This window comes from Schistocerca serialis, chromosome 2 (assembly GCF_023864345.2).
Source record: "Schistocerca serialis cubense isolate TAMUIC-IGC-003099 chromosome 2, iqSchSeri2.2, whole genome shotgun sequence".
Classification (NCBI taxonomy): Eukaryota; Metazoa; Arthropoda; class Insecta; order Orthoptera; family Acrididae; genus Schistocerca; species Schistocerca serialis.
Genome location: NC_064639.1, coordinates 334,233,078 through 334,809,793, shown reverse-complemented (window position 1 = coordinate 334,809,793; position 576,716 = coordinate 334,233,078).

Below are 576,716 nucleotides of genomic sequence, written 5' to 3'. Positions count from 1 at the left end.
GGAAGAAGACTTGAATGATTTCCTGGTATACTTAATTAGCATCAACCCAAAGATCAAATTTACTATGGAGAAAGAAAAGAATGGACAACTTCACTTTCTGGATGTATCAGTTATCAAACGGGCGGATGGGACCTTAGGCCATAAGGTCTACAGGAAAGGTACACATACTGATTGTGGTGTCACCGCCAGCCGCCAGACTTGCTAGGTGGTAGCTTTAAATCGGCCGCGGTCCATTAGTACATGTCGGACCCGCGTGTCGCCACTGTGTGATCGCAGACCGAGCGCCACCACAAGGCAGGTCTCGAGATACGGAATAGCACTCGCCCCAGTTGTACGGACGACATTGCTAGCGACTACACTGACGAAGCATCGCTCATTAGCCGAGCAGATAGTTAGAATAGCCTTCAGCTAAGTCCATGGCTACGACCTAGCAAGGCGCCATAGCAATTGATAGTTTGATAGTTATCGTATGAAATGTCTCATCAAGAACGCTGTATACAAATGGTGGATTAAAGTTAAGTATTCCAGCCGCTACGTACTTTTCTTTATAGCATTTATGCAGTATCCTGTTTCAGACCATCAAGTCCGCCTGCTTGCTTAATGGCCGCCTCCCTTAAATAATGTGCGTAGTGTTGGCAATCAGTCAACACTACACTGATCGCTACCTCCATAAGAACTCAAACCACCACCCTAGGCAAAAGAGGGGGGTCATAAAAACACTAGTGGATAGGGCCAATAATATTTGTGAACCAGGCTACTTACAAGAAGAACTAAATCATTTACGAATGGCTTTTGCGAAAAATGGTTATACGAAAAACGAGATTAACCGAGCACTTCACCCAAGTAGCAAAATGCCTAAAAATAGGAGACAGCAACAACCATCAGCTGGAAAGGTATTTCTTCCGTTCATCCATAACATCACGGATCGCATTGGGAAAGTACTAGCCAAGTTTCAGGTGGAGACTATTTTCAGACCTACTAAGAAAATTAGTGAATGCCTAAGATCAACAAAAGATGCTCGTCACCCCCTAGCCACCCCAGGGGTATATAAAATTCCGTGTAGTTGTGGCAGGGTTTACATAGGAACTACAAAAAGATGCATCAATACACGGTTGACGGAGCACAAAAGAAACTGTCGCTTGGGACATATCGACAAATCGGCAGTAGCGGAACATGTTTTTAAGGATGGAGATCACGAAATAAAATTTGGTGAGACAAGCGTGCTAGCGAGGACGTCGCATTATTATACACGTATGTATAGAGAGGCAATTGAAATCCACAAACATCAAAACAATTTTAATCGGAAAGAAGAAGGATTAAAATTGGACAAGATATGGCGGTCGACGTTGCATCAATCACGTGACAATCGATTGCCCGCAATCGAGAGAACAGACGATAGCCAGAGATAGCTACACATCGACGCCACGTGACGTGCGGTGGCGCCCTCTACGATCTCCATATAAGCGGCGGCCCCAGCTCCTAGCAGCCAGTCGTCGACTCACCTCGAAAGATGTTCTCCGTAGTTGAGAACGAAACGTCAGGGAGAAGAAGTTCTACAGATCGACCACGGCAACTTAGCCCGGAAGTGTTTACGGATGAAGACGCCGGCCGTGAAAGCCTACATGGAATGATTTGTACTGTATGCGTTACACGTTCCGGCATCTTGTAGGAACTAGGGTCTAACTACAAAGCGTTCAACAATATCACGCCAATTATTCGCACTTAAGTGTGTCGGTCACACTGCCTCAGATGCGCAGTAATAAATATGTATTTCATTCAGCTACAGAAGATTTGTTAATATTCTTTCATCAGTAAAGAGAATTCTTTGAAGAAAGTAACTGTTGACAAAGAAATCAGTATTCGTTACAGCTGAACCACAGGAAAATAATAGAAAGATAAATTTTCTTTGTGTCCCATTTCCTTACTAGAGCATGCAATCACAATGTAACGCATGGAAGAAATGGCTGACTTTTGAAACAGGTTAATCTTAAGTTCTACACACTGAAATTTCTAGATTTCTTTCTGAAACGCTACTGGCAACACAAATGGCTACAGTTCCATTCGAAAAGGCGAAGTCCAAACCGATATCTCTGTGATTAAAGCAGATATGAGAAGAACCATAGGTCATTTAGTGAGAACTTTTTTGCACCTCATATTGGTGAAAGCAGAATTACGATATCTTAAACGACCCAGAAAATTCTTGGTATGGGCAGCTTAGCTGAATCATCATGCCAACATAAATGTCAAACGATAGAACTTTTAGTGCTACTTAGACGATAAAACTGAAAGAAACGCTAGCCCAGGTTCTTAATTTAAAGAGACATGAAGTTAAGCTCTTCGAATACTTAAATTCGATTTCTCGTAATTACACCCCCTCCCCCTTTCCCGTGGATAAAAGTGAAGGATCCAAAAGACATGATCGGATGTTAAAGCAACTTCGTACATATAGATATGACCGATGGGGATGTAAATGATTAGGCTTACAATTCTCTTTGACAGGTGCATCGGCCTCAAGAGAGCATAGGTGTTGTTCGTGTTTAGCGCTGTTACGACGCCTGGTAGCGTATATAAGAGGCATGAAGAGCATCAGATACTGAGGAATCAAACTCGTGGGAAGATACCGTTATCAACACATTTCAGCGTTCAAAAGCGGCAGGCGGGCTACGCAATTACCGTTCCATGCGTGGGCTGCCTCTAATACCACAATAGATATGACTTCATTTGGAGTGGTTCCATGATGGGGATGCGAGACCTTCTTATGAATGGTGTGGCACTGTGTTCAGAGAAGAATCACAGTTGTCCATTATCCCGGGTGAACATCGATTTTGAGTACGACTATGTCCAGGGGAGAGGACTCTTTCTTCAAATATTTTGGGGAGGCAGAGCGATGATTGTAAAATGTAAATTTTCGCGCCTGGAAAAATCACACTTATTACAATATTCCAGGCTATTACACTGTGCTCGGATGAATTTCTTGCTGAAACCTAACGTTTTGTTTTCTTTCTGCAGGAGACAAATATGGTTCAAATGGCTCTAAGCACTATGGGACTTAACATCGGAGGTCATCACTCCCCTAGACTTAGAACTACTTAAATCTAACTAACCTAAGGACACCACACACATCCATGTCCGAGGCAGGATTCGAATCTGCGACCGTAACAGCAGCGCGTTTCCGGAGTGAAGCGCTTAGAATCACAAGGTCAATGCAGGAGACATGTTGAAGAAAAGTCGTGACTGGAAAAGTCACTCTTAGAAAAATATTCCAGGCTATGACGCCGAGCTTGGATGAACGTCTTGTTAAAACCCAACTGTTCGTTTCCCTTCTGCAGGAAATAGGTTCAAGAACGGTAGTCGCTTTCCCAGAGGTCCAATGTGCACCTTGGCTTGCTAGTAGCGAGCTAGGATGTGCAAAGGGTCTCCGAGAAAGCTGCAACCCGTCCTTACAGATGTCCTTAGTAGAATGGCATGAAACGATAGGTTTCAACCAAAAAGTTACTCCTGGCCTCATGGTGTGGGGAGCACTGGTTGTGACTGTTGGAAATGTGACCGCTTAACGATACGTCACGAACATCCTGCGCCTTCTTGTGTGTCTCATGTGACAGTACGGTGGTGCCATTTTTCAGAGAGACAATTTTACTTGTGGCACCCTTCTCTATGAACAATTAGCGTGATGTTCGGGTACTCCCGTGGCCATCAAGATGCCTAGATCTGTTCCCGATGGAACACATTTAGGGCCATATCGGCAGTCAACTTCGTTCCAGTAACAGTGTTGAGGATCTAAAGAACCAGCTGCAAGAGGCGTCGGCCAGCTTGTTTCAGGAGAGGACACAAAGGCTTTATGACACCCTTTCCAACTGAATCAGGGCACACATCCAGCCATAGGGGTTGCAGCGTCATGCTGATAAGACGGCTCTTAGTGTTAAGTACTTTGTAAATTTGACTCGATTTTGTAGTTACTGAAACAACATCAGACAATCTCTTAACGCATCAGCCGTGGTCTAGGGGTAGCGTCTTTGATTCATAATCAAAACGTCTTCGGTCTCGGGTTCGATCCCGGTCACTGCCTAAATTTTTATAAATAGTCGGCATTGGCGGCCGAAGACTTCCGGCATAAGAAGTCACCCTCATTCTGCCAAAGGCCTTGTCAAAGAGGGCGGAGGAGCGGATAGAGGTTCAGGGCACTCTCTTGTCCTAGGGGTGGGAAATTGCCCCTAAAGGCGGAAGAATCAGCAATGATCAACGACATGAGGATGCAGAAGGGAATGGAAACCACTGCATTAAAGACACGTAACGTGCATCCACAGGACATGTGGCCTGTATTTGAAGAAGTGTCATGATGATCTCTCCATTGGCAAAAGATTCCGGAATAGTCCCCCATTCGGATCTCCGGGAGGGGACTGCCAAGGAGGAGGTTACCATGAGAAAAAGATTGAATAGTCAACGAAAGGATAACGTTCTACGAGTCGGGGCGTGGAATGTCAGAAGCTTGAACGTGGTAGGGAAACTAGAAAATCTGAAAAGGGAAATGCAAAGGCTCAATCTAGATATAGTAGGGGTCAGTGAAGTGGAAGGAAGACAAGGATTTCTGGTCAGATGAGTATCGGGTAATATCAACAGCAGCAGAAAATGGTATAACAGGTGTAGGATTCGTTATGAATAGGAAGGTAGGGCAGAGGGTGTGTTACTGTGAACAGTTCAGTGACCGGGTTTTTCTAATCAGAATCGACAGCAGACCAACACCGACAACGATAGTTCAGGTATACATGCCGACGTCGCAAGCTGAAGATGAACAGATAGAGAAAGTGTATGAGGATATTGAAAGGGTAATGCAGTATGTAAAGGGGGACGAAAATCTAATAGTCATGGGCGACTGGAATGCAGTTGTAGAGGAAGGAGTAGAAGCGCAGTCCGGCTTTCGCCGCCGTACAGTGCGGACGTGTTGTTGTTTCCGCCTGCGGAGCACGCGCGCTCGCTGTTGTTTACATGTCCGCGGCCGTCACTTACGGGTCGCTTACGTGCATTAGAACCATGGCCAACCGTTTTAGAAAATCCACATTACGATTCACCTTCTGCAACGACTACGCACGACCAAAGGCCTTGGAAGTGGAACGCTTCCTACGCGACGTTGCTAAGATCCCAGCTTCCGACATCTTGGGCATCCATTTGTCCATATTAAGCAGTACGGTGTACGTCAAAGTCGTCAGTGACGCGGTATGTGAAAGAATACTTCGTGACACCAACCATGGATTACGCTTTTGCCACGCCGACGGCAATGTCGGAGCGGTCACTGTCGACCACGCCGGCTTAGGAATGCGCACCATACGAGTTTTCGAACTCCCGTCCGAGCTCCCGGCGGAAGACGTTATCGCGGCTTTCCGCCCATATGGCACTGTACACGGCCACACTGCCGAACGCTGGGCGCAATTCCAAACGTACCCCGTTCTTAACGGTGTACGGCAGGTCACCATCGATCTCCATCGCCACGTGCCATCTTACCTGCAAATTAGCGGGTGCCGCGCGGTTGTCATATACGACGGCCCAAGACCTGTTCCGGGTGCGGCAAAGAAGGCCACCTCAGATCTGAGTGTCTTCAGCGACGAATCACCCAATTGTCAGCCGCTACCGTGGCACCTCCGCCTCCGACGACGGTTTTACCGATCACCTACGCCTCGGCGCTCTCTTCTCCTCCCACCGGCCGCCGCCTGTCGGACCATGCACCGGTGACTCTTCCAGCTGCTACGGATACCGCCGGGGCCGACACGTCGCGCTCAAAGCCTGACGCTACTCCGGCGCCACTACCAACAGCGACGACTTCCGACCCCCACCCGCCCGACCATATGGACGCGCCTTCATTTGACGTTCCCCCGACGACCTTCATCTCAGAGCGACGCGACTCCCTTCCGTCTTCCGATACGGAGGGACGAACCCGCAAATAACGTTCACCTAAGAGGCGCAAGAGGAGGGGCGCCATACGGTCTCGGAACGAGTCGGATCACCTCCCCCTGATGCTCCAGAGACCGTCCGACCCGACGAGGCCTCGGAGAACCTACACGACGATACGAATGAGGACAACATGGCGCCGACTGTGGCTGTGTCGATGCCTACTCTACTGGCTCGCCCAGGTGCTCCTGAACAAATGGACTCCACAGTTGCGACTGCCGCCGAGACCTCCAACGCCCCTACGACCGAAGTGGACCGTCCGACCATCACAACGACAACGCCTTCAATGGTGTGGAGTGAGGACCAGACGGAAGCATCGTTACGCCGCTGATAACGTTGTCAGGTGGCGTACGGTACGACTCGCCGTTACCTCGCCCCTCTTCATCCTCTGCCGGTGGAGTTCTCCTCCACGGCGGGGTACGGCTCCAAACCTACCGAATAGTGACGAACAACACTAACACCATTAGCTCACCCGTGAAACTTCAACTGCCGCGAGAGATGATATGGGCGTCGGACGTCGATATCGCACTACTACAGGAAGTGCACTTGGCCACACTTCCAGACGTCGCGGGATATAACACTTATCCTTCTCCTGGTGACCACCTGGGACGCGGCGTAGCCATCTACGCCAGGGAAGGCATTCCAGTGACCGATATCACATACCTTCCATGTGCCAGAGGCACGGCCGTCACCGTCATGGGGACGCGTATCGTCAACATTTACGCTCCGTCAGGCTCCACCCGCAGACGCGACAGGACACTCTTCTATTCCGAAGAAATCGCTCCTTTGTTTCTTGGACGCTGCGACCATTACTTGCTTGGGGGTGATTTTAATTGTGTCTTGCACCCCAAAGATCAAGTGCCCCACTACAACACCTGTCAAGAGCTGCGTCTTGTCGTCCGCGATCTGTTGCTCCGCGACACTTGGGAAGTTCGGCACGGCGACGCGCCTGGATATACTTACCAGACGAGTCACTCCGCGAGCCGCCTTGATAGGATTTACGTCTCTCGGGAACTCACACCTGCAGTCCAAGGTGCAGAACTTTGGCCCCTGGCCTTTTCGGACCACTGTGCCTACATCTGCAACGATCTCTTCCCCAAGCAAGTGGTCTGGTGTAGTCGTGCACCGTGGAAGCTAAACACCACCCACCTTCATGATCCCGAATGTCTTCAACGTGTTACCGAGACATGGGCCACCTGTGAACGTCGCTTACCTACATACTGCACGACCTTGACCTGGTGGCTGGAATGTACCAAACCTGCCATTCGACGTACATTGATTCAGTATGGAAAGGAAGTAGCTGCGTGGCGCCGGCACACTACCGACTATTTCTACGCCGTTCTCCGCGACCTGGACGCCCAACCGCCCACCCCCGACACCCAGAGGGAACGCAGCAGGATTAAGGCGCAAATTATAACGTTGACACGCCGTAGACTGCAGGGGGCTATAGTGCGAACCCGATGCCAAGATTCGGCAGAACAAGAACATCCCACCATGCATCATATCGCCTCCGATAGGAAACATCGACGACGACAACTCATCACCGAGATCAACACCTGTCACGACCAACACGTCACTTGCCAAGCTGAAATCGTCAGTGCCTTTGTCGACCACTACCGCACAATGTACCAGGACGAAACTACCGACAACCACGCTGAGGAGTCTGTGTTACCACATGTAGCTCGGACCCTCACCAACGACGAAGCGGACGAGATGATAGAGCCAATTACGCGTGACGAAGTCCATGATGCAATCAAACAAGGCGCTCTGAATAAGTCGCCTGGTGTCGACGGATTGCCGATAGAATTTTATCGCTCTTTCCTCACACTAATGGCGTCACGGTGGAGAACGATGTTTCATGAACTGCTGACGTTGGGGAACGCCGTACCGCCGTTCTTCGTCACGGGAATTATTATACCCATCCACAAACCGACTCCAGGTGTGACGACAGCACATTACCGTCCCCTGACTCTGCTTAACGCAGACTATAAAATTTTTACACGCCTACTGGCAACGCGATGCCGCAAGGTCCTGCCTAGCATTCTATCCCCGGAACAGACAACTCCGGGCGGCTCAGTTAATATACAAACGGCCACAGGAGAATGTCGCGATTTAATTGCACTGGTAGCGGCGTGCAGACTCCGCGCCGCAGTGGTTGCCATTGATTTTGACAGCGCATTCGACAAAGTGCGGCATCCTTTTCTGTTCTCAGTGATGAACCGCATGGGTTTTCCACCAGCCTTTATCGACGTTATCCGGCGCCTGTACGGCACCGCCGAATCGCTGATTCAGGTTAATGGCCGTGTGGCGGGACCAGTGGCGATCCGGCGTTCCGTACGGCAAGGCTGCCCACTTTCGACCCTCCTCTATGCCATAAGCCTGGAGCCACTCATTGGGAGTCTGACGAGCCACCTTCCTGATCTCACTTTGCGACAGCACAGTTTTCGATGTCGTGCGTATGCGGACGACCTCCTCCTCTTGATCCGCTCACGGAGTGAAACACACACGGTACTTGATTTGATATCAACGTACGGCACTGCAGCGGGCAGTAACATGAATGTGGCTAAATCCGCGGCGATGTCCATTGGACGCGGCCTCTCACACGACGACTTAGCACCTCTCCCGTGTGTACAAAAACTACGATACCTTGGAATCATTTTCACCTCCACCGTGCGCCTCTCCGCTGCCATCAATTTTCGGCGTGCACTCCAAACTATCCGCACGACGGTGCGACAAAATCTTCTCCGACGACTCGATTCTTTACAACGTGTCCAATACCTCAATCAACATGTGGCGTCCAGAATGGTCCACATCGCACAGGTCCTCCCGCTGCCATCAACAATTGGACGCAGCCTCCAGGCTGCCTTCGGATACTTCTTTACGGCCGGTACGCTGTTCAAGGTCCGCTACGACACGCTCACCCTTCCCATGCGAGCGGGAGGCCTCGGCCTTGTCAATGTGCGACTCCGAGCGGCGTCCTTGTACATGTCCACCATGCACAAGCAGTGGCACGGGGGCACTTCTCTTACGCGCAGCTTGCTGGAAATTCTTGTGCCCGCGACCCTAACACCACCAGTACCAGTCGGACACATCAAGCACCATCTGACGCACATTTCTGATTTCATCGTCGACTTCAGTTATGCTCACACACACTTAGCGACCACGCGTTCTCCTCGACCTAAAGATTTTTACACCCCACTGCTTCGTTCCATCTCCAGCAACAATATCGAACTCAGACATCCGTCCAAGCGGTGGCCCACGGTTTGGCGTCATATCCACCAGCCTTTTCTTCCCTCCAACGTCCGGGCAACATGGTACCAAGTCGCAAATGAAAAATTCGCCACAAATCATCGCCTTCACGTCATCGGACTAATGGACTCACCCTTTGTCCCATTTGCCACCTCATGGATGACGATGTCCATCAACTGACTTGTGCTGCCACCAGTGACGTCTGGAAACTAGCCCGATAGTTCGTTGCCTGTTACCTCCGCGTTCCGCCGGACTCGATTGGCCCATGGACTTTTATCCATCCTGAGAATACTTATTTCCCCGCCGCCAAAAATCATGCAATTGTATGGGTCAAGGGATGGACGATTACCTACATGTATAACGTTGGCGACAAATCACGCCTTGATTTCTGGCAGTACTTAAAACCGCCCACTGTCAAGTCGAACACCGACCGCGCTACCCCGCCTTCTTCGCCAATTACCTACATGCGATCTTAACATCACCCCCGCTCAGTTGGATGGTGCCACACGCCGACAACACTCCCGCCCCCCCTGCTGACATCTGAGACGCCCCGCGCTGCTTTCTATATTGTAACCCACAGTGGAGTAGGCGCATGGACACGCCCCTCCTTTCTTTTATGCAATGTACCAGAACACACTGGTTTTTCCCTCACTCCACTGTATATTGCTTCACACCTCATAACTTCCATCAGTCTTATTATTCTTTTTTTCCTACACCTTGTTCATAAAAACAAAAAAAAATTGCTCGCCTTGTACGAGTATAATGTCTTGTGTTATTTTCGCCGGAAGGATGGCACTTCTGTTGTATTGCAGTTTGTACCAATAAAGTTCTTTTGTTAATTTCCCTGTTCCTGGTAAAAAAAAAGTGGTCAGCACGACAGACTAAAAAAAAAAAAAAAAGGGTAGCGTCTTTGGTTCATAATCAAAACGTCTTCGGTCCCGGGTTCGATCCCGGCCACTGCCTAAATTTTGATAAATAGTCGGCATTGGCGGCCGAAGACTTCTGGCATAAGAAGTCACCCTCATTCTGCCAACGGCCTTGTCAAAGAGGGCGGAGGAGCGGATAGAGGTTCAGGGCACTCTCTTGTCCTAGGGGTGGGAAATTGCCCCTAAAGGCGGAAGAATCAGCAATGATCAACGACATGAGGATGCAGAAGGGAATGGAAACCACTGCATTAAAGACACGTAACGTGCATCCACAGGACATGTGGCCTGCAATTGAAGAAGTGTCATGATGATCTCTCCATTGGCAAAAGATTCCGGAATAGTCCCCCGTTCGGATCTCCGGGAGGGGACTGCCAAGGGGGAGGTTACCATGAGAAAAAGACTGAATACTCATCGAAAGGATAACGTTCTACGAGTCGGGGCGTGGAATGTCAGTAGCTTGATCGTGGTAGGGAAACTAGAAAATCTGAAAAGGGAAATGCAAAGGCTCAATCTAGATATAGTAGGGGTCAGTGAAGTGAAGTGGAAGGAAGACAAGGATTTCTGGTCAGATGAGTATCGGGTAATATCAACAGCAGCAGAAAATGGTATAACAGGTGTAGGATTCGTTATGAATAGGAAGGTAGGGCAGAGGGTGTGTTACTGTGAACAGTTCAGTGACCGGGTTTTTCTAATCAGAATCGACAGCAGACCAACACCGACAACGATAGTTCAGGTATACATGCCGACGTCGCAAGCTGAAGATGAACAGATAGAGAAAGTGTATGAGGATATTGAAAGGGTAATGCAGTATGTAACGGGGGACGAAAATCTAATAGTCATGGGCGACTGGAATGCAGTTGTAGGGGAAGGAGTAGAAGAAAATGTTACAGGAGAATATGGGCTTGGGACAAGGAATGAAAGAAGAGAAAGACTAATTGAGTTCTGTAACAAGTTTCAGCTAGTAATAGCGAATACCCTGTTCAAGAATCACAAGAGGAAGAGGTATACTTGGAAAAGGCCGGGAGATACGGGAAGATTTCAATTAGATTACATCATGGTCAGACAGAGATTCCGAGATCAGATACTGGATTGTAAGGCGTACCTAGGAGCAGATGTAGACTCAGATCACAATATAGTAGTGATGAAGAGTAGGCTGAAGTTCAAGACATTAGTCAGGAAGAATCAATACGCAAAGAAGTGGGATACGGAAGTACTAAGGAATGACGAGATAAGTTTGAAGTTCTCTAACGCTATAGCTACAGCAATAAGGAATAGCGCAGTAGGCAGTACAGTTGAAGAGGAATGGACATCTCTAAAAAGGGCCATCACAGAAGTTGGGAAGGAAAACATAGGTACAAAGAAGGTAGCTGCGAAGAAACAGTGGGTAACAGAAGAAATACTTCAGTTAATTGATGAAAGGAGGAAGTACAAACATGTTCCGGGAAAATCAGGAATACAGAAATACAAGTCGATGAGGAATGAAATAAATAGGAAGTGCAGGGAAGCTAAGACGAAATGGCTGCAGGAATAATGTGAAGACATCGGAAAAGATATTATTGTCGGAAGGACAGACTCAGCATACAGGAAAGTCAAAACAACCTTTGGTGACATTAAAAGCAACGGCGGTAACATTAAGAGTGCAACGGGAATTCCACTGTTAAATGCAGAGGAGAGAGCAGATAGGTGGAAAGAATACATTGAAAGCCTGTATGAGGGTGAAGATTTGTCTGATGTGATAGAAGAAGAAACAGGAGTCGATTTAGAAGAGATAGGGGATCCAGTATTAGAATCGGAATTTAAAAGAGCTTTGGAGGACTTACGGTCAAATAAGGCAGAAGGGATAGATAACATTCCATCAGAATTTCTAAAATCATTGGGGGAAGTGGCAACAAAACGACTATTCACGTTGATGTGTAGAATATATGAGTCTGGTGATATACCATCTGACTTTCGGAAAAGCATCATCCACACAATTCCGAAGACGGCAAGAGCTGACAAGTGCGAGAATTATCGCACAATCAGCTTAACAGCTCATGCATCGAAGCTGCTTACATGAATAATATACAGAAGAATGGAAAAGAAAATTGAGAATGCGCTAGGTGACGATCAGTTTGGCTTTAGGAAAAGTAAAGGGACGATAGAGGCAGTTCTGACGGTACGGCTAATAATGGAAGCAAGGCTAAAGAAAAATCAAGACACTTTCATAGGATTTGTCGACCTGGAAAAAGCGTTCGACAATATAAAATGGTGCAAGCTGTTCGAGATTCTGAAAAAAGTTGGGGTAAGTTATAGGGAGAGACGGGTCATATACAATATGTACCACAACCAAGAGGGAATAATAAGAGTGGACGATCAAGAACGAAGTGCTCGTATTAAGAAGGGTGTAAGACAAGGCTGTAGCCTTTCACCCCTACTCTTCAATCTGTACATCGAGGAAGCAATGATTGAAATAAAAGAAAGGTTCAGGAGTGGAATTAAAATACAAGGTGAAAGGATATCAATGATACGATTCGCTGATGACATCGCTATCCTGAGTGAAAGTGAAGAAGAATTAAATGATCTGCTGAACGGAATGAACAGTCTAATGAGTACATAGTATGGTTTGAGAGTAAATCGGAGAAAGACGAAGGTATTGAGAAGTAGTAGAAATGAGAACAGCGAGAAACTTAACATCAGGATTGATGGTCACGAAGTCAATGAAGTTAAGGAATTCTGCTACCTAGGCAGTAAAATAACCAATGACGAACGGAGCAAGGAGGACATCAAAAGCAGACTCGCTATGGCAAAAAAGGCATTTCTGGCCAAGAGAAGTCTACTAATATCTAATACCGGCCTTAATTTGAGGAAGAAATTTCTGAGGATGTACGTCTGGAGTACAGAATTGTATGGTAGTGAAACATGGACTTTGGGAAAACCGGAACAGAAGAGAATCGAAGCAATTGAGATGTGGTGCTATAGCGAATGTTGAAAATTAGGTGGACTGATAAGGTAAGGAATGAGGAGGTTCTACGCAGAATCGGAGAGGAAAGGAATATGTGGAAAACACTGATAAGGAGAAGGGACAGGATGATAGGACATCTGCTAAGACATGAGGGAATGACTTCCATGGTAATAGAGGGAGCTGTAGAGGGCAAAAACTGTAGAGGAAGGCAGAGATTGGAATACGTCAAGCAAATAATTGAGGACGTAGGTTGCAAGTGCTATTCTGAGAAGAAGAGGTTAGCACAGGAGAGGAATTCGTGGCGGGCCGCATCAAACCAGTCAGTAGACTGATGACCAAAAAAAAAAAAAAAAAATCTCTTAACACCTGAATTTTCATCCCGTTTCCTCTTACCCTAACGATGGCTTCATGGTTTTTGTCAGGCAGTATACTGGACATAGTGCATGGGATCGTTCCATAGGGTCAGTTGTAACTAAACACATGTGTTAAGTGTTTGTTAACACCCATTAAGTAACTCAGTCGAACATAGGCCATAAGTTGAGGAAGAAGTTTCTGAGAATGAACGTCTGGAGCACAGCATTGTATGTTTGTGAAACTTGGATTGTGGGTAAATTGGAACAGAAGAGAATGAAAGCACCTGAGATGTGGTGCTACGGCGAATGTTGAAAATTAGGTGGACTTATAAGGTAAGGAACGAGGAGGTTTTTCACAGAATCGGAGAGGAAAGGAATATGTGTAAAACACTGACAAGGAGAAGGGACAGGATGATAGGACATTTGTTAACACATAAGCGAATGACTTCCATGGTATTAGAGGGAGCTGTAGAGGGCAAAAACTGTAGAGGAAGACTGAGATCGGAATACATACAGCAAATAATTGAATACATGGGTTGTAAGTGCTACTCTGAGACGAAGAGGATGGCACAAGGGAGGAATTCCTATCCAAAGAGTCGGAAGACTGATGAAAAGAAAAGTAATTGATGAAATGGAATTTGGCTATCAACTGTTTATTGAAAACCTTGAGCATCAACTAGTTTCGATAATAGACCATTATCAATGGGTATGTTAAAAAAAGTTCAAGTAAATACAGCTCTCATGTCGTTATCTGACAGTGAGTAGACCAGGTGTTACAATATGTAATAAACTCCAATGTATTAAGTTCTACACAGGACATTTATGGAGCACTCCGTCGTGGCATAAGTTAACAGGACAGTATATACACTGTTAACTGATGTCACTACTGAGTGCACCCTAAATGTCCAATGCAGAACGTAATGTACTAGAATTTTTACCTGACATGTATCTACTGACAAATAATGACATGAGTGCTGTATTTAATTGAACTGTTTGTAATCTTATATCCGTTGATGACGTTGTAAGACCGAAACCGGTGATCAAAAGTATCCGGACAGCCCCAAAAATATACTTTTTCATATTAAGTGCATTGTACTGCCACATGAGCGACCTCACTAGTCATTAGACATTGTGAGAGAGCAGAATGGGTCCCTCCGCAGAACTCACGGACTTGCGAACGTGGCCAGGTGGCTGGGTGTCACTTGTTTCATACATCTGTACGGGAGATTTCCACACTCCTAAACATCGCTAGGTCCACGGTTTCCGATGTGATAGTGAAATGGAAACGTGAAGGGACACGTACAGACCAAAAGCGTACAGGCCAACCTCGTCTGTTGACTGACAGAGTCCACCGACAGTTGAAGAGGTTCACAATGTGTAATAGGCAGACATCTATCCAGACAATAACTCAGGAATTCCAAACTGCATCAGGATCCACTGCAAGTACTATTGCAGTTAGGCGGGAGATGCGAAAACTTGGAATTCATGGTCGAGCGGCTGCTCATAAGCCACTAAATGTCAAACGACGCCTCGCTTGGTGTAAGGAGCGTAAACGTTGGACGACTGAACCGTGTAAAAACGTTGTGTGGAGTGACGAATCACGGTACACAATGTGACGATCCGATAGCAGGGTGTGGGTATGGTGAATGCACGGTGAACGTCACTTGCCAGTGGGTGTACCGCCAACAGTAAAGGTCAGAGGCGGTGGTATTATAGTGTGGTCGTGTTTTCCGTGGACGGCGCTTGCACCCCTTGTTGTTTTGCGTGGCACTATAACAGCACAGGCCTACATTGATGTTTTAAGCACCTTCTTGTTTCCCACTGTTGAAGAGCAATTCGGGGATGGCGATTGCATCTTTCAACACGATCGAGCGCCTGTTCATAATGAATGGGCTGTGGCGGAGTGGTTACACGACAATAACATCCCTGTAATGGACTGATCTGCACAGAGTCCTGGCCTGAATCCTACAGAACACCTTTGGGATGATATGGAACGCCGACTTGGTGCCAGGCCTCACCGAACGACAGCGATACCTCTCCTCAGTGCAGCAGTCCGTGAAGAATGGGCTGCCAGTCCGTATGAAACATTCCTGCACCTGTCTGAACGTATGCCTGCGAGAGTGGAAGCTGTCATCAAGGCTAAGGGTGGACCAACACCATATTGAATTCCGGCATTACCGACGGCGGGCGCCACGAACTTGTAAGTCATTTTGAGCCAGGTGTCCGGATACTTTTGATCAGACATTGTAGTTAGTCTACTTAAGCTTTTCAGTGAAACAACTAATGGTCTGATATGAATTCCGTGAATCAGTTGTTGATATGAATTCCGTGAATTAGTTGTATGTTTCTTAGTGTGTCTTACAATTTAATGTCAAGTTTTTCTTTTACTGTCTTCTGAAATGACCATCGAAGAAAGGTCTAGCATTTTTTTTATTGCTGTAAACTAGCACATTTATTATACTCTGATTACAAAGAAAAGGTAAAACTGACATTTACTTTTTACAGGTTTTGATCCTAGCGGATAGTTAACAAAGGTACTTTTGATACACAAAACCATATTACAGAAGCAGTGTAAACTGAATAAAATGGAAGTATCACCAACAGTAACGAAGTTCGTTTTCTTTTCGCTTAAAGAGTTCGGGCATAGAGCGGTGCTCTTGGAATTGATACACTTGTGTGCCATGTTTTTCGCTTATCGGTATTTTATCTTGTGGTGATAAAATCAGTGTTGTTATCGAATCCGTGCTACCGCGAGTACAAGAGGCAGTTTGTTGTCAGGTTAGCGAATACTGAAAGCCTTAAGTAGCACTCTTAAGTGCTCACAGTAACTGTCATAAACCAACTGATCTCGTTATAATGATCATTTAGATCTGTATCTTGAGTCTTTAAATCTGAATGGGGAAATCTTTTGGCCAAGGTCACTGACCATAAAAGGCGTGGCCGTTGCAACACCTTACATAATGGTTTCGTCATCCCAATCTTTCTTTCAGAGAGAGACACATTGATAATCTCTCTGCGGAAGGTCAAATATGAGTAAGAATGCTAGCACGGTAACGAAATGAACAGCATACTCAAAGTGAAAGAACGGAAATCACACGTTTTCAATAAATGTTTCAGCATCAAGTGAATCTAGTGTTATCGACGCCTGAGGCTAATGTACATTATAATCTTTTTTTACAACACAGGCACTGTGTTTCCCCAAGGCAGTGTGACTGATTTGTGTAAGATTACATGTGTGCCGCATACTGGAAGTCGAGTAGAAACTTTCATTTCACTAAATTTTGTCCGGGAATAGAGTGGTTCAGATCCCCTCTTGGCCACGTAAAATTAATTCTAAATCAGTCTTAACACAATAACAAAAATTTTCGTTGTTTTACTTTTTCAGGGTACCGTACCGCAGCCGGTAAAAACGGAGCTCTTATAGCATCACTACGTTTTGCGTCTTTCTGTCTGCCTGTCCCACTGTTCAAAAACCTGTTTTTGAGGATCAGGTAAAGGTACCAACTGAAATTTATGTCACATGTTAACGTCAACGGTCCCATGGCGTTGTAAAAAGGTGGAGCTTCGAAGGCAATGCAGTCAAAAGATACGTCCATTTATGTCACCTATTTTGTATCCGAAAACCCAGCCATCAATACTTACAGGGGCCTCCCGTTGGCCTAGAATCATGAAGTTTGCATAAAACAAGGTTTCTCACTACGCCCAAACGAGAAAGTCCGAAAACTGTTAATTTGTAATTATACCGCACATAAAATTGTTTGTCATTTGTTATCTGTCTGTCTGTCTGTACGTCCGTCCGTTAATACCGGAATATCTCAGGAACGGGTAGACATATCAAGCTGAAATTTATGCCACAAACTAATGTCTTTGGTCCTTTGCGCGGTAATAAACATTAGCTTCTAAGTCAATGCAGTCAAAAGTTACGGCCATTTATGTCACATATTTTGATACACATCAGTCATCAAAACCTACAGGGTACTCGCCGTTGACATAGAATCATGAAATTTTCCAAGAAGAATGTGTGTCATTTCTTATGGCAAATCAAACTTGACATTAAATTTTTGTGGAAAGGCTTGCAATCCATGGTACCGATATCTTGCCAATATCAACGTCGTAACAGGCAAAAATCGTCGGGATTCTCTATTCTGTGAGTGGTTGAACTGTCTATATACATAATTAAGTTCGTACGAAACGCTCAGTGCGCGAGTCCTATTCGGACCTGCCCATTTTTTAAAAACTGGTTTCGAGCGATGTTATTTTTCACCAGGTGCCGTTACATGACATAATGATACAAACAGTTCATCTGTCTAACTTCGTTTCAAAGTATAAAATAAGGCATTACTTAAATAAATTGTATTATGATAAGTGAAAAATTGTGCGATATAATTAGTTTACAAAGCACGATGCCGGACAAGAAAAGTGAAGCTCCCAGAAGAGGAAGAGGAAACTAAATGAAACACCACGGCTTGAGAGGGGATGTGTTGTTGTTTGAGTGATTACAAAATCAAGTCGACTTACAAAGAATGTAGTAGTATAATCCCACTTATCAGCAAGACCCTCTCTGGCCTAGATGCATGGACAGGTTTGATTATTGGGCAGAGTATCATAAAAGCGTTGTATCGTCTTCAGAGGCGAGGTGGCACACAGTAACTGGGTCCTTGCTGTCCAGGATATTGCAAATGGAATAACGTCTGAGCTGGTCCCAGTCGTTTTCTGTAGATGGACAGATCTAGGGATCTTGCTGACCACAAGTGTACGTCAACATGACGCAGACAGTTCGTGAAGACACATGCCAAGAATAGACGAAATGGTCCTGTTGAGAAATGGCAGCGCGATACTGTGCATGAACAGTAGTAGTAGTAGTAGTAGTAGTAGAGGTTTCTTTTGCGCACACGACGGCAAGGTCTTCAGCGCCCGCTCAGTAACAGATTGAGACGGGTGTCAAGAAAATACTCAGAACAGTAAGATGAAACAGAACGTAAAACACAGGTAACAAGGTTTTAAAAATATGTGCCTACCCACACTGAAGCATGGGACGAAGCATGTCGTCAGCAGTAAAACATGGACAACACAGGCAGAAAGTGGTAGAGGGAGTTAAAACAACATAGCAGATGGAAGTTGCTGGCTGACCGCTAGGAAAAAAGGGAGGAGCCCGCCACTCTGCAATAGACTAAAACCTCCAGCCTAAAAGCTTAGGCCAGAGTCCAGACACACCACAAAACTTTAAAACACTGGACACACACGTCTGATGGTTGGCTAAAACACAAGGCAGATCCTCATCAACTTGTGCTTCCGCCCTTGCATCACGGTATAAAATGCAGTCTGTTAAAATGTGCCGAACAGAGATGTGCACACCACAAGCATCACAAAACGGGGGATCCTCTCGCCGATTACGGCTATTTGTGAGAGGATAGTGCCCGATCCGAAGACGTGTGAGAGTCACTTCTTCCCGTCAGAACAACCGGCAGGAGGAACGCCACGGCCGAGTTGTTGACTTCGCCAACCGCAGTTTAATGGTCGCGCATGCGAGGTAACACACGAGGACCTGATGGTTCCCTACATCGTGGCGCCAATATTAACACCGTTGTGTTCCTCCAAATGGCTGGTTCAAATGGCTCTGAGCGCTATGGGACTTAACTTATGAGGTCATCAGTCCCCTAGAACTTAGAACTACTTAAACCTAACTAACCCAAGGACATCACACACAACCATGCCCGAGGCAGGATGCGAACCTGCGACCGTAGCGGTCGCGCGGTTCCAGACTGTAGCGCCTAGAACCGCACGGCCACTATGGCCGGCTGTTCCTCCAAAACTCTACAGGGTGATTCAGGAAGAATATCACATAACTCGTGAGGTGTTTCTATAAACGAAAATTATGAACCGAAAGGGTCCTACGAACATGTGTCAAATTTGCGATCATTATAGAATTGGAGTACGCTGAAGATTACAGACTACCAGGAAAGAATATGAAGACAAGTGTAAATATTACTTGCTGAAATTAATATGTAGGCGCTGTGGTGGACAGAATAATGGTGAGACAGATGACTGATACGCCCTACAAGACGTATGTATTCTCCAACAGGTGGCAGCACTGGCACGTCGCACCGAATTGCAAATGTACACAGCGTGCAATCGTCGGTTGGATCAGTGAGCAGTCGTGAGGCCGTGTGGGTGGCGTGCTTGAGCGTTGTGTAACTGAGAAAGTCCGTTGTGTCCACGAATACCAACATGCCTCGCATTTACCTCGTGGAATAGGCAGACATGTTGTTTCTGTATGGGTTCGAAATGATTCAAATGGCTTTAAGCACTATAGGACCTCACTTCTGAGGTCATCAGTCCCCTAGAACTTAGAACTACTTAAACCTAACTTACCTAAGGACATCACATACACCCATGCCCGAGGCAGGATTCGAACCTGCGACAGTAGCGGTCGCGCGGTTCCAGACTGTAGCGCCCAGAACCACTCGGCCACCCCGGCCGGCTCTGTATGGGTACTGTAATGCTAGTGCCTATGCGTCTGTGAGAGAATACCGGAGACGTTTCCCTGATTGACGAACCACCTGCGCCAGAATATTTCCCAGTTTCCTTTTTCTTCTTCTTTTTCTTTTTTTTAACACTACGTGGATCTGGAACACTACACTGTGTTCACGCAACATCAGGATGGGGATCATGCAGTTAGGTAAGGAAAGGAACTACCTTATTGCAATGGTACAACGGACTTCCACCACTAGTACACGGCGCGTTAGCCGTTAGCTCGATATTCCACAAACGCGAGTGTGGTGCGCGATACATTCCGAGGACTTGTATCTATTCCAAGTGGAGCCAGTGCAACATCTGCATCTAGGTGACTCAGTAAGCACACAACGGTTTTGGGAATGGTTGGCTGTACACAGAGATGTCGTGCAGTACATTCTACAGATGAATTACAGGTGTGGCTACATTTACACGCTACGATATCGTGAACACGCGGAACTCTCATACATGGGTGATTGGGAACCAATGTTACTAGAGAAATAAAATTACAAGTTAGGTTCTCGGTGAATGTCTGGTGTGCAATGGGTGATCATCTGGTGACAGGGCCTACGTTCCTGCCAAATCGCTTCCCAGCCGCAGCATACGTGCATTTCTTGTTAGGAGATCTACCTGCACTTTTGGAAGACGCGAAATTAGAGCAACGACGGCAAATATACCTGCAACGTGAAGGATTACCAATTCATTGTAAGAGACAAGTACGCAATACCTGAATAACACGCTTCCTCGACTGTGAATTGGTCATAGCGGACCTATTAACTGGCCTGCCAGACCACGCGACCTAAGCCGATTAGACTTCTGTTAATAGGGCTGGTTAAATGGGGATACGAAGAATGGGACACATGAAGAACTTGCCCCTCGCATCGTTGGCGCTGTTGCCCTCATTAAAGCCGTCCGAAACAATGTTCTAGGTGCAACACAGCACACGTTCCATCGCACTGACAAGTGCATTGAGAAAGGTGGAGGACTCTTAGAAGACCTCTTGTAGGTTGGCTGAGACATCTGTGACACCATTATTCTGTCCATCACAGTGTCTACACAGCATTTCGGTTAGTAATATTCAAACTTGTCTTCACAGTCACGGACTTTTGCCAGAGTCTACCTCGTTGATGTATTTTCAGGTGGTGGGATGGAGCCTTGGGCGATGACGGGTGTCGGTTGCATGAAGAACGTGCAGCTGAGTTATGAACTACGTACAGGCGGGCAGCCGGATAAGAAGAACGTGGCGGAGTTTTGCTCTCGGTTGCTGTTGCGGCGGCCCGTTCGTTGCAAGTAATCAAATGTTCAAATGTGTGTGAAATCTTATGGGACTTAACTGGTTCAAAAATGGCTCTGAGCACTATGGGACTCAACTTCTGAGGTCATTAGTCCCCTAGAACTTAGAACTAGTTAAACCTAACTAACCTAAGGACATCACAAACATCCATGCCCGAGGCAGGATTCGAACCTGCGACCGTAGCGGTCTTGCGGTTCCAGACTGCAGCGCCTTTAACCGCACGGCCACTTCGGCCGGCTGGGACTTAACTGCTAAGGTCATCAGTCCCTAAGCTTACACACTACTTAACCTGCATTATCCTAAGGACAAACACACACACCCATGCCCGAGGGAGGACTCGAACCTCCGCCGGGACCAGCCGCACAGTCCATGACTGCAGTGCCTTAGACCGCTCGGCTAATCCCCGCGCGGCTTCAAGTAATCGCGGCAGAAATTGGCCAGGTGAGCTCTGCGCCGCTTCCCTCTCGGATGCAGAAAAGAATATCGTCTTCTTGGAAGCTAGTCAACGATTTCGCGAGCAGGCATACATGATACAGATGCAGATCACACACTAGCCCGGTTTGTTGAAATGGCAGATTATTTTGGGGAAGTTTGTGTCCAAATTTACGTAATTAGCCACACCCTTCTATAAGTTGCAGCCATTCAGGCGGGCCGATAGCCAACAGGCTGCGTTCAGGACACTAAAAATTGCCCTCAGTAACTCTCCTGTGTTGCCGGTGCCGGACTTCGAGCGTTTGTTTGTAGTGCAGACAGACGCTTCAGACTCGGGGGTCACAGCGGTATTACTACATTACCAGGACGGTAACCGTAAGTCAGTAGCGTATTCGCCCAGGTCTATGTCCCCGACAGAGAGTCGTTATTCCACCTACACCCGACAGAGAGTCGTTATTCCACCTACGAGTTAGAGACTCTCGGTGGTACTGTTCGCCCTTGAAATATTTCAGTTCTACATAGAAACGATAATCAAGTGCTATCTTGTGTCTTAGCGCGTCCCCGTAACACAGGTCGAATTGTGCGCTGGGCAGTATGCATCTCTGCTTTCCGTTTTTCTGGCAAACAGAAAAGAGCGCCGGCTGATGCCCTCACTCACATGTTTGATGACAACAATGGGGAAGCTCTATACTTTGAGGGGCCTGAGCCGGAAGAAGTGTGAGCTGCCCTACGAACTACGGTAGGGGATACTTTATTATTGCATCTGGAGGACGTAATTACTGTCTCCACTGCGAGCTAGTGTGGGGCCATCTAGGCATCTATAAGCATTAAAGCGTTCGTGACTGGGCCATTTCTGTATAGAGATGTTAAGAGGTTAGAGAGCGTCAGGCTTGCAAGGTGGCCAAGGCTAATTCCTGTCCATAAATACGACCATCCCATGGACTGGTTGTTTATAGATAATGCGTGTCCATTACTTTGCGCTCAAGGAGGACCACTTACGCCCTTATTGCAGTGGGTGGAATCTCTCGCCTTACCTGGTTAGTACCCACAGCGGAAACCAGCGTCTTACATCTTACTACAACTTTTTTTTATGAACCCCAGTTTATGGTGAGCGTTAACGCTCCAGCCGTTGTCTCTAGGAAATTTCATTAGTTTTGTTTCTAGCATGATGTAACGCATGCTACCGTGACGCCATATTATACTCAGCCGTCCTTCGCTGATAGGGTTAAGAAGAACTTAAAAGTTGCATTAATTATATTCGATGCTGACGCCCAGACCGAGTGTTATCCTTCATTGGCACGGCTAAAATTAGCCTATAAGGTCATTCAAACCTTTTTCATGTCTCATATTCCTTGAATTCTCCATTTTCTGTTATTTGGCCCTTCAAGGATTTGTTGCCGGATAAGATTACTCTGGAAACTATTAAGGAAAACTGGTCGGGGGCTAAATTAAAACTGAAAAGGCTCACCAGAGAGAAGTGGCACAGTGTAACTGTGGCGGGCATCTGGGGAGTTTTAAGGTGGGGGACCTGGTGTTTATCAAGCATTTTGGGAGGTGGCGCGATCGTTCCAATAAGATTTCAGGCTAGTTGGCACATATTTTGTGGGGCGATGTCAGTTCTTGAGGTGCTGACCACCATCACAGATCAGGGATAAATCAATAGAACGTGAGAATGGACTGCACATGAGCGAGATTCAGGCCGGTGGCCTTAGTTAAGTAATTTACCTGTTCTGTTGTAGACCCTACACCAGGATATGCGTATTCTCGGCGTATTCTACTGATGAATTCTTCTCGGATTATCAGCCGAGTGGTGGCATCGTATTGACGCAACGTTTCAACTTCTCCAGAAGATGATGGGTCGAAACTCGTCGAAAAGTTGCGACAAGACGACGCCACCACTCGGCTGATAACCCGAGAAGAATTCATCACCTACACCAGGAGTTTCAGTTTATGGGGCAGAGGCTGAGCCGTGCAGTGAATCACATTTGTGAGAACGTAATACGCAATGGGAGGAAGTGCACCCACACAAGGTGGGCTCCTGCACCTTGACGGATGGTTATTGAAATACTTTATTCGATGTACAGGATAACACTTCAAGAGGCGACTATTGGGCCGGGGGGGGGGGGGGGGGATGGACCGTAAGTAGAGTTAGTTTTCTGTCAGGAGGCATTCTCCCAGTTCGCCCCTTGGCAGTTTTCCTCGGAAGAATGGTAGTGACCAGTGATCATCGGTAGGCGCACTGAAAGAAGATTCATAATTAGTTATTTCTTTCCATTAAAATTACAGGTAGCGTCTTGACCCGTGGTTGGCATCATCTGTCATTGCCCGCCGTACGTGGTCTCCAGACCGCTCAAGGCAGCTGACATCGCACAGTTCGTTCCGTCCGCCTGCTGCACTGGGGGTTTCACCACTTGCGGTGTACTCTTCTCCGACTGTACCGCGACTGCTCTGAACAGTCCTTTAAATCCAACTCTTAATTATTCTGAGATACCTTACAATTACAGAGAGGCGCTATGCTACATGATATTACATGAAATGATTTACAATCCAATGCACAGAATTCAAATTCCTTGCATGTTTATTTTAACATCTTACTGGTAGTAGGCATATACTGTTACAATCTTCTTGAATACGTATTGGCGTGGTGGCACTACTCCACCACACGTCTGAAAATTGATTTTAATTGATAGTAATGTGACGGCTGCACACTTTTCAGTTCCGCAATAGGAATTTTTTTTTCTTTACCGGAGAGTACAATATGTACAGTAAAATACAGTGTTAAACATTACCAGCAAGGTCAAAAATTAGGATGTGACTTTTGTAAGAAGATACTTAGGTCGAAATACCATTGCAAGTCCAACTCTACACGTCATACTTATTACGAAAAGATAAGGCATAGTTAATTTCGAACAGTACACTTCTAGCAAACATTGAATGTGTGAGAAGCAGGCATTGATCCCATCGAGCACAGACAATAAACTGGCTCGGGAGTGCCAAAACCAGATCCCATATGTTCACTAACATCCTGGTAAAAAATCATGGAATACATGTATATCGCAAAAATGGATAACACATGAAGGAATTAAAGATTACAGAGTCCTACATTAAAACACCTGTACTTAAAGTATTTCACGAAGAAATGCAATGTATTGTCTATAAAATATGTGAGGACTAAAGATGAAGAATATTTTTGAAAATAATGTAAGTGTCTTTATATCTACAGCAAAATTTAAACGATCATTACACCATTTGACCCTCACGTACAAAATATGACAAACGAAAAACAACAGCAATAGTTTTACGTGTTACAGAGACAGACGATGTAGTGAAGATATTCTAATCAATACAGTTTTGATAATCATTTGGCGCACACATGTACAAAAACTCGACACTTAATTGTGATGAATCTTCAAAAAATATTAGGGAACGACGAGAACAGTCGTATCAGTAACGTCTTAACTCAAAAAAGAGTAAAACAAAGATAACAAGATAAGTTTTCAATCACAATAGTACAGCGGAGCAAGAACTGTAGCTTATGGACATTAATAGAACCTAGACAATGAGCCGAGAACAGTCAAAAAATATAATATCATGACGTTGAAGCAAGTGAGCAGTAACGCTGGCCAAGAACCCACACAAAATTATGACAACACAAGTTGCCACTAGCCAAATACTCGTACATACAGTCACATTCAAAGAAACAACCAGAAGCTAAAGCAGTCATATTCACAGGTTGCATTAATAATAAGGCGTGAACGACCAGGAGGGAACAACGAAAGCAATATAAAGTACAAGACATTTAGATGTGAAATACTCTAAAAAATCAAACGTAATCACAACTCATACAGGCGTTTCCGATAATATATATGGTTGAAAAAAATGGCAAATATTTATAATCAAGTCAAACAATGCAAAATAATGTAAACACATGACCGTAGGTAAGTGACATTATCAAAATGCTGGGTTGCAAGCAACTGGCGTGTGGACAAAGCCATAGGTTGCATCACAATAATACAGTAAGTACATTGGAGATAGACTTCGTCATTACAGGTTCTCTCAGCATTATAGTCCCCGACGCAGATAAAGTGATTCACAAACGCGCAACATAATAAGAGCACAACTTCCATGTTGCAGCTAAGTTAAATGGAAAGGGACATAGGCAAAGATTAGAAAAGAGGATGGAATATATGAGACAAATAAGGTCGAATAACAATATGCCCAATAAAAAGAGTGTAGGGTAATTCCTGGAGAGTTTGAACACTATTTTTTCAGTATAAAATAACAGTGTTTTTCATCTTGTCTTCATTCCTGGCAGGATTTTCATATAGAGCGTCATATAAACTTAAGTACAATATATTTTTGAGACAATGACCTTTAAAATACAAGAGATATGATCAAATGAAAATATACATCAGTGGTCCATCTACCCCACAGAGGAACCAGTGTACTGGACGAGATGGACCATATAAAAATGGCCACTCACAAAGAAAAAAGTCAATTAAAATTGCGCATATTTATTTGGACTATGTTGTAATGAATACATAATTATATTATTAAATATGTTATCGGTTTATTATAAATCTTGATCGAACATTGCCTTTTTTGAGAAGTTGTTTGCTTTGTTAGACCATTTGCCTGGTTATCTCTCACCACAGCAATTACACTTATTAGGAAGTGTTGAAAAACTCTCATGTGACCGTCGTGAACAGGAAACACAATGAATACCATCGTCGTTTTTATTAGTTTCGCAATAGATTTCACCACTCCCAACAAATTCATCTTCATCCAGTTCATCGAAGTTGCATCCGTAATCTTCTACAATATCTGCAACTGATGAACTCAGCAAGCTATTTGCAGTAATATCTTTTTTTTTTTTTTTAGTTCCGTCAGTCTGTTTTTCTCTTTATTAGTATTTCCCTTTGATGATAGTTTTGTTCTCTTTTCGTTTCTTATCCAGCTTCTACTTTATAGTTTAAATATTTTAGGCAGAGTTTAGCCCTTTGGATCTGGTTGGTGGCTTCCTCGTAACGTTCATGGTTTTATCAGTAGAAGGAACAGGTGATATTGCTTATAGAAGTTTTGCCTGTGTTCGGTTTATGAGCATTCAGCTTTGAGGAGCTGATCTTGGACGTTGTAGGTTTAGTAGGAGTGGAGTCCGGAGTTGTGTCCGTGAAGGAATTTGACTTGAGCATATAACTCCGCTCTCTTGATGTGCTTGGGATAACTAGGTCTTCTGATGAGCTATGAAATGGTTGTTTGGCCAGTGTGTGAGGTCCTGTTCTGTCGTTTGCTGTCATAGACGTAGCTCCCGACAAATAAACATAGTCTGGGACTGCAGCCTTCTTCAGAGTGTTTATTCCAAGTACCTTTAAGCTAAATTTATTAGCGCTCCATCTCTCCCACAGCAAAACAAGTGGACCATCTTTCCCAAATAAGATGGACCACCGTGATTTATACGTGTAGGTAGTGAACTCGGTGACCAGTTAGGCTAGTTTCATGCCTGCATATGTCAAACTCACAGTAAGAAAACAGCATCAATATTTTGCAAACTATGCCTGAGTACTAAAATTAGGTAACTACACAATAAAAAGTTTTTGCTCACAAGAGCAGAGAATGCGATTTTTCTCCAGAACTGGCACGTAAGTAATAGTAGCACTCTGCACCAACTTTTTTCACGAAAGAGCTTCCGCACACGTTGTGGAAGCTGCTCCCTAGTAGCGCATTTGTGAAATACGACACTGGTCCCTCTCAACCAGTAGTCCAACTCTCCCGAACTTACCCTAAGTCAAAAGGAAAGGGACACAGGCAAAAATTAAAAAAAAGGGAGAGGAGAGGAGGATGAATGAAGTAACGTGGGGACTAAAAAAGGTGGGGGCAGGATAGTTGGGAGGGTGTGAGGTGGAGGTGTGGTTTGGGCACTGAAAATGATGATCAAGAACAAATATCTTAGAAACATATGAAATCAAAAATTGTGATATATGCTACGCATCTATCCATCCGAAAATGGTATAACTATCTCACCATACAGACAGAAATGACAAAGTTTCAGAACTTAAAAGCACTACGGCATAATTAATCACAACTGCCACCTCCAGTGGTTGAGAATTCATATTCCGGCATAGCGAACAGTGCAGAACCCAGTCTATCGATTATCGGCTGGTGGAATAGTACAGAAACATCAGGACCTACCAGGAGTGCTCGTTAAGTTTCCTCACGTGGAAGAATTAAAGTTTCGCTAACTAGAAACAAAATGATGCAGGCAATTGATAAAGTGGGGTATCGTGCGGTAATGCGTTCCCGACAGCATCGGAAATGTTGCAACAGTGACATGACCATCCAGACGCTTAAAATATTCATTTAGATTACCCTAAGACAGTTGTAACTTCTCAGCTGTTACCAAACTGAAGTACTGCACAGTACAGCATTTGTTCAGTTGCCTGTGGTTTCTGTTTTGGCTTCTCTAGAGGCGTGATGCGGTGCTGTGCCTCAGTTTTCAATATCTACTGGGATCACAGACATATAACTGCCAACAAACAAAATATTAGTTAAGTAGCTTTAACTTTTCGAGGGTGTGATTTAAATTTATGGCTACCCCTCGTATATCTGGCGTTGTTCTACTATCTCACCATACGTCTGAAATCCACGTGTAATCGATAGTAGTTAGTCTGGTTCAAAATGGTTCAAATGGCTCTGAGCAGTATGGGACTTAACTGCTGTGGTCATCAGTCCGCTAGAACTTAGAACTACTTAAAGCTAACTAACCTAAGGACATCACACACATCCAAGCCCGAGACAGGATTCGAACCTGCGACTGTAGCGGTCACGCAGTTCCAGACCGTAGCGCCTAGAACCGCTCGGCCACTCCGGCCGGCAGTTAGTCTGGCCATAATCGTATTGGCACATCGTGGCCAGTATTAAGTTCACATCGGAAAGCAGGGTCGTGAATGAAGTGCAACACTTACCACTGAAAACACGTTTATAATGAACACAAACGTACAGCCACAGCGAAGAGCCTCCTCTACGGAGAGCGCTGGTGTGTAGATGCTGATCCATAATTCTTGTTACACAGCTACAGGTACTGTAGCGAGAAACCTAACATCAGAATTAGGGATCATGAAGTAGATGAAGTTACGGAATTCTGCTACCCAGGCAGCAAAATATTTCGTTATGGAAGGAGCAAGGAGGACGTAAAAAGCAGGCTAGCACCTACACAGAGGGCATTCCTGGCCAAGAGAAGTTTAATATTATCAAACATATGGTTTAATTTGAGGAAGAAATTTCTGAGAATGTACAGTTTGTAACGTCCCCTTAGAAAATTATGATTGCTGTGCTGGTTAAATTCTACGTTATTTGATACAGAGACTGCTGAGTAAAACTGAATGTACTCAGACATTTCTCTCTTTACTTATTCTGATCATCACTAAACTGACACACAACATTTTTTTCAGCGCAACGCAATCTGACTTTCAATAATCCCCAGAAAAGAATGGCCCTGACTTACAATAACCTATACCTTTCATGAATCACTTACCTCACAAAAATCTTCGTTACTCGAACTACTGCAATACAGCGTGCGCCAATACTGCCAGCTAAATAAAAGATTCTAACTACTGAAGGCACTAACTACTGATAGACATAGTTAGCAAAGGAAAGATTTTGATAGAGAACAAAAAATGTGTTTACCTTATTAATGATCAAAAGTCATCATATGTATGGCATCCATCTTTAGAAATTTTCTTTTTCTGGTGGACACTCGTCCAGATCGTCCGCTTATAGTGACCTCTCAAAACTCTGGCATTTCTCTCTCCACATCCACAGTCCTGATGGCTCACCTCCAAATGCCCAACGCTACGCGCTGTTCACTTCCAACTGCCCAACACTACAATAGCGAATATTCTGCATACAGGACAGTCAGTGATTTTCCACGTGGCGTTACCAACATAAAAAGCTAAACAGACTACTTACAAGTTGGAGTACAGTACTGTATGATAATGAAGCATAAGGTGTGGAAAAACCGGAACAAGGTAGGTTAGAAGCATTTGGGATAGTTAGAAATGAAAATGTTCTCCGCAGAATCGGCGAAGAAATAAATATATGGAAAACATTGACAGGAAGAGTGATAGTTCATCTGTCAATATATTAGGGAATTACTGCCATGATACTAGAGCTAGCTGTAGAGGGCAAAAACTATAGGGGAGGACAGACTCTGGAAAACATCCAGCAAATAACTGAGCACGTACGTTGCAATTGTTACTCTGAGATGAAAAGGATGGCGCAAGAGAGGAATTCATGGAGGGCCGCATGAAACGAGTCAGAAGACTGATGAGTTAAAAAAAAGTATTGTAGAGGAGGGGTTCAGGACAGCAACATCTGGTAATATACGCATGTCCGGAAATGCGCTATTTGGACGATAAACGGCTTTAAAATAACACTAAGACATACGCTGCACGTACATCAATCAATTCGTAACTGTATGAACTACAACATTTGCTCGAAGTTCCGACCTCGATTTTCTTTGCACAAAGTGTACCGGCGAACAATGTCCACACACACACGGTCCAAAAATTCTGCAGTGTCCCGAATTTCCTCTGCTGCAGCTGTTAGACGTACAAGGAGAGATTCCTGTGACTGCACAGGAGCCTCGTAAAAAATGCTCTTTATGTAGCTCCATAGGAAAAAGTACAGAGGTGTTAAATCGGACAAGCGTGGTGGCCAACGAATGGATCCAGTGTGACCTATCTACACGTCCCTGAGTGTCTGGTGAAGGTGCTGAATGGATAACGTTGCGTGAAAATTGGGCTGCTGGAACAACATTGTCGGTTGAATATGCAGTGGCACATTCTTCCAAATGCTGCACCAGTACGTCTTGCAAGAAGGCCAAGTAGCTGTGACCCGTTAGGTATGGCGGTAGAATACTCCGCCCAATAGAATGACCACGGATTATACCAGCCGACAATTTATACCGAGGCAATGTTGAAGTCTTTGGGGATGTGTAGCATGAGGATTTTCCTCGTCCCAAATGTGACTTGTACGACATTTGAGGAGACCTTCGTTTATGAAATGCGCTGCATCTGTCAAGGTCTGGAATGTCGACAGAATGGTGTAGGAACCATGCTCAGTAATCGGCACGTGGCGCAAAACCAGAGAAGCCATTGCCTGCACCCCCTGAGTTAGTTCAAATGGTTCAAATGGTTCAAATGGCTCTGAGCACTATGGGACTCAACTGCTGTGGTCATAAGTCCCCTAGAACTTAGAACTACTTAAACCTAACTAACCTAAGGACATCAGACACATCCATGCCCGAGGCAGGATTCGAACCTGCGACCGTAGCGGTCGTGCGGTTCCAGACTGTAGCGCCTTTAACCATTCGACCACTCCGGCCGGCTCCTGAGTTAGTGTGGGCGAAGTATCGCCAGACGTTTCCCGGCAGATCCACGGAACCTGCGATGTTGCTGGTATTCATCAACGAGTTCTGGTAGACCTGTTGGAGGACTTCCTCTTCCACATCAACAGTGCGCAGCGTCTGGCTTCGATCACAAGAGCCTTATTAGCCTTGAAGGTGCCGGTTTCCCGAACTAGTTGTTACAATCTTGAAGTAATGTCGTGTGATAGACAGGCGAGACGCGAAAATCGTTCGTGATACAGGCGTTGTGCTAATCAACCATTCGTCCATTTTCACCGAAGAAGAGCGTCATGTCAAAAAATGCGTACAAAGCCGTTCTGTAATGCACCATCTTTCTCGATCACTAAGTGGCAACTGACGTACACGGGCTTCAGTTAATTGGGTTGTTATCTGATGACACGTAATATGACGTCACAGAATACACCGACCTCTGCCACTATGTATTGCCTCTCATCGTTCAAAGTCGTTTACCTTCCAAACAGCTCAATCCTGAACAAGGGTTTACTACCAGATATTACTGTCCTGCCTGCCCTCTATAACAGCAGCTGCATAACAGGAATTCTGACACACCCTGTAAACAGACATAGAATATTCCAGAATATTCTAACATTACAAACATAAGAAATCTCGAGACCCTTCCAGAAATGATACACACTAAATTCCACACTCCTACTTGCTAAAACGGTTGGACGGATTTGAAATAAATTGGAAGTGGTATTAGCTTATCTCCTGATTTAACACGCTGGCCACTTTTAAAAGTGTGTCGTACAAGATATTTATTGATCTGAAGAATATAACGCGAAATGTGTAACAATAATTTCTCCTGACTGTTTGCTCTTTGACTTTTTAACTGTATCCTACTTTTGAAAATGCTTCTGCTTTTTAATGTGTCCTACATAATATTATTCAACCTAATGAATACAATGTTTATATAATCCTCGTAGTGTTTAATCGATACTTCCTTACAAGGCCACTGCATTTTAGCCGCTGGGCATCAGGCGTGTCTTATAGCTTCTGAGACACTTGAAGACTACGTTGTCATTTAAATGGTATACAAGAGATAGACGCCGTGCCCTTATAAGTGAGAATATTTGCTGGTAATAGGCACTCACATGAGGAAAGCTGACGTTGTTGCACGTACAAGTGTTATAAAATTAGCGCTGTGCCGAAGTAGAAATTGCTTATTTTCGTCGAGTTTGTTCGTTTGTTACCCCTTAACGTCGAAGGCTGGACGGATTTGAATGAACTTTTGAATGGAGATAGCTTATACCCTGAATGAATACGTAGGCTAACTTTTATTCCAAAGAAAACAGTGTTCGCTTGGGGTGGTCAACTTCTGTTCTCCTGCCATAGGTAACGTGACTAAAAAGCCATCCATGAAAGTTAACTATCAAACGAGGACACTAAGTTTAAAGATTAGTTTTTAGCTGTCACAAGAAATGAAACAAGTACGCACATAAATATTCCTGTAGGGTAAAATCATTTTTAAACTTCGTAACAATGAAACGTGTTGGCATGAAAATATTTCACAGCATCTGGATGCACCAAGATTGTGCAATGGGACCAGGTTACGGACCTAAGAAAGCATAACGTACAGGCCACAATCATCACCGGCGGAGTCAAAAGAGAGACGCTATTGGTACCATGAATTCCTATTATACCCGTGTAGCGACTCCGCTCCGTCGTCCGGTTAGCAGACAGTGTTGTGCCGGACAGGACTTAGAGTGACTGCTTGCCTTGCGAAGAAAAAGATTTTACGAGAGAGGTGGATCTAGTAGAAAGTGCTCTACTCGGAATCACGCGCTGTGTACACGTCCGTACAGAGCTATTTTTCCGAGAAGTGTTTGCACTTCGTCGTGTTTGCGCTGCGGCGATGCTAGCGCCAGCGTGAAGTCGGGTGTTGGGGTACAAGTGGCCGGAACCAGCTGTGGGAAATAACCAAGAGGAGAGTTGCTTAGTAATCTTTTCATGCTTTCAGTTCTACCATTTCATCCCCTTGTGTGTGAACTGGTGCTCGCCGGTTGATTTGGTTATCTGTAAGTAACCTTGTTCAGAGCGTGCTTTCCGAACTTTGCAATCTTTTTCAACTTCTGTGAACTAATGTACTTGCTTTATTTTGTTGTAGAAACCTATGAGTCAAGTTTCCGTGTAGTATCAGTTTCGGACGTTAGCTGGCGCATCATATTCTTGTTGAACACGCGTTTACGCCGCTGATTCCTATGCCGATGGCACAATGTAAACTGAAGAGCCAAAGAAACAGTTACAACTGCCTAATATCGTGTGGGGCCCCGGTGAGCACGCAGAAGTGCCGCAACACGACGTGGCATCGACTCAACTAATGTCTAAAGTAGTGCTGGAGGGAACTGACTCTATGAATCCAGCAGGGCTGTCAATAATACCGTAAGACTACGAGCGGCGGAGATCTCCTCTGAACAGCAAATTGCAAGGCTTCCCAGATGTGCTCAATAATGTTCATGTCTGCGGAGTTTGGTGGCCAGCGGAGATGTGTAAACTTAGTAGAGTGTTCCCGGAGCCACTCTGTAGAAATTATGGACGTATGGGGTATCGCATTGTCCTGCTGGCATTGCCAATGGACATGAATAGATGCAGGTGATCAGACGGGATGTTTACGTACCTGTCACGCGTTTCGAGTCGAGTCTAGACGTATTAGGGGTCCAACTGCACATGCTCCACACCATTACAGAGCCCCCGCCAGCTTGAACAGTCCCCTGCTGAAATGCAGGGTCGACGGATTCATGAGGCTGCCTCCATAGCTGCCATACCTGTACATGTCCGTCTGCTCGATACAATTTGAAACGAAACTTGTCTGACCAGACAACATGATTCCAGTCACCAACAAATGGTTCAAATGGCTCTCAGCACTATGGGACTTAACTGCTGTGGTCATCAGTCCCCTAGAACGTAGAACTACTTAAACCTAACTAACCTTAGGACATCACACACATCCATGCCCGAGGCAGGATTCGAACCTGAGACCGTAGCGGTCGCGTGGTTCCAGACTGTAGCGCCTAGAACCGCTCGGCCACTACGGCCGGCAGTCACCAACAGCCCAGTGTCGGTGTTGATGAGCCCAGGGAGGCATAAAGCATTGTGCCGTGCAGTTATCAACGGTACATGAGTGGGTCTACGGCTCCGAAAGCCCATACCGAAGATGTACCGTTGAATGATGGTTCCCACACTGATACCTGCTGATGGCCCAGCATTGAAATCCGCAGCAATTTGCGGAAGGGTTGCACTTCTGTCACGTTGAAAGAGTCTCTTTGTTACGGCGTAAAGTCAAGCGCCGGCACGTCATTCGGGAACGAAAGAAAAGAGACGGGTGTGAGAAAAAGTCAGCCAATAGCACGTTGACCGACCTCTCTCCAGGACGACAAGGAGACAGCAACGGCCCCTATCTGGGGAGGACATAAGCGCCGCGACCAACTGCTGGCGACCCAGTTCAATGGCAGCTTCAAGAGTAATCAGTTGTATAGTAGCAACTCTATTCACTTCACGTGTACTCTCTATATAACACAGACTTGGAATTGTTTGTACTGAAAAGATTAAATTATTTTGAATGGTGCCCTCTGCTTGCGACTCACCTGTGTAATTGCAAAAGTTAAGTATTCTAAGTTTAATTTTGTAATTAAACTCATTAATGCGAATTGTCTATTTGTCTAGTGAACCATGTAAGCAGGTTTCGTAGACAGCACATATTTGGCGACGAGGTGTAAGAAAAACCCAGAGTCTGGCTGCGACAAATTTTGTTTTGTCATGGGCTTTTGTGTTTTGCTGGCGCTTTAATTATACCTTGTCTTTTCTTTGCAGGGGTGTGTTTAGCTGTTTTAACAGTGTGTTATAGTGATTTTTCTATTCAGTGTCTTCAGGAAAGCGTTGCAGAAATTTTCTTTGCTTGTGTGCTTATTTTTATTGCTTGCCTTATCTGTTTATCGCATTTGCCTATTTCAAAATGAGCAACCCATTTCTCTCACCGCCTGCTCAGGCGCCTCAGCTGCATGCAGTAGACGAAATGCAGCTAACACAGATGCTTCAATTTCAGACGCAGCAGATTTCCTCCTTACTACACACTTTAAAGCAGCTCCTGGAGAATAAAGACAGTAACGCAGTGCCACAAGCAATAACTGTAGCTCCAATTGCTATACTGCCTTTTCGCCAGTCTAACGAAAAAGACGAGAAATGGCTCCAGTTGCAACAGTATGAAGCCCACATCATTGCTCACAAAGTATCAGATACTGTGAAACTACAGTACTTCTTGTCAACAGTAGGAAGTGCAGCTTTTGCCTCATTCAGAAACTGTTCCCGAACGCAATTCCGAGTGAACTTTCCTATGATCAGGTTCTAGATTCGCTAACTAACCATTACGACCAACAAGTAGATGTGGTGGCAGCTAGGTACCAATTCTTTCGTTGCAAGAAAAAGTCAGAACAAGCTTATCGCGAGTGAATAACAGATTTGCAGGGTATGACGGGGAAGCGCAAATTCAAATGTGCTTGTGGTGCTTTATATTCAGATGTTGCGTGATGCGATCGTGTACAATGTAACGTCAGGCTTAGAGAATAGATTTTGAAACAGTCAGACCCATCATTTCAGCACGTAATGCACGATGTAGATCAGTACGATTCAGGTGTCATTTCAGCGAATAATTTGAGCAGCCACCAATTTGTCGAGTTGAGGAGCCCCTTGCTTACAATCGTCCCTGTAGGCGGCAACAGTACGCGCTCGCCGCGCCGCGTAAACAGTTCCCTAAACAGGTAAACAGAATTAAGTCATGCCCTCGGTGCCATTCACGGCACAGACGCCAAGATTTCACGTCCAGATAACCACAGTGTTACGCTGGTGGCAAAAAAGGTCAAGTACAGTCCATATGTTTGCAACGGAACAAACATGAGAATTCTGTCCACTCACAAAAATCTAGTCACAAGGCCCATGTAATCAATGCAGTGATTTCAACGCCTGCTGCAGGCATTAACACAACTAGTAAGCAAACAGTTTCTTCAGTGCTAGGACAGTCCAACAAAAATTTTGTTCATTTGCATCTTAATTGAAAACGTGTGAAATTAGAGTTGGATAAGGGTGCCTCTGTTACATTGCCAAATCGTAACACATATGAACTGTTAGGCCCCCGCACCTGCCTAAAACTAGCACGCACCTTTCGGCTTATAAGGGACAAGAAATTCCTGTTCTGGGAAAATGTACTTTGCCTCCTAATGATCGCTCGCCTATGTGAACTGTGACTATTGCTGTGCTACGATCATGCGATTGTGAGAACATATTTGGCCTTGATTCATTTGATTTGTTTGGCTTTAAAATTCAGGATAATGTGTTGTCAGTGACTGCATTCACTGCCAAAGACAGTGTAGCTAGCTTGCTGAAAGAATTCAAAAATTGTTCAAATGGCTCTGAGCACTATGGGACTTAACTTCTGAGGTCATCAGTCCCCTAGAAATTAGAACTACTTAAACCTAACTAACATAAGGACATCACACACATCCATTCCCGACGCAGGACTCGAACCTGCGACCGCAGACTGCAGCACCTAGAACCGCTGAAAGGATTCCGTGAACTCTTTTCTGAAGATTTAGGTAACGCTAACAATGGTGTTGCATATATTACTATGAAAGACAATGCTCAGCAGAAATTTTGCCTGGCCACGAATGTTCCCATTCCCTTACAGGACATGGTAGCTGCTGAACTTATGCAACTGCAAGATACCAGAGCTATTGCGCCCATACAAGCTAGTGAATGGGCAAGTCCACTGGTTTTGCTTCCCAAACCTTCAGGTCACATTCGCCTCTGTGTTGACCTTAAGTCTACAGTCAGCCCGCAAACTGTGATTGATACTTATCCATTGCCATGCCCAGAGGATCTCATGGACAAACTAGGCGCTGGTCGCTACTTTTCAAAAACTGATTTGCGCGACGTATATCTTCAAATATACTAGATGAAGAATCTCAAGCCGTGTGTGTTGTGAACACTCATTTGGGTTTGTTCAAAAATTTGCCTTTGCCTTCTGGCCGTGCTTCCGCATCCGCCATTTTCCAACGGTATTTTGAACAGCTGACTGCTCAAGTACCTAACTGTTCAAACTATTTGGAAGATATTGTCGTAGTAGCTCGTACACCTGAAGAACATATTGCAAATTTGTATGCTTTGTTTCGTGTGTTATCTGATGCAGAACTAAAGTGTAGACTGGACAAGTGTGATTTTTTTAAACCTTAGTTGCAGTATCTTTGCAATATCATAAACAGTCAAGGTGAACATCCTCTGCAGTCACTTTTGTTAGCCATACGTGACCTGCCATTTCCTCGCAATGTCACAGAATTGCAGTCAGTCTTAGGGAATATGAACTATTACATCCCGTTCATACCGAATGCGGTGCAAATCGCAGCTCCATTGTATCGCTTGCGTCAAAAGAACGTTCTCTATGGTCGGAAAAATGAGTGACAAGTAGTTTTTCAAAAACTTAAAGATGCATTGCTCAGTGATCGATGCTTAGTTCACTTTGATTCTAACAAACCAGTTGTGTTGCAAGTTGACGCCTCCTCTTACGGAATTGGTGCAGTGTTTTCGCACAGAATAAAGATAGGCCTATTGCTTTCGCATCAAATTTGTTGTCCAAAGCTCAGTCTAACTATTCACAAATAGAGAAAGACGCATTGGCTATTATGTATGGTGTCACCAAATTCCACCTCTATTTGTATGACTGAAAATTCTACTTGGTAACGGATCACGAGCCTTGGCTGTCCTTGTTTCGTCAGACGATACCGGTTCCTGTACGAACTGCACAAAAATTGCAAAGATGGGCTGTGTTGTTGTCTCAGTACCGGTACGAGATCGTGTATCGTCGACTGCTCAACACGGTAATGCGGACGCACTCTCACCCTGATACAGACTATGACGCTTCTGCTGCATCTTGTTGTCACATCGATAATCAGGATTCTGAATTTCACCCATCTTTTCCGCTGAACTGTAGGAAAATTGCACAGGCCACGGAAGGTGATTCAGATTTGAACATTTTGCTAAAATACATTCGCACATCGTGGCCTTGCTTATTGCATAGCTTAAAGAACTCTGTTGTGCGCCGATACTTTCCACGTCTGCATAGCCTCGCTATACAGCAAGGTGTTTGTTCAAACTGACAGTGGACAGTCAGTGTGTTAATCCCCAAAGCTTTGCAAAAAGAAGTGTTGCAGTTACTTGACCAAGGACACGGGGGGGATTGTTCGTACCAAACAGTTAGCTCGTCGACACTGTACTTGGCAGGGTATGGAGACCCAAACAGAACAGATGACGTCAGTGTCAGGCAAATGCGGAAAATCAGCTTGCTCCACCACAAAAATTCTCTACTTGGCCTGAGTCGCAATCACGATGGCAACGTGTGCACATAGACTTTGCGGCACCTTTTTGGAATCTTCGTTGGTTGGTTGTGGTAAATTCTTAAAGCAAGTTCCCTTTTACTGCGCCGATGATCTCGACAACGTCACGTAGCACAGTTTAGGTGTTATTTTTTGCCTCGTAGGTTTGCCTGAAGTCATAATGTCGGACAATGGCTCCCAGTTTACGTCAAATGAATATGAAACATTCTGTGAACGCAATGGTATACAGCGTCTAACTAATGCACCGTTCCATTCACAGTCAAACGGGGAAGCGGAACGTTTTGTCATAACCTTCAAGCAGCAGATGACCAAACTTCGCACCGCACACAGCAGAGATCAAGCATTGGAAGTCTTTCTCGCTTCCTATAGTTCGCATCGACGAGCTGGATCATCGCTGGCGTAACTGCTTCACGGCCGCCGCCATCGGACACTGCTCCACCTGCTCCACCCTCCTCAGCATCCGACGCCGAAAGAACGCCGCAAGTATCGCTTCGCGCCCCTGTTGTGTTTTTCAGGGTTTTTTGCGACAGCAGACGGTGGGTTCGAGGCGAGATCCTTCGTCGACTTGGCGCATGTATGTATTTCATTTCAATCCCAAACGAATTTTAGCGCCGAAATCACAATCAAATTCTCCACTGTCGCCGGCCGGCGTGGCCGTGCGGTTCTAGGTGCTTCAGTCTGGAACCGTGTGACCGCTACGGTCGCAGGTTCGAGTCGTGCCTTGGGCATGGATGTGTGTGATGTCCTTAGGTTAGTTAGGTTTAAGTAGTTCTAAGTTGTAGGGGACTGATGACCACAGATGTTAAGTCCCATAGTGCTCAGAGCAATTTGAACCATTCTCCACGGTCATGTGCACGGTGATCCTTCTGTATCTCATCTCCCAGATTCACGGATCCCGAGGACAGCGCGGCCCCACCAGCCGCCGGAGGGTGTCTTCATGACACCGGGAACGACCACATGGCGACGGAGCCTTCACCTCATCTGCCTCCTCTCGTCCTACCGGTGGAGCTGGACCCGCCACATCTGCAGCTGCCGACACCTTCTACTGCTTGTTATGGGGCTCAGGATGTGGAAGTGTGCCCTTCGGGGCATTTTCCCGGGGACGTTTCCAACGTAGCGAAGGCCGGATGGCGGGGTACGACTGGAAGTCTGACGTCCTCTGCAGCCACAGCTTCCAGTCCATCAGGGCGCCCACGCTCCTGCCCCCCCTCCCCCCTCCCCCCTCCTTCCCGTTGGTATGATCCATATACGATGACGGTCCGTCACTTTTGGAGGGAGGAATGTTACTGCGTAAAGTCAGCGTCGGCACGCCGGCCGCGAACGACAGGGAAGAGAAGGCTATGAGAAGAAGTCAGCCAATCGCACGCTAACTGGCGCCTCTGCAGAACGACAACAGCGGCCTCTATGTGGAGAGGACATAAGCTCCGCGACCGACTGGTGGCGATCCAGTTCAACAGCAGCTTCAAGAATAAGCACTTGTATAACGGCGTCAACTATATTCACTACTTGTACTCTATGTATACCTGACTTGGAATTGTTTATATTGATGAAGATTAAATTATTTTGTATGTCGCCCTTTGCTTACAACAAATCTATATAATTGCAAAAGTTAAGAATTGTAAATATCATTTTGTAACAAAACTCATTAATACGATTTACTTGAATGTTCGTCTAGCGAACCGAATAAGCAGGCTTCCTAGACACCACACTATTCAGTCGTCGTTGGTCCCATTCTTGCAGAATCTTTTGCCGGCCGTAGCGATCTCGGAGATCTGACGTTTTACCCGATTTTTGAGATTCACGGTACATTCATGAAATGGTCGTACGGGAAAATCCCCACTTCATCGCAGCCTCGGAGAAGCTGTGTCCCATCACTCGTGCGCCGACTGTAACACCACGTTCAAACTCACATCTTGATAACCTGCCATTTTAGCAGTAGTAACCGATCTAACAACTGCACCAGACACTTGTTGCCTTATATAGCCGTTGCCGACCGCAGCGCCGTATTCTGCTTGTTTACGTATCTCAGTATTTGAATACGCTTGCCTATACTAGTTTCTTTGGCGCTTCATTGTTTATCTAAAGGCTATTCATTGTCTTTCACCTCTTGGCGTGGCCGATGGTGCAGTAAACCGTAAGTTGTATGTGCTTGTTATGATAAGACGTTTCATGCTGAATATTTTTACTGCAGTATTTGTGTGCTAGGAGCTAGTTGTTCGGTATTGAGTTCTTCACTAACTAGTTTATTAACACTGTTTAAAAAAAAAAATGTTGTTTCAATTTGTTAATTTTAGTGGACTAGCACCCATGGTCTGAGCAACTGTTTAAAATTCTTACTATCACAAAATACCAGTCAGATTGCCCTAATTAGTGGTCAACGGCTGCGTGCACTGTTATCTTAATGAGATATTACTCTTTAAAATTGCCTTTTGAATTGGTTAATTTACAAGAGCTAGTGTTCTTCCTATAGACGTAAGGTTACTGTTTCTTTTAAAAAGCAGCTTTCTATTCTTAAGACTACTACTGTTATTTAATATGGTTGTTTCCTAGACGTAAACGGTTCATGTGTACTACCACTGTATGTGTTGTAAGGATTTTTAATTGTTTTGGGTAAAATTAAATATTACTACGAACTGCTCAGAGTCACAGTTGATGCATACCTATGATGTCTTTTTTGGGTTATGATAATAAAGTTTGAGAAATCTACAGTCAGTGTGTTCCACTCAACGATCCTTGTAACCAAGAAAACCAGCTCAAAAGGTAAAAGTAGCCTAAACCTTTCCCATTACCCTTTCACATGTTATCTCAAGAACCTTGCCTTTCAGGTTCAAAAACTTACAGTTTTTGTTGAAAATTGCATTTTAGATCACTATAAATAAGTCAAGGAAATGGTTTTATTTACATTACGAGTATGGAGTGTTATTGTATTACAGTGTGTCCCTATACGAGGCTGTTAAAATCGTACATTACAGGGACATGTTAAGAAATTAACTAAATAAATATCCACCTTACCTTTCCCGGTAATACCTTTGGTAGTGTAAAGATCATATGGCTTACACAGAGGTGCTGCTTTGTTATGATCTGTGGCACTGTTTTGTCATATGTTAATGTCAGTTGATAAGCGGAAGTGAAGAGTGCATGTCACAGGAGTACAGAATGTTTCACAATTCATATTTCACACTTCTAGAGATGGTAGAGGGGACTTATTAGATCAAGTTTTACATAGGAATCATTTATGGAAACATCATACAACGAAGCTACAGAGCGTTAAAGTTCTAGGCGTATTCACATACACAGGGTGATTCCGCGATGACGTTACAAGCTTCCTAGGATGATGAGGAAAGGCAGATGTATCAATTTGAGGTAAGGGTCCCGAACTGAAACGAACGAGTCAAAAGTTATAAGCGGAAACATTACCGACACCTCTGACTCTAGAATACATGTACTGGTACTATGGTTGCTAAAACTGTAGAGTTGGAAACTTTCAGAGGTGGTAGTATGGACCAAAACAAGGAAAAATGTCCGTAAAGATGGGCTCTAAAATGCATACCTAAGAAGCTATAAGCACTTGTTCAGCTTCGCTACTTTAGAATACATCTCCTGTCTTGTCATTGGATGACGTTCCCGGACATGGGTTGCTATGTAAAACTTGAACTGCTAAGTCTCCTCTACAACCTATAGAAATGTGTAGCATGTATAGAGAAACATCCTGTATATTGGCTGTTAAATACGCTAACTACGTGGTAACGGTGTTTCACTGTGCGCAATGTCGGCCATATCTTCGCTGTGTAATCGTATCCTGTAACACAACTGGTCTCCAAGAACAGAAATATGATTTTTGATTGTGACATATCTAATACAGATCAGACGAATTTTAAGATGTACATAATGTTTTCAAATAAGTAACAAATTCTTGTGACTATGCAGTTCAGTATGGACTTGAGGATGACTATTGATGTAGTCTGGGGGCGTCCGCTTCGATGAAAATCTCGCTGCCACTGAAAATGCAAATACAGACGTCCTGGTAGGACGGATATGAGGGTTCTAGGGTAACAGGCACGCACACAGTGAAAGTAACACATACTGGTAAATAGTGAAATATATTACTCAACTTTGGTAACGCTGGATACAGCAATTGTAGAATGCAGGTTTAGCCTATCTCTCCAGTGTTGACTACATTCCGTAATCACAATCTAAATGATGTTCTCTGAACTAAAGTCAGAAGGAAACTAATATTCTGTCTTGATGTACTACTCGAAGAACAGTTCCAAACTAATAGTACTCAGTTAAATGTCTAGGCAGGCGGTCTCGACCCATACACGATAATTCTATTCACTATTCAGATTCTACTGAAGGCTGACCACTTTGTATCTATCAGCCACTGTTTCTATCCCACCTTAAGACTCGAAGACACGACGAACGTTCGGTAGGAACTTTCTAGCAAGACTCGGACTGACTTACAACGTGCAATTGGCAACTCCTGCTTGTGCACCGTTACTTAAGCGCACGTCTCCCTTCATGATACCACTGCCGTTCCACGTCGCCTGATTCTCGCGGGCAATGCTATTGGTTTGCGAGCAGCGATGACCCTTCTGCGTAAGGACGTTCGCGGTATTTCTGGTACCAACTATAGCAACCTCTTATTACACTACTGGCCATTAAAATTGCTACACCGAGAAGAAATGCAGTGATTAACGGGTATTCATTGGACAAATATATTATACTAGAACTGACATGTGATTACATTTTCATGCAATTTTGGCGCATAGATCCATAGAAATCAGTACCCAAAACAACCACCTCTGGCCGTGATAACGGCCTTGATACGCCTGGGCATTGAGTCGAACAGAGCTCGGATGGCGTGTACAGGTACAGCTGCCCATGCAGCTTCAACACGATCCCACAGTTCATCAAGAGTAGTGACTGGCGTATTGTGACGAGCCAGTTGCTCGGCCACCATTGACCAGATGTTTTCAATTGGTGAGAGATCTGGAGAATGTGCTGGCCAGGGCAGCAGTCGAACATCTTCTGTATCCAGAAAGGCCCGTACAGGACCTGCAACTTCCGGTCGTGCATTATCCTGCTGAAATGTAGGGTTTAGCAGGGATCGAATGAAGGGTAGAGCCACGGGTCGTAACACATCTGAAATGTAACGTTCACTGTTCAAAGTGCCGTCAATGCGAACAAGAGGTGACCGAGACGTGTAACCAATGGCAGCCCATACCATCACTCCGGGTGATACGACAGTATGGCGATGACGAATACAGGCTTCCAACGTGCTTTCACCGCGATGTCGTCAGACACGGATGCGACCATAATGATGCTGTAAGCAGAACCTGGATTCATCCTAAAAAAATGACGTTTTGCCATTCGTGCACCCAGGTTCGTCGCTGAGTACACCATCCCAGGCGCGTCTGTCTGTGATGCAGCGTCAAGGGTAACCGCAGCCATGGTCTCCGAGCTGGTAGTCCATGCTGGTGCAAACGTCATCGAACCGTTCGTGCAGATGGTTGTTGTCTTGCAAACGTCCCCATCTGTTGACTCAGGGATCGAGACGTTTCTGCACGATGCGTTACAGCCATGCGGATAAGATGCCTGTCATCTCGGCTGCTAGTGATACGAGGCCGTTGGGATCCAGCACAGCGTTCCGTATTACCCTCCTGAACCACTAACAGTCATTGGATCTCGACCAACGCGAGCAGCAATATCGCGATAGGATAAAGCGGAATCGCAATAGGCTACAATCCGACCTTTATCAAAGTGGCAAACGTGATGGTACGCATTTCTCCTCCTTCACGAGGCATCACAACTACATTTCACCAGGCAACGCCGGTCAACTGCTGTTTGTGTATGAGAAATCGGTTGGAAACTTTCCTCATGTCAGCACATTGTAGGTGTCGCCACCGGCGCCTACCTTGTGTGAATGCTCTGAAAAGCTAATCATTTGCATATCACAGCATCTTCTTCCTGTCGGTTAAATTTCGCGTCTGTAGCATTTCATCTTCGTGGTGTAGCAATTTTAATGGCCAGTTGTGTATGTGGTATCTCAGTACACCACAGCTATAAAGCCGAAATTATGACTGTGTAAAATAAACAGTTAAGAGTCAAATGGAGGACATTTCTTTCAAGAAACAACAATACACAATTGCTGGTGGTCGAGTTTCAACTGGCGACACGCAGCATGCCAGCCAGCGATGGTGACCCTTTACGCCACTCTGCACGCACCACAGCTCGCGGCACTATTACGTTTTCTTGTGCCTCTACCGAGAGACGATGGAGCAATGGTTGACGCCCTATGCTCTGGTTTGGTAGGACGACGGTTCAAATTCGATCATCCAAGTTTCACGGGATTACACTAAATCGGTCCAGGCAAATGCTAGAATGGTACCGTTGATAAGGGCATTGCCGATTTTCTTCTCAGTCCCATCGTAATCCGTCTCAAATGATATCGCTGTCGACGGGACGTTAACTTCTAATCTTGCTTTCTTCTTTCCTCCTTGTGGGTATTAGTTTCGAATACCCGTGAACGACAAGTCAGTTGTAGAGCCTAAGTCAGTACACATGGGGGTCCACTTCCAGGAAATCTACATCGAGAAGTTCCGCCCATCCACGGCACCCAGCCTGAAATATCTAGCATGGAATTAGCCACGGGTAGGGGGGGGGGGGGGGGGCGAGGGACTTTGCGCACCTGCGGAGGATCTGGCAGAGCAGAAGGCGTGGGCGGCACTCGGACCGCGCGATTGGGAGGCGCGATCGGGTAAAACCCGGGGCAGGCCACGTCCGGCTGCAATTCGGCAGGCTGGGCCAGGCCGGCAGATCGCGGCCTTGGTCGCACTGGCGGCGGCCGTGCCGGCTTCCCACACCTGTCGGGGCCCCGATCTGCCACTTACCGAGTTACCACGCTGGAAAAACGCGTTGCGCTGCTGCGATGCAAAGTGTTCAACCGTTTCCAGTCGTACACCGATGTCTTTGGTTGTTGTATTCCTCTGTCGGGCATACGTTTATAAGACATGCGAACTGTTCGATGAATTTTCGGCTAATCGAATGAAGTACGCTGCAGCAGTAGAAGAATTTTCATTTGGAATGAGAGTAAAGTACGGTCACCTCCAACAAACCGTAATTTACACTACTGGCCATTAAAATTGCTACACCACGAAGATGACGTGCTACGGACGCGAAATTTAACCGACAGGAAGAAGATGCTGTGATATGCAAATGATTAGCTTTTCCGAGCATTCTCACAAGGTCAGCGCCGGTGGCGACACCTACAACGTGCTGACATGAGGAAAGTTTCCATCTGATTTCTCATACACAAACAACAGTTGACCGGCGTTGCCTTGTGAAACGTTGTTGTGATGCCTCGTGTAAGGAGGAGAAATGCATACCGTCACGTTTCCGACATTGAAAAAGGTCGCATTGTAGACTAACGCGATTTCGGTATATCGTATCGCGACTTGCTGCTCGCGTTGGTCGAGATCGAATGACTGTTAGCAGAATATGGAATCGGTGGGTTCATGAGGGTAATATGGAACGCCGTGCTGGATCCCAACGGCCTCGTATCACTAGCACTCGAGATGACAGGCATCTTATCCGCATGGCTGTAACGGATCGTGCAGCCACGTCTCGATCCCTGAGTCAACAGATGGGAACGTTTGCAAGACAACAACCATCTGCACGAACAGTTCGACGACGTTTGCAGCAGAATGGACTGCGGTTACACTTGATCCTGCATCACAGACAGAAGTGCCTGCGATGGTGTGCTCAACGACGAACCTGGGTGCACGAATGGCAAAACGTCATTTTTTCGGATGAATCCAGGTTCTGTTTACAGCATCATTATGGTCGCATCCGTGTTTGGTGACATCGCGGTGAACGCACGTTGGAAGCGTGTATTCGTCATCGCCATACTGGCGTATCACCTGGCGTGGTAGTATGGGATGCCACTGGTTACACGACTCGGTCACCACCTGTTCTTATTGACGAAACTTTGAACAGTGGACGTTACATTTCAGATCTGTTACAACCCTTGGCTCTACCATTCATTCGATCCCTGCGCAATCCTACATTTCAGCAGAATAATGCACGATCGCTTGCTGCAGGTCCTGTACGGGCCTTTCTGGATACAGAAAATGTTCGACTGCTGCCCTGGCCAGCACATTCTCCAGATATCTCACCAATTGAAAACGTCTGGTCAATGGTGGCCGATTAACAGGCTCGTCACAATACGCCAGTCACTACTCTTGATGAACTGTGGGATTGTGTTGAAGCTGCATGGGCAGCTGTACCTGTACACGCCATGCAAGCTCTGTTTGACTCAATGCCCAGGCGTGTCAAGGCCGTTATTACGGCCAGAGGTGGTTGTTCTGGGTGCTCATTTCTCATTATCTATGCACCCAAATTGCGTGAAAATGTAATTACATGCCAGTTCTAGTATAATATATTTGTCCAATGAATGCTCGTTTATCGTCTGCATTTTCTTGCTGTAGTAATTTTTATGGCCAGTAGTGTAGATACTAATGTACTCAGTGCATACTGCTCGCTATCAAAACTATTGCACCATGAAGCCGGCGTGGCATAAACCGTAAGTTCGTGTACTAAATGGCTGAATGTGCAAATGATTAGCTTAGCAGCGCGGCTGGATGAATTAGGTGGGGATAATACCGTCTAGATTCTGTGTACAGGGTGTTCGAACATACCGCATTAAAGAATTCTATGACTTGCAGAGCGGAGTGAGTACATCATATTTTGAATACGAACCCATGTGCGGAAACGTACCGTTCCTGTTCTTCGTCGGCTTCAGTTCAAATGTGTAACATGCCCATGTCTGCTTCCACTCAAGCTAACTTCTCCTGCATCCTTCATCTTGCTTCAAAAGGTATTGGACCAGTTCTAGGAAGCTATGGCACTGAATGTCCGTTAGAAAATGTTGTTTCAGCGTGATGGTGCACCACCTCACTTCTCACGTGCGGTTCGGAGACGTCTCAACAGATCATATGGTGGAAGATGGATAGGCAGAGGTCGTCCAATTGCCTTACTGGTGGGATCACCGGATCTAACTACTTCTAACGAATTATATTATTACCTTGCACTATCCTCTGTGCCTTCGGTGGCTCAGATGGATAGAGCGTCTGCCATGTAATCAGGGGATCCCCGGTTCAAGTCCCGGTTGGGGCACACATTTTCACCTGTCCCTGTTGGTATATATCAACGCCCGTCAACAGCTGGAGGTATTAATATAATTCTAATTTCGTTTTAGACGGCTGCAGGTTATCAATGGTGTCTATTCTTTCGGAGATGTCCGAAAGAACAGACACTATATCCATATAAGTACAGTAGCTACTTCTTGTGGCGTCGTATGCAAAGTTTAATTTACTAGACTCCTGCAGACACAGAGGGAGATCTACTGGAACGAGCTGTGGCCGTTGAATAGGAAACTGAAAGGACGCCAAGTGGGATGGAGAATGTGTACCATAACATGGTTCGTACGTACTATGTGGGTCGCCACATCGAGCCGTTGTGTTGTAATGTATCAGTACTATTCTATATGTACAGTATGTTAGCTTTTAAGTAATTAAACACGTAATGTTTGTGTGTTAATACAAACATACGCTGAAGCGCCAAAGAAACTGGTGTAAGCATGCGTATTCATTCTATCAGGCAGAATACGGCGCTGCGGGCGGCAACGCCTATATAAGACAGCAATTGTCTGGCGCCATTGTTAGATCGGTTACTGTTGCTACAGCGGCAGGTTGTCAAGATTGAAGTGAGTTTGAATGTGGTGTTATAGTCGGCGCACGAGCGATGGGAGACAGCATCTTCGAGGTAGCGATGATGTGGGGATTTTCCCGTACGATCATTTCACGAGGGTGCAGTGAATATCAGGAATCCGGTAAAACACCAAATCCCCGGTATAGCTGCGGCCGGAAAAAGATGCTGCAAAAACGGGACGAACGACAACTGAAGACAACCGTTCAACATGACAAAATTGCAAATTGATGCAGATTTAACTGCTGGGCCATCAACAAGTGTCAGCGTGCGAACCATTCAACGAAACATCATGCATATGGGCTTTTGGTGCTGAAGGTCCACTCATTTACTCTTGATGACTGCACGACACAAAGTTTTTTTGCCTCGTCTGGGCCCGTCAACACCATCATTGGACTGTTAGTGACTGGAAAAACGTTGTCTGGTTGGACGAGTCTCGTTTCAAATTGTATCGAGCGGATGGAAGTGTACGGGTATGGAGACAACCTCACGAATCCATGGACCCTGCATGTCAGCAGGGGCTGTTCAAGCTGGCGTGAGGCGTGTGCAGTTGGAGTGATTTGGGACTCCTGATATGTTTAGATACGATTCTGACAGGCTACACGTACGTAAGCGTACTGTCTGATCAGCTGCATCGATTCATGTCCATTGTGCATCCCGACGGACTTGGGTAATTCCAGCAGGACAATGCGATGCTCTATACGTCCAGAATTGCTACCGATGGGCTCTAGGATCACTCTTCTGAGTTTAAACACTTCCGCTGGCCACTAAACTCTCCAGACATTAACATTTCTGAGCATATTTGGGATGCCTTGCAACGTGCTGTTCAGAAGAGATCTCCACCCCTCGTACTGTTTCGGATTTATGGACAGCCCTGCAGGATTCATGGTGTCAATTCTTACCAGCACTACTTCCATGCTACGTCTAGATGCGGCACTTTTGCGTGTTCTCGGGGCGCTACACGATATTAGACATGTGTACCAATTTCTTTGGCTCTTCAGTGTATACGCTTATGTGATAAATCGATGTTTCGTTATGTTTCCTTACGAATTGTTACGTCAGAATTATACTGCGTGGGTTACGCCTACTTCAGTTCCTCAAGTAGAAGTGGTTGAGTTAAACATCTGAACTGAAATCGTCGTAGAAAAGAAACTGTGCGTTTCCGGAGTTGGATTTTTATTCAAAATATTCCGTACTCACTCCGCTCTACAAGACCTAGAAGTTCGTAACGTGAATTTACTAACATCCCACAAAAGGAGAGGTTACACACTTGCTTATAGTTCAAAAATCGCATTTAAATTTTGATTGTTAGAAGTTCGTTTTACGCTTTGCGTAAGAACGAGAAACTTGACAGAATTCGACAGCAGCAGCGTCATGGCCTACCGGGACTGTGGTTTTGTGATGTTGCTGCTCACATACGTAGGGATCCCAAGGCTGTCAAGCGAATATGAAATGATGGGGTTCAGGTGGGCCCTACTCAATGCCATATACAGGGTGAAAAGTATTTAAACCGGCAAACTCTGGGAGGTTGTAGGGGACATGAAAACAAATATTTTTCCCTAATGTCATTTTTTCCTATGAGGAGTATTTAAACCGGTAGAGGAAGATTTCTCTGGCGGCAAATTAATTAAACCAACAAACATTTTTTCATTTTTTTTACCACCAAGAGACAACAAATTAACACAACCCAATTTCAATTACAATAGATTTTCAAAAATTCCTCCGTTGACATATAAACAAAAGTTACACCGTTCTGTCTTACACGAGCAAAAACCCCAGGAGTATCCAGAATTGTTTCTGCTGCTCCTACTATCCGGGCAATCAGATCCTCTTCTGATCCAACAGGAGTTGCATAAACAAGGTTGCGCATCTCTCCACACACAAAAAAGTCCAGAGTCTGGGGATCGAGCAGGGCATGGTACAGGACCACCTCTGCCAATCCACGTTTATGGGAACCGTCGGTCCAGGAATCGACGCACACGATGACTGAAATGCGCCAGCGCCCCGTCATATTGGAAACACATGCGTTGTCTTGTAGGGAGCGGGACGTCTTCCAACAATTCTGGCAATGCTCTGGAAAGAAAATTGTAATAATGCCTCCCATTTAACCCTTTCAGACCCAATGGCTACAATTGTGTACATTAAATTTTACAGTCTCTTAGTTGGAATAGAAATATTCTTCGCCATTGGAAACATCATGTACACGTTCGTGAATGTTCAGTCTTTTTATCATGTACAAATGCTGCCAACTGTTGGGCATCACTAGAAAAATATCAACAAGTCACTGTAGCAATGTGCAGCAGCTTGTGACCACCAGAATACGTGGAAGTGGTTGGTTAGTCATATTCCACTGTATAAATGAATTCTATTATTATTGTTACATTGCACTGTACTTATTAAATGGTCAGTTTATTTATTACAACAGTGAGTATTTCAAAATTAGTTATTTTAGACCATAAAAAGATGCCAAATTTACGAAGTGTATTTTGAAAATGGGCACATATTTTTGTATAAATCTTGCTTCTAAAATCATTTAAAAAATCATCTCAGAGCATTAAAGCATAAAGAAAATTTTCCTTTGTCCATAAAAAAATCAAGTCTGAAAGGGTTAATGGCCTAGGTAGCAGATACGGCCCAATTAAACAGTCTCCAACAACACCGACCCACACATTAACGAAGAACCGCTCTTGATGAGCGCTAGTAACTGTGGCATGTGGGTTATCCTCACTCCAAACATGAGAATTGTGCATGTTGAAGACTCCATCACGCCCGATCGTTGCTTCTTCGGTAAACAACACAGAGGATGGAAATGTAGGATGCATTTCACACTGTTCCAGGTACCACTGCGAAAACTGTGCTCTGGGTGGATAATCAAGTGGTTCCAGATTTTGGACACGCTGTAAGTGAAATGGACGTAACAATTGCTCTCGAAGGACTGTTCTTACATTCGTCTGATTCGTTCCCATATTACGTGCAATCGCACGAGTGCTGATTGAGATACGGCGATCAGGAAATTGTTGTTGATAAGCCCGCTGTGCAGCTCGTCCTTTGTGGTGCGCTAAGTTGTACGGTTCAACCATATCAGTGTACTCACTCCAGGTGTATCGCTCCATTAGTAAACAGAGACAGTGCACTACTACACTGGTGGACAGCAGTTGCCTACAACTAAAGAGCGTAATACGCCCTCTAACAACTGATGATCGAAATACGGCCTCTAACAACTGAAGAGCGTAATACGGCCTACACCGGTTTAAATAATCCTCACAGGAAAAAATGACATTAGGGAAAAATATTTGCTTTGATGTCCCCTACAACCTCCCAGAGTTTGTCGGTTATACTTTTCACCGTGTGTATTCTAAACGGACCGATGCGACTAGCGAGAGAGGAAATGAACTTGTCTATAGAAACACAAATATTTACGCGGACGCTGGGAATACGACTGGGGCAATACACGCTGTCAATAAGGCGATCACTGTTACGGCTTCCTTTGACACAAGAAGTAAAATATTCCGTTCTCACTCTTGTTGCTTTTTAACAACCCACAGCGTACATGCAAATCTTTGTTAAATTGGATCTTCATTCAAGACTTGCACTCTTGCTACATTATACACTACTGATTGTAAAAAACTGCAACATTGTGAAGGTAGCATGCAAATGGTATGAAAGTTATAGGACAGAGCGTGTTGCCTACGACACGGAGATGATTAGAATTGCAGAGTAGTGCAGTACCCTCTGAACGGCCTTGTTAGGCGCACGTGTAAATGGCTATACAGTGGCGTTGTGTGCCATCGTGTGTCGGTGGCAGACTGTGGATGAGACGTCTCTATATTTAGATAACACCGAGAGCACCAAGTGGGCACGTTACTGACCCTGAACTGCGGTAGATGGGCGATCTTAGTGAATATGGTTAGGTGTTTCACGAAACCGCAGTTGTTGTGCGGTGCACGTGTGATAAGGCCCATAGACTTCGTGTGTATGGTCGCAGAGGTGAGGGGGCGCGGTAAAAGGAAACTCACTCCAATCGGTCGGTGCGTGACGTCCTACACGCCCATTAACGTGGTTTTCTCAGAGAGATCGAAGTAGAACTTTTACCTGTAAATCGGAATACCATCGATTGTAGTTTCCAATCGGGCAAGTCAGAACCACATTTCTGGAAATGTACAATTTCTTAATGGTCCCGCGTTCAAGTCACGGATCACTGGTGATATCGTCAGCCATGTCACTTGGAAATGGTCGCTTTTTTCGTCCATGCAAATGATTTACCAAGTAAATTCAACAAGTAATTAGTAACACTAGCCGTTTTTCTTTCCGTTGCCAAGCAAAATCTTATACACGAACAGTGAAATAATGCGACAGGATTGTGTATCATTCCACTACTCCAACTGTGATTGTTAGTTGCGTAATTAATGGAATGCAGGGACTGTCATAGTACCCAGATGGTGGGAAAATAAATTACATGGAGAAGAAAATAAACAAATATACAGTAAATAACTAAATAATTCAAAACGCTACAATGTCGTGAGGTTCTCCTGCTGAAAATTAACTACCGTATTTAGCAAAAATTATGTAAGTACCCTGTTTTTGTGTTGGCAGCGCTATAGACTATGATAATACTTTGGAAGTCTCTTCGGGTTTACTGCCGGATCCTAAAATCAACCTGACTGAATATTTCGGCGCTCCAACTGGTCGCCATCTTCAGGAGAATGCTGCTTCTTGTGATGACACCCGCTGAAAACTGACGCCAGGCTGCAAATCGACGTCCTATGTGGGTCACTTTTCAGTACACGGCGCGTGCGCCGCCCATGACTGTTGCTGCCCTTCAGGACAGGGAGGTGGTGCTGCCCTAGTGGAACACTGCTGGCAACGATATATCGCGCTCAGGGCCGCACCGAAGAACGTTCAATTTTGATGCGCATCAAAGACTGAATGAAAGCACTAGGCCGCAGGTGAACACAGTTACACGTTCAAAGTAAACGGTGTATCAAAATGAATTTCGGTTTCCGGAACTCCTGGATTTCTCAGACTAGTTTCAGCTTGAGAGAGGGCTGTGAAATCTGAGTGATGCGCTTTTAGGGCGATGAACTGAGTTTGTCTCGTTGACCCCAATTTGGCGTCGCCGTTCCGTTGGCCCTCCTGGAGGACCCTGCTTAACCCGGCTTTCTTTGCCCAGTCGCAAACACTCTTTCAGTGCCGAGGCCGTAGTCGGCGTGGCCCGTTTCCGATCTGATTTGACAGAAACGAGTCCCCGCTACCTTGACATCACCGGCGATAAAACTGCGACGCAACGCAGGCTGTCCTTTGACAGATGTCCCGGTCTGAATTGCTTTTGTCAGTGAGCGCTGGTCGCTGTCAATCGCTGGACCATTAGGAGGCCGCTGGGAGTGTCACGACAATATCGAGGACGCAACATTAATGTCTTTCTCGCGCACAGCCAGTCACAAAGGCCATCTGGACCACGAAGGCGACTTTTTGATATCAACGTAATAAATAATACAATGTTTATGTCGAATGGCGCAGCCACAGTATAGTTATGGCAGGATGATATTATTTTTTCACAGAGCATGAAAACTTCTATTATTGCACTATTATACAGGGTGAATCACCTGAAACTTGCACCTCATATATTACGGAAATGGAAAATGCTGTTGGTTTGGGGTTTTCATAGAATTAATTAGTAGTCAGAGGGTCGTATTGTAGGCAATCGCCAGCCGATGTGGCCGAGCGGTTCTAGGCGCTTCAGTCCGCTGTTACTACGGTCGCAGGTTCGAATCCTGCATCGGGCATGGATGTGTGTGATGTCAGGTTAGTTAGGTTTAAGTAGTTCTAAGTTCTAGGGGACTGACGACCTCAGATGTTGTCCCATAGTGCTCAGAGCCATTTGAATTTGTTAGCCAATCAACAGATTGTAATAATACTTAGAAAGTGTATTTTTCGTGCAGACATACACTTTTTTAAATAAAACAATGCTTGTAGCCATTAACATATTAAAAGTAGAGTAAATTAGAATATCAGTGGTGTTTGTTGCAGAATTCTTGTGAGAGTTTACTAAAAACCGTATTTTCAAAAGTCCACACCGATATTTAATTGTTCCATTCAACCTGCTTAGTTGCTAGGCACGATGATGTTATGTTCACTTACAGTATGCTCGTATATTCCTCGAGTGTATTGCGATTTGCTACTCTGTTAGCGTGCGACAATCCAAGCAGTAGGTCGTGCGTGAGTGGACGATGGAATTTACCAATGCAGGAAAAGCCGACATGTTCATGGCGTGTGGAGAGTTTGGGACGAATGCATTTCGTTCTTGTACGGTGTATGCGGCAAGATAACCCAATAAGCGTCGATCATCTCGGCCACTATTTATCAACCTCTTCAATCACTTACTTGAAGATGGTAGTGTGACACCTAGTCAGTTTAACAGCAGCAACCAAGTAGCGATAGAAGAGGAAGAAATTAATGTTCTTGGTGCTGTTGCAGTTGATCCGAACGTTAGCTGCCACGCAATCGCAACGTGGAAGGCGTCAGGCAAGTGTGTTATACATTCTCCATCGGCAAAGGTTACATCGCTATCACATGTCTCTCCATCAAGAGCGGCACGGAAACGATCATCAGAAACGTATTAACTTAAAATAGGATACTCGAGATGTACCATAGTCTTGTTTAGTGATGAAGCCACATTTACCAATCATGGCCGGGTAAACCGTCGGAATATTTACTATTGGTCTCTTGACAATCCCCGATGGCTTCGTCAGGTGGATCGTCAGCGTCCAATGAGTGTAAGCCTCACACCGACCCTTACATAGACCCGTTTTTCATAGACGGAGCACTGAACGCGCACAAGTATCGCAGACCATCTCCCACGAATGCTATAAGACGTTCCTCTGGAGATTGCGATACAAGTATGATGGTTTTCCAGACCACAGTGCACGAAGGGCTGCAGCATCTCTTTACAGACTGTTTGCAAATTGTTGGTCTGGGCCTGTACCTCGGCCGTCCCGTTCTCCGGATTTGACGCCTGTGGACTAGCTGAAAGACGCTGCCTACAAGGACTCGCTAAAATGCTAGCAAATGTGATGCAGTCGTTTCATAGCAGACTGGAAGCGCGTATTGTCACTGCCGGTGGTCATTTTGAACAAAACTTGTGATGGTCAATTGTCTCGTTACTGATAAGAATCCACAAACTCGTGTACTTGCGCTGTCCGTCGATGTCTGCTATCACCAGGATTGTACAACTGTCGGTGTGGGAACTTTTCAAAATACGGCATCTCGTAAAAGACTCGCTCTAGAATCCTACAAAAAACACACCGCCGTTCTAATTCACCCTACTTTTAGTTTGTTACCGTCAATAGGCATTGTTCCATTAAAAAAATTGTATGTTTGCACAAAAACCCGCTTTCCAAGTATTACTGCAATCTGTTAATCGGCAAACATTTCGAGTCCATGACTACCAATCCATTCTATGAAAACCGTACATCAACAGCACTTTCTATTTCTGCAATGATTACGCTGCCAATTTTAGGTGAGTCACCCTCTGATACAAAAACTTAGGATTCGGGTTACAGATAGCTAGGATGTAAGGAAGTCCAAGATCAAGAGCAGAAAAGAAAACCGAAGGCTGGAGAACGTGGGAACCCCTGAATTCAGGATGGGCTGGGTTAAATCTGATGGTAATGTTAGACGTAAGGGCGGATTTTTTTGTCAGCGGATGGGAGCCTGTTAAAACTTCGCTGGAAGATGATATGAAAAGTGGGCATGTGTAGAGTGCGTGGGATGTGTTGCTATATGAGCTGCATACCACCATGATTTGTAAGCAGGGGGGGAACAATGTGGTTGTTGGAGTCGGTAGGATTTATCGGATTTACGCATTTGTTCAGTCTGGGTGAGGAATTAGAGAAAAGGGATGAGCTGATTTATGATCTTTGGAAAGGGTGAGGGGGGGGGGGGGGGGAGGCTGAACGGATTGAGAAAGCGTTTAAGTGCGTGGCGTTTGAGTGCATGGGGATATTGGTAGAGTATTAGTGAGCAGATATCGAGACGAGATGTGCGTGGCGGAGGACAATTCTGAACAAGGGGGCAGGACAGAGGAGGGATGCAGCCGCATGGTCGGCCGGTCAGTATTTTACTCAGTCGTGCTTTCTATTGATTTTGACGTCCGACAAGGCATATATACAAGATGCTTCAGAAGTGATGGCCAATATTGAGGGATATGACAGAAATGATCATTTGAAACAAAAAAGTGAAGTAAACATGGGCTCTAAAACACAGACTTCAAGAGCTTTGAGCAATTCTTGATCTTCGATATTGTGAAACCAATCTCTTCTACTGTAAGCTCTTTGCTTTCTTTATTGTGGAAAGTTGTATCGTGGAACAAAACAAGAAAAAATGTCCAGCAAACGTATGTTCTAAAATGCATATGTTAAGAGCTGTGATCACTTGCTCATCTTCGCTATTTTGAAACCTAACACTTATAATGAACACGTGCTCATGACTTAAGGTGTGCATTTTAGACCACACGTTTACTGGACATTTATTTTTCTTGTTTTGGTCCATACTACCACTTCCCAAAATATGGAAAGCAAAGAGCTTGCAGCAGAAGAGATTTGTTTCACAGTTCGAAGATCAAGAATTGTTCATAGCTCTTACGGTACGTGTTTTAAAACCCATGTTTACTTGCCTCTTCTTTTCTAATGATGATTCCTGTCTTACCTCTGAATGTTGACCATCACTTCTGAAACACCCTGTATAAGAAAAAAGTAAATTTTTGATTGCATTTTGCAAATCAGTTACGAGCGCACATACTGAAAAATTACGGATAAATGAAATAAAGCAGGAAAAACAACTGAATTTCATGAATGTATGTTCTGTCCTTGCAACTAAATAAACGGCAGTTAGTTTTTTGCCAGACCCGTTTCGCTTCTTGTATTTGTGAAGCATCTTCGGTTGCCTGAAATAAGTGCTTGTTTATATATAATAATTTTGTTATGTAGTAGTTACAAATATATTACTAAGATACGTTTTCTCGTGTTTTTCAGATTATAAACTACATTTGTAGCACAAGTTCCGTGAGGTTTCGTTATCATTTGGTGTTACTTATGATTGACAATATCACTAGTCTATGTGTGTGGTCTTGGAGATGTGTTCGGTCGGTCCCCAAAGTCCAGCTGGCCGATATCCAGAGTTTGTCACCCACATTGATTACAACACGTTACCAAAGTGTGTGTTTACTGTGCGTAATGTTGCAAACTGTGTGTGTATTGTATGTGTGGTTCGATATTTGTCATTTGTACGTGTGTGTGTGTGTGTGTGTGTGTGTGTGTGTGTGTGTGTGTTTTGTTGAGTGTGACTGTGTCGCTCCTAGTGAGAGTGAAACTCATGCTACAAAAGCTGTTTCTAATCTGAAAAACAAAATTTAAAAAAACGTGAGAAAACGTAACTTAGTAACATATTTGTAATTGTTACATAATACATTTATTATGCCTATAAAAAGAAAGAAGTATTACAGGCCACTGAAAATGCTTCAGAAATGAAAGAAGTGAAACGCTTTTGTCAAAAAACAAAACCGCCATTCATTTAATTACAAGGGAGACTATATCATGAATTTTGAAGCAACTATGGAACGACGGAAAAAATGACGATTAACTGAATGTATTAGAAATAGAAAATAAGAAAATATTTAAGAATATGGACTGATGCACGTTTTCATTTCTTTATGTGGGAATACATGACCACGAACCACTAAACAATACTACCATTCGAAGGAAGCACGGTCTGCTATTACCATAAAGAAACCAGCGAGGTGAATATGGTTATCACCAGGGCGACAGAGGGCAGGAAGTACTTAGAATTAGGGGCACGTTGCCATTTACTCGACCGTACGTGAAAAGCTTGTCACCTTATTACTGGTTTGAATAATGCAATACGTTTAACATGAGACTAGTCACGAGGTCTGCTGCACCGTTCACCTACCGCTGCTTTTGAGGAACTGAGTCATCCTTCCTGCACAACACCTGTGTATTACACACCGAAACAAGGCTCATTTACACTGAATCTTCTGCGTCTGTGATGATGAATGTATCTCCATAGAACACTTTCGTATAGACGAGTGATAAACTGTTTTGTGGAAGTGATTAAAATTTTGGTAGTCTTGGGTTAATTGTATAACGTATAAAGTTCCACTGGAGTGTCTTCTTCAACGAGCTGTTTCCAAAATGTCCGTGACTAAACGACTCTGAACTACATAGAGTGGCACAGTAGTCTATGCAAGCAGATGATCTGAAAATAGCAATTACCTTGCCGAATCTACGTATAAAGGGTGTATTAAAAAGGATAGGGCAAACTTACACGGCTGAAAGAACACTTTAATAGAAGCACAAATGTCAAGTAAACATGAGCTCTCAAACGCACACCTTAAGAGCTATGAGAATTTCTTGATTTTCAATATTCTGAAACAAATCTCTTCTACAGCAAGCTCTTTCCTTTCCATATTTTAGGACAGTATGGATCAAAACAAGAAAAAAATGTTCAGTAAACATGTGCTCTAAAATGTATACTTTAAAAGTTATGAGCACTTGATCATCAGAAGAGTTGTGTTCCAAAGTACCGTACCGAAGATGAACAGGTGCTCATAGCTGTTAAGGTATGCATTTTAGAGCACATGTTTACTGGATATTTTATTCTTGTTTTGGTCCATACTACCACTTCTCAAAATCTGGAAAGCAAAGAGCTTTCAGTAGAAGAGATCTGTTTCACAATTTTGAAAATCAAGAATATCTCATAGCTCTTAAGGTATGTGTTTGAGAGCCCATGTTTTCTTGACATTTTTACTTCTGTTATCGTGTACTATCAGCCGTGTAAGTTTGTGCCATTCTTTTTGATACCCTGTATATACACGCACGAGGAGGTTCACAAAGACATGCAAATATTTTAATATGTTATTCTACAAGTAACATTAAAGAAAAAAGTTCATATAAACATAGCTCCGCAAATGTTTGGTTACGAAGTTACAGTTATTCAAAGATTTTACCTGAAATTTAGCAACTTCGCTAATATGAAGCCATAGCAACACTGTACGAGGTTAAAGTAAAGCACGATTTCCATTTATGTTGTTGTTATTGATCTAGAGAATATAATAATAAAATATGTCCCAGGCGTGTATCTGCAGTAGCTTTCCAGAACACCCAGAGAAGCAAAGATTATTATACAAATAAATGCATTGAACTCGCTGGAGACATTTTATGTACACTGCACAACTTCCATAACAATGAGCTTTGTTTTTTCCGGTTTAATTTGAATTCACGTGTGCTATAGTATTAATAAAAGCATATTGTCTGACACACATAGAGTTTCAGTTAACATTATTACCATCATTGTTCCAAAATTAAATTCTCTACAACTTCTGTTGAAAACTTTGTGCAATAGTCTGGAATTCTAAAAAAACAAATTGGGACACGTAGTTAATAAATTAAAAATTGTACAAAATTACGTCTTTGCTTCTTGGATGTTCTGTCAAACTACTGCAGATACACGTCTTGGACATGTTTTATTTGATTCACCAGGTCAATAACAACAAAAAAGTTTTAATTCATGCTTTACTTTAAGCTCTTACAGTTTTGCGATGGCTTCATATTAGCGAAGTTGCTAAATTTCAGGAAAAATCTTTTATTAGCCCTAACCCCGTAACCAAACATTTGCGGACGTATGTTTATATGAACTTCTTTCTTTAGTTTTATTTGTAGAATAAAATATTAAAATATTTGCAGACCTTCGTGAATCACTTAGGTTCCGAGAGTTCCGCAACTTGTACAGAAAATTGGAATAGAGATCAACATAAACATCATTTCCGCCCTTTTCTTTGCTCACGAAAACCACACATTCCATGTTCTGCCACCATACAGCGAGACCTTCAGAGGTGGTGGTCCAGATTGCTGTACACTCCGCTACCTTTAATACCCAGTAGCACGTCCTCTTGCATTGACGCATGCCTGTATTCGTCGTGGCTTACTATCCACTAGTTCATCAAAGCACTGTTTGTCCAGATTGTCCCACTCCTCAACGGCGATTCATCCTGGACCTCTCAGAATGGTTGGTGGGTCACGTCGCCCATAAACAGCCCTTTTCAATCTATCCCAGGTATGATCGATATGGTTCATGTCTGGACAACACGCTGACCACTCTAGTCGAGCGATGTCGTTATCATGAAGGAAGCCATTCACAAGATGTGCACAATGGGTGAGCGAATTGCCGTCCATGAAGACGAATGCCTCACCAATATGCTGCCGATATAGTTGCACTGTCGGTCGGAGGATGGCATTCGCGAACTGTACAGCCGTTACGGTGCCTTCCGTGACCACCAGTCGCGTACGGCGCCCAAAATAATGCCACCCCAAAACATCAGGAAACCTCCACCTCGCTGCACTTGCTGGACAGTGTGTCTAAGGCATTCAGCCTGACCGCATTACCTCCAAACACGTCTCCGACGAATGCCTGGTTGAAGGCATATACGATACTCACCGGTGAACAGAACGTGATGCAAATCCTGAGCGGTCCACTCGGCATGTTTTTGGGCCCATCTGTACCGCGCTGCATGGTGTCGTGGTTGCAAGGATGGACCTCGCCATGGACGTCGGGAGTCAAGTTGCGCATCATGCAGCTTATTTGGCACAGTTTGAGTCGTAACACAACGTCATGTGGCTGCACGAAAAGCATTATTCAACATGGTGGTGTTGCTGTCAGCGTTCATCCGAGCCATAATCCTTAGGTAGCGGTCATCCACTGCAGTAGTATGCCTTGGGCGGCCTGAGCGAGGCATGTCATCGACAGTTCCTGTCTCTCTGTATCTCCTCCATGTCCGAACAACATCGCTTTGGTTCACTCCGAGACGCCTGGACACTTCCCTTGTTGAGAGCCCTTCCTGGCACAAAGTAAGAATGCGGTCGCGATCGAACCGTGGTATTGACCGTCTAGGCATGGTTGAAGTACAGACAACACGAGCCGCGTAGATCCTTCTTGGTAGAAAGACTGGCAATTATCGGCTGTCGGACTCCCTCCGTCTAATAGCGCTGCTCATGCATGGTTGTTTACATCTTTGGGCGTGTTTAGTGATATCTCTGAACAGTCAAAGGGGCTGTGTCTGTGATACAATATCCACAGTCAACCCTTGTCTTCAGGAGTTCCGGGAGCCAGGGTAATGCATAACTTTTTTGATTCGTGTGTATGCGAGAAGATTTAATAAGTAATGCAACACTTTTTTTTCTGAAAGGTGGTTAGCTTTATTCAGGATTACAATTCCAATACAACATATTATTCCCCATTCTTTTGGGTATAAATCCTATTTATCAACATAATGGCCGTTCATTGTGGCGGCCTTACGTTACCTTACTGGGAAGGCCTGTATGTCCGTATGGTGCGATTCTACTGGTCGACGTCAGATCCAACGTCTTGCTCCATCAAAAATCCCTCATCATCCACGCAATAATTCCCATGGAGTTCATCCTTCGTTGGCTGGAACAAATGTAAGTCTGACGGTGCGAGATACGGGCGGATGAGGAAGAACAGTTCAATGAAGTTTTGTGAGCTCCTCTCGGGTACACAGACTTTTGTGAGGCCTTATGTTGTCATGGAGAAGGAGACGTTCGTTTGCTTTCTGATGTTACAAACACGCCGAAGTCGTTTCTTCAATTAGCTAGGGAAGCACAATACACTTCCGAGTGAATCGTTGCACCATGTGGGAGGACATCAGACCGAATAACCTCAGAAGACCGTCGCCTTGACTTCACTGGCTGAGGGTGTGGCTTTGAACTTTTTCTACGAAGGAGACGTGGTGTGGCGCCACTCCATGGTTTGCCGTTTTGTTCAATGTGATGAATCCATGTTTCATCATCTGTGACGATGTTCCATAAAAAACTGTCACGATCAGCCTCTTAACGTGCAAGCAATTCATCACAGAAAGTCTTTCGCTGCTATTTATGGTCTTCTGTTAGGCTGCAAGAAACACAGCGGGCACGTACCTCTGAGTACCACAACTGGCGGACGATTGTGCCAGTAGTACGCGTTTGACTGTGATCCGTCGATCGCCTCTAATGAGAGTGTCCGCACGTTCCAACATTGCAGGAGTCACAGCTGTGTGCTGCGGGCCGGCACGCTGGAGATCGGACAGATTTGCGCAACTTGGTTGCGATGATGACAGACTCACCGTCCTTTTGTTCACTGCCAGTTCTCCATAGACGATCTGAAAGTGTCTATGAATATCTGGGATGCTCTGGTTTTCCATCAAAGGAAACTCAGTGACTGCTCGCTGCTTGGAACACACCTTCGCTACAGACACCAGTACGTATAGCGCCGCCACCTATCGGTACTGCATGAAACCATAGGGAATATTCTACGATGTCCCACAACACATTCCTCGTTTTTTCGACAGAAATAGGTCCAGAAAATATAATTTGCATTACTTATTCAACACCCCTCGTATAATGCTTATCTAGTAAGAAGATTACATTGTTCAATTCCAGAGATAATTTTCCGGCTGAGAATGTAAGATTACCATAATTGAAAATGAATTGCAGGACATGCGTGAAAACGCCATCAGTATCAAGTAGATGCCACAGCCGCTTGGTGTAAGACCAATGACGTGCAACTAACCCACCAAGACAACAGCTGAGCTCAGTACGACAGCAAAGCTTCGATTATGTAAGCCGATGTTTCTCTCTAAGATACTGTATGGATACAGTACTTGAAGCAGTTCGCAAACGGGCGACGACCCTGCACAACAAAATAGGCACTTTGTATAACTCGATGTACCATATAAGAACTCTGGGCAGCACAATACCCATCCCTTGAAAGCATGAAAGCAGTAGAAGGTATCACGCTCCTTGGTACTATGACATTATAACCAAGTAGCGGTATCTTACGGACCGATATTTAGGCCCCAAAAAGTTGACCATCGACCCCAAAAGTTTATTCACAGTAAAGTGAAACCAAGCATCTTCTTACCTTCCACCATGAAGTCTGGATCGTCGTCGACGATGGCGTTTCGATGTACAGCATGTCATTATAAAGAGTGTAAATTTTAAGTTGACAACCACAATAATTCGAAAAATAAGCTTCACACGAAACAATGTGTAGAATCCAAAGTAGATTATTTTCGAGGGCGACATCTGCTGGTACTAAAATTAGCCCGCGACCCCAGTCCCCTGGGCGTGGGGCGGCAAGCAACTTTAAAATCTCAAACGGGAACCCCCATTTTTTATTGCAGAATCAGGTTCTACATAAAAAACTACGTACATTTAATCTTAAACATTTGTTTTGGTTTTTAGTAGTTAGCGTAATTCAAGAAAATCCATGTTCTCATTTTTGCATGGAAAATGGTTGGGATGAATAAAAAATACTTATTTACTTCGTAAATTATGATTCGCTAATATTAAAACTCTCTCGCCATAGGGTGGGTTTTGAGAGAGAGGAATTAGAGTTTTACAAATGTTGAGCCAAATATTAATTTCTTCCTCAGATTTGGATAAGTTTTGTTTGTTTCGCGGTCATGAGGCCACACCACTTTTAATTGTTTACTTTAATTTAATTGCTTTAATTTATTTTATTTTAATTTAATTATTTATTTTATTTATCCGTAACCATTGTCCACGCAAAAATGAGAACATGGATTTTCTTGAATAACAGCGTCAACTACCAAGATTCAAAACAAATGTTTAAGACAAAATGTACGTAGCTTTTTAAGTAGAATCTGCTTCTGCATTAAAAAATGGGGATTCGCATTTGAAATTTTAAAGTTGCCTTCCGCCCCACCCATAGGGGGCTGGGGTGGAGGTCTAATTTTATAACCAGCAGATGTCGCCCTCGAAAGTAATCAACTTTGATTCTACACATTTTGTCATGTGAAGCTTATTTTACGAGTTATTCTGGTTTGTCAACTTAAAATTTACACCCAGTATATGACACGAAATTCTCGAGACATGAGAACTCAGTACATTACGGGCAAATCATTCAGTATGTTATAATCTCTCGTCGTCACGTAAGAAAAATAAATAGGGAGACATGGGACACCTAATTTCCGCAAATGATGCTTTCTAAGAAAGCGAAAGAAAAAGTTGTTTGCCCCCATTAACCCACATAATAGGCAGAAAACGAACCGTTTCTACAAGAAGACACAGCAAGAATCTTTCAGACAGCTTAAAACTATGTGCTAACCCGGACTTGAGTCCTTTGCCTTGCCGATTGTGGAAAACACTATTATCAACTGAGGTATCCAGACGTGACTCGCTACTGTCATAACAGCTTCAATTCTGCATCTGCCTACTTTGCAACTCACAGAAGCTATTTTGCATGTCTGGTAGGAATAGCATTTCTGGAGAAGAGCCTGTTGCTGAAACAAGGCTTAACCACAACCTATTGTGTTATTTCCAGATTGAAACTCTCATTCTGTGGTGGAGTGTGCACTGGCTTCCAGCTTCCTGGTTATAATGAACAGTACCTCAGGGACCTTTGTTAAACAGCAGGCAACGATACCAATCCTAATTAACGAAATTTACGATTACATTCATTTTTCAACTATGTTTCTTGGAACTATTGTATGAAAGTATTGGTTTGTAATTAAATTTTTTTCATGTTCAGTGTAATATGGAAGTAAATAGGAATATAAAAGGAGGGAGGAAGGTTTATCTGTTTAGCAAGAGTTACAGGAGGCAGATTTCAGACTAACTAACAGATCAAAACGAAAATTTCTGTTCCGACACTGACAATGTTGACTGTTTATGGAAAATGTTCAAGGCAATCGTAAAATGCGTTTTAGGTACGTGCCGAGTAAGACTGTGAGGGACGGGAAAAACCCACCGTGGTTCAACAACAAGGGTAGGAAACTACTGCGAAAGCAAAGAGAGCTTCACTGCAAATTTAAACGCAGCCAAAACCTCTCAGACAAACAGAAGCTAAACGATATCAAAGTTAGCGTAAGGAGGGCTATGCGTGAAGCGTTCAGTGAATTCGAAAGTAAAATTCTATGTACAGACTTGACAGAAAATCCTAGGAAGTTCTGGTCTTACGTTAAATCAGTAAGTGTATCGAAACAGCATGTCCAGACACTCTGGGATGATAATGGCATTGAAACAGAGGATGACATGCGTAAAGCTGAAATACTAAACACCTTTTTCCAAAGCTGTTTCACAGAGGAAGACCGCACTGCAGTTCCTTCTCTAAATCCTCGCACAAACGAAAAAATGGCTGACATCGAAATAAGTGTCCAAGGAATAGAAAAGCAACTGAAATCACTCAACAGAGGAAAGTCCACTGGACCTGACGGGATACCAATTGAATTCTACACAGAGTACGCGAGAGAACTTGCCCCCCTTCTAACAGCCGTGTACCGCAAGTCTCTAGAGGAACGGAAAGTTCCAAATGAGTGGAAAAGAGCACAGGTAGTCCTAGTTTTCAAGAAGGGTCGTCGAGCAGATGCGCAAAACTATAGGCCTATATCTGTGACATCGATCTGTTGTAGAATTTTAGAACGTGTAGTTTGCTCGCGTATTATGTCATTTCTGGAAACCCAGAATCTATCTGTAGGAATCAACATGGATTCCGGAATCAGCGATGGTGTGAGACCCAACTCGCTTTATTTGTTCATGAGGCCAAGAAAATATTATATACAGGCTCCCAGGTAGACGCCATTTTCCTTGACTTCCGGAAGGCGTTTGATACAGTTCCGCACTGCCGCCTGATAAAGTAACAGCCCACGGAATATCACACCAGCTGTGTGGCTGGATTGAAGAGTTTTATCAATGGAGAGACGTCTACAGACATTATAGTAACATCTGGCGTGCCACAGGGGGAGTGTTATGGGACCATTGCTTTTCACAATATATATAAATGACCTAGTAGATAGTGTCGGAAGTCCCATGCGGCTTTTCGTGGATGATGCTGTAGTATACAGAGAAGTTGCAGCATTAGAAAATTGCAGGGAAATGCAGGAAGATCTGCAGCGGATAGGCACTTGGTGCAGGGAGTGGCAACTGACCCTTAACATAGACAAATGTAATGTATTGCGAATACATAGAAAGAAGGAGCCTTTATTGTATGATTATATGATAGCGGAACAAACACTGGTAGCAGTTTAATTCTGTAAAATATCTGGGAGTATGCGTACGGAACGATTTGAAGTGGAATGATCATATAAAATTAATTGTTGGTAAGGCGGGTGCCAGGTTGAGATTCATTGGGAGAGTCCTTAGAAAATGTAGTCCGTCAACAAAGGAGGTGGCTTACAAAACAGTCGTTCGACCTATACTTGAGTATTGCTCATCAGTGTGGGATCCGTACGAGGTCGGGTTGAATGAGGAGATAGAGAAGATCCAAAAAAGAGCGGCGCGTTTCGTCACAGGGTTATTTGGTAAGCGTGATAGCGTTACGGAGCAAACTCAAGTGGCAGACTCTGCAAGAGAGACGCTCTGCATCACGGTGTAGCTTGCTTTCCAGGTTCCGAAGGGTGCATTTCTGGATGAGGCATCGAATATATTGCTTCCCCCTACTTACACCTCCCAAGGAGATCACGAATGTAAAATTAGAGAGATTCGAGGGCGCACGGAGGCTTTCCGGCATTCATTCTTCCCGCGAACCATACGCGACTGGAACAGGAAATGGAGGTAATGACAGTGGCACGTAAAGTGCCCTCCGCCACACACCGTTGGGTGGTTTGCGGAGCGTAAATGTAGATGTACATGTAGATCTTCAGTATTCATTTTTATCTCTGATTTTAAAGAAGGTAATTGTTCGGTAAATTCCAATTGTTTCTTTCATCTCTCATTGGCATATATCTTGTGTTTGGTCACGGAGATTCTGCTTCAAAGTTATATTCAAGAATACATAATTGTATTTTTTCTATAAATTGTGTTTATATCCAGAGTCACATTTCATAGTAAACGTTAACGTATCCATACAGAAAAAAAACATTTACTATAATGTGTCAAACAAATAATGCACGTTACATTGAATTCCTGAAACAGTTCCGGTTAACTCGATATATCACATGACATAGTTATGTGACAATGGACAAATTTTATTAATAGGTAAAGCGAATAAACAAAATGACATTTCGTGAATATAATGCACTAACACTGCCACTAGTAATTGCGTGCAAGTAATGTCCCAGACCTGACCTACGAGAAGCAGTTCTGAGGGAAGGACAATTTTATGACAGAATGCCCTCCCGTCTTCAGCTGAAACTTTCACAGTGGGACACCTAGAAGACAAAGTAAGAAGTCAGCCGAAGCCACTGCATAGGCAGCCGGAAAAAGCAGCCCTTGTCCCTGTTTTTAACGATGACCCTTCAGAAAGCCTTTCTACAGGAACACCCCTGGAGATGCCAGATAAACGTCTGGAGAAACGCAGCTCAAAACATTGGTGACTCTTTGTAGCCACTTGTGTTAAAACTCGCATTAGAGAAAACGCTGTTTATCTCAGTGTTCGGTAGAAGAAGTCAAACTGCACCCTACAAAAGAAACGACACTTGCAGTACACTACAAAAACTGTAGAAGTTACAGTTATAACGAGTATGAATGCTCTGATTGGCCAGAAAGAAAATGCGTGTCATCAGCTTCGATGTAGGCCAATTGCAGACAGAGGAATTAACTTCTACTCTTGCAGCAGATCGTCCAGTGATTGAGAAAGGTAACTCGCGCTATGCTGAGAAGATTGTGAGAGTCATTATGTGAACACTTGTTCATAGGCTCGTCTTAACTCTTAAGGAGTTAAATTGCAAAGTCCCCTAGCATGGTGAATCACACCGAGCACTAACAGTTAATGCTTGCGAGCGATTTGAGGGCAATGACGTATGTGCTTCTCCAGCCAAATAGCGTGTGCCATGCCAATTAATTTGGCTATGGAATAACTAAGAGTCTCGCTTCATGTAAGGCATAGGAAATGTATCTGACTGGTGTTTAACAGTCGAGAGTGATTTAGAATAGATTCTGAGGTTTACAGCTCATACTGACAGCAGCCACTACCGCCACCAACAAAAAAGATAAACACGCGTGCCCGCACGATGCCAGCAAGTGATATTCAATTGCCACCGACAACTGTGGTCGTCTCCAGCTCTCCTAACTTTTGTAAATTCAACCCAGACATGTAGGCAAACATACTCCCGATTTGCGGGCTTAACTGAAGCAGATATCTAATTTAAAGAACTGATCAGTCACTTTAGAGTGCTTTATACTCTTAAGTTATGGAATTGTTTTAACTGTGTACTTCTTTTTGATTGATCTTCATCGATCCCCATTCAATTTTGAATATTTTCATGGCACATATCTCTGGCTCCAACTGTATTTAAGTTGTTTGTATTTTTATCGAACCCTAGACGTGCTCATCAACCATCTTACCGGTAATGAACCTTATAATTGTTAGAAATTTCACTTCACAGTTGTGAACACCCAATACAATATTTTACCATCCTGTACGTAATCTTGCTAACATTGCTATGCCATGAAGTCATACTTAGAGCAAAAATAAACCTTAATAACGAAAATATAAGATGTTCACTTTTGCTAACATTTAGTTATGTTTGAACCGGCACACTAATTTCTGTTTGCGAGTATAGTGGAACTGACATTGAGATCATTGAGATCTTGCGAGTATAGTGGAACTGACATTGAGATCTTTGTCTGATTACATCACTGTCCATATTGCTACACTCTTCTGAACTCTGCGTTTGTGAGATGGTATCTCCCCACCTTGCAGGCCTCAGGTTCGACACCAAATTCCTAAAACATTTACATAGCATACTTGCGCAGCTGTGGTAGGAAGACAGATAAGAGTCAGTCTCACACGTGTTAAAGTACAACATTTTATTTCCTTATTTCTTAATTTGGGAAAAATGTAGACATTAATGCTGTAAAAAGGTATCACTGGTACTCTGAACCATTAGGGTTGTAGTATCCTTGTATGGATTTCTATGTAAAAAGATCTTTGTTCAGCTCTCACGGACAACAGTCGACGAGGTTGTGAACTGGAGCTTAATTTCTGACCTGATACTGTGACCTCAGTGTGAAACATGAATGTAATTTTCATACAATTCAACAACTATTAATGACACAGCGAACTGAAACGCAATGCTGTTTCATCAATTTGGGCTGTTTATTTAACTCTGACTCTCTTCAGTGAAGTTCATGAAGTTGAAAACGTTAAGGTGCCTGTTTGAAATGTTTGATTCAGAAATAATTCACGATGCCATTTCATGGTGAATTAATAACTTTACTGATACTTTTAGAAACCCGGACCCCAAGAACCATTCCCTAGGATTTATTTAGATGCCGAACTGAACAGCAGATCCTTCAAAACATTGAGATGAGTGTTTAAAATCGTTTCGGTTAATGCAACAACCATTAATGAAATTGGTAATGATAGTAGCTTCCAATCACATTATGGGTAGCACTGACGTATCGGATAGTGCTGATGAAATGCAAATACTTTGTTTAACTAATAGTAACACATACTTGGTGCCAGAATGAGATTTCACTCTGCAGCCGAGTGTGCGCTGATATGAAACTTCCTGGCAGATTAAAACTGTGTGCCGGACCGAGACTCGAACTCGAGACATTTGCCTTTCGCAGGTAAGTGCTGTACCAACTGAGCTACCCAAGCACGACTCACGCCCCGTCCTCTGTAAAGTTTGGAAGGTAGGAGGCGAGGTACTGGCAGAAGTAAAGCTGTGAGGACGGGGCGTGAGTCGTGTCTGGGTTGCTCAGTTGGTAGAGCACTTGCCCGCGAAAGGCAAAGGTCCCGAGTTCGAGTCTCGGTCCGACAAACAGTTTTAATCTGGCAGCAAGTTTCATACTTGATGGTTGGATTGAGGGAAAGGTACTGTTAGAAACTCCGAAACACAGTGTTGGGGTAATACTCTGATGGAGAAAAATTGTACAGCCTTTCAGAGGTTTCCATTTCACCCAGTACTTATTGTTACAATAATGGGTATGAAATATATGAAACGATTACATTTGCAGATCAATAGCACAAGATGTTCTGAGGTACCAGCTACTGACCAATCCATACTGAAACACCCACATTAGCATGTGGTGTAGCCCCTATGGGCAGCAATGCAGGCGCTGACTCTGGCATCCAGTCCACCGTAAAGGTGGCGAGTACTGTCCTGGGATAACTTACACCATATGTACTCGACCTGTTCACATAGTTCTGAGAGAGTTGTGTGACTGACGAGTCTGAAGAGTCAGTTCGCGTCCCGTCGTATGCAACACGTGCTCGATTGGACGTAAATTCGGAGATCGTACTGGTCAGGGAAGTTGTTGTACGTCTTGCAGAGTTGCGGAGCACGTTGAGCTTCACAGGCAATGTGTGAGCGAGTATAATCCTGTTGTAAGAAAGGGAAAAGAATGGGTCTAACAACATTCTGCACATAACGAGCGCTGGTTAGCGTCCCTTCCAAAAACACCACAGGTGAACAAGAGTTGTAGCTTATCGCACCTCAAACGATAAGGCCTGAGGGGGGGGTGAGCCTGTTTTGGACAAATGAACTGAACGAGACTACGCTTGTCAGATCCACGTCGCACTTGCAAGCGTTCATCATTTACGTACAGGAAGAATCTACTTTCATCGCTGAAGATCACGGCGCACCGTTTCAACTTCCGAGTGATCCTTAGGCGGCACTATTCGAGCCGTGCAGATCGGTGCTGTGGCGTGAGTTGAAGATAGTCCGGATGTGTGAGTGCCCATAGTCCCTCCACTAATAACCAGTACGCAACAGTTCGTGTTGACGCGCCTGGACTCTCATGTCATCTTCTCTGTGCTGTGGTAGTTGTACTATCTGCCACTGCTGTCCTTTTAATACGAACTCTCTGCTGCGTGGACGTTTAAGGATTTGAGAATGTGCACATGACCACAGATACCAGCATCGTTGCACATCTGACGCAACACATCCAACTTGTGTGCCATTTCTCCGGAAGGCCCAACCGGTCACTCAGAAGACCACAAGTTGACCACTTCCAAACTCTGTCAGCTGGCACTAGAAAGCTCGAGAGCGTCTCCGTGGCATGACTACCAGCTTGCTTCACACGTTTGCACAACACTGAGCCATCTGGCTGTGAGCATTTCCTATAAAAGCGCAGACACAGATGACGCTCTGGTAGCTATGCCACTACGCTATCTGTTGGCGAACGACATTGAAAACATTGTTTGTAAATGTACTATCCACCAGTTGGCACGCAGTCATCGGATCAAAATCGGCGTCGTCTTTCCAGGTGTACTACTTTTTTCCGGTAGTGAGTCTTCCAAGCAGCTGAATTCAGATGCGCCAAAATTATCATAAGACGTGTAAGACAAACAAGTTTCAGCGTGTCATTGTCACTAACTGATCTGTATGGTGATAGCGAACATATCTGTTTTCAATTTCTGCTTTATGTTGTCAATATGTGCCTTCCACTAGAGCTTCAATCAACACACAAGGTAAAAAATTAAAAACTTTTACTTCAGTATTTGTGCCATTATTGAAAGAGAGCAGAATGTAAGCGCTATCACAATTGTTAGAAAGAGGCTGTGATTCAGCCTATTAGCTTCGAGAGTTATATGTCGCCATAAAAACCATTAAAGTTCATCAATAAATTAAACAGTCGTAATATAAACTCACAAGGAACAACCCGTCTGTTTATTGTTATGTGACGATTTATGGCGGCTTTCGGCTTCTTTTTGTTTTAAGAAGCCTTCAACCAAGATACGTTTCACATGCGATTTTTGTATGATGAGACGGAGATGATGTAGCCACATCCATTACAGACGCACCTGAGTCAAGTAAAGCTGAAAAAAGTACATTTTTAAATACAGTGTACTGGAATAATAACTTTCCACAAATATATTGAGGCTGAGGTACCCATCCGGAACAAGATGATAAGTTCATGGTGCTCTAATCTATACGGGGAGAGCCAAAAGTTTCCGTTGAGAATGTTGCTGCAGCGTACATGCAACGTACCACGACTCTGATGCCGGTATGTAAGCATCACCAGTTGATGCAAGGCAAGGGATTAGCGTAGCGTTCGTGTAATTCCGACGTGCGTGAGGTAAACGAGGAGACGTTGACTATGCTGACGTTATTACCAAATTACCAAAGTACTGTTATGATTTTCTAGGCTGCCAAAGGACAAACACCAATAGTAATTCATTGGAGAATGAGAAATGCGTGTGGGACAGCATGTTTGTCGAAAGCCATCGTTGTGGAATAGTGCGCCAAGTTCCGTGCTGGTCGTGATTCGACGCACGATGCCGGTCGATCTGGGAGGCCAGCCGCAACTGGAAAACTCGACTGAGATACACTCGAGCAGCCACCCTTTACTCGTGGTCCCTCCCAATGCGATTATCACATCTTCATTCCCTTCAAAAAGGCCTTGGAGGGTCGACGATTCATGTAGGACGAAAATGTGCAGTAGGCAGTTACAGACCTTTACGCAGCAAGACACAGTGTTGTACCAAATGGGTACCTTAAGCCTGTTGCATCGCTGGGATGATTGCATCATTGCTGATGGCAGTTTTGCCTGATTGGCTTATCTATTCTGAACTGTAAAGTCTTCGAACGGAAGCTTTTTGATCGTCCCTTATATTAATCTGAATCTCAGGTTTTAGTTTCCTTATTGGTAAATTGACCATTATACTAATAAAAACGTTAAAGTCATGCAAGGTATGTAGCAAAAACTAGCAGTTCATTTGGTGCCTTTTACAAAGAACACAGAAATACAGAAAAAGAACCACTCAACTTCTGCAGAAACCCTACACCAATATTAACTCAAAATGACAACAAGTGGCAAAGATGAGCGACCCACGAGAGTAAGTGGCAAGAAATATGTTCTCTCTTCTACAATAAAATTACCGGGTTCGTAAGAGCATAAGAGAAACGGTCAGCTCCTAAATACACCCCTGGAAATGGAAAAAAGAACACATTGACACCGGTGTGTCCGACCCACCATACTTGCTCCGGACACTGCGAGAGGGCTGTACAAGCAATGATCACACGCACGGCACAGCGGACACACCAGGAACCGCGGTGTTGGCCGTCGAATGGCGCTAGCTGCGCAGCATTTGTGCGCCGCCGCCGTCAGTGCCAACCAGTTTGCCGTGGCATACGGAGCTCCATCGTAGTCTTTAACACTGGTAGCATGCCGCGACAGCGTGGACGTGAACCGTATGTGCAGTTGACGGACTTTGAGCGAGGGCGTATAGTGGGCATGCGGGAGGCCGGGTGGACGTACCGCCGAATTGCTCAACACGTGGGGCGTGAGGTCTCCACAGTACATCGATGTTGTCGCCAGTGGTCGGCGGAAGGTGCACGTGCCCGTCGACCTGGGACCGGACCGCAGCGACGCACGGATGCACGCCAAGACCGTAGGATCCTACGCAGTGCCGTAGGGGACCGCACCGCCACTTCCCAGCAAATTAGGGACACTGTTGCTCCTGGGGTATCGGCGAGGACCATTCGCAACCGTCTCCATGAAGCTGGGCTACGGTCCCGCACACCGTTAGGCCGTCTTCCGCTCACGCCCCAACATCGTGCAGCCCGCCTCCAGTGGTGTCGCGACAGGCGTGAATGGAGGGACGAATGGAGACGTGTCGTCTTCAGCGATGAGAGTCGCTTCTGCCTTGGTGCCAATGATGGTCGTATGCGTGTTTGGTGCCGTGCAGGTGAGCGCCACAATCAGGACTGCATACGACCGAGGCACACAGGGCCAACACCCGGCATCATGGTGTGGGGAGCGATCTCCTACACTGGCCGTACACCACTGGTGATCGTCGAGGGGACACTGAATAGTGCACGGTACATCCAAACCGTCATCGAACCCATCGTTCTACCATTCCTAGACCGGCAAGGGAACTTGCTGTTCCAACAGGACAATGCACGTCCGCATGTATCCCGTGCCACCCAACGTGCTCTAGAAGGTGTAAGTCAACTACCCTGGCCAGCAAGATCTCCGGATCTGTCCCCCATTGAGCATGTTTGGGACTGGATGAAGCGTCGTCTCACGCGGTCTGCACGTCCAGCACGAACGCTGGTCCAACTGAGGTGCCAGGTGGAAATGGCATGGCAAGCCGTTCCACAGGACTACATCCAGCATCTCTACGATCGTCTCCATGGGAGAATAGCAGCCTGCATTGCTGCGAAAGGTGGATATACACTGTACTAGTGCCGACATTGTGCATGCTCTGTTGCCTGTGTCTATGTGCCTGTGGTTCTGTCAGTGTGATCATGTGATGTATCTGACCCCAGGAATGTGTCAATAAAGTTTCCCCTTCCTGGGACAATGAATTCACGGTGTTCTTATTTCAATTTCCAGGAGTGTACTAAATCAGACTTGGCAAATCACGCACTTTGTGCATATATAGGGTGAATCAGGAGGAAAGGTACATGCTTTGAGGGGTCACAGTATTAGTAATACTGAATAAAAAGCTTCATATCGGCTTATGCCCTACAATGGTTTCCGAGATAGAACACATTTAATATTCATTGTTATTTGTTTCCTGTACTATCAAACATTGTCGCTGTTTACAATGTGTCACAGTAGTGTAGAGCAAGTTGAGACGAAAAGTTTGATACGGGACACTTGTGGTCTATCAAGTCGGGAAACTGCCTGAAACTGGCCTACAAAAACCACGTAAGCTACAGCGCATGCACGTCGAGCCAGTTTTTCAACATTCTCGCTCTCTCTTCGCACAAACCATTAGTTCTAGAGAAGAAAATGATTAGGACTTTTTTATAGGAAATTTAATACAGTTTATTTGTACTGCGACGCGTTTTCACTGAATGGTGCGGTTTTCGAGTTATTCTAGAAAAATGTACAAAAGTGATATTAAACGCGATCTATCTCGGAAACCATTCGGAATAGGGCACACGTCCATATGAAGTTTTTTGTTCAGAATCACTCATACTGTCACCTCTCAAAGCATGTACCTTTCGTCCTGGCTCCGGACTTATAACCACTATAGTCATGATGCAATGAACACAAAACAACATAATACCGAGTGTAGAAGAAAAGCAGTCACGTTAGAATTTATAGAACCGTAACATACAGTTTTACGAAACTGAACTGGGTGTGTATACAGAAAGAAATGACCGTTAAATTAAACGTCGGAAAGCAACTAATGAAAGCGTTGTAAATTATTTCAACTGAGACCTCTGATAACAATGACAGAAACGAACGAAAGAACGACAAACGCTGTAAACACAGTTTAGAAACATGAAATAAATAAGCATCACTATTTTAAAACTTATGGTAATCCAAACGTCTAAAATTTAAAATGTTTGTAAAATTATCAGTATTGATACTTTATCAATAAAGCAGAATTCGCCGTACACTCAGGATGGAAAAGACGGAATAATACTTATTATCTATCTCGCAAATTTGGTGGCCAATAAAAGTCCACTAGCATGCTCCTGTGAGCACTGTAGTACGATTTTGACAAGCGACACTTATAGTTACCATGCTGGAAGATTCCCTTTGTCAAAGTCGCTTATGTAAGTGAACTTACCCACTTTTCGCCCGTATTGTCGCTACGACTCCCCACTAGCCTCTGCTCCTCCCACGTATTTTGCCCGCCGCGTATTGTCACACGTCACATGTACACCATTTCCCCGCTATGGGAAGAAGGTTCTGAAGCTAGTGATGCAGATATGGCAACCAGCCACAATAGTCATGTCTGGGTGTTGGAAAATTCTAAGTCATTTTGTGTGTTCCACCATCTACAGACATTTACCATAAATGCAAGGGGCGTTATTGTTCACGAACATCTTACAGGCTGTATGTTCTGCCTAATACCCGATCTTACTAACGGAAATGTTGGAGAATGTCCTGCTAGGGTCACGGTTCCAGGATTACGGAGACTTACTACACGCCTCCGGTGACGTGAGAGAATATGTAACAAAGTTTTTACCTTCGTGGCAGTTTAAAACTGTGTGCCGGACCGAGACTCAAACTCGAGACCTTTGCCTTTCGCGGGCAAGTGCTCTACCAACTTTTTTTCTTTTTTTCCTTTTTTTGCCCCTTCTTTTTTTATTTTTTTGCTTTTTCTTTTTATTTTTTATTTTTTTTATTTTTTTCGATTACCACTTTTTTTATTATTTATTTATTTATTTCCAATGTCAGGCGTACCACCTTTGCTGACATACTTTTTGTTGTACTACCGCATGAATAGTGTCTACAATGTCCATATGTTGACAAATAGTGCCTAATTAGAAAATTAATTAATTAAGGAAATGAATAAAACTGAAAATGCCCAAATGAAAGACATGAAGACTTTGCGGATAGTACAAAGGCAAAAGAAACATGCTCCTGTAGCAATGAAATGAAATTCGTGTCGGGGGCGACACCTGCTCACGACCCGACGTTTGATAGAGCAAGAGAGCCATCTATCGACTCGTTCTCCAGACGTTGGTGTAAGACTGGGTCGTCGTCTCGAAATTAACTAAGGGTCCGTAAGTGTGATCGATGTCTATCTCGGCTTCTTCATCTATCTCATCTCTCACCCGTCACACCCCATCTGGCCGGCGGGTCGGTAAATGTAAGCCGCAAGTAATTAGCGAAGTCTTGCCCATATTTCTTATGCTGTTGCAGCTTCGTGTGTCCATCCAGGAGAAAATGCCAAAAATCAGTTTTGTCCTTTTCCGATTCGTTATACACGTAGCCCACCACCATTCCCCGTACCCATGTCACTGCATTGGTTTTTTGGACCAGAAAATAAGATTCTTGGGGGAAAAAAGTGTGTCTGATGAAATTGTGTGAGGGGCGGAGCGTAACAGGAACGCCAATATCTGTTGCGCCAAGTGCCACACCGGAGCCGTCCCACTACATGCTAAACGATGTTCATCAGTGTCCACTGTTGCGCAGCCTAAACATAGTGGAGTGTCTGCCAAATGAATCGCGTGCCGCTGTTGATACGTTGCGAACTTCCTATTTACCACCACATACCATGTTGAGCGTACCGACGTTTGGAGGTAAACGTCCCGTATAACGCGCCATATCTGTCGCCAGTTCTTGTCTGGGTACTCCTTTCCAGAGTATTCCTGGGACACCGGCGCAGTCAGTGTTGGTATACATCTCGCGTCGTCGGTAGTCGTGTTGTTGGGAAGGAATCTCTGACATAGCTAAGCTCCAAAACAAAAAAAGACTTGAAATGTGACAGCTTCGGTGAAATATGGCCCACATTGACTGGGGGCAGCATTGAAGTGGGCGCTAGTACATCGACCAACGCACCCGAGATATTGCGAAATTGACCGCGCCACTGTCGGAAAATCGTACTGACGAATAACGCCCGGGCCTTTTCATATACGTTCGGCCGGCCGGTGTGGCCGAGCGGTTCTAGGCGCTTCAGTCTGGATCCGCGCGACCGCTACGGTCGCAGGTTCGAATCCTGCCTCGGGCATGGATGTGTGTGATGTCCTTTGGTTAGTTAGGTTTAAGTAGTTCTAAGTTCTAGGGGGCTGATGACCTCAGATGTTAAGTCCCATAGTGCTCAGAGCCACTTGAACCATTTGAATCATATACGTTCACTAGACCAAGTCCACCCTCTCCAGGTGGTAGCGTAAGCGTTGTGTATTGGATCTTAAACAGGTGTCCCACACTCACGAAGGTTCCGAAAGTTGCTTGTATCCGTGATGCCATTGTGCGCGTTAAAGGCAGGACATGCGTTACGTGAGTGAGTCTCGGTGCTAGGTATACGTTAACATAGGTCACTCTCTGAATCATATCCAATGCTCTTAATTTCTGTAACAGCGTCATTGTCCGCATCACCTTCAATATGCGTCGGTAGTTATCCGCTGCTGTCCGGTGCACATCCGTGTGGAACGTAATACCTAGGCATTTTATGGTCTTAACTAATATGAGCGAGCCTTCCTCCCCCGGTTCTAATCCTCGGCCGATATTCATGCAGCGTGATTTTTGTAGATTAAGCACGCTTCCTGCCGCCATCTCGTATCGCTGTATCCATGCCAACGCCGTACGTACTTCTTCGCCTGTCCGTGCCACCAGCATCACATCGTCAGCATAAGCGCGGCAATGAAAGGTCAGTTGTGGCAACGGCACTCCCTCCAACCGTCTTCGGAGACCATATAGACCGGGTTCCAAAGCCATTGATACAAAAATATCGAAAGGGGGCAACCTTGACGAACTGACCTTGAAATAACAATGTAGTCAGTGCCCCGCCCGTTCACCGAGACCTTTGATCGCACGCCATGTAACAGTCGCATGATCACTAGAATGAAAGCCTGTGGGATTCCCAATCTGCCCATCACCGCATGCAAAAAGGTATGATCCACTCTGTCGAACGCATGATCGAAGTCAATAGCGACGGTTGCCCCGCGCACTCGGCATGCCGCTGCTAATGCGATGATATCTCGGTAGTCACCGAGCGCCGTGTGTACGTTACTCTTACCGCCGAGGCAAGTTTGATCTATGAGGAGTCTATCAGAAATTGAAGACCGCAGGCAAGCCCCAAGGATGCGCGCGAAAATCTTATAGTCGCAGTTCAAGAGAGTGAGTGGTCTATAATCTCCTGGCCTTCTGCCACCGCGTGGTTTGGGTATTGGGATGATGATACCCTCCGTGAATTCGGCAGGTATCTCAGTATGCGGTAACAGGTGTTCGTTGTACATCTGAATCCAGGTCCGTACCATGAGGTATGCAAAGGCACGGTAAAATTCAATTGGGAAGCCGTCCTGTCCTCGGGACTTGTTCGGAGCCCCCCTGGCAATTGCATCCGTCAGCTCGTCCTCCGTTATCGCTGTGATGAAAGCCTCTGCATCCAGTGGTGGTCCTCTATCTGGCATTTCCGAGATGACATCATGTAGTGTCCCGTGGTTCACTTGTACAGGTCCATATAACTGGCCGAAATAGTCAGTAAACACATGCTCAGTATCACGCTGGTGCACAACTTGCTGGCCAGTTTCAGAGATTAGTTCTCTGATCAATGTCCTGCGTCGTCGTTGGCGTTCACATACTACGTGGTGCATGGAGAGGGTTTCAGCAGCAACTGTGTCCGCCAATCTCGCCCGGACCATTATACCTTCCATCCTTAGTCTCGTCAGCTGTAATAACTTTGCTTTTATCCTGCGCATGGCCGTGTGCCTTTCCGGCGATGATTGTTGGGTCATCAGCTCCCTCAGGGCTGTAAAATAAAAATCAGCCGTTGTGCGGTTCCACTGCGATTTGTCCTGCCCGTATCGTATCAACGTTCTCCACCACTGGAGAACCGAGGTGTATGCTCGTTGGCGGCGAACGCAGGTCTCCCAGGCCGCCTCTATCGTCCGGCGACATTCAGTGTCACGTAAAAGTGCACAATTCATTTTCCAGTGACCCTTACTCCGCCATATCTTCTGACGCGTTAGTGAAATCGTACAGACGTACGCCATATGATCCGTGAAAGCCGCTGTCCAAATTTCGGCATCCAGTATCGCCGTCCGTAGAGCTCGTGTCACATACACTTTATCAAGTCTACTCGCCGAGTGTCCCGTTACAAACGCATAACCCGGGCTGTCGCCATGCTGCAGTTCCCAGGTATCCAGAAGCGCCATTTCGGTAATCAACGCACGCAGTTCCATGCATGGCACATAATGAGGTACTTGGTCCTTTTTGTCGACGACACAATTAAAGTCGCCGCCCACTATATAGTTATCATAGCGTCCAGCGAACAACGGTTCTATCTCTTCGGTGTAAAAGGTCGCCCTTTCTCTTCGTTTTGTGGAGCCAGATGGCGCGTATAAATAGACGAAACGAACGCCGTCGACAGTGATCGCCATGCCACGTGCCGAAGGGAGAGACATGACGTCCTCCAGTCCTATTCCTTCTCTGGTGAGAATCGCCACACCGCATCCACTTTCATCGTGCACTGAATAATGTGCCTCGTAGCCGTAGAACTCTGGCGGCGATGTGAAACGCACTTCTTGTAGGAGTACAATATCCACGTCCGCAGCGCGTAACATATCTTTCAGAATTTGAATTTTAAGCGGTGTCCGAATGCCATTAATGTTTATTGTGGCAATGCGGTACGCCTGGCGTGTGTTCATCAGTTGTAGGGCGGTGTCATTAAGCGTCTATCTGCACCCCCGGCGCTCCTCACCACACTAAGTTGTTCAACATTTCCCGACCCCTCCCGGGCTCTGACCAGGACTATCCTCAATCGTCGCTTTCGTATTTTCATTCTGTTCCTGTTGGTCCATTTCTTGCGCCCAGTCCCCCAGCATATTTCCGGAACTGGTCGAAGGATGGGAGGCAACGTCGTCACCGTTCTGATGTTGGACAGTTGTCATCTCCACTTCTGCCTGCCGGTCACCAGAAGGAGAGTTCAAGTTATCGTCGCTGTGTAATTCCCGCATCGTCATCTCGGTATCTGTTGAATCCACTGGTCTCAGGTCGATCCTGTCGTTGTCGTCCACTGTCCCCTCGGGACTATGGCTATCGTCAGCAGGAGTCAGTAGACGTTTCTTTCTTCTCTTCGGCGAACGCTGTTTCCGTTGCCTTGCTTCCGCATCGGCTCTTTGGGTTGCGTATCCTCCGTCTTGGGCCGGCCTATCACGCTCGCGGTGGAAGCACTGGCAGCCACCACGGATGAGTCTGGAGCGGCCGTCAGCTGCATCTCTTGTGTGGTGTCCTGTGTCTGCTGTGGTGGAACCGGTGGTGGGGGTTCCAGTCCGTTGGTGTCCATGGTCTCTATAGGGGGCAGCTGCTGGTGCCCATCGGAAATCTCCCTCACATCGCCTCTCAGGGCTTCCACAAAGGTCAACTGTAAGACAGTCATCTGTTGTGGCGCCTGAACGTCATCCCGTGGAGTTCGCACTAAACGTCGCTGGAGGCATTCCGAGCGGACGTGACCTTCTTTCCCGCACCCCGAGCAAGTGCGAGGTTGCCCATCATAGATTATAATCGCTCGACAACCTCCTATGTACAAATAAGAGGGGACGTGCTTTCGCAGTTCTATCCGTATTTGTCTCAACCCATTTAAAACGGGGTACGTGGTAAAACTCGTCCATTTTTCGGCCACATGCGATAGAACTGTACCGTATGGTCGAAAGGCGTCGGTAACAAGTTCAGACGGGATCCCAAACGGAAGTTCGAAGACTCGTATAGTACGGATCCCCATTCCCGCGTGATCGACTGTAACCGCACCAACATTCCCGTCGGCATGACAGAAACGATACCAGTTCGGTGATCGTTGTAGAAGTCTTTCGCAAGCAGCCTCGTCAACAAGCTTGACATAGACGACGCTAGAAACGATCGATAAATTGATTCCCACGATTTCCTGTGGATCGATTTTTACCTCTTCTCTTAAGAAACGTTCAATCTCGTGTGCCTTTGGTCGTGTGTAGTCGTTCGTTCGCAAAACCGAACGTTAATGTCGTTTTTCTGTACGAGTGTGCCATCTCGTTCTAGACTCACAACACCGCGCACGCGAAGCTGCTCCGGCGTAAACAAACAGGCGCGCGCACCACAGCGCGGCCGACAGCCAACACGGTCCGCACTGTGTCACTGCCGAAGGCAGACTGCCAACTGAGCTACCCAAGCACGACCCACGCCCCCTCCTCACAGCTTTACTTCTGCCAGTACCTCGTCTCCTGCCTTCCAAACTTTACAGAAGCTCTCCTGCGAACCTTGCAGAACTAGCACTCCTGAAAGAAAGGATATTGCGGAGACATGGCTTAGCCACAGCCCAGGGCTTTCAGGAGTGCTAGTTCTGCAAGGTTCGCAGGAGAGCTTCTGTATAGTTTGGAAGGTAGGAGACGAGGTACTGGCAGAAGTAATGCTGTGAGGAGGGGGCGTGAGTCGTGCTTGGGTAGCTCAGTTGGTAGAGCACTTGCCCACGAAAGGCAAAGGTCCCGAGTTCGAGTCTCGGTCCGGCACACAGTTTTAATCTGCCACAAAGTTTCATATCAGCGCACACTCCGCTGCAGAGTGAAAATCTCATTCCGGAAAGTTTTTACCATTTGTTGGTTCTTGAGGGATCCGGCACTTTCGTGACGACCACGTTCTCCCCACTTCACTCCCGTTGATTTATTGGTGTGTGGGTGGGGGGGGGGGGGGGGGCTAGGAGACGAACCGTTTGGCGTTCGAGGCTTTGATAGGCACTAAAGAAGGGCCATTCGTCCATTTTGTTGAAGGTGCAGCCATTATTCGTGAAACACTTGATTGTTTTGAGCGTGTGACACAATTATTAGTACCATTAGTACTTTTACGCCAGTTGCATTTTAATATAAATGGATGACGTTATCAGCGATGTCTCTAAAACAATATTCATCACGCTACAATTAGAACGCTGTCTCTGAATATCACTAGCGTCACAACACACACGAACACCAAGCGAGGAAATGGTGCACTGTGCCATTTTTGTCATATAAAAACGTTTAAGAACTGCGTTGTATAATCATCAGCTACATTACTTTATTTGTACTGAAGAAACCGATTCCGGTTCTGCGTCAAAAAGCAACTGAGCTATGTATTGTAACAATTGTAATACCAAATTTAAATTATGGAATGTTCCATTACTTAACTGGTTATGACTAACAGCTATGTCCACCCTATTCCTTCACTGAATTGATAGGCAGTTCAAAACGCGAAGTGCATCTTCTGTAAGTAACATTAGGCATTGCAACTGTGGAACTGCGTAGCTAAGTTGCTTTTTGAGACCCAAAGATGGTGCAATGAACGACCGAAACGGATTAACTTCAATAAAAATAAATTAATACAGCTCTGTATTGTGCAACACATTTCTGTTACTAAAAGCTACCCAGCACCACCCTCGCAAAATATATAAAAATGCTTATTTTTGTCTCCTCTAAACATTATAAAATTTTCTGTACATAGCTTTTTTGCATCATTTGCATAGAAAGATCTGCTACAGTAGAGTACAGAAGATAAGTGACAGAAATATGCAATGAGATGAACAGAAATGAAACTTTTATTCGAAGATATTAGTTACATTGCACGCACAGCGATTTATGATGGTCCCCGGACATAGTGGAAGGTGGGAGATGGTTTTTAATAGGGGGCGTGATCGCCATCGCCAGAAATGAATACCCTGCAAAGCGCATCAAGACTGGTGTCATAGTTGGTAAGGAGCTTTTGCGGTAGTAAGTTCTATTAATCGAGCAGCGTGGTTGATAATTGCTGGATGGTCGATGGTGCATGTGGACGTGGTTCCATTGGTCCCCGCATCGCATCCCAGGTGTGCGTGATGGAGTTGTCAGGGGAACACGCAGATGAATCCATTTGCCGAAAATCCTGTCGTTTCAAGAGCTCCTCCATCAGCACTGTTCGATGTGGTCGCGCAATTTCATCCGTAAAAATGGAGAAATACACGTGTGGATAGACGGCCGTATGGGGAAGAAGTACAGCGCTACAATGCCGGTAAGTGTACCGTCCTCAAAGATTTGGAGGTCAGCGCGCCCGTGTAACATTCCTCCCCACGCTTCAACATCTGGACCACAGAAGCGATCATGTTCGACGTGTTTCTACCTCTCGCCATATGAATGTATGTCCAGAATCCTGAGAAGAGCGCGCGACCCAATTCGCCGTTGGTCCAGTGCCTATCTTGTGCCTATCGCTGACGGTGCAGCCATAGTGCTGATTTCAATGGAATATAAGGCAATGGTCATCGGGCACAGATACCACCCCCATGGAGCCGCCGTGGCACTCTGGAGAGTCAGACTGCGTGCCTTGTAGTCTTGTTAAATGTGGCTGCAGTTGCATCCACTGTTTGACATAGGCGCTTCTTACCAGTTGTGCGATTTATTGCAACTCAGCTACGTACCGTAACAGTTGCAATGTCAAATTTAAATTACAGAATGATCCATTACAATTATTAACTGCATATGAGTGACAGTTATGTCATGACATTATCAGAGACGGTTGTGTCCACCCTGTTCTTTCACTTTGATTTCGTAGGCGGTTCATAATAGGAAAGGCACTTCCTGTAAGTTAAATTTGCCATTGTAGTTGGTTACCTTATTGCACCAAGACTCCTAGAAGTTGGGAAATGGCGGATAAATGGCACGTTTTCTCGAGGAGAGATTCTGTCCCAGTTTTTAAATTCGTGCATTGTTCCCCTGCTGAAAAGGGTGTATAGACGATATCTTCACTGCGTTCAAGATGTCTTTCAGCTAAAAGTTTTCTTTGAAGTGACAGTAGTTTGTCAGTACGGAGTGTATATTACAATAAATTGTAACAAGTCTATTTGTTGCCAGAGAACCTTTGTGGTCAGGTGAACTACGAACGAATTTTTTTCTTGTACGATACAGAGACGATAAAACGAACTGTTTTATCTAGTTGGTCTAGAAGAGTTGCCCTTTGAAATGCAATTTATAGGAAACTATAATAGCATTTCCAACATCTCATTTCGAAAGCGCTAGTGTGTGTGTGTGTGTGTGTGTCTGTGAGCGAGAGAGAGAGAGAGAGAGAGAGAGAGAGAGAGAGATTGTTGTGCAAGTATTTCCGTACGCTGCATTGATTACTGTTTCTTTTGTGGCATTAAATGCTGAAACCGAGTCTCATCTATAGGGCCAAAGCAGCGAAAGATTCCTTCAAACGGTGCAGAGGTATTCGTTTTCAGTCTATGGTCAACATCTGATACAAAGTTTTTCTTGGCTAACTCCTCAGCTATTTCACAAACATTTAAGGTCCAAGCGTGTGAATAACAATAACAAAGAATTAAATGCTACACGACCAATAATACCATACAAACTACGACAAGAATTGAAAGAATCACTCATCATCCTGTTTTGAAATCAAAGTTACAGGAAGTCAGGTCTTCCTGTTATGCAAACAACTCTTTTTTTCACATGAACGCAAACATGATTTCAGCACCTTTCTGTGCATTACAGACAGCAAAAAGGTGCTGAAACATGTTTGTGTTCGTATGGAGAAACCGTGTTTGCTTAACGTCAAGAAATACAATTCTAGCGGTCGAGGTGGGATGAAAGCTGAACTGCTAAAATATGGAGGTCTTATTTCTTGGGCTACGATTCTTGCGCTTCATAACTGAAAGTCGTAAGAAGTGTGACTAACCATTCGCATAGCATACAGCTTATGTAATGTTTCTGTTTATCATAGGAAAAAAACCAACTGAGAAAACTACAGAAGCATAACCTACTCAACTCCTCCTATGAAGTGTACTCCAAGGAAATAAATAATTGAGTTAAAATAATAAGTCATGCAATATTATTGTTAGATGTGTCAAACACTAAATGACTTCCAATTCGTTTTTATCTGTACTCTCCAAACCACTGTGAAGTTCAACATGGAGGGTGCTTCTCATTATACCAATTACCAGGGTTCCTTCCCATCCCATTCGAGTATGGAGCACAAGAAGAATGTCTGTGTCAGTGCCTCAGTAAGCACTGTAGTTACTTTTATATCGACCCATGCTCCATACGACAGCAACACATTCCTCACTGAACATTGCTTCTTGAAAGTGGCTAAGTAGGCTTTCGCAGGCTAGTTAGCACTTACCTTCAAACGCCTGTCAGTTCAGTAGTATCCATATTTTCGTGACGCTACCCTTCGTGCTGCCATTGTCGATGTACATCAACAACGCCAGTTTCCATCGCATGGGTCGCACCACTCTTGATCAATATCCTCGAATGGATCCCACGAGTGTTTAGTGGGTTAACTGGATTTTCCCAGTCTCTTACCAATTAAATGAAGTCTGCAGCATACTAAATCTATGACAGAGCCTCTCTCATCTTTCCATTTCATATGTCCATAAATCGTTACACTCAGTAATTTGCGAAAAAATTCTACCAGATGATTCCACCAGTCATCTTTGACCAGTGACTTCATACCAGACCCAGAGAGGCAACACAGGCAAGATTTTAAAATGGCAGCCAATACCTGTAAGCCTATCCATGGTTCCGAAGTGTAATCATGAATTATTTAATTTCAGAAATTCTTAATAATGATTATAGTGAGAGAGGACAAGTTGCTCTCTCACATATTATCCGCATATTGAAAATTATTAAAGATTTTATTACAGACTGACGCACCTTGAGCGAGAATCTGGAAAGCTAACGGCCTCGGCAGATGTTGATGGAGCCTGGTAGGGCGCTAAAAGCATGAGGTATTTTTATGGTTCTTGGCTTGTAGAAACGGCATGTTGGGAGTTTAAAGCAATTAGCAGCGAACCCAACCCTTAGTAAATCTTGCCAGACAGGCCCACAGCTGTACTGGGCAGACAGGGCAGTCCCCCACTGAGACAGGTCTCCAGCAGAACAATGCCACGATACCTGCCACAATGCCAGCAGTAGCCTGGGCTGAGGGCGACGGTCTGAAGAACCACATCTACACAGTGGAATCGTAAAACAGGCATTCTGTGCAGAGCCATGTGTAATAAAAATTCACAAATTTTTGTGTTCACCAAATGTGCAAATAGGCCAGTGAACCACTTCCCCTGGCCACCTCTGTTGTATAAGAAAAATCCGACGTCTGAGAAGTGTTTAAGTAGGACAAACAATCTCCAAGGCACAGGGGATTTAGATAAAGGTCTTTAAGATTGTATCTGTTCGCTTGTTGCCATGGGAAGTGACATGACTTCAGAGAAAATCGGCTCTACCCCTCTGTGGAAACTTAAAAAGCCAGTAATTGGCTGTTCCCTTTTCTTTTTCAGAGACGCAGATTTCTTAACTCTTACCCTGGTTCGATATGAATTTGTGCTGCCATGTGGAGGGGGGGGGGGGAGATTTAGCGCCTCAAGAGTCCTATGATTGGGTCAAGATTGGGTGAAGGCAGTGTCGTTTGTGCAGTTTGCGGAGAATCGGAATTTTTTCGGGAGAGGTGTAAAGCACTGGGGTGCAGGACTTTGGTCATGTAAGACTTCTATTCAGGCTGTGGCATGTGTGGTTGGTACTTGGGACCTGTCCTGAGACTGACTTCACTTGCAAGTAGTTTATAGTGGGGAGCCTGTGGTGAAGATCTTACTGTTCTGACAGAGTGACTTCAAACGTCTTGGACTGCTCATTTGCTGAGGACACACTTATTCGTTTTTGGTTTACCAGTCTTGACGTTTGGTATCCTTGTGCGCTCTGTCATATAAGTGAGCCAATTTGGTTCTTTGTACGACCAGCGAACGGGTGTGTCACACACTGAAATCTACCGTGATTTCAGGGCTCTGGTAGAGAGTAAATTGCGTTCCATGTGCCTGATCGCTAGACCATGAGATTTCTGCACTTCTTTCGTGGCCGCGATCGATCCACGTCTAACCTCCGCCGCACATATCTCGCCAGTTGCAATTTACATCGCTGCATGGAGCAGATAGGGTAATGTACTGCCGCTCCGGCATTGTCAGGGCGTGCAGATCTCAATCGCCACTTGCTCTCAGCTGCACCTATATAGAGAATCGTCAGTAGATTTGAACAATCAAAGTCTGCTCAGCGTCAGATCAATTCAGAGTCCGTTATCCAAATTTTTAGGGCTAGATTTAAACCATCTTTGCCAACCCAGGAGCCTTGGCCAGTATAGTCTTAAACCACCTGTTAGTTGTTTACGGTATTCAATCAGTAACTTGTTTAGTATAATTTATGTCTGTACTTTTTAGAAAAAAATAAATGTTGTTTGAACACTAAAATTATGCCAACATTTTCAATCATTTAAACAGTCCCCACTAGGGTTAACTTTCAATAGAAAATAATGAGGAAACGGAAGGAAGATGGGTTTCCTTGTGGAGAGAAACGGATATGTAGCGCAAGAACCCCAGAATCACGTTAACAGTAAAACAGGAAACACAACAGAGACAGGAACAAGCTACAGTTCAAAATCACGAAAAACTACTAAATGTGGAATCGGCAAATTCAGTTAACCTGTATAGCTCAAGTAGGCAAAACTGTACTAAACAAAATAAATCATGAAAGGAATAATACAACATTTGGAAAAAAACAGCCAAACAGTTCAGGATTACGATTAAAATAACTTGAGGGCGCTTGTGGCGCTAGAAATTTGGATACCGGAGGATAATCCCTTTCTTTAAAAAAAAAATACAGGTCCAGCATTTCACTAAAGTCGAGGAGCTCTTTGACAGTAGAAACTTTTCAAACAGAATGTAACAATATTCAAAATTTTACAAGTTCAGCATTTCACAATATTTTAAGAATTACAGGTCCAGGATTACGATAAAAGATTTGGAGCGCCATTTGGGCACTAAAAATTTTGGAACAGAAAGGTAACAAAGATTTTAAACAGTACAGCAATCCACAAGTAAGGATTCAAAGATCTTCAAATCAAGCAAACGTTAAGGCAGGACTAACAAGACAAGGCCGGGATGGCGGAGGCAAGGCTTGGCTAGGATGGCTTAGGGTAGTGGACACTTTGATTTACACTTACGTCCGAATGCCATAAACATTAAGAGCTTAACTTGTAGAGAGATGCCGTGGCAAGCGAGGAGGCCGCGCCGCCTCAGTGGCTACCGCAGGACAGGAGGCGGAACTCCAGGCAACACACACGCATACAGCCGACGTGAACTAGCCACGCCCGGTGAATCGGCGGATAGTGGGTAACACGCCGAGGCCAACTGCTCCAACGCTACGAACAACTTGGGAAGCCGAGAGCAAACAAACAGTCACATAATGCGTGCATGACTTATCATCAAAATCAGTAAGTACTCAAAGCCAGACACAAGAACACAAAATGCAAAACCCACCCAAGACACCAGCCAAAATCTAAGTGTTACAGTGACGGCATAGTTAAAAAAAAGTGATCAACCAGTAATTATTTCACAGTAATGACCAAATATAACAATTAATCTGATTAAACAGCCAACTGCTAACAAAACATCAAAAAAACAAATTAATTTAAGTGAACTTAAAGTACCAAGAAATGCTTTAGTGCTAAAACCTAAGGATGAGGTCACAGTATTAATAAAATATACGACAATAAACAATAAATTCCTTCTTTTAAGAGAAGTGCTGGATCTCACCAAGACCTTCCAATGTGAGTACAGAAAACGAACCAACATTCATTGTTCCGCTAGAGTTTACTTATCACGACCATGCCTCATGTTACATTTCATGCACAAGTCGGGCACGCAAGAACTTGCATCTTAAAGGTCAATTTCGATATTCGACATCAGTGGCCATTAACATATGTGATACCCTAGAACATATTACAACCAAGTTAATTTCACACCCAAGCAATAATGACAAAGATCACCAAAATGCTGAACAAATTGCAATAAAAAGGAAAACACAGTTTAAGTACATGGGGCATATCGTCCATAAGGAGAATTGACGCAGAGAGGAGAGTGATTTAGGAAAATGAGGACGGAGTCAAGGAGAACAGCAGGCAAACCAGCCTAACGGGAGCAAGCCCAGCACCAGAGCACAGGTGCCAAAATCCATAAACAGACGTACCTTACCCAAAGATAACGTAGGGCAGGCGGGTACCAGAGAAAATCAACCTGATCACGACGCCTATATCAGCAGACGCTCACTGCAAAATCTAGATAGTCAATCGTGCGCAACAGCGTAGAGCCCAACACTCAACACCATCACGACCCCGTACAAGTAGCCGCCTACTTGAGCGAGCAACCGGCGATCGCAGCCTGTAAATGCATGCTCACCGTTCGTTACACGTTCCTCTCTCTCACTGCTCCACCATCCGTCAACCCTCTGACTAAAGAGCCAACTACAAGAATTCCGAGCTGGCCGCGCTGGCCGAGCGGTTCTAGGCGCAACAGTCTGGAACCACGCGACCGCTACGGTCGCATGTTCGAATCCTGCCTCGGGCATGGATGTGTGTGATGTCCTTAGGTTAGTTAGGTTAAAGTAGTTCTAAGTCCCAGGTGACTGATGACCTCAGAAGTTAAGTCCCATAGTACTCAGAGCCATTTGAACCATTTTGAACAAGAATTCCGAAGCGGCACACGGTGGGGTGACAGGAAAACGAACTGCGCCATTAAGCAAAGATATAACAGCTCGGAAAACGAGCCGACAGGGCTCAATTACAAGTTCAGAAAGAAATAAGACTTTTTTCCGAGAGAAAGGGCTTCACAAACTGAGCAGTTCAATAGTGCGTACACTGCAGTAACATAAAGACCTCCCGCGCACTTGTCTTCGTGCTTGCGATAACCTCACCTTGGCCAGCTAGGTCGCCAGATTCCAAATTGAGAACATTTGGAGCATTATGGGTAGGGCTCTCGAATCACCTAGGGATTTTGACAATCCAATGCAGGCAGTCTTCGGCTTGGTATTGATTAACGGAGTTGCTGAATGTTCTCCTGAGAGATATCGTGCCAAACTCTGCCCAAATGGTGAATTACATCATCGAAATTCCGAGATTGGCCAATTAAATCTTCACAATCCCGGAATAGTTGGAGGTCCCCGAGCCGTATGGCGGGAGACAGTCAGGTTGTTTTACCAGAACTTTCCAGGGCTTCTCCAGACACATCTTTGGCATGGAGTCTCTCCGCCTGAAGTAGAACTGCTTCAGTGCTGATTCCCCGGTCCCGCTTCGAACGTAGCGCCGATGACCAGCAAAGATGGGTCTGGAGACGTCCAAGACAGCGGTGGGATATCGTCCTGACTGACTCCCGACATGCGGGCCGACAACCAACAGTGATGGTCTGGGGTGCCACTTCATTTCATAGCAGGACCCCTTCGGATGTCATATGCGGCAATTTTACAGCACAGCGGTACGTTGACGATATTCTACGCCCCGTTTAGTTGCTCTTCATGGTAAATCATACTGTGCGTACACTGCAGTAACATAAAGACCTCCCGCGCACTTGTCTTCGTGCTTGCGATAACCTCACCTTGGCCAGCTAGGTCGCCAGATATCTTCCAAATTGAGAACATTTGGAGCATTATGGGTAGGGCTCTCGAATCACCTAGGGATTTTGACAATCCAATGCACCAGTTGGACAGAATTTGGCACGATATCCTCCAGGAGGACATCCTGTAACACAGTCACTGCCAAGCCGAATAACTGCTTGCCTAAGGACAAGTAGCTCTTTCTCTTGAATTAGTCATCTATTTTCTCTACAAATGAAATCATTTGTTTGTACATGTACTTCACATCTATCAAATTCCGTCTCATTTGGATAATTCCTTCGTGGTGCGTTATTTGTTGTGTATGTCTGCTGTTCGTGAGCTGTGCTCTTACGATCCTGCCTAACCTCATCCCTAGAAACCTTGCCCTATTTGGAAAAAAAAGCAGCCAAATATTTGTGAGAACAGGGATCACAGGGATCGTTGCAGTCACAGCAAAGTAAGCCGTGTTGTTAGGTTCCTGCCTAACCACACCGTCGGAAATCGAAGGAAGAAAGAAGGAAGATTGGGTTTAATCTCCCGTCGACATGGAGTTCATTAGAGATGGAGTACAAGTTCGGGTTGTGTCAGGGATCCAGAAGATGAGGAAGGAATTCGGCCGTGTCCTTTCAAAGGAACCATCCCGGAATTTGCATGGAGCGCTTTAGAGTAATCACAGGAAATTTAGATATGGAAGGCCGGACGCGCGTTTGAACCGTCGTCCTTCCGACAGCGAATCCATGACCGCCGGCAATTACGACGTATTCCGGATATACAGCATGGTTTGCAGAAGTTAGTAAGACAACAACAGATAACATCTAATAATAGGTCCTTTCCCTCCCACATGTCGGTAATGACGTCACACATGATTGGTGCCCACCGTCGGCGGTTAGAGTACTCCCTCGGGCATGGTGTCTGTGTTACCTCAGCGTGCCTTAGTTCAAGTTAGTTGAAGTAGTGCGTAAGCTTAGGGATCGATGACCTCAGCAGTTTGGTCCCGTAAGACCTTACCACAAATTTCCAAATTTCCATGAGTGTTGGCTCAAAGCCGGGAAATGGAATCGTACACTAGAACTGACTATTTGTATTAGTCGACTTATTCAATTGTAAGTCAGTGATTTGCACGATTTACATTTCTGAACATTTAAAGAAAGTTACCAACCTCTGTACTAGTTTCAAATCCTGTGACGATCTGACATATTTTCTTTTTTAATTTCAGGGATCATTTCCTTATAGCTAACTGCATCATCTGCGAAGGCTGCCAACTCATTAATAAAGAACAGAACAGCAAGAATCACAACACACTTACCTGGGATACGCCTAAAATTACTAGTTATTGTCGAATTAGTTTGTTACATATTTTCATTTTCTGCCGTCCGTAATTGCGACCTCTCGCTACGATGTGGCAAAGTGCTCACAATTTACATGATTTTTAAGGTTGATTACCGCATAAATACACTACCTGAGAAAAATAGAAGACATGGTAGGATGTAATTTTAACTACATACACAGTGAGGTTCTCAATTTTTTTTTTTTTTTTTTTTTTTTTTTTTTTTTTTTTTTTTTTTTTTTTTTTTTTGCCACGGTATATAAATCACCTTTACTGTACTGGGGCAAAGATGAATGAGCGCACTGCATGAGCAGTAAGATCCTTGACTCTGTGTTTATTTTTATCTGTGGTTGACTTGCTAGTCATTCTGTTATGCAGCGCTGTGGTATTCTTACTTGAGGCACAGTTGGGAACAGTTGAGTTTTCAGGGACTGAAATCTCTTACGTGTGAATCGGGAAGAAACCATCTAGAATACTTTACTGTGGAGATGAAAACTCATACATAATACTTTCTCATTCTTTATTATATAAAAGATTTTGGAGGAAATTTAACGGTAACGACACCATGTGCACGAATGAAATGTTTGTTACAACTATTAATTGAAAGAAATCTTTGTCTCCCAAACAACCAGTAACCCTTATGATTAGTATTAGTTTTATCTCTTTGTTTTCATTACGTCACAAACTGTTCTGTTGACTGAGATGTCTGTAAATTTTGTAATGGCTCTGTTCTGTTGACTGAGATGTCTGTAAATTTTGTAATGGCTCTGAGCACTATGGGACTTAACATCTATGGTCATCAGTCCCCTAGAACTTAGAACTACTTAAACCTAACTAACCTAAGGACAGCACACAACATCCAGCCATCACGAGGCAGACAAAATTCCTGACCCCGCCGGGAATCGAACCCGGGAACCCGGGCGTGGGAAGCGAGAACGCTACCGCACGACCGCGAGATGCGGGCAAATTTTGTAATGAGAGAATTTCACAACATCTAGTTTTGTTACGTTGTACAGTCCTTTTTTCAGTAACAGTTTAATTTTTCAAGAACAATTTTCTTAAAAGTAAAACCCACCTCCATGATTTACAGTATGGTTTTGAATATTTTGTCGTGTGTGCAATGCATCTTACGTCACACTAAGTCACAAATAATTTCTTACAAGCAAAAAAGAAAGAAATTAGTAATAAGTAGTTTATTTTCCTTTAGCTGCTGCACCTGCTGATTTGTATTTGCTTTCGAGAACGTCAATGCTCGAGACACAAAAAGCAGCTTGCTGAGCAAGAAGTAAATGCTTTTATTCCAGGGTAGATCTCATGTCGCATTCTTTAGTAAACAGTGCGTAGTCAGGATTGTCAGGTGTCGTGCTAGCAAGTAGATTAATTTTCAGTGAACAGTATTGGTAATTTCAAACACTTGTTCTTTTTTTGCCGAGTAGAGCAGTAATTTATTTTTGTGGATATTCCAAGTCAAACAGTGCTCTTCGTATCATTCAACGTTCATTATTTACTGAGTTTTAGTTATACCGTTTTTATTGCGCACACAAATAGTTTCTTTTTACACTTAATTATAATCATTTATTTTATTTTAAATTTTGAATTTCAAATTCAAATTCAAATTGCTCTGAACACTATGGGACTTAACTTCTGAGGTCATCAGTCCCCTAGAACTTAGAACTACTTAAACCTAACTAACCTAAGGACATCATACACATCCATGCCCGAGGTAGAATTGGAACATGCGACCATAGCGGTCGCGCGGTTCGAGACTGTCGCGCCTAGAACCGCTCGGCCATTCAGGCCGGCTTTTGAATTTCATGAAGTTTAAGGTTTTATTTCACAACACAATCCATACGCGCAAATCAGGGCCAAGCAATACTCAAATGTGCTCGACAATTAGATACGATACCTAAAGTGCATGTAACACGAAGAGAAAGTTTATCAAATCAATATATTCAGTTTCCTCACACACATACAATTTTTTATAGAAAGCTTACAAAACGTAGACACTTTCGGAGGGTATGTAAACGATTAATGTAGAAGTTTTCTGTGACAAATAGGACAGTCACAAGTTTGCAATAGCGTTGTTCTCGTTTAGTGTTGGTTATTAAAAGTGGTAGGTTACATAAGGCGAGTGAACAGTGTCAGATGTCGAGTGATGAATGTGAAGGAGATGTCTCGTACTCATGTGACTGCGTTATCGGCACCTGAGGGAGTTTGGGAGGTGCCCCATTGTGGATCTCCATTTGGTCGGCTGGTCGAATCGTGCAGTATCAAAATTTGTGGGGCATTCGGATGTGACATTGGCCTGATGTTGCACAGCATGAGTAAATCAGAAATGGCATGACCATCGCCAAATTTTCGGTCTACAACGTCTTCCTACCAACAGGGAAGATCACTATATAAAACATCAAGCACATCTTGACCCCTTCATCCCGCGCCTAAGGTCGGAGAATAACAACAATCAGACTAGGGAATTGTCGTACACTGCGTACGTGAACAGAGTACCGTCCATATCAAAACACAAACATCTGCGTTTTGGATGGTGTCGTGACCGTGAAGTTAGGACCGCTGACGAATTGTCACATTGTATTCAGTGATGAACCTCGGTTCTGCGCTACCTCGTGACAGTTGTCGGACAGTATGGCGGCGAGTTGAGGAGGGGTCCCAATCATCCATTGTCTATGAGAGGCGAAGTGGGGTTGCTCCTTGTGTCATGAAGCCATCGTGTATGACTTTTTGTCATGGCTGACAGAGACGTCACAACAGCATGTCACGGATATCCTGCGTCCTCACGTGAGATTCAACGTCCCGTGCGACGGTATCATGGTGCAATTTCTACACAGGACAATGCTCGACCAAATAGCACATGTCTTAGTGAACTGTAGGCGTGATGTTGAGATATTCCTGTGGCCAGTATGATACCTAGATCTGTCCCCGAATGTTTGTGGAATCAGCTCTGATGTCAAATTGGTCCCAGCGCCAGTATCCAGGACTTAAAGTAACAGATACTGTAGTAGTGGGTCACAACAAATACTACTGTTACAGGCTAGCGTGCCTCAGGAGGGAATACGAGTACATCTTTATGACACCCTTCCGAACCAAAGAAGTGCACGCATAGAGACAGAGAGGCTGGTACGTCATAACGAACACCGGATTCGCATTGCCAAGTTCTTTTTAAATTTGACTCGATGTTGTAATCGCTGAAATAACATCTCACACTCTCTCAAACTGTGAAGTTTCGTTTCGTTTTTTCCTTTTTTGTCAGGAAGTGTACGTTTATTTATAGTTAACTAAGTTCAGTCTTATTCTCCCTGCCTTACACACACACAGACAGACAGACACACACACACTCACTCACACACACACACACACACACACACACACACACACACACACACACGTGCACACAAACTACTTACAGTTACCCACACAGACCGTAGTCGGTTTGTAGACTCGCCAGTCAACCTCCTCCATGTTGGTCGGTCCATGTAATCTTTTCCAGCTAATCCCTACCCATATCCTCGCTGGTCTTGTCACTCGACCTCAGCCGTGGCCTTCCCCTCTGTCTGTTGCCGCTTCTTCCACAACCTACCTAATGATCCGGCTTTCTCGACTCATTATGTGCCCGTAACACCTCAGTCTCCTTTCTCTAATCACAGCCACTATGTCCAGTGACTTGTAAAACTCCTGAGATGTTTGGTTTCTCCTGTTTCTCCATTCTTCTCCATCCTTCATTGGCCCAGAAGTCTGTCTCAGAACAGCGTTATCAAATTTCAGGAGTTTTCTTTCTATCTTTTGCGTCATAGTTCAAGTCTCTGCTTCGTATAGAACGACATGTTATAATACTGTCCCGTAGATCCTAAACCTTGTAGATATCGATAGAAACCAGGATTCAGCAGCTTCCCGAGTGCAATCCTTGACCTGTTTCCTGCCTGGATACTTTTCGTTATTTCCAGGTTTATCTAATTCTCTGAGTACTGCCTTCCAAAGATTTTACCATGAACATATAAATGTCTGTAGTCGCTCCGCCTCTCACAATTAGGTATTTGGTCTTATCAACATTCATCTTCAGGTCTGCCCCCATTGCCCCTTCCATTAACACTCTTGCCATACGAAACAGATCTTGCTCATTCTGTGCTGTTAAAACTATAGCATCCGCATAATCCAGAGAGCTATATTCCTGTCTCCAGGCTTGATTAAACAGTAGAGGGGAGAGGCAGTCTCCCTGTTGCACTCCAGTCTTCAATTTGAATTTCTGACATTTCCTTTCACTTTCCCTGTACATGTCTCTTGTATACATGCTTGTGTTATGTCTATTAGTTTCCTAGGAACCTGCGCCCTTTCCATGTCTTGCCACATCTCTTGCCTGTTCACACTATCATACTCCTGTTGGAAGTCCACAAAAAGACAGTGGACATCTCTGTGAAATCACCCGCCCTTCACTACTACAAATACAAAAATTCTTTTATGGAATAGAATGAGTTGTCAAGCAGATATAATTTCAGTTTTTCTTTCAAGTTAATTTTCTTCTCTATAACATTATTTACATACATGATTGGCTAGGCTGAACACCTCACTACTAACACTGAGTGATGGATGAACTATACCGTTACTGATTCTAGTATTACATCTATGAATGTTGCTCTTGTTGTCAAATTGTGATTGATTTCTTTCACCAGACTTCATAAAGGGGTAAATACACTGCGAGGCTGTTCTCAATATGCCCAATTGTTTAAAGAGCTGTCTGCAGGAGTCGTGAATTGCACATCATCTATTGTCGTCTTACACGTTTGCAGCATCGCAGCAAACGATTTTTTTCGTCATTGATAAGAATATAACTTCTACGACATTAGTCAATAACAATCGCGAAAGTAAAGGTTTTGACCTTCTTGTTTAGTCGTAAATTGACATTTTCATCTCCAAAACCTGATATTGCACATATGAGAGACGTTAGACGATTAAGAATATCTATGATGTACCTCTTGCATTCCACATTCCTATTGATGTAAACACCAAAGACCAAAGGATATTCTTAAACCTTTTTTAATTTACCTTCAAGTGTTATAATTAACGTTTTGGTCACACTTTGTACGGTAACAGTAATGCATGGACTGTGTTTATCTAAACTCAGTGACAGTCCATAAACATAGAACAAGTTACTAATTTCAAAGACAATTTTTTTTTCTCCATTACGATTGATTGTTTGATAGCAAACTTGCACCATCAGCAAAGAGAACAATTTCTGCTTCTTGGATATATGACTTAACATCATTCATACAAAGTGTATCGCAAGGTATGGTGGCTGGTAGACAGGTACCATGTGAGCATATTCTGTCTATAAACTTGTGTTGTAAAACGCTTCATTTTCGTGCTAGCTTCTCTGAAGTAGACAGGAGGAAGTAGACAGTTTGGTCCACAGAAGCTAGGCAAGGAGAAAACAGGAAAATGTACGTTATTCTCAGAAAAACACAAGTTTAATTCACTTACAGAAGGCGCAAAACATGACCGACTCTAACATCGATACATTTTGTTTGTCTCCTGACGTTGTGCTGCCCAACCGTTGGCATCGTTGCTCGCCGGACCTGACACCGATGGCCTACATGAAAACTTTCGTGTACAAGAATCTCGAGCAATCACCACTAGATCTTGTGGCAAGAATGCAAGTAGCCATACTGGGAATCTTGCCAAGGTTTCGACAAGTCATCATTGGCCGATACACAAAACGTTTCGAGGTTTTTATCGGTCAAATCGAGCGGTTTCTGTAAGTGAATGAAACTGGTATTTACTGACAGTAACGTACATTGTGTCCTTGCCCAGCTTGTGTGGTCCAAACTGTCTATGTCGTCCTCTACATTTCAGAGACGCGAAGACGCAAACGACTCTTTTTTTCGAACATAAGTTTATTAGTAAATGTACGGTCGGATGATATCCAGCTTACAACTACCACACCTTGTAACACACCGTTGGTTACACCCTGTATGGTAAGTTCTGGAGAGTTGGACCACTTATTTTCAGCATGAAGTTAGTGTTTTTTAACCTTTTTTTTACTTCTGCCAGAATTTTAGCGTAGAATGTCATATAAACTTAAGTACAGTGTACTATTGAGGCACTGCCACTTAAAATGCAAGAGATACGTTAAAGTGAAAGTATATGTGAGTGGTGCACCTTACACATAGGGCTTCGAGAGATGGACGATATAAAAATGGCTAAATATGAAGCAAAAAGTCAGTAAATTACATATCTTTTTTTTTAATATGTTGTAATGAATACAGGTTTATGCTATTAAATATTTTATCAGTCTACTATTATTATAAATCTGATCGAGCTCTGGCTTTTCCAATGAGTTGTTGTTTTTTTTCAATCATTGGCCTGACTTTCTCTTCCTACGGCAATTACATTCATTATCATATGGTGAGCAACATTCATGTGACCATCAGGAACAGGAAACACATTGAATCTGCTTGTCATTTTTATTAGTTTCGCAATAGATTGCACCACACTAACACATTCATCTTCATACCATTCATCGAAGCTATTTTTGTAATTTTCTACAACGTCTGCATCTGATGAACACAGTCGACCATTTGCATTATTTTTCTGTCCGTTTTCCTCTTCGCTAGATTTCCCTTCGGTGATCTTTTTCCACATTTTTGTTTTGTTTTTCTTTTCTGTTACCTCTCTTTTTCTTTACAGTTTCAATATTTTCAGCAGAGTTTAGCCCTTTGTACACAATTGCTGCCTTGCTCTTAAAGTTTGTGGTTTTAGTAATAAAAGGAATGGCTGATATTTCTTCCAGAAGATTTGTCTGGTTGGGTTAGGAGCATTCTTGGGAATTTTAGGTTAGTTAGGAGTAAAGTCCGAAGCTGAGTCCGTGAAGGATTTTAAGTAGATAACTCTGCTCTTTCGATGTGCTTGGGATCACTAAACAGTTGGTTGACCGGTGTGTAAGGTTCTGATCTTCCATTTGTTGGCACAGACGTATCTGCCAACAAATAAGCATAGCCTGGGACTGTGTCCATCTTCAGTGGGATTATTCCACATGCTTTGAAACTAAATTTAACAGTGCTCCATTTCTCCCGCATTGATACAGGTGGTCCATCTCCCCAAGTAATACAGGTCCAGCTCTCCCGATGTTCTGAGAGAGATGGACCACCGCTTTCAATCTGCAGGTGGCGAACTCGGCGGCCATTTTAGGTTAGTATCAGGCCTACACCTCTGCAAGTTCGCAGTAAAAATACTGCATAAATATTACGCAACCTAAGCCTTAATAATAGATTATGCAAGTACACGATAAAAGTTTTCGGCTCACGAGAACAGAGAACGTGATTTTGCCTTCAGAACCAACATGAAAATGACAGCATCACTTTTGCAGAAAGTTTGTTCACAAAAGTGCTTCTTCGTAAGTAGCGGGAGCTGCCTTGTAGTGGCGCATTTGTGAAATACGCTACTGATCCGTCTCACTCAGTAGCGCAATTCTCCTGGACTTACTAACGACAAGAGTAGACCCAGTATCGATCCCTATGGGATTCTCTCCAATACACAGACAGTTCCTTTGATGCGTGATGTGTGAAGTCTGGCGGTCTCTGTACGTACTGTGTTGAAAGTTTCACTTGATTCACGCGCTCTGTACAGCAATGCGAGCAGGCGGTCCTTGCCGGACCGCCGTTGCAGTGTCGGGTTCTCACCCCAAGCCGGGCCCCTCGGTCTGCGAGAACGCGACAGCCCGCAGCCGCCGCCGGAGCTCCCAGACAGCCATCGGCGTCGCCTTCTGAAGCCGCACCCAATTAGTGCCTAGCCGAGCTTCTGCGCGTGTAACGCACTCACCTTCAGCAGGCAACGTACGCTGCACAGCAATTCCGGACGTGAACTAGAACTTCCCTAAAACGATTTTGTGAAAACCATAACTCAAGGCAGACCGTAGGATGCATCATTTGTTATTGACAGCCACACGATGAACGTGAGGCGTGCCTGAGGGAAGTGTGTCGAGACCGTTGGTGCTCAAGTTGCGTGTCAATGGCTGACAGACAATAGTAGCCTCAGACTTTATGCAGATGACACAGTTACATACTGAGTGTCTCACAATGCATGATACACAATTCTAGATGCTGTAGGAGAGACTTAGTATATCACGTTTTGCGGTAGACTATCTACATTCAAGAATGGTACGATGACACGATGTCACGTGATGTCCTGTATTTCCATCTGCCTTGTTTTCATGCTTACTGGCAGTGCGTCAGCTGATATTAAGGTGGCTAGTACTGCAGTAACAGGATGCCCGAGTATACTCTCGCAGAGTACACCGGTATGTCGTTAATTTATGGTAAAGCTCGCCGTAATGGAAGAGAAGTTCAACGTCTGTAGCACTAGCACTTACCAGACCGTGTGATTCCATCTCATCCCATGTTTGCCAGAGTAGAACAACGGCTATAGGAAAGTGGGGAATTCACAAGCGACAGAGGAGGAGACGCACTGCCGTAATGGAAGAGGAAGTTAAAATTGATGGTGGAACCTTAAGTTTTTGTTTATTTTGCACAGTTCGCCACAAGTTTCGGTCAATGACAGTTATCAAGCTTAGCTGGCATAAACAGCCGGAAAGTTATACCATAATTTGAACAAAAGTAATTTGCTCTTTCAAGCCCGTCATATTACGCAAAAGTTTTTCACAATAATGTGTACGATCATTTACGTCAGAAAGCAAGTACACATCGACAGCTGGTAACACACTGAAGAGGAAGTGGTGTTTCAGTAAGTTGAATAGCACCCATCGACAAGTGCTCGAGCAACTACGCATGACTTGCATGTTTCTGACTTGTCAGACTGAGGCGTTCTGCATGAACAGCAACGCCACCCAAATCATCTTCCGAAGGTACACGCCCTGCTTCCGGTGGATTTTGTGCCATGTGTCAATTAATTTACATCGTTGTGTGGATTTTCCTGTTTCCATGGCTAATTTTCTTCACTGACAAAGCACTTTTCAACAGCTAAAGTGTTCTGAAAGGTAGAAATAGCTACGTTTGGGATCAAGAAAACCCCAGAACCATGTGTACTCGAAGATTTCAGGACACCTTCGACATCAGCGTCTGGGAAGGTATCTGCGATGGTCGTGTGACTGGGCCGTACATTCTTCCTCTTCACCTAACGCCTGAAGGGTACTTGACATTTCTGCAACAAGTGCTTGCGGAGTTTTTAGAAGATGTGCTATTAGACATTCGGCACATATAAGGAAGAAAATTGGAAAATATGTGATGATCTTAAGGTGATTGGTTTCCTAACTGGTCTCCAAAATGGTTTCACAAAGTATTGCTGTTTCCTGTGCCTTTGGGACAGCCGTGCAACAGATAAACATTATACCGTTAAACAGTTGTCACCACGAGAGAAATTGGCTCCAGGGAGAGAAACTGCGAAATATGTACCTTTGGTGGATTCTCAAAATGTTTTCCTTCCCCAATGCGTATTAAGCTCGGCCTCATGAAGAATTATGTCAAAGGAATGGACAAAAATGCTAATCGTTTCATGTATCTACATGAAGTGTTTCCTGAATTAAGTGACGCCCAATTGAAAGAGGGGATTTTTATTGGGCCACAAATGCATGATAAGAACTTCGAAGAAAAATTAAGTCAGAACTTGCAGCCTGCCGTTCTTTCAAGGATGTCGTTGAAAGTTTCCTAGGGAATACAAGAGCATAAAAAAGTGACATATTAGTGAGAACTCTTTTAGAGAATTATAAAAATCTTGGCTCCAGAATGTCACTAAAAATGCACTTCGATCATTCTCATTTAGATTTCTTCCCAACCAATTTGGGAGGGGTTACCGACGAACAGGGAGAAAGGTTCCATCAGGACATTTTGCGAATTGAAAGCCGCTATAAAGCTAGATGAACCCTTCAATGTTAAGTGACTACTGTTGGCTTTTGAAGCGTGAAGGATATATATCCCATAGAAGGAAGTTGTCATCAAAAATTCTCAACCCTCCACCATCAGCATCATCATCGAGCAAATAAATGTTGCAATTTTTCTTGTAAAAATGTACAATGGGCCCAGGACACTAGAGTAAGATAGTTTTAAGGCATTAAGTATATTACATATGGTCTAAATTTAGTGTAGACCACCCTAGCCTCTGTTTTTGGATGTAGGCACTTAAAGACGCTCGTAATAAAAAAATTGAGGGTGATGACGAAACTCTAACTGCATTTTCAGATTCAATAAGTCCAAATTAATTATGTCCACCATGTTTTATCTCTGTACCGGAAAAAAGGGTTTTTGTTGTATAGTGCTATTAATATCAATATTATTAATATAGTTATTAATCATTTATAATTATGTTCGTTTATACTTACATTTTTTTATTTTTTGTTTCAGCAAGGCAATTCACCTCTGAGCCTGCTGGATGAGAACATTCAGGTGTTCAACGTACTTTTGCCTCCCTCCACCACAGCCACAGGAGCCCACGGGGGTCTTCTGCCATTCCACTACTCTGCACCATTGCCACAATCGCAGCAGAAGTCACTGCTGGAACATCCTCAGCTCAACGTGTCTCAGTTATGTTCCACTAGAGTACTGGTACTGGATCAACACATACCATTTGACACCAGTTGGTCTAAACGCCAGAATCTAGGCGTAGCACTGGACAATGACAATCAAGTAGTTGTAGAACTAAAAAACGCACAGTGTGTCGGTGCGAAAGAGTAGGACTATATTTGTACCATGGTGGAATATGTAGACAAGAAGATAACGACGGAGTATGACCTATCATTCACTCCTATTAACGGTCATGTGTTATGATGTCAGGTGTTGATATATATGTTGTAGAACTAACCTCATGGGACATGAACTTAAACATTCTAATGTTGGAAAATTGAATGATCTGCATATGTCCATGTTCCACTATCATACAATACTGTGTTCCAAATTTACATTCTCAGAAATTTCCTCCGCAAATTAAAGTCTATGTTTGATACTGGTAGATGTCTTTCGGACAGGAATGCCTTTTTGCCAGTGCTAGTCTGCTTTTCATGTCCTCCTTGCTCCATCCGTCATGTATTGTTTTGCTGCGTAGATACTAAAATAGTCAACGGCCTTGCCGTAGTGGTAACACCGGTTCCCGTCAGATCACCGAAGTTAAGCGCTGTCGGTCTGAGCTAGCACTTGGATCGGTGACCATCTGGTCTGCCGAAAGCTGTCTGCAAAAGCGGTGCACCCAGCTTTTGTGTGGCAAACTGAGGAACTACTTCATTGAAAAGTAGGGACTCTGGTCTCTCAAACTAAGAACGGTGTACTGGCCACATGGTCCTCTGTGTCCACATCCAGTGACGCCTGTGGGCTGAGGATGACACGGAGGGAGGTCTGTACCATTGGGCTTTTATGGCCTGTTCGTGTGGAGTTTACTTTAGTTGATAAATCAAAATTTCTTAATCTCATCTACTTCGTGATCACCAGTCATAACGTTAAGTTTCTCGCTATTCTCATTTTTGCTATTTCTCATTACTTTCGTCTTTCTTCGATTTACTGTCAATCCATGTTCAGTCCTCATTAGACTGTTTATGCCATTCATCAGATCCTGTTTTTCTTCTTCGATTTCACTGATATCCTTTCATCTTGAAGGAAGTTGTAAGATGTTCAGGGATATTTAGGAATACAGAAATCAAGTCACTTCTGAATGAAATAAATAATAAGTGTAGGGAACTAAGGCGAAATGACTGCGTGATGAAATCTAAAAAGAAACGATTGTCAGAAGGACTGACTCAGCATATCGAAACGTCAAAACAGCATACGGTGAAATTAAATACAAGGCTGCTAACATTAAGAGCGCAATGGGAGTTGCACTATGAAATGCAGAGGGAAGAGCGGATAGATGGAAAGAGCACATTAAGGGGGAAGAACTGTCTGATGACGTGATAGAAGAAGAAACAGGTGTTGATATAGAAGAGATAGGGGATACAGAATTAAAATCAGAATGTAAAAGAACTTGGGAAGGCTTAAGATAGAATAACACATAAGGCATAGGTAACATTTCATAGGGATTTCTGAAATCACTAGGGGAAGGGGTAACAAAACGAATGTTGGCCCGTTCCTAATTTTCCTTAAGATCTTCAGGAGTAACGGACGAAGGCCGGAGGTCGTTGGTATCCCACAAGTTGGGTAGAGGGGAATTAATGGGGTAAGCAAACAAGAGAACGGAAGGAACTGCCTTTGACGCTTCGTGCTGCGCAATGTTAAATGCAAAATTGAGCCAAGGCAAGGTGATATCTCCCTTACTCAGAGACATTTGATGTAAATGATGAAAGCTGAGTTAACGTTGCGATTCACTCTCTCGGCAAAAGATGCCTGGGTATAACATGGCGGGGTGGTTAGGTGCTTAACAGCGTAACGAAAGGCAAACTGCTTAAACTGTTCAGAACCAAACACCGGAGCGTTATCGCTAACAAGAGCCTTAGGATACCAAACCAGATGAAGATACTGGTCAGAGGTGCAACGGTAATGGCTTCCGTGACCCTACGACTAGGGATTAACCTTACAAATCTGGAAAACGCGTCAACAACCACCAGAATAAATCGGTTCCTCTTCTTGGTACGAGGAAGGGGCCCTACGTAAACGATAAAGAGTTGTCCATAGCGTTCTCCTGACGCTTGGATTGTAGCAACCCCATCAGAGGACTATTAATGGTTTTAGCCTTCTTACATCTACACAGTAACCCACTAATCGCCTGATACAATGTGGGCCAAGTGATGTAGCCTTAACCTTTACTGAGGTTTTACAGAGGCCCAAATGTCCCCCCACTATAGAATTATCGAAATAATGGAAAACGGGAGGCACCAGCTGCTGAGGCAAACAGTTTAAAGTCCCCGGCTTCGTTAGCGTGTTTACATAGCATGCCATTTCCGATGGAGTAGTCGCTAATCTCTTTGCCGGATAGGAGTTGCCTTCGTAATGGACCTCATAATGGATCTTGACTCTGCCACGGCTCAAGTGGATATCGTTTCATTTCTGTGAGATCAGCTTGTCATAAATCACCCAAACCTTGTGTTATAACGCATCCACGTGGGAATGTTTTGCGCATAAGCCTGTGGACTTCACGGACCACCGCCTCCATAATATTCAGTAATGCATATCTCTTAAAGCTCCGAAATTATTGGCATTATTTCATTTCTGTGAGCTGCTTTCCCTATGGCAGCTAATGTTGTGAGCTGTCATAGTCATTTTACGATTTCATTCAGGTCATCTTAGTGTAGGTCATGTGTTCAGTTTTTTAGGCTGAAAGTCTATGTCTTTGCCTTCACTATGCGCAACGGTTAACGCGGGTCTAATAATGTCAATGTATTTCATCTGTTTGTGCCTTTTAATTGTCCAGTGGGGGCACTGGCTCGTTTCTGCTGGCTATACACACACACAATATTTCATCTTACGATCTTATCTCGTCCAGCAAATACTTTTTGGAGTTCAAAGTTTTTAGGAATATTAGCCCCACTAAACAGGATGGCAAATAATTCAAATGGCTCTGAGTACTATGGGACTTAACATCTGAGGTCATCAGTCCCCTAAAACTTAGAACTACTTAACGATTGCACCAATTACCACAGTGGCAGCGAATTAAATACTATATAAGGGGTCAGCTGGGATCATAGGGGTATGTTGCCAAGCATCGAATATAACCAATGGCCGGCCGAAGTGGCCGTGCGGTTAAAGGCGCTGCAGTCTGGAACCGCAAGACCGCTACGGTCGCAGGTTCGAATCCTACCTCGGGCATGGATGTTTGTGATGTTCTTAGGTTAGTTAGGTTTAACTAGTTCTAAGTTCTAGGGGACTAATGACCTCAGCAATTGAGTCCCATAGTGCTCAGAGCCATTTGAACCATTTTTTATAACCAATGAAGCACATCGTACATACCGGAGAAAAGAAGTTTCAGCGAACATCCTGTTTAGCCGGCCTATGTGGCCGAGCGGTTCTAGGCGCTTCAGTCTGGAACAGCGCGACCGCTACGGTCGCAAGTCCGAATCCTCCCTCGGGCATGGATGTGTGTGATGTCCTTAGGTCGTTTCGCTAACTAGCGAATACTCTGATCAAGAATCACAAAAGGAGGAAGTATACTTGGAAAAAGCCATGATTATATCATGGTCAGGCAGGGATTCCGAAATCCGATACTGGATTGGAAGACATACCCAGGGGCAGATGTAGACTCAGATCACTATTTAGTAATGATGAAGAGTCATCTGAAGTTTGAGAGATAAGTCGGGAAGAATCAGTTCACAAAGAAGTGGAAAACGAAAGAATTAAGGAATGAAAAGATACGCTTGAAGTTCTCTGACGCTACAGATGCTGCGATAATGAATAGCTCATTAAGTACATCAGTTGAAGGGGGAAGGACATCTCTAAAATGGGGCAGTCACAGAAGTAGTTACAAGGAAAGTAAGAGCCAAGAAACCAAGGGTAGCAGAAGAAATACTTCAGTTGATCGACGAAAGGAGAAAGTACAAAAATATTCAGAGAAATTTAGGAATACCGAAATACAAGTCACTTAGAAATGAAATAAACAGGGAAACTAAGGCGAAATGGCCGCATGGAAAACGAGAAGAAACGGAAAAATAAATCTTTGTCGGAAGGATAGAGTCAACATATAGGAAAGTCAAAACAGCCTTCGGCGAAATTAAAAGGAAGGGTGGTAACTGGTGGGAATTCCAGTGTTAAATACAGAGGAGAGAATGGATAACTGAAAAAAGTACATTGACGGCCTGTGTGAGCGGGAGGACTCGTCTGATGAAGTGATAGAAGAAGAAACAGATGTCGATAGTGAAAAGATAGGGGATCGAGTGTCAGAATCCAAATATAGAAGAGCTTTGGAAGACCTACAGTCAAATAAGGCAGAAAGGGTAGGTAACACTCCAACAGAATTTATAAAATAATTGAGGGAAGTGGCAGGAAAATGACTATTCACGTTGGTGTATAGAATGCATTAGTCTGGAAACACGCAGTTCCAGAGGTTGCAAAAGCCGACAAATGCTGGACCGCACAACTAGCTTAACAACTTATGCATCCAAGTTGCTCAAAGGAATGATATACTTCTGAATGGAAAGGAAAACTGAGGGTTTGTTAGATGACGATCAGTTTGACTGTAGAAAAGGCAAGGCCATGGGATAGATAGATGTTGCAGCTGATAGTTGAACCAAGACTGAACTGAAATCAAGACACGTTGATAGAAGTTGCCGTCCTGGAAGAAGCGTTCGACAATGTCATGTGGCACAAGATGTTTAAAATCCTGAGAAAAATATGAATAAGCTAGAGGGAAAGACGGGTACAGGAATCGAGAGTGAACAATAAGATTGTAAAATCGTGAACAAAGTGTTCAGATTAAAAAAGCGTAAGACAGGGATCTAGTCTTTCACCCTGACGTTCAATCTACAACACGAAGAAGCAATAACTGAAATAAAAGGAAGGTTCAAAAGTGGAATTACAGTTTAATGTTAGAGGATATCAGTATTAAGATTCGCTTGCGACATTGCTTTCCTCAGTGAAAGTGAAGAAGAATTACAGGACCTGGTGAACAGAATAAACAGTCTATGGAGTGAGAGTAAATCGAAGAACGACAAAAGTAGTGAGAATCAGGAGATATGAGAAAAGCGAGAAATTTAAGATAATAATAATTGGTGAACACGAAGTAGGTGAAGACAAGGAATTCTGCTACCTAGTCTGCAAGATAGCCCACAACGTACAGGGAAAGGAAGATATGAAAAGCAGAATAGCACTGGGAAAAAGGCACTCCTGGTCAAGATAAGTCAACTAGTATTAGACATATGTCGTCATTCCAGGAAGAAATTTCTGAGTATGTGTGTTTGGAACGTGGCATTGTATGATAGTGAGACTTGGACTGTAGGAAAATCTGAACAGAAGCGAATCGAAGCATTTGAGATATGGAGCTACAGAATAATTTTGAAAATTAGGTGGAGGGGTAAGATAAGGAATGAGGTGGTTCTCCGCAGAATGGCGAGGAAAGAAATGTATAGAAAACACTGACAAGAAGAAGAGAAGGATGATAGGACATCTGTTAAGATACCAGGGATAACTTCGACAGTACTAGAGGGAGCTGTAGAGGGAAAATCTGGAGAGGCAGACAGAGATTGGGATACATGCAGCAGATTACTTGGACGTAGGTGTAAGTGGTACCCTGAGATGAAAAGATTGACATATGAGAGGAATTTATGGCATGCCACATCAAACCAATCAAAGCACTGATGACACAAAAAGAGTGACCCACTGGACGCAGTCTTGCAAAGCAAGATGAAATACAAAAAAAAAAAAAAAAAACGTGTGATAACTGTGATACGGAAGGCGAATCTCAGACTTCAGGTTATTGCGAGAATTTTAGGGAAGTGTTGTTCGTCTGTATAGGAGATTGCATGTAGGACGTTAGTGTGACCTGTTCTAGATTACTGCTCTAGAATTTGTGATCCACACCAGATTGGATAAAAGGAAGACATTAAAGAAATTCAGAAGCAGACTGCTGGATATGTTAATTTCTTTTTAATGTGTGTGAAATCTTATGGGACTTAATTGCTGAGGTCATCAGTCCCTAAGCTTACACACTACTTAACCTAAATTATCCTAAGGACAAACACACACACACCCATGTCCGAGGGAGGACTCGAACCTTCGCCGGGACCAGCCGCACATTCCATGACTGCAGCGCCTTAGAGCGGGATATGTTACTGGTAGGTTCAAACAACATTTAAGTGTCAGAGAGATGCTTCGGGAAAAATGGGAGTCCCTGGAGGAAAGGTGAAATTCTTTTGAAGAAACGCTACTGATAAAATTTAGAGAACCAGGGTCTGAAGGACGATCCTACTGATGGACACATATATTTCGTATAAATACCACAAAGCTAAGATATCAGAAATTAGGCTGATAAAGAGGCATATAGACCGTCATTTTTCTCTCACTCTCTGTAGGTGGAAAAAGAAAGGAGAAGACTAGTAGCAGTATATGGTTCCCTTCGCTATGTACCGTAGGGTGGCTTGTGGGGTGTATCTATGCGGTAAAAGTAGATGTATGTGTTTCTAGGTAGGCACCTCAGTGACTGTTCAATTCAGGAATCGGTGAGTGCTGCAATACCTACCAAGGATGAAGAGATCTTAAAATTTAAGAACGCCCAACATCAAGAGCGTTTTTCCTTCGTCCCATTCACTGACTTCAAATGCCTCCTTGTTCTTGTGTTACGTTGTGAAGGTGACCACCGTGCCTCTCATACCACCTTCTTGGGACAGCGAATGCCATACGTGGCAGCATATTAACTTGTGAACTCATATAACAGTAGTCCCAGTAGATCTGAATCATATATCACGTGTAATTATACAAAGTACAAAATGGCTGAGCTCAAAGAACTTGTTTGAGAAGTTATCGTGACAATATTTTCATGCCCAACCCACAGCAGAATAATGCCTTATAAAAGCTAGCAGCTGACTGTCATATTTGTGGGTTGCTGTTGGATAGAGAAATGGAAACCCCATATAGACACCACTGGGATCTAGTAGGGAAGTTCTGCGGTGCATCTCACAAAAAATATAACCTTAAGTACCAACTGCTGTGATATGCATCTGTCTTCCTTACATATTGCACTGCAGCTGAAAGTCAGGCTATAACATGATAGCAACAAATAGATCATAGGTGGGGATGTGACTGGGACCCTCCTACACTCAAACTATTCAGTGGAGAGCAATTGAGTGTGTGGTTGTGTACTTTTTTTGCGTGTTTTGGATGTGTGTCCAGAACAGTTGAATTAACCATTTGTCACAGGCATTTATGTGAGAAAGCATTTCTGGTTGCACACTATGTATGCATGCACAGTATGCACATGACTGCACATTATGTTTGTGTGTCCACTGTGTGTGTGTATGTAAATGTGGTTTTGTTTTATCTGCTGCTGCTGCCAGCCCCCACCTTGTCCCCATTCCCTATATATTGCATACAGAACTAACAAATTTTGAAAGCTTTTTTATGGAGAATAAAACAGTGATACTAACGAAATATTTTAAAATTACAATTAAAACAGTCTTGGTCACAGTAAAAACACTTACTGAAAAATGGCAACTAGTTTTGGTGAAATATGACCATCTTCAGACCTTGTACACCATGGTGGCAGGCGGTGGGGGTGAATGGAGGAGGTACCAAGGATGCACAAATAACAAGTTCAGCAGCAGATGTTCGTGCATCCACGGTACCTGCTCTGTCCACCTGTTCACCACCACCCCCTGCCATCATGGTGTACATGGTCTGACGATGGTCGCTATTTGACAGACACTGGTTGCCATTTTTCAATAAATGTCATATTGCGATCAAGACTGTTTTAATTACAATTTTAGTGTATAGAAGTGATCAGAAAGAAATGACTAAAAATTTAAATATTGTATATAGAATGAAAACAAAAATGACAAAGAAGAAATTCAGTGTGAACTGTAGTATGTAAGTTGTTCTTTCCCTGCTGGTTTTCAGTGTATAAACGTACCTGATAGCATTATCAGATGTTAAAATGTGTGTGAATTCGTAAGGGACCAAGCTGCTGAGGTCATTAGTCTCTAGACTTACACACTACTTAAACTAATTTACGCTAAGGGCAACGCACGCACCCATGCCTGAGGGAGGACTCGAACCTCTGGTGGGAGTGGCCACCCAATCCTTTGACACGGCGCCTCAAACCTCTCAGCCACTTCGCGCGGCTGATAGTATTAGTAATATACACAAATCATCAGAAAATAATCTGAACATATATTTGCAAAATTATCGTAAATAAACCAAGTAATAGCAATGTTTATAGGTCACCAAAATTCCTGGAAAAATAGCATTGTAAATAAACAAAAAAATTCGACAAAGTGATAGTAAAACAACTGTTGAATATTATAAAGATTTTGTAAGAGAATTTATTGCAAAAAGAACTGTTAGCGATGAAACCAAGTTAATTTGTTATTTGATCATTATTTTCTGATCCTTATGGTACAAATTGCAACTGAACTATAGAGAAAAATTATTGTTTATAATAATTCGTTTTTAAGAAACCCAATTTTATCCCTATAGTGTACAACCCTGTACAAAAGAGGCTCATGCAGTTGAAAAGATAGTAAAAGGAGGAGGGTTTTTCTTCCATTTTATTGTGCCCCACTGGCCGGGAGTGATGAGAAGGGGAGGTTTTCTACCATTGTAATGTGTTTCCGTTGGCAGAGAGAAACAGGTGAATGGGAGGAATTTCCTTCCAATTTCTACCATACAAATGCCGACCAACCGCATGACTGTTATTGGATTATGTCATGTACCACTTCAAGAGTGTGAGCTGGTTGGTCATTCTCCAGAGGGAGGCGGTTGGGCGTGACCTTCCCAAATGCCTCCAGTGTAACCTGACATGGGTAGTGTAAGCTGATTCTCAAGGTCAAGACTCTCTCCAACTCTCCTCGCTGTCCTGCTTCTGCAGTGGGTGCACACCCATGCAGATATATGCTGTAATGGGAAGTTGATGTCTTAGTGAAGTAAGCCGCATCTACAGGAACTGTTCTCGATTTGTAAATGCTGTATACAGGACACTTACTTGAAGTCAAGAGCCACGGAAAACAGCAATGAGAAGAGATGTGGAATGTGCCCCAAAAACTGAAAATTGTGTATAGTACAGTATTACAACCTGAAATTCTACAGGATCGTGGTTTATGAGGGTGTATTCAGACTAGTCAACAGATTCCAAAATCATTTGACTCTGCTGTAATCACGTCTTTTTTCCTCCACAGGTATTGAGAATCAACGCTTATAATTCCTCTGCATCTGAATGTGATTTTGTATCAGAAGCTGATGTAAACCACTACAAATCAAATGTTTTATGATTTTAACGAATGTGGGTTACATTCTCCCTCAATTAGCTCCTTCTCTTTTGGTCATTAAAGATATTTGCCTTTATGAAATAACTGCTATTTTCTCTAAGAGTATGGAGAAAATCTGTAGTTTTCAATAGTATGAGTATTCTCAGTTTTATGTTTTGCTCATGATTAAATATTAGAAATGGTGTGAATCGACAACACAAAAATGTCTAATTTACTTACCATGCAGTTTGCTAAAAATCTGGACTTTAAAAAACTGGGCAGTCTTGAGCTTTCAGTTCTGTAAATATGAACTTACTTTCACCTCTTCTTCAAAGTAAATATTTAGAGATGTCGTTCCATTGCGTTTTATAACAAAACGATGGCCACACTATGGCTGCACGTCCTCTGCTTCACACTTCCAACTCATAGGTAAGTGGTCGAATGCACATACGTTGTTTGCAATTGTTAGCTCAAGCTGCTACAGGAGCTACTACACTTGGTCCTTCGTACACCAGGGATAAAATCGGTTTCGAAAATTTTTGGGTGGGCAGTGTAGATCAGGTCGAATAAAACATTCCATATGACATGTTTCCAATAATTGTTGGAATAGATTAGATTTACTTTCATTCCAATTGATCCATAATGAGGAGGTCCTCCAGGATGCAGAACATTTCAGAAAAACAACAATACATGGCAAATATTTACAACTCAAACAAATAAGCTAACGTACCATTCCACGGTCCGAAGTGGAATGATCATCATTTTTTAATGATCACTATATGAAAGGATCATTTTACAAATACGAATGCACTGAATTTAAAATAAAAAAGTTTTTTTATTTCTTTATAAGGTAATAAACTTGTAATACAACTACTATAATACTTATTTACAATGAACACGTTACTCCACTGAAATGGTACAGAAGTTATTTTATACTTACACACACACACACACACACACACACACACACACACACACACACACACACACACTTATTTATAATGAACACGTTACTGCACTGAAATTGTGACACAAATCAGTTGGTTCTACTGAGAAATTCATCAATGGAGTAGAAGGAGTTGGCCACCAATAAATCCTTTAGGCTTCTCTCAAAATGAATTTCATTGGTTGTTAAGCTTTTTATGGCTGCTGGCAAGTTATTGAAAATGTGTGTGCCTGAATAATGCACATCGTTTTTGTACAGTAGTAAGTGACTTTAAATCTTTGTGAAGATTATTCTTATTATTAGTATTGATTCCATGAATTGACCTGTTGGTTTGAAAAAGTGATATATTTTCAATGACAAATTTCATTAAAAAATAAATATATTGGGAAGCAGTAGTCCACAAATATTTTATTAGCTGATCTTTCTAAGACTTCACTTGATTTGCTATTTATTGCAATGTTTGTATCATTGGCAAACAAAACGAACTTGGCATCTGGTAATGTAACTGATGAAAGGTCATTGATATACACAAGAAAAAGTAAGGGCCCTAAAATGGAACCTTGTGGGACCCCACATGTAAATAGTTCCCAGTTGGATGTTGCCTGATAGCTTGTTATATGTCTCTTTCCTAATAACACCCTTTTTTCCTGCCAGAGATATAAGATTTGAACCATTCTGCATAATTTCCTGTTACACTATAATATTCTAATTTGCTTAAAAGGATATTGTGATTTACACAGTAAAATGCCTTTTACAGATCACAAAATATACCAGTTGCCTGCAAATTTTTATCTAATGAATTAAGCACATTTTCACTGTAAGTGTAAACAGCCTTCTCAATATCAGACCTCTTTAGAAATCCGAACTGTGACTTTGGTAGTATGTTATTTGAGATGAGATTGTTATAAAGCCAATTGTACATTACTTTTTCAAAAATTTTTGAGAATGCTGGCAAAAGTGAAATTGGACGGAAATTTGAAGCTGTTTCTTTATCTCCCTTCTTAAATAGTGGCTTAACTTCAGCATATTTTAACCATTCAGGAAATATTCCACTGATAAACGACTGGTTACACAGATAGCTCTTAACTCAGAATCATATTCTTTAATTAGCTTTGTTGATATTTCATCATACCCACTAGATGTTTTTGATTTTAAAGATTTTATGATGGACATTATTTCTGCTGGGGTAGTGAGGGTCAAATTCATATTATGGAAGTTACTTGAAATGTCTGATCTGAGGCATTCCATAACAGCATCTACAGAACCTGACAACTCCATCTGGTTGCAGAGGTATCGCTGTTAGATTCTAATCCCAGTAATACTTACTGGAGTTTTAAGTGAACTCATACGATCATGTGAAAAGTTGATTTTCAAAAATTCCACTTACAAATTCAACGCACCATCGCATTCTCTTGACAGCATCAAGTGTAGCTCTTCTGAAGTCTTCTTGACGTTGTTTGTTGTGGGTCGCTCTATTCACAAAGCAGAAGATCAATACATGTGCTTACTTTTTTTTTTTTTTTTTTTTTTTTGCTTTCAACTATCCAACAAGCCTGGAGACTTTGACGGCCAAGAAACGTGACAGTTTCTATCACTTCATCTACCACTGAATTTTAGGTTCGTCACCTGACAACGAAAACATACAAGTGCCCATCGCGCTGGAACATACGCAACTTTGTAGCGAACTGAATCACTTCCAAACAAGCTGGAACCTCGGTTTCAAAAAAAAAAAAAAAAAAAAAAAAAAAAAAAAAAAAAAAAAAAAAAAAAATTAGAAAACTGGGTGCTGTAACACTATGCAGTAACACAACTGGTCCAAGCAACTGATTTTCTATCACACCATATCATACATTTACAGAGAAGCTTTGCTGAAAATGAGTCTCCCATTTGGGTTTCCGTCGGACCTTCGATGTGAGTTACTGGTGTTACTGATGCTGTCGCCTGAGAAAGTAGCTTCTTCAAGGAGTAGTATTAAAGGCAACAAACGGAGATTTCCCGTTTGTTAACGAAAAGAATACCACAGCTTTCCTTCTTCTTTTTCTCGGAGGTGTTTAATTTGCTGTGAATGACAAATGCTTAATGTTCGCCATTTTCTTGCATGTGAAACGTCGATTCGTGTAGAAACTGCTTATTGAAGGGCTAAGTTCTACCGCCTTAGTAATATCTTCTACTTCATCCACACTGTATGACTGCTTGTCATGCAGTCTCACGCAGTTTAGTGGAAACAGTAAACGCTTTGATTCCGGTACTCCGTAGTTAGGAAACTATCTATCGTATTACCAACAAGAAGCAGCAGCGTCAGTTAGCATTACAATACCCGCACACTATCATATCAGGATACACAGAATTCGTAAAAATGTGTGGTACGTTTAAGTGATACAATAGAACTGATCAACAAATCACAATCACAGTTAAAATTCTCAATTGTGTACACTCAAACACAACTTCAAAACTTAAAATTCAGTACAAAAATGACAATCAATAAATAAATCCGTAGCAACTTTACTACCAACAAGTGACTGGAATATCTCTTTAACCAGCTGTATGGCTGTAACAGATAAAAATTGGACACTTGGAATGTTTTATTTAAATTAGTCTGTACTACCACTCCTTAACGTAATTACTCTCCGCTCTGAAACGCATTGTATGTAATTGTCCGTGTTGGAAATAGCAGAGACTGCTAGTCTGCAGGCGTACCAGTAAGTGTGTGTGTGTGTGTGTGTGTGTGTGTGTGTGTGTGTGTTTTGTGTAGCGACGTGGAAAAGACTATTACGTTCTGGTTCGTGCTGTTTTTCTGACGCGTGTCGGATTTGACACAAAGACCTGCTTCACGCGGGAAATCCCAACTCGCAGCTACTGTATTTTTAAGAACTCCACAATACGTGTACTTTGTTCACTTTGTTTTCGACTTGTAGAGTGGCGCGGAATAACCAGGCAGCATGGTTAAATACGTCTTCTGTCCTAAAAATTTCTGATAATAATGATAATGCTTTTGGCAATGATGATAATGAAGGCATGTTATTATGCTAAGAGATCTACGCATAACGACGTAGGAAGACCGGAGGATTTAGGAGGAATGTTATTCTCATAATCCCAAAGATAAAAAAGGCAGATAAACGCGAGAATTATCACAGAATCAGCATGAGTTCTGATGAACTCAAGATAGTGACTAGAATAATATACACACAATTGGAAAATAAATAATTGATTCTGTTACATGAGGTTCAGTTTGGTTTTAGAAAGGTAAGGAGGAAAGAGCGACCCTCAAACGTTCTTGTGGCCAAAGAGTATAATGAAAGAAACAAATTTTACACCTCATGGACTGTTGTTTTTATTGACGGCTATGTCACAGGTTGAGAAATTCACATACCGTGAGATAAGGCGATATTAGAAGCCAGTGGAGCAATGAGAGATCCGTATGTCAATTACCCAGTAGCCTTTTCAGTCAAGTACTCTCGACGGAAGTCACCCTGTACCGCTTTAACTTCGTTAGACCTGTTGAAACGGAGAACGCAAATCTTGAACATTTAGTTTCAATGTGTGAGTTAAATTCGCTCTAAGTCTCTGTCTTCATTTATGTAGTAGATACAGTTTTGTAAAATCGAGAGAATATTTATTGAAATGTCTTGTACAATATATGTAAGAACCAAGAGAAAGAATTTTCGAATGGAAGACCAAGGTAGAAGTGCTTGGATTGAAATAAAAAAAATGCCATTGGCAGGGATGTAGTATTTCCCCCCATCGTACCTTCATATTAATAAAGCAATGAATGAAGAAAAAGAAAAGTTCAGAAATGGTGTTAGTATATCAGAGATAAGTTTGGCTGTTGACAGTTCTGTCCACAGTGGAAGTGTGTAAGAATCGCAGGAACTTCTGAATGTAATGAACAGTACACTGAACATGTAACATGGGTTGAGAGTAATCCAAAGAAAGGCGGAAATGTTAAAGATTAACAGAAAAGACCATAGCAATAAACTGTGAGATAAAACCAGACAAAGCGAAGGAATTCTGCTGCCCTGGAAGCAAAATTAAGGCTAACTGACGAAACAAGGAGGACATAAGAGTAGCAAAGGTGAAAAGGGTTTCCATCTACGAGGCCTGTTCAGAAAGTAAGCTCCGATTGATTGCCAAATTGAAACCACAGTGAACATCAGAAATGTTTTACTTCTAACAATTAGCTACACCTTTCAGCTACTTCTCTACGTAGTCGCCGTTCTGACTTAGACTTTTGTCATAGCGTTGTACCAACTTTTCAATAGCCTCATCATAGAAGGCAGCCGCCAGTGCTTTCCGCCAATTCTCCACGCTGGCCTACACCTCGTTGTCTGTGTCAAAATGTTGTCTTCAAAGACAGCGGTTCATGTGACCAGAGATGAAACTCAGGGGGAGACAATTGCGGACTGTATTGTGGGTAATCTAACATTTCCATTTGAAAACGATGCAGGAGCATCTTCATTGCCCCTGCAGAATGCGGCTGAGAATTGTCTTGAAGAAGAAACAGCACGACAGTTATGTAATGTTAGCTGCACAGCTTCAGGCGAAATTTCTCACCAGGCCCTCGTACTTGGCGGCAGACACTATTTTCTAGACATCTTTACGCACTCACTGGGAGCTCAGAAATGAGAAGAGCGACGTGATGCTAACTGGGGTTATACTAGAGACACTACCCAACACATCTGTGCAAAGCTTTATCGGATTTTCATAGTCGTTTCCATTTCGCGACCGATCGGAGCTTACTTTCTGAACGCCCCTCGTATAAAAGAAGTTTACGACCATCAAACAGTGACTTGAGGAAAGATACTTCTGTATGTACGTGTGTAATGCAGTAACGAATGGAAGTGAATCAGGCAGTGTGGGAAAAATCACAACAGGAGATAAGTCGAAGCGTCGTAAGTGTTATGTTGAAGAAGGCAGCTATAAATTTTGTGGACAGTTAAGACGTAAGGAAAGCCTTCGCAGAATCTGCTGCGAAAGGAAGACGTGTGAAGCACCAGACTAGAGGAAGGAATAGGACGATAAGAGATGAATAAGACATTAGGTAATGACTTCTATGGCAGCAGTGGGTGGCACAGAAGGCCAGAGTTGTAGGGGAAAACACCAACAAGAAATAACTAAAGACGTTGAACATGGGAGTTACTCTGAACTGAAGAGATAGGGACAAGAGAAGAAATCGTGGAATATCGCATGAAACCAATGAGGAGATCGATGACGAAAAGATAATGTGATTGGTTCAAAAAATGCTTGAGTTGTTCGACACAGAAAATGTTGAACAGTCTGCGCCTAAGCATTCAGAAGTGGGTTGTTCTCTGGTAACAGGAAGTCTAGAATCTCCATAAGCATACGATTCTTTATGAGGATGTTTTAGTGGTAAACTGCAAAGAAAGTATTAAACGGAGAGTGCTCGTATCACACAAAAGTAGCGCTGGTATTTCCCAGAGGAAGCGAAATAGGAAAGCATATTTTGTAGTCAAGAGAAATCTCAGTTACAAACTTTAAGGATGGACGAATCACCACACAATGATCTTTTGGTAAGAAACATAACCTTTATCACTCATTGTTCATGGCTTATGCATCGGACGCAGGTGTTTTTCGTAATCGTATTCCACGTCACGTAAATAATTTCTAGCTGTTGTTTTTCTGGTCGTAAGTCTTCAGTCTGCTGTAACAGTCATAATCATGTGACGTTCTGAAATAGCATTTATTACGAATTTTCGTGATAACTGGCATGATTATGTATGATGAGTCAAGAAGTAATCAACTGCTGTTGATCTACACTCCTTTTTGATGAGTCAAGAAGTAATCAACTGCTGTTGATCTACACTCCTTCCCAGAGAGGTTACTGCTCCTTGCCACCATATCAAACAGTTATCACTGAGTAACTGGTCTGAAGATTACTTCGCACAGATCGAAACTGGTCACCTTTTAAAATAAATTTAAATTATTTTAGGGGCAAGGATGTTTTTTAATTAAAAATTTTAATAGTGCTTTTAGACAGCTGTTATTTCCGTGAACAATGTTTCAGAACTCTTTTAAAAGTATTAATATTAATAAAAAACCACCACATTTATTGTATCACAACCAGTTTCGTTCAAAACAGGTTGCGCTGCTAACAGTTTTCACAAGAAATCCTTATATCCAATACTGGCAAAACATTATAGCCTCATCACAGAACGTGGAGGTTGGAAGGTTGCCCGCCATCTGGCGATCTGTGGAATACCTGATACTACTGATCTGATGGAATTACATTTTCCTGGATACTTATGAGTGTCAACTTTATTTTCGATAAGGGTAGAAGCTAAAGTAATGAATTAAAATTTGTGCCACAACCAGAACCCAGATCTTCAACATAATACGCAAATGTGCTAACTGTTACAGCACCATAGCATTGTGGCTATCATATGTGCACGGATTATCCTACTCCAATGCCCTCTGTAGCACAAACCTCAATTCACTGGAATAGGATACTCCATGCAGCTGTGGTAGCCACAACGCCACGGTGCTGTAGTTTTGGCATATCTGCCCAACAAGCTGGAGACTGTGGTTCTAGTCATGGCCGTGGCACAAATTTCAATCGATGATAAAGTTGAGACTCATATGTCTCCAGGAAAATACAATTCCGTCAGACCAATGTACATAATAGGGAAATCCTTCCTGTGCCTCAGGTGTGGTTGGCTACACCTGAGACACAGGCGGGATTTCCGTATTACATACAATGCATTGGTGCTATTCCAGTATCGGAGAGTTTCGGTAGTACCGACGATTTAAGAAGGGGGAAACGGACTGAAGGCGTGAAGTTTGTGTTTGGGAGCGCGTTGGACTAGAGTAGGCCATGCAGCTATAGTAGCCAAAATCCTATGGTGGTGTATTAGTTAGAAAATCTGTCTAGCGAGCAAAAGACCCGGGTTCTAGTCTAGTTCAGTGCACATTGTTGAATATGGAGCTCCTAGCTAGAAGACCTTACGTTTTCCCATGTTAACACAACGACAACGTCAGTTGCTACTGCAGTGGGTATACAAACATCTGGGCTATGGATCAGTAGAAATGTGTCAACTGATGGGACGTTTCTTATTACACCAAATGGATGAACTTGTGTGGATACACCGTCATTCACGCGAATGGCTGCTTGAAACATGCACTGCGCCATGGATGCAGGCCAGTGGGTGCAGCAGTGGGGGGGGGGGGGGGGCTCTGTTACAGGGAACATTCAGCTCGGGTTGCATGGGGCCTGCTGCCGCAATCAGTGGTATCGTGACAGCTGTAGACTGCGTGAATATTCTTACGAATTACCTGCATCCGTTCATGCCTGGTCTTTACCCCTTATAGCAGGAAAGCAGTAGTCTGTATCACAAGGCCATATTCAGTCGTCAGAGAAGCATGATAATGAACTCGCATTGATGTCTTGACAACCAAATTCGGTTAATCTAAACCCGATGGAACACATTAGACAGGCCATTGGCGGCCACTGCCACGCACACGAACGGCCGTAGACATCTGGTGCCACATGCCTTCGTTAACACACCATCCATGCCACGCAGAGTCGCTGCTGTATTCTGTTCCAGGAGAGTCAGTACGCAGGTAAGCAGGTGATCACCAGGTTTCGGATCAGCGGTGTACTTGCTGCTGATTGATTGGAATGCGTATGATCCCATTGTACACCGCGATCGTTCAATGTAGAAAATAGAGAAAAGAACAGCAATCGATGGCGAAACCCATCGTTTTATTACAGCAAATCTACATTTCAGCTATTACATAGTTATATTCAGAGCTAAAATTACAAAACAGGAGAATCAGGAACAAATATGGAATTGCTTTCTTTCCTTCTCTCTTTGAGCCTTTGCCCCTCGCCAATGCGGAGTCGACCTTGTTATTATGGATTTGGCGGTGTTAGTTGCAGAGGATGGTCCGATGCCCTTCCTGCTGCCACCCTGAACCCCCTGGGATGTAAGAAGTGGACCCCAGCTGTTGGCATATAGTGTAAGCCATGAAATAGTGCGAACGTTTTCAACTGTCTGTGAGTCTTGTAAATGACGCGGAACGTGTGGATCAGCCCAGTATTCCCCTAACGGGATATGGAAAACCGACTAAAAACCACATCCAGGGTAGCCATCACACCGGGCCTCGTCGTTAATCCGCCGGACGGATCCCATCTGGAGCCAGCGCGCGTACCCGAGTCCAGGAAGCATTGCATTAGAGCTCTCGGCTACCCTGGCGGGTAGGAACAAATATGGGATAGTTAACAATATATAATAAAGGCAGACGTAAGAAACACACAGTTACATACCATATAACAACATGTACATTAGTCCAAAATGCTATGTAGTAAACAATATTGGGATGTAGGACATACAGGTGTCTAACGTGAACTGAAGCTATTGCTTACATGGTTGAACAGGAAGGACGTGTGACATCAGAGGCGTGTTGTGCTTCAATTGAGGAACCAGTCAATAGTTCAATAATAGTGAAGCTATATAATTTCTTAAAAATTTTCCAAAATATGCTGAACATTAAAACCGCAAGTAATTGTTAACCCATTGAAAACAAACCGAATGTTTTGTGCCATAAGTATAAGCACACTCAAGAACAATAAGTACAGAATTCCATGTAATGTATTTTACAGTGCGCACAGCAGCAAAAATAACAATGTTAAAATAATGTACATAGGTAATTAAAATATAAAGGAATGAAGATAGTACAATAAAGCTTGGCGCCCTTCTCTGGGCATAAACTAAAACACATACAGAGATGGCACTAATGTGTTTATACCACACGGCGCTAATGAATTCTTACGACCTGTGTGATTTTAGTTTATGCCCAAGAGGTTACAACATATTTTACGGTACTATATTCACCCATCTACATTTTAATTATTGTTGTACATTATTTTAACATTGACTTTTTCCTGTTGTATGGAGTTGCAAACGGACATTCTTCTATCACATTGTAATGAAAAACTAGATTACATATTGTCCTATACTTTCTGATACTGCATAGCCTATGCTTATGGCTCCAAAAATTTGAACTATTTTCTATAATTTAATCATTACTTGTGGTTTTATTGTTCACTACGTTATTAAAAATTTTAAAAAAAGTCATATACTGTCACTGTTTTTGAACTGTTTAGCGGTGTGTCTACAAAGGGCACCACACTTCTGTGACGTCACGTTTTCTTAATGTTTAGCCATGTAAGCAACGGTTTCAGTTCATGTTAGACAATAGTATGCTCTGCATCAACCAATACAGTTTACTTGGTGATACGAATTCTGACAGCATAAAATAATTAGATTGTTGTATTCGTCAGGGCTTCTGCCTAAGAAACTACTGTGCTTGTAAGTTTGGATTGAATTGTCAAAGCAATTACTCTTAGCCTATCATTTACAAAAGTCGTTTTTCTTTCATTACCCTCATTGGCACGTTTAAATTAATAATTTTAACGAATTAGCCGACTATGCTGGTGGCCAGATAGGTCAATCAATAGTCGTCAAAGAAGACCGAATATCGTGAATAGTTCGTGTGGTCAGAAACTTTTGTACAATGGTAGAAGGGGGTGCCACGAACAACAGTCTAGAAATCCTGACCGGTGAGGGATGAGACTGGGGTTGGAGGTGCGTTTGAAGGTCATTTTCTTGAATGACTCAGCCGGCCGAAGTGGCCGTGCGGTTAAAGGCGCTGCAGTCTGGAACCGCAAGACCGCTACGGTCGCAGGTTCGAATCCTGCCTCGGGCATGGATGTTTGTGGTGTCCTTAGGTTAGTTAGGTTTAACTAGTTCTAAGTTCTAGGGGACTAATGACCTAAGCAGTTGAGTCCCATAGTGCTCAGAGCCATTTGAACCTTGAATGACTCGAAAACTGTGGCTCCTTAAAAACGTGTCCCAATACAAAATTTTATTACGTCAAATTCCCTACTGATAGTTAGCCTGTAGCGAGCAAGAGGATGTGAAAACCTCGCGCTTGGTTTTTGAAAGCCAGAAGTAACATTGCGGGCTGCATAAAACTATTTAGGTACGGACAGCTGAAACACCTTGTATATAAATATACATTTGACACGTATGGTATAAACGACGTACTGATTCATTTTGGCTTCTTGTATTTAAAATAAAACTAATTAATCTACATATACTACTTTTACTTGCTGTTTGACGATAAAACGGTAGAATCAGACATGAAGAAGAGCAATCAGCATTAAGAGTAAAAAGAACATCGGTAACAGATATGTACAGTGTTGTAAAACTTCCAGCAAACATTTCACAACTGTTATTGAAAGGATGGGGTTGTCAGTCCCAGTAGATACTGCCATGGACTATCTCAGACCAGTCATTACAAATAACTTCAGTAATATGGAAATGACTGTCACTATATGATGACCACCATAAAATCTTTGAAATCGAAAAATTCAATTGATTATGACAAAATACTGACGAAGTCAATTAAAGAATCTGATTCTGAATATAGCAACATAGTAAGTTATCCGTGTAAACAGTCGCTAATCAGTGAAACACTTCCCGAATAGTTGAATTACGCTAAAGGTAAACATTTATTCAAGAAAAGCGATAAAGAAATACGGCCAAATTTCCGTCCATTTTCATTTTTTCCAACATTCTGAAAATTTTTAAAAAATGTGATATACCCTAGGGTCGTCAACTATAAATAATATTTTGTCAGAGGCACAATTCGGACTTCTACGGGAAGATCATCTACTCATGGGATGAGAATGTGTTTAATTCATTACACAATAAATTACAGGCTACTGGATTACTTTGTCATCCGTCAATCGCATTTGACTATGCAAATCACAATACCATTTTAAATAAATTAGAATGTTACGGTGTATTAGGAGATGCTGCCAATTGGTTCAAATCCTATATCACTGACAGGAAACAAAGATTGTTATTGAGAATCATCGGGATAATGACATTACCTAAGCAGTCAGATATCATCCCGATGGGAAGTAATTACCTGTGACAAAGTTACATCGTAGAACCCTTACTATTTCTTGTGTATATCAATGACTTTTTATTTGTAACAATACTAGAAGCCACATTTGTTTTGTCTGCAGATGATACAGACACTGCATTAAATAACATATCAAGTACAGCCTTAAGAAGGTAGTTTTATGACATATCTATTGATATTAAAACAGGTTCTAGCCAATTAGTTGTCATTCACAACATGCAGTTTAGAAGTGGTAAGTGATTTCCTGCCAGTATACGCCTAACATACGACGATGGAGCCATGTCGGCTGTATTGATTGTTGTCTGTGGATCGATCGTATTTCTGATTGTTTTTCCCTCCAGTCGCCGAGCCACGCTCTTGCACCATGTCCTCCTGTATGAAATGTTTGCGAAGCGGACAAGTGAGGGATCAGTCAGCCAACGAAGAAGTGGCGGACGGACTTCGGTTGGAAGAAACGTGTGCGCCACGCGCCCGTGGTCGGTGTCTTGACCGATTCGCTCTGAGGGAGCTGTTGCAACGGGAACGACGTTGGTTATCATTAGCTGATTCCGGTGCTCTGAGAGGGCACCTCTTTCCTGTTGTCAGGCCCTGTTGTGTGATCAAGTGTGGCGGCGTTGGCGGGCAGTGTTGTTATTAACCTGCATTATGTGACTCTTCGCTGAGTTACGAATTTGTGGTTTCCTGGAAGTTTGAATCCGCGGTACTGTGGTCTGTATCGCTTACACAAACTGTTTGAGCCTGCCCACTTCTGTGTTAACTGAGCGCCCTATGTTATTTCCTGAAAAGTGTCTTAGTTGTAACGCCCGAGTGTGACGTTTGTGATGATAGTCTTTTATTGTTTGGTTCTAACAGTGTTTCTCTTTGCTAAGTGATGCCTAACATTCTTACCGTCACCGTCTGTGCGGGTGGAGGGCATATAACTGCGGTTGCAGGTGCTAATGGTGTTGTCATTAACATTTATGATTAGTGTGCTCCTTTAATTGCGTTTTAAATTCTGACCTGGCCAAATCTGTTAGTATAACGGGTGCACAAGCTGTAATATTTTCTGCGTTAGGCGTCTTGAGTGTTGTAAGACGATGTCCCTTACCTGAGTTGTTCTGCGGGCTGTCTTTTACTGGTATCCTGACCTATTATTAACAGAACCAACATTTTAGGCCACAGGTGAAGTTCAGATAGTTGCTTTAGGTCTGTATAACTTTGTTTGTAGTTTTCTTATGTTAATATGCTTATTACTCGTCTTTGCCAGTGTTTAAATTTTACTATCTTTGAAATTCATTGGGTAACTGGTTAATTTGCACTTGCAGGTGTTTTTGTAACGTAGCCAACTGTTTGGTAAAATGTGCTATCGTAGTAATTGACCTGTAGGTCTTTCTAAGCATCTTCTTGTCGCATGACACTTATTTTACGAGCTTCCTGCTGTTGTCTATTGGGTCAACTACTTTTCATGTAGTCTACGCGTGCAATTTGGCCGGTGTGAGAAATGTGAGCGTACCGGCGGCACGATATTACTGGACGTCATTTGGGATTCGCCGCTACAAAACAACAGAAACACAAACACAGAACTAAGTCACCCATTAACTCCCTCCGATTGTCGCAGAGTTTCCTCGGAAATATGAGGAACTCTTCGAGCTGTTAAAATTGGAAATTAGGGGAGACAGTTTTAAGGCAAAACCTGCTGGTGGTGACAAAATAAAAATAAAACTTCACACATTGGGACACTACAACACAACCAAAACACTTCTCACAAATAAAAACATACCCCACTACAAGTTTCCCACAAGAAAAACACGGAACAAAAACAATGTAACCAGAGACCTCCCAGGACGCCTGTCCCCCCAGGCGATCAAAAGAGGCTTGACTGCCCAGGGCTACGTCGCCAAGGCTGTCCAGCAGATGGACAAAGTTGAAAGTAAGTGGCCCCTATACCAGGTCACACTACCAGAAATCCCCCAAAACAAGAGGGAGATAAAAATGGTTTTGGATGTGCCTGTCACCACTGAGCCACTGCGCCACAAAAACAAGACGCTGCAGTGCTTCAGGTGCCAAGGGCTAAACCATATCGCTGCACACTGGCCCATGGCGACAAGATGCAGGAAGTGTGCCGAGGCCCATGACACGAGGTCCTGCACACTAAAACATACGGACACACAAATAAGGTGTGCGCTATGTGACAAAAACCACACAGAGGGTTACCAAGGTTGTGAGGTCCACAAAAGACATGCACAGCAGGCAAAGGGTGCAAAGGCTGCCCACCCCCCCCTCCCACAAATGCAAACAAAACACCACCACCCAAAACAGGCACACAAAGAAACAAAACACATACAAGGCTTGGGTAAAACCAAGACCGGATACACCGAGGGAAACATACGCACAAGTGGTTTCTCCTTTGAGAGGCCATGAAAACGTAGCCCTATCACCACAACACAAAACACAGTTGCAAGAACAACACAGGGAAACACACAACAACAAAGACCAGGTCCACCAAGACAAAGGAAGCCCTAGGGAACCCCACACTCATCCCACCCCATCAGATCAGGTGCTAGGCATTATGGTCCAGACCATGAACCTCATCATGGAAATTGATGAAGGAATTCAGGGAGGCCCAGAAGCAGAACACCCATATCCTCGTTGCCCTTCAGGCAGCAGTCCAGCAGTCGGTCTGCTCTGCGACTTCTTCAGTAGTTTCAAAACCCCATCGTGGATAGACGAGCAAATATCCAAGGTCTGACAATGTGCGTCTTTAACACAGATGGAATTGTTAATCAAGAGGCCGAGTTCAGAGAATTCATGAAGGAGTTCTCCATCGACATATGCATGATGGGGGAAACCCATCTAAAACCGGGAATAAAAGTGACAGTCCCCAACTACATTAGCTATCGTAAGGACAGGCCAACCCAAGGTGGAGGAGTGGCCATTTACACAAAAAGAGGGATCCCCCACCACCAGGTATTCTTACTAACTACCAATAAAGTCGAAGCTGTGGTGGTGGAAGTATCCACTGCCTCTGGACCCCTAACAATCGTTGCAATCTACAAACCCCCACAAGACAAGATAGATGAGGGAGACATAGCTGCTGTAGGGCAAATTGAAGACAAACTCATAATAGGAAGTGATTTCAATGCCACACAAACAGATTGGAACTCTAGAGTAACCTCCAGAGCAGGCGCCAAACTTCAACGACTAGCGCGCGACCACCACTTCGAAACATTGGGTCCAGTCGAGCCCACTCACTTCCCGAATAACGGAAGCAGGCCCGATGTGTTAGACATAGCCCTCACTAGGAGGATCGCGGGGTTTGTGGCCGCAAGGACAGTCAACAGAATGTCCTCCGACTACAACCCTGTGATTCTAGAGATCGACGTGGGAAAATGGGTAGCACTCCCACGGTACCAGACGTCGTCTTACAAACGTACAGACTGGGAACGATACCGAGAAACTGTCGCGCTCCGCCACCTACTGTCGAACAAGCGCTACAAGATCTAACAGGTTCCATCTTGCAAGCAGCGGAAGAGGCGATGCCCCCGCAAAGGGACGGTCCGGCTCCGCAAATGCAGCTCCCGGAATATTTGCTAGCTCAAATTCAACATAAGAACAGAGTGGCAAAAGAGTGGAAGGTCACCAGAGATCAGGCCACCAGGAGGCTACTCAATCGTCTACAGAGAGAGCTGAAGGTCACGCTCAATGAGCACAGAAGCCAGCTATGGCAAAACCGCCTTACAACTCTCAAAGTAGACGATCACACACTATGGCAAGCAACCAAGCAATTCACAAAAAGACGCGCTAGAATGCCGCCACCGCATGGCGAGCGGGATCTGGCCTACAGCCACGCTGGAAAGGCCAATGTCCTCATCGACTCCTTCGAGAAGCAGTTTCAAGCAGCGGAACCCCAGGATGAAGAGCTTGAAGAGGTAGGCCGTCGTCAACTGGCTGCCTTCCTCAATTCTGAGGAGGACCCAGAGGACGAACCCACACTTTTCACCCCCGATGACGTGTCAAAAGTAATTAGGTCTCTCCCCACAAGAAAGGCGCCAGGACACGGCAGTGTCACCAATAAGTTAGTTAAAAAGCTCCCACCCTTGGCTGTCACACACCTCGTGAACGTCTTCAACGAGATTACTCGTTCCCGCTTGCTGGAAACATGCGGAAGTGGTCGCGATTCACAAACCAGGGAAAGATCCTCTATTCCCGTAGCACTACAGGCCGATTAGCCTCTTGCCAACTCTCAGCAAGATCTATGAGTGCTTCCTGCTAAAACCCATACAGGAAGATATTACAAGAGAGCAGCTTCTGCCGGATTTCCAATTCGGATTACAGCATAACCACTCTGTCCCACAACAGATCATGAGAGTGGTTGAAGCAGACACAGAGCGCTTCAGCCACAGAGGTCACTGCAGGATAGTGCTACCAGACGTAGCCAAAGCCTTCGACTCCATATGGCATAGAGGGATACTCTACAAGTTACACACACAAGGGTTCCCCAGGAGCATAGTTAAGCAGCTCAACAGCTATCTCGCGAATAGGACTTTCTCCGTCAAAGTAGAAAACGCCACCTCCACCAAAAGGCGTATTCGTGCTGGGGTGCCACAGGGATCGGTCCTGTTGCCCATTGTGCATAGTCTGTTCATTGCGGACACACCAACGGCCCCCCTGGTGCACACAGGGCAGTACGCAGGCGACACAGTCTTCTACACACGAAATGCGAACAAGGACCTGGTCATCCGTAAGCTACAAAGGGTTTTAAATGACACAGGAACTTGGGCCTGTCGCTGGCGCATTACCATCAATTCTGAAAAGTCGCAGACAATTATGATCACCCAGAGGCTCGGAAGGCGCGGACCCCCTCCTGTCCCCCCCCCCTCCCACCCCACACCCCCCACCACCACCTAAAAGGAACCCAACTCCCCTGGCGCAGAACCGCCAAGTACCTTGGCTTAACCTTGGACTCTAGTCTTACATGGAAACCCCACATAGACGAGGTCCACAAGAAGATCTGTGCCAGAATGTCCATCCTATACCCAATCCTCAACTCAGCCAGTTCCCTTCCCTGGTCTGTGGGTGTGAACGTATATCAGGCCCTGATACGGCCAGTAATGGCATATGCATGCCCTGCCTTGGGATACGCAGCGAAGCAGCACCTGGACAAACTCCAGAGGCTGCAGAACCGCGCCCAAATCTTTTCAGAGTTCGAGTACTTCTGTCTCTTGGCTTGGACCCCTTTGGTATCGTGCCCTTTCTGTATTACGTTTTCCCTAGTCAGCCGGGCCATTGCTAGCCCTTGTGTCGCTTAAATTTGTCAGGCCTTCCAAAAGACTGTGTCTGATTGGTAAGTTAAAACCACTTTGTCAGCTTTGGCATTTAAATTCGTTTAAAAATTTTTACCTGTTACTAAACTGGTGCCAATCGTTGTACATTTGGCCTTAAAAAAATTGATTTGTAATTTAAAACCGTTGTGTTAGCTTGGGACATTTAAATTGTTTACATATTTTACTTGTTACTAAATTTGTGCTAGTCGTTGTTACATTTGACCTACTAAATTTTTGCTTTAAATTTGTCAGGATCGAATTAAACCTTGTGTCTGTAATTTAAATACACTGTGATAGACTGTGGAGATATAAGAATTAAAACTCTAGCATATTAATGTTACTTTCAGTCCATAAAGTCGTACGGGACTATTTTTATGGGTAACTCATAATTGAAGCTAAAATTTTCTAGGGCCAAACACATTGGATGAGAATTATTATTGGTGTGATCTCAAGAACAATGTACTGAGGCTTGTTTAGGGAACTACTGTTACTTCTCAACATATTTATTCTTTAATTAATTTTGTTATTTAAAATGCATCACTTTCTCAGACCACAACTCAGTTCATGGAATCGATACCATAAGGCAGAATTATCTTCACAAGGATTTAAAGACACTTACTTTAGGCCAGAAAGGTGTCCGTTATTGAAGAATACACATTTTCAATAACTTACTAGTAGTCATAAAAAGTTTAACTGCTAATAAACTTCAATTTCAGCATTGTGTAAAGCATTTATTGGTGGCCAATTCCTTCAACTAAATTGATGAACTTCTTAGTACAACCAGCTGATGTGTATATGTCACATATTTTAGTTAATGTGAGTATTAGTACAATCTGAGTTCTATAAAAATTCAATGCAGTAATTCAATTATTGTTAAAAGGTGTCGTATAATGATTTTCTATTCGATGTTGCATGGCTAAAATAGCCTAAAAATTTTTAATTCTGGAGACAAGTGTAGATTTCAGTAGCTGAGAAAGACACAACTCCAAAAGATACAAGTTACAAGCAGTATGGTGCTGATATATAGTGGCTGAAAAGAAAACTGCTAAGACAATCTCATATTTTGTTAGTAAGTGAAAGGATACAAGTGCATTTGCATCTGTAGGCTACCAAGTGATTGTAAACAGCAAACAGCTCTTTGTTTCCCTGGTCATGTTTTTAACAGAAGATATTTAAGGCACAAGCAGCTATAGAAGCAAGAGAGACGGCAAAAGAACGTTCAAAACATGACAGTTCACAAAAAACAATATGTTTTGACACACAGAAGACACTTCCTACTCCTTTCCTTCCTTGCAGCAGAGCGTATTATGCAAGACACCTAATGATCTACAATTTTGTATACAATGATTTAGCCTCTAGAGTTGCAACAATGAACATTTGGCATAAGAGGTGAGGTTCTATCTTTTACGCTATGTAAGTAGATTGCCCACATCAGTCAAACACATCAGCTTTTTATAACAACACTGCAGTTCAAAATAAAAGCAAATATATTGCAAAGTTCTGGCATTACATCACCCAGAATACACACAATGACATTATTGACCACTAATTCATGATTTGTGGCTATTTCAATATGGAATGTGACCAATATTTTAGAACTATTGAGAAGACTGCCAGGAAAAACGCTTGAGATTTTTATACGCGATGAGTGGTCATTGCTCATCCCCAATGCAGCGGGGAATTTGAGATAGTCCAGATGACTGACAACGATTTCTTCACACTAAGTGCAGTCAATGAACGTCTCAAGGACTCAGTGGAAGGCTTGAGAATAAAAGCATTGTTGTGTTTTCAAAAGAAGTCACTTTTCATCTTGCTTTACAAAGAATCTCTCAATGAAGAGCTGAAAGATTTTCAAAATGTTGATATCGCGAAAGCACACTGTTGCAGCAAAAATATCAGTGTCTTCGATGGTCTAGAAATAAATAATGAAAAACCTAAGTCAAAATATCTGAAATACAGAGACCTACCGACTCTTCTTCCCTTTGTACCACCAGTACATCATGAAGTTTACCAGAAACTCCCAGGCCATGAAGCTGCAAGAACACTAAAGTAAGTTAATAAAATCATGAAGTTGTTTGTTATTCAGAAGATGAACATGACAGGATGTAAGAAACAAGCACTGAGTAGACTCATACTCATGTTCAACTCAAGTATTAAATTACTGCCTACCATTAAAGTGTTCCTATCAAATGTCACTATGATCCATGATTCTTAATTAGTAACAGAAATACTAACTGACAAAATTCAGGAATTATTGTTTGGATAAGGTAGGCAACAAAGCTTCAAAAGTATGCATTATTCTTTTACTTATGTTCAAAGAATTTTCTTCACTGTCTCAGTTTTGAAGATCATTTACTCAAAACTGACGTTTTGTTAATTATTCCCCTTGGCTTCTAAAGATCTCAGCTGTCGTATGCACCTCAATGTACTGAATATTTACATGTCTTTGACAAGTTATTTATTATTTTTACAAGTAGGGTACATTACCATGTTTATTTTTATTTTTGTACTTATGTATTGTGTATTCTTGTTTTTCTGATGTGTGCGACATCCTCTATGACCTCCACATGGATCTGTTTGAACTAAAATTACGTGTGATCCAGTCTAGTCTAATCTTCGTATCCCGCGCCATTAATTATTCGTATAAGATGTAGAGTAGTTCCTCAACATCGGGTCCTCCAACTAACAGAAGGAAAACATTTTAAAATTTTAATATCCCATAACTGTACTAAAACTATTTTCTACATGTAATAGTTATTCTTGTCGCAAATTACGATGTTTATTGCCTGTATAGTGTAATAAATGAAGACAGAGAACGCCGAAACGTGCAAGGTATTAAGAAATTATTTCAAATCACATAGGAAGAACATGAACAAGTTGGCATTAGATACGAATGTAGCGCAGTGAACCAAACAGTTCATGAATGAACTTGTAAAACGGAGCACTGTGTATGGACTGAAACATTTACTGGAGCTAATTGATTTCGAGAAAGCTTTCCATCCAGTTTCAACAACACGTGTACTAACAGAACACGTGAGACAGATCATTTCTTCAACCTGTCTTAGTATACAAACATATATGGGTTTGTTACAGCTTCCATTATACTATATAAAGCTACACACCAGGTTCGTTTCTCATTGGAGTGCGTCACAGAAATGTTGAAGAATGTAAACTAGCAGACTATTGAAGACATACACAAATTAACCCTCAAAAGCCCACCTACAAAATTTCAGGAACCAATGTTATATGAACAGAGATTATATTCATCCCCCTCCCCCCTACATATCGATCCCTTAAGGACTGTGAAGACAAAATTATAGTCAGCTTATCCCCCAATCTTTACACGAGTGGAACGGAAAGACAGAGTAGTTTGTGGTTGTATAGACGTCTGCGAGGGGCAAGAGGCAGGTGGCGGAGGGTCGGGGAGGGGGGGGGGGGGTGAGGGCAAAAGAGGCACTTGACCTTCTATTCATTACAGATCTTCTATTCATTTCAGAATGCTCTCAGATTTTTAGCAGTCATTCTTGGCAGACCATTTTTGCCCAAGAAATACAACAGCCTTATCAATCAATTGAGGTGACAAAAGCCGTGGGATAGCGATATGCACATGTGCAGATGGCGGTAATATAGCGTACACAAGGTACAACAGGGTAGTGTATTGGCGGAGGTGTCATTTATACTCCGATGATTCATATGAAAAGGCTACCGACGTGATTATGACCGCACGACGGTAATTCAGACTTTGAATGCCAGTGAAAGTTGGAGATAAAGGCACTGGACATTTCGTTACAGAAATCGTCAGGGAACTCACTATTCTGCGATTCACTGTGTGATGAATATGCCGAGATACCAAATTTCGGGCATTCTCACCAAGGACCATGCAGTGGCCGACGGCCTTCACTGTACGACTCAGGGCAACGGCGTTTGTCTAAAGTTGTCAGTGATAAGAGACTGCGCGAAATAACCGCAGAAATGAATATGGGACGTACAACGAAAGTATCCGTTAGGACAGTGAGGCGAAATTCGGCGGTAATGGGCTACGGCAGAGGATACCCGACGCGAGTGCCTTTGCTAACAGCACGACATCGCCTGCAGCGGCGCTCCTAGGTTCGTGACCGTGTCAACAAGGGGCTGGTCGTGGCTCCATAATGGTGTGGGCTGTGTTTACATGCAACGGTCTGGGTCCTCTGATCCAAGTGAACCGATTATTGACTGGAAATGGTTATGTTCAACTAGCTGTAGACCATTTGCAGCCATTCATGGACATCATGTTGGCAAACAAGTTTTATAGACGATAATGGGCCATATTAATGGTTTGGAAAACATTCTTGACAATTCGGGCGAATGATTTGGTCACCCAGACCGCCCGACATGAATCTCATCGGTAATTTATGGGACATAATCGAGAGGTCAGTTCGTTCACAAAATCATGCACCAGCATTGCTTTCGCAGTTACCGACGGATATAGAGGCAGCAGGGCTCAATAGTCCTGCACGGGGCGTCCAACGTCTTGTTGAGCCCATTCCACGTCGGTTTGCTGCACTACTCCGGACAAACGGAGGCCCGACACTAGATTAGGAGGTATCCCATGACCTTAGACCTCAGCGTACGTGTTTGGCTTCCTTAGTTGTCACGCTGTTTACGGGAAATTATGGCTGGATATGATCGGAACCCTGCCGAAATAATGTCATCAGTCGTTTTTTATCTCTTCCTAGTTCAGTTGTGGAAGGTACCGACAGGAAAAAATGGCTCTGAGCACTATGGGACTCAACTGCTGAGGTCATTAGTCCTCTAGAACTTAGAACTGGTTAAACCTAACTAACCTAAGGACATCACAAACACCCATGCCCGAGGCAGGATTCGAACCTGCGACCGTAGCGGTCTGGCGGTTCCAGACTGCAGCGCCTTTAACCGCACGGCCACTTCGGCCGGCACCGACAGGAAAGTCGAGCCATTCCGACAGGTGTTGATCGGAGGGATCACCGTGTCCAAAATCTGTGGATAGCAGGCGCTGAATCCTAGCCCCTATTTTGACTGGTCCGGAGGTGGGAACCGTTCTGCACATCGGTCAGGGTCACACTGTCCTTTGTCTTCTCCCGCTAAAGGGCTACATGACATACAGAGAGACCTGAAGATGGTGTCGTGTAGCGCCGAAACTGATTGATCAAATAAAATAATAACTCGAAATTTAGACGGTTAAAAGGTGTTTTTATTCAACATTCTATATCGAAAAGCAGAGGTCTCGCAACCATATGAATAAATATGGATATACAGAGACTTGGTTTTATTGTTTTCTTTTCACTTTGTCTAGCTAGCCCCTACATTTTATCAGTTACTGTACGTACACTATATGGAATATCACACAATATTCAATATAATTCACGGGTGGTTTTTCTCCTTCAGCTGGCTGTCAGTGTAGGTTTCACTATGACTTTTCTAGTTTGTAGTTTTGCTAGTTACTTTTAATTTCTATGTTCTTTGGGCACTTTACATTTTACAACATACCTATGTATTTTAGCTCAAAAAAATTAACTTTCTTCGTTCGACGTGGTGGCTATTGTATTTTAAGTGATCCTTGTTTTGTCACAGTTTGAATGTATGTACATCTTAATATGTTTCGACCGTTGTCTTTGCATGTTATTGATGTGTGTGCTATGTCTACGTATACTCAGCTGTTCCGATGTACAGACTACATATATATTGACATTTGGACTGATTCTTGGATGGCCACCGTTTTCTCCTTACATCAGATATTTCGAAGCCTCAATTTACAGTTATTTACTCTTACAATTGGACAGTACGTCGGACTTCAGCGTTAATTATGTCATTTATTTTTCCATTTCGTTGTATATAAGAGTAAGCCAGTTTAGAGTGCTCCCGCATGAGGAAGGATTAGCAATCGGAAAAAGAGTCTTTCGTCTACGTCTCTAGCAAATTGCAGAACTGGTGTTTTAATTACCAACTGCATTTTATAGCTGACTGTTAATTATGTAACATAGTATCGTACGTCAATAAAGTCTCCTTCTTCATTACAATTCATTGGGTCACCTCTAGCTCATATGAATACACAGATTACGTCCAATACGTACAAGAAACAAGAGGGAGCAACAAGAGTGGAAGACCAAGAACGAATTGCTCATATTTAATAGAGTGTAAGACAGGGGTGTAGTATTTCGCCCCTACTATTCAATCTATACATCCGAGAAGCAATGACGGAAATAAAAGAAAGTTTTGAGAGTGGAACTGAAATTTGAAATGAAGGGATATCAGATATTTAGAGCAGGTCAATCGCTGCTTCCTTGTGGAGACATGAAAGTTAAATTACTGCTTTGATTCTCCTTTCGCAGTAGGATACAGGTGTTGTATCATTACTAAAGCCAAAAACAGATGTGCTTATTTATCGAATTTTACTGGATAAAATTCCTTAGGTATTTCTTTTCTGTTATATATAATTTTTTCAACGTAAGTGGTCTTCTTCTCAAGCAGTTCCTGAGTCAGAGGATAGCTAGTAAACCAATTATCGCCCTTGATGTTACGTTCTGTGCGTAAAGTTGGTTTCACAGTTCTCATGACGACATCTTTCCTGCATTGCTTACATCGAAAGGCCCCACCAGCTTTTTTCCCCTATAAACGTCCATTTCATAGTGTATATCATCCTACAGTTCACTAATGCAAACACCTTTAGGCCATAACGAACAGGTTTACTAGCTATCATTGTCTGAATGGTCATTTTCCATAGAAACCAACCAGCTGCTCATCAATTGTGAGATACTCCTTAGGAGTATAGTACTTTCTATAGTTTTCGAACACCAAATCCGTAACTTGACTTATTGGTACCAGTTTGTCCCGTTTTGTCTTTTGTTTCTTGTGCTTACGTCATCAAATCTGAGGCACCGAGGCAAGAAATCAAATCCATTCCCTGGCATTGTCAAACACTGTCAAACAGACTCTTTCAGTTCCACGGCCTTTCTTATTGTACTAGCATATTTCACAAGTATTCAATATGGAAGATTTTAGCACACCAGCGCAAAAAAGTATATCAACAAGGGCACACATCCCACATATCTTGAACCACTCTCCCTGTAAAATTTGTACCTGATTTTATCTATGTAAGTACAGGTTCTTTTGACAATTAAATCTATAATTCTGTCACCAGTTATCAAGTTAATGCAGTCGATTTCAGATTTCGCATTTTCTGCTTCTCCTTTTGTCCTTTTGAACCAGAGCACGAATAACGATATTACTGGACTTTTTTTTTTTTTTTTTTTAACGTTAGGACGACCTGGTAATATATTGCATTTTGCTTTATCTTCTCCTTGTCTTTTATTTACTCATTTTATTCTTGTGATTCTTCCCGTTCATTGTTTACAGTGTGCTCGTCTGGTTGATCATTAACCTCCGTTGCATATCTATCACTTCGATCAGAATCACAATTAAAAGGATGACAACAAAGACTACAGTCTTTCTTACGAGACGATTCATAGAGGTCTGCGCAAGAGACTTAATGCAGGTTCTGGTTTAAATATGAACGTTAGATTGTTCAAATGGCTCTGAGCACTATGGGACTTAACTGCTGTGGTCATCCGTCCCCTAGAACTTAGAACTACTTAAACCTAACTATCCATGCCCGGGGGAGGATTCGAACCTGCGACCGCAGCGGTCGCATTCTGAATGAAACGATGTAGGCCTTGATAATTTGGAATTTACATGTGCCAAGTTGCAACAGTGTGCAGCAACTGCTCTGCATGACTGCTAACCGCTGCTGCTACGTTGTTGGTTAATTTACATGTATTCAGAAGAGATTTTACTGTGGGCTCAAACTGATCACTTCAGCCGGTCTGGGTATATCGAAGGAAATGTCGAAGAAAATATAAATATTTTGTAAAACCTTATGCATCACTGTAAAGAGGAGAAAACACTAGGAAAAGTCAAACAGTTTCATTAACGAAGCAAATAAATTAGATGTTGTAATGAAGGGAAAAGTATGACAGGGATCATTTTGGCCACTTCCTGCGTTGTAGTATTAATGTCTAGTACGTGCATCATTCAAAATAGGAAGCCCAGAGTTTCGCATCTAACAGACAATTTAACATTAGAAACGTTATGAACATTGCAGATCGACTTCTTCTAAATGAAATACATTGAAGTAGATAACTTTTAGTATAAATGATACTTTTCTCCCTATCTTAGATCTGAAGATGACTCACAGCCCAATCTAAACCAGTTACATCATTTTATAAACTCGCAATCTACACAAATAAATTCTATGTTATTTGTTATTTAATTATGTAAATCTTTGCTATTCAGTTTACAGTTTAATAAATTTATGATAGTGAAATAATTTATTTCTTCTTATTCTACTATTACACCACCGATTCTTTAAGAAATCGGATTCCCACAACAAAAGAAACACTAAAAAAATAGATATTATACCCAAGCCGAGTCACTGTTGCGCCATGAGGTAATCTTTTGGGGAAATTCGCCAATAAGAAAATGCTGTTTTATAGTACAGAAGAGGATCATTAGGTCAAATGAAAACGCCATATCCAAAATTTCTTGCAAACACTTTTTTAAAGCACTCCAGATACTACCATTACCATGCCTTACATTCTTGAGATAATTACATACATAAAGAAAATTTCAGGAACTAAAAACTAGCATGCAGTATCATGTGCTTACGTTATTTATTTTATTATGTCAATGTTACTAATATGTAACATTTGTATTTAAAAGTGTGTACTACTGTACAAAGTAACTTATATCACATATTAAGTATTTGATAAATGATTGCTTAACAGAAAATAAATAAATGTATAAAATGGCTTGTAGCAGCTGATTACTTTTTAATGAGTGAATGTGTTAAACATTTTACTTTGAGCATGTAAGTGAGCTTCACTGGAAGTCACTAGGTGCTCTCATTTTCAGATACTAGATGGACATGGTTTGGTGGCTCATGACTATCTCGTAATGAGACGATAATGACAGCAATTTGAGGTTAAAATTCAGTCAGTAATTACAGGAATTCTAGAAAATAAAATTTTTGTTGCCTCTAGAAGCTGCAAGGTAGAAAAACTGCAACTGCGTTATGCATCATTGAACATGAAATGGGTTAGCTGTCTTGTAATATAAATTATAGATTACGCTCGTATTTAGTACAAACAGGAAGAGGCCTTGATACACCGATAGCTTTACTGTGCTGTTAGGTTTTTACGAGAATGACGCATATAGCTAACGTGGCAGTTTTGTGTATCATGCTAAAACAGAAGGAAGGTTAGAATGAAATTTTCACTCTACAGCGGAGTGTGCGCTGATATCAAACTTCCTGGCAGATTAAAACTGTGTGCCGGACCGAGACTCGAACTCGGGACCTTTGCCTTTCGCGGGCAAGTGCTCTACCGACTGAGTTCGAGTCTCGGTCCGGCTCACGGTTTAATCTGCCAGGAAGTTTCATATCAGCGCACACTCCACTGTAGAGTGCAAATTTCATTCTAGAAACATCCCCCAGGCTGTGGCTAAGCGATGTCTCCGCAATATCTTATCTTTCAGGAGTGCTAGTTCTGCAAGGTTCGCAGGAGAGCTTCTGTAAAGTTTGGAAGGTAGGAGACGAGGTACTGGCAGAAATAAAGCTGTGAGGACGGGGCGTGATTCGTGCTTGGGTAGCTCAGTCGGTAGAGCACTTGCCCGCGAAAGGCAAAGGTCCCGAGTTCGAGTCTCGGTCCGGCACACAGTTTTAATCTGCCAGGAAGTTTCAGAAGGAAGATTTGTCTTTAACGTCCCGTAAACGACGAAAGGTTAGCGATGGACGAGAAAGGAAGACGGACGTGCTTTACCGCGGCATTCGCCTTAAACCATTTACAGAAGTAACGCAAAACCTAAGAACATAGGAATATTGACTGTTTTTTTATATGTTTCCAAATCGTAGAATTACAGTTTTCATGTTGTTTACGTGTTTATTTATTTCAAATTCGAATTTTCAGGTACTGTCAGTCAGACAGTACTACGTTTCCCGCAAAAAATTGTTAACTGATAAATTTATCTGAAAATGCGAGAGTACCTGGCAGATTAAAGCTGTATGCGGGACCAGGACTGGAACCCGGGACTTCCGCTTTCCTCGGACAAGTGCTCTACCAACTGAGCTAACCGAGCACGTCACATGTGCCATATCCTCATCTCGTCTCTTCCAAACTTCACACAAATTACCTGCAAAACTCGCTGCATTAGCACTCCTGGAGGAGAGGATATTGCGGAGAAAGGATATTGCGGAGAAACGGCTTTAGCTACAGCCTGAGGGGTTGTTTCCAGAAGCCAGAATGAGATGTCTGAAAACATTCGTCCTCGCCTTTAAGAACTCAAGAATATACATGTGGAGACAGGAGATGAAAGACTGTATGAGAGCTGGATTTGATGAAATGTGTGGAAGTAATTGCTTCCCGAGAAATCTAGCTCACTTCAGACTGCCAATATTCCATCAGCGATACCTTTAAACGTCATAGTGATTTTTCCAATTGAGGTGCGCCATTGGGAATTTGACGTGATGTAAATTCTGACATAATTTCTGTCAGCTGACCACTAAAAACCAGCCGAATAAGTTCGTAAAAGGTAAATATATCCATATCTTTAGGATATGCCCTTTGCGGCGTGGGCCTCAAGTCTCGATAGACCGCCCAACATCCTTCATCATTTGCTGGAGACAAGGCGACGTGTAAAATAGCGGCCCAAAGTGAATGCCAGAATGTAAGTCATTAAGTCCAATATTATGACTTCAATTAAGGTCTTTTTTAATCGACTGATGGCTTCTGGACATTAGGCCAACGGCTTTGCCGCAGTGGTAACACCGGTTCCTGGCAGATTACCGAAATTAAGCGATGTCGGGTTTGCCTAGCAATTGGATGGGTGACCGTCTTGGCTTGTTGAACATTGTTGCCAAGTATGGTGCCCTCAGCCCCTGTGAGACCAGTTTAGGAGGTACTCGACTGAGAAGTAGCGGCTCCGGACACGAAAACTGACAACGGCCGGGAGAGTGGTTTGCAGACCGTATGCCTCTTTACATCCGCATCCAGGTTGAGGATTACACGGCGGTCGGTCGGTTCCGTTGGGCATTCTGAGGCCTACTCAGACGGAGTTAGCTAGTTCCTGGACATCACCCGTTCAATTAACCTCAAAAGCTTTTAACATATAAGTATGTAACAGCTTGAAACCGTTTGGTAGAAAACATGTGATGCATGTACCAACAGAGCAATTATTAAGACTTACCTTTACCTGAAATTAAGTCCATGATTTGAGAGAATGAAAGTGCTCTCACTAGTATGAAAGATAGAGCTGTTAACATAAAGCACTCATTTACGCTTACTATATAATAATAATAGTGGCTCTGAGCACTATGGGACTTAACTTCTGAGGTCATCAGTCCCCTAGAAGTTAGAACTACTTAAACCTAACTAACCTAAGGACATCACACACATCCATGCCCGAGGCAGGATTCGAACCGGCGACCGAAGCGGGCGCGCGGTTCCAGGCTGTAGCGCCTAGAACCGCTCGGCCACGCCGGCCGGCCAATAATAATAATAATAATAATAATAATAATAATAACAATAATAATAGCGTTTCCTATATCCTTATTTGCCCTTCTACTCTAAAATCATATAGAAGATTATATTCTGTCACTAATGTAGTTAACAGTTTCCTCGGTGGCGCTGAAATTAGATTCGAGTCTCGGTCCGGCAAATAGTTTTTATCTCTCAGAAAGTTTAGAGATGTGATTATGTTTAAGTGGTAGTGATGCTTGCTGGTAGAATCTGCCGCGACTGAATCGAAGGCGCACCACTGTCACTATACGTACAGTTTGTACTGTATTTGCAGCTTTAGTATGAAGCACGTGATGAGAGGTAATGTACCACTGCGTTTACTTCTTTCGTAAGACCGATGCAGGCTTTCGTTCCATCGTGCCCTGATGCTAGTTGCTGTGGAGGGCTTTATCAGGTGGCACTTTACAGTATTTCACTAAAACCAGTGAACACAGCTTCTTTTATCGGCTTGATTAGTTCTTCATCTCCCTTTTATTTCGCTGTGCACCTGCATCCACAACATAATGGTAATTTTATTTATGCGGAAAAGTTCCTGAACAGCTTCCACAGCGTGATAAACGAGATTCATTTTTGGTGTTGTTGGCTTCCTAGCATTTTTATGGGCTCAGTGCTGTGTATGAATAATTGTTTCTTTTTGAAGTTCTTTTGGGTATTTAAATCCTTACAAAATCAATGTAAGTTCTGCAAAGAGTAGGGATACCGCTTCAGGAAACTTGAATTTGCCCCATAGAGTTCTCTTCCTGCCCTCGAACGCACTTCCTGCTCCGTCTTTTTGTTTGGAGCCATCTGTGTAAATCAATTTGTGGACAGCCGTCCTGCTAAGTGGTCAGCCAGATTTTTCTCATTTACTGAACCTTTGGATGTATGGAAGGAGCGACTTAATGTTCAGCTTTACTAAGGTGCTAGCACAGAGCCTGTTCAAGAAGCTCAAATTTGGGGAATTGGCCATGCATCCACAGAAAGCATCGAAGTAAAATTGTTGTAAGGCCGGGAGATTCCTTTTAATCAAGTACCTGTCTGCATAGCATCTACTCTTGAGTTATCTAATATTTGCTAATAAGCTGTCGCGTAGAAACGGAAACGTTCCGACAAGAATTTAATGCTGATTTATTTCGTGCGTAGTTCTAATGACATTTCATTTGTTTCCTCTGGCGTAGCATTAGTAGGAGTAAATCTGAATGCTCCAATACACTCTTAAGGCTTTATCCTTAGAGACACAAAGAGTGGCACCATGTCACGAATCGTGCGGCCCCTCCCGCCGGAGGTTCGAGTCTTCCCACGGGCATGGTTGTGTCTGTTGCTCTTAGCGTAAGTTACATTAAATTAGTTTAAGTGGTGTGTAAGTCAAGGGACCAATGACCTCAGTCGTTTGGTCCTTTAGAAACATTTGAACATTTTCTGGGTTCTCTAGGATATTTGGCGTTGCTGATCCGTAGCAGATGCATATGGAATCCATATAAGGTCTTATTAGAGCACGATGTACAGGAGTTGGGCAAAAATATGGAAACACCGCGATAAATGCATGCTTCAACATAAATGAACGTGGCAGAAATACCTGCAGGATTTGATGATGTTCAAAATGGCTCTGAGCACTAAGCGACTTAACTTCTGAGGTCATCAGTCGCCTAGAACTTAGAAATAATTAAACCTAACTAAACTAATGACATCACACGCATCCATGCCCGAGGCAGGATTCGAACCTGCGACCGTTGCGGTCGCTCGTTTCCAGACTGTAGTGCCTAGAACCGCACTGCCATTCCGGCCGGCGATTTGATGATGTACTTGGCCACGAGCGGCACCTGTGCAATGCCTTCGATACGTTGCATAACAGCCGACGTCAGAACTGTCGTAATAGACGGTCATTGATGAGGACTGCGAAGAAAAATAAGACGACGATAGCTGCTAAAGTCAAGGCAGAATTGAATGTCGCGGTCGTGAACTCTGTCACTACCAAAACAACACGAAGCGAGCTCCACAAGGTTCCGGGCGAACTGGAATTCCAAATCGACACGTTAGTGATCTAAATGGCCGTAACACGACAAAGTGGTGCCAAGGCCATAAATCCTCAACTATGGAGGAATGGAAGAACGTAATTTGGTCGGATGGGTAATGTTTCACACTGTTGTCAACTGCTGGCCGAGTTTACGTCCCCAGAGTGAAATATAGTAAGGATTCGTTGATGATCTAGGTAGCCATATCGTGGTATTGCATGGATAAGGAGACGATTATGGCTGATCAGGTCCACCCCATGGAACATTATTTGCTCCCCTAGAATGATGTGGTCCAAGAGGACATGGCCCAGTTCACACATGTCGAATCGTCCAGGGCTGGTTTTGAGAGCACGAGGATGAATTGTTGCATCTCTTCCTGCCACCACAGTGAGCAGATCTCAATATTATTTACTCTATCTGATCCACTCTGGAGAGAAGGGTGCGTGGTCGCTGTCCTCCTCAATCATCATTTACTGAACTTGTCACTATTTTGCAGCAAGAATTGTATAAGATTTCCTTGCAAACTATACAGGAAATGTATTTATCCGTTCCGAGACGACTGGAAGCTCATTTTAATCCCAGCTGTTTTCTTACACCGTTTTAGGCATGGTAAGGTGTTGTGCTATATCGATATTTTCGTCCAACCCCTATAGGTTAAGTCCGGGAGAGCTGGACCACTTTCTTGTGTGTTTTCCGACTGTTTTTGTTTTCTGGCAGGATTTCTGTATAGAGTGTCATATAAATTTAAGTACACTGCCATTTAAATCCAACAGATACGTAAAATGAAAATATAGTAGTCTACCTCATCCATAGGTGTATAGGTGGGATAGATTAGTGCACGGAGAAATGGACCACATAAAAATGGCTATACACAAAGAAAAAACTGAATTAAAATTACACATTTTTCTTTCGAGTACGTTGTACGAAATATAGAATTGTACGATTACATATTTTGTCGTTTTATTATAAATCTTGACTGAAAAATGGATTTTCTAATTTATTGTTGGTTTTGTTCAAACATTAGCCTGTCTGTCTCTCACCCGTGCAGTTACACCTATTATTAAATGTTGAACAACATTTCTGTAACCATCGTGAACAGGAAACACACTGAATCCAATAGACTTTTTATTAGTTTCGTAACAGATTTCACAACACCCGACACATTCACCTACATCCCATTCATCAAAGTTATTGTCGTAATTTTGTACAGTATCTGTTTCTAAAAAATGGCTCTGAGCACTATGGGACTTAACATCTATGGTCATCAGTCCCCTAGAACTTAGAACTACTTAAACCTAACTAACCTAAGGACATCACACAACACCCAGCCATCACGAGGCAGAGAAAATCCCTGACCCCGCCGGGAATCGAACCCGGGAACCCGGGCGTGGGAAGCGAGAACGCTACCGCACGACCACGAGATGCGGGCAGTATCTGTTTCTGATGAAACGGTGAGCTACTTGCAATATTTTTCTTTTTTAGTTTCTTCAGTTTGTTTTCTCTTCAGTAGTATTTGCCTTTGGTGATTCTTTGTGCCTTTTCTTTTGTTTCCTTTCTTTCGTTACCCTTCTTTCCCTTTAGAGTTTCAATATTTTCAGCGGAGTTTAGCCCTTTGGATACAGTAGCTGCCTTTCTTTGAATATTCATAGTTTTATCAGTAGAAGAAACAGGGGATATTTCTTCCAAAAGTTTTGATTGTGTTTGTTTAGGAGCAGTCAGTTTTGAGGTGGTAGTCTTGGAAATTTTGGGTACGCTACGAGTGGTGTGCAGGCAACTCAGCTCTTTCCAAGTGCTTGGGATCATGAGGTCTTTTGATGATCTTTAACGTGGTTGGCTGGCCTGTGTACGATATTCTGCTGTGCCATTTGGTAGATCTGAAATACCTTCCGAAAAATAAGCATAATCTCGGCCATCTTCAGTGGGATTACTGCACTTGTCTTGAAGCTAAATTTAATTGACTTCAATCTTTCTCATATTAAAACAAATGACCCATATCGCTCAAATAACACTGGCCCATCTCACCCGATTGTCTAGGAGAGATCGACCACCATCTTCTATCTGTAAGCAGCGTCCTCGGTGGCGATTTTAGATTAGTTTCATGCCTGTACATGTGTCAAACTCGCAGTGAAAACGCTGCAGAAGTACTGTGTTAACTAAGCCTTAATACTAAATTTGTGTAACCATACCATAAAGCTTTTCGTCTTACCAGAACAGGGAACGTGATTTTTTTCCAGAGCTAAAAAATGACAGCAACACTTTTGACCACTGTCGCTCGCAAAAGAGCTCCCTCATGGAGGAGGAGCTGCTCGCCAGCGGTGCACGTACGAAATACGGCACTGGTCCGTCTCACCAAGTGATCCAACTCTCCCGCACGTACCCTGTATGCTAATACAGACACAGTTGCGGTTCTGTGTGATAGAAAATCTTAATACACTCCTGGAAATGGAAAAAAGAACACATTGATACCGGTGTGTCAGACCCACCATACTTGCTCCGGACACTGCGAGAGGGCTGTACAAGCAATGATCACACGCACGGCACAGCGGACACACCAGGAACCGCGGTGTTGGCCGTCGAGTGGCGCTAGCTGCGCAGCATTTGTGCACCGCCGCCGTCAGTGTCAGCCAGTTTGCCGTGGCATACGGAGCTCCATCGCAGTCTTTAACACTGGTAGCATGCCGTGACAGCGTGGACGTGAACCGTATGTGCAGTTGACGGACTTTGAGCGAGGGCGTATAGTGATCATGCGGGAGGCCGGGTGGACGTACCGCCGAATTGCTCAACACGTGGGGCATGAGGTCTCCACAGTACATCGATGTTGTCGCCGGTGGTCGGCGGAAGGTGCACGTGCCCGTCGACCTGGGACCGGACCGCAGCGACGCACGGATGCACGCCAAGACCGTAGGATCCTACGCAGTGCCGTAGGGGACCGCACCGCCACTTCCCAGCATATTAGGGACACTGTTGCTCCTGGGGTATCGGCGAGGACCATTGGCAACCGTCCCCATGAAGCTGGGCTACGGTCCCGCACACCGTTAGGCCGTCTTCCGCTCACGCCCCAACATCGTGCAGCCCGCCTCAGTGGTGTCGCGACAGGCGTGAATGGAGGGACGAATGGAGACGTGTCGTCTTCAGCGATGAGAGTCGCTTCTGCCTTGGTGCCAATGATGGTCGTATGCGTGTTTGGCGCCGTGCAGGTGAGCGCCACAATCAGGACTGCATACGACCGAGGCACACAGGGCCAACACCCGGCATCATGGTGTGGGGAGCGATCTCCTACACTGGCCGTACACCACTGGTGATCGTCGAGGGGACACTGAATAGTGCACGGTACATCCAAACCGTCATCGAACCCATCGTTCTACCATTCCTAGACTGGTAAGGGAACTTGCTGTTCCAACAGGACAATGCACGTCCGCATGTATCCCGTGCCACCCAACGTGCTCTAGAAGGTGTAAGTCAACTACCCTGGCCAGCAAGATCTCCGGATTTGTCCCCCATTGAGCATGTTTGGGACTGGATGAAGGGTCGTCTCACGCGGTCTGCACGTCCAGCACGAACGCTGGTCCAACTGAGGCGCCAGGTGGAAATGGCATGGCAAGCCGTTCCACAGGACTACATCCAGCATCTCTACGATCGTCTCCATGGGAGAATAGCAGCCTGCATTGCTGCGAAAGGTGGATATACACTGTACTAGTGCCGACATTGTGCATGCTCTGTTGCCTGTGTCTATGTGCCTGTGGTTCTGTCAGTGTGATCATGTGATGTATCTGACCCCAGGAATGTGTCAATAAAGTTTCCCCTTCCTGGGACAATGAATTCACGGTGTTCTTATTTCAATTTCCAGGAGTGTAGATACAGTCAATGATAATTTCCTCTGAGACGATGCACAAAGAGAGAAGACATAGGGTACGGAAGAAATGCGGCCGCGTTCCGTTAGCGGTCTTGTGTCGCGGTGCTGCTGGTGTTGGGCGGCGACAACAGGTGTCGAATTGCCGGGCAACCGACCACAGCACGGGCAGGTGAGAGCGCGGCGCGGCGACAGCTGTCTGCTTGTCGCGGTAAACTGCGGCCGAGCTGCGGTTTCTGTAGACACCCGAACACACCTCGACTCCCCCACCACCACCAGCAAGTGGTCACCGCTTGCAGTTGCTTCCCTGCCAACTGGGAAAACGCAGCATTATACGCTGCAAACCTCTGTAAAACTGCATATCGAGTAACTTTGCGACTGCCGGATTGCAGTAGCTGGGCTGGTAGTGCTGGGGCCAGCTGTGAATATTAAAACTCTTTTTAAGAAACTGTTTATTTTCTGGCAGAGCCTAATACACAGTGTACTCACGACTATACGCGGTAATTGGTGACTTGAAAACCGCGGATAATCAAATTCCGCGGATAACGCTCAAGGTACACGGTAATGTATTAAAGTTGTTCACAAACAAAAAAATGAATTACAATGATATATTTAAAATCACTTAACTAATATTGGTAATAAATGCTATATAGTTGTTGTTGTTGTTGTGGTCTACAGTTCTGAGACTGGTTTGATGCAGCTCTCCATGCTACTCTATCCTGTGCAAGCTTCTTCATCTCCCAGTACCTACTGCAACCTACATCCTTCTGAATCTGTTTAGTGTATTCATCTCTTGGTCTCCCTCTACGATTTTTACTCTCCACGCTGCCCTCCAATGCTAAATTTGTGATACCTTGATGCGTCAGAATATGCCGAACCAACCGATCGCATCTCCTAGTCAAGTTGTGCCACAAATTTCTCTCATCTCCATTTCTATTCAATACCTCCTCATTAGTTATGTGATCTACCCACCTAATCTTCAGCATTCTTCTGTAGCTCCACATTTCGAAAGATTCTATTCTCTTCTTGTCTAAACTATGTATCATGCACGTTTCACTTCCATACATGGCTATACTCCATACAAATACTTTCAGAAACGACTTCCTGACACTTAAATCTATACTCGATGTTAACAAATTTCTCTTCTTCAGAAACGCTTTCTTTTCCATTGACAGTCTACATTTTATATCCTCTCTACTTCGACCATCATCAGTTATTTTGCTCCCCAAATAGAAAAAATCATTTACTACTTTAAGACTTTCATTTCCTAATCTAATTCCCGCAGCATCACCCGATTTAATTCGACTACATTCCATTATCCTCGTTTTGCTTCTGTTGATGTTAATCTTATATCCTCCTTTCAAGAGACTGTCCATTCCAATCAGCTGCTATTCCAGGTCCTTTGCTGTCTCTGACAGAATTGCAATGTCTTCGGTGAACCTCAAACTTTTTATTTCTTCTCCATGGATTTTAATTCCTACTCCGAATTTTTCTTTTGTTTCTTTTACTGCTTGCTCAATATACAGATTGAATAACATCGGGGATAGGCTACAACCCTGTTTCACTCCCTTCCCAGCCACTGACTCCCTTTCACGCCCCTCGACTCTTATAACTGCCATCTGGTTTCTGTACAAAGTGTAAATAGCCTTTCGCTCCCTGTATTTTACCCCTGCCACCTTTAGAATTTGAAAGAGAGTATTCCAGTCAACATTGTCAAAAGCCTTCTCTAAGTCTACAAATGCTAGTACGTAGGTTTGCCTTTCTTTAATCTATTTTCTAAGATAAGTCGTAGGGTCAGTATTGCCTCAAGTGTTCCAACATTTCTTCGGTACCCAAACTGATCTTTCCCGAGGTCGGCTTCTACCAGTTTTTCCATTCGTCTTTTAAGGAATTCGTGTTAGTATTTTGAGGCCGTGGCTTATTAAACTGACAGTTCGGTAATTTTCACATCTGTCAACACCTGATTTCTTTGGGATTGGAATTATTATATTTTTCGTCAAGTCTGAGGGTATTTCGCCTGTCTCATATATCTTGGTCACTAGATCGTATAGTTTTGTTTGGCCTCGCTCTCCCAAGGCATGCTGTAGTTCTAATGGAATGTTGTCTACTCCCGGGGCCTTGTTTTGACTTAGGTCTTTCAGTGCTCTGTCAAATTCTTCACGCACTATCATATCTCCTATTTCATCTTCATCTACACTCTCTTCCATTTCTTTAATATTGTACTCAAGAACATCGCCCTTGTATAGACCCTGTATACAGGGTGAGTCACCTAACATTACCGCTGGATATATTTCGTAAAACACATCAAATACTGACGAATCGATTCCACAGACCGAACTTGAGGAGAGGGGCTAGTGTTATTGGTTAATACAAACCATAAAAAACTGCACGGAAGTATGTTTTTTAAGACAAACCAACGTTTTTTTAAATGGAACCACGTTAGTTTTGTTATCACATCTGAACATATAAACAAATACGTAATCAGTGCCGTTTGTTGCATTGTAAAATGTTAAATACATCCGGAGATATTGTAACCTGAGGTTGACACTTGAGTACCACTCCTCCGCTGTTCGATTGTGTGTATCGGAGAGCACCGAATTACGTAGGGATCCAAAGGGAGCGGTGATGGACCTTAGGTACAGAAGAGACTGGAACAGCACATTACGTCCACATGCTAACACCTTTTTATTGGTCTTTTTCACTGACGCACATGTACATTACCATGAGGGTTGAGGTACACGTACACACGTGGTTTCCGTTTTCAATTACGGAGTGGAATAGAGTGTGTCCCGACATGTCAGGCCAATAGATGTTCAATGTGGTGGCGATCATTTGCTGCACACAATTGCAATCTCTGGCGTAATGAACGCCGTACACGCCGCAGTACATCTGTTGTAATGTCGCCGCAGGCTGCCACAATACGTTGTTTCATATCCTCTGGGGTTGTAGGCACATCACGGTACACATTCTCCTTTAACGTACCCCACAGAAGCCGGCCGCGGTGGCCGTGCGGTTTTGGCGCTGCAGTCCGGAACCGCGAGGCTGCTACAGTCGCAGGTTCGAATCCTGCCTCGGGCATGGGTGTGTGTGATGTCCTTAGGTTAGTTAGGTTTAAGTAGTTCTAAGTTCTAGGGGACTTATGACCTAAGATGTTGAGTCCCATAGTGCTCAGAGCCATTTGAACCATTTGAACCCCACAGAAAGAAGTGCAGAGGTGTAAGATCAGGGGAACGGGCTGGCCAATTTATGCATCCTCCACGTCCTATGAAACGCCCGTCCAACATCCTGTCAAGGGTCAGCCTAGTGTTAATTGCGGAATGTGCAGGTGCACCATCATGCTGATATCACATACGTGGACGCGTTTCCAGTGGGACATTTTCGAGCAACGTTGGCAGATCATTCTGTAGAAACGTGATGTACACTCCTGGAAATGGAAAAAAGAACACATTGACACCGGTGTGTCAGACCCACCATACTAGCTCCGGACACTGCGAGAGGGCTGTACAAGCAATGATCACACGCACGGCACAGCGGACACACCAGGAACCGCGGTGTTGGCCGTCGAATGGCGCTAGCTGCGCAGCATTTGTGCACCGCCGCCGTCAGTGTCAGCCAGTTTGCCGTGGCATACGGAGCTCCATCGCAGTCTTTAACACTGGTAGCATGCCGCGACAGCGTGGACGTGAACCGTATGTGCAGTTGACGGACTTTGAGCGAGGGCGTATAGTGGGCATGCGGGAGGCCGGGTGGACGTACCGCCGAATTGCTCAACACGTGGGGCGTGAGGTCTCCACAGTACATCGACGTTGTCGCCAGTGGTCGGCGGAAGGTGCACGTGCCCGTCGACCTGGGACCGGACCGCAGCGACGCACGGATGCACGCCAAGACCGTAGGATCCTACGCAGTGCCGTAGGGGACCGCACCGCCACTTCCCAGCAAATTAGGGACACACTTGCTCCTGGGGTATCGGCGAGGACCATTGGCAACCGTCTCCATGAAGCTGGGCTACGGTCCCGCACACCGTTAGGCCGTCTTCCGCTCACGCCCCAACATCGTGCAGCCCGCCTCCAGTGGTGTCGCGACATGCGTGAATGGAGGGACGAATGGAGACGTGTCGTCTTCAGCGATGAGAGTCGCTTCTGCCTTGGTGCCAATGATGGTCGTATGCGTGTTTGGCGCCGTGCAGGTGAGCGCCACAATCAGGACTGCATACGACCGAGGCACACAGGGCCAACACCCGGCATCATGGTGTGGGGAGCGATCTCCTACACTGGCCGTACACCACTGGTGATCGTCGAGGGGACACTGAATAGTGCACGGTACATCCAAACCGTCATCGAACCCATCGTTCTACCATTCCTAGACCGGCAAGGGAACTTGCTGTTCCAACAGGACAATGCACGTCCGCATGTATCCCGTGCCACCCAACGTGCTCTAGAAGGTGTAAGTCAACTACCCTGGCCAGCAAGATCTCCGGATTTGTCCCCCATTGAGCATGTTTGGGACTGGATGAAGGGTCGTCTCACGCGGTCTGCACGTCCAGCACGAACGCTGGTCCAACTGAGGCGCCAGGTGGAAATGGCATGGCAAGCCGTTCCACAGGACTACATCCAGCATCTCTACGATCGTCTCCATGGGAGAATAGCAGCCTGCATTGCTGCGAAAGGTGGATATACACTGTACTAGTGCCGACATTGTGCATGCTCTGTTGCCTGTGTCTATGTGCCTGTGGTTCTGTCAGTGTGATCATGTGATGTATCTGACCCCAGGAATGTGTCAATAAAGTTTCCCCTTCCTGGGACAATGAATTCCGCGGTGCTCTTATTTCAATTTCCAGGAGTGTATGTTGCAGCTGTCTGGGCACGTGCAATGAAGTGAGGACCAATGAGGTGGTCGCCAATGATTCCGCACCATACGTTTACAGTCCACGGTCGCTGACGCTCTACCTGTCTGAGCCAGCGAGGATTGTCCACGGACCAGTAATGCATGTTCCGTAGATTCACTGGCCCGTGGTTTGTGAAACCCGCTTCACCGGTATACATGTACAACTGCAACGCATTCTCTGTTAATACCCATTGACAGAATTGCACTCGATGATTAAAGTCATCACCAAGTAATTGCTGATGTAGCGACACATGAAACGGGTGAAAGCGGTTGTGTGACGTGGGCTGGGTGGTTTTTTAGGTTAGATGGCCTTGGGCAAGTACAGAAAGGGCAACAGCCTCAACGGGTGCGGGGCAAAGTCAGGACAAGCGGGGACCAAGCAGCAATCGGTATTGTAATTGTCAACTGTCGAAGCTGCGTTGGTAAAGTACCAGAACTTCAAGCGCTGATAGAAAGCAGCGAAGCTGAAATCGTTATAGGTACAGAAAGCTGGCTTAAGCCAGAGATAAATTCTGCCGAAATTTTTACAAAGGTACAGACGGTGTTTAGAAAGGATAGATTGCATGCAACCGGTGGTGGAGTGTTCGTCACTGTTAGTAGTAGTTTATCCTGTAGTGAAGTAGAAGTGGATAGTTCCTGTGAATTATTATGGGTGGAGGTTACACTCAACAACCGAACTAGGTTAATAATTGGCTCCTTTTACCGACCTCCCGACTCAGCAGCATTAGTGGCAGAACAACTGAGAGAAAATTTGGAATACATTTCACATAAATTTTCTCAGCATGTTATAGTCTTAGGTGGAGATTTCAATTTACCAGATATAGACTGGGACACTCAGATGTTTAGGATGGGTGGTAGGGACAGAGCATAGAGTGACATTATACTGAGTGCACTATCCGAAAATTACCTCGAGCAATTAAACAGAGAACCGTCTCGTGGAGATAACATCTTGGACCTACTGATAACAAACAGACCCAAACTTTTCGACTCTGTATGTACAGAACAGGGAATCAGTGATCATAAGGCCGTTGCAGCATCCCTGAATATGGAAGTTAGTAGGAATATAAAAAAAGGGAGGAAGGTTTATCTGTTTAGCAAGAGTAATAGAAGGCAGATTTCAGACTACCTAAGAGATCAAAACGAAAATTTCTGTTCCACACTGACAATGTTGACTGTTTATGGAAAATGTTCAAGGCAATCGTAAAATGCGTTTTAGACAGGTACGTGCCGAGTAAAACTGTGAGGGACGGGAAAAACCCACCGTGGTACAACAACAAAGTTAGGAAACTACTGCGAAAGCAAAGAGAGCTTCACTCCAAGTTTAAACGCAGCCAAAACCTCTCAGACAAACAGAAGTTAAACGATGTCAAAGTTAGCGTAAGGAGGGCTATGCGTGAAGCGTTCAGTGAATTCGAAAGTAAAATTCTATGTACCGACTTGACAGAAAATCCTAGGATGTTCTGGTCTTACGTTAAATCAGTAAGTGGCTCGAAACAGCATATCCAGACACTCCGGGATGATGATGGCATTGAAACAGAGGATGACATGCGTAAAGCTGAAATACTAAACACCTTTTTGCAAAGCTGTTTCACAGAGGAAGACCGCACTGCAGTTCCTTCTCTAAATCCTCACACAAACAAAAAAATGGCTGACATCGAAATAAGTGTCCAAGGAATAGAAAAGCAACTGGAATCACTCAATAGAGGAAAGTCCACTGGACCTGACGGGATACCAATTCGATTCTACACAGAGTGCGCGAAAGAACTTGCCCCCCTTCTAACAGCCGTGTACCGCAAGTCTCTAGAGGAACGGAGGGTTCCAAATGATTGGAAAAGAACACAGGTAGTCCCAGTCTTCAAGAAGGGTCGTCGAGCAGATGCGCAAAACTATAGACCTATATCTCTGACGTCGATCTGTTGTAGAATTTTAGAACATGTTTTTTGCTCGAGTAACATGTCGTTTTTGGAAACCCAGAATCTACTATGTAGGAATCAACATGGATTCCGGAAACAGCGATCGTGTGAGACCCAACTCGCTTTATTTGTTCATGAGACCCATAAAATATTAGATACAGGCTCCCAGGTAGATGCTATTTTTCTTGACTTCCGGAAGGCGTTCGATACAGTTCCGCACTGTCGCCTGATAAACAAAGTAAGAGCCTACGGAATATCAGACCAGCTGTGTGGCTGGATTGAAGAGTTTTTAGCAAACAGAACACAGCATGTTGTTATCAATGGAGAGACATCTACAGACGTTAAAGTAACCTCTGGCGTGCCACAGGGGAGTGTTATGGAACCATTGCTTTTCACAATGTATATAAATGACCTAGTAGATAGTGTCGGAAGTTCCATGCTGCTTTTCGCGGATGATGCTGTAGTATACAGAGAAGTTGCAGCATTAGAAAATTGTAGCGAAATGCAGGAAGATCTGCAGCGGATAGGCACTTGGTGCAGGGAGTGGCAACTGTCCCTTAACATAGACAAATGAAATGTATTGCGAATACATAGAAAGAAGGATCCTTTATTGTATGATTATATGATAGCGGAACAAACACTGGTAGCAGTTACTTCTGTAAAATATCTGCGAGTATACGTGCGGAACGATTTGAAGTGGAATGATCATATAAAATTAATTGTTGGTAAGACGGGTACCAGGTTGAGATTCATTGGGACAGTGCTTAGAAAATGTAGTCCATCAACAAAGGAGGTGGCTTACAAAACACTCGTTCGACCTATACTTAAGTATTGCTCATCAGTGTGGGATCCGTACCAGATCGGTTTGACGGAGGAGATAGAGAAGATCCAAAGAAGAGCGGCGCGTTTCGTCACAGGGTTATTTGGTAACCGTGATAGCGTTACGGAGATGTTTAATAAACTCAAGTGGCAGACTGTGAAAGAGAGGCGCTCTGCATCGCGGTGTAGCTTGCTCGCCATGTTTCGAGAGGGTGCGTTTCTGGATTAGGTATCGAATATATTGCTTCCCCCACTTATACCTGCCGAGGAGATCACGAATGTAAAATTAGAGAGATTAGAGCGCGCACGGAGGCTTTCAGACAGTCGTTCTTCCCGCGAACCATACGCGACTGGAACAGGAAAGGGAGGTAATGACAGTGGCACGTAAAGTGCCCTCCACCACACACCGTTGGGTGGCTTGCGGAGTATAAATGTAGATGTAGATGTAGATGACGATGCAGTATGCGCATGACACTACTTTGACTCAGTCCACTGGCTCTCGTAATGTCCCGTGTACTCATATGTGGGTTCATGGCAACAGCAGCTAACACACCAAATGCACCCGCTTCTCCTGTGAGGGGCCTGTTACGGACCTGTTTGCGTGCTACGACCATACCTGTTGCATACAGTTGGCGGTAGATGTTTTGCAATGTGCGACACGTTGGATGCTCTCTGTCCGGGTACCGTTCTGCATACACACTGCAGGCTTCAGCTGCATTTCGTCGACACTCGCCATAGATGAGTATCATCTCCGCCTTTTCAGAGTTCGAATACACCATGGTCACAGTTCCTACAGCACTACACTATCACAGACGTCTGGTAACACGGTGTACTACGGTTGGTCTGCGTGCGGAGACGAATGCAGAATAACAATAGCAGCAAGCGCTACATGCGGACACCGCGACAGCTAGACCAAACCACAACAGTGCACTACAGCCACACTCGTAAACACGGTCGTCATCGTAAACATGTCCCTGCAGATGCTGCTCGCCGACCGTGGCCCGTGTTTGTTACAACACGCAACTGAACGTCGGAGGTTCCAAGCGTCAACTTTAGGTTACAATATCTCCGGATGTAATTAACATTTTACAATGCAACAAACGACACTTATTACGTATTTGTTTATATGTTCAGATGTGCTAACAAAACTAACGTGGTTCCATTTAAAAAAACGTAGGTTTGTGTTAAAAAACATACTTCCGTGCATTTTTGTATGGTTTGTATTAAACAATTACATTAGCCCCTCTCCTCACGTTCGGTCTGTGGAATCGGTTCGTCAGTATTTGATGTGGTTTACGAAATATATCCAGCGGTAACGTTAGGTGACTCACCCTGTATATTCCTTCCACCATTCTGCTTTCCCTTCTTTGCTTAGAACTGGGTCTCCATCTGAGCTCTTGATATTCATGCAAGCGGTTCTCTTTTCTCCAAAGGTCTCTTTAATTTTCCTGTAGGCAGTATCTACTCTTACCCCTAGTGATGTGCGCCTCTACATCCTTACATTTGTCCTCTAACCATCCCTGCTTAGGCGCTACAGTCGGGAACCGCGCGACCGCTACGGTCGCAGACTCGAATCCTGCCTCGGGCATGGATGTGTGTGATGTCCTTAGGTTAGTTAGGTTTAAGTAGTTCTAAGTTCTAGGGGACTGAGGACCTCAGAAGTTAAGTCCCATAGTGTTCAGTGCCATTTGAACCATCCCTGCTTAATCATTTTGTACTTCCTGTCGAGCTTATTTCTGAGACGTTTGTATTCCTTTTTGCCTGCTTCATTTACTGCATTTTTATATTTTCTCCTTTCATCTATTAAATTCAATATCTCTTCTATTACCCAAGAATTTCTACTAGCCCTCGTCTTTTTACCTACTTGATCCTCTGCTGCCTTCACTATTTCATCTCTCAAAGCTGCCCATTCTTCTTCTACTGTATTTCCTTCCCCCATTCTTTTCAATCGTTCCCTAATGCTCTCCCTGAAGCTCTCTACAACCTCTGGTTCTTTCAGTTTATCCAGGTCCAATCTCCTCAAATTTCCACCATTTTGCAGTTTCTTCAGTTTTCTACAGATCATAACCAACAGATTGTGGTCAGAGTCCACGTCTGCCCCTGGAAATGTCTTACAGTTTAAAACCTGGTTCCCGAATCTCTGTCTTATCATTATATAATCTATCTGAGACCTTACAGTATCTTACACGGTATCTTATTCATCGCATTACGGTGAGAGACTGCAAGCCAGTTTCACATTACACTGCACTAAATTGAAATAAAATAGCCTTGAATTGATTTCTGTCTCAGTGAGGTAGCTGGTCTTTTCGTATCGCGGGTTTTGCGCAGTACTAAATTGTCAGAAAGGGGAGCATCTGCTTGTGGTTCAAGGTAGTCTAATAATCCTTCGGCCCATTGAAGTGCTGATGCATGACTGATTACTGTTTCTGGAGCTAGAGGAATGTTGTCATCTGCTCGAATTTCCCTTGTACTCGCGGAACAATAGCACGGTCACTCAAAAGTCTCACGACTGGCTCTGTGCGGTGCACATCAAACCATTCACAAATATTTTCGTCAACAGTTTTCCACCCTGGGGTACTTTTCAAAACACGGTTGATTGGTTTGCCTTACGCCAGACATTCGACATTTCGTAATTTGCCTGTAGCACAATCGGTTGTTACCAAAATGTTTGAAGATAGCTGTCTTCATCAATAAGCTTTTGCTGCAGATTCTCTCTATAGATTTTCTTCATACCAGCAATGACACCGGTATCCACTGGCTGAGTTAAGACTGTGACATTGTGGGGTAAATATTTTACAAATATCATCCCGTCATGCGATTTCAGAAAAAGTTTATTCGGATGCGACTACGCGCTGTCCGGTAACAATACAGTCCTTGAAGGTAGACACTTCATAGTTAATTGTTCTCGTACATATGGCGCAAAGCAATTATGGAACCATGTTTGACATATTCTGTTTAGCGTCCAGGCCTCTTTCCGGTGAAAAAAACAAAAATTGATAACTAAATTCTGCATTTATTTTCTGATTTTCATAACCTTGTGCTTTGACAAACCTTTAGATAAGTCATAACTGCTAGCAAATTGAATTATTTTGTCTTTGTTTCTCCGAATATCATGGATCGCAGTTTCACCCATATTGTAAATCAATGCCAGATTCCGCGTATCCAGTTTCTGCTATATTGCGGGGCCAGCCGCATTGCTAGTCAGCCCGCACGCTAATGTACCACAACTGTAACTGTTTTAAATATCGTAAGATGGCTTTGTCTTGTATACGCGTGTATCAGTTTAAATAAAACTTTCGTAAACTTTGCATGTGACTTGATTACTTTTTATTGCGGTAAAAGTAAAGGTAGCTCAAGATATCTTTAATGCCCCCTCATTGAGGTTTTTCTGTATCTGACTCTGGTTGTAACGTGATATTGTCGTTCACCGGCGACCACTCCTGGTTAAAAGAAAAAATTTCAGTTGAAAAGAAAAAGGAGACCAGGCCGTTGGTAATGCGCTAGCAGGTAATCGAGTTTCCTGTAATTTGAAAAAGTAAAAGAAATTACCGTTTTCGGGCCGTCACCGTCCATCTTCAGATAATAAAGGCGAAGCAGTAATTCTCTCAAGAAACTTACATTTGCCAGGAATAAAGTGTGGTGTGATCCGTGTACATTAGATGGACAGCTGAAGGGATTTCCGTTGATCAAAGTCTGTGTTGGTAACCTAGAAAGGGGTCCAGTGTGTGCCACCAGAGTACGCGACCTGTACACCTGCCGACATACAGAGGGCTCACCGCACAGCCTCATTCTCACTCTGATTTTGAGTTTTCCTGCTGTTGCTAGGAAGTGGAAAGTGTTTCCTGCGGAGCGCAGTGGGACATTTGTCGCGCAGACCACAGCGAGTTGAAGGCGACGCTCTGGCTGGGCTACATTGTGGAATGAAGACATTCCGCACCCGACAGTTCGGCTGGTGTCAAAGACGGGATGGCCGAGCTAAGGAACTGGCTGTTGGCGACTTCGTTGCCACGCAGCGTCAGCGATCACCGATGACAAGCATGTTGGTGAGAAGATTCTGAATAATAGCCCTCGCTGATTTGGTGTTTTGCAAAGAGTGCAGTGTTCCGATAAGACTAACCTTGGTGACATACATTTGGTTGTCAAGCGTCAGCTTCTGTAAGTATAGGAAGGTGTGATCTAGTTTTAGTACTGTAGTATCGATAGCTACGATGCTACAGTGTAGTTCCGCTCTGCTAGGTTGGCACTACGAGAGAAACCGACGACAGCGCTCTCTAGCCAGCGCTGTCGAGGTCTACGAGCTCCGCGACTGCTTCAGCTCATTTCATCAGGTACAGACAGCCAGGACACATCGCTTCAACTTCACACCACCTTCCAAGTTATATAATATGTATGCATATATTATCCGCTAGAAACGTGCCTTAACTGTATCTGCAGTACCGAGAGATTAGTACCTTTTCCTGTTCCTGTTCCTTAGCCACGCGCCGCCTCCCAGGCGGGATACAAAATTTTGGCGACGACGGTGGGATTAAATTTTCTTTTTTGCCTCTCCTATCATTCCCTTTTTTTGCTCGGTACTGCTTTAGATTTTGTTTGTGATTTCCCCTTGTAACCACGGCTTCGCCACAGGAACAGGCTTCGCTGTCCGATCTTGTCCGTTTTCAGGCTCAGCAAATCACGCAGGTGCTTGCTGCCATAAATGGACTGGTCACCCTAGAAACTGCAGCCACTACGGCGCCTCCGACGCCACCGCCTGTACCGACGCCGTCGCCGACGGCGCTGCCATTTCGTGCCTTCAATCTTGACGTTGAACGCTGGCCAGAATACATCGCCCAGCTCGAGGCACGCTTCACAGCTTACAACGTACCAGGTACAGAGTGGCTTGCTTTTTTCATTGCCACCGCGGGTGTTGTGTTATACCGTGTGCTCGTGAAATTGTTTCCCACCGCCCGCCCAGAAACTAAAACTTACGACGAAGTGATTGATGCTTTGAACTCCCGCTGCCGGGAGATAAGGCGCACCTATCAGGCAGTGAGAAAGGTTTTCGTTTTCTGTACTTGCACCTCACGTATCCGTAAACAGATCCGGCGTCTCGGGAATCACAACACCTCTCGTTTGCGACTGCAGTAGTGACACACGAGAAAGAAGCTTTAGCTATTGTATATGGCGTAACTAAGTTTATGATTTTTTGTACGGTCGCAAGTTCTATTTGGTCACCGACCATAAGCCTTTGACGTCGTTGTTCCACCATTCGAAGCCAGTTCCGGCACGTACTGCGCAAAAGTTGCAACGTTGGTCCTTGTTTTTGTCTAACTACAATTACGAAATCTTGATTACGAAGTCAGCATGGCAATGTTGATGCTCTGTCTCGTCTGCGTGTCGGTCCAGACGAAGTGTTTGATTCTTCCGAATTGTCATGTATGTTTATTGATTCGCAAGATAAGGATTTAGCAGATGGTTTTCCGGTGGATTTTCGTCGCATTGCTGCCGCGACTGCCGCTGATGCTTCTTTGCAGATTCTTTTGCACTATATTCGTACTCAATGGCCTCCATCTGCTACGCAGATTCGAGATCCACCTGTTCGGCGTTACTTTGCTCAACCACACAACTTGTCTGTACACCACGGTGTTATCTTGTTACGAACTGACAATGATCAGTCTCGTGTGATTGTACTTCGTTCCTTGCAGTCGGAAATCCTCCGATTGCTGCACGCTGGTCATTGGGGTATAGTGGGGACGAAGCTTTTGGCACGTCGTCACTGCATTTGGGTCGGCATTGATAAAGATTTTGAGACTTTGATTGCTAATTGTCGCTCTTGCGCGGAGCATTAATCTGCTCTCCGCCAGCGCTTCATTGCGTTGTCGACTCCTACTGCGTCTTGGCAGTGCGTTCGAGTTGATTTTGCGGGTCCTTTCTGGGACACCCGCTGGCTGATAGTTATTGACGCGTACAGCAACTTCCCTTTTGTTGTACCTATGTCCTCTACTACCTCTGCCAGTACTATTCGGGCTTTGACATATATTTTTTGCATTGAGGGCCTTCCTGAAGTTACTGTCTCCGACAATGGCCCCCAGCTCGTGTCCTCAGAGTTTGAAGCGTTCTGTGCTGCTAATGGAATTCGCCATCTGTCCTCAGCCCCGTTCCACCCCCAGTCGAACGGCGAGGCTGAACGCTTTGTGCGTACATTTAAGTCGCAGATGAGCTAGTTGCGCGCCATGCACTCTCGCGAGCGCGCGCTCTGGATTTTCTTGCTTCCTATCGCTCTCAGCCGCGCGGCACCCGTTCCCCAGCGGATTGCTACATGGCCGCGCCCATCGGTCACTGCACCCGCCGCCGCGCGCTCCCGCTGCTTCGCCTCGTTTTGCCTTGGCGCCGCATGATTTGGTGTTGTATAGCATTTTCTCTGGCAGGCAGCGCTAGGAGCAGGGGCGCATTCTTCGCCAGCTTGGCCGCGCCTTATTTGTCATTTCTGGTCCCTCCGGCACTGTCAATCGACACCGGAACCAGATTCGTTTGTGCCGTCCTCGGTTTTCTGCCGCTGGTTGTTTTCCGGCAGAACTGGAGGCTTCGCGGCTTTCGCTGCCACGGCCCACGTCTCCCCCGACGGCAAATCCGCAGCCCGCGCACCTCCAGTCGTTGCCGCTGCCGGTCCGCCACCCGCCGCCGCCACCGCCGCCACCGGAAACCATACTCAACGACGGCGCGTCGTTTCAGGGGGGAGGGATGTGGTATCGATAGCTACGATGCCACAACGTAGTTCCGCTCTGCTAGGTTGGCACTACTAGAGACACCGACGACAGCACCCTCTAGCCGGCGCTGTCGAGGTCTACGAGCTCCGTCACTGCTTCAGCCCATTTCATCAGGTGCAGACAGCCAGGACACTTCGCTTCAACTTCGCACCACCTTGCAAGTTATATAATATGTTTGCATATGTTATCCGCTATTAAAGGTGCCTTAACTGTATATGCAGTACCGAGAGATTAGTACCTTTTCCTGTTCCTGTTCCTGTTCCTTAGCCACGCGCCGCCTCCCAGGCGGGATACAAAAAGTACTGTTCCCAGCGCTGCTATCAAATTGTGAGACACTGTCTTTGCATTTGTCTCTGGTTTTAGTTAAGGCTTGCTCTGCGTTTTTGAGGGTAATAGCCTCATTCATTATATTAATTTAGCCTCTGTATTTCTCTAAAGTTGATAGGATTACTAATTTCGGTACCTTAGTATTTTGAACATTGATGATCTTATAAAGGTTATTAATTTCTCGTCAGCTTATTATAGGTTAGATATATTTTTAAAATTTTGTTAATTTATGCTTTGTATCTTTGAAGGACTATGTCCTTGGTAATATTTTGAAATTTAATGAGAATAAGTGCCGAGCTCTGTAACTTCTGCCGTTTAATCATCTCCATCATCATCATCTTCGTCAGGATTTCCTTCTAACGTGCCCGGTAGGAACCGTATGAGCGATGTGTCTGCATTGATTTCTCTCCTGGTACAGCTTTATTTTCTACACTCCATCCCACGCTACTCATCTCCTCCTGAGATCTTCATTAATCTGGTCTCTTCGTCCCCTCCTATGCCACCTATTCGGTGTTTTCCCTTGTACCTCCATCTCCAAATACTGACGTGGAGTTCGAGAGGGCTGCACATTCGCTTCACATGACATAACTAGTTGAATTATGGACCGCTCTTTCTTTCCTCCATCGTCAAGGTCACCTGCAGATCTCTCCTTACATATTCGCTCCTGACTATGTCTCTCCTCCTTTTTGCAGAGCTGACGTAAGTAACTTCACATACCTGTGTCTACTCTCTTCTCTCTTACTTACGACACAGGTCTCATGACTGGCAGGAGAGGCGCTATACACGTGGTCTGTTTAGCTCTTAACGGGACTTCTTTGACCCATATTAGATTTCGTAGCTGGTGGAAGTAGCCGAATCCTTTTGCTACTCTGTTTAATACTTCTAGCTTGGCACTTTCATCACTTGATAGGACAACTGAACTTTTCACGAGGTGGGTTAGAACAGATTTTTGTTTATAACGGATTTGATGGTGAAATACTGTTAATGAATGTTGATTTGATAGTAATTTAATTTATTTAATTTAACTGATACTGGCTGTGAGGTGTGTACATATCATTCTTCCCATATCTTACAAGGTGTGGTTGTCCTACTCATCTTCATTGCCACTATGTTGCTCTTATTCATAGTCACTTTGAATTCACCACATTTTTATTCCAGTAATACAGCCTCCTCTGAACCTTCATTTCCGTCTCTCCCCAAATGGCGACGTCATCAATAATAGCAAAAGCATTGAGATGTTCATTTTCCAGTTACTTATTTTCTTTCGTTATTGTTTCCATAACTGTAATGATGAGTAACGTGAAAAGTTGAATTGCCTTTCTGAACACCCCAGTCTGTCTTAAACCATTCTGAACTTCCACCTCCTACTTCTACCCTGCTTTCACAACCTTCGTGCAGTATCTGAATTCTTTTGATTAATGACTCAGAAACATAATGTTTTTTCAATCATTCCCATATTTTACCCCTTGGTACACTGTTGTATGCTTTTTCCAGATCCAAGAACGCTATTATCAGATACTTTCCTTTTTCCCAGTACTTCTCCATTAACTAACGGAGGGAAAAAATAAGACCCATCTTTCCCCTGTTAACTCTGAATCTTTGCTGTCGTTTCTCAAATTGTTGTTCTAAGATTCTTCTGCCATTTGAATAGTTATAAAATCATCTACTTTCGTGTATTCCATTGATTAAGCTTGTGACTGCTAACTCTTGATAAGAATGTTTTGAATGTTATGGTATGGCCATTTACTGCGTGACTCATCGAGTGAGACAGGTGGTGTGTGTGCGTCCAGTTCTGGTGGCAGAGGCTCCTTGCTGAAGTGCCTGAGCTCATGCTGTTGTAAATTTCTTAAGTGTCTGCTTCCTATGAGTTCATTTCGGTGCCTCGCTATAAATCTCTAGGCAGTCAAATGATGCAGTTGTATTTTATTAGCACATTACTGTCCTGAGAAAAAAAGTAATTGTGTTTTCGGAATAAATATTCTCTTGGCCTGGCAGCTTATACTCCCAGTTTCCAACCGCCAAATTACCACGGAGACTTGCAGGCGTGGGTTGTGGTGGAAAAGTGCGTGCCTGTGAACCGAAAAAACACAAAACCTGGTTGGATCATGGGACATTTCAGCTTGCCACAACCTAGCCTTCGCCATTCGATAGAGTAGATTTTCGCAGGGACCGACACGTCCGATTCAGCTGTTGCTCTCCTTTCATCGATAGGATTACCGGTGTGAACCAAAGACTAGTCGCCGAAGGGATGTTACCATTATGTTACGACATTGGGAGAACGTGGTTGTTGTTACTCGGTGAAAGGCAACTGTTGAACAGTGACTATACACTACTGGCCATTAAATTTGCTACACCAAGAAGAAATGAAGATGATAAACTGGTATTCATTGGACAAATATACTAGAACTGACATGTGATTACATTTTCATGCAATTTTGGTGCATAGATCCTGAGAAATCAGTAACCAGAACAACCACCCCCGACCGTAATAACGGCCTTGATACGCCTGGGCATTGAGTCACACAGGGCTTGGATGGTGTGTACAGGTACACCTGCCCATGCAGCTTCAACACGGTACCACAGTTCATCTAGAGTAGTGACTGGCGTATTGTGACGAGCCAGTTGCTCGGCCACCATTGACCAGACGGTTTCAATTGGTGAGAGATGTGGAGAATGTGCTGGTCAGGGTTGCAGTCGACATTTTCTGTATTCAGAAAGGCCCGTACAGGACCTACAACATGCGGTCGTGCATTATCCTCCTTAAATGTAGGGTTTCGCAGGGATCGAATGAAGGGTAGAGCCACGGGTCGTAACACTTCAGAAATGTAACGTCCACTGTTCAAAGTGCCGTCAATAACAACAAGACGTGACCGAGACGTGTAACCAATGGCACCCGATACCATCACGCCAGGTGAACGTCAGTATGGCGATGACGAATACACGCTTCCAATGTGCGTTCACCGCGATGTCGCCAAACACGGATACGACCATCATGATGCTGTAAACAGAACCTGGATTAATCCGAAAAAATGACGTTTTGCCATTCGTGTACCCAGGTTCGTCGTTGGGTACACAATCGCAGGCGCTCCTGTCTGTGATGCAGGGGCAAGGGTAACCGCAGCCATGGTCTCCGAGCTGATAGTCCACGCTGCTGCAAACGTCGTCGAACTGATCGTGCAGATGGTTGTTGTCTTGCAAACGTACCCATCTGTTGACTCAGCGATCGAAACGTGGCTGCACGATTCGTTACAGCCAGGCGGATAAGATGCCTGCCATCTCGACTGCTAGTGATACGAGGCCGTTGGGATCCTGCACGACGTTCCGTATTACCCTCCTGAACACACCGATTCCATATTCTGCTAACAGTCATCGGATCTTGACCAACGCGAGCAGCAATGTCGCGATACGATAAACCACAATCGCGATAGGCTACAGTCATACCTTTATCAAAGTCGGAAACGTGATGGTACGCATTTCTCCTCCTTACACGAGGCATCACAACAACGTTTCACCAGACAACGGCGGTCAACTGCTGTTTGTGTATGAGAAATCGGTTGCAAGCTTTCCTCATTTCAGCACGTTGTAGGTGTCGCCACCGGCGCTAACCTTGTGTGAATGCGCTGAAAAGCTGATCATTTGCATATCACAGCATCTTCTTCCTGTCGGTTAAATTTTGCATCTGTAGCACGTCATCTTCGTGGTGTAACAATTTTAATGGCCAGTAGTGTAAATAGCATAGTTATCTAGGTCCTAAGATGCTTGGATATTTTTGGCTTAATGTTTGTCTGGAGAGGATCAGGGAAAGATGAGCGGAAGGGGTTGTGTGACAATGTTATGATGATCATCTTTTGGGATGGTGCTCTACTACTGTAAACAGTGATTTGTTTGTCTTGCTGCCGTGATATAACACCCCAAATATAGAGCCCCTAATGACATCCCATTTGGCAGCAAAAAATATAAAACTTAGCTATTCTGACCTTGACAGTAGCTACTGGCAACAAAATATTAACACTATTGAAAGTTTGACCAACAGAAATACTAGGGATCTAACAACATCTATTCCACGGAAAGAACTAAATGAAAAACTATTGGATGATCACTTAATCAACTGAGCATTGAACTCTAAATAAAGAATTCAAAATATATGGTTTACGAAGGTTAAAACCCAGACGAGATAAAGTGATCAGAGATAACATTTATCCAAGAAAAGATTTGTAGCCTCATCGAGCTGTAAGCTCGCTGTGACTACAATGAAAAACTTCAATGGAGAGGTTAATTCGCTCTCTTGTAGACGTCGCGATAGAAGCACGCTTATTGACCGATAGTAGATTGATTCAGACCGATCTGGAATTTTAAAGTTTTTCTGAAGTATCGACGTATTAGTCAAAGTTCTGAAGAAAGGTGATAGAACATTTACCGTTTAGCCGGACAACGGGTCATTGTTATACGCGAGGGAAAAGTAACTCGTGTGATACTTAATCAATTTTGGGACTTAGTCGTCATGATCTGTGATTGTCACGAACATTGAAGGACACTGCAATATACCAAACGATGACATAAACACTACAAATAGACAGGAGTAGGAAACATATACACGTAATCATGAAGAATTCACAGGTACGCCGTGTTGTCGGAAGCTGTAGTCAATGTCAAAATTGCCGATGTAAATCGTAGCTTCAATTCCTTGAATGACAGATTGGTGTGCTTTCCAGTGCAGTGGATCGATAATTCAGAAGTTCAATAAACTCAGTTATAACTTTGATACTTCGTGTTGTCTACATCATTTAACTGAACTCTATTGTGTAACTGCGCATAATTATTTTCTTGATAGAACGCCGAAGCTAAAGGTGATTGAGTGACATTACTAACAGGGAACAGTAATTGAACACTGTATTACGACGCTTTCTGTTCGTTATTTAGAGAATACATTATCTCTGGATTTGCGACGTAGGGGTTGTTGAATTAGCACCGTAGCGACACATTAACGACGCTATAATACTTCACTAATCAACATCCTCCTAAGACTATAATGTGGCATCGGCTTGAATGGTGGAACTTATAATTTGAGATATCATATTATCTACGTTTGAACATTCATTTGCAAACCGTGCATAAAAACGATTTGTTATCAAGTTGCGCGTAAACTTATAAGCCCGTCGCGAACACTCGAAGGATATTTGGTTTATTGTTTCAGATAAAGGGAGTTGTTGCGGTGCCGAGTGGTGCAGTCGCTGTGTGTAGCAGTAAAGAAGACAGACATCCTTCGAACACGTTGGTTCAGTTATAAGCGAGGGCCGCTTATACATTTCGGCGTGCTGCTCCATCGATACGCGGATATCTATTAAAGGGAGATAGTATCTGGAACTAACCAAACAAAGGGAGGAGTTTGTTTTAACAGTTACAGATCGGAATTGTCGCGATCGACGGACGCCGACCTGTGTCAAGCAGACCTGAACATCCATTTCCACTGAGCCGACACACACACACACACACACACACACACACACACATACCCGACATAGTGGTCATTTAAAAGAGGCCTTTTGTTTCTTTTTTTTACGTGAGTTACTTTTTCTGTAAGTTCAGAAATTTGTTATTCCTTAGAGGTTGGCTTGTGACTGTGTACTCAAAGTTGCTCAACAAATGTTAACAGATGTGACGTGTATTTCCGCGGCGTATCCTTTGCATCCGATTTCGGTCATTGAGCCTGTTTCCTTGTCATACATCCCGTCACAAAATATTTGTTACACATTGCGAGCTAACATCCCAAAGATGTTCTGGCTCACATGCGGTTCCTCTTCGTCGAAAAGTCTTGACTCAAACTCATATAGGGGTTGAACCGCACATGTCGCATTACACGCCGTAAATTAGACATTTGTGACCCTTTGCTTAAATTGTCGGGCTGGTGGCAATTTTGCGAAATACAAAGTTAACATAACATATAATAACAGTAATAATAATATCGGGAACTAAATTAACGACCCATAAATGATGTGGGCCACACAGTTGCGATGTGGTTAATGTTTATTCAGAAACCAAACTAAAAGCGTAAGTGGTGGTACTTAGAGTTACTGTTGCACTCGAGCGCATATCCATTTGACACAGTTATATCATTCACAATCTCAACGCGAAATATAAGTTCGATACTACACCTCGTTAAGTATGCGAAAAGTTTGAGTTCACATCAGGCGCGCGGCTGCTCACCGCTCAGAGACTAAGTCTCGCGATACCACACAACGCGAAATTTTCTGTTTCACTTCCTAGCTGCTTAAAGACCGACTGTCCGCTTTCGCGTCCCGATGCGAACTGTCCCCTATGGTGTCTCCAGCCGAACTGTCCGCTTTCGCGTCTCCACCAGCACTGTCCCCTTTGCTGTCTCGACCAGACCTTTCCTCTGCCCGTCTCTGACCGCGTTTCCCGCGCGCCGAACGTCTTCGCTCAACTGACTAGCGCAGTTCCCTTCCTGAAGCCGTCCATCAGATTGGCCACAGCTTATTCTACATTACTCTACATTTTAACATATTTAAATAATCAAAGCTTGACCACAATCACGTTCTAAATAATATCCATTACATAATAAACGTTAAATTCTTTTACATTAAACCAATATAATTTCCTTCTTAACTTTTAGCACCAATGTGCCTTTTGATGAATAGATAAAGAGCAAGAGTAACTATTATGCACTAAACTTTACAACAAATATTATATTACCTAGTGATTCAATAAGGTGTCATGCTGTCATCGTTCAATGTGTTTTGTGTGGAGGAAATGATGATCTGATGCTTAACTGAAAATATTGGTAAATTTACTATATATTCTAAACATATAAAGTTACAGAGTTGATATTTACAACATTTGTCATTTTAATGATGCGCTTCTACGAGAAATGTCGATCGTTAAGATCGACTAAAGCGTTCAGTTTTTAGCATTCAGGTCTTTGTTACAAAACTTGTTAATTTCACTTCAACATTAAACTCTAAACTATAATAGGTATGTTGAATATTCATGTTTTATTGGGATCACCATGAAATTTTATGGAGGATGACAGATTAAAATTACTGTGGCTTGATTCTCTGAGTTACTACAGAATTAAATAGTTTCCATAAATGTTTCCCTTTATGGCCGATCCGCCATACTTAACACTGCTACGTATCCCTGGCCACAAAAGGCTTCTACTGGGTTTCCCTATGACGTAAGTTCTCGCCTGTCTCACGGATACATTACAGAGCTTAGGCCTCAATAGACAATAGACGCCTGTGAGTTTCCCCATCTCGTGGTGAATCTGCGCCCTTTGTGGCATCCAGTCCTGGACGACAGAGTTCGTTTCACAGTTCCTGAAGGCTGAGTATTTCTGCCATATACTTAAATGACAGTGAAATGCTCGTTAACTCACAACACACACACGTGTACACAGAGAGATGTGAAGAACACAGTGGAACAGATGAGTGGCTGCCAACACTTGTAATACAAAAATAAGGCAAAAGATGCCCAAAGAAGATGGAGTAATAAGAAAAATATCGTCGCAGTTCTCGTACTATAAATCTGAAGCTCTTACCTGATTAGCTGTGAAATCATTCGCATTCCTTAGCTGACGAAAAACGAAATATGAAAACAATAAAACCAAAATATATCGACGCGAATAGGCCCTATGTGACGAATTTCATGTACCCTCTAACCTCTGATAGTATTAGAGAAAACACAGATCGTAGCAGAACAGACGAGCAGCTGTTAGTAATACTTGATTCACGTAGAAATTGAGGTATGAATTGTTTTAGATTTGCAGTAGGGTTTTGGAACATACACTGTGTTCGAAAATTATTGACAGACAGACACCATGGATTCAGAAAATATCGTTCCTGTGAAACACAACTAACTTTTTGTTTCCACTAGGTAATGAGTGCTATTGACACGGTATGTCGAATTTATTCCTTAGTTTTAGATTTCCAGAAATCTTTTCAGACCGTACCTCACAAGCAACTTTTAATCAAATTGCGTGCCTATGGACTATCGTACATGAGTAATATCTGGCGTTCCCCAAAGAAGTGTTATAGAATCCCCTACTGTTCATGGTCTACATGACGCTGTCATTTACCGTCTTATAAAGTTAAATTCCAAAACGATTTAGGCAAGGTATCTGTATGATGCAAAATGCAGCAATTAACTCCAAATGAAGAAAAGCGTAAAGCCATCCATATGGGCACCAAAAGGAATCCGCTAAATTTTGGTTACACGATAAACCACACAAATCTAAAGGTTGCGAATTCAACTAAATAGTTGGGGATTACAGTTACAACTAATTTAAACTGGAATGATCACGTAGTCAATGTTATTGACGAAAGCGAACCAAAGACCGTAGTTTACTGGCAAAGCACTAAGAAAATGCAACAGGTCTACTGTAGGGACTGCTCACATTACGTTTGTCCGCCCACTTCTGGAGGACTGTTGTGCGTTGTCGAATCTGGATCATATAAGATCGACGGAGGACATTAAAAAGCTCAAAGAAGATCAGCTAGTTCTGTATTATCACGAGAACGTTCCACGGATATTATACGTATATAGAGGTGGCAAACAGTAGAAAAAAGACGTTTTTCGTTGCGGCAGGGTCTTCTCATGAAATTTCAGTCGCCAGCTTTTTCCACAGAAAGTGAAAATGTTTTGTTGGTGCCCACCTACATAGGGTGTAGTGATCATCATAATAAATTAAGAGAAATCAGAGCACGAACGAAAAGATTCAAGTTTACGTTTTTCCTTTGCGTTGTTCGGAGTGGAGCGGTAGAGAAGTAACTTGACGTGGTAGATGAACCCTCTGCCAGGGACGTAATTTGAATTACAGAGTAATCATGTGCATGTAGGTGTAGATGTAGAATTGCTAAGGTATTACTTGCAAAAGAAAACTGTGTTACCCCAGGAAAACTCCACTGACAAAGCATTTAATACATCAGGTTGAACGTATCTGGAATTACATGATGTAGTATTATAGCAAGAAACAGATGTTTTAATTTATGAATCGAATATGTATATAACTGCTGGAGAAAGTGGTCACGCCAACACACATGTAATATTGAAACTTCTTTATTTAAATGAGTTTGTTTGTACTTAAATTGTGGAATGACTGAGAAGATGAAACTTCTACGTTATTTGATTCTGAAACAGCTGAGTAAAACTGAACGTACTGAGCCTACTTTCTCTTTACTTTTTCTTATCATGTCAACACTGACACACAATATTCTAGCGCAACGCATTCTGACAGCTCAAAACAAAAATTACAACCTGACTTTAAATAATTAATTCAAAAGAATGGCCCTGACCAAAAAGAAATCTTAACAATAAGCTATACATTTCATTAAGCACTTACATCACAAAAATCTGCATTACGCGAACTACTGCAATACAGCGAGCGTCGCCCGCATTTCGTGGTCGTGCGGTAGCGTTCTCGCTTCCCACGCCCGGGTTCCCGGGTTCGATTCCCGTCGGGGTCAGGAATTTTCTCTGCCTCGTGATGGCTGGGTGTTGTGTGATGTCCTTAGGTTAGTTAGGTATAAGTAGTTCTAAGTTCTAGGGGACTGATGACCATAGATGTTAAGTCCCATAGTGCTCAGAGCCATTTGAACAGCGAGCGTCAATACTGCCAACTAAATAAAAGATTCTAACTACTAAAGCCACTAAGTACTAAGAGGCATGTGGTTAGCAAAGGAAAGATTTTGTTGCAAACCAAATAATGTACTTTTTTATCAATCATGAATAATATTTAATCTCCATGTCGAACATGTACAGATCGTTAGCTTACGCTAACACTTCAGACCTCTACCCTCCATCTATGCTAACTTCTCACATCTAACATCCATCACTGCTGGCTGCTCACCTCCAACTACCCAACAGTACTTCCATCACTGCTGGCGTCTAACTTGCAATTGCCCACCAATACTTCCTACTTCCATCACTGCTGGCGACTAACTTCCAACTGCCCAGCACTATTGGTGATTAATTTCCAACAACGAGTCCAATCAGCCACAGAGTCTCTTACAAAGAAAGAGCAGTCAGAGATCCAATGCAAAGCACTACACAGCGCTGCTGACACAGAAGCAGCCCACTTACAATATTTTTAACATTTTTCTTAATATTCCATACAGTTTGCAAGTTCTAAGTATCATGAATATTGTTTTATTCTTAAAATACACGTGCGGGAAACATATAGCAACACGAAGAAGGAGTTGTGCGACATAAGTGAAAGCTGATAGGTGTGTTTCTAGATCTGAAAGATGAAGTCTATTCCAGTTTCGCGCCGGTAGCATATATGGCGCTAGTAGCGCCATTATGACGATAAAAACCAGGTTTCCTTTAAATACATGCTGTAAGGGTCGCGAGAGTCAGTTACCTATCAGATCGGACATGGTGAGACGATGTTAGTCAAGAATGCCTTTAAGGCAACAAAGACGCCATTAATCAGTACCTCGCTATGTTTGAACGAGGTCGTGTAGTAAGGCTACGGAAGCTGGATGTTCCTTCTGTAATACTGCAGAAAGACATCGTATGAATGTAGGCATTGTACGTGATTACTGGCAGCGGCTGTCAAGAGAATGTACGGTCGCAAGAAGACCGGACTCCGGACGGTCATATGCAGTGCTTTTCTTTTTAAAAAAAGTTTTAGGATACTCCGACAAGGAATATAATGCAGCGAAAATTAGTTACAACTGAAGTATGGGATACCACCCGTCTTCTTTTAGCCATGACGTCATCACCATGTCGAACTAAAAAAAAAAAAAAAAGTATCGGACTCTTCAGTTGACTTTACAGCTCAAATAAAGCAGGCGATACCGAGAAACACACAAACATACAAGAGAAAGTGGTATCGAAAACTTCAGTTTACATCATTTCAAATGAAACATGCGATTTGAGCGTACGCATATCCGTTTAGCACTACCATCGCCCACTATTAGCGGGCGAGGGCACTACATGCTTGTCGAACTGGCTGCCAGCGATTCAGTTGTCGAGAACGGTTGCCGCAGCTTCGAAATGCTTGAAACAGTCAATGCCATCGATTTTACAACCAAAAACTGCACTGGTATAATTCGTATTGCAATTACCAACACGAAAAGATGAAATAAAAACTTTCCGTCCGTGAAATAAATGTTTGGCACTCTTGCAAGTTCTCAACATCGTAAAAAAATTACTTTGTCGACGAAAACGTTTAGGGGTACGCATCCCCCAGCGTTTCCCCAGAAAAACAGCACTGGTCATATGACACTACCTAGAGGGGAGACCTTCGTGTTCGTCGTATGGTTCTGGCGCATTGTACTGCATCTGCAGCAGCGATTTCAGTGGCTGTTGGCACCACAGTGTAACAACAACTGTTACAAATTGGTTACTTCAACGGCAGCTCCGAGCCAGACGCTCTGTAGCGTGTATTCCACTGACACCAGACCACTTCCATTTTCGACTTCAGTAGTGGCAAGCTGGAGGTCATTGCAGGCCAGACTGAAGGTCTGTTGTGTTTTCCGATGAAATTGTAAAATTTAACTTTCACGGCAGGAATCGTCTCAATTAATAAAATATTCTGGGTTATTATGCCGTGGTCTGAGGGATTTCCTTTCAAAACTCGACGTTTCGTCCCCATCTACGGAGGACATTTTGAAGGGGGATCGTAGCTTTGTTGCTTGTCCGATTCACACCTTGGATCGATGGGATGCGGTTTCAGTAGCGAGCCAGGGTGTGAATCGGACATTCAACAAAGCTACGATCCCCCGTGAAAATATCCTCCGCAGTTGGGGACGAAACGTCGGATTTTGAAGTGAAATCCCTTAGACCAGGGCATAATAGCCCGGAATATTTTATTAATTGTTTCCGATGAAAGCTGGTTCTGCCTCGGTGACAGTGATGGTCCATTGTTTAGAAGGAAGCCAGCTGAAGGCATGCAACCTGTCTGCGTGCTGGACGCACTGGACCTAGACCTGGAGTAATGTGTTGGGGTGCGATTTCGTATGACAGCAGTAGCATTCCCGTCGTTACCCCATGCACCCTGACTGCAAATTTGTACGTCAATTTGGTGATTCGACGTGTTGTACTGCCATTCATGATCAGCATTTCAGGGGATAACGCTCGCCCACATAGCGCTGTTGTAACCCAACATTCTCTACAAAGTGTCGGCATGTTGCCCTGGCTTGCTCGATCACCTGATCCGACTCCAATCCAGTATATCTGGGATATCATCGGACGACAGATCTAGAGGCATTCACAAACAGCATTAAACGTCCCTCTAGTGACCAACCAAGTGCAACAGCCATTGAACTGCATCCCACAAACTGACATCCGGCATCTGTAAAACGCAACGATCGCACATTTGCTTGCTTGTAGTCAACATTCTGGTGGTAACACCCGTTATTAATTTACCAACATTTCGCATTTGCAATGGCTTATCTTACGCCTTTAACCTGTGACTTTGCAATGTACCTAATGTAAATATGTAAGCTACACAAATGTATTGCCGGCCGGAGTGGCCGAGCGGTTCTACGCGGTACAGTCTGGAACCGCGCGACCGCTGCGGTTGCATGTTCGAATCCTGCCTCGGGCATGGATGTGCGTGACGTCCTTAGGTTAGTTAGGTTTAAGTAGTTCTAAGTTCTAGGGGACTGATGACCTCAGAAGTTAAATCCCATAGTGCTCAGAGCCATTTGAAGCCACAAATGTATTCCCCAATTTATTTATCTCTTGGTGTTGCGATTTTTTCCGTCAGTATAGTTTTCTTGGTCTGGAGTATGAGTGAAAGGAAGGTAATAATTGGACGTTATGTCGACGTTGGGACGCGAACTAAGATTGTATGAACAAAAGAGAGAATCCGGCTGTGTCCTTTTCGAAGGAACCAAACACGACTGAAATATTTTAACCGCTCGAGTATGATGCACAAACATCAGTTTTAGACGACACCCGTCAAAATTTTTTGCCATGGTAAGCAGACATCACCAAGACTGATAATACGTCTTGAGTTAATTTCAAAACCTATTGGATAATGTCACAACACTGTACATAGTAGATACTTATTACCGCTATCAGTTTATCGTGTTACGGTATAAGCATAATTTACGGTAAACATTCTGATTCACTGGAACTGTGCTCTGTTCTTTGATCGAAGAAACCACTCTTTTCCATGGCTGATTTGTTATCCATGACCTTCTTCCAGAGCGATAACCCTACACGCCTCCAGGTCCATCAATTAAAAGAATACTATCGGGGCAGATTTATTCGCCGCTAAGCGGTTTGTGCCGTTGCTGTGATACCTTTATCGCACGATGTCGTCACAATTTGTGGTTGGGCATTAATTTATAGCCCTAATGCTCACAGTAGAGAATATTTAATGCGGAAGGCGAAGCTGTTCGCCTACGACCTCTCACGCTTGGTTAAATTAATTCACTTAATGTCGAGGTGATTTATAGCCAGTAAATCAATGAGGGGGTCCCAGGGTCACTTAGTAACAGTTCTAACACTTCAGTCTCCATAACCAGTTTCTTTCATTTCACTGTTGGCAGCGTTAACGAAATACAATGTTTTACGGTTACGTCCAACCAAGACGGCAGGGAGTTGTCCTTAAAAGTTCATGAACGAATCAAGACTGAGACACCTGCGACTGATAAAAATTTTACAAAATGCCTTTTCTGAGTGCTTCTTCAAACAGTAATTTGCACAAAGCGAAATAAATGTATAGACATAATTAAACAATTTATTCTGCAAGAACGCTGGTATATGGTTGAGTCTCAACGCAAACTTTCCGTTTCATGGCTAAAAAAGGAAAGGAGTGTAAGGTATTGTGTCCAACCAACCTCGTGCTTTTTGGAGAAAGGACATAAACTGCAATTGTCATTTTTCTAACGGTACCATACTTGACTTTCCTGACAGCATGAGGTATTCCATCTGTTAGTGTTTTGTGACGATCTTTTTACCTTGGCCAGTCTTCTCCCCTCCACTCTTCCTTCTAGTGTTAACTTTTCTGGATGCAGTAGTCGGGCCCTTCGTTTGGTGAAGGATCCCCAAAGAGGGCAGAAGCTTAGTGGCTGACAAGTGGGGAAATGTGCCTAAGGACTTGAGATCCTTTAGCAGTATACTGAGTACCTAAAGTTAGGGCAAACACTGATTGAAATAGGAGAAAAAGATGACTCATTGGATATTAAAAACCACATTCTGGTGGTACACAACGCATTGCGAAGAAAGCTAAGTTTGAATGAAAAGCTTCTTGTTTCAGACATGCGCTTCCTAGATTAACGTAATATGAAAAACGACTTCATGTTTGCTAAAAAGAGTTTGGGAAATTGAGATCGAACTGTTTTGGCCATTTATAATAAATTCAGCGAACCCGCAATACACGTCCTGAGAAAAGTATTTAAAGTGGCATAAGTGGGATCAAATTTGACTGAAACACACGAAGGTTACAGTAACTGTGTTTCCAATACTTTACTTTAACAGGTGTTGAGGTATAGTAAACATATTCAGTTTCTTAAGTGCAAAGGATCTCGACTTTGAAAGAGGGGTCTGCTTGCTACAGTAAACGTTTATGAGAGATGCCATGAAGCTGATTCGAACTAAGAATAGCCAGTAGTAGACGTAAGAGGGCGAAGTAGCAGAGAAAACCGTTCACTTCGAAACAAATACGTAAGTCCAAAATACGCCGAAAAGGAAAAGAAAGGACAAAGCAATTCATGATATTCTGGAGTGCAGTGACCCTGAATGAATATACATTTCATTGAGTCTCGCGTTGTGATACTCGGATACATTTTCGAACCCTCCTCGTAACATTACAATGAAAGTGTACAGAATAAACTGTTATGTAGCGTAGCACAGCGGGAAGATGGTCAGACAAGCAAGATTCCTTTAGCCTGCTTGGGCTGGGCAGAACTTGGCTTGATGGGAGTAATACAGCCTGCCAGTTCTGCAGGTAACGTGCAGCAGCTTTCATCCCTAGCTAACAGGCTAACATGGTCAGGTGAAAAGCAGATCGTGTACACCTCTGGTGTGTAGTCACTGCGACCATTGAGCGCCCAAGCCACGAGAAGCTGCCTCTGTCGTCCATTATCGACATCACATCGTTGACGTTAGTCCTCAAAGGCCGCACTGGCTCTACCAGCTGTGGCTTTCAACACACGTTGCCAGCCAAGCAGACACAACTCTGATGTCAGCACAAGTCATCGAGGCCGACAACTTTCTCTCCGTGTGTGTCTCCATTCTTATATTAAGGGACTGTTATAGTCACAGATGTTTTACTGATAGTCCGCTGTACATCTGTACATTTACAGTCCTCACTACCTCCGCAGTCAAGGTCTAGGAGAGAAGACATTTCTCCACCCTGATTTGCCTTCAGCTGATACAATGTAAGGGTCACGTTCTGACCCCTGTAGATTACAGAACCACCGATATTGCATATGTGTACAAAGACAGGTGTGCTTCCCGTTTTTCAGGTTGTGTATTAAAAAAGCAATAACTGTTCAACTAATTCATTCTAAATTACATCTTTGACCGCAATGGATGTTTAATTACCTTCAAAACATATAATTTCTTCTTGTATTATTAGATGTTAACCCATAACTGGTGAAGTAGGGTGTCAGATACCCAGCAAAAATTTTGATACGCCTACTATTAATAGGAGAAGCCATCTATGGCTTCATAAAGAAGACAACATTGCTGTCTTATGTACTAAAGAACTACAAGGTGGTCCTAATTATATAGGGTGAGTCACTAACTATTGCCACCAAGAATAACTCCGAAAGTATGATAGGATCTGAAAAGTTTGTGGGACATAAGTTTCATGGGACAACGGGGGCCGTAATAATATTACGTTGGTTTTTTGGTTGCTAGTTGGGGTCGCTTCAGAGATATGAAGGTCAACTTTGTTTTTTTTATTTTTATTTTTATTTTTTATCAATGGGAGTTTGATACTTATTTTCTAACAGCGGCTATCGAGACGAATCCAATGATGTGTAACTGTAAAGTCTTTGAAGGTCAGCGAAGGTCACAAAGGTGGCATGAACGTCCATCTACAGAAGGTGTTCGAAGTGATGACCTATGTTATCAATGCATTGGTGCAACCATCTTATCATGGATTGAGTGGTATTTCTTATTACATCGGCACTTATCGAAGCACATGCTCTGACAATTCTCTCTGGCATATCTTCAGGGGTAGTTCGGATGTCCTTGTAAACAATGTCTTCTACGAAGCCCCACAAGAAAAAATCCGGAGGCCTCATGTCTAGCAAACGAGCTGGCCACGACACATCTCCTCCGCATCCAATCCAACGATTTGGGAATCGTCTTTGCAACTCATTTCTAGCCACCAGCAAAACTGAGCCAGACACCCATCGTGTTGACACCACATTCTATTTCTTGTTCCTAAAGGTATTTCTTCCAATAACAGCCCTAATGTTTCTTGTAGGAGCGTGATTCGATGGAATAGGGGCCTACAATTCTGTCCTCCAGAATCCCACACCATACATTCACCGACCACCGTTTTTGGTGTGTAACTTACCGCAGCAAGCATGGACTTCCTGTTGCTGCATTTTATGCAGATTAACATTTCCACGGTTCGTGAATGTAGCCTCATCATTCAATAAAATCAAATTAATAAATGTGTCATCCCTCTGAGTTTGAAGTTGATCCCATCGGCAGAAGTCAATGCGACGCATACAATCTGTACCAGTTAATTCTTGGTGGACGCTGTTATGGTAAGGATGATATTTATGGAGAAGCAGAACACGAACAACACTACTCTGGCTCATGCCAGATTCCCTTGCGATTTGACGGGAACTAACACAAATGCCTCGAAGCACAGTGGCAACAGTACCAATTTCCGTTTCCTCTTTAGTAACTTTCCTTTGCCGGATATGTTTCCGATACGTTAAAGATCCAGTTTTTCTCAATGTATCGTATACATATTTATATGTACAACGTGTAGGGTGACTACGTTGAGGATGTCTTTCAGCGTATATGTCTCTAGCTCTCACTGAATTTCGTTGGCATTCTCCGCAAATGAGAAGCATATCGACTTGTTCTTCGAAGGAATACATCATCCACAATCGCTTGATTCGACGATACTAGTTTTGCCGTTCCTATTAGTATTGTATTGCGAAACCATCGAATGGTGTTTTCATGTCAATGGCACATTAGATGGATACGACGTATTCGGCGAATATTTACTATTTGCACGATATATGAGAGAGAATTGTAGGAGCATGTGCTTCAATAACCGCCAAAGTGATAAGGAATAGGCCGGCCGGTGTGGCCGAGTGGTTCTAGGCGCTTCAGTCTGGAACCGCGCGACCGCTACGGTCACAGATTCAAATCCTGCCTCGGGCGTGGATGTGCGTGATGTCTTTAGGTTAGTTAGGTTTAAGTAGTTCTAAGTTCTAGGGGACTGATGACCTCAGATGTTAAGTCCCATAGTGCTCAGAGCCATTTGAACCATTTTGATAAGGAGTACCATTCAAGCCATGATAAGATGATTGCAGCACTGCATTGATACCAATGGCCATCACTTCGAACACCTGCTGTAGATGGACGTTCATGCCACCTTTGTGACCTTCGTTGACCTTCAAAGACCTTACTGTTACACATCACTGGATTCGTCTCGATAGCCGCTATCAGAAAATAGGTGCCAAACTATAGTGTCCCATTCAAAAAAAAAAAAAAAAAAGACACATAGTTGACCTTCATATCTCTGACGCGACACCACCTAGCAACAAGAAGCCAATGTCATATTATGGCTCCCATTGTCCCATGCAACATGTGTCCCACAAACTTTTCAGCTACTATCATACTTTCAGAGTTAGTGTCTCACCCTGTATATTAAATGGCACTATATAGTCCTACGTCCCCATGTATCAAATATGATGCAGCCAGTTTATAGTTGTTTTCATAATCAGAAACGATGTTTTGAGTTGACAGCCGTATTCTAACAACTTTGTGATTGGTTTTCATCTATCTTCCTAGCAAAGCTGCGCAAGGACGCTCTGTTAGTGTTTTAGGAATTTGGTGTTCAACCTATGGCCTTCAAGGTAGGAAGATACCATCTGATGCATGCAGAGTTCAGAATAGTGCAGCAGTATGGTCAGTGATGTGATCAGACAATGATCTCAATGTTGGTTCCACTACACTCCCTGTGAAGGAAACGTTATCGCTAATAGAAATTAGTGTGCAGGTTCAGGTGTAACTAATTGTTCGCAAAAAATGAAAATCTTAGATTTTCATTATTCGCGTTTATATTTTCTCTAAGTATGTCTTCATAATACCATAATTATAATATGTACAAGATAGTAAAATATTGATATTGGGTGTTTCCAACTTTGAAGCGAAATTCCTAGCTATTCTAAGGCTGTTTAATAGTAAGATGGTTGATAACCATGTCTAGGGATCGACAAAATACAAACAAATTAAATGAAATTGGGGCCAGAGATATCAATTACGCTAAAACGCGCAATGAAAATACCGAAAATTGAATGGGTGTCGGTAAACGACAAATCGTTAGTATGTTTAACTACAGGTCATGTACGAGAAAATAGGAGAGACGGAGACGACCGAAGTTCTGAGTGTCAATTGAGTATCACTTGCTGGTGTAGCACCAGCGCGTGTTTACCTTTCGTCGGTGGCGGCAGTGGCGGCTGTCGGAGCGAGCTGTGAACCTGAGAATCTATTCTAAATCTCTCTCCACTGTTAAACCCCAGTCTGATACATTTCCTAATTCTTCGGTGAAGACGAGACTCTTTGTTATTCTCCAGCTAATTTAATTGCCATGGTATACACTATTTGGCTGGAATAGCGTATACGTCGTTGCCCTCAAATCGCTCAAAAGCGTTAACTGTCTGTGCTGGTGCTATTCTCCATACTAGGAGACTTTGCAGTTTAACTCCTTACGAGTTAAGACGAGCCTATGAACAAGCGTTCACATAATGAGTCTCGCAGTCGTCTCGGTGGTGCGCGAGTCACCTTGCTCAAACATTCAACGACTTGCTGTAAGAAAAAGAGCGAATTTCTCTGTCTACATTTGCCTATATCAAAGCTGGTGGCCACGCGTTTTCTTTGTAGCCAGTCAGAGTGTTTGTACTTGTTATAGCTCCACCCATTTGAGTTTTTGTAGCCTATCACAGGCGTTGTTTCTTTCGTGGGGCAGACTTAGCTTCTGGTATGTAATACTGATATAAATAGCTACAGTGAGTCAGCATTGTATTGAGTTGGAGTTCTATGGATGTTTGTATGCCAACGCCAGTTGTGTTGCTTTAGAAAGACTTTCTGAAGGGTCGTCGTTGAAAGCAGGAACAAGGGCGGTCTTTGCCGATGGACTGCGCCGGCCTAGCATTTGGATGGCCACTGGCGTCGTAAAATTCTCCTTCCCTCAAAACTGCATCTTATAGCCCGGGTCTGGGCAATTAATTGCATGCAATTATTAGTATGAGTGTTAATGGTTTATATTCATGTAATGCTGGCTTGTTTATTCGCTTTGTCCATTAATAATTCGTACATTTTCACATAACTATGTAGTGTGACATATTGAGTTAACCAGAAATGTTTCAGGAATTCAATGTAAGGTGTGTTATTTGTTTGACACCTTACAGTATGTATCACATACAATACAGTCTGCACTTCGTGCTCGTCACTTTTTCAGTTTTTCTGCGGCCAAAGAGAAGACAGCTCTTGTGAAAAGTGCAGTGTTTGCTTGCAAATAATGAAGTAGTGGATGATACACAGAAGTAGCATTACGTAGGAGAAAGAGTCACGATACCTATGACCAACTGAGTGCATATACTGTGCTTCTGTCACACTCTGTGTTTGTGCACGTGTAAATGCACTTCATTAAATTGGATACAATCGGGCTGTATGACTACCCTTTGTACACTATGAGGCCAGTTATGCTTATGCATGTATATATGGATGAACGTTATGGAGCCAATTATGTTTACGTATGTATGTATGAATGATGTGACACAAATGTCGTTTGTCTGATGCATATTAGTTGCTGTAAATGGGAAAATGAATAGATTCGTATGCTATACTTCGAATATTTAAGAATTTAATAGTTTTTTTTTATTGTAAGTGTACATGGTTCTTATGTTTGTCGGATTCAGTGATTCTGGAGGTGTTGCTGGGGTTCATCGACCCAAATATTTCTGCCGAAAGGGAAATATATGAAGCAAAGAAGCGGAAACCAATACAGACCATCCCACCAGCATGCAAAAGATGTAGGATTGCATTGCACATGCCGGAAATTTACTCTGGGCGACAAAAATGTAGATCTAAATGTAGAAGGCATGGCTGCTCGAGTATTAAATTCGTAAAATGCCAGACTTCGGTGTGTTCCTGTGTTTCACTTCGAAAAGAAATTCTTTCGAAACTTTCCACACAGTATGAAAATGCTTCGAGTTTGGAATCAAAAATCCCAAGTTCAGTAATCTTCATATACAGGGTGTCCCAGGTATCTTGTCCACCCAAAATATCTCTGGAACAATAACAGCTATTGGAAAACGACTTTCACCGGTATCAATGTAGGGCTGGGGCCCATGAATGTACATATTTGGAAACATTCTAAAACGAAAGCATATGTGTTTTTTAACACATACTTATGTTTTTTTAAAACGACCTCCTATATTTTTTCTTCAGCAATCCATAGCATGACAAAGCACATACACAATGGCGTTAATTGCATCGCAATATTCCCATTACATCCCGAGATCTTGAGACGCGAAGTTGACGCTTGAAACACCCGACATGCACTGCTAGCGCACGTCCTGAGGCTCAGGCGTGAACCCCATGCTGCCCGTAATCGCGATGTGATTGACATGTGTAATCACACCTCCATACTTATCAAGAGGTCCGAAACGAATAATACGGTCTGATGCCATCAACTCTCATAAGCACATAATGGTTTCCCTCTCTCACGTTTTACGTATCTACGTACACAATATGAACCAGTACCGATCGGTGTACACCCGTCAGGTTGTCTTATTTATCCTGCACACCCAAAATAAGGTTTATCTAATGCGTTATATGACCCACTGTGCCTGTCGCGCAGGGCCTGGCTCTACCTAGTCAAGTGTCCAACGTAGTTCACAGTACTGCCACAGTTACCACTTCGCCTTGTTTATCATTTGCGACCCATGCAAAGTCCTGTGCTCCACCACCCTCCGAACATCCCATTTGTTGTTGCTTTGGCGTGCAGTACACCGCTTGCCAGTGTAGTCGTACATCAGAGTAATCTAGTGACGGCACGGAGGTAGTACACATTGTGAATAAACGTTGTGTTGTGGAGCTTATACTGTACAGTATAATGTACACACATGAAGATATGGTAGAAATGCTGCTGATCTATGGAGAATGTACGTTGACGGGAAATACGTTATGAGATTGCTTGTTTGTTGATAGTACTGTTAGCGAACATTATGATTATTAAGTTAATATATCTGTTTTCTACCCTACTCTACATACCTGTACTGTACCCTGTTATAGGTGGACGAAATGCTGTTCAGGCAGAACGACTGTACAGAAGACGATTCCCTGACAAGCCATCGCCTTCGCGCCGGATGTTTGATCGTCTCACATCTCGTCTACGTGAAACGGGAAGCTTAAATCCAAGACCTCGACATCGTCCTAGAACACGCGCAGATGAACGTGCTGAAGTTGCTGTGCTCGCTACCATAGCTGAGAATCCTCAAATCAGCACACGTCAAATTGAACGTGAAGTTGGTGTGTCGAAATCAAGTACACAGCGTATTCTTAATCGTCGTAAATTTCATCCTTACCATGTTCATTCACACCGGATCTTCATGGAAATGACTTCCGCAATAGGGTAACATTTTGTCGGTGGGCTCAGCAAAAACTTGACTAATCCAATTTTTTTTGCAGATTTTCTCTTTACCGACGAGGCATCATTCTCCAACAAAGGAATTGTCAATATGAGGAATATGCATTATTGGTCCGCAGACAATCCAAAATCGCTCCGTCAGGTAGAGCATCAACGTCCGTGGAAAGTTAATGTTTGGTGTGGGATTATTGGAGATACCATGATCGGACCTTTCTTAATAAATGGCATCCAAAATGGCAGGCAATACTCCAGATTTATGCGACACAATCTTCCTGTTTTCTTGGACACCGTACCTCTGAACCGGAGAATGGTCATGTGGTATCAGCATGACGGATGCCCTGCACATAACGCCTTACGAGCACGACGACTTCTGAACCGTAAGTTCCCTGGTAGGTGGATTGGACGAGGTGGCCTGATCACCGGACCTTACACCGCTGGATTATTTTCTTTGAGGAGCAATGAAGGATGCTGTTTACCAACATGAACCTACAACACCAGAGGACATGAAGCAACGCATTATTGATGCTTGTGCAGCCATCAAAGAGGAAACAGTAGCACGAAGTAGGGCATCCTTCATCCGCAGAGTGACCCGATGTATGCAAGCCAATCACTTTGAGCATGAAATGTGAACGCTATGTTTAGTATGTAGTGCTGGTATCACAGTGGAAGTTTCTACAAAGGGCCATTTTACCCAGTGATGTTAAGAAACATTCGTTTGCAACAATTTGTCATTTAATGCATTAGATAAACATAACATTGATAATTATGTGATAATAAAACTAATTGGTTAAACATGTTTACATTCATCTTCTATGTCATATCTGAACTTCCCAAATCAAAACATTTTTACCTAAACAACGGTAAAACTTTTAGTCCACTTGCTCGTTTCACTAAAACCATCAACATGAATTTTACTATTACGAGTGAATGATTAACTGTCACTTGCGCTAGATCTACAGTAAAGTAAAGTTTTAACGTTGAACGGCATTACCTTTTTAGTAACGGATTAACAATAAGCGACGTTAACTTTGTGACTAACGTTGCGGTACACAGATATGTTACAGAACCGCATCACCCCTAGCCTATGGGATAAATACCTGCTGGAATGTACGGCGTTAATGCAGAATGGCAGCAGACCGTATTATTCGTATCGGACCTCTTGATAAGTATGGAGGTGTGATTACGCATGTCAATCACATCGCGATTACGGGCAGCATGAGGTTCACGCCTGAGCCTCAGGACGTGCGCTATATTAGCAGCGCATGTCGGGTGTTTCAATCGTCAACTTCGCGTCTTAATATCTCGGAATGTAATGGGAATATTGCGATGCAATCAACGCCATTGTGTATGTGCTTTGTCATGCTATGGATTGCTGAAGAAAAAATATAGGAGGTCCATTTAAAAAAGACATATGCTTTCGTTTTAGAATGTTTCCAAATATGTACATTTATCGGCCCCAGCCCTACATTGATACCGGTGAAAGTCGTTTTCCAATAGCTGTTATTGTTCCAGAGATATTTTGGGTGGACAGGATAGCTGAGACACCCTGTATATGTAGTCAGGTATATTATGGTATAACAATATGTAATGAACACTGTTTTGCAAAATATAGTCTCTGAAGTAATAGTATTTTGACATTTTATGTAATAATGTCCTTTTTAGTTTCACAAAAAGGCTTGAAAGAATAAATAAATATTGAACACAAGCTCTGAATTCTGTTAATTAACGCTTCATAACCTGAAATTACTTAAAATTCCAATAAACAGCAATAAATAAGCATTTTATATATTTGACTACATTAGTTTCATAGACACCTGATATGCCATATTTGGTACATGGACTGAGGTTACTTTTACTTGAGACAGACCTGCTGTGTTACCTATGATATATGACCTTTAAGGTCCTGTACGTAATAATAATTTATATACAAATTACTGGGTTTTAATGATGCTAAGGAGTGCAATGTTACCAATTTTCCAATTCTTTCTTAAGAATTTTGGTTTCAGATATCTAGAGGTTGTCCAATTCATCGATCCAGAAACCCAAAATCAGAAATCATTCCGTTTTCTTACGAACAAAGCGTGAGGTCACCGTATCAGATAAGAAGTGCACAGTATGATGCTAAACATAAGTGAAATACTCCAGATACCAGTTCCATACGACGTCAGACAGGACAAAGGCCAAAAGTGAGGTGCAAGAAGTGTCCACCAGGCTCTTAAAGAAAAACAAAAGAGATCTGCATAGCTGCAAGATACCGATTCGCGGAGCCTTCACAATTCCTGTACGCCACGACTGCGAAGAGTATGATAATGGCTTGCAAATTTATATATTTGTAATATTTTGTCAAAGCAGGAAGGTTTATTGTTTCCTTATACAATAATGTTGGAATACGATTGTTCAGTTAAAATTAGCAAACGTATGGTTTATGTAGCATGTAGAAAATTTTTACTGGCTTCCATGTATTTTTAAATTTGTCAAATCTGTCAACTGTAATTTATTTTCTGTGTCAAGAGTTGTTTAGTGAGGTCAGTAAAAGTTACTACTGTGATGTCAGTTGAAATTTTTCATTTCTACTTCACCGTTGAAGTACAAGCGTTATGAAAATTACTGGGACTCTATAACACAAGCTCACTAGTTGCGTCATAAAAATATCATTTCACCATTTAAGGTTGTAGATCGTGTGTTGGGTATATATGTTTGAATCAATGCACTGCTAGCTGGAGGTCATCGCCACTATCTTGTATTTCTTGTATTACAAGTGCACATACAATGGCGTGTATATCTAATACAGTGACGCGGATATTTCCAGTGTATTAGTTTTTAAGGACGTTATCAACATAAAGGTTAAAAGTGTAGTTTTAAGTAAACAGCCATGTCATATTCCCACATTGATTTAACTTCCGTCGTTTTAACCTCTATGTTGATTAAATTGGCGTTACATGATACAACCTTTCAATAGCACTTACGAGGTGTTTGGTGTGGTGCCAAGACCCACAATTCATTTCCACCAACACGGCTGAGAGCTTTCTCAGACTCTATAAAAGTGACATAGATATCAAGGGTGACTTCTCCCGGGTTTGTTCTTCAGCTGCGTACATAAAACTACTTCTCAGTTTCCAGTTCTACCCGCTAGTATTCTGGGGTTCGCATTGTTTAATTAAAAAAAGTTCCAGTTGTACTAAAAACCAAAATCCCAAATTTATGAAGAGAAAACGGAGAAACAGTTGAGAGCACAGACACAGATTTAGTTTTCTGCATCACATTACTGAGGAATACAGTGGCCACATAGAACTTCTATGGTAATTCGTGCGAAATACAAACTCTCCTAGTGTTGAGCGCCTAGGCACGCCACGTGGCTCCATTAACGGAGTCAGTGGTCTGATAATTGTACCTGAGAGGTTGGCGTACACGTCTGGCGCCACTGCCGCTTCCACTTTGCATATGAACGACTCGGAGCCGACCTTGTACCACATCGAGTCCTGGGCGAGGTTTCACGCTGCCCTAGGAAGTCTCTGTTTTGCATTACTCTCTTCGACTGGATTGTGTCGCACACGATCCACGGTTTAAAAAGAGGGAAAACAATAGGTAAACTGTGTGTAGCATTTTATTCAGTCCACTGAAAAGAAAAACCAGTATCGAGAAATAGTTAATAGCTCGTCATAGGTGCAGAGAACGTTCCCCAGACGTTCATTATGACATTTAATGCCTTTATCTTTATGTTAAAGACAACTGAACGCTGTCAGAACGTAAAATAGCGAGACGTAAAAACTTTTCAGAATGATATTTAAAATGTTTATTTGACACCACAAACGGTCTTCAAGCCACAGTCACTAAAACAATGTAAATTTTAAAAGGTTACGTAACTAGTTTCGACGCACTGATTCGTATTTTTCAGATGTAATCACGAGCCTAGAAAACTGCGTTAAAACTGAAACCACATTTCTTGTAAATATTACTAAAAATACACTAAAACCAGTAAACTGAACCAAAGGCAGTAGGAACGGATCACAAAAATTCATAACAATGTTTGGTTGATCAGTCATTTCACACCTTAATGCAGTGTAGATCCGTTTCTGCTCCCCTTGGTTCAGTTTACTGGTTTTAGTGTATTTTTCGTAATATTTGACAGAAATGTGGTTGAAATTATTAATGTTGTTTCCTATGTTTTTGATTACATTTGAAAACGGCGACTCAGTGCGTCGATACTAGTTATGTAACTTTTTAAAAATTTCATTCTTTTGGTGACAAATAACATTTTAATTTTAATTCAGTCACGCTCTTTGCTGATAGTTATTTTGAGGTAAAATTTTTTCAGAAATAACCTTTCACTCTGCAGTGGAGTATGCACTGTTATCAAACTTCCTGGCCAACTAAAACTGTCTAACAGTTCAGTAGTTTAACCCGGAACCTCACTTTTTGTGGAGAATGCTCTTACCGGATAAGCTGTCCAGACCTGACTCATGACCTGCCCTCACAGCCTCAGGTTCGAAAGTAAGAGAAAGATACTCGGCGAAAGTGTGTGATGCTAATCACATTTATTCTAATAGAGAATTAAAGAACAAATTAAAATAGGAAACCCAGCTTCCCCTATTTCAGTGTGTCCTTCTGCACGGTAGTAATGACGGGCCAGGTTAATTTTAAGGCAATGCCTTCCAAACTAAAATTATTGCTCTTCACCAAGATGGCAGAGACCGTTAAATAAGCTCCTTGATTTGAAGAACGGCGCCATGAGTTCATGGTTACATTGCTGGGAGGCAGCTGGCGGCTAGACCCAGCCAGGTAATGGGAACGTAACAGTTCTGGAGAACTCGCACCAAACATGCTGCTAAGACAGACATTACTCTTTCCAGAAACGACCTTTTGGTTTGGCAATAGCAAATAGTGCCTACGCCGAGGGACCGATTCTTTAGAGAGGACCTAGCATTGTCACTCAGCGTCACTACCAGCCAGCACGTATCGTCCGGGTCGATCACAGAGGACGTCGTGCACAGTCACCAGCTGCCGTCGGCACAACACGGTGAGATGGTCGGTAACACGCCATCATGCTCCACTGTGGTCTTTCATTGCAATAATTTCTCTCTCTAGTCCGCCTCAATCTTGGAGGGGCTGCACTAGTTACTTTTTTGTAACTATTATTGTAAATGATGCTTGATAATATGTGAAACTGATGCAGTGCACTCTTTTCTCCCGATTTTAGCGATTAATTTTCGTTTTATATTGCCTTGTAGCTCTTAAATTCAGAATGTATCACCAATTAAGGGGGCGAATTTGGGCTTTTCCCATTGTTATGATTGTGGAACTGCCATTCCTGTTTACCTACATCCCCGTGATTAGCTTCGATTAATTAGGTTTCGGAGTAACTGCCTGATTTACTACTGTAAGCAGATTTGAGTCAGGTGCTTCCAAAGGCCAAATGGTATGACACCACTTTTCTCGGTACTAACAACGCATGCTGGACACGATGAAGAGAAAATAAGTTTGTTGAGGTGCCTAACTTTTGCACTTCAAAATACTTTTGATTCATTAAGTGTGTTCTTAATCTGTTTTCACCTAGACTAGCAGTGACCGGAAACTCATGCGTTCTCCTCGCTTCCTTAATTACCAAGGTGTAAGAACATTTTTTTTATTTTCAACTCTGCTGTTCCTTCCTCCAGAATAGAGATCTCGATGTGACGAATTCAGACACTTATGTAGATCTTACAAGAAATTACGGAATAAAAATACATTGAATGTAAGGACTTCTCTGTTGTTGCTGCAGCCGTCGAATGACCCGCCATCCGGAGGCGTTCTGCTTGTTCTTCTCAGCCATAAATACAGCCCGTTTAGTATTTATCTACAAGAGAAGTTTGACTGCAGTGATTTGCTACATCGTTTCGAATACTGTCGGTGGTTTCCACAGCAAGAGCATGTTTTGTGGAGAAAATATTATTTACCGTTGATACCACGATATTCAATCACGGGACTGTAAATCTGACAATGATGCACTACCGTCAACGGAAAATTCACATTGGTTCATCCACTGTTCAATCAACGACTATGAAGTATAAATGTGTGCCTTAACTGGGCAGAACATTATCGGCCATTATTTCATTAGTGGTATGTTGAATGGCATGTATCATACGCAGCGGTATATCAAGTTGTGTGTAGTATGTCGGGATGGTCCTCCGAGATGGTTGCTGTCTGAGCTTGAACAGCTCGCAATAAAGTTGATATCAATACTCGCACCAATTTTCCAAATATCAAAACTTGGTGAGATTGTCCATTGTACGAGACAGCAATTGACTGTCATATTTCTATGTTGCCATTAGCTTAAAAAGCAGTGTAAAACATAATTCATGCATTTTGAGCTGTAAACTATCCAGACACATGCCAATTTTCTTTCACAACTTTTGCGTGTGTGATGCTCATTTCCACGTTGAGACACTGGATGATTTCCGGTTATGTGATGATCGAGTTACTGCTGTAGCCAAAAGCACTGAATTATGTATTTTATTTTTAAAGACAACCACTAACATAACTGTACTAAACTTTCTGGCTTCTTCAAGATTCATACAGGCACTACTTCGAAAAATTGCTGAAAATATGCATCTAAATCAAGTTGCTCACCGCGATAATGCTAAATTTCAGATTTATAACAAAGAATGCAGTCATCCTGTATAAATATCTGCATTCAGTGGAGAGACTCCATGAAACCACATCACCCAGCTCATCTGTATTCTCCTAAAAACTTACCATTAATGATATAAAAAATGTGAAATATCAACATGTGGTATGTGATTCGTGTGAGTTTAACATTTCTAATTTGGGGGTGGGGGGATATGCAAATCTCAGTATGAACACTGATGTTGATTCACTTGCAGGTCTCTTCTCACAATATGCTATTGTATTTATGGGGCATGCAAGTCTTTGTAGGACACTGAAGTACGTTTCCTTGTAGAAGTCTTCAGGCAGTATCCCGTTGTTCTTCGAATGTTGGCTACATGGGGGACTTTGCCAGTGCGTTCACAGAAATGCGGAAGCAAATGACTTGCTAGGGAGTGGATCGTCCAATACGACATCTGCCAATTCTAATTACATTATATATCTGGACGTGAACCATAGATGTGTGATGTAACAATCTCTTCTCCTGAAGGCTTTCGATGGCTCTCTAGTAATTTTCACTGTGGCAGACAGAAATGACATATCCTATTAGTCTGCATGATCCATTCAGCGATTTTCCACTATGTACAAAGCGCTGACTGTAAACTGTTTGGCCGCTGAACGGCTGCAACAACAGCACAAAAATCCCCAACAATTGTTTATGTCTGCTTAGTGATTTCCTTTTATATTTAGGAAATAGTTATAACACTGACTTTATCTCATCAAGATTCGCTGTTTCGACGGCACAAAATAAAACCAAATAAAAACAAGATTATGAGTGCTGAAGTTACAAGAACTCAGTGCTGTTTGAAACTGAAAATAGATTTTCTTTAAGTCATAAGACTTCTGCGTCATATGACGCGGCGCGCCGTGAACTTGTCATCTCTGAATACCTCTTGCAACCTATGTCCTCAATTATTTGCCGGCTATTGTCCAGTTTCCGTCTTCCCCTACAATTTTTACCCTATATAGCTCCCTCTAGTACCACGGATGTACCCTGATGTCTTAACAGCTGTCCTACCATCCTGCCACTTCTTTTTGACGGTTTTCGCCATAAATTAACGTCCTCGGCGATTCTGCGGAGGACCTCCTCATTGCTTACCTTACCAGTCCACCCAATTTTCAACATTCTTTTGCAGCACCACACATCCAGTGCTTCGATTCTCCTCGTTTCCCCACAGTCCATGTTTCACTACTGTACCATGCTGTGCTCCAAACGTACATTCTCAGAAATTTCTTCCTCAAATTAAGGCATATGTTTGATATTAGACTTCTCTTGGCCAGGAGTAGACTTTGCTGGTGACAGTTAGCTTTTTATGTCCTCCTTGCTCCATTCCTTATGGGTTGTTTTGCTGCCCATGAAACGTCCCCTTAGAAAAATTATACAAGACTGTGCTTTAACTGACACACAATATTTTTAGCGCAACGCAATCTGACTTTCAAAAATCCCTACAAAAGAATGGCCCTGACTAACATTAACCTATACGTTTCACAAATCACTTACCTCACAAAAATCTTGGTTACTCGAACTACTGCAATGCAGCGAGCGCCACTACTGCCAGCTAAATAATAGATTCAAACTACGGAAGGCACTAACTACTGATAGGGATAGTTAGCAAATGAAAGATATTAATAGAGAACAAACAATGTATTTACCTTAATATCATCAAAAGTCATAATATATATAGGAGTTCATAACATCCATTCTTACAAGTATCAAAACTCCGCCATTTCTCTCTCCACATCCACCACTGCTGGCGGCTCACCTCCAACTGCGCAACGCTACGCGCTGTTCACATCCAGCTGCCGCTGCCCAACACTACAATGGCAGACAACAATGCAAACTAGACACAGACTGCACACAGCACAGCCAGTGATTTTTTATACAGGGTGCTACGTAACGTTGCCAATAAGGAAACATAAACAGCCTACTTACACCCAGTAGAATTCATGGATCTCTTCTACTTCTTAATCACCAATTCTGATGTTAAGTTTCTCGTTGTTCTCATTTCTGTGAATTCTTATTACTTTCGTTTTTCTTAAATTTACTCTCAGTCCATTAGACTGTTCATTGCTTTCAAGAGATCCTGTAACTGTTCTTCACTTTCACTAAAGATGGAAATGACATCAGCGAATCCTATTATTGATATCTGAACCGTGAATTTTAAACTTTTAAAATTTTTTTCTTAAAGAATTTACTTTATTTACTAGCGATTCATCAAGAATATTAACACATTTAATCACACTAGGTGAGCGTGGAAGTAGTTGCTAGGAAGTAACTGATGGAAAATGCAATTACTTTTAAGAAATGTGAATTTTATTCCTAAAAGCTTTTTGAAAACATATTTAAAATTATAAGCAGGAAAGCACCCTCGAAATATCAAGTTACAATTTTATTTAGAGGCAGAAAGAATAATATTAACAGTATGAGCCATCGGGCTGAAAGCTTGCCTGCTCCCTTTCAACACGGCCGTAGTCATGACCGCTCACAACCTTTGAAAGAGTTCACTGGTGCAAATCTGCAACACACCAGATTACTTTAAACTAAAAATTTTTTTAACAACTCACACAAACACGTTAACTATGCACCCCGTAAGAGGGGTGGAAATGGTACGACACTCAAAGTATTTGCACCGAAAGTGCAATATTTTTTTAAAATGTTTCTTACGGTGGAAGCGTGGCAACCTTATAACCAAAAATGACTATTTAAATAAAACCGATAAAATGCAGACTTACATAAAATGTACAACATGCTCTAATTACACATATACCACCTCGCAAGATGATAGGCAAGATGAAAACATATTTCAAGAATTCGCCCTTTAAGCAATAAATTCATTAACACCGAATCCGACAAACATGACAGAGGCAACTATTAACGTATGGCAGACCGACAGACAGACAGACAGACACTAACTGCCTAACAAACGCGGACGAGAAACAAACGAGCAAGCTGGGGACGAGAGACTGACCAAGAAAACAAGTAGAATTTAACAAGTAACTGAAACAACATATCTGAAATCACTTAACTTCTAATAAACTGTGAAGTCTGGCGAAGACCTGGCGCAGCACCCCCAACGCTCTCCCGAACCGTCCTCTGCCAGCCGCTTCAACGGACGCAGGAAGGCGCGCCGATCTCCCATCAGTGATTTCCCTAAAATCACTCCAGGCAAATGCCGGGATGGTTCCTCTGAAACGGCACGGCCGACTTCCTTCCCCATCCTTCCCTAATCCGATGAGACCGATGACCACGCTGTCTGGTCTCCTTCCCCAAACCAACCAACCAACCAACGATCTCCCGTCTCACGGCGACGCAGCTCGCCCTGGCCAGACCGATGTCGTGGTTTGACTCCTGTTGCTCTCGTGTCGACCGCGCAGCCACTACGCCTCGCTATACGGCGCGGCCACTGGACTCACGTGGCGAGCTCACATGCACCGACTCTCCAGGCGGACAAGTCATCTTGTGTCCCAGTGCGCTACCGTCCAACCGATTGATCCAGCCGCCAATGCCCATTGCCTGGGCAAACTCGAGCAGACTGGCGGCCTAACACATACTGTAACGTCCCCTTTTGAACAATTATACAAGACTGTGCTTAAACTGACACACAATATTTTTTAGCGCAACGCAATCTGACTTTCAATAATCCCTACAAAAGAATGGCCCTGTCTAATATTAACCTACACGTTTGACAAATCACTTACCTCAAAAAATCTTCGTTACTCGAACTACTGCAATACAGCGAGCGTCACTACTGCCAGCTAAATAAAAGATTCAAACTACAGAAGGCACTAACTACTGATAGGCATAGTTAGCAAATGAAAGAATTTAATACAGAACAAACACTGTATTTACCTTAATAGTCATAATATATATAGCAGTTCATGACAGTCTTACAAATTTCAAAACTCCGCCATCTCTCTCCCCACATCCATCACTGCTGGCGGCTCACCTCCAACTGCCGAACGCTACACGCTGTTAACATCCAGCTGCCCAACACTACAATGGCAGGCAACAATGCAAACCAGCCACAGACTGCACACAGCACAGCCAGTGATTCTCACACAGAGCGCTACGTGGCGTTACCAATAAGAAAACCTAAACAGCCTACTTACATAGCCCCCATGTTCCCCACAAAAAATTTTACAAATTGTTTTGGGCAGTGGCCAATAATGATTTGATAAAATGTTCCATAATTACAATAACAAAGAAATCAAAGGCACACACTTATTGATACAATGTTGGTCAAAAGCTAAAATTATCTCACAGTCCATAAAGACAGTCCTGATCATTCATCACAGTAACATTGCAGTGTTTTTCTCAAAGTCTGAGCAGTAAAAGAAAATGCACATGGAAGTAGTGGATTTCCATGCAGTCTTGAAGAAGTAGTGTTGTCCTTCCAACGGAAAGACAGTGCTGGCTCTTGACATGCAGACAGGTAATGGGCCACAACAGAGCAAACCCACAGCAGAGTCAGTCGAAGTTTTGAAGAATATTGGTAGGTAGGTCATCACAGAGTAGACCCACTGTAGTCCTGGTAGAGATTACGGTATTGGTGGGCCACCAGAGGTACAGACCCACTGTAGTCCTGGTAGAGATTGTGGTATTGGTGGGCCACCAGAGGTGCAGACCCACTGCAGTCCTTGTAGAAATAATGGTACTGGTGAGTCAGCAAAGGTGTAGACCCACTGTAGTCCTTGTAGAAATAATGGTATTGGTGGGTCATCAAAGATGCAGACCCACTGTAGTCCTTGTAGAGATGGCCAGCAGCCGTCTGTTGTGACTGTGCAGGTACACAATCACCATTGAAGAGTCTTGCAGATAATATAGCAAGTCCATAAACCACCACTTGTCCACTCACTAAATTTTTGGAATTGTCCTTAGAACCAGCAATGCTGTTATCCAGTCCCTTGCTGAATCATTAACACGCGTGCAAACACTATCAGTCCCTACTTCTCACATATTGTCCATATACTATGGCCAACAGAAACAAGTTGCTTAATTTGATGAACTGGTGTCAATTACAATTTTATAACATGAGAATACAATAACAAAGGTACAAAATACATCATTAAAGAACATAACAATACAGATAACATTTGTAGTACAAGCTTTACAAAAGAATCGAAATAACATATACATCAGCGTGACAGGAATTATGACATGAGTACATACATAAAAGATCAGAATAACTTTCGAAACACCAACTTCACACATGAACATTAAGACAGAACAGGATAAATAATGTATAAACATCTTTACAAAGAAAATAACATATTATAAATGCAAATTATATTTGAGGAAAACAGTATTCCTCAACATAGTGAATGTAGCTTAGTACTAGAAAAATTCTACAACATAAGTCTTATCAGATAAACACATAAAGACAGGAAGTACACAAATACACAAGGGTACACAAACACATAGCATAATAATACAAAAGGAAAGGACAGGGTTTGTTTTACTGCAGTATTTTGCAAACAAAACTTTCTTTACTTCTTGGAGATCTCCTTTCATTCATCATTATTCCCAAAAAGTCCTATCTATACCTGCTTTCTGTATTCTATTCATATTTCTTTCAAAATAATTATTTCTCAGTGGACAATACTCATTTTTGCTAAATCTGTTTCTTATATCTTCTCAATGCGTTTCTTCCAATTCATCGCAACTCATTCTCTTATATAGTCTACCCCCTCTTAAGCTAACTTAAATCTACTGAGCTCAGATGCTAAACTAAGGGACGAGGCAATGCAGCAGCACAAAACAAGTAACACAAACATCAATGGCAAAAAATTCAAACTGACAAAGCAATTGCAATATTACAACTAATATAAGGCAATGTGCAGCAAACAAGGAAAATAAATCTGGCTTAGCAGAGTAACACAAATTAAAATTCAGTAGCACTATGCCTGGCAAACAGCAGCTTATATCTAAACATGACAAAGCTCAAGCAGAAAAAATATTACACTGAAAATGACCATGTCTAATACCTATGTCACATCTTAACACTATAGTGATGCATCACAATTTATTCTAGAAAAGAAATTACCAAGTCATTAAAAATAGTATTTATGCAATTCCTGTGAAGGGAAATGTCTATTTGTGCTCTCTTTTCCAAGAAAGTTTATCAGAAACGTATTTACGTGGCGTTACCAATAAGAAAACCTAAACAGCCTACTTACAATACTAGCACTCCGGACGACCGATAAACACTAACCGCCTCACCAATGCGGACGAGAGACAGACCCAGATTAACTTGGCTGACCACTGGCCAGACTCGCCCAGACTGATAGACTGCCCTGTCTGACTAACTGCCTCCGACTGACTGACCCCCTACTGAACTCATAGCGCGCCTTAAATTCACGTGAACAGGCTACCTTTCCCCTTTCACACCAGAGGGAGACACCAAAGCTGCGTTTGCCACAGCGGCCCCACCGCCAGAAACGGAAGGCGGCTGCTTTACACTACGCGCTGCGGCGCGCTCTTCAAAACCGCAAATTTTATTACGGCTCAATATCCTTTCACACTGAATTTTTATCCCACTCTTGAACCTGTCTTTTTTCCGCCATTGTTTCTTCAACGTATAGAGTACATCCCTCCTGCCTTACACCTTTTTAATCAGATCATTAACGCAGAATCTACAGCCTCAGAGGACCTCAAGCGTATCTCTTCACTCCTTAGATCTTCGTATCCCACTTCTTTGCACATTGTTTCTTTCTGACTGGTGTGTTAAGCTTCAGCCTTCTTCTCATCTGAGTGTTTGTCTGCTCTGTCTGCTCCTGGGCACGCCTTACAATCCAGTATCTGATTTCAGAATACCTTCTGATCATGATGCAATCTACCTAATATCTTCCTTCATCTCCTGGCCTTTTCCAAATATACCTCGTCCTCTTCCAATTCTTGAACAGAATAATCGCTAATACCAGATGAAATTTATTGCAGGACTCAATTAGGCTTTCTCCTCTCCCATTCCTAGTACCTAGCCCATATTCTACAGTAAGCCTTTCTTCTGCTCCTTCCCTACAACTGCATTCCTATGCTCCATTTTTACTAGATTTTCGTCTCCCTTTACGTACTGAAGTACTCCTTCCATATCCGCACACACTTTCACTGTGTCTTCATCTTCTTCTTGCGATGTCGCACATTAGGGTATTTCATTCAGAAACTTAGCCAAAATGATTTACTGTACTAGAGTATGTACTTGTAGGATGATAATATATTTACATACTTATTAAGATGAAATGACAGGAAATTATGGTATTTTTATTAGATGCTTTATTTCTTAGCTGCAGTACTAAATATTTTCATAGGAGTCCTCAGTGGTTCAAATGGCTCTAAGCACTATTGGATTAACATCTAAGATCATCAGTCCCCTAGACTTAGAACTACTTAAACCTAACTAACCTAAGGACATCACACACATCCACGCCCGAGGCAGGATTCGAAGCTGCGACTGTAGCAGCAGCGCGATTCCGGACTGAAATGCCTAGAACCGCTCGGTCACAGCGGCCGGCTGAGTCCTCAATAGCGAAGGGATGATGGTGTACGATTTTTCCAAACAATTAGGTCTTTATTCGTTCTGATAACAAGTTAGAGGGCCACAGAAGACGACTGAAATATGTTCGCATCGGAATCAAGGTTGTTTTCAAATTTTTATTTGATCTGATGATCTGTGAACCATCACAACCCCATGTCTAGTTAAGTTCCGATGCGTTTATATAATCATTTAGAAAATCATTAGATACTACTTCCAAATATAATATTACTAGCTCACATATGTGATTAAGGAAGGCTACATGTTGAACCACCGCTCAAGCGGCTGTGTCCTTATGGATTCAGTCACAGTGCAGCATTGGTTTTCAGCCTCTTGAAGGATACTGTAACAGGGACTGTCCTTATCAGTTGCTCGGATTATTTCGTATTGCTTCCTTTCCACCGAGGTTGCCACAAAAATTGACAAGATTTGGATATGTGATGGTCGTTTTTTGCTTGTAAGTCTTTACGACTCCAATCTAATGTTCGTGTGTACTTTATCTCGTCGTATAGGAGATGAAATAATATCTTTAACCAATTTGGGAACCTCAAAATTTCCAGATTCTCGAAGCTTCATTTGGCTGGCAGTGGTGTCCGCCTGTGTAGCTGGGTGGTTACGTGCTTGCCTCCCATGCAGCCGGCCAGGGTTCGATTCACGTGGACTGGGTGTGTGTGTTGTCCTCACCATCATTTTATCCTCATTGCCGGCACACAAGTCGCCAGTGTGGCGTCGACTTTAATAAGACTTGCACCCGGAGGCCGAACTTCCCCGAATGGAGCCTCCCGGCCAACAGAGCCATACGCTCATTTCATTTCATTACTGGCAGTGGCTCCAAAACTGGCTCACAATAGCTGTTTCTTACGTGTTTTGCTGCGTTCTCTTAACTCTACGATCAACTTCAATGGCCTATAAACTCGAATTTTGCCACATGGAATTTTTAACGGTATTTTGCAGCCAGTTATCCTTAATTTTTAAGAAAGTTTTTTCAAGTTTCTGTGAAGCAAGCAATCCTTTAATTGTGGATTTATATAAGACAGTTTATGTTTAAAATCTTTCTTTTCTTCATCAGGGAAGTTACAAATTCAATATTTTTACAAACTCTACTTCAGAACATAACTTCGTAAGGCCATAGAGGCTTTTTCTCGTTATAACTTAATCGAACTGCAGTATTCAGCGGCTATTTTCTTAACTTAAACATCCTGAACTCTAACAAAAACGGTTACTAGTAGAAGTAATAGGCAATAATATGAACTAAAATGATTTTATATAAAACAGAGCATACCCTCATCTTCGGAATCCATATTCCTTTTCACCACACATCAAGTAAAAGACCCTTTAAAACATTAAGAAACTCAGAGTAATTTCAAGCCAGTAAAGAAATTCAGAAACGCAGCAAGCGAGACGGGAATACAAATTGTATCCACGGCGTATCAGTGCACGATAAGCAACTAACACACTGCCCCAGCAATTGCCCTTGTATCAGAATATTGCAGGAAGTTGTGCATTCCGGGAATTACACGCATTTGAAAAGTGATCTCTTGGCCAGGTTTTGGGGCAAAATGCTCCTATGTGTGTCGGTATGTATAACTGAACTATTATTGTCGGTGATAGCTGCTGTCGATTCTGACGAAACAACCCTATCACTGAACTGTTCACAGTAATTCACTTTCTGTCCTATTTTCCTATTCTTAACGAATCCTAATCCCCTTATATCAAGTTTCTGCTGTTGTTGATCTTACCCTATACTCATCTGACGAGAAATTATTGTCTTTTTCCTGTTTGACTTCAGTGACCCCCACTATACCTAGTTTGAGCTGTAACATTTCCCTTTTCAGATTTAATAGCTTCCCTACCACGTTCACACTTCCAACATTTCACGGTCCGACTCGTAGAACGTTATCATTTCGGTGGTTATTCGAGCTTGTTCTAATGGTCACCTCCCCCTTGGCATTCCCCTCCCGGAGATCCCAGCAGGGTACTAGTCCGGAATCCATTGCCAATGAAGAGATCGGTCTCTGGACACACGTTACATATCTTTAATGTGTGCAAGAGAGCACCCTGAACCTCTGTCCGCGGTTCCGGCCTCTTTGACAATGACGCTGGTTGAATGAGGATGACCACTTATGCCGGAAGTCTTCTGCCGCCACTGCTGATTCTTTTCATTTAAAATTTCAACAGTGGAGGCATTCTAACCTGGGACCGAGAGCCTTTTCATTACTACTCAAAGATGCTACCCTGTCTCACATGTCTAGAGCTGCAATTAACTCATAAAAATCTACTGTATGTACTGTTATTCTTCTTAATTTCTGACGTTAGGCAAATTGTCTGTTACTGCACTCCATCTCTTGTATGGTCTTCCTACATTTCTTCTTCCAGCGCATTTATAACTAACAGCCTTCACCGGAAATATTTCTCCATCCATACGGTCTACATGTTCCTTCCTTCTTCTGCTGTTTTCCTTTACTTCTTCGTTTAGGTTTTTTTTTGTTTTGAGTCATCAGTCTTCTGACAAGTTTGAAGCGGTGCGCCACAAATTCATGTCCTGTGCCATCCTCTTCATCTTGGAGCAGCACTTGCAAGCTATGTCCTCCATTATTTGCTGGATGTATTCCAAGCTCTGCCTTCGTCTACAGTTTTTTCCTCTGCAGCTCTCTCGTACCATTGAAGTCAACCCTTATGTCTTAACAGATATCCTATCAGCCTGCCCCGTCTCCTTGTCAGTGTTTACCACGTATTCCTTTCCTCTCCGATTCTGCGGAGATCCCCCTCATTTCTTATATTGTCAGGCCACTTAATTTTCAACATTTGCCTGTAGCACCACGTCTCAAATGCTTCGATTCTCTTCCGTCCAAGTTTCCCCATAGTCCATGTTCCTCTACCATACAATGTTGTGCTCCAAGCGTACAATCTCAGAAATTAAGACCTATGATTGACACTAGTGGACTTTTCTTCGCCAAGAATACTCTTTTTGCCAGTGCTAGTCTGCATTTGATGTCCTTGTTCCATCCGTCATTGGTTATTTTAATGTCTAGGTGGCAGAATTCCTTAAATCCATCTACTTCAAGACCATCAGCTCTGATGTTAGGTTTCTAGTCGTTCTCGCTTCTGCTGCTTCCAATTATTTTCGTCTTTCTTCGATTTACCCTCAACACATATTCTCTACTCATTACACTGTTCATTCCATTCAGCAAATCATGTAAATCTTCTTCACTTTCGCTGAGGATAGCAATGTCCTTAGCTATTTGTACCATTGATATTTGATCTCCTTTCACCTTGAATTTTAGTTCTACTCCTGAACCTTTCTTTTGTTTCAATAATTGCTTCTTCGAGCAGGCCGGTGTGGCCAAGCCAAGCGGTTCTAGGCGCTTCAGTCTGGAACCGCGCGAACGCTACGGTCACAGGAGGTGTGTGATGTCCTCAGGTTAGTTAGGTTTAAGTAGTTCTAAGTTCTAGGGGACTGATGACCTCAGGTGTTAAGTCCCATAGTGCTCAGAGCTATTTGAACCATTTGCTTCTTCGATGTACGGATTAAATAGTAGGGGCGAAGGACTACGTCCCTGTCATAAACCGTTTTCAATCCAAGCACTTCGTTCTTCGTTGTCCTCTCATATTGTTCATTCTTGGTTTTTGTACGTATTGTATACTACCCGTATTTCCCCAAAGTTTACCCCTATTTTTCTCAGGATTTAAACATCTTGGACCATCTGTCATTGTCGAAAGCTTTTTCCAGGTCGACAGATCACGTGAAGGAGTCTTGCTTTTTCTTTATTCTTGCTTCCATTATTAACAGCAACGTCATAATTGCCTCTCTCGTGCCTTTACTGATCCTCATCCAACACATCCTCAATTTTGTCTTCCATTCTTCTTTGTTCAAAAAATGTTCAAATGTGTGTGAAATCTTATGGGACTTAACTGCTAAGGTCATCAGTCCCTAAGCTTACACACTACTTAAACTAAATTATCCTAAGGACAAACACACACACACACCCATGCCCGAGGGAGGACTCGAACCTCCGCCGGGACCAGCCACATTCTTCTTTATATTACTCTTGTTAGTAACTTGGATGCATGGCCTGTTAAGTTGATTGTGCGATAATTCTCGCACTTGTCAGCCCTTGCAGTCTTCGGAATTGTATGGATGATATTTTTCCGAAAGTCAGATGGTTTGTCGCCAGGCTCATACATTCTACACACCAACGTGACTAGTCGTTTTGTAACTGCTTCCCCAAAAGTTTGTAGAAATTCTGATAGAATGTTACGAATCCCTTCTGTCTTATTAGATTTTAAGTTTTCCAAAGCTCATCTGCATTCGGATTCTAACACTTGATCCCCTACCTTATCGTTATCGACTCCCGTTTCTTCTTTTATCACATCAGACAAATCTTCCCCCTCATAGAGGCCATCAGTGTACTGTTTCCACCTATTCGCTCTATCCTCTGCGTTTAACAGTGGATTTATGGTTGCATTCTTAATGTTAGCGTTCTTGCTTATAATTTCATCAAAGTTTATTTTGAGTTTCCTGTATGCTGAGCCAGTCCTTTCGACTATCATTTCTTTTTCGATTTCTTAACATTTTTCATGCAGTCATTTCACCTTAGCTTCCCTGCACTTCTGATTTACTTCATTCCTTAACGACTTGTGTTTCTGTATTCCTGAATTTTCCTGAACATTTTTGTACTTCCTTCTTTCATTGATTAGCTGAAGTATTTCTTCTGTTAACCATGGTTTCTTCGCAGTTACGTTCTTTGTAGCTATGTCTTTCTTCCCAACTTCTGTGATTGTCCTTTTTAGAGATGTCCATTCCTCTTCAACTGTACCGCCTACTGAGCTATTCCTTATTGTTGTATCTATAGCTTTAGAGAGCTTGAACCGTATCTCATCATTCTGTAGTACTTCCGTATGCCATTTATTTGATTATTTATTCTTCCTGATTAACCCCTTGAACTTTATTCTTCATCAGTACTACGCTATGATCTGAGACTATATCTGCTCCTGGGTAAGCCTTACAATCCAGTATCTGATTTCGGAACCTCTGCCTTACCACGATGTAAGCTAACTTAAATCTTCCCGTATCATCCGGCCTTTTCCAAGTATACCCCATCCCCTTGAGACTCTTTAAGAGAGTATTCGATATTACCAGCTGAAATTTATTACAGGACTCAGTCTTTCTCCTCTCTCATTCCTTGTCGCAAGCCCATATTCTCCCGGAATATTTTCTTCTACTCCTTCCCCTACAACTGAGTTTCAGATTTTCTAGCTTCCCTACCACGTTCAAGCTTCTGACATTCCACGCTCCCGCTAATAGAACATTATCCTTGCGTTGATTATTCCATCTTTTTCTGATGATCACCTCCCCTTTGGCAGTCCTCTCCCGGAGATCCGAATGGGGAACTATTCCCGAATCTTTTGCCAATGGAGAGATCATCAAGACCCTTTTTCAATTACAGGCCACATGTCCTGTGGATACACATCACGTGGCTTTAACGCAAAGGTTTCCAGTGCTTTCTGCATCCTCGTGCCGCTGATCATTGCTGATTCTTCCGCCTTTAGGGGCAGTTTCCTACCCTAAGGACAAGAGAGTGCCCTTAACCTCTGTCTGCCCTTCCGTCCTCTTTAACAAGGCTGTTCTTGCGCCGGAAGCCTTCGGCTGCCAATGCTGAGTATTAATCAAAACCTCGGATGTTTAGCAGGCCGGTGTGGCCGTGCGGCTCTAGGTGCTTCAGTCTGGAACCACGTGACCGCTACGGTCGCAGGTTCGAATCCAGCCTCGGGCATGGATGCGTGTGATCTCCTTAGGTTAGTTAGGTTTAAGTAGTTCTAAGTTGTAGGGAACTGATGACCACAGATGTTAAGTCCCATAGTGCTCAGAGCCATTTGAACCATTTGAGCCTCGGATGTTTTGGTTTCTAAGCAAAGATGCTACCCCGACATCAGGCGTTATTCTGATGTGAAATACTGTCAGTGTAACACAACAGGACACCCGCTTCCTAAATTGTTCTTTTCATCTTCATTTCTTTTTGATCTTGCCTTGTACATTCTTCCACTCTTCTTAGAAGTCTCATTTCTTGATCCTGTATTCTATTTTCTTGACATCTTGTTGTTGCCCGTTGTTCACCTTAATAATGAAGGGTTGGTACTACTGTTGTTTTATAAAACTTCAGCCGGGTTTTTTCTTGACTTTATTCCGCAAACTGTTAAAGGTGATTGCTCATATGGAAGTAGATTTATTTAATTTTTGGTCCAACTCATGGTTATATTCGTATGTGATATCGCAACCTATGTATTTAAAATGTTTTACCTGCTCCAAGATTTTATTATCGAAGACTATTATGGATCTTACTAGTAGTCTGACCTAAGATGCCATCACTTTCGTTTCATCTGCTAACAATGTTTGGTTGCAATCTGAGGCTATCTGCTGCAACTTGTAGATTCCCATCTGAAGGTCATCTTCATTCTCTGTAATCAGAGTTAGGTCACATACATATAAAATTACATTTAGTCTAGTGTCACGTTCTATAAGAACTGCATTTCTGTTCAACCTTTTCCATCTGTTGATAACCGCGTCTACCTACACATATTGAGGAGTATAGAAGAACTACAGCAACCTTGTCGTACCCCTTTGATAATGTTCGTTTGCTTGTTATATTCCCCATACCTGTAACAATTTCGGCGTTCGTGTATAGAATCTTAACAGGATTTATGAAGTGAGGTGGATAATCTGTTTCAATCACGATATTTCGTAGCATTTCTGTACTGAAATTGTTGAATGCTTTCTCAAAATCCGAAAAAGAAAGATGGGTTTCCCAATTGAACTGTCATCTCTTTTTCTATAACTTGTTGCAGTGTAAAAACATTGTCAGTAGCTTATTGTTATTCACTTATTGGCTTTTCCATGATATTTTTAAGGCTTGCATTCAGGATCTTGGCATATAATTTATAATCTGAATAAGGAAATCTTATGCCTCGGTAGTTAATACATTTATTTTTGTCCCCCTTTTTAGTGATAGGTATTACTTTACCTCTTGGGCTATCTGTTGATACCTTCTTATTTTTCCAACATTGATTAAATACGTGAAGAAGTCTTAGATGTAGCTGTTCCATGTCAATACTATCTGAGCCAGTAGCTATCTTTTCTTTTTTTTTATATTTGTAGCTTTTAAAGCTTCCGTCAGTTTTCTCACATCAGTATCGCCTAGGCTTTTTGCCTCGTTCGGTTCAGGTAACGTCTGAATTAAAGTATCATCATACCACAACTTTTTATAATGACTTATCTTTTCATTCTCTCCTATGTTATTAAAATGTATATGATCATTTTCTGGTCTGTTGGGTGAGTCCATCGCTTTACAAGCAATCGTTTTTCAGCCTTGTAAATCAAAGTCCATGTTGGTAATAAAGCGTTCCCATGATTCTGCATGCACTTTCAGATTTATGTATTTCGCATTATTTCTCTTCCCTTTATGTTCATTACATTTTTAATTAGTGGAAATATTTATGTAGGTCTTGAGAGCTTCTTCTTTTTCTTTAATCGCTATTTCCATCTTTGGCGTCCAAATCCTTACTTCTCTATGTTTCCTGTGTTGCCTTTTCTTCCCTGAAACCTCCTTAACTCTGATCGATATTGCTGCTTTTATAAACTGTTAAATACTACAAAAAGCATGGATGGACCGGAATCGGGATATGGGGGAATGATTGTGGTAGTCTATTACTCTTTCTCGTCCACCGTATCGTACTTCGAAAAGCACTAATGTAAATGCAGCAAAGGCTGCAGAAATAATTAGCGACTGGTACGCCGCGGAAATGTCAGGAATGAAGACGAGAGTGAATGGTGCAATGCGTCCTACACAGATCATTCTGAAGACTGTAGGAGCAGTACTAGCGACAGCGATTTCTTCCTAGTTGCTATGTCAGGAACTCGAAGGCATTTTCACATCGTCAGCGCGCTGCTAAGTTCGTTCCCCGTGTCTAACTGGCCTCGGATTCTCGGAAATGTCCACTCGTCCGAGGAGCGCCACCGCTCGCGGTCGCAGCGTCATAAATTCAGCGGCGGTCGCAAGAAGCAAGAACGCACAATACGTGAAGGTTCCGTTCGCGTTCGGTTTGTTTATAATTGCGGCCGATGCCGGGGATAATGATGTTGAGTCTGCGCGGTCGGCGGCGGAAAAACAACAGCAGCTAGCGGATAGCGCTACCGCCAGGCCAGCAGCGCCGGCCGCATTGAAATTCATTCGCCGGTCCGGTGCTGCACCAGTTTCTTGTCCGCTGCAAGCACACCTGCCCGCAGCTGTCAAGCGGCTAATGCATTTTAATCTCACAGCGTTCGTATCGATAATGGGCGACGCGAAAAAGCGGCCGAGCTGCCTGTCGGCCAGTGAGGCAGCATCCCCGGCTGCTGCGTAGCGAGTGGTGGCGGGTGGAATCGCCGCAGGACGTAAGTGACACGCGCAGGCCAGTGCAGGGTGGTCTGCTGGCGAGTGCGGGGCCCGGAGTCGCATAACGCCACTCTTAACACTCCCCGCATTGGACGATCTTCGCACTGATGCAGTCAGGTTCCTTCTGCTCGTTTCGTAGCGTCATATTCCAGTGTTCCACTGGGTCACCGTAAAGACTCGGAATGTCTGCATCTACACGATTAAACTGCAATCTTTTGTGTCGGCAGAAGAGCCAACACCGTGTTACGAGTGGAGGCCGAAACGCACGCGTTTTAGCTCACGCAGGCTGGCCTGAGGATGGAAGAACTATACTGACGTGAGGTCTGGAACATGACAAGGAATGAGAATTCAGAAAGCGGACGTAATTAGTTTGATACTTAACTTTAATCCATTAATGATGAACGTCGCTCTTGACGGTACATGATTCACAATATTATCTGTTCAGAATACATTCCTGAAGTAATTATAGGAACTGAATATGGCGCATCGCTAGGTCGTAGCAAATGACGAAGCTGAAGGCTATGCTAAACTGTCGTCTCTGCAAATGAAAGAGTATGCAGACAGAGAACCATCGGCTGTGCAACTGGGTCGATTGCTAGGGAGTCTCTCTAGACTAGACCTGCCGTGTGGCGGCGCTCGGTCTGCAATCACTGATAATGCCGACACGTGGGTCCGACGCATACTAGCGGACCGTGGCCGATTTAAAGGCTACCACCTAGCAAGTGTGGTGTCTGGCGGTGACACCACACAATCCACACTTAAGAACTTGCCACAGAGTTAACGAGACCAGTTTTTAGACTATTTCTCGACCGTTCTAGTCTCCAACAGAACGTGCGAAAAATGAACATCCAAATCCTACTGCACGAGCTCTGATCTCTCTTACTAGACGTATTTGGAAAGTAAGGTCCGATTAGGCACGAAATGGTAACCACTATGTAAATCCGATGGAATTTTGTATGTATGTGTTTTGCAGTGTCTCTAGTGTGCCTGTCGATCACTTCATGTCGCTCTTTTCAGTTCAGAGCGCAAGGTGATAACGTAGAAATGCCTAATATGCAGCGTCTCCCGCCAAGTACCGGGTGATCAAAAAGTCAGTATCAATTTGAAAAAATAATAAACCACGGAATAATGTAGACAGAGAGGTAAAAATTGACACACATGCTTGGTGTGACATGGGGTTTTATTGGAACCAAAAGAAAAAAAAAAAACCACCGCATATTGCTAGACGCGTCAAAGATCTCTTGCGTGCGTCGTTTGGTGATGATCGTGTGCTCAGCCGCCACTTTCGTCATGCTTGGCCTCCCAGGTCCCCAGACCTCAGTCCGTGCGATTATTGGCTTTGGGTTACCTCAAGTCGCAAGTGTATCGTGATCGACCGACATCTCTAGGGATGCTGAAAGGCAACATCCGAAGCCACTGCCTCACCATAACTCCAGACATGCTTTACAGTGCTGTTCACAACATTATTCCTCGACTACAGCTATTGTTGAGCAATGATGGTGGACATATTGAGCATTTCCTGTAAAGAACATCATCTTTGCTTAGTCTTACTTTGTTATGCTAATTATAGCTATTCTGATCAGATGAAGCGCCATCTGTCGGACTATTTTGAACGTTTGTATTTTTTTGGTTCTAATAAAGCCTAATGTCATTCCAAGTATGTGTGTCAATTTGTACCTCTCTATCTACATTATTCCGTGATTTATTCAGTTTTCAAATTTATACTGACTTTTTGATCACCTGGTATGTGTATCTGGTGAGAGATTTCGCCTGAACCTATGCAGCCCATATAACATAAATGTCTTACGTTTCTTTCTTCAAGACAAATTTCCGCCGCGTTCTGCAGGGCGAACGAAGGCGCTCCTGCAACGTTATCGATGGGAGGTGTTTGATCACCCACAATACAGCCCTTAATTGGCACTCTCCGATGTTAATCTCTGCTCATATGAACCTCTGACTACAAAGACAACATTTTGGCACAAACAACGAAAGGCAGACCAGCGTAGAGAATTGACAGAAAGCACAGGCGGCTGCTTTCTATGACGAGGGTACCGTACTGGAAAGTTTGTACAACGCCACGACAAATGACAAGTCGGAGAGGCGACTAATCAGAGAGCTCCCTGGAAAGTGTGGCTAAGTTTTTCGAATAAAAGATTTTTTTATTTTTACTGTGGTTTCCATTTCGCGACCGATCTAACCTTACTCCCCTAACAGCCTTCGCATTTTACAGTGAAGACTCGAGTATTCGGACCTCTGTTGAACGAATACGCGATTATCCGCCTTGTCAACCGCGAGCAAGTATCTTTGCAGTCTAGTCAGCGTGTGCGCGGACATGTCGCTCTGGCATTGCCCCGAGCGATTTATTAGTGTCTGAGTTAGACAGCTGCCGATCTCTACCCCGCTACGGCGTGTTGCTACTGTGCTTAAAAATGCCAAAGCGCAAAGAATGTCATTATAGTTCAAAAATGGCTCTGAGCACTATGGGACTTAACTACTGTGGTCATCAGTCCCCTAGAACTTAGAACTACTTAAACCTAACTAACCTAAGGACATCACACACATCCATGCCCGAGGCAGGATTCGAACCTGCGACCGTAGCAGTCGCGCGGTTCCGGACTGCGCGCCTAGAACCGCTAGACCACCGCGGCCGGCTGTCATTATAGTGTGACGATAAAATAACGAACAGATTTTCGTACTGATTTAAATTTCGTCATTCGCGAATTGGAATTACAGAGTGAAAAAATGCCATCTGACGTAGATGCACCAAATCCTTCTAAAGACAGTTTTAAAAAAGAATGAAATTAAAATGACTTTGACTTGAACTTTGTTTACAAAATCTTTAGATTCTGACATGAGTACGAGAGTAAAGAGCGAGTAACAATATTAGTTTGCACAAACGCTACCCGGACCTCTTAAATACCTTTTCAGCTGATCGGAAAATCCAAAAATCGTAGATATTTCAGGAATGTCAGACCTCCCTCAAATTAAAAAAAAAAAAAAAAAAAAATATTGCACGGATGAACACCAAAATTTCCACTGACTGGTAAGACAACACTTTTATACTTGGTACTGTACTGGGTAATGTGCCAACTCATTTTCGGCTGAACGATTAGAGAGATAAAATGGAATATTTTTCTCCTAATGTGAAATCCTTGCTACAGCCATTGGATCAAAGTGCTACTGAAATACTAAAACAGCTGTGTAGGAAACAATTTTCACGTAGATCGTTATCTGTTAAAGAAGATAACGTAGAAGAGAGTGTTGTTACGTGACTGTAGACGCGTAGGATTTGATTTAGAGAGAGGTTTTGAACAAAACTTGGAACAGATTGCAGTAACGGAAGCAAGAAAGTTCAATAACCGATACGGATGATTCTGTTTCGAAGGATATAAATGACCCATTGAAAAACAAACAGATATGCAGATGATACGAAAGAGCGGCCCACTTGTGATAGTAATGATCAAGGCTTTCAGATAACGTCGGGTGACGAAATTGTTGGAAACATATTACTGGCTAACGAAGAGCAGGAACTGAAAGAAAATGAAACAGAAGAAACGTAGATGCAGAAAATGATGCAGGATCATGTCATCTGGATGCATCTCAGTCCCTATGAACAGGTTTCAAATTTTTCGAAAAACAAACACAGTGTGATACTGTTAGTTTCGTACAATTATAGCTAATCTGTGGTGTAGCAGTAACGAAGACAAAAAATGTTTACGTCAAATGACAATTACAAATATTTTAAACAAAATTAAACTACAGCGACTGCCCTATGTGACTTTTGTTAGGTATTTCTTGATTGAGGTTGCATTATTTTAGCAATTTTACATAAAAATGTCTCTAATCTCTTAATCAATACTGACTTTTGTAGAGTTTAGTAAGTGTAATACCTCTTACGACAATGTATCTAGAGATAATCATACGTGGGCGACGTAGGTTGCCTTTCCAGAGTTAATAGCACAAAAACAGCTTTTCTTCATAAGTTCAAGTATCTGGATTTTCGGTTATCTGAATGCCTTATGACAACATTAGTGCGGTTAAGCAAGTCTCCGCTGTATCATTATGGTCATTTCTGCCTGTGTAAGAGGGATTCAACAAAATGTTCTGCTATTCGGAGAAGAAAATTTTTGATTGTAATTTCGTGAAAAGATCTCACCCCACTGAAAAAATGCCTTGGTTTAATGACGGGCACTCCAACTCACTCTCTTCTATTTCTTTGGTCTTCCTCGATGTCTTCCGTCAATCCTATGTAATAGGGGTCCGATAATGCGCAGCACCACGCAACCACGCAGGAAGAGGATGAAAAAGCGTTGTGTGTGTAGTATCTTTAATAGATTCGTTTCATCTTTTACGTATTCTTCCAATAAAGCGCAATCTATGGTTTGCTCTCCATACACTGTTTTCGACGTGATGTTTCAATTTAGGTTGTTCGATTATAATCGCTAAATGTTTAGTTGAATGACCCACCTAGATAACCGTGCGCGTTAGCACACTGGTATTCGGGGAGACGCACCGGCCCCGTATCGCATCCTCCCACCAGTCAGTCTGAATACGACTTCCCACCTATTTCCCTCATCCGACCTACGTCCCGCCGCATTTACACGATTCACAGAGATTTCAAAACACGTTCACACTTGGGACAATATGATTATTCAGGCAGATGGGATACGCAAAATCCCTCATTGGAGGATGGTGAGTTCGGGGTGGGTGTGGCGACAGGGAGGGCTGCCTTATATCCCTAACATTGTCAAATCTAGTTCAACAGACTGAAGCAATGAACATATGAGGTGAGACTAAGAAAAAGAAGAAGAGGAAATGTTTAGTTGATCGGAAGCCATTAAGATCGTGTAATTTATCATGAAACAGAATTTAGAAGACTGGTCCGAGCTTTTACTGACCCACTGTCAATGGAATGGTATTGGACGGCAATATAAATGAAATTGTTTTGTGTTCCAGGCACTTTTTTGTTGTGCTCTTCTCGTTTCAGTCTTTCAAACTATGATTTTCAGTAGAACCTTTACGTAGTTTCGTTCGTGGTGTTATTGCACAGTACATACGTTTTTACACAACAGCATGCTAAGTGGGCAAAACAGGCTGTGTTTAGTCGTTTACTGGTGCTATTTTTGTCAGCAGCAACATTGGTTCAAATGGTTCTGAGCACTATGGGACTTAACAGCTGAGGTCATCAGTCCCCTAGAACTTAGAACTACTTAAACCTAACTAACCTAAGGACATCACACACATCCATGCCCGAGGCAGGATTCGAACCTGCGACCGTAGCGGTCGCGCGGTTCTAGACTGAAGCGCCTAGAACCGCTCGGCCACTCTGGCCGGCAGCAGCAACAATGCCGACACACCTAGAAAGAGTTATCCAAATGGGACTGAAAAGGGAATCGGTAGATGTTAGACTGTGTTCAAATGGTTCAAATGGCTCTGAGCACTATGGGACTCAACTGCTGAGGTCATTAGTCCCCTAGAACTTAGAACTAGTTAAAACTAACTAACCTAAGGACAGCACAAACATCCATGCCCGAGGCAGGATTCGAACCTGCGACCGTAGCGGTCTTGCGGTTCCAGACTGCAGCGCCTTTAACCGCACGGCCACTTCGTGTTAGACTGTGTATATGAACAAACAAAAAGAAGGTTATTATATGAGGAAAATTTGATGATTTGTTCAAGAGAAATAACTTCACAAACTGAGCAAGTCAGTAACGCATCGCTCCATCTCTGCCCCTTATGCAAGCAGTTATTCCACTCGGCATTGTTAGGCAGTGTTGTTGGCTGTTCTCCTGAGGGATATCGTGCCAAAATCTGTCCAACTGGCGTGCTAGATCATCAAAATCCCGACCTGGTTGGAGGACCTTGCCTATAATGCTCCAAACGTTCTCAACTCAGGAAAGAACCGGAGACTATATATGACGGTAGTATCTGTTCCCGAAAGACAGCTACCGTCGATGACCATGCAGCTTTGCTAGAAATGAAATGATAATTAAATGGACACCCTAGCTGCAAACAGGCGTTGATGTACTTCATTGGGGACATATTGAAAATGTGTGCACCAACCGGGACTCGAACCTTGGATCTCCTGCTTACATGGCAGACGCTCTATCCATCTGAGCCACCGTGGGCCTGTTTGCAGCTAGGGTGTCCATTTAATTATCATTTCAAAAGAACCGGAGACCTTGATGGCCAAGGTAGAGTTCGGGGAGCACGAAGAAACTCTCACCGTATGCATTATCTTGCTGAAATGTACACTCAGGATGGTCTGACATGAATGGAAATGAAACGGGGCTTAGAATATCGTTGATGTACCGTTGAGTTGCAAGGGTGCTGCAGCTACCAGCAATAAAGGTCTTGTTATGAAAAATATCACCCCCAGACCGTCACAACTGGTTGTAAGGCCTTATGGTCGGCGACAGCAAGGATGGTACTCACCGCTCTCTGGGGCTTTTCTAGTCATGTCTTCTCTGTTAGTCGGGCTCAGTTCGCAGCAGTGTTGATCACTGAAGACAATCCCACTTGAGTCAAAGAGATTCGAGGCCGAAGACTTGTCAGGAGACGCCCTGGACAGCGGTGGGGTACCAACGTGGTTGCCGGCTACCATACCGTCCGACAACCAGGGGTGATGATCTAGAGTGCCATTCCTTTCCATATTATGACGCCTTTGTTGCCCATCATCGTAAGCCATCCTGGGCTTACATTTCAGCATGATAAGAGTTTCAACTTCTTATATTCATGCTTGCTGAATCCTACCTTGGCTTACAAGGTCACCGGATCTCGCCCCAGTTGAGAACGACTGGGACTGGAGCATTATGGGCAGCACGCTCCAACCAGTTCGGGATTCTGAGGATCTAATGAGGCAACTGGACATAATTTGACACGATATCCTTCAGGAGGATATCCAACAGCTCAGTCAATCACTAACAAACCGAATAACCGCTTGCATAAGCGCCAGAGGTAGACCAACACGTTATTGACTCGCTCAATTTGTGTAGTTATTTCTCTTGAATAAATCATCAGATCTTTGTGAAACTTTAATTACTTGTATTAGCTATTTTTCTGTACATGTAGATCACATCTATCGATTTCCGTCCCTATAGTATAATCCTTTCGTACTGAACTGTTTTTTTTGTCTTAAAATGTGTAGTGTAAAGCCAAATGTTTACATCTTTCTCAAGTGCTACAATGATGTAGGAGAAGTAGAGAAGAGCGATTTGGCCGGGAACCAGCCTCAAACGAAACTACAAAAGGCAGCCAGGCAACAGCGCAGGCACGCTGCTCTACATTTAGTATATCCTCTCGTCCTCTCGCCACTGACTTAGTCAGTGAATCTCTAAAAATGTATATTTTTTTAACACTTGGAATGCCGGCCGCAGTGGCCGAGCGGTTCTAGGCGCTTCAGTCCGGAACCGCGCGACTGCTACGGTCGCAGGTTCGAATCCTGCCTTGGACATGGATGTGTGTGTTGTCCTTAGGCTAGTTAGGTTTAAGTACTTGTAAGTTCTAGGGACTGATGACCTCAGATGTTAAGTCCCATTGTGCTCAGAGCCATTTGAACCATTTTAACACTGGTAATTTAAACTTTGCCGTGGGAGAAATGAAAAAAGAAAGACTTTTTCAAATGTTATTGATCACTTAATTAAGTAATTAATTTTACAAGCAGATCCAAACTTAACGCTTACAAGCTAAAGAGTCTCATAGCAAGATGGCCGAAAAAATAAGACGAGTTAATTGTTAATTTGACACTGCTAAAATTCACAAAATTTTGAGTTAAAATTTGCAGAAACATAAATTTTATAATTTGTTGGTGTAAGAAGAAAGTGTGTTTAACATTTAAGGTTGATTTTAGGGAAATGAGATCTAAAAAGTTAAGACCGACTAAGCGGGTGGCGGGAGGATATTGAAAATTATACATGACGTGCGTGCGTTTTAGCTTAGATGGCTTTTCAAAGATGATTGGAGGTTATCTCCCAGTTTCGTAGACCACAAGTGTGCTATATCATTGTTCGTCTTGACTTCTCCTACACCGATGCAGTACATTACAAACGTATATAGGGTGGTCAGAGTCTGAAAGGCTTGTAAAGGTAATGCACGGTAATCTGCGCTGAGAAATAATGCTTAAGAAAAAATATTCGATTTTTGCGCCGTTTCCGAGTCAATCAGGTCTGAAGTCAGCCAATGAAGCTGTTCCGCGCGCAAATTCAGGCGGCCTGCCAGATAAATTAGTGTCAGTTGTTCTCATAGCGTATATTATAGCGTGAGAGACTACTCATTCTATGGCCTGGGAAGTACTATCCTTCCATGTTCAGTTTCTGTATTGCTCACTTGTTTGGTTTTCGGAAACCAAACGATGAACACTTATGGCGACACTGCCTGTGGCTGCCGCTCGAATTTGGGCGTGCAAAGGCTGACTAACTTCAATGATAATTAACTCGGAAACGGTGCATCGTATTGTCTTTTCTTCGTAACAATTATTTCTCAACACCCCCTACCGAGCAACACCATTACAAGCTTTTCAGACTGTTTCTGAGCACTCTGTATATATTTTAAGCAGGCAGGGTCCACCAGTTACAGCCGTCAGTTATCTACTTACTTAAAATTTAGTTGCATCTATGACATGTATAACATCTTTACATGTAGTAACCGTGAAGTCGTGAAGTGCACATACGACAAAAACCTGTATACAGTATCTACTTGGCTTTATATTAGCAGTAAGTACCTTCTGAAGGCCTCAACGAGGGGGAAAACTTGACTGATGACATGATAGGAGAACAAAAGAAGTCACCGGGTAAGAGATAAGGCTTCCACTATTAGAAACAAAATTACGAGCTTTTGACGACTTAAGATCAAATAAAGCAGAAGGAATAGATAACATTTCATCGGAATTTCTGAAATCATTGGGCGCGGGGGGTGGCAACAAAATGACTGCACAGTTGGTGTGTAGAATATATGAGAGAAACTTCACCCACACAATTCCGAAGATAGCAAGAGCTGACAAGTGCGAAAATTGTCACCCAATTATCTTAGCAGTTCATGCACCCGTGTTGCTAGCAACAATAGCATACGAATCAATGCAAAAGAAAACTGATGATCTATTAGATGACGATCAGTTTGGCTTTAGGAGAGGTAAAGGCATAAGAGCGGCAATTTGACGTTGCGGTTGACAATGGCAGCAAGACTGAAGAAAAATCAAGACACGCTCATTGGACTTGTCGACCTGGAAAAAGCGTTCATCAATGTAGAATGGTGCAATATGTTCGAAACTCTGAGAAAAATAGGAATAACCCATACGTGAGGATGCGTAATATACAATACACACAAGAACCAGGATGGAACAATGAGAGTGGAAGGCTAAGGACGAAGTGCTCGGATTAAGCAGAATGTTCAAAATGGTTCAAATGGATCTGAGCACTATGTGACTTAACATCTGAGGTCATCAGCCCCTAGAACTTAGAACTACTTAAACCTAACTAACCTAAGGACATGACACGCATCCATGCCCGAGGCAGGATTCGAACCTGCGACCGTAGCAGTCACGCGGTTCCGAACGGAAACGCCTAGAACCGCTCGGCCAACACGGCCGGCTAAGCAGAGAGTAAGACAGTGGTGTAGTCTTTCGCTCTGCTATTCAGTCTACACATCGAAGAAACAATGAGGAAAACAAATGAAAGGTGCAAGAATGGGATTAAAATCCAGCGTGAAATTATAAGATTTGTTGATGACATTTCTATCCTCAGTGCAAGTCAAGAAGTACAGGACCTGTTGAATGGAATGAACAATCTGTTGAGCACAGAAGATGGACTGAGAGTAAATCGAAATAAGATAAAAGTAATGAGAACTTATAGAAATAAGGACAGCGAGAAACTTATTATCAGTATTACGGATTATAAAATAGATGAAGTTAAGGAATTTTGCTACCTAGACAGAAAAGTAACTGCTGATGAAGAGTGCAAGGAAGACATAAAAAGCAGACTAGCACAGGTAAGGAGGCCATTCCTGACCAAGAGGAAGAAATTCGGAGAACAGCATTGTATGACAGCGAGACATGGACTGTGGGAAAAACGAAACAGAAGAGAACTGAAGCCTTTGAGATGTAGTGCTACAGAAGAATGCTGGAAATTAGTTAAAGAATGAGGAGGTTCTCTGTAGAACCGGTGACGAAAGGAACATATGGAAAACACAATTAAGAAGAGGGGTCAGGATATAGGGCATGTATTAAGACATGAGAGAATAACTTCCGTGGTACTAGAGCTGTAGAGGGTAAAAAGAGACTGGAATGCATTCAGCAGATAACTGAAGACGTGGACTGCAGATTCTACTCTGAGATGAAAAGAATGACACAGGAGAGGAAACCGTGGCGGGGTCCACCAAACCAGTCAAAAGGCTGATGACTCATAAAGAAGTTCTCATTTCTCTTGTATTAATTTTTTACCTTTAAGAGGGCTGTTTCTAATACCTTCTAAAAACAGCAAAAGGTGTGCAGCTAACACCAGCAATGAAAATACGTAATTCTGCACATGGAGGGCATTGTATGAACTATAGAGATCAGGTTTGATACGCCACTGGAGGAGTGGGGAACCGTTGTTTTACTGTGAGGATTGCGTGTATGCTCCTTACCCGGGATTTCCGGAATCGAACGGCGGCCTTGCATTACAGGAACTAGGCAGGAAGACTCCAACAGCTGGATTAAACTCTTTTTAACTGTACGATTTCAGGTTTGTTTACCGGAGACGGGTAGGCGTCGACTTCTGTCACACGTGAAGCGCAGTTACGATCGACACGGGCAGCGGCGGTTGTCTAGAAGATGGCTGAAGCAACGCTGATGTGCTGGTCGCTGCTAAAGCCATTGGAGCACGGACCCTGCATTTCAGGAGTGTGCATTGAGCGTGTCGAATTTCTGACGTCACTGCGTGGAAAAAGTACGTTGGGGAGTCTTTACGAACATGCGGAGAAATATATATTCAGATATTCTGAACGCTCGTTTGAACTAGGGCTGTTGTTAAAATATCGATATACAAATATATAGATATTCTTCACAAAAAGTATGTCGATATACGTCGGCGGTATTTTCTCCGCATATATCGAATATATCGATATCAAAATAGCAATATCAAGTGCCAATATATTTATTTCATATCATAGTTTTTCGCAATTCTTTTGAAATTGTAGGAGAACATTATTTTCACTGTGTGAAGGAGTCTTACCACTTTTTGAGCTTTCATCACGCCCAATCTTTCTCTGACTTATCTAACTTACACTAACTTACGCGAAGGACAACAAACACACCCATGCCCGAGGGAGGACTCGAACCTCGACGGGGGGGGGGGGGGGGGGCAATCGTGGCAAGAGGCCGCTGACCGCGCTGCTACCCCGCGCTACTCATAACAAGTATTTGTGGCACAAAGGAAGCTGAAGCTGTCCTAGTGCATTGGGTACAGAGGAGCGGAAGTGGCGGGGGGGGGGGGGGGGCGGTGTCAATGGAATAACCAGATTTCTAGTAACGCAACTAGGGTGCTATTTCTTCACAAGTCTGGTCTTTGTGGTGGGCGGAGACATGTGAGGGAAATGGTGACACAATCGATGCTCGGCACTGCCAATAGAAACTGTAACAATGACATTTTGACATTACAAGTGCTAGATCGCTAGCGTTGGAAGAAATGAAAAGAATAGGGAAGTTGACATGAAGTCTTCCGGACAAATCCGGTATGTGACGAAACAGAATGACGGACTCTTTGGAACACCTTTCACTGTGCCACTTACATCCAGTTACCATTGTTAGCAAAGTGGTTATCGCAAAGCGTGTACGTGCATCATTTTCTTTCAATTCTTGCTATAGGCTGGCAGGGTGCTCACTTGTTGATGTACGGAAAATCTAGTAACAAATCAATACTTAAATATACAGCTCTAAAACCGGCAGTATATTTACAAAATGCAGCCGATATTTTTGTAGGCAGGTACGTCGATATATTCTCCGTCGATATACTGGTAGGTAGATGCATTTTCCGACACGTATAGAAACTACAATGATGTTTTTCAAATGTCGACATAACGGTTTCTTGATATTTTTATAAATGTCGACAGTTTTGAACGTTGACCAGTGATATGTAAGAACCCCACCCACGTCAAATTCACGCCATCTTTCTTCAGTACAAAATGCCACTTTCAATTGAAGCCCATTTGTATATAACTGTGCTGTTTCTAACCATTAGTAATTTGAGGATCTCTAGATAACTCGTCGTTAATAGCAGGTTCAAATGGTTCAAATGGCTCTGAGCGCTATGGGACTTAACATATGAGGTCATCATTCCCCTAGAACTTAGAACTACTTAAACCTAACTAACCTAAGGACATCACACACACCCATGCCCGAGACAGGATTCGAAACTGCGACCGTAGCGGTCGCGCGGTTACAGAATGTAGCGCCTAGAAACGCTCGGCCACCCCGGCCGGCTTAATAGCGGGAATTGTTGCAGTAAAATGACGGGAAACATAATGCTGGCTGTCAAAGAATTATTGTAATTTGCATATTATGAAAATATGCTGTTTCAAGGCAACGGCGCACGGAGAATACAGTAGAACCGCTATGTTCTTGGTGCAGTTTGTTAAATGTACGGTCAAATAACATCGAGGGTCAGTATAGCGCAAGAAGGAGAGTTGCAGTATCGTCGGGTTTCAGGTGCGGTGTTGCTGCTTCGCGTCTCAGTGGGCCCAATTTTTATTTTTTTTCCGAGCAATCGCGTTTTCTAATATGTCCTGATACGTTCACATTAGTTTGCCAAAAGTACTTTCTTTAATAAACTATGTTATGTATATGTAAGTGCGTTCCCTCTGAGGAGTGAGTTTGTTTAATTAGCTTAATCTACAACTCATCCCGCAGAACTTGCAGTAAGATATTTTACACTTTCTTCTTTTACCTTTTGTATTTCACATTTTGTAAAGATTCTGCTGCTCTGTAGGAACAGTGATCAAGAAAGACTAACCTTAGGGTCTTACTAAAAAGTGAGAATGATAAAATAATTTTGGTCTTAAGTGGAGAAGTATTGTAAATTTGTATTGCATTGTTTGTAATGGAATTTTTATAAGGCGATGTCATTGCTGACTGGACAAGGTACTTTCCTTTTTGCCTTTTCCATTCTGTGGATACTGAAGTTTTTGTTGATGTATGCTACAGATAGAACAACAACATGACTAGCATATGGACAAAGGAGCAAATGTGCATGTCAACAGAGCTAAAGTCCACTTCGTAAAAAGTGTGATGTGCGAGACACATACGGCCGACAACTATCGCTGCAGACCACTGCGATCACTTGGGAACACGTACCGTGTGCGCAAGTCGTATCGTTTCTGAGCGTTTAGCAGCACGTTGAATTCGACACTCTGAACGTTGACGTTTGAAAGCAAGATCTGTGTGCCGACGGCTTAACGCTGACTCAGCAGCGACGACGGCGGAGGCGACTGTGGTCGTGGCCCGCGACCTGGCTTATGTCGAAGGCCGAGGGGAGCCCCGAAGCCCGGCCCTTGGTGACCGGATGGCGTTTGTCGATAAACGGAGGCTGACAACCGAGTGCTGGACCGTCGGAGAAACTGGCCGTCAGTTCGATCGGGCGACGCGTGACGTCCGTCCACTTACGGTGGGCGCCAGCTGCTTGCCCTGGTGACTGAACGGGCGCACACAAACAGCGACGCGCTGACAGTTTGTTTGGCTGCTGCTGGCGGTAGCGTCACGCAGCGACGTTGACGCAACGCTGACTCGACACCCTGTGCGGCAAGTTGCTGCAAGACCGCCGTAATACCACAGCCCACGACAAACAGTCTTGAAACTCTGTAGAGGGAAAAAAATGCAAACTTTTGAGTCAAGTTACTACACGCCAACCTTTTGGAGCGCTAGTATCGCTTCAGTTGTCAAAGCGGATGGTGTGTACTAATAAAAAAAATAAATAAATGGTATAACACGATTATCGATCAATAAGTAATGCCCCACTTTTTTTTTCTCAGGTCATATTTATTGGTAAGAATTTGGTAGAAATATGCATCAACGTGTCTTGTCCATGTCCTATTTTTCTACGTAGTCTGCATCACGTTCTATGGCCGTACTGCAGCGTTGTGGAAGAGCATGTATTACCTGCTGGTAAAACCTCTTGTCTTGTAGGCGTAGCCATGTTTTCACTACATGACTGACACTCTCGTCATCTTCAAAGTGAATTCACCTTCAAAAGAACCTTTAAGGGTCCGAAAGAGATGGAAGTCCGAGGGCATTCAGCATGTCTGGAGCAGTGGCTGTGACAGGACATGCCGAGCGTGGCTGATCACGGAGCTCTGTTTCTGTATTTCCTGAGGCTGTAACTATGTTTACCCATCGCCCAGCGGTAGTCCTATCAACTGCACCATCGCCATACACTGCACCCAAACGATTATGGATGTTCACTACGGTTTCTTTTTCTGCACACAAGAATTCAATAACAGCACGCTGCTTCTAGCGTGAGTCGTATTGACGCTGTACTACGGCTCTGTCATCTGCCAGAACGGTTAGAAACTTCGCCGGCGCACAGAACATACATCAAACATCAAACGTGAAGCACCGACAAGGACGTTTGTCTATGTACATTAATGGCTTTTTTGAAAAATGTGGGGCATTACTTATTGAATGACGCCAGTATAAACGGAGAGTTTGCTATTTCTAATGGTGATCCTTCGGTATTTCCCTGTCAGTAAATGTGGCTGTGACTCTTCCAAAACAAAAAGGAAAATGTAATTAAAGCAAAATCCGGTCTCCTGTTAATGCCAACATACAATGACTTGGCAAAGTAATTGGATAGCGATATTTATATATACAGATGGGGTAGCATCGCTTACACAAGGTACAAAAGGCCAGTGCATTTTCTAAGCTGTCATTTATAATTAGGTATTCAAATGGTTCAAATGGCTCTGAGCACTATGGGACTTAACTTCTGTAGTCATCAGTCCCCTAGAACTTAGAACTACTTAAACCTAACTAACCTGAGGTCATCACACACATCCATGCCCGAGGCAGGATTCGAACCTGCGACCGTAGCAGTCACGCGGTTCCGGACTGAGCGCCTGAACCGCGAGACCACCGCGGCCGGCAATTAGGTATTCTTAATAAAAGGTTGCCGACGTCATTATGGCCGCACGAAGGGAATTACAAGACTTTGAACGCGGAAAGATAGTTCTAGCTTGGCGCATGGCCCATTGCACTTCGGAAACTGTTAGGGAATTCAATATTCCCATATCCATATTACCAAGAGTGCGGCAACAATACCAATTACCTCTCATTAAGGACAACGCAGTGGCAGACGGCCTCCACTTAACGACAGAGAGCAGCGGCGTTTGCGTAGAGTTGTTAGTGCTAACAGACAAGCAGTACTGCACGAAATAACAGCAGAAATCAATATGGGACTTACGATGAACGTATCTACTGGGACACTGCGACGGAATTAAGCGTTAATGGGCTATGGCCGCGAGTGGCTTTGCTGACAGCACGACATCGCCTGCAGCGCCTCTCCTAGGCTCGTGGCCATACCGATTGGATCCTACACGACTGAAAAACCGTGACCTGGTCAGATGAATGAGTCAAGATTTCACTTGGTAGGAGGTGATGATAGGACTTGAATATGGCGACCCACGAAGCCATCGATCCTAGTTATCAACAAGGCACTGTGTAAGATTGTGGTGGCTCCATAATGGCGTAGGCTGTGTTTACATTGAATGGACTAGGCTCTCTCGTTCAGTTGAACCTAACATTGACTAGAAAAATCTGCTGGTCCATCACGGTCAGGGGACGTAGGCTGGTAAGTTCTTTTCAGTGGCAATCATCTTCACCAGCAGCCGTATTCTTTAAGATATTTTATCTTATTCTGAAAGCAACCAGGTTCGGCAATTCATTTTGCCATCTTCAGACCCCATGCGCTTTTATCCAAATAAACGAACTTACCGCATGGCACCATAAAACATTGTATATCATGAATTCCAATAATTACACAAATGCTTCAAACGAAGACGTTGAGTTGTTATCACGCCTGGCTCCTTTCAGAATGAAATAAAATATCGTGAAGCATACGGCTGTTGGTGACGTTTACAGACTATGAAAATTGACTAGAAATAGTTATGTTCGGTGACTTGGTGACCGTCTGCAGCAATTAATGGGCCTCAGGTTCCTAAACAATGACGGAATTTTTATGGATGACAATACGCTATCTCACCGTGTCACAATTGCTGCGATTTTATGAAGAAGATTCTGGACAATTCGAGAGAGTGATTTGGCCACTCAGATCGCCCCGCACGAATCCCATCGATGATTTATGAGACATAATCGAGAAGTCAGTTTGCGAATGAAATGCTGCATCGGTAACAATTTCCCAGTTATGGACCGCTATAGACGCATCATGGCTCAATATTTCTGCAGGGGACTTCCAATGACTTGTTGAGCCCATGCTACGTCGAGGCGCTGCACTATGCCAGGGAACAGGAGGTCCGACGTTATTGAGAGGTATCCTTTGACTTTTGTCACCTCAGTGTCTAATAATGACCCGTCAGGTTACCCGAGAGCGCTAATGTGCTGCTTCCTCGACTCGGGTAGGCGCGCCTGCCCCTGATCGAATCCGCCTGGCGGCTTAACGACGGGGGTCGGTGTGCCAACCAGCCTGGATGCGGTTTTTAGGCGGTTTTCCACATCCCACTAGGTGAATACTAGGCTGGTCCCCACGTCCCGCCTCAGTTACACGGCTTGCAGACATCTGAACACATTTACACTATTCCATGAATTACACTGGGCACAGACAGTTGGGGTACACTAATTTCATCCCGGGGGTATAGGGTGGTGGCAGGAAGGGCATCCGGCCACCCCTTCAATTAACTTTGCCAAATCCGATTAACCATGCCGACCTTGCATCCTTGCGGGGAAAGGCACAAGCAAAAGGAAGAAAGAAGGAAGGAAGTGTGTAATAATAACATCTCACAGTACTGTAATACAGAGTCGTAAAGGTATTATTGAAATTGTTGATGACGAGAAATGAATTGTAATCTGACATGCTTAAATTCAAAAGGAACTGATTACAAGTAGGCTATATCTGCGTGCTTGGCATCTACTTCCTGAATCCTGATGCATTATGGCGATTTTAGTTCAAAAGTTTCAAAACTTTCTTTGCCAATATTACACTCATTTTAATGCATTCAAAAACAGGTACGTTTTTTTTAAAAGATCTTGAAGATATTTGTAATTGCTACTTCAGTTGATAGGGACACAATTAATCTTCATGCGCTCGCGCTAGAAATAGTCATGCGAGCGCTCGCGCGGGCGGTCGGCCGACCGCCCGAAAGTTTCATCAATCTCTTAAAGTTTTCCGTTTTTAAAGGTCATATTTCCATAAAATATTGACATAGGATATGTCACACAATATTGCAAACACATTTGTAATCAACATTATTTATTTAACAATAAAATATACAGTGGAATACAAAAAGGAAGACAAGTACCCAAATTAAATATAAGACCATTTCTTGAATTGTAATATTTTGTGACTGTATAATGTAATACTTAAGACTAGAATTATTCACTGTCTTAACTCGTCACAATAGTAGCTAATTTTGTAATTTTGCTTTGAAAAAAGAATTTTTGATTGAAAATGTCATACACATTTCTGTCAGATGAAAAATGCTGATCAGTCTGTATCCATTTCATTTTCGTTTTGAGGCTGACAACAATTATTGCACGTAACTGTCGTGGTTGAATGTCGGAGACAGACGTTTCTTCCACATTCACGCATTCTCGCTTTGTTTTTGTATTCTTTTTTGAGCCACACAAATTACATTTTCCTCTCCTTGTAGGGGTTGATACAGCTAGATAAATTACGTCACTCTCTCTGTAATTTTCCAAAAATACTAACAAATCTCTTGGTAAATGCTTCAATTTAGCTCTTTCTTTCAGGTTTTCGCTCATCAGTTCCAAAGATAACGCATGTAAGAATTGTGTTCTCGTTTTTTCTTTCATATTACCTGTGTTGAATTGAAAAATGCGCAATGAATTTATTCCTGCCTAGTCAAGTAAGCGGAAAAATATACATGCAGGCCACCTTTGTGTTCTTCTTGATGTTGAAATTCTGGAGCACTTGAGGTTTACAGTATCAACTCCACCTTTGGTTGAATTATAGTCTGTGATTTGTACAGGTTTTTTGGTATCTTCATCACTGATGTATGTATCATACATTGTGGAGAGCACTACTAAAGCTTTCCTTTTTTTGTAATCATAGAAATCAAAGTTTTGTCATCTTGACATGTAGTCTCCTGCCACTGCATTTCCATTTACTGTCAGAAATTCTGGGGGAATTTCTTTTTTATTTTTTCTCATTATACCTAAAAAAGCGAGGCCTTTGCTAAGGAGGCATTCAGCCAACGGGTAACTTGAAAAATAATTATCAGTTGTTACATTTCTATTTGTTCCTTCTATGCATTCAACCAGTCTAGCGACCAAGTCGTATGGTTTGTTGGAGAGTACATTAGGGCCTGGCACCTGTTTTACGCAGTACACTTCTAAATTATATGTATAAAAAGTGCGTGCATCACACAATGCATACATCTTTAACCCGTATTTGGCTGGTTTTTGAGACATGTACTGGACGAATAAACATCGTCCTCTAAACGCAACCAACATCTCATCAACAGTGACAAATTCCCCTAAACTAATGATTTTTGGCTGTTAGCAATGAAAGAAGATAAAATTTCTCGTATAGGAGTCAGTTTGTCCGTTGCTTGACGTTCCAATCTCGTCTTTAGGTCAACAAATCTTATAGCTCGTAGCAAAAATCTAAATCTATTTAGGGTGAAATTGTCTCGCAAAATTGTCAGACCTGTTGCATTGCTATTGAAATATTCAGAGAAATTTGCACGGTTTCCTCTTTTGACCGCAATCAAAAACAGAGCAGCAAACAATGCTAGCATTTCAGCCGTTGTTGTCGGCTTATAATCCCTTTCGCGTACTTCACAGTTACTGATACCTTCTAACAGTGCTTGACGAGCCAATTTTTTCCTTTCAGTATATTTATTCGTGTACCTTACGATCCCTTCTACCATTACGGGAGTTATTACACACTGAAAACTTTCCAGTCGAGTTTCACATTGTCTGGCTTGTCCTCTAGGACCTGGTAGAGTTCTGATTATATTGTTTGACTTTGATTTTGTGCTGGTAAAATTGGCACTACTAACCCAAATAGTTTCCACGTCCTTACCTACATAAAATCTGATGTCATTTGTTGGTAACTCCTGTTGATCTATGTCATTTTCTCCCCCATTTTCCAAATCAATTTCCGACTCACTTTCATGTATATCATCTTCAATCCCTTCTTGTTCATAATCTGGCTCATCGGAAACGTCATCTTCTAGGGATTCATCATGGCCTTTCCCCTCTGCTTCCTCTCTCTCCAATTCAGCGAAGATTCTATATATGTCATCAGACCTAAGGTTTCGTCGTTCCCTTTAAAAAATAAAAATAGTTGTTACTTTTGCCAACAGAAATTTCTTAGAATGACGAAGTGCTAAAGCAGAAAGAAAACAGAATTTGTGAATGGCAAAATTTATAGAAAGTAATGCACATTCACTAGAGAATTGATAGAGTCTATAAAATTGAGGAATTATAGGGGAATAACGAAAAGAAATACTTACATTCCGAGGTAGACGAGTAGAACAAAGTCTCGTAAGCGCTCGCAAGGCGGTAACTGACCGTGTTTGTAAGTGCCGTAAGCGCTCGCAAGGCAGTAAACTGACCGCCGAACGTGTTCGGACCTATTTGAACTTGTCCTGAGAGGCAGAGAGGTGCGACTTGGACGAACATTGAGCAGAATCTGTCGGAAAAAGGTGCAACTAGAGAATACATGTCCCTCCCGCCACCTCGTTACCTTTGTGGAGTAAGTATGGCGCGAAATTGCAAAAACGCGGGCACTTCACCGCCCGCGCGAGCGCGTAAAGGTTAAAATACAATTTCATGTGCGTTTTTAAATTGGTTCTCTACTCCTTATGTGTAATACACAACTGTTTCGCAGTGCTTTTATACGTACATAAGTGCTGCAGTAGCGGTTGCAAAAGAATGCAAGAGTTTTGTGACTGTTCTTCATAGACTATTGTAATACTGTGTGTCCCGCTAGGGCTATCAAAACACACAGTGGCGCGAAAAAAAGTGGCTGACGCAGAAAGCAGTTTTATTTACACCGGAGTGGTGCTGATTTTCCTAAAACGATTAGCTTGACTGCTGTTGATTTACAATTTTGGACAGTATTCAGTAACTTGGATGCTTTGGTGCCTCGCTACCTATAACGTAAGTGGAAGTATAGCGCCTAGTGTGGTCAAGGTTCTACGATCGCATTAACACCGACAGACTAGCAGTTGTCATTAATATGGCTACCAAGGGAAACCCCGCAGCTTACATTACCATCAAATAAATATCATAAAAGTTTGTACATGGGAAGGAAATGGTTATATGATGAACGATGTAGCTAAGATGGACTAATAAGTCTTGTTTTTATTTCATCCGGTAGAAACAGTTGGTGCGATGCTGCTACTGTAAACCGATGTGTTTTATAGAAAATAATTTTTTTCTGATACAAGCCACGATTTTGTTTTTGTTTATATTTTGCACGAAGCGTTCCGGCAAATGATTGTCATTTCCAAGCGCGTTTCTCGGGTGTAAAACCATTCGAAGATATTGGCTGTAATCGGTGGTAAGCAACAGTCGGTGAGAAGCAAAGCTATTGTGTGCGAAAGGTGGTAAGTGATGTGCTTTATTCGTATTTGTTAGTAGTTCCACAATAAACCGAGAAAAGGCAGATATATACCCAGTAGCAAATTGTGACTTATGCCAGCTTCGTCAGGATGCGTGCATGTAAACAGTTTCGTACCGAGAAAATTCTTTTCAGGGGCTATTTTTACGAGTCTGAGGATGATGTGGGCAACGAGAAGTCAGATGAAGATAATGACTATGTGCACGAAAGCAGATGCGTTTCAAAAGTTGTCACTAATCAGGTCAATATGAATATTTATTTATGCATGTTAAATGATTCTTCTGCTCCTTTTGGTAAAACAATGTAGTAATTATGAATATAGACTTTCTGGCGTGTACTACCGATGAAAGTCTCTCTACTTTCAAGCCGGGCGGCAGTGTTAAAATGTTGCAACGTTTCGAAGAGTGTCATTGTCATCATCTTCGCGGCATTTCTAACACTGTCTCCCGGCTGGAAACTCAAGAGCATATTGTGTCCCTTATGATAGTTTGCACTACTATTATTATTTTCGTGTTCAGTACAGAACTGTTACAATTTCAAAATAATGCGATACACTGATCAACAAAACATTATGGCCACCTACCTAACAGCCAGTTTGTACACCACTGGCACGGATAACAGCGGCTATGGAAGCAATCAAGTTTCGTCAGGTTAATGAGGGAGGTGGTACCAAATCTGCATGCTCAAGTCACCTAATTCCGGTAAAGTCCGGGGAGAGGGGTGATGGGCTCTGATGTCACTTTCAATCACATCCCAGACGTGTTCGATCGGGTTCGGAGCTGGTGAGTTGGGGGGCCAACACATCAAATGGAACTCGCCACTGTGTTCCTCGAACCACTCCATCACACTCCTGGCCTTGTGACACGGCGAAGTATCTTGTTGAAAAATGCCACTGCCGTCGAGAAACATGATAGTCATGAAGGGATGTACGTGATCTGCAATCAGTGTACGAAACTTCTTGGCAGTAATGGTGCCTTGCACGACCTCCACTGGACACATGGATGCCCGCGTGAATGCTTAAGGAGCCGCCGCCATCTTGTCTCCGTCCCGCAGTACAGCTTTCAACGAGCAGTTCTCATGCCTCCCATCGGCATCATGAAGAAAGTATCGAGATTCATCAGACCATGCAACGCTCTGCCACTGCGCTAACATCCAGTGTAGATGATCAAGTGCTCATTTCAGACGTAGTTGGCGTTGTCGTGGCATTAACATTGGCACTTGCATGGGTCGTTGTTACGGAGGCCCGACGTTAGGGGTGTTCGATGCACTATGTGTTCAGACACACTTGTACTCAGCCCAGCATTAAAGTCTGATGTCAGATCCGCCATAGTTCGCCACCTGTCCTGTTTTACCAGTCTGCCCAGCCTACTACGTCCGACATCTAATATGACTGGTGGCCGCCCACCCACTGGACGTGGTTTCACCTTGAATTCGCCATGTGTTGAAGACACTCACCATAGCGCTCTCGAAAACCCAACAAGCACTTTTCGAAATGCTCGTGCCGACTCCCTGGGCCGCCACAATCTGCCCTCGGTCAAACTCAAATAGATCGCGCGCCTTCCCCATTCTGCACGGACAGCACGCTCACTGACATGACATGTACCGTCCTTGTGTCTGACTACCAGTCATTTCTCGGCAGGTGATGCTGCTATCGCTTGGATGGGTTTATGTTGATAATATTCTGACTGGTCAGTGTACATTAGACTTTGTACATATCAAAGTGATTTCGACGCCAAGTTCCTTCAGCGTGCAACCTACAGGCAACTTCTGTCAGACCAAGAGGTGTTCAATATCTTGAAATTGTCCACATCGGAGGTTGCATCTCTAGCAATGTAGCCCCAGAACTTCAAATTCTGTTTGCGCCTCGTCACTCTAGCTCGGAGTCTGTTCAAAGTCTTCCACGTCTCGTAGGTTAGCTGGAAACCAACAGCGGGTTCTTCCTTTAGGATTAGGTTGTTACTTCCAGTTGCTTTATTTTGCCAGGATCTATTCTGCGATCGGTAGATAATGATTCAATGGCTTCAGATGTTTGAACACAGATGTTTAGTTTCCAGACATGCAATGCATGGAATAATTTTCCTGTTTCTTCTTCTCAACCTCTGTCGCTGTTCTTTGTCTGGGCTGCTATGTCTGTAAGGTGGTAGGTTTTGTGAATTGGAGCTGATAGTAGGCAAACAGCTATTCTTCAGCCTGCCTCGTTAAGGGCGATGTCAACATGCCTGGTGTGTGAGGAGTTCTGCCAGACTGGTGCAGCATATTCCGCAGACGACAAAAATGGTTCAAATGGCTCTGAGCACTATGGGACTTAACAGCTGTGGTCATCAGTCCCCTAGAACTTAGAACTACTTAAACCTAACTAACCTAAGGACATCACACACATCCATGCCCGAGGCAGAATTCGAACCTGCGACCGTAGCAGTCGCACGGTTCCGGACTGCGCGCCTAGAACCGCGAGACCACCGCGGCCGGCGCGCAGAAGACAGAGCAGACGTCTATGTGCTGTTAGTGAGGTTTCGAAAAATATTATTTCTACTGCAGACTCTGAGCTTCATGTTCACGCAAATGTCTCTGAAAGTAAGTGTTGGGTCGAACGTCACAGCGAGGTATGTAGGGGTGTCCCAGTGATGCAGTTGCTTTCCCCTCCACGTTACTTCTAGTTTCTCCTGGCTCGTTTACTTCTCAAGTAAAACTCACAGACCTTTGTTTCGGATGGAACAGGTTTTAGATGGTTATTGTCGTAGTGTTCTGCCAGATCTTGAAGGATGCCGGCAGTTTCATTTCTACCTCTTCGAACGTTCTTCCTTGGGCTGCAACCGCTGTGTCGTCGGCATTTATGAAAGGTCTTGTGTCTGTTTCGACATGTTGGTCATCGGTGCAAATGTTATACAGCAGTGGTGCAAACACACTGCCTTGAGGAAGACCGTTCTTCTGGATACTCCATCGGCTTTTCTTGACTTTTAGGGTGAACAGTTCACATGAATTTATGGCAAGGTGACGTAGAAATGTTAAGGATCATACTTAACATAATTTACGTATTCTAATAATGGACAACTTAAACAAATGTCATATTGTGATGAATCATAAATTTATTTTTGAGACTGTTATACTCATTATTCTAAAAATTGTTAATACACCACTTAATATAAAAAAACTGAAACAATTCTTACGTTTTAAATTTGTATTTTTGTGAGATTTCGCAATAATCTTTAGTCAATTCGTCTGGAAGTAGATAGTCGTAAATCAGTGCAAACCCATGATAGGTGCGCTCATCTTGCAAGTAAACGACGGTAAGTGCCTATTAAAGGCTTTTTTAGAATAAGATTTTGGGTAGAATTGTCCTTTTTAAAAATATGATATTGCCGCCTGTATATTTCAAAACAATGACTTATATGAATAGTAAAGAAATCACATTGCTTGTATTTGAAACATCTGATTTACGAGATTTTATTGTAAAGTGCAGTATCTTTAAACAAACAACTTGTTCCTTACCAAGGTCGTTCCTGATATTTTCGAAGTGTGAGTTGCTGAATTATTCTATTTTTATACGTTTTCAAGTGGTCCATTTGAGCAAAAACTAACACATAATTTTCTGTGCTCAGTACACAGTGAAATGTAATGAAATGTGGCATTAATGGTCAGGAGATCGCATCCAATTGGGTTGTTCCGCCGCCCAGTGCAAGGCTAGTTCACCTCACTTCGACGACTTGCATGTCGATGATGATGACATAGTGACGAAACAACGCCCAGTCCCCGAGCGGATAAAGCCTCAGACCCCACCGAGAGTCGGACATGGGCTTACCTCGATTCCCGCTTCAGTCGCTATAGTTTGATGAAGTTCCGGTACGTGATAGCGCTATACGAAGCCTTCAAAATAGCATCTGTAATGGAGGTGCTTTCGAAACAGAAAGTTGTCACTGAGTATCTTTTGGAGGAAAAGCAAAGCCGTCGCAGATATTCGTAGGCACTTGCAGAATGTCTACGGAGACCTGGCAGTGAACAAAAGCATGTCGACTCGTTGGGCGATGCGTATGTCATCATTGCAACAAGATCATACAAACCTGTCCGATCTCCAGCATGTCGGCCGGCCTCACACAGCTTTGACTTCTCTAAAGAAAAAGCTCAAGGCTTTACCCTATTGTGTATTGGAATGCTGAATAAAACCAACTTGACGTCAGAAAACAAACATTTGTTCCTTATTTATGGAACGTCTCTTCTACAAGAGAACCATTAGACCTGATAGTCACGGATTGTGATGAGGCTTAGGTATGTTGAAGAGTGTCATGCCCTGAGTACCTGGCTACAGATTTTCTTGCTACGGTCCCTTTTTCGAGAAAATCAAGGTTGAAATTTTATGCTTACGTCTTACATTAGTAACGCTTGTCGGGTTTCGACCGTAAGAGCGTAGCGTACGAGCTAAGGTTCACTTCCACCACCACCACCACCACCACCACCACCACTAGCATTACTACTACCACGCTGGCGATTTGGGTTCAAACCCTGCCCATCAACTTTTTCTTCACTTTCACAGTATAGAGTACCATTACGTGGTACATGTGATGCAAAATTATTCAAAATTGAATTAGGCGTTTTCGCCATATTAATTCCATTATTCCGTGGATCGTTCATTATTAAAATTTTAAATATTTCGGCAGCTCCAAAGATTTCTTAACGATGGACAAAGTATTAGCAGCTGTCGAGGGTTCCATATGCAGAAGAAAGTACTCATCCCCAATTCAGACCCCGAGTATGTAATTAGCACAGTGTAAACAGACGACCGTCAATACCTTGTGGAACCAAGAACAGAAACCTATTTGAACAAGATTAGTCGTAACTTTAAAGCACAGTATACCGTAACTGAGTCAGGAAAGAAATTCCCTTACATTAGCTTATGTATGCAAGAACAATCCAGGATATTTGATCAGGTTGTTAAAAGAGAATGACGAGTTGACTCATATATTAAGAACTGTAGCTTTGACCTTCAAGAAATCAGGGAAGTTCACAATGTGCTGTGAGAAGTTTGTTCAGGTAGGTTAAAATTTCAAAGAAAAAATTCAAAATTCTCACGACTTGCCAAAAGCCACTAGCGAAATCGCTTCGAGATAAGAGCCCGTAAACATACAGTCTTCAATTCTGCATCAAATTGGAGTAACTGCTTTCATAGGAATGATAAAATACGCGAGGTTCACCTCGATATTTATCGGAAAAGAACAATTTTTTTGAATCAAACGAACTGTGTTTTCCGGTACTATTTCTGAAAAATCTGTGTGCCTGCAAACCAGTAGCTTTCATTAAATGTGTGTACCGTTCTAGGAACTTGTGCTTCGATTGCTTCTGCGACAAATATCATCCAAAATTTTATTCTAGCGCAGCAAGTAATCTAATGGTCAGCGAGTAGGGCAGTTCTGTAGTCTGTTCTGTAGGAAACGGCATACGCATTTGAAGAATGTTTGCTGTAGTGGTTGATTTATAAATGAAATTACTACGGTGAAAATAGCTACCGTACTTTTGAATAATTTTTCATGACTTTTACAATTTGAGGACATTGCCTGTGATGGAAATGCAAAATAAAAAAAGTAATAATAAAATAAAAAACTAACAATCAGAGGCAGGATTTGAACCTTTACCGCCAACATGGAAGCTGTGAACTTTAACCCCTGCTCTACATTGTCTAGATCGCAATACCGGTAAAGTTACAAGCCTAGAAGGTACGAAGTAAACATAGATTTTCTCGGAAATTAGGCTCGGCTATCCAAGTACTCAGGACAGAGCCTCTACAATATTCCTAACACTCATGATATCCGTTATTAACAGGTCTGACGGTCTTCTTGTTAGCTACGGAAACGGACTCAGTACAAAGTGGGATAGGGGTTGTAGCTTAAACAATCAATATTTTTGACGCCAGTTTAACCGGGCTACTAACACCACTCGAAAGTATCGGTTTCTGAAATAACCGATTTTCAGTTTTTCATTCCCATAATAAAGACCGAAGTCGAAAAAAGACTGAAAAATTTTGATTCCCTCAGTTTTAAGACACTAAGAATCAAAATACAACGTTAAATAAGCAAACGAATGAAAACTTAGTCCGTCCACCAATCGGTGCTTTACTCCGAAAATAATAAGTGGTTAACTGCAACACCAGATCATCAGTATTCTTCTACAGATCTAATAGTTTGAAACGCTGCTCAAAACTCATATTGTAATCTGGGATCGTACCAATATTTGGACGTTACGAATATTTACTGCTAAAGAGTGAAAAGTGAGGTAAAAGAACTCTGTTTTTAGTTTTAATTTGTCCGTTTTTAGGGGCTACAAGCAGATGAAGGCATGTTACGTAGACACAGGCAGCAAACCAGCTGCTTCCAATTTTTATTGTAATCTATGAAAGAAGAGTTAATTTTTAAATTTTCTCCTTATATTGTGTCACAGGTTTGTTGCGGCACCTCCCGTTTTTAATCTATTTAAGCAAATGGAGCATTGTACTTCACTGATACCGCACTTCGTAAAAACTTGCGGACTAGGAAAGTTTCCATTCTGAAATGCAACTGACGACCGGCGACTGTGGTAAACTACGCATACAACGCGGACAAGAGGATGCGAATCTTGCACACTGCATGTGCACGCGTACCACCTAACAGGCCACACCACATGGTAACAGGTACGTTATTGTTTCAGCAATGCTGTGTCAATTCTTATGCCATGGGTTTGTCGCTCGCTTCTGTCGGCATTGTTATTAAAACAGATTTTCCCATTTTCTGCAGCAAGGAAATATTTCAAACCAATGCAAATTTTGCGAATAAAACTCAGTCGTTATTCAAAAGAAGTGTACTTAAAAAAGAAAAATTTTTGCACTGCTGCTATGTGTAAATGAAATTTCGGTGTTTTATCTGTTTATTAGTAGAAAGTAAAAACGTTAATAAATGCCAAAAAATGAAACCTAAAGTATCAATCTAGGTTTTTACCGGTCGGTTCTTCCCATCTATAGCACAAAATGAAAACAGATAAAGCATAAAAACACTTTGTGTACTTTTTGTTATTTTATTTGAAAAAATCTGCCACGTTTCACTTCCTTACAAGGCGACGCTCCAGGTATTTTCAGAAAACGCTTCTTAATCCTTAAATTTGTATTAGACGCTAACAAACTACTCTTTCTGTGAAATGAAATTCTTTCTATTGCCACTCTGGGTTTTATACCCTCTCCATGTAAGCCATCAGCTATTTTTTTGGTGAAGTGGTAAAATTCATTAGCAACTTTTGGTGGCTCATTTCCTTGTCTAATCTCTCGGCATCCCTGATTACATTGTCCTTGCCTTACTTTCAGCTAACGTTCATCTTATAATCTCCTTTTTACAGTCACAAATGCATTCCTTTACCAACCCTCGAAATTATTTATAATCAAAAATATGTTTATTAACATTTTACACAAATTCTACGAGACTTTAGTGTTTAACAACTATCGCTCTCTACTGATTCGGAGCGTTTCCGTGTGCGTTCGGAGCATAAGCACTGAAGTGACAGCTACTGTACACGTGCCAAACTTTCGGCGACCCCACGTGCGGCCTCCGCGTCTGCGTCTGGTTGACATGCGCGCGTGTGCGAAGGATGGCGTGACTGGGTGGGGGGTAGAAGGGCGGGGGGGGGGGGGGGGGAGAGGCACCAGCCAAGACAAGCCGTGCGTCTCGGCCTGACGTCACTGGCTGGGCCATTCTTATTATTCGCAGCCACATCTCACGCCTGCGTGTACACGCCGCGGCCCACGTGCGGACGTCTCGAGCACGTGTTTGGCATGGGGCGGTGACACGGCCGCAAATAGGAGGCCAAACTGCCACGTGCCGCCGCTGCCGCACGCACAGTGCCACGGAAATAGCGCTGCCGTTCGGCCGCAGCTACTCGGTTGGCGTTTCCGGCGCTCGCCCAAGGATGTTGACATTATACCGAGGCGAAAGCGGCGACCGTAGAGACTGTTATTGACAGAGCTGGAGAGGATGACGCGGATGAACTCTGCGGAGACAAAAGCAATGTGATTACTCACAATATCGTGTCGGACCTCCTTTTTACGGCGTAGTGCAGTAACTCGACATTGCATGGACTCAGCAAGTCGTTGGAAGTCCCCTGCAGAAATACTGAGGCATGCTGCCTCTATAGCCGTCCATGATTGCGGATGTATTGCCAGAGCTGGATTTTGTGCACGAACTAACCTCTCGATTATGTCCCATAAATGTTCGATGGGATTCTTGTCGGACGCCCTGGGTTGCCAAACCATTTCTTCGAAATGTTCTTCAAACCAACTACGAACAATTGTGGCGAATTGGTCTCTCATGAGCCGTTAAACAACCAGTCCACCTACCTGGATAGGTTTTAGGTTGTCTGTCGCCTTCACCCTGCGGTGGTAGATACTGGTTTAGCTGACAAAAACAGCGCTGTCGAAAATTCGACTAAGTATCCACCACGCAAAGGCCACATAACTCCAGTCCATGGACAGTAGCTAAAAGTTATTTAAACTATCGAGCGTTCGGGATTATTGCATGCCTCGTTTGAAAAAAAGTCTAAAATTTCAATTAATTTCGTTTATTCTCTTTACAACACGGAAAACGGCTATAAATCCCGCATTTAATATCCTGTTATCAATTACGCAATCTTTGCCTCTGTTACACCAGAAAGCAGCCAGAAGATATTAACCCTGATCCGATATCTTTAATGTCCTAAATAGTCATGACTACTTGCGAGCTAAGACATTCAGTCTTTCAATAGGTTTCTAGTAAAGGAGTGCTCGCCATAACGTCTCGTACTCTGGACGAAAAACACCACGTGGAAATTATGTACGACATGAAATGTTCACAAACGAATATCTTCTAAATTGAACCAGTCACAAAGTTCAAACTTTCACAAAACACTCAGTACCGTTGTCGCTTTTCGTCAACGACTGGAGAACCGGTCAAACCCGCGAGTTTCTTCATTTTCGCGAAAATTTGGTCAGCGCGGTTTAATACAGGTATGTGCTAGAAGACGGATCCCGAGCGACTATATAGACTCATAGAGCTGTGGCACAGAGCCCTAGTGTAATGCGCGGGAAATGCTGACTTCCCGTTGACTGTCACGTTAAGCAGCCAATTAGATCTTCTCGAGCACTTTTGTACTCGGGGTATTTCTAATGTCAGCTAATCAGATTAAGTAATTTAACTAGGAATCTCGTAATTCCGAAACTAAATAAAATTCAGTGAAAAAAAAATACGATTCATTTCCACGAAGTAAATTATTAATAAATTTAATACTCAACGCCACTTCTGGCTGCCTTCTACAAAACCAGGCTTGCTCGGACACACGTCACAAACTACCCTATTGCACAACAACATTCTCGCACGTACAGTTACATAGTTTTAACAAAATATCACATTCTCACTTTACTTATGTCCTCCATTCACTCCCTCAGTCTCTCCAGAACACACAAACAACCAAAGTACGATGAAATAATAATTTTCCAAGGTACTTTTTAATTACGTTAGAAATCTGTGGTAGTGAAACTATATAAAATTCCAGAAAATTAGATTGTATTAACCTTTGTTCTTTGTTATAGTTTCAATTGATACTACAGATGAATACATTCAGTCCCTAACTCAGTTTCACAGTGTCAGCACGGTTATTATGTGTTTTAAGTAAAATTTATATCTCCGAAAATATTGAAGTTATTTAGTTGAAATGTAACAGTGTGGTCATGTTATCCGTAGAATTTGGAACACTGGGTATGAGAAACATCGATTAATTTTTAATAGTGGTACTTCATGTTCATGGAGAGTATGTGTATCGTATTGCACGCAGCGTTAGGCAAGTACACGCCTAGCTCGGTCCAGTAGCCAGCGGCTACTCTCCTCTCGGCTCCACGGCAAGGCACGCTTTCAGCGCAAGATGACAACTCGTAATAATGTGCTACGTCACAATGTATAAAAATTCCATCGTTGTTTGGGAACATGAAATCTATGTTCAGCTGCAAATCGTCTCCAAATAGCCGAGCATTATAACTTCCAGCCAATGATGGGCTCAGTGGATCAGAGGACCCAGTCCATTTCATGTAAACACAGCCCACAACATCATGGCGCCACGACCAGCTTGCACAGTGCCTTTTTGGCAACTTGGGTCCATGGCTTTGTGGTGTCTGCACCGCACTCGATTTGTTACGAGCGAAGGCGAGAAACTGCAGGCGATGTTTGCTGTTAGCAAAGGCATTCGCGTTGGTTGCCTGCTGTCATAGCTCATTAACGCCAAATATCACCGCGTTGTCCTAAGAAATACATTCGTCGTACGTCCATCATCGATTTCTGCTGCCGCTTGTCTGTCAGCACTGACAACTCTGCAGAAACGACCTGCTCTTGACCGTTAAGTGAAGGCTGTAGGGCACTTCGTTGTCTCTGATGAGACGTAATGCATGAAATGTGGTGTTTCCGGCACACTCTGGACCTCGAAATACTGGATTCACAACGATTTCCGAAATGGAATGTCCTCTGAATCTAGCTCCAAGTACCATTCTGCGTTCAGTCTGTTAATTCCCGTTGTACGGCCACAGTTAGCTCGTAAGCTTTTTCACATGTAGCACCTGAGTACAAATGATAGCTCCGCCAATGCGCTACCCTTTGTACCATGTCCACGCGATACTACCGCTATGTGCATTTGTGTATATATGACTTCTGTCACGTCAGTGTAAATCACAATATTTCGTGTCATGTGCCTCCGTACATCACCGCAAATACTGGTAGTACGACATAGGAGTAGAGAGCGCGTAGGGTAAGCAGTAGCTAAACCTGCAAAATGGCTCTGAGCACTATGGGGCTCAATATCTGAGGTCATCAGTCCCCTAGAACTCAGAATTACTAACCTAAGGACATCACACACAGCCATGCCTGGGGCAGGATTCGATCCTGCGACAAGACTGAAGCGACTAGAACCGTTCGGCCACTACGACCGGCGCTAAACCTATAAGCGCTGCCTTTTTTACCAGACGGTGCGAGATGAATTGAGGAGCTGAGAACTATAAGTGTCTAAAGCACATCGATTTTGATGCTGTAGCATGTACGCCAGCTCCTGGCATCTCATGATTTTACGGTGAAGCAGCTTTATCAGTGCTGCGCTCCTACAGTGTATACAAAGTGAGTCACCTAAAACTTACATGGCAAATATTGTGGGAAAGAAAAGTGGTAATGATGTGCAGTTTCCACAGAATGGATTGTTAGCCAGGGGCTCGTATTGTTAGGCAATCAACAAATTGTGATAATACCTTGAAGAGTTTTTCTTGTGCAAACATACACTTCTTAGAATGAAAAGAACAGTGCTTACAGACTAAAAGTAGAGTAAATTAGAATGTCAGTGGTGCTTGTTGCTGGATTCTAGAGCGAATTGTTTACGAGATATCGAATTTTTAAAATTCCCACTCTGACACTTTTACAATACCTGCGGTACCACACGCAATTACAGCAGAGGTGTACACACTAGTTATGTGGATTCTGACCAGTAACGGGACAATTTAACATCACTGGTTGTGTTCAAAATGACCGCCGGCAGTGGCAATACATGCATCCAGTCTGGTATGAAACGACTTCTGCATATGTGTTACCATTTTTGTGGAGATTTCCGAGCAGGCTGCAGTATTAGGTCGTTACATATCCTCGGGTATAATTGGTATGTCCTTGTAGACAGCGCCTTTCAGCTTCCTCCACAGAAAAAAAGGGTCCAGGTGTAAATATGGTGAATGGGCCGACCATGTTACAGTTCCTCTACTTTCAGTCGAATGATTTAGAAACTATTCGTAAAGACGTGCTGCAATAATTCGTGTAATGTGGACTGGACAGCCATCGTGTTGATACCACAGGTTCCTCCTAGTCTGAAGAGGAATGTCTGCTAGCATTCGTGGATGGTGGTCTGTTAGGAGGCTGTTTCATTGTTCCGTCTATGACAATGGGGCTATGAGGTGAAGCTTCACTATACCACAGCATACGTCTACACTCCATGGACGCTGACATGCCATCTAAAGAAGCCAAAGGGGGTTTTCAGCAGACCAATACTGTTTGGTTCGGCCGGATACGTGGCCATGACTAGTAAATGTGGTTTAACCACTGAAAAAGATGCAAGGTACATCTGGCGATCCTGTCTTAATGCCCTTGTACAGAAGTTAATACGATTCTCATAATCTTTTCCATGCAGCGCTTGATGGAGACTGATGGGAACCTATGTCGATGGAAAATGCATAAGACTCTTGCCTGATTCATGCCACTTTACTGTGGGATTGCGCAGGAGCTAACGTGCGCATCAACAATAACAGCAATAAGAACGTTAATTTCCCCCGCTTCTGTCATCAACAATGTTTCCTTCTGTAAACTCATGTAGGGGTTATACTAACACTTTCATGTAACTGGTTGGCGAGGTTGATAAATAAATATCGAGATAGTTGTCGTCTATTGGGATATCTTGGTGTATACACAGCAAATGAAAAATTGTATTCTTCCTACACTGTCCGTACACCATGAGCATGGTGTTGGGACTGTCACGCACTGTCTGCCTAGCAAGTTTCATTACAGTCAAAATGGTTCAAATGGCTCTGAGCACCATGGGACTTAACTGCTGAGGTCATCAGTCCCCTAGAACTTAGCACTACTTAAACCTAACTAAGGACATCACACACATCCATGCCCGAGGTAGGATTCGAACCTGCGACCGTAGCGGTCGCGCAGTTCCAGACTGTAGCGTCTAGAACCGCTCGGCCACTCCGGCCGGCTCAGTGCACTCAAAGAACACACAAGCCCACTGTAAGCAAATATAACAACATCATACCTAAGATCATCTTGTTTTCTTTTAGTGTTCAATCCTGAGGTTGGTTTGCAGCAGAGCGCCATTCCACTCTTCTGTCTGCCTTTCTCTTTATTTCCACGTATGTGTTACATCCAACGTCATCTACACACGTTAAATGGCACAAAAAAGTGTCGGTATAGAAACTTTTCAAAATATGACATCTCGTAAACGATCCTCGCTTGAATCCTTCAACAAACGCCTTTCACTTTTTAATTTACCCTTCTTTTAGTGTCTTAATTTCAATAGGCACAGTTCCATTTAAAAAAGTGTGTATTTGCGCAAAAAATACAGTATCAAAGTATTATTACAATCTGCTTATTGGCTAACAATACGAGCTCATGATTACCATTCTACGTAAACCGAACGTCTATGTCATTTTCTATTTGCGCAATATTTGCAGTGCTAGTTTAAGGTGACCCAAACTGTGTATGAACATTTGCGAAAAGCTGCCTCACCGACTTCTCTAGTACATTCACTTTCGTATGAGCCCAGAGCGCAAATATTCGTTGCTGTAGAAACGCTCACTACTGTCACTGAGCCCATTTGTTCGTAAAAGCCGGAAGTTCTCGAAGGATTGTTACACACCAACCCCACAGTCGGTGGTTTCAGCGTTCAAGTCTGTGAAATGGACGCTGAGGATCTCAGAACCTTTAACAGTGCTATCGACCTGACTACCAAATCAATGTTCGTGATGACAATGTATACGTCAGCAAGTTTACAATGATGAAGCTTCAACAGGTTGCCATGATCCGGATTTTTGTTCATAACTTATCTGGTAGTGAATTACTATTAATGAAGGTGGATTTGATAGTAATTTCATTTATTTAATTTATGATTTAACTGGAGTCGTGGGAGGCCACCATTTTCTTCAAGTCACATCGAGGGAGGCTACAATTTGTCATTTCCTCACAGTCTGTGGATGCCTTGCAGAATCTAGTGCACAAATACGTAGGTGGAAGCCAAATATCAACACTAAGACACAATATTTAACAAAACTTCTAGATGAACTTGGAAACACATAGACCTACAAATCTACTGAAGACAGTTCTACCTGAACCCAAACCAGGGAACTTTGTTAATGAAAATGTTGATAACGAAGACCATGATATGTTGTGGTAGGTCATAAATATGTGAATGGTACACTTACTATCTGTTCTTTATGTTCTGGTTATGGTTTCTCATTAATTACAAACTGCACAGCAGTCAATAAGACACTATTGCCACTAGCTATACATGAAAATTAACATTAACAATAACAGTCCTAAATATTAATTAATTTTCCGTAACATACAGTGGGTACATTATTTTATAGGGAATATAGGATGTAGAGACTGGTGACTTGTCAAAAAGTTTGATTTTCACAAAAATCTATTTTTCTCAAAACTTTGTCTGTCCTGTGGGCCCTTATGGTTCTCAGTGCCAGAATTAGTAGCATCGCAAGCTGATTATCATTCAGGTAATATCTTGTGGTTCTCAGACCATAATCCTGATTCAGTCAACAAGAAGGCAGACTGAAATATGTCTGCTAAACTGGACAGCTTCTAAGCGACACCGAAACGCATTGAAATTGAAAATAATATCCTCATCGATTAGTTCCGTTCTAAAATGGTATATTGGTACTCTTCTGCTTCTCTACTATTTTATTCTTTATTCAGATAGAAATTTGTGGTGCCATTTTAACGTCACCACTTGCTAAAGTCATCCTGTACAAAAATTTTCCCATTGCTATTTCTCTGAATTTCACGCAAAATTTTGAAAGAGATAAGTACAGTAACGTCTCGTTACTACGCACTGTTATGGCCTGACGAAATTACAACTGTTTGGTCATAACTGTGGGTACTTTGATTGATCGTGGAGATGGCTGATCGGAACTACAACATATGAAACATTAGTTCACTTTTTAATGAGAATGATAAAAGATTTATGTGACTTCATTATGGTTCATTGCCGCAGGAATATTTGTAGCTGTCTTTGAACAGTACAGCATCACTTGACCCACACAGTTAGAAACGCTTCTCTTGAAGTCCAAGATCAACGTTTACAAAAGTACAGTTCCACCTAAGATTTTTTTTTTTAAATGGCGCTGGTATCTCACCTGGATGATACTGATTGAGACGTGGTACACACGCTCAAGGATACTTCAACTTAACAAAGACAAGGCAATAATTACCAATCAAATACAAACTCTGGCTTGTAGTTTATAAGAGATTTTATTTATCAATTGCATGACAACAGCAAACTGCTGTTACCCCAGAATAATATACATAATTGCCCCAGAATTTGAAACATTACTAAACAGACAGAATGTCTACGGGCGTCAAAGCCCTCACCCCTCCCCCCCAAAAAGAATAAATAATTTTAAAACCCTCTTTACATAAATCTTAAGAATCATACAAACAATAAATGGTTTACAGAAAAATACTCCCACAGAAAGACACCAATATATAACAACAGAAACAACTCCCAATTTACCTTTCTGAATAAGATGTAAAAAACCCAGTACAATGAAAGGCATCTTTCAGGCATTCCAAAATTTCAGTGACAAGTGATGGCACGTCAGAGGTGCGGGGAGACTAAAACTGAGATCGAGCCTGAATGAAAGCTGAAAGGAAAGGTGAAGAAGGAAAGACGGACGCCTCGGCGTCACCAGGAACAACTAATAAAATATTCAACTTAAATTCGCCGAAGAACTGGAGCCTACTGATACACACAGCGAACGAGCTGTCGGTAACAGTTCAAATAGTCCGCCGTCAAGACGTCGCCCCCAGTTAAACGACCAGCTACAATGGACGACGATCACCGCTGATTATACCACTGAAACAACATAAAACCACTCAGCAAATGGGCAGTAATCAGAGTAACACAGTCCTTAAAACATTAAAAAAATTTCAAAATAAAAATACAGCCACGAGGTTCAAATGGCTCTGAGCACTATGGGACTCAACTGCTGTGGTCATAAGTCCCCTAGAACTTAGAACTACTTAAACCTAACTAACCTAAGGACATCACACACATCCATGCCCGAGGCAGGATTCGAACCTGCGACCGTAGCGGTCGTGCGGTTCCAGACTGTAGCGCCTTTAACCGCTCGGCCACTTCGGCCGGCTACAGCCACGAGGGACCCACAAGCCATTCTTCACATTCAGAATTAACCACGTTAAATATCTGCACTACTTTGTAGTTAATAATACTTGCAGACAGATTTACTACTGCAAGAACAAGAAGTGACAGTATACTCAAATATATAAGAAGCCGATCATAGTGGTAAATAACGCCCTCGTAACTTTTAACGTAATCCCAGAGGCGATTAATTCTATTATATGTATTCCCTAAACACACACTCAATAATTACAATACGACAGTACTCTAGCACATAAAACTAAGACAAAAGGTAGAAAGATCACTGAAGCGCACTCCACTGGAAATTGCCAGGTAAAAAAGGCATTACGAGGAAATGGAACAACATTTACATACTCTTTAGCGTGGGTCAACATCAACCAGCGAAAACATTGATGCTAATGACGATTGGAAAAATAGCCTGTCATCATTCATAAAAATTAGCAACAACAATGACCGCAGCAGCAGCAGCGGTGGCAAGAGATCCACCAAGCCGAGGTACTTTGTAATTTTATTTCCACTGTCTCGTAAGTTGTTGATAGGTGCAAGATCAGAGATAGAAATATGGGTTGCACAATAATGGTTACTTCAGTAGCTTTTGGCATGATATTTAAAACCCGATATTATTGTCTACTTCTTTTAAAGCTTAATAGCAAAAAAGAAGTGAGACACACTCAGTACTCACAAGTTTGAAAATCTAGAGAGAATGGCAATAGCTCATCACATCGACCAATTACTCGGAGTCCCTGAAATCCCAACCTCTTCAAGAGAAGAACAGTTTTTCAACATTAAGCCCGTGCCTGTTTACCTCTGAACACCTTACCTAAATACCAGTAGACAGCCCTAAAATCGAACCTCTGGTTATTTCGGAGTGCACAGACACGCATTTAGATATACACTCCTTGCCCGTATCTCAATTGCGTCCAAAACAGGCAAACCTGATTCACACGGGTAGTCACTATTCAGTAAGTTGTGCACCAGTGGTCAATAAGAAACAGGTCGCATGGGCGTCCAAACACTGGGAGAGCTGTTACCATTTGATTCTGCAGCGCATCCGGTTGCACCCTGATACATTACAAAGCTACTTTCACTTGTTCACATCATTTAGCAACGCAGACGAGAACATCGCCTTGTCACTAAACGCAGTACACACTCACCGACCGCGCTCACGTCTCCGTCCGCAGCATCACTGCCAACGTGACAGAAAGAGGGAAAGCATGCGCAAAGAGCGACCGACGACAACCAGACTGCACACCGAAGCGTCAACCAACTGACCAAAACCAGCCGCCCCCCCACAGCGTCATGCGCTTAAACATCGAAATATAATCAAAGAGGAAAACCGCGGCCTCGCGATACAGAGTCGATTGCAGAGATCTTAAATGAATACAGAGAAGCGACTGGCGCCAACGGCGCGACGTATCACTGACCGCTTCACCAGAGATCACGAACTGAAGCAGAGCGATTCCGTATTTGACTCTACATTGAACTCTGTGCAGTGACGCTGCGGCTCTGAGAGAGAGGGTGTGTCTTGGTCATTGCGGATTGCAGTAAGACACTGCTTCTGTTGTGGTATCGTCGCGCATTGCCGACTTTGGTGTGGTACCGCGATGTTTGGACGATACCATATACACACATTGCTCACTGAATCAAAAAATGGTTAGGTAGCAGCTGCGTAATTTCTACGTTTTGCAGCAAGTACATTGGTGCCCAAAATTAAAGCAACAAACCGCCCTTTTCCTCTCCTGTGTGCACGGAATATGGAATTACGATCAACGGACAACCGGGCCAGCAATGACGTTGGCGCACCTATAAAGTGGGGTAGTGTTTCCAGGGTAGTCCCACATCCACAATCACTGTGTACAAAGTCACAGACGATGCAGTATGGCACAGAGAAGACGCATACAGACCCTCTCGTGTGGAGGGCCATAGAAAGAATTGAAGCAGGGATGTCGCAACTGATGTGGCCCGATGGCTTAATGAGAGTCCTTCTGTCGTTCCTCGGATGAGGCGACAGTTTATAAAACTGAAATTTTATCTTGGAGGACTGTGACAGAAAGAATTGGACGTTATTTGGCTGTAAGGGCACTACCTACCGCCTAAGTACTGCACGGCAGCTAGCATCTGGCTTCCCAGCATTCACTGGACATGATGTATCGAGGTAAACGGTGTACAGAGGGCTTCTGCAGAGTGGCCTTTATGGTCAGAGACGTGCTGTATGCGTACCTCTGACGCGCCTCCACAGAAGTCTGGAGATGAGTCGTTCACATGTCACATGGACGGTCGAAATGGTTCAAATGGCTCTGAGCACTATGGGTCTTAACATCTGTGGTCATCAGTCCCCTAGAAGACTGTATCTTGGAGTACTGTGACAGAAAGAATTGGACGTTATTTGGCTGTAAGGGCACTACCTACCGCCTAAGTACTGAACGGCAGCTAGCATCTGGCTTCCCAGCATTCACTGGACATGATGTATCGAGGTAAACGGTGTACAGAGGGCTTCTGCAGAGTGGCATTTATGGTCAGAGACGTGCTGTATGCGTACCTCTGACGTGCCTCCACAGAAGTCTGGAGTTGAGTCGTTCACATGTCACATGGACGGTCGAAATGGTTCAAATGGCTCTGAGCACTAAGGGTCTCAACATCTGTGATCATCAGTGCCCTAGAGGACTGTATCTTGTAGGACTGTGACAGAAAGAATTGGACGTTATTTGGCTGTAAGGGCACTACCTACCGCCTAAGTACTGCACGGCAGCTAGCATCTGGCTTCCCAGCATTCACTGGACATGATGTATCGAGGTAAACGGTGTACAGAGGGCTTCTGCAGAGTGGCCTTTATGGTCAGAGACGTGCTGTATGCGTACCTCTGACGCGCCTCCACAGAATTCTGGAGCTGAGTCGTTCAGATGTCACATGGACGGTCGAAATGATTCAAATGGCTCTGAGCACTATGGGTCTTAACATCTGTGGTCATCAGTCCCCTAGAGGACTGTATCTTGGAGCACTGTGACAGAAAGAATTGGACGTTATTTGGCTGTAAGGGCACTACCTACCGCCTAAGTACTGCACGGCAGCTAGCATCTGGCTTCCCAGCATTCACTGGACATGATGTATCGAGGTAAACGGTGTACAGAGGGCTTCTGCAGAGTGGCATTTATGGTCAGAGACGTGCTGTATGCGTACCTCTGACGTGCCTCCACAGAAGTCTGGAGTTGAGTCGTTCACATGTCACATGGACGGTCGAAATGGTTCAAATGGCTCTGAGCACTAAGGGTCTCAACATCTGTGATCATCAGTGCCCTAGAGGACTGTATCTTGTAGGACTGTGACAGAAAGAATTGGACGTTATTTGGCTGTAAGGGCACTACCTACCGCCTAAGTACTGCACGGCAGCTAGCATCTGGCTTCCCAGCATTCACTGGACATGATGTATCGAGGTAAACGGTGTACAGAGGGCTTCTGCAGAGTGGCCTTTATGGTCAGAGACGTGCTGTATGCGTACCTCTGACGAGCCTCCACAGAATTCTGGAGCTGAGTCGTTCAGATGTCACATGGACGGTCGAAATGATTCAAATGGCTCTGAGCACTATGGGTCTTAACATCTGTGGTCATCAGTCCCCTAGAGGACTGTATCTTGGAGCACTGTGACAGAAAGAATTGGACGTTATTTGGCTGTAAGGGCACTACCTACCGCCTAAGTACTGCACGGCAGCTAGCATTTGGCTTCCCAGCATTCACTGGACATGATGTATCGAGGTAAACGGTGTACAGAGGGCTTCGGCAGAGTGGCCTTTATGGTCAGAGACGTGCTGTATGCGTACCTCTGACGCGCCTCCACAGAAGTCTGGAGTTGAGTCGTTCACATGTCACATGGACGGTCAAAATGGTTCAAATGGCTCTGAGCACTATGGGTCTTAACATCTTTGGTCATCAGTCCCCTAGAGGACTGTATCTTGGAGCACTGTGACAGAAAGAATTGACGTTATTTGGCTGTAAGGGCACTACCTACCGCCTAAGTACTGCACGGCAGCTAGCATTTGGCTTCCCAGCATTCACTGGACATGATGTATCGAGGTAAACGGTGTACAGAGGGCTTCGGCAGAGTGGCCTTTAAGGTCAGAGACGTGCTGTATGCGTACCTCTGACGCGCCTCCACAGAAGTCTGGAGTTGAGTCGTTCACATGTCACATGGACGGTCGAAATGGTTCAAATGGCTCTGAGCACTATGGGTCTTAACATCTGTGGTCATCAGTCCCCTAGAGGACTGTATCTTGAAGCACTGTGACAGAAAGATTTGGACGTTATTTGGCTGTAAGGGCACTACCTACCGCCTAAGTACTGCACGGCAGCTAGCATCTGGCTTCCCAGCATTGACTGGACATGATGTATCGAGGTAAACGGTGTACAGGGGGCTTCTGCAGAGTGGCCTTTATGGTCAGAGACGTGCTGTATGCGTACCTCTGACGTGCCTCCACGGAAGTCTGGGGTTGAGTCGTTCACATGTCACATGGACGGTCGAAATGGTTCAAATGGCTCTGAGCACTATGGGTCTTAACATCTGTGGTCATCAGTGCCCTAGAGGACTGTATCTTGTAGGACTGTGACAGAAAGAATTGGACGTTATTTGGCTGTAAGGGCACTACCTACCGCCTAAGTACTGCACGGCAGCTAGCATCTGGCTTCCCAGCATTCACTGGACATGATGTATCGAGGTAAACGGTGTACAGAGTTCTTCTGCAGAGTGGCCTTTATGGTCAGAGACGTGCTGTATGCGTACCTCTGACGTGCCTCCACGGAAGTCTGGAGATGAGTCGTTCACATGTCACATGGACGGTCGAAATGGTTCAAATGGCTCTGAGCACTATGGGTCTTAACATCTGTGGTCATCAGTCCCCTAGAGGACTGTATCTTGGAGCACTGTGACAGAAAGAATTTGACGTTATTTGGCTGTAAGGGCACTACCTACCGCCTAAGTACTGCACGGCAGCTAGCATCTGGCTTCCCAGCATTCACTGGACATGATGTATCGAGGGAAATGGTGTACAGAGGGCTTCTGCAGAGTGGCCTTTATGGTCAGAGACGTGCTGTATGCGTACCTCTGACGTGCCTCCACGGAAGTCTGGAGTTGAGTAGTTCACATGTCACATGGACAGTCGAAATGGTTCAAATGGCTCTGAGCACTATGGGTCTTAACATCTGTGGTCATCAGTCCCCTAGAGGACTGTATCTTGAAGCACTGTGACAGAAAGAATTGGACGTTATTTGGCTGTAAGGGCACTACCTACCGCCTAAGTACTGCACGGCAGCTAGCATTTGGCTTCCCAGCATTCACTGGACATGATGTATCGAGGTAAACGGTGTACAGAGGGCTTCGGCAGAGTGGCCTTTATGGTCAGAGACGTGCTGTATGCGTACCTCTGACGCGCCTCCACAGAAGTCTGGAGTTGAGTCGTTCACATGTCACATGGACGGTCGAAATGGTTCAAATGGCTCTGAGCACTATGGGTCTTAACATCTGTGGTCATCAGTCGCCTAGAGGACTGTATCTTGAAGCACTGTGACATAAGAATTGGACGTTATTTGGCTGTAAGGGCACTACCTACCGCCTAAGTACTGCACGGCAGCTAGCATCTGGCTTCCCAGCATTCACTGGACATGATGTATCGAGGTAAACGGTGTACAGATGGCTTCGGCAGAGTGGCCTTTATGGTCAGAGACGTGCTGTATGCGTACCTCTGACGTGCCTCCACGGAAGTCTGGAATTGAGTCGTTCACATCTCACATGGACGGTCGAAATGGTTCAAATGGCTCTGAGCACTATGGGTCTTAACATCTGTGGTCATCCGTCCCTTAGAGGACTGAATCTTGAAGCACTGTGACAGAAAGAATTGGACGTTATTTGGCTGTAAGGGCACTACCTACCGCCTAAGTACTGCACGGCAGCTAGCATCTGGCTTCCCAGCATTCACTGGACATGATGTATAGAGGTAAACGGTGTACAGGGGGCTTCTGCAGAGTGGCCTTTATGGTCAGAGACGTGCTGTATGCGTACCTCTGACGTGCCTCCACGGAAGGCTGGAGTTGAGTCGTTCACATGTCACATGGACGGTCGAAATGGTTCAAATGGCTCTGAGCACTATGGGTCTTAACATCTGTGGTCATCAGTGCCCTAGAGGACTGTATCTTGTAGGACTGTGACAGAAAGAATTGGACGTTATTTGGCTGTAAGGGCACTACCTACCGCCTAAGTACTGCACGGCAGCTAGCATCTGGCTTCCCAGCATTCACTGGACATGATGTATCGAGGTAAACGGTGTACAGAGGGCTTCAGCAGAATGGCCTTTATGGTCAGAGACGTGCTGTATGCGTACCTCTGACGCACCTCCACAGAATTCTGGAGCTGAGTCGTTCACATGTCACATGGACGGTCGAAATGGTTCAAATGGCTCTGAGCGCTATGGGCCTTAACATCTGTGGTCATCAGTCCCCTAGAGGACTGTATCTTGAAGCACTGTGACAGAAAGAATTGGACGTTATTTGGCTGTAAGGGCACTACCTACCGCCTAAGTACTGCACGGCAGCTAGCATCTGGCTTCCCAGCATTCACTGGACATGATGTATCGAGGTAAACGGTGTACAGAGGGCTTCTGCAGAGTGGCCTTTATGGTCAGAGACGTGCTGTATGCGTACCTCTGACGTGCCTCCACGGAAGTCTGGAGTTGAGTCGTTCACATGTCACATGGGCGGTCGAAATGGTTCAAATGGCTCTGAGCACTATGGGTCTTAACATCTGTGGTCATCAGTCACCTAGAGGACTGTATCTTGAAGCACTGTGACAGAAAGAATTGGACGTTATTTGGCTGTAAGGGCACTACCTACCGCCTAAGTACTGCACGGCTGCTAGCATCTGGCTTCCCAGCATTCACTGGACATGATGTATCGAGGTAAATGGTGTACAGAGGGCTTCTGCAGAGTGGCCTTTATGGTCAGAGACGTGCTGTATGCGTACCTCTGACGTGCCTCCACGGAAGTCTGGAGTTGAGTCGTTCACATGTCACATGGACGGTCGAAATGGTTCAAATGGCTCTGAGCACTATGGGTCTTAACATCTGTGGTCATCAGTCCCCTAGAGGACTGTATCTTGAAGCACTGTGACAGAAAGAATTGGACGTTATTTGGCTGTAAGGGCACTACCTACCGCCTAAGTACTGCACGGCAGCTAGCATCTGGCTTCCCAGCATTCACTGGACATGATGTATCGAGGTAAACGGTGCACAGAGGGCTTCTGCAGAGTGGCCTTTATGGTCAGAGACTTGCTGTAAGCGTACCTCTGACGCGCCTCCACAGAATTCTGGAGCTGAGTCGTTCACATGTCGCATGGACGGTCGAAATGGTTCAAATGGCTCTGAGCGCTATGGGTCTTAACATCTGTGGTCATCAGTCCCCTAGAGGACTGTATCTTGAAGCACTGTGACAAAAAGAATTGGACGTTATTTGGCTGTAAGGGCACTACCTACCGCCTAAGTACTGCACGGCAGCTAGCATCTGGCTTCCCAGCATTCACTGGACATGATGTATCGAGGTAAACGGTGTACAGTGGGATCCTGCAGAGTGGCCTTTATGGTCAGAGACGTGCTGTATGCGTACCTCTGACGCGCCTCCACAGAAGTCTGGAGTTGAATCGTCCACATGTCACATGGACGGTCGAAATGGTTCAAATGGCTCTGAGCACTGTTGGTCTTAACATCTGTGGTCATCAGTCCCCTAGAGGACTGTATCTTGGAGCACTGTGACAGAAAGAATTGGACGTTATTTGGCTGTAAGGGCACTACCTGCCGCCTAAGTACTGCACGGCAGCTAGCATCTGGCTTCCCAGCATTCACTGGACATGATGTATCGAGGTAAACGGTGTACAGAGGGCTTCGGCAGAGTGGCCTTTATGGTCAGAGACGTGCTGTATGCGTACCTCTGACGCGCCTCCACAGAAGTCTGGAGTTGGGTCGTTCACATGTCACATGGACGGCTGAAATGGTTCAAATGGCTCTGAGCACTGTGGGTCTTAACATCTGTGGTCATCAGTCCCCTAGAGGACTTTATCTTGGAGCACTGTGACAGAAAGAATTGGACGTTATTTGGCTGTAAGGGCACTACCTACCGCCTAAGTACTGCACAGCAGCTAGCATCTGGCTTCCCAGCATTCACTGGACATGATGTATCGAGGTAAACGGTGTACAGAGGGCTTCTGCAGAGTGGCCTTTATGGTCAGAGACGTGCTGTATGCGTACCTCTGACGCGGCTCCACAGAAGTCTGGAGTTGAATCGTCCACATGTCACATGGACAGTCGAAATGGTTCAAATGGCTCTGAGCACTATGGGTCTTAACATCTGTGGTCATCAGTCCCCTAGAGGACTGTATCTTGGAGCACTGTGACAGAAAGAATTGGACGTTATTTGGCTGTAAGGGCACTACCTACCGCCTAAGTACTGCACGGCAGCTAGCATCTGGCTTCCCAGCATTCACTGGACATGATGTATCGAGGTAAACGGTGTACAGAGGGCTTCTGCAGAGTGGCCTTTATGGTCAGAGACGTGCTGTATGCGTACCTCTGACGCGCCTCCACAGAAGTCTGGAGTTGAATCGTCCACATGTCACATGGACGGTCGAAATGGTTCAAATGGCTCTGAGCACTATGGGTCTTAACATCTGTGGTCATCAGTCCCCTAGAGGACTGTATCTTGGAGCACTGTGACAGAAAGAATTGGACGTTATTTGGCTGTAAGGGCACTACCTACCGCCTAAGTACTGCACGGCAGCTAGCATCTGGCTTCCCAGCATTCACTGGACATGATGTATCGAGGTAAACGGTGTACAAAGGGCTTCGGCAGAGTGGCCTTTATGGTCAGAGACGTGCTGTATGCGTACCTCTGACGCGCCTCCACAGAATTCTGGAGCTGTGTCGTTCAGATGTCACATGGACGGTCGAAATGGTTCAAATGGCTCTGAACACTATGGGTCTTAACATCTGTGGTCATCAGTCCCCTAGAGGACTGTATCTTGTAGCACTGTGACAGAAAGAATTGGACGTTATTTGGCTGTAAGGGCACTACCTACCGCCTAAGTACTGCACGGCAGCTAGCATTTGGCTTCCCAGCATTCACTGGACATGATGCATCGAGGTAAACGGTGTACAGAGGGCTTCGGCAGAGTGGCCTTTATGGTCAGAGATGTGCTGTATGCGTACCTCTGACACGCCTCCACAGAAGTCTGCAGTTGAGTCGTTCACATGTCACATGGACGGTCGAAATGGTTCAAATGGCTCTGAGCACTATGGGTCTTAACATCTGTGGTCATCAGTCCCCTAGAGGACTGTATCTTGGAGCACTGTGACAGAAAGAATTTGACGTTATTTGGCTGTAAGGGCACTACCTACCGCCTAAGTACTGCACGGCAGCTAGCATTTGGCTTCCCAGCATTCACTGGACATGATGTATCGAGGTAAACGGTGTACAGTGGGCTTCGGCAGAGTGGCCTTTATGGTCAGAGACGTGCTGTATGCGTACCTCTGACGCGCCTCCACAGAAGTCTGGAGTTGAGTCGTTCACATGTCACATGGACGGTCGAAATGGTTCAAATGGCTCTGAGCACTATGGGTCTTAACATCTGTGGTCATCAGTCCCCTAGAGGACTGTATCTTGGAGCACTGTGACAGAAAGAATTGGACGTTATTAGGCTGTAAGGGCACTACCTACCGCCTAAGTACTGCACGGCAGCTAGGATCTGGCTTCCCAGCATTCACTGGACATGATGTATCGAGGTAAACGGTGTACAGAGGGCTTCTGCAGAGTGGCCTTTATGGTCAGAGACGTGCTGTATGCGTACCTCTGACGCGCCTCGACAGAAGTCTGCAGTTGAATCGTTCACATGTCACATGGACGGTCGAAATGGTCCAAATGGCTCTGAGCACTATGGTTCTTAACATCTGTGGTCATCAGTCCCCTAGAGGACTGTATCTTGGAGCACTGTGACAGAAAGAATTGGACGTTATTTGGCTGTAAGGGCACTACCTACCGCCTAAGTACTGCACGGCAGATAGCATCTGGCTTCCCAGCATTCACTGGACATGATGTATCGAGGTAAACGGTGTACAGAGGGCTTCTGCAGAGTGGCCTTTATGGTCAGAGACGTGCTGTATGCGTACCTCTGACGCGCCTCCACAGAAGTCTGGAGTTGAGTCGTTCCATGTCACATGGACGGTCGAAATGGTTCAAATGGCTCTGAGCACTATGGGTCTTAACATCTGTGGTCATCAGTCCCCTAGAGGACTGTATCTTGAAGCACTGTGACAGAAAGAATGGGACGTTATTTGGCTGTAAGGGCACTACCTGCCGCCTAAGTACTGCACGGCAGCTAGCATCTGGCTTCCCAGTATTCACTGGACATGATGTATCGAGGTAAACGGTGTACAGAGGGCTTCGGCAGAGTGGCCTTTATGGTCAGAGACGTGCTGTATGCGTACCTCTGACGCGCCTCCACAGAAGTCTGGAGATGAGTCGTTCACATGTCACATGGACGGTCGAAATGGTTCAAATGGCTCTGAGCACTATGGATCTTAACATCTGTGGTCATCAGTCCCCTAGAAGACTGTATCTTGGAGTACTGTGGAAGAAAGAATTGGACGTTATTTGGCTGTAAGGGCACTATCTACCGCCTAAGTACTGCACGGCAGCTAGCATCTGGCTTCCCAGCATTCACTGGACATGATGTATCGAGGAAAACGGTGTACAGAGGGCTTCTGCAGAATGGCCTTTATGGTCAGAGACGTGCAGTATGCGTACCTCTGACGTGCCTCCACGGAAGTCTGGAGTTGAGTCGTTCACATGTCACATGGACGGTCGAAATGGTTCAAATGGCTCTGAGCACTATGGGTCTTAACATCTGTGGTCATCAGTCCCCTAGAGGACTGTATCTTGAAGCACTGTGACAGAAAGAATTGGACGTTATTTGGCTGTAAGGGCACTACCTACCGCCTAAGTACTGCACGGCAGCTAGCATCTGGCTTCCCAGCATTCACTGGACATGATGTATCGAGGTAAACGGTGTACAGAGGGCTTCTGCAGAGTGACATTTATGGTCAGAGACGTGCTGTATGCGTACCTCTGACGTGCCTCCACAGAAGTCTGGAGTTGAGTCGTTCACATGTCACATGGACGGTCGAAATGGTTCAAATGGCTCTGAGCACTAAGGGTCTCAACATCTGTGATCATCAGTGCCCTAGAGGACTGTATCTTGTAGGACTGTGACAAAAAGAATTGGACGTTATTTGGCTGTAAGGGCACTACCTACCGCCTATGTACTGAACGGCAGCTAGCATCTGGCTTCCCAGCATTCACTGGACATGATGTATCGAGGTAAACGGTGTACAGAGGGCTTCTGCAGAGTGGCCTTTATGGTCAGAGACGTGCTGTATGCGTACCTCTGACGCGCCTCCACAGAATTCTGGAGCTGAGTCGTTCAGATGTCACATGGACGGTCGAAATGATTCAAATGGCTCTGAGCACTATGGGTCTTAACATCTGTGGTCATCAGTCCCCTAGAGGACTGTATCTTGGAGCACTGTGACAGAAAGAATTGGACGTTATTAGGCTGTAAGGGCACTACCTACCGCCTAAGTACTGCACGGCAGCTAGCATTTGGCTTCCCAGCATTCACTGGACATGATGTATCGAGGTAAACGGTGTACAGAGGGCTTCGGCAGAGTGGCCTTTATGGTCAGAGACGTGCTGTATGCGTACCTCTGACGCGCCTCCACAGAAGTCTGGAGTTGAGTCGTTCATATGTCACATGGACGGTCAAAATGGTTCAAATGGCTCTGAGCACTATGGGTCTTAACATCTGTGGTCATCAGTCCCCTAGAGGACTGTATCTTGGAGCACTGTGACAGAAAGAATTGACGTTATTTGGCTGTAAGGGCACTACCTACCGCCTAAGTACTGCACGGCAGCTAGCATTTGGCTTCCCAGCATTCACTGGACATGATGCATCGAGGTAAACGGTGTACAGAGGGCTTCGGCAGAGTGGCCTTTATGGTCAGAGATGTGCTGTATGCGTACCTCTGACACGCCTCCACAGAAGTCTGCAGTTGAGTCGTTCACATGTCACATGGACGGTCGAAATGGTTCAAATGGCTCTGAGCACTATGGGTCTTAACATCTGTGGTCATCAGTCCCCTAGAGGACTGTATCTTGGAGCACTGTGACAGAAAGAATTTGACGTTATTTGGCTGTAAGGGCACTACCTACCGCCTAAGTACTGCACGGCAGCTAGCATTTGGCTTCCCAGCATTCACTGGACATGATGTATCGAGGTAAACGGTGTACAGTGGGCTTCGGCAGAGTGGCCTTTATGGTCAGAGACGTGCTGTATGCGTACCTCTGACGCGCCTCCACAGAAGTCTGGAGTTGAGTCGTTCACATGTCACATGGACGGTCGAAATGGTTCAAATGGCTCTGAGCACTATGGGTCTTAACATCTGTGGTCATCAGTCCCCTAGAGGACTGTATCTTGGAGCACTGTGACAGAAAGAATTGGACGTTATTAGGCTGTAAGGGCACTACCTACCGCCTAAGTACTGCACGGCAGCTAGGATCTGGCTTCCCAGCATTCACTGGACATGATGTATCGAGGTAAACGGTGTACAGAGGGCTTCTGCAGAGTGGCCTTTATGGTCAGAGACGTGCTGTATGCGTACCTCTGACGCGCCTCGACAGAAGTCTGCAGTTGAATCGTTCACATGTCACATGGACGGTCGAAATGGTCCAAATGGCTCTGAGCACTATGGTTCTTAACATCTGTGGTCATCAGTCCCCTAGAGGACTGTATCTTGGAGCACTGTGACAGAAAGAATTGGACGTTATTTGGCTGTAAGGGCACTACCTACCGCCTAAGTACTGCACGGCAGATAGCATCTGGCTTCCCAGCATTCACTGGACATGATGTATCGAGGTAAACGGTGTACAGAGGGCTTCTGCAGAGTGGCCTTTATGGTCAGAGACGTGCTGTATGCGTACCTCTGACGCGCCTCCACAGAAGTCTGGAGTTGAGTCGTTCCATGTCACATGGACGGTCGAAATGGTTCAAATGGCTCTGAGCACTATGGGTCTTAACATCTGTGGTCATCAGTCCCCTAGAGGACTGTATCTTGAAGCACTGTGACAGAAAGAATGGGACGTTATTTGGCTGTAAGGGCACTACCTGCCGCCTAAGTACTGCACGGCAGCTAGCATCTGGCTTCCCAGTATTCACTGGACATGATGTATCGAGGTAAACGGTGTACAGAGGGCTTCGGCAGAGTGGCCTTTATGGTCAGAGACGTGCTGTATGCGTACCTCTGACGCGCCTCCACAGAAGTCTGGAGATGAGTCGTTCACATGTCACATGGACGGTCGAAATGGTTCAAATGGCTCTGAGCACTATGGATCTTAACATCTGTGGTCATCAGTCCCCTAGAAGACTGTATCTTGGAGTACTGTGGAAGAAAGAATTGGACGTTATTTGGCTGTAAGGGCACTATCTACCGCCTAAGTACTGCACGGCAGCTAGCATCTGGCTTCCCAGCATTCACTGGACATGATGTATCGAGGAAAACGGTGTACAGAGGGCTTCTGCAGAATGGCCTTTATGGTCAGAGACGTGCAGTATGCGTACCTCTGACGTGCCTCCACGGAAGTCTGGAGTTGAGTCGTTCACATGTCACATGGACGGTCGAAATGGTTCAAATGGCTCTGAGCACTATGGGTCTTAACATCTGTGGTCATCAGTCCCCTAGAGGACTGTATCTTGAAGCACTGTGACAGAAAGAATTGGACGTTATTTGGCTGTAAGGGCACTACCTACCGCCTAAGTACTGCACGGCAGCTAGCATCTGGCTTCCCAGCATTCACTGGACATGATGTATCGAGGTAAACGGTGTACAGAGGGCTTCTGCAGAGTGACATTTATGGTCAGAGACGTGCTGTATGCGTACCTCTGACGTGCCTCCACAGAAGTCTGGAGTTGAGTCGTTCACATGTCACATGGACGGTCGAAATGGTTCAAATGGCTCTGAGCACTAAGGGTCTCAACATCTGTGATCATCAGTGCCCTAGAGGACTGTATCTTGTAGGACTGTGACAAAAAGAATTGGACGTTATTTGGCTGTAAGGGCACTACCTACCGCCTATGTACTGAACGGCAGCTAGCATCTGGCTTCCCAGCATTCACTGGACATGATGTATCGAGGTAAACGGTGTACAGAGGGCTTCTGCAGAGTGGCCTTTATGGTCAGAGACGTGCTGTATGCGTACCTCTGACGCGCCTCCACAGAATTCTGGAGCTGAGTCGTTCAGATGTCACATGGACGGTCGAAATGATTCAAATGGCTCTGAGCACTATGGGTCTTAACATCTGTGGTCATCAGTCCCCTAGAGGACTGTATCTTGGAGCACTGTGACAGAAAGAATTGGACGTTATTAGGCTGTAAGGGCACTACCTACCGCCTAAGTACTGCACGGCAGCTAGCATTTGGCTTCCCAGCATTCACTGGACATGATGTATCGAGGTAAACGGTGTACAGAGGGCTTCGGCAGAGTGGCCTTTATGGTCAGAGACGTGCTGTATGCGTACCTCTGACGCGCCTCCACAGAAGTCTGGAGTTGAGTCGTTCATATGTCACATGGACGGTCAAAATGGTTCAAATGGCTCTGAGCACTATGGGTCTTAACATCTGTGGTCATCAGTCCCCTAGAGGACTGTATCTTGGAGCACTGTGACAGAAAGAATTGACGTTATTTGGCTGTAAGGGCACTACCTACCGCCTAAGTACTGCACGGCAGCTAGCATTTGGCTTCCCAGCATTCACTGGACATGATGTATCGAGGTAAACGGTGTACAGAGGGCTTCGGCAGAGTGTCCTTTAAGGTCAGAGACGTGCTGTATGCGTACCTCTGACGCGCCTCCACAGAAGTCTGGAGTTGCGTCGTTCACATGTCACATGGACGGTCGAAATGGTTCAAATGGCTCTGAGCACTATGGGTCTTAACATCTGTGGTCATCAGTCCCCTAGAGGACTGTATCTTGAAGCACTGTGACAGAAAGATTTGGACGTTATTTGGCTGTAAGGGCACTACCTACCGCCTAAGTACTGCACGGCAGCTAGCATCTGGCTTCCCAGCATTCACTGGACATGATGTATCGAGGTAAACGGTGTACAGGGGGCTTCTGCAGAGTGGCCTTTATGGTCAGAGACGTGCTGTATGCGTACCTCTGACGTGCCTCCACGGAAGTCTGGAGTTGAGTCGTTCACATGTCACATGGACGGTCGAAATGGTTCAAATGGCTCTGAGCACTATGGGTCTTAACATCTGTGGTCATCAGTGCCCTAGAGGACTGTATCTTGTAGGACAGTGACAGAAAGAATTGGACGTTATTTGGCTGTAAGGGCACTACCTACCGCCTAAGTACTGCACGGCAGCTAGCATCTGGCTTCCCAGCATTCACTGGACATGATGTATCGAGGTAAACGGTGTACAGAGGGCTTCTGCAGAATGGCCTTTATGGTCAGAGACGTGCTGTATGCGTACCTCTGACGCGCCTCCACAGAATTCTGGAGCTGAGTCGTTCACATGTCGCATGGACGGTCGAAATGGTTCAAATGGCTCTAAGCGCTATGGGTCTTAACATCTGTGGTCATCAGTCCCCTAGAGGACTGTATCTTGAAGCACTGTGACAGTAAGAATTGGACGTTATTTGGCTGTAAGGGCACTACCTACCGCCTAAGTACTGCACGGCAGCTAGCATCTGGCTTCCCAGCATTCACTGGACATGATGTATCGAGGTTAACGGTGTACAGAGGGCTTCTGCAGAGTGGCCTTTATGGTCAGAGACGTGCTGTATGCGTACCTCTGACGTGCCTCCACGGAAGTTTGGAGTTGAGGCGTTCACATGTCACATGGACGGTCGAAATGGTTCAAATGGCTCTGAGCACTATGGGTCTTAACATCTGTGGTCATCAGTCCCCTAGAGGACTGTATCTTGAAGCACTGTGACAGAAAGAATTGGACGTTATTTGGCTGTAAGGGCACTACCTACCTCCTAAGTACTGCACGGCATCTAGCATCTGGCTTCCCAGCATTCACTGGACATGATGTATCGAGGTAAATGGTGTACAGAGGGCTTCTGCAGAGTGGCCTTTATGGTCAGAGACGTGCTGTATGCGTACCTCTGACGTGCCTCCACGGAAGTCTGGAGTTGAGTAGTTCACATGTCACATGGACGGTCGAAATGGTTCAAATGGCTCTGAGCACTATGGGTCTTAACATCTGTGGTCATCAGTCCCCTAGAGGACTGTATCTTGAAGCACTGTGACAGAAAGAATTGGACGTTATTTGGCTGTAAGGGCACTACCTACCGCCTAAGTACTGCACGGCAGCTAGCATTTGGCTTCCCAGCATTCACTGGACATGATGTATCGAGGTAAACGGTGTACAGAGGGCTTCGGCAGAGTGGCCTTTATGGTCAGAGACGTGCTGTATGCGTACCTCTGACGCGCCTCCACAGAAGTCTGGAGTTGAGTCGTTCACATGTCACATGGACGGTCGAAATGGTTCAAATGGCTCTGAGCACTATGGGTCTTAACATCTGTGGTCATCAGTCCCCTAGAGGACTGTATCTTGAAGCACTGTGACATAAGAATTGGACGTTATTTGGCTGTAAGGGCACTACCTACCGCCTAAGTACTGCACGGCAGCTAGCATCTGGCTTCCCAGCATTCACTGGACATGATGTATCGAGGTAAACGGTGTACAGATGGCTTCGGCAGAGTGGCCTTTTTGGTCAGAGACGTGCTGTATGCGTACCTCTGACGTGCCTCCACGGAAGTCTGGAATTGAGTCGTTCACATGTCACATGGACGGTCGAAATGGTTCAGATGGCTCTGAGCACTATGGGTCTTAACATCTGTGGTCATCCGTCCCTTAGAGGACTGAATCTTGAAGCACTGTGACAGAAAGAATTGGACGTTATTTGGCTGTAAGGGCACTACCTACCGCCTAAGTACTGCACGGCAGCTAGCATCTGGCTTCCCAGCATTCACTGGACATGATGTATCGAGGTAAACGGTGTACAGGGGGCTTCTGCAGAGTGGCCTTTATGGTCAGAGACGTGCTGTATGCGTACCTCTGACGTGCCTCCACGGAAGGCTGGAGTTGAGTCGTTCACATGTCACATGGACGGTCGAAATGGTTCAAATGGCTCTGAGCACTGTGGGTCTTAACATCTGTGGTCATCAGTGCCCTAGAGGACTGTATCTTGTAGGACTGTGACAGAAAGAATTGGACGTTATTTGGCTGTAAGGGCACTACCTACCGCCTAAGTACTGCACGGCAGCTAGCATCTGGCTTCCCAGCATTCACTGGACATGATGTATCGAGGTAAACGGTGTACAGAGGGCTTCAGCAGAATGGCCTTTATGGTCAGAGACGTGCTGTATGCGTACCTCTGACGCACCTCCACAGAATTCTGGAGCTGAGTCGTTCACATGTCACATGGACGGTCGAAATGGTTCAAATGGCTCTGAGCGCTATGGGTCTTAACATCTGTGGTCATCAGTCCCCTAGAGGACTGTATCTTGAAGCACTGTGACAGAAAGAATTGGACGTTATTTGGCTGTAAGGGCACTACCTACCGCCTAAGTACTGCACGGCAGCTAGCATCTGGCTTCCCAGCATTCACTGGACATGATGTATCGAGGTAAACGGTGTACAGAGGGCTTCTGCAGAGTGGCCTTTATGGTCAGAGACGTGCTGTATGCGTACCTCTGACGTGCCTCCACGGAAGTCTGGAGTTGAGTCGTTCACATGTCACATGGACGGTCGAAATGGTTCAAATGGCTCTGAGCACTATGGGTCTTAACATCTGTGGTCATCAGTCCCCTAGAGGACTGTATCTTGAAGCACTGTGACAGAAAGAATTGGACGTTATTTGGCTGCAAGGGCACTACCTACCGCCTAAGTACTGCACGGCTGCTAGCATCTGGCTTCCCAGCATTCACTGGACATGACGTATCGAGGTAAATGGTGTACAGAGGGCTTCTGCAGAGTGGCCTTTATGGTCAGAGACGTGCTGTATGCGTACCTCTGACGTGCCTCCACGGACGTCTGGAGTTGAGTCGTTCACATGTCACATGGACGGTCGAAATGGTTCAAATGGCTCTGAGCACTATGGGTCTTAACATCTGTGGTCATCAGTCCCCTAGAGGACTGTATCTTGAAGCACTGTGACAGAAAGAATTGGACGTTATTTGGCTGTAAGGGCACTACCTACCGCCTAAGTACTGCACGGCAGCTAGCATCTGGCTTCCCAGCATTCACTGGACATGATGTATCGAGGTAAACGGTGCACAGAGGGCTTCTGCAGAGTGGCCTTTATGGTCAGAGACGTGCTGTAAGCGTACCTCTGACGCGCCTCCACAGAATTCTGGAGCTGAGTCGTTCACATGTCGCATGGACGGTCGAAATGGTTCAAATGGCTCTGAGCGCTATGGGTCTTAACATCTGTGGTCATCAGTCCCCTAGAGGACTGTATCTTGAAGCACTGTGACAAAAAGAATTGGACGTTATTTGGCTGTAAGGGCACTACCTACCGCCTAAGTACTGCACGGCAGCTAGCATCTGGCTTCCCAGCATTCACTGGACATGATGTATCGAGGTAAACGGTGTACAGAGGGCTTCTGCAGAGTGGCCTTTATGGTCAGAGACGTGCTGTATGCGTACCTCTGACGCGCCTCCACAGAAGTCTGGAGTTGAATCGTTCACATGTCACATGGACGGTCGAAATGGTTCAAATGGCTCTGAGCACTGTGGGTCTTAACATCTGTGGTCATCAGTCCCCTAGAGGACTGTATCTTGGAGCACTGTGACAGAAAGAATTGGACGTTATTTGGCTGTAAGGGCACTACCTGCCGCCTAAGTACTGCACGGCAGCTAGCATCTGGCTTCCCAGCATTCACTGGACATGATGTATCGAGGTAAACGGTGTACAGAGGGCTTCGGCAGAGTGGCCTTTATGGTCAGAGACGTGCTGTATGCGTACCTCTGACGCGCCTCCACAGAAGTCTGGAATTGGGTCGTTCACATGTCACATGGACGGCTGAAATGGTTCAAATGGCTCTGAGCACTATGGGTCTTAACATCTGTGGTCATCAGTCCCCTAGAGGACTGTATCTTGGAGCACTGTGACAGAAAGAATTGGACGTTATTTGGCTGTAAGGGCACTACCTACCGCCTAAGTACTGCACGGCAGCTAGCATCTGGCTTCCCAGCATTCACTGGACATGATGTATCGAGGTAAACGGTGTACAGAGGGCTTCGGCAGAGTGGCCTTTATGGTCAGAGACGTGCTGTATGCGTACCTCTGACGTGCCTCCACGGAAGTCTGGAGTTGAGTCGTTCACATGTCACATGGACGGTCGAAATGGTTCAAATGGCTCTGAGCACTATGGTTCTTAACATCTGTGGTCATCAGTCCCCTAGAGGACTGAATCTTGAAGCACTGTGACAGAAAGAATTGGACGTTATTTGGCTGTAAGGGCACTACCTACCGCCTAAGTACTGCACAGCAGCTAGCATTTGGCTTCCCAGTATTCACTGGACATGATGTATCGAGGTAAACGGTGTACAGGGGGCTTCTGCAGAGTGGCCTTTATGGTGAGAGACGTGCTGTATGCGTACCTCTGACGCGCGTCCACAGAATTCTAAAGCTGAGTCGTTCACATGTCACATGGACGGTCGAAATGGTTCAAATTTCTCTGAGCGCTATGGGTCTTAACATCTGTGGTCATCAGTGCCCTAGAGGACTGTATCTTGAAGCACTGTGACAGAAAGAATTGGACGTTATTTGGCTGTAAGGGCACTACCTACCGCCTAAGTACTGCACGGCAGCTAGCATCTGGCTTCCCAGCATTCACTGGACATGATGTATCGAGGTAAACGGTGTACAGAGGGCTTCTGCAGAGTGGCCTTTATGGTCAGAGACGTGCTGTATGCGTACCTCTGACGTGCCTCCACGGAAGTCTGGAGTTGAGTCGTTCACATGTCACATGGACGGTCGAAATGGTTCAAATGGCTCTGAGCACTATGGGTCTTAACATCTGTGGTCATCAGTCCCCTAGAGGACTGTATCTTGAAGCACTGTGACAGAAAGAATTGGACGTTATTTGGCTGTAAGGGCACTACCTACCTCCTAAGTACTGCACGGTATCTAGCATCTGGCTTCCCAGCATTCACTGGACATGATGTATCGAGGTAAATGGTGTACAGAGGGCTTCTGCAGAGTGGCCTTTATGGTCAGAGACGTGCTGTATGCGTACCTCTGACGTGCCTCCACGGAAGTCTGGAGTTGAGTAGTTCACATGTCACATGGACGGTCGAAATGGTTCAAATGGCTCTGAGCACTATGGGTCTTAACATCTGTGGTCATCAGTCCCCTAGAGGACTGTATCTTGAAGCACTGTGACAGAAAGAATTGGACGTTATTTGGCTGTAAGGGCACTACCTACCTCCTAAGTACTGCACGGCAGCTAGCATTTGGCTTCCCAGCATTCACTGGACATGATGTATCGAGGTAAACGGTGTACAGAGGGCTTCGGCAGAGTGGCCTTTATGGTCAGAGACGTGCTGTATGCGTACCTCTGACGCGCCTCCACAGAAGTCTGGAGTTGAGTCGTTCACATGTCACATGGACGGTCGAAATGGTTCAAATGGCTCTGAGCACTATGGGTCTTAACATCTGTGGTCATCAGTCCCCTAGAGGACTGTATCTTGCAGCACTGTGACATAAGAATTGGACGTTATTTGGCTGTAAGGGCACTACCTACCGCCTAAGTACTGCACGGCAGCTAGCATCTGGCTTCCCAGCATTCACTGGACATGATGTATCGAGGTAAACGGTGTACAGATGGCTTCGGCAGAGTGGCCTTTTTGGTCAGAGACGTGCTGTATGCGTACCTCTGACGTGCCTCCACGGAAGTCTGGAATTGAGTCGTTCACATGTCACATGGACGGTCGAAATGGTTCAAATGGCTCTGAGCACTATGGGTCTTAACATCTGTGGTCATCCGTCCCTTAGAGGACTGAATCTTGAAGCACTGTGACAGAAAGAATTGGACGTTATTTGGCTGTAAGGGCACTACCTACCGCCTAAGTACTGCACGGCAGCTAGCATCTGGCTTCCCAGCATTCACTGGACATGATGTATCGAGGTAAACGGTGTACAGGGGGCTTCTGCAGAGTGGCCTTTATGGTCAGAGACGTGCTGTATGCGTACCTCTGACGTGCCTCCACGGAAGGCTGGAGTTGAGTCGTTCACATGTCACATGGACGGTCGAAATGGTTCAAATGGCTCTGAGCACTATGGGTCTTAACATCTGTGGTCATCAGTGCCCTAGAGGACTGTATCTTGTAGGACTGTGACAGAAAGAATTGGACGTTATTTGGCTGTAAGGGCACTACCTACCGCCTAAGTACTGCACGGCAGCTAGCATCTGGCTTCCCAGCATTCACTGGACATGATGTATCGAGGTAAACGGTGTACAGAGGGCTTCAGCAGAATGGCCTTTATGGTCAGAGACTTGCTGTATGCGTACCTCTGACGCACCTCCACAGAATTCTGGAGCTGAGTCGTTCACATGTCACATGGACGGTCGAAATGGTTCAAATGGCTCTGAGCGCTATGGGTCTTAACATCTGTGGTCATCAGTCCCCTAGAGGACTGTATCTTGAAGCACTGTGACAGAAAGAATTGGACGTTATTTGGCTGTAAGGGCACTACTTACCGCCTAAGTACTGCACGGCAGCTAGCATCTGGCTTCCCAGCATTCACTGGACATGATGTATCGAGGTAAACGGTGTACAGAGGGCTTCTGCAGAGTGGCCTTTATGGTCAGAGACGTGCTGTATGCGTACCTCTGACGTGCCTCCACGGAAGTCTGGAGTTGAGTCGTTCACATGTCACATGGACGGTCGAAATGGTTCAAATGGCTCTGAGCACTATGGGTCTTAACATCTGTGGTCATCAGTCCCCTAGAGGACTGTATCTTGAAGCACTGTGACAGAAAGAATTGGACGTTATTTGGCTGTAAGGGCACTACCTACCGCCTAAGTACTGCACGGCTGCTAGCATCTGGCTTCCCAGCATTCACTGGACATGACGTATCGAGGTAAATGGTGTACAGAGGGCTTCTGCAGAGTGGCCTTTATGGTCAGAGACGTGCTGTATGCGTACCTCTGACGTGCCTCCACGGACGTCTGGAGTTGAGTCGTTCACATGTCACATGGACGGTCGAAATGGTTCAAATGGCTCTGAGCACTATGGGTCTTAACATCTGTGGTCATCAGTCCCCTAGAGGACTGTATCTTGAAGCACTGTGACAGAAAGAATTGGACGTTATTTGGCTGTAAGGGCACTACCTACCGCCTAAGTACTGCACGGCAGCTAGCATCTGGCTTCCCAGCATTCACTGGACATGATGTATCGAGGTAAACGGTGCACAGAGGGCTTCTGCAGAGTGGCCTTTATGGTCAGAGACGTGCTGTAAGCGTACCTCTGACGCGCCTCCACAGAATTCTGGAGCTGAGTCGTTCACATGTCGCATGGACGGTCGAAATGGTTCAAATGGCTCTGAGCGCTATGGGTCTTAACATCTGTGGTCATCAGTCCCCTAGAGGACTGTATCTTGAAGCACTGTGACAAAAAGAATTGGACGTTATTTGGCTGTAAGGGCACTACCTACCGCCTAAGTACTGCACGGCAGCTAGCATCTGGCTTCCCAGCATTCACTGGACATGATGTATCGAGGTAAACGGTGTACAGAGGGCTTCTGCAGAGTGGCCTTTATGGTCAGAGACGTGCTGTATGCGTACCTCTGACGCGCCTCCACAGAAGTCTGGAGTTGAATCGTTCACATGTCACATGGACGGTCGAAATGGTTCAAATGGCTCTGAGCACTGTGGGTCTTAACATCTGTGGTCATCAGTCCCCTAGAGGACTGTATCTTGGAGCACTGTGACAGAAAGAATTGGACGTTATTTGGCTGTAAGGGCACTACCTGCCGCCTAAGTACTGCACGGCAGCTAGCATCTGGCTTCCCAGCATTCACTGGACATGATGTATCGAGGTAAACGGTGTACAGAGGGCTTCGGCAGAGTGGCCTTTATGGTCAGAGACGTGCTGTATGCGTACCTCTGACGCGCCTCCACAGAAGTCTGGAATTGGGTCGTTCACATGTCACATGGACGGCTGAAATGGTTCAAATGGCTCTGAGCACTATGGGTCTTAACATCTGTGGTCATCAGTCCCCTAGAGGACTGTATCTTGGAGCACTGTGACAGAAAGAATTGGACGTTATTTGGCTGTAAGGGCACTACCTACCGCCTAAGTACTGCACGGCAGCTAGCATCTGGCTTCCCAGCATTCACTGGACATGATGTATCGAGGTAAACGGTGTACAGAGGGCTTCGGCAGAGTGGCCTTTATGGTCAGAGACGTGCTGTATGCGTACCTCTGACGTGCCTCCACGGAAGTCTGGAGTTGAGTCGTTCACATGTCACATGGACGGTCGAAATGGTTCAAATGGCTCTGAGCACTATGGTTCTTAACATCTGTGGTCATCAGTCCCCTAGAGGACTGAATCTTGAAGCACTGTGACAGAAAGAATTGGACGTTATTTGGCTGTAAGGGCACTACCTACCGCCTAAGTACTGCACAGCAGCTAGCATTTGGCTTCCCAGTATTCACTGGACATGATGTATCGAGGTAAACGGTGTACAGGGGGCTTCTGCAGAGTGGCCTTTATGGTCAGAGACGTGCTGTATGCGTACCTCTGACGTGCCTCCACGGAAGTCTGGAGTTGAGTCGTTCACATGTCACATGGACGGTCGAAATGGTTCAAATGGCTCTGAGCACTATGGGTCTTAACATCTGTGGTCATCAGTGCCCTAGTGGACTGTATCTTGTAGGACTGTGACAGAAAGAATTGGACGTTATTTGGCTGTAAGGGCACTACCTACCACCTAAGTACTGCACGGCAGCTAGCATCTGGCTTCCCAGCATTCACAGGACATGATGTATCGAGGTAAACGGTGTACAGAGGGCTTCTGCAGAGTGGCCTTTATGGTCAGAGACGTGCTGTATGCGTACCTCTGACGCGCGTCCACAGAATTCTAAAGCTGAGTCGTTCACATGTCACATGGACGGTCGAAATGGTTCAAATTTCTCTGAGCGCTATGGGTCTTAACATCTGTGGTCATCAGTGCCCTAGAGGACTGTATCTTGAAGCACTGTGACAGAAAGAATTGGACGTTATTTGGCTGTAAGGGCACTACCTACCGCCTAAGTACTGCACGGCAGCTAGCATCTGGCTTCCCAGCATTCACTGGACATGATGTATCGAGGTAAACGGTGTACAGAGTTCTTCTGCAGAGTGGCCTTTATGGTCAGAGACGTGCTGTATGCGTACCTCTGACGTGCCTCCACGGAAGTCTGGAGTTGAGTCGTTCACATGTCACATGGACGGTCGAAATGGTTCAAATGGCTCTGAGCACTATGGGTCTTAACATCTATGGTCATCAGTCCCCTAGAGGACTGTATCTTGAAGCACTGTGACAGAAAGAATTGGACGTTATTTGGCTGTAAGGGCACTACCTACCGCCTAAGTACTGCACGGCAGCTAGCATCTGGCTTCCCAGCATTCACTGGACATGAAGTATCGAGGTAAACGGTGTACAGAGGGCTTCTGCAGAGTGGCCTTTATGGTCAGAGACGTGCTGTATGCGTACCTCTGACGTGCCTCCACGGAAGTCTGGAGTTGAGTCGTTCACATGTCACATGGACGGTCGAAATGGTTCAAATGGCTCTGAGCACTATGGGTCTTAACATCTGTGGTCATCAGTCCCCTAGAGGACTGTATCTTGAAGCACTGTGACAGAAAGAATTGGACGTTATTTGGCTGTAAGGGCACTACCTACCGCCTAAGTACTGCACGGCAGCTAGCATCTGGCTTCCCAGCATTCACTGGACATGATGTATCGAGGTAAATGGTGTACAGATGGCTTCTGCAGAGTGGCCTTTATGGTCAGAGACGTGCTGTATGCGTACCTCTGACGTGCCTCCACGGAAGTCTGGAGTTGAGTCGTTCACATGTCACATGGACGGTCGAAATGGTTCAAATGGCTCTGAGCACTATGGGTCTTAACATCTGTGGTCATCAGTCCCCTAGAGGACTGTATCTTGAAGCACTGTGACAGAAAGAATTGGACGTTATTTGGCTGTAAGGGCACTACCTACCGCCTAAGTACCGCACGGCAGCTAGCATCTGGCTTCCCAGCATTCACTGGACATGATGTATCGAGGTAAACGGTGTACAGAGGGCTTCTGCAGAGTGGCCTTTATGGTCAGAGACGTGCTGTATGCGTACCTCTGACGTGCCTCCACGGAAGTCTGGAGTTGAGTCGTTCACATGTCACATGGACGGTCGAAATGGTTCAAATGGCTCTGAGCACTATGGGTCTTAACATCTGTGGTCATCAGTCCCCTAGAGGACTGTATCTTGAAGCACTGTGACAGAAAGAATTGGACGTTATTTGGCTGTAAGGGCACTACCTACCGCCTAAGTACTGCACGGCAGCTAGCATCTGGCTTCCCAGCATTCACTGGACATGATGTATCGAGGTAAATGGTGTACAGAGGGCTTCTGCAGAGTGGCCTTTATGGTCAGAGACGTGCTGTATGCGTACCTCTGACGTGCCTCCACGGAAGTCTGGAGTTGAGTCGTTCACATGTCACATGGACGGTCGAAATGGTTCAAATGGCTCTGAGCACTATGGGTCTTAACATCTGTGGTCATCAGTCCCCTAGAAGACTGTATCTTGAAGCACTGTGACAGAAAGAATTGGACGTTATTTGGCTGTAAGGGCACTACCTACCGCCTAAGTACTGCACGGCAGCTAGCATCTGGCTTCCCAGCATTCACTGGACATGATGTATCGAGGTAAACGGTGTACAGAGGGCTTCTGCAGAGTGGCCTTTATGGTCAGAGACGTGCTGTATGCGTACCTCTGACGCGCCTCCACAGAATTCTGGAGCTGAGTCGTTCACATGTCACATGGACGGTCGAAATGGTTCAAATGGCTCTGAGCGCTATGGGTCTTAACATCTGTGGTCATCAGTCCCCTAGAGGACTGTATCTTGAAGCACGGTGACAGAAAGAATTGGACGTTATTTGGCTGTAAGGGCACTACCTACCGCCTAAGTACTGCACGGCAGCTAGCATCTGGCTTCCCAGCATTCACTGGACATGATGTATCGAGGTAAACGGTGTACAGAGGGCTTCTGCAGAGTGGCCTTTATGGTCAGAGACGTGCTGTATGCGTACCTCTGACGTGCCTCCACAGAATTCTGGAGTTGAGTCGTTCACATGTCACATGGACGGTCGAAATGGTTCAAATGGCTCTGAGCACTATGGGTCTTCACATCTGTGGTCATCAGTCCCCTAGAACCTAGAACTACTTAAACCTAACTAATCTAAGGACATCACACTCATTCATGCCCGAGGCAGGATTCGAGCCTGCGACCGTAGCGGTCACGCGGTTCCAGACTGAAGCACCTAGAACCGCACGACCACAGCGGCCGGCACTGGTCCGGTCTAACTGTGGGCCAATGTTCTCTTCACAGATGAGTTCCGTTTTTGTCTGGAGAGTGATCCCGACTGATTCGGGAACGTGGAACACGATTTCGGAACGCCAACATAGTTTAGAGAAACCGATATCGAGGAAGATCGCCAATGATGTGAGCAGGGGTTATGTTGACCACTCGAACACATCGTCATGAATTTGTACAGGTGAACTGGCAAGGTTTAATTGCAGTCTGGTATCGTGAAGAGATCTTGGGAACTCATGTGCGGTTACTGCGCGGGCTGTGGGCCCAGACCTCGTATTAATGGACGATAATGCTCGACCTCATACAGCACGGGTGGTTAACGTTTCCTTTGAAAGATACTGCAAGCATGGTGTGACCTGCTGCTGTTCCAAGTTGTATCCTATAGAGCACATCTGTGTGCACTTGGGAGACGGGTTGCACCACGTCACCGTCCACCAACCTCTCTCTAAGACTTGCGTGCAGCTCTGCGGGAAGAACGGCGTTATTGCCTCAACATGAGATTGATGACATCATTCACAGCATGACCTCCTTATCGTTGTCAGGCCTATATTGCTGCCAGAAGTGGTCAGACCACATGCCAAGCACATCAACCAGCTGTGTGCAGATGCGTCAAATTGGAAGAAACGAATAAAATTTTTGTCTTCCATTATGCATGTTGCGGCTGTTTAAGTTCTGGATTCTTTACATTGTTTTTAGTTTACTATCACCTATTTATATTTTTTTGTGGTAAAATAAAAGCAACCTTGCAAAATTAGTGTTTTTTGCATTTTGGACACCAGTCTGTGTCTGAAAAAAATTGTTTTTCAGTTTCATTTTTAGTGGAAAAGTTATTATAATTTCCTACACAAAAGTGTCTCCTGAAAGTTTTCATTTCTATATTTGTAAGCAGGATTCTTTTTCCATGTTTTAAGGATTCTGTTACAGTAGTCTGTCATAAAAGAAAATCCCTTGAAGCAAATTTTTCTAGCACAACCTACAACAGACGATAATTCGATGACTAGAGAAAGAAAAGTCCTTTTGACGCAAATTTTACCTTTTCATTCAATGTGCTTCTTTTCCACTCAAGTCTGCTTGTACTGAACTTGCTTCACATTTGCCTCCACATCTGTTAGAACGTCGCCATCAAAGAAGGATAGAATCATAATTTCATGAACTACTTGAGATAATTGGAAAATTTATGTACCGAAGATTTACCGATTTTCAGGTCAGTATTCCGATAATTTATCACCTGGCCTATCAATCCCCCCATGAAACATGGACCTTGCCATTGGTGGGGAGGCTTGCGTGCCTCAACGATACAGGTAACCGTACCGTAGGTGCAACCACAACGGAGGGGTATCTGTTGAAAGGCCAGACAAACGTATGGTTCCTGAAGAGGGGCAGCAGCCTTTTCAGTAGTAGCAGGGGCAACAGTCTGGATGATTGACTGATCTGGCCCTGTAACACTAACCAAAACGGCCTTGCTGTTCTGGTACTGCGAACAGCTGAAAGCAAGGGGAAACTACAGCCGTAATTATTCTCGAGGGCATGCAGCTTTACTGTATGATTAAATGATGATGGCGTCCTCTTGGGTAAAATATTCCGGAGGTAAGTAAAATAGTCTCCCATTCGGATCTCCGGGCGGGGACTATTCGAGAGAACGTCGTTATCAGGAGAAAGAAAACTGGCGTTCTACGGATCGTAGCGTGGAATCTCAGATCCCTTAATCGGACAGGTAGGTTAGAAAATTTAAAAAAGGGAAATGGATAAGTTAAAGTTAGATATAGTGGGAATTAGTGAAGTTCGGTGACAGGAGGAACAAGATTTTTGGTCAGGTGAATACAGGGTTATAAATACAAAATCAAATAGGGTTAATGCAGGAGTAGGTTTCATAATGAATAAAAAAATAGGAGTGCGGGTAAGCTACTACAAACAGCATAGTGAACGCATTATTGTGGCCAAGATAGACACGAAGCCCACGTCTACTACAGTAGTACAAGTTTAAATGCCAACTAGCTCTACATTGTGGGGAAGGCGAGCCAAAGATTGCGTTTCATTGGCAGGACACTTAGAAGATGCAACAAGTCCGCTAAAGAGACAGCTTACACTACACTCGTTCGTCCTCTGTTAGAATATTACTGCGCGGTGTGGGATCCTTACCAGGTGGGATTGACGGAGGACATCGAAAAGGTGCAAAAAAAAGGGCAGCTCGTTTTGTATTATCGCGTAATAGGGGAGAGAGTGTGGCAGATATGATACGCTAATTGGGATGGAAGTCATTACAGCAAAGACGTTTTTCGTCGCGGCGAGATCTAGTTACGAAATTTCAGTCACCAACTTTCTCTTCCGAATGCGAAAATATTTTGTTGAGCCCAACCTTCATAGGTAGGAATGATCATCAAAATAAAATAAGAGAAATCAGAGCTCGAACAGAAAGTTTTAGGTGTTAGTTTTTCCCGCGCGCTGTTCGGGAGTGGAATGGTAGAGAGATAGTATGATTGTGGTTCGTTGAACCCTCTGCCAAGCACTAAAATGTGAATGCAGAGTAGTCATGTAGATGTTGATGTAGATGTAGACATACGATGAAGAAATTGATGAAATGTATGATGAGATAATAGAAATTATTCACGTAGTGAAGGGAGACGAAAATTTAATAGTCATGGATAACTGGAATTCGACAGTGGGAAAAGGAAGAGAAGGAAAAGTAGCATGTGAATATGGATTGGGGCTAAGAAATGAAAGAGGAAGCCGCCTAGTAGAATTTTGCACAGAGCATAACTCAATCATAGCTAACACTTGGTTCAAGAATCATGAAACAAGGTTGTATACATGGAAGAACCCTGGAGATACTAGAAGGTTTCAGATAGATTATATAATGGTAAGACAGATATTTAAGTACCAGGTTTTAAATTGTAAGATATTTCCATGAGCAGATGTGGACTCTGACCACAATCTATTGGTTATGAACTGTAGATTAAAACTGAAGATACTGCAAAAAGATGGGAATTTAAGGAGATGGGACCTGGATAAACCGAAAGAACCAGAGGTTGTACAGAGTTTCAGGGAGAACATAAGGGAACAATTGACAGGAATGGGGGAATGAACTACAGTAGAAGAAGAATGAGTAGCTTTGAGGAATGAAATAGTGAAGGCAGCAGAGGATCAAGTAGGTAAAAAGACGAGGGCTACTAGAAATCTCTGGGTAACAGAAGAGATACTGAATTTAATTGGTGAAAGGAGAAAATACAAAAAATGCAGTAAGTGAAGCAGGCAAAAAGGAATACAAACGTCTCAAAAATGAGATCGACAGGAGGTGCAAAATAGCTAAGCAGGGATGGCTAGAGGACAAATGTAAGGATATAGAGGCTTACCTCACGAGGTGTAAGATAGATACTGCCTACAGGAAAATTAAAGAGACCTTTGGAGAAAAGAGAACCACTTGCATGAATATCAAGAGCTCAGATGGAAACCCAGTTCTAAGCAAAGAAGGGAAAGCAGAAAGGTGGAAGGAGTATATAGAGGGTCTATACATGGGCGATGTTCTTGAGGACAATATTATGGAAATGGAAGAGGAGGTAGATGAAGATGAAATGGGAGATATGATACTGCGAGAAGAGTTTGACAGGGCACTGAAAGACCTAAGTCGAAACAAGACCCCGGGAGTAGACAACATTCCATTAGAACTACTGACAGCCTTGGGAGAGCCAGTCCTGACAAAAATCTACCATGTGGTGAGCAAGATGTTCGTGACAGGCAAAATACCCTCAGACTACAAGAAGAATATAATAATTCAAATCCCAAAGAAAGCAGGTGTTGACAGATGTGAAAATTACCGAAGTATCAGTTTAATAAGTCGCAGCTGCAAAATACTAACGCGAATTCTTTACAGACGAATGGAAAACCTGGTAGAAGCCGACCTCGGGGAAGGTCAGTTTGGGTTCCGTAGAAATGTTGGAACACGTGAGGCAATACTGATTTTACGACTTATCTTAGAAGAAAGATTAAGGAAAGGGAAACCCACGTTTCTAGCATTTGTAGACTTGGAGAAAGCTTTTGACAATGTTGATTGGAATACTCTCTTTCGGACTCTGAAGGTGGCGGGGGTAAAATACAGGGAGCGAAAGGATATTTACAATTTGTTCAGAAAGCAGATGGCAATTATAAGATTCGAGGTACATGAAAGGGAAGCAGTGGTTGGGAAGGGAGTGAGACAGGTTTGTAGCCTCTCCCCGATGCTATTCAATCTGTATATTGAGCAAGCAGTAAAGGAAACAAAAGAAAAGTTCGGAGTAGGTATTAAAATCCATGGAGAAGAAATAAAAACTTTGAGGTTCGGCGATGATATTGTAATTCTGTCAGATACAGGAAAGGACTTGGAAGAGCAGTTGAACGGAATGGACAGTTTCTTGAAAGGAGGATATAGGAGGATATAAGATGAACATCAACAAAACCAAAACGAGGATAATGGAACGTAGTCGAATTAAGTCGGGTGATGCTGAGGGAACTAGATTAGGAAATGAGACACTTAAAGTAGTAAAAGAGTTTTCTATTTGGGGAGCAAAATAACTAATGATGGTCGAAATAGAGAGGATATAAAATGTAGACTGACAATGGCAAGGAAAGCATTTCTGAAGAAGAGAAATTTGTTAACATCGAGTATAGATTTAAGTGTCAGGAAGTCGTTTCTGAAAGTATTTGTGTGGAATGTAGCCATGTATGAAGTGAAACATGGACGATAAATAGTTTGGACAAGAAGAGAATAGAAGCTTTCGAAATGTGATGGAACAGAAGAATGCTGAAGATTAGATGGGTAGATCACATAACTAATGAGGAGGTATGGAATAGAATTGGGGAGAAGAAGAGTTTGTGGCACAACTTGACTAGAAGAAGGGATCGGTTGGTATGACATGTTCTGAGTCATCATAGGATCACCAATTTAGTACGGGAGGGAAGCGTGGAGGGTAAAAATCGTAGATGGAGACCTAGAGATGAATACACTAAGCAGATTCAGAAGGATGTAGGCTGCAGTAGGTACTGGGAGATGAAGAAGCTTGCACAGGATAGAGTAGCATGGAGAGCTGCATAAAAACAGTCTCAGGACTGAAGACCACAACAACAACAACTATCAATATAAAATCATGAGAAGTTTTCTTTTTTTTTAATCTGACAGAACCAAGATCTTTACGTCCATTTGAGTAAGAAAAATACACATTATTCTTAAAGAGTCCGTCTCGCCCTAAAACAAGCGCAACTACCTTGTTGTTTCTGCTTGGAAAAATGGTATTAAAAATCCAAATCTGATGGATTGAACTTCATCAAGAACTTCATGGCTACTAGTCATGTAACCTTTCTTGCCGAGTTTAGTCTAAGTTTCTTTGAATATTATGTGAAGCGTCATGTCTGCACCAGAAATACTATTATTAATTAGTCGTAACAGCTCCTCAGAATGATGGCATACGTTGACGGTAGGTGAGGTACAACAGATCATGGTAAAACATTATTCTACCACATTCTATTCAGACACCATTTGTTTGCTGAAATATGACGACACAATACCTAAATGTTATCGTTTTACCTCACTGGCTCACAGTTTCGTAGCAGCCGTGGCTTGATCTTGTCATGAAGGTGTTGGGATTTCAGGGACTCCGAGTAATTGGTCCATGCCTTGAGCTATTGCCATTCGCTCTAGATGTTCAACACTTGTGAGTGCTGAGTGTGTCTCACTTCTCTAAGCTTTGCTGTTAGGCTTTAAAAGAACTAGACAATATTATCGGGTTTCAAATATCATGCCAAAAGCTACTGAAGTAACCATTATTGTGTAACCCACATTTCTATTTCTGATCTTGCACCTATCAACAACTTAAAAGAGACAGGAAGTAAAATTGCAAAGCACCTCGGCTTGGTCGACATCTTGCCGCTGCTGCGCTCATTGCTGTTACTAATTTTTGTGAATGATGACAGGCAACTTTTTCCAATCGTCATTAGCATCAATGTTTTCGCTGGTTGATGTTGACCCATGATAAAGTGTATCTAAATTTTGTTGAATATCTTCGTAAGGCCTTTTTGACCTGGCAGTTGCCAGTGGGGTGGGCTTCAGTGATTTTTATATCTTGTGCTTCAGTGTTTTGTCTGCAACAACCACGGAAACGTGTCGCAGATTTTTTCGTTGTAGAACTGGCCATGTCCTATACCCCTGTTTTTTCATCTTTTCCAAATCATCTGATTGGCTTATGTGAAAGAGATCGTTCATACTTTCCACAAAAGATCTCTCTTTCATTGTCTACAGTTTTAATTAAGTACTTTATTTCATACCGGAACGACAGCGATCGTTTTTAACAGCATAGCTGAAAGCAGTCCAGATTGTAGTTGGTGACGAGTGGGCCTACCGGTTGGTTCTCTCAGCAGCTCCGTGAACCGGCTCCGCATGTCATCAAGAAGCTATTGGTGTGCAGATGGTCGTTTAGACCGAAACTGCTTATCGGAATCAATAAATAATTATTGCGATCCGAAGTGCTTCTTTCTGTTATGCTTTTAACTAAATGTTTCTTCAGACCTCTCCACTTATCATTGAACTTGAATAATTTATCAATATCATGTTCTGTTCGTCTCGTAAAAATGTGTACTTCTTGCCAAAAAATTGAAACTTTCTGAATCGCCATTGTCCCTTTTCCCGTTCTTGCAAGCTTTACAAGTCTTCGACTGTAGAAGAAAACTTTTAAAACTTGCCGGCTAGTGGGTAGTATGCGTCCAACGTTTAGTTGGAAACGTAACGAACAAAACAGACATAGTGAATTTTATTAATTGTGTGATAAGTTAGTGGCAGACGTCAAGAAAATTCCGTCCCGCCAGCAGAACACATTGTTTGAAACAATAATTGAAACATGACCATGAAACACTTCATCTATGTTTGCAAAATAAACAAATACATTTCATGTCGTTGTAAAGCTACAGACATTATGAAATAAAGTTATCAAATAATGATAACATTTTACGCCTAATAACAAAAGTCTATGTTTATCTAATAATATTAGTGGAAAAGGCTCCAGAGCCGTCTTGAAACTAAATCGATGATATATCTAGCGGAAGCACCTGCGAATTCAGCATCAGAAACATTAGAACAATCACGGTTGGATATAACTGAGGCTGCTGATGCAGAAAAGCTGAGTCAAGTTCCGACTGAAAAGTCTAGGAGCGAAATTCCTGCGAGTAGAAACGATTTAGTCGAAGCGATGTAAACAGACTGCACCACAGTTCCCATTGGCCGACGTACTGGATAGCGAGAGTGAGGATGTAACAAAGTCTGCAGAGATGATATTACACGCCGAGCACCAATTATGTGCGGGAAATCGTAAGAGAGGAAAGAAAATACGGGAACTGGGGACTGCGGTGTGAAGTCGAACTATAGGAAAAGAGAGGCAAAGCTTAACCTCAATCCAAAATCCAAACCCTTTATAATATAAGGAACAGCAAGTATAGACAAGGAAATAGAGAAAAATTAATTTGCAACCACAAGACAATTATGTCCTATCAAAACTATAAAATTTGCGATATAAATATCAACAGAACATAAGTTCAAACTGACATGTCTCTAACGGTTCTTATTACGCGGCTGAAATCGATATAGCATTACTGCAGGAGGTCTAAACCAACAAGCTGTATGAAACTGCAGGATGAAACGGATCTGAAAGTGCAGGTACGGGGCTAGTAGCAAAAGACGGCATTCAAGAGCAGAAACTGAGCGGCTATTAAGACGTAGACGAATATCTGGACCAATAGAAGATACAGTCTTTGTAAACGTGTGTGGTCCATCCGGAAATAGTCGTAGAGAGGCGAGGGCCGATTTTTTTTAACAAGAATTTACGTCTGTTTTACCAACGACATGGAACAGAGGTGGTGACTTTGACGCTAGTACTAGCAAGACAGACCAAAAGCCGAATTTCAACAGATGCGTGGGACTCGAATACACGGTTAAAAATTTTAATACGATTGACACATGAAAAACAACAAAGGCAGACTCATTAATGTACACATTCGCCAACAGTCATTCATCGAGAAGAACATATCGGATTCACGACTCACAAGACTTAGTACGTAACATCACCACGTCAGAAATGTGGTCTGTAACTTTTTGCGTTCATTGTGCTTATGTTACCAGAATCAGTTTATAGAAGCGAACGACTGTTCGAAGTAAAAGATACTGGAAATTAAATGCTATCTTATTCAGAGACGAGAAATTAAAAATTATGGTGCTGGAAACATGGAAGGCGTGCGTCACTAACATAAGGAAATGCTTCAGCAGATAAGATTGGTGGGTAAATCATGCGAAACCCAAGCTACGGAGATTGCTTAGCGATGTTGTCACAACAAAAATGAATGGGAGAAAAGTACAGAGAAATTTTATGTCAAGTGTCTCAGAGCCATGTACCAAAATACTCGAGATATATCCACTAATACTTCACAGATAAAACAGCTTAAAGCACATATAATGTCAATACAGAGAATAAAACTAGAGGTTCTGAAAGTTAGGCCAAGAGCTGACAATAGTATCCAAGAGGAGAATGCGTCACTCTGCCACCTAATCCGAAAACCGAAAAGGACACAACACAAAATAATCGATAAACTCGAGATACGAATGGTGACAATACAACGGCAGGCTTACATCAAAAGCGGAGAGCTACAGCGTTTCCGTAACTCGTATGCTCCAGTAGACGTAGACAAGAACCTCGAATCAATTTTTTTGGATGATATTGATGATGTGCTGACAAAAGTAGGTAATTCTCTCAGCAAATAATTTTCGGAAGAGGAAATACGCTGTTGAGAAGCCAGAAAGAAAAGTCACAAGCAATAGATGGCATACCAGCTGAATTTTAGTTCACCTATTGGGACGAATTGAAAGAAAAGGTAATTAACATATTTACTGATATGTGGAATATCTAAGAGCTCCCTGCAAGCTTCCACGAGGAGCTCATCTTATTAGTACCCAAGAAATACTCGTCAACCTACATCGAATCCTCTAGGCCAACAACCTTGATGAACGCCGAATATTAAGTATTAGCTCGAGTAGTAAAGGTAAGATTAATGGAGTTAATGAAAAACATGTTAGGAAATTATTAACGTGCGTGGTCCCTGGACCCGGTATAACTGACACCCTTAGTGATTATAGTGACACAGTAGCCATCATGGATATCTGAAAAACAAGCTATGTTGTAATATCTATAGATTTTTCGAAAGGTTTCAACCGGGCCTCTTACAGTTTTCTACTAAAAGCAACGTGGATATCTGGTACTTGCAACAAATTCTCCGAACTTCTCAGAGTCATTTTGCTAGGAACTCAGTCAAAAATCATGATCAGTGGGCAACTAACTGAGTCATTTGAGTTAAAGCGGTCAGTCCGTCGTGGCTGCCAACTATCGATGGGCCTATATGCAACTGCGGTCCAACCCCTCATAAGAAAATTTGACAGCTCAATCCGAGGCTTGATCACATTAGTAAGGAAAATCTTATGTCTATCATTTACAGACGATGTGAGCATATTTGTGACAGCACAAAACCAGATACGCACGTAGAACATTTAGTGAACACTTACTGTGCAGCTACACGAGGCGTTATCTGTTGTATCAATTCCCATACAATAAGCTAAGGGAAAGATTTACTACTGTACGAACAACAATGGTTAATACAGCAACAAAAATCCAAGGCCTACAAAGTAAGCAGATTATCAACAAGTGATCGGTGTTGAACAAAGATAGGGGCAGCATACAGTTAAAATGCAATCGAAGTCTCGTTATGATCCAGAAAGTAAAACTAGAGAACGAGTTCATCTTACCGAAAGTTTATTACACTACTGGCCATTAAAATTCCTACACTAAGAAGAAATACAGATGACAAACGGGTATTCATTGGACAAATATATTATACTAGAACTGACATGTGATTACATTTTCACGCAATTTAGGTACATAGATCCGGAGAAATCAGTACCCAGAAGAACCACCTCTGGCCGTAATAAAGGCCTTGATACACCTGGGCACTAGGTCAAACAGAGCTTGGATGGCGTGTACAGGTACAGCTGCCCATGCAGCTTCAACACGATACCACAGTTCATCAAGAGTAGTGACTGTCGTATTGTGACGAGCCAGTTGCTCGGCCACCATTGACCAGACGGCTTTCAATTGGTGAGAGATCTCGAGAATGTGCTGGCCAGGGCCGCAGTCGAACATTTTCTGTATCCGGAAAGGCCCGTACAGGATCTGCAACATGCGGTCGTGCATTATCCTGCTGAAATGTAGTGTTTCGCAGGGATCGAATGAACTGTAGAGTCACGGGTCCTAACACATCTTAAATGTAACGTCCCCTGTTCAATGTGCCGTCAATGCGAAAAAGAGGTGACCGCGACGTGTAACCAATGGCACCCCATACCATCACGCCGGGTGATACGCCTGTATGGCGATGACGAATACGCGCTTCTAATGTGCGTTCACCGCGATGTCGCCAAACACGGATGCGACCATCATGATGCTGTAAACAGAACCTGGATTCATCCGAAAAACTGACGTTTTGCCATTAGTGCAACCAGGTTCGTCATTGAGTACACCATCGCAGGCGCTCCTGTCTGTGATGCAGCCATGGTCTCCGGGCTGATAGTTCATGCTGCTGCAAACGTCGTCGAACTGTTCGTGCAGATGGTTGTTGTCTTGCAAACGTCCCCATCTGTTGGCTCAGGGATCGAGACGTGGATGCACGATCCGTTACAGCCATGCGGATAAGATGCCTGTCATCTCGACTGCTAGTGATACGAGGCCGTTGGGATCCAGCACGGCGTTCCGTATTACCGTGCTGAACCCACCGATTCCATATTCTGCTAACAGTCATTGGAGCTCGACCAACGCGAGCAGCAATGTCGCGATACGATAAACCGCAATCGCGATTGGCTACAATCCGACCTTTATCAAAGTCGGAAAGGTGATGGTACGCATTTCTCCTCCTTACAAGAGGCATCACAACAACGTTGCAGCAGACAACGCCGGTCAACTGCTGTTTGTGCATGAGAAATCGGTTGGAAACTTTTCTCATGTCAGCACGTTGTAGGTGCCACCACCGGCGCCAACCTTGTGTGAATGCTCTGAAAAGCTAATCATTTGCATATCACAGCATCTTCTTCCTGTCGGTTAAATTTCGCGTCTGTTGAACGTCATCTTCGGGGTGTAGCAATTTTAATGGCCAGTAGTGTACTTAGCGTCCTTTTTGCCAGTACCAACGCCAACAGCCAAACGTATAGTTTCAGTGACTGGATATTTCGTATGGAGTCGAAATATTTTCAGCGTAAAATACAGCATACTAACATTAGCGTTAGAAGAATGTGAGTTCAGATTAATAGGTACAGACGCAAAATTCAAAGCATTCCCAGTACACAGTGTCCTTACAAGACTCATATTCATCTCCAGTACCCTGACAAATATACTTCTGAAAGTAGGTGAGCCAGAAAGTCATGTGGCAGCCGTAAATACTGGAAAAATAGATTCATAGTTGAGCTTTCTCAAAACCGTCGTAGTCGAGAACTGCTAAGTAACATATGAAGAGAAAATGTTAAACCCATGAAAATATGAAGAAGTGTCCAGTTCCTCCCAAAATAGAAACTAAATACTCTCATGTCAGTTGGCGTGAGGTGTAGAACATTCAGAAAAAGAGTTTACGTCAGATGCTAGGACAGAATGGTACGAAGCTGTGAATGAAATGATTCCAGTGCGCACAATGTTACACTCTGTCCATCTTGCGGATTCGCCGAATTGTGATAAATGTAATGAAGAAGATGTACGCCGGTTAACATGTCACCACGCACCACACTGAATATGGGAGTGGACTCAACAAAAACTTGCACCACTACTGTGGACACTACTGCAGTATGTCAAGATACCTGAAGATGTGACACCAGAATAAAATCTGTACCGTCCAGAAAAACAATATAATAATCTCGATTTCGTGTCAATTCGTACACTACATAACATCAGAAACACCGAGATTAACGGAATTTAAGTTTAAATTGACAACGCCACGCTATAAACTGTGGAACAAGTGGAATTTTCGAAACGGTTTTCCAATAAAAGCCAGAACTTGGTATCCCTACATCTGAGATATTAAGACCAGTGTACAGATTGCCGCATTCCCTCCTTTAACTTTGTAACTAACATTAATAATTTTTACTTATTATGTTACTTGTATTTTAGATGTACCTTACGATCTCACAGCAGGGTACAGGTAGTAAAAAGAAAATATGCTACAACGAACGAGAAGAAATTTGAAACTTCCTGGCAGATTAAAACTATGTGCCCGACCGAGACTCGAACCCGAGTTAATCTACCAGGAAGTTTCATATCAGCGCACACTCCGCTGCAGAGTGAAAATCCCATTCGAGAAGAAATTTATTTTATTTACTTCTCTGTAGATAACAAACGATTGGATTTGTGCAAAATAGCAGAATTCTTTGTTGATTGGCGACTCCATGGAGTGTTCTGTGCACCACGACCATATAATGGATGTAACTGGAAGGAGAAACAGCCTTGGTCGTATTTTTTTGTTTTATTATCCGCAAAATCGATTTTCGGTCACATAGTGACCATCCTCAGTGCTGTAAGATACAACTAAAATTTTTAGGCACTGGTATTAGCAAGCTTAGAGCGATCACATAAACTCAAGGCTGTTTCTCCTTCCAATTACAGAATTCGTTGTATTTATACAGAAGCATACCTATAATTTGAGAAGGCTTCAGAAGAGGGACAAATTACTATACAGTTTAAGGATGAAGAAATGTAAAAAACGGGCTTTACAGTTTACTTTCTCTTTCAGTTCCACAAAATAAAAAATTTTTCTTGTCATTTAATTCACAATTATTTATTTAAATTAAGGAAATCACCAAATCACACGAAAAAAATACAAAAAGGAATAGCGAATTTTATTAGTAACCAAACGTCATGCGTCCCGGGATCGAATCCTGCCATTGCTTAAATTCTGAATAGCGATCAGCAGTAATGGCAGCCGAAGACTTCCGGCACATGAAGTCACCCTTGCTCTGTTAACAACCTTGTCAAATAATGCAGAGGAGCAGGCGGAGGTTTAGGGCACCCTCTTGCTCTTGTGGTGGGAAACTGCCCAAAAGTATCAGCGGCGAACACGGGATGAGGCTGCAGAGGCAATGGAAACCACTGTATAAATACACGTAATTTATTTCCACAGGATATGTGGCCTGTATGTGACAATGTGTCATCCATTGACAAAAGATTTCGTATTAATTCCCAGTTCGGATATCCTGGAGGGGACTGCCATGGAAGAGGTGACCATGAGAAAAAAAGAATAACTAACGGAGATTTCTACGAGTTGGAGCATGAAATGTCTAAATTTTGAACGTAGTAGGGATGCTAGAAAATCCGCAAAGGGGAATGAAAAGGCTCAGTGAAATGAAATAGAAAAAATATAAGGATTTCTCATCACAGGAGTACAGGATAATATGAACAGGAGCAGAAAATGGTGTAACGAGAGAAAGGTTCGCTACAGATAGGTACGTAGGGCAGATAGTGAGCTATGACAGATCACCGTTAGGGTTATCCTCATCAGATTCGACAAAAACCAAACGACAGAAAACCAACGCCGACAACGATAGTTCAGGTAAACGTACCAATGTCGCAACCAGAATATGAAGAGGTAGAGTATATGAGGATATTGAACAGGTTATTCGATATGTAAAGGAAGATGAAACTCATGGGAGATGGGTATGTAATTGTAGGGAAGGAGCAGAACGGAGGGTTATGGGCAAATACTGACTAGGGAGTAGGAATGACAGAGAAAAAAGACTAACTGAGCTCCGAATTTCAGATGGTAATACCGAATACAGTGCTCAAGATTACATGTCCAGGAGCCATACTTGGAAAAGACCCGGAGACATGAGACGATAACAGTTGAGTTCCATTATGTCATCAAAAGTATCCAGACACCCCAAAAACATACGTTTCTCATATTAGGTGCATTGTGCTGCTACCTACTGCCAGGTACTCCATATCAGCGACCTCAGTAGACACTAGACATCGTGAGGGAGCAGAATGGATCGCTCCGCGGAACTCACGGACTTCGAACGTGGCCAGGTGATTGGGTGTCACTTGTGTCATACGCCTGTACGCGAGATTTCCACACTCCTTATGTCCTCTGTTTACGGTGTGATAGTGAAGTGGAAACGTGAAGGGCCATGTAGAACACAAAAGCGTACAGGCCGACTTCGTCTGTTGACCGACAGAGACCGCCGACAGTTGAAGTGGGTCGTACTGTGCAATAGGCAGACTTATATTCAGACCATCACATAGGAATTCCAGACTGCATCAGGATCCACTGCAAGTACTATGACAGTTTGGCAGGAGGTGAGAAAGCTTGGATTTCATGCTTGAGCGGCTGCTCGTAAGCCAGACATCACGTCGGTAAATGCCAAACGACGCCTCGCTTTGTGTAAGGAGCGTAAACATTGGACGATTGAACAGTGGAGAAACGTTGTATGGAGTGACGAATCACGGTATACAATGAGGCGATCCTATGGCACGGTGTAGGTATGGCGAATGCCCGATGAACTTCATCTGCCGGCGTGCGTAGTGCCAACAGTAAAATTCGGAGGCGGTGGTATTGCGGTGTGGTCGTGTTATTCGTGGAGTGAGGTTACACACCCTGTTGTTTAGCGTGGCACTATGACAGCACAGACCTACATTGATGTTTTAAGCACCTTCTCGCTTCCCACTGTTGAAGAGCAATTCGGGGATGGTGACTGCATCTTTCAACACGATTGTGCACCTGTTCATAATGCACGGCCTATGATGAAGTGGTTACACGACAACAACATTCCTGTAATGGACTGGCCAGCACAGAGTCAAGACATGAATCCTATAGAACACCTCTGGGATTTTTTGGAATGGTGACTTCGTGCCAGGCCTCACCGGCCGACATCGAAACGTCTAATCAGTACAGCACTCCTTGAAGAACGGGCTGCCATTTCCCAAGAAACCTTCCAGCACCTGATTGAACGTATGCCTGCGAGAGTGGTAGCTGTCATCAATGCTAATGGTGGGCCAATGTCATACTGAATTCCAGCGCTACCGATGGTGGGCACCACGAACTTGTAAGTCATTTTCAGCCATGTGTCCGGGTACTTTTGATCACATACTGTACATCATGGTCAGACAGAGATTTCGTAATTAGACTTCAGATTGTAAGTTACTGCGAGGAGCAAACAGCGACATCACAGTTTAGTAATGATGAGGACTAGAATTAAGAGAATCGTCTAGAGGAAAAGGCTGAGAGAAAGTGGGATGCTGAAGTACTTAGGAGTGATGAAACGCGTTTGAAGTTCGTCAAGGTTGTGGATGCTGTGATATGGAATATCGCAGTAGGACGGTCTGTTAAAGAGAAGGGGACATATCTAAAGAGGGCAATCACTTGCGCTGGACAGTCCAAAATAGGTACAATGGAGATACCTACGAAAAGACCTTGGGTGACAGAAGAAATCAATGTATAGACGAAAGGGGTAGTTTGAAAAATGTTTAGAGAAAGACAGGAATTCAGGGTAGCCAAGGTGAAATGGCTGCAGGTACGACGTGAAGAAATCGAAAAAGAAATGATGGTCGGAATAGCTGTGTGGGACTGGTTGCTCTGAGGTGCACTTGATATTTCCGGGATTATCAAATATCTGCCACATCGGGCGTTTATGATTATTTTACTTGTCTAAATACAAGGGCGTAAACATTGCTTATAAGATTATTAAATACGTCTTCACTGAGCCCTACATAGCCTTCTGTGTTTTGCGGCCCGTTTTTCAGCGGCAGGTGGTCGCTGGGGCTTGTTGCTGTCATCTTTAGGCTGCCTTTGAGGTGCGGCCGCGACTGTCATCGTGGACTGGTCCACGATAAATTTTAATTTTAGCAGTGGCTATATTACTTAATGTTCTCATCTGTATAACCTTATTTAAAGTTTTACTTAAACTTGTACATCCAACATTGCACAATTAGCTTATGCATCTAAGAATAATATGTAGGAGAAGTATGGAAAAGGCGATGTGTTAGCTATCGATCAGTCCAGTTTTTTTCTCCTTTTTCCGTTTTCCTTTTTGGGATTGATCAGTCTCACGACTGGTTTGACACAGTCCGCCACCAATTCTTCTCCTGTGTTAGTTCCATGCAAGTTATTTCTTGAATTCTTAACAGGAGTCCTATCATTCTGTCGCTTCTTTTTGTCAATGTTTTCCGTACATTCCTTTCCTCGCCGATTCTGTGCAGAAACTCATCGTTCCTTACCTTATCAGTCTACCTAATTTTCAAAATTCTTCTGTAGCCCCACATCTCAAATGCTTCGATTCTCTTGTGTTCCGGTTTTCCCACAGTCCATGTTTCACTACCCTACCATGTCATGCTCCAAATGTACATTCTTAGAAATTCTTTCCTAAAATTAAGGCCTATGTTTGTTACTAGTGGATTTCTCTTGACTAGGAATGCCTTTTTTGCATGTGTTAGTCTGCTTTTTGTGTTCTCCTTGCTCTGTCCTTCATGGATTATTTTGCTGGCTAGATAGCAGAATTTCTTGAATTCGCCTACTTCTTGATCCCCAATTCTGATGTTAAGTTTCTCATTGTTCGCATTTCTGATAATTCTCATCCCTTTCGTCTTTATTCGATTTATTCTCAATTCATATTCAGTACTCATTAGATCATTCCATCCAACAGATCATGTATTTCTTCTTCACTTTCACTGAGGATAGCAATGTCGTCAGTAAATCTTGTCACTGACATCCTTTCACCCTGAACTTTAATCTACTCTTGGTTCCCTCTTTTATTTTCGTCATTGCTTCGATGTACAGATTGAACAGTAGAGGCGAAAGACTACATCCGTTTTTATACCCTTTTAATATGAGCACTTCATAACTGGCCACCCAGTCTTATTGTTCCTCTTGGTTCTTGTACATATTATATATTACCCGCATTTCCCTATAGCTTACTCCAACTGTTCTCAGAATTTCAAACGTATTGTACCGTTTTACATTGTCGAACGCTTTTTCCAGGTCGAGGAATCCTGTGTAAGTGTTTTAATTTTTCTTCACTCTTGCTTCCATTATGAACGGCGATTTTAGAACTGGCTCTCTAACGCCTTTACTTAAAGCCAAACTGATCGTCATCTAAGAGATCCTCAATTTTCTCTTCCATTCTTCTGTACATTTTTCTGTCACCCAGTCTTATTGTTCCTCGTGGTTCTTGTACATATTATATATTACCCGCATTTCCCTATAGCTTACTCCAACTGTTCTCAGAATTTCAAACGTATTGTACCGTTTTACATTGTCGAACGCTTTTTCCAGGTGTTAACGCTTGAGGTGTTAAGATGAATGTGGGATTACTGTCGCTCTCGTCGGCTCTTGCAATATTTGGATCTGTGTGGACGCTATTTCTCCGAAAGTCTGACGGTGTATCGCAAGTCCCATACATTCTATACACCAACATGAATTTTCAATTCGTTGCCGCCTCCCCGACTGACTTTAGATCGTTTGATGGAATGTAATTTTCCCTTCCGCCTTATTTGATCTTAAGTCCTCAGATCTATTTAAATTATAACACTGGATCCCATACCTTTTCCCTATCAACTACGTTTCTTCCTGTATCATGTAATTCGCAAATTCCCCCCCCCCCCCCCCCCCCCGATAGAGGCCTTCTATGTACGCTTTCGACCTATCAGATGTCTCCTCTGCTCCTCTGCATCCACATGTGGAATTCCCATTGCACTCTTAATGTTACCGGCCTTGCCTTTAATTTCGCCAAGAGCGCATAAATATTTCTTGATTTAAAATAACCGATTTCAAAAAACTTGGGTGTCACACCTATATTTTCTTTCCAACTTCTGTGATTTCTCTTTTTAAAGATGTCCATTCCTCTTCAACTAAACTGTCTCCTGAGCTACTCATTACCGCAATATCTACAGCCTCAGAAAATTTCAAGCTTACCTCTTCATCCCTTACTATTTCCGTATCCCACTTCTTTGTTCATTGTTTCTTCCTGACCTCTTTTTCAAACCTTAGCCTACTCTTCATCAAAATTAAAGACAGAAAAGACCTATGACACTGGAAGCAAGTCTGAAGAGAACTGAAAAAGCGTTCTACGGTGTCAAATGGTACAAGATATTGAAGTAAACTGCAGGGAAATATATGAAAATAGCGGTAAATCTAACATTAAATTGGTGGTCACGAAGACGACGGAAGTTACGGAGTTTTGCTACTTTGGAAGCAAAATAACCCATGACGGACGGTGCAAGGAGGACAAAACGTTGGCCAGCACAGGCACAAATAGCTCTCCTGGTCAAGAGAAGACTGCTAGTAACAAACATAGATCTTAATATGAGAAAGAAATAAGTAAGAATATACGGCTGAATCATAGCATTATATGGTAGCAAATCATCAAAAGTGGAAAACCGTGACAGAAGGTCGAATCATTTGAGACACTGAAATTCAGGTGAACTGGTAACACAAGGAATAAAAACGTTATCCGGAGAATCAGGCCATTACCGTTATTGAGCGCACCACTGTTGGCGCTTCTCTCCTAGCAACTGCGTCAACGTAATCTGCAACAATGTTCGCCGTGCTGAAAATCTGTGGTGCTCCAGACGTCGTCATTCTGTCTGCGTGGCATATTTTCTTGCTGCAAGCAAGGCAATTGGCTGATTCAAGGGACGTGACGTGGCTGTCCTCTCGGGCGCTACTCGCTTGGGGCCGTTGAGTTCCTGCATGGCGTTCAGTGCCAATCGCTTGAACCCACTGATACCATATTCGCTTCGCATAACGATCGTCGGAGTCCGGCCAGTGTCAACAGGGATATCCCAGATCGATAAAATTTAGTCACATGTTGCCACGAACCTGATGTTGTCACATTGATACAGCAGCTGATACATTTCTTCTAACATGATTCGCGCCATAATATCCTGACGAAAGAACAACACTGAAATGCGCGTTGTGAATTACAAATCCGGTGGGAATCTTTGCTTGTATACTGTTTAACGGAGCGTTACACCTACTTACTTTGATCGATTTCGGGGAAATTCAAATCATCTGTGCACCTACTTGAGGCGAAATAGACTTTTGTTGTATGCCGCATTCATGGTGTTGCAACATTAGGAAGCAACAGTGTTTTTTTTTATTTATTGTGGTGGATGTAATAATCTTTTATTGCACCGGCTTATTACAGTAACATTTTTCTGTGCCTGCATTTCTAATCACAAAGAGACAAAACGCGTATGAAATTTTACGTAACGTAAAGAAACGAAGAAAATCGATAGAAATAGACAAGAGTCACAGTACTTAAAGATTTCGTCACTATCCCTACAAAAACAATAAGAGTACCTCAGTGTGATTTGATAAGACATTGTTGTACAAGGCTGATTGTTATGCACTAACTGGGAAGTGATTATAGCGAGCTATGTGTTAGTATGATAAAGCAAAAGAAAAGATTATCTGTTAACAATGCTAAAACTGTATGCTACCAACCTAACATACAGTGGCGGCCGTGGGATGAGTGCGTGACACTGCAGCGCAGTTTTACCGTGCACCTGCCAAGAATGGTAAACAGGGGCTACGTCAACCAGGGCATAATATCTTTGCGAATTGCATTATGTGTACTCAACTTGACAGTATATATGCCTCGCAGACAGGTACGTGAACAGTATACGCAAGTGTCACTGTTCACGTACCTGTCTGCGAGGCATATATACTGTCAAGTTGAGTACACATAATACAATTCGCAAAGATATTATGCCCTGGTTGACGTAGCCCCTGTTTACCATTCTTGGCAGCTGCACGGTAAAACTGCGCTGCAGTGTCACCCACTCATCCCACGGCCGCCACTGTATGTTAGGTTGGTGGCATACTTGGGCTGAAAAAAACCGGTTGGAGCAATCGGTGCATCGTTCGACAATTGAATGGGAGCGATGCCACTGCCACGATGTTGGCAGGAATGGGTGAAACATGGCAGAATGTACATTACTGGCCATTAAAATGGCTACACTAAGAAGAAATGCAGATGACAAACGGGTATTCATTGGACAAATATATTATACTAGAACTGACATGTGATTACATTTTCACGCCATTTAGGTGCATAGATCCTGAGAAACAGGTACAGCTGCCCATGCAGCTTCAACATGATACCACAGTTCATCAAGCATAGTGACTGGCGTATTGTGACGAGCCAGTTGCTCGGCCACTATTGGCCAGACGGCTTTCAATTGTTGAGAGATCTGGAGAATGTGCTGGCCAGGGCAGCAGTCGCACATTTTCTGTATCCAGAAAGGCCCGTACAGGACCTGCAACATGCGGTCGTGGATTATCCTGCTGAAATGTAGGGTTTCGCAGGAACCGAATGAAGGGTAGAGCCACGGTTCGTAACACATCTGAAATGTAACGTCCACTGTTCAAAGTGCCGGTAGTGTGAACAAGAGGTGACCGAGACGTGAAACCAATGGCACCCCATACTATCACGTCGGGTAATACGCCAGTACGGCGATGACTAGTATATGCTTCCAATGTGCGTTCACCGCTATATCGCCAAACTCGGATGAGACCATCATGATGCTGTACACAGAACCTGGATTCATCCAAAAAAATGATGTTTTGCCATTCGTGCAACGAGTTTCGTCGTTGAGTACACCATCGCAGGCGCTCCTGCCTGTGATGCAGAGTCAAGGGTAACTGCAGCCATGGTCTCCGAGCTGATAGTGCATGCTGCTGCATACGTCGTCGAACTGTTTGTGCAGATGGTTGTTGTCTTGAAAACGTCCCCATCTGTTGACTCGGGGATCCAGACGTGGCTGCACGATCCGTTACAGTCATGTGTATAAGCTGCCTGTGATGTCGACTGCTAGTGATACGAGGCCGTTATGATCCAGCACGACGTTCGGTATTACCCTCCTGAACCAACCGATTCCAAATCATTGGATCTCGACCAACGCGAGCAGCAATGTCGCGATACGATAAACCGCACGTGAGGGTACGCGTTTCTCCTCCTTACACGAGCATCACAACAACGTTTCACCAGGCAACTCCGGTCAACTTTTTGTGTATGAGGTTTGGAAACTTTCCTCATGTCAGCACGTTGTAGGTGTCGCCACCGGCGCCAACTTTGTGTGAATGCTCTGAAAAGCTAATCATTTGCGTATCACAGCATCTTCTTCCTGTCGGTTAAATTTCGCGTTTGTAGCACGTCATCTTCGTGGTGTGGAAATTTTAATGGCCAGTAGTGTAGCATCAAAAAGGAACGGTTGACGTAGAGAAACGACAGAACCTGAGGACCGAGTAGCCGTAAGAGAGGAACTCAGAGCCCCGTTTCACCACAATCATCGATCCGGCTTGGAGTCTCACTGATTGGAGTAGAATTGTCTTCAGTGATGAGTCCACCATCAAACTGAGCCCTGATGACCAGCGAAGACGTGTCTGCAGACGCCACGGACATTTGCCGGATTCCAACGTGACTGCTGCCCGCGGGTGTGGCCGTGCGGTTCTAGGCGCTTCAGTCTGGAACCGCGTGACCGCTACGGTCACAGGTTCGAATTCTACCTCGGGCGTGGAAGTGTGTGATGTCCTTAGGTTAGTTCGGTTTAAGTAGTTATAAGTTATAGGGGACTGTTGACCACAGATGTTAAGTCCCATAGTGCTCAGAGCCATTTGAACTGCTGCCCACCGTACGGCCCGACAGGCAGTACTAATGGTGTGGGGTGCCGTTTCATCTCATAACAGGATACCTCTTGGGTGTCACCCGTGGCACCCTTACACCACACCGGTGAGTCGTCGATATTATATTCCTCGTTTTGTTGCCCTTCACAGCAAACCATCCTAGGATTATGTTTCACATGGTAATGCCCGCCCGCACATAGAGTTTCTACTGCTTGCCTCGTGCTTGCCAAACACTACCTTGGCCAGTAAGATCGCCAGGTCATTCCCATAAGCTGGGGATTTTGTCGATCTGACGCGCCATTTGCACAGAGGGTGGCACGATATCCAACAACTGTCAATCAACGTCAACCCGAATAAGTGCTTGTATAGGTTTAAGAGACTGTGCAGCGCTTTACTGACTTGCGGTCAATTTGTGAAGCTTAAACTCTTAATAAAACAAATCATCCAACTTTTCTGAAACAGTATGCATAGGCGTTCGATATAGTTCCCCACAGTCGTTTAATGAACAAAGTAAGAGCATATGGACTATCAGACCAATTGTGTGATTGGATTGAAGAGTTCCTAGATAACAGAATGCAGCATGTCATTCTCAATGGAGAGAAGTCTTCCGAAGTAAGAGTGATTTCAGGTGCGCTGCAGGGGAGTGTCGTAGGACCGTTGCTATTCACAATATACATAAATGACCTAGTGGATAACATCGAAAGTTTACTGAGGATTTTTGCGGATGATGCTGTAGTAAATCGAGAGGTTGTAACAATGGAAAATTGTACTGAAATGCAGGAGGATCTGCAACAAATTGACGCATGGTGCAGGGAATGGCAATTGAATTTCAATGTAGACAAGTGTAATGCGCTGAGAAGATCATTTATCATTTAGCTACAATATAGCAGGTCAGCAACTGGTAGCAGTTAATTCCATAAATTATCTGGGAGTAAGCATTAGGAGAGATTTAAAATGGAATGATCATATAAAGTTGATCGTCGGTAAAGCAGATGCCAGACTGAGATCCGTTGGAAGGATCTTAAGGAAATGCAATCCGAAAACAAAGGAAGTAGGTTACAGTACACTTGTTCCCCCACAGCTTGAATACTGCTCACCAGTGTGGCATCCGTACCAGACAGGGTTGATGGATGAGATTGAGAAGATCCAACGGAGAGCAGCGCGCTTCGTTACAGGATCATTTAGCAATCGCGAAAGCGTTACGGAGATGATAGATAAATTCCAGTGGAAGACTTTGCAGGAGAGACGCTCAGGAGCTCGGTACGGGCTTTTGTTGAAGTTTCGAGAACATACCTTCACCGAGGAGTCAAGCTCCCTCCTACGTATATCTCGCGAAGAGACCATGAGGATAAAATCAGAGAGATTAGAGCCCACACGGAGGCATACCGACAATCTTTCTTTCCACGAACAATACGAGACTGGAATACAAGGGAGAACCGATAGAGGTACTCAAAGGACCCTCCACTACACACCGTCAAGTGGCTTGTGGTGTATGGATGTAGATGTTTGTTTGCACATATACATCACATCTACAGATTTCCTTTCCACTCGGGTAATTCCTTCGTGGTGTGTCGGTTTTTATCTTAGAGTTTATTATTGAATGGATATTGCTGTAACAGTTATAATGTATAAAGCACTTACGTATTTACTTAAAAGAAAAGGGATCATTTGTAGGTTTCGACAAGACAGTAAGACAATTTCCACGATCCCGATTAATAAATGTTGTCCACTGTTATCTTCACTTACAGTTTTACCGTGGACAGTAGAAAAACTGGCATTGTTCTAACTTACTCATTGGCCACAATAGTAAAACACGGTGTGTTGAAACGTAGACTGTGAAAGGATCTTTGAAAATCTAATTTGAAAACTGTCGCCACAAACACGATTAACAGCATGAATGATTATCGACGGTGAACTACATGAAATGAAATAGTGAAAGACATGCAGTAGCACAGCGAGGCGTACTGTACTCCCACATATAATTAAAAGTTAAGCATTTCAGTCTTTGATCGCTATTTTTTTAATTTTCAATATCCGGTTTCAGGCTAGCTGCCCATCTTCAGATCTGTTAGATAAAGTTAGAAATATAATCAACAAGAGAAATTGTATAGTTACTGATAGAACTATCTTCGTTTACAAAAAAAAGTATTTGGAATGAATTAAAATGCAAACACACCATATATTGCACTTACAGAGCAGCCTGTCAGTACAGAACTACTGGTTCGCTGTCATATCTAAAGCAATTTTTAATCTGTTAAAACCTTATATCACAGTTTGGAGAAATGTGATTGGTAAAAGTAGAAAGTACCCTCTCTCTGTAGGAATTGTACATATTTACTAAGAGGTTATTTTATCACCATACATAGTACTGACGGATATATTTTTAATAATAAGACAATTTTTAAAACAAATAACATTTACATACATTTTAAGTGCACCTTGAAGTGAAATAATTTACAATGATTAAATTTTTTTTAAAGAACACTTAAAAAATCATTAAAACATTTGTATAATCTTTCGGAAAGGCGCGTTTCCTCTTCTTTGTATTAATTGGTGGTGGAGAGGATTTCCCTATGACAGGACGTACGCAGCGCCACGCGGCTGCACACCCGAAACTTAATGGAACAGTCTTTGCGCCGCCAAAACCTGAAGATTCACATCATTACATCAACATGTTCTGTCAATCATAGATTCATAAGGTGCCACCTATTAACCAAAACATTTTTGATGGACCAAACTGTGAAGCTAATGTAATACTCCAATAAGAACTTCCACTGGACGGGATGTACTGAAATAGCATATAGAAAGCTCATAACCAACATTATCATAAAAGCGGGAAATCTACTGTTGGGCAGGCGTGTGGCTAGGTGCTATACCAAATCGTAAACTATGAAGTAAGTCTAAAGATAAGCACTGCAGTACACATACAGTACATCAGAAAGACATTAATTTCAATTAGAAAACGTACGTCTACATGACACCTAGCCCTTATACAGGGTAAGACAGGGGATAGTGTGACTTAGGAGCAGAAGAAACAAGCCAGAGAAATGGACCTACAATAGTGGCCTGAAGAACAAATCCACTTGTCATGTAACAACTGCAGAATTATTACTAGGGGATATCAGGATGCGTATGACGGCAAAAGTCATGACGAGGGTATCCATAGACGTGGTACAGAACCAGTTATACGCAATTATCTATGTCGCAATTACCCAAAATATGCAAGCCACGTGTCAAAAGGCAATGTCAGTAAAGGTGAACAGAAGAAGGTGTCTGGAAGACGAAAAAATACATACAGGGAACAATATATTAAGGCCGTATATTTACTTCGTATAGAATCAAGAGCTATGCAGAAACATCTGTACGTCATGCAACAAGGTCTGCTTCACAACATGAGATTTGTCAGTCGGTAGGTGGTTAAATTAAAATACAGATGTCAGGGAATATACCGGAAACTATGTCGGACATTATCAAGGCGTAAGAAGTACAGGTCCGTGATCATAACAAATAATAAAAGCGAAAACGCTTGAAAATGAACACCCTTCATGTAAAATCAAATCAACGTAAGGAGGGAGATCACAACATTAACGTCACAATACCAAACTATGTTGTGTAACAACTATCACGTTTTCACGTAAAAGAAGCAACGTAAGCAGTTGAGTTGGTGAAGGCAATGTTGATTGCGCCATACAGAACTGGTGAAAAACTAGAAAGATACTAAAATAAAACGTAAAGCATGTATGCTATACTATGAATAGCAAAACCGGACGGTTGTAGTGGCGCCTGGAAAACTGACGTTAATAACCAAGTAAGAAATATGTGTGACGAAATATCTCTGTATATGTTGAAGACCAATAAAAGACCATCATGTGAAGTTATACGCCCAGTGTACAAAATTGCTAGCGAGAAGTACAACAATCACACTCTACAGTTCATATCGTTCTTAAAGTCGTTACCAATATATACCGTAAACATGAAAACATTGCAAACGTCAGCACTAAGCTGTAACCGGGAAACAATGTTAACGTAATCTAATACACAGGGAAACATAAATGTAAAGCAGAACCCCAGTGTCATTATCAATTAATTAAACAGTCAGCAATGTTAAACTTCCAATATGTCGTACATTATTGTGGAGCCATAATTGGAAAGCCAAGCCCCTGCACTTTATACAGAGGAATCTTAAAAAGAAAGAAGCATGTTGCACAAGACACCAACAGCTATCATGGTATAGAAACACCATATGTGAGTGAATGCTTGAAAACCAAACGAACCAAAAGGAAGGATCGGAAAGAAATTGCATCCAAACCGGACTGAGAACAACCTTTACAAACAGGACACCCGTGTTAGAACCACTCATAACAAATAAATTATTGCAATGTTAACAGATTAAACCAGAATCATGAAAATCATGTCATCAACGAGTAAAATGATAAAGACATCACAGTGTTGCCTAGAAAAAATTGCTAATTCATCAAGCCCTTTGGAAACCTGGATGACGAAACAGTTAAACTCTGTTAAAAGAGACAAGGGAGCATGCGACATGAAAACATAACTTTATTTTGCTTTGAGGCTGTCGTGCAGAGATGATGGGACGAAACACACATGTCAATTAGTGGAGATTGCAAAGTCAGTAAGAGTAGTTCCAATACACCATGTCAAACGACATGCTGAAACTGATATAAGCTACTCAAAATTTTGAAAGAGTAGCAAGCCTAACGATCTTAATATCATGTGGGAACGTAGTTTCCCCCTGTTATATGTGCCGTACGTAAACGGTTTAAGCCAAACAAATCTAAAATCCATGAGACCACTAAAAATCTCATCAGTCTATACAACATACTATTAAGGAGTGACATAGCTGCACGTATTGAAAGTGCGCATCGTACAAACGTGAACGGGCAATACAATATCCTGACTATTCGAAATCGATAGTGAAAGGCGCACTCTCAGCCACAAAAAGCTGTTAGGGGCTTGACATAAACATTAGCGGTAATTACGTTTGGTAAAGTTCAAAAGAATAAGTACTATGACCATGTATCAGTAGGAACTCACAAATAATTGAGTAACTAAAAAATAATAGATATAAGATGGATGTAAATACCATCTATACAAAAACCACAGGAAACGAAAAAAAGAAAAGAAAGATAAGACACAGTAAAAGAAGGTTTTAGGTGCATATGTACAGTCATTACGTATGTCTGTTGCAAGGGGGAAATGTACTCGAGTACGTTATGTGCAAACCCCACTGCATCCATAATGACATCTAATGAGAACTCGGCGGCGAGTGAGTGACGTGCGTTAGCTTGGCTCGCAAGTTAACGTGAAATCTGGAGGTGTTTTAAGCAGTTAGGCTAGTCTACATATACTAAAGCCGTATATCTACTGCCTAGTGTCGTATTTTACATCACATACTGAGCACCAATTACACGGAATCGCACTAAAAATGGAAAATCGCCGAACAACGTGCAGTGCAGCCAACGGCCAGGCCGGCGACTGCGCAGGCGTGGAGTCTACACCGGGAGCTGCGACCGCTCCGCACGGGATCGCTGACATCGCCGCAAACGTGAAGGCTGAGGTGAGTACCGCGCTGCAGGCTACGGAGACGCTCGGGCTCGTTGTTCAAACCATCACTGATGCTGTCACTGCAGCAGTGACGGATAAAATACAGAAAACTCTGGAGGTGAATGCGAGCGAGATCCGTGCACTGGACACATCGTTAAAAGCAAGTGAGGAGAAAGCACGACTGCTCGAACAGAAATTGATCGAGAAGACGGACGAGCTCGAACAATATCAGAGACTCAATAATCTCAGACTGTTCGGCATTCCAGAGAGCAGCAGGGAGAACACAGATGAACTTGTGATAAACCTTGTCCAAGAAAAGCTAGGCGTGCAGGTGACTCTGAGTGACATTGACAGAAGTCATAGAGTGGGTCGTAAGTCGCCAGGTTCTACAAAACCAAGACCTATAATAGTGAATTGTATGTCGTATAGGAAAAGATCTGAAATCTTCAGAGCAAAGAAGAGTCTCGCGAAGTCGGGTCTGACAGTACGTGAGGATTTGACCTCTGAAAGACTAAACATTTTGAAGAGCGCGATTTCGAAATTTGGGCTACATAACGTATGGACAAATGACGGCAGGATAATGGTTAAGACCGAAAACGGAAAGAAAACAATTTGCAGTTTTAATGAACTCGAAAGCCTGTGCTTTAGAAGCTAAATCATGTCTAATCTTGCTGCCACTAACCTGTATGTTTATATTGTTTACACTGTCAACCATGTCGAACTAATGTATTATCAAATGGTTCGTTTATCTACATAACTATTTTTTTATCTCTAATCATCTTTTTCTCGTGTAATATTTGTTATTATTTGTATTATCAACTTTTCGTTTCTCCACATAACTATTTTCATTTTTAATTGTTTTTCTCATCTAATTTTGCTAATTATTACAGAAGGTAGTCTCACTCCCATCCTTAATTAGCAACCCACCATTATACTTTAGTTGTTATCCTCATAAGTGCAATTAATATCACATTCTGACGTAAGGTGCAGATTACTCCCGCTGTGTTTAGCGAAATTCCTTCCCCTGCCAGCCCACGGCTACTTCCACAACCGTTGCAGACCTCGCTGACCTTGGCCGCAGATCCCGTTGTCCCCCAGGGACCTACCCCCTCCCCCTCCCGGCCGCTTTCACTGCACAGAACTGGGAGGACACTCCCTCACCCCCCTCTCCTTTACACGCCATACGCATTCCTCATGCCGGATCCTCTTGTCACCGCCAACCACGACCCGCAAACATCAGTCGGCAGCCTCCTCGGGCAATCGACACCCGAACGCACCAAGCTGCATATTGCACATGCAAATGTCCAGTCTCTGCCAGCTCACTTCGACGAGTTCAAATATATATTTCAAACTGCTAATATACACGTAATACTTTTGTCAGAGACTTGGCTCAAACCAAGTATTCCTACAACTTCCGTAAACCTAGATGGCTATATCTTTATCAGGCACGACAGATGCAACAGACGAGGGGGCGGAGTAGGGGCGTACATACGCTCTGATTTGTCACCTACAGTACTACACACATCCGACAACAATGTAGATAAACAAGTTCATAGAGATCAAATCACCTAACAGAAAGTGCTTAATATGTGTCCTTTACAAACCTCCTAAAGTAGGTGGGTTCGCCTGCTTCGAAACTGCCCTCTCTAGCCTCGAATCGTCACATGATCATGTAATTATAGCAGGTGACACTAACATTAATTTTCTGTGCAATAGTCCTTCCACTGGGAAGTTTAAGAGGATGCTTTCTTCCTCAAACATGACGCTACTTCAGCTGGCACCTACTCATCACACGACTACCAGTCACACTTTCATAGATATATTCGCAACGAAATCTCCGAACAGAATAATCCGCACCTCTCAAATATCTGCGCCTGGCATGTCTGCACATGACATCATTTCCATGACGTATTCACTAGAATGCCCTAGAAAGAAACAAAAACTGTCTACATGCCGAGACCTCAAACTCATAAACTTGGCTGAACTCGAAACTGAGGCACAAGAAATAGTTTGGGGGATGACCTCTACTCCCCTCATGGACATAAACGACAAACTCCAGGATTTCACTAACAAAATTACTCAACTATATGACAAATACGCTCCAATAAAGACCAGAAAAGTAAAAAGGCAACCTGCACCTTGGCTGACTGATGAACTAAAACAGCTCATGAATCTCAGAGATGCTGCACATCGAGCATACAAGATACACCCTACACCTGAAAATCATGCTGTATACAAGCAGAAACGAAACAAAGTCAGTCAAGCGGTGAGAAACGCTAAGCTCAGACATGCCCGTACATTAGCTGACAATAGATGTAGACCAGCTATCCTGTGGAAAAATCTCCGTAGTCTCGGTTTAGGCAAAATAAAAGTTGCAGAAAATCCCATGGTCCCAGCTGAGGAACTAAACCGATTCTTCACATTACCCACAACCAAAATTGATCCGCAAAAAAAACAGAGAATCATTGATTACTTCATGGGGATGAACGACTGTAGCAAAGAGAAATTCTATCTACAGCACGTCACTTGCAGTACCGTCAAGAAAGCGATAATGCGGATTAGATCAGCATCTACTGGACATGATGGTATCACTATCCAGATGGTAAAACTTATTATTGACCAACTACTGCCCTCTATAACAGACATTTTCAACGATTCATTAATCACAAGTGTTTTCCCTGAGGCCTGGAAACTGGGACAAATTAAGCCACTGCCTAAAAGGACATCGCCACAGCACCCTCTGACTACCGCCCCATCTGCCTTCTTCCTGCACTATCAAAGGCCTTAGAATATATAGTTCATGACCAGCTCACCAACTACCTAACTACTAACAACCTAATAGACGAATACCAATCAGGTTTCCGTAAACATCGAAGCACAACATCCGCTCTGATAAAGGTGACAGATGACCTGAAACTTGCCATGGACAGACAAGAAGCGACTATTATTTGCTTCTTAGATTTCAGCAAAGCATTTGATACTGTCGACTTCGACATCTTACTAGCCAAACTTAGCGGTCTAAATTTCTCACCAACCGCAGTGCAATGGTTTCGCTCATACATGACGTCTCGTCAGCAACGCGTCCTGTCTGGGAATATAAAATCACAATGGCGGCAGGTAGTGTCAGGCGTTCCCCAAGGCTCAGTATTAGGTCCTACACTCTTCTCTCTTTATGTCAATGATGTGTTATCGGTCCCGACCTACTGCAAATACCATATGTATGCTGATGACCTTCAGTTGTAACTAAGTGCGAAACCAAGCAATCTCAAGAAAGCTATTGAAAATTTCAATACTGACCTCGATGCACTGTCAAAATGGGCACAGGACATAGGTCTAAAACTAAACCCATCTAAAACCCAAGCGGTACTTGTTGGTCACTCTAAGCTCATTAGCCCAAAACATCGGGAATCCGTACCACCTCTTATCCTAAATGGAACAAATATTAACTTCTCTCCGTCAGCAAAGAGCTTAGGAGTAATAATAGATGAAAATCTAAATTGGACAGAGCACGTAACTGCAGTGTGCAAAAAAGCATCAGCATCCCTTCATGTCCTATAAAAATATGAAAAACTGTTCCCTTTCGATCTGAAAAAGAAATCAGTACAAACGCTTATACTCCCAATCATTGACTACAGCGATATTATCCTACAAGGCCTCTCTCAGCAAAATTCCCGACGTCTAGAACTGGTCACGAATGCCTGCGTCCGATATATCTGTGACGTTCGACTTTTTGATCACATTTCACCAGCATATGCAAAATTGTCCTGGCTGCGTGCAGACAAACGCAGAGATTTCCATACACTCTGTCTCATCTACTGCCTTGTAAATTTATACTGTCCCTCATATCTCTCCTCGTCCCTAACGCTCATGTCGGAACATACAGAAACACACGTTCCCATTATAATAAAATCCTCTCCGTTCCACTGCATCGCTCAGTCACCTTCTCCAAGTCCTTTACAGTAGCGGGAACCCGACTCTGGAATAACCTCCCTCGTTATGTTAGAGAACTTAAAAACATGACCGGCTTCAAAAAACAGTTAATGACGCATCTACTTAAGCAACAGTAATGCCTTCCTCTGTACATGAGTGCACTTCACCTCATTACTTCCCTCTTTCCCCCTCCTTAAATCTCCCTTACCCAAAACTCGCTATACTAGTAAACATCTACTTTACACACCAAGATATTAATGTACATCTGCACAAACCTTCATTACTATTGCCAATCTTTCTCATGTTTGTCATTATTATTTGATTTTTTTTCTGTTATTATTATTGCTTTCACCATTATCTGTATGTATAGCACCTGATGTATAAATACTGCCAGCATTTACTTTATTAGGTCTTAGTCATGTTTATCATTATTATTTGATTTTTTGTTTTACTGTTATTATTATTGCTTTTATCATAATCTGTATGTATAGCACCTGTTGTAAAAATACTTCCGCATTCACTTTATTAGGTCTTAGTCACTAGTCTTTATTCATATTGTCACTAGAGTGAGCTAATTTTCTCATTTAAACTATGTTCATGATGTAACTCTGATGTGTGAAATGCTGCATGTGTGGAACACTGGTCCAATGTAAGAGAGGGCCTGATGGCCCTAATCTGATCAGGTTAAATAAATAAATAAAATAAATAATCGTCTGCAATCCATAATCGTACTCGTCATACTTCTAACGAAGAAGAAAGAAGAAAAATATAAAACCTCAGTACTATGAGGTGTATATCATCAATAAAGCCAGGTCATAGGTGCTGAGGAGGTTGTTGTGAGCAAAATTCATACACGAATTAGCCGTGATAAAGCAACATGGAAACGAAAGCTTATCCTGACCGAAGTGTAGGAAGAATCCCACCTATACACTGAAGTGCCAAAGAAACTCGTATACGCATGCGTATTGAAATGCAGAGATATGTAAACAGGCAGAATATGTCGCTGCGGTCGGCTACACCTATATAAGACCACAAGTGTCTGACGCAGCTGTTAGATCGGATACTGCTGCTACAATGACAGGTTAGCAACATTTAAGTGAATTTGAACGTGGTGTTATAGTCGGCACACGAGAAATAGGACACACATACAGCATCTCCCACGTAGCGACGAAGTTGGGATTTTCCCGTACAACCATTTCACAAGTGTACCTTGAATATCAAGAATCGCGTAAAACATCATATCTCCGATATCGCTGGGGCCGGAGAAAGATTCTGCATGAACAGGACCAACGACAACTGCAGAGAATCGTTCAACCTGACAGAATTGCAACCATTCCGCAAAATGGTGCAGATTTCAGTGATAGGTCGTCAACAAAGTGTGAGCGCGGGAACTATTAAACGAAACGTCATTGCTATGGGTTTTCGTAGCCGAAGGCCCACTTGAGTACCTTTGATGTCTGCACGATACACAGCTTTACGCCTCGCCTGGGCCCGTCAACATCGACATTGGATTTTTGATGACTGGAAGCACGTTGCCTGTCCGGACGAGTCTCGTTTATAATTGCATCGACCGGATGGACGTGTACTTGTATGGAGACAACTACATGAATCCATGGAACCTGCGGGTCAGCAGGAGGCTATTCAAGCTGGTTGCGGCTCTATAATGGCGTAGGGCGTGTGCAGTTGGAGTGATATGGGACCCCTGATACGTCTAGATACGACTCTGAGAGGTGACATGTACGTAAGCATCCTCTCTGATCACCAGAATCCATTCATGTCGATTGTGCATTCCGACGGACTTGGGCAATTACAGCAGGAGAGTACGACACCCGACGCGTCCAGAATTTCTACAAAGGGGCTCCAGGAACACTCTTTTGCGTTTAAACACTTCCTCTGGCCACCAAACCCCTCAGACATGAATATTATTGGGCATATTTGGGATGCCTCGCAGCCGCGCGGGATTAGCCGAACAGTCTCAGGCGCTGCAGTCATGGACTGTGCGGCTGGTCCTGGAGGAGTTTCGAGTCCTCCCTCGGGCATGGGTGTGAGTGTTTGTCCTTAGGATAATTTAGGTTAAGTAGTCTGTAAGCTTAGGGACTGATGATCGTAGCAGTTAAGTACCATAAGATTTCACACACATTTGAACATTTTTGGATGCCTCGCAACGCGCTGTTTAGGAGAGATCTCCATCCCCTCGTACTCTTACGAATTTAGGGACAGCTCTGCCGGATTCATGGTGTCTATTCCCTCCAGCACTACTTGAGACATTAGTCGAGTCCATGCCACGTCATGATGCACCAGTTCTGAGTAATCGCGCGGGCCCTACACGATATTAGGCAGTTCTAGGCGCTTCAGTCTGTAACCGCGTGACAGCTACGGTCGCAGGATCGAATCCTGCCTCGGGCATGGATGTGTGTGATGTCCTTAGGTTAGTTAGGTTTAAGTAGTTCTAAGTTCTAGGGGACTGATGACTCAGATGTTGTCCCATAGTGCTCAGAGCCGTTTGAACCATTTTCATGTTAGGCAGATGTACCGGATTCTTTGGCTCCTGTGTATAATGGAAATAGGGCCGAACATACAGCCTACGGATACCATTGACAGTTCTAAATAAGTAAGAGAAAGGAAGTAACAGACGTAATGAGACATAATGAAATAACCACACAAGACAGAAAAAGAACACACGTACGTTTTGAAATACGAACCCTTCCTTCATCAGTGAAATAAAATGAAATTGGAAATATTGACGACTGAAGGTGTTTCTCATTTGAAACTTCATGTTGATTGCTACCTATTGCCGACTAAGGTTGAAATTTGCACTCCAGTATCGCAACCGGACGTTCACTGAGTGCCGACAGGACTGCTTTTCAGATGAATCATGTTTTGTGCTCCATCGGACATATGACTGTTGGCGTGTATGGTGTTAACTGTCTGAGAGCAAACATCCTGCAGCGATCGTTGGAAGCGTCCTGACCTGTGGAGAGAGCGTTAATGTCTAGGGAATGTTTCGTGGCATTTCCTATGTGACCTCGTCATTCTGGCCGGCATAATGGTTCAACTCAAGTACGCATCTATCCTTGGGAACCATGCCTACTTCTACATGTAGTTTGTTTTTCCTCGGCACGATGGCATCTACCAACAGGACAATGCAACGGGTCAAATAGTTCGCAGCACACCTGTGTGGTTCGAAGAGCACCAGATTTGGTTTACCGTACTCCACTGGCCACCAAACACCCCGGATTTAAACCCACTCGAGAATCTATGGGAGCACCTTGATCGAGCTGTTCGCGTCATGGATCCTCAACCGAGATAGCTAGAGCTGCTGGCCACGGCGCTGGAGTCGGAATGGATCTTCCAGAACGTTCCAGCACGTCTCGCAGCATTCCGTACTGAGAAATATGGTTATTCATGCTTTTGACAGGAGGTCAAATTAATGTGACTGGATAGTAAGTGCGTCGATGTAGGCTCTCTGGGACATATACTGGCAGACAGATTCCGTCTTTCGAGTGTGACAAATTCCCAAAGAGATGGACAAGGGTGTGGGACGTTATTTAGAGATCTCTGCGGGGTCACGCCTTATTGCAAATTACCATATTTTATATGATCCTTTTGCAGTTGTTCTGAAAACGAGAGATTTGTTGTCTGGTCTTGTGAGAACAGACACAACATATATTAAATTAAAGCAAGGAGGTCCAGGGATCTCTTCAGTGAGGATGCATATCAGGGACGAACTCTTACGGGAATCAGCGACATGCCTCGAGTGATGCGGATAATGGGCAAGGTGCACTACATTAATAGTATGCGGGTAAGTTGAGGTTTTGGGCTGAGGGGAAGAGTGGTAGGGTAGTCATGCAGTTGCCATGACCACTGCGTCCAGATGGCTCAGCGGTCAGAGAATCTGTTTAGTAAATTGGAGGCCCGGGTTCGAATCTCAGTCTGGCACAAAATTTCAACTTTCCCCATCGATTTCAGTCGATGCCTGCTTGCAAGGTCCAAACGTTGTCTGTTCTCTCAGATGTATCCGAAAGAACGGACAACACATATAAGGGGGTTGGGTTGGGTTGGGTTGTTTTGGGAAGGAGACCAGGCAGCGAGGTCATCGGTCTCATCGGGTTAGGGAAGGAGGTCGGCCGTGCCCTTTCAAAGGAAACATCCCGGCATTTGCCTGAAGAGATTTAGGTAAATCACGGAAAACCTAAATCAGGATGGCCGGTCGACGGATTGAACCGTCGTCCTTCCGAATGCGAGTCCAGTGTGCTAGCCACTGAGACACCTCGCTCGGTCATCACATATAAGGAAATCCCACAATTATGTGAAGGAGAATCTTGACAATGGCATGTAGTGTAGGGTAGAGGGGTTCCAGGCTTTCGCTCTTAGCCAGCCCTGTACCAGAAGTTTAATACAATTTCTGATTCCATTTTTAATTAGTGGCATTCACATTTTACATTCTGCAATTTCTTTCTGAAATTACAAAAAATACTCCAGAAAGATAAGCTGTTTCCACTATGAAATTATGTTACTAGGTACAAGTGACTGTGCACCTAGGAACAAATATTCGACTTTCAGTGTTATATTTTATCGTCTATCTGTTGCATTATTATTCTACTACACACCAAAAATCAGTAAGTAAAATCAAATATAGCAAAAGTACTAACAAAAACTAGTTACATTTTGAAATAGAAACTACTGCAGACTAACACAAACTTCTATTTCCAAGACAGGTAAAATTATTAAGACAGTCAATCAGTTCTGTAAATAAAAACTACCTATTGCTTACTGCAGTGTAATTTATTTTTTCCATACTCGTTTCGCCTTTTACTTTAAGGCATCTTCAGTGGAATCTAGAACGATACAGTTGTATTTTGATATGCAATATTTTGTGTCTTGTTTTTTATATAAATAAGTGATTTTCATGTTCTTGTGAAGACAAAAGTTCACATCATGAAAATGTGCTTATGTTTTGTAAGTGAAGTTGGAGTGCAACATCCAGCACGTTAACAGATGAAAAGAAACGTAGATTCCACCCAAACGCTCGAATAACTGGACCATTATTTACGTAAAAACATAACGTGAACTGTATTATAATCTACAAATATCGCATATTACCATTCTAGATTCCACTGAAGATGCCTTAAAGCGAAAAGCGAGACTCGTCTAGAACAAATAAAATACGCTGCATGAAGAAAAAGGTGGATTTTATTTACAAACGAATATTTTTGTGCTTGCTGCGGATGATGTACACGTCAACAAACTAGTTGACAGTCAGTTCATTTGCAAGTATCGCATATTCCGTGGTAGAACACAAGTTACGTGATGACGCAAGACCGACGAAGTATGACTTAAGTGTACACGCGTTATACAAATAATTCAAAAATATTTATAGCATTCAACTTACCCATCCAGTAGCTCCAGTAGTAGCATCTCTGAATGTTAATAAAGACTTCCTGGATCCCGGATTCGAACCTCGTCACTGCTTAAGTCATGAATAAGAATCACCAGCGATGGTGCCGAAGACTTTCAGCATAAGAAGTCACCCTCATTCTGCGAACGGCCTTGTCAAAGAGGGCGGAGGAAAGGACGAAGATTCAGGGCACTCTCTTGCCCTTAGGATGGGAGATTGCCCCTAAAGGCGGAAGAATCAGCAAGATCAACGGCGTGAGGAAGCAGAAGGCAATGGAAACCATTGCATTAAGGACACATACTGTGTATCCACAGGACATATGGCCTATAACTGTAAAAGTATCATGATGATCTCTCCATTGGAAAAAGATTTCAGTCTAGTCGCTCATTCACATCTCCGGGAGGGGACTGCACAGGGGAAATGAGAAAAAGATTGAATAATAATTAGTTGGTCACGTTCACTGAGTTGAGGACTCCAGTGTCAGAGCTTGAACGTGGTAGCAAGCTATAAAATCTGAAAAGTGAAATGCTAACGCTCAATCTATACTTGAGGTTGTTGTTGTTGTGGTCTTCAGTCCTGAGACTGGTTTGATGCAGCTCTCCATGCTACTCTATCCTGTGCAAGCTTCTTCATCTACCAGTACCTACTGCAACCTACATCCTTCTGAATCTGTTTAGTGTATTCATTTTAGTGTATTTTTACCCTCCACGCTGCCCTCTAATACTAAATTGGTGATCCCTTGATGCCTCAGAAAATGTACATTTTGAGCACAGCACTCTATGGAAGTGAAACATGGGCTGTAGGAAAACTGGAACAGACCAGAAGTATCCTAGATGTGGTGCTACAGAAGCACGTTGAAAATTTGGTTAAAATGAGGAGGTTCTCCGAAGAACTGGCGAGGAAATGAACACATGGGATACAGTGACAAGAAAGTTGCAGGACGATAGGACTTCTATTAAGACATCAGGTAATAACATTAGTGGTTCTGGATGGAGCTTGATATAGTAAATTCTGTGGACAAAGACAGAGATTGGAATATATCCAGTAACTGAAGACGTAGGTTGCATCAGCTACATTGAGTTGAGAAGGTTGGCAAAGGAGAGGAATTCGTGGCGGGCCATAGATGTTTACAGCATCATGATGGACGCATCCGTGTTTGGCGACATCGCGGTGAACGCACATTGGAAGCGTGTATTCGTATCGCCATACTGGCGCATCACCCGGTGTGATGGTATGGGGTGCCATTGGTTACACGTCTCGATCACCTCTTGTTCGCATTGATGGCACTTTGAACAGTGGACACTACATTTCAGATGTGTTACGACCCGTGGCTCTACCCTTCATTCGATCCCTGCGAAACCCTACATTTCAGCAGCATTATGCACGACCGCATGTTGCAGGTCCTGCACGGGCCTTTCAGGATACAGAAAATGTTCAACTGCTGCCCTGGCCAGCACATTCTCCAGAGCTCTCACCAATTGAAAACGTCTGGTCAATGGTGGCCTAGCAACTGGCTCGTCACAATACGCCAGTCACTACTCTTGATGAAATGTGGTATCGTGTTGAAGCTGCGTGGGCAGCTGTACCTGTACACGCCATCCAAGCTCTGTTTGACTCAATGCCCAGGCGTATCAAGACCGTTATTACGGCCAGAGGCGGTTGTTCTGGGTACTGATTTCTCAGGATCTATACACCCAAATTGCATGAAAATGTAATCACATGTCAGTTCTAGTATAATATATTTGTCCAATGAATATCCGTTTATCATCCGCATTTCTTCTTGGTGTAGCAGTTTTAATGGCCAGTAGTGTAACTTGATCATTCTGAGCAACAAGGAAAGCTCTGTAAATATTCAACCTGAAGAAAGAAAACTTCTCGGCCAAGATCGCATTTGTAAGACCTTTACTTACGATGAGCGGTTTCGGTAAACAGAGTTACCATCTAATGTCAGTACTGCTTAATACATGTGGCCGTAGGTCAGATTGGCCACGTGTATTAAACTGTACTGAGATCAGATGATGGTAGCTCTGTTTATCGAAACCGGTTGTAAGGTGTCAGGCAAATCCAACACCTTCCACGAAAACCCTGACATGATAAGCAAATCCAGTAGTATGTCACATAGCTCCGAATAATTCGTGACATTAAATTAACCAAAGTAATACGAGTAACGAGTGAGCAAATGGAATACCACAGACTAACACAAGAATGCTTAAATGCATGTCATATCTTCCCACCGTGAGACAGACGCAGTTCCGAGGGGAGAAACGAGAACAGAAGCCGAGAGCAGAACCGTGTTAAGCCAAAAGGCCCTACGATAAGGGATGGACACCCACGTTGCCAGCTAACCGCTAGGACCACCCTCCATTCCATGTCAAAAGCTAGAGCCCTCCAGAAGAACAGTATAGATCTTACGATAACACTAAAAGAGCCACCCCAGCCGCAAGTTTTAGCGTGAGACTTTTTCGCGTCTCTGTTACGTCAGGACCACCCCCCAGCCCATGTTAAAAGATAGAGCCCTCCAGAAGAACAGTATAGATCTTACGATAACACTAAAAGGACCACACCAGCTGCAAGTTTTAGCGTGAGACTTTTTCGCGTCTCTGTTACGTTGCAAACTTTAAAAACATTGCCCCACCACGAAAAGTATAACGTTTCTCATTGGATAGACAGAATTTTTGTAGGCGGAGCTTAAGGTTAACATTGAGACCCTGATTGGTCAGATAAAAACACAACCAGATAGTTTTTTTAAACCAACTTCGGTAAATTGTAGTAAGGAGAAGTTAGGAGAGAGTTGCTTCCGAGATGGCGAGGTGAGCGGAGCTGTGCTGCCCGCCGCCCCCTGACGAACACTGACAAGGTAATGAACACACACGATGCCGCATAACAGCACATAAAGCTTCACTCAGAACTGCAGAAGTCTCATCTGTTACACCCCCTTTTTGCGTAATACTAGTGTCGATCGTCAGTTAAAGCTCATGGTGTTCACATTTGCCACTTGAAGTAAAAATCTGAAACGCGATGATTTTTCTGTTATACAGTTATTGAGAAGCCACATCAGCCACTGTAATTTACGACAAGTTAGATAAGTAATTAAAGATAATTGAGGGTCACTGTAGACCATTTTGATAGTTTTCTCTCCTGTGAAACTTCATTTAAACCTTGATTATAGATGTGATATGGCATAGGTCATCCTTCGATCCATTGTAGAACTTGGGAACCCATTCAGGAAATATTCGTTCACATTTTTGTTGAACGCAGTTGGTTCATCCTGTATTAAAACATTTCCTTTTATCAATAGTGCAATTTATAAACAATGTTTTGTGAGTAGAATAAAATTTCCAGTGGTAAACTTAACTGCTTTTTCGACGTTATTTTACCAGCTAACTAAATATAGGAAAGCCTTGAACCCCTTCCACTAAATTTAGTTATTACTAAGATTCTTTTACAGGGAGTGCAGTGGAGCTGACGCTCAAATCATTAAGTATTTGGTTATATCATCGCTAGTCTCACTGAACTCATCTGAACTCTACATGTCATGTGTGGTCTGGCGTCTCCTTACCAGCAACAGGTCCCAGGTTCAAACTAGTCAATTCCCTAAAAAACACGCTCAGAGCGTCGTTGCGCGATAGTGGTACGGAGAGACGATATAGAACAAACAGACACCACGCAGAATGTTAAACGGTCATTGTAAATAAAGGTTTTACAAATGCTAGTTTGGCTGAGAAGCCTCCAAGTTGAATGTCATTTTCATCTCTTACTTTATCATTTTTCTTCCTCGGATTACATAAGACTGTCCGTTCCGGTCACAATCGCTTCTCTGTTGAACATTTTTTTGAACCCCTAGTTATTACGTCACAGGTTTGCAGTTTCCTCTGTCATTTTACTGTTGTACATGCAGGTATTTTTCTCTATTTCTTTTTTTTCACTGCATAAAACTTATCAAAGGTTTGATATTGAACACGTTGAAAGGTATTTATTTCTTTTGTGATCTGATCTTGTAGTTCCGTTGATGTAAATTAGAAAAATTTCAGCAGCTCGTTGGCTCTGAGCACTATGGGACTTAACATCTAGGGTCATCAGTCCCCTAGAACTTAGAACTACTTAAACCTAACTAACCTAAGGACAGCACACAACACCCAGCCATCACGAGGCAGAGAAAATCCCTGACCCCGCCGGGAATCGAACCCGGGAACCCGGGCGTGGGAAGCGAGAACGCTACCGCACGACCACGAGATGCGGGCTTCAGCAGCTCGTATGTCTTCCTTTCTGATAATCCGTTTTACACACCCTTAAGTTATGGTTGATACTGTCGTTGTTTTGTAGGCTTTCATTCCAGCTTATTTTCGAATTTTGCTTTTCAGTGTTCTTAGTATGGTAATCACAGATCTATATTGTAATTAAAAGAGAGACCACTTCCTAAACTCATTAAAATGCTGAGCGTTTTTCAGTGAGCAGTTGTCAATCATTGTTTTAGATGGTCGTTTCCGGTGAAAGCCACCGTTTATTTTCTTGATCGATATCTTAAAGTCGTTATGAGGACGTAGCGGTAATAAAGTCATCTTTTGAGATTGTTCTCGCTCTGTTGCAGTGAAAAATGTAAACTATATTTAGTTTAAGAAAATTGGTGATTGGCTGTTTATAAAGGTCTATTTATTTCTGGTACATTCATTTTTATGACACAATTGTAAACGTTTTTCAACAGATGAATGTTTGTTCACCAAATGCCGCTCATGGCATCTACCATTGTCGGCTGAACTTGTGTCAAGAAAACTGATTGCTTCAAAACAAACAGAAATTTATAGCAAAGGAGTTGGCAGTGTCTGCGAGCTTTTTGTATTCACACCTTTAATTTTGTTACAGTGATGGAAGAGTTAATCAATACATGTGTTGAAGAGAATAGATGATATGTTACATCCTTGTTGTAAGCGTATATTTACTTTTCTGTTAATCTGTTCTTCTTCATTTCTAGTACCACGGCTGTCCCACAGTACGCTATTCCGGTTTACCTTATGCCAGGCCTTTTCATGTAAAAGCAAAATGTGTTTCTTCTTTTTAACATATGTGCTGAAAGAAAAATCTTTTTTAGAACCTGTTTGCAAGTAAAATGGATAGAACATTACAAGGAATTGTGGTAAGCAGAAAACTGCCCCACAGAGAACATAGAGGATGAACTTGAAATAGGATGGGTAGACTATTTATGTATGCATGAATTAAGAGAAGCCCTCAATCCCACAAATGATAGAAATGCAACGGGTGTGGACGGTGTAAAAGCTGAACTGCTAAAATATGAAGGCACCCTATAACAAAAGAGATTACTACCTTTATTTAAAATGTTCTAGAGGTGCGGAGCTGTTCTAGAATCATAGTTACAAGCAAAGATGATATCAGTTTTTAAAAAAGGAGACCGTACAGCTGCGAGAACTATAGAGGCATCAGCTTACTTGACACAGTATACTAATTTTATGCAAGAATAGTGAACAACAGGTTAAGTGTTTTAGCTGAGAGTTTATCAGGCGAATAACAAATGGGATTTCGGTGAGGCAGATCGACGACAGATCCATTATTTATAAAAAACAAATAATCGAAAAACAGATCGAGAGAGTTTAGTACGGACGCCCATTTAGCCCTCAATGATTTTTTTAAGACTTTCGATAATGTTTATAGAGATAAACTGTGGGGCATTGTGCGGAAAAGAGGGTATCCACAGCATCTAATAAACGTTTTAAAATGTCTTTACTATCACACAACTGTAGCTTTGCATCTAAATGGCCCTGACACAACCTATAGTCACGAAGAAGGTAATAAGACAAGGGTGCAGCCTTTAACCCGCACTTTGAACATTTATTTAGATGATGCACTTCTGAAATGGAAGGAGATTTTTTAACACTAACCCGCGCTTGAATTGTCCTTTATAAGAAGACGACGCCACATTGGTGGCTAAAAATGAAATTGATCTACAAAAGGGAATGTATTCATTAGGTAAGATTTGTGAAGAGTATTATTTGACGATTTCAGCGAATAAGATAAAATCAATGGCTTTCAAAGAGAAATATCCTGTAGGAACAAAAATTGTGATCAACAATATAACAGGTCAAAACGTTTTAACTATTTAGGTTGTCACGTCGCATATGAGTACGTCGAAGACATAGAGAAGACATTATCAAAGTAAGGGAATATGTGCTGAATAATAAACACATGTCTAAAAAATAAAATGAGGAAAGAATCAAGATGGAGATTTTATAACACATTGGCAGTTTCAGTGCTTCTGTATGGAAATAAACACTGGGTTATAAGTAAATGTCAATAAAGTCACATACAAGCAATGCTGATGAGGGTTCTAAGAGCAGTAACGGGATGCACTAGAGCCTACAGATTTAGAAATTCGGAAATCAGTGAAGAGCTGTAAATATTTAACATCCTCAATCAAATAAAAGCAAACAGAAGAAACTGGACTGAACATCTTGAAAAAATGAGTGGAGAAAAATTATCTCTCCCGATAAGAAGATTTAAACCAGCTGTGAGAAGAAATCACGGAAGACCGAGGAAGCGATGGGCACCATAATAGGCAAAACAAAATACGGTCTAATGCCTGAAATGAATACGATTTGCTGTTTTGTGGCTACTGCTTTCACGAATAATGTGTGTTCTCAAGAACTGAAGAATACATTTAGAGTATGCAGCTTTTTAAAAAAGGAATTTTATTATTTCATCTTGTGTTTTTAACGAATCGTATTGTAAGTTAATAACAGTGATTATTATCTTGGCGTCAATCCATTTAACGGTGTTCGCTAAGTCGATTCAGTTTTCAAATTACATCGTGGGCTGGGGTCATAGTTTGTTCTCTCCCCTAGTCTATTCTTTGTAGTACAGTGGCCTCTGCTGGCACCTATGAATACTAAATTACCTATGGGCTACAAAAATATAAAATGTATTGATATAGACGCAGTACGTACAAGCAACATTTCGTATGCTGCGGTAGGATTATCTGCTGCAGGAATTTAAGTTACTCTGGCGTCGTATTGTGGAATTCTGAAAGGCACTCCTTCGGCCATTTACACCACTTGCTAAGAGACGTAGGAATTCTAGCGAAAACAGCTCAAGCTGTCAGCTGAAGTGCAACGTAAAACGCCTGCCCGGCCACGCTCTTGGACGAGAGCCAGTAGTCGCGAGGTGTGGCGTCGATTCGCGTACAAATGGACTGATTTAGCGCTTCATTTGGTGTGCTGCCTCGTAAGGAGACACGCTCTTCGTGATTACGACGTTTTACACTGTACGCACAAATTTGCATGAGGAACAAACCACTATTGCTTACAGTGTAGAAATAGACGAAGCTTGCCATAAAACGACCGCTAATGCGGGGCTTTAATTTGTTATACCTTGAAGTTTCCCGGAGCGAGGGAAATACTGAAAAAAATGCAGTGCCCACGCAGAGGAGAAGACAAGGAATTGAAATTTACCATGCAGACTTCTGCGCTTGCAAACCAGGAGTTGAGGAACAAAGAGCATGGATTGCACTGAGGGACAGAAAATCTTTCTTAGACTACGCTTGTACACTTGCTTGTGAAGTATCCCCATGAAAATTTTTTTTTCGTGATGCCGAAAACTGTTGGACGTTCGTATATAAATACTAGGCACAAGCTAATTATGTTCACTGTACGAGAGAATAGATAACGCCACAACTGTATACGAACAGCTGAAAGAAAGTGGTTTGGAAGTGGGAAGTGAAGGCCTTGGAGAGGGTGAAAAGAAGAAGAAAAACGTAGAACAGTTTTCAAATGATTTAGAAAAAATGATTCAAGAAAATGTAAAGTATGTAACAAATGGTCAAGTAACAAGACACCACCAGACAACAGGTAAGAAGAGTTGTCAGGATGGTGAAGAATTAATATTAGGAGAGAATGTGCAGATACGTATGTGGGAAAATAGGACATAATAAGTCTACTGAAGAATAAAATATCATTAAAATGACAAATAAAAATGAGTGTAAGAACATTATAATAAAATCTCGCTCAAGAATGAACAGGAGATTGTCCATCATTTTGCAGGGAAATAGTTTGGACTAGAAAGGAGAATAAGTTGAGATCTTAGAATATAAAACAATATAGAAATAACGGAGTACGTTCTGAAAGCACGTCTTTATAAAGATAAAGTACATAATTGTAGTGATTGACTTTCCCATCGGTTCTTGGTAGAATATTTTATACATTATGAATGAAAATACACACAGTACTGATGTAATATTCTACATTATATTTCGTTATTTATTTTGGGAACTGTGTTTCGGCTATTATGCCATCATCAAGTTCAAAAAATGGTTCAAATGGCTCCGAGCACTATGGGACTTAACTTCTGAGGTCATCAGTCCCCTAGAACTTACAACTCCTTAAACCTAACTAACCTAAGGACATCATACACATGCATGCCCGTGGCAGGATTCGAACCTGCGACGGTAGCGGTCACGCAGTTCCAGACTGTAGCGCCTAGAACCGCTCGGCTACCCCGGCCGGCCTTCAAGTTCAAAGATTAATATGTAGTGCAGCGTAATTTCGTTGGATGAAAGATTTTAAACTAGTACATTGGCAGAGTATATCTATTTCCAGAGATGAAAAATGCTAATGTCACACAGGAATACAACAAACGGGATTACCGTGTTTTACTGACTACAAGACGCTACGGGCTATAAGACGCATCTTAATTCTTAAGCATTAAAGAAAATATCATTTTTATCAGTTTCATTACTAGACTGCAAAGCCGACAAAAAAGTCTTAGTTTATGTATCCGAAATGACTTTTAAAATCCCTGAAAATCGTCGCTTGAACTTTCTTCTTCTTCTTCTTCTTGTTATTATTGTCATTATTCGTTGTCATAGTTGACCTATTCATATATAAGATGGTCTTCACTGCCATCGAAAGAGTTACTTCGCCGAAATTCTTGAAAGATTTAACAAGAGTGTCTTCTCTCACTCTGGACCACGACTGTTTCATCCACTGACCCATTTGTTTGATTGTAGGTCATTTTCAAGCTCCCTCCGGCCTGAATTCATGTCGGGTTTCATCCAAAATTCGTTTGTTCCATTCCTATCTCATATACGTTTTAAATGGTTTATTTCTCGAGACACCAAGAAATTGCAATTGTGATGTCAGTCTTTCCGGAATAACAACAGGCTCTGAATTTCCCTGTCCCAGTTTTTCTTCCACAAAATTTTTCAATTGACTACTAAAGTGATCCAGCACAAGAAGAAAACTCTTCTTCGAAAAAGCACGTTTCCTTCTCTCTCACACTCTGTCAATCCATAATTTCATACCAGCCTTGTCCATCCAACCGTTGTCTTGTACGTAAAAAAGCAAACTTGCGATATTTCAGAAGGTTTTGCATTTTTTTGCGCTTAAAAGGGTCGTTGGATTAACTTAGTATCGTCAGCATAACATGAAGGACAGCAGTGTAACACGTTTTTCATGTTCATTTTTTTTTGGAGTTACAATTTTAGCCCCTTTCATGAAAACAGTCCTGTTACTCGGCACATAAAATGTCAGAGGAGTCTCGTCCATATTTGCTGTTTGGCTCAGTTCTACACTTTCGAAGTTGAATAATATAGATGTGTAGCGATAAGCTACCTAAAGAAACAGAAGCAGGAGAACATCCGCTTATATAGTGCAATTTGTCACATATATCCTCGAAATACAAAAAAGGTGACAATAGAGTACACACTAATCACAGAGGAATAAGTGTTACCTTAGCAACAACAGGCAGGCTTTCCTTCAGTATTTAGAACAGGAAAACAGAATAAGATGCGTCAGCTTTAACTGAAGAGAAAGGTGGTTTTAGATAAGGACTGTCATGTCTCGATAACATTCATTGTTTGAGACAGTTATCAGAAAAAGGCAGAAATAAAAATAAAAGTACATACACTCCTGGAAATTGAAATAAGAACACCGTGAATTCATTGTCCCAGGAAGGGGAAACTTTATTGACACATTCCTGGGGTCAGATACATCACATGATCACACTGACAGAACCACAGGCACATAGACACAGGCAACAGAGCATGCACAATGTCGGCACTAGTGCAGTGTATATCCACCTTTCGCAGCAATGCAGGCTGCTATTCTCCCATGGAGACGATCGTAGAGATGCTGGATGTAGTCCTGTGGAACGGCTTGCCATGCCATTTCCACCTGGCGCCTCAGTTGGACCAGCGTTCGTGCTGGACGTGCAGACCGCGTGAGACGACGCTTCATCCAGTCCCAAACATGCTCAATGGGGGACAGATCCGGAGATCTTGCTGGCCAGGGTAGTTGACTTACACCTTCTAGAGCACGTTGGGTGGCACCGGATACATGCACGTTCCCTTGCCGGTCTAGGAATGGTAGAACGATGGGTTCGATGACGGTTTGGATGTACCGTGCACTATTCAGTGTCCCCTCGACGATCACCAGTGGTGTACGGCCAGTGTAGGAGATAGATCCCCACACCATGATGCCGGGTGTTGGCCCTGTGTGCCTCGGTCGTATGCAGTCCTGATTGTGGCGCTCACCTGCACGGCGCCAAACACGCATACGACCATCATTGGCACCAAGGCAGAACCGACTCTCATCGCTGAAGACGACACGTCTCCATTCGTCCCTCCATTCACGCCTGTCGCGACACCACTGGAGGCGGGCTGCACGATGTTGGGGCGTGAGCGGAAGACGGCCTAACGGTGTGCGGGACCGTAGCCCAGCTTCATGGAGACGGTTGCGAATGGTCCTCGCCGATACCCCAGGAGCAACAGTGTCCCTAATTTGCTGGGAAGTGGCGGTGCGGTCCCCTACGGCACTGCGTAGGATCCTACGGTCTTGGCGTGCATCCGTGCGTCGCTGCGGTCCGGTCCCAGGTCGACGGGCACGTGCACCTTCCGCCGACCACTGGCGACAACATCGATGTACTGTGGAGACCTCACGCCCCACGTGTTGAGCAATTGGGCGGTACGTCCACCCGGCCTCCCGCATGCCCACTATACGCCCTCGCTCAAAGTCCGTCAACTGCACATACGGTTCACGTCCACGCTGTCGCGGCATGCTACCAGTGTTAAAGACTGCGATGGAGCTCCGTATGCCACGGCAAACTGGCTGACACTGACGGCGGCGGTGCACAAATGCTGCGCAGCTAGCGCCATTCGACGGCCAACACCGCGGTTCCTGGTGTGTCCGCTGTGCCGTGCGTGTGATCATTGCTTGTACAGCCCTCTCGCAGTGTCCGGAGCAAGTATGGTGGGTCTGACACACCGGTGTCAATGTGTTTTTTTTTCCATTTCCAGGAGTGTAGATAGCCTTCGTGGGCCGGCAGAAAGTGTATTACAATGTCCATAGAATAAATTTACGGGAGGCCAAATGGTTCAAATGGCTCTGACCACTATGGGACATAATAGCTATGGTCATCAGTCCCCTAGAACTTAGAACTACTTAAACCTAACTAATCTAAGGACCTCACACAACACCCAGTCATCACGAGGCAGAGAAAATCTCTGACCCCGCCAGGAATCGAACCCGGGAACCCGAGCGCAGGAAGCGAGAACGCTGCCGCACGACCACGAGCTGCGGACTATGGGAGGCCATTAGAACAGTCAATGTGAGAGAAAAATATATTAACCTGGTTAAAAACGTTGTATAAGAACACAGCAGTAATAATTGAATACGACATAGGGTTACTCGAAATATTTTCGTTGACGAGGGCCTAAAACAAGGATGTAGAATGTCACCTATCATAACATTTAATTGCAGCAAGCGGTGATCGGCAGGTACAAGAACTGCTGTGGCATGATACGATATTGTTCACTCTCTTTATTTGCGGATGATATTCGCTGAGTATGAAGAGGATATGGAATACAAGCTGAGAAACTTTAAAGAGGAGTATGACAACCGGGATTTGATAAAAACTGATGCAGAGAAAGGACGAAAAAAATCCTGCAGAAACTACAAATATTTGGAAACAATAATAAATAATCCCGGTAATATGGAAAGCACGTTAGTTCCAGTATAGTGACAGGTATGAGAGTTGCTAATCCTGTGAGTAGGATAATATGCAATAATAATACAACAGTATTCGACAGAACACTAAGAAAAGGAATTTTCACAATGTGTGGGAGATCATAGTTCGACGAGTATATGGAGCTGAAATGTGTCCTCTCTGCAGTTAAAGAGACAGGACAGAATACGAAATGCCGAGGTATGGAGGCGGGTGGGGATAAAGTGCTCCATAATAAAAGCTTTGGAGAATAGAGCGCTTTAGAGGGACGAGTACGTCTAGAGAATAGCTAACCGTAGGTGGCCAAGGAAGATTTTAAACTGAGTGCCCCCGGGAAAAAGAAGGAGAGGAATGCCTGCTCTGAGATGAGAAAAATACATACAGGAAGCAATGGAAGATGGAATGAAGTGAGAGAGTGGTTACGGTGTGAAGACGGCTTAAGGCTGCTACGCGTGACATAGATGTGGAGACGAGGTAGCGCAGAACAGCCGCCCAATGGAAATACTAATACCGTCAGTATTCGTACAGTGCCGGAAATGGAGAGCATTACACCATGATAAACTTGATAGAACACTAGTGAACTTGTGCTCGAGTATTTCGCCTCCCGCGAATATGTAGTTGTGCAAGTCTTTTCAGCATCGAAATAAGTTGTTCCTACATCTCGGTATGTACATGATGGCTACTGCCTGCGCCTAACTTCGTTGGAAATTTTCAGTTGGAGATCTAGCGCAGCGTGTGCAAACAATGTGCATGTGCAGCTGACAGCCATCCATCGAACTATGAGGAAGACAAATTCCGAAGAATTTTCAGTGGAAGAGTTTGATGTCTTCTTAACGTTCAGTAGTCAAAAGATAAGGCCTGAGTGCCCTAATCTAGCAACTTAATAAACAAATAGATCAATACTGATTAATATTTCGGTACTGAGGACATAATTCCATCGTTTCTGAAACACATGCTGGGTCAGTTAATAAAGATGGAGGCAGCTTTGAAAGCATGTGTCTTCCAATCGCATCACATATGTGGCCTGAAACGTTTCCCTCTGCAATTTATAGTAAAAAGAGCAAGGTCTGGGATACCACTATTATGAAAACTTTTCCCGATACGTCACGGAAAATAAAAATACTCATTAATACCTATAAAACACAAAGCTGTTTCCTGCAGAAGTCCCCCGTAGCACAAAAATAAATAAATGCCTAAATAAATAAATAAAAAACATAGCGCTATTGGTAAAGTCACCTACATCAAATACACACTTAAAATTTGTGGGATTCAAGCACAAAGTGTTGTCAGCTAGAAACGCCTTGCACTAGTTTTCCGGAAGGGAGGTGTGAGGAGATAATGTGTGAACCATTACATAACAATAATTGTTTACTTGTGTATCACGGACATTCTGGGAATGTTATGAATGATGGGTAGCAATTTAGCATCCAGTGGTTTCACAGAAAAATAATTTTCACAGTCTTCTACACTCCCTCTTCTTCTTCTTCTTCTTCTTCTACTTCTTCAGCGTTTCCTACTATAAGTAAGCGATTTTCGACCTCCACAGGCCTCTTTTGTTCCAGCCATCCGGTCTCATCCTAGCATTGGGCTTCGTCTCTTACTTTCTTCGGGCGACTCCCGGATTTAAATCTTCCGAGGCCACGTATGGCTGGACATTCGTCATACGTGCTAGTGCCACTGAAGTGCCCTACCCTCCAAAGTTTAGTTATGGATCGCGTTATCTCCATCCACCTCCAAACCTCCGCACTTTGTGTTCAGTCTTACTCGTTACTACGGACAGCTTCTCATATACGCTGAAGAGCCAAACAAACAGGTACAGCTGCCTAATATCGTATAGGGCCCCCGCAAGCACGCAGAAGTGCCGCATGGCGTGGACTCGACTAATGTCTGAAGTAGTGCTGGAGGGAACTAACACCATGAAACCTGCAGGGCTGTCCATCAATCCGTAGGAGTGCGAGGGGTTGGACCTCTTCTGAACAGCACGATGCAAGGCATCCCAGATATGCTCAATAATGTTAATGTCTGGGGAGTTTTGTGGCCAGCGGTAGAGCTTAAGCTTAGAAGAGTGTTCCTGGAGTCCTTCTGTAGCAATTCTGGACGTGTGGGATGTCGCATTGTCCTGCAGGAATTCCCAAGTCCGTCGGAACACAATGGACATGAATGGAAGCAGCTGATAAAACAGGGTGCTTGATGCTTACGTACGTGTCACCTGTTAGATGTTTCAGGGGTCCCATATCACTTCAGAGGCTCGACCAGCTTGAACAGTTCCCTGCTGACATGCAGGATCCATGGAATCATGAGTTCCTCTCCATACCCGTACATGTTCATCCAGTCGATACAATTTGAAACGAGACTCGTCTGAACAGCCCATATGTTCCCAGTAATCAGCAGTCCAGTGTCGGTGTTGACGGGCACAGGCGAAGCGTAAAGCTTCGTGTCGTGAAGTCATCAAGGAGGGTACGCGAGTGGGCCTTCTCGTCCGAAAGCCCATATAGGTAATGTTTCGTTGAATGGTTCGTATGCTGACACTTGTTGACGGCCCAACACTGAAATTTGCAGAAATCTGCGGATGGATTGTACTTCTGTCACGTTGAACGAATCTCTTCAGTCGTCGCTGGTCCCGTTCTTGCAGGATCTTTTTCGGGCCGCAGCGATGTCGGGGATTTGATGTTTTACCGGATACGTCATATTCACGGTACAGTCGAGAAATGGTCGTACGGGAAAATCCCCACTTCATCGCTACCTCGGAGATGCGGTGTCCCATCGCTTGGGCGCCGACTATAACATCACGGTCAATTCAAATCTTGATAACGTACCACAGTAGAAGCAGTAACCGATCTAACAGCTGCGCCAGGCACTTGCATTATAAAGACGTTGCCGACCGCAGCGCTATATTCTGCCTGTTTACATATCTCTGTATTGGAATAGGCATGCCTATACAAGTTTCTTTGCCCCTTCAGTGTAGTCATTTTCATTGTTCTAATTTTCTCCATAACTTCCGTTGAAAAGTCACGTTTCAGCGCCATGTATTCATAGAAATTTTATCTGCCTCAAATTGTGAAATACGTTTTTCTTAGTGTTCTACCGAATTTTATTATTCCATATTGTCCCACGCACAGCCCTAGCAACTCCCTTACCTGTTGCGAGATAAATCTGAGCAAACAACGTAGATAAGTGAGATTAATGGTGTGACTCACGTATTCACATAATTATGAGTTTGCTGTCTATTAGTATCGTGAGGCACCATAAATCAAGCCATTAAAGCCACTGCCGGCGTCATTGCTCGAAGGTAACTCACCGATCAACCTAACGCGATTCTTACGGAAAAAATAAGGAATCAGAAGAAACGATCGACAACTGGAAGTCATGGTCGTTGTGCTTAGCGATACCGAATAGACAACGAAAAAACATTCAACCTGTTCGGTTGTTCTACCCCCCAATAATTCATCGCCAATCCCCTCCTTAAGGTTTTGAAAAGAAATATGCATCTGTAAATGGTCTTCATGGGTTTGCCGCCGGATCACGTTGTGCCGGCGGCAAACCCGTGAAGACTATTTACAACACATCCGCCGGGAAAGCTTGATGAGACACAAATATGCATTTATCCATAGAAAGTTACGGTTACTACGCGTTAACATTACTAAGTTTGATTCTATAGTTACAGTCCATTTGAACATTTAAAAAGATAAAAAAATAAAATATATTTGATATTTTATTTAGAAATGAGGTACATTGAAACGTCTGGTCACTCTGTGACAGCCAGATAAGAAAGAAGCCACAGAATGACGAGAAGAAATGATATGCCATATCATTTTTTTACAGCAAAAGATAGTAGAGTTCATTTCCGTATGGCATCTTTAGCAGACGTCTCTGACCAAACGATTTTATTGTGATTTTAATAACAAAAGGTGCTTCTACATAGAAAACCAGAAACAGAAGTTCACAATGTGTCAGAGTATTAATCTGCTGCTATGGGCATTTCTCATCTGTTTTTACACAGTTATGAAGTCACTTGGGGGCAACGTATAAGTGTACTTCATGATTAGTACATATTAAGTTATAGGTGTATGGGTGGCAGGCGGAGAGGCAGACCTGTCAAGGCTTTATGGTGCACTGGATTCATGAAGGCGTCTTGATCACACAAACTACACATATCACAATTACCGGTTTCGGTCATTGCCATCTCCAGATCGGTAACAGTCACAAAAACCGGTGAGTAAAAATATAAATTCGGTTAGCAAAAGCAACATCTACAACAGGCCTACTGACACATCTGAAAAATAAAGAACTCGAACGTAATTAACAGCCATGCATACCAGACATACATACCACAAAAATATCAGGCGTAAGGATCGACGTCAGTATTCATACATTTGGGCACATAGTAAGTACAGATATTGGCCTGGTTGCGTGCTATGCTTATATAAATAACTGAGGCCAGTAGAGGGCACCAGTTCAAGGATATCTGAGTAACCAATATTGAAATTCATAATTGAAATGCACTACGCGAACTGAAACACAAAAAGAGCTTAGGTCTCAAAGGGTACAGATCGAACACACAAAGGTCATCTAGGAACCATCGGTATAAAAGGTGTAAATTGTCGTAGCAGGGTTGGAAAAGCACCGGAGTACCAAGCGATAACAGAAAGCAGTGATGCTCAAATCGTTATAGGACTAAAAGCTGGCTTCAGCAGGAGAAAATGTCACCGGAATTTTTGCAAGGACCTAACGGTGGTCAGAAAGAATAGGCTAAATAAAGTTGGCGATGCGGTGTTTATTGCCGTTAAAAGAAGTTTATCTGGTAGCGAAATAGAAGTAGATAGTCTCTGTGAGTTAGTATAGGTAGACGTTATTCTTGGCATCCGGTATAAAATATTAAATTGATCCTTTTACTGACCTCCCAACTCACATAATTCAATTCCTGAAACATTCAAAGAAAACTTGAGTCTAATTTCAAGCACGTAGCCGTAGCCGATCGTACAATTTACCCTCAATATGTCGGCGAAAATATATGTTTAAATCCGGAGGTACGCATGAAGCTTCATCCGAAATTGAGCCAAACCCATTCTCTGAAAATTATTTCTAGCAGCTGGTTCGTGAGCTCAATCGAATAGTAAAAGTTTGTGAAAACGCACTTGACCCCGTAGCAACAAATAATCCTGAGCTAATAACGAGCATCCAAACGGATACAGGAATTAGTGAACACAGGGTTGTCGCAGCAAGACTGAATACCGTAACTACCAGATCTTCGAAAAACAACGAAAAGCGTATCTATTGAAAAAAAGGAGATAAAAATTCGCTTCACGCCTTCCTGAGGAATCATCTTCACTCATTCCAAATTAACAACGTAGGTGTAGAGCAGATGTGGCTTGAATTCAAAGAAATAGTATCGACGGCGGTTGGGAGATTTATTCCAAATAAATTAAGAAAAGACGGAGCCGATCCCTCTTGGTACACAAAATGGGTCAGAACACTGTTGCAGAAACAACGAAAGGAACATGCCAAATATAAAAGAACGCAAATCCCCAAGATTGATGATCGAAATTTAGCGCGGACTGCAATGCGAGATGCTTATAATGGTTTTCCACAACGGAACTTTGTCTCGAAACCTTGCAGAAAATTCAGACAGATTCTGGTCGCATGTAAAGTATACAATCGGCAAGGTATTATCAATGCCTTCTCTACGCTATTGCATTGGAAGTACTATCGATGCTAGTGCTGCTGAAGCAGAGTCACTAAGCAAAGCCTTCCGAAATTCCTTCACCAAGCAAGGTGAAGAAAATATTCCAGAATTAGAATTAAGAACTTAGAAGTAGATATCCCCTGAGCAGTGAAGCAACTGAAATCACTTGATAAAAGCAAATATTCGGTTCCAGACTGTGTACGTTCTTTTCCAAGTATGCTAACGCAGTAGCTCCTTAGCTAACAATCACACACAGCCTCTCGCTGGACGAAAGATCCGTACCCAAAGACTAGAAAGTTGCACAGGTCACATCACTATTCAAGAAATGCGGTAGGAGTAAATTACAGGCGCGTATCATTAACGTGGATATGCAGCAGGATTTTGGAACATATATTGGGTTCGAACATTATCAATTATCAGGAAAGAACCGTCTGTTGACACACAATGAACAAGGATTGTGAAAATATAACTAACTCCTTACTCACATAAAGTGTTGAGTCTATTAACAAGGGATTTCAAATTGATCCCATATTTATAGATTTCCAGAACACCTCACAAGTGCCTTGTAAACAAATTGTGTTCTTATGGAATATCGTCTCAGTTATGCGACTGGATTTGTTATTTCCTGTCAGAGAGATCACAGTCCGTAGTCATGGACGGGAAGTTATCGAGTAAAAGAGAATTGGTTTCTTGCGTTCTCCAAGGTATTCTTGCAGGCCATATGCTGCTCCTTATCTATATAAACAATTTACGAGACAGTCTGAACAGCCATCTTAGGTTGTTTGCAGATGATGCTGTCGTTTACCGTCTAGTAAAGTCATCAGAAGGTCAACATCAATCGCAAAGCTATTTAGAAAAAATGGTTCAAATTGCTCTGAGCACTATGAGACTTAACGTATGAGGTCATCAGTCCCCTAGACTTAGAACTACTTAAAACTAACTAACCTAAGGACATCACACACATCGATGCCCGAGGCAGGATTCGAACCTGCGACCGTAGCAACAGCGTGTTCCCGGACTGAAGCGCCCAGAATCGCTCGGCCACAGCGGCCTTCAGAAACAGTGTAATAGGTACATTCTTAACTATCCAACACTTCAAAAACAACCGAGTGTTCACATTCTGTAAAGCACTCTGTCTTAAGCGAGTATGTTATTCCTTCATTCACTTTAGAAAAAAACTTTTAATTTCTAATGACTTAATACTGTATATGAGAATTAAACACTTTTTCAAATTAAACGAGGAGCCACAACAGTCTTCTTTTAGAGCTTTAATGTTGATATATCTTATAGATACATGGCATGATACTTTGTGCATAGAAACTGACATTATTATTCTGCTAGATGGAGAAATATTACTTATCAAGATATTAGGAATCTTCTGCTATGTATCATGTGTAGGCTACCACTGTTGAGAAAATGAAGTTCAGAAGGACTGACGGTGGAGAATCTTGATGGTAGATATATCTCGCAGTCTTTCAGGTGAACCAGCTTTGTTCCTCTGTCTACCCCCTACCCTTCCAAAAATCTGGTGCTAACATGTCTTGCACTCAGTATCGGATGACACAATAGCTTCCAATAATCATGCAGAGCGTACTGTGCCTTCCAGAAACTCCAGGTTCTGTAGTGTAGGGACTGTGCTTTCTTGCACTAAAACAAAACCTCATACACGAAATATATACATTCTATTAGTAGCGGTTTATATCGTGCTTGCGTTTTGCGAAGGTAGTGACTACAATGATGATAGTGTATTCTGAAGATGCAGCATCAGCCACAAGCTGCTTCGGAGCTTTAAACGTGTTCCCTACTGAGTCAGCAGAAAAAACGTTGCTGCTAAGCATTAGGAAGCCACTTTTCTATCTTGTTGGCCACTTTTCTATCTTGTTGTCAGTACAACCTTCACATTTAATTTTCCACCTTTCCAGATAATATGATTCAAGGCTCAAGATAAGGCCAGAAACTCAATCTCTGCAAAAAGAAAACAGATAAGAGGAGGTCACATCTTTGTTGAGCAATTGGCTCAAATGGCTCTGAGCACTATGGGACTTAACATCTGAGGTCATCAGTCCCATAGAACTTAGAACTACTTAAACCTAACTAACCTAAGGACATCACACACATCCATGCCCGAGGCAGGATTCGAACCTGCGACCGTAGCAGTCGCACGGTTCCAGACTGTAGCGCCTAGAACCGCTTGGCTAGAGAATCTGAATTATTTAACAATTAGCTTCAGAATGTTTTACTGTTTTCCACTATCAAAGAATTTTCTTATCAGAATTTTAACAGGATTGAGAAACTTCTCATATAGAGGTTTGTTTTTCAAGTTTCCAGAAGTAAAGAGGGGTTTTGGGGGTTTATGCAATATTAACTTACTTCATGCTGTTCTTCTTTAAACATTTTCTGATTACATATTCACAGTCGTAGTAAATCTCCAGGAACCGTTTTCTTCACATATGTCGACTGTGTAGTGACAGGACAGTATTATGTGGATGCTGCCTATTTGACTCTGCAGAATTCGGATCGAAGTTTCGAAATTTTGGCAATAGGTGACATTTGTTTGGCGATGTTGTTTATACAGCAAATACAAGAAGATGACCATAAAAGAGGATGAACGGGTAGCCAGTTTTACGGTGTGGAGTGATGAGCAGGCGGAAAATAAATAACAGGAACCTGCTATGGAAAATGTGGAAAAAGATATAGTAATTATGACAGAAACAGGTGTTGAGAGAGAAGTGGGGGTGGGAGAGTACAAATAGAAAGTATGTTTGCTGTACTGTTAGTGAAAACTGAAGATGTAAAAGAAGGATTGAAAAGAAAGATGGAAGCTGTTAGTAGGGACGTAGAAGCAGTTAATGAATCTCAAAAAGATATGGGAGAAGAACTGAGTAATTTGGATATGAAATTTGTACAGAGGTTTAAGGATTTTAAAAGGGAACTAGATGATGTGATAAAAAAAGATTTCGGAGATAAAGTGAGATGTAGGCAAAGATTTTGACATATTTAAAGATGATGTTAAAGAGACATATAAAGAAAGAGAATTCGAGGGGGGGGGGGGGGGTGGAAAAGCAAAAGAGATTCAGGGAGGAAGTAAATAAAGGTGTGGAATGCTGGGATAAAAATATTGTAGCACAAGCTGAAGTGAGTGATAAGAGAAAGGCAGAAGTTAAAGAGTATTGTGATAGAATGTTGCAGGAACATAGCAAGAAAGCTCAAGCTGAAACAGAAGAAATCAAAGAGTCTACTTCTGTAATTGAGAAAAGAGTAGATACTTCGGAAAGAAAGGTAGAGAACAGGAATTGCACAGCTCCATCTATATTAGTACATGTGAGAGATGGCAGTAATTTTAATAATATGGTGTTTGATATTGTAGGCAGTGTCCATCCAGCGGTTTTTGTGAATAGTTTAACAAGTAAGCTTAATGTAGAGTAGATTAAGAAAGATAAATGAAGGAGGGCCAGTGCTTATTTGAAAGGTGAGAATTTAGATTTGGGGGCAGATGCACCATATAAATATGAAACATTTGAGGATTTTGTGTTAGTTTTCCTAGCACAGTACTGGTCTAAACAGAGTGATGTTATAGAGGCTTTTGAGAAAGCATCATGGTGTGATAATCGAAACAGGGAGAGTATGAGAGAATATTGTGAGAGATGGATCAATAGTTTGAAACATTTCGATAGTACGTGGAACGATCGAGATACAATTGAGGCATTGATGAGGAAGTTACTTCCTAATAGAATACGTGGATTAATTGGGCATATTAATAATCTGAAAGATTTTCTGAATCGTATGAGAAATTTAGATAGATGGCAGACAAATTGTTCATTTAATGAAAGTAGAGATTCTTGGAAGTAACAAGAGAACTGGGAACAGACCAACAAAGTGAATCAAGTAAATGTGAGACATAGAGGAGAAAGAGGTCGAGGAAAGTTTAGGGGTAATAACAGAGGTTTAGATTAGATTAGATTAGTACTTGTTCCATAGATCATGAATACGACACTTCGAAATTATGTGGAATGTGTCAGGTTAATAAAAGGTGTCTATACAAGATATTACATTAAACAAAATATTATGCGACACTCAGTATTATTATTATTATTATTTTTTTTTTTGTGGGGGTTGGGAAATTACCCACTTACTATATCCAAAAATTCATCTAATGAGTAGAAGGAGTTGCCATTAAGAAATTCTTTTAATTTCCTTTTAAATGCTATATGGCTATCTGTCAGACTTTTGATGCTATTAGGTAAGTGACCAAAGACTTTTGTGGCAGCATAATTTACCCCCTTCTGAGCCAAAGTTATATTTAACCTTGGGTAGTGAAGATCATCCTTTCTCCTAGTGTTGTAGCCAAGTACACTGCTATTACTTTTGAATTCGTTCGGACTGTTGATAACAAATTTCATAAGTGAATATATATATTGTGAGGCTTCAGTGAAGATTTATAGCGTCTGCAGGATGATCTTGGATGAGCTCCAGCAATTATTCCGATTACATGTATTTGTGCAATGAACACTCTTTTACTCAATGATGAGTTACCCCAGAATATGATGCCATACGAAAGCAGAGAATGAAAATAGGCGTGGTAAGCTAATTTACTCGGATGTATATCGCCAAAATTTGCAATTACCCTAATAGCATAAGTAGCTGAATTCAAACATTTCAGCAGATCTTCAGTGTGTTTTTTCCAGTTCAACCCCACATCAATGCTTATACCTAGAAATTTTGAATATTCTACCTTAGATACAGATTTCTTATGGAAGTCTATATTTATTAACGTTGTCATTCCATTTACTGTGTGGAACTGTATATACTGTGTTTTGTCAAAGTTTAATGAGAGACCATTTGCAGAGAACCACTAATTGATTTTCTGAAAAACATTGTTTACAATTTCACCAGTTAATTCTTGTCCATTGGGTGTGATAGCTATACTTGTATCATTGGCAAAAAGTACCAGATTTGCATCTTCATGAATATAGAATTGCAAGTCATAAATATATATTAAGAACAGCAGAGGACCCAAGAGCAAACCTTGCGGCACCCCATTCTTGATTGTTCCCCAATTTGAGAAATCACCAGTTATTCGCATATAATGTGAACTGTTTATTTCAAAGTTCTGCGATGTTCCAGTTAGGTATGATTTAAACCATTTGAGCATTGTCCCATTCACACCACAGTACTTGAGCTTATCTAGAAGTATTCCATGATTTACACATTCAAAAGCCTTTGATAGATCACAAAAAATCCCAACCGTTGACTTCTGGTTACTCAGAGGATTTAATATTTCATTAGTGAAAGTATATTTAGCATTTTCCGTTGAAAAACCCTTCTGGAAACCAAACCGATATTTTGTTAAAACTTTATTTTTACAAAGATGTGAAGCTACTCTACAATGTATTACTTTATCAAGAATTTTGGATAAGGCGGTTAGAAGAGAGTTGTTGACATCAGACGTTATGATAGGAGAGGAAATTTTAATACAGAAATGGTGCAACAGTGAGGGCCCATGCTGGGGTGGGACCAGTGTCCTTTCCCGCCAATGTAGCCAGTCACCACAATATGTTGTTGTTGTTGTGGTGTTCAGTCCTGAGACTGGTTTATGCAGCTCTCCATGTTACTCTACCCTGTACAAGCTTCTTCACCTCCCAGTACCTTCTGCGCCCTACATCCTTTTGAATCTGTTTAGTGTATTCATCTCTTGGTCTCCCTCTAGGATTTTTACCCTCCACGCTGCCCTCCAGTACTAAATTGGTGAGCCCTTGATGCCTCAGAACATGTCCTACCAACCGATTTCTTCTTCTAGTCAAGTTGTGCCACAAACTCTTCTTCTCCCCAACCCTATTCAATACTTCCTCATTAGTTATATGCTCTACCCATCTAATCTTCAGCATTCTTCTGTAGCACCACATTTCGAAAGCTTCTATTCTCTTCTTGTCCAAACTAGTTATCGTCCATGTTTCACTTCCATACATGGCTACACTCCATACAAATACTTTCAGAAACGACTTCCTGACACTTAAATCTATACTCGATGTTAACAAATTTATCTTCTTCAGAAACGCTTTCCTTGCCATTGCCAGTCTACATTTTATATCCTCTCTACTTCGACCATCATCAGTTGTTTTGCTCCCCAAATAGCAAAACTCCTTTACTACTTTAAGTGTCTAATTTCCTAATCTAATTCCCTCAGCATCACCCGACTTAATTCGACTACATTCCATTATCCTCGTTTTGCTTTTGTTGATGTTCATCATATATCCTCCTTTCATGACACTGTCCATTCCGTTCAATTGCTCTTCCAAGTCCTTTGCTGTCTCTGACAGAATTACTATCTCATCGGCAAACCTCAAAGTTTTAATTTCCTCTCCATGGATTTTGATACCTACTCCGAATTTTTCTTCTGTTTTTTTTTTATTGCATGCTCAATATACAGATTGAATAACATCGGGGATAGGCTACAACCCTGTCTCACTCCCTTCCCAACCACTGCTTCCCTTTCATGTCCCTCGACTCTTATAACTGCCATCTGGTTCCTGTACAAATCGTAAATAGCCTTTCGCTCTCTGTATTTTACCCCTGCCAACTTCAGAATTTGAAAGAGAGTATTCCAATCCACATTGTCAAAAGCTTTCTCTAAGTCTAAAAATGCTAGAAACGTGGGTTTCCCTTTCCTTAATCTTTCTTCTAAGATAAGTTGTAGGGTCAGTATTGTCTCACGTGTTCCAATATTTCTACGGAATCCAAACTGATCTTCCCCGACGTCGGCTTCTACCAGTTTTTCCACTCGTCTCTAAAGATTCCGCTTTAGTATTTTGCATCCGTAACTTATTTAACTGATTGTTTGGTAATTTTCACTTCTGTCAGCACCTGCTTTCTTTGGGATTGGAATTATTATAATCTTCCTGAAGTCTGAGGGTATTTCGCCAGTCTCATACATCTTGCTCACCAAATGGTAGAGTTTTGTCAGGACTGGCTCTCCCAAGGCCGTCAGTAATTCTAATAGAATGTTGTCTACTCTCGGGGCCTTGTTTCGACTCAGGTCTTTCAGTGCTCTGTCAAACTCTTCACGCAGTATCGTATCTCCCATTTCATCTTCATGTACATCCTCTTCCATTTCCATAATATTGTCCTCAAGTACATTGCCCTTGTATAGACCCTCTATATATTCCGTCCACCTTTCTGCTTTCCCTTCTTTGCTTAGAACTTGGTTTCCATCTGAGCTCTTGATTTTCATACAAGTGGTTCTCTTTTCTCTAAAGGTCTCTTTAATTTTCCTGTAGGCAGTATATATGTTACCACTAGTGAGATAAGCCTCTACATCCTTACATTTGACCTCTAGCCATCCCTACTTAGCCATTTTGCGCTTCCTGTCGATCTCGTTTTTGAGATCTTTGCATTCCTTTCTGCCTGCTTCATTTACTGCATTTTTATATTTTCTCCTTTCATCAATTAAATTCAATATTTCTTCTGTTACCCAAGGATTTCTACTAGCCCTCGTCTTTTTACCTACTTGATCCTCTGCTGCCTTCACTGCTTCATCCCTCAGAGCTACCCATTCTTCTTCTACTGTATTTCTTTCCCCCATTCCTGTCAATTGTTCCCGTATGCTCTCCCTGTACAACCTCTGGTTTAGTCAGTTTATCCAGGTCCCATCTCCTTAAATTCCCACCTTTTTGCAGTTTCTTCAGTTTTAATCTACAGTTCATAACCAATAGATTGTGGTCAGAGTCCACATCTGCCCCTGGAAATGTCTTACAATTTAAAACCTGGTTCCTAAATCTCTGTCTTACCATTATATAATCTATCTGAAACCTGTCAGTATCTCCAGGCTTCTTCCATGTATACAACCTTCTTTTATGCTACATGATTTGCAATGAGCAGCAATAGCAATGTTAATCTTGGTGTCAGGGGTTGTGAAAGTCAGTGCTTGGTGATTGAAGAGATAGGGCCTTAAGTTAAGTGTGAGAATAATGTAGAATCAGGTGGTTCATGTATGGACGCGTTTTCCAATATGTATGATGATGTTAAAGAGTATGAAAGAGAGCAAATAGACAAGGAGAAGGAGAACAAAATGATACAATTGGAAAGTAGTGGAAGTGGGGAGGAAGGTACAAGCAGTAAGAGTAGTGATAGTGAGGAGGAAGAAGGTGAGGTACAGGAGGATATATTTCTTTTGCAAAGTAATTTGCATAAGATTCACGAGGGAGAGAGAGGGCCAATTTCTGAGATTATTAAGAGAGAGACTTCTTCCAATTCCTTGAACCATGGTATAGATACTAATGAGGAAGAGAAAGTTAATGTGTTTATTATTGGTAAGGGTAAGTGTGTGGAAACTTTTAGCAAGAAGGAAGAGAGTTTATGTGGAATCAGAAGGGAGTCAAAAGAAGAAGACAGCTCAGAGATAGGTTATAGAAAATGGGAATATAAGAATATTGAAAGGGATTTGTTACATGAGGATGACGATTTGGGGGATATTAAAGAAGGACAGCCTTTTCTGAGTGTAAAAGCCTATGATAGGGTGCAGAAATCTCTTTTGGACGCAGGGAGTGAAATAAGTGCCGTAGCCAAATAATTCTATAAAGGAAGGTAATGAGGTAATAGACGTACCTGTGTTGGGGTTGAAAATAACGAGTGCTACGAGAAAACGTGGCAAAGCTGTTAAGCGACAGATCATTTTAGAATTTGAACTTGGGGGCATAAGCTTAGTACATAATTTTTTGTGGTCCCTGGGCTCAGTGTGGAAATTATCCTGGGCATGGACTGCTTGATAGAGTGTAAAACAGAAGTAAACTGTGGGGACAGTTTTTTCACTTTTCACAGTGAAGGATCAGAAACAAGCGTGAATTTTGATGGAATGATAGTGGATAGCAATGATTTAATTGGTCAATTAAAAATGAGAGCGATGACAGTAGGAATAGATATGGGAGATTTAGGATTGAACTTGGATATTTGGGGTAGCAGAGAGGAAAGAGAGATACTAGAAGAATTGAAGAACCATATGGACAAGATACAAGGGTTAAGTAAGCAACAGAAAGAAGAGTTAAGTGAAGTCTTGTGGGTAAACAGAGAGGTATTTTCGGACAGACCTGGTAAAGTTACGAGCTTTGAGTGTAAACTAGATGTGAAACCACATGAACTATTTGCAAGAAAACCTTTTTCTATACTATTTGCTTTGAGGAAAGCTGTATATAAAGAGATTGAGAGTTTGGTAGACTGTGGGGTTGTAGAAAGGGGTAAGAGTGAATACAGTAGTCCCGTAATAGTCGTGGGTAAGAATGATAGTAGTGTAAGTATGGTTGTTGGTACTAGGGCTTTGAATACTGTAGTTAGTAGTGAGACGGATCGCCCAGAGAATGTGGATGGGATATTGCAAAAATATTATAAAATGAACTACATGACAAGCTACGATCTCAGGGCCAGGTATTGGCAAGTCCCGCTTGCGGAGGAGTATAGGAAGTATTCAGCATTTCTGGTAAATGGGAAATGTTACCAATATACTGTAGTACCATTCGGTTTGAATATTAGTGTGTCAGTGCTTATTCGGGCACTGGACCAGGTCTTAGGACCAGAATTGAGGTCTGAAATAGCGGTATACACAGACTATTTGTTAATTCCTACTGAATCGTGGGAGGAATATCGTAGTTTATTGAATGACGTATTTGAGAAAATGGGGATTGGCCCTTAGTTTTAAGAAATGCGAGTTTGTGAGAAAGGAAATGAAGTTCCTACGTAGAATCTTGTCCACTACATGTATCACAGTTAACCCTGAAAAGATCAGAGCTATTAAGGAATGCCCATTTCCCAAGAATCGGAAACAACTGAAATCCTTTCTCGGTTTACGTAACTTATAGAAATTTTGTATCGGGACAAGTATTTAACAATTCATGTTTGAATAAGTTATTAAGTCCTAAAGTACAATTGTCTGGACCAGTGAGTATCAGGAAGCTTTTAACCAGCTTATGGATGCTTTAAAAGAGGACAGAAGATTTCATCATCCTGAACTTAATAGACCTGGTGGTGGTTTTAATGCTTCAAATGTTGAACACAGTTCTCCCCATCTAATTACGACACACAGATTACTCATAAAACCATGTGAAATTGTCACAAAATTTATTCAATTGACCGTCACATTGGCTTTAATGTCAGTTACGTCGAATCCTTGGAACTTCACATCAATTTCTGCACTTCGTTGTTTGTAGTAGGTGAGTCTCCTTAGACGTGAAGAATTTGCCAAAATAGAATTGCTCGTGGCATTTGAATCACGTCGAAGCAAGAGCCCACAGTAGAGGATCCTCCTTTTTCTTGCCGTAATAGTTGCACACTTGTGAAATTTTATGCATGAAGTTCTTGCTTTGTTGTTGAAGATGAGTTAGCTATCGCGTTTGTTGGCGCTCTGGTGTCAGGATAGTTAGTGGAGAACCAGGACACAAGCGGACACAGCCTTCTTTATTGTCACTTTTTACTTTGAACGTAGCGTAAGAAAATATGCTTTAAAATGCATGCGAATCGTACAAAACCTCACGATGCGCGGCTTTATGCAACAAGCTGTATCGACGATTATCCAAGCACACACTGAAATGGAGCATTTTATTTCTTTCCAGTGGGATTAATGAGATTCAGAATTGAATTATATCTCTCGTAAATCTAGCAAAAGGCAAATTAATGATCGCATAAAATATAATAATGTTCGTATGACCTGGCTTGATTGGCAGAGAAACCGGAGATTCTGTTATTCTCTTCGAAAATCACTCAAACAATTGACTATCGGGTAGTGTAATGTTCGCTACGTTAAAATTTCAGAAGGCAAAGTACTATTATTTCGATGCTGTTCACTGGCCATATTCTTTATCTGTTAACATTTTAGTCTCTTATCTATCTCCGAAAATGAGTCTTTCTTTTTCTTTAACTGATTTATCAGACTTGGGGAAAAAATTATGATCTTCGGAACCAATACGTACCATACGGTGAATTCAGTTTTTGGAATAAATCGGGTAAGACACAGTTTTAATAATACTGATATACTGTCTCACCTGACAGTTCACAATTACGCATCACATCGAAGCGACTAGTGCTAACATACAAGGTTCTTTAAGAACACATCTGAACACACAGAGAATGTAAATAAAAGTTTCTGGATTATGTAACATGAATCAAGCTACGGCGTTGAGCTTTAATTTCATATGGTATCTTTACTCTTAGTTGCTATCCTTCCCTGTTTAAATATTTCTTCTTAAATTATTATTTAAATACTTTTCCGGAACGTTTTGTTACAAGAAGGAATGAATTTAAACTGTCAGTTAATTACTCACCGAAATGAGCGAGTGGTTACACCACGCGTCGTTGTTTTTGTTCAGGAGTCAAAGTGTCCGCGACAAACTTACGTATTTTGAAGAATGTCTTGAACATCTGATTCAGAGATACTGCAGTTGTCTGACTGGTCGAACGCAATGTAGACTGGTTGTCTTCTTAGCGTGCCTGTCCGCTTTGGACTTTGGCGATCATCATGACTAGTGTGATGTCACAAGTTCGTCGCGGTGCCCGCATTTCTCGTGGGTACCGGTCACCTCCCGGGACGGAATATCGCATCCCAACATTCTATGTGCAGTCGTATTCACGTATAAGAGAGAGGAAGTATGCTAAATATTTGCGTTTCGTGTAACTGAGGAGGTACTTGGGTACCAGAGTTCAAAGGCTTGGAGTCTGGCAGTGGTTGCCTTTGTGAGAGTCCATGTTTCCACACTGTATACGAGACCTGAGAACACATAGCACCTGAGGAGCCCCATTTTTGTGTTCATGATTAGATCGTGACTCTTGAAGGCTGATCTCATCGAGTTGAAAACACTTCTCGCCTTTCCCACGCGACACGTTATCTCCTGCGAGTTGTCCTACGCTACGTTAATGATGGTGCCCGTATACAGGTTCTGTGAAAGTCGCTCTGTGCTTTTGCCATTGATGTACAGATTCACACCTCAAATGTTCTTCCTGCTGATGGCCATAAATTTTGTTTTGTTTGTGTTGATGTCCAAGCCGTATTTCTTGTTTCTCTCAGAAATTTTGTTTATCAGCTTCTGCAGCCCTTCCATTGCATCCGCAACCCCCACGGTGTCTGCATAAAGAAAATTGTTGAGTGTGGCCCATTCACTGAGATTCCTTCTTCCAGGTCAAGTAAGGCTTCTTTGAACATTTGTTCTGAATATAGGTTAAAGAGGGTGATATTATACAGCCCTGCCTGACGCCAAGTCGTATTCTCACTTGTTCTGATTGGTCTTGATCTATTCTCATGACTGCAGATTTGTTTCAGCATAAATTGGCTATTATTCTTAGATATTTCCCATCAAATCCTGTTTCCTTTAGTACTTCTATCATTTGTTCATGCTTCACATCGTGAAATGCCTTCTGATAATCAATGAGGCAAGCAAATACATTCACAATTGATGTCCCTACATCTTTGGAAGAATACTTGTGCACTAAATACTGCTTCTCTTGTGCCAGCTGCATGTGGAAACCCGAACTGATTTGGTGCTATTTGGTCTTCACAAATTTTGTATATCCGCTTGTGGATCACTTTAAGAAACAGTTTTAGCAGTTGGCTCATTAAACTGATAGTACCGTAGTCCCCACATGCTTTGGCATTCAGTTTCTTAGATAGAGCAATGAACTCTGGAGGAATTTTACCTGATGAGTAAACGTGGTTGAATGTATCTGTGATCATTGTTACTTTTTCTTTATCGAATAGTTTGAGGAATTCTGCTTATAATACATCTGGCTCAACTGCTTTTCCTTCCTTCATTTGATGTATGGCCGCTTCCACTTCACGTACTGGGATATCTGATCTCTCTTTGTCTAATATCTCTGGTTCTTGCCTCCTCTGGTCATCTTTGAATAACTGTTCTAGATATTTCTCCCAATCTCTCTTTCTTTCTTCTTTGTTGATCATGAGGTTGCCACTATCATCTACTAGCTTCGCACTGTTTGATTTGCGATATTTTCCTGTTACCTCTCTGACCTTCCGATGCACGTTAAAATCATCATACCAAAATTTAACAACAAGTTTACTGGAACAAGGCAATGCTTATTTATCTCCACGACGCGTTTCAAAGGTTTAAACCTCCATCATGAGGTGGATTTACATTCGTTAGTATGATATTTGTGTGTGTTGTGTTACTATTTTTTGGAGGAACTTGTGGTACTGTCTAAAGGAGAAACAAAACACTGTTTCAGAACATGGATTTGAGTTTCTTTTGACGGTAAATTTAAAATAAGTAAAATAGAATATCTCCAGTGGACACAGGTCCCTTTCACTGTCGTAGCACTTCACCTGTGACCAAAAGCAAAAGCAAAACAAGAATAAAGGAATGGAGTCGAATTAAAGCAGGTGATGGTGAGAGAGAAGTAGATTAGGAAACGAGACACTTATCATTCAAGACAAGATCCATTGTTTACGGGTTCAGAAGGTCTATGAGATTTATTTATTACTTTTCGCTTTTTACTGGCATTTTGTGAAGACATCTTGCAGCCAGAATATTATTACAAAAGCGGTGCCTCTTATGATTGAATAAGTAAATAAAAAGATTCAGTGTACACAGTAGTAACAAGAATAATTATTTATATTAAAGGATTAAGCATTGGATGGATCGCTACCACATGACAGTTGTGACTCTGGGTGATCTGAAGTAAGAACTTTTACACAATGTTTCAACTACAGCACCATTCCGTTCTGCTTCGTTTTCTAGGACGCGCTTAAAAATCACTCTGCGAAAGCGCCGACCATTGATCTCTTTCAGGCCGACATGCGCAGTTCACTGGGCTGGTACCGTACGCCGGTGCAGTCCGTATAGGAACATCCACGCGGCTTATGTAAGATTCATAGGCGAGCGGCCGCGATCCGTCTTGGGGAGAGAGAGAACTGCCAGTGGGCATTCTTAGCTGTCGGCCGTACCCCGCGCGCAGCGGGAACACGCCTGTCAGCTGCGGAGACACAAAGAAGCCATACGGCGCGCCTCGTGTCCGGTACGGCCTCACTCCTCCCACAGGACGGACTCGCAGTTTATAAACCATCCCGACTGGTGCCGCACCCTTATGGCACTACACAGCTGGTCACTCAAGACTTGCACGTATAATCTGCATTCAAAATCACCTACCCCGCGTCGCTTCGCCGAGCTAATTTCGTGCAGTTCCAGTGCAGTCAGACCAATATTACGCTGAAGGCAGCACCCATCGAGAAATCTGCCGGGATCTGGAAGTATTGGGAATTTGTTTATTTATCATTATTTTCAAAAGGAACTGTAGAGTTTCTAACATTCCCACTAGATTATTCGGTGTTGTTAAATTAAGAAAGCAGCCTACACTTTCATCTACATCTACATCTATACTTCGCAAGCCTCCTAGAGCGTGTGGTGGAAGGTACTTTGAGCGCTATGACAAGTCCCCCATTTCCTGTTCCAGTCTCGAATACACTACCGGCATTTAAAATTGCTACACCACGAAGATGACGTGCTACAGGCACGAAATTTAACCGACATGAAGAAGATCCAGTGGTATGCAAATGATTACCTTTTCAGAGCATTCACACAAGGTTGGCACCAGTGGCGACACCTACAACATACTGATATGAGGAAAGATTCCAACCGATTTCTCATACACAAACAGCAGTTGACCGGCGTTGCCTGGTGAAACGTTGTTGTGATGACTCGTGTAAGCAGTAGAAATGCGTACCAGCACGTTTCCGACTTTGATAAAGGTCGGATTGCAGCCTATCGCGATTGCGGTTTATCGTATTGCCACATTGCTGCTCGCGTTGGTCGAGATACAATGACTGTTAGCAGAATATGGAATCGGTGTGTTCAGGAGGGTAATATGGAACGCCGTGCTGGATCCCAACGGCCTGGTATCACTAGCAGTCGAGATGATAGGTATCTTATCCGCATGGCTGTAACGGATCGTGCAGCCACGTCTCGATCCCTGAGTCAACAGATGTGGACGTTTGCAATACAACAACCATCTGCACGAACAGTACGACGACGTTTGCAGCAGCATGGACTACTCGAAACAGCATATCCAGACACTACGGGATGATGATGGCATTGAAACAGAGGATGACACGCGTAAAGCTGAAATACTAAACACCTTTTTCCAAAGCTGTTTCACAGAGGAAGACCGCACTGCAGTTCCTTCTCTAAATCCTCGCACAAACGAAAAAATGGCTGACATCGAAATAAGTGTCCAAGGAATAGAAAAGCAACTGGAATCACTCAATAGAGGAAAGTCCACTGGACCTGACGGGATACCAATTCGATTCTACACAGAGTACGCGAAAGAACTTGCCCCCCTTCTAACAGCCGTGTACCGCAAGTCCCTAGAGGAACGGAGGGTTCCAAATGATTGGAAAAGAGCACAGATAGTCCCAGTCTTCAAGAAGGGTCGTCGAGCAGATGCGCAAAACTATAGACCTATATCTCTTACGTCGATCTCTTGTAGAATTTTAGAACATGTTTTTTGCTCGCGTATCATGTCATTTCTGGAAACCCAGAATCTACTATGTAGGAATCAACATGGATTCCGGAAACAGCGATCGTGTGAGACCCAACTCGCCTTATTTGTTCATGAGACCCAGAAAATATTAGATACAGGCTCCCAGGTAGATGCTATTTTTCTTGACTTCCGGAAGGCGTTCGATGCAGTTCCGCACTGTCGCCTGATAAACAAAGTAAGAGCCTACGGAATATCAGACCAGCTGTGTGGCTGGATTGAAGAGTTTTTAGCAAACAGAACACAGCATGTTGTTATCAATGTAGAGACGTCTACAGACGTTAAAGTAACCTCTGGCGTGCCACAGGGGAGTGTTATGGGACCATTGCTTTTCACAATATATATAAATGACCTAGTAGATAGTGTCGGAAGTTCCATGCGGCTTTTCGCGGATGATGCTGTAGTATACAGAGAAGTTGCTGCATTAGAAAATTGTAGCGAGATACAGGAAGATCTGCAGCGGATAGGCACTTGGTGCAGGGAGTGGCAACTGACCCTTAACATAGACAAATGTAATGTATTGCGAATACACAGAAAGAAGGATCCTTTATTGTATGATTATATGATAGCGGAACAAACACTGGTAGCAGTTACTTCTGTAAAATATCTGGAAGTATGCGTACGGAACGATTTGAAGTGGAATGATCATATAAAATTAATTGTTGGTAAGGCGGGTACCAGGTTGAGATTCATTGGGAGAGTGCTTAGAAAATGTAGTCCATCAACAAAGGAGGTGGCTTACAAAACACTCGTTCGACCTATACTTGAGTATTGCTCATCAGTGTGGGATCCGCACCAGGTCGGGTTAACAGAGGAGATAGAGAAGATCCAAAGAAGAGCGGCGCGTTTCGTCACCGGGTTATTTGGTAACCGTGATAGCGTTACAGAGATGTTTAATAAACTCAAGTGGCAGACTCTGCAAGAGAGGCGCTCTGCATCGCGGTGTAGCTTGCTCGCCAGCTTTCGAGAGGGTGCGTTTCTGGATGAGGTATCGAATATATTGCTTCCCCCTACTTATACCTCCCGAGGAGATCACGAATGTAAAATTAGAGAGATTAGAGCGCGCACGGAGGCTTTCAGACAGTCGTTCTTCCCGCGAACCATACGCGACTGGAACAGGAAAGGGAGGTAATGACAGTGGCACGTAAAGTGCCCTCCGCCACACACCGTTGGGTGGCTTGCGGAGTATCAATGTAGATGTAGATGTAGATGTAGACCATGGCTGCGGTTACCCTTGACGCTGCATCACAGACAGGAGCGCCTGCGATGGTGTACCCAACGACGAACCTGGGTACACGAAAGGCAAAACGTCATTTTGTCGGATGAATTCAGGTTCTGTTTGCAGCATCATGATGGTCGCATCCGTGTTTGGCGACTTCGCGGTGAACGCACATTGGAAGCGTGTATTCGTCATCGCCATACTGGCGTATCACCCCGGAGTGATGGTATGGGGTGCTATTGGTTACACGTCTCGGTCACCTCTTGTTCGCATTGACGGCACTTTGAACAGTGGAGGTAACATTTAAGATGTGTTACGACCCGTGGCTCTACCCTTCATTCGATCCCTGCGAAACCCTACATTTCAGCAGGATAATGCACGACCGCATGTTGCAGGTCCTGCACGGGATTTTATGGTTACAGAAAATGTTCGACTGCTGGCCTGGCCAGCACGTTCTCCAGATCTCTCACGAATTGGAAACGTCTGGTCAATGGTGACCTAGCAACTGGCTCGTCACAATACGCCAGTCACTGCTCTTGATGAACTGTGGTATCGTGTTGAAGCTGCATGGGCAGGTGTACCTGTACACGCCATCCAAGCTCTGTTTGACTCAAAGCCCAGGCGTATCAAGGCCATTATTACGGCCAGAGGTGGTTGTTCTGGGTACTGATTTCTCAGGATCTATACACCCAAATTGCGTGAAAATGTAATCACATGTCTGTTCTAGTATAATATATTTGTCCAATGAATACCCGTTCATCATCTGCATTTCTTCTTGGTGTAACAATTTTAATGGCCAGTAGTGTAGTTCACACGAAGCACCATTGCCGGAAAGCCTCCGCGTTCGCTCAGGTCTTTCAAATTTTATCTTGACGATCCTTTCATGTGATATATATAGGAGAAAGTAGTATATTTGCTGACCCTGGTAGGAACTTATGCTCTCGAAACTGAGAGTAATCGAAATCTCTCTTGCAGCCTCTGCCACTAAACCAACCTGTAACGAAATGTATTGCTGTCTTTTGGATCTGTCAATCGTATCTGGTTCGGCATCTACGCTGGCGAGAAGTATTCAAGCATTGATCGAAGGAGGGTTTTGAAAGCTGGCAGACTATATTTCTTGACGATTCTTGCAATGAATGACAGACTGGCATATGGTTTTCCTTCGATCGGTTTTATGTGGAAATACCACATTTTACGGAAGTAACAGCTCCCAGCGTTTTTTCTGCAAACCTGTATTTCTATAAGTACGGACCTTTCTGTCTAAGTATGCAGAATAGCTCATATTGGTTTATGTTGAGAGTCAATGGCCAATCCCTGCATCAAGCGTTGATCTACTCCAAGTCTTCGTGTATTTCGCTACAATTTTCTGGCGTTCCGACTTCTGTGTATACAACAGAACCATATGAAAAAAGCCTCGTGGAACTTCCCGTATTGTCTACTACGCCATTTATATACATGGTGAATCATTTAAAAGTTGCATCGCAGATAATTCGGAAACAAAAAGTGCTATTGGTTTGGGTTTTCACATAACTAACTGGAAGTCAGGAACTCGTACAGTTAGTCAATAAACAGAGTGTAATAATGAAACTTCCTGACAGATTAAAACTGTGTGCCGGACCGAGACTCGAACTCTCATTCTAGAGTCTAATAATACACATAAACTCTATTTTTTGTGCAAACATACACCTTTTTAAATGGAGCATTGCCCGTTAACACTAAGAATGTAAAATTATGGTCAGAGTTGGTTTGTTGCAGGGGTCTAGTGCGAGGCGTTTACGTGTTACCGTATTTTGAAAAGTTCCCACACACCAACGCTTGTGCGATACCTCTGACAGCACATACTAAAGAACAACGCAACTGCATTCGCTACTTACGTGGATTCTGACCAGTAACGAGACAACTGACCATCGATGGCAATACACACGTCTAGTCTGTTAAGGAAAGACTGCTGCACACGTGCTGGCATTTCGGCGGAGATACCCGAGCAAACTACAGTAATACGTCGTTCCATATCATCGAGTGTCCTTGTAGACAGCGTCTTTCAGCTTTCCCTACACAAAACGGTTTTCTGACGTCAAACACGGGGAAGAGGCCGGCGAAGGTACAGGTTCTCTGCGTCCAATCCAATGATTTGGAAACAATTCGTGAAGACATGCTATAGTACTTCGTGCACTATCGACTGAACAGCCGTCGTGTTAGTATAACAGGTTCCTCCTAGTCTGCACAGAAACGTCCCTAGCATCTGTGGAAGATGGTCTGCTGGATGTTGCAATAATTGTGCGAGTTCAGTGTTCCGTCTATGAAACACGGGTCTATGAGCTAATAGTTCACTATCCCACACCGCACGTTTTCTCTCCGTGGATGCTGATGTTCCACGTGACCTAGTCAACATGGATTGTCAAAGGACGAATAGTGCGTGTTTAAGACCAATAGTGTATGTTTCGGCGGTTTACCTGGCCATGATTGGTAAATACACTCCTGGAAATGGAAAAAAGAACACATTGACACCGGTGTGTCAGACCCACCATACTTGCTCCGGACACTGCGAGAGGGCTGTACAAGCAATGATCACACGCACGGCACAGCGGACACACCAGGAACCGCGGTGTTGGCCGTCGAATGGCGCTAGCTGCGCAGCATTTGTGCACCGCCGCCGTCAGTGTCAGCCAGTTTGCCGTGGCATACGGAGCTCCATCGCAGTCTTTAACACTGGTAGCATGCCGCGACAGCGTGGACGTGAACCGTATGTGCAGTTGACGGACTTTGAGCGAGGGCGTATAGTGGGCATGCGGGAGGCCGGGTGGACGTACCGCCGAATTGCTCAACACGTGGGGCGTGAGGTCTCCAAAGTACATCGATGTTGTCGCCAGTGGTCGGCGGAAGGTGCACGTGCCCGTCGACCTGGGACCGGACCGCAGCGACGCACGGATGCACGCCAAGACCGTAGGATCCTACGCAGTGCCGTAGGGGACCGCACCGCCACTTCCCAGCAAATTAGGGACACTGTTGCTCCTGGGGTATCGGCGAGGACCATTCGCAACCGTCTCCATGAAGCTGGGCTACGGTCCCGCACACCGTTAGGCCGTCTTCCGCTCACGCCCCAACATCGTGCAGCCCGCCTCCAGTGGTGTCGCGACAGGCGTGAATGGAGGGACGAATGGAGACGTGTCGTCTTCAGCGATGAGGGTCACTTCTGCCTTGGTGCCAATGATGGTCGTATGCGTGTTTGGCGCCGTGCAGGTGAGCGCCACAATCAGGACTGCATACGACCGAGGCACACAGAGCCAACACCCGGCATCATGGTGTGGGGAGCGATCTCCTACACTGGCCGTACACCACTGGTGATCGTCGAGGGGACACTGAATAGTGCACGGTACATCCAAACCGTCATCGAACCCATCGTTCTACCATTCCTAGACCGGCAAGGGAACTTGCTGTTCCAACAGGACAATGCACGTCCGCATGTATCCCGTGCCACCCAACGTGCTCTAGAAGATGTATGTCAACTACCCTGGCCAGCAAGATCTCCGGATCTGTCCCCCATTGAGCATGTTTGGGACTGGATGAAGCGTCGTCTCACGCGGTCTGCACGTCCAGCACGAACGCTGGTCCAACTGAGGCGCCAGGTGGAAATGGCATGGCAAGCCGTTCCACAGGACTACATCCAGCATCTCTACGATCGTCTCCATGGGAGAATAGCAGCCTGCATTGCTGCGAAAGGTGGATATACACTGTACTAGTGCCGACATTGTGCATGCTCTGTTGCCCGTGTCTATGTGCCTGTGTCCCCTTCCTGGGACAATGAATTCACGGTGTCATTATTTCAATTTCCAGGAGTGTATGTCTACATCACTAAAGAAGATTCATGATGCATCTTGAGTATCCTGTCTTAATGCCCATGTACGAAGTTAACACGAATCTCATAATCGTTTCCACGCGGCTGTTGATGGAGAGAGATGTGATGGGGATGTAATATGTGTCGGTGGAGGATGCTTTGGGGGCTTGCCTGACTCGTGCCACTTCCTCGTGCGACTGCTCGGGGATGAACTTGTAGATCAACTGCAACAGCAGAAAGAACAATTTCCCCCTTGTCGTCACTTGTTTCCTTCTGTTACGTCGTCTGGGTTGTTACTCTACCACTTTCACGTAACTAGTTGAAGAGGTAGATAAATAATTGCCGAGATGGCTGACTTCTATTGGGATATGTTACGGCCTACACCGTACAAGAACGAACCGCATTCTCGCTTCAGTTTCCATACCACGAGCACGTAGACTTCTTCTGCATTGGTAAATCCCACCATTCACTAACGATTTGCTGCTTGGAGTCTCACAAACGTACTGACTAGTAAGTTGCGTGCACTCAACGAACATATAAGCACAGTGTAAGCAAACGTAACAACATCGTGCCTAGGAACTACGCAGGTTGAGCGCCACAAAGATGTGTCGGCTTGGAAACTTTTCAAAATACGATCTCGTAAACAACTCGAGCTACAATTCTGCAACAAACACCACTGACATTCTAATTTACCCTTTTAGTATTTTAATGTCAATATGCATTACTCCTCTCAAAAAAGTGTATCTCTGCACAAAAAGTACACTCTCTAAGTATTATTACAATCTATTGGTAGGTTAACAAAATGGTTGAAATGGCTCTAAGTACGATGGGACTTGAGATCTGAGGTCATCAGTCCCCTAGACTTGGAACTACTTGAACTTAACTGACCTAAGGACATCACACACATCCATGTCCGAGGCAGGATTCGAACCTGCGACCTTAGCAGCAGCGCGGTTGTACGTTAACAGAGCGAGTTCCTCACTACCAACCTATCCTATGGGAACCGCACATAAATAGCACTTTGCATTTCCGTAATATTTACTGTGCAAGTTTTAGGTGATTCACCCTGTATAATGTGAAAAATAATGGACCTATGGAATGTCTGAAGTTACTTCTATGTATGAAGATCTCTCTCTGTTTGAAGATCTCTCTCTGTTGAGAATGACATGCAATATAAACTCATAACAATGACAGAACTCAAAAAGAAGCTACAAGAGCAAAATACCAAATTTACAAAAGCAGATAAGGGAGCACCGTGATACTCATTAATAAAATAAATGAATCTGACACAAACGTTCATCACAAACAATAAAATTACAAATATAGCCTCAAATCCAAGTTAGAAGCTCCAGATTAGGTCGAAAAATTCACTGAAAGATACTGAACATACTCTAGAAAGAAACGAAAAAAAAAAGAAGAAAACTATCACAAGTAAATAGCAGTGCACGTTACCTCTGATTCCAACCGAATTTATGCAAGAAAAATCTCCCAGTCGCATCATCTGTAAACTATAGAAATGTTTCCACAGAACCATTTGTGATACAAATATTGAAAATCGTGTCACTAAAATTTACAAGAGGATAGAACTGTAAGAAATACTTCACAACTGATTCAGTACATAACAGACATAGAGATTCCAAATGCATCTAACCTTCTCTCAATTGGTATGGAGAACTTGTATTTTAATATACCGACAAAAGAAACTATAATCATCACAAAAGAGAATAAAAGACACAGTACACTTCCACATAAATATATCAAATAAATGGTCACGTTTCTAGAGCAAATAACAGAATAGAACTTCTTGTATTTCTAATTAAATAATGAATTCTATCTACAACGTGAAAGATTACCGTTAGGATAGCAAATATATTTAAGAAGTGCATTGAACAGGTCACATTTAGGTGAACAGTGTGAAGAAGGTAGAACATACAGCATTGGATTAGATATATGGGTCAGACATAAACTGTAAACATGATAAGATAAATATTACAATACAAAAGCAGAAAAGTAGACAGATTTCTTGGAGTTAATCTTAAAGATTTACAACAATCAAAACATATTCAACATGTACCAAAAACCATCAGCAGTAGACCAGACATCACATTACTCAAACTCACACAAACAAGCAGCACTTGGATACATGCTCCACAGACGAAACACACCATTAGACACAGAGAACTACAGAAAAGAAATGAATTCCGCAACACAAATAGCCACAACAATTGATATAAAGAAAATTTAATACGAGACAAGAATAGAAACAACACAAAATGAGGAAGAAAAATGAAAGATGGTGTACAACTGCATACTATTCCAAATACACATACAAAATATGTAATATTTTCCGAAAATAAGGCTTAAAATTAACTCACCAAACCAGCGATTTAGTTCAAGTATGTTTCCCACTAGCAAAAACAGATCGACATCAGAAATCAGGAGTATACCAACTAAAGTATAATAAAACTGATGGGAGAAATGTAGATCAAAGCAGGAGACCACTGTCACCTAATGGAAAGAGTATGTAAGCGCATGTAGGTATACGACAATTCATTCAAGATTTTGCAGACACTGACACCACCTTCAACATAAAATTCCCACCAGAGGCAGACATAGAAATCATAAGGATCAACAACAAAAAACATCTTCTTACGCTAACAGAAAACTAAAACTACCACCTTCAGAAAACCCATAACAGAAGAGAAGTAGTTCGTAAATGAGCAGACCAACCTGGCAAACCACACACTTAATGGAACACTTAGTACAACATTAAATATAGACAAGTGGCCACAGCTCTACATATGTCACTCACTCACTATCACGCTTCTGCCATCTCAGATTCCAGACACCACAATCGTCTCCTTCCAGTTAGCTTCCCTATAATCACTGCCCACTGCCCCTAGTACCGACCACGAACCTTCACACACACACACACACACACACACACACAGACACACACACACACACACACACACACACACACACACACACACACACACAACTACGAAAAAAATATTACTGGTAACCCTCATAACCACCTACACAGAAAACAAATGAGATACCTTTGCTGATTATCGAACACATGGAACTACAGTACTATTTTTCTTGTGAAGTTTTACAAAAGGGAGATGAGGTGGTAAAAGCACCACAGCAGTCGGTTCAAAAAGGCGAATAACTGTCAAAGTTGAATATGTAACCAAGTTACGTTCGAGCTCGATCTGACAATGAAGGAAAGGATAGTGGTTTGCGAAATATCAGAACAAGAGAGCAAAAAACCTGTAGTAAATTGTATGTCACTATTCATATATTAACAGAAACATATTACACATTCATATTTCAGAACGAGTACAGCATTTAAATAAAAGCAGTTCATGTCTGGTGAAAAATACTCTTAACTGCAGTAAGTTTAAAACAGGAAAACCGGTAACAATTGATTTTTTTCTATGTTCCTATGAACTTTCCTAAGCTAGATAGTTTGTGTTAAATTATCAAAATACTACTCAAGTTTTCTTCTCAGTTTGCTAGGATTCCTTCCCTGGACGTGCTCATAGAACAATTGTATTATTTTCCTAATTCTTCTTCTTTCATCAAGGTCTGGGCCATAGGCCTGTTCCATCTTTTAATTATACAGCCATCTTTTTCCTGGTCGTCCTACGGATCTTGTACCTAAAATTTTAAAATTTAAGACTTGTTCTGATTGTCTTGAATCTGGCATTCTTGGTAGACATTCCAACCAGCTTTGTCAATTACACTTGAACTTCTCATTTACAGCATACATCGCAAGCTCTGCTCTAATGTCTTTGTTTGTTTGTGTATCTAATCTTCCACAGCAATTTTATTTCTGCCACCTTGATTCTAAAATTATTTCTTGATTTTTAGTAGTTGTCCAGGATTCGCTTCCAGTGAGAAATTTGGAGGTGACTATTATCTCACAAAAATTTATTTCTTATGTCTTTTCTCACTTCATTGATTATTCGGCATATCATTTGATATTTCCGCAGTTTGTTGTCAGTGTCGAGTTCGAACAATATTTCCAAGGTAATTGAAATGTCTAACATGTTCAATCGTTTTTTTTCCAATTATTATCCTAGTTCTCAATGGTTCTGTCCCTTTGAGATCCATCACTTTTGTTTTTGGGATGGATATTTTCATGTTACATTCTCTAGAAATTTGGTTCAGTCTGTAGGTGGGTCTTTGTAACGAAGTTTAGTTATCATGTACAAGATCGACACCGAGAAGCAGCGTATTAAAAATACATTATGTTATAACATCAACCCTGGGTCAATTTGTTGTTTCCACGATTCAGTTATATAGTCAATGTATATATTAAAAAGTGTGAGTAGTAAGCCAAATTTTTGTCGAACCCTTTGGTTAATCGGTATGTCTTCTGATAGTTAGTTTTCGTTCTTATTTTTGTACCATTCAAAAAATGTGTGTGAAATATTATGGGATTTAACTGATAAGGCCATCAGTCCCTAAGCTTACACACTACTTAATCTAAATTATCCTAAGGACAAACACACACACCCATGCCCGAGGGAGGACTCGAACCTCCGCCGGGACTAGCCGCACTGTCCATGACTGCAGCGCCTGAGACCGCTTGACTAATCCCGCGCGGCTTTTGTACCTTTACAATAGCTTTCTATCACTTTTCTTATTTACCGAGGATACCCATTCCTATGCATCATGTTCCGTAAGATTTTCCTATCTACACAGCCGAAGGCTTTCTTCAAGACTATGTATGCGATGTATGTTTCCCTATTGGTCTCTCTTTGTTTTCCTGTGGTCTGTTTATGTGTGAAAACATTATCAGTACAGTATCTTGCTTTTCTGAAAACATTTTATTGGCCAGATAACAGATTTTCGTCAATAATTTTTAGACGTTGATCTATTATCTTGGCGTCCATCTTATACGGCGTGTCCCCTAATATTACACAACGATAGTTATTGAATTAATTTTGTTTAAATTTTTTGAAGATTGAATCAACATCTGCAACGTCCATGGTTTTGGGATTTGTCGTTTTTGCCGACGGATAATGTATAAATGAACACGTATAAGTTTTAAAAATAATCCCCTTTATTTAAGTAACTCGGCCTTTATGCCGCCGGGGCTTATTTCTTTCCGGTTTTTTATTTTACTCAGGGCATCGTTTGTTCTTGGATTTTCATAATTACTTCTGAACTTATTCTTCGTGATGATAGACTTACGTGTTACCTCTTACTTTAAATGTTCCTACTGTTCTCCTAATACATTCTAGACAGCATTTTTCCTGGTGTCTTAATATTATTTACTCGTCATATAATTAGAGTGCCTGATGCATGTACGCAATGCCCTTGAATTACTGTCTTATGATGATAAAAATAATTCTTCTACTGTAAACACGTTTCTTTATCTTACGCTGGTGGCTTCTTTTCTCCCTCCAGCAGGCTGAATGACTTCTTTATTGTTTACTATACATTTTAGATGTCGTCTGAGTCTTTTGCGAACACTTCATTGAGGAAAATTTTAATTCTCAAGGTTTAGACAGGTCACCGCCATTTCTTCGGGTTATAAAGCTACTACAGTCTCGTCTCATCCATAGAATACTAAAATATACCGACGTTTCGGGCAAGTCGCAGCCGCCTTCATTTGGCGTAGATGGAGGCCACTGAAACTCGGTACAGTTCAGTATTTTAAGTATTCTATAGGATGACTGGGAAATTCACCCAGAATGCTTATAAGGAGTCTGATACAGGCTACAGAAAGTTACGCGTTTGAATATAGCTACTGTAAACTTTAGTCATTCCTTTGTAAGTGACATGATTCAGATTGTCCTCACAGCGCTGGTATTTGATACAGACATGCCTCGGTCTGTGTAACCGTCGCAGTGGTCCGTAGTGCCTGTAAATACTGCGGGTGTCCACTTTCCCGTCAGTTTTTCATTGAGGCTGTGAAGACTATGCCTTTGTGTCATACGATTATTCTGACCACGACCTTGCTCTTTTTAACGTTCCTCGCTTCGGCCCGCTTTCTGGACAGTGGTATTACGCTTTACGACAGCCTTTACTGTATTCTGGACTTCGCCTAGGCACAGCAGTTCATGTGTGAACTCTGCTGCGACGACCGTAACGGAAACCGCTGTTTCTTCCGCAAGCCTCTACCTCACCGTCTGAACGAGTGAATTTTTTTCTACTTACGTCTGAGTAGGACAGAGCACAGTCTTTTAGTTTAAAATTCTGAAAACGACTGGCAGCAAACGACTACAAATTTAACAATTGCATTCGGTGGTGGTGACAGCTGCCGAAAGCTCAAAAATTCCAACCCAACTGAGGAGGTTTGAAGAATTGTACTCACGTTTTTGGCTATGTACAGCAATGACTCATGTCAGAAACACCAAACGTATCACTTGAGCAATTTCCCCAACATTGCTCTTTAAATCTCATATAAACATGAAGACGACTCACGCACAGATAAACGTTCCAGTTTATCAGTCTACGTATTGAATTTCGCTACAGTCCCCGAATGATAACCTGTAGCTTGTAATGATGGTTATACACTCCTGGAAATTGAAATAAGAACACCGTGAATTCATTGTCCCAGGAAGGGGAAACTTTATTGACACATTTCTGGGGTCAGATACATCACATGATCACACTGACAGAACCACAGGCACATAGACACAGGCAACAGAGCATGCACAATGTCGGCACTAGTACAGTGTATATCCACCTTTCGCAGCAATGCAGGCTGCTATTCTCCCATGGAGACGATCGTAGAGATGCTGGATGTAGTCCTGTGGAACGGCTTGCCATGCCATTTCCACCTGGCGCCTCAGTTGGACCAGCGTTCGTGCTGGACGTGCAGACCGCGTGAGACGACGCTTCATCCAGTCCCAAACATGCTCAATGGGGGACAGATCCGGAGATCTTGCTGGCCAGGGTAGTTGACTTACACCTTCTAGACCACGCTGGGTGGCACGGGATACATGCGGACGTGCATTGTCCTGTTGGAACAGCAAGTTCCCTTGCTGGTCTAGGAATGGTAGAACGATGGGTTCGATGACGGTTTGGATGTACCGTGCACTATTCAGTGTCCCCTCGACGATCACCAGTGGTGTACGGCCAGTGTAGGAGATCGCTCCCCACACCATGATGACGGGTGTTGGCCCTGTGTGCCTCGGTCGTATGCAGTCCTGATTGTGGCGCTCACCTGCACGTCGCCAAACACGCATACGACCATCATTGGCACCAAGGCAGAAGCGACTCTCATCGCTGAAGACGACACGTCTCCATTCGTCCCTCCATTCACGCATGTCGCTACACCATTGGAGGCGTGCTGCACGATGTTGGGGCGTGAGCGGAAGGCGGCCTAACGGTGTGCGGGACCGTAGCCCAGCTTCATGGAGACGGTTGCGAATGGTCCTCGCCGATACCCCAGGAGCAACAGTGTCCCTAATTTGCTGGGAAGTGGCGGTGCGGTCCCCTACGGCACTGCGTAGGATCCTACGGTCTTGGCGTGCATCCGTGCGTCGCTGCGGTCCGGTCCCAGGTCGACGGGCACGTGCACCTTCCGCCGACCACTGGCGACAACATCGATGTACTGTGGAGACCTCACGCCCCACGTGTTGAGCAATTCGGCGGTACGTCCACCCGGCCTCCCGCATGCCCACTATACGCCCTCGCTCAAAGTCCATCAACTGCACATACGGTTCACGTCCACGCTGTCGCGGCATGCTACCAGTGTTAAAGACTGCGATGGAGCTCCGTATGCCACGGCAAACTGGCTGACACCTACGGCGGCGGTGCACAAATGCTGCACAGCTAGCGCCATTCGACGGCCAACACCGCGGTTCCTGGTGTGTCCGGTGTGCCGTGCGTGTGATCATTGCTTGTACAGCCCTCTCGCAGTGTCCGGAGCAAGTATGGTGGGTCTGACACACCGGTGTCAATGTGTTCTTTTTTCCATTTCCAGGAGTGTACTTATAAATGGACAAATGTACAGCGACTAGGAGCTGCTGAAGCTGTAATTGAATGTGTGATGTAGCTTTTTGAAAAAAAGAATTCCCCGTTTGACAAGTAGATTGTAATCCCTTGTGAAGGAATATTTAATTTCCCCATACCTAAAAAGATCTCTTTCCGTGGTCTAGCGGTAGCGTCTTTGATTTCTAATAAAAACGTGTTTGGTCCCCGCTTCGAACCAAGCCACTGTTTAAATTCTGAATAAAAATTATCAGAAATGCTGGCCCCAGGACTTCCAGCATCAACATCACTCAGCCAACGGCCTTACCAAAGATGGTGGAGGAGCAGATAGAATTTCAGGGCACTCTGTTGCTCTTATGGTAGGAAATCCCCTAAAGGCGGAAGAATCAACAGTGATCAACGGCAGAAGAATGCAGAAGGCAATGGAAATCACTGTATTAAAGACATTATGTGTATCCACAGGAGACTTGGCCTGTAACCGACAAATTGTGGTGATAATTTCTCTATTGACAAAAAATTCCAGAATATCCCCCATTCGGATATCCAGGAGGGGACTGCCAAGTGGGAGCTGACCATGAGAAAAAAAAAATTGACAACGAAAGGATAACGTTCCACGAGACGGGGAGTGGAATGTCAGAGTGTTGAATATGGCAGGAAGCTACAAAATCTGAAAACATTAATGCTAAGACTCAATCTAGATATAGGGGGTCAGTGAGGTGAAATAAAAGGAAGACAAAGGATAAAAGCAACAGTTGCAGAAAATGGTGCAGCGGGAGTAGCGTTCGTTATGAATGGGAAGCTAGGACTGAGCGTGAGTTATTGTGAACACTTCAGTGATAGGGCTATTCTCATGAGAATCGACAGCAAACCAACACCGACAACAACAGTTCAAATATATATTTATTTATTTATTGATTTATTTAACTTGGCAAGATTAGGGCCATCAGGCCCTCTCTTACATCTAACCAGGCATTCTACTTATTTTACATTCATATGTTTTAGTAGGCATGTTAAACTACATCTAGTACAAATAGTGAAATAAACAATTTGAAAGGTACACCAGGAAAAATACATACATATAGAGTTTATATTCTTAGGTCACAAGTACTGTTATAATTAGACATTATTGAAGAGACAGACTTTAGATAGGAGTGCTGGCAGCAAGGAATATGAGGGAGACTCATGGTGAAGGGAAGAGAAGAATAGAGACATGATGAAACATAATTAAGGAAATATAAAGGAAAAGAAGATTGCGTGGCTAATAGAGATAGATGAAGAGGAATGCATCTCAGGAGCAAGATAGGAGGCGCTAGCTTTGCTATTTGACAGATGAGGGGATTGTCCTTGTACATTAATTTTGTGGAGAACTTTGTGAGGATGATAGTAGGAAATGCTTCAACTTCTTCTTAAAAGCAGCAGGAGATCGAATTTTGCGCAAGGTAAGGGGCAGTTTGTTCCAGAGGCGGACAGCGGCAACTGAGAAGGAGTTTGCAAAAGTTTTTGTTTTGTGAGTGGGCACAGTTAGGATACCAAATATATATGCCGACGTCTCAAGCAGAAGATAAATGGATAGAGAATAACTCGTAGAAAGATGAAGATAATGAAAAGCAGTGGGAATGAGAACAGCGAGAAACTTAATATTACAAGTGGGAATCACGAAGTAGACGAAGTTAAGGAATTCTGATACCGAGGGAGCAAAATAAACTATGACGGGCGGAGCAAGGAGTACTTAGAAAGCAGACTAGTGCTGGCGAAGAAAGAATTCCTGGCCAAGAGAAGTGTGTTAGTATCAAATCTTAGTCTTAACGTAATGAAGAAATATCCGAAAATACACGTTCGGAGCACAGCATTGCAAAGTAGTGAGACATAAACTATGGAAGTGCGGAACTGAAGAGAACCGCAGCCTTTGAAATGTGGTGCTCCAGAAGAATGTTGAAAATTATGTGGACTGATAAGGTAAGGAAGGAAAAGATTCTCCGAAGAATCAGCGAGCAATGGAACATATGGAAAATACTGGCAAGAGGAAGCTACAGGATATAGGACATCTGTTAAGCATCAGTGGTAACTTCCATGGTGCTAGAGGAAGCTGTAGAGGGTAAAAACTCTAGGCAAAGGCAGAGACTAAAATACATTCAGTAAATAGTTTAGAACGTGTGTAGAAATCCAGCAAATAGTTTAGAACGTGTGTAGCCGCTGCTACTCTGAGTTGAAAAGGTCGTCATAGAAGAGGAATTCGTCGTGGGCCGCATCAAACCGCTCAGGAGAATGGCGAATGAAAAAAAAAAAAAAAAAAAAAAAACTACGAGGAATATTCACAAACGGCCCTTTTAAGCCGTACAGCCTTCCACTAGGCACAGAAATTCAGGCCAGCAGAAAGCGGTTCCGTCTCGCTCCAAGTTGGCGCTCCTGCTGTAAGTAATCCAGGAGGTTCATTAAACACGTAAAGCTTGGCCTCACCCAAGTTTGAGAACTTCAGAAACACATCACCAAACAGGGTTGAACAGTGTCATATCGACCACCCTAGAGGCCTGATCTAGCTGCCTCTCCGCTTGAAGTGTTTTGGCCATTATAGGGTAATACTTGTAGAAGTCATTTTGAGGACGAAGAGGAAATGATTCAAGTACAGAAGAGATGGCTTCATGGCCAGAAAAAGGACTGATACCGACGGGTCATACACTCTCATGTGTCCCGTTGGGCAAAGGCCATAGTACTGAAAATAGGACAAAGTTGAAATGAAGCTCTATGGATTTAGACAAAATACAATGAATACTGAACACTTAACGATCGTAAGGAGACATCGCTGAAACTACGCAAAGCTATAGTCCTCCCGTTATTATTAAGGCATGAGAACGCTGGATTCTTAATTGAATAAGAAAAAATAATCGGCAAAAATGTCATTTCTAAGCTGTTTAACGAAATAATTCCATCTATATCATAAGAAAAACATTGATATTAGACAGGAACTAAATGTGGTGTTCGTTGCTGCTGTTGTATAAAAATAAGTAATAAAGAGAGGAATCATGTTAATACAGTGGAAGACAACAGTGCAACTAATATTTCCTTGCAATATAACTCCAGAGGAGAACAGAAGCCTTAAAGGACTGTGTGAAAAGTTTTGACCTGGAACAGGCCAATAGATAATTCATGAAGTCTGTGTTGATGTCGATGTTGATATTGGTGTTGATGGTGATGATGTCGGTGAAAATGTAGGTTTCGATGATGATGTTGTTGATGGTGTTGATGATGACGAGGATGATGATGATGATGATGATGATGATGATAAGGACAGTGCAACTGTAAGATAAGGTGTGAGTGGTTTTTGGATTGTAATATGTGGCTGAATAATAAAAATGCACCCTTATTTCTCAGGAGATCGTGGTTTGGGGTACCGTCTTTTGAATAACGATCATCAACAAGACTTCCTGTCTAAGTAGTCACCCTCGTTGTGCCAAAATTTTTTCCAAACCGGGCAGAGGAGCGGACAGATGTTCGAGGCAACCTCGTGCTCCTGGTGTGGGAAACTGCCCTTAAAGGCGGAGGAATAAGTAGTGCTCAATTTGACATTTGTTGCATTTCACCGTGGTGTTGCAGTTACTTGTTCAGTACCACTGACAAACGCTGGAGTCAGTGGACTGTATGAAAATATACTACTGCCATAGGTTGTTAAATTCATTATAGGACCTAACACCACCCATAGCTGTTCAACTATTAATTTCTAATCGAATTAAAGATCCGTTGTAGACGGATGTTTCAAACACCATTTCCAACTTTGGCAATGAACCTATGGGGGAACTCGACCGACTTGTTTACGGGGCCATCCCTATGTCTCTAACGTTAAAATACCAGAGTCATACCCTTGAAGACGATTTTAATTCTCTGGCAGCTCATGGTTTGTAAGTTTTCCACGATTTCCCTTAATTGCTTCAAGTCAATGCAAGGCTACTTCAATGTAGCCTGGTGGCACACTGGTTAAGACGTTCGATCCGCATTAGGATCCATCTGTATATACTTTTCAGTAGAGTGGAGAAGGGAGGAGCAAAGGGAATAGATTTGTGTTGGCAGCTGGTAACAGAAGAAGAACCTGTTAAATTAGTGGCATTCATTCACACGCTACTAATATCAATCAACAATTTATCCCTTCCAAAGGCAATATGGACTTCTTAGCGTATTTGCAGGAGGACTTTGTGTCCTATAATTATTTAGATAATGACCTTATCTATCAAGGAATTCGTAATATTCCCCACCGCCGTTACTGAACACAATAATAAGATAAATCTGACAATGAAATACAACTACCCGAATTTTACTTTCGAGTTTAGCAAACAGTAGGTCTACATATTCGGGCTGCCATGTTCATTATTTTTACGCCAGCACCTGGCTGTTGGCAAAGGTTGATCTAAACCTGGATAGGTCAATACAAAGTACCACACGCACTTGTTCACGCACACGCACACGCACACGCACACTCACATGCACCTTAATAGAGCAAAAACTAGATTTTAGATGCAGCATGTTGCAGAACCGCAGCTAGAAGATCTAGTGACCACTTTCTGAAGCGCCTATACCGAATGGAAAAGCTTTATTTATTTATTTTCAAATAAGAAAAACAGTCTAGGACGCATATTCCAGCAGAAGTTTTATTTACGCGTTTCGACTTTTTGAGGCATCTTTCCACATAGGAAAAAAGTAGAAACAGATTAGGGCTACAGTCCTACCTAGCATGAGAAAGTAGTAAGGGTTCCTTTTTTTAAAAAATACTACATATAAAACCAGAATTAAGTGGTCTTACGGTTCAGAACTGCAGGTAATAAATTAGTCATAAATAAATGAAATTTTAGTATGGACCTAGAATGGAAAAGAAAAAAAAGTTGGTGCCCAAAACTAGGAACGAAAAGCTAAATTCGTAGTGGAACCGCACAAAAGACAACAATTCTGGGAAAACACCCAGCAACGCTAAGATAGGATCATTCTTATAATCTTGAAGCAAATATAATGCAACACATATTGTAGCAGCTGTGGATACATAATAACATATGAGCAGGCTACGTAAAAATGACAGGCAGGAAGCTGCCGGCGAAGAGGAGCGGAGTTTTGCTCCACGTGATTTACATGTTTCGAAGTATAATAAAAAAGAATAACGTAGAGCATATAATGGTAAGAAGTGAAAATGAAAAATAGATTTAAAATAGATGACTGAAGTATAATAGACAAAAGCAGTTAACTAGGGAATACCTGGCACAATTTTATGGCATCAAGAGTAAAGTCAAAATGTACGTAAAAAATGCATAGACATTACAATATCTATATAAAACAGACATAAATTGTATATATTTTATTTTTTTACGTTTTTGTAATCCAAATGTGAAATGTAAGATGTAGAAATAATTTAACGTCTTCAATAGTTGAGTTCCACCAATGCTACAATTTGCGTTGTATTATTTATGCTTCAGAGTGTGGCCCTGACTTTGCATTGCTGCATGCCGTCTCAGAAGGTAATAATCTTCTTCTTTTGTAACGTCCCATTACAAATTTAGCTTTTCGTTGCTGGTTTTGGGTAACATTTAAAAAAAAAATTTAAATTTTTTACATTTGCAATTCCATGCATCAAATTTCTGACTTTGACTGTTGCGTTACCCGCATTTCGAAGACTTAAGTCACTCTTCATTTTTGTTTTGTATATAGTATTTAAAAAGAAATTACCACCACTACACTAGTATGTATTCTTTTCCCATGTAGAAATTCTGAAGATGCTTCAAAAAGGCGAATAGCGTAAATAAAGTCGCTGCTGTCATTTGCAACCTGGTGATATTTTACTGCTGAAAATATCGCTAAGGTTGCTGCACCATAGGCATGAGGAAAGGGGGGGGGGGGGGTGAGTACATAATACTTTGAACAGGAACCCGTCTCCAGAAACTTCATCCAACGATGCTAGAGACCGTCGAAGTTAGAGGAGCCACCGCCTGTAAATGTATGTATATACATCCCGTGACGATAAACTTTCAGGAATGATGAGAAACGGTAAATATATCAATCTGGGGTAAGGGGCCCTGCTCCGGAAGCGTCAGATTCGAAAGTTATAAGTGAAAATCGTTCTGATACCTATGACAATGGATTACATGTATAGCTACTGTTGTTGTTAAGAATGTAGGGTATTAAATTTCCAGAGATGGTATTACGGACCAAAGGCAAAATATCCAGTAAGAATGGGCTCTAAAATGCATACCTGCTGAGCTACAGGCACCTCTTTACCTTCGCTACTGCGAAACACATCTCCTCTATTGAACAAGTACTCATAGCTCTTAAGGTATGCATTTTAAAGCCCATGTTTACTGGACAATCTTTCCTTATTTCGGTCCATACTACAACCACACTTCATCGAAGCTCTTTACATGCGCGTGGAGACGGTGTAGGTGCGGTTACTTAACGCGACCCATCGACAGAACGAGACAGAACAAAGGGATTTTTCCTTGAGTCAGGCCTCCATCATCTGTCATCAATAGAAACGTGAACGGGGGTGTTGTAGCCAAGTCGTTCTAGGCGCTTCAGTCCGGAACCGCGCTGCTGCTACAGTCGCAGGTTCGGATCATGCCTCGGGCATGGATGTGTGTGACGTTCTTAGGTTAGTGAGGCTTAAGTAGTTCTACGTCCAAGGGACTGATGACGTCAGATGTTAAGTCCCATAGTGCTTAAAGCCATTTGAACCATTTTTGAACGAACGGGGATGGTCTGTAAGAATCGTCCCAGAGTCTTCCCTAGCAGAAGCGAAAGGCCGGCATCCTCTATAGTTGGCAGGACGTGGACGAGTGATACCGAAGGCATTGGAGGAGTACAGCGTTTCGAAGGCCCCTGGCTGTCGGGACTGTAGCGCGTCGCTCCTCGCAACGGCCCAGTTGACGCCCCTTTCCACCCTCCTGAGGCTTTCGAGGCAGCATTCTCGCCCTTGCTTATCGCATTACTGTTTATTCAAATAAACGTGGTGTCAATGCCACTAGATAGTAGAAACTGCTCATATTTCAGCGGTGTGAGTAGCTGCTCTGGCAATTGACAATAGACATACTTTATTGGCCTATTTAATTTGATATGTAACAGGTAAAACTATCCAAGAGATTTGCTTCAATTTTCATCGGCTTTGAAAATGTGGTGAAGAGCAAATAAGAGCCACGTATTTCCTTATATGTGCCCATGTCCACGTTACGAGGGGTGAAACATTCTCTTGAAAGAAAAACTGAATTTAATATTTCTGACTGAATACCGTTGGAACGCTAACAGAAATAAAAAAAAAGTTTGAAATAAAATTTCAGTGCTTTCTGATGTACGTTGTAGCGGTGCATCCAGATTTTCCGAAAAAGTCATTCATTTCTGAAATCCCTTCCCTTCGCTATTTTGGTTTTCATTTAGACATCTGATTAACAGGAAAACAAGTAACAGTCTTAATACCAAATTCAGTCGTATATGACGAAGTGGTAGTCCAAAGACGCATTTGTAAGAAATAAGCCATAAATATCTCTATATCGCTGTAAGCGCATGCGATATATGTCGACTTCAATGCCAGTTGTCAAGCTGCGTTGTTTAATAAGTCTTACCTACGAAAATATATTCATAATATGTTCTTCATATATTTTTCTCTTAATTTTGTGAAATATAAAATACATTGTGCTATATTTTTTTCTATTTATGATTTGATGTATTTTGTTTTCGTTTCCCCGCGCGACCGCTACGGTCACTGGTTCGAATTCTGCCCCGGACATGGATGTGTGTGATCTCCTTAGGTTAGTTAGGGGGACTGATGACCTCAGATGTTAAGTCCCATAATGCTCAGAGCCATTTGAACCATTTTTCGTTTCCATGTTGTAAACTTCTCAGATTTAATTATGTTATATTTGAAGTTGTTTGTAAATTATTGCGGGAACATCATTTTACAACTGTACAGTAATGACGAAGTGCAGAATTGTTTGGGTGAAAAGAAGCTGAATCCACTTTCATTTTACCAATAAACGACAAGCAAACACACATGAAACAACTCTGGAATTCCACTTCATCATATATGACTGAATTTGGTATTAATGATAATAAACGTTTGACTATTAGTCGACTCTCGAAATAAAATTTTCGACAGCTGTTGGTGTGTCGTTGCAACGCACATTAAAAATATTTTTCGTATATATATATATATATATATATATATATATATATATATATATATATATATGTGTGTGTGTGTGTGTGTGTGTGTGTGTACACCTTTCACCGTTTCAACGGTATTTATTCAGAAATATTAAATTCCATTTTTTTCAACAATGTTTTTAAGCCCCTGCTCCCCCCTAACAGCGGTATGGGCACATGGGCACGTATAAAAAAAATATGTCCCCCCTATTTTGTTCTACACTACAACATATTCGGAGCTGATCAAATTCGAAGTCTATACCTTGGGTAGGTTTACTTGTAAGTGCCATTTTAATCTAATCTTCTTTTCGCTTCGCGTGAAATGTTCTCGATAACGACTTTTATTTGTATTTGTATTTATTTATGACGTTTTGTGGGATCATGCGAGCCAAAGCTACTTGGACATCAAACGAGTCAGAAGATATTTGACAAAGTGCCAATTAGAAAATTTATAAGGGAAAGGAACGAGAAAATACATAAAACATGAAAAAAATGTGGGAGACTACTTTATAAATAATACATCACAGGAAAGTCATTCAGCTACTGCGAGCGGCTCCTCTACATCACAGAAGGAATGTACCACAAGAAAACCTTTCAACTTAAATTTGAAGAATAGAAGTTTATCATTCAACATGTTTGGCCTCTTGTTCTGCTGCATACCTGCTGAAAGTAAAATATGCTCAATAGGGGACGCCTTTCTGTACAATTCTGAAGGAAGTTTCACGCAAGTGAAAATCGTTTTTCCGCCGCCTAGTGTTCAGTGAATAAATGTTGCAGTTTCTTCTGAATGAATCGATAATGGCGAAAGCAAATTCCATTTGGGAGTGTACGAACAGCAATGGCAGAACTAGAATTCGAGTTCATCTGAGCAACGATACCAGATGTTCATGAACTGACACCGCACATCTGCGCAGCCGATCTTTCCTATGCTAAGAATATTCTTAGTAAACGTACGGAAGTGTCCCAAAACAAGGTATCGTAGAACTTAACGGAAGGAAAGCAAGTAAGGTAAACGTCTTCGCGTTTCAGTGTCAAAGGCAGTGGATTCTTATGGTGAAGTTAGTAGCACTCGATTTCTGCACAACATCTCAAGCTTCATACATCCAAGAAAACTTTCCATCTTCCCTCAGTCTCAAAAATTTATAGTGATGCACGTCATTGACTGATTGACAGCCTTGGGTCAACAAATTTTCACTGTTACAATAGTTTCGTGTTACAAGCTGTTTGCACTCCGCTTTGTTAGGGTTAAGCGTTAATCTGTTCTTTTGTTTTTCAACACCCACATGCTGATGTTACCGACAATCCTGTTAGCTAGCTTATTTACATTAAATCTGTCGTTTCTGACAACGCTTGGGTATTCGATGAGAGACACTTTTAATCGCATATAAGGTAATCACCTAAAACGTACACTGTAAATGTTGCTGAAATGGAGAGTGCTATTAATGTGTGGTTTTCACAGGAGGAATTGGTAGTCAGGGCTCGTATATTTAGCCAACAAACAGACTGTAATTCTGTCAGAGACAGCAAAGGACTTGGAAAAGCAGTTGAACGGAATGGACAGTGTCTTGAAAGGATGAATTTCCGGATTAATTCCCGCATGACGTTTACAAAAAAATATGTTGTACACAGAGCAGATGGTCAAAGCGACCCCCCTATAGGTCCAAACATTGAGCGAACCGTTGGATCTTACAGTTGTGTCTTCTTCCCAACAAGGCTGCATCCACAATACAAGAGCAGCATGAATATGTGCTGTCAGTTCTTCCACATGTGTCGGTGGAGTAGAGTACACGTGCTCCTTCAAGTGTGCCCAAAGGAATAAATACAGGTGATTTAGGTCAGGTGAACCCGGAGGCCATACAACTGGACCTCCTCGTGCGAGCCATTTCGCTGGAAATGTTCTCTCTAAATACCGTCGCACATTAATTCGAAAGAATGGAGGTGGACCAACATGTTGGAATTATAACCTCTGCCGAACACGAAGTGGAACGTCTTCCTGTGCGTCAGGCAAATAGTTTGAGAGAAATGCATGATACCTTTATTCAGGCAACCGCTCAGGAAACAAATAGAGACCCACACTCCTGTCCCCTAATTTTGCGGCCCAGACGTTGATGCCAAAGCGATATCCTCAGTCGCGGGTTAGATGCGAGTTAACGTCACACCAATGGTGGGCTTTGTGCGTATCGAAGACACTTTCACTATTAAACGCTGCTTCGTCCGACTTAATTACAGTGTTTTTGAAGTTATCGTTGGCTTCCCGTTGTTGTTGGAAGCATTCACAGAATTTCATCCGCAGACTGTGGTCTGCAGGATGTAGGTGTTGCGCTGAAGAATAATGATAGCGGTGCAGCCCACGCTTGTGCAGCACGTCAACGACCGTGCGTTGCGAGGCACATAGCTGCCTTGCTACGCTACGTATAGTTCGATGCTGTTCTTGGTGTATGACCTCCAGAATGGCTGCCTTAGTAGCTGGAGTACGGCGAGTCCGCAGAAGGACAGAACCTGTCTCCCGAAGGCGAAACTTCAGAAGAATAAGAACATTTTTATCTGGATGACATCGGGAAGGATATCTTGTGGCATATTCACGAGCGGCAACACCAGCCCGGTTGCCATATGCACTAAGGACTAGAAACATAGCCACATATTCATCATCTGTGCTTGCCACATGCTTGCCACACTATTTTAGAATAACACAAGAAGAACATACGATATGCGAACAAATGTACAGTGAGTTTATCACGGGTACATTACTCCGCTAGCAACTAGTCCCTGTCTGGTGAACAGCACACACTGTATAAACACGTCATTAGTCGCAGCAGGCTGTTCCACCTAACACGCATGAGCTCTCTTACAGCTTTTGTTCTATGCGATTCATCCCGAAACTGCCTATCGCGAAATGTTCGTTTTCGAATGACACTGTGTCCATAACGGTGAAGGACGTGATGTTTTCACATTTCCATCTATAATAATCATAATAACGCATGGAAATTCTTACTAAAGAGCATGCGCTTATCAGACTCAATGTTGAAAGGCATAATTAGTGATTCCACGGTGATAGTACATACAAATGATAACTGAGTTTGGAAATTATTTATAAAGAACGTCGCTAGTTCTATTGGTAACGTAAGGCCCTAACGAAATGTAACAGACTTGATCGCGGCAAGAATATTCAAGGTACTAATCGATGGGACCGCTGGGAGAGGGTACATAGAAACAGGTCTGGAATCTAGTAGATGTGGTGGTGGGAAAAAATTCGCTTCTTTAAAAACTGACCAATGAAAATGACTGTACATAAATTTCTGTGTTCGTAGTATGTAAGTGCAAATGTTCTGTAGAACACCCACTGTAATCGCTGTACGACGATTAACGCGCCACATACCGTAGCAAGCAGACTACATTTAGCAAATGAAAACAAATACGCATCGATCCAGAGTCGAACGTTAAACGCTAACTCAAAATAGCCACTGCACCAACAGCACGGCACTACTCCAGTATGCTGACAGAGGTAGTCATCGCGCATGTGATTTAAAGTGTTGCCAGACTGCTAATCTCTAACGTCCATTTACTACCGGAAATATGAGCAGGACTAAACTTTGTGACAGACATTTTTGTATTGCTGTTATGGGAGCAATCGAATCACGAAGTCCGAGTGTGGGAAGAAATTTTCGTTACCCTCTGTATTACACTCCTGGAAATTGAAATAAGAACACCGTGAATTCATTGTCCCAGGAAGGGGAAACTTTATTGACACATTCCTGGGGTCAGATACATCACATGATCACACTGACAGAACCACAGGCACATAGACACAGGCAACAGAGCATGCACAATGTCGGCACTAGTACAGTGTATATCCACCTTTCGCAGCAATGCAGGCTGCTATTCTCCCATGGAGACGATCGTAGAGATACTGGATGTAGTCCTGTGGAACGGCTTGCCATGCCATTTCCACCTGGCGCCTCAGTTGGACCAGCGTTCGTGCTGGACGTGCAGACCGCGTGAGACGACGCTTCATCCAGTCCCAAACATGCTCAATGGGGGACAGATCCGGAGATCTTGCTGGCCAGGGTAGTTGACTTACACCTTCTAGAGCACGTTGGGTGGCACGGGATACATGCGGACGTGCATTGTCATGTTGGAACAGCAAGTTCCCTTGCCGGTCTAGGAATGGTAGAACGATGGGTTCGATGACGGTTTGGATGTACCGTGCACTATTCAGTGTCCCCTCGACGATCACCAGTGGTGTACGGCCAGTGTAGGAGATCGCTCCCCACACCATGATGCCGGGTGTTGGCCCTGTGTGCCTCGGTCGTATGCAGTCCTGATTGTGGCGCTCACCTGCACGGCGCCAAACACGCATACGACCATCATTGGCACCAAGGCAGAAGCGACTTTCATCGCTGAAGACGACACGTCTCCATTCGTCCCTCCATTCACGCCTGTCGCGACACCACTGGAGGCGGGCTGCACGATGTTGGGGCGTGAGCGGAAGACGGCCTAACGGTGTGCGGGACCGTAGCCCAGCTTCATGGAGACGGTTGCGAATGGTCCTCGCCGATACCCCAGGAGCAACAGTGTCCCTAATTTGCTGGGAAGTGGCGGTGCGGTCCCCTACGGCACTGCGTCGGATCCTACGGTCTTGGCGTGCATCCGTGCGTCGCTGCGGTCCGGTCCCAGGTCGACGGGCACGTACACCTTCCGCCGACCACTGGCGACAACATCGATGTACTGTGGAGACCTCACGCCCCACGTGTTGAGCAATTCGGCGGTACGTCCACCCGGCCTCCCGCATGCCCACTATACGCCCTCGCTCAAAGTCCGTCAACTGCACATACGGTTCACGTCCACGCTGTCGCGGCATGCTACCAGTGTTAAAGACTGCGATGGAGCTCCGTATGCCACGGCAAACTGGCTGACACTGACGGTGGCGGTGCACAAATGCTGCGCAGCTAGCGCCATTCGACGGCCAACACCGCGGTTCCTGGTGTGTCCGTTGTGCCGTGCGTGTGATCATTGCTTGTACAGCCCTCTCGCAGTGTCCGGAGCAAGTATGGTGGGTCTGACACACCGGTGTCAATGTGTTCTTTTTTCCATTTCTAGGAGTGTATTTTACTTTGCCAGAATCGTTTCCTCAGTCTACAATTATTAAGGTGAACTAAAAGCCACACTCATTCAGGCCGGAGTACAAGCTCGCGTCGTAAAGTAAGCGAGAGGATTCGATGCGGTTCCGGCTCACCTCCCTGTCTCCCAATCTACTGCGCTCTCTTAACGCTATATGAATAGGTGCAGGTCAGAGACATACAGGCTTCCAAGAGAAATGGTCAGAAGTCAGGGATACGACGCATGAGCTACTCTAGTAACTAGTAAACTTGGGCTGTGGTATCAAATCTTAAGACCTATGAGGACTTGTCCAGTAGAAGAGATGTGTTACACAGTAGTGAACATGAACGAGTGCTCACAGCTCTCAAGTTATGCATTTTCAAGCCCACGTTTACTGGACCTTTCTGTTTTAAATGTTAGTTCTTGCCATATCCCTGAATACTGACTATTCCTCCTGGGACACCCTGTATCTCAAGAAAATCAACAGATCCGGAACAAAATCCTGTGGTACCCTCTACGTTTACATGCCGCCTGTCATATTCAAATATCTTTCTTCTTTGTTTTCAAGTTTCAGTGTCTGCTTCTTAGTTTCCAGGTATGAGCTGAACCGCTGCTAGTGATTTTCCTTAAACTCATATGGTTCCAACTTATTTGAAAATAGACACACATGAAAAAAGTCTTGCATCACCTCGGTACCGAGAGTTCCCGAACTTGTACAGAAAATTGGAATAGAGATCAACATAAACATCATTTCCGCCATTTGTACTGCTCATGAATACCACGCATTGCATGTTGTACCACCATACAGCGAGAACTTCAGAGGTGGTGGTCCAGATTGCTGTACACAACAGTACCTCTAATACCCAGTAGCCCATCCTCTTGTACTGATGCGTGCCTGTGTTCATCGTGGCATACTGTCCACAAGTTCATCAAAGCTCTGTTGGTCCAGATTGTCCCACTCCTCAACGGCGATTCGGTGTAGATCCCACAGGGTGGTTGGTGGGTCACGTCGGCCATCCCAAGCGTGTTCGATAGGGTTAACGTCTGGAGAACTTGCTGGCCACTCTAGTCAAGCGATGTCGTTATTATGAAGGAAGTCATTCAAAGATGTTCGCGATGGGGCCCCGAATTCTCGTCCATAAAGGCGAATGCCTCGCCAATATGCTGCCGATATGTTTGCACTATCGGTCGGAGGATGCTAATCACGTATTGTACAGCTCTTCCGGCGCCTTCAATGACCGTCAGCGCCGTACGTCGGCCCCATATAATGCCACCCCAAAACCGCAGGGAACCTCCACCTTGCTGCACTCGCTAGACAGTGTGTCTAAGGCGTTCAGCCTGACTGGGTTACCTCCAAACAAGTTTCTGACGATTGTCTGGTTGTAGCCATATGCGACACCCATGAACGTGATGCCAGTCCTGAGCGGTCCATTCGGCATGTTTTTGGGCCCATCTGTATCGCGCTGCATGGTATCGTGGTTGCAAAGATGGACTGCGTCATGGATGTCGGGAGTGAAGCTGCGCATCATGCAGCCTATTGCGTGCACTTTGAGTCGTGACACGACGTCCTGTGGCTGCATGAAAAGCATTATTCAACATGGTGGCGTTGCTGTCAGACCTCCTCCGAGCCATAATCCGTAGGTAGCGGTCATCCACTGCAGTAGCAGACCTTGGACGGCCTGAGCGACGCATGTCATGGACAGTTCCTGTCTCTCTGTATCTCCTTCATGTCCGAACAACATGGCTTTGGTACACTCCTAGACGATTGGACACTTCCCTTGTTGAGAGGACTTCCTGGCACAAAGTAACAATGCGGACGCAATCGAACCGCGGTATGGACCTTCTAGACATGGTTGAACTGCAGACAACACGAGCCGTGTACCTCCTTCCTGATGGAATATCTGATCGGCTGTCGGATCCCCCCCCCCCCCCTCCCCCCCCCCCCCCCCCCCCGTCTAATAGGCGCTGCAGATGCATGGTTGTTTACGTCTTTGGGCGGGTTTAGTTACATTTCTGAACAGTCAACGTCTATCTCAGGAGTTCTAGGAACTGGGTTAATGAAAAACTTTTTTGATTTGTGTAGAATGGTTCAACCATTTAAATGCCTTTGTTAAATAAAAGAAAATACATTCTAGTATTCATTTACTCTTTTTCTCAAGCCAAATTTCAAACTTAATATCAAATAATGTATACTGAAATGTGCCACTACTGTCTTATGTACAGATTTCTCAAAAATGAATTGGACAATTATTGACCAATTCATTTCTGTGAAATCAATGCAGGAAGAAGTGGCACATTTCAGTATACATTATTTGTTGTTAGATTTGAAATTTGTTTTAAGAAAAAGATTATCAAAAGAGTAAGTGATATACTAGTACGGATACTCTTTTATTTACCAAAGGCATTTGACTTTTTGAAACATAATATGTTTTCAAATAAGTTAGAACCTTATGAGATTAAGAAAAATGACTAACAACGTTTCATACATGGAAACTAAGAGGCAGGAACTGAAACATGAAAACGTTCAAAAGTTATGTGAATCTGACAGGCGTCAACTACCTATTTAAGGATTTATCAAGTGGGTTACCTAAATACTATTTCAATCTATCGGTTAACTGAAAGATTATGTTCCATTGCATTTTCTAAAATTTGTTGGGTTGATTGGTAGCCAACGCTTAGTATAGTTGGTGTCTAGGATCTATGAGACTGGAGATACAACATGAGACGTTCATAAAATTATCACCATCCACTTAATGTCGATGATACGAAGGGCAGATAAGTGTGAGCATTAGCGCACTTAACATCTCATGCACTCTAGTTCCTGGTAAATATAATACACGGAAGAATGGTAAAAGAAGCTAAGAAAAGATGACGAACATTTTGGATTTAGGAACGGTAGAGGCTCCGAGGAGGCAGTTCCGACGTTGCGCTACAGATGGAAGCAAGATTTGAGAAAAATCAAGACACTATCATATGATTTGTCGATCTAGTAAGAGCACTGCGCAATGTGACACGGTCAATATGTTCGAAACTCTGAGGAAAACAGGTTCACAATATGTACAGAAACTAAGAGGGGAAAAGTAAAAACGTAAAACCTAGATACAAGAGCTCAGATAAAAAAGAATGTTAAACAGAGGTGCAGTCTTTGTAAGGTACTGTTCAATCTTTATTTCGAAGAAACAATGACGGAAATAAAGCAAAGTTCCAGTGACGTATTAAATTCAGGATGAAACAACATGAGTGGTAACATTCGCTTATGACGTTGCCCACCTCAGTGAAAGTGCGGAATAAACAGAGGGCCTTTTGAATGGAATGAGTAGTCTGTTGAGAAGTGACTATAGACTGAGAGGAAGACGTAAGTGACGAACGGTAGGAGAAATGAGGCTAGCGACAAACGTAACATGCATGTTGGTGACCACGAAGCAGACGAAGCGAAGGAATTCCAGTACCTTGAAAATAAATTATGCATGACGGACGAAGCAAGGAAAATGTAGGAAGCAGACCAGCACATAGGCCTATTAATTTCTGAGCACAGCATTGCTTGGGAATTAGCCTTGGTCTGTGGGAAAATACGGGAAAAAAGAGAACCAAATCGTTTTGACTATCCCGTAACTATAGACGGGAATCAGACTGACTCTATACTGGTAAGTATTCCGCGGTTTCACACTGTTGAACTTCTTTTAAGCGCCGTAGTATCAGTACTTTCAAACTTATATTTTCTCAGTCTGCTTGTGCAGCGTAGAGACCAGCATCTGCTTCTTAGTGAGGTATTGGTTCCTAAATGTAGAGACGCTTTTTACGGAGTCAGTTTGATTCGATATCTGTGACTACATGAGAAAAAATTTCAAGCCCCTTGCCTTATTAACTGATGTACTTGGGAAAATATTTTATTTATTCAATCACAACGAAATCTCGTCCGACCTTTAAACATCACATTCTCCAGGAAGTGAGAACATCACTCGGTAATATGTGTGTGTGTGTGTGTGTGTGTGTGATATCTTATGGGACTTAACTGACAAGGTCATCAGTCTCTAAGCTTACACACTACTTAACCTAAATTATCCTAAGGACAAACACACACATCCATGCCCGGGGGAGGACTCGAACCTCCGCCGGGACCAGCCGCACAGTCCATGACTGCAGCGCCTTAGACCGCTCGCCTAATCCTGCGCGGCACTCGGTAAGATGGTTATGAGCAGAAGAATAGAAAACAGTATCAGGTGGAGATAAACTGATAAACTAGAAAATATTGCTCCATACGTCGAAAGAACTGAAAAGTAAAACCTCCACAATATGCCAGTGCTATAATCGTCTGACCTGTGCACAGTGTTCTTCAGCTGTGTGTCATAACTGTATTTTTTTGTTGTCTGAAAGAGCGTACTATTTTACTTTGCTTATATCTGAAATAGTGAAGAAGAATGCCCATTACTGTCAAAGGGATGAGTAAGTCAGTAGTTTAAATTCCTTACTGAAAATTGTATAATTTTGTAACTCAAGTAACAGTTCTTATGTTTTATAAATGCTTTAGCGTTAAATATGTTTTTCGTTTATTAAATGTGCTAATTTCCTTCTTTCATTCTTCTACACCCCGTTAATTATACGAAAAATAAAGAAAAGTTATGATAATAAAGAGTGGAAGGCAAACTGAATGTACGGTGTCAGTTTGAGTCGGTGTCTGTAATTATGTATCGGGAAGTCACGTCTGTGGTTACGGCACACAGCGCTATGGAAAGATGTTGATGGTTAGGTGACCCAATGCGGAAAAAATTATGAGATTCTATACATAATCGGCGAGGAAAGGATTTTGTGGAAACTGCTGACAAGGACAGAATAACAGACTATGTTTTAATGCATTAGGGAATAACTTGTGCGATTCTGGAGCTAGATATACTCGTAGATGACAAAAATGATAAAATAAGACAGAGAGAGTGACGTGGTCAACAAATAACTGCGGACATTGGGTGTTAGTGGCACTTCGTGATGAGGAGTTTGGCACAAGAAAGTAGAGGTGGGCCGCATCTTACCACTGAGATGGTCCAAAACAAACCAAGACACACTTGTTTACATTTTCGATCCCTGATTCGCGCTACCCTTGAAATGACTTGGAGAGCTGTAGTTGCCACGATATGTGTATCTGTTTACGGTCTTAATGGGTGGACTGTCCCGCCTTGCGCTGATCATCTGCTGTCAGCTGCTGGCTTGTCGTCGTTCGCCGTGCTATCTAAACGGTAGAAGGAGACCACGTGACACGCCAGGGACGCCCGGCCGGTAAGTGTGCGGGAATTTATGCACATTTGTGCTGCCGCGGCGGCGGTGATGCACGACCGTAACGCGAGCCGAGTGGCGGCTCAGCGCCACGACGTGGGCTCGGCCGGCGCGGGCGCAGACGCAGACCGCCCGGGCTGCTGCGCCGAGCGGCCGCGGCCGGCGTGACTGATGGAGAGCCGCCTCAATGACGGCGCGGAGCGGCGCCATCTCTCATTTGCGTACATTCGGCTGATGCTAATCGAGGAGAGCCGCCTGCCGCCTCGGTCTGCGCATGCGCCCGGCCCAAGTCGGTGCGGTGCTGTGCGGTGCCGCGCCGCCGCCGCAGCAGAGGTCATTGCTACCATAAAGTTCGGTCGAGCGTGGGCTGCAGTTTGCTTGCCGGCTGCCGGGGGTCCCGGTAGGTGTCTAGCCGCGGCACGCGCGGACCACCGCGCAGACCCAGCGCCGAGGGGCGCGACACTTCATGCTCTCCGACTGGGCTCGCACAGGGCAGCATGTTCCGACCAGTCGTTCAGAGCACGAACCAACCAAACCATGAAAACATCGTATTCCCGAGGGCAGCCCCAGAGGAAAGTACTGTGATTTACAAAATTGCAGCATATCTTTTTCTGACCTCGACTGCATGCTGATTCTGATCGTTGTTGTGGGTGCTTGGGTTTGTTTCTAATAGCTTGGTGTGTGTTTTGTTCAGCCTGAAGGTGACAGGCCAGTTTTTGCCTTACCCTGCTTGGCACACTGGGACTATTTTAAGGACGAGTAATTTTCTCATGATTTCCTTTATCTCACAGCACCTAGTGTGAATGAACTTTCGAAGATCCTGACAGGGTCGCCACATACAATTTACAGTCATCGATGCCTTGGGAGATTTCATGACATTGCACAAAATCATATTAGTAGCTGTGACCAGAATCGACTCACTCTTGGTGAGAGGCAAATTATACAACCTGCATCTCCCAGCAACTAGTGTGAGTGAACTTTCGTAGATCCTGACAGGGTCGCCACATTAACGTTACAGTCATTGATGCCTTGGAAGATTTTGTGATATTGCACAAAATCATATTAGCAGCAGACCCCTACAACCTACCTTCCTGAGGTTTAATAAAATTTTATTTACTTGTTGAAAGTAAATGCTCTGAATGTTGCTGTTAAAATTTTTAATTTATTGCGATTGAAATTTCGACACAGAGTCTTGTCAGACATACTGGGATGCTGAAACCCACTCTGATCATCATTATCATATCCAGTTTTGGTGTAGGCATCCATGCCTGTTCCAATTTCAAGTAGACTGTAGGTGATAGTTCCATCTCTTCTTAGGACATCCAACATTTGTTTTCTCTCAAAGTGTATATTTGTATATTATTTAAGGTATTCAGTTCTTCTAGCATCCTCCTAATATGTTTATGCCGTTTCTTTCTGTACTCCTCTATTTTCTGAAGTCTGCTTTCGACACCAGTTCACTCCTTATTTAATTTTTTTCCGGTCTACGAGTTTGTAACCAGCTAGAGGTCTTCCCAGTCTCACCTCTGCTTCGTCGGTCCTCCTCCTGTGACTGGCAAGAAGAGTCCAAGTTTCTGACCCCTACGCTACAACTGGCACATCAGTCACATTATAAAATTTTAGTACTTTCTCTTTTCTAACTTTTTTGCGAATATACGATTTATAGTGAATGCCATTACATTAGTTTTAGATATTGTCATATTATAACCATTTGTGCAGAATCAAATTATTATCTGTAAGTTTTCATCTGAGTCCGCTAATGTTATTTTGTCATTTACATACGGGAGTGTATTTCTAACTTTATCATTAATTTTAACACGTGTTTAACACATGTTTCTCGTAAACAGACTTTCTTTTTGTACTTTGTATTTCTTGTGTGTATACACACTTGGAATTACAGTTATTAGATGCTGGGATGTAAAATTATATTCTAAAATTTCCCATAATTTAACAATGTTAACTTTACCAAAAATTTTATCGTAGTCAGTAGAGGCTATGCCATGTGGGATTATTGTATTCTCTACGTTTTTCAATAATTTTGCAGACTGGGAAAGCTCTGCCTAAACAAGAGCTTCCCATCGGGAATCCATTCTGTTATTCAGTAAGAAACGTTTCTGAAACTCAGTCTAATACATGAAGTTTTGAGATGATGGAACGTAGTTCCTAACAGGCTGAAGCAAAACGCATAGGCAGAAATGAATATACCCATTGTTCTTGACACCATGTGAGCACACACCATGTAGTTAACACAACAGCAAACAGTTAATATGAGAGTAAAAAAGCAACATCAATCGCGTGGAGGAGAAAACTTATGTTCCCCAGTGCGGTGTACAGTTACTATGACTACATGTCGAAACTGCAACCCGCCATCCACCTACCCAGCTATAAATGGTTCAAATGGCTCTAAGCACTGTGGGACTTAACATCTGAGGTCATCAGTCCCCTAGACTTAAAGAACTACTTAAACCAAACGAACCTAAGGACATCACGCACATCAATGCCCGAGGCAGGATTCGAACCTGCGACCGTAATAGCAGTGCGGTTCCGGACTGAAGCGCCTACCCAGCTTTGTACTTCCGTGCATGAAGTGGATGTCGTTTTTACTTGCAGTTATTGTATTACATGGGGTATGCTCCGTGGTACGTGGAACAGTGGGTATATTAATACCTGCTTGGCTTCTGAGTGCTGGGAACAATGTTCCAGAATGTCAAAACTTGATGTTTTAGAGTGAGTTTCAACATGCCACAATACTTCGTAATAACTACAGTATTTGGAGAAAGTGCAATCGCAATAAATAAAAAATTCTAACAGTCACATGAAGAATGTCTACATTTAGGAATTATACTAACGCTGCGGACCGAGTCCATGTCAAAACTAATTATTTGTCACGGACTGGCCTTTGGCTTCTTAGATGAGAAATGTGTGTCTTACGCTCATACTGATACATAAGAAACATGAAATGCATAGATGAAGAATGTTCAGTAAAGGAGGTATTACATTTTTGTCACCCAAAATACGTTACACATTCCTAAAAATGAAAGAAACAGACGCAAAATAAAATCAAATTTACAATTCTAATTTCATATTTGCATAACTGGAAATTAATTTAACAGAGGAAAAAGGAAACAGTTTTTCGTAATTTAAATGTGTACTGACATTCTGGATCATAAGTTAAATGATGGATATTTTAGTAGTATCATCTTTCTGTAACTTGTCATTGTGTAGACACTTACTGTAGAGTAACCCTGCTTTGTTGGAACGTGTGACACACAGCATTAAAGAAGAGAGAAAAATTATGGCTAGTGTGCAGTCGGTCATTTGGTTATTAGATTCGGAGATGAAAGTGTTGGAGGATGGAAAAGGAAATCACCAGTAACCGTACAAAAGAAAAATCTTGGCATTCGATTTGGGCGATTTAAGGAAACCACAAAAATTGTTAACTTGACGTGCGAACGAGAATTTGAAACAAAGTTTTGGACAGTGTCTTAATTAATTTGGTCCACATCCAAAAAACGTTTTCTGAACGAAAATAATCTGCGAGACTGTTAAACTTTACTTACACTAAAGTATTATATATTCTATACTTTTTCATTGCAGCACAGCTTTGCCCGTTTGCCCATTTTCAGGTCTACTGTATTATCCTTCAAACCAATATTCTGGTTTACAGACAAAACTGAGGTTGGTCATAGCCAATGCGACGTATTATTATCAATTAATGACTTACATCCATGCCACATTGCTCTTTAAAACATTCCAGAATAGACAAATATATTCAGTTATAACGGAAGGTGAGAATTACGAGGAGAATAAAAGAACTGAAGACAGTATACTATTCACGTTTATGTGGTTGCTGTATATCTCTTAAGTCAAATGTTTGATTTTAAAGGAATACGGCTGATTTCCTTTTTCATCCTTGCCTAGTCTAAGCTAGTGCTTCGGGTGCAGTGCCACAACAGCGACAGGATTTTTCCGTCTTTCATCCTTCAGTCTTAACTGAATAACTAGGTTACCATACCGCCATTATCAGTTCTGAATGATTCATCGCTGACGAAGATTAATTCAAAGTTGCTATAAATTTTATAAAAAGTGTTTGAATTAATATGTTTTGGATGGCGAAGTCTTTGGAGACACGAAGAAGTCTTAGGTAGGACGAAACTGTTGAATGGATCAGGAGGGACCCTTCAATGAACCATTCAAAAGAGTCATCTCAGTATTCACAGTAATCAGTTTCCGGAAACCACTGAAAATCTCAATCTGGATGGCCTCGCTTCCTTTGAATCTAAACCTAATGGTTGAACCGGCTAGCCATCTCACCCGATGGATAAAGGATTTAGAGGAAGCCAGTTCTTTCGTTTTCGACATATACGTAATGGTTATCTGAAGGCAATATTTCAATCTCTTACAAGAATAAAATTAATTGTGTGTTGTAGCCTATTAGTGTGGGTGATATTCAACAACGGTGCAACAGAGACAAGATATCCCGGCAAAGAGAGGTAAGGAATTTGTAGTCCTGCATTAAAATCGGTGAAGTCGATTTCATCTTTTAAACGGGTTATGACCAGAGTTTTCTAGGATGCACAAGTTTCATTCCTTACCCTGTAATGTTAAAACAATAACCACCGAGTGCTACGCGAATCCTTTGGACCAATCGAGTAATTGCGGAAGTTGTGAGAGTTTGTAATCCGTCGGCTTTTTCCAACCAGCATGTCACGTGTGAGAGGAACTGAGTGATACTAGTGGAGTGGTATTTTGTATGTAAAACAATATTACGCTCAAGGTGTAAGACGAAAATCCATGTTTATTCTTCTGAGAGCAAATAAGCACAAGAACGTTCGAAGCCACTTCATTTTTGTGCAAAGGGTGGATGGGGGAGGAAGGGCAGTCATCAGACTTCTGACTGGTCTGATGGAGCTCAGCACAAATTCTTCTCTTGTCAACTTCTTCTCTCAGAGTAGCACTAGCGCTTTACTTCCTCAATTATTTGTTTTCTGTATTCCAATACCTGTCTCGGCGTACACCTTTTATCGTCTATAGCTCTTTCAAGTGTCACAGATGTTATTCCCCGATGCCTTAACACATGTTTTGTCATCGACTTTTAAACCCACTATCCAACCATTCTTTTTATTTCAGTCGTTGCTTATTCGATGGATAGATTGAACAGTACGAGAAAAACATTGCAGCCCTGCCTTTACCCTTTTTAACCTGAGCACTTCGCTCTGCAATTTTTCTCCCACCGATTTGCCCTTGCTATCTTCCGGATTTTATAGTTAGTGTTTTTCTGAAAGTTTGGCGCTATGCCTCCAGTGTCACAGAGTCATTAAACCAAGTTGAATAATCGTCTCTTTGCCATTGTCCCCCACATATTGTATAAATTCCTATGAAATGTTTTCTTCCCTTCTTTGATATTTTAAACTGTGAGTAATATTGTATTACCTTAGTATCCATACCTTATTTCTTCTTATATTTTGCCATCTGAGAAGTCATGCTTCTCGTAGAGGCCTTAGAGCCTTCACTGCACTCTTTCCACTTACCCGCTCTCTCTTCTTGCACTTTTAATGTTGATGCCTTGCTTGTAATTTTACTAAAGATTGGTTTGAATTTTCCTTATTCTGAATCAGTTCTTCCTACCACGACGACCTTCACCTCTATTAATGATTAAAACAACTAAAATGTTTGAACTTCAGAAAAATCTTTAATTGTTCATTAAATCAAATGCGCTATCATAGCGGCGGCAGTGCTAATGTAGTGTAGCCAAAATATCTGTGAAAGATGGTACCCCAATAAAAATTTTAGTACTCATCTGTTTATTATAGCTCCACGACGAAAAGATGGCTCGCTGAAAGAATAATTTGCACCGTTGTCGTATGATCCAAGTTATTATTTTCAGATAAGAACAATGTGTGGTTAATATAAATTAATTTGTTGAATTATTGCCTTCGTTTCGTATGTAGTAAATTCCATGTTTCCACATTGTCTTCAGATTTAGAAATTTCCCATTATAGTTAACTACAATGGTTCCACAAACTAAATATTATTGTTTCTTTTCAAAGAAAAAATGTTTACAAAAGTAAAACATGAACGCGTATACTTTCAAAGTATAAAATCATGTAATTATAAGTATTTGGTATGGAAGTATCTAACAACAACGACGTCTCAGTCCCATCAACGACGATTTCCAAACACTAAACAGAAAACCGAAGTACGAGGTTGCAGTGCCTGTGTTGTTCTGAAGTACAATGCACTGCGGCGACTACAAATGTTATGAACTATATACACTCCTGGAAATGGAAAAAAGAACACATTGACACCGGTGTGTCAGACCCACCATACTTGCTCCGTACACTGCGAGAGGGCTGTACAAGCAATGATCACACGCACGGCACAGCGGACACACCAGGAACCGCGGTGTTGGCCGTCGAATGGCGCTAGCTGCGCAGCATTTGTGCACCGCCGCCGTCAGTGTCAGCCAGTTTGCCGTGGCACACGGAGCTCCATCGCAGTCTTTAACACTGGTAGCATGCCGCGACAGCGTGGACGTGAACCGTATGTGCAGTTGACGGACTTTGAGCGAGGGCGTATAGTGGGCATGCGGGAGGCCGGGTGGACGTACCGCCGAATTGCTCAACACGTGGGGCGTGAGGTCTCCACAGTACATCGATGTTGTCGCCAGTGGTCGGCGGAAGGTGCACGTGCCCGTCGACCTGGGACCGGACCGCAGCGACGCACGGATGCACGCCAAGACCATAGGATCCTACGCAGTGCCGTAGGGGACCGCACCGCCACTTCCCAGCAAATTAGGGACACTGTTGCTCCTGGGGTATCGGCGAGGACCATTCGCAACCGTCTCCATGAAGCTGGGCTACGGTCCCGCACACCGTTAGGCCGTCTTCCGCTCACGCCCCAACATCGTGCAGCCCGCCTCCAGTGGTGTCGCGACAGGCGTGAATGGAGGGACGAATGGAGACGTGTCGTCTTCAGCGATGAGAGTCACTTCTGCCTTGGTGCCAATGATGGTCGTATGCGTGTTTGGCGCCGTGCAGGTGAGCGCCACAATCAGGATTGCATACGACCGAGGCACACAGGGCCAACACCCGGCATCATGGTGTGGGGAGCGATCTCCTACACTGGCCGTACACCACTGGTGATCGTCGAGGGGACACTGAATAGTGCACGGTACATCCAAACCGTCATCGAACCCATCGTTCTACAATTCCTAGACCGGCAAGGGAACTAGCTGTTCCAACAGGACAATGTACGTCCACATGTATCCCGTGCCACCCAACGTGCTCTAGAAGGTGTAAGTCAACTACCCTGGCCAGCAAGATCTCCGGATCTGTCCCCCATTGAGCATGTTTGGGACTGGATAAAGCGTCGTCTCACGCGGTCTGCACGTCCAGCACGAACGCTGGTCCAACTGAGGCGCCAGGTGGAAATGGCATGGCAAGCCGTTCCACAGGACTACATCCAGCATCTCTACGATCGTCTCCATGGGAGAATAGCAGCCTGCATTGCTGCGAAAGGTGGATATACACTGTACTAGTGCCGACATTGTGCATGCTCTGTTGCCTGTGTCTATGTGCCTGTGGTTCTGTCAGTGTGATCATGTGATATATCTGACCCCAGGAATGTGTCAATAAAGTTTCCCCTTCCTGGGACAATGAATTCACGGTGTTCTTATTTCAATTTCCAGGAGTGTAAAATGTGTTCACATTTTCGAATATAGACAACCATCAGCTGTGTAATTGACTGACGACAAGGAAAACTGTTAGTGGACCGAGACTGGAACGCGAATTTTCCGCTTATTCGGGCACGACTTAAGGCTAGACCCAAACTTTGATATGTCGTCAATCATGTGTCTACAGCCTCTACCCGTACATTCAGTAGGAATATTCCTGTACAGGGAGGACATTTTAATTTTTTCAATAATGTTCCTTGAAAAGAGCGTCACATTTCCTCGAAAATGTTCAAATGTCTGTGAAATCTTATGGGACTTAACTTCTAAGGTCATCAGTCCCTAAGCTGACATACTACTTAACCTAAATTATCCTAAGGACAAACACGCACACCCATGCCCGAGGGAGGACTCGAACCTCCGCCGGGACCAGCCGCACAGTCCATGACTGTAGCGCCTGAGACCGCTCGGCTAATCCTGCGCGGCCATCTTTCCTCCAGGGATTCCCGTTTGGTTTCCCGAAGCATCTCCGAAATAACTTGCGTGATACTTGAACCTAACAGTAAAACATATAGCAGCTCACCCCTGAATTGCTTCATGTCTTTAATCCGACCTGGTACACATCCAAACCACCAGAGCAGAGTGCAAGAATATGGTTCAAATGGCTCTGAGCACTATGGGAGTTAACATCTGAGGTCATCAGTCCCCTAGAACTTAGAACTACTTAAACCTAACCAACCTAAGGACATCACACACATCCATGCCCGAGGCAGGATTTGAACCTGCGACCGTAGCGGTCGCGCGGTTCCAGACTGAAGCGCCTAGAACCGATCGGCCACACTGGCCGGCAGTGCAAGAATAGATCCCACTAGTGTCATACATGCGGTCTCCTTTACAAATGAACCAGACTATTCGTAAATTCTCCCATTAAGCCGAAGTCGACCATTCGCCTTCGATACCACAATCGCCATATGCTCGTTCCGTTTCATACCACTATGCAACGTTACTCCCATATGTTTAAGCGGTGTCACTGTGTCAAGGAGAACGCTACTAATGCTGCATCCGAACATAATGGGCTTGCTTTTACTACTAATCCTTATTAACTGACATCAACTAGAAATTTTGTCTATGTCACGTACACTGCTGCATCACCAGCAAACAACTGCAGATAGCTGCTCACCCTTTCCGCCAGACCATTTATGTACGTACAGGATAACAGCGACCCATCACACTTCGCTGGGGCACTCCAGACGATGCCGTTATCTCTGATGAACAACCGCCGTCGAGTCCATAATAGAAGAGCACTACTTCTGATATCCCTAACATTTTCTCTGAATGAACAAATAACTCTCAAACAATGTAAGATCTAATTTAAAAAGAAGTTTGAGCACCATCTGTTAGTACTGTCATCAACTATGAGAATTCAGCACAGAGCTTTATTAGTGCCTCTAGCCTACCAAGATTTTATAGATATACTGACGTTGACTCACATTGTTATGGGTCCTGGAGAGATATTTTGTAATTATCAGTAAGCCTAAAGTTCTATTTAAGATATGGGTATAGTCAGTAATCCATGCGTACTTTTTATGGATTTAGCGGTTTGTGTTCTGTTGCTTTAACATTTGGAGGAAGGGCAGTTTTTTGACACTCTTGCTGGATAAGAGCACATACATTTGCATACGGACTACTTGTGTAATGTGTGAATCATTGGGTAATGTGTGTACTTATAGAAAATATCGCGTCTTCATTTTACAGTAATTCGTTTTCCTGGTCCACTCGCAAATAGGCCTGAGTGAAATAGAGTTGTCTATTCTTTATTCGGCAGCATGCGTGCGTTTGTGCTTATAATAACTGGGAGCTAATTAGTGCAAAATACAGCTCCGCATCGACTTCTGAAAACCGGCTGCGTGCTGATTTTGCGCTTCTGATGCAATGGGCGATGCAGCTGTGTCTTGTGAGTTGTGACAAGGAGTGGTGCACAGCACCTCGCGAAGTGCACTCAGTGTATAGCTGTCTGGCTCAGTAACATCTTGGTGCTGTACGGTCTCTCCCTGTGTTAATTTATAGGTATGTGGGTGTTGACACACGCAAAGGTGCAAGTTCCACATTATTCCAGTATTATAGGACAAAATTACTTATAAAATGATCTTTTCCTTACCCTTCTGGAAGAGTGTCTACGTGAGTAGCTCAGATGGGAGCTTCGGTGGGTAAGGTGAGCATGAAGTGTGTCCTACTTGTTTGTTGGGGATGTCACGTGATAGGGCTAATCAAGTTGTAAATACAAGGCATGATTTCTGCAATAACTATCGCTGTATTGTGCGGAGATGTAAAACGCGTGCGGTGGTCATGCTTGTAGTGCTTACAGACAACGCATCGACTCCTTGGTGGCCAGTAAATGTTGGTTTACCTTTGTAGGAGTCGTATCTAGCCGCATCGGGGGTCCCATATCACTCCAACTGCACACGCCCCATACCATTACAGAGCCTCCACCTCCTTGAACAGTTCCCTGCGCACATGCAGGATGCATGGATTCATGAGATTGTCTCCATACCCGTACACGTCCATCTGCTCGATACAATCTGAAACGAGACTCGTCCAACAAGACAACAGGTTTCCAGTCATCAACAGTCCAATGTCGGTGTTGATGGGCCCAGGCGAGGCGTAAAGCTTTGTGTCGTGCAGTCATCAAGGGTACACGAGTGGGCCTTCAGTTCCGAAAGCCCACATCGATGATGTTTCGTTGAATGGTTCGCACGCTGATACTTGTCGATGGCCCAGCACTGAAATCTGTAGCAATTTGCTTAAGTGTTGCACTTCTGACACATTTAACGATTCTTTTAAGTCTTCGTTGGTCCCGTCCTTCAGCATCTTTTTCCGGCTGCAGCGATGTTGGGAATTTGATATTTTATCGGATTCCTCACGTTCACGGTACTCTCGTTAAATGGTCGTACGGAAAAATGCCCATTTCACCGCTACCTCGGAGATGCTGTGTCCCATCGCTCTTGCGCCGACAATATAACCACGTTCAATTTCGCCAGACACTTGTCGTGTTATATAGGTGTTGCCGACCGCAGTGCCGTATTCTGCCTGTTTACACATCTCTGTATTTGAATACGCGTGATTATATCAGTTTCTCTGGCGCTTCAGTGTAGTTCAACCGTATGCTGCAAAACTTGAATCAACAGTATCTCGATTTCCTCCACAAGTAATTAAGACTATAGACTAGTAGATAATAACTTGCATTAAGTACGCCACTTCTTTTTCTTGCTTGTAGAACTCAGTCATAATTCGGTAATCACATTTGTCGGTAATCTGTAAAAAACATGTTTCTCCTGGTGCTTTAATATAACCCTTGTGCACTGGTAGTCACTGGTTTCCACAGGAGATCCGCGTCGACCGTAGACGGAATGTTCGTCTGCAAATTTCATATCAACCAGTCTTAACAAGCTGGGGCTTGCAAAAATACTTAATCCATACTTTTAGGAGTCATTCACTAGGTAGAAATGCATCTGAGTAGAGGCAGTCTAAGATATGCAGCAACGGTACTTCAGACGAATATTTGAGGCACCTGCGCAAATAAGGCAGTGCAAGATTGGTTTCCTCGTAGCAGTGGTTTCGAGCTCGTACTTAGTGTGGATATTCTTGCAAAAAGCAGCTACACTCACATAAAGTTGCGGGAAATGGCCAATAAGCTACTGCCAATTGTATTGATTAAGATAGGAAACCTGAAGGCAGGCATTAATTACGGTAATATTGGGTAGAACTTTTAGGTGTGATAGCACCTTACCATGCATACATAATTCGCCTAGGGGATTGATATTCTTGCAGAATTTAGCACGACGTCATACATTGTACTATCAAAGTGTCTTATGTTAATAATTACCACCATTTTGCGCAATATGCTATGACATCATTAATTTAATCTGCCAAAACGTATTACCTCGCCATTCTTTTAACTCTGCTGTTAATGGTGCTCTCACTACAGTGAATGAGGGAAACTTATTTAATTGGCAAATAATAACAAAATTAATTCCTTGTACTAGATATCCACACTCGCCTACTCTCACTACAGACCACAAGTCTAGAATGGAGGGCAAATTTCATGAGAGCAGTGGAGCACTACAGCTATGTCTGAGAACAGCGGCACGTGATGGATGAAGAATTCAAATCGTTCGGATACTTTCGAGTACAAGCTACATTGTGACATTGTGATTAGCTCTTGCTCAAGTGCCGTTGGGTGAAAACTTACACTTAACATCAGGCAGATAATTATTTACACTGCATGCATCTTTTTCTGTAAGAACAGATACATCTACACGATAGACAGATACACATCCAAGTAAAGGTTAAATTTTTTGACCCAGTACATCTGCATTTTGGCTCATCGTACGAATTTTACTGTCCTACTGGTTTACGAATTTTGCCAATTTACAGTTATGGTATCTTATCAATTTGCGTATTGAACACCCAGTACTACCAATTTTCGGATTTTGGTGCCACTCGACTAACATTTTGCTGACTACGCTGCGACGTCATTATTTTATGCAGCTAGTGTGTCTTACCTTCCCATTTTTCATGCTTCTTCTCTCTACAGCACTACACTGCAGAGCAGAGGACTCGAATGGTGAGCAACACTACATGATTCATAAATAACGCAGGTACGTTTGAGCAGTAAATTAACTATGTTCTCAGAAGCATATGATGATATTCACGTAACGTAATGCAGCTGCGATGTCGGCGTAACGCTGGTGTTAAGCCGGTGCATCATAGGCGTTACGCCGGTGTTATGCCATTGAAACGCCATACATGTGCAGCAGTCACGCCACATATGCCACGTGTATGCTTGTGTGACGCCATCAGATCATTTGGATACTTTTGGGAAGGTCCCGATTTCGAGTCTGGGTCTGGCATAATCTTTTAATCTCCCAGCAAGTTTCAAACCAGTGAACACTCAGATGCAGGAGCTGCAGAGGGAAAATTTCATTATGGGAACATTTCCCAAACTGTTTATAAGCCTTGTCTTCGCAACATATTTTATTCTGGAAGTGCTAATCTCTCAAGTTTCGCAGGAGAACTTCGGTGAACTTCAGAAGGTAGGAGACGAGGTGTTGGCGGGAGTAGAACTGTGAGGACGGGTTGTGAGTCGTGCTTGAGTAGCTCAGTCGGTAGAGTACTTGCCCGAAGAAGGCGAAGGTCCCGAATTCGAGTCTCAGTCCGGCACACGGTTATAATCCGCCAGGAAGTTTCACGACCGCGCACATTCCGCTGCAGAGTGAAAATTTCTTTCTGGAAAAAATTAATTTGCTGTAACACATAAACGAGCACTCAGCTACAATTTAGAGCACATTGTTCAAAATCATCTTCGAAGGACAGACAGGAAAGAAATGGTGACGCTTAACCAATCTAATTATACAAATTAAAATTGCTGGAAGGGGCGGAGGGCGCTGTGGTATGGAGGGTGATTGGGGGGTGGGGGGGGGAGGGGTGGCGACACGTCAGTGCTCTAATGATACGATGCAATTAGCTGAGAACGCATAAATAACACCAGTGGCCACAGAGGGCAAAGCGGGAGGGGTAGGGAATTCCGGAACTTCTGATGCTGATGTCACAAGCACAATTGCCTGAGCACCAGATGTGATGATGTCAGAATTCCAGGAATGCTGATTTAGTTTTTCCCATACGCCCACTGATCTCCTACTCTAATCTCATAGATTCTACACACCTGTTTAAATAAGCGTTTGATTGTCGCTTCCACCAGACATTTCGAGAAATGTTATCTATACCTTGCGATTTATTGTATGGCTACTCCTCCAACCCCCCCCCCCCCCCATGAACCATGGACCTTGCCGTTGGTGGGGAGGCTTGCGTGCCTCAGCGATACAGATAGCCGTACCGTAGGTGCAACCACAACGGAGGGGTATCTGTTGAGAGGCCAGACAAACGTGTGGTTCCTGAAGAGGGGCAGCAGCCTTTTCAGTAGTTGCAAGGGCAACAGTCTGGATGATTGACTGATCTGGCCTTGTAACAATAACCAAAACGGCCCTGCTGTGCTGGTACTGCGAACGGCTGAAAGCAAGGGGAAACTACAGCCGTAATTTTTCCCGAGGGCATGCAGCTTTACTGTATGATTACATGATGATGGCGTCCTCTTGGGTAAAATATTCCGGAGGTAAAATAGTCCCCCATTCGGATCTCCGGGCGGGGACTACTCAAGAGGATGTCGTTATCAGGAGAAAGAAAACTGGCGTTCTACGGATCGGAGCGTGGAATGTCAGATCCCTTAATCGGGCAGGTAGGTTAGAAAATTTAAAAAGGGAAATGGATAGGTTGAAGTTAGATATAGTGGGAATTAGTGAAGTTCGGTGGCAGGAGGAACAAGACTTCTGGTCAGGTGACTACAGGGTTATAAACACAAAATCAAATAGGGGTAATGCAGGAGTAGGTTTAATAATGAATAGGAAAATAGGAATGCGGGTAAGCTACTACAAACAGCATAGTGAACGCATTATTGTGGCCAAGATAGATACGAAGCCCACGCCTACTACAGTAGTACAAGTTTATATGCCAACTAGCTCTGCAGATGACGAAGGAATTGAAGAAATGTATGATGAAATAAAAGAAATTATTCAGATTGTGAAGGGAGACGAAAATTTAATAGTCATGGGGGACTGGAATTCGAGTGTAGGAAAAGGGAGAGAAGGAAACATAGTAGGTGAATATGGATTGGGGGACAGAAATGAAAGAGGAAGCCGCCTGGTCGAATTTTGCACAGAGCACAACATAATCATAACTAACACTTGGTTTAAGAATCATGAAAGAAGGTTGTATACATGGAAGAACCCTGGCGATACTAAAAGGTATCAGATAGATTATATAATGGTAAGACAGAGATTTAGGAACCAGGTTTTAAATTGTAAGACATTTCCAGGGGCAGATGTGGACTCTGACCACAATCTATTGGTTATGACCTGTAGATTAAAACTGAAGAAACTGCAAAAAGGTGGGAATTTAAGGAGATGGGACCTGGATAAACTAAAAGAACCAGAGGTTGTACAGAGATTCAGGGAGAGCATAAGGGAGCAATTGACAGGAATGGGGGAAATAAATACAGTAGAAGAAGAATGGGTAGCTTTGAGGGATGAAGTAGTGAAGGCAGCAGAGGATCAAGTAGGTAAAAAGACGAGGGCTAGTAGAAATCCTTGGGTAACAGAAGAAATATTGAATTTAATTGATGAAAGGAGAAAATATAAAAATGCAGTAAGTGAAACAGGCAAAAAGGAATACAAACGTCTCAAAAATGAGATCGACAGGAAGTGCAAAATGGCTAAGCAGGGATGGCTAGAGGACAAATGTAAGGATGTAGAGGCCTATCTCACTAGGGGTAAGATAGATACCGCCTACAGGAAAATTAAAGAGACCTTTGGAGATAAGAGAACGACTTGTATGAATATCAAGAGCTCAGATGGAAACCCAGTTCTAAGCAAAGAAGGGAAAGCAGAAAGGTGGAAGGAGTATATAGAGGGTCTATACAAGGGCGATGTACTTGAGGACAATATTATGGAAATGGAAGAGGATGTAGATGAAGATGAAATGGGAGATATGATACTGCGTGAAGAGTTTGACAGAGCACTGAAAGACCTGAGTCGAAACAAGGCCCCCGGAGTAGACAATATTCCATTGGAACTACTGACGGCCGTGGGAGAGCCAGTCCTGACAAAACTCTACCATCTGGTGAGCAAGATGTATGAAACAGGCGAAATACCCTCAGACTTCAAGAAGAATATAATAATTCCAATCCCAAAGAAAGCAGGTGTTGACAAATGTGAAAATTACCGAACTATCAGCTTAATAAGTCACAGCTGCAAAATACTAACACGAATTCTTTACAGACGAATGGAAAATCTAGTAGAAGCCAACCTTGGGGAAGATCAGTTTGGATTCCGTAGAAACACTGGAACACGTGAGGCAATACTGACCTTACGACTTATCTTAGAAGAAAGATTAAGGAAAGGCAAACCTACGTTTCTAGCATTTGTAGACTTAGAGAAAGCTTTTGACAATGTTGACTGGAATACTCTCTTTCAAATTCTAAAGGTGGCAGGGGTAAAATACAGGGAGCGAAAGGCTATTTACAACTTGTACAGAAACCAGATGGCAGTTATAAGAGTCGAGGGACATGAAAGGGAAGCAGTGGTTGGGAAGGGAGTAAGACAGGGTTGTAGCCTCTCCCCGATGTTGTTCAATCTGTATATTGAGCAAGCAGTAAAGGAAACAAAAGAAAAATTCGGAGTAGGTATTAAAATTCATGGAGAAGAAATAAAAACTTTGAGGTTCGCCGATGACATTGTAATTCTGTCAGAGACAGCAAAGGACTTGGAAGAGCAGTTGAATGGAATGGACAGTGTCTTGAAAGGAGGATATAAGATGAACATCAACAAAAGCAAAACAAGGATAATGGAAAGTAGTCTAATTAAGTCGGGTGATGCTGAGGGAATTAGATTAGGAAATGAGGCACTTAAAGTAGTAAAGGAGTTTTGCTATTTGGGGAGCAAAATAACTGATGATGGTCGAAGTAGAGAGGATATAAAATGTAGGCTGGCAATGGCAAGGAAAGCGTTTCTGAAGAAGAGAAATTTGTTAACATGCAGTATAGATTTAAGTGTCAGGAAGTCATTTCTGAAAGTATTCGTATGGAGTGTAGCCATGTATGGCAGTGAAACATGGACGATAAATAGTTTGGACAAGAAGAGAATAGAAGCTTTCGAAATGTGGTGCTACAGAAGAATGCTGAAGATTAGATGGGTAGATCACATAACTAATGAGGAAGTATTGAATAGGATTGGGGAGAAGAGATGTTTGTGGCACAACTTGACCAGAAGAAGGGATCGGTTGGTAGGACATGTTCTGAGGCATCAAGGGATCACCAATTTAGTATTGGAGGGCAGCGTGGAGGGTAAAAATCGTAGAGGGAGACCAAGAGATGAATACACTAAGCAGATTCAGAAGGATGTAGGTTGCAGTAGGTACTGGGAGATGAAAAAGCTTGCACAGGATAGAGTAGCATGGAGAGCTGCATCAAACCAGTCTCAGGACTGAAGACCACAACAACAACAACTCCTCCAAAGCTCTGTTAAACTATGGAGCAAATACTGGATCATTTAAGTATTCCATATCGTCTCCAATTTCTTCTTCTACCGCGTCAGAAAACTCCTTTCCCTCCCAGAGCCCTTTAGCTCTGTGTAAAGAGCGCAGTCCTAAAAACTAATATAGGGTGAGGTGGAGGACAAAGAACTACTCGCATCTCAAACTGATTAGATTAAAAGAGGGATAACGAAGGCGGATAATAGAGGAGGCACGTTGGATCTGAAAATAAAAAGCAATTGTTCTGAGGAAACTATTCGGAAGAAACTACCAACTCAAATTCCCGTACGTAGTCTGGCAGCATTGGATCTAAATAACAGGGAACACACACACACACACACACACACACACACACACACACACACACACACACACACACACAAAAGAAAAAAACGCTTTGGATAAAGAGTCAGAAGAAGGGAGCATGATACTACATCGGAGTGGCTCACAGCTTGAGATGAAACCATGTTCAATCTCGTATAAACGATGCGGAGGCGTCGTAGGACAGTGGAATCTTACCGACAGGAATAGAAGGAGGTACACGTTGCAGATGTAGTGTAGTTGATAGCACGCCCACCCTCGGTAGCTGAATGGTCAGCGTGACGGATTGTCAATCCTCTGGGCCCGAGTTCGATTCCCGGCTGGGTCGGGGAATTATCTCCGCCCAGGGACTGGGTGTTGTGCTGTCCTCATCATCATCCTATTACACTCATCGACTGCAGGTCGCCGAAGTGGAGTCAAATTGAAAGACCGGCACCCGGCGAACGGTTTGCCAGCCGGGGGCCCTAGCCATACGAATAAATAAATAAATAAATAAATAAAAGTTGATAGCACGAATTTTATTGCAGGGGACTGTAGCACACCATACGATAGCACATCGCCGAGCGAGTAGTGGTATTACCTGGAAACGAAAAAGCTGCTGCCGGTATCATCATAGCGAATGTTGGACGAGTAGTCGCTTCTCTAGCCGAACTGTCGGTCACTTCATTCCCGGGGACACAGAGGAAGGCAGTTGCGCAGGTAGTACGACTAATGTCAGATAGAATCTCGTAAACATAAGATATTACAGGGTGACAAGTAACTACAAATTAAAACACAGTCGATGGATGCGTGATTAACCCAGGTATTGCACATCTCTGATATTGACACACTAGATGTACACCACGGTCACTGTGACCCTGAATTATTTGCTGAAGAAACTGACTGAAAAAATAGCTGCACTCTCATGTACTAAATTAATTTTATTTCACATCTCTTACGCACTTTTTCAATGATTATTGCTATTGATGTATCTACAATTCGAGACTAAGTACAAACTGTCATGAAAGCTTTTGAATGAAGAAACTTGAAAGTGATCAGCATCTAAAGACTTTATTTACGGTTTAATTAGATGAAGATGTTGTTCACTTAATGATAGGCACCAGTTATATGAATATTTTGAGATGTTCTCAATTGTTCATAAATCAGTTCATTCATTACTTCCACACTCTTGGAATATGGGCTTCTATGTTTTGGGCAGTTAGCAGAACTGTTGTATAAGGGACGCCTGTGTTCTCACGGTGGACGACTATCTTTTTCTCGTCGATGTCTGAAGATTCGGTAGACTGATCAGATTGGGTGGACTGATAATGGCATCATCAAATGTTAAATGCAAAATCAGCATTTAATATTTGATGATGCCACTATGGCTGCAGTGCATTAGGACACTGTTTTTATAAAGCGCAGATCTGAAGACGGTCATTATAGACCCAAACCGGTAATCTGTGAACAAAAGGTTTGTGATCATAGACGAAAATTAAAGGAAATTTATTCTATATATGGGTCACTGTTTTATTTGCGACAAAGTTGCAGCTTGTGATACACTGTGATGATAAAAGCCATTGGATAGCGATATGCACATATACAGATAGTGGTACTATTGCGTGCACGAGGTATAAAAGGGTAGTGCATTGGTGGAGCTGTCAGTCGTACTCGGATGATTCAAGAGAAAGGTGTCCGATGTGATTATGGCCACACGACAGGAATTGGACGGTAGTTGGAACTAGATGCATGGGACATTTCATTTCGGAAATCGTTAGGGAATTCAGTATTACAAGATCCGCAGTGTCAAGAGTGTACCGAGAATACAATATTTCAGCCGTTACGTCTCACCAAGGACGAGTGGACAATGGCCTTTACTTAACGGCCGAGAGCAGAGACTATTGCATAGAGTTGTCAATGCTAACAAACAAGCAACAGCACGTGAAATAACAGCAAAAATCCATGTGGTACGTACGACGAACGTATCTGTTAGGAAAGTGCAGCCAAATATAGCGTTAATGGGCTATGGCAGCAGGCGACCGACGCGAGTGGCTTTGCTAACAGCACAACACCGTCTCCACCGCCTCTCCTTGGCTCTTGACCATATCAGATAGACCCGAGACTACTGGATAACCGTAGATTGGTCAGATGAGTTGGCGATTTCAGTTGGTAACAGCTGATGGTAGGGTTCAAGTGTGCCGCAGACCCCACGAAGCCATGTATCCAAGTCATCAACAAGGCCTTATGCAAGCTGATAGTAGCTCCGTAATGGTGTGAACTGTGTCCCCTGGTCCAACTGCACAAATCTTTGACTGGAAATGGTTATGTGCCTTTACATGGAAACCATTTGCAGCAATTCATGGACTTCTTGTTCCCAAACAATGATGTAATTTTTATGGTCGACAATGTGCCCTGTCTGCAAGCTACAATTGTTCGTGATTGGTCGAAGAACATTCTGCAAAATTCGAGTTTGTCCACCGAGATCACCCGACGTGGGACATAATCGACCGGTTGGTGCACACAGTCCTGCACAGACAACACTTCTCATAATCATGGATGGCTGCAGCGGCAGTATGGCTCAATATATCTGCAGGAGAGTTCCAGCGACTTCTAGAGTCCATGCCACGTCGTGTTGCTGCACTACGCCGATCAAAAGGAGGTCCGACACGACTTTGAGAGGTATCCCATGATTTTTCTCACCTCAGTGTAGTTACGTTACACACTACCATGTAACAAGCTACAATTCAGAGCCCTCTGACTGTACCGTGGTAGCAATTTGCGGGCGCGACGCAGGAAAATCTACAGAGTAATATTCATGATATGTAATACTTCAACAAATATTGAGGAAGGAATAAAAAATTCGGAGGCATTACTTTTGAGCACGCCTCTAAAAGTTCCCTGCTTCGGTTTCTCTCAGTACGTTGTGGTATAAATTCACGTACCACCTCTTCCTCGCAATCAGATGAAAGATGACCGAGTAGAGGGCAGTTAGCACGTAGAAAACTTTCCACTGTGTTCGCGCTGGTTTGATAAATGGGTGAAGTCGGAGTGAGAAGCGCGAGCACAGAGCGCCACTAAGAGTCGTGTGAAGTTAGCACCCCTTTTTCGAGAAATATACAATTTTTTCAGAGTTCTTGACAGATATGGCATAGTTCTAGAGTTCTTTGTACAAAATTTCAATAGTTCTGCAGAATTTAGCGAAGAAAACAACAATATCCGAAAAAATTTTCGTATCGAAAACGTTCTTTGGCAATTTCCGCAAAATGTAAATAAGTACAAGAGTTCTGAGCACAGTTCTGAACAGAGCTCCAAGAGTTCTTTCGAAAATCCAAGTAACGTTTTTTTGTGCAGCTAATAGTTTACGAGATAATTGCATTTTAATGAGAAAATCTTTTCACTTACTGTGAAGTTGGCACCCTTTTTTTCAGAAAGATAAATTTTTTTCAGAGTTCTTGATAGATATGGCATAGTTCTAGAGTTCTTTGTACAAAATTTCAATAGTTCTGCAGAATTTAGCGACGAAAACAACAATACTCGAAAAAATTTTCGTATCGAAAACGTTCTTTGGCAATTTCCGCAAAATGTAAATAAGTACAAGAGTTCAGAACACAGTTCTGAACAGAGCTCCAAGAGTTCTTTCGAAAATCCAAGTAACATTTTTTTGTGCAGCTAATAGTTTACGAGATAATTGCATTTTAATGAGAAACTCTTTTCACTTACTGTGAAGTTGGCACCCTTTTTTTCACAAATGTATACTTTTTTCAGATTTCTTGATAGATATGCCATAGTTCTAGAGTTCTTTGTACAAAATTTCAATAGTTCTGCAGAATTTAGCGACGTAAACAATATTCGAAAAAATTTTCGTATCGAAAACATTCTTCGTCTACTTTCGCAAATTGTAAATAAGTACAACAGTTCTGAGCACAGTTCTGAACAGAACTCCAAGAGTTCTATCGAAAACCCAATTAACATTTTTTTGTGCAGCTAATAGTTTACGAAATAATTGCAATTTAAGGAGAAAATCTTTTCATTTACTGCGAAGTTGGCACCCTTTTCTTCAGAAATGTATATTTCTTTCACAGTTCTTGACAGGTATGCCATAGTTCTAGAGTTCTTTGTACAAAATTTCAATACTTCTGCAGAATTTAGGGGAGAAAACAACAATACTCGAAAAAAATTTTCTATCGAAATCATTTTTTGTCAATTTTCGCAAAAATTAAACTGGTACAACAGTTCTGAGGACAGTTCTGAACAGAACCCCAAGAGCTCTATCGAAAATCCTAATAACATTTTTGTATGGCGATAATAGTTTGTGATAAATTGATTTAATGTGGGACACACTTTCTCTACAGAAAATATAAATATATTCGTACAACAGTTTGATGACAGTTCTGGACACCACGTGAAGAGTTCTATCGAAATTCCTAGTAGAATTTTTTAGTGCAGGTAATAGTTTAAGAGGTAATCGCAACTTAATTAAGAACCCCATAAGAGCTCCTACTGTGAAGCTGGCACCCTTTTTTTCAGAAATATATATTTTTTTCAGAGTTCTTGATAGATAAGTCATAGTTATAGAGTTCTCGGTACAAAATTTCAATAGTTATGCAGAATTTAGCGAAGAAAACAACATTGTATAACAAAGCTGATTCAGGAACCCTTTCCTTTTGATACAATTCTTCCTGTTGCCACAATAAATCACTTGTGCATAGATTCCAGCTGTACTGATCATTACAAAAATACAACCATTGACCAGCGGCGCACATTTCTTGCAGCGTTGTACAAAGCATTCGGCTTATCCGCTGTGAAAATACTACACTTAACGCTATTTTAAAATTTACGGTGGATGGCTTCCGTTTATCTACAATGTCAGCATCTATCGAATTGTCTTCATGCAAACGTGATGCCTGGATCACTCACTTCCCCTTTTAGGTACGGAGGAAACTAGAGTTCAGTCTTGTGGAAGTCAAAAAAGGAAATGTGGGCAGCCCTTCTTTTACTGATAGCAAACTCTAGAGAAATCTCCACACTTGTTTTTCTTCATCATGCCAACAAAAGAAAAACTCTCCCTTCACAGCTCTATTATCATTCCAGTACTAGTAAACCAGTTGTCCGCTTTCACATTTCGACCTGACTGATATATAGGTTTACACAGTCACAGAACAACTTCAAATTGTTTATTGCTCAGTTGGTAAATCCTTCTGGTTGCAACACAGCGTATATTTCCAAATTGTACAGGTAAAATACTTAAGAAACCACACTTAAGAATCCATACTCGTTTGTTTTGATTGATACATATTGGCGAAAACTGTACCTTCCACAGAATCCTTCCAGCTTCTTGCCTACTGTAACATTTTCTCCAAGGGTGTAAGATTTGTGGTAGTTGCGTACAAACACAGTAAATATTTCCCGAATAGCTGTTAGCTTGTCTAATTGTCTCCTTTCATCACGAATAGCGCGACTGTAAAATCTAAGGCTCTCTAGAATAAATTTGAAACGTTTTATGTTCGTTTGCGAGGTGAAATTTTTCAATGCCATCACCATCAGTTCCACACAGATCTTCCAGGCTTTATCTGTTACTTTTGTTAACAACAATTAAAAACAAGAGACTGATGAGGGCTTTCAATTCAATATCATCTATTGATTTTACCCCTCTCTCACGCTGAAATGAGGCTTTGATGCTCTCAAAATTCTGATTGGAATACAAAACTACAATAGACAAATATCGTTATCTATGAGGTAATTACAGCATCACAAATGCTGCTTTGGCTGCACCTACTGGTACAGGTAAATTTCGAATAATATTATGCTCTTCGAACAATATGCTTCGAATTTCTTCAACATTATGTATTACTTCCCACTTAAAATAATAAAATTCCTATAAAATAACGCAACCAGGCGCAGTGTATTAATCTGATATTTGACGTTCAGACAGCGGACACTGACTATTAAACAGTTCAAACAGAATTTAAGTGCAGTTTACATTCTGGATTAGCTTTGTACTACTTACTACGTTGATAAACAAATAAACTAATCGCTGAAATGAAATACGAAAGGGCACAGTGGATAAAAACGAGCAATCGGCTCATATCTCATCAAGAGAGCGTTAGCGTCGATACTGAATCATACATACAACAATGAAAGGCACACATGAAGTGTATATTTTTAGAATCAGGAAGAACCAGATGAGTTTTATCACGTAAAACAGTAATTGTTTTGAACTCTCATGACATCCAGGACCCACTAACAGCTAAAAATATGCCCAGGACCCTCATGGATGAAAGTTATATTGCAACATCACCAGCCGCTAGGATACATAAAAACGTGTGCTGTGTGTAACGAATAAATTTGAAATTGATGTCGTTAATATTGTTGCAAACATTTGTTCTAGTTAGAAAGGAAGTGTGGAAGTTTGATAAGTTACACTACAGCGAGAGTTAAAAGTCTTTACAATGTATAGAAATGTAAGTATATTTACTGAATATATCGTACAAACGAACTAAGTAGTATGTTTAAATCCTAATTCAATACATGACTGATAGAGGTGTTATAATGTTGAGGGGATACAGTGTTAAAGTTAATAAGAAGTTCGAAATTTGTAAATAAGTACCTCGTTCATTTGGTCCTCAATAATCCGGATTTCCGGTTTATCCGGATTCATATTTTGTGTCCCTTGGTATTTTTCTCTTTTTTTTCTTATAACACGAAGATGTGTAGTCGGTGAGGTACATAGGCTGCTTATCATCAGGCCGGTAATTTAGTCTAGTACTGAGTGATAAGGAACTCGAAGTGTGTGAATGACATTGTTTCTCAAGTATTGTACATTAATATAACGGTGTATTGATGCCCATCAAGTAAGTTGCATAGTAACCACGCCAACAGCACTCCACCACAGCTCATTGCACCTCTGGTGCGATTCCCGACAGGTGTGACACCATCTGGTTAGTGGCGCGTGTGAATGTATCTGCTCTCTCAGCCATCTGTTTGTTTTGCACTGACGAGCCTTCTCTCCTTGAATCATCTAAGCGTGCACATCCCACGCTTCCACCTACAGTTACTACAGTCAGTCTTAAGAAGGTGTACTGGCATTTGTATAGTGCTGAACATTTAGACTTTTTGTATTTAGTAGAATATACACCCGGTTTTCGATTTTCGGTTTTCCAAAATAAAAGTGAGAATCTACGATCGTACTCATAGCTGTACTTCCAGCAGTACTTCATCTCCTGCGTTCCCAATTTCGTAGAAGTTGTCCTACGAAAATTGCAGAAGAAGCACTCCTGGACGAGAGGATATTGTGACGATATTCTTTGGTCACAGCCTGGGGTTAGAGACCCGGTACGGCACACAGTTTTTATCTGCCAGTAAGTTTCACATCGGCGCACACCCACTGCAGAGTGAACACACAATCTATTTCATAATCTACTGGCACCATAAAAATGTTATGAGGGTTTTTAAAAGAACTCTTTCGGTGCTATCCAGAACTGGCAGCAAAAGGGTTGTGCCAATTTATTATAATGTAGACCAAGTGGGTCTCTCGAAAATGCTATTATCTCATTAACTGTTATCCCCACAAAAAATGTTATTACAGTTGTCGGTAGAACTCTTAGGGTCGTATTAAGAAATAGTCGTGTGAAGTTAGCACCCCTTTTTCGAGAAATATACATTTTTTTCAGAGTTCATGATAGATATGGCATAGTTCTAGAGTTCTTTGTACAAAATTTTAATAGTTCTGCAGAATTTAGCGAAGAAAACAACAATATTCGAAAAAATTTTCGTATCGAAAACGTTCTTTGGCAATTTCCGCAAAATGTAAATAAGTACAAAGAGTTCTGAACACAGTTCTGAACAGAGCTCCAAGAGTTCTTTCGAAAATCCAAGTAACATTTTTTTGTGCAGCTAATAGTTTACGAGATAATTGCATTTCAATGAGAAAATCTTTTCACTTACTGTGAAGTTGGCACCCTTTTTTTTAGAAATATATATTTTTTTCATGGTTCTTGATAGATATGGCATAGTTCTAGAGTTCTTTGTACAAAATTTCAATAGTTCTGCAGAATTTAGCGAAGAAAACAAAATTCGAAAAAAATTTCGTACCGAAAACATTTTTTGTCAATTTTCGTAAAAATTAAACTTGTACAACAGTTCTGAGGACAGTTCTGAACAGAACCCCAAGAGCTCTATCGAAAATCCCAACATTTTTCTATGGCGATAATAGTTTGAGATAAATTGATTTAATATGGGACACACTTTCATTACGGAAAATATAAATATATTCGTACAACAGTTCTGATGACAGTTCTGGACACCACGTGAAGAGTTCTATCGAAAATCCTAGTGAAATTTTTTTGTGCAGGTAATAGTTTAAGAGGTAATTGCAACTTAATTAAGAATTCCATAAGAGCTCCTACTGTGAAGCTGGCACCCTTTTTTTCACAAATGTATACTTTTTTCAGATTTCTTGATAGATATGCCATAGTTCTAGAGTTCTTTGTACAAAATTTCAATAGTTCTGCAGAATTTAGCGACGAAAACAATATTCGAAAAAATTTTCGTATCGAAAATATTCTTCGTCAATTTTCGCAAATTGTAAATAAGTACAACAGTTCTGAGCACAGTTCAGAACAGAACTCCAAGAGTTCTATCGAAAACCCAAGTAACATTTTTTTGCGCAGCTAATAGTTTACGAGATAATTGCAATTTAAGGAGAAAATCTTTTCACTTACTGTGAAGTTGGCACCCTTTTTTTTCACAAATGTATACTTTTTTCAGATTTCTTGATAAATATGCCATAGTTCTAGAGTTCTTTGTACAAAATTTCAATAGTTCTGCAGAATTTAGCGACGAAAACAATATTCGAAAAATTTTTCGTATCGAAAACATTCTTCGTCAATTTTCGCAAATTGTAAATAAGTACAACAGTTCTGAGCACAGTTCTGAACAGAACTCCAAGAGTTCTATCGAAAACCCAAGTAACATTTTTTTGTGCAGCTAATAGTTTACGAGATAATTGCATTTTAATGAGAAAATCTTTTCACTTACTGTGAAGTTGGCACCCTTTTTTTTAGAAATATATATTTTTTTCAGAGTTCTTGATAGATATGGCATAGTTCTAGAGTTCTTTGTACAAAATTTCAATAGTTCTGCAGAATTTAGGGAAGAAAACAACAATACTCGAAAAAAATTTCGTATAGCAAACATTCGTTATTAATTTTCGCAAAAAGTAAATTCGGACAACAGTTCTGAGGGCAGTTCTGAACAGAACCCCAATAGGTCTATAGAATATCATAATTACAATTTTTTGTGCAGCTAACACGTTACGATATAATTGCAATTTAATTAGGGAACCTCTTCACTTACTGTGAATTTGGAATCCTTTTCTTCAGAAATATATATATATTTTCAGAGTTCTTGATAGAAATGTCATAGTTCTAGAGTTATTTGTACAAAATTTGAATAGTCCTGCATAATTTAGCGAAAAAACAACAATACTCGAAAAATTTTTTGTATCGAATACATTCTTTGTCAATTTTCGCAAAAAGTAAATTCGTACAACAGTTCTGAACAGAACACCAAGAGCTCTATCGAAAATCCTAATAACATCTTTTTGTGGCGATGATAGTTTATACGGTAACTGCTTTGATGTTAGACCCACTTTCTCCACAGAAAAAGTAAATTCGTTCAACAGTTTTGATGAACAGTTCTGGTTAACACGTCAAGACTTCTATCTATAATCATAATAACATTTTTTGTGGTTGTAATAGTTTGTATGGTAATTGATTAATTGTGGGGCACTCTTACTCAAAAAAAAAAAAAAATTATGTCTGTTCGTATGCTCTGATGCCAGCTCTGGATAGCATTGTAAGAGTTCTATCGAAAAAACTAGTAACATATTCTGTGCAGGTAATTGTTTACGTAGTAACTGCCATTATTAAGGAATGCTTATGAGCATTTCCCGTGAAGTTTGAACCCCTTTTACGATAAATATAAATTTTTTTCACGGTTCTTGATATATATGCAATAGTTCTAGATTTCCCTGCTCAAAACACGAATAGTTCTACAGAATTTCGGGAAGAAAACAATAACACGGCAAAATTTTGGTATGGTAAAAAATTATTTGTCAGTTTGGAAAAAATAAATTTGTATAACAGTTCTGTTGACAGTTCTGGATAGCACCGGAAGAGTTGCATTGAAAATGATAAGAACATTTTTGTGGCGATAATAGTTTATACAATAATTGTTTTAATCTGATAATCACTTTATCTAATATAGCAAAATTCGTAGTATAGTTCTGATGACAGTTCTGAATATCACCCACAGAGTTCTACCAAAAACTATAATAACATTATTTCTGACGATGACATTATATGAGATAATTAATGTGGGACTCACTTTTGCCATGTAAAAGTAATAAATTCGTACAAAAGATCTGACGGCATTTCTTAACACGACCCTAAGAGTTCTACCGACAACTTTAATAACATTTTTTGTGGGGATAACAGTTAATGAGATAATAGCATTTTCGAGAGACCCACTTGGTCTACATTATAATAAATTGGCACAACCCTTTTGCTGCCAGTTCTGGATAGCACCGAAAGAGTCCTTTTAAAAACCCTCATAACATTTTTATGGTGCCAGTAGATTATGAAATAGATTGTGTGTTCACTCTGCAGTGGGTGTGCGCCGATGTGAAACTTACTGGCAGATAAAAACTGTGTGCCGGACCGGGCCTCTAACCCCAGGCTGTGACCAAAGAATATCGTCACAATATCCTTTCGTCCAGGAGTGCTTCTTCTGCAATTTTCGTAGGACAACTTCTACGAAATTGGGAACGCAGGAGATGAAGTACTGCTGGAAGTACAGCTATGAGTACGATCGTAAATTCTCACTTTTATTTTGGAAAACCGAAAATCGAAAACCGGATGTATATTCCACTAAATACGAAATGTCTAAATGTTCAGCACTATACAAATGCCAGTACACCTTCTTAAGACTGACTGTAGTAACTGTAGGTGGAAGCGTGGGATGTGCACGCTTAGATGATTCAAGGAGAGAAGGCTCGTCAGTGCAAAACAAACAGATGGCTGAGAGAGCAGATACATTCACACGCGCCACTAACCAGATGGTGTCACACCTGTCGAGAATCGCACCAGAGGTACAATGAGCTGTGGTGGAGTGCTGTTGGCGTGGTTACTATGCAACTTACTTGATGGGCATCAATACACCGTTATATTAATGTACAATACTTGAGAAACAATGTCATTCACACACTCCGAGTTCCTTATCACTCAGTACTAGACTAAATTACCGGCCTGGTGATAAGCAGCCTATGTACCTCACCGACTACACATCTTCGTGTTATAAGAAAAAAAAGAGAAAAATACCAAGGGACACAAAATATGAATCCGGATAAACCGGAAATCCGGATTATTGAGGACCAAAAAAACGAGGTTCTTATTTACAAATTTCGAACTTCTTATTAACTTTAATACTGTATCCCCTCAACATTATAACACCTCTATCAGTCATGTATTGAATTAGGATTTAAACATACTACTTAGTTCGTTTGTACGATATATTCAGTAAATATACTTACATTTCTATACATTGTAAAGACTTTTAACTCTCACTGTAGTGTAACTCATCAAACTTCCACACTTCCTTTCTAACTGGAACAAATGTTTGCAACAATATTACCGACATCAATTTCAAATTTATTCGTTACACACAGCACATGTTTTTATGTATCCTAGCGGCTGGTGATGTTGCAATATAACTTTCATCCATGAGGGTCCTGGGCATATTTTTAGCTGTTAGTGGGTCCTGGATGTCATGAGAGTTCAAAACAATTACTGCTTTACGTGATAAAATTCATCTGGTTCTTCCTGATTCTAAAAATATACACTTCATGTGTGCCTTTCATTGTTGTATGTATGATTCAGTATCGATGCTAATGCTCTCTTGATGAGATATGAGCCGATTGCTCGTTTTTATCCACTGTGCCCTTTCGTATTTCATTTCAGCGATTAGTTTATTTGTTTATCAACGTAGTAAGTAGTACAAAGCTAATCCAGAATGTAAACTGCACTTAAATTCTGTTTGAACTGTTTAATAGTCAGTGTCCGCTGTCTGAACGTCAAATATCAGATTAATACACTGCGCCTGGTTGCGTTATTTTATAGGAATTTTATTATTTTAAGTGGGAAGTAATACATAATGTTGAAGAAATTCGAAGCATATTGTTCGAAGAGCATAATATTATTCGAAATTTACCTGTACCAGTAGGTGCAGCCAAAGCAGCATTTGTGATGCTGTAATTACCTCATAGATAACGATATTTGTCTATTGTAGTTTTGTATTCCAATCAGAATTTTGAGAGTATCAAAGCCTCATTTCAGCGTGAGAGAGGGGTAAAATCAATAGATGATATTGAATTGAAAGCCTTCATCAGTCTCTTGTTTTTAATTGTTGTTAACAAAAGTAACAGATAAAGCCTGGAAGATCTGTGTGGAACTGATGGTGATGGCATTGAAAAATTTCACCTCGCAAACGAACATAAAACGTTTCAAATTTATTCTGGAGAGACTTAGATTTTACAGTCGTGCTATTCGTGATGAAAGGAGACAATTAGACAAGCTAACAGCTATTCGGGAAATATTTACTGTGTATGTACGCAACTACCATAAATCTTACTCCCTTGGAGAAAATGTTACAGTAGGCAAGAAGCTGGAAGGATTCTGTGGAAGGTACAGTTTTCGCCAATATGTATCAATCAAAACAAACGAGTATGGATTCTTAAGTGTGGTTTCTTAAGTATTTTACCTGTACAATTTGGAAATATACGCTGTGTTGCAACCAGAAGGATTTACCAACTGAGCAATAAACAATTTGATGTTGTTCTGTGACTGTGTAAACCTATATATCAGTCAGGTCGAAATGTGAAAGCGGACAACTGGTTTACTAGTACTGGAATGATAATAGAGCTATGAAGGGAGAGTTTTTCTTTTGTTGGCATGATGAAGAAAAACAAGTGTGGAGATTTCTCTAGAGTTTTGCTATCAGTAAAAGAAGGGCTGCCCACATTTCCTTTTTTGACTTCCACAAGACTAAACTCTAGTTTCCTCCGTACCTAAAAAGGGGAAGTGAGTGATCCAGGCATCACGTTTGCATGAAGATAATTCGATAGATGCTGACATTGTAGATAAATGGAAGCCATCCACCGTAAATTTTAAAATAGCGTTAAGTGTGGTATTTTCACAGCGGATAAGCCGAATGCTTTGTACAACGCTGCAAGAAATGTGCGCCGCTGGTCAATGGTTGTATTTTTATAATGATCAGTACAGTTGGAATCTATGCACAAGTGATTTATTGTGGCAACAGGAAGAATTGTATCAAAAGGAAAGGGTTCCTGAATCAGCTTTGTTATACAATGTTGTTTTCTTCGCTAAATTCTGCATAACTATTGAAATTTTGTACCGAGAACTCTATAACTATGACTTATCTATCAAGAACTCTGAAAAAAATATATATTTCTGAAAAAAAGGGTGCCAGCTTCACAGTAGGAGCTCTTATGGGGTTCTTAATTAAGTTGCGATTACCTCTTAAACTATTACCTGCACTAAAAAATTCTACTAGGAATTTCGATAGAACTCTTCACGTGGTGTCCAGAACTGTCATCAAACTGTTGTACGAATATATTTATATTTTCTGTAGAGAAAGTGTGTCCCACATTAAATCAATTTATCACAAACTATTATCGCCATACAAAAATGTTATTAGGATTTTCGATAGAGCTCTTGGGGTTCTGTTCAGAACTGTCCTCAGAACTGTTGTACCAGTTTAATTTTTGCGAAAATTGACAAAAAATGATTTCGATAGAAAAATTTTTTCGAGTATTGTTGTTTTCTTCCCTAAATTCTGCAGAACTATTGAAATTTTGTACAAAGAACTCTAGAACTATGGCATACCTGTCAAGAACTGTGAAAGAAATATACATTTCTGAAGAAAAGGGTGCCAACTTCACAGTAAGTGAAAAGATTTTCTCCTTAAATTGCAATTATCTCGTAAACTATTAGCTGCACAAAAAAATGTTAATAGAGTTTTCGATAGAACTCTTGGAGTTCTGTTCAGAACTGTGCTCAGAACTGTTGTACTTATTTACAATTTGCGAAAATTGACGAAGAATGTTTTCGATACGAAATTTTTTTCGAATATTGTTTTCGTCCCTAAATTTTGCAGAACTATTGAAATTTTGTGCAAAGAACTCTAGAACTATGGCATATCTATCAAGAAATCTGAAAAAAGTATATATTTGTGAAAAAAAGGGTGCCAACTTCACAGTAAGTGAAAAGATTTTCTCATTAAAATGCAATTATCTCGTAAACTATTAGCTGCACAAAAAAATGTTACTTGGATTTTCGAAAGAACTCTTGGAGCTCTGTTCAGAACTGTGTTCTGAACTCTTGTACTTATTTACATTTTGCGGAAATTGCCAAAGAACGTTTTCGATACGAAAATTTTTTCGAGTATTGTTGTTTTCTTCGCTAAATTCTGCAGAACTATTGAAATTTTGTACAAAGAACTCTAGAACTATGCCATATCTATCAAGAACTCTGAAAAAAATATATCTTTCTGAAAAAAAGGGTGCCAACTTCACAGTAAGTGAAAAGATTTTCTCATTAAAATGCAATTATCTCGTAAACTATTAGCTGCACAAAAAAACGTTACTGGGATTTTCGAAAGAACTCTTGGAGCCCTGTTCAGAACTGTGCTCAGAACTCTTGTACTTATTTACATTTTGCGGAAATTGCCAAAGAACGTTTTCGATACGAAAATTTTTTCGAATATTGTTGTTTTCTTCGCTAAATTCTGCAGAACTATTGAAATTTTGTACAAAGAACTCTAGAACTATGCCATATCTGTCAAGAACTCTGAAAAAAATGTATATTTCTCGAAAAAGGGGTGCTAACTTCTCACGACTCTTTTACATGACAAAAGTGAGTCCCACATTAATTATCTCATATAATGTCATCGTCAGAAATAATGTTATTATAGTTTTTGGTAGAAGTCTGTGGGTGATATTCAGAACTGTCATCAGAACTATTCTACGAATTTTGCTATATTAGATAAAGTGAGTATCAGATTAAAACAATTATTGTATAAACTATTATCGCCACAAAAATGTTCTTATCATTTTCAATGCAACTCTTCCGGTGCTATCCAGAACTGCCAACAGAACTGTTATACAAATTTATTTTTTCCAAACTGACAAATAATTTTTTTCCATACCAAAATTTTGCCGTGTTATTGTTTTCTTCCCGAAATTCTGTAGAACTATTCGTGTTTTGAGCAGGGAAATCTAGAACTATTGCATATATATCAAGAACTGTGAAAAAAATTTATATTTATCGTAAAAGGGGCTCAAACTTCACGGGAAATGCTCATAAGCATTCCTTAATAATGGCAGTTACTACGTAAACAATTACCTGCACAGAATATGTTACTAGTTTTTTCGATAGAACTCTTACAATGCTATCCAGAGCATACGAACAGACATAATTATTTTTTTTTTTGGAGTAAGAGTGCCCCACAATTAATCAATTACCATACAAACTATTACAACCACAAAAAATGTTATTATGATTATAGATAGAAGTCTTGACGTGTTAACCAGAACTGTTCATCAAAACTGTTGAACGAATTTACTTTTTCTGTGGAGAAAGTGGGTCTAACATCGAAGCAGTTACCGTATAAACTATCATCGCCACAAAAAGATGTTATTAGGATTTTCGATAGAGCTCTTGGTGTTCTGTTCAGAACTGTTGTACGAATTTACTTTTTGCGAAAATTGACAAAGAATGTATTCGATACGAAAAATTTTTCGAGTATTGTTGTTTTTTTCGCTAAATTATATAGGACTATTCAAATTTTGTACAAATAACTCTAGAACTATGACATTTCTATCAAGAACTCTGAAAATATGTATATATATTTCTGAAGAAAAGGATTCCAACTTCACAGTAAGTGACGCGGTTCCCTAATTAAATTGCAATTATATCGTAACGTGTTAGCTGCACAAAAAATTGTAATTAGGATATTCTATAGAGCTATTGGGGTTCTGTTCAGAACTGCCCTCAGAACTGTTGTCCGAATTTACTTTTTGCGAAAATTAATAACGAATGTTTGCTATACGAAATTTTTTTCGAGTATTGTTGTTTTCTTCGTTAAATTCTGCAGAACTATTGAAATTTTGTACAAAGAACTCTAGAACTATGCCATATCTATCAAGAAATCTGAAAATAGTATACATTTCTGAAAAAAAGGGTGCCAGCTTCACAGTAGGAGCTCTTATGAAATTCTTAATTAAGTTGCAATTACCTCTTAAACTATTACCTGCACAAAAAAATTTCACTAGGATTTTCGATAGAACTCTTCACGTGGTGTTCAGAACTGTCATCAGAACTGTTGTACGAATATATTTATATTTTCCGTAAAGAAAGTGTGTCCCATATTAAATCAATTTATCTCAAACCATTATCGCCATAGAAAAATGTTGTTGGGATTTTCGATAGAGCTCTTGGGGTTCTGTTCAGAACTGTCCTCAGAACTGTTGTACAAGTTTAATTTTTACGAAAATTGACAAAAAATGTTTTCCATACGAAAATTTTTTCGTTTTTTGTTGTTTTCTTCGCTAAATTCTGCAGAACTATTGAAATTTTGTACAAAGAACTCTAGAACTATGCCATATCTATCAAGAACTCTGAAAAAAATATATATTTCTAAAAAAAAGGGTGCCAACTTCACAGTAAGTGAAAGGATTTTCTCATTAAAATGCAGTTATCTCCTAAACTATTAGCTGCACAAAAAAATGTTACTTGGCTTTTCGATAGAACTCTTGGAGTTCTGTTCAGAACTGTGCTCAGAACTGTTGTACGTATTTACAATTTGCGAAAATTGACGAAGAATATTTCGATACGAAAATTTTTTCGAATATTGTTTTCGTCGCTAAATTCTGCAGAACTATTGAAATTTTGTACAAAGAACTCTAGAACTATGGCATATCTATCAAGAAATCTGAAAAAAGTATACATTTGTGAAAAAAAGGGTGCCAACTTCACAGTAAGTGAAAAGTTTTTCTCCTTAAATTTCAATTATCTCGTAAACTATTAGCTGCGCAAAAAAATGTTACTTGGGTTTTCGATAGAACTCTTGGAGTTCTGTTCAGAACTGTGCTCAGAACTGTTGTACTTATTTACAATTTGCGAAAATTGACAAAGAATATTTTCGATACGAAAATTTTTTCGAATATTGTTGTTTTCTTCGCTAAATTCTGCAGAACTATTGAAATTTTGTACAAAGAACTCTAGAACTATGCCATATCTGTCAATAACTCTGAAAAAAATATATCTTTCTGAAAAAAAGGGTGCCAACTTCACAGTAAGTGAAAAGATTTTCTCATTAAAATGCAATTATCTCGTAAACTATTAGCTGCACAAAAAGTGTTACTTGGATTTTCGAAAGAACTCTTGGAGCTCTATTCAGAACTGTGCTCAGAACTCTTGTACTTATTTACATTTTGCGGAAATTGCCATAGAACGTTTTCGATACGAAAATTTTTTCGAATATTGTTGTTTTCTTCGCTAAATTCTGCAGAACTATTGAAATTTTGTACAAAGAACTCTAGAACTATGCCATATCTATCAAGAACTCTGAAAAAAATGTGTATTTCTCGAAAAAGGGGTGCTAACTTCACACGACTGCTACTAAGGCGCGACGGCGATTGTGTGTCTCCACCCGCTGTGAAGGCGTCGCTTACGCTCTAGCGTGGCGGCTTGGGGTGATTTGGAAGACACAGAAAAAGAGGTGCTGCCTAAACGGACCACGTCTAAAAGCAGCTGAAAGAAGCTGCAGACAAATGTTATTATCTTCAGTTCTGTCCTGAAATTCAGCTCAAAGATGATACTCTGATTAATAAGACATCTTGCTCCCCTTCGTTATCCTCCACTTACACGCCCTCCATATGCTTTTCCAATGTAACTTCAACAGTCTCCCCCTCCCAGATCACGAATACCGTCCCGACATTTACCCATTCTACTAGTTGTAGGTCCATCCCACTCAACCCACCTTATCAATGTTCCCTCTACCCACATTTTCTTACCTCCTTTTCCCCGCATCTGCCTTTCTTTCCCTAACCCTCTTTTACTAACAACCATTAACGTCACCAATTTCCCCCTCCCTTCTACTCAATCCCTTGTTCTGTCCCAAGAACCATTCCTACTATACCACTGCTATGCGCCAGTCCTCCATCCTTACGCCACTACATTCCTACCCTCCTCCCTTTACCAAATGATACGCGCATGTGTTTCCAGTTACTGGTGACAGGAAAGTACTTCTTTTAAATATCAAGGTTTCTGCAATATATATAAAATGTTTTAAATGTTCTCTTATTGTGCTTTATTATACCTTTTACTATTGATGTTTTAACTACCACTGCAAGAAGGCATCTATCGTATATCTAAGAACTTCCATTTTGTTCTCCACCTTCAAAAAGTTTTAAGTTCAATTTAAATACCTCCACTAGTTCTTGTTTTGCGTCTCATTTAATGTTATATCTATAACAGGCTGAAGACTGCTTTGCCTGTACCGCTGTCAGCCCGCACCCCCTGGCCCATATGGAGCGCTGGGGGATGAAATATGAGTAAAAAAAACCCATTGTAGTAATTGTTACATAATTGTTGTACAATGAAGTACAGTAGAGATCGAAGCAGTTATGCCATTCGTTGCTTGAATACTGCAAAGCTCTCTTCCAGCCCTCAATCCTCTGCAGACGGAGAAAAAGCCGCTTGGTGAACTTAACAGCTCCACTGTATCTAGAGAAAATGGCTCTGAGACCTATAGGACTTAACAACTGAGGTCATCAGTCACCTAGAAATTGGAACTACTTAAACCTAACTAACCTAAGGATATCACACACATCCAAGCCCGAGGCAGGATTCGAACCTGCGACTGTAGCGGTCGCACAGTTCCGGACTGAAGCGCCTAGAACCGCTCGTGTATGAAGAGAATTCTGGAAAGGCACCCGTATGTACAGTTAAGGCAAAAACAAAGTCATGAACTAATACATGTACATTCTAAGACAAGAAAAAGAACCACGCACCACGAAGGAGCTATGCTAATTGGTTTCAAACTGATATCCACACGGGTAGCACAATTTCACCGCGCAGCTAGCAAGGATAGTAAACAGGGGACATGTCGATTCCGGGGCATCTGTATACTGAGTTGAACAGTAGCTGTACCTCGCAAATAGGCGCATGGACAATATACAGAGATGTCGGCATTTGAGAGAGGGCATTTAGGTGCGCTCAAAGAATTGTTAAAATTAATGGTGAAATCTTCATCTGTCATTTACTTTGATCAATTCGCTACTAGAAGCCGCTAGGAGTAATTGGAAAATCGCTCGAAATTTGATTAAGAGCGGTGCTACTATTCGACACTGTCGGTAGGAGTGGGTGAATCAAGGCCGAACTCAGCGTCAAGAAGGTAATAGTCGACCTAGAGAGGCGACAGAACGTGAGGACCGAGTAATAATTAGAGGGGCACTCGGAGCCCCGGTTCCATCATTGTCATCTATCCGACGTGCAAGTGGTGCTTCAGTGAGCTCAAGGATCACTAATAGACGGCTAACAGAAAGGGGGCTGATCTCAGGGGGCCCTTTCGCAGTGTACCATTGAGCTCTGCACACCAACGAGCCCGTTGGAAATGATGTCTGGCACATCTGGCCTGGAATCTCATTGACTGGAATAGAATTGTGTTCAGTGATGTAACCTGTTTTGAATAAAGCACTGTTGACCAGCAAAGACGTGTCTGGAGATGCCCTGGACAGTGGTGAGATACCAACCCGACGGTCGCCCGCCATACGACGAAACAATCGGAAGTTGTGGTATCGGGTGCCATTTGTTTTCATGGCAGGACCCCTTTGGTTGTCATCCACCGCACCCTCACTGCAAAGTGATCTTCTACGACCAGTTTTGTTGCCCTTCATGGCAAGTCATCCTGGGCTTACATTTCATCAAGGTAATACCGGCCCGCACTCGGCGAGAGTTTCTACTGGTTGTCTTCGTGCTTCTCAAACCTACATTCGGTAGCTAGGTTACTGGATCTCTCGTCAGATGAGAAAGTTTGGAGCATTATGGACAGGGCCTTCCAAGCCGCTCGGAATTTTGACGATTAGTCTGTTACCTGGCGGGAGCAACAGAAACGCAAACAGCCGCCGCAACTCTAAAAAACAGAGAAGCCTGACCACAGTCTATGTCGGTCCTGCTTGTGTAGGGATGAGCCTTCACAGTACCTCAGCCACGCCTGTACTAAAAACCTGAGTGAAGTTTGCAAAGAACTTGAAGTGTCACACGACATCCGCACAGATCAAACTACGAAAATGACGAAGAAGCAGATAATTTGAACGAAAGAAAAAGTGATGACGAAATCAGTTCTCTGTCGGACCATGGAATTTTCAGTCGACATTTAAACCTACACGACTCTTAGTGTTGTCGAGATTCGCGAGAAACGACACTTACTCCGGATTCCACGATGAGCTGTAGATCACCTATCCCCGTTTAGGATCAGGAAACTCGCGGAAGTAGTGCCCAATTGAAATACTTGCACCAGACCATTTAGCCGCACGAATTATTATCACCATGCAACAGTTTCTTGCCAAAATGTTCCAAAAAGTCAACCATAAAAACATCGTTTTATTCCGGGCCTCACAATTCGGGTTCCATTGGCGGCAGAAACCTAAGGTCAAGTATTTTGGGTAGCCCTTGGGCTAGGGACCATTACTATACCCAACGGAAGGATCACCTTAGTGTCATTATTCTACAGTACAGGGTCAAAGTATTAATACTGCAGAATACCTCCAGCTTCGGAAAATAGAGCAAATCGGGAGGTTCTTGCATTTGATGTGGTCTGCAGTGAGCATTAAGGCGCTTATGTTGGCACCATTAGCTCATGACCGGTTCCTTAGAAAACTTAGAAAGTGTGTATCTTACCATTTTTTCTTAAAAGACCGAGCTGCGAACCCGAAGACGGCTATGCACAGCAAATGACTGAAATTTTAAGATACGTTCTTAAGATCCAGATCTCGAACAACCTTGAAAACTTTCTTAATATCTTTATCCTCTTCCGAGGTACAGCGGTTCAAAGATACTCTACATGTAGACCGAAGCTACGCACGTTAAGTCCGTTATCAGTCGAAAGAGTAGTTTATAAAATGATGTAAAATGGTGAAACATACTGTAAATTGTCTCGTTATCATCAAAAGTGTTCTGGGAACCCTATGTTGTAGTACTGAAGCACATGCAAAATTTTCTAGAATGTAAAATCTGATCTGAAGTGTTAAATTAGTTTTTTACTATTTCAATTTCACTTAAGTAAACTATCAAAACTTTACTAACCAATACACTTATTTTCATACGAGTGACATGTCCTGCTGCATCAGAGAAAATAAGGTAGCCAGCGGGAAGAATGTAAATATATTCCTATCTGTTTATTTAAAACGGTCTGACTAAAAAAGTGGGACAAAAGTTACCTCATTCTACATTCCTCAATACTTTTAAAAGTTTTCCCAGAAATCTGGCAGGCAAGCATATTCGTACTTCTTTATTTTGAGACAGAAGGTGAAAGTGGCGTTGTGAAAGAAACCGATAAGTAATAAATACTGGAAGAAAGTGGACTGTGGTTGTGGTTAGAAAGATCGTGAGGCATTTAGAATGTGAGAGGAATAGAAAGATGAAGTGGCAGTAGAATGTAGTTGACAGTGATAGAACCCTTCTACGCTAAGAAAGAAGGACACAGCGTCAGAGGGAGAGGAATAAAGAGATGTGGATGAGAGGCAGTGATAATGAGAGGCAGGGTTTATGACAATCACAACAAGAAAGAGAGAGATAGTGACCGCGAAAAGAAACAGCGCATTGGGGTGGAACAAACAAGAAAGTAGTGGAGGGACAGAGAGAGAGACAGAGAGAGACAGAGAGAGTTAGAGGAGACAGAACAAAGGAGACATTGGCTATGAGATAGGGGTCACTGACAGCTAGAGAGACACCAAGAAGTAATGACAACGAATTGGGCTGAATGAGTGAATGAGAATGGGTAAGTGGGAGCGGATGGGTGTGAGCGACTTACAGCGATGGACCAATGTGTGTGAGCGAGTTACAATTAGTGAAGGTTGTGGGAGCTAGTGGGTTCCATGCTAAAAAGAGTGCGAATGTGTTTACAGCCAGTTTTCGGGGAACTTTTTAAAAGATGCTAAGGAAGGTAGAAGGAGATAGCTGGTTCCCCACTTTTCAGTCAGCCTTTTAAATAAAAAGGAACATATTCGCAATTTTCCGCAGGTCTTCTTCTTAATTACATATTGCAAATTAGTCCCCAACAGCCTTTTTCTGTCTGTAAGAGAAGGCGTCTTTGATTATTAATCATCCTTGGTCCCGAGTTCGAAGTCCCACAGTGCTTAACTTTTGAATAAAGATTATCAGCAATGGTGGCTGAAGACTTCCGTCATAAGAAGTCATGATTATTGTGCCAACATTGCCTTCCCAAAGAGGGTGGAGGAGCGGAGAAAGGTTCAGGACACTCCCTCACCCTTGGTGTGGGAAACGTCCCCCAAAAGGTGGAAGAATCAGCAATGATCAACGCCATTGGGATGCAGGAGGCAATGTAAACCACAGCGTTATGCATACGTAACGTGTATCCATAGGACATGTGGCCTGTAATTGAAAAAGTGTCATGATGATCTCTCCATTGGAAAAAGATACCGGACTAATCACGCATTCGGATATCCGGGAGGGGATTGCCAATAGGGAGGTGCCATGAGAAAAAGAATGAACAACGAAAGGCAAACGTTCTTCGAGTCGGAGCGTGGAATGTCAGAAGTTTGAACGTGGTGGAGAATATAGAAAATTCGAAAAGGATTGGTAAGTTTCAGTCTAGATATGGTGGGTTTCAGTGAAGTGAAATGGAAAGAGGACAAGTATTTCTCGTAAGATGGGTATAGGATTCGTTATAAATACAAAGGTAGGTCAGAGAGTGAGTTACTGTGAACAATTCAGAGATGGGGTTGTTCTCATGAGAATCGATAACAAACCAATGCCGACGACAGTAGTTTAGGTATATATGCCGATCCTGCAAGCTGAAGATGAAGAGACAGAAAAAGTATAAGAGGTTATTGAACGGGTAATTCAGTACGTAGCGGGAGAAGAAAATCAGTATGGGGAACTGGCATGCAATTGTAAGGGAAGGAGTAGAGAAACGGCGACGGGAGAATATGTGAATGGTAGTAGGAACGATAGAGGAGAAAGTTAAATTGAAATCTGCATAAATTTCAGATGACAATAGCGAACACCCTGTTCAAAAATCACAAGAGGGGGAGCTATACTTGGGAAAAGACCACGTGATAAGGGAAGATTGCAGCTAGATTACATCATGGTCAGGCAGAGATTCCGAAATCAGATACTGGATTGCAAGGCGTACGGAGCAGATGCAGACTCAGATCATAATGTAGTAGTGATTAAGAGTAGCCTGAAGTTTAGAAGATTAGGCAGGAAGAATCAATAAGCAAAGAAGTGGGACACAGAAGTATTAAGAAATGGCGAGATACGCTTGAAGTTTTTTGAGGCTATAGATACTGCGATAGTGAGTAACTCAGTGGGCAATTCACGTGAAATGTATGGACGTCTCTACAAAGGGCAATCACGGAATTAGGAGAGAAAAACGTAAGTACAAGCAAGTAGTGCGAATAAAACATGGGTAACGAAAGAAATACTTCAGCTTATTGAGGAAAGAAGGAGGTACAAAAATGTTCTGGGAAATCAAGGAATCCAGAGATACAAGTCACTTAGGAATGGAATAAACAAGAAGTACGGGGAAGCGAAATGGCAACTTGAAAAATGTGAAGAAATCTAAAAAGAAATGACTGTCGCAAGGTCGGTCTTGGCATATAGAAAAGTCATAGCAACCTGCGGTGAAATTCAAAGATTCAAGGTCGGTGACAAGAAGAGTGCAATAGGGATTCCACTGTTAAACACAGAGGAGAGAGCAGGTAAAGAGTACATTGAGGGCCTGTCTGAGGGTGAGGACTTTCCTGAAGACGTGTTAGAAGAAGAAACAGGAGTCGATGTAAAAAAGAAAGGGGATCCAGTATTAGGTTGGTTGATTTGGGACAAGGGACCAAACAGTGAGGACACCGGTCACATCGGATTAGGGAATAATGGGGAAGGAAGTCGACAGTGCCCTTTCAAAGGAACCATCCCGGTATTTGCCTGAAAATATTTGGGGAAATCACAGAAAACTTAAATCAGGATGGCCGATGGGAGTTTGAACCGTCATCCTTCCGAATGCGAGTCCAGTGTGCTAGCCACTGCGCCACCTCACTTGGTGATCCAGTATTGGAATGAGAAATTAGATCACTGGAAGACTAAAAATCAAAAAAGGCAGAAAGGATACATAGCACTCTATCGGAATTTCTAAAATCACTGGGGGAAGTGACAACAAAACGAGTCTTCGCTTTGGTATGAAGGAAGCATGAGACTGGCGATGCACCACCAGTATGTGGGAAAAACGTCATCTACGCAAGTTCCAAGATTGCGATCGCTGACAAGTGAGAGAATTATATCGCAATCAGTTTAATACGTCATGCATCCAAGCTTCTGACAAGAATAATAGGCAAGAGAATCGATAAGTAAATTGAGGATCTGTCAGATCGATCAAATTGGAGCAGTTCTAACGTTGTGGTTGGTAATGGAAGGAAGACTTAAGAAAAATCAAAACATGTCCAGAGGATTTGTCGACCTGGAAGAAGCGTTTCACAGTGCCAAGTGATCCAAGATGTTCGAAATCCTGAGAACGATGGGGGTAAACTACAGAGGACGACAGGTAATATACAGTATGTATAAGAAACAGGGGGGTACAAAACAACTCGGAGATTAAGATCGAAATGATCAGATTAAGAAGGGTGTAAGATAGGGATGTAGTCTCTCGACCCTGGTGTTCAATCTGTACGTCGAAGAAACAATGGCGGAAATAAAAGAAATTTGCAAGGCTGTGATTTCAATTCAAGGCGAAAGGGTATCATTCATAAGATTTGCTGATGACATTAGTATCCACAGTGAAAGTGACGAAGAATTACAGGACGTGCAGAGTGAATGAATAGTCTAATGAGTACACAATGTGAGTTGAAAATGAATCGAAGAAAGAGGAAAGTAATTATAAGTTGCAGAAATGGGAACAGCCAGAAACTTAACATCATAATTGGTGATTACGAGGTTGACACCGGTCGTTGTGGCCGAGCGGTTCTAGGCGCTTCAGTCTGAAACCGCGCGACCGCTACGGTCGCAGGTTCGAATCCTGCCTCGGGCATGGATGTGTGTGATGTCCTAGGTTAGTTAGGTTTTAGTAGTTCTAAGTTGTAGGGGACTGATGTCCTCAGAAGTTATGTCCCATAGTGCTCAGAGCCATCTGAACCATTTGAACGAAGTAGATGAATTTAAAGAATCCTGTTACATAGGCAGCCAAAGTTGGAGCAAGGATGACATAAAAAGCGAACTAACACCGGAAAGAGGGCATTCCTGGCCTAGAGATATCTACTAGTATCAAACATATGTCTTAATTTGAGGAAGAAATTTCTGAGAATGTTCGTTTGGAACACACAATTGTGTGAGAGTGAGACATGTACTATGAGGAAACTGGAACAGAAGAGAATCGAAGCATTTCAGATGTGGTGCTACAGACTAATGTTGAAAATTAGGTGGACTGATAAGATAAGGAACGAGGAGGTTGTCAGAAGAATCGGCAAGGAAAGTTATGTATGAAAAACGCTGACAAGAAGAAGGGACACGATGGTACGACATATGTTGAGACATCACAGAATAACTAATATGGGAACGGAGGGGCCCACAGAGGGTATAAGCTATAGAGGAAGAGAGAGATTGGAATATATAACTGAGGACGTGGGTTGCAAGTGTTGCTTTGAGATGAAGAGGTTGGCACAGGAGAGGAATTTGTAGCGGTCCGCATAAAGCGTAGTAAACGTAGTTTTACATGAAGATTTCCACTTGCACGTGACAATATCGATGCCCATCGGTATCGGAGACTTTCATGTTATGTCAGGCTCATTTACATCGAAGTGTCAGACAGAAAGAAACTTCAAAAGAACACAGTAACAAAGCGAGTGATTCGTCGGCGTTACCAGGCGCGTTAAGAACGAACAGTCTTCATTAACAAACATTACAGACAGCTTGAACATATAGCATTTACACGAAAAAGTTGATTGCTAGCGAATTTAGAGGAAATATAAATAAACGAAACCACAGTAAGATCCAGCGTGGATTTCTGGGCTCACTTTAGCGATATTCATGGTACTGGAAATCACCACACCCGATGTTCGTTAATATTGGAAAGTATCTGATATCTCTATAGATTGCAATTTATAGTGCATACAGTGAGCTCAGTTTGGCGAATCGAGTATCAGAGTTAATCACAGCGATTCAATTCGTTTCCAAGCTTCACGTACGTACACTGAAGAGTCAAAGAAACTGATACACCTGCTCATACCGTGTAAGGCCACAGCATGCACGCATGGACTCGTCTAATGTCTGAAGTACTGCTGGAGTGAACTGACACCATGAAACCTGCAGGACTGTCAGTAAATCTGCAAGAGTACGAGGGACTGGAGATCTCTTATGAACAGCACGTTGCAAGGCATCCCAGATATACTCAATAATGTTCTTGTCTGAGGAGTCTGCTGGCCAGTGGAAGTGTTTAAACTCAGAAGAGCGTCCCTGAAGCCACTCTGCAGCAGTTATGGATGTGTGGGGTGTTGCATTGTCCGGCTGGAATTGTCCAAATACATCGAAATGCACAGTGGATATGAATGAATGCAGGTGATCAGACAGGATGCTGAAGTACGTGTCACCTGTCAGAGTCGTATCTAGACGTATCAGGGGTCCCATATCACTCCAACTGCACACTCACTATGCCATTACAGAGCCTCCACCGCTTGATCCGTCCCCTGCTGACATGCAGGGTCCATGGATTAATGAGGTTTTCTCCATACCTGTACATGTTCAGCCACTCGATGCAATTAGAAACAAGACGCGAAGGACCAGGCAACATGTTTACAGTAATCAATAGTCCAATGTCGGTGTTGACGGGCCCAGGCGAGGTGTAAAATTTGTGTCGTGCGATCATCAAGGGGGCAAAAAAAGGGCTTCGGTTCCGAAAGCACATTTCGATGATGTTTCGTTGAATGGTTCGCACGCTGACAATTGTTGATGGCCCAGCATTGAAGTCTGCAGCAATTTGCGGAAGTGTTGCACTTCTGTCAAGTTGAACTATTCTCTTTATTCGTCGTTGGTCCCGTTCTTGCAGGGTTTTTTTCCGGCCGCAGCGATGTTGGAGATTTGATGTTTTACCATATCCCTGGTATTCACGATGCACTCATGAAATGATCGTACGGGAAAATCCTCACTACATCGCTACCTCGGAGGTGATTTGGCCCATCATTCGTGCGTTGATTATAACACCGCGTTCAGTCTCACTTAAATCTTGATAGCCTACCATTGTAGCAGCAGTAACCGGGTTAACAACTGCGCCACACACTTGTCTTATGTAGGCATTGCCGACCGCAGCGCCGTATTCTGCCTGTTTACCTGTGCCTATTTCTGTATTTGAATATGGATGCCCCTACCAGTTTTTTCGGCGCTTCAGTGTATGAAATGTATTATCATGTTCTGCGAATAGATGCAAAGCGTAGCAATATAGGCGTACTGTAATAACATAGACATGCGTGTTGCTGTAACATAGATACGCGGATGTTCAAGGACGCTTGATTCGACAGCAGGGAGTTACGCCCCTTGGTACGTAATTGGCAGTAGATTCTTTCAGTCAGAGAACGGAGTTTGATAAGATTCTTGTGCCACCTCATTATGCCACGTTACGTGTAAAACAGAGACCCCTGCGTACGTTCGACTATGCTTTTAATGGCTTCAAATTGTTTTACTATGTTTGATAGCGTAAAATTTCTAAATATTACATAGATAACATTGATATTTAGCATGTGTATTTTAGCTGATGAAGTGATTCAAAATAATGCATCATGTTTTTTTTTTAAATACAAACTGATAATGGGTTCATGTGCTTAAGAACATGTTGCATTTTTTAAGTTAAAAAAAATCACACATTGGTGGCGGCTTCATAATCTCCGTACTGATATATTCCTTTGTTTCATAAAGGTTGCCGTAATCGCAAGAGTACCTTTTCTGGGAGGTAATTGGCCAGGTGATGGAATTTTTTCCGATCGGTAAAGCATCCGCAGAACCCGCTTGTAGAAGTGATCTTGGTTAGAAATCATGTAGCCTATAAAATATGTCGATAGCAAATATCTGTCTCCGTAGCTCGGCGATTAAGCGGCAGACTACGGATTCAAACCTGCGTACGGCACACATCAAAAAAAGTTTTGCGTCACCTCGGATCCGAGAGTTCCGGATCCTGTGCAGAAAATTGGAATAGAGATCAACATAATTTCCGCCTTTTTTATTGCTAATGAAAACCGCACACTTGTTGTGACACCATACAGCGAGACCTTCAGGGGTGGTGGTCCAGATTGCTGTACACACTGCTACCTCTAATACTCAGTAGCACGTCCTCTTGCATTGATGCATGCCTTTATTCGTCGTGGCATACTATCCACAAGTTCACCAAGGCACTATTTTTCCGCCGGCTGCGGTGGCCGAGCGGTTCTAGGCGCTTCAGTCCGGAACCGCGCGACTGCTACGGTCGCATGTTCGAATCCTGCCTCGGGCATGGATGTGTGTGATGTTCTTAGGTTAGTTAGGTTGAAGTAGTTATAAGTTGTAGGGGACTGATGACCTCAGATGTTAAGTCCCATAGTGCTCTGGACTATTTGAACTGTTTTTCCTGATTGCCCACTCCTCAACGGCGATTCCGCGTAGATCCTTCAGAGTAGTTGGTGGGCCACGTCGTCCATAAACAGCCCTTTTCAATCTATCCCAGGCATGGTCGATAGGGTTAATGTCTGGAGAACGTGATAGTAGAGCGATGTCGTTACCCTGAAGGAAGTCATTCACAAGATGTGCACTATGCGGGTGCGAATTTTCGTCCATAAAGACGAATGCCTCGCCAATATGCTGCCGATATGCTTGCACTATCGGTCGGAGGATGGTATTCACGTATCTTACAGCCGTTTAGGCGCCTTCCATGACCACCAGCGGCGTACGTCGGCCCCACATAATGCCATCCCAAAACAGCAAGGAACCTCCACCTTGCTGCAATAGCTGGACAACGTGTCTAAGGCGTTCAGCCTGGCCGGGTTGCCTCCAAACAAGTCTCCGACGATTGCCTGGTTGGAGGCATATGAGACACTCATCGGTGAAGAGAACGTGATGCCAATCCTGAGCGGTCCATTTGGCTTGTTTTTGGGCCCGTCTATAATGCGCTGCATGGTGTCGTGGTTGCAAAGATGGACCTCGCCATGGACGTCGGGAGTGAAGTTGCTCATCATGCAGTCTATTGAGCACAGTTTGAGTCATAACACTACGTTCTGTGGCTGCACGAAAAGCATTGTTCAACATGGTGGTGTTGCTATCAGGGTTGCTCATTCACTGCAGTAGTTGCCCTTGTGCGGCCTGAGAAAAGCATGTCATCGACGGTTCCTGTCTCTCTGTATCTCCTCGATGTCCGAACAACATCGCTTTGGTTCACTCCGAGACGCTTGGACACTTCCTTTGTTGAGAGTCCTTCCAGTCATAAAGTAACAATGCGGACGCGATCGAACCGTGGTATTGACCGACTAGGCATGGTTGAACTACAGACAACACGAGCCCAACACGAGCCGTGTCGTTTCTTCCTGGTGCAATCACTGGAACAGATCGGCTGTCGGACCACCGCCGTCTAATAGGCGCTGCTCATGTATGGTTGTTTACATCTATGGGCGGATTTAGAGACATCGCTGAACAGTCAAAGGACTGTGTGTGTGAAACAGTATCCACAGTTAACGTCTGTCTTCAGGAGTTCTGGGAACCAGGGTGATGCAAACCTTTTTTTGATATTGTGACTTATCACTTTTGTCACCTCTGGCAGTTTTTGTTTACGTGAACAACACCGAGTCGCACCGTGGTTAGGAATCCCTTTGTATCTGGTTGGAGAAGCGGTGCCTACTAAAACACTGTGTTCTTCAGACTAAATTGCAGGGTATTCACATCTTTAGCTTTTATAGAAAACAGTGCCTACCTCGACAGTAGTTAATATGCTGAATTCGTGTCTTTAAATAAGACCAAAAAGGACTAGTCGCCTTCTCACTTTTGTCGGTTTCATGAAGCAGCCAACACGTAAAGCATGTGTCGTGCAGTGCAGGAACGAGACGTCGCAGGAACGAAACGTTGCAGTAATGAGACGACCAACACCGTGGATCTCGTGTTAGACTCTCAGAGGCAAGCACTTAGAGGTGTAGTAAGAAACTATTATATAGGTCGTAATGATTAGTGTCAGCGAGGCGTGTTTTGCCTTTTGCGTTTACGTGTTGGGAGATGATCTGTCGATTTGTAGTCTGCAACCACACGTCACTATGCTAATGTCATTACTTCTTTTTGTTATTTTTTTCTGTTTTCTGAGTGCTTTAATGATACCTCTCCTGTGGCTAGCTTTTCATCTCAGAGTATCACTTACAATCTATGTCCTCAATGTTTTGTTGGATGTGTTCTTATCAATGCCTTCCATTACAGTTTTTACCTTCTACAGCTCCCACTAGTACAATAGAAGTTATTGCACGATGTGTTAATAGATGTCCTGTCTCTTCTTTTTGTCAGTGTTTTCTGCACATTCATTTCCCCGTTGATTCTTGGGTGAACTCTTCGTTCCTACCTAATTTTTAACATTCTTCTGTAGCTCTGCATCTGAAATGCTTCGTTTTCTCTTCCGATTTTCCCACAGTCTATGTTTCATCTGATTACAGGATTTGCTGAATGGAATGAACTGCCTAATGAGTACAGAATGCGCCGGACACACAGTTTTAATCTGCCAGGAAGTTTCATATCAGCGCACACACCGCTGCAGAGTGAATATCTCATTCTGGAAACTTCCCCCAGGCTGTGGCTAAGCCATGTCTCCGCAATATCCTTTCTTTCAGGTGTGCTAGTTCTGCAAGGTTCGCAGGAGAGCTTCTGTAATGTTTGGAAGGTAGGAGACGAGGTACTGGCAGAAGTAAAGCTATGAGGACGGGGCGTGAGTCGTGCTTGGGTAGCTCAGTTGGTCAGTCTGCTTTCGGCTGCGGTGGGGCGAGGACGTCCGCTGCGCCCCGCCGTGCGCGACCGTGAGCGCTTGCTTGTGTTTACCTTCTTGCGGCGCGAGTTGTATTTGTTCCAAGTTAAGTGCGACTATGGCACACACATGGCGCCACGATACGATCAAAATTACTTTCCAACCAGATCACGCGCGTCCTCGAGCCTATGCAATAGAACAGTTCATACGCGACGATCTACGTTTAGATCCGGCGACTGTCGTCGGAATACATTTTTCTATAACGGCGAGCGTTGTTTATGTGAAAATGACCAGTGCAGAGGTCTGCGCGACAGTGGTGTCTAAATACTCGAACTCAATCAGATTCAAACATTCTGACGGGCATATCGGTGCAGTGACGGTGGATCATGCAGGCATGGGCCTAAGGACTGTAAGGGTTTTTGAGCTCCCCTTCGAGGTTCCAGAGGAAGTTGTGAAGGACGCTTTCCGACCATATGGCAATGTTATCAGCCACGTTGCAGAAAAGTGGCAAACTTTCTCGACGTATAAGGTCTACAATGGTGTGCGCCAAATTAAACTTAAGCTCAAGAAACATGTACCGTCCTATTTGAACATCGGTGGCTGTCGTGCAATCATCATTTCGACGGTCAACCGCGTACCTGTTCTGGATGTGGGCAGGAAGGCCATGTTCGATCGAGCTGCTTACAACGTGGAATTACGCAGATACCAGTGGGAGACTCCGTTTCCCCGACGGGGACGACAATCCTGCCCCTCACGTACGCTCAGACGACGATGCGCACCGTAGATGAGGACGAAACGGGCGATCAGACACATCCATCGACGTCGGAAGTACCAAGGGACGAAGAGGAAGGACCCCCGAAGCCAACCCATATGTCGCCCCCTCCACAGCAACAACAGCAGCAACAGTCCCACGGAATCCAGACGCAACATAACATTCAGAACGCGATGGACGTGGACGCGAACATTGTCCCGACCGCGGCTTTCCTAGCGGAAGGTGATACGACGCTGGATTGCCTCCCACATTCGGGTACGGATGTTCACGTTCGAAAACAACGTTCGCCTCGACGACGCAAGCGACGCCGGCGGACCCCTTCTGACGATTGCCTCCTACACACGGCCGGTCAAGAAGGTGACATCTCATCAGACGGCATGAATGCTGCGCCTGCTGAGGATCTAAGTGGTGTAGACGGTTCACTTGCCCATACTACGAGTGCCCAGTTACTTCTTCCACCACAGACACAGAAGGTCGCATCGATGGATGGCGCTCCGTCTACCTCTACCACAGACGACGTACGTGAGAGAGATTTAGGTGCCGATCAGCAACACAGCATCGTGTTGCACCCACTGTGGTCGGACGATGTTGAGGAACTTCCTGGAGAGGGCACGGGTGACAGGGGAGGGGGTGGCTTTGGGGATGCCACTCCTAGCGTGAAAGACTCATAATTTGTAACGGGTTCAGTGGGTCCGGCATCTCTTGCGGTTAGCTTTGATTGCCATGGCGTCTATCCTAGGTGAAGAGGCTAGGCAGCACACCTTTCGCCTTGCCACCATCAATATCAACGCGATAAGGGCACCACACAAACTGACAATGCTACAACGCATGCTCGTCTCCTTAGCACGTCATCGTTTACAGGGTGCTGTTATACGGTCGCGTGGTCCAGACATGATACAATCAGAAAGGCCATCTATGCACCACGTGCTCATAGAACACAGGAGGCGCCGTAGGGCACTGGTATCCGACATGATAACAGACGACGGACGACACGTAGTAGAACAAGCAGATATAGCAGAAGCCTTCTGTGGGCATTACGCTCAACTTTATTCAGCAGTGCTCCCTGACATGGCGACGGTAGACACCATTTCAGCAGATGTCCACGGTACAGTTCCACCAGACATGGTACCGACTTTACTGGGAGAAGTGACAGAAGAGGAAGTGCTCGACGCCATTGGTAAAGGTGCTCCCCATAAATCACCAGGAATCGATGGATTACCATTAGAGTTCTATCGAGCATTTAAACAACTGTTGGTACCTTGTTGGGTTGCAATTTGTCAGGAATTGATGTCCCCGGTTATAACGTTGCCTGCACCGTTCTTGGAAGGACTGATTGTCCCCATCCATAAGTCGAAGGGGCGGAATCATGTCCGCGATTATCGCCCCTTAACGTTATTGAACAGCGACTTCAAGACCTTTTGGAGGCTGCTATCAGAACGTATTCGCGGCACACTATTGCACGTCCTGTCCAGCGATCAGACGTCCATGGGGGCACCCAACAACATCAGAACCGCGTTATGTTGTTACAGAGATCTCATCTCCCTTGCATGGGTGAGACGTTTACCGGCAGCCCTGACGTCTATCGACTTTAGCCAGGCTTTTGACCGTGTGGGCCACACTTTCTTCACGTCCGTTCTAGGCGCATGGATTACCCCGACTCTTTATCACAGTGTTGACTCGCCTTCTGCATGGGGCTACTTCTCGAGTTCTTGTTACTGGAAGACTGACGGCACCCATGCCGATCCGCCGATCAGTACGACAGGGATATCCATTATCAACATTGTTATTTGCATTGGCCTTAGAACCTCTGTTGTATGGTCTCCGAGACAGGCTCACTGGGATACAGTTCGGCGGTTCTATCTATCGCTGCACCGCATATGCGGATGATTTGATGATCGTCATTTGTGGAGCTGACGATATGGCCGCGGCTTTGGACTGGATTGCAAACTACGGTACAGCTTCCGGTAGCCAAATCAACGTTGACAAGTCTGTCGCCTTGAGCATCGGGATTGGGCTACTGCAGGAACACATTGCCCCCTTACACTTCAGTGATACTATCCGCTGCTTGGGCTTAGATTTCATGAACGACATGCGACGCTCGACGACGCTCAATTATCGACACCTTCTTAACCAAATTAGGGCCGAATTTTCAAATCAGCGCTTGCGATCGTTCAACATCGTTCAGCGGGCGTATTATGCTAATTTATACCTTGCGTCCCGCATACCGCATGTCACCCAAACGTTACCATTTCCGAAACCCTTGGCTCGTAGCATTATGGCAGAGCTGGGATACTTCGTCACCGCTGGTATGTTACTGAAGATCAGGTACGTATCTCTTACCTTCCCCAAGGAAAGAGATGGTTTTGGCCTAGTTAACGTCCATGATAGGGCCATTGCCCTTTATGTTAGTTCACATTTACGTCTGCTGCGCCGTTGTCCTACAAGACACACGAGTTTGCTTCTGACGGCACTACGACCTGCTTCACTAAGAGCGCCGGTGCCACTACAGGACATACCAGGGCCTCTCTTTTATATAGGACGTTTCTATTTAGAACAAAGTTATTGCAGTGTAGCGCTCACGGCACCACAAATGGCCACAACTCGACGCCTATATCATGACATGCTGCAACGCCGCCCCCTAAATGTGGTCGAACTAAAATATCCTGACGTACGGTGGCGCGTGGTGTGGAAGACTGTACACGATGCCATGCTTGATTCCGATGTTGTTTCTCAATGGTACGTAGTCGTTAATGGGAAGCTGGTGACGTAAGAACGTATCTACAATATCCACATAGCAGAATCTCCCAATTGTATGGGTTGTAATACAGTAGATTCTGACGAGCACCGCCTCAGCTGTGGAGAGGCGGAACCGGTTTGGCACCTGGTGCGGCAGATGCTGGCTTATCTCTTGCGAGTTAGGCCGGAGCATATATCTGCACGCACGTTATTGTTTCCGGATGGGACATTTTACCCCAAGACTCGAACCAACTCCGTCACCTGGATACGTGGGCATTCGGTCCATTACCTCTGTCGTGACGGACACAGGAATTTCCTTCTGGCTCTATTTGCAAGAAAGACATCATGCCATTTCCGGGCATACCAGATATCGACAATGCTTCACAAACTACCTGTGGAGTGCCTTTCACAGACCGCCGTGTAGCTGGAATGTTCCAGGCAGTGGCAGATAAGGTCGGAACGAACTGCAGACGCTCATATATTGAACCATATTTATCAGTGGGCGCAGTCGCTGGGATGCCTAACTACGAAGTGGTAGCTTTATTTTCATGTTATTTATGGTTACTATCTTCGATGGTGTCCTCAATCTGTTTTAGTTTTCCAGGCTTGATTAACTATGACTATATAAATAAAAAAAATAAAATAAAATAAATAAATAAAAAAAGTGAGCAGGAGACCTGCGCTCGAATCCAAATAAATACACAGGAACAAAATGAGAACAAAATGAGCAACAAATAAAATATAATAAAGTATTATACCATTTCCTTTCTCCGTTTATTTTTTAATAAAATGTTCAGAGGCATATTTAATTTTTGTTCGTGGGCGGAATCTGAAGTGGTGGCGAACGGCCGTCCTAGTTAGCTTTAGGATGAAAGTGGCAGTGGCACTAGCTTTGTTTTTGTTTTTAGGCTAGATAGGGTTTTGGGGGTAGTATGGGTGATAGGGGCCAACGCCTGAAGTGGAAGAGGTAATTTTCTTTCTTTATTTATAAAAAAAACAAAATAAATAAATAAATAACAAAATAAAAAATAAAAAAGTGGTTAGGAAAAATAAAAATAAAAAGTTGGTTTAAAAAATTAAAAAAGGGGTATGATATAAAACAAAAAAGTAAAAAGATTAATTTTTTTCTTTTCAGAAAATCATCACCACACGTACTGTTTATCAACAACAAAAAAGTGGTTAAGGGGTTAACACAAAAAAAAAGTTGGTAGAGCACTTGCCCGCGAAGGGCAAAGATCCCGAGTTCGAGTCTCGGTCCGGCACACAGTTTTAATCTGGCAGGAAGTTTCATATCAGCGCACACTCCGCTGCAGAGTGAAAATCTCATTCTGGAAATATCCCACAGGCTGTAGCTAAGCCATGTCTCCGCAACATCCTTTCTTTCAGGAGTGCGAGTTAGGCAACGTTCGCAGGAGAGCTTCTGTAAAGTTTGAAAGGTAGGAGACGAGGTACTGCACAAGTAAAGCTGTGAGGGCGGGGCGTGAGTCGTGCTTGGGTAGATCAGTTGTAGAGCACTTTCCCGCGAAAGGCAAAGGTTCCGAGTTCGAGTCTCGGTCCGGCACACAGTTTTAATCTGCCAGGAAGTTTCAAATAAAAGACCATTTGATAAAAGGTAAAATAAGACTAAATCATATTATTGTACGTTGTAGACTGAGCTAAAAACAAACGAATTTAATATTTCTTTTGTAAACCTGATACAAAGAAATAGAAATGAAATAAAACGTATTTATGGTCTACTGTAATCTACATCTACATCGATACTCTGCAAGCCACCTGACGGTGTGTGGCGGAGGGTACGTTGAGTACCTCTGTCGGTTCTCCCTTCTATTCCAGTCTAATATTGTTCGTGGAAAGAAAGATTGTCGGTATGCCTCTGTGTGGGCTATAATCTCTCTGATTTTATCCTCATGGTCTCTTCGCGAGATATACGTAGGAGAGAGCAATATACTGCTTGACTCCTCGGTGCCGGAAGGGGTGGCCGAGCGATTCTAGGCACTACAGTCTGGAACCACGCGACCGTTACGGTCGCAGGTTCGACTCCTGCCTCGGGCATGGATGTGTGTGATGTCCTTAGGTTAGTTAGGTTTAAGTAGTTCTAAGTTCTAGGGGACTGATGACCTTAGAAGTTAAGTCCCATAGTGCTCAGAGCCATTGGAACCATTTTTTTCTTTGACTCCTCTGTGAAGATATTTTCTCTAAACTTCAACAAAAGCTCGTACTGAGCCACTGAGCGTCTCTCTTGCAGAGTCTTCCACTGTAGTTTATCTATCATCTCCGTAGCGCTTTCGCGATTACTAAGTGGTCCTGTAACGAAGCGCGCTGCTCTCCGTTGGATCTTCTCTATCTCTTCTGTCAACCCTATCTGGTACGGATCCCACACCGGTGAACAGTATTCAGGCAGTGGGAAAAAAGTGTACTGTAACCTACTTCCTTTGTTTTCGGACTGCATTTCCTTAGGATTCTTCCAATGAATCTCAGTCTGGCTGCTGCTTTACCGACGATTAATTTTATATGGCCATTCCATTTTAAATCACTACTAATGCCTACTCCCAGATAATTTATGGAATTAACTGCTTCCAGTTGCTGACATGTTAGATTGTAGTTAAATGATAAAGGATCTTTCTTTCTATGTATTCGCAGCGCATTACACTTGTCTACATTGGGATTCAATGCCATTCCCTGCACCATGCGTCAATTCGTTGCAGATCCTCCTGTATTTCAGTACAATTTTCCGTTGTTACATCCTCTCGGTATGCTACAGCATTATCCGCAAAAAGCCTCAGTGAACTTCCGATGTTATCCACAAGGTCATTTGTATATATTGAGAATAGCAACGGTCCTACGACACTCCCCTGCGGCACACCTGAAATCACTCTTACTTCGGAAGACTTCTCTCTATTGAGAATGACTTGCTGCGTTATGTTATCTAGGAACTCTTCAATCCAACCACACAATTGGTCTGATAGTCCATATGCTCTTACTTTGTTCATTAAACGACTGTGGGGGAACTGTATCAAACGCCTTGCGGAAGTCAAGAAACAGGGTATCTACCTGGGAACCTGTGTCTATGACCCTCTGAGTCTCGTCGACGAATAGCGCGATCTGGGTTTCACACGATCGTCTTTTTCGAAACCCATGCTGATTCCTACATAGTAGATTTCTAGTCACCAGAAAAGTCATTATACTCGAACATAATACGTGTTCCAAAATTCTACAACTGATCGACGTTAGAGATATAGGTCTATAGATCTGCACATCTGTTCGACGTCCCTTCTTGTAAACGGGGATGACCTGTGCCCTTTTCCAATCTTTTGGAACGCTACGCTCTTCTAGAGACCTACGGTAAACCGCTGCAAGAAGGGGGGCAAGTTCCTTCGCGTACTCTGTGTAAAATCGAACTGGAATCCCATCAAGTCCAGCGGACTTTCTTCTTTTGAGCGATTTTAATTGTTTTTCTATCCCTCTGTCATCTATTTCGATATCTACGATTCTGACATCTGTGCAACAATCTAGAGAAGGAACTACAGTGCAGTCTTCCTCTGTGAAACAGCTTTGGAAAAAGACATTTAGTATTTCGGCCTTTAGTCTATCTGTTTCAGTACCATTTTGGTCACAGAGTGTCTGGACATGTTGTTTTGATCCACCTACCGCTTTGACATGAGATCAACGTTTCTTAGGATTTTCTGCCAAGTCAATACATAGAATTTTACTTTCGAATTCATTGAACACCTGTCGCATAACCCTCCTCACACTACATTTCGCTTCCTGTAATTTTGGTTTGTCTGCAAGGCTTTGGCTGTATTTATGTTTGCTATGAAGTTCCCTTTGCTTCCGTAGCAGTTTTCTAACGCGGTTGTTGTACCACGGTGGCTCTTTTCCATTTCTTACGATCTTGCTTGGGACATACTCATCTAATGTATATTGTACGATGGTATTGAACTTTGTCCACTGATCCTCAACACTATCTGTACTTGAAATAAAACTTTTGTGTTGAGCCGTCAATTACTCTGAAATCCGCTTTTTGTCACTTTTGCTAAACAGAAAAATCATCCTACCTTTTTTTATATTTCTATTTACGGCTGAAATCATCGATGATTTATGATCGCTGATTCCCTGTTCTGCGTTAACTGTTTTGAATGGTTCGGGTGTGTTAGTCACGAGAAGGTCTACCATGTTATCGCTACGAGTCGGTTCTCTGTTTAACTGCTCAAGGTAGTTTTCAGATAATGCACTTAAAAAAATTTTACTGGATTCTTTGTCCCTGCCACCCGTTCTAAACGTTTGAGTCTCCCAGTCTATATCTGGCAAATTAAAATCTCCACCCAGAACTATAACATGGTCGGGAAATCTACGCGAAATATTTTCCAAATTTTCCTTCAGATGCTCTGCCACAACAGCTGCTAAGCCAGGGGGCCTGTAGAGACATCCAATTACCATGTTTGAGCCTGCTTTAACCGTGACCTTCACCCAAATTATTTCGCATTTCGGACCTCCTTCAATTTCCTTCGATACTATTGCACTTTTTATCGCTATAAACACACCTCCCCTTTCACTGTCCAGCCTGTCTCTGCGGTATACATTCCAGTCTGAGTTTAGAATTTCATTACTGTTTACATCTGGTTTCAGCCAACTTTCCGTCCCTAGTACTATGTGGACATTGTGACCGTTTATTAATGAGAGCAGTTCTGGGACCTTTCTATAGACGCTCCTGCAGTTTACTATTAGCACATGAATATTGTTATTCCCTGTTGCATTTTGCCTACTCCTACCTTGCCGCGTCTCAGGAGGCGTCTTGTCTTGTCTACGGAGGGAATTCTCTAACCTAAAAAACCCACATGTGCACTCTACACGTACTCCGCTACCCTTGTAGCCGCTTCCTGCGTGTAGTGCACGCCTGACCTATTCAGGGGGACCCTACATTTCTCCACCCGGTAGCGGAGGTCGAGAAATTTGCACCCCAGATCTCCACGGAATCGTCTGAGTCTCTGGTTTAAGCCTTCCACTCAGCTCCAAACCAGAGGACCGCGATCGGTTCTGGGAACGATACTACAAATAGTTAGCTCAGATTCCACCCCGCGAGCGCGGCTATCCTCCTTCACCAACTCCGCCAACCGCCTGTCTGAACTGAGGATACCTCTGAACCGAGACGGCAGGAGTCATTGTTGCCGACATGAGCAACAATTTGCAGTCGGGTGCACCCAGTGCTCTCTATCGCCGCCGGCTGGGCCTCCTCCACGTCTCGGATGAGACCCCCCGGCACTCAGACAGAGTGAACACTGGCCTTCTTTACCGACCTTTCCTCTATTTCCCTAAGGGGCTCCATCACCCACCTAACGTTGGAGCTCCCAATCACTGATAAACCCCTCCCCCCGGGTGCCTGCTCGGACCTTGCTGAAGGAGCGGCCACATGTCCACTCACAGGCAGAGCGGGCGATGCCACACGGCCAGCCTCCACATTGACCCTCCGCCTCGTGCGACGCTGAACCCGCCACTCCCCTTGGGGAGAGGGTGGCCCAACCGCGCCCGGTACTCGCGAAGATGTCTCGACAGCAGGGACAGTGGGTGAAGCATGTAACTCCTGGAGTGTACCATGCGACGCACCAGACTCCCCACTGCCGCTACACTCCGAGGCAGCAGCCTGAAGACGGCTGACTGCGGCCATCAACACGTTCAGCTGTTCGCGAACAGCGACCAGCTCCTCCTGCGTCCGTACACAGCAGTCACACATCTTATCCAGTCTAAGAAATCAACAGTTTACTGTAGAGAGTTAATCAGCTTTTAACTGGACTGCTAATTTACTAAAGGCGGCTGGTAGCTGACTAAACTGTGGTTACTAGACACTTCTTGTTGGAAACAGTGAAAATAAGCACTACCTGACTCTGGACTGTATTCAAAACAAACGCAAAATCTATGGAACACTATTACTAGTACTCGAAAATTAAAGCTTCCTAAAAGCAAACGCACCCGGAAAAAGAAGTGACAAGTAAGAAAAACACAGTTAATACTTAAATTTACATAGCTTGCTGCACAGCAGATGTGAAGCAGACGGTAATAACAACGACATGTATAATAATAAATAATTCTCTGTTTAGCTCTGAAATGTAGCTGGGACTATATTTGTGGTTGAAGTAGGCTAATTTACGAAAAAATTCTGTCATTGTTCTTTAAACAATTTTAACTTCACATATAGTTGTCTGAGATATTTTCCTCTGTCCTCTATTGATATAGCTTTGCACTGATTATGTAACCTATTAGTGAAGAAATATTTTAATAACAGCTATCACAATACACTAATGACTTTCCAGACTCAGAGGAAACCATTAAGTGATCAAATACAGTAAATAAAGTCGGTCTAGGTCCCAACATTCAGAACACATCACGTTATAGGCGCAAGAGAAAATTATTCAAAAATATTTCAAATGTTTCTGAGCACTATGGGACTTAACTTCTCAGGTCATCAGTCACCTAGAACTTAGAACTACTTAAACCTAACTAACCTAAGGACATCACACGCACCCTTGCCCGAGGCAGGATTCGAAACTGCGACCGTAGCGGTCCGGCGGTTCCAGACTGTAGCGCCTAGAACCGCTCGGCCACTCCGGCCGGCAGAAAATTATTCTCCCCTTCTGACGTCTGGCAATTAGTTATTACCCATTCTGATATTCTGAACATACACCGGACACGCTTTTGATTTATGGAAAAGAGAAACACTTTTACATTAGTTTTCGACCACAAAACAAAGCTTCTGTTGAAACTTCCTTCTGGAAAACTTCTGTTGCATCAACGAGGTATGTAATGTTTATATAGGTCATTGTGTTGCATCACGTAACTAATAAGCCGTATATGTTGATGTCATAAAGTATGGCGCCCAGTGTTGTTGCCACTCAGAGCGCTCTTAATTCTTACATAGTCTCCCAATGTACCTCTGTGGGGCCTTCAGTGTGTACTAGGACTCGAAGCATACTAAATTTTAGTGACGCAACTCTCTTTTGTCGAGGTAGCGATTGAAGTTTTATCACCACCCCTCGCAAATACGGTAGAGCGGGTGCAATAGCCTGGTATAACTCCGATCTTAAAATTTAAGTTGATAAAGACACTGACATAAGGACTTAGCTAACATAACAAGGAGTTGATAAATGTTCGTCCCTCTGTAGCTGTTATGAGAAGTTAATCTGAAGACAAGCTATATTCGCACAGAATCGGCATGGAAAATAGCGCACCAAGCAATTAAGATCGTTGCGAGACGGCACGCCCGCCCGCGTAGGGCAACGCGCTGGCGACGCAAGTGGCCAGGTAGCGAGCGACTGTCTGCCGCCGCGGATCGCCTGTGGGTCCGTCTGTGGCCATTTGCATAATGCTGCTTAAGAATATCGGTTAATAACGCGACGAGACATACTGTACTATTGTCTAATGCTACTCCTCCTCGTCGGCGTCTCCCACATTAAATGTTAATTGGTCTTTGTTCCCGGCGCGGCCGCCTCTCTGTGCGCCATAATATGAATGGACGTTAATTGCTGTCGTGTCTGATAAATTCGTCGCTGTCGCGCGCCTACCTGCGTGGGTGTGGCGGCCGGTGGAGCCGTCTTCATCGCTGTGCTCCCTCCTCACCTCTCTCTCACCTCGTCCGCTCCTTGCAAGCGCTTTGCCTGGGATGACCGTGTAACAAGTCGGGAAGGACGACACGGTAACACCATTTCTCCTCGTTTGTAGTGGCGCTAACGGATTCACAATTTCCGGTGGACGGTGAGGAGAGGCACATTCTTATCCGGCATCATGTACGTATTACACCTCGAAAAATAAAGTCTTCCAAGAAATGAAAACATATCTCTGCTACACTCGTTGAATTCACTATGTTTGCAAGATGAGTTTCGATAAAATGCTGCCATCATTAAGTATTCTTCTTATGCGCTAAGATACAACTCGACCCTCCTATCTGTATGTGTGGAAGACGTAAAAGACCTCCTGGGGGAAATGGACAGTACATTAAGCAGGAGACTTAAGGATAAGCGAAGCGAAGTTGAGAGTAGTGATAGGTAAGAATAAGAACTTTCTTACCATCAAAACTGCACACGTCACAGTACTAGAAAAACTAATAACAATAATAATAATAATGGCGAGTGAGGAGGGCCTCCCGTCGGGTAGACCGCTCGCCTGATGCAAGTCTTTCGATTTGACGCCACTTCGGCGACTTGCCTGTCGATGGGGATGAAATGGTGATGGTTAGGATAACACAACACCAAGTCCCTTGGCGGAGAAAATCTCCGACCCAGCCGGGAATCGAACCCGGGCCCTTAGGATTGCCAGTCTGTCGCGCTGACCACTTTTTTTTTTTTTTTTTTTTTTTGTTGGTTTTCGTTCGTTGCATCTGCTCGGGGCGGACATCGGAAGACACCAGATTCAGTTCGTGGTTGATCCATTAACTCAGTTTTTTTTATTATAGAGGGCAGCTAACCCTCTGACCGAACTCGCTGAGTTACCGTGCCGGCATCACTCAGCTACCGGGGGCGGACATTCGAAGAACTGAAAGAATTACATGATCAAGGAAGTAAGATAACACACTATGACCGAAGCAAGGAAGGTGCTAGGAGTAGCTTGTCAAGACAAATAAAGCTTTGTTTCGACAATACAGCTCCTCTGGTACCGGAAACGCTCCTGAAGCTGCGCGTACGGAAACGGAGGACCACCTTAAGTCAGAAGAAAAAGAAACTTGAAGCATTTGATGTGTTGTAAGACTGAATGACGTTAAAAATTGACAGGACCGATTCAATGTGCTGTGCAGTAATACGAAAAATAGTAGGCGAGAAAGAAGTCTACCAGAAGACTCTAATCGGAAGAAAGGAGAGGTTAGTAGAACATCTTCTATAACATTTTGGAATTACCTGTGTGTCGGAAGGAACTCTAGAGGGAGAAAATAGTAGTGACAGATAACGTATAGAATATCTAAAACAGACTACAGATCCTATCCGGTGTAGTAGTTTCGTAGAGATGAAACGATTGGCAGAAGATAAAAAATTATGGAGGATGACGTCACACCAGTCACAACATTGCTGGGAAAGAAATTTGGGGAATAACTCACATCTGAATACGACAGACGTGAATTGCCGCGGTTTTGGGCCCTCCTCCTTTCTACCACAGTTACCATAAGTCAATACCAGCTTGTAATTGAGTGGTGTGCCTCAGGGTTTCTGTCAGCTTTCTTCTCGTGGTCGTTTGCAATCCAGCACTGAGTCTGTGTTCTTCGATGAGTGCTGTTCCTTATCTTCAGTTTGAGTCAATCAACTAATTAGCTACACTACTGAACATACTATTTTTTGTCCTCTTCAGTAACTATACTTCAAAGTAGTTTTTTTTTTACAGGCTAGCAGTTTTTATATAAAGATTCGTCCATGGAGTAAAATAAATTGTCCAGTGGAAAAGATTTTGCGTTAAATGGTTCAAATGGCTCTGAGCATTATGGGACTTAACTTCTGAGGTCATCAGTTCCCTAGACTTAGAACTACTCAAACTTAACTAACCTAAAGACATCACACACATCCATGCCCGAGGCAGGATTCGAACCTGCGACCGTAGCAGTCACGAGGTTCCGGACTGAAGCGCCTAGAACCGCTCGTCCACCGCGGCCGTCTTTGCGTTAGATATAAAATATGCTTTACTGTGAGACATTTTGGTGAATGAGAAAAAATTTTTGATGATGCATAGTGAACTCCTTTCTGAGGCCATGACAGGTGAAATACTGAGCAATAAAGCTCTTTGTCTGGTCTAATGTTGTAGGCATGAACATCGCTATTCTTGAGAAATTATGATGGGCCATGAGGAACTTCATTAGCGTTAATAAATATTGTGGTGGTGCAGCTGAAACTCCTTGTAGAGCTACCTAAAAAACTACTGTGGGTGAACACAGCATATTATTATTACAGCCCACTTTTATCCAATTAATACTTCCTTTCTAATTAGTGTTACCACAGAATGTTATACCATATGGCATTACTGAGTAGAAATATTTGTAATATATTAAGAGGCTGATTCGGTTGCTTCTGAAAATACCAGTTATACGAAGAGCAAAAATAGCTGAACTGTCTGAGCAACAAAGCAATATACTTTTTCAATACAAGTTTTCAGCGAAACGTACACCAAAAAAATTGGAATTTCTGTTCCTGTTCAAATGCTACATTAATTGTTGGTATTACTGTATGTTTTGTACAGAACAGTGTACAGTGAGTTTTCTCAAAACTAAGAGACGTTTATTTCTAGAAAATCACTTAATATTTCATAGATTTTCAGAAAACCACTTAACGTTTGAACCACTTAAACATCATTAGCAATTTCTTTAATTGCTTGCCGACCCGCGTGGCCGTGCGGTTCTAGGCGCTTCAGTCTGGAACTTCGTGACTGCTACGGTCGCAGGTTCGAATCCTGCCTAGGGTATGGATGTGTGTGATGTCCTTAGGTTAGTTAGGTTTAAGTAGTTCTAAGTTCTAGGGGACTGATGACCACAGATGTTAAGTCCTATAGTGCTCAGACCATTTGAACCATTTTTTTCAACTGCTTTCTGCCTAAAGGGATTTATTATAAAACTAGTATTGTCTACAAACAGGACAAATTCTGTTTGTAAAAGTCAGTCGTATGTACAAGGGATAGGAATGAACCGTGTGCTGCTGCGTGACTTCTTCCAACGTTGAATTATTTAGCACAACTTTTCGTATGAGGGTCACTCAAAAAGAAATGCACACTATTTTTTTTAAATCCATCTTTTATTCTACATGTTTGAAAGTTTTACAGTGTATAGATACATCCTTTAGGAACAATATTTTAATTTCTCCACATAATTTTCATCCCTCTCAACTGCCTTACGCCATCTTGGAACTAGCACCTGTATACCCGCATGGTAAAATTCTGGACCAACCTGTTGGAGCCACTGTTTGGCAGCGTGCACAACGGAGTCATCATTTTCAAACCTTGTTCCACTAAGAGAGCCTTTCAGTTTCCCAGAGAGATGATAGTCACATGGAGCCACGTCGGGACTGTAAGGCGGGTGTTTCAGTTGTCCATCCGAGTTTTGTGATCGCTTCCAAGGTTCTTATACTGACATGTGGCCGTGCATTGTCGTGTAAGAGCAAAACATCCTGCTTTTGCCGATGTGGTCGAACGCGACTCAGTCGAGCTTGAAGTTTCTTCAGTGTCGTCACATATGCATAAGAATTCATGGTGGTTCCACTTAGCATGATGTCCACAAGCAAGAGTCCTTCGGAATCGAAAAACCCCGTAGCCATAACGTTTCCAGCAGAAGGTGTGGTTTTGAATTTTCTTCTCTTGGGTGAATTTGCCTGATGCCACTCCATTGATTGCCTCTTCGTATCTGGTGAAAAATGATGGAGCCATGTTTCATCACCTGTCAAAATTCTTCCAAGAAATTCATCTCCACCACTCTCATACTGTTCCAAAAATTTCGCTGCATACCGTTTTTCTTGTTTCTTTGTGAGCCACTGTCAACATCCTGGGAACCCACCTGGCACAAACCTTTTTTAACGCCAACACTTTCAGTATTCCGCAAACTCTTCCTTCCCTCATCCCAACGTAGCGTGACATTTCGTTCACTGTGATGCGTCTGTCAGCAGTCACCAATTCGTTAACTCTCTGGACATTGTCTGGAGTGTGTGCAGTACGAGGCCTGCCGCTGCGAGGACAATCCTCAATATTGCCGTGCGCGCTTTCATCACGTAACCTGCTTGCCCACCGACTAACTGTACTGCGATCGACAGCAGCATCTCCATACACCTTTTTCAACGTCTTGAGGATGGTTCCCACTGTCTCGTTTTCACAGCACAGGAATTCTATGACAGCACGTTGCTTCTGACGAACGTCAAGTGTAGCAGCCACCTTGAAGATTTGCTGTGACGGCGCCGCTCACGGGAACAGGTTGACCTTAGTTTGAAAACAAGCGGAAAGGATGTATCTACACACTGCAAAACTTTCACACATGCAGGATGAAAACTGTATTTTTACAAAAATAGTGTGAATTTCTTTTGGAGTGACTTTCGTATTATGGTTGTTAAATACGATTCAAACCAGTTGATTGTAAAGTGAGCAGTTCCTTAAAAATTTCTATTTTTCTAAAAGAGTAATATGAGGCATGGAATAAAACGCCTTAGACACACCACAAAAATAAACAAATAAAAGAACTAGCGACATTTTATTATTTAATGGTGGCGCTATTTCATTATGTTTCATGCAAGGTTGAGTGTGTGCTACTTGTTAATTATAATATTGCATTGTTTTAGGAAATTTTAGTTCGTCTTCGTGTCTGGTCTGTGTGTCTGAGTGCTGGGTGGAGTAATTTCCTAGCATAGATACACCAAAAGCAGTGCAGTGAGCACATCGTCAGTCTTGAATCGTGTCGCTAATAACTGAAACCGATAAATACCTCGTAAGTACAGTAACTGGTTTTGTAACGTGTGTATGATCTTCATTACAGCATACTCTCGGAAAATAAGCACAGCAGATTTCTCTTGGGAACAGCCGAGGAGGTATTTGAAGGATAATTTGTGGTTCCAATGTGGAATACTGTTGGTCGTTGGCAGTGCGCCTCCATACAGACATCCAATTAACATCACAATCAGATGGTGAGACTCTCGGCATGACCACGAAATTTATGGCTGGTTTGCCATTGGTTTTGAACCACGTCATTTTACCACCATCGTGCCAGCAATATATTCATAAGTGAATCACAGTGCACACATTTGCGCTATAGGTCAGTTAGTAACTAAGTTTTCCACGTATGTGTGTGAATATGTACTTCAAATTACATGTTCACTTCAGTTCATGTTACTCGTGGTCTACGGCTCATACACACATTACCACCATTACCACCATCACTGCTGGATACATGTGTGTTCTAGACATCTGCGTACATAACGCTCTTCAGATAGTCATATTCTGGTTTTTCCTGCTTTTATACATCTCACCCCCCCCCCCCCCATGAACCATGGACCTTGCCGTTGGTGGGGAGGCTTGCGTGCCTCAGCGATACAGATAGCCGCACCGTAGGTACAACCACAACGGAGGGGTATCTGTTGAGAGGCCAGACAAACGTGTGGTTCCTGAAGAGGGGCAGCAGCCTTTTCAGTAGTTGCAAGGGCAACAGTCTGGATGACTGACTGATCTGGCCTTGTAACAATAACCAAAACGGCTTTGCTGTGCTGGTACTGCGAACGGCTGAAAGCAAGGGGAAACTACGGCCGTAATTTTTCCCGAGGGCATGCAGCTTTACTGTATGATTAAATGATGATGGCGTCCTCTTGGGTAAAATATTCCGGAGGTAAAATAGTCCCCCATTCGGATCTCCGGGCGGGGACTACTCAAGAGGATGTCGTTATCAGGAGAAAGAAAACTGGCGTTCTACGGATCGGAGCGTGGAATGTCAGACCCCTTAATCGGGCAGGTAGGTTAGAAAATTTAAAAAGGGAAATGGATAGGTAAAAGTTAGATATATTGGGAATTAGTGAAGTTCGGTGGCAGGAGGAACAAGACTTTTGGTCAGGTGACTACAGGGTTATAAACACAAAGTCCAATAGGGGTAATGCAGGAGTAGGTTTAATAATGAATAGGAAAATAGGAATGCGGGTAAGCTACTACAAACAGCATAGTGAACGCATTATTGTTTATATGCCAACTAGCTCTGCAGATGACGAAGAAATTGAAGAAATGTATGATGAAATAAAAGAAATTATTCAGGTAGTGAAGGGAGACGAAAATTTAATAGTCATGGGTGACTGGAATTCGAGTGTAGGAAAAGGGAGAGAAGGAAACGTAGTAGGTGAATATGGATTGGGGGACAGAAATGAAAGAGGAAGCCGCCTGATAGAATTTTGCACAGAGAAAACTTAATCATAGCTAACACTTGGTTTAAGAATCATGATAGAAGGTTGTATACATGGAAGAACCCTGGAGATACTAGAAGGTATCAGATAGATTATATAATGGTAAGACAGAGATTTAGGAACCAGGTTTTAAATTGTAAGACGTTTCCAGGGGCAGATGTGGACTCTGACCACAATCTATTGGTTATGACCTGTAGATTAAAACTGAAGAAACTGCAAAAAGGTGGGAATTTAAGGAGGTGGGACCTGGATAAACTGAAAGAACCAGAGGTTGTACAGAGTTTCAGGGAGAGCATAAGGGAACAATTGATAGGAATGGGGGAAAGAAATACAGTAGAAGAAGAATGGGTAGCTCTGAGGGATGAAGTAGTGAAGGCAGCAGACGATCAAGTAGGTAAAAAGAAGAGAGTTAGTACAAATCCGTGGGTAACAGAAGAAATATTGAATTTAATTGATGAAAGGAGAAAATATAAAAATGCAGTAAATGAAGCAGGCAAAAAGGAATACAAACGTCTCAAAAATGAGATCGACAGGAAGTGCAAAATGGCTAAGCAGGGATGGGTAGAGGACAAATGTAAGGATGGAGAGGCTTATCTCACTAGGGGTAAGATAGATACTGCCTACAGGAAAATTAAAGAGACCTTTGGAGATAAGAGAACCACATGTATGAACATCAAGAGCTCAGATGGAAACCCAGTTCTAAGCAAAGAAGGGAAAGCAGAAAGGTGGAAGGAGTATATAGAGGGTCTATACAAGGGCGATGCACTTGAGGACAATATTATGGAAATGGAAGAGGATGTAGATGAAGATGAAATGGGAGATACGATACTGCGTGAAGAGTTTGACAGAGCACTGAAGGACCTCAGTCGAAACAAGGCCGCCGGAGTAGACAACATTCCATTGGAACTACTGACGGCCTTGGGAGAGCCAGTCCTGACAAAACTCTACCATCTGGAGAGAAAGATGTATGAAACAGGCGAAATACCCTCAGACTTCAAGAAGAATATAATAATTCCAATCCCAAAGAAAGCAGGTGTTGACAGATGTGAAAATTATCGAACAATCAGTTTAATAAGCCACAGCTGCAAATTACTAACACGAATTCTTTACGGACGAATGGAAAAACTAGTAGAAGCCGACCTCGGGGAAGATCAGTTTGGATTCCGTAGAAATACTGGAACACGTGAGGCAATACTGACCTTACGACTTATCTTAGAAGAAAGATTAAGGAAAGGCAAACCTACGTTTCTAGCATTTGTAGACTTAGAGAAAGCTTTTGACAATGTTGACTGGAATACTCTCTTTCAAATTCTAAAGGTGGCAGGGGTAAAATACAAGGAGCGAAAGGCTATTTACAACTTGTACAGAAACCAGATGGCAGTTATAAGAGTTGAGGGACATGAAAGGGAAGCAGTGGTTGGGAAGGGAGTAAGACAGGGTTTTAGCCTCTCCCCGATGTTATTCAATCTCTATATTGAGCAAGCAGTAAAGGAAACAAAAGAAAAATTTGGAGTAGGTATTAAAATGCATGGAGAAGAAATAAAAACTTTGAGGTTCGCCGATGACATTGTAATTCTGGCAGAGACAGCAAAGGACTTGGAAGAGCAGTTGAACGGAATGGATGGTGTCTTGAAGGGAGGATATAAGATGAACATCAACAAAAGCAAAACGAGGATAATGGAATGTAGTCGAGTTAAGTCGGGTGATGCTGAGGGTATTAGATTAGGAAATGAGACACTTAAAGTAGTAAAGGAGTTTTGATATTTGGGGAGCAAAATAACTGATGATGGACGAAGTAGAGAGGATATAAAATGTAGACTGGCAATGGCAAGGAAAGCGTTTCTGAAGAAGAGAAATTTGTTAACATCGAGTATAGATTTAAGTGTCAGGAAGTTATTTCTGAAAGTATTTGTATGGAGTGTAGCCATGTATGGAAGTGAAACATGGACGGTAAATAGTTTGGACAAGAAGAGAATAGAAGCTTTTGAAATGTGGTGCTACAGAAGAATGCTGAAGATTAGATGGGTAGATCACATAACTAATGAGGAAGTATTGAATAGGATTGGGGAGAAGAGAAGTTTGTGGCACAACTTGACCAGAAGAAGGGATCGGTTGGTAGGACATGTTCTGAGGCATCAAGGGATCACCAATTTAGTATTGGAGGGCAGTGTGGAGGGTAAAAATCATAGGGGGAGACCAAGAGATGAATACACTAAGCAGATTCAGAAGGATGTAGGTTGCAGTAGGTACTGGGAGATGAAGAAGCTTGCACTGGATAGAGTAGCATGGAGAGCTGCATCAAACCAGTCTCAGGACTGAAGACCACAACAACAACAACATAAATCTCACCACTTCGCCTTCGATAAATCGCCCTCTACGTCTTTTATTATCACAAAGGAAGGAAGGAATGAAAGAAGATTAGGGTTAAAACGTCCCTTGGGCAATGAGGTCATTAGATACGGAGCACAAGCTCGGAAAGTTCGAGGGATGGGGATGGAATTCGGATGTGCCCTTTCAAAGGTAGCATCCCAGCATTTGCGTGGAGAGATTTAGAGAAACCACGGAAAACATAAATCGGGATGACTCGGCGCGGATTTGAACCATAGTCCTTCCAAATGCAACTGCAGTGAGCTAACCTCAGCAACTCGATCGGTATTTTCATGTCACGAGGAGTGCAACTGAGAGTCCCCTAGTCCATCTCTCACCATTTCGTCTATCTATATGTCCAGGCAAGGCCATCTCCCCCTGTTTCGTAACAATCACTCTCATCCCCTCAACCATCTTTTATCTTAGCTATACCTTCGTTTTTGTGCTACAGCTCTCCATTGTATTATTGATAATCCGTAGTGCTTGTACTCTCAGTGGATTTAAAGTCCATGTTGCACTTTCGTTAGGACCGTCAGAATTTGCTTCTGAATACAACACTGTTTCCCAAATGAACTTCAGGCAACGTTTAACCTCCTGCCCAATGCTTTTTATGTACAGGTGTCCTAAGCACACAAATTAGTTAATTGTTTCCATTACTCGATCACTAATCCTTACTCTCCTTCTATCCACGTTTCAGCTGTACGTTATTTTGGTCTTATTGTAATAAATCTTTCGACGCACGTGTAACTTCAGGCAGCGTAACTCACTACACGGAAGTATCCAGTATTTGAGAATGAGTGCACTCAGCGACTTCCGGCAGTTTTGAGACGTAATTACAAATTTTTTCTAAATTTTTCCTTACTGACACCTCCTACAAAATAATGGAAGCAACAAAAAGTTTACAGCTTAATAAATTTTCGTTATTCATGTAGTAAAATTTCAGCATCAGGCTGTTATTTATTTACTACTGACTCTATTCGTAACACATTTTCCAGGCAGTATCCACACATTCCACTCAATGTACCTGCAAAATTATACCATTGCACGAGATATAAACTGAAGAGCCAGAGAAACTAGTACACCTTCCTAATATCGTGCAGGGCCCCGGCGCAAGTAGAAGTGCCGCAACACAACTTTCCATGGACTCGACTGATATCTGAAGTAGTGCTGGAGGGAATTGACACCAAGAATTCTACAGGGCTGTTCATAAATCCTTAAGAGTCCGGGAGGGGGGGGGGGGGACACATCTCTTCTAAACAGCACGTTGAAAGGCATCCCAGATATGCTGGTGGCCAGCGGAAGTGTCTAAAGTCAGAAGAGTGTTACTGAAGCCACTCTGTAGCAATTCTAGACGTGTGGGATGTCGCATTCCCCTGCTGGAATTGCCCAAATCCGTCTGAATGCACAACGGATATGAAATGATGCAGGTGATCAGACAGGATGCTTACATACGTGTCATCTTTCAGTGGCGTATCTAGACGTATCAGGGGTCCCATATCACTCCAACTACACACGCTCCTCACCATTACAGAGCGTCCACCAGCTTGGACAATCCCCTGCTCACATGCAGGGTCCTCGGATTCATGAGGTTATTTCCATACCCGAACACGTCCATCTGCTGGATACAATTTGAGGCGAGACTGATCCGACCAGGCAATATGTTTTCAGTCATCAACAGTCCAATGTCGGTATTGACGGGCCGAGAAGTGACGTAAAGCTCTGTGGCGTGCAATCATAAAGGGTACACGAGTGGGTCTTCGGCTCAGAAAGGCCGTATCGATGATATGTAGTTGAACGGTTCTCCTGCTGACACTTTTTGATGGCCCAGCATTGAAATCAGAAGCAATTTGCGGGAGTATTGCACTTCTATCACGTTGAACGATTCTCTTCAGTCGTCGTTGGTCCCGTTCTTGTAGCATGTCAGCAGGGACCGTTCAAGCTCATGGAGGCTCTGTGATGGTACAGGGCGTGAGCAGTTGGAGTGATATGAGACCCCTGATACGTCTAGATACGACTCTGAGAGGTGACACGTATGCTAGCATCCTTTCTGATCACCTGCATGCATTCATGTTCTGTGTGCATTCCGTCGGATTTGGGCAATTCCATCAGGACAATGCGACATGAACATTGTTGAGCATATCTGGGATGTCTTGCAACGTGCTGTCCAGAAGAGATCTCCAGCCTCTAGTACTCTCACGGATTTATGGACAGGCCTGCAAAAATGATGGTATCAATTCCCTGCAGCACTACTTCAGACATTAGTCGAGTCCATGCCACGTCATGTAGCGGCACTTCTGCGTGCTGGCGGGGTCCTTCATGATATTAGGCAGGTATACCAGTGCTCTGGCTATTCAGTGTATATCCCATTATTAATATATATCCGATTTTTAAGTTTTATTTGTATCCCCGATCCACCTACCTCAGCCTGTTAATTAATCAGGGACATCTTGAAACAAGGTACGTAGCCGACGCTCACCAAGGTCGATATTGGGGGTTATATTAATTTAACAGTTTTCCCTGTTTTATGCTTCTCTATAATTTTTCTAGTTGTGGTATTCACGTAGAAGCTTTTTCTCGTATTTAATAGATTTACTACAAATTAAGCACTTAATCATTTATGCAGATGTACCATGTACATGTTTAAAATTCTTAACATAGCCCTCTGATTGATATCTGAACGTGGAAAAGACAGTGCTTTGCTAGTCAGACAATGGAAGTCGGTTCTATTGTTCGCAACGAACATTCAATTACCTTCTCTTAGTGAAGTTATTGCGCCAGCGTCGAGACATGCAGGAAGAGAGGTACAATTTTCGTGTCATACAGACTGATATAAATCCATAAAGCAGAATCTCTGTTACGCATACCAACTCCTAAGCAGTCAGGAGTATCACTATTTTGAAAATTACTGATTATTACTTGTCTTCCCTTATTAAAGAATTATGGATTGTCATTCTGAAGCACTCATTACCTATACAGAACTATCAAACTTATTTACGAATGTTTCAAGGAAACTTATCGAAAAACTTGACTTAGAATTTAACTATCCTAATTTGGGTCTTCCCTAGCTTCCAAATTATTTGTGTATGAAGTGCATTCATTTATCTTTTAATAATCTTCTCTATGTTAATTTTCATTTTATGTTTAATATGAACTAACCTTAGTTTCTAAAAATCTGTGTTTAATATGCCAAATTCTGTGACACGGTGTCATTGACACAGAAGCCAAATTGAATGGAAGTAGTTTCTGTTGGTTTTAGGAGGTTGTGCCATGTATCCAGCACGTTATTACAAATGTGGTACTTTCCATGATCAAGTAAATTGTGTAAAAACTTCCGACAGGGTGACGGCACTGTATTTTAAGTAAAACTTTATTTTATTGTTTTAACTGTTTTAGCCACATTCGTCTCTATTTTACCAAGAGCGTGAATAGCCTCACTTTTGATCTCCCTATGTCCGCCGACAAATGTACACCCACCCACCCATCCATCCACCCACCCACACACCCACCCACCCACCCACACACACACACACACACGTTAACACATTATGGCAAGTGACAACAGAGAGTAGTTCTTTCCGTTTGTAGAGAGACAGAGTGGTAAAAACTATGATGGCTAGAATAAACGTAATTCATTAATTTTTATTAACTGGGACACGCTTCCTAAAGTTCCGCAAAATTACATTTCCATACTCACACACGTAAAATAACTGCTACTTGGGAGCAAATTTTCATTTAGCTATTATTCTGTGTATAATGCGTCGTCACGAAGGGGTGAGTGCGGATTCCCATCAACCTCTAAGCTGGAGGCTATCTCACTCCATCAACATCAGCCTCAGCATCAGCATTTGCAGGTCGTTTCATGGCTGACGCTGATCATACTGAATTGAGTAGGGGCTGTGCAGTGTTGATTACATAAACACAGGGTGATCACCTAAAACTTGCACCACAGATATTGCGGGAATGGAAAGTACAACTGATATGCGGTTTTCACAGAACTGATTAATAGGGGCTCGTACTTTTCGCGAATAACCACCATTGTAGTAATACACAGAAAATGTATTTTTTGTGCAAACGTACACTTTTTAAATGGAACAATGCCTGTTGACATTAACGAACTAAAAGTAGGGTGAATTAGAATGTCAGTGGTGTTTTTTGCAGGATTCTAATGCGAGTAGCTTACGAGATATCGTATTTTCGGAAGTATCCATACCGACGCTTGTTTGTTCCATTCAGTCTGCGTAGTTGCAAGGTACGATATTGTTTTATTTACTTGCAGTGTGTTTGAGTGTTCCTTGAATGCATTGTCACTTGCTAGGCATTTAGTGTGTGACAGGCCAAGCCGTAGGTCTTGAAAGGTTGATGAGATTTACCAATGTGAAAGAAACTGACATGCTCACCGTGTATGGAATCTGCAGGAAGAATGTTCGTTCTACTACGATACATTAGGCAAGATACACCAGTCTTGGCATTACTTATCGACATCTTCAATCCGTTACGTTGAAGTGGTTGTGTAACACCTAGATAAAGTAACAGAAGGCAACAAGCGATGATAGCGAGGGAAATAAGTGTTCTTGCTGTTGTTGCAGTTGATACACTTGTTAGCTTCCGCTCAATCGCACGAGGAAGTAGCATGAGTCAGCCATGTGTGCTGCATCTTCTCCATCGACATACGTTCCATCCCTATCAACGATTATGAGAGCCGTGTTACCTTCTGTACATGGGCATTAAGACATAAACCAGGTGTGTCATGCATCTTGTTTAGTGATGAAGCCACATTTACCAGTCATGGCCAGGTAAACCGCCGAAACACGCATTATTGGTCTGTTGATAGTCTCCGCTGGCTTCGCCAGGTGGAACGACAGCGTCCCTGGAGGGTAAACGTGTGGTATGAGATAGTCAACCATCAGTTCATGGGCCTGCTTTTCATAGACGGGATACGGAATGCACACAAGTATCGCAGCCTCCTAGCACATCATATTCCATGGATGCTGGAAGGCGTCCCTCTGCGGTCTAGGAGGAACCTGTGGTGCCAACATGATGACTGTCCAGCCAATAGTGCGCGAAGTACTACAGCATGTCTTCATAATTGTTTTCAGATCGTTGGATTGGACTTGGAGGACCTGTACGTTGGCCGGCACCTTCCCCGGATTTGACGCCTATAGACTTTTTTCTGTGGGAAAAGCTGAAAGACGCTGTCTACAAGGACATACCAACTACACACTCGGCATTACAGCAGCCTGCTCGGCCATCTCTGCAGAAATGCTAGCACGTGTGCAGCAGCCGATCCATAGCGGACTGGAATCATGTAAAAATGGCTCTGAGCACTATGGGACTCAACTGCTGTGGTCATCAGTCCCCTAGAACTTAGAACTACTTAAACCTAACTAACCTAAGGACATCACACACATCCATGCCCGAGGCAGGATTCGAACCTGCGACCGTAGCAGTCGCACGGTTCCGGACTGCGCGCCTAGAACCGCGAGACCACCGCGGCCGGCCTGGAATCATGTACTCGTATTGCCGTTACCGGTGGTCATTTTGAACACAACCTCTGATGCTCAGTTGCCACCTTACTGGCCAGAAGCTACGTAACTAGTCCACTTGTGTTATTCTTTAGTATGTGCTACCTATGGTTTTATGTAAGTGTCGTTAACGACTCGCACTAGAATCCTGCAACAAACCCCCACTCATATTTCGTTTTACCCAACTTGTAGTTTTTTAATGTCAATAGGCACTGTTCGGTTGGAAAACGTGTATATTTGCACAAAAAGTACATTTTCTAAGTATTATTACAATCTGTTGACTCTCTAACAATACGAGCCCATGACTACGAATCCACTCTGCGAAATCAGCATATCAATAGCGCTTTTCATTTCCGCGATTTTTGCAGTGCGTGTTTTAGTTGATTCACCCTGTATAGGTGATGGCGAGTATGCACGCGCATCTAGCTATGGATACACGTGTGCCGAGAGAGATTATTTCATCATCTTCAGATAAGCTGCTGCTCCCCTGCAAATAGCTGTGCGGTGGTGCTTCTTTCTGACACTTGTCGCCGACCCCTGTAAGACCGAGACTTGTTACGCATCCCTACAACAAACTAAAACATAACCCACTTTCTGCGATATTGGTAGGACCAGAAGTTGTCACGCAATACCACAACCGTCTGTAAAGAAAACAGTGGTATCATCCATTTTATTTTTTCCGCAACTGTCAAGGAACTAAGTATAGCCACCTGCATTGGAAAATTAGCTGAGAAGCCACAGTAATGTCGTTGTGGAACACGAGTTCAAGGAGATTCGGCAGGGTTCTTCTGGTTACCTGCGACACTGTGCCTGCTAAGACCTGCTAGTACAACTTGATAACAGACAAGTCGGCAAGGTTCTTATTCCTATCAACCAAGGCTGCACAGTATCTGTAGGAGACTTGGATGTTGTATGTACATCAACAAATGTATTAGACGATTAGTTACAATGGTTCAAATGGCTCTAAGCACTATGGCACTTAACATCTGAGGCCATCAGTCCCCTAGATTTAAAACTACTTAAACCTAACCAACCAAAGGACATCACACACATTCATGTCTGAGGGAGGGTTCGAACCTGCGACCATAGCAACAGCGCGGTTCATGACTGAAGCGCCTAGAACCGCTCGTCCACAGCGGCCGGCTTGGACGATTGGCATTTCATCATATGCAGAGATGATCGATAGGTCCTCTGACACTTCAATCATTGCAGACGAAGTCTCCTAATCTTCATGGGAAGCACAGGCAATTGTAATCCATATTTACCTGAAGCCTGTAAGTGAGAGGATTGAAAATGTTAAGCGAATAAATAAATCTAAAGTTCTTTTTTTTTAAAAAAAGGAAATAATTTAATTAGTGATAAGCAAATTCAGTAGTAGATGTACGTTTTCCGAAGCATTCATAAACTCATGTCCACATTTCCTCTTCAGCTGCTTAAGGGTAGGATATCCTTGTGTTTCGTGATCTTGAATAGGTGCACTTTTAAAAATGTGTTGAAACCAGATAATCTAACGATTTTTGATGTAAACTAAGTTGTCTTCATGATCCTAAGTTCAGAGCGTTGAAACCGTACCTTCATAAGCCACTCTGTCATCATCCAGGGTTTTGTATGGTAAAAACCTGTCAGCCCCACCGTTGCTTTCTGAGTTTTAGCACATCACACTGATATGGTTCAAATGGCTCTGAGCACTATGGGACTGAACATCTATGGTCATCAGTCCCCTAGAACTTAGAACGACTTAAACCTAACTAACCTAAGGACAGCACACAGCACCCAGTCATCAGGAGGCAGAGAAAATCCCTGACCCCGCCGGGAATCGAACCCGGGAACCCGGGCGCGGGAAGCGAGAACGCTACCGCACGACCACGAGCTGCGGACACATCACACTTAGCTAAGCGGTTTTACTGAAGCAACGATTATTTAATACCTCATTAATACTTGTTTGTAATGTGATGAACAAAACGGTTTATAAACAAATTATCCAAATTTATCATAAAACCTTTGCCTATCCACGATGGTCTTCGCTTTTTGAGGCATCATTGTAATATACTCACAGCTTGTGAAATATTTCTACATTCATACTACTTATTGTACAACTCCTGCTGGTGGCGAGTAGTTTCACATGGTAATGCAGTAAGAATGGGTACAGTACGGTACACGCAGGGAAGTTTTGAGATGATTCGAATTCAATACATACGTCAACAGTTCTCGTATGCACCGCCTTTCATTCCTTTGAACAATCTATGACCACTATAGGTGATACTACCTTAAACTTCTGTATGTGTAGTGCGCTGCTGAAATGAATATCAATCTCACAGTAAGATGGGTGAAAGCTTGCATGCACGTAATAAAATAGCCCATATATGTCTGCCCTAGTCAAGCTGTAAGTTATCTTGTGTAAAAAACTGGTAGTTTAAGTAAACTCCACCATTGGCTAGTTTATTGTTGTCAAATATGCTCGAATCATTTTTAAGGTACCTGTCTGTTTGCAGCGCTAGAGTAATATAGTAAGGTGCGCATAGTTAAACGTGTCTTAATCAGCCACATTTTGCAAGATGACTCTGATAGGACGGGATATTCAAACAGTTTCCCATGAGTAAAAAGTGAATGTCAGCTGAATTTCAGTGTTCAATCCAGGTAAAGATATCTGATTTACTTCATCTAGAGGGATATATGTGGCACTTTCCATATCAGTTTATCTAGAACAATTTTATGCTCGTCTCCATCTCCTGCGATGTATGAATTATTATCAGAGACACTTCGAACTAGAATCAGCTGCTGCTTAGCGTTCATAAAAACATGTTTATTGTCTTCAAAGAAGTCAGTTAACATTCTGAGCAGGATATATACACTAAAGGAACCATCTATCGATCTGTATATGAACTATCTAGTGATTAGTACAGCATGCCGGTCTGACCCTGGTGCAGAGACGCGTGCTTTGAGAATCTGTGTGATTACGTTTCTGATGCTGTTGATTTCAACACCATTAAGTTCCTTGTCTTATTTCTTGAAAAAAAAAATGGTTCAAATGGCTCTGAGCACTATGGGACTTCTGAGGCCATCAGTCCCCTAGAACTTAGAACTACTTAAACCCAACTAACCTAAGGACATCACACACATCCGTGCCCGAGGCATGATTCGAACCTGTGACCGTAGCGGTCGCGCGGTTCCAGACTGTAGCGCCTATTTCTTGAAACAGAAACGCTAATTCAGTACATGTAAGGTGTAGTCGCGATTGCTGCTCAAGGCTTCTTAGGTGTAAATGCCCTTCCACGACATTGTTAAATTGTCCTATTATTATTTAATGTTTCTGAAGCAAAAGGTTTGTGGGGAAAGTATGCCTAATCGGTTGACATTATTATGAGGTTTCAATCCTATGGGTTAGAGAAAATCGTAACCCTCGTATATTATGATATTCTGCTTCCGTTGCAAATTTGTCTTATGGTGGTGGTGTTTGTTTTATTTCTACTTTATAACCAAAGTACAGCTTCAGATGGAGACGTGTTATTATTTCCTTAGCGCGAAAATCGATTAGATTCACGTACTGATCTACAATATTCAGCTCAAGATGTTCTTATGTCTGATCAGTCACTAGGATTTGAACTGTCACTGGAAGATATTTTGGACTGCTGGGAACCTATGCAGCTTTGTAACATGTGTATCTTACACATGTAACACCTCACCCTTTCTAGGTACCACCACAATAAGATCTTCCAGTTCTACTACTTTGATATTGATGTCAGTAAATAGGTGCTTATGCATTGCACCTCACAAACGAGTGCGCAAGAAATGTACAAATTTGTCTATAGCCTACAGATTACTGATATAGTTACATTATCGTTCCCAGCTTTTTATCCAGAATCTCATGAAGTTTCGTCAACAGTTTCCAAGTTTTATCAATAACCAGAAATCCTTACTGCAAATTATTCCAGCAATCTCCACGTATGGTAACGAATACTTTGAATGACATGTTGATTCTTACATGTGCTTGGTAAACATGTTTTAAATTTAGATTTTGTTGTTTCAGAGCATTAGTACAGTTTGCGTTATCCTCGACCAACTGTTTTGGGATCCTGGAGTACGTCTGGCTCAAATAAAATGCACTGAAGAGGCAAAGAAACAGGTACACCTGCCTAACATCGTGTAGGGCCCCGCGAGCGTGCAGAAGTGCCGCAATAGGATGTGGCATGGACTCGACTAATATCTGAAGTAGTGTTGGAGGGATTTGACGCCATGAATCGTGCAGGGCTGTCCATGAATCCGTAAGAGTACGAGGGGGTGTAGATCTCTACAGAACAGCACGTTGCAAGGCATCCCAGATATGCTCAATAATGTTCATGTCTGGCAAGCTTGGTAGCCAGCGAAGTGTTTAAACTCAGAAGAGTGTTCCTGGAGTCACTCCGTAAAAGTTCTGGTCTTGTGGGGTGTCACATTGCCCTGCTCGAATAGACCAAGTCCTTCGGAATGCACAATGGACATGAATGGATGCAGGTGACCAGACAGGATGCTTACGTACGTGTCACCTGTCAGGTCGTATCTAGACGTATCAGGGGTCCCATATACTTCAACTGCATACACCCCACACCATTACAGAGTCTCCACCAGCTTGGACAGTCCCCTGTTGACATGCAGGGCCCACGGATTCATGAGGTTGTCTCCATACCTGTACACGTCTATCCGGTCGATACAATCTGAAACGAGACTCGTTCGAGCAAGCAACATGTTTACAGTCATCGACAGTCTAATGTCATCGTTAATGGGCCCAGAAGAGACGTAAAGCTATGTGTCATGCAATCATCAAGGGTACACGAGTGGGCCATCGTCTCTGAAAGTCCATATGGGTGATGTTTAGTAGAATGGTTCGCTCGCTATACTTGTTGATGCTCTAGCATTGAAATCTGCAGCACTTCTGTCACGCTGAACGATTCTCTTCAGTCGTCGTTCTAGCATGATCTTTTTCCGACCGCGGCAATTTCGGAGATTTGATGTTTTACCGGATTCCAGATATTCACGGTACACTCGTGAAATGGTCATACGGTAAAATCCCCGCTTCATTGCTACCTTGGAGATGCTGCGTCCCATCGCTCGTGCACAGACTATAACACCACGTTCAGACTCACTTAAATCTTGACAACCTGCCATTGTAGCAGCAGTAACCTATCTAATAACTGCGCCTGACATTTGTTGTCTTGTATAGGCGTTGCCGACCGCAGCGCCGTTTTCTGCCTGTATACATGTTTCTGTATTTGAATACGCATGCCTATAACAGTTTCTTTGGCGCTTCAGTGTAAATTGACCTACAGGTGATGGCCAAAGCAGAAATATTTCCGTCATCAAATATGAATACTCTGTTTGGCTTTATTTTTTCGGACAGTGGAATAACTGCTTTTACTGAATGTCTGGCAAATTACTCCTTCAGTGTAGTGCAAAATGTCATGCAGTAGCTGGTATTTGGTATTTTATCTGAAATAGAGTGTTTCAAACAATCTATACAAGCTTGAATCGACTCTGTCAAGTTGGGTTAACAACGTTAGTACAAGAGCTGATAATTTAAGCATATATGTTATTGGGAAATAATGATCCATTTTTCTTCTGGTTTCCAGTATCAGCATTCCAGGATCATTCACTTACTACAGAATCCTTGTGGTGAGGTTGTTTCTTCCTCTCAGTCATGGTGGTAACTATTCGCTTACATTAGCTTTATAGGGAAATAAATAACACATAAATGGTTCTTAAAGATCTCTTAAATTCCAGAATAGGATTTTCATTCTGCAGTTGAGTGTGCGCTGGCATGAAACTTCCGCCGGCCGGTGTGCCGAGCGGTTGTAGGCGCTTCAGTCTGGAACCGCGTGACCGTTGCGGTCGCAGGTTCGAATCCTGCCTCGGGCATGATTAGATTAGATTAGATTTACTTTCATTCCAATTGATCCGTAGTGAGGAGGTCCTCCAGGATGTGGAACATGTCAGAAAAACAACAATACATGACAAATATTTAAACTAAAACAAATAAGCTAATGTACCATTCCACAGGTCCCAAGTGGAATGATCGTCATTTTTTAATGAACACTAAGAGTCATTTTACAAATACTATTGCACTGAATTTAAAATAAAAAAGTTTTATATTTATTTATAAGGTAAGAAACATGTAATACAACTACTGTAATACTTATTTACAATGAACACATTACTGCACTGAAATGGTGCAGAAGTTAGATTATACTTACACACACACACACACACACACACACACACACACACACAAATTTTCGGTGAACACATTACTGCACTGAAATTGTGCAGAAGTTATGTTGTACTTATATACAAATCAGTTGGTTTTCCTCAGAAATTCATCAATGGAGTAGAAGGAGTTGGCCACCAATAAATCCTTTAGGCTTCTCTTAAACTGAATTTCATTGGTTGTTAAGCTTTTTATGGCTGCTGGCAAGTTATTGAAAATGTGTGTTCCTGAATAATGCACACCTTTTTGTACAAGACTAAGTGACTTTAAATCCTTGTGAAGATTATTCTTCTTTCTAGTATTGATTCCATGAATTGAGCTGTTGGTTTGAAAAAGTGATATATTTTTAATGACAAATTTCATTAAGGAATAAATATATTGGGAAGCTGTAGTTAGTATCCCTAGTTCCCTAAACAGGCTTCTGCAGGATGTTCTTGAGTTCACACCACATATAATTCTTACTGCACGTTTTTGTGCCCGGAAAACTTTAGCTTGGCTTGATGAATTACCCCAGAAAATAATCCCATATGACATTATGGAATGAAAGTAAGCATAGTATGCCAGCTTTTTCATTTTTATATCCCCTATGTCTGACAAAATTCGCATTGCAAACAGAGATTTGTTAAGACGCTTCAGCAGTTCTGTGGTGTGCTCCTCCCAGTTGAATTTATTATCAAGCTGTAATCCCAAGAATTTAACACCGTCCACTTCTTCTATCTTCTTGTCATCATATGTTAGACATATACTCTTGGGACACCCCTTACAAGTTCTGAACTGCATGTAGTGTGTTTTTTCAAAGTTTAGTGACAAAGAATTGGCTAGGAACCAGTGATTAATGTCTACAAATATTTTATTGGCTGATCTTTCTAAGACTACACTTGATTTGCTATTTATTGCAATGTTTGTATCATCAGCAAACAAAACAAACTTGGCATCTGGTAATGTTACTGATGAAAGGTCATTGATATGCACAAGAAAAAGTAAGGGCCCCAAAATGGAACCTTGTGGGAGCCCACATGTAATTAGTTCCCAGTTGGATGATGCCTGATAGCTTGATACATGTCTCTTTCCTAATAACACCCTTTGTTTCCTGCCAGAGATATAAGATTTGAACCATTTTGCAGCATTTCCTGTTACACTATAATATTCTAGTTTACTTAAAAGGATATTGTGATTTACACAGTCAAATGCCTTTGACAGATCACAAAATATACCAGTTGCCTGCAATTTTTTGTCTAATGAATTAAGTACATTTTCACTGTAAGTGTAGATAGCCTTCTCAATATCAGAACCTTTTAGAAATCCAAACTGTGACTTTGACAGTATGTTATTTGAGATAAGATGGTTATAAAGACGACTGTACATTACTTTTTCGAAAATTTTTGAGAATGCTGGCAACAGTGAAATTGGACGGAAATTTGATGCTATTTCTTTATCTCCCTTCTTAAACAGTGGCTTAACTTCAGCATATTTCAGCCATTCGGGAAATATTCCACTGATAAACGACTGGTTACACAGATAGCTTAATATGTTACTTAGCTCAGAATCACATTCTTTAATTAACTTTGTTGATATTTCATCATACCCACTAGATGTTTTTGATTTTAAAGATTTTATGATGGACATTATTTCTGTTGGGGTAGTGAGGGTCAAATTCATATTATGGAAGTTACTTGAAATGTCTGGTCTAAGGTAATCCATAGCAGCATCTACCGAACCTGACAACCCCATCTTTTCAGTAACAGTTATAAAATGTTTGTTAAAAAGTTCTGCAACACTATACACATCTGTCACCAATGCATCATTTACTCTTAATGCTATTTGTTCCTCTTCATGTCTGGTTCTACCGGTCTCCTCCTTCACTATATCCCATATTGTCTTTATTTTGTTATCTGATATGACTATCTTTTCCTTGTAATATATTTGCTTTGACATCCGTATTACAGTCTTTAATATTTTGCAGTATTTCTTATAATGTGCTATAGCATCAACATTGGAAATGTTTCGGATTGACAGATACAGTTTTCTTTTTGTTTTACAAGATACCCCTATTCCTCGAGTAATCCATGGCTTCTTTGTAGACTTTGCTCTAACCTTGGTAAGTTTTGGGGGAAAGCAGTGTTCAAATAAGGTAAGCACTTTATTAGCAAAAATGTTATATTTTTCATTCATGCCATGAGCACTGTAAACATCAGTCCAGTGAATGTCTCTGAGGAGTGTCCTAAAATAATCAATTTTTGGCTTACTGATTACCCTCTTGAGCTCAGATTTAACAGATTTTATATCCTGTTCAGTATTAACATTTAACAGAAGGAACTGCATGTCATGGTCTGAGAGGCCATTGACTATTGGTTTTGTAATATAATTTTGTTCATTTGACTTTTCTATAAAGATATTATCAATGGCTGTTTGTGAGCAAGTGGTTATCCTAGTGGGGAACTTTACTGTGGGAATTAAGTTGAATGATAGTGTTACTAACTCAAATAGGTTCTTATTGGGAGAGTCTTTAAGGAAATCTACATTGAAATCACCAGCAACCACTATTTCTTTGTTTTTGGTTGTTAAATGGGCCAGTACAGCTTCAAGGTGGTTTACAAACAGATTAAAGTTACCTGCAGGTGCTCGATATACACTTAATATTATGAAAGATTTTTTGTGAAAATCTAATTCTGTTGCACATGCTTCCATATGCTGTTCTAGGCAAAATTTATGAATGTCTATGTTCTTAAATTTATGACAGTTCCTGATGAATGTGGCAACTCCTCCTTTCTCCATTTCTGATCTACAATAGTGAGATGCTAACCTAAACCCTGTAACACTTAAAAGTTCTATACCAGTGGTCACATGATGTTCAGAGAGGCAGATTATGTCAGCTGGGTTTGAAGACTCTAATTCATCTATGCAGATAGTTAATTTATTAATTTTATTTCTCAGTCCTCGAATATTTTGATGCAATAAAGATAGCTGACATTTCACATTGACTGACTTAAAATTGGATGGAGTTAAAATATCTGCTGACAGTAGAAAATTCTTAACCAATGGCTGTTTATGTTGATGTAATAAGCTGGAATTATGTTTTTTGATTTCTTTCTCAAACTGAAGGTTTGTCTCAGTTCTAACCTCTCTTAAAATTTGTTTTCTTTCTGTCCTCCCTACCCTAAAAAAGGGTCTTTTCTGAATCCTATAACCACTGGTATTTTACCACTCATGACAGTGCCTCCCCCCTTTAACTTTCCTGCTATTTCCCCAGCCAATTTACCCTTCCCCTTCCTGTTGAGGTGAAGGCCATGCCTAGTATAATCCCACCTACTGACAGAATCAACATGAACCACACCAATGTGTGACCCCGCACCCGACATGAGCAGCCGTTCCAGCTCCAAATTAACTCTCTTGACAGAAGAGTTCAAATGAGGTCGGCCATGGCGCCCAAGAACAGATACAAACTCAACACTGGTATGCCTCGATGCTGATGCAATCTTCGCCAGGTCACACTCTATGCTGTACCCAGGATCTCTGTCAATACTGTTACCTGCCCCACCCACTATAACCACGGTGTCTTCCTTAGTGAAATCTTTGCAAAGTGATCCTAAATCCTCTGTCACCTGCTCCAGACCAGCACTAGGTTTAAAAAAATTGGTGACCTGGATGTGTGTGATGTCCTTATGTTAGTTAAGTTTAGGTAGTTCTAAGTTCTAGGGGACTGATGACTACAGATGTTAACTCCCATAGTGCTCAGAGCCGTTTGAGCCATGAAACTTCCTGGCAGATTAAAACTGTGTGCCGGACCGAGACTGAAACGTGGGACCTTTGCCTTCCCCTGGCAAGTGTTCTACCAACAATTTTCTTTATTTTTTTTTAGAACCGCTTTTTTGAGTTTTTTATTTTTAGTTATTTTATTTCTTTTTTAAGGAAGGTAGGAAAAACATAAACCTTTATTATTCACAAAATGAACATAGTACGTCTTTACACATAATAACTGTCCTGGAAAGAACCTCGCTGCCGTCCTACCACGCAGCATGAAAGAACAACAAAGTCAAAGTGCGGCCACCTCCGGCACCCTAAAGAAAAGTATTTATAGATACGAAAACAAAATTCGAAGTACATCCCATTGCAAACTGTGCAAGTGTTAGTTCTTCCTAGGTCGCTTACTTGCATAGTTGTCCTTAGCTGATCACTTTACTTGGTCGGTTTCACAACGACAGCACCGCCGCTCATCTTTGCGCACCCGGCACACCCCAAGTATATGGCGGGTCCGCAAAAACCGTTACTAGGAAATTGGCATACCAATCCCTGTACTTTTGTAGCCGTAGCAGTTTTGTGTGTCCATCTTGCAATTATTGCCAGTAATCTAGTATATTCAGACGTGTGTCTCTTTACATGTAATGGACCGTCAACCTGTGATCCACTCCACTGCGTTCGTCTTATGACCCGGAAAATATATTTCCTCTGGAAAAAATAGTATGTCAGAAGAGACTTCTGTATAGATAGTGCACCGCATGAACGTTTTTATCTTCCTTGCGAGAGTCCAGACAGCCAATGCCTCGCCGCAGTCCAGCCGATAGTCGTCCGTATCCAGCACGCCGCATTGCTGACACGTGGGCGAATCCGCAAAACGTATTGCGTACTTCTTATCATTCATAGGGTATTTTCGGTTCACTACAATGTACCCTGTTGATCTGACTGTTGTAGGTAGGTAGGGGGTGGTGTATCGTGCGCCACACCACGTGCCAATTAACGGTTGGATGTTTCCGTTCCACCATATTCCGGGCGATCTGTCGAAGAGGCAGATGGTACACGTCCTTCGATGCCGACTGTCGGGACGTCGGTAAACGCTCTAGAACTTCCACGTTCACGTTCCACGATGAACGTGCGCAAATACATTAACGGGGGCGATATGTGACCGACTCTGACTGGAGGAAGATGCGATGTTGGTACTAGTTCTTCGACGATCGTCCCCGTAAGCGAGTGATTCCTGTTGCGCCACCGTTTGAGCACAGTATAATATACATGGCACGCACCTTCTCGTGCACGTTCACTAAACCAACGCCCCCATATCACGCTGGGAGGGTAAGCGTCTTGTACTGTACCTTAAAGAGCTGTCCCAGGCTTACATTGTACCCAAAAGCCGCCTAAATCCTTATAGCCATCGTGCGAGTCAAGGGCAGAAGGTATGTCAGGTGGCACATAATGGGCACGAGATAAAGGTTGACAAGTTACACTCGCTGCAGCTTATCCATCGACCGTAGGGTGTTTAAAAATGGCTCTGAGCACTATGGGACTTAACTTCTGAGGTCATCAGTCCCCTAGAACTTAGAACGACTTAAATCTAACTAACCTAAGGACATCACACACATCCATGCCCAAGGCAGGATTCTAACCTGCGACTATAGCGGTCGCGCGGTTCCAGACTGTAGCTCCTAGAACCGCTCGGCCATCCCGGCCGGCGTAGGGTGTTTAGTCGTACTGCCGTGCGGACTCTGAGTAACAACCTTCGGTAGTTGTACGCAGCCGTTCCCGCTGTTTCCTTATGAAAGGTGATACCTAAACAGCGGAGGGTTTGCACCGCAGGTAAGGGTTCTTCCGTTCCTGGTTCTAGTCCACGCCCCACATGGATGAATTGTGATTTTCGGAAGTTGACCTCACTGCCAGCTGCCGTCCCGTACGTCTGTAGCCAATCCAGTGCTGATTAAGTCTCCCCCTCATTCTGTACGAGGAACACAATGTCATCCGCGTATGCTCTGCATTTGAATGATAGATGCCACAGGGAGATCCCGGTAAGACGGCGGCGGAGGCCTGCGAGGCACGGTTCTAAGGCGATAGCATATAGGAGGATCGACAAAGGGCAACCCTATCTGACTGATCTTTTTATTCTTTTTTTTGGTCATCAGTCTACTGACTGGTTTGATGCGGCCCACCATGAATTCCTTTCCTGTGCTAACTTCTTCATCTCAGAGTAGCACTTGCAACCTACGTCCTCAATTATTTGCTTGACGTATTTCAATCTCTGTCTTCCTCTACAGTTCTTGCCCTCTACAGCTACCACTAGTACCATGGCAGTCATTCCCTCATGTCTTAGCGGATGTCCTATCATCCTGTCCCTTCTCCTTATCAGTGTTTTCCACATATTCCTTTCCTCTCTGATTCTGCGTAGAACCTCCTCATTCCTTACCTTATCAGTCCACCTAATTTTCAACATTCGTCTATAGCACCGCATCTCAAATGCTTCGATTCTCTTCTGTTCCGGTTTTCCCACAGTCCATGTTTCACTACCATACAATGCTGTACTCCAGACGTACATCCTCAGAAATTTCTTCCACAAATTAAGGCCGGTATTTGATATTAGTAGACTTCTCTTGGCCAGAAATGCCTTTTTTGCTATAGCGAGTCTGCTTTTGATGTCCTCTTTGCTTCGTCCGTCATTGGTTATTTTACTGCCTAGGTAGCAGACTTCCTTAACTTGATCGACTTCGTGACCATCAATCATGATGTTAAGATTCTCGCTATTCTAATTTCTACTACTTCTCATTACCTTCGTCTTTCTCTGATTTACTCTCAAACCATACTGTGTACTCATTAGACTGTTCACTCCGTTCAGCAGATCATTTAATTCTTCTTCACTTTCACTCAGGATAGCAATGTCATCAGCGAATCGTATCATTGATATCCTTTCACCTTGTACGTAATTCCACTCCTGAACCTTTCTCTTATTTCCATCATTGCTTCCTCGATGTACAGATTGAAGAGTAGAGGCGAAAAGCTACAGCTTTGTCTTACACCCTTCTTATTACGAGCACTTCGTTCTTGATCGTCCACTCTTATTATTCCCTCTTAGTTGTTGTACATATTGTATATGACCCGTCTCTCCCTATAGCTTACCCCTACTTTTTTCAGAATCTCGAACAGCTTGCACCATTTTATATTGTCGAACGCTTTTTCCAGGTCGACAAATCCTATGAAAGTGTCTTGATTTTTTTTTTTAGCCTTGCTTCCATTATTAGCCGTAACGTAAAGGGACGAGAGAGGCAATTCTGACTTTTCCTAAAGCCAAACTGATCGTCACCTAGCGCATTCTCAATTTTCTTTTACATTCTTCTGTATATTATTCTTGTAAGCAGTTTCGTTGCATGAGCTGTTAAGCTGATTGATGGTATGTCGCCAGACTCATATATTCTACACACCAACGTGAATAGTCGTTTTGTTGCCACTTCCCCCAATGATTTTAGAAATTGTGATGGAATGTTATCTATCCCTTCTGCCTTATTTGACCGTAAGTCCTCCAAAGCGCTTTTAAATTCCGATTCTAATACTGGATCCCCTATCTCTTCTAAATCGACTCCTGTTTCTTCTTCTATCACATCAGACAAATCTTCACCCTCATAGAGGCTTTCAATGTATTCTTTCCACCCACCTGCTCTCTCCTCTGCATTTAACAGTGGAATTCCCGTTGCACTCTTAATGTTACCACCGCTGCTTTTAATGTCACCAAAGTTTGTTTGGACTTTCCTGTATGCTGAGTCTGTCCTTCCGACAATCATATCTTTTTCGATGTCTTCACATTTTCCCTGCAGCCATTTCGTCTTAGCTTCCCTGCACTTCCTATTTATTTCATTCCTCAGCGACTTGTATTTCTGTAGTCCCGATTTTCCCGGAACATGTTTGTACTTCCTCCTTTCATCAATCAACTGAAGTATTTCTTCTGTTACCCATGGTTTCTTCGCAGCTACCTTCTTTGTACCTATGTTTTCCTTCCCAACTTCTGTGATGGCCCTTTTTAGAGATGTCCATTCCTCTTCAACTGTACTGCCTACTGCGCTATTCCTTATTGCTGTATCTATAGCGTTAGAGAACTTTAAACGTATCTCGTCATTCCTTAGTACTTCCGTATCCCACTTCTTTGCGTATTGATTCTTTCTGACTAATGTCTTGAACTTCAGCCTACTCTTCATCACTACTATATTGTGATATGAGTCTATATCTGCTCCTGGTTACGCCTTACAATCCAGTATCTTATTTCGGAATCTCTGTCTGACCATGATGTAATCTAATTGAAATCTTCCCGTATCTCCCGGCCTTTTCCAAGTATACCCACTCCTCTTGTGATTCTTGAACAGGGTATTCGCTATTACTAGCTGAAACTTGTTACAGAACTCAATTAGTCTTTCACCTCTTTCATTCCTTGTCCCAAGCCCATATTCTCCTGTAAACTTTTCTTCTACTCTTTCCCCTACAACTGCATTCCAGTCGCCCATGACTATTAGATTTTCGTCCCCCTTTACATACTGCATTACCCTTTCAATATTCTCATACACTTTCTCTATTTGTTCATCTTCAGCTTGCGACGTCGGCATGTATACCTGAACTATCGTTGTCGGTGTTGGTCTGCTGTCGATTCTGATTGGAACAACCCTGTCACTGACTGATCTTAAGATCTTAAAATACTCAGTTCTCCCTCCGTTGATCACCATCGCTGATCTGGCGTCGTGCAACAGCCGCATCACAGCAGTGGTCAATAATGGCGAAACACCCATCCTGTTCATCAACGCCGCGAGGTACACTAGATCCACGGGAACAAAAGCCTGATCGAAATCTACAGAAACCATGGCCCCCCGGAGACGGCATGCAGCCGCGACGGCGACGACGTCACGATAGTCTCCCAAGGCTGTGTGGATATTACTGATGCCGCCAAGACAAGTCTGATCGGCACGTATTCGATTCTCCAGCGACATTTTGGTACGACTGCCCAGTATGCGCATGAAGATCTTGTAGTCAGTATTAAGGAAGGTCAAGGGGGGATAATCACAAGGCCGTTTGCACCACGGGGCTTTGGTATCGGTGTCATGAGCCCTTCCGTGAATTTAGTGTGAACTGGTACTTCTTGCCTCAGAATACCATTAAACATGCATAGCCACATCGGTGCCATAATGGGCACAAATGCACGGTAAAATTCCAACGGGAATCCGTCTGGACCTGGGGACTTGTTGCAGGCACCTCGTGCAATCGCTTCCTCCAGCTCTTCACACGTAATTTCAGATAACCCGTTCGCTTCCCCGTTCACACTCGTCGCGTCTAAGATCTCTCCCAGGACGGTTCCCAGCTCCTTCTGACGCTCCACGTTGCTCGCACAGAATCTGCTAAAATGATCCGTGAACGCCTGTGCTATGCCTCTTTGTGTTGTGAAACGATGGCCATCACCGAGATCGATCTCATGCATTAACGTCCTTCGTCTTCTTCGTCTTTTCTTTATCACATAACGCATCGAGGGAACCTCGCTGGGGAGGCAATCCTGCGACCTCGCACGTATCGTCGTACCTGCCGTCCTTGGCGTCGCAAGTTGTACCAGCTTCGCCTTGACTCGGTGGATGGACGTCTGGCGTTCTGGTGTAGGTGGTTGAGCTAACAGTTCCCGGAGAGCCGTAAGGTAAAACTCAGTGGTCGTGCGCTGCCATTGAGAAACCTCCTTCCCGTAACCTATTAACGTCTTCCGTAAAGCTGGCTTCGCGCACTCGGTCCACCACTGCAGGACAGAACGAAATAATTTCGTCGACAGAGGCAGCCATGCCACGCGTCCTCCACCATGCGTCAGCATTCTGCATCACGCAGGTGGGAGACGTTCATCTTCCAATTACCCCTCCGTCTCCATACCTGATGTCTAGCTAGGTTAACCGTACAAATATATGCCTCGCGGCCTGTAAACGCTGTCGGTCATATTTCTGCGTCCACCATCAACATTGCTAACGCCCTTGAAACGCAGATCCGATCCAAACGGCTCGCGAAATGGCTAGTACAAAATATATATCTTGGTTGGTTGCGATACTTCAGGTCCCATGTATCGACTAATTCCATCGCGTTGACCAGCTCCCTAAGTTCTTGGCTAGTAGTATAGTTAGGATGTTGGTCCTTTCTGTCGAGCACACAATTAAAATCTCTGCCGAGTATGCAAGCATCGTATCGTCCCTGGAACAACGGTGTAACCTCATGGGCGTAAAAATCTGCTCTGTCCCTTCTCTTATCCGAGCCTGACGGTGCGTATATATTGATCAAACGTATTCCACCTGTGGTCACTGCCGTACCACGGGCAGAAGGCAAATACTCTACTTCGTCTGCACGTATCACTTCCTTTAATAGTATCGCTGTGCCAACGCCTCTCTCGTCACACGGGGAACAGTAAATGTCGTAACCGTAAAAGTCTGAGGGAGGGTGTACCCGAACTTCCTGTAATAGTGCTACGTCTAAATCTGCAGCCTTTATGAAGTCATTGAGCATCTTGATTTTTACCGGCGTCCCAATGCTATTGATGTTAACAGACCCTATCCGATAATCTTGTTGCATGGCTGTCAACGTAGATAGGGCACCGTAAGGTCGCTAATTCTTCCGTACACAGGCTGCTTTCATACTAACGTCCCACACCGTCCCCTCATACGGTCTACCGTTATTCAGTGCACTCTTCCGGTCTTACACCGGGAGAGTGTGTGGGAGCAGTTCCTCCAGCATCATTTGTTCGCCCCGAGGGGTGTGTCTTTTGAGCAGTCCCCTAGCGTCCCATCGTTGTCGTGCGTTGTAGACGCCGTAGCCTCCTCAGTAGCCCGTTGCCGTCGATCGAACTCCTTCGCTGTTTATGGAGCATTGACAGCGGTAGGTCGTGTCGCTGTCCCGCTGGCCACCGTTGCATCCACCCTAGGCAGTTCTTCTGTATCCATGGTCGTCTGCTCTGTACCCGAAAACGTCTCAGAATTGCCTGCTAGATCAGAATGGTCGTTCTACATCGAGAGGCCGTGCTTCTTCCGGCGTTTTGGCGTTTTGGTGATCGCTGTTTCCGTTGCCGGGCCTCGGAATCAGAGGTCTGCATGGTCTCCGGTTGTTCGTGGAGGACGTCGGAATCGTGCGCCGTCGTATTATCGACGTCTGCAAGTGCCTTATCTGAAGCGGCCGCAAACGGTACCGAAGAGAGGGCGTCCTATGACTGCTCCAGGCGGTCCAGCGCAACGTCGTCCTTCCGCGGCTCGCCACGATCTGCCGCTGTCTGTGTGTTCTGGTACGCTTCTGTCTCGCTGACCACGTCATTGCGTAATGCGGCGACTTAAATCATGGGGAGCACAGTCGGAAGCGGTGTAAGGGGTGTACCATCCCGTGGTAGCTGTAACAACCTTCGTTGAGCACACTCAGAACGGACGTGTCCCTCCTTCCCACATCCAGAGCACGTCCTTGGTTGTCCGTCGTAGATGACAATCGCCCTACAACCAGCGATATACAAGTATGACGGAACGTGTTTTCGGAGTTCGACCCGCATTTGACTAACGCCATTGAGGACAGGATACGCCTTGAAACTCGCCCATTTTTCAGTCACGTGGGATAGGAGTGTTCCGTGAGGGTGCAGGACGTCTGTCACCAATTCTCCTGGCACTTCGAATGGAAGCTCAAAGACGCGGATCGGTCGGAGTCCCATGTCGTCGTGTTCAACTGTTACCGCTCCAACATTCCCGTCCGAATGACAGAAACGAAGTCCTTGTCGGCGCCGGAGTAGTAGTTCTTCACATGCTGCTTCATTTATGAGCTTGACACAGACCACCCTGCTGACTATAGATACGTGTACTCCAACTAGAATGTCAGGATCGATTTTCACCTCGTCCCGTAAATAACGTTCGATCTCGTAAGCCTTCGGTCGAGCATATTCGCTAACAAAACTAAATTTCAGTGTCGATTTGCGGAACAACAAGGCCATGATTCCTTCTATGTATATCGAGGTACACCGCTACACGCTTAACGTAAACACCTCTCGCGCAGACGTGCGGCAGGGACGTAAACACCATCCGAACCGATACGCCGCTGAAAGCTGACTAATTGAGCTATCCAAGCACGACTCGCGACCCGTCCGCACGGCTTCAGTTCTGCCAGTACCTCGTCTCCTACATTCCAGACATCACAGAAGCTCTTCTGCGAAACTTGCAGATCTAGCACTCCTGGAAGAAAGGATATTGTGGAGACATGGCTTAGCCACAGCCACACATGTTTCCAGAATGAGATTTTCACTCTGCAGCGGAGTGTGCGCTGACATGAAACTTCCTGGCAGATTAAAACTGTGTGCCGGACCGAGACTCGAACTCGGGACCTATGCTTTCCGCGGGAAAGTACTCTACCAACTTGCCCGCGGAAGGCCTAGGTCCTGAATCCGAGTCTCAGTTCGGCACACAGTTTTAATCTGCCAGGTAGTTTCATCTTTTAAATTTATGAACACTTACGTATAGCTGGGTATAGGCAAGCAAACTTAAATAAGATCGTCATACTGGTAAAGTTAAATCACACATTTCCACTTCCTACTATGCACAGCATACGTCGTGGAGTTGATCTATGATTTCTACTGATAGTGGGAATTTTGGTAAGCTAACTGCAGAAGAGTGGTCCAGAATGTCTCAGAGAATTGGTGGATATACAACTGCCACCTTCGTCGACTAGCTCACGCTGTATTGCATACCTGGTGTACATGAAACTCTTAAAAGTCTGCTCCTATAGTTGTATGCACCCCCTTTTGTTAAATGTTTTAATTCTTCCAGGTAGGTCCCCTACAGAGATTTTATGATTGTACAGAATCACTGACAGAGAGTAAACGTTTCTGTAGAACAAGGCTCAAATCTGCAGTGACATGTCACTTGGTTGATACCATTCACCATGAATAATATTGGTCTGGTGTCACTAAATTGAGGATTTTGAGATACCGCTACTGGGTATATCTCATCTGCTGACACAGACACTCTCTTTCCTTTGACATTTCTCTCACAAGTGGGTTAATTATTTACTACCTGCTGTAAATTCATATACTCTTCATGACCTTTACTGTCAGTTATTATTATCTTTGGCACTAAAGGCAGAGCAATAGTGCTTGTTGTCAACTTACAAATCTTTGAATACAGTTGGATATAATTACAAATCCCTATGTATGAACAGTTGAAACATTTAGGAAACTATTCTAGGCACTTTGTGTGCTTTGAAATAAGATGGTGAAGTGGCAGCAGAAGTGATAACCTACACACAGTAGCGAATATCACGTTCGATAAGCGTCTCAGAGTCAACTGCAGTTCTTTCACAGAGTGAACTCTGCTGAGCGCCGCACATTTAAATTCATTGTTATTATTACTAGACAGTCTCAAGCATGGCGCTGTGCGTCTATCAGTGAACACACCTTATATTAACGTGTACATCAACAAGGCTGTTTATAAACTGCAAGTGTGTGAATACTGTTATTGATTGTTTCATTTCTGGTCAAGTAGTAGTTCTGCTAGCGCTGTAACAATAACAAAAGCACTGAATATAATGTCACACAGCAATAATAATAATAATCATAATCATAATAATAGCAGATGAACGAATACTTCTTGAATTGCTGACACTTCTTATGTGGTATAAGACGAGATAGGCTTTTAAAAATGGTAAACAATTCCAGTATATGTACTGCAGTGGGTGATGTAATCTTCTTGCTACTCCTCTGCATTGTCATTATTTGATGAACAACATTCCTCCTGTCTACAGTCCATCGTCATACTTTTCCATTCTTGATGCAGAAAGCTGTGAGTACATTTCTCTGATAGATGTTTACAACAAAAAGACTTGTTAAATTCTTCTTTCCTCAGTGTATGCATCTCACCAACTGAACTCAAGAGACTTACACATATGTACAGAGAGTGAAGAAATGTTAGTGTTACGTGTTTTAGAAATATCATACATTTTAAGTTAGTCTCGTGATGTCACAGTCGAACTTGGATGCCACTGGCTGACAGCATGATGACAACAAGTGATGTGTCTGGGGGCTCAGAGTGGGGACAGGTGTGAGAAGGGTTGGAGTGCGGGGGAAGTGAGTGGGAGGTGCAGGGTGGTGGTGGTTTTGGTAATAATATGTCAGGATTCCTAGAAGGACATTGACATGTGGATGGATTTGATGACGTCATGACGCTGATAAGAAAGTGCTGATGTGGAAGTGTGTGAAATTCTTGCACGTATGCCCATTGACCTACCAATTAGTTAATGCAGTTACATAGTGTGCCTAAGTAGTTTGCATCATCATTCACAGTGCTCATATTTACCGTTCTGAAATAATATGTATTCAATAACTTCCATAGCAGTCGTATTTTCGCTGACCGAATAAAGGGAGAACGGTGACAGGCGTTGCAGATACACCTAAAAGACGCCGGCTCCTGATTTTGGTTCTCACTATAGACGAAAGTGCAAAGCAAACAAGTGGGCTGGCATGAGTGTTGGACCCCATCATGGAATGGATTGTCGCTTCAAGAGAGGTCGCGGTCAATCAGTGGGTGAGAGGGGGCAGCAATTGAAACACTGTTCAGAATATAGCGGTGGGGCGGTAACTGCACAGAAATTCTAGCCGCGTAGCTTTCTTCTAAATACAGTTCCAGGACGCACTGAGGCACCATCGTAAGTCCAATGGCTGAGTATGACCTCTTGGTGCTCTGCAATGTAACTTTCTGGATACCATCCTCTAATCATTCAGAGACTCATTTCCGAACTTTAAAGAACTCTAACGTTTCTGAAGTGAATACGAACCATATTTAGAATTGTTAGCAGTCCCCAAATATCGGCCATCTGGCATCCCACTTAATGCTTACATGGTATGGATCAAACACGCCATAAATTCGGGACATTCCGCAATATGCGGGTCATCTGCCAATACTAGCTATAGTCCCAATAAACACCTAAGTCTCCACGCCACAGTACACTAGCACGCCACTGAAACATCTACACAACGTGACACAGCCCATTGATAATGTGGAGTAATGCTGCGTATTTCATTTTCTGCTATTGTAGGGCAACAACGCTGGAACAGTATATGTTGATGGAAGTGTATGCCTACTATGCACAGTCATGCGACACAGTGGTTAGGTACAGCGTCCGGTTCCAATGTTTTCAAATAAATCTGAATGACGAATAAGGAAGTGGCAGTGCAGTTTGGCAATGTAAATAAGAGGCCTTGATGTTTGAAGATCAGGGTATCAGAGTAGAGATGACAGTCTAAAAGTGCAAACTACCTTGCACAGCGTTTTGAACCTGAGAAAGGTCACAGTCATTTGGATCCGAGACAGCTTGTATACATTCAAAACACCAGTTCAACTGATACGCAGTGCACATGATGTTGCTGTGTCAGGCCATTCGAAATGTCTTCTTTAGCTGCCTAATCATTGTGGACAACTGCTGGTTATATCACTATGACCTGAAATGTTACTTTAGAAATCAATTAAAAATTGCTCCAATATTAATTAACGCCTGAAAATACTGTAAATAATTACATACTTTTAAATAAATTTACGTGTTAATTGAAAGAAACGCTGAGATGATGTATTCTTAATTACTCACGAACTGTTTTCTAAAAAAGTCTATGAATTGAAATGTGTAAAGAAAACTATGTGAAACAAAACGTAGTATGTATCTTCATTCATCTACCGATGTAAGAACATGGAACGCGACTAACTATCTCTCTCGCGCGCGCGCCCTCTCTCCCGCTCTCTCTCTCTCTCTCTCACTCTCTCCTTTGTCCTCACCTACCCAGATAAGCCGTGTGTCATTTGCACGATTTCGTCGAATAAGTATGTTAATTTAATGTTAAGTTGTGTGTTTCATTTGAAGATCCCTTACCTTGCTGTTCATGTTATATATGATTTTATTATGCATTTCTTAGTCCAGTTTGAGGCTGCATCGAAGATAAGTTGCTGGCGCATTATTTGGTAGCCACAGCCGGATACTGTAAGTGTTCATTCGCCATTGAATCAATCAGATTATAATTTAAACATCCTTAAGATCATTTTTTTATCGATCTATTTCTCTCAAAATTCGGGCAATGTTATTCCTAGAGCCGCGGAATATTAAGAGCGGCGTGCGCAGCTCGTGATCTAGTGGTTAACATTTCTACCTCCGAATCACGGGGTCCCGGGTTCGATTCCCGGCCTGGTTGGGGATTTGCTCCACACAGAGAGTGGGTGTTTGTGTTGTCATCATCGCCGGCCGAAGTGGCCGCGCGGTTCTGGCGCTGCAGTCTGGAGCCGCGAGACCGCTACGGTCGCAGGTTCGAATCCTGCCTCGGGCATGGATGTGTGTGATGTCCTTAGGTTGGTTAGGTTTAACTAGTTCTAAGTTCTAGGGGACTAATGACCGCAGCAGTTGAGTCCCATAGTGCTCAGAGCCATTTGAACCATTTTTTTGTTGTCATCATCATTTCATTATCATCCTCATCATTCGCGACTGTGGTTACATTGGACTGTGAAAAAATTGAGACTTCGTATGGGCGCTGATGACCGCAGTTGAGCGGCCTGCAGACCAAACATCATTCAGATCGGTCGTTGGCACTCGCCGGTCTGACATAACAGTACTGGAAGGTAAAGTGCAACTCAGTTATAAAATGGAGTAAAATTTTTCCGTAGCATGTTTTATCATTTCAATAGTACTTCGTGCGTTAGACCGCACGGGCAACCGGGCGGGCATTTTGAGCCATACTCATGTCTTTATACAGAACATGGGTTGTCTCCCTCTGTCGCTATCCAGCGTGAAGTGCAAGTGATAGACATTTCTTGTGGACCATCACTCAAGAACAGTAAAGCATTTTATAAAGTGATGAGTGGTAGCTCACGCTTAAGATAAAGGGCGAGGGAGGGCCGCACCTCCGCCGCCGCAACCGCTGTCTGTTGCCAACAAGTGGGCCTCGTAGAACTCTGGCGCATGTGGCGCTCAAAGGCAGACGGTTATGTTATAGGACGGAACTGTTATTAACAGTATGTGAGAAAGTGAAATACATTGTAGTGTGCTGCCATCATACCAGGACTTCGGATTTCCGACGAAAGGTGGTATGAGAGGTCGACAGTGGTTTCGACCACGAGACATTGCATTCGGAAGCTGTACGGTTTACCGCTAGAAAAGGGGCGTAAACGTAGCGTAATGGCTTGAAAAGAAGACAATATTTCCTCCAGGGACTGTGGCAGCCTACAGCGTTTGCTAAATTGTGCAGATAGCCGGACTCAGAGTATTCAAAAGACTCTGAGCACCATGGGACATAACTGCTGAGGTCATCAGTCCCCTAGAACTTAGATCTACTTAAACCTAACTAACCTAAGGACATCACACACATCCATTCCCGAGGCAATATTCGAACTTACGACCGTAGCGGTCGCGCGGTTCCAGACTGTAGCGCCTAGAACCGCTCGGCCACTCCGACCCGCCTCAGAGTATTATGTTATTTGTCCTTGTGGTGATCTGTGCGGATTTAGCGGTGGCCAGTCGCTGCCCAGGTTTTATATTCAAAGAGTGTGCATGGAACTTAAACACACTGTCAGCAAACCCATAACCCACAGTTCCGAGGTCTCAAGGCTGCTCAGCTTCGCAGGCCCACAATAACTGCGTGTGAACAGATGGAAAAATATCAACAAGTCCACTCTCAATAATCTTGGCCGCCGAGAAACTGCTAGTGTCCTCGTGGCCCTGTTCACTGTCCACAGCGCACAGTGCTCAGCCAGATAAACTCTTCGAGAACAAGAGAGCCAAGCCACAGTCTCCAGCGGCAAAGTACAGGAAGTTGTGCCAAATCTAGAACATCAAGTAAAACTAGTGCTGCGTTCGGCACAGGTTCGTGTAGGTAGTTACTTGTAGGGTTGTTGATTTACCTTGTGCTCACCTTCTCACGGTAAGGCAATATTATTTAAGTATTAAATATTACACGGAATTGGTATTTTATGTAAGATACGTGTTTACTAGTTGATGACATTATTAGCCTTCGAGCAGGTGCGCCATTGTATAAAGTGCACCAGAAACAAATAGCATTGTCTTGTACCAATTCATTGTTGCTTTACAACTGCGAGCCCATACCTATTCCTTCATTATTGCTTCAGGTAACTCAGGGCCAAGTTGTGCTGTCATGTTTCCAAGTGAGCAGCATTAATATAAAATAAACTGCGTGTAAGGTGAGGATAATTATACAATCCGTGCAAGAAAATGACCCCCCGAGTTAGCGACACATCCCACAATGAGATAGTTGCATACAAGATCACTAGCAATCTAACAAGCAGTTGGCTGAGATCTGATGCAACTGCGCTGTTTAGTGCTTCTAATGTGCCATTAATGTGCGGTGAGACTTGTACACGGAATCAGAGTGATATAATGGAAGTTTAATTTCTTACTTTTTTAATTAAACAGTGATTTACCTCATATGATGTAAGATTATTTCATCGTTATTTAATTAAACCAAGATTAAACAGTACTTTTGCTCTTTCATCTTTACCTTGCGGACATGAAGACAGCTATTATTTAAAAGTGTACAAAGTGCGCCACAACCCCGCTCATGCAACAAAAATCGGCGCGTTCGCTGAAGGTTATTAAATAACAGAATTTGACAAGGGCTAACGTTCCCACTATGCCCAACCACTTACCGCTCCTAACACACTGGTACACCACAATCCAGGCAAAGGTTTTGCTGAATGTTAACTGGGAATGTCAAGTTTTGATGCGAGCGGGTTACATCCGTATGAGGCAGACTGTCACTGAGGCATAGCACCAAAATCTCCGGACGGAGTTACAGAGGCTCTGAAGAGGAATGATGGCAGAAATGTATCCAAGGGTGTGTCTTTGCTCATCGACAACGGTCCAGCTCTGTACGGGACAGTCACATAGGCCGTTAAAACGTAGAACTTATGAACTCGATGACATACAACAGCAAGAATGACTAAGAAGATGATGTGGAGGGAAAAAAAGAAATCAGTAGATGTGGACTAATGATATGTTGATACTAACCTGGTTTCTTATAGAGGTTCAGTTTTCGGCTTTGTGAGAGATATAATTGAAAAGAAAATTTAAGGCGCAGCAGAACATCCAGCAAATATTCAGAATTGTAACATAATTTGCTTTACCTTGACTGTAAGATTTCAGTGTTGCCCTCACACACATGATACACCAGTTTTCACCTCTCGTATCACGTGTATATAAGGCTGTGGAATCACAAGATCCGCCAATTTACAAGCCAGTCGTCATAAGATAGTTTCAAAATTGATTGCATCAATCAGAGATCAAGATAGAAGTCTTGTGTATTTTGATGGCGAAAATTAATTGAGCAATTTCACTAAAGGAAGCGTACTGGGCATCGTATTCAGGCCGCATACTGTGTAAGAAGGTAAAAGAAAGATTTCCTTTTTTATGTTATTTATGGCATACATCGTAATACATACACAGGGAATACATGGAGGAACAAATGTACTGGTAATGTTGTTGCTAATATTGTAGGGTAGGTAACTTCGCTATCGTGAAACAATTCTTCCCTATTGAACAAGTGCTCATGGCTCTTGAAGTATACATTTTACAGCCCGTTTTTACTAGAGATTTTTCTTGTTTTTGTCCATACTACACCTCTGAAAGTTTTCTACCTTAGAATCTTGGCAACAACGGTACCAGTACCAGATATCGGAACGGTTTTCGCTTATAACTTCCGAATCGTTCGTTTCTAGTGTAGGTTTCCTTACTTCAAATCGGTAGATTTATCCATATCCATCACCCTAGAAAGTATGTAACATAATCACGGAATCACCCTGTTTACACATAACTCTTACGCTCCGTAGCACCGTTGGATGACGTTACGGGAGATTGGTTCCTGTGTAAAACTTAATCTACAGGGTGTTTCAAAAATGACCGGTATATTTGAAACGGCAATAAAAACTAAACGAGCAGCGATAGAAATACACCGTTTGTTGCAATATGCTTGGGACAACAGTACGTATTCAGGCGGACAAACTTTCGAAATTACAGTAGTTACAATTTTCAACAACAGATGGCGCTGCAAGTGACGTGAAAGATATAGAAGACAACGCAGTCTGTGGGTGCGCCATTCTGTACGTCGTCTTTCTGCTGTAAGCGTGTACTGTTCACAACGTGCAAGTGTGCTGTAGACAACATGGTTTATTCCTTAGAACAGAGGATTTTTCTGGTGTCGGAATTCCACCGCCTAGAACACAGTGTTGTTGCAACAAGACGAAGTTTTCAACGGAGGTTTAATGTAACCAAAGGACCGAAAAGCGATACAATATAGGATCTGTTTGAAAAATTTCAACGGACTGGGAACGTGACGGATGAATGTGCTGGAAAGGTAGGGCGACCGCGTATGGCAACCACAGAGGGCAACGCGCAGCTAGTGCAGCAGGTGATCCAACAGCGGCCACGGGTTTCCGTTCGCCGTGTTGCAGCTGCGGTCCAGATGACGCCAACGTCCACGTATCGTCTCATGCGCCAGAGTTTACACCTCTATCCATACCAAATTCAAACGCGGCAACCCCTCAGCGCCGCTACCATTGCTGCACAAGAGACATTCGCTAACGATATAGTGCACAGGATTGATGACGGCGATATGCGTGTGGGCAGCATTTGGTTTACTGACGAAGCTTATTTTTACCTGGACAGCTTCGTCAATAAACAGAACTGGCGCATATGGGGAACCGAAAAGCCCCATGTTGCAGTCCCATCGTCCCTGCATCCTCAAAAAGTACTGGTCTGGGCCGCCATTTCTTCCAAAGGAATCATTGGCCCATTTTTCAGATCCGAAACGATTACTGCATCACGCTATCTGGACATTTTTCGTGAATTTGTGGCGGTACAAACTGCCTTAGACGACACTGCGAACACCTCGTGGTTTATGCAAGATGGTGCCCGGCCACATCGCACGACCGACGTCTTTAATTTCCTGAATGAATATTTCGATGATCGTGTGATTGGTTTGGGCTATCCGAAACATACAGGAGGCGGCGTGGATTGGCCTCCCTATTCGCCAGACATGAACTCCTGTGACTTCTTTCTGTGGGGACACTTGAAAGACCAGGTGTACCGCCAGAATCCAGAAACAATGGAACAGCTGAAGCAGTACATCTCATCTGCATGTGAAGCCATTCCGCCAGACACGTTGTCAAAGGTTTCGGGTAATTTCATTCAGAGACTACGCCATATTATTGCTACGCATGGTGGATATGTGGAAAATATCGTACTATAGAGTTTCCCAGACCGCAGCGCCATCTGTTGTTGAAAATTGTAACTACTGTAATTTCGAAAGTTTGTCTGCCTGAAAATGTATTGTTGCCCCAAGCATATTGCAACAAACGGTGTATTTCTATCGCTGCTCGTTTAGTTTTTATTGCCGTTTCAAATATACCGGTCATTTTTGAAACACCCTGTACTAAGCCTCTCTAACACCCTCTAGAAGTGTGTAACACGAATTGTGAAACACCGTGTATATTCATTTAACAATGAGATATAAACGGACACCCAACCATTGGAAATAGTCAACCGCCTCATTTGCTGCAAGGAAATCGATGATGGGTCCAAGTAGGCTCGATTTGGATGTCCTTTCACTAGGTGTTGGGTTGTTTCAGTTCTGGTTTCGCATTCACGTTTTGTAGATGGTGGTTCCTCCACAGCGGTCAGAGGATATTCGGTTTAATGTTGTCCCCACTTCGCATAACTGGTTGAAACCAGGAAGCTTCGCTGTAATCTTGAGACTGTGACACTGCGTTAGACAGTGCTCCTGCCAGTGCTGTTTCTAGACGTAGTGAACACCAAAGTTTGAGTTTATTAGCTTTTTAGGAGTTACTAGTGCTGGTCGTTTCGTATCAGCCTCCTGCCATCCAGGTCAGCTACATCATCATGTATGGATAGCTGGGGGTTGTCGTTAGTCTTCGTATTCTCTGAGGAGGCGTTTTTGTGCCATATCTCCCGTGATGGTATATATCTCAAGAAGGGCAGCATCACAAGTGGTGGATCTGGTGTGCCGCTGATAGTGCGCGGTGTGTCATTTAGCATCACATCAGTTTTGTTATATGTGGGCTGCTGATCCACACAGTCACCCAGTTCAAATATTGACGTACCGAGGTTATTTTCCCTGGAACCGCTAGAATTGCCTCACAGATTATAGATAATTTAGTTCTTGTCTTCGTTTTAACTTTGTCAGGTGCTCCTTATAAGACAACGTCCTATACAGTGTCACTCCTAGGGTTGTTTATATGTTTTAAATGTTTCCCTTAAAAACTGACATTTTAGGTCTCTTCCCGCTGAGCTATTATGGAAGTATCATACTCCTGTCTTAGATGAGTTCGGCTGCAGTCTACACTAAGTAGTCACTCAGCGGCTTGAAGACGCAGCTCAGCGTGTCTTCCGTGGCCTCTAAGAAGATGAATAAGAAGAATAAAATAGTGGAAAATGTTATTACTCTTCAAAAATAAGAAAAACTTTCATCACGAACATACAAAGCGCTATAAATATTACTATCATTCTCTATGAGGTCTCGTTCGACATTGTGCTTAGAGGAGGAGAAGAAGAAGAAGAGGAAGAAGAAGAAGAAGAGGAAGAAGAAGAAGATCAAGAACAGTAGTTACATACTGAATGACAGAGAAAAAGTTATCGTCGATAACTCTTTACTCGCTTCATATATCTTTAAGTACAAACCACTTGGTCAACCGTATTCGCTCCCAACAATCCCATTCCGAATGTGATGAGAATGAAAATTCTTACCTACTGCCGTGGGAGAGTCTTTTTTATACTGAAAGAAGACTTTTCAGTGAATCACCGCAGCAGACGCTATGACACGGATTTAAAGAAAATTGCACACTTTACTTGTTTTCAGATATTCAGTGTCGTTTGAATAACCAAATTACTAATGATGTATGCAATGGGGAATATCAATGCATATGAAATGGTATGCATATTTTACGTCAAATAATGCAGTCGAATTGCAGTGTACGGACTGGAGAATAAGAAATGAACTAAAAGAATTGGTTGCTGGTGATGGACATTTCAGTTCCTGTATCCCCTATTATGGCACTTGAATTCGCAGAGCATTATTTTAACTGTTCGGCATGGACTTGTAGTGATTCGCGACAGAAAAGGCACTAAATGTATTATCTTAGATAATGCAGGCACCAAACTGAGAATTTCGATCGGAACACCAGATATACGAGTGTCCGAGAAAGATCGAATATCATTATGAATAATCGTAAGACAGATCTAAGCCCGACTCTAGTACTCTGTCATTGGGATTTAACTGCAAGCATATCACCAGAAATTAGCACATGGAAATGGTAAGCTTAATTCAATACGGCACTCAAAACAGCAAGATGTCTAATTTTAACTTTTCTGGCAAAAAGGAATTTGGCTGCCAATGATACAACTCGACACAACAGACATAACGAAGTTGATGGTATGTCTGAATTCATCTAAATATCACGAAGAGAACTATTGGGTTTGTGCTTAAGTGTGTAGCGTTTTTCCGTAAGTTGAATAAACACAACAGGCACAAAAAATGTTCAAAAATGGCTCTGAGCACTATGGGACTCAACTGCTGAGGTCATTAGTCCCCTAGAACTTAGAACTAGTTAAACCTAACTAACCTAAGGACATCACAAACATCCATGCCCGAGGCAGGATTCGAACCTGCGACCGTAGCGGTCTTGCGGTTCCAGACTGCAGCGCCTTTAACCGCACGGCCACTTCGGCCGGCAAAAAAAAATGTTCAAATGTGTGTGAAATATTAAGGGACTTAATTGCTAAGGTCATCAGTCCCTAAGCTTACACACTGCTTAAGCTAAATTAGCCTAAGGACAAACACACACACCCATGCCCGAGAGAGGACTCGAACCTCCGCCGGGACCAGCCGCCAACAAGTACCTATAAGAGTCTTCAGTCATCGGTAATATGTCCCCCATTACTATTTACAAAAGTCTGCCGACGCTGGGGTAACTCTTGGATTCCATGACTGCAGAAATCACGTGGTTTTGAGGCGAAAATCTCTTCGAGTTATGTTCGGAGCGCATTTTGATCCGGAAAGAATGTTCCTTGAAGGTTGTTCAATAGACAGGGGAAAAGGTGAAAATCTGAGGGCTCAAGATTATTTGAATAAGGTTGGTGCGGAATGGCATCCAACTAAACTGCTGTATAGTGTTACTTGTCAGTCTAGCAGTATGCGGGCGGATGTTCTCGTGGAGTAGCACCACTTCACGCAATATTAGTGGTCGTTACTTTTGGACTGCGTCTTCAAGACGTCTCAGTTATTGACAATAAATGTCAGCAGTACTGTTTATACCTCGGGGAAGGAATTCGTTGTACACCATACAGTCGCTCTTCCACCAGATGCGTAATGCTGTCTTTTGTGCATGTACGCCGGTCTTTGTACAGAGAGTTTCTGCCTTTGTTTGGGCTCACCATTCCTTTATTTTCCATATGTTAGCGTAAAGACACCATTTCTAGTCCCCAGTAACGAAGCAGGATAGGAATGGTCGGTGTTCTTCACGAGTGAATTGTTGCTGAGCAACAGAGATACACCAGCAGATTTTTGTGATTTTGGCTTACAGCATGCGGGACCCATACACGCGATTTTTGGAGCTTCCCATTGCTTGCAAATGTCGCACGATAGTAGAGACATCACATTTCATCACGTTTGCTAGTTCTTGAGTACACTGACGAGTATCAAATGGTTCAAATGGCTCTGAACGCTATGGCACTTAACATCTGTGATCATCAGTCCCCTAGAACTTAGAACTACTTAAACCGAACTAACCTAAGGACATCACACACATCCATGCCGGAGGCAGGATTCGAACCTGCGACCGTAGCAGTCGCGCGGTTCCAGACTGAGCACCTAGAACCGCTAGACCACCGCGGCCGCCTGACGAGTATCATTGTGGATTAATGCGTTTAAAATATCTTCATCAAACCCCGAAGGTCTTCCTGAACCTGGAGAGTGACTAAAGTCAAAACCATTCTTCTTAAAATAAGAAATCTGTTTTCTTGCATGCTCGGTCCAATGACATTATCTCCATATATGGCGCAAATGTTCCTGGGTGCCTACGCTGCAGTCACCCCTCTACTGAACTCAAATAGAAAAATATGTCGAAATGTTCCGATTTCACCACTTGGCACGCCATATTTCTAGCGTCCATAGCTCAACTCACTATCTCCAAATGACAAAATGACGATATGTAAACTCAAATAGCAAAAATGAGCTACAAATTGAAAAGACAGTCGATAGATAAATCCATACCAACTGGAATACCAACACACTAAACGAAAACCCTACGAACTTATGTAACAATCTAATTCTTCCTCGATTTTAGCACAAAGAATACTGCGCAAGCGCGTAAAATGTACTGCAACTTTCAGTCGCTGTATTATTTGGAGAGATGACTAAGGATAAATTCGCTCATAAGCCTTACGGAGTTCCAGAAATGCCCAATATATTTCATCGAACGTTCACGAAAAATGAAGAAACATTGAAATTTTTTGCCATTTACATAAGACGGAAATGCTAACAGAACCACCGTCGTCAAAGAATATAATAGGATAATGAGTGTTTATCGACGATTTCATTACAGAAATGATGCCTTCAACGAAATGGGTAACAAGGCATACCCATATATGGGAGATATAATGCCATACACGTGAAAGAAGTCTCAACTTCTCGACCAGAAATGACGTAATGATCATGCGGCTGGGAGTGTGGCCAACTTTAGAGAATATAACGAGCCTTGACAGCTACAAATGATCAGCAATCTGTCCGACATATTACTCAGATTAAGGAGAACAAACACTTATCTCGTGCTCATGAAGGAAATTTTGTTTTGCGTGAGATCGCTCAGTGTTATGTTTTTTTTTTTTTTTTTTTTTTTTTTCCTGAAAACCTTCTTGCTTGCGTAATAATACACCGATTACACACTCGTCGGTTGCGGACGCATCTTGATGCTACATATAAGTTGAAGTCAGCTTGCAGTTGTGTGCACACTGTAGGAGGTAGACATCTTACTCAAGCTAATGGGAGAACATTCTTTCATGCTCAGGATTTTCTTTTTTACTAGCGTGCTTATTGTTATGTTATTTTCCTTCCAGAGTCTTGTACGACGTCTTCTTTAATTTCCAAGATTCTGCACTACAGAAAATCGAATTATTCCGAACTAACTTGCGTTTTGGGTGCTGTATGGTACTCGAAGTAGCGTTGTTGCATCTGTTGGTTTTACCCCATAGCAGACCATGAATGAGATATAACTTCTGCAAAATGGCTAATGGAAGATCACCACCACCAAAGTATGGGCTCAGTTGGTATGCCATTGGAGAGGCACTCAATGCATTAGTATATACACAGCTATTCCACTTTAGTTGCATGACCTCCTGAAGGGTTTGGAGGAAGTGAAGTGGATGATAGACTTGTTGCCATAGTCTCTTCCTGCTCTCCAGTAGAAAATGTGTGATGACAGATATGAAGTAATAACCGAAGAGTTAAATATCAGCCTGTTGGAACAATGGTGGCATCATTCTCTCTTGCGAGATTTCCCATATGATGCCAATGAGCTTGCTGTTGTTGTAGATCAATGAAAGACGTGTAATTTATTATAATAAAATTTGTATATAGAGTATTTTGTTTGGTTTTCCCTCTCCCCCTGTAACGTATTATATAAATAAATACTTAATTGTTGATACCTTATTCCAACAAGACCTTGCTCTTGTTACTGACATCATTGTAATCATAATGAAAGATGAAACTGCTGAAGATTTGCATTACACAGTGCACATAGTTTGTCGGAAGAAAATCATTACCATCAAAGGAATTGATGAAATTAATCAAGCGGAGTTAGTTGGCCTTATGCATAATCTATGTGCTGTACAGGTTATAAATACTGATTAACAGTAATTGTTCTGTACTCCAAATATCTGTCAGTCCCTGCAGTGAAGACTAAAACTGTGCCTGACATTGCAGACGCATTTAGTACAATATATATGTATCACTGCGGAAGGTTCTTTCAAGTAGATTTACATGGTGCAAGGTATAGCCAAAATAAAGATAGGGACAAAATATAGAACAGTATTAAAGTGAGAATTATTTATGTCGAAGTAACAGCCTTTTGTTCACTGTGAATAATAAAATCAAGGTGATGTATTCACAAAAAGCTTAATTCAGACATAGTATTTTCGTCAGAATTAGTATGCGTAAAGCAGTTTGTGAGAAAGGCTATACCTCCAATAAGTTTACTGAGATATTCAAAATCCAAGTAGTTCAGAGGACACACCCACGAAGATATCTACTGAAAGATTAGAAGTCACTACTTGTAGCAAGTGGTTTCTACAGCATACTACTTCTCTTCGGCTCTACAGCCCTTGGAGGGCCTCGGCCTGCATCAGAATATCCTGCCATTCTATCCGTTCCATGGCTTTCCATCCTCCGACACCCAGCTTTTTTATATCTTCTTCAATTGCGTCGTCTGCCTCCAGCCTTGGCACCAAAAATCTTCTCACATGTTCTGTCTTCCTCCATTCTAACCACGTGTCCTGCCCATCGCAGTATTGTTATTTTAATGGTAGTGACAATGTCAGGTTCTTCATGGTTGGTCATTACCATATATTCGGTAATGACTACCAGGTCAAGTTCACTTGTAGCTCTCTCCAGTTGTTGATAGGCATCAGCCAGCACAGCGGTGTTTCGTGCGAATAGTGACACATCATTTGCGTTGGCCAGGTACTGCACTGAACGATTAAAACTGGTTCCTCGTCTATTTATTTCTATCTGACTTGTGACTTTATCTAGGCAGAAGTTGAATAGCAGTGAGGAGATGTTGTCACAGTCCCATCTTCACTTCCACTTCTCTGGAGATTTCGCTCTGTATTTTTATTTTACAGTTGGTTTCACTGAGGGTCATCATAGTAATTTTAACGAGCTTCTTAGGTATTCCTGCCTCTTCCAACACATTCCGCAATGCCACTCTTGAGATACTATCATAGGCTTGTTTAAAATCGATATAAAGCCGATGTAAGTTCATTTGATGTTCGTAACATTTTTCAAGTAGTATGCGTAATATGAGTATTCGGTTAGTTGCTGACCTATTTCTTCTAAAGCCACTCTGATTGTCTCCAATTCACTCTTCCACATAGGGAGTAAGCCTCCTAGTTAGGATCTTGGAGAACACCTTATATGTAGTATTTAGCACGGATATTCCTCGGTAATTCTGGCAGTTTAATTTATCTCCTTTTCTATGTATTGGGCACAGAATAGCCGTTTTCCACTCCATTGGAATGCTCTCCTCCTGCCAGATGTTCAGTATTACTTTATGTATTGCTTTTCACAATGCTTCCCCACCGTATTTGAGAAGTTCCGCCTGGATATGATCTTCTCCAGGTGCCCTATTATTTTTAAGGTGTTAATGATTGGAATACTCTCTTTCAAATTCTGTAGATAGGAGGCGTAAAATACTGGGAGCGAAAGGCTATTTACAATTTGTACAGAAACCAGAAGGCAGTAATAAGAGGGGCATGAAAGGGAAGCAGTGGTTGGGAAGGGAGTGAGACAGGATTGTAGCCTCTCCCCGATGTTATTCAATCTGTATATTGAGCAAGCAGTAAAGGGAACAAAAGAAAAATTTTGAGTAGGTATTCAAATCCAGGGAGAAGAAATAAAAACTTTGAGGTTCGCCGATGACATTGTAATTCTGTCAGAGACAGCAAAGGACTTGGAAGAGCAGTTGAACGGAATGGACAGTGCCTTGAAAGGAGGATATAAGATAAACATCAACAAAAGCAAAACAAGGATAATGGAATGTAGTCGAATTGAGTCGGGTGATGCTGACGGAATTAGATTAGAAAATGAGACACTTAAAGTAGTAAAGGAGTTTTGCTATTTGGGGAGCAAAATAACTGATGATTGTCGAAGTAGAGAAGATATAAAATGTAGACTGGCAATGGCAAGGAAAGCGTTTCTGAAGAAGAGAAATTTGTTAACATCGAGTATAGATTTAAGTATCAGGAAGTCGTTTCTGAAAGTACGAGTATTTGTATGGAGTGTAGCCACGTATGGAAGTGAAACATGGACAATAAATAGTTTGGACAAGAAGAGAATAGAAGCTTTCGAAATGTGGTGCTACAGAAGAATGCTGAAGATTAAATGGGTAGATCACGTAACTAATGAGGAGGTATTGAATAGGATTGGGGAGAAGAGAAGTTTGTGGCACAACTTGACTATAAGAAGGGATCGGTTGGTAGGACATGTCCTGAGGCATCAAGGGATCACAAATTTAGCATTGGAGGGCAGCGTGGAGGGTAAAAATCGTAGAGGGAGGCCAAGAGATGAATACACTAAGCAGATTCAGAAGGATGTAGGTTGCAGTAGGTACCGGGAGATGTAAGAGCTTGCACAGGATAGATTAGCATGGAGAGCTGCATCAAACCAGTCTCAGGACTGAAGACCACAACAACAACAACAACAACAACAATGGCTTCTATCACTTCCTCCAGTGTGCGTTCTAGTGTTCAAAAATGGTTCAAATGGCTCTGAGCACTATGGGACTTAACATCTATGGTCATCAGTCCCCTAGAACTTAGAACTACTTAAACCTAACTAACCTAAGGACATCACGCAACACCCAGTCATCACGAGGCAGAGAAAATCCCTGACCCCGCCGGATCTGGTGTTAAGACCTCCAGTTCTTCTTGTTCTAGTCCTTCTACTTCTGCGTTCAGTAACTCTTGGAAGTATTCTGTTCATGTGTAGAGTATTTTATTACTCTCCCCTATCAAAACCCCTGTTTTTATTTCTACATTTATTTGTTTTGGCTTGAAACCCAGCCTTCCCTTCTTTAATCTTTTGGTATATTTCACGTACTTGCTTCTCTTCTCCTAACTGTTCACTTTATTCCAATTTTTTCTTTTCTAACGCTCTTTTCTTCTTTCTGCAAACCCTCTTAGCTACATGACGCTTCTCATTATATTCATTTAGATTTGCTCTAGTTCTTCTCTGAAATAATTTCATTCGTGCTATGTTACGCTCTTCTATTATTCTCATACATTCTTCATCAAACCAATCTGCCTTCCTTTGAGCCTGCACATGTCCCAATACCTCCTCAGCTGCCTCGAGGATTGCAGTCTTACATGTTTATTCCTCCAGTGTACCACAACTTCTGTAATAGTCTAACACCCATTCACAGCTCTCCAGAAAACAACCAGGACGTCGTAGTCGCCCTTGTGGTCGTCCTCGTGGTCGTGGCAGAGGTCAGCATCATATTTCACACTTTCCACAATACACTGCACAGCCGGGTGATGAAGAATGCTATCCTGACAATTGTGACAGTGATGACGTGAATGAAAGCGAGTAAGAGGAAAAAATTTATTCTCTAAAGACATAGTGTTACAAGTGACATTTTATGAAGACGTTTTGAAACCATAATGGTACAAGTGAACTTTACTGATATTTTAAACTATGATGCCTTACACCAAGGACCTTCAGATACTTATCATATGTATGTCCCTCAAGTGTAGAACTTTGTATAAATCTTTTGTTTCATTTTGTGTAACCTGTGACTATATAAACACTGCAATGTTTAAGGTCGCTTTTCTCACAATAAACTTTCTGCTGCATATACCATTATGATTTTCACCCATTCAATTAGCTATTGAAGCTTTGTTTCAGATTACAAATTTTGAGCAAAACAGGCAACATTGCCCCATAGATATCGACAATTTAAGGATGCGAAGTATACTGCCGTACGGCGACGAGTGATATGACTCATTCTGACACATTAAACTCTCACACCAGTTCATATAACTTCAAGAGGAATATTCCTTTAAATAAAATGTACAAATTTTTCTGGCAGGTTTTAGCGGAAATAGTTCACAAAATGCGAGGGTCTGTGCTCATATATTATTTAATAGGACGTAACGAGGAAGGAGGCTTTATTAAAAATATTACTAACTGTGTTACAAAACTAGTCAGTAGCATTACATAATGCAGTTCATTATGAAAACAAAATCTGCAGCTCGTTAATAAAGCAGAACAGAAACCCTCTTTCTAGCGGATGAATCGTGCCCATTGAATCCATCCGCCGAACGTGAGCTAGAAACCAGCAAACAACCATATGGAAGGAGATCAACAAATGTCACTGGACACAATCAGTGCTTTTTGTGCCACAACATCTCTTTGCGAGCTACATATATTTCATGGTCACGACTGTCTGGGAAGCTTAACAGCCTTTCTTCAGAAACTGGAAATGGTTGCCCTGGAAAGGTTAGATCTCTCCATAAGTAAGGGGCTGTGGTTCTATTTAGGTGGATTTTTTCTTCCCCCAAACATGGCCATGCGTATCGTGAGGACGACTCCCACCATTTTTTTTTTCTGAGGCGGACAAGAGATATTTTGAGTCACTGGTTGGCTCCTCTCAGGATATGCAAAGTGGAGGCTTCTCCCCCAACGTGAGAACTCAGTGCCGTGTGTGGATTGGCTACCAGGCCAACAGAACTGTCGAGAAGCGAGATTCAATGAGTAGAGGATAGTTTGATTGTGTTGTGAACTGTCGGAGCACTTCCGCTTTTGCGAATTCGGATCCTGTACCAAGGCTTGATGGAATGTGGCTGTGATTCTTTGCTTTCTTCTTCTGATTCTGCCCAGGTAGATAACTTCAAGTCCTTCCGTAGTGGACTAAGAGCCAGTGGCAGCTTCCAACTGTACCGGAGGTGGAACTGCATATCATCTTAGTGTCACGAGGATGAACTTATTCGTCCTGAGTCGGCCATCTGGGAAAATTCCAGGACACACTGTCGTGTCAGTGAGTTAAATTAGTTTAGTGAATGGGAGCACCCCACATTGAAATCTGCCAGGATTTCAGGGCTCTGATATGGAAAATTCCCGCATTCTGATGATAACAATGCCAGGCCACGTAGTTTTCAAATTTTCGTGCATGCATCAGAACATTAGACCTGCCACATAGCAGCGCTCCTCGCCCAAAGTGAGCCGTTTTCTGCTGCCACCTGGATCAAGGTGGAAGGGTAAAATACTGTTGCACTGGCGTACAGTTGTTAAATAATATTCACAGCTCCCTGTTCTCTGGTGAACCATAGTTTGTGGTGTACCTGATCGTAGTTGATTCCATTCGAATAGAGTTGGGGCCTCAGAGTGAAACAAAATCGGACTGTGTTGTAAAAGGGATTAATTGAGGGGAAAATTTGTAGGGCCTCCACCCCAATGACTCCATCTCTTTTCTGATTTGTTTGTCACTTTTGTGTACGATTCATCAGCTCGTCGTAGTTACAAAGGGATTAATAAACCTTGTCATAGTTTTGTAAACATAAATATGCCACTGTTCTCATTCATACACCCTCTACTATTCTCTGTTTTTATTTTATTGTGAAGGTACTTGAGCACCCAAGCAATTCAAGGTTCAAGCTTATTAAACTATTTAATTTGATTATTAATTTGAGTTATGAAAGTGACCGCATGCATAGACAACAAAAGTGCCATGAGATTTTCGAAATTTTGTGGTAAGGTCTTGTGGGACCGAAGTGTTGAGGTCATCGGTCCCTAAGCTTACACACTAAACCTAATTTAAACTAACTTACGCTAAGGAGAACCCACACACACACACACACACACACACACACACACACACACACACACACACACACACCCATGCCCGAGGGAGGACTCGACCGACGACGTGGTGAGCCGCGCGAACCGTGACAAGGCGCCGGAGATCGCTCGGCTACCCCGCGCCGCGTCCCATGAGTAAATTCACTAATTTCATGTATAAAAATTAAGGTTGTAGCTCATGATTTGAAGGTTATTGAGAAGTAAATACTTCTCTTTATGTAAGGATAATAATGTTTACTATCAATCAGATAGATATTTATGATTAAAGCAAGCGACGTTAATAGAAATCACCCTGTCCGTGCCACATGACTGCCAGCTGCGGCAGAAACACTGCTGGTAAATTATATTTATGCTTACCGACATTCCACTGAGTGACGGCTCCTCCCGCCGGAGGTTCGACTCCTCCCTCGGGCATGGCTGTGTGTGTTGTTCTTAGCATAAGCTAGTTTAAGTTATATTAATTAGTGTGTAAGTCTAGGGAGCGGTGACCTCAGCAGTTTGGTCCCTTAGGAATTCACACACACACACACACACAAACACACACACACATTACCGGTCAACAACCAGTCACCCATACGTAACTGTTTTATTCTCATTGCTACATCAATACTCGCTACCTGTCGATACACTCTACACTCACACGTTTGGAAAATATTATTAAAATTAAACCTTATTAAGTTTAGCCTGTATTTTGCAGGTTATCAGATTATACTGGCAGAAGATGAAGACGACCTGAGTACATGATTAGAAAGCTTAAAGAAGAATAGAATAAGGCTGATCTGAAGATGAGCATGAAGAAGAGTGAGTACCTGGTTGCTGCAACGGAAAAAGTAAATGATGTGGAGGGAGACAGAGAAATAATTATAGGTGTGGAAAAGGCAAAATATCTTGGGATATTACTCAACGAACAGAGCAGAAGTTATGATGAAATCAGTAGTAGGATTAATAAACGAGGAGCCGTGAAAGGGCGGTGAACTCTGTTCTGTGGAACAAGACGATAAGAAGAGCAAGTAAGTGAAGAATGTATAAGGCTATAGTCCAGAGCGAAATTTCGTACGGAGTAGATGCCTGGGACGTTAACAAAAGCAATAAGAATGAACAGCTTGCCACTAAAATGGATTGCTTATGGCGAAGCTCAGACTGTACTAAGATGAATAGGATAAGAAATGACGCAGCCCCACAGAGAACGAAAATGGATTGGGATATCTGTCATGGCAAGCAACAAAAAACAGCTGATGCGGTTTGACCAAGTGTGTACGATGAAGACAGGATACCAACTTGGATACTACAATGGATAAAATCCGAACGGAAGAAATGTGGTCGCCCACGATGCAACTGGATTAATGATGTGGGGCAGGCAATGGAAGCAAGGAATATGAACGTTGAGGAAAGCCTTGGCAAATTACATCCCATTCCGTCCCTGACAGTTAAAAAGGATAAACAAACTTTGATGAATTAAAATAAAATATTAGTATCGATGTATGTATAGATAATGGGATTATGGGATTTATAAAGTTATCTTCACAACTAGCTTTGAAAGTAAATTTCGATGGAAAAATCGTATCTGCTATGATGTGTGTCAGGATCGTTGCACAATATAAACACTTCATGGCTCTGTGCCTCATTCTGTCATATGAGAGCGGTGAAAGTCAAAAAATCTGCGCGCGACGGACAATAATCGCAGTTAAAAATCAAGCATTAGGTGTCTATTTCTTTCATGAGCCCTGTCACATACCGAGCGAGGTGGCGCAGTGGCTAGCACACTGGACTCGTATTCGAGAGGACGACGGTTCAATCCCGCGTCCGGCCTTTCTCCTTTAGGTTTTCCGTGATTTCCCTAAATCACTCCAGGCAAATGCAAGGATGGTTCCTTTCAAAGGGCACGGCCGACTTCCTTCCCCGTCCTTCCCTAATCCGATAAGACCGATGACCTCGCTGTTTGGTCTCCTCCCCCAAACAACCCCAACCCCCTGATGTCTGGCTCGTATTATGCCTAGAAAGGGTCTGGTGGCGACGCTTTAGAGTTACTACAAGGTAGTGTGTTTTGTTTTCAGTAACTTCATTCCGACTCACTCCGTTGAGTTAAAGAGGGCGAAAAGGAGTGACTGACCTCGGAGCACCTGAAGCCACAACCAAAAAATCAGGGGGTAAGCTGGTTAACCGTGTAAAGGCCGCGACTAGAACGTAGAGCTTAGCGTTTTAAACGATTCTCCGTCATATTCTTTCTGAGACGAACATCAATTCTGTAAACAGAGGAGGAGATGAAAGGTTTCGGCCATTGTGTGCGGCGTGGTTCAGTTTGTACTGAAATTGTCAGTGATAGGAGGGGGCCTGTGTTCGAATTTATCCCGCTACGAAGCTTGCACAAGTTAGAGCGTTTGTTCAGTCCTGTGTTGATGGTACAGTCGGCGCTCGATAATTTGAAACTCAAGGGGTCAGGGAAAAATTTCAGATTACCGGGAGCTCAAAACAATAGGAGTTCAAATGATAAAGAAGACGGGAGGAAAGAATTCAAACAAACGAGAGTTTGATTGAAATATATATATATATATATATATATATATATATATATATATATATGTGTGTGTGTGTGTGTGTGTGTGTGTGTGTGTATGTATGTGTGTAATATATATGTCCCATAATTTCAATCAAACTCTCGTTTGTTTGAATTCTTTCCTCCCGTGTATATATATATATATATATATATATATATATATACGCTCAACTTTATGTTAACAGTGTGCAAACTAATAGATACATACACACAGTATACGAAAAATGACGCAAAGGAAAAGTGAAAAAGTTACGTCACTTTGAAACGTAGTCGGTAATTTTCTTTTGAGAGAGTGACATCCATCTAGCATTGTGTTTATTTGAATTTTTCCCCGTGTTTCTTGATTATTTGAAATCCTATTAGTTGGAACAGTAGGTAATTTGGACTTGAATTTAAAATTATCCAGAGTGGATTGTACCATCTACACAAAACCGACAAGAGCTGAGAGAGAATCATTACTCGTTTTTCTGAGGGAGTAAGAGCATAGGGTATGGACTGATGACCTAGCTTCGGTCAACGTGATTGGAATTCTCGTTGTTTTTCGTCACCCTCCTGACAAGCCAACATTTCAGAATCGCTTAGAGCGCAGTGGAAACCGATGTCATTATCGTCAACATGAAGGAAGTCCTCAAAGGCTAACTCACCACAGTTGGGTAGAAGTTCCCAACCTAGCGGGATTTCATTTGTCAATTCTCGCGCTCTGGCGCCTGTTCGGCGCTTTCTCTTTACACTGAAAATCCACACTTTCGGAAGCGGTTATAAAGAGTGGTAGGGCTGACATTTTTCCTGGAATTATAGATATTGGTTATGTTCCCTTCTCACCTGTATCAGTGCACAAGTGAAACAGTTTCAGTCCGGTAGGCACTTTTTAAATTTTGAATTATGATCTGGTCTAATGGTTGCTATCAGATGTGTTGGGTAGGGAAAAAACCGTTTTACGTCGTTAAGTACGGTGCAATTGTCCAAAAGCAGTAGCATTTTTCATATCACTAATAACCGAGGTCAGTCATTCAATAAACAGTTCTGTGTCCTCATCCATGATTGTTTGTTTGAAGGATAAGTTGTGGGAAGCGATTTCCCCACTATGAATGGTTTCAGCTCTTGAGATTCGTCCGTGTTACAGCCTGTAAGGATAGTTGTTCTACATTTACTTAGTTTTCCACAATGACACTTTTCGTTCTTGAAAGCCAGGGGGTAATCAGGAGGACAGTCGACTTTGGAACTCTCTCCACAGATTAACGTGATGGCGTGACATTTTTAAAATGTGAGAGCCAGCTCTCACTTCGCGAAAATTCTTCAATCGAGAGAGGCTGTGCAACAGCCTTGCCTTTATCAAACAACATTTTAGCAAGCACGGACTGGAGAATTTGTCCTTACGCTACCTTTTTCTACCTACGCCTGATATACTTTCGGGGACACGATCTTTATTTTTTAAAATTATTGACAATGTAGACGATAAGAGAACGAACCGTTATGCATTTTTTTTCGATAGCACTCTCCACAGCTTCAATAATAATTCTGTTTTCATTAATTGAGGGAAGATATGTTCCTTCCAGCACCCATAGCGTTTCATAGTTACGGGAAACGCTTATTGACTACCACAAATTATGAAAACTGACTGCAGACGGCAGGTCGAAGAAGAAAACCACAGCTGGCCTGGACCTGTGCTGGGAAACACAGGTGTAGGAGAACTCAGTTGAAATTACAGAATAGGGATCTCCAAAGTATAGGGAGTCGTGAGCCATGACTTCAGATTATAAAGTGTTTGATGGTGCCCTGACAACTTCGGATTAACGAGGGGAAAAAAAATTATCGATCTTTTCTGTTTATCAGGCATTTTTCAAGGAACAGAGAAAAAATTTCATATTATAGAGTGTAAAATCGTGGGCAGTCAACCATACGAGAGGTATTCGGAAAGTAAGGTCCGATTGGGCCCTAAATGGAAACCATAGTGAAAATCCGATGGGACTTGGCACAGATGCGTTGGGCAGTGTCTCTAGTATGCCCGTCGAAGGCATCAAGTCGCACCTTTCGGTTCTGAGTGCACAATGAGCACGTAAGAAAGGCTAGAAAATCGTGTCTGCCACCAATTATGAATGCTTGGTGAGAGATTTCGCCTGATGTCATGCACCCCACATAACATAACTGTCAGGCAGTTCCTTCTTCATGACAATTCTCGGCCGCACTCTGCAGGGGCAATGAAGATGCTGTTGCAGCGTTTTCAATGGGAAGTGTTTGATATGGCCAGTAATGGGGTCCTCCTGAGTTTCATCTCTGCCCACTGACTACGAAGACAAAATTTTGGCGCAGATAACGAGCTGTGGACCAGTTTAGACAGTTGGCGGAAAGCACAGGCGGCCGCCTTCTCTGACGAGAGTCCTGGATAGTTTATACATTGCTACGACTAATAACTAATGAGCAAACATACCCAAAAGATAACTTCGATTTCATCGGCTTTGAATATGTTGTAGTGTACAGTAAAATAAGAGACATAATTTTTATATTTTTTTGTATGTGCCCATACAGCCGTTAAAAGGGTAAAACACCCCCTGAAAAAGATTGAATTTAATATCTCTGAATGAGTATCATTGAAACGGTAACAGATATAAAACAAACTTCAAAAAAATTACTGTAGTTTCTAATGTATATCATAACGAACGGTGACCCAGTTTTTCGAGATAGTTTTTTTTTCGGTATTATCTCCCATCATTATTTTGTTTTTCAGTTAGACATTTGACGTATAGCATAACGTATAACATCGTTAATACCAAAGTGGTATTTCGAATACACATTTGTCAGAAATAGTAATAGTATGGTATTATGCCCTACGGCAGGTCTTGTCATGGGTTAAGCCTCTTCCACTTTTGTCTGTCCATAGCCAGTCTTTTCATTTCCGAATATTGCCACCTTTGATATTGTCCAGAATTTGATATCTTCTTTTCCTCTTCCCCTTTTTCCCTCCACCATTACTTCTATTCCTTCCTTCAATAAACAGTTCCTCCTCAAACTATGTCAAATCCAGTTCCGTTTTCTCTTTCTGATGACTTTCAGCATGTTTCTTTCTTCTACAACTCTTCTTAATACTTCTTCATTCCTTACTCGGTCTTCCCATTTCACTTTTTCCATTCTTCTCCATATCCACATCTCCAGTGCTTCCAATTTTCTTTCATCTTCCTTCCTCAATGTCCAGGTCTCCGCACCATATAGTGCAACGCTCCAGATGTAACATTTGGCAAGTATTTTCCTTAGATCTTTGTTTAGTCGTCCACAAAGTAATTTCTGTTTCCTCTTGAATCCTTGTTTTGCCATTGCAATTCTTTTCCTAATTTCTGTATATCATCCATTATTACACTTACCAAGTAACTGAAGTTATTCACTTGCTCTAAATCCTCTCCCCCTATTTTCATACGGCATTTTCTCCCCTTTCCTGCAATTACCATGCTTTTCATTTTCTTCTTGTTAACCTACATTCAATATTCTTCTAATTTTGTGTTTAGATCATCTAATATATGTTCCATCTCTCTTGCACTCTCTGCTGTCAGAAATAAGGTATAAATATAAAATACCTCTATATTGGTGGACACATCACCTACATGTGTCCGCTTCAGTGGCAGCCGTCATGTTGAATTGTTTAATGCATATATTCTGTTATTTCTATAAATCATAAAATACCTTCTGCTGCATTGGTGCTTTCTTTTTTACATTTGTTTTTCTTTTCCAAGTTGTAACCTTTTCAGATTTAATTATGTCATATTTGAAACTGTTTGTAGATTATTGTCGTAATATTATTGTAAATCTGTACAAGAATACGAAGGGTTGGGTTGTTCGGGTCATAAATTGATAAATACACTTTGATTTTGCGTACCAAGCACATCGAGCAATTGCAGTATAATGACAGGAGTCATTCTTTGGAATACCAATTCATCTTATATGACTGAATTAGGTATTAACGATGTATACGTTTTGCTGTTAGTGATATGTGGAAATGAAAACAAAATAATAGGGGCTGGGGAGGGATTTCGAAAAAAAACTTTTTCGACAAATCTGTGTGCAATGTTGTAACGTACATTAAAAACGATACACATTTATTTGATTCTTTTTATATGTTACCGTTTCAACGTTATTCATTCAGGAATATTAAACTGAATTATTTTCAGAGGGGTGTTTCACCTTCTTAAAGGTCGTGTGAGCAGCTATACTACCATATGTTTGTCTTAGTTTGCTGCACACTGTAATATATTCAAAGCCTACCAAAATCGAAGTTTATCCCTTGGGTAGGTTAAATTGTTAGTAGGAGCGGCGACTATATAGAAAAGTAGTTAGACGGTGTAGCTACCTGTTGCAGATAAAAACATTCTGGTTTTCACAGTGGTTTCCATTTCACGACTGTTCAGACCTTATTTTTTTCGAACAGCACTCGTATATTCATCCAGAAGACATTTCTCTTGTGCTGACCGTTTCTTTGATTAAGGAAGTAAGACCGGGGCAGCAGTGTGATTACGACACTTAGCTGCAGACAGGAAAATAGTGGGAGCAGGGGAGAGAAAAATTTGAAGCAAATTTTCTTTGTCGCGAGCATTAGCCGAAACTGGAGAGGATTACGGACCGCGTGACTTGAAACGCGGCGCCTTGGGAGCAGCGAGGATTATAATAAGATGCAAATAAGACAATATAAATTCAAGAGGCTACCATTTCACTGTGTCCGCTACACGGTGGGAGCGCGCGGCAGCTAAGGGGACCACCAGGCGGGAGCGCCGCAAATCTTGGGCCGGACCTAGCTGGCTGGGCTGGCTAACTGTAGCTACAGGGCCGCGATCGCAGCAGCATCAGTCGTGCGCCTCGGTCCATGTACGGCGAGGGCATCCCGAGCGTAATTGCGAGCCGCTCGTCTCGCAGAAAAGTCTCTCGAGCCGCAGAGATTAGCCGTATGGGTTTCACACCGCAGCACGGCCGCACTTGCAGGTACAACGGTGGTGACGCAGTGAAAAGGAGCTGCTACCGTGAACGGAAACGACGCTGCTAGAAATTCTATTAGCGTTGGAATAACACTACTGAGCAGCGTACGTCAATAGCTTTCTTCTTTTTTTTGCGATTTCTTTTCACTGACCACTTACAAGGTAATCCGAAAAATAAAAATGCAGACGCAAAGAAAGTACAGACTTTGGCTGCGAGTGGGCATTGATTTATATAGGTTGAGAAAGCTGAAAATGTGTGTTGGAGTGGGATTCTAACCCGGGTGTTTTGCTTCCTGAGTAGGTACTTTGACCACTAAGACGTCCGGACACAGTGGTCGTCTCATCTGCACGGACTACCATAGCACGCCTGCCGTCAGACCCAAATTCTCAATTTATCCACAAACTATGAATGTTGTGCTATTTGCTCACCATCCTCATTACTTGCAGCATTTAGTCGATTCCCGTAAAAGTTCGAGTTTGGTGAGCGTCTGCAATGAAGAGATCATTATTGGTCGCCCTCGCTCTAATTGTTTGGTACCTGTTCTTTTGGATACTATTTTTATCCGGAAGCAACTACGAATGAAGTCATGTGCAGATCCTCAGGACGACATTTGTAGACTGTTTTCTTTCATCCAATAAAGAAAACGAGAGTGAATTTGTCCCTGTGATGGTCATATCTGAGTTGCTGATGATGGAGCTCACAACGGAACGTTTCAAGGTGTCAGTACACGATCTTGATGAAACTTGGCGAGTGTGTAAATGGGGAAACGGTACAATATACTTATTTTTGTTTGTGTCCAATCTCACTTTAAGGGCTAAAACACATCCCAAAAGGTATTCTGACATTTTAGGTTAAGTGTGAACATCTTCGAACCAATGATATATAAAAAAGTTGTGATATAAAAGTTGATATCTAATTTATAATTTATGGTCTTGAAAAGTGTGTAATCGCCTTTTGTAGTAAACTGAAATTTTGCGATACACCCTACCATCTTTAATTAATACTGAAATATGAAAACCTTTTTTATAACACAAAGAAACTTTCAGGTCCAGGTCACATAAATCCCTGTGCAATAATACTGGTTCCTGAAATATAGTTTTTGGAAATTAAGCTGTACACAAAGTGCCGTGAGAGTATTTTCAACACGCCTAATTAAAATTTCTAAACATTCGCTACTGTTCTAATTATTTATTTTACTTATACTTGGTTTACATTTTAAATTATTATTTTACGTTTTACATTCATGACTTCTTTTGTTTTTTAGTTTACCATTTCACACACCGCTTTTTCTTAATTGGAAACAATAAGTAACATTATTGTGATAGAAAATAGTTCAAATAACGTTAATCTGTAATTAAATACTTGAAACATAATTCTTTTTTAGACCATGCACATAGAACAAACGAAATTTCTTCTTCTATTACACAATTCCGAAGATAGCAAGAGCCGACAAGAGCGATAATTATCGCAGAATCTGATTAACAGCTCATACATTCGAGTTGCTGAGAAGTACAATATACAGAAGAATCGAAAAGAAAATTAAGGATCTATTAGGTGACGATTAGTTTGCCTGTAGGAAAGGTAAAGCCAACAGACAGGCAGTTTCAACGATGTGGTTGATAACGGAAGCAAGAGTGAAGAAAAACGAAGACTCGGTCGCATGATTCGTCAACGTGGAAAAAGCGTTCGACAGTGTAAAATAGTGCAAGACGGTCGAAGTTCCGAGAAAAATAGTGGTAAGATACACGTAAGGACGAGAGATATACAATATGTACAAGTAACAAGAGGAAACAGAAACAGTGAACGAAGTGCTGCAATTAAAATATGGGTAAGGCGCGGTGTTACCACTGCGGCAAAGACGTTGGCAATGTCTCAGATTTACCTTTAAATATTGTCATACTGTAATCATTTGCTACCTTGTCCAAGCTCGAATTGCTCTCTATAATTTGTCTTCTGAGTCCGCTGAGATTACTTGAACATCTGCTAATAGGTTCGTATTTATAACTTCGTCGTTAAGCTTATAATGGTGGACTACTGCATTCTGGCATACATTCTGTATCTTTATGGTGTCGTCTATGTATTTATTAAATAATTTGGTGATAAAGGAGGTCCTTGTCTCGCTCGTTCACAGATTTTTCTCGCAATGGTCTTCCTTTTTGTACATTGATTTTGTTGTGCGTACACATAATTTGAATTACACTTATTCGATACTAAGGTAATCATTATTTTCACAAATTTCCTATAGTGTAATTCTGTTAACTTTACAAAAATCTTTTTCATAACCAGTAGAGGCTATATACGCGAGATTATTGTATGTTCATAACTTGGAAGACTGGAAACCCACTGTCTGGTCAAGATCCTCTCATCCGAAGCCCATTCCGTTCTTGAGTACGAAACGTTTCCGAAATAACCTTTAGTCTATTAGATATTAGTTTTGAACCTGTATTGTGTCCAGAGCTTATAAAACTATTACCTCGTCACTATCACATTTTCTGCGTTTCCATTATGTAAATAATGGGTAACGCCTGCTGTTTGTCAATCCTCGGGTATGTCGCTGTATTTCCGTCAATAATTTACAAAACGGAATAGTCTTGTGAGTAGCGATTTCGAAGCATATTTAAATAATTTTACACTGAGATTGTCTTTTTGTTTTTCGGTATTTTAAATCGACCTTTAGCTCTTGCTTTGTCACCGAAGTTAAACTGCCGTTCTTGGTTAGCACCTGGATGGGTGATCGACGAGGTCTACCGAGAACTTTTGGTAAGCGGGGTGTACTCAGCCCTTGTCAGGCCAATTGAGGAGCTGCTTGACTGAAGTTGCAACTCCGATCACAGCTCTTTGGTTGGTTTATTTGAGGAAGGCACCGAAGAGCAACGCCATCGTCCCATCGGATTATGGAAGGATGGGGAAGAAAAATCGACCGTGTGCTTTCAAAGAAACCACCCCGGCATTTGTCTGAAGCGATTTAGGGAAATCACGGCAGACCTACATCAGGATGGCCGGAATGAGAGTCCAGTTTACTAACCACTGCGCCACGGTGTCTCCGATCGTCGAAACTGACTACGACCAGCAGAGCGGTGTCCTGACCACATGCCCTCCATACCTGCATCCAGTGACGCCTATCGGCGACCTTCATCTCGCCGCGGACAGCGCAGCGGTCGGTCGGCACCGTTGGGCCTTCGAGTACTGTTCCGTATAAGTTTATTTCTTCCATTGATATAAGATCAACGTGCTCGTCACTAACTGCAGTTCCCAAATTCTTGTCATCACCTGTCCCTAAAATTTGGAAATAGTCAAACCAGTCATTTTCTGAATTGGTGTTCATTAGATTTATATCTCTGTCACCTTTTTAGTTTCAGCGTCCTAGACCGCAGCTCGTGGTCGTGCGGTAGCGTTCTCGCTTCCCACGCCCGGGTTCCCGGGTTCGATTCCCGGCGGGGTCAGGGATTTTCTCTGCCTCGTGATGACTGGGTGTTGTGTGCTGTCCTTAGGTTAGTTAGGTTTAAGTAGTTCTAAGTTCTAGGGGACTGATGCTCATAGATGTTAAGTCCCATAGTGCTCAGAGCCTACTAACATCAATTCCTTCACTCATTCGTATAAAATTATAGGAAGCTGGATGTCCTCTGTCCCCCATGATTCTTTGTCGAATGCGTCAGCCTGCAAGACCTTGCCACTGCTTTTGGCCAATAGGTGGTCAAATTAACAAGATTTTTCTTGATGCCTGGTCTACGTATAAAAATCATACACCCTTAGAACAACTATCCTTCCTGATAAGTGTGTGTGACATTGTAATTCATGGTGCGGACCTTTGTGATTACTGTGACGCGCCGGTATTCATTACGTGTTGATGGTACAAGTTAACGGTTTATTGGGAACATTTCTCAAATGTCGACAATAACCATTTTGTGAAGTCTAATACACGCATCACATTGAAGCTTGGTCTCTGCACCTCCCGGACACTCATTTTCGGTCACCCTCCTGATGCGCATGGTGAGTCATTAACAGCTAATATATTTCCTGTCATAATTGTTAACACAATAATTTCATATGAGCCTTCCTATATACTGAACTTGCGACCTCGGACACAAGGGATTCTTTATGAATGATGCTTTGTAACGGCATTTAAAGCTATCTGTGTACTGAAGATGGTCGCTTGACCAAAGCAGGTAGTCCATAAAGAAATACACAACAAATTTTCTAACTTCCTGAAATTTTGTAACTTCGTGACACCATCCTTTAATTAAATTGAGGCAGTGCACTACGGTTTATGGAAAATTTCAAGAAACACTGTCGAATAAAACATGATTGTCATGGCAGATATTAATGATGTAGAATTTGCTCCAACTTGACCGTTTTATCAACTGCCCTTTGCCGGCCGCGGTGGTCTAGCGGTTCTAGGCGCGCAGTCGGAACCGCGCGACTGCTACGGTCGCAGGTTCGAATCCTGCCTCGGGCATGGATGTGTGTGATGTCCTTAGGTTAGTTAGGTTTAAGTGGTTCTAAGTTCTAGGGGACTGATGACCACAGCTGTTAAGTCCCATAGTGCTCAGATCCATTCGAACCATTTTTTTTTCAGTGTCCTAGAGGCAGCCGGTCGTGAAATCCATAATAGTGTGATCAGATGGATGTTACAGTGATGTGAGCAAGTGGTCGCGAGGCGGCGAGGAAGTTGGGTGGTGGGGCAGCGGCGCAGGCAGGGCTGGCGGGTCGGCGGCTGTTCTGTGAGGCCCGCTCCAGCGCTCCGGCGCTCCAGCGCTCCAGGCCGCTGTGGGTCGGGATTTATGGGCCTCCGAGCCGCCGTGCCGGCCGGCGGGCCCCTTGACCCGGCGACCCTCACCTCGCCACGCCGCGCCGCGCCGCGCCGGCGTTAGGCGTAAATTGCGGATATTTGGCGGCGGCTGCGGTGCCGGCGCTCAGCCCGACGTCCCGAGTGACTCATCGCCACCCACGCGGGCGACACCTGAGCCCGGCCCTCTGAGCCGCCGCCGCTGCGGACCAACTTGCGGAAGGAAGCGTTCGTGGCGACCGTCCTGCCTCTGCGGCACAGCAGCCGGTCGCCGGACGCGGCGCAGGTCGTTTCCGTTTTCGGGAAAGGTTGTAGGACAGGTGCTCGTAATTCAAGATCTTTGAAATCAATCTGGTGTACACTGAGGTGACGAAAGTCATGTGATAGCGATATGCGCATATACAGACGGCAGTAGTATCGCGTTCACAAGGTATAAAAGGGCAGTGCAGTGGCGGAGCTGTCAATTCTACTCAGACGATCAATGTGAAAAGGTAACCGACATGATTGTGGCCGCTTGACGGAGTTAAATTGTGAAGGCGGAATGATAGCTGATCCTAAACGCATGGGACAATGGATTTCGGAAATCCTTATAGCACTCCGTCTTCAGGCCACGAGTGGCCTACCGGGACCATCCGACCGCCGTATCATCCTCAGCGTAGGATGCGGATAGGATGGGCGTGGGGTCAACACACCGCTCTACCGGTCGTTATGATGGTATTCTTGACCGAAGCCGCTACTATTCGGTCGAGTAGCTCCTCAATTGGCATCACGAGGCTGAGTGCACCCCGAAAAATGGCAACAGCGCATGGCGGTGGATGGTCACCTATTCAAGTGCCGGCCACGCCCAACAGCGCTTAACTTCGGTGATCTCACGGGAACCGGTGTATCCACTGAGGCAAGGCCCAAGGCCGTTGCCCCTCGGAAGTCCATAGGGATTCAATATTCCTAAGTACATAGTGCGGCCACAATATCAAATATCCGACATTACCTCTTCCAAGAACAACGCAATGGCCGACTACTTCTGACGTAACGGCCGAGAACGAGAGACATATCTGTTAGGACAGTGCTACGAAATTTGACGGTAATGGGCTACGGCAGCAGACGACCGACGCGAGTACCTTTGCTAACGGCACAGGATGGCCTGCTGCCTTTCCTGGGCTCTTGACCATATCCGTTAACCATAGAGTACTGCAAAACCGGGGTCTGCACACACGAGTCGCGATTTCTGTTGGTAAGACATGATGGCAGAGATAGAATGTGGTCCAGACCCTACGAAGCCACGGACCCAAGGTGTCAACAAGGCACTGTGGAATCTGGTGGTGGCTCCGTAATGTGTAGGCTGTGTTTACATGATATGGGCTGTGTCCTCTGGTCCAACTGACACGATCATTGACTGGAAATACTTATGTTCGGCTACAAGAAGTCCATTTGCAACCATTTGTGGACTTCGGTTTCTCAAACAACGATGGAATTTTTATGGATGAAATGCGCCATGTCACGTGCCACAGTTGTTCGCGTTTGCTTTTAAGAACATTCTGAACTATAAGAATGAATGATTTGGTCACCCAGATCGCCCGACATGAATTCCATCAAACATTTATGAGACATAATCCAGAGGTCAGATCGTGCACAAAATCCTGCACTGGCTACACTTCCGCAATTGCGGACGGTTGTACAAAATGCATTGCTCTATATTTTGTCAGGGGACTTGCAACGACGTATTGAGTCCATGCTACATCGAGCAGCTTCTTTATGCCGCGCAAACGGTGGTGAAACTCGATATTCAGAGGTATCCACTGATTTTTGTCATCTCAGCGTAGAATTATGTGACGTGTTTTGTGTTCATGAATTATTTTGTTACTCGAGAATGAAAATTTCCTTTATAAACAGTGCGTCATGTCTGCCACCGTAAAGCCACAATGGAAGCAGATAGTATCACCTGTCCACAAGGTTTCGGTAAGCGCTTGGTTCATGCACCATCGCTGCCTTCTGTTCATCTGAACACCAGTACCACAACTCGACGTCCACCAAGTGGCACAGCTGGCCTTTTCAGACGAATAGAGTTGCTCCATCGGACAGGTGGTTGGAGTGTGTATCGTGAAACGTCTGACAGCCAACAGGCTGCAACAATTCGTCGGGATTGTGCAGGCCGGAGGACAAGCTGGATGGAGCGTTATGGTTTGGATGAATATTTTCGTGGGATTCCCTGGGCGATCTCGCCGTTCTGGAGGGGACAACATCCACCAACAGGACAATTCAACGTGTCACTTAACTCGCAGCGCACATGTGTGGTTCAAAGAGCACCAGGACGCGTTTACCTCGCCACGAAACTCATCGAATTTAAATACAATCTAAAATTAGTGCAACCACCTCGATCGGACTGTTCGCAGCAAAGATCCTCAACCGAGAAACCTGGTAGTGCTGGCCACGGCAGTGGAGTCGGTATGGCTCCACATCCCTTTTGATAGCTTCCAGAACACTACTGATTCTCTTCCTGCAAGTCTTGCAGCTGTACACGCCACCAAAGGCGGTTGCCCAGGCTTTTCACGCAAGGTCACAATGTGAGTTTACAGTTGTAATTAACTTTGTTCTCCCCACGGAGGAAAGAGTCAACACGGCGTTATTGGTATTCACTTAAAGTGATGTGTGGAAACAATGAAACACTTAGGCCAGAATGTTCTCACTGTACTTGAAGCTGTGGTGGTTTACTTGAAAAGAGTACTGTCAGTTTCCTGAACCACACTTGTCCAACACAGGTGTGTGTTTTCTGTCCTACGACCTTAAGCATGTTTTTTCATGTGAACCATGCTTCACGCCCATTATACGACTCATTCCTCCACCTCGTTCTCCGTAAAAACAGAATGCGTACACTATGTGTTTGAAAACCACAACGACCGAATTTGAAGAACAATACAACACGCAGGCCAGGGTTTTTTTTTAAGACAATTTTCTTTCACGGTGTCGTTTATGTGTTAAGCTCATGAAACGTCCATAATGGTTTCAAAACACTAAGGGTAGTTGTTCATAGATCACGTTTTAAGTAGTCAAGTGACGCCATGGTTAATAAACCGCACTCGACTTTGGAAGAGAAGTATTTCACATTCCTGCCACCCATCCCGACTTATATTTTCCATGGCTACCCTAACTCACCTAAGGCAGATTCCGCGATGATTTCTTTCGTGTCGTACACAGACACACACTAGGCACTCATTCCCACGAACCAGTTATCGTGTAGAAACAAGGATGAAAGGTAATTCAACAGTTGAGAATACAACAGAGTGAATGTAACCACAAATCAGTGTCGTTCAACAAAACCAAAATCGCCGTAAGCAGCGACACATAGTAGCACAGATTTGCAATTCAGAATCTCGGCTCATAAAGTGAGATGTATCAGCCTGTGGACGTTTCACTAACGATATACATCCACCGTGCTGGGTATTTGTTTCTTGTAGAGAGTCAAATGGTTCAAATGGTTCTAACCACTATGGGACTTAACATCTGAGGCAAGGGGAGACGAACACGGAGCAATCTACTACACTAAAAATAGGTAGTCTACCTGCGGTAACGTACCGACTTCCGCTTTATAACAAGCCCTCTGACTAGTTAAGAGTTAACTGTTGCATAAATACCATGCTTAACATTACCTGCCTGGTGCTGAATGCCAAATTGCCTGAAGTCCCACTAACTGATTACTTCCCTAGTCCCTGTTCTAAAGAGAAAACTGCGCAGCAAGAAATTTAATTAGTGAACTCCAGAAAGATCGATCAGAGTTTATACCTTACTAAGCGTTACAAATGATTTGTCCTCACAGCGTTCAGGAAGTTGTACAGTTTAACGAACTAAGCGTTTACATAATTAACATTTATTTAACAGATGGAGCGTATTGAACGACATTTCCATGGAACATACACACACGTAAGGATGCTAATCCTATAGTTCCATACGAGAAAATAATAGTCACATACGGATAGTTATCAATGATCAACAACTTACGATCCAGGAAATGCAAAATTACCAGCGCACAAAGATTCGATCACTACGTTAACCACTTTCCATTACGAAATGAATCATCAAATCCAGATGGTGCCTTCCAATGGAGAGAGTTATAAGTATTAATTACGCGCACTGTAGATGAAGTGGATCATGACCAATTAAGGAACAGATTGTGTTGCATCTGAATATACAAAAAACGGTACTGTAATCGTCAGTCGCGATATAGCTCGTAACGACGGAGTTTCATGGTTACAGAGGATCCCAGCTGAGACTAACTCCCGTCCAAAAATCACTACTCAGTTTATCACTGAGCATCAACTGCTTTGAGCCGTGTAGTGAGGTCAATACATCGTTGCCGGGTATCTGGAGCACCATATTTCGCTATCTGGAGAGCTTAGCACTCTCAGGTAGAGAAACGTTGGTGGCAGTCGGGAATCTTGGAGAGAACGGCACACGAGGGGGAGCGTAGTTGTTTTGGGTTAGCATGGACACCTTTCACTGTGTGCATATGTTCCAGCAGCGGACCCCATGTGTTGACGAAGACGTCATAGAGCTCTGCGGTAGTTATTACGGCGTGCAAGCCGTTACAAGTGTATTCCAGCCGGACGCTTTGGGAGTAATTTGACTGAACATTTGTCCGGCTTGATTGCCATTCTTGGTCGATGACAGAGCTTAGGATATGACACTACCAGTTTCCTGGTGAGCGTTCTTTGACTTTTCTGTGACTTTCGGTCCGGGCTGTGGCTCTTGTTTGCGCGGAACTGGTTTAGTGATTATGGCCTGATTGGTGCACAGCTCTCCGCCGTCAGTTTTTCAATCATGTTTTGGTAATGACTATTTCTGAACTTTCGTCGTTTGTACCAAAGCTCTCCCTCGTAGGCAAACTACTAGTCTATTAAGGCTAACTCCTCTAAAACTATAAAGGCAAATACCGCAGTGAGATCAGTTTAGGTTAAGTTTTTATAATGTTATTTACGTTTTATATTTTTGAAGAGTCTAATTACTTGTAAGTGTTGTTTTATGCTTTGAACGTTCAGCTTTTGTTTATCAATAACAGAATTCCCTCTGGCAGTAGTAAGAACTGATCGGTGAAAGCATTAGCATTTTGTAATTCTTGTCAAGTTTTAGTTAATATTTGCCAGAATAATGCTTCGGACATACAGAAGTTCAAAAAATGGTTCAAATGGCTCTGAGTACTATGCGACTTAACTTCTGAGGTCATCAGTCGTTTAGAACTTAGAACTAATTAAACCTAACTAACCTAAGGACATCACACACATCCATGCCCGAGGCAGGATTCGAACCTGCGACCGTAGCGGTCACGCGGTTCCAGACTGAAGCGCCTTTAACCGCACGGCCACACCGGCCGGCATACAGAAGTACTTGTTACTTGATGGCGTAGTAAACTTAAATATTCTGGTAGAGCATTTATTCACGCTTGAGGTGACTGTGAGCCCATGCGTTGTACCCTGAAAAAATATTTAGCACTGATTGGCATGCCTGATTCATCTTAATATGAAATTTTTTGAGATGAGTGTTTTTGTTGCTGTTATATTTCTCGTTCCCGCTAGTGCTCTAGCCTGGAATACAGTGTGTTTTGAGATCGGCCAATCTGTTTTCCTCTGCTTTATTTAAGAGAGGTTTTATGTATGTTGCAGTTGAGCCAACGTTAACTTCACGCCTTGTTGCCCCAAGCCGGGTGGCCGTGGTCTACCTCGGAGGGTAATGTACCGTCTACGGGCTTGCACCCTGATCCCACAACGAGCTGGTTCCCCATAATTTATTGATTGTGGTCTAAAGAACTGTTTGGAGTAAATTGTTTTGCCTGCAATTTTTGAAGCATAAACAGTCTACATGATGGTTGAATGAAAAGTTATGCCTCCACCTTCGTTAATTAGGTTTGGATGGGAATATTTTAATAAATCAAACGCAGAAATAATCGTTAGAATTTGATCTTTAATTATCAGTATTCACTTTTCCACATAATCACCAGCAAATTCGATACATTTCTGCCAACAATGAACAAGTTTTCTGAAGCCGTCACTGAAGAAGTCGACACACTGTTTCCGAAACCACAGCCTCACAGTTCTCTCAACGTCTTCATCAGAAGCATAACGATGCCCTCACAGATCGTCTTTCATTAACGGGAACAGATGGAAGTCAGACGGTGGTAAATGTGGACTGCATGGAGGATGCCGCACGGTGGTGAGAGTCAGGCTCTGAAGTTCTGCAGTAGTGGCACGTGAAGTGTGTGGTTTGGCATTGTCATGCTGCAGGAAAATATTTCTCCATTTCTCTTTCCCTTTCGGACCCTTGTTGGCCGTCGTTTGAGAGTTCGTAGTGTTGTGATGTAACGCTCTGAATTTATTGTTGTTCTACCATCAAGGAAATCAACATGGATAACACCATCTGTGTCCCAGAATACTGTGGCCATGATTTTTCCAGCTGAGGGCTGCGTCTTGAATTTCTTTTTCTGGGGCGAGTCTTTGCGTCGATATTCCATAGACTGACGTTTCGTCGCCGGGTCGTAATGGTATACCTACATTTCGTCTCCTGTCACAATTGAATGGAGAAAGGCGTCACCTTCATTCTTGTAACGCGAGAAGAGTTCCTGGCAAATTTCAAGTCTCTGAGATTTCTTTCAGGAGTCAGCACCCGGGGTACCCATCGTGCACAGATCTTGCGGTAGCCAAGCAAAGCAATAACGTGACCCACACGTTCTTGTGGAATGCCGGTTGTTCTTGCAATTTCTCTCTGAGTGATATGAAGATCGTACTCAATCTGTCAACATTTTGCTCCTGAAACTCGGTGGTTGCTGTCACAGGACGTCCATCTCGTTGTTTGTCATGCAGGTCAGATGTTCCCATCTCAAAATCTCTGAACGTACTTGCCCAACGACGCACAGTACTCACATTAACACAATCACCTTAAACAGCTTTCATTCTCTAATGAATCTCCTTTGGGGTGATACTTTCTGCCTTGGGGTGACACCTTCTGCTGTCAAGAATTCAATAACAGGACGTTGCTTAATCGCATTGACCCACCGTCTGCGCAGGGTTCCATACTTTACACTCTCACAAGACAACCATTCAATGCTAAGGCTTTCCGCTAATTGGAGCTGTAGAGGAGAGGCTACGGAACAAGCCAGTACCTGCCGCCAATGCTGGCAACTATTGAAGAGTTACGAAGGTGGAGGCATTGCTTTTCAGTCAACCCTCGTGTATTGAAACTTCCTGACAGATTGAAAGTGTGTGCCGGACCGAGACTCGAACTCTGGACCTTTGCCTTTCGCGGGCGAATGCTCTACGATCTAATCTAACCAAGCATGACTCACGACCCGTCCTCACAGCTTCAATTCTGCCAGTACATTGTCTGCTATCTTCTGAACTTTACAGAAACTCTCCTGCTAACCTTGCAGAACTAGCATTTTTGGAAGACAGGAGTGCTAATCCTCCCTATCGTCCTTTCTTCATTAGAACAGCACACCTTCATCCAATGTACAATATTCTGCTAATTTTGGAAAATTTAGATGACCTAATCTGTTTTTAACTAATTTGAGCTTTTCATCTTGTTTTCTTCTCTTCTAATGTCGTTACTAATTCTTTTAAATTGTCCCTTCTCTTCAATGTGGACTGTTACATTAAAAACGTGTACCACATCTGGATCTCGCCTTGGTTTTCTTTTCGCTTGGTTTTTCACTGTATTGCGTAACAGTGTATCAACTACCACATTGTCGGAGCCCTCAACATATTTAATTCCTATATCAAACTGCTGTAAATACAATGCCAACCTTGTTAGTTTTAGATGCTTTAACTAAGAAGTTTGCAAACAGGTCAAAACACGGTGGTCATTATATATGATTACTTGATGGACAAAGAAGTAACGTTGAAATTTCTGTAACACAAATGTAATGGCGAGAGTTTATAATTCGGATATACAATAGTAGTTCTGAGCCTGTTGCAAAGGTCTACTAGCAAACACCATTGTTTTGTGGACTTGCTCTTCTCCTTTGTTTTCAATTTGAAACAATTCAATTCCCCTCTCCCGACCATACTTACATGCATCTTATGCTACGAAGCAAGGCTTGAAAACACTGGGATAATTCAAAATTTGGCTGTCTATCAAAGCTGCCTCAAGTTCTATAAAGACCTGCTGACACTCCTCTGCCCACCTATAAGGTGCATTCTTTTTCAATAAATCTCTTAAACAAGGTGCATAAAATAATTGTTCCAGCACGAATTTTCGATAAAAATCAAATAGTCCGAACATTCCCTTTAAGTATTTTCTATTTGTAGGCGCAGCCAACTCTCTGGTAGCTTTCATCTTGTCATGATCTGGATTATCCCTTCTCCACTGACCATTTGTCCTAAGAATTTTGCGTCTTTCTTCATAAGCGAAGTCTTGTCTAATATAAACTTTATTCCACCTCATTCTATGGCTTCCAAAACTCAATAACATGCAATATTCTTCCCAAGTGGGAGTTGAAATTAATACATCATCTACATATACAGTTATTCTCTTCAGGAATTCGTTGGGACGTCGCCATGATGTAATTGCGAACACTGATATTAAAACCAAAGAGACTACTGTTTACTGGTAACATAGTCCCTCAAACAGGAAACCTGTGTACTTACGTGATTCTTTTGCTAACGCCAGATTCTAGTAACCACAATTTACATCCATAGACGTGAAAAATTTCGCTCCTTTAAATTTCCATAATAGTTCCTCTGTACTCTTTGTTCAAAGCTCTTGCATCCAACACGAGCCAAATCGATACGTCTTTCTAGGGGGCCAAAATTAAGGAATTATTATACACACTAACGCCCTTTCCGATTCGTTCGATTTAAACATTTTCTGAATCATTTCCTTTGCCGCTTCTTTATGCACCTCAGCAATCACAAACGGTGTTTGAAAAAGTTAGCATCATATTTTACCATTAGATAACATTCTTTATCTTTGAATAATCCCGGCTGTTCCTAAAACAGGAAATGGTGTTTACTTAAAACCCGTTTTATCTCATTTTTCTGGGTTTCTGTCACATTCGATAACTCCACTATTTTTTCTTCAGTTCTGATCCTGATGTCTATTTCATCAGAAACTGTTTCCTATTTTTCTCCCTATTCATAGTAGCCCACGATATCGTCTTTTCCATGCAGCAACGTATGGGTACATCGCTCACCGGCCGGATATCGCTTTCTTCCTTCAAATGGCATTGTTAAACCCTTTCCATCTGCGCTAATGACAGACTCGTTATGCCCAAAATCGACCTTCCCTTTGCATTTTTGCAAAAAGTTTGCCCCATCCAACATCTCAACATTTAACCCTAAAATTATCGGTAAGTTCTGGTACAATCTTTACAGGTAACATCACCTCGTTAGTTAATGCTTCCTTACTTTTACCTGTGGCTACTACTGTGTTAATTCTGGAGACGGGCATAATAATTTCTTTCTTTTTAAGAACAGCATCTAATAAATTGTTTTACCCTGCTCATACATCTGAACCGCTATCACGTAAGCAATGAACTTTTCCACCAAAAACTGCAACCTCTGCTATCGGTTGTCCTGATGATTCTTCAACAGTTTCGGGATCTGGTTCTTCCGACGGATCACACCTGTCGAATACAATACCTTTTTGCGGGTATAACACACATATTTATGGGTTCTTCTTCCCCTTCAACTATGGCAGCTTTAATTAATCTGTCTATCAGTGTCAAGTCAAAACATTTCTCCAAGGATTCTGCAACATTTCCTTCTACATTGTCAGAATTTTCTAAATAACCCTCAGCATCATCTACTTCTGTAGCTGCATCACTATCTTATGAACTCTCTTCCGTTCGATTTACACATTCCTTGACGTGTGAAACTGTTTCATTACTGTCAAACAGAATCGCCTCTATTCTACCTAAAATTTCATTTGCCGGTATATCTTCCTTCTGTGCTGGACTTTCCCCGTATATAGTGCTTTCTTCATCGTTTCCTATAGGATCCTAGGATCCTCTTTAGTATTTCAGTGCTCAGTTAGACTAAGATCCTGCTACACAATCTTATCAGATAACTCCTGTTCCTTGCTAACCTTGTTCCTAGATTCGGCATTTTCATCAAATCTTTCATAAAATTCTATCACATTTCCTGAAAAATAAACATTCTCACTTCCTCTCTTTCCTCCGGTATGTTTGTAGTACCTGTATTGTGGGGCGGTGGGTGGAATTATTATTTGTTTATAAATGTTTGAATGTAGAAACACTGCAGTTCCCGGCTGTTTAACCATATGTGGGGCGGTGGGTGGAATTAAAAAAAAATGGTTCAAATGGCTCTGAGCACTATGGGACTTAACAGCTATGGTCATCAGTCCCCTAGAACTTAGAACTACTTAAACCTAACTAACCTAAGGACATCACACAACACCCAGGCATCACGAGGCAGAGAAAATCCCTGACCCCGCCGGGAATCGAACCCGGGAACCCGGGCGCGGGAAGCGAGAACGCTACCGCACGACCACGAGCTGCGGCCGCGGGTGGAATTAATTGTTCTTTATATAAAATGTTGAATGTTTTTCCCGGCCGATTAGCAACATTTGTGGGGCGGCTGGTGGAAAATTTACTGTTGTATAAATGTTTGAATGTAGAAACACTGCAGTTTCCCGGCCGACTAAGCGTATGTGGGGCGGCGGGTGGAATTAATTGTTTTATATTTAAATGTTCCTATTATTTATGCTTTCTTTTGCCGTTCTCAACACTGGCTCTCTAACTACAATATTGGCAACCAGAAAGTGATTAGCAAAACGTGAAGCCTGCAATTAGAATTCCTAGTGCTCACTTCATCTGAGAAATACACTTATAGCTACAGCTTATAACTCTGAGGAATTAGGAGATTGTCTGGGATTCATAATCAAAAACGATCGTGAAAAAACGTTCGCTATATTCTGAAAGTCACAGATAAAAAAAAAGAAACCACACAATCCAACTACCAGAGTAGTTCAGAGTCTAATGCGCTGATGCAACTATAACTGTCCAAATTAAATGTTTAAGTGAATGCTCGCCGTAATTTGATGATATTGTTCATCAAACGCCACGCTAAATAATGGTAGAATGTCTGTCCCGTGACGGCACGTGAAAATACGATATACGCAAACTGAAGATAGACCGTTAAAGTCATCCCAGAATTAACACTTCACTCGAAAATGATTTCATGGTTACTCGTATCCCGAGTAACTTAATACGGCATCCGAGGCTGTTTATAGCAATGATACCGACGCGACACGGCTCCCGACACAGATGGTGTGCTATTCAGTGTCTGGAGAGAACTGGGGCCTTGCTTCCTCGCACAGCGTTCTTATATATAAAGCCGCGGTGCGGACGGCTAAGGGAACGCCTGATCAAATCGGCTCTCCCGACTAGCCGCTGGGCTAGTAATGCACCACATTAAGTTATTGAATAAATCATCGCTTCCTTTGCTGATGGCCGATGAAGCTCTCAATTTAAATGTGCATTCAGCACACAGGTAAGTAATCACAATAAAAGTCTGACGTGGCTAAGTAAAATATTTTGGGCGAGAGAATTAATTTAATTACACTACACGCAGTAGACGAGCTCTGAACTTGCCCTTTGGAGATACGCTATCGCTATAGGTTTATAGTTATTCAATTGAAACTTCTCACATCTTTATGATTATAGCGGATCTCCCTTCTACTTAAATTTAAACATCCTAGCCTTAATTGTTAGCCTACTTAATCTATCTTGCTTCCTTAATTTTTAAGACAAAAACCAGAAAATCATGAATTTCCACAAAAATTTTAATTTGTGAGATTTAAAGTACTGTTTCTATTAAATTATTATGAAAAAGGAATCTACATATAAATTTTTAAATTTCTAGCTCTTTTCTGTTGCGCCAATGATTTTTACAGGAAAACGTCCAAATTTCGAAACTGGTTAAAGTTATTGAACTGATATTCAACACATATTGATTTAGTATTACTCCTGACATGCTACAAACTTTTCAGGTAATTTACTCGATTTTTAAAGTATTGCGCAACATTTATGACGTCAGAGCTAGTTACAGCGGACTAGGCTGGCACACAATGGAAAGGCTGATGAGAATTTTATACTGCGTGAGTAGGCTGCTTCCCTACAGTATCACTGCTTTGTTGGTTGCCGGCTTACAAAAGGTTTGCTGGCGGGTTTAACCTAATTTTGGCAGCCTGCAAACGCTAGCACCCCTACGAACTGGGATTAGTTTTCCTCGTCGCCTACTCTTCCAGTAGCCGCAGCGGCATTCGGCTATCTGAAATGCTGTTCTGCTCTCTCAGCTGACTGCTGATCTTGACAACTGTCATTCCTATTTCTGTCGTAATTTCTATTTCGAGTAAAACCCCCTCGTCCACTGGACCGTCCTCTGTGATTGTTAGATATGTACCTGTTCTGTATACTTGCACCTTATTTTGCCTAGTAGGAGGCCTGTAATCCCTACCATTATATTCCCCTTCTTTTAAAATATTCTCTATCCTTTGCAAGTAACCAATGATATTGTTAATGTCCTCTCTGGGTGCAGAAATTGCTTTCTTTCGCCAGTACAAACGCAGTTTGTTTTGTAACACCATTATAGTCATGTAAGACAAAGAAGTTACCCACAGTCCTGATAGTAGTGTTTTTGGGTTAAACTCTTCACCTGACCTAAAACTATTTAATACTTCCATCGGTTTTTTTCCAGTATTTATCAAAGAAAGACTATTTAAAAATTTTAATGCTATAATACCTGTCTCCAGCTAAATTCCCCCGGACACAAGCTTCTCCCATAGGATTACACAAAGCCTATTTTCGGTTTGTCATTTGATGACCTAGGAAACATATCCTCAAAAACACTTCAGAAATCTTCATGACGTACGCACTAATTGGGTTCACATCTAGAAAGCTGCGTGGTTGATATAGGTAACCTCACATTATCGTGCAACACTATATATTATTCACGGCCTCATCAGTCAGTAATTCTATGTTGTGCGTTTTTTAGTCTTTTCATGCTCTTGCAGGTTACCACTTATTACTGTACTAAATTCTGACAAGCTATTCTTGGTCACACTTGCCCTCCAAACAGTTTACATTTGTCACTCCCCTCCCCAGTTTTATCAGCAAAAATTTTATAATTCTCATTACACTTTTTTTCAGCGCGATCTACTTGCACCTGTACTTTATTCAAGTCAGCACTTAACTGTTCCCCAAGCTGTTTACTACCTTCACCAACTTCTTGCTTTATATTGGTAGTTAGCTCACCTTTTAATGTTACAATATCATTCTTGCTTTCTTGTTTCGCACAGCAAATCAGTCGTTTCGCGCTTTTGTTAAGTTTTGATATCTCATTTTTTTACAGAATCGCTTAAGCTTGAAATTCTGTGATGCATTTCCCCCTGAATTTCCTCTTTAATTTTTTTAATGTACCATCAAACTGATTTATTTTTGTTTTCATGTTACTTACATCACTACCCAGACCACTTCCTTTACTATTCATTTCATTGCCTAATCCATTTCAGACCTCACTCCATTCATAATAGTACTGCTAATACCAACCATCTGTTTCACAATGTTTTGGGACATGGATGCAATGCTAACTTTGTGCTCACCAGCCTCCAATGCTGGCTCTATTTTCGCTTCAGTGACAGTAAATGGTACTAATTTAATATTAGGACCGGGTGTCTGTCCGCTACTTATTTGCTGAATAGGTGTACTTCTATTATTCTCATCAACTTTGAAACCTTAATCCCTTTTTATTTCCTTCACAGGACCTGGTGCCAATTTACTATCAGCTTTCCCCATGTCTTACTCATTAATTGACCTGTAAGTATTTGATACCGAACTTTGACAACCATTGACACTAACTAAAATTTATTCCTTTACTATCATCTGCAAGTCAGTACTTGGGACGTTTGTTTCCATACTCACACACCAAACGAAGTAAAACAGTACTAAGCCTTTTCTCCACGTTGTCAGCATGGTGAAATGCTACTGTTTGTCCGTCTGCGAAAGTCTGTCAGCTCAAGTCCATTTTTCAGGATCCCACAGCACCATCCATGGTTGCCAACTGCTTCTGCTGCTGATCTGCTACAGCTCGCTGTTCAAGGCTGCATCCGTAGGCGTTCCTGTAGTTCGCTGATCTCTTAGACTGCTCTGTCCTGACCCTCTGCTAATGTTGTATACAGTTCACAGTATCTCCACTGGGTGTAATTCCTTCTCCTATAACTTTAGTTCAAGAGGTAATCTGCACATTCTTACGTCTTTCTACCACGGATTTTATTGCTGCTTTTGAAGTTCACTCGACACTGAACTTCGCTTTTCCCGGCCACCAAAAGCACCAAATATGGCGGGGTGGGTTGGTCTCTAACCATTCTTTAAACCATCAGTCCATCTACCTGGATAGGTTCCAATTTGTCTGCCCCTTCCATCTGCGATGGTAGATACCGATTTAGCCGACAGAAGCAACGTTGACGAAAATTCGACTAAATACCTGCCACACAAAGGTCACATCACTTCAGTCCATGGGCAGTAGCTGAAGGTTAGTGAAACTATCGGGTATTTGAGATTCTTCTCATTTGAAAAAATGTCTAAAATTTCATTTAAATTGGTTTATTGTGTAAAACACCGAAGAGGGTATCAAGTCCATATTTAACATCCCGACATCTATTACGCAATGTTACTGACTGTCTCTTTTACATGTTCACATTCGAAAACAGCCTAAGATATTTTGTCCGACCATATATTTTACGTCCTAAAGAGTCACTGACCCACGACTACTTGTGAGTTAACACATTAAATAGTTCAATACGCTTCTTGTAAAAAAGTGCTCGCCATAATGTCTCGTAATCTGCACAAAACACGCCACGCGGAGTTTATGTACAACACGAAACGTTCACACGCGAATATCTACTAAAATAAACCACTTATAAAGCTTAAATATTCACAAAATACTCAATAATGTGGTCGTCTTTTATCAACGACGCGCAAACTGATCAAACGTACGAACTGCTTCATTTTGGTACAAGTTTTATCATCTCAGTTCAACATAGGTGTTTACCTGAAGATGGCTACCGAGCGACTATCTTGACTCGTAGGCCTGATGCACAGAGCTCTAGTCAGACGCACGAGAAATGCTGAATGCCTATTGGCTAGTATGTTAAGCAGCCAATCAGATCATCTCGAGCACTTCTATACTTCCCGTATTTCTAATGTCAGCCAATCTGATTACCAAAAGTAATTTAAACTAGAAATCTCGTAATTCTGAAAGTAAAGAAAAATAATGAAAACTAAAATACTATTACTTTCCACAAAACAAATTACTAACAGATTTAATACCCAGCGCCCCTTCTGGCTGTTTTTAAAAAATCAAGCTCACTCGGACATAGGTCATATATTCCCCTATTGCACAATAACTTCCTCGTGCATACATTTACATAATTTAATGAAATATCACATTCTCGCTTTGTGTATGTTCTCCGTTCACTCTCTGCCTCTTCAAAACGAACAACCAGAACACAATTAAATAATAATTTTCGAAAGTACTTTTAATTATGTCAGAAATCTGTGGTAATGAAGCTAAACAAAATCGCATTATATCTATGAACCTACCCTCTTGGTTGTAGTTTTAGGTGATACTACAGATGAATACATTAAATTCCGTAACTCAAGTATCAATATCCCAGAAAGATTATAATGTGTTTTAGTTATATGGTTCAAATGGCTCCAAGCGCTGTGGCACTTAACATCTGAGGTCATCAGTCCCCTAGATTTACAACTACTTAAGCCTAGCTAACCGAAGAACATCACACACATTTGCAGCCATTCATGGACTTTGCTTCCAAACAAAGATGGATTTTTATACATAACAACGCGCCACGTCACTGGGTCACAATTGGTCGCGATTGGTTTGAGAAACATTCTGGCCAATTTGAGTAAACAGTTTGGCCACCCAGATCGCCCGTCGTGGGAACATTCGAGTGGTCACTTCGTGCACAAAATCGTGCAACGTCAACATTTATGCAATTATGGATGGTTATAGAGAAAGCATGGCTCATTGTATCTACGGAGGACTTCCAAGGACTTGTGGGGTCCATGCCACGTAGAACTGCTTCACTACGCCGCCTATAAGAGGTCCGTCTCGATATTAAGGGATACTCATGGCTTTTGTCACCTCAGTGTAATCACCACTGCTTACATTTGAACAGAAAGTCATTAGAAAAGGCGACTTAAGTCTTCCGGCGTAAGAAGTCACTCTTGCTCTGTCAATGCCACGTCAAAGAGAGCAGAGGATCAGGCCACTCTATTGCTCTTAGGGTGGAAACTGCTCCTAAAAGGAGAAAGAATCAACGATGATCAACGACTTGAGGATGTAGAAGCCAATGGAAACCGCTGCATTAAAGGCATTAAATGTACATCCACAGGATTTGTGTCTAACTGAGAAAGTGTAGTGACTACCTCCCCATTGGCAAAAGATTCATGAATCCCAGCACCAACCTCCCTTCTCCACTTCAGGTCTTCCGGTGGGGACTAAAAAAGTGGAGGTCACCATGAGAAAGAGAATGAATAACCAACAAAAGCGTAACGTTCTACTTGTCGGGACGTGCAATGTCATAAGTATGAACGTGGTGGGGAAGGTTGAAAATCTAAAAAGTATAAGGCACGGGCTTAATGAAGGTATAGTCGGCTATCAGTGAGTGAAATGGAAAGAAGATAAGGAATGAAGAGATACTCTTGGAGATCTCTGAGGCTAAAAATATTGCGCTAACGAATAGCTCAGTAGGCAATTCAGCTGAAGAGGAATGGACATCTCTAAAAAGGACAATCACAAAATCTGGAAAGAATTCATAGATACAAGGGAGGTAACTGCGAAGAACTCACGAATAACAAGAAATACTTCAGTTGATAGACGAAAGAAGCAAATATAAGTACACTGAGGCGAATTCACGAATACCAAAATACAAGTCACTTAGAAATGAAATAAATAGGAAGTAGAGGGAAGCTAAGGCGAAATTACTGCATTAAAAACATGAAGAAAACGGAAAAGAAATGACAGCATATAGAAGAGTCAAATCTAACTTCGGTGAAATTAAAAGCAAGGGTAGTAACATTAAAAGTACAATGAGAATTCCACTGCTAAATGCAGAGGAGACGGCGGACAGGTGGAAAGAGTACACTGAAGGCCTCTGTGAGGGGGAGGACTTGGCGATGCCGTGATGCAAGAAGAAAAAGGAGTCGACGGAGAAGAGACAGGGGACCGAGTATTAGAACCAGAATTTAATGATGTCGGGGCGACTTAAGATCAAATAAGGCATGAGGGATAACTAACATTCTATTGAACTTTCTAAAATCGTTAGGAGAAGTGGCAACAAAACAACTATTCACGTTGGTGTGTAGAACGTATGAGGCTGTTGATATACCATCACACTTTCTAAAAAACATCAGTCAAGCAATTCCGAATACAGCAACAGCAGACCAGTGCGATACGCACAGGCAGCGTAATAGCTCATGTGTCCAAGTTGATGACAAGAGTAATATACAGAAGAATGGAAGGAAAAACTGAGGATGTGTTCGATGAAGCTCAGTTTGGCTTTGGAAAAGGTAAAAGCACCAGAGAAGCAGTTATCTCGTTGAGGTCAATAATCGTTTATAGGACTTGTCGAGCTAGGAAAGGCTCTCGACAGTGAGAGTGGTTCAAGACGTGCGAAATTCTGAGAATAATAGGGGTAAGCTACAGGCAATGCTGGATAATATACAAAATGTACTGGAACCAGGAGTTAACTACCGGGGGACCAAGATCGAAGGACATGGATTAAAAATGGTGTAAGACTTATGTAGCCTTTCGCCACTAATGTTCAATCTACACACCGAAGAAGTAATTGCGAAAATTAAAAAAAAAATGTTAAAGTGGGATTAAAATTCATGGTGAAAAGATATCGATGATATTATTCACTGATAGTATTGCTATCCTGAGTGAGAGTGGAGTAGAACTGCAGGATCCATTGAACGGAGTAAACAGTCTAGTGAGTACAGAATATGGACATTGAGGAAGTCGACGAAGGACGTAAATAATAAGGCGTAAATAATAAGAAGTAGCAGAAATGAGAATTCCGAGAAACTTAATGTTGAGGATCACGATGTAGACGAAGCAAGGTAACCCATGACGGACGAAGCTAAGAAAACATATAAAAGCAGAGCTGTCTTGGTAAAAAGGTCATTCGTGGCCAACAGAAGTATACTAGTATCAAATATAAGACTTAATGTGAGCAAAGAATTTCTGAGGATGTACGTCTGGAGCAATGCATTTTATAGCAGTGGAATTGGGAAAGCAGAAACAGAAGGCAGTTCAACCAGTAGACATGTGGGGCTACAGAAGAATGTTGAAAATTGTGTGGACTGGTACGGTAAGGAATGAATATTTCCTCGCAGAATCGGCGAGGCAAGGGATATATTGAAAACACTGACAAAAATTATGAACAAGATGCTGTCTCTTAATACATCAGGGAATAACTTCCATGGTACTAGAGGGAGCTTCAGAGGGTAAAAACTATGGAGAAAAATTTGTGGTGGCTTGCATCAAACCAGTCAGAACACTGACGACACAAAAAAAAACGGCCTTAGAGACCCTCAAGCGCATTTCTTCATTGCTTAATACTTTTGTATCCCACCACTTTCCGGACTGATTCATCCTGTATAGTCTATCAAACTTCAGGATATTCTTCATCATTACTAAATTGTGATCAGAGTCTATCTGCTCACTGGTACGCCTAACAATCCAATACCTGATTTCGGAAACTGCCTCACCATGACGTAATGTAACTGGTATCTTTCCGTACCTCCCAGGATTTTCCTAGTATACCTCCTCTACGTCTTACAGTTCTTGAACAAGGTAATCGGCATTACTACCTAAACTTTATTGCAGAACTAAATTAGTTTTTCTCCTCTCTTATTCTAACCAACCCTTCCTTTAACTCCTTCACATACAACCTCATTCCAGTCCCTCGCATATATTACATTTTGGTCTCCTTTTACATAATAAATTACCCGTTCGTTATCCTCATACATCTCAATCCCTTCAGCTGCTTGCGACGTCTGCATGTATACCTGGATTGTTGGAGAAGGAGAGATTAGTGTTCGACGTCCGTCGACAACGAGGTCATTAGAGACAGAGCACAAGCTCGGATAAGGGAAGGATGGAGAAGGAGAGCGGCCGTACCCTTCCGAAGGAATCATGCCGGTATTTGCGTGAAGCGATATAAGGAAATCACAGAGACCCTAAATTAGGATGGCCGGGCGCGGATTTGAACCGTCGTCCTCCCGAATGCGAATTCAGTGAGCTAAATGCTGCGCTATGCCGCTCGGTACTTGAACTGTTGTTTCCGATGTTGGTTTGTTCTCCATTCTGACGAGAACAACCGTATGACGATAACTTACGATCTGGCGTATCTTCCTATTCATAACAAATCCTACTCTTTCCATTTTACTTGGTGAAGATGCTTTATCTTGTAAACAATTTGCTTGGACTTCAAGACACTCTAGCGGCCTCAACAGTTTCTGTGTTGTTTCCACTCATGGTGCAGGACGTGACTTTTCTCTTTACCAAGGCGCGGCTTCGAATGGTAGTATTTATGAATATTCCTAAATCTAAGCAATTACCTCTAGCTTTCATGGGTGAAACTTTAAATTTATCATTTCGAAATGTCAAAATATAATTCCATTTCACTGGTGAAGCATGATGTTTCACACATGTCTAGATATAGTGCTTTTCATTCTAAAGCATACCAGTATTTCTAAAGTATCAGTGTGTACAGTTTTTATGATCATAACACGCCCATTTTTCCCATGGTATTATTGGACACGTCGCTTCTAAATTCATCCCACTTTTAGATTCGAATTCATTTCTCATTGCTTTACAAAGCACTATGTAAGGTATATTTATCCTTTTCCTTGATCAGTATTTATACTGTACATGTATCACCTTAAGAATTTTCGCATCGAAACTCTTAGATTCCTGTGTGTAAATGTTCCTGTATGTAAAATGTTCCTGTATGTGAATGTTCATTGTAATACGCATTTACAATGTCAGTTCACAGTTCCAGATTCCAATAGAAAATGGCTTTAATATAACAGCCAAGGAGGAAAATAGAGAACTTTTTAGATTTGGAGCGGCTATTAATTAATTAAAAAATAACTATTATGTAATGCATTCATTGGCTCTCAGCTGTACAGTTCGGCAGAAGCTGGGACTGAAAGTGAGTAATAATGAATTATATCTAAAATTAACCTAAAAGTAGTAAGTACAAACAAACAAAAGTGAATGCTGGTTGCATAATGAGCTAGCTGACTTTTCTAATAAGTCATACAAAAAGGAATTGATGTGATGGTATCGATATTGACTCAAGACTATCCCCAGCAGTGACATAAAATACGTATAATCTAAATGATTGAATATGTCCAGGCCCACAAGTTTTACATTTTGTGCACTAAATCACGTTTGACTGGGCATGTCTGACTACTACTGGCGGACTACAGTTGCTTAATTAATCCTAAAACTTATCGATGAACATGCTGTTGAGCTCACTTTATTACGAATTCGTTCATGTGCTGCAATACTGAGTATCAATTGCGACTGTATCGCGACTCCATGCATTTATGCAGGTCTTGCTGAGGTATCTCAAAAACTTTTGCTTTTGTATCCAGTTCTGCCTTTGTTTTACACTTGTATCGTATATACGCTCAACATCACTGGCGACACTTTAATTCCGCCTACATTTGTATTTATACGAATGCAGATTGTCCTGCGACACAGTGAACTTCAAATATCTGACTAGTTGACTCATTAATTCAGTACGTGAAAGGAGATGAAAATGTAATAATCATGTGTGACTGGAACCGTGTAGTAGGGGAAGAAATAGAAGACACTGTTAAGGTTCGATTTAGGCCCGGTGCTACGAATGAGAGAGGAGATAGACTGAGTGCTACAGTAAGTTTTAACTAGTAATAGCGAATACACCATTCCATAATAACAGGGGAAGGTACACTTAGAAAAGGCCTGGACGCACAGAAAGATTTCAGCAGGATTGCATTACGATGAGAGCTTCTGAAACCATATATTGGATTCCAAGCCGTGTCTACTAGTATATCACAATATAGCAATGATCAAGAGTGGAGCAAAGTTTAAGAGAATAGTCCCCGGAGAATCACTGTAGAAAGAAATGTGATACTGTACTAATGAGGAATGATGAGATGCGTTTTAAGTTCACAAAGGCTGTAGTTAGTGCAAAACTGGATGCAATAGGCATTTCAGTTGAACTGATATCCATAAATAAGGCAATCACATCGCAGAAAATGGAAACACAAGCATTGATGCAAGTAAGGTAACAGAGAAGGTAGGTGGGTACCAGAAGAAATATTTCAACTGATAGTTGAAAGAAGGAAGTATAAGAAATATTGACGGAAAGACAGGAATACAGCAGTATTAGTTAGTCTCCTTACGAATGAATTAATTAGGAGGTGCAGGGAAACCAAGATAAAATGGCTGTAGGAAAGACGAGAACAAATCGAAAAAGAAATCGACAAAGGAACGATTGTTTCAGCTAGCAGTAAAATCAAAATAACTTACGAAATGGAAAACAGATGCGTCAGAATTAAGAGTGCAAAAGGAATTCCACTGTTAAATAAAGAAGACAGAACAGATATATCTAAACCGCACACTGGAGGCTTCTGCAAGGCAGAAGAACTGTTACGACAGAAGAAAAAACGAAATTCGACATGTAAGTCTAAGGGAACCAATATTTGTGTCAGATTTTAACAGCATTTGGAAGAAATTCCTTTGGAATTTCTAAAAACTTGGATTAAGTGGGAACAGGATTATCGTTCAAGCTGGACAATCTATGAGTCTGGAGAGACTCATGAACATCCGGAAAAATCTATACCACACAATTCTGAAGATAGCAATGGCAGACAAATGCAAGAACTGTAATTATCTTAACAGTTCATGCATCCTAGTTGCTAAAAACAATATTATACACAAGGATGGAGTTGAAAATTGAAAATCAGACTTTAGGCTTGAGAATGGAAGCAAAACAAGTAAAATCAGGTCATGTTGATAGGATCTGTCGACCTAGAACAAGCTTTCGACAATGAAAAGAGCTGAAAGATTATGTAAGTTCCCACAGAAATACCTTAGCTTTTTGGAAAAGGTATACGTGCCATATGATATACAAGATAATGTACAACAGCACCTACAGGAACGTAGAGCGAAAAGCAAGATAATGTACAATAGCGTCTACAAGAAAGCAGAGCGAAAAGCAAAGATGGAAGACCAAGAACGAAGTACCGGGATTAAAAGTGGTGTAAGATACTGCTCATCGTAACATCAGTGTCCGAAAAAAAGAAAACTCGAAGAATTTGATTAAAATACAGTGTGAAAGGGTGTCGATGATAAGATTCGCTCTCGGCATTACTATCCTCAGTGAAAATTAAGATGAGTTGCAGAACCTTTCGGATGGCATGGTCTAATGACCACACGCCCTGGATTGATAGTAAATGGAAGAAAGACGAAATTAATTAGTAGCAGCGGAACTGAAATTGGAAATATACTTATCATCGAAATTGGGGACTAACTGATAGAAGAAATGAAGGAATTCAGATACACTTGAAGTAAAACAATGCAAGACGAACAAAGCAAGGAGGCGTAAAAGCAGTCTAAGACAGACAGTGAGGACGTTGCTGGAAAAAAGAAGTCTAATAGTATCGATAACTGGCCTTAATTTGAGGAAGAAATTTCTGAGACTGTGTGCTTTAATTATAATATTTTATAGAAGCGAATCATGTACTATGGGGCAACCGGAAAGGAGCGAAGCATTTGTTACGTCGTATATAGAAAAATTAGCAACTAAGAAGACAAGAGACAAGAAGATCATGCGGAAAAATGTTTAGAAGTAAGGACAGGATGATATGCTGTGTGGTACAGAGTGAAGCCTTTGATATGTGGCCTACAGAAAATTTAGACGGATTGATAAAATTTGATATGACAGGATTATTGGAAAACTGATTAGAATTAGGGACAGGATGAAAGGATATGTGTTAATATATCGGCTATAAGAACTTCTGTCGTACCTGAGGCTGCTGTCGAGGGTAATAACTGTAGGAGAAGACAGATAATCTAATATTTCCGACAAATAATTGAGGACATTGAGTGTAAATGTTGTTCTGAGAGGACGATTCTGATATAGGAGAGGAATTCGTGGTGGACCACATCTAGTCAGTCAAAAGGCTGTTGTCCCCTGCCCCCACTCCCAAACAAAAACGAGTTTGATTCGCATATTCGCATATTGGCAGATTCGTCGACATCTGCAGTTTCGATATCAGTAACAACAAATTTCTGTCACGCGTTAATGTAGAACGCTATTCATCACATTGAATCTAAGTCTCTATTTTTGACGGTAGCTAACATTTAAATGTTGATAGACACAAAAGATTTTTTACTGAGAAATAATGATTTGTTATTTTTAAAAGATGAGAATCTACATATAAGTGCAGAAACAACTTTTGCAGATTTAATGTATTTCACCAGTTGTTAGTTTTATTTTTTTAATCTGCGAGAAGACCTATTGGTTATGTGTTCATGTGCAGATGTATGACTAATCTGTTTACTGGTATCACCTATGGTCTTCCTTCTTATCGATCTTAATCGTCGGGTTCTATCGAGTCACATTTAATCGCCATTTCTTATACGTCTGAGGAAGTTGTCTTGAAACCGAGGCATTTTCCGCAGCACATATGTAAATATTCCTATGTTAACGAACCTCCATTTTATTGCTCAGTGTTTAACATCCCAGGTTCATTTCGCCTTTTATGTGGTAGGCTTAGTGAAATAACTCATAGTTTTTGTTTTTACACATAATTTAATTTCAATATAAAAAATTACCAGAATTCTCACTTCGTTGTACTAATTAAGTACATCAATATAACACTACCAGGTAGTGTAGACTTTGTAGAATAAAATCTGATAGGTAACAACAGCTGACACAATCATCTAGCAAACATCAAAACAACCACACTCACAAAATCAGGCAGGTACTCAAACGCATTCTCCAAAGACTCAACGTAGAACCACTCAACAAAAGGAAGTAGACTCGAAAATACTGGTTCAAACTTGCAAGGCGTACAATAATAAATTTTAGTTTCACTAAAGTGCACAGCCACTACAGATTTTGTAATTGATGACACTCTACAATAATGGTGAAATAGTTGGATTAAGATACACTTTCACTTTGCCTGTATTACTACGCAGGTTCCGAAACAAAATTTTAAACCTAAGAAATTTCCAGTGGCAGACGCAAACCTTGCTTAAAATTTAAGTTAAAATTAAAGAAATTGCGAAAAGGTAGGAAATTACGCAGATAAGGCCTGGGTAAGTTGAGAGAACCAGAGATAATGGAGCATTACGGAACGTGGAGCCGAAACAGGGGAAGGGAATACACTAGAAGACGAATGGGTAGCTTTGAGAGTTGAAACGGTAAAGGCAGCAGAGGATCAAATAGCTAAACAGACAAGGCTTAGTAGAAACTCTTCGATAACACAGGAGATATTTAATTTAAGTGTCCAAAGGAGAAAATAGGAAAATGGCCCAAATCAAGCTGACAGAAGTGAGTACAGATGTTGAAAAAATAAAACTGGCAGGAAGCGCAAAACAGCTTAACAGAAACGGCTACAGGGCAAACATAAGGCTGTAGAACTATTTATAACTGGGGAAAGAAGAATAACGCTGACAGGAACATTAGACGTCAGGAGAAAAGAAGCAACGACATGAGTATCAAGAGCTAAGACGGCAAACCATTAGAAGCAAAGAAGTGATAACTCAAAGGTGGAAGGAATATTTAGATGGGCTGTACAAGGGAAATGAACTTGAAGACAACGTAAAAGAAAGGGAAGAGGCAATGGATGAAGATGAGTTTGGGGGTAAAATATGAGAAGAATCTGACAGATCACTGAAAAGCCTCAGTCAAAACAAGGCTCCTGGAGTGGACGATATTCTCTCAGAGCTGACTAAACTTAGTGTCAGCCTGACTGAACTTAGTGTTCAACACACATGAGACGGGCGAAATAAGTTAGCCTTTAAGAAAAATGTAAGAAGAAAATCAGGTGCTGACAGTTTAATAACCCGTTCTTGATGCTGACAAAATTATACAGAAGAATGGAGAAACGTCTGGAAGCCAACCACAGGGAAGATCAGTTTGGATTCCAGAGAAATGCAGGAACATGCGAGGCAATACTGGACCTAGACATAGACTTACTCTATGTGATCAAAAGTACCCGGACACCCCAAAAAAACATACGTTTTTCATATGATGTGCATTGTGCTGCCACCTACTGCCAGGTACTCCAAATCAGCGACCTTAGTTGTCATTAGATATCGTGAGTGAGCAGAATGGGGCGCTCTGCGGAACTTACAGACATCGAATGTTGTCAGGCGATAGGGTGTCACTTGTGTTACACTTCTGTACGCGAGTTTTCCACACTCCTAAACATCCCTAGGTCCACTGTTTCCGAGGCGATAGTGAAGTGGAAACGTGAACGGACACGTACAGCACAAAAGCGTACAGGCCGATCTCGTTTGTTGACTGGTAGAGACCGCCGACGGTTGAAGAGGGTCTTAATGTGTAATAGGCAGGCATCTATCCAGACAATCACACAGTAATTCCAAACTGCATCAGGATCCACTGCAAGTAATATGATATTAGCCGGGAGGCGAGAAAACTTGGATTTTATGGTCGAGCGGCTGATCATAAGCCACACATCACGCTGGCAAATGCCAAACGACGCCTCACTTTGTATACGGAGCGTAAACATTGGACGACTGAACAGTGGAAAAACGTTATGTAGAGTGACGAATCACAGTACACAATGTGGAGATCCGATAGCAGGGTGGTGTTATGGTGTTGTGTTTCTCATGGAGGGGGCTAGCACCCGTTGTTGTTTTGCGTGACACTAACACAGCACAGGCCTACATTGATGTTTTAAGCACCTTCTTGCTTCCCACTGTCGAAGACGAATTTGAGGATGGCGATTTCATCTTTCAAAAAGATCGAGCACCTGTTCATAATTCACGGTCTTTGGCGGAGTGGTTACACGACAATATCCTCCCTGTAATGGACTGGCCTGCACAGAGTCCTGACCAGAATCCTATAAAACACCTTTGGCATGTTTTTGAACGACGACTTCGTGCCAGGCATCACCGACCGACATCGGTAGCTCTCCTCAGGGTAGCACTCCGTGAAGAATGGGCTGCCGTTCCCTAGGAAACCATCCAGCACCTGATCGAACGTATGCTTGCGAGAGTGGAAGCTATCATCAAGGCTAAGAGTGGGTCAACACCATATTGAATTCCAGCATTACCGATGGTGGGCGCCACGAACTTATAAGTCGTTTTCACACAGGTGTACGGATACTTTCTATCACATAGTCTATCTTAGAGTATTGGTTTATGAAAGCTGTGGTGTCACCGCCAGACACCACACTTGCTAGGTGGTAGCCTTTAAATCGGCCGCGGTCCGGTAGTATACGTCGGACCCGCGTGTCGCCACTGTCAGTGATTGCAGACCGAGCGCCACCACACGGCAGGTCTAGTGAGACTTCCTAGCACTCGCCCCAGTTGTACAGCCGACTTTGCTAGGAAAGGTTCACTGACAAATACGCTCTCATTTGCCGAGACGATAGTTAGCATAGCCTTCAGCTACGTCATTTGCTACGACCTAGCAAGGCGCCATTATCAATAGATATTTAACTGGTGATGCCTGTACCGTCAGACCGATGTTCTCCAGTTGTGGATTAAAGTTAAGTATTCCAAAAACTACGTTCTTTTCTTTATAGGATAATTACTTTACCTTGTTCCAGACCTCACGCCCATCTGCGTGAGCTTAAAAGCGTGCATTTCGGCCTCCTGTAGCAACACGGTGTTGGCTCTTCTGCCAACACTTCAAAAGCCAAACCTATGTTTGATGTTGTCTTTGTAGAGAAATACACTGTAAACAGAATCAACGGAACATTTTTTCGAAGTATAGTAAACATTTCCTGTAAGTATTTCGTAGGGCGACCTATAGGTTTGAAATTTGGCACGATTGTATCTACAGCTTTCGTCTGTAATGGTGCAAATACATGGCCCCTCTCAACATTGTCCTCGTGGTCAACGACGCTTCAAACAACAAGGCCAGAGCTCAGGTTTAAGGTTTGTTAATGATGTCAGCACCAGTTCACCACCACACAATGGGAAGGTCGTCGCAGTCCCTCTTAGCCACATTTAATCCTTTCTTTGAAGCCTCCATGGTGGAGCTTAAACCATGATGTTCAGCGTTGAAATCACCTAGTTTCCTTCTGTATGCCCCGAAAAATAGCAGACACACCACTGCTCAGAACAGACAAGGAAAGGCCTCAGTGGGTGACACTGATTCCCACGGATTTTGCGGCCGAGAACGACAGTTCACAAGTGCGATGAAGAACAGGACGACGCCCTTGACGATTTTTGACATTTCTGAGACGTCATGAGCGCTTCCACCTTGCTCCAAAGACATTGTGTACCACAGTCACTTTGAATGTGACAACATCCTTTTGGAGCACAGTGCAAACGCAAATTTTGCTTCGGTGCACTGTATAAAACTTTATGAGACAGTTCGAAACCATTCGACGATGCTTGTGCTTTCTCAGCCCTCCTGTTGTGCGGGCCTTCCCCCCCCCCCCCCCCCCCCCCCCCGTGGTATGTTCACAGAGGGATGCAACATTCACACGACCATGAACCATGAATAAACAGCAAAGGCCCCCTCCAAGACACACCACGTCAGCCACTCTTTAGTGCCGCTCGCTTATGTTCGTTGACCGTTTGAAAAATATACCTGTGCAGAGAAATCGTAGAGAGCCCTGGCCATCTGAGAGAGGTGTCAAGTGGTTGCCTACTTGCAGGTGCCTACTACTGTCGTCACAGGTTTTCTCTGTACAGGTACATTTTTAAACCACTCAGCAACAGTAGACAGGTGTACTGAGAATCTTGCTGAAGTGGCGGTGTTTTCACATGGAGCCTTTGCCATTTCACACACACACATGTGTCAATGTTGATCCCTCTGTGGTCACGCTAAAGGGGACACAAAACAAAAGGACTGAAAAAGCGTAAGTACACTTTGCTGCTTCAGATCACCTTCAGATTTCTTTTAACGTTTTTGAAAGGTCCTTTGGGGTTCCAGACTGTAGTCAAAAAGGGTGCAATCCCATTCAGTGGTGTTGCTATCCCACGGTTTCTTTAGAATAAGATTAAGTGTTCATGAGGTGTTCAGCAGTGTCAAAAATTATCAAAAATGTCGGCCTGTTACTCACCAACTGCGATCTGTCGTTTCCGATGGCAAAATGTGAGGGAATCTGCGTCTCTTCAGGTCCAAACTCTTTCTTATCCATGTTTCACTTTTCCACAAGCTTATACTCAAGGCAATAGCCCTTTATGCCACCCTGTGAGGCATTTTCGTGTTGATTCTGAGCGTCGGTGTATCTGAAACCTTTTCTTCAGCTATGTGTAAGAAACCCGCGTGATTTTAACACTGGGCGTCGCGGTTCCTAGCTACATTGCAGAGGTGCTAAAAGGAAGGGTAAAATGTGAGTAAGAGGGAATGCGATGACCTTCCCATCGTATGACATGTCAACAGTGGCGTTGAGCATAATTTTGGTGCCAATGTATCATTAACACACCTTACAACGCAAGCTCTGGCCTCTTTTACGCATGCCGACACGTTGCTCTTTAAAGCGTCACCCAGTACGAGGGTGACGGTGGATGGCGCCACACTTTTGCGCCATTACAGAGAAAGGTTGCAGACACCTTTAAGCCAAAAGTCGAACTTTAAAGTCACTGTCAGAAATCATTACGAGGTTTCTTGTCAGAAGGGCTCCTGTAATTGTGTTGCGCATCCTTATATTTCAATGTTGGCTGAAATAGACTCGTTGATACTCTGAGGATATCAAGGATAAAATACAGTGAGCGAAATGTTATTTGTGGCTTGGGCAGAAACCAAACTGCTGTTATAAAAGTTGAAAGACGTGAAAGGGAAGCAATAATTGAGGAGTGAGACACGCTGAGTATACAGTCACGGAAAAACAAAGAAAAGTTTTGAGAAGAATTGAAGTTTAGGAAGAAGAAATAAGAACGTTCAGGTTAGTCGATGACATTGCAATTTGTCAGTCAGTAAAGCACTTGGAAGAGATGTTGAATGAAATGGATAATGACATGAAAAGATATTGTATGATGAACATCAAAAAAAATTAACGTAAGTAATGGAGTAGCGAAGAAATATTAGGAGATATTCTGAGGAAATGACAATAAAAAAATAAGGCACTACTGATAGCTTATTTATTTGGGCAGAAAAATAATGATGTTCGAAGTAGAGGAGATATAAAATACATGCCGGCTATAACAAGGAAAGCATTTCGAAAAGCAAAAGATATGGTCACAGATAATATAAATTTTAGTGTTAGGAAGGTTTTTCTGAAGGTATTTGTCTGGAGCGTAAGCTTGTAAAAAAGTAATACATGGATAAGAAAGAGTTCGGGCATGAAGAGAATAATAGCTTTTGAATTGTCGGCTTATAGAAAAACGCTGGAAATTATATGGGTTGATCACCTAAGTAATGAGGAAATACTGACTTGAAAGTTGTGGCCCAGATTGACTAAACGAAGAGATCGGTTGTTAGGACACATTTTGATAACAAGTAGTAGTCAGAATGAGATTTTCACTCTGCAGCGGAGTGTGCGCTGATATGAAACTTCCTGGAAAATTAAAACTGTGTGCCGGACCGAGACTCGAACTCGGGACCTTTGCCTTTCGCGGGAAAGTGCTCTACCATCTGAGCTACCCAAGCACCACTGACGCCCCCTCCTCACAGCTCTAATTCTGCCAGTACCTCGTCTCCTACCTTCCAAACTTTACAGAAGCTCTCCTGCGAACCTTGTAGGATTAGCACTCCGGAAAGAAAGGATATTGCGGAGACATGGCTTAGCCACAGCCTGGGGGATGTTTCCAGAACGAGATTTTCACTCTGCAGCGGAGTGTGCGCTGATATGATACTTCCTGGCAGATTAAAACTGTGTGCCGGACCGAGACTCGAACTCGCGACCTTTGCCTTACGCGGACAAGTGCTCTAGTGCATGAGAAAAATCAAAGCCTGTCGTCTGATCGGATGGACCGTATTTTATGTTACACCACGTCGATAGTACGCCGTTACCCGGACGAAAGGCTCCTGGAAAGGTGCACCGTTCCATGAACGCAGGCCATTGGGACACAGCATTAAACTACGCTGGACCTTGGCTTCCATGGGAGCTGTGGTTGTAATCGAAACCATCATGACAGCCACGGACTGCGTGAGTATCATTGCGGACCGCTTAAATGCCTTTGTGCTTAACGCCTTTCCCGACGGCGATTGCATCTTCTATCATGGTAACTGTCCGTGTTACAAAGTCAGGATGACGTTACAGTGGTTGGAAAAGCGTGACAGTGAACTCATTTTGATATCTTTGTCACCAAATTCGTCTGACTGGAACGCCACGAAACACACCTGAGGCGCTAAAGTACCATCTCTGTATCCACTAATTACCAGCTTATAATGTACGGGTTTTGCGTGAGGTGTGTACGCATCTGGTGTCACGTACCTTAAGGAATCTACCAAGGTTTTGTCGATTACATTCCGCGCATAATAGCTGCTGTATTACGTTACGTGTGGGAACCAACACACTGTTGTAACGCTGGTTATAATGTTTTGGCTCTGCAGTGTATGAACGCATAAATTTCACCATGATTATAGCTTTCAGCCTATTGCTCATAACTGAAGCTTAAAGTTAGCATCTGGTATCCAAAAAACTATTCCCAAATCTTTCTTCCATGTGGGTTTGCAGTCTTGTGCGCTTTACTGTTTACATTATTCGCCCGCGGGCCGGGCACTCTAAGCATTTTGTAGTGCCATGCGGACACGATACGCGAGCGCCCATTGTTTTAATCGCCAACAGGACTGAAGACTGCGGGTAACACCGATTGGCAGCTGACGCTCGAGTATTCTTTGCATTGTTGTAATTATTACAGTAGGACAACGTAATCAATACTTACGACATAATATAACGTCTACATGGTGTTTGACCAATCATTGTGGGAGCTCCGCCTGTTGCAGTAAAGAAAAGTATCCATAAAGACCAATTATGTTTTACACAAAACTGTCATCGAATAAAAAAGTAATAATAGCTTATAAAATATGTTGTGAAGAAAAGCAAATGAATTTACGCTAGTGTAGATTTTCTATGCGCCATCTCTTCGCATAAAGTTTTGTATGTCAATATCTGGGTTACCTAACACCCGAAGTGTTTGACTATGTATTTGAGTGAAATTAAGTTTTGACTTCTTTCCCTGTGTTACCAGTAACTGCTTCACGTTACACTTTCTTCTGAGCGTGAGTGCATCGTTCCAGGATCGTTCTGTAAACTAAAGGCGGGTACGCACATTCAGATGACAGAAATAGACGATAGAAAAGCGGTTGATCAATTGCAGTTTTGTAGAGGCACAATATAGCGACAAAGGAAGAAATAAAGAATAATTTTTTCACTGTGTAACATCATATGCAGTACAAAAAGCTCACAAAAGTAATGCATTGCAAGGTTTGGCAGCAGTTACAAGCAGCTCTAAACGTACCAAATTCTGTCGTTCAGTTCAGTAGAGAGCGTGGTGAGGAGGGCGGGGGTAGTACAGTGGTCAAGAAAAAAGGGAAAAAAATGCTAAATTTCCTGGTCACAAATAGAACACAGGCATAAAACAGTCTGCAAAGACACATGCTTTTTTAATAAACACCTGCTATTTTGTATAATCTCTATGAGCAGTGTTAAGCTGTGTTTTTACCTCATTAGCAATCATTTTCGTCTCTTGAGCAATCATTGCAGTAGCTCCATCTGTTGCAATTAGCGAACGTTTCTTCCAATAGTTGTCATTTTATCGATAACGCTTCCCAAGCAAGAACATATATCGTTGGCGGTAGTTGTATCGTGCAATGGCACACAAAAAAGTTCTTCCATCAAGTTGGCCGGCCGTTGTGGCAGAGCGGTTCTAGACGCTTCAGACCGCTACGGTGGCACGTTCGAATCTTGCCTCGGGCATGTATGTGTGTGATGTCCTTAAGTTAGTTAGGTTTAAGTAGTTCTAAGTTCTAGGGGACTGATGACCTGAGATGTTAAGCCCCATAGTGCTCAGAGCCATTTGAACCATTTGAACCATCAAGTTGAAAATAGCGTCAACAGCTCCTACAAATACGGCATCCTGAGCAACATCCGTTACATCCATGCTTTCATCTCAGGGAAAAGAGAAAAAAAACCAGATGTTCGGTATTATCTTTCAGTTGCGTTTCCATGTCGTTTGTCATTTCTTCGACGCGTCTGCAGACTATTCCCCGTTAAAGAAGAATTTTTCCAAGCCCAGAAAAGTCTCTGTACACAATACTGTTGTGGCAAGCAACAATACATATCTTCACAAATTTTCCATCGCTGAAAGGACGCACACTTTTGGCTACTTTAAGAGTTCATTGATAGTTCACTCGCACTGCGCCATCGCTGTGGGTGACGTGGTTGTCTTTCTGTAGATACGTTACAAGGAAGAGGTAAAATCGAGGGCGAAAAACATAAAGCTTTATAGATAATAGTACTAACATTTTCAAGAAATTATACATGTCTATGTGGAATTTCCTCTTTATCTCCTATTTCACCCCGAGAAATTTGACCTTTCTTTCCTAAGTACGCAAAATGACCACGAATTTCTCATGAAGGAGATGAAAATGTCACTCCACAATGCACTGTTTCCAGGTCGATAAAACAGCTTTGCCAAACAAAGTGAGGGCCGATATGTGTTTCAGTAGAAGTAATCTTCTTCCCACTGTGAACTGAAGTGCAGGGATAAGACTGATTTTCGTTTTGAAGACTTTAACTCCTCCTCAGGCATTTTCTTCTCACTAATTTATTCTGACGTTAACCCCAAAGAGATTTTCACACCTACAATGCTAACGACACGAAGTAAATAGGTCCATCTTCTAGCGCACGCATCGGTAAAAGACGGTAGTGTTAGCATAGAACCGGGGAGGAACTGCCGGCTGACACCACCATAGGGCAAACGGTATGTCGCTCAAGGTTGCCGGCGACCGCAGTAGTGTATATGCCTGCCCAGCCGTGGTCTGTATCATTAGAATAATTACGACCGAGTGCATCTGGATCACTTTTTATATTTATTCTTCTAACCGGTTTCGGCCGCAGTTACAGGGCACTTTCAGTTGCATATCTAATTATCCCACATCTAATCTTAGCGAACAGCTGTTCGTCAACAAGCAAGGATTTTGCTACAATGTAGAGTTTTAACGGAATCCTTGCCCTGATGAAGAGCTGCGATTCACTGCAATTAGGCATGGTTTTGCTGATGACCTGTAACAAAGTTAGAACCCGTAATCCGAACAAATATTAGACGTGATCCAGATGGATTCTGTCAGTCTTCATTGCATTATAAGTGGACACTGTGTCCTGAAACGGTATGTCTACTATTGTAAAACAAGGTGACTGTTTTCAAATACTATCATTTATCTTCTGGTCAGCAATAACAACTTGCCCTAATGCCCATACCTGCAGTATGGGAAACTGTGATTGGACAACTTCGACGAATTACGAGGTTTCTTTCAGTCACTGCTTGCTTAACTTTTCCGTTATAAACTTCATAGTTGAAAATAATGTGCTCTTTGATGCTTTTCGCGAATAATATAACTTCTGCCTTATTGTCTGATTTGAAAATAACCGCATATAGCAATTGAATCCGATCGTCTTGTAATAACTTTGGAGAGCTAAATACATAAATATTACTTGACAGGAACCTTAGTGTAAGTGATTTTTAGGTCTTCAGTACCCACCAAGACGAAAAAGTGCTGTAACGTACTACAATTTGCGCGCTAACATGATGTCGCAAACATGTAGTGCAAACAGGGATGGACGAAGTGATCAGCTTTTGCCACTTGTAGCAACTTCTGGGTGCGACTCCATCTGTGACACCACTTTAAGAGGCACCGGCTAACCACCTTCATTAGCATCTCCCAAGGACAACTTCCAAGTCGACTCCCACACTCGAAAGACAGACGGCATATGACACACACACTTTTCTCCTCGTTGCTATAGGTCAGAGTAGCCCAGAGGTCAATTTGTCGCCTAAATGTCCTTCAGAAGGCTACCGTCAGTATAGCTGTCTCCGTTTCTCATCGCGAAATATGTGAATTGTCTAATGCCATCCCAGAATATGACGTCGGTAGCCACCTGATAATCGACGTAAGGTATTATATAAGGCAAGAATACCATCAGAAGAATCCAGCAGTTAAGTCGTCATTAAGAACTTTGCTGCGAAGTCGGTCGAAACTTCAGTAATTTAGTTGTTTTGTACCCAAAATTATTTTATTCAAATTGACAGTGGCTGTGGAAGCCTGTGAATTTATATTATTTACCAGTATATGCGTGAAATTTATGGCCATATTCAGAGCTTACAACAGCTGAGGAACTAGAAATGCAAGTAAAATCTGTAAACTTAGCCATTTACTACTGAGGGACAGAATAGAATTGAACAATAGCGTGCTACTGAGGAGAAATCTGCAGTTGGCATCCAAGTTATCGACAATCTAATGGCACAAGGGTGACAGAATGACGCACCACCAAGCACACGCTCCGAATGAAGCAAGAAGGACACGCCAAATGAGGAAAGTTGTGGAACTTGCACAGGTGAAGAGAAGCACACAACTGGAACTGGATACTTCTCGCACTGTGGTGAACCTTTCAACTAATACAATCAGGATAGGAACTACAGAACTGCTGTCCTAGGATTTGAACATAACAGAACAGGACACTATACCAGGTGTCAAAGAATCACCCTTGAGACTGTCTCAACTAGAAGCAGATAAGATCGGATAAAAAAAAAAAACACTGCTCATGCAAAGCCTCTGATATATAACACATCTCTTGAAGAAAGAGTCACACTAAATGAATTCTGGACCAAAAAACGTAATTTAATTTTACGGATGGGAAAGAAAACACACCATTAATAAGGGACACTACATACTACGAGTCCAGTATGAACGAACTGCTCAATGATCCCACGTAAACTGAGGTGACAAAAGTCATGGGATACCTCCTAATACCGTGACGGACTTTCGTTTGCCCGGCGCAGTGTAGAAACTCTACGTGACGTGACCTCAAGAAGCCGTTCGAAGTCCTCTGCAAAAATAGTGAGCCATTATGCCTCTATAGCTATCCGAAGTTGCGAAAGTGTTGCCAGTGTAGGGTTTTGGTGCACGACCTGCCGGCTTCATTATCTCCCATAAAAAGTCGATGGGATGCATGTCGGGAGATCTGGGTGGCCAGATAATTCGCTCGAATTGTCCAAAACGTTCTTCAGACCAATCGTGAACAACAGTGGCCCAGTGACATGACGCATTGTCGTCCTAAGAATTCAGTCGTCGTTTGGAAACATGAAGTCTATGAATGGCTGCAAAGAGTCTCCGTGTCGCTGAAAATAATTTACAGTCGATCAGTTCACGTCCCATATTGATTTTTGTGGTTATTTCAGGCAGTGTTGCTCCTCCGTTAGCACTGAAACCTCTACGCGAACAGTGCTGCCCTCAGCCGTTAAGCGAAATCCGTCGGGTAGTATTTTGTCCGTGGTGAGAGGTAATGCCAGAAACAGGGTATTCTCGGCAAATCCTTCACACTTTGTTTTGCGTCTAGGAATCCTTCATACTTGGTTCGCTAGGCAAAGAATCAAAGATCTCGTATTAATGAGTTCTATTATAACAAGACAAGATACCATTACTTAACTTTGGTAGATGTGTCGCAAGCAAAGGGCGACAAGTAAAATAATCAGTCTTCGTCAGAATAGAGAAACACAAATTTGTGTACGTAGTGTTTGCTAATGACAGAGTCTATAATGCGTCGGATAACGAAGTGGCTAACGTTGAAACTGTTATCAAATGGCTCTGAGCGCTGTGGGACTTAACATCTGTGGTCATCAGTCCCCTAGAACTGAGAACTACTTAAACCTAACTAACCTAAGGACATCACACACATCCATGCCCGAGGCAGGATTCGAACCTGCGACCGTAGCGGTCACGCGGTTCCAGATTGAAGCACCTAGGACCGCTCGACCACACCGGCCGGCGAAGCTGTTATCGAAGTGGGCTGCCACCAGTCGGACGCGGCACTTATGTCCTCTCCACCTAGGAGCTGCTGCTATAGCGTTGTCGTCCTGGAGGGAGGTCGGTCAGCGTGCGATTGGCTGACCTCTTCTCAGAGCCGTCTCTTCTCTGTCGTTCCCGATTGGAATATTGAATTCCCTAAAGATTTCCGAAATAGATTGTCCCATACCTCCAGCTACCCATTCTGCGATCAAAGTCTGCTAATTCCAGTCTTGCGACCATAGTCACCTAACTACAAAAAACAGTTCTGCCAACGCACTGCATTTTTGTACTTCTGTAAGCGATACTACCGCCATCTGTAAATGTGCACATCTCTATCTGCATGGCTTTTGTCACTTCGATGTACAAAGATATGAAAAGTGAGCTCACCGCAGAGATAGACAGACGCAAGTCCCCGTTAACGGTTCTAGAAGTGATGCTCAGGAACCCAAGGGGCCCACGTTAAAACTTCCAATGCCACCAAGTGTCTACGGTATACCATGGATGCATTGTAAGGCTGTCCTCTAAGCTGGGTCGTCAAGGTGCAGCCAGCACAGCAGTTATTCGCCCTGGAGAAGGCTGCTGTGAAAGTAGGTCGAAACATCAGTATTTTAGTCGTTTTACTGTTTAATAATGATGCGGCCGAAAACGAAAATAATTGTATTAGATGTGCCACTGGCTATGGAAGCATGAAAACTTATATGTGAGACGTGGTTTCAATTGTGGTTAGTAGACGTTTATGAACGATTTGAAAAATCAGATGGAACGAGCTAATTATCATGTGCAGTGTCCTCAGCGTTGTCCACCGTATCTGGCTCGAGTCACGCTATGTACACAAAAATGAACGTGTTTAAAACTGTTATGTTAGCTCTATCAAAACATATATTTCCACCCTGTTCTATTCGTTAGCCATGTTATTCTGTGTATAGAATAATAATTGAAAACTTCAATAACCTTGAATATTGTTCAACCAAAACGGAAAGTTCCATGTTCAATCAGTAAGGAAATAAACTTTTGGTATTTCCATCACAAATAGTGCGATGCAAATACACAAATGTCTTCCACATAAGGTAATATTTCATCATTATCATTTTTTAGTAAAACTCCGAGGACATTCTTATTGGATCTTTGCTTCTATTCAGAAGTAAAAACTATAGTACACCTGAAATATAATACTTTAAACAGTAATGTACCAGGATTCCTAGTGCAAGTAGTGCAAGCTCTCTTGCAGATGAAAAAAATACATTTATGTACTTCAAAATTACTGTTTTCTTTTGTACTCGTCTATATACATGTTTGTGTTGATAAACATAAACATTATTTATAAAGTAAATGTGTATCACATAATTAGCGAAGCTGTTTCGATCAGTAAAAAATTTGTAAATGCTGAACTGCCATCGAAACAGACAGAGATGTAGAAAAGCTTCTTATAAATCATTGATCTTTCTTCCCTGGCATTTTTTTCAAAACAGAAACAACTCACTTCAGAAAGACAGCATATTTATAGGTAAACAACTCACTTTAAGTTAATGCGGAACTCCTAGAAACTTTTAGAAAACTCGAGGTTGTTGTTTGTTGTTGTGGTCTTCAGTCCTGAGACTGGTTTGATGCAGCTCTCCATGCTACTCTATCCTGTGCAAGCTTCTACATCTCCGAGTACCTACTGCAACCTACATCCTTCTGAATCTGCTTAGTGTATTCATCTCTTGGTCTCCCCCAATGATTTTTACCCTCCACGCTGCCCTCCAATACTAAATTGGTGATCCCTTGATGCCTCAGAACATGTCCTACCAACCGATCCCTTCTTCTGGTCAAGTCGTGCCACAAACTCCTCTTCTCCCCAATCCTATTCAGTACCTCCTCATTAGTTATGTGATCTACCCATCTAATCTTCAGCATTCTTCTGTAGCACCACATTTCGAAAGCTTCTATTCTCTTCTTGTCCAAACTATTTATTGTCCATGTTTCACTTCCATACATGGCTACACTCCATACAAATAATTTCAGAAACGACTTCCTGACACTTAAATCTATACTCGATGTTAACAAATTTCTCTTCTTCAGAAACGATTTCCTTGCCATTGCCAGTCTACATTTTATATCCTCTCTACTTCGACCATCATCAGTTATTTTGCTCCCCAAATAGCAAAACTCCTTTACTACTTTAAGTGTCTCATTTCCTAATATAATACCCTCAACATCACCCTTCTTAATTCGACTACATTCCATTATCCTCGTTTTGCTTTTGTTGATGATCTTATATGCTCCCTTCAAGACACCATCCATTCGGTTCAACTGCTCTTCCAAGTCCTTTGCTGTCTCTGACAGAATTACAATGTCATCGGCGAACCTCAAAGTTTTTATTTCTTCTCCATGGAATTTAATACCTACTCCGAATTTTTCTTTTGTTTCCTTTGCTGCTTGCTCAATATACAGATTGAATAACATCGGGGAGAGGCTACAACCCTGTCTTACTCCCTTCCCAACCACTGCTTCCCTTTCATGTCCCTCGACTCTTATAACTGCCATCTGGTTTCTGTACAAATTGTAAATAGCCTTTCGCTCTCTGTATTTTACCCCTGCCACCTTTAGAATTTGAAAGAGAGTATTCCAGTCAACATTGTCAAAAGCTTTCTCTAAGTCTACAAATGCTAGAAACGTAGGTTTGCCTTTCCTTAATCTTTCTTCTAAGATAAGTCGTAAGGTCAGTATTGCCTCACGTGTTCCAGTATTTCTACGGAATCCAAACTGATCTTCCCCGAGGTCAGCTTCTACTAGTTTTTCCATTTGTCTGTAAGGAATTCGTGTTAGTATTTTGCAGCTGTGGCTTATTAAACTGATTGTTCGGTAATTCTCACATCTGTCAACACCTGCTTTCTCTCGAGGTGAACACACAAAATTTTGAAAATTGCATAAAGCGAACCTACCGCATTTGACTTCACAACTGAGCGTCTTTCTCCACAATCCTACATTTTTTAACGAAAATCTTTTGTTGTGTTGAAATACAATACGTTACAACATTTCAAAAATGTTGATGCGTTGGAAACACCGCTATATTCGGCAAATTATTGATGTTAAGCAAGGAATTAATAATGACAGTAAAAGGACAGGCTATAGCGGTATAAATTTTTGTTTGATCTGCTTGTAGATGTAATTTAGAAATTAAACAGCAGAAACACAACAACTGGTAGAGGATTTAGTTTTTTCCAAAATAAGAAATTAATGTGTATTATAAAAAATTAACGCGTGATGTTCGTGTTGTAACATCAGTAATGTGCTCAAATTTTTTGTGGAGCCAGCGATTTGCCCAGTTTTTTAGGTACTACATCCAAATAAAATTAGTTGCGAGGTACAAAATATATTTTTTCTACAGAGGAAATATGAACAATGACGCCTTCACTCAATTTTTTTCGTGCCCATGGAATGTGACGATTCAGATTTCAGACCCTTTGGGTCCATAACTAACAGTGAATCATTTCAATACACCATTTACTTGTGCTGTTGAGTGAGCTTATGCGAAATATAGGTTCCTAGTTTGGAACGATAGATGTTGGGATTTGTAATTCACGAGTTAAAAGATGGAAAAAATGATAAGAAACAGTGATAAACTTATCGAAGTATCAAGGAAGAACATTTCTACCGTTCCAATGAACGGTTAAAGTGTTTTAATGAAAGTTTTAATAGACCCTAAAAAAATTAAAATGAGATGTGCCTGATGATGAACACACATGCTCAGAAATGCATCGCGTGATTCCGTAAAACATGAAAAAACTGACTGAAGACAATATTGTTCATACTTACTATGATTTGAATACAATCTCCTTCACAACTGAAAAATGTTGTTAAAACTAACAATGTCATTTTCTTCTTTTGCACATGAAAAACATGATTTTTTAAAAAATTACAGTAAACAGTACATCGTTTCTATTACACTCTCATACACAGTCTCGAAACAGTCTGTATAAAACTATTTTCTGTGTAGCTATGAATGATTATTCTAATTGTTTGTTCCATCAGGTGACTGTTCCACAGATCTGTATGCTTATTCTTCTTCGTTATATTCGGTTCGTAATATGTCTCGATAATCTTTCGCAGGTAACTGTGCATTGACGGTTCATATTTGACTCCTGGATGAGATTTAAAACTCCTATCATATAAAGACAAATAGTCACTAGAAACTTGTGTATCACTGCATTAGAGTTTGGAAAGGAAAAAGCAAAATATTCAGCAAGCCATGAAAGGATGTGTTTAGTGGCAAGGAAACTGGCCCTAAGCCTGGACGACGGTTACCATATTTATGAAAGCACTCACCAAGTTTGAACGGTAATCGTTTCCTAGCGTAGAAATGTGTGCGCCATTTTCGCTTCATCATTACTCACTTCATTACACACCTGTATGAAATTAGATTGTCTTGAAAGTTTTTGACCTTCGATATGTCATTTACTATTGTTTAATGATAACAAATTGTACCAAAAAGATGGGTGTTTGATAAATGTTCAAGTGATGTAGTTTAATGTGGCGCAAGTTATAAAACGAAAATCCCGTAACGACGGCATTTATTGCAACAAATTGTTTTCAAGAGTTTCTGAATTTTCTGGTGCTTTGAAACCGCGTGTATTCGTAAGACGTGTAATATAAAGCCCATCCAATACTGTGATAACGGCTTGTGCCGTAGATCGCCATCTTGCTTCTCATTGGCCACGTTCTTCTCCACTAAGCAAAAGGCTGGCTTGTTTTAGTCATTTGCGGTTCTTAGTAATGTGTAACATGAAATTCCATTTTGTGACGTCACAAAATACGACTAGATTCTCCTCCACAGCTGCACGGGATACCCGTGCAGTCTTGCAGGTCTGGTCACGATTCACGCGGCTCCCCCCGTCAGAAGCTCGAGTCCTCCCTCGGGCATGGGTGTGTGTGTGTTGTCCGCAGCGTAAGTTAGTTTTAGTTACATTAAGTAGTGCGTGAGCCTAGGCACCGATGACCTCAGTAGTCTGGTCCCATAGTCCTTACCACAAATTTCCAGTTTCTTTTCCTCTTTCACAAACACTTTCACCTCACGTGTGAGAACGGCTTGACGTGTAGTAGCGGAAGGAGAGCACAGCAAGAGGTCTCTCCCTAAATGTAAGTGCAAGTCAGTGCCCACAACAAAGTGAAACAATCCGATTGTATCAGAACACGTCAGTGGTAAACTGGCAGAACTGGAACATCTTTGAAATATCTAGTGTTAATAAATATTAGGAAGCAGTGTGAAATGAGGCAACTACATGAAATCAGTAGTGGGGGCCGAAAGATTTCCTGGAAGAAATAAGAGAAAATGCAGCGTTTTGAAACCAGATAAATGACGTTAGTGTGACCTGTTATAGAGTACTGCTAAAGTATTTTCAGTCGTAGGCAGGCAGGCATAGCAGCATGTATTGTATTATAACACTGACATGCTTATAAGTCCGTAATAGATCAGAGTAAGTGTAAATGAGATGCTCACTGAGATTAAATTGGAATTTTTGAAAAGGCGACGTTGTTCTCACGTTATTATATTGCATAAATTTAGAGAACCGGTATCAGAGGAACAGGGTACGGTAATCTTATAACTTCCATCGTATATCTTGCTTAGGGTTCATTATAATAAGATGAAAGAGATTATACCTGCGCCGAGGCACATATGCAGTAATTCATCCCTAACAACGTATGCTAATGGAACAGGACAGAAAACTGCAAATTTTCGTAGACAGTAGTCTTCCCACCGCCATGGAGTGTACAGGCTCTTGAGAAGTAGGGCCTATATATGTAATCCTAAATCGACGTCTCTCACAAAGACTTGTAGGGCCACTTCTTGACTGTGGTTTATCAGTATGGAAATCATACAGTGAAAGGTTAACGGAAGAGATATATACGATTCAGAACTGCAAGATTCATTAAGTATTTACGTAGCACGGCAGTCTCACGAAAATAGACAACATATTAAAGTTTCAGACACTGCACGGAAATCCCGAGAGCAAACATTCCAAGACAAGTACCGCTCCACGAAACGGGATTATGCTAAACGTCCCAGACTAAACACCAAAACTCTCTACAGTGTGTCATTCATATGACGCTGTTGGTGATGGTTCGACAATAACATGGGGACAAATTCACTGCCCCATCTGGGCAGCTTTCTTGCCGAAATGGTTCAAATGGCTCTAAGCACTATGGGACTTAACATCTGAGGTCATCAGTCACCTAGACCTAGAACTAATTAAACCTAACTAACCTAAGGACATCACACACATCCATGCCCGAGGTAGGATTCGAAGCTGCGACCGTAGCAGCAGCGCGGTTCCAGACTGAAGCGCCTAGAACCACTCCTCCACAGCGCCCGGCTTTGTTGCCGACAGAGAGTTCACCGTCCACACTTTTCCATCTATATATGTGCCCTAAAAGACATTTTCCTGACAGATTGAATGTCTTTAATTCGACCCTCAACTAATAAGTCAGACTCTCCAAGCTACAATTCCCGTAGACAGACTTATCTAACACTAAGTCACTTGTTGCCGAGAATTTGTGTTTGAGATGATCTTCTTGCTTTATATTTAACAAACAAAACACAGCGTAATGCTTGTTTATTTGGCTTCCAAAATACAAAAACCACTACTCAGATACACTAAACTATCTTGCTGCATCAGCCTTGACTTCTTCCTGTTGGACCAAAACATACAGCCCTATTTTGAAACATATGCCAAACGGTAACAATCGACAGCGTGGCTGGACACAGCACAACAATCGGTTATGTAACTGCCCATGTGCTACTGCCCCTCCTCCACCCCTTCAATTGAGGCTGTTTCTCTTATCCTGGTGACTTATGATATCTTTCTCACGACGTTAAACAAACGCTGAATCAGAATTACACGTCTTATAAATAAAATTAAGAATCACGTAAATTTAATTTGTGTTGATGGCCAATTATACAGAGAGTTCAAGACATCTAAATGATGTTGGGAGACCATTACATCTGGCCAGTTCTGATCACTTGCATCTTGTGTTTGTAATATAGTAATTAAACCGGCTTCAAAAGGCTTGGAAGGCCTGAAACGTACAAAATGAAAAATAACTAAAATTTAAAAATCAATCTGAATAATATTACTATGCATACCAAATGATTCAGTTTTATCAGCCAATTAACAAACTGAAATTGGATTGAGTTCTTTTACAAAAGATATCGCTGCATCTTTATTGATGTTCCAATAAATTAATAGTAACTAATCGATAGCAAATGTGGGTAATGGGTTATAGTTGATGGGTTTACAGCATATTGGTGTAAGTTATGGGCTATGAGTTATGGATGAGTGCATTACTAGGTTAAGAGTCGTGGTTTATAGATTTTGGATTACGGGTTATGGTTACAGTTAAAGGGTTACTGGATAAGTGCAGCTTATAGATTTTTGGTTATGGGTAAATATTGTGCATAATTGGTTGGGTGTACAGGTCATGAATGATGGTTTATGGTTTATGGCTTTGTGCATTATGTTTTATGGGTTATGGTTAGAAATTAGTGTGTAGTCTTTTAAGCATAATTAAGTATCAAAATCCACTTTTTTGATCTACTTCGACTGGAGTACATCATGTGAATCAACAGGCGTTTCCTAAAATGTTAAATTAAGATGAGCCGCGTTCTTATATCATGCCTTAAGGGATTAGTTGATAGAAGGTATCGCCGACAACACCTATTACATTAACGCGAATTCGAGGTGGTTGTAACATCCAACGCTACAAAACTAGAAATAACTTCTTAAAGACAAACGAAATAGGTAACGTTGATCTACAAGAAGAAAGCTAATAACGTAAAAATCAGCAAACAGATCGATGCGGAAAGGCAGTTTTTGTGTAGTGGCCGAAAATGTTTATTATGTTACACCAGATCCATCTTTAATTACATAAACTCTAGTCTATGACGAACAAAGCAGTTTTCGATATTGCAGTGCCTGTGTTCTTCAGAAATATGATGTAGTGTTCCTACGGACATGTTTGCAACTGCGAATACATTTAATGTAAATCGATTTTCATTTCGAGTAGAATACTTGGAATAGATTGACTTGTCGCAGTCTATGTCTGATTTATAAAGAGCGCCGATTTATGCATGTCTGCAAGTAAAAATTCTGCCTCCTCTCCTAGCAATAGTTTCAAAATTTCAATCCTTTTTAAAGTAGTGACGGTATTTAAATCATAACTCTTACTGTACCATCATAACATAACTATTACTTTATCATTACTGCCACTGTCACATTTACATTGAGTTACATTCACAATCATTTATCATTAATACAATTACAATTATGAAATTTCTTGCACTGCCAAGATTCTAACTAACTAGAAATTTGATGATTTTACCTGCCTGCGTCCCTCAAAGATAAACAAAATACGAACTTCTTGCATACTTTCGTGAATTACATTACATTTAGTATTTTTTAAGAAACCACTGCCAGATACTGCTCACTGTCAACTAAGAGAGAGTCATAACTTATTCTGTTACTGCCTTTTGCTGAATGGGCTCTGGCTTGCCATAATATGATGCTTTTGTTACTCTTTACTTCTCGTAGGACTACGACATATGGAGTAACTTTTCCTCGGAGATTTTTTTAAAATTATGGATGACATAGTGTCTTAGAGATTCCATAACTGTTGAAATAAATATTTAAAAATGTTTTAAGTGAAGTCTTCACTGCTAATATTCCAAATTGATTACTTGTCTCAGTCGCAAGAAACGATAATATTCACAGCTAAAAATAGGATTTAAACAATAATAAGTAATTATTTCTTCAGATGACGTAGGTAGAAAAATATTTAAAATTAAAACATTTAAACTTGTACCTGAATACTGAAATTACACAGATGACATTATATCAAACTTGAAATAGTACTTGGTTAACACCGAATGTTGAATAGTGACAATTCTTCAAAAAGGAGAACGTCGTCAAAGCAGTACAATAAAGGGAACAGCATAAAACTATAGTTGTGAGGAACATTCCGTGGTATCCAGCATTATACTTATCGAATTACGCAATATGCAGATCTATGGGTCATGAATGATGGGTGGGGGACGAAAGATGAGGAGGGAGAAAAATGCCGATATTGTACCTAACTAAAATATAACAAAGAACTGTCTAAATATATAATAAAATTAGTCTGACATTAAGAAGCAACTCGGATAACATACTTGACATTAATACATGGCACATCGTATTAAAACTTATAATTAATCTAAAAGTTAGGTGTATTATGCTCGTGGTCATTGGGCTCAGGTCGTTTTCGGCCACACTGGCCTTCAGCCATGCCGTCAACGAGTGCGGCAAGCTGCTGAAGTCTTGTGCTGAACAGTTGGGTATCTGCCGGTTATTCGCGTCGTTCTTGCGCGAGATTTAAAAATTGAAAAAGAAAAAAATACTGCATAACTCGCATTATTCCTCAGGTGTTGTCTGATACTGTTCAGCATGACAATTCCTCTCTGGGAAGGCCTGAAGATTTACATTTCTGAAGTCTTCTTCTGCCAAGTGGGGCGGCAGGCAAAGTGGTGTGACGCCGCTGAATGGGCATCATAAGAATTCTTGAAGTACCTCGAAGTCACATTGTAGATTAAGTATTTTATTTCATTCTTTCTGGTGATGACCATGTATTTCAACTTCTTCCATAGCATTTAAGCTGCACAAGCAAGACAAATCCAAGACATTTATCTTCAACAAATAACAGATTCCTAATGCGTTCAAAAGATAAATATTTACTCAACAGCCCAGTAGTGACAAAACCTTTGTCAATAGCGTCACTCGTATGGCAATACCAGCAGATGCACCGCTTGCGTCACTTGAACCAGTAAACTTGTATACCAATGTGGCTATCTGTGAAACCCTGGGTTTAATTAAAAACAATCAACTGTTCCAAAAAGAAGTACCTGGAGGAGAAACGATGGAGTTAATAGCGCAACTAACGTTAGCTTGCAGTTACTCGTAACGCTAATATTCACCCCAAAAACGGAAGTTTAACAATGGTTGACGCCCTCGTTGGTATCCTGGCTGAAATATTCATGAACTATGAAGAGCAGAAATTTATCAATGAAAATTCAGAATTAACTAACCAAGGAAATACTACTACCGACATACTAATGATTCAATATTGTTCTTGAAAGGGAATATAAAGTAAATCAATATGGTTGCAGCGAAGCTTACTTCTTTTCATTCAACAGTAAAGTTTAGGGGTAATCAATTTCTTTGACGTAACTATCTCTAAAGAAGATGGTGGACATAGATTCAGCATTTACAGGAATCCCGCTTGCACAGATTTCGTTATAGCTCTTACATCATGGCATTCCTTAAATATAAATGCCTTAATTAACACATTGCTTGAATCACCACAAAGCCAGAAACGAAAAATGAAATATCGATTCTGAAACTGGTCGCCGTAGGCCGAAAGTTATTCAAATCTTTTAAAAAATTATAACAAAGCACTCATGGAGAATAGATCACATTACGTTAAAAGAGTAACATCATGCACAAAAATCAATGTACATACCTACAGAAGATAGGGAACAGGTTGGCAGATCCAATAGCACAGCAGTTTTGGAAAACAGAGTTAAGGAGAGGCTTCCATACAAGTGAAGCGCTTCGATTTAGGCTAAAACATGATACAAATAAATCAAGTTGCTGATTTAGTGCAGGGGTGTAGACAAGAATAAGTGCAACGAATGTCACAAACAGATTGGTAGTCAGACTGGCAGAACTTTTGAGGCTTCCATACAAGTGAAGCGCTTCGATTTAGGCTAAAACATGATACAAATAAATCAAGTTGCTGATTTAGTGCAGGGGTGTAGACAAGAATAAGTGCAACGAATGTCACAAACAGATTGGTAGTCAGACTGGCAGAACTTTTGAGAAGCAGCTTGAAAGGTATACAACACTGTGAAATAATGACAGCATTTGAAGGTCTTCTAAATGAAACTAAACCCGCAGTAGAACTAATGGAAACATGTCTTAAAATTTTGCACATCACACCTGTGGGGCGATTTTTAAACATTCTGGAAGAGCTTGAAGTATATGGACATTACCTGAACGGACCAGATAAATTACTTAATCTCCATTGCGACTTCAAGAATTTGCAGTACTACAAGAGTTTTGATGACATATGTAAACATCCCAGTCAGCAGCAATTAGCACCTCCGTTATAGCCCCAATGGGTAGCACAAGACTTTAGCAGCTCACTGCCCTTGGTGGCAGTGTGCCTGAGAACCAGCATGGCTGCAAATAGGCTGAGCTCTATGTACATGAACATAACACATCTCAAATTCCCAACAGTGAAAGTTGTGCACATTGTTTTATTCTGGTCTTTTAATTATAATTTTAAAATGTCTTGTGTTAGTGTTACATGCATTAACTATTTTCCTTCTTAATGCGAATGCGATTTCCTCCCAACCCATAGATTGATTTGAAATAAATTGTGCATTGAAGCAGTAGGCCTCACAATTATCAGCACTGTACATGTGTATAACCTAGATCCAACAGGAGCAGACAAGTGGGCCAAAACGTGCTTTTTTCCAAACTCTGGGGTATAGGCTGCCCTGCATGACATATATGTTCTGTAGGGTGGCATCAGCCTGCCAAATCAACCTGCTTTCCGGTGAATCCCATGTCAGGTGCCCTGAGATGTAGGCTGCCTTGCATGACACACATATTGTGTTTGAGTAGTATTGACCTGTTTTATCGACCTGATTTGTGGCCTGTAGGACAGGAGCAAAGAAATGAATTTCAAGCCCCTGATCTATAACCTGCTCTGTGTAACAGGCAGGTTGTCGAGTAGTATCAGCCTCTTTTATTGAACTATATTGCAGGACCTTAGATAACAATGAGCATGACTGGGGACATATTGAGACGTATAGAAGAGGGTATAGGCCGAGGAGGAGGATGAAATGGACACGAGAGAAGTGAGTGATGCAGTGGCGGGAGGAAGATGTAGAGGGTTACTGGGCATGTGGAAAGACATAGGGGGAGGTGGAAAGAGAAAGGAGGAGTGGGTTATGGTCAGAGAGACAGGAGAAAGGTATCGACAGAGAGAAGTGCTGGAGAAAAAAAGAGAGGAAGAGGAGAAGGAGTTGAAGAAATGGAGTGGGGAGGAAGAGATAAGCACCTAGAGATGGGAGGATGAAGTGATCAGACACAGGGAGAAAGAAGCAGACACAGAGAGGAGAAGGACGAGGTGTGTTCATTATATTTTTGTGCAAAATGCATCCATGGGCGAAGATATGGAAAACTACTGGTACGCCGCAGTATATGAGTATTTCTTCTGATTTCCCACATTCGTCACTCTCCTATCCACCATCCACGAAATATGGATCTGCAGCTTGCACAGATACAATGTTACATGCCATGCAACGTTCTACAAATGCACTTTTACGCTGTTACACTTATTGCAAGACTATTCGTGTTTAATTATTTACTATTTTACATTTTCAACAATCTGAATCTATGTAACGTCAAAATTCAGGTACAGTTTTAAATGTTACAGTTTTAAATATTTTTATACTTATTTCATCCAAGGAAATAGGAAATTAATGTTTAATTTCATTTTAAGATCTGAAGATGATCACTGTGTGATCGAAACTAGCAGTCAAGTGCGAATATTAGCAACCGCCACTGTAGTGATAAATATGTTTTGAAAAATTTTAATATTTCTATTTAGTCTCACGGATTCCTGCAAATATGGTGAAGTATCATTCGTCTGTTTTGATGTATGCAATAAAGGACACACTAACATATTTACATAGTTTTGTGTATACAAGGCACTAACAATAAATACCATACTTAAATCTAACGAACTGTTATAACGATGCACAATTACGAGCATTATGTGAGGAAATAAGCAAAAGGATTCGATTTTGTTTGCTTATCGTGGATGGAAAATGTGGTATGTACGAGTAATAGCTATATCAAGAAATGAACGTAAAAAAAAGAAAAGAAAATACCGAATAGCATTAATAAATAATGCTATAACTGTTATTACTGGATAAAGTGCAGACAGAAAATGGAGTACACCATTTAACATTCATATCCATCTTACTGTCTCCTGCGCAAGAAAGGGGAATGAGGAGACAATGATGTACCGTACCTCGTCTAATTCTATACACACGGTCTTCGTTTCACTCAGCTATTTCATTTTTCAGGCTACATACATCCTCAATTACGAGTGCTATCAGTTCAGCAACCTCCGTTTTCATATTGCATGGAAAGTGGTGTAACGTTGAAAATAGTGATTTATTACTACAGCGTTCTTAGATACGCTAAAGAGAGAAATCAGCGTTGCTTCTCGTTCGCCTACTGCACTTGTCTCAATCGAAAATTCCGTCAAGTACGTTGTCCGCTTTATAATATGATTGAAAGGCAAAAAACCTCACAGCTGTTGGCACGGATCGTGAAATTTGTGGGACTGAGTCCTCTACGGAGCGGATGTGACGATTATGTTGACCGTCAATGGTGTTATTTGTTTAAGAGGAGGAGATTAGAGATTAACGTCCCGTCTACAACGGAGTCAATAGAGACAGAGCACAAGCCAGCATTAGGGACGGATGGAGAAGGAAATCGGCCGTGCCCTTTCAAAGGAACCATTCCGGCATTTGTCTGAAGCGATTTAGGGAAATCATGCAAAACCTAAATCAGGATGGCTGAACGTGGGTTTGATCCGTCATCGTCCTGAATGCAAGTCCAGTGTACTAACCACTGCGCCACTTCTCTCTGTCGTTCGTTCAAGACAGCAAGGAAGAAAGTGCATAACGATGACAAAAGCGGTCATTCGTCTGTAGTCGTCACTGAACTAATACGGAAAACTGACGGAACAATTAATGAAACGTGAATTTTCATGATATCTCAACTGTGAGATCACTCCCAACAGATTTATAGGAGTTCTTTATCGCAAAATTTCGGAGATTGTCCAGGGGTACTTTCTGAGTATTTTGATATGAAGGAGCCTTGGTCTCCGGTGGTTCGTTGAACAGTGATTGTGTTTCGTCTGATTTCTTATCCCGATTTATCCTCGTTTCTGTATTGCATTGAAAAATTCTGTACAACAGCGTAAATATCGGCGCCATGCTCCGTGTGTTAAATGTTCCGTTCACTCGCTGTACTTTCCGTTAACGGATTTGCGCACTTTACTCTTGGCCCAGGTGCCTGTGTTCTCTCGGTTCTGTTTCGAGATTGTTTTTACGGTAGTGTTAGAACCGTTTTACGTTAAGAGACATGTATGGTAGTATGTATTGGTTTCTCAGGAAGATTTGGTCAGTATGTATATGGGTCGCCAAATGCATTGGAAGAATTGAACAACGATTTTGCTGAGCTGTTCAGGCAGCGACGACAACCACACTGCAGTACTATTGCATTTCAAATTTGAGTTTAGTGTTTTGTTGGCTGCATATTGCAGGATCTTTCATCGTTACGAAAATTTTTGCACAGAAACAAAGCTAAATGGGATGGTAAACTGAATAAATCATAATTACCTAATTTTTCTATAACGTGTCACCTGAGACTACGGGTTCGTTAAACGAAAATACTCAAATGTCTCTGAAAAACCTCCGAATATTTGTCGGTGGAGTTCGGGTTCACCTTGGAAACTGTTCGTTCTAGATTAGCACGTATAAATGCTGAAACATAGTATTCAAGGAGAGATGTCTGGTAATAGAGGACGAGGAAGAGCATCTTGGCTCGGCATCTTACCCACACACTCTTCACCCGCGAGCGAAGAAGTTTTTCAAAAAAGCAAAATTGACTTAGCTATGATGGTCATCAACATCAGGAATGGTTAGGCACTAGAAGAAGAAGGAAAAGATGTGTGAAGCAACGAGTAGGCACTGAAACATGTTCGGAAAGCTTAGTTTGCAGAAGTGTTGCATGTGATTGCTCAAGGTGACAAATCGAATCCTGGGCTAGCCATTTCAGTTTTTGGTGTAGTTTCACTACAGCATGTGTGAAATACTCTAAGAAGTGAGACACTGATCAAGAGTAAAACGGTAGTCATGAAGTTTCAATTATCGACACTATAGAATTATTAATATAAAGTAAGTGAAGACTTCATAACGAAAACGACCATTGTCAAAGATATACATGTTTTAGGAGAGCAATAAAGCGTTCTAAATAGTTGCATAGCGTCTTTCCGTCAGTTATGTCTTTTTATGTGGTTTCTTGGGAAAGTCTAAATCGTTTTTATAACACTGTACTAATTTATCTTTCTGTGTAGCTCACAATACATTTTTTATGAAATTACAGTCCTCACTGACATAGACTATTTCTGTCATAAAACACTGCTGGGAGCGTGAAGGAATGACTCAATGGAAGTATTAATTATAATTTATAAACCTGATACCATCCTAATTTTTTTACATAACAAAAGATTAAATTACATTAATGATACACAGAATTGATCAAAACGTTCACTGGTCCTCTCCTCTACTGTCGCCAGATTCAGTCATATCCCAGTTCGACCCATCTTCTTGTCACTCTTCAGATAGTGAAAAATCGCCTAGATGTCTTGAGCTTTCAGTTTGTTAATCCTTAGTACTCTTGTAAATCTGACAAAGTTAACTCATAAGGAAGCTTCACGTTGTTCCGAAGTGCAAGAGTACCCAAAAGTCCTGTACAACTGTCTCGCTCAAAGTAATATTCGTAGATGCCCCACTTTTATGGATCCTTAGTCCTTTCGATTTAACTTTTTATTCGCAGTTTTGAAGTAGTAGTCAAGAGATTTTTTCATGTTGAATATCCCTAGATGGTCTACTTCGCTGACACAGAAATGTGTTGTAAGTTTTCGAGAAGAGGTAATGAATCATCAGGTATTTCAGTCACCTGATTCTGTTTCTTACGTTAAATTAAGGAGAAATGCTCATCATTGAGCAAAGAAGAATTGCTTCCCGTGGAAAGGATGTAGGTCACACTATTGAACATTTTCACGCTGTGGACTAGCATATACAGACAATGTATCGTAACAAAATTTTTGTTCTGATCAGCGCTTCCCTGGGAAATCAAAACTAAAATTCTCTCCAGATGGTGCCTACTTTTCAAATAATGAAACTAAAGACGTCACTTCGTTATGGCGTTTGGAGAGATCACATTTTCCGTTGTAATTCACGTGTTCCTCGCCCATCAGCTTCTCCTCCCTTATTATATTTTCCTTTCTTTGCTGATGTCTTTTCCTTTTAGGCCACTGAACACATTCTTCGGAGTTCATTACAGAATCAAAGACACAGAAGCACCACTTGCCGAAGAGTAGACTGAACTAATCCAACAAGTACTAAGAAGGCGACAGCGAACGTTGAGATTGCATTGTTGCATTCATTCACTATCTTAACCTATTCATACAGAATAGTCACACATTCTGCTTCTCTGATTTTCCTCACGCATCGTATTCTCGCAAGATGGTACCAAGCGATATCTTTCTCGTGTCGCATTGAACGTTGACTATGTTCTAGAAAAACTAAAAACTAAAGTTTACATTCCAGAAGAATTGGGTGATTTATTCAAGAGAAAGAACTTCGCAAATTGAACAGGCCAATGACGTGTTGTCCTACATCTGGTCCTTACGCAAGCAGTTATTCGGCCTGAAATTAATTGATATCGTTGGATGTCCTCTTGAGGGATAACGTGTCCAGCTGGCACGTTTTACAATCAAAATCCCGAGATGGGCACTTTCCATAATACTTCAAACGTTCTTAACTGGAGAAAGATCTGGCGACCTTGCTGGCCTAGATAGGGTTTGATAAGTACGACGACAAGTACTGCAAACTCTCATCACGTGTCAACGGCCGTACCAAGTTGCATACACCGGTTCCTTTCAGGTTATCGAAGTTAAGCACGGTCGATCGTCGACAGTTCTCGGATGAGTGACCGTCTAGGTACGCCGCGCACTGTTAACATTTTCCGATTTCCCTTTACGGTGGAGGGGCAAGAGGTGTGGGGGCGTGAAGTCCATGATCACTAGTCTTTGCGCCAAATGTTCTGGATTCAGTTTTAAACCTCTGCACGGTGTCTAATGAAGTGAGGTATTGCGTCAGTGTTGATGGGGACGTTAAGCTCGGCGGGCCCCTTCGTGCTGCTCGAGAGCAGCAGGCTATGTGCCGGCATCATCTTTCACCCACTCCGATCTTTCATCATCTACGAAACGGCAATGACACTACACACATACACATATTATAGTGACCTACACTTAACAGATACACTTACGCACGCAGCTCTCACCCTTTGCCAAGGGAAGACGCAGTGTACACGAAGGACAGGGAAAACCTTTCCAATTAGGCGGTTGAACCTGATCTTTGGAGTCTCCCAGCCATTCATGCCACACGACTTTACATTATTTTAACCGGCATTATGTTGCTGTAATGCAGGATGGCTTATCAAGAGGGGCTGCAAAACGGGGGTAAAATATCGTCGACGTATCGCTGCGCTGTATAGTTGCCGCGGATGACTCCAAAGGAGTCCTGCTATGAAATGAAATGGTATCCAGACCATTCGTGGTTGTCGGGAATTACGGTCAGCGATAGTCGCACTAGTATTCCTCCACTATCTGGAGCTTCTCCAGACACGTCTTCACTGTTAGTCGAGGCTCAGTTCGAATCGCGACTCAACAATAAAACAAATGGTGGTAAGCTGTAGAGAAGCATAATGTAAAAATGTAAACGAATCCAAGAGGGAACAATAATAGCGGAGAACCACTGAACGAAGCGTTCGGATTAGAAAGGGTGTAAGACAGGGATGCAGTCCTTCGCCCCTACTGTTCAACCTAAACATCGGAGAAACAATGACGAAAACAAAAAAGAAAAAGGTAAGAATGAAATGAAAATTGAGGGTGTAAGGATATCTGTGATACATTTCGTTGATGACATTGCTACTCTGAGTGAAAGTAAAGAACTGCAGGATTTGCTGAAGGGAGTGAACATTTGAATGAACATAGATTATAGATTGAGAGCAAATCAGCGAAAGACGAAAGTAATGGGAAGTATCAGAGCTGAGAACAGTGAGAATCTTAACATCAGGATTGGTAATCACGAAGTAGATGAGGTTAAGGAATTCTGATAACTAGGCAGAATGATGGTCAGAGCAAGGACGACATAAAAAACTGATTACCACTGGAAAATAGGTATTACTGCCCAAGAGATGTCTACTAGTTGCAAAGTCCTTAATTTGATGGAGAAATTTCTGAGAATGAACGTTTGGAACACAGCATCGTATGGTAGTGGAACATGTGCTGTGGAAACACTGGAAAAAAAATGAGAATCGAAGCATTTGAGAAGTAAGCTGAAAATTGGGTGGACTGATAAGTTTAACAATGAGAAAGTTCTCCATGGAGTAGGGAAGGAAAGAAATGTATGAAAAACACTGACCAGAAGAAGGGACAGGATGGTAGGACATCTGTTAAGACATGACGCAATAACTTCCATGGTACTACAGGAAGCTGCGGAGGGTAAAATCTCTAGAGAAAGACAGAGGTTGGGATACATCCAGCAAATAACTGAGGATGCGAACTGCAAGTGCTACTCTGAGAAAGAGAGGCTGGCATAGAAGAGGAATTCGTGGCGGGCCGTATCAAACCAGTCAGGAGACTGAAAACCAATATCCTTAACATCGGTTTGTTGCAGGATTCTCGAACATATTCTCAATTCGAATATAATGAATTTCCTTGAGACAGAGAAGTTGTTGTCCATGCATCAGCACGGCTTTAGAAAGCATCGCTCCTGCGAAACGCAACTCGCCCTTTTTTCACATGATATCTTGCGAACCATGGATGAAGGGTACCAGACGGATGCCTTATTCCTTGACTTCCGGAAGGCGTTTGACTCGGTGCCCCACTGCAGACTCCTAACTGAGGTACGAGCATATGGGATTGGTTCCCAAGTATGTGAGTCGCTCGAAGACTTCTTAAGTAATAGAATCCAGTACGTTGTCCTCGATGATGAGAGTTCATGGGAGGTGAGGGTATCATCTGGAGTGCCCCAGGGAAGTGTGGTAGGTCCGCTGTTGTTTTCTATCTACATAAATGATCTTTTGGATAGGGTGGATAAGAATGTGCGGGTGTTTGCTGATGATGCTGTGGTGTACGGGAAGGTGTCGTCGTTGAGTGACTGTAGGAGGATACAAGATGACTTGGACAGGATTTGTGATTGGTATAAAGAATGACAGCTAACTCTAAATGTAGATAAACGTAAATTAATGCAGATGAATAGGAAAACGAATCCTGTAATGTTTGAATACTCCATTAGTAGTGTATCGCTTGACACAGTCACGTCGATTAAATATTTGAGCGTAACATTGCAGAGCTATATGAATTGGTACAAGCATGTAATGTCAGTTGTGGTGAAGGCGGATAGTCGTCTTCGGTTCATTGTTAGAATTTTGGGAAGATGTGGTTCATCTGTAAAGGAGACCGCTTACAAAATACTAATACGACCTATTCTTGAGTACTGCTCCAGCGTTTGGGATCCCTATCAGGTCGAATTGAGGGAGGACATAGAAGCAATTCAGAAGCGGGCTGCTATATTTGTTACTGGTAGGTTTGATCATCACGCGAGTGTTACGGAAATGCTTCAGGAACTCGGGTGAGAGCCTCTAGAGGAAACGAGGCGTTCTTTTCGTGAATCGCTGCTGAGGAAATTTAGAGAACCAGCGGTTGAGGCTGACTGCAGTACAATTTTACTGCTGCCAATTTACGTTTCGTGGAAAGATCACGAAGATATGATAAGAGAGATTAGAGCTCGTACAGAGGCATATAGGCAGTCATTTTTCCCTCGTTCTGTTTGGAAGTGGAACAGGGAGAGAAGGTGCTAGTTGTGGTACGAAGTACCATCCACCACGCACCGTATGGTGGATTGCGGAGTATGTATGTAGAAGCAGATGTAGACTGATGAGTCAAAAAAAGTGTTGACAACTTGGCTTAGTTTTCGCAGCATCGGAAGAAAGAGTGGCTGTAACATCCCGACAGCGAGGTCATTCGAGATTGAGAATAAGCAGCATCGGCGAATTAAAGTAGTCTTGCCCATATAAAGGAACCATCCTCAAATTTTGTCAAACTACAGAAAACACAGAGCTTGACAGCTAGGCGTGAAACTGAAAGGCTGTCTCCCCGAATCTTTAACGAGTGCGCCAGCTGGCCCGACCAGCTGCAGTGCAGACGACAAAGGAGGCTGGTGGCAGGTTGCGGGCCCCACGTGGGGCCCCCGCCGCTGTTGACACGACGCGGCGCCCAGCAGGTGCGACGCCCACGGCGGAGGCCGGCGTCTCCAGTGTCACGGCCCAGCGGGAGGTCACACGCGGCCAAGCAGCACACGGCCGATGAGCGCATCACGGTCCTCCCTTTAACTGTCGCTCAGCAGGCGCAGAGAGCAACCCGCAACCCACTTCCACGACTGATCGAATCTATCTCCTCGGAAGTTCTGGGGCTGCGGTTTCATCTCTTACAAGAAAAAACTCCCAGGACTTACAAGTAAACATCTACAACACAATATCTGATCAAAATTATCTGGACGCCCCTATGTAAAACGGTACTGGTGCGAGAGTTGGACCCACCAGTATAAAAGGAGGCAGGAAGTCAGTAGAGAAATGGAAGGGATCGTTAATCAGAAGAAGTCAGTGAATTCGAACGTGAATTATGAACTGGATATCATCTGAGTAACAAGTCCATCGGGGACACTCCAGGCAGTTGTTGCTACAACATTACTTTGCAGACAAACTTTTCCAGCATACACAGCAGCGTTTACGCAACGGAAAGTCGACGGTTACAGCAATAATTGACCTGATTAGGAAGATAAGGCTAGGGACTGAGGACAGGAAATGTGTGGCACTGACACACTGTAACTCCATCAAGGCCTTTGACTGCATCTCGCACAGAATATTGGTTAGGAAATCAAAGTGTTATGGTACTGGTTGTGTCGTCTGGCGACCCTTCAATCATGGTGCACTCTCCCAAAGAACAAAACCTGTAGCATGTCGTAACCCAGGAGTCCATCATAGGTCCGCTCCTGTTCCTGAGTTCCGTTAGCGATGTGGATTTTAACAACGAAATTTTACAGCTTGCTGATGACACCTCTCTTTTTGCGAAAGGAAAATCTGCGGCACAAACTCTGCAAGCAACAAATGAGCTCTTTGAAATCATCGAATGGTTCGCTGGCAAAATGAAAATGAAGGAAAAACAACATCCTAACGCAGCCTTAGCAATGTTGTATGCTGCTACGATAATATGCAGACTGTCAAACTGCTGGAATTCATGAGTGAAAGCAAACTCGATGAATTAGCGCACAGTGTATGTGGGCTCCAAGCTCCCCCCCCCCCCCCCCCCCCCCCCTTGTAATATATCTTCTGAGGAGACTAAAAGGCGTATTAACTCTATTTCATAGCACATAAATGATGGCCTACCGTTACGGGGACACTCCGGAGTTTGCAAGAACATACACTCCTGGAAATTGAAATAAGAACACCGTGAATTCATTGTCCCAGGAAGGGGAAACTTTATTGACACATTCCTGGGGTCAGATACATCACATGATCACACTGACAGAACCACAGGCACATAGACACAGGCAACAGAGCATGCACAATGTCGGCACTAGTACAGTGTATATCCGCCTTTCGCAGCAATGCAGGCTGTTATTCTCCCATGGAGAAGATCGTAGAGATGATGGATGTAGTCCTGTGGAACGGCTTGCCATGCCATTTCCACCTGGCGCCTCAGTTGGACCAGCGTTCGTGCTGGACGTGCAGACCCCGTGAGACGACGCTTCATCCAGTTCCAAACATGCTCAATGGGGGACAGATCCGGAGATCTAGCTGGCCAGGGTAGTTGACTTACACCTTCTAGAGCACGTTGGGTGGCACGGGATACATGCGGACGTGCATTGTCCTGTTGGAACAGCAAGTTCCCTTGCCGGTCTAGGAATGGTAGAACGATGGGTTCGATGACGGTTTGGATGTACCGTGCACTATTCAGTGTCCCCTCGACGATCACCAGTGGTGTCCGGCCAGTGTAGGAGATCGCTCCCCACACCATGATGCCAGGTGTTGGCCCTGTGTGCCTCGGTCGTATGCAGTCCTGATTGTGGCGCTCACCTGCACGGCGCCAAACACGCATACGACCATCATTGGCACCAAGGCAGAAGCGACTCTCATCGCTGAAGACGACACGTCTCCATTCGTCCCTCCATTCACGCCTGTCGCGACACCACTGGAGGCGGGCTGCACGATGTTGGGGCGTGAGCGGAAGACGGCCTAACGGTGTGCGGGACCGTAGCCCAGCTTCATGGAGACGGTTGCGAATGGTCCTCGCCGATACCCCAGGAGCAACAGTGTCCCTAATTTGCTGGGAAGTGGCGGTGCGGTCCCCTACGCCACTGCGTAGGATCCTACGGTCTTGGCGTGCATCCGTGCGTCGCTGCGGTCCGGTCCCAGGTCGACGGGCACGTGCACCTTCCGCCGACCACTGGCGACAACATCGATGTACTGTGGAGACCTCACGCCCCACGTGTTGAGCAATTCGGCGGTACGTCCACCCGGCCTCCCGCATGCCCACTATACGCCCTCGCTCAAAGTCCGTCAACTGCACATGCGGTTCACGTCCACGCTGTCGCGGCATGCTACCAGTGTTAAAGACTGCGATGGAGCTCCGTATGCCACGGCAAACTGGCTGACACTGACGGCGGCGGTGCACAAATGCTGCGCAGCTAGCGCCATTCGACGGCCAACACCGCGGTTCCTGGTGTGTCCGCTGTGCCGTGCGTGTGATCATTGCTTGTACAGCCCTCTCGCAGTGTCCGGAGCAAGTATGGTGGGTCTGACACACCGGTGTCAATGTGTTCTTTTTTCCATTTCCAGGAGTGTATTAATACTACAAAAGAAGGCAGTCAGAATCGTATCATCAAGCAAAACACTGGACAACCGGTTAGGAATGATTAAAATCTTCAGCCACTATTCGTTTTAATGGTTCATCAGTGTAAAACAAAGCCAAGATGTCTTTACCATGAGGCAAGACATACATAATAGTGACACTTGTAATAAGAGAAACACTGATATATCAAGCTATCGACTGTCTGCAACACAAGTGCTTGCGTTAAAACTGCTCAACTCATTGTCCCTTGAAGTGCAATCCCCGTCACCAGGACCATTCAAAAGGAAAATTTCTCAAAATCTGAAGGCGTGTCCTTTATACTCCACTGAAGAAGTCAATAATGATAACAGTGAATGGAAAAAAATAATAAAGTTTAATCTTCTATATGTATATTGTGAATATTTGTCTTTATATATACGAAAAATTGCCAACGACTCATATGTATACACGTAATCTTAACGCAGTGTATCCATTCATGACTGGCAAACTGCACCTAGTTAGTTGGTGTGACTAGACTGAAACTGGAAGGAGCAAAGACAGCCAAACAAAGACCAGGCAGACCTCATGTACTGAGGGACATGGATCGTCAAGCATTGCGGACGGTGTTTGTAAAAATCTCATGACCTCAGCTTGATGAATCACTGGTGAATTCTACGGTGCAACCAGTAGTACAGCAAGTAAAACGGAGTAAAAAAAAGAATGGGGTGGAATGATAACTCATAAACCACATACAATGAGGTGACAAAAGCGACAAGGGAAAAAAAAGCAATATGTAATAGCCGCACGACGGAAATAACAAACATTGAATGTTGAATAGTAGTTGGAGCTAGGCACATGGGACATCCCATTTTGTAAATGGTTGGAGAATTCAATATTCAGAGATCCACAATCTCAAAAGTGTGCAAGAATACCAAATTTCAGCCATCACCACTCAACACGAATAACGCAGTGCCCGACGGCCTTCACTTAACGACCAAGAGCAGTGTCGTTTGCTTAGCATTGTTAGTGCTAATAGAGAAGAAACACGTCGTGAAATAACCACAGAAATCAGTGTGAGACGAACGACAAACATATCCTTTAGGGCACTGCAGCGAAATGTGGCATTAATGGGCTATGGCAGCAGACGACTGATCCTAATGCCTTTGCTAAATACACTACAAGGCTTGTGACCATATCAGTTGGACCCTAGGCAACTGGAAAACCGTGGGGTGGTCAGAGAAGTTCCGATTTTCGATGGTACGATCTGATGCTACGGTTCCAGTGTGGCACAGACCCCAGGAAGCCGTGGATCCGAGTTGTAAACAAGGCACTGTGCAAACTGGTGGTGGCCCCATAATGTTAGCCTGTGTTTACACGGAATGGAATGTGTACTCTGGTACCAATGAACCGATAATTGAATGAAAATGGTTACGTTCGGCTACTTGGAGACCACTTGCAGCTATCCATGGACACCATTTTCCCAAACAACCTTGGGATTTTTATGAATGACAATGCGCCATGTGACCAGGCTACAGTTGTTCGCGGTTGCTCTGAAGAGCATTCTGGACAGTGCGTGCCGTTTATTTGGCCAACAGATCGCTCAATATGACTTCCATCGAATATTTATGGGATATAACCAAGAGGTCAATTCTTGCACAAAATCCTGAACCGACAACATTTCCGCAATAATGGGAGATTGTAAAGGCATTATGGGTCAATATTTCTGCAGGGGACCTCCAACGACTTGTTCAGTCCACGCCACGTGGAGCTGCTGCTCTACTCTGAGCAAAAGAGGGCCCGATGCCATATTAGGGGGTATCCTATGAGTTTTGTCACCTCAGTATCTGCAAACAATGCTATGCGACGCTTGAGGTTAATTAAAGAGCGATGTCACTGGACATTCATACACTAGAGTGATTTGGAGTGATGAGTCACACTGTACCCCGTGACCATCTGGTGGGAGGGTTTGGATTTGGCCGATGCCTCTAGTGCTTTACCTACCGTCATGTTACGGTATGGGTGAGTATTCAGTTGTTGGTGTCAGTCCACTCAAAGGGTATAAGAAAACGCTAACTGCGGAAGGATGTGGGCACATGTTATAGCTTTGCATACTGCGTACAGCAAAAAAAAAAAAAAAAAAAAAAAAAAAAAAAAAAAAAAAAAAAAAAAAAAAAAGTTCGAAGGCGATGACTGTTTGCATCTACGTATATCTCGCGAAGAGACCATGAGGATAAAATCAGAGAGATTAGAGCCCACACAGAGGCATTACGACAATCTTTCTTTCCACGAACAATACGAGACTGAAATAGAAGGGAGAACTGACAGAGGTACTCAAAGTACCCTCCACCACACACCGTCAGGTGGGTTGCGGAGTATGGATGTAGATGTAGATATCTTCTTGACAATGCACCTTGTCATAAAGCAGCATCTGCAAGACATTGGTTGGTTGACAATAACATTCTTTAAAAGCGCTGACCTGTCTTAAGTCCTCATCAGAACCCTGTGGAACACCTGTGGGATAGAACGTCGACTTCGCTTCAGAACCCAGCGTCCTACGTCACTACATTTTCCAATTTATGCTCATAAGGAAGAAAGAGTTTCCATTTGTCCACAGCAATTTGACACCTCAGTGGAAAAATCCCCAGCATAGTTGAAGCCATCATCACGGAGAAGGGGGAATGCACCCGATGTTGATGTCCGGGTAGACTGTATACCCACAGAGTGTGTCATAATTAATGCCGAATACTGCCTGGGGAATTGGGGTTCAAAATTTGTATAAATGTATTTTAAACTTTTCGATCACTGGTCTAGCCAACTAGGCTCCAGTTTAGCCATCTACTTCCTTTACAATAAATTTAATCCCACTTTAGCACGATGCATGTTGCAGTTTGCTGTAAACTCTTTATCTCTTAAATGAGGTGTTTCACATATTGTCCTCTCATATATATTCTATACTATACTCGTCTCTGTCGTGAGTTAAGAATTCCTGTCAGTACCCCAGGATCATATCGGAAATCTTGACAATACTGTACGATTTTCGGCTGCAGTTTCTCAACCGTATCAGTTTCTAACCCAGACAGAAAAGCCCGGAGATACGGGGTAAAGTGATCTCGTAGGCCAGCTAGTCATCCCTGCACTAACCATCAATTTTCAGCAGGCACTACTACATTTTACTACCATTCTTTTAGAGTTGAGGCTTGTCAGTACATTACTGGATCATTGCTAACAGTCTCACGGAACATCAAACGTTATCTAACAGTCCAGTTACGTTTATGGAAAACAGTAAGGCGCTGGTATTACTTCTTTGCAATAGACTCGTAATTACTTCTTCTTCTGTCGCTTTGTGCCCCATTAAGATTGACGTGCTGAGTTCTATCTGCTGAAAGTTCTCCAGTTCTGTCAGATGGTTTACCTAATAGCGTATCGCCTTTGTAAAAAAGTATTGTAAGAAATAATACACGTACTGATAGACCCTGTGGCTAAGACAGTGGCTGTCCTACAGTTAATATAAAGGTGTAGAGTATTATCACTTGTCATGCCGATGACCTAGTAGTTTTCTTAGGAAGTAATCGTGAAATGGACGTCCTGTAGCCTGCATTATCACTGCATGAACGAGCGTTTGGAGCAGTAATGAGTACTAGAAAACAGTTCTGCTGGCGATTAAAACACAACCAGTTTAAATGCCATTGGTATCGCCCTGACGAAGAACGTAATATACTGCTACTGCACTTTCAAGCAAATCCTCTGAAAACAGTTTATGTAAATCAATACAAATGCACAGACACCTGTAAATTGGTTCCTTCTTCAGGAAGGGCTGTGAGTGCAGATTTGTCCTAAAAACAACTAACTGACGCCCGGAAATCTATGAATACCTGACGAAGTGGTAATTTGTTTTCAATGTTTCGTTCGTTACTTTCGTTCTAGACCTGCAGATGATCCATTATAGTACAATCAGCTTAGCTTGTTTCTACACCTGATTCGAATCTAACGGTTCTCCATGTGCCTGGTGTTAATTTGACCATCTTGTACATTTCGAAAAGTAGATATGTAGATCTGTCCCTTACAAACGATGTCTTTGTTTTTGAGGAAATAATTTTAGAATTTAAATGTTTCATATAAAAAAAATAATTTTCTAGATGTTACATATAATCAACATCATGTGTAAATATAGGACTACCAGTGAGTAACCCACATAGAACAATATGGGAAAAATCAGTTTTTATTTTTGTTTCTAAGATATTTACTAAAATCAACTTACGAACATATTCCAAAAAATGGCTCTGAGCACTATGGGACTTAACAGCTATGGTCATCAGTCCCCTACAACTTAGAACTACCAAAACCTAACTAACCTACGGACAGCACACAACACCCAGTCATCACGAGGCAGAGAAAATCCCTGACCCCGCCGGGAATCGAACCCGGGAACCCGGGCGTGGGAAGCGAGAACGCTACCGCACGACCACGAGCTGCGGACTTACGAACATATTCCGTCGTAATTATAACTTTTTAGAAATATATAGCTAATAGAGTCAGCTATGATAAAATCGTGTATGAGTTCTGTTCAACCTTCTAGTAGCGGTAAGAGCACAACGAGTATTTTTCCAGTTACTGGTAGAAACTGGGTTAGGAGGAGTTGTCTATGTTGAAACAAAGGTACACACTGAGAAGGGGACCCTACGAACTTCCCATCACTTATATGCTTCGTGATGACAAGGTGTGTATGGCATGACTAGCACCTCTACATATGTAAACAAGAAGACGCAACTCTCAACCGTTTCCGAGGCGATCGACTTTGAAAATTTTAGGCGTGCTTTTATACTTCGTATGGTCGGAAACATTCAATCAGTCCTCAGCTGAACGAGTAAACGCATAATATCATAAGGGCGGCGTCTCGAATATCGCTGCTGGTATTGGTTTTGCTTTTGCATTCCCAAAGTACACAAGCAACACTAAGATTTTCGAACTCGCTTCTCTCGAAAACGGTTGAGAGGTGCATCTTCGTGTTTACATATGTTGAAGTTTTTATAGTGTTTTACATCCCCTGTCAGTATGAATCAGATGCGTGAGGGGACGTTCGTAAAGTCCACTTGTGAGCCATGCAGGATCATATTGACAAACCTGTCCTGTATTACCTGTAACAGTTGCCGAGCTGCTGGTATATTTGCATACCACCAGAGTCCGAGATCTGCCTGACTACATTTTTTTACGTGACTCTATATGCAGACTGAAGTTCATTTTGTTTTGGAGCTGGAACTGCAGCAGACAAGTAGCAGGTAATGCCTTGACGATTGCCATGAGCCGTGGGCCGTGCAGAACAGCAGGTGATAGATAACGCACTGTCCCAACAGAAAACCTAAATCGGGATGGCTGGATGCAGGTCTGAACCGTCGTCCTGCAGTGTGCTAACCACTGCGCCAGCTCGCTCGGTGCAGGCGAACGTTGGACGAACGTGCTGCTGCCGATTCCACCTCATGTGCCAACTGCCATCATCAAGCGATTAAAATGGTGAGAACTTTCACCTTGAATGACTTCGTGTAATGTTTTCTGTAAACAGCACTTAGTGTTCTGGCGACACTAATCTTCGCTAATGTTGTTTGGTTGCAAAATATCAACAACTTCTGCAACGATGAGGCTGTGCAATCTAGTCTTTACATTGTTTCTGGCATTGTGTAAGGTGTGAAGTGTGGTATTTCTACTGCTTTCTTCTTATAACAAAGGACTTTTGGACGTGGGTTTGACTGATACCTTTTCTGTGTTTTTGCAGCTTAAACTTATTAATTTCACCTCGTATTTTCTAAGATTCATAGTTGTAATTTCATTATTTTCTGGAGATTAATCATAATGTTGATTTTATTGGCTAATATTGACAGTTTTATTAATGTGATTGATTTATGTTCTGTATTCTGAAGGATCTTGTTAAGATTTTAAAATTTTCATAGCTCTGATTCTTTTGCGATTTAAATATTGATGTTAGTCTTCTATCTATCTATCTACGTGATTACTCTGCTATACACAATAAAGTGTATGGAAGAGGGTTCAACGAACCACCTTCAAGCTGTCTCTCTACCGTTCCACTCTCTAACGGCACGCGGGAAAAACGAGCAATTAAATTTTTCTATGCGAGCCCTGATTTCTCTTATTTTATCGTTATTATCATTTCTCTCTGTGTAGATGGGTACCAAAAGAATGTTTTCGCAGTCGGAAGAGAAAACTGGTGATTGAAATTTCATGAGAAGATCCCGTCGCAACGAAAAACGCCTTTGTTTTAATGATTACCACTCCAATTCACGTATCATGTCTGTGACACTATCTCCCCTATTTCGCGATAATACAAAACGAGCTGCCCTTCTTTGCATTTTTTCGATGTCATCCGTCAGTCCCACCTGATGCGGATCCCACACCGCACAGCAATACTCCAGAATAGGGCGGACAAGCGTGGTGTAAGCAGTCTCTTTGGTAGACCTGTTGCACCTTCTAAGTGTTCTGCCAATGAATCGCAGTCTTTGGTTTGCTCTGCCCACTCTATCTTGTTATTGCTAGGATTTTTGTTTATTGAATGTCATAGTATGGGCCTTTAGTGCGTGAACTTAGAGAGTGATGCAGAGTGCACATCCAGTGCTAGTATCTGGGGATGGCTCCAGGTTGCACAGACTTAGCTCAACTGCCTTAAAAATACTTGGTTTCTTCTTGACCTGAAATTTTTTTTTTTTTATTGTGTGCCTTTCGACAATTGCTTTTCATTCTATTAATGAAGTACTGCTCAGAGGACACAATATATTTTTTTAAATATTTTCCTGGCCTGACAATTTCCATTCCCAGCTTCTCATTACCTACCATTCACACATCACATTTTACTCAAGTTATGTAATATATCCGACCGTGGCCACTTTCGCCAACTCGCAGCGAGTGGCAGAGGAGGAGGAGGGAAAGGGACACACTGGGGCGAGCCCCCAAGGAGAGGACACGGCTGTTAATCTGCAAGCTACAGTGGAAAGCCTGGCAGACACCCTCGTCTCCGTCAAGGAGGGAAACGTTGCAAAGGGCCTGCCAGACATCGTGAAGCGTGTTGACAACTGATGGACACCTGCAGCCATTAGGACGGAATACCAAGGATGTACTGGTGAAAGCATGTGAGTTCTTCTGGGCTGGCGGCAGTCGTTTTACCTGCCTTAGAGAGCAGGAATGTGCCAATAATTCCAGATCCCTACGGGCAGAGGGACGAGCGCATACAAAGCGAGGGAACTTGGCGCAGGGAGGCATGTGAAGGAAGTCAGCGCTCTTACGATGTTTTCCTCGACAGTGAGGACATGCCTTATAAATCACGGACGCCAAGACATTTGGCGACGGTGCCCAAACAAGAGTCTGTCCAGGCCTCATGCAGAGAAAGGCGTTATAAAGAAGTGTTGTGTAGCTGCTCTCACAACGGCCTATGAATGCAGGAAAACATCTGAAGAATGTGAAATCGTGAGAAAGATGCCGATTCGCGAGGCACACGCCAGCCCACGCCAGATAGAAAATTTCCACCCTGCACGGTGAGGCGTGGCTATGAAACAGCGATCTGTTAGTGGGCAGCACTGAAAATTTTGTCCACCAGTGACAACGCTGGAAGGAAGAATATTTCGAAGAGAAGTTGAGCTGAGAGATGGAGGAGAAACGAGAAATGGGGATCGTGGAGATACCGCGGAAGCGAAAGGATGTGGGCAATCTTCCACCCAACGCCAACATCCGCCCTTCGAGATGGTGGTAGCACAGCTTCGGCCACACGACCGACAACTGTCAGACAACGCGGAGATCGTAGCTGGGACCCGCGGCAAAGCTGCGGTTGCTGGTGGGGGCAGTCGACTCGCGCCAAACAGCTCCAACGCGTCGCGGTGAACCGACGCAGTGCCTGCCACCGACAGCAGTACACGGCGAACGATAACAAAAACTGACGAGACGATTCGTCCCCTCCTTCATCGCCTTAATAACTGAATTGTTTCCACGTTCAGTGAAATCGGCCCTGAGATTGATAATTTTGTTTTGGTTTGTGTAAACAGCACGAAAATTAATACGTTTCTTTCATGTGTTGCTCATCTAAGCACTCTCATACATTCATTCGTGAATGCCTTAATTTCGTACCCTTTGTGTTTGATTTCATTTGATTATTGATATCAATTAATTTTGGACACCTAACGTGAGGGCTGCTCGTCATTTCAAGTCCGACAGCAGAGAGAAGAATTCACGGTTCACTACGGTAACGAATGAATAGCCAGCACTAGCAGGATACTGTATCAGTTTCTTTTGGCATTACAGCATTACATCTTGAGCAGTTGTCAGGAGGGTCGCTTCATATATCTTGTGGTGGGACAAAACTCCTGGGAACGTTTTCTTTCTTACCTCCAGCTGTATTAGTTTCTTGGTCTAGCCCTCTTTTGTACAGGCATTCGTACATTACAAAAACGTTGCATCACCTCGATACTGGACTGTTTCTGATTCGAGACTTACTCAGAAGGTATCTTCCTCAATTGAAATCCCTTAGTAAATAATCCAAGCATTTATGATTGCAATATCAGTCTCAGATACCAACTGCCGGGATTCAGTGTTATTTAGTGACGACCCAGGTGACCACCTTTCAGATGCAGTCGTCCCCCTATTCACTGTTCACTGATACAATTTGAGGAGATTTGCAAAGAGGAATGTGCAAGGGTAACGGGAGTGTACTGGGACATTTTAAATCATTATTGTTGTTTTAGTAGATAGTTTACTGTCTTCTGAACGTGGAGAGATTATTCAGCTCTCTAATATAATGCGGGAGATTACTCCACAGTCGGGTTCCTGCTACTCGAGGTCCTAAGTAGCTGAAACTAGATTTTGGAATAACTTCCAACATTATAAACATAACCTATAATTTCTTTTTGTATCTGCAAGTTTCAAAATTATTGTCACTATTACCGCCATTATTATTATTATTATTATTATTATTATTATTATTATTATTATTATTACAGTTATCGCTATTAGTGACAGCAGCAATAGTAAAAGTACTGCCAGTATTAACTTTATTAATTCATAGTCAGTATTATCTACTCACGTTGTCACTATACATACTCAAATCATTTTACCACAATTTGTCATGTTAAATTGTCATTTCATAGTTGAATATGATGTAAAAGGTGCTGAATGTGTGTAACACTGGTCCGATGTAAGAGAGGGCCTAATTGCCCTAATCAAGTCATAATAGATAAATAAATAAAATATGTTTTTAAACTTATTTCATAGCACCTTACTTTTCTATGTGAGAGTTTAATTGTAAATGTTAACAGAAAAGTCACACATTTGTTGTCATTCCATATCACTGAAGATACGTGAACACTATCCACACTAGATACGAATTTTTCAGACGTGACATTTAGCAGATTACTCAGTTCTTTTTCTGAACGTAATTTGCAATAAGGCTGGTTGGTTGATTTGGCATAGGGGACCAAACAGCGAGGTCATCGTTCCCATCGGTTTAGGAAATGGTAGGAAAAGAAGTCGGCTGTCCCTTCCAAAGGAACCATTCCGGAATTTGCTTGAAGCAATTTAAGGAAATCACAGAAAAAGTAAATGAGGACGGTCGGACGCAGATTTGAACCGTCGTCCCCCCGAACGCTTGCCCTATGTGCTAAAAGCTGCGCCACCTCGCTCCGTAGGCAGTAAGGGATTCTGTTTCAAGTACATTATGGCCTGTTGCTACAAATATAGTATAAGAGGAACTGATATGTCCTGCACGGAAAGATGTGCCTGCTGAAGCGTTCAGTCGGTTTTCGGCAGGTGAGCGGCGAGGACATCTTGTTTCCAGAGTCGCGAGAACGCTTAGTTTTCTTCCTCGCTGCAGCTAGTACTCGCGTCCTTTGACACGGTGAAAGGTCTCTGTTAGATTACTTTCATGCTATTTTCCTCGATTTATTGTTGTCTACGTCACGCATCTCTAAATTTAGTGTCGCATTTCTAAATTCATCTGGGAGGAGACTGAGCAGTGGAATACGTTATATTCAGATATAAACAAGAGCAACTTGTCATACAACGCATTCAAGCACATTTTTATATGTAATTCTTATCATACAGTTTACTATGAAACCCACATCCGCCTCCTTTTACATAGTTTATATGACGTCTTAAGATATTGCCATCTCCTTCCCTTCTGGTGTCAAATGATGAATGAGTGACAGTATTTGTAGCTGCATGCTCGGTGGTAGCAGGGAAGTTCTGTCTGGAAGAGAACAGTAGGACCAACGTCGGAGTAGTTAGACACGATTTCTGAGGCAAAGTGGTTTGTCTCCTTGGTGTGGTTCTGTCCGACCCTTGCCAGGTTGGTAAAGCAAGCTACCTCTCTGGTCACTTCCTGTTGTATCTCTGGGACACCCTCGGACGGGGCCCACGCTAGTCAGTCTGCGGGCAGTTTCTTAAGTGGTAACATCTCCAGGCAAGCGCGCGTGTGGCGACTCCGAAGGACAATGAAATTCTTAAGCTTTCAGCGTAACTGAAATATTAATTACTTTTATTACAGATCTACATCGAAAATGTCTTATATGTTATTTTAAGTCGGGATGCAGGGCGATTTCAGAGTTGGTTTCGTAATGTATTGCCGTAGTTCCTTTGTTTCCACTCCAATAAAGGGAAGTGGAAGCACGGTGTCAGAAGGCGTAATTCTGCTTAAAATCATCACTCTTTAGAGTGAATGTGCGTATAAGTGTTTTCTCTCGTTGAAATTCTTGAAATTAATACACTCCTGGAAATGGAAAAAAGAACACATTGACACCGGTGTGTCAGAACCACCATACTTGCTCCGGACACTGCGAGAGGGCTGTACAAGCAATGATCACACGCACGGCACAGCGGACACATCAGGAACCGCGGTGTTGGCCGTCGAATGGCGCTAGCTGCGCAGCATTTGTGCACCGCCGCCGTCAGTGTCAGCCAGTTTGCCGTGGCATACGGAGCTCCATCGCAGTCTTTAACACTGGTAGCATGCCGCGACAGCGTGGACGTGAACCGTATGTGCAGTTGACGGACTTTGAGCGAGGGCGTATAGTGGGCATGCGGGAGGCCGGGTGGACGTACCGCCGAATTGCTCAACACGTGGGGCGTGAGGTCTCCACAGTACATCGATGTTGTCGCCAGTGGTCGGCGGAAGGTGCACGTGCCCGTCGACCTGGGACCGGACCGCAGCGACGCACGGATGCACGCCAAGACCGTAGGATCCTACGCAGTGCCGTAGGGGACCGCACAGCCACTTCCCAGCAAATTAGGGACACTGTTGCTCCTGGGGTATCGGCGAGGACCATTCGCAACCGTCTCCATAAAGCTGGGCTACGGTCCCGCACACCGTTAGGCCGCCTTCCGCTCACGCCCCAACATCGTGCAGCCCGCCTCCAGTGGTGTCGCTACAGGCGTGAATAGAGGGACGAATGGAGACGTGTCGTCTTCAGCGATGAGAGTCGCTTCTGCCTTGGTGCCAATGATGGTCGTATGCGTGTTCGGCGCCGTGCAGGTGAGCGCCACAATTAGGACTGCATACGACCGAGGCACACAGGGCCAACACCTGGCATCATGGGGTGGGGAGCGATCTCCTACACTGGCCGTACACCACTGGTGATCGTCGAGGGGACACTGAATAGTGCAAACTGTCATCGAACCCATCGTTCTACCATTCCTAGACCGGCAAGGGAACTTGCTGTTCCAACAGGACAATGCACGTCCGCATGTATCCCGTGCCACCCAACGTGCTCTAGAAGGTGTAAGTCAACTACCCTGGCCAGCAAGATCTCCGGATCTGTCCCCCATTGAGCATGTTTTGGACTGGATGAAGAGCCGTCTCACGCGGTCTGCACGTCCTGCACGAACGCTGGTCCAACTGAGGCGCCAGGTGGAAATGGCATGGCAAGCCGTTCCACAGGACTACATCCAGCATCTCTACGATCGTCTCCATGGGAGAATAGCAGCCTGCATTGCTGCGAAAGGTGGATATACACTGTACTAGTGCCGACATTGTGCATGCTCTGTTGCCTGTGTCTATGTGCCTGTGGTTCTGTCAGTGTGATCATGTGATGTATCTGACCCCAGGAATGTGTCAATAAAGTTTCCCCTTCCTGGGACAATGAATTCACGGTGTTCTTATTTCAATTTCCAGGAGTGTAATTTCTCTTTCTGTTCAACCCACGTCGTGTGTGCCTTGTAGCAGCAGTAACAAGTGCTCGTAAAATTGTTTGAGCCATCAGCTCAATACTATGCCGTTATTAACGCAGTTCAGAAGTTTCTTTGTTAACTAATGTGTTTTGCTTTGATTTCGTCATTAAAATCGTTTTGGTATTACACATTTTCTGTAAATGTACTCGTGCACTTGGAACATGTGCTACAGTAACAAAACTAGCCCTCAGCTACTCTTTTGCATAATACACTACTGGCCGTTAAAATTGCTACACCTCGAAGATAAGGTGCTACAGATGCGAAATTTAACCGACAGGAAGAAGATGCTGTGATATGCAATTGATTACCTTTACAGAGCATTCACACTAGGTTGGCGCCGGTGGCGACACCTACAACGTGCTGACATGACGAAAGTTTCCAACCGACTTCTCATACACAAACAGCAGTTGACCGGGGTTCTCTGGTGAAACGTTGTTGTGACGCCACGTGTAAGGAGGAGAAATGCGTACCATCACGTTTCCGACTTTGATAAAGGTCGGATTGTAGCCTATCGCGATTGCGGTTTATCGTATCACGACATTGCTGCCCGCATTGGTCGAGATCCAATGACTTAGCAGAATATGGAATCGGTTTGTTCAGGAGGGTAATACGGAACGCCGTGCTGGATCCCAACGGCCTCGTATCACTAGCAGTCGAGATGACAGGCATCTTATCTGCATGGCTGTCACGGATCGTGCAGCCACGTCTCGATCCCTGAGTCAACAGATGGGGACGTTTGCAAGACAACAACCATCTGCACGAACAGTTCGACGGCGTTTGCAGCAGCACGGACTATCAGCTCGGAGACCATGGCTGCGATTACCCTTGACGCTGCATCACAGACGGGAACGTCTGCGATGGTGTACTCAACGACGAACCTGGGTGCACGAATGGCAAAACGTCATTTTTTCGGATGAATCCAGGTTCTGTTTACAGCATCATGATGGTCGCATCCATGTTTGGCGACATCGCGGCGAACGCACATTGGAAGCGTGTATTCGTCGTCATCGCCATACTGGCGTTTCACCCGGCGTGATGGTATGGGGTGCCATTGGTTACACGTCTCGGTCACCTCTTGTTCGCACTGACGGTACTTTGAACAGTGGACGTTACATTTGAGATATGTTACGACCCGTGGCTCTACCCTTCATTCGATCTCTGCAAAACCCCACATTTCAGCAGGATAATGCAGGATCGCATGTTGCAGGTCCTGTACGGGCCTTTCTGGATACAGAAAATGTTCGGCTGCTGCCCTGGCCAGCACATTCTCCAGATCTCTCACCAATTGAAAACGTCTGGTCAATGGTGGCCGAGCAACTGGTTCGTCATAATACTCCAGTCACTACTCTTGATGAACTGCGGTATCCTGTTGAAGCTGCATGGGCAGCTGTACCTGTACACGCCATTCAAGCTCTGTTTGACTCAATGCCCAGGCGTATCAAGGCCGTTATTACGGCCAGAGGGGGTTGTTCTGGGTAGTGATTTCTCAGGATCTATGCACCTAAATTGCGTGAAAATGTAATCACATGTCAGTTCTAGTATAATATATTTGTCCAATGAATACCCGTTTATCATCTGTATTTCTTCTTGGTGTTGCAATTTTAGTGGCCAGTAGTGTATTTCGCGTATTCAAACTTACTTAATCGCCATCGCGGGCAGTTTTCCCATTTCACAATTTCTAGAAAGATTTTTGTAGAGCATTTTGGTAATATTGTGGATATATCGAGACACGTGATCTTTGTCTAAACTCCCAATACGTCTGTGGTTTTCCAATGGGAACACGACTGCGCCAGGAGGGGACTTTCTTTGCTTAAACAGAATGGATTGAAGATGGTTGTTTCTTTTTTTGTGTACTCTTGAACTATATTTGTGTGCTTGTTTGAATGCGGTATCCCATCCTGTTTCCTGTTTTTTTTTCCTTTTCTCTGAAATCGCGTTTTATGCTAATTGAACTCCCCCCCCCCCCCCCTCCCGAGTAATACTTTTCTTAATTAATTCGCAACAGTAAATAAGGCAGCCGCTTTGAGGCATGTGTTATACGTTTTATTGAAACTGATGAATTTTCAAATGAATATCAAAGTTTAAACTTACTTCTCTTTAATTTAATTTTCCCCATCATCTAATTACTTAAAATAATAAAATTATTAAAAAACTGAGCTGATAGTGTGGGTGACTATTCAATAGATTTAAAATTCATAACAGTAGTAAACATTTGTCAGTCACCCACCCGTTCTTTCCACCCCAGGTTCGGAAGGTTTAAAAAACACTAGCCTCATTATACATGGCGTCCCTGCTTTTTGATTCCCCTAGACTTTGGAATTGCTGATACGTCGGAGTGCATGGGATGTACTAATCTAATTTTTTTTCAGCGCTCAAACATCTTCTTAGTTGTTTCTGAGCAAACTTTAGAAAGACTCACAACGTTGTTGAGCGGCGTTGTTGTGTTGTATTTTTTCTACAATTGTGTGTTTCATACGTATTTCGCTTGTAAATTGCACTGAGTTGATTGAGGATATATAGATATGTTCCTTCCATGTGACAAATTGCGTACTAAGTTATGTTAGAAGTGTACGTTTTGGGGGATATATATATATATATATATATGCAATTAGGGTTTCGCGGGGCGGGTGTAAGTAGAGAAAATGGAGACGCGTAACCACTCAAAGAGTACACGGCGCAATAACTTAAATTACATGGAACAGGGGGATAATTTAGCCTCTGACATTGAACGTTAGAAGGATCTGTAAATGCAATGGGGAGTAATTCATATGTTATAAGAGCAAACGAACAATTCATAGAACCAGATTTCAGCTGTGCTGCCACGATTCTAAATGCTCGTACGGCTCCTCAAGCCGAGACTGAAAATCAAAACATTAGGAACGGGATCACAGCTAAGCCAGAAATTAGTTTTCCTCCAAGCAACCAAACTGATTTGGCAGAGATCATGAAAGCCTCGATGCGAGAACTAGACGAGAACCTGACGCAGCAGACAGAAAAAGTAGAAGGTCTATGCGGTAACTGTCGGATTATGTCTCACAAAAACTAAAATATCTGGCAGTTGAGATAAAAAAGGATATTGTGATAGACATTGGTAGTAAATTCGACCAGATTGATCAGCGTCTGGACGCTTTAGAGGCTGGTAAGCTGAGCCGCGATGAAGACGTGAAAGAGAGGGAGGGACAGCTACTCGGGAGACTTCACGCGCTAGAAGCTGAATACCGACGTGACCACGCACGTGTGTTGTCTAGGCTTGTGGATGCTGGGACGCATTGTCCCGACTCCATTAGCGAAGAGGCGGCAGATAACAGACAAGCTATTCTCGTCTTTGAACAGGAGATGGAACAGCTGAAGTAGACTGGGGCGGACGAAAATAAGCAAATGCGATATGAGATCGCTAAATTAGCGGATATCGTAGGGACGATTGCCATCGCAGGAAGCGATGCCAAGACAACGCCAGTAACGGTTGCAGAGACCGAAGAGGTGCGTTGGCTATTGAAATTTCAAAATGGACAGTTCGAGGTAAACAGGAGACACAGAAATGTCACAGGTGAACTACAAGAACGCGTGGCCCATCTGGAAAGCCGGCTTGGGTGTGACACAGAAATAAGCACCAGCACTAAAAATAATCGTCCAGACAGTGCAGGTAGGGATTCCGGTCACGTTAGGAACGTGACGAAAGGGAAGAATGTGTTTTGAGGGGCAGACAGCCGGATGGGGTGGCCGAGCGTTTCTAGGCCCTTCAGTCTGGAACCGCGCGACCGCTACGGTCGCAGGTTCGAATCCTGCCTCGGGCATGGATGTGTGTGATGTCCTTAGTTTAGTTAGGTTTAAGTGGTTCTAAGTTCTAGGGGACTGATGACCTCAGTGTTAAGTCCCATAGTGCTCAGGGCCATTTGAACCATTTTTTTTAGGGGCAGACAAGGAAGAAGTAGGAACTTTCGGGAGCCGTCTCCCCGGGAGGAAATGTGGGGGTTTGGCTTTAAACATTTCTTAACGGTGAGGAAATTCGAAATATTTAAGAATTCTCCGAAAGGGATACACCCAAGAGCATGGCTAGAACAATTTCAACTTTGTCTTCCCCCCGACTGGGCAAGTTCCTATAAGACTGATACATGTGTGGGTACCTAGAAGGCGAACCGGCAATACGCGGCAGATCCGCAGCGCGACATTGCAACTCAACGAGACAGTTTCAACAAGCGTTTCTGTCCGCTTATTGGTCGGAAGCGGCACAGGACAGGCTGAAGCACAGCATAATTATGCTGCCAAACTTAAATCAGACCGGTTTCGGCGGTCCTGCACGTTTGTTTGACCACATGCTGCAGGCGAATCAGTTCCTTTATGACCCGTACGGTCGCGCGGGATTGGCCGAGCGGTCTAGGGGCTGCAGTCATGGATAGTGCGGCTGGTCCCGGCGGAGCTTCGAGTCCTCCCTTGGGAATGGGTGCGTGTGTTTTCCTTTAGGATAATTTAGGTTAAGTGGTGTGTAAGCTTAGGAACTGATGACCTTAGCAGCTAAGTCCCATAAGATTTCACAGACACATTTGAACATTTTTGTGACCCGGACGGACCCGCGAGGTTGATTCGAATATGTATTACAAAACTGCCGATGCATTTGCTCCACGTCATTCTTGCGGGACGATGCAAACATGACGTGGAAGCCTTTAAATCATTATTTCAGGAGTTGGAATACGATACGAGTGAATACCCATCTAATCAGGCGCAAGACTATTACGGGGCACGGCAGCGCGACCGCACTCGCGGGCGAAGTAGGAATCAACACCGTGACTGGTCAACGCGGCATGACCAGAATAATGATCGGCACTGGCCATATAGAAACTGGGGAAATAGACAAGGAAACAGGAGAAACAACGGCAATGAACGAGAACGCGGGCACTATCGTGGACGAAGCAGCTGTGGGAACCAGAATCGGTATCATGGTGATCAGGGTGGATGTAGAAACGCACCTGGTGTGCCACCCGGAGTTGAAATTAGACCGGCTAATCCAAGGCACAACCAAGCAAACAGGAACGAGGAAAACCAGCAATGACGAGCGGTCAGTGCAGAAGGCTCTGTCAGAACAAACGATCGAAAATTCAAATGATTATGTAGCGTTTATAGAGAGGGAAGACATTAGAAAAGATTTGTTGCAAGAGACTTACTGTGCTTAATTCCACAGTAAATCCAGTCGTGACAGTTTCAATAAAGAAGATATGTCTTAAGTGTGTTATTGACACTGGAAGCCCCTTCTCGATTGTTAGCGAGGCAGCATTTCGAAAATGCGAGGAGAATCGGACGGGTTATACTACCTTTTATTACCCGTTTTTCTTCTACTTCGTTCGACTTCTTTAAGTTACCATTCGATTCCAAATCAGTTATTACACCTGTGATGGTTATGCTGGATTCATTTCTCATTAATGGCAGAATTGTGGTCTCCTCTATTCTGTAAAACTATTTCACCTTAACATCTTAATGAACTTACGACTGACACAAAATATCTGAATCCTCCTGTAGTTTGAATGACAGATGTTTCGTTTCACCCTTAATACATTAAACCAAACTTTCCTTCATTCCCATAATCAAAATTATTTAATCCTCCTCTAACTTCAAGAGGTAAATTTCTTAAATTCAACTCATATAGGCTGCAGTGCATCCCGCACCAGCGTAAGCCTCAGCTGTAACGCTCACAGCATCAGCAAAACATACAAACGTCAACTTTCTTGGGCAAGAATTAACGCAGAATAATCTTTCAGGCTATAGCTCAACATCAAACAAGACTATAAAAAGATCCATATTTCTGTTCCAATCTCCATTTGCTGGAAAACTGCACGTCATTTGAATACCACAACAATATTCCAAGGCCACGTAAATTACAGACACCACCGTTTTTCTTTCACCTTGAAGGGAATCAATCTACTGACTAAATCCACAGACAGCAATTTACGTACTCAGCTCGAAAGAAAGATTATATATATAATCATCAGTAATAGTGTAACATCGCATTTTGGGAAGCCATTATTTGTAAATAGTAGTATTGGATCCTATTAAAAATCTAAACTTAATCACTCCATTCTCAGAGGTTTACTAGCTTAAAATACTCATATAACACATATACTATAGTAAGAGATCCTCATTTATACCGAGTGACATAGAATTGTGGTAGGTAGATAGTAGCACTGAAAACAGAAAATCGGAAAGAAAGCTACTAACAGCTGGTCAGATCCATAATATCCACAGATCGGATATTCCCCTAAGTTTTATAATGCTAGTTAATCATACTCAGATCTTCCTAGTAAGCAGTATCGTTTCTCTCTTTCACTGTCCGTGGTTCCGACACCAGCGATGGTTCGTCTCAGTGCATCAGCGAAAACATCATCTCTTCCATGCTCGCCAGACGTAGAACCCAACTCACCCACAAAGTTAACAAGTAGCTCCGGGTCAGGTTGCGACACGGTTTGAGCTAGAAATTTTAGGCAGCTAATTTCCGACTCGGCGCGTAATATGCTTTCGTCTAACACTAAACTAATGGGGCGATCCCCAACTTGAACTGTCAGTGCTCCTCCACCCACGTCAATTACTGCATGGTGGGCATTCACGAAGTCATTTCCTAAAATCATTGCCGCATTCTTCATTGGGAGGATAAAAAAATTATACTCAAAATTTCTTCCCTGGCAAGTAAAATTAAGCCGAGTCTGCCTTCGGATATTTGCGCTCTTACCGTAGATTGCGCCCCTCGCCTTCATCCTTTTGCACTTGAAAAATGGGCCAAGTCCATTCCGCAGTGGTCTGCTGTAAGTTGATCCCTATTAGACGTGACCATTTAGACGAGATCTTTCAGGTGATTTTGCATTCAGTTATTTCTGACTGTGTATACATCGGTTGCCTCTGATTAAAACTGTGATTATCGAAATCAGACAGCGCTGCAACACTGATCTTGGGTCATGACTTTGTTTTTAACATGGCACAGCTTCACTGAATTAGGACTAAATCATACTCCTGGCATAAGTAGTCATGTTTCTAACAAATTAGACGCCTTGGAATATAAAATAACGAAAATAAGGACAAGTTGGAAATCACGCGAAGTCAGGTGGAATAAGGTATGGAGAAATGGAAGAGGCCTGGAAATGATAGTGTTTCAGTTTTAACCAAGCTGGAAGAAGTGCATCACCAAAGGAAATAGCAAACAATACTGTAACAGCTACACGTCATAAGAAAGAAGACCGACAATGTATGAATGTATAAACACATTCCCTCAGTTTCGTAATTCACTAAAATTATCAGGGACAGGAATATCCTTCCTTTACAAGTAGATGTGGCACAACGGCAATTTGCAAATTGAAAACGAAATTATAAAACGGAACGATATGCATGAATTAATGCTTTGCCAGTGACTCAGTCTCTGTAAAATATGTATTAGGTGCCCTTCTAAAAAAAAAAGAAAAAAAAGGCGTTGTTTCAGTGTACGTTACAACATATACATTTGCATAATGAAGTTTTCACTCTGCAGTGGAGTGTACACTAATACGAGACTTCTTGACATATTAAAACTGCTTGCCAGATCGGGACTCGAACCCTGTTACTTTATTTTTAACATGCGAAACGCTGTACCGACTTAGCTAGACGAGCACTATTCAGGACCTGTCCGCACTGTTTCACTTCTTCTATTACCTCATCTCATACCTTCCTAATTCCACAGAAGTTCACCAGCGCAGCTTGCGAAGGTTTCGGGCCCGTATTCGGGTCCGGCAAAGTTTTACTATACCAATATGTTTAAAACACACATTAATTATTGTCTATTAGATGTAGTAAAGATAGCGGGAAATTAAGAACAGACAGAAGAGACTAATGAGGAAATTCCGTAATACCAAAAGTATTCTCATCAAACCTAAAGGAAGTTTTGGAGTCTTCGACGTGGGAGACAAAGAGAAGTGATACGTATAACGCTTGCTACTCTGTAAATAACTGTAGCTGCTATTGAAACAACTTAATAGTGTAAGCTGGCTCTGCTTTTGAAACTAGACACAGGAGTTCACGCAAGATTATTGACACAGTTTATGCCCTGAAATATACCTCATACCAAACGGTAACGATGTATAGTGAATCCCATCCAACAGGTCTCGTTTAGATCGACAGATCTGAAAGTAGAACTGAAAATTAATTACTATAAGAATAAAACAGTACATAGGTGTGAAAAACTTAAGGACGATAGAGACCTTCGCATGATACGTCACTAACAAGTAAAATATCTCGATGAAACTATATAGGAAGAACTGCTACAATATAGTATAGAAGGAAACTGTAAGAAATACATAATGAGGTGAACAGAAATGACACTTTTATTCAAATACAGTAACTGCAGTTAAGTCACTGAGATTTATGATTAGTTTTTTAATTTTAGTTATGTCATGTTACGTTGATCATTTTCCCGATTATTTTATCGGTATGATGTGGAACAAGTCAGACATTTCGAAAGGTGGACGTGTTTCTTGATAGAACGTGTGATGACAACGGACTACAATGCTCTCTCTTCCACGTTCTCCCGTACTGTTCAGTATGTTGCGGTAGGGCGTTCGGTTCCTCGATCACACAGGTGGGCAACTACAGGGTTGTAGTTGGTATATGTGGACATGCTGCAATATATCTCTCAAAAGCAGCCCACACGTGCTCCATGGGATTTAAGTCGGCCAGGCCAGTCCATTCGTCGAACATCCTCTTGTTCTAAGACCTTCTCCACCTACGCTGTCCAATTCAATCGCACAATGTCAGCCATTAAAATGAAATCAGGTCAGAAAGCTCCGCTGAAAAGACGCACATGTGGAAGGAGTACAGTGTCACAATAATGTTTATCGGCGACTGTACCGTGTTCAAAGATTTAGAGGTCCGTATGCCCATGCAACATTATGCCACTTAACCTAAGAAATCCCCATGTGTTCATAAGAAGACTTGAAACGACCACCTAGCTTAAGAAATCCCCATGTGCGCTCCACAACTACTCTGCTACCCGACTAGCTGCTTCTTTTGTGTTCTGCACCCCCGAACTATTTAGGGGAGTCTACCATCCTCCATCCCATAATGCAGCGTAATCTGCAGCTAAGACCGTTACTGAATCGAGAGACACTTTGATAAAATCCTTCCATTCGGCTCCATACCAAAGGACCCCAATCAGTTCTGGGAACGATGCTGCTAAATGAGCTCCATTGCTACACCGCACGCGAGGCCAGCAGTCTTCCCCACATCCCACCAGCTGCCCGAATGAGCTGAGGGTGGCTTCAGAACCCAAGCAAAAGGCATCATTAGTGTCAACGTGAGCCAAAACCTGCACTCTGCACTCCCGATAGTCGCGCAGCTCGGAATAGGCCCCTGACAGATATACTAAATTCACACTGGTAATGTAATTGGATCTGCACACTGTTTCTTCATGGGCTCCATGACGAACCTAACATTTAAGCTCCCGAAAACTAGCAAACCCATCCCTCTGTCTGCCTTATTGGGCCCTACTGTTCATTCTCAGGGTGAATGGGCGAGGCCAGACGGCCAGCCTCGGCATTGAGTCGCTGCCTCGTTAAATGCAAACGCATTGCTACTGTCCTCTCATCATATGGGTGGAGTAGAAATAAGAACTGCGCTACAGAAAGCGTTTGTTTTGTTTTATTTTGGGCGCATAAACAATAGGGGTCATACGCGCCAATGTCAGAACTTCTGAACATGAAGACAGAGAGGAGTTAAAAACGACTGTATGTTAATCTCGATCAACGGAAAAGAAGGCAGATAAAAACAGGGGCGATGTGAAAGGTCTATAAAATACGCCTTAGAGATACGGAGGTCCTGAACTAAAGATTAAATATCCTTCACCATATTGCTGCGATGAATAAAAAGTAAAACGCTATCGACAGCCCGCGCGTCGATAACTCAAACAGCAAACACAAATGAGAACGTAAGTGGATAAAAAAAGAGCATTTCGTCAGAAAATGGCGGACCGTCAAAGGTTGAGGGCAATGAGCACAAAGTTGTGGGGTAGCACCACTTAAAAAATGGCGATGCCTAAAAAGATACTGCCCAATGGGCAACCTAGTTAAAATGATCTCCTCACGGCGAGAGGGCCGAGAGG